This window comes from Vipera ursinii (genome assembly GCF_947247035.1).
Source record: "Vipera ursinii genome assembly, chromosome: 1".
NCBI classification, from domain to species: Eukaryota; Metazoa; Chordata; class Lepidosauria; order Squamata; family Viperidae; genus Vipera; species Vipera ursinii.
The window spans coordinates 68,109,381-68,657,084 of NC_139512.1; the positions used below are offsets into that span (position 1 = coordinate 68,109,381).

At 39.5% G+C, this 547,704-nt stretch overlaps 13 protein-coding genes across 21 annotated transcripts; 7 read left to right on the forward strand and 6 right to left on the reverse strand.

Annotated features, from left to right (window-relative positions):
* Positions 1-239: 239 nt before the first annotated feature.
* On the reverse strand, positions 240-31,228 carry VPS39 (VPS39 subunit of HOPS complex). 2 transcript variants are annotated; one of them, XM_083379899.1, is made up of 25 exons: positions 31,042-31,228; positions 30,052-30,117; positions 29,084-29,148; positions 28,025-28,067; positions 27,462-27,556; positions 25,699-25,797; positions 23,059-23,151; positions 22,510-22,693; positions 20,284-20,404; positions 20,022-20,142; positions 17,409-17,538; positions 16,899-17,041; positions 15,989-16,132; positions 13,958-14,099; positions 13,349-13,435; positions 11,696-11,769; positions 10,115-10,213; positions 9,758-9,875; positions 9,348-9,476; positions 8,557-8,659; positions 6,523-6,568; positions 5,416-5,565; positions 4,792-4,926; positions 4,554-4,645; positions 240-2,241 (listed from the first exon to the last, which is right to left on the reverse strand). In XM_083379899.1, the coding sequence occupies exons 1-25, from the start codon at positions 31,112-31,114 to the stop codon at positions 2,166-2,168; spliced, it is 2,628 nt and encodes an 875-aa protein (XP_083236025.1). In that variant the 5' UTR covers positions 31,115-31,228; the 3' UTR covers positions 240-2,165. The 2 variants fall into 2 exon arrangements, with proteins under 2 accessions (XP_083236025.1, XP_083236026.1); XM_083379900.1 differs by lacking the exons at positions 240-2,241; positions 4,554-4,645; positions 4,792-4,926 and adding an exon at positions 6,182-6,226 and having other exon boundaries at positions 5,431-5,565.
* A 5,968-nt stretch (positions 31,229-37,196) lies between these two features.
* TMEM87A (transmembrane protein 87A) lies at positions 37,197-70,383 on the reverse strand. 2 transcript variants are annotated; one of them, XM_083350580.1, is made up of 20 exons: positions 70,007-70,383; positions 65,322-65,379; positions 63,562-63,659; positions 62,538-62,654; positions 60,326-60,373; positions 60,190-60,234; positions 59,713-59,872; positions 58,435-58,496; positions 57,890-58,073; positions 57,279-57,378; positions 56,880-56,973; positions 56,107-56,182; positions 51,144-51,248; positions 50,545-50,603; positions 49,982-50,085; positions 49,671-49,744; positions 48,671-48,732; positions 43,725-43,780; positions 41,967-41,997; positions 37,197-39,426 (listed from the first exon to the last, which is right to left on the reverse strand). In XM_083350580.1, exons 1-20 carry the CDS (start codon positions 70,166-70,168, stop codon positions 39,385-39,387), a joined length of 1,737 nt encoding a protein of 578 aa, XP_083206706.1. In that variant the 5' UTR covers positions 70,169-70,383; the 3' UTR covers positions 37,197-39,384. The 2 variants fall into 2 exon arrangements, with proteins under 2 accessions (XP_083206706.1, XP_083206707.1); XM_083350581.1 differs by lacking the exon at positions 56,107-56,182 and adding an exon at positions 52,962-53,034 and having other exon boundaries at positions 70,007-70,382.
* A 2,623-nt stretch (positions 70,384-73,006) lies between these two features.
* GANC (glucosidase alpha, neutral C) lies at positions 73,007-113,365 on the forward strand. 2 transcript variants are annotated; one of them, XM_083350576.1, is made up of 25 exons: positions 73,007-73,179; positions 73,671-73,898; positions 75,197-75,259; positions 76,640-76,748; positions 77,044-77,171; positions 81,032-81,214; positions 84,531-84,579; positions 84,922-84,988; positions 89,397-89,493; positions 92,981-93,161; positions 93,438-93,552; positions 94,088-94,326; positions 97,736-97,862; positions 98,200-98,279; positions 99,337-99,480; positions 100,894-100,990; positions 102,061-102,162; positions 103,465-103,708; positions 104,761-104,825; positions 105,173-105,249; positions 106,842-106,916; positions 107,992-108,105; positions 108,439-108,551; positions 111,017-111,120; positions 112,082-113,365. In XM_083350576.1, exons 2-25 carry the CDS (start codon positions 73,873-73,875, stop codon positions 112,192-112,194), a joined length of 2,712 nt encoding a protein of 903 aa, XP_083206702.1. In that variant the 5' UTR covers positions 73,007-73,179; positions 73,671-73,872; the 3' UTR covers positions 112,195-113,365. The 2 variants fall into 2 exon arrangements, with proteins under 2 accessions (XP_083206702.1, XP_083206701.1); XM_083350575.1 differs by lacking the exon at positions 73,007-73,179 and adding an exon at positions 73,232-73,472.
* A 17,699-nt stretch (positions 113,366-131,064) lies between these two features.
* Positions 131,065-172,572, forward strand: CAPN3 (calpain 3). Of its 2 annotated transcripts, XM_083350592.1 has the most exons (23): positions 131,065-131,752; positions 138,045-138,114; positions 138,316-138,434; positions 139,349-139,482; positions 140,256-140,424; positions 142,835-142,966; positions 149,242-149,325; positions 149,575-149,660; positions 150,134-150,211; positions 150,665-150,825; positions 152,234-152,403; positions 154,191-154,291; positions 155,759-155,980; positions 156,646-156,682; positions 157,670-157,783; positions 161,408-161,479; positions 162,446-162,503; positions 163,436-163,500; positions 164,254-164,322; positions 164,951-165,029; positions 165,387-165,503; positions 166,809-166,867; positions 171,425-172,572. In XM_083350592.1, the coding sequence occupies exons 1-23, from the start codon at positions 131,462-131,464 to the stop codon at positions 171,449-171,451; spliced, it is 2,514 nt and encodes an 837-aa protein (XP_083206718.1). In that variant the 5' UTR covers positions 131,065-131,461; the 3' UTR covers positions 171,452-172,572. The 2 variants fall into 2 exon arrangements, with proteins under 2 accessions (XP_083206718.1, XP_083206717.1); XM_083350591.1 differs by lacking the exons at positions 131,065-131,752; positions 138,045-138,114; positions 138,316-138,434; ... (8 more) ...; positions 154,191-154,291; positions 157,670-157,783 and having other exon boundaries at positions 155,639-155,980.
* Positions 172,573-175,895: 3,323 nt separating this feature from the next.
* ZNF106 (zinc finger protein 106) lies at positions 175,896-219,559 on the reverse strand. Of its 2 annotated transcripts, XM_083350569.1 has the most exons (24): positions 219,505-219,559; positions 214,589-214,674; positions 212,726-212,787; positions 207,666-207,860; positions 203,536-205,545; positions 200,630-201,254; positions 199,591-199,660; positions 198,905-199,059; positions 198,225-198,285; positions 194,895-195,257; positions 194,033-194,077; positions 193,300-193,918; positions 192,495-192,550; positions 191,369-191,514; positions 190,626-190,664; positions 189,691-189,825; positions 189,153-189,269; positions 188,137-188,328; positions 185,924-185,986; positions 184,521-184,640; positions 183,905-183,976; positions 182,298-182,369; positions 179,974-180,120; positions 175,896-177,067 (listed from the first exon to the last, which is right to left on the reverse strand). In XM_083350569.1, the coding sequence occupies exons 2-24, from the start codon at positions 214,640-214,642 to the stop codon at positions 177,011-177,013; spliced, it is 5,475 nt and encodes a 1,824-aa protein (XP_083206695.1). In that variant the 5' UTR covers positions 214,643-214,674; positions 219,505-219,559; the 3' UTR covers positions 175,896-177,010. The 2 variants fall into 2 exon arrangements, with proteins under 2 accessions (XP_083206695.1, XP_083206694.1); XM_083350568.1 differs by lacking the exon at positions 190,626-190,664 and having other exon boundaries at positions 193,300-194,077.
* Positions 219,560-225,640: 6,081 nt separating this feature from the next.
* Positions 225,641-245,556, forward strand: SNAP23 (synaptosome associated protein 23). Its single transcript, XM_083379419.1, has 8 exons — positions 225,641-225,869; positions 232,968-233,072; positions 234,277-234,318; positions 234,900-234,948; positions 235,223-235,340; positions 239,938-240,087; positions 240,648-240,792; positions 243,281-245,556. The coding sequence occupies exons 2-8, from the start codon at positions 233,016-233,018 to the stop codon at positions 243,344-243,346; spliced, it is 627 nt and encodes a 208-aa protein (XP_083235545.1). The 5' UTR covers positions 225,641-225,869; positions 232,968-233,015; the 3' UTR covers positions 243,347-245,556.
* Positions 245,557-254,619: 9,063 nt separating this feature from the next.
* LRRC57 (leucine rich repeat containing 57) lies at positions 254,620-267,574 on the reverse strand. 4 transcript variants are annotated; one of them, XM_083372152.1, is made up of 6 exons: positions 267,412-267,574; positions 264,209-264,350; positions 263,222-263,357; positions 262,488-262,756; positions 260,992-261,177; positions 254,620-256,656 (listed from the first exon to the last, which is right to left on the reverse strand). In XM_083372152.1, the coding sequence occupies exons 2-6, from the start codon at positions 264,290-264,292 to the stop codon at positions 256,615-256,617; spliced, it is 717 nt and encodes a 238-aa protein (XP_083228278.1). In that variant the 5' UTR covers positions 264,293-264,350; positions 267,412-267,574; the 3' UTR covers positions 254,620-256,614. The 4 variants fall into 4 exon arrangements, with proteins under 4 accessions (XP_083228278.1, XP_083228277.1, XP_083228279.1 ...); XM_083372151.1 differs by having other exon boundaries at positions 264,209-264,377; positions 267,412-267,562; XM_083372153.1 differs by lacking the exon at positions 267,412-267,574 and adding an exon at positions 264,449-264,485 and having other exon boundaries at positions 264,209-264,377.
* A 66-nt stretch (positions 267,575-267,640) lies between these two features.
* HAUS2 (HAUS augmin like complex subunit 2) lies at positions 267,641-276,635 on the forward strand. The gene is made up of 6 exons (XM_083369119.1): positions 267,641-268,010; positions 271,467-271,559; positions 272,400-272,469; positions 274,268-274,400; positions 275,700-275,808; positions 276,205-276,635. Exons 1-6 carry the CDS (start codon positions 267,849-267,851, stop codon positions 276,349-276,351), a joined length of 714 nt encoding a protein of 237 aa, XP_083225245.1. The 5' UTR covers positions 267,641-267,848; the 3' UTR covers positions 276,352-276,635.
* A 7,856-nt stretch (positions 276,636-284,491) lies between these two features.
* STARD9 (StAR related lipid transfer domain containing 9) lies at positions 284,492-389,916 on the forward strand (the record flags this gene model as incomplete). The annotated part of the gene is made up of 33 exons (XM_083355843.1): positions 284,492-284,538; positions 291,795-291,864; positions 302,510-302,626; positions 318,636-318,752; positions 319,293-319,325; positions 319,415-319,476; positions 320,772-320,884; positions 326,008-326,077; positions 326,573-326,645; positions 327,401-327,468; positions 328,656-328,753; positions 331,445-331,645; positions 333,561-333,658; positions 334,800-334,877; positions 336,667-336,741; positions 337,439-337,618; positions 340,895-340,946; positions 342,572-342,709; positions 343,437-343,519; positions 344,968-345,074; positions 356,015-356,208; positions 358,456-358,927; positions 364,333-374,058; positions 375,199-375,396; positions 376,539-376,719; positions 377,457-377,603; positions 378,005-378,113; positions 379,316-379,464; positions 383,571-383,635; positions 383,738-383,946; positions 385,472-385,551; positions 387,761-387,919; positions 389,746-389,916. The coding sequence occupies 33 exons, from the start codon at positions 284,492-284,494 to the stop codon at positions 389,845-389,847; spliced, it is 13,671 nt and encodes a 4,556-aa protein (XP_083211969.1). The 3' UTR covers positions 389,848-389,916.
* A 3,487-nt stretch (positions 389,917-393,403) lies between these two features.
* Positions 393,404-430,935, reverse strand: CDAN1 (codanin 1). The gene is made up of 28 exons (XM_083374110.1): positions 430,775-430,935; positions 424,198-424,883; positions 419,613-419,825; positions 418,396-418,589; positions 415,823-415,942; positions 414,768-414,846; positions 414,018-414,138; positions 412,787-412,896; positions 412,479-412,568; positions 411,639-411,714; positions 411,268-411,476; positions 409,598-409,709; positions 408,556-408,699; positions 407,534-407,700; positions 406,821-406,902; positions 406,615-406,704; positions 406,371-406,425; positions 405,056-405,189; positions 403,512-403,615; positions 403,184-403,333; positions 402,089-402,152; positions 400,865-400,943; positions 400,046-400,206; positions 399,674-399,781; positions 398,437-398,500; positions 397,206-397,408; positions 395,606-395,713; positions 393,404-393,618 (listed from the first exon to the last, which is right to left on the reverse strand). Exons 1-28 carry the CDS (start codon positions 430,868-430,870, stop codon positions 393,493-393,495), a joined length of 3,945 nt encoding a protein of 1,314 aa, XP_083230236.1. The 5' UTR covers positions 430,871-430,935; the 3' UTR covers positions 393,404-393,492.
* A 53-nt stretch (positions 430,936-430,988) lies between these two features.
* Positions 430,989-438,530, forward strand: LOC310633163 (uncharacterized protein). Its single transcript, XM_083350842.1, has 2 exons — positions 430,989-432,106; positions 437,156-438,530. The coding sequence occupies exons 1-2, from the start codon at positions 431,656-431,658 to the stop codon at positions 437,803-437,805; spliced, it is 1,101 nt and encodes a 366-aa protein (XP_083206968.1). The 5' UTR covers positions 430,989-431,655; the 3' UTR covers positions 437,806-438,530.
* Positions 438,531-449,589: 11,059 nt separating this feature from the next.
* TTBK2 (tau tubulin kinase 2) lies at positions 449,590-520,003 on the reverse strand (the record flags this gene model as incomplete). The annotated part of the gene is made up of 16 exons (XM_083350570.1): positions 519,388-520,003; positions 504,654-504,812; positions 498,478-498,625; positions 489,933-490,006; positions 487,101-487,241; positions 480,976-481,080; positions 477,717-477,782; positions 475,861-475,953; positions 473,441-473,566; positions 472,433-472,590; positions 471,000-471,213; positions 469,749-469,960; positions 468,573-469,146; positions 461,412-461,663; positions 455,850-457,117; positions 449,590-450,058 (listed from the first exon to the last, which is right to left on the reverse strand). The coding sequence occupies exons 2-16, from the start codon at positions 504,720-504,722 to the stop codon at positions 449,590-449,592; spliced, it is 3,969 nt and encodes a 1,322-aa protein (XP_083206696.1). The 5' UTR covers positions 504,723-504,812; positions 519,388-520,003.
* A 20,881-nt stretch (positions 520,004-540,884) lies between these two features.
* LOC310636278 (photoreceptor outer segment membrane glycoprotein 2-like) lies at positions 540,885-546,219 on the forward strand (the record flags this gene model as incomplete). Its single annotated transcript, XM_083355968.1, has 3 exons — positions 540,885-541,465; positions 544,214-544,460; positions 545,956-546,219. 3 exons carry the CDS (start codon positions 540,885-540,887, stop codon positions 546,217-546,219), a joined length of 1,092 nt encoding a protein of 363 aa, XP_083212094.1.
* Positions 546,220-547,704: the final 1,485 nt, after the last annotated feature.

The window sequence follows — 547,704 nt, forward strand, 5'->3', positions numbered from 1 at the left end:
TCTCTCTCACACACACACACACACACACACACACACTCATTTAGCAACCATTTACTTGACAACCAAGTTTTTGAATGGAACGAAGTCACTAAATAAGGAGAGAATGTAGTCCTGAACTGATGACTTCTTTTAGAATTTCATTGTCAGTACGGTATTTATTTCACATTAAACTCTTGGGCAGTACTTACACACACCACTGATTTCAAAGAGGAAATTCAGGGAAAAACAGAGAGCAGTGCCAATTTCTCAAAATGTTATACTTTATTGCTTTAAAGACGCCCACTGTACAATTGGTGAGTCCCATATTCTTATACAAGGTTACCAGCAGGCAATAAAAACTCAAGCAACATCATCTCCTCCAAAAGATACAGGAAGCTGAACCAAGGCACATAAAAACTTTGCTGTGAAGGAAAAGCAAAATACTTACCAGAAGCCACTGTGGCTCACCATTTTCTTGGCAGCAAACAGAATTTAAAGTGTGTCAGAATGGTCAGCAAAACTCATAATTTGTTTTGCAATAATTGTCCCTTGTCTGTTACATATTTCATTTAATCTCCGAAGAGAGTTATCTGCCCTACTTTATAAAGGTTTTGGAGCATAAATGTGCAAAATCAAACAGCACTGTATTTCTTCCATGTGAAGAAGAGAATTACTTCGTTCCATACAGACACACACGCTTGAAAATGGTACTTAATTTTACAAATGAATGAATCCTAAAACCAGCAACAATATGCAATTAACTGCACATAATCAGAAAGAGATATGCTCTCTGGAATAGACTCCACTGAAATACAATAAAGGTTATCAGGAAAATAAATATTACCAAATACGAAGCTGTTTTTGCAGTGTATTACGTACTAAATTTATCCTTACTCATTTCTAACCATAACAAGCAATACAAGCATAACAAACATTATAAAAAGAAAATCTTAACCACCCTTTTTGGGGGCCATCTTTACATTTTAGGCCAGATCAGTAAGAGGATCATGTGCCTCAACTGCATTGTCAAATTTATAAACTACAATAAAGTAAAATAACAACACCAAACTAAGTTGAAGTAATTCCTCATTTAGCTAATGAACTAACGCTTCTGGGTTGATTTTTATGTGAACACTCACATCCTTATCCCCTTCACAACAAAGATTTCAATTCCGGTATGTAAGAGTAAGCAGTTTCTTCCAGCATAAAAAGTGATTTAGGTACATCAAGCAACTAAAGAGCACCAATCCGAACAAGTATAAGAAACCAAAATACTGACATTAAATAAGCATCTGCTCAAACCTGAAGGGAGAAGGGCACAAAAGGCTTAAACGTTTCAGTACAATGTTGTTTTTAAACAGAGATCAGCTGTTCCAGCAATATGAAAACATGCCCTCTTTAAAATCTCAAAAGATCACTTATTTTCTCTTTTCTGTAAAAGTGCAAGTGCTAGTTTTCCTTCAAAAACTGTTGCCATTTTCATTATGCTCATAAAGTTAGTGACAAAACACAGTGCAAATAGTAAGCCCATTTGTATTTTCAAAAAAAAACTTAAACTAAAAAATACCAATTATGATCATATTATATGAAATTAGTTCCTTTGGAACTATTACTGCTGATCATCTCTTCAGATACAGAGTTTGCTTATCAGTACATACTTATTTCCTATATTAGAAGGAAAGAAAATCTAAGTACAGCCTTTTTCGTAGTACCTGCCTCCAAATGGCTGATGAAAGTAGAGTTTAGTACAGCACTGATAAATTATAAGATTTTTTGTCACCTTGGATCTGAATGATGACTTGTACCCAAAATGCTATTTGCTTCTATCATTAATGTTCAGCATTACTTTTCCTTGAATAGGAATTCCGATAAATCTGGAGTGTAAATGCAACCCATTAAATTTTTAGTTTGCATTCTTCCTCAAGCTGAAGTACTATGAGGTTAATCTGCCACTAAAGTGTATCTAACTATAGTTTAAACCTGTTTTTGTTGTTGTTGTTGCTGTTATTGTTCAGTCCACGCTGGGCAAATTAGAAATCATCCAGTAAAGCAATGGAGGCTCAAGCTGTTTGCAAGCAACATGCCTCTGAAAATTCTTTAGAGAAATCAAACTGCTTATCAAACATTCTTTCTGTTTCCATATGAACATCATGACCACTGAGTTCATGTAATGCGTGGCAATGCTTTCAGGTGTCCATTGAGCCAACATCTTTGGAGCAGAAATAATGCACAACAACTGCATTTGGGAACCGGGCAAAGGCACTATAAGAGAAAAGAAAACAGCGTATCAGTTTAAATACAGTATTTTATGCTAATTATTTCTGATGCTCCTTATAAAAAAGCAGTAATTTGACTTATGCTTTTACATATGTACGATGGATACCTCTTACATAAATCAATTTTTTTCCAAGGGTAAATCTGCAATCTCTTTTGTTGACATTTTAAATGCCTTACTCCAGTCTCTTTGTTTGTCCTTTTGTGTTTATGAAAAGCACTATGTACAATAGTGCTTTCCTTCTTTTGTTGCAAATAACAGCTTTACTTGTTTCGTTATAAAACTATTTGGAAGAAAGTTTATATCCAAAACAAATAAAGGCAATTTCATAAAACTATCCACAAAGTGAGAAGCTATAATATTGTGAAGCAGGACTCTACAAGGTAATATGGAAAGATATGAGTGATTTCTAACTGGACAATCAGATTAAAAAACTGAACACCAGACGAAAATTGCAGTCTATAAGGCACAGAAGGAAGGCAAAACCCTATCATGTATAAACGGCCCAATAATAAAGAATATGGTGGTGAAACTAGCACCGTTTTTGAAAGTAATAATGTTAAGTTATATAATAATGGCCCAAACAGGTTGTAGCATGTGACTGATCCTGCCTGGTCTCCAAAACTAATCAAAGTTGTACTTTGTTAATGTGCTGTTACATCAGCTATAAAAGTATTATGCAGTGCATAGTTGGTTAATTTTGTGTTATAGTGAGTTAGATTTACATGGTTAATTTTCCTCTAGGGATTATCATATTGTGCTGCCATCATGTGGTCGTTTGGGGAACTACAATATGTTCTGTTCATGTTAATCTGTTCAGTCAATCCCTTCCATTTTGTGATGTATTTCCTCCTTCTTGTTAATCTTGAATATTGTATCACTTCCTGGACACCATTACATGTGGTCTGCTCTCATGGTAGGACCTTTACTGTCTGTGACCTTGAAATACCGTCCATTTCATCATCTGCCACATCCTGTTGTCTGCTGTAAACCTCCTACATGCATTGTGTTGGGAGCTTCCCGACACTCCCATGTCACACCTCTGCTCCGCGAGCTGCATTGGCTACCAGTTGTCTTCCGGGTGAGATTCAAGGTGTTAGTAATGACCTACAAAGCCCTACATGGCATGGGTCCGGAATACCTTGGGGAGCACCTGCGGCCGGCGTCAACTTCCCTCCGCCCAGTATGCTCCCACAGAGAGGGCCTCCTCAGGGTGCCACCGGTCAAAGGATGCCAACTGGTGGCCCCCAGGGGGAGGGTGTTCTCTGTGGGCGCGCCGGATTTATGGAACCATCTTCCGGTCGAGCTCCAGATGGCGCCTGATCTCCGCTCCTTCCGGCGCGATCTTAAAACCTACCTTTTTGAACAAGCTGGCCTGGCCTGATGGGATGGGGTTGGTTTTATAAATTGGTCTTAACTTTTTAATCTGTACTAATTTATTACGGGCATTGCTGTTTAATTATCTTTTAATTTTTGTATCTTGTTTTTTATTATGTATTGCCCTGTTCACCGCCCTGAGTCCTTCGGGAGAAGGGCGGTATACAAATTAAAATAATTAATTAATTAATTAATTAATTAATAAAGATCTTCGTGGATGAGAAAAGGTATTTTGTGAGTTCAGCTATCTGATACAAGACTGTCAGCGGTCATTATATCTACTTATACAGGCCAGGCACAAGGGTCTGAGCAAGGGGATATATCACTATACAACAGAATAATTAATGTTTTGAGGGAAGACCACCAGTTGAAAAAACATCCCAGAAAGCAACAGCAAACCAGCTCTGTAGTGTTGCCTCAAAATTTCTATCTGAACATGTCCAGAAGTTACCAAAAGCTGAGATTGATCTGAAGGAGCCTTTAGCTTTTACCACAGAACATGAGAACAGGATGTGGGAATAAACAGAGAATGTAAACTAGCTCTACTGCTAATTAAGGAACTGATTCATATAACATTTTAACAGCATAATCTACAAAAGAATTCTTGGAATAAGCACCTGTTTATGATTTGGTTGTAAATCTGAACATATTTGAAGCATGTTTCTGATATAAAATAAGAAATAGAGATTTGCAAGCATAAGACCTTGAAAAGAATTATATAAATAAAATATATTTCAACATTAACTGATCAACATCATTTTAAAAGAATATAAAATCTAAGGCTATTAAGTCGTTCACTTGATTGACATTTATATCCGGTATCGCGTCCAAGTGAGAAAGACTGCCATTTTACAAGATCAGTTATGAAACTACATATAAGGAAACCAATTTCTTCTAGTTTCCTAATAATAATTTCACATACCTATTTCCAATCTTCTTTTTACATACACCACAAACTTTTTCTTCTGTGATTATGCATTTCACCTGCTGATGTAAAATCCGTTCTTCCTGCACCTTTGGCAAAATAAGAATAATTTTAGAAAAGAATAATTCCTTCAAAAGCATTTGAGGGGGAAAAAACAGATATGGTCCTTTAACGAATATGGGAATATGGGATCTCTGAAACAAGAAGTTATCAATAAAAAACATGTGACACATACTCGCAGGAATTCAGCGTGGAGAAGCTTTTTAAGTATCTGATTGAATCGTTTCTTTTGGGCATTTTCTTCAAGGACTTTTTCCAAGAATATTCGGATTTCACTAATTTGAGTATTGGCTGGAAGGAGATTTATTGCCTAGAAATACAATAGAAAGATAGTGGAAGAAGAAATCACATCAGTTGAAGTTCTTCCAAAATCAAATATAAGATAGAAATATGCATATAAATAAAAGAGAATATATAACTAGGTAAAAACATAATCACATTGATTATGTTATTTAATTGAGAAATGAAACATCTGCAAGCAAACAACAAACCTCGGGGCACACTAAAGACTCTGCAAACAAACAAACAAAATATGGTTCCAATTTTTAAACTATATACTTGCCATTTTATTTTACACTAATACTAAGCATGCTCATGAATATAGGAGAAATCTCCAGTCACAACATATATGACCATAGATTGGAGATAACAGAATGAATGTTTCATAATCTCCTTCACTCTCTTTTTGAGAGTGCTTGTAGATGGAAAGTAAGCATTTCAATTAAAACAGCATTCTTTTTATGCAGCACTACAATCTAAATGCTTTCCAACTAAAAAAGCAAAGTTAAGAAAACCTTACTTTAGTAGTGTCCAATTTGCTGTGATGAAGTTCCAAAACCTGCAATGCAGCTTGAAGATTGGCTTGCGGCTCTAAGAGTTCCATCTTGATTGGACCCAAGCAATGAACACTCGGTGGTGAAAGATACATTCGGAGCAGAGACAAGTATACCTATTTCACACAGAACAAACCATTGTGTTGTGTTTTTTTTTAAACTCCAAAATAACTTGCTTTATGTCTTTGTCCAACAGAGGGAAACCTATTCTAGCTATAATTCTATACACTTGCATAAAAACTAGAGGTAGAGTATCGGGTGAAAATATGATTTTAGGTAACAGAAGATAAACCATCCTCATGAGCTGCTGGTATATGAACACTGAAAAGAAATATATATCTATCTCAAAAAGTTTGACAATTTCAGCCATCACTCTGTGGGCTGTAAAAGGGATGCTAACTGGTTCCATATAGCCATAAGCACTCCTAGTTTAAAGACTGAGATAGTTCTGAGGAGGAAAATGACTATGACCTAACATTCTATATGGAACTGTTTATGAAGAATGTTAATGCAGAACATAGTTGCTAGGAACTTACAGAGATAGCCTGGGATATGTAACACTGATCTTATAAACTACGCTGGCTTCTAGATTGGACCTTAAATACCAATATAAAAAGCAGCTAACCAAATAATAATCCATTATTAGGATTTAAGCAACTTTAATCCATTGAAAAATTATATTCCCTGATTTGCCAAATTAAATTAAGCATTCCACTATTTTGCTACTTTTACCTAATTGTTGCATAATGGCCTTTCAAATGTGAGTTCAGTCTCAATCTGAAAATTTATTCCAACAAAAACACATGTCAATAAATCAAATACTTTACTTGCTTCTCCAATAACAAGTGGAGAAGTAGTTGGCACTATTATAATTAGTACTGTAAGAAGGACAATGGTTTAAAGATTCATTCTCATTTTGTACTGATCTTACTTCCTCCCCATCCCTACACTGGCTATTTATTATTTTTAATAGAACATTTCTATTATCTGCATCTAATTATGTAGTAAATGTCAGAGTGTGTTTGCTAAACACAGGGCATTAACTTTAAGATGTTGAAAAACAAGTTACTCACATCTGTACTGCCATCTTTGCTTCGGTCATAGTGTTTGTGACAATAACTGAAAACAACATCAACAAGAAATTCAGAGCAAAACCTGAACAGAAGCCCAGCATATTATGAACTAAATATTTTGAATTTTAATAAATCAGTTGATAGCAAAAGCTAAAGATATTCAAATTTCTCATTTGGCAAAAACACTGGACGTGTCTGATTACACTGGAAGAAACAAGTTATTGGAGAATACTTAATTTTATAAAATTAGAGATTTGGTAAGTTCTGCTGAATGTATTTTACCAAAGACTTATAAGTTCCAACATGATTTCAAAAGAAACAAGTTCAAATTCTCTTAAACGTTATAGACATGTCTCACAACTGACTCTCTTTGAAGTCCTCAGAAATCTTGAACAATGATTTCAGATTTTAACTTCAATCTACCTATAATTCTTTCTTGCATGGAATCACTTTCGAATCTGTGTCAACAAAAATTGATAGCAAAACCATAAAAGTTGGCTACACTTCTTTGAAACTGTATGCAAATTGTAATCTTTCTAGACCAGGGCTTTTCAACCAGTGGTACATTGGCACCTGACAGGTGGTACGCGACCCTGCCCAGCCTAGCCAAGTCTAGTGGAGGAGGGAACAAGCCAAAGCAATGCAGCGCGGGACTTGCTGTGACAGAGTCCTCAGGAGCTGCAGGGCTGCTAGGGCAAGACAAAGGCCCCCAGGATCAGCACTTCTGGCTCATCAGAAAAAGAAAAAGAGGAGACAGGAAAAGATATAAGGAGGCAATTTTGGCGGGAGAGGGAGGAGAAAAAAAAGACTCCGGAGAAAGAGTCAGAAGAGAAAGGGCTTTTGTCAGAGAAGCAGTGAGAAAGAGAGGAAAGGCTTTTGGGAGGTGTGTGTGCGTGAGAATGGGAAGGGTTTTGCAGAGACGTGTGCGTGAGAATGGGAAGGATTTGGAGATGTGTGTGAGAGAATGGGAAGGATTTGGAGAGAGAGAAAATGAGAAAGAGAGAAAAGGCTTTTTGTTGAGAGAAGCAGTGAGGAGAAAGGGATGAGAAGAAAGGAGATGGGAATGAGAAAGAGGGAGGGAAGGGAAGGGAAGGGAAGGGAAGGGAAGGGAAGGGAAGGGAAGGGAAGGAGGGAGGGAGGGAGGGAGGGAGGGAGGGAGGAAGGAAGGAAGGAAGGAAGGAAGGAAGGAAGGAAGGAAGGAAGGAAGGAAGGAAGGAAGGAAGGAAGGAAGGAAAGAAATTGGAATGAGAGGGAGGGAGGATCTGAGGAAAGTTCTCCCTTAGCACTTGGCCAACAGCAGCCCTTCTGCCCTTTCGCCATCCCCTTGCCTCCTCCTCCTGGCCTATTCTGGTGGCCTCCCATCCTATCGCTAAGGATGCTTTGGTTACAAAGCCAGGTCTCCTCTCATGGAGAGGGAGTGGGCCTCCCTCTGACCCACGCACTTTGCCTTCCTGCATCCCCCATGAGCAACCTGGCCAAGGAGAGCAAAAGGGGATCACATAACCCTGGGAGACTGTGACCATTATAAATATGAATCAGTTGCCAAGCATCCAAATGTAAATCACATGATCCTGGGGATGCTGCAATGGTCATAAGTGTGAAAAATGGACAAGTCATTTTTTTCAGTGCTGTTGTAACTTCAGTCACTAAGCAAACTGTTGTAAGTCGAAGACTACCCATACTTTATCACTTTTTTTCCTTTTGGGGGGGGTGGGTCATCAAGTTTTTGACACCTTGCTAGGCAACTGCCGGTATTTGAATATTGCCATATCCTAAAAGTGGTACAATCGGTGAAAAGGTTGAAAAGCCCTGATCTAGAGTATGTTGGAGTGAACTGCCAAATTACCAAAACATTCCTGTTCATTACAGTGACACTGAAATTATTATTACACATTGTGGTTACATAAACTTTAAATTTAGTTTTGTATCAGCAATAAAGTAGAGAAGCTATGTAGTTGAAAATAAGATGGTCTAATAACAATTGCCAAGAGGTTGAGGGTTATTGGTTTCAAAGATTACAAAGCACGATCATACGTTTCAGCTATCTTGGTGTCCTTCAGGATGTGAACATATATAAATAGAGCTTGCTCGTGATTTCCCATCCGTCCCAAGAGCAGTGCGCGTTCTTCTAGGAGACCTAAGGGCAGGAGGGGAAAAGTAGCACTCAGTGGCAATAAAATTTATAAAGCAGTCTATAAGAATAGGTATAGTAGTAAAGAAAGAAGGAAAGAACCTATGGAGGTGGAATAAAATATGCATTGCTGTTTAAATTACGGGATAGTGCAAATCATTCAAGAGGTGCTCTGCAAAACACCACTCTTCAAATCTTTAAAAACTACCCCGTCTTTTTCTAGGCTTATGTAAGTTCAGGAATGACTACTGACTAAATCAAAATATTTTATTACATTTATTTTAGTGCCTGAAATCAATTTATATGGTTGTCCACCTGACAAATCTAACTCTGGGTGGCTAACAAGGATTAAAAAATATAATATAAAGGATAGCTAACTAGGTAGCTAGACAGACAGACAATTCAATGTTTTTCACTATTTTAGAAGTCATTTCCAACACACAAATTCATTGGTTTATTCTATTGCACACCAATGTGATTCCCCCATAGAGCCATTTTTCATATATAGTTTTTAATCAAAGACTGCAGGGACTTTTCTGTTGTCAATGCAGACCAAAGCCTATGGTTTTTATAGGACAGCTCTTAAATAACAGTCTGATAAAGACATACATGGGAATCCTCTTAGTTAAATGCTAAAAAAAAATAATCCCTGAAATACTGTAAATGTTGCACAGCATGGGCAACTACTTCTTACCATCAAAGGGAAAGTCACTGATGAGTTGCTCGGCATTATAATAACTGGAACTCTCGAGAAAGGAAAGAAGTTTTTTCCGATATTCTCCAAGCTCCCCATCTTCCTCTCCAGCTGGCACTGGCGTTTCATCTGTCAGAAAAGAATGATGTCTTACTGTTGTTCTTTATGTTTGGCTCTCCGTAACATTCTACTAAAATGCACATAAACATTTTTCTTCCTTGACTGAAAATAATCAATATAAAGTTAATGTTTCTGTAGATCTCCCAAAAATGTTCTCTTATTTAAGTGAACAACCCAAACAATGCTTCCCATAAACTGCAGAATAATTCTTGGGGCTCCCCTCTGCAACAATCCCTACTCTAGTCTTGCTTCTGGATATGCATAATAACATAAATAATGGGTGAAAATACCTGGAGGGAAAGAGGTGAGATATTCCTTCATTAGGCCTTGCACTTTCTCACAGTAGAGCTGAATCAGACAATTGTGAAACTCTGCACCAGACTCTTTCCAGATATCAATTACATGCTCCTGGAAATATATGTACATATCTCAAATATAAAAGTTAATGTTATGTATCTCTAGAATTTTGTAATATTTCAAAATGTAATTATCAGAATTCAAAATGACTATGTATCTCCTTATTTAACTGTTACAAACGATTTTTCAATTTAAAAAAAGATGACTAAAATTATTTCTTTTGTAACTAATTTAGATAATATGAGAAATAAAGTATGAGATTTGAAAAAGTAGATTACTTTAGTTCTTACCAAGTAAGGAATAGCGAGGTTTTTAAAATTCTCTAACAAGAAATTCAGGATCCTTTTTCGTGGGAGGGATTCTACCTCAGGAAGATCTTCTGTAAATATCTGCCAAACAAATGGTTGAATTGCCAAAGCTGATATTTGCATACTTATTCTGATTTTATTCAAGTTCAAATAATAAGACCATTGCATTATAAGGGCTACCATACTGGGACAAGACTTGGGATGGTACATTAGCTTACCCTAACCCTGAAAGTTCATTGGGTGACTCTGGGACAATCACTATCTTTCAACTCAACCTGCCCCACGGGACTTTTGAGCTAGGCAAAAACAAGAAGGAGGGAATGTTATTTAAGCCACCTTGAGCTCCTAGAAGCAGAAGTAGTAACAAATAAAAGAAATATACTATCCTCTCTGATCAAATATCTACAATTAAGTTTTCTTTAACCTTCACAAAGACTAATCAATTTTTTTCCAATCAATCCATCGTTCCCTTTGTTTCTTATTAAACCCTGATTTGCTATTATGGAGTTGATTATTATTTATAATCTTAGGGCCTTAATACAGAGCCAGGAGGTAACAGTATATCCACCATCACATTTTTAGCTCTGTCAAAATCTCTGCCCAAATTGCCTTAAAAAATAATTAAAATAAAAAAGAATGCCAAATTAGCATATTGGAACACAAAGCATTTGTTTTAAGCAAAATCCATCTTGTCCCCAAATTACAAGTGACCTTTCTACTTGAAAAAGTCTTGAGACTTTTTATATAGTTCTTATAGTTTCTTTTAATGTCAATAATGTAATCCAAAATTAGCATATATAGAAAAGTAAGATGTTCTGTTAAAACCTGAGATTAACTCTGCAAATATTCTGAATGAGCTCAGACAACTAGATGCTACATAGTAGAAATTGTACTGCCTACTGAACAGCTGCTTCATTCTTATTGGACAGCTTACAATATAATTTATAATTTATCTTCAAGGATAAATTGCTATTCATAGTAGTCCCCATGTGGAGTATATAGTCATAATAAGTACAAGTAGTCCTTAACCTATTTAATAGCTTTAAGAATATTAGTAAAACTGGCAGCAACCTGCCTAAGACTATTTGCTTTATTACCACAATGGTCAGTGAAGAGAACCCTTCCTCCTCTCTGTTTTTAAATGTATCCAAGTGTACTTACTGTCAAAGCTGCTAACATCCAATGTTATTGCTTGACAAGAGATGAAGAAGTAGCCATTTCATATGTTAAACTTGTGTATTGCTTTAAGAGATTTAGTTTAAGGTTGGGAGGGGGGATGAGTAGGATTGCACCTTCAAGGCCATCTCTAACTAGAGAAGATAAGACCTTGGCAGGTTTTCTAACGGAAGGGAAACTGATTCTTTAAATTAATTGGACAATATGACTAATGACAAAATTAGAAAAGTGGAGAATTGTGTTTCAATATATTGTGCAAGGGGCGGAAACTTCAGATTCCAGATTCCTTTGGGCAAATCCCGTGTATTAGGCTAATAAAGGACTGTTAAAGTAAACCATGCCTCAGAGTCACTTGAAAAGCCCATACTTCGGAAACTTGACACTTACTTTTAATCCATCTTCTGGGAAATCCCTAAGTACCCAAACCGAATAGGAAAATATTAAATTCAAGTTCTCTGTCCCTACAGTATAAAACAAAGAAGTCAAATTAAAGAACTACAAAGATATCACAATAATAGAATATGGTGCAAGTGACTAGACACATCTTTTTAATGCATCTTTTTTTTAAACACACAGAGAGAACATATACACACACCAGCAAGCTTCTTAACTGCAGAGGACGATCAAGGAAGCAAGATTCATAGATACCTCCTTTCATTAACTTTAGCATCAAAATTTAGCTGTTAAGCGTATGAAATCTTCAGAATTGAGAAAGGAACTATGCAGCCCTCCTACATTAGCAAGTTCATCAAGGCAGGGTCTCTTTGAAGCTCAAGGCCTTTTTTTTTTGCCAGTAAATTTGCATGGCAGAGAAGGTGCGCTTCTAGGGCCCTGAAAGATAGCGTTGGTTAACTAAAAGGACCCAGAACATACAAGCTCTGCCAGATCCAAGGGAGTTTTATATTCTCCCCTCCACTCCTGATTTTTTAGGAAAAGGTTCACTTACATTTTTGAGGGGGGAAAATGCTATTCTTTGAATAGAATAGAGCTGGAAGGGACCTTGGAGGTCTTCTAGTCCAGCCCTCCCGCTCAAGCAGAAGAACCTATACCATCTCAGACAAGTGTCTAGCCTTTTTTAAAAAATCTCCACTGATGGAGGGCCCACGATTTCTGAAGGCAAACTGTTCCACTGGTTAAGTTTCTCCTTAATTCCAGGTTGCTTCTCTCTTTGATCAGTTTCCAACTATTGTTTCTCGTCCTTCCCTCTGATGCTTTGGTGAATAATGTGACCCCCTCTTATTTGTGGCAGCCCCTCAAGTACTGGAATATTGCTGTCACGGCTCCCCTATTTCTTCTTTTCTTCAGACTAGACCAAGGGTCTTCAAACTCGGCCCTTTTATGACTCGTGGACTTCAACTTCCAGAATTCCTCAGCCAGGCACGCTGGCTGAGGAATTCTGGGAATTGAAGTCCACGAGTCATAAAAGGGCTGAGTTTGAAGACCCCTGGACTAGACAGACCCAAGTCCCATAGCCATTCTTTGTATGTTTTAGTCTCCAGCCTTTAATCATCTTAGTTGCTCTTCTCTGAACTTTTTCCAAAGTCTCAACATCTTTTTTGTAGTATGGTGACCAAAATTGGCTGCAGTATTCCAGGTGTGGTCTTACTAGGGTTTTATAAAGCGGTACTAATACTTCGCGTGATCTTCATTCTATGTCTCTGTTTATACAACCCAGGATTGTTATCAGCTTTTTTTGGCTGCTGCTGCACACTGCTGATACATGGTTAAGTGATCGTCCACTAGGACTCCAAGGTCCCTCTCAACATTACTGTTTTTAAGCCAGGGCTTGCCCAATCTGTACTTGTACCTTGGCTTGTAAACTTTTGCTTTTTTCCACACTGAAACTCATGTTCATGTAAACATTAACTTCTCAGTCTAATTTCTTATTTTATAAAGTAAATGTAAACATTGTTATGATGGGAATAAATCCAATCATTACATTTTTGTTTGTTTTTGTGATAACTATTAACCATTTTTCTGGATATATAATAAAATATACCACAACACCAGCTACAAAGAAATTAAATCAACTTCACTCACCTAAATGTTGTAAATACTGAACAGTTCTTTCATGGCCCTTCAAAGGAGAATTAGCTTTCTTGGACTGATCCACTAGAACCTGCAAGGCTTCGGCAAAAGAGAACTCTATTTCATTATCTTTTAAGTTAAACAGTAGGATTGTGCAAAACTATTTGGAGGACTATTCTGTGATGTATCCTTCCAAACTTGCTGTTCAAAGCATTATAGTGTGGAATCTATAATAATCATTATAGTGTGAAGGCTACTGCTAAGCTTGTAAGCCGCCCTGAGTCTTCGGAGAAGGGCGGGATATAAATGGAATTTTTTTAAAAAAATCCTTTTTAAGGTTCAACATGGCTGCTTTGAGGGCCATCTACAACATCTGAACATAAATACGTATGCCAGATGTCATTTTCACACTGGTGATAAATCTGAGAATGCTGTACTATAAACTATGTAGCCCAGTATGAATATCACACTACAATCTGTACAACCTTCCCCATAAAAAAAATACTGATCTCACTTGCTAGCTCACTCATTTGAAAAATTTGCGCATCATACATTATACTACCAAAAATGAATTGCTTAACAGTGACATGGAAACCCCTTGTTCCCTCTCTCAGTACTTACCCTTTTCATGGAGACCTTTCTTCTCATACAGTATGATTAATTCACTGTATTTGTGAGCTTTCTTGAGCACATGCTCACTTTCCTCAATATGGCAATGATTATTCTCCAGTCTCAATAATGGTGCCACTAAGGCTACGTTTGTCTGTAATAAGAAGCAATTTAACGGAATCAGAAACAAACACACATAACCAAAATGAAACGTGAATCAAGGAAATGAGATAATTAAACTATTTTGCAAGTAATGAGATTAGACTATTAATAGAAATTGAGTGGCAATTTACCCTTCTCCCTTATAAGCATTCTACTATACCAGGGGTCGGGAACCTCGGCTCTTTTATGACTCATGGACTTCAACTCCCAGAATTCCTGAGTCAGCAGAGGTTGCCTACCCCTGTACTATACGCAGTTTCAATAACATTGAGGTACTATCACAAACCTACAATGTCCTTTTGCCTATTCACTCATGCAATTTAAAAGTTGCAAGGCATATATAGTTATTTTCACTAGGAACGAAGATAGCAAATCCTCTTGACTTCACAATTAAAGCTAATGAGGACTTCCAGGGGAAAAAAGGTCAAACTGAAGACTCCTCTGTTAAAAGAAATAGATTGGCTCATTGTAATTACTCTCTAGATAAGACATGAGATCATCCACAAGTGCTCTGTACAGGTGTTCCCTTTGAAGAGGTTGCAAGACAGCAGTTTCTACGGGAATTAGAGCTCTGGGAGATGAGGAAATACATATCTTGCTCAACCCAATGGTGAGCCCCTTTAAGAACAGGAATACTTCCTTTTTAATCATTTTGGAAATTGCTTGTTAGCTGCTTTTCAGCTATAAGGAAACTTAGGATTGACAGGTTTTAAAGCAATGGAAAAGTTTCCTTAAATCCTTAGCAAAAAAAAAAGAAAAAGGGTTTTAAATATGAGTTTCAGGACTTAAAAGCATTTTTGGAATAAACAGCAACTTTGATTTTGAATGGACTAAAGGTCCACATGAATTTAAAATAAAATGTTGGAATTAATTATAAGAAACTTTCCTATGGGAAAATACTTTTGTTTTGAATTATTTTTTTAAAAAAATGATAAGATGGGACTTTAAAGGTTGAAAACTAGAATGAACTAAATTTGACTTACTACACAGAGTACAAGAAAATAGTACAATATTTGACATATTGAATGATATTTTTGAATAACAGACTCAGAATTTAATTTTAAAGAGTGTTGTCTGCCTTTATAGACAGACTGTGGAAGAGGAACAGGTTTTACCAGACAAGGTCAAGACTGATCTAAAATGAATTTTAAAATGTCAAACTACAAAACTGTTATGGAAAAGATACTATATTGCACATACAAAAGAACCTGGCTGATTTCTTAATAATTAAAATGACATACAAATAACAAACCAAGAGACATGCATAGATAATCTTTCTATATTAGATTTACAAGAGGCTTGTTTATGCTTTGAAAAATTTTATGAGTATGGACAAATAAAAAAATGAAAAGAAATTTTTAGGGCATAACTTGAAGAAACTAAAGATCAAAACTATGAAAACTACAAAGAAGTGATATGAAGTTGGTTTATTTGATCCAAGGTTAAAGTATTTATGTTGTTAACTCTGGTAATCCACAATGGACTTTTGTGATCAGGTGTAAAATGACAAGATTATTAAGAAGTTGTTTATAAATGAGAGGTGGGATATGAGGAAAAAGATTCATTGTATTTTAAGAGATGGTGATAAATTACTAAAATGAGTTATAATTGTGATGAAGGGGAAGTATTTTTTTATATATTTTTCTTTTTCTTTACTGTTTTATTTTTCCTTTCTTTTGTATTTTTTCTATAGTTTTTATTTGCATCTTTTTTTTAGTTTGTATTAATTTTTATCATTCATTTTAATTTTTAATAAAATTACTAATTACTCCATATTTGCCTGTATCTTTAGATCTTTCTAAAACCCAATTGTTGTTTCACTATAAACTTACACTTCACGTCTGCTCTGAATTTCCAATTCAAAAGATGAAGAGTACTCACATGGAGGAAACATTTCAACAGGGTAGTATCAATTATCTGTATCAATTTCTTTTTGGATTTTATGGTAGGAGTTCCCTCCATGAGGGGAGATGTAGTGGACTGATGATCAGAATCATATAGCTTCTTCACTAATTGACTTCTTTTCTGTAAAGAAGAAATAAAGGTTACACCCTGCCCACATTACTCAAGATAAAAACCAATGAAGCCTCATTCTTCTAGTTTTTCTGTATTCTTTCATTCTTATTATTCAGATCTCTCTGTCTTCTTTTTCCACTGTTTTGTTACACTTGACTCTCTTCTCTCTACATATGGCCAAAATCTTGACTGCAAGCTTCCTGAGACAGGAACTCACTTCTGCACTATATAGAGCAAGACAGTGAAAGTTGCTCAGAGAAGCTGCAATTTCATTTTCTTAGCATGATGACATCTCATATCAAAGCTCTAACAACCAGCAGATAACTTAAAGGTAAAGGTAAAGGTTCCCCCGCACATGCGTGCTAGTCGTTTCCAACTCTAGGGGGCGGTGCTCATCTCTGTTTCAAAGCCGAAGAGCCAGCGCTTGTCCAAGGACGTCTCTGTGGTCATGTGGCCGGCATGACTAGACGCCAGAGGCGCACAGAACGCTGTTACCTTCCCACTGTAGTGGTCCCTATTTTTCTACTTGCATTTGTACATGTTTTCGAACTGCTAGGTTGGCAGAAGCTGGGATGAGTAACAGGCACTCACTCTGTTACGCGGCACTCGGGATTCGACCCGCCAAACTGCCGACCTTAACTTGCCCTCCCTCAAATCCAATTTAAATGTTAAATAAAGACAGAACATGACATTCTATACTTGTTAAACAAATCCAGAGGTGGTGTCCAACATAAGCAGACATTTGGAAAAGCACAATAAAAAGTTAAATGCTTACATGAGTTAGGTAGTCTATAAGTGCTAGGTGTGCTTTCTCCAGCTCTGCTGCAGAGAGACTTGGCACTGCATTTGGATACTGGAGCTGTTTTTTGTAATCGCTGGGCAACAGTTCAGGATAGAGACCTATCACATGGGTAGGATCTGGGGGGGAAAACCCACATGTGTGGTAGGTCAAAATATTTTCAACATAAATGCAAAATATAACAAATTTAAATTTAAATTCACAGTACTTATCTCTTTAACTTTTTATCATAAAGAAACTAAGTTGACTAAGATCTATATCAGTAGTAAAATATTATGGATTCAACAACATGAATTGATACATAGCTGGCTTGAAAATCATAGTGTCCATTAAACTGGAAAGAAACATCAAGTGAATTTCAATAAGCTTAATCTTATGCTTTGTGTTCTTCAACATTTTAATTAATAAATTGAGTGAGGGGACTGAGAGAATGAATATCAAAATTGTAGGCAATATAAACATAGTAGTTAAAACATGAAAATCTACCTGTCCCAAGTTTAGCAAAGACTTGCATTGATTCATCAAAGCGCTTTTGGCAGAACAGATTGAAGGCATAAAGATTCTTAATATGATGGATCTGTTGTTGTTTTTCATTGTCAGAATCGTCTTTCATATCCTAACAAGTTTAAACAAAAGCAGAAAAATACTTTATTCATCATAAAGAATTAAAAATGCAAACCTTTAGAAATAGCATACTGGCTCTCAAGGAAATTGATCCTTGATAATAAAAAAAGTATAACTGAATATACTTGTGGGAAAAATTGTTCATGCAAGCCAGAAAATATATTTCTATCTCAGTTATGCTATTCAAGAATTAGAACACAAGTACATTTCTTGAGTATTTTAAACTTTATTGTCACATTTGTAGTCCATGAACAGAGACCATAATACATACCGTATTTTCCGGCGTATAAGACGACTGGGCGTATAAGACGACCCCCAACTTTTGAGATGATTTTCATGGGTTAAAGTCTTATACGCCGGAAAATACGGGTAAGTAGGAAGTCAGGGCTGCTTCTCAATTAGGTGAAGGTTTATTAAGAGCTTTTGGCCTCGAGATCAGCTTTGCTCTGCCTCGCCTAAACGTCTCCTCTCGCCTTGGCGCCCCCTTCTACTTCAGCCACACGCGCTGGCTGTTTCGGCCAGGAGCGACGAGCATTGTGGCCCAACACTTCGGGAAGGCACCAGGTCTGAAAGAAGGCGGTTCTTTCCATAGGTTAGTTAATGAACAGGGCGGCGGAGGGCGGGGTGGTGGTGGTGAAAGAAATGGGCTCAGCCCTGCACCGCAAGTTTGAGATTCCCTCAAAGAAAGCCCCGAGTTTCCAAGTAACTAGAAACCAGAAGGAGCCCTGCGTGGCACTGAGATCGAGAAGCCCGTTTACCCTCCCCTGCATTTTGCTGTGCTTTTCTAAAGTTTTCCAAGAAAATGCAAACTCGGGGTTTTTCCTCCTTTCACTTGCATAAGTTATGGCTGGAGTATACAGAAAGGGGAAAAAGAAATAAAGGGGAAAAACCCCGCACATATTATAATATTTATTTTTCAAAAGGCCGCCTTCTACTTCAGGGCGGAGGGGGGACCCCGGGTTGCTGAAGCCCCAGCGCCAGCTTTCCGCTGCGGTCTGCCTGTCACAATTCCCGAGCTGCGCCTTCCCGGGTGGTGTTGCTGTAGGTCTGGCCACGGCACCACGCCCTGAAGTCGAACTCCCAGGGTCAGGTGAAGCTCAGCTCCACGCGAACATGTCAGGTCGGCCTCCGCCTGGCTTCCCGCGCTCCCTTAAGCTCTCATGCTCGCCAAACGCCGGTGGCTTGGCACGCACTTGACTCCCGCTCCCTTCCCAAAAAAAAAGGGGGGGTCTGCTGCCCTAGGACGCCGGTAAGCTGGAGCCTCAGCCTCAGTTGGGCTGGTCGGTTTATTTATGAGGAGGCCGTCTTTCGCCATTCTCGAGCGCTGGATTTGTCTGTTTCCACTAACGTCTCTGCTCCCGAGGATTTACTATTTTCCGGTGTATAAGGCGACTGGGCGTATAAGACGACCCCCGACTTTTGAGAAGATTTTCATGCGTTAAAAAGTCGTCTTACACGCCGGAAAATACGGTATCTGAGTAATATATAGTAGACTTAAATAAGTACAGAAAACCAGTGCATTCAAAAATAAAACTGCAGCAAATGAATGAAACATTGACATAACTTAGTTACTGTTCTTAGTATGCAATCTCCAGTCCCCAAATTGCATATAACTACATTCGAAAGCCTTGAACACAGATCTCCAAACCCCTCCCAACATTACTGCTAAGCTATAAACTAATGTGACTGGAGGAGAAAAATATGAAATACATGAGGAGCAATATTAACATGATTTAAATAAATGTAAGGCAAGTGATGCTGTTATTTCCAAAAGGCTGTGTACTTTTGGCATAAGGAAGTGCTCACGATTGATTCTCGCAAACAAGAGATACCAGTATTAACTATCATTTAAGCGTTTTTGTAGCCCTCTTCATAGGTAAGTACAATCAGATTAATAAACATTTTTTATCCCACACGAGTTGCTTACTTTACATAAGAGAAACTAATTAAATCTTCCACCAAATTATTTTATTTTAATTTAACGACTACGGTTATAGACTTCAAAGCAAGCTTCGTATTGTGACTTGTTCCCAAAATGTAACATTTTCTTATTTAATGAAATAATCCCTGATTTGTTCATCTCCACTGTTATAACCAAAGCTTGTTATAATCAATCTGTTGACACAATGACTTTAAAGAACAATGTCATCATAAAAATTAAACCAATTTTACAGTTTTAGAGGATAAGCATTATATTCTGCATTTACTCATCATATGCCTAATTATCAAATAACTTAGTCTTGAAAGACCACTTTTACTAGATAGCAGCTTATAAATGTAATTATTTGTCACAGAGTCACTCAACTTCTGTCAAGATACTAATTTATGGCTTTGTGGGTCCCAGTTAGTTATTTAAAACACAGTTATCTAGGTTCACACATCATAGTAAACCAAATACAACTGATACCTCACTATGGATTAGTATGACACAGGACCCCAACTATAGACTGAAAATATATTTAACCTTCCACTTACCGCCAATTGCAAAGCCAATTCAAACTGTTTATCTTGGAGGAGTTGCTGGATCTGGGTTGCAATGGAAACTGGAATGAGGCGCCAAACAAAATGATTGCTGGCCACATATACAATATTAGGACTAAAATAAGGAAAAAGATAAAGTCAGCAGTGTACCGTAATAAAATTAAAGGGCTCACCCCTTTGCTCAACAACTCTAAAACAGCTCAACAATATTTTATATGCAAACAGGAGCAAAGTGGATTAATTAAAACTTTCCTACCCTCCAGATGTAATGAAGCGTGGCCGGTGCAGTTCAATACTCTGAACCAGGAGACGGGGCTCAAATGTACGAATCTCTACATATCTTGGCAATACTGCAATCACGTATGGAGTCTGATGTTCTATTATGGAAACAAAATAGTCAGCAACAGCCTACAGACCTAAACAATTTTCCATGCAAGAGTAGCAAATGTTTTATTACTTTCTTTATGCCCCTTGGCTTTGTAATCATTTCTCTTTCTAACACTACTACTCTTTATGAAAACAACATAACCTCATCTCAAACCACTGTAGTTCTTGGACTCAAAAGACACTGCTAATGTCACTGGGTTTCTGGTATACAGACTACAATATTTATTTAATAGAATTATACGCTGTCTTTCCTCCAAGAACTTAAGCGATTAGCCATTCCCCTCATTCCTCCTTTTTCCCATAACAACCCTGTGGAATAGGATGGGACAAAAGGAGTGACAGGTCCATAGTCACCCAATGAGTATCCATGGCCAAGGCTAAACTAAAATCTTGAGTCTCTCCAATCCTCATCTAATTTATTAACCATCAAACCACACCACAAATGAAAAAATCTTTAATTATTCATGCTGCACAATCTGATTTATAATAGGTTGTTAAACATCTGACATTGTTAGCTAACGAGCTAGTTATCTTTGGCTATACATTCAGAAATTCCGTAATCAGCAGAATATAGAATATAGAATATAGAGCAGGAGTCTTCAAACTTGGCCCTTTTATGACTTGTGGACTTCAACTCCCAGAATTCCTCAGCCAGTGTGCTTTGAAGTCCACAAGTCATAAAAAGGCCAAGTTTGAAGACCCCTGATATAGAGAAACCTTTGGACATGTTACATTAGAAATTCTTGAAAGAAAATTTTGCCAAAGCATGGACTTGTCTCAATTTTTTCTCAATTGGATTAATATGTGGTATTGATTTAGCATTCTTTACATAACGGTTATTGTAAGTGGAATGTCATTTGTCAGCCATTAAGTCGTTCCATAGAACTCATACTCAACAGTCCACTATGATCCTAACTAAAAATGTATTATGCAACCTTGCTGAAGTAACTTGGCTCTACTTTGAAACATAATTCTATGCAGCATTAAAGTCCACGAGGAAACTTTAGATGTTGGTAAAATTCTACCTTTATTATTCACAAAACTAACATTTACTCAGGGAAAATACAGATTTTAAAAGAGCTGGTAAACCTTTCTTTTTCTTGGAAGGCATGAATCACTAATGTCATTAATACTTCAAATCAGCTTACACAAAGCCCACATTTATTACAGGATGCATTTAAGTTATGTAAAATATGGGATAACAGTATACTCAATTAAACATCTCCTATACGTTTGGCCTGGATGCATTGGCTTCAAATAAACCTCCTGAATTACCATTACCAGAATGCTTTTTAGTTTAGTTGAATTAATTATAAAGTATATTTAAAATATTAAATATAATTTCTATGAATTTAAGAAAAAAATAATTCAACAAGTGTTTATTTTCTATATTTACCAGATTCTTCAAATATACAAAAATATCTGATATCAATGCTGATGGATCCCTTATCCATGGGTTCCTTTAATATTTCACTTTGGGTTGATATTCACAAAATTGTAATATGATGACTGTTGTTTAAAGAATGGGAATACATGCCAAAATTTATTACTATCTACAAATTGTTGGTTTTTATACAGTAATAAATTAAAATTTGAGCAAAAAAATTATTATTCAAACAGTAGGGAAAACAAAGCTGCTTTGGACTCATAAACTTGGATTACAGATAAACACTTTCTATGTATAAACTTAAAACTCAAATACTTTGGCCACCTAATGAGAAGGAAGGACTCACTGGAGAAGAGCCTAATGCTGGGAAAGATTGAGGGCAATAGAAGAAGGGGACGACAGAGAATGAGGTGGCTGGATGGAGTCACTGAAGCAGTAGGCGTGAGCTTAAATGGACTCCAGAAGATGGTAGAGGACAGGAAGGCCTGGAGGAACGTTGTCCATAGGGTCGCGATGGGTCAGACACGACTTCGCAACTAACAACAACAAAATGTATAAACTGGCATTTTATCAATACAACAGAAAGATAACTATCATCTCCTGTAGTCAAATGTCATTATTCATTTAAAAATCAAGGTGTATTACATTTTCTGTGTGTAACATATTTTCTCTTTAGAGCTAAGAATTTTTAATTTTACTTGTTCTCACCCATGACTTTTGGGATATCTGTCCAGTTGAAGGCACATTTCTGTGTACAGACTCCTTCTTCATTCAACACAACAGTTAGATCATCTTGACCTACAACAACTTTGCCATCTGCTAATGGAACTACTAATGGCTCAAGCTGCTTTCCTGTAGGAAATAGTTCCTTAATCGATCCCTTCCCATCTACCTGTGAATTAATAAAAAAAGCTGGTCATTCCATTCAAAAAGCCATTACCAAATTACTCCTCATTATTATTAGAAAGAGCTGTTCCACGCCCGGTATTCCTGTCACTGAGCCTATTTCATCAAAGCACATCACAGCCAAATTGTTTAAGGATTTCCCAAACAACAGTCAACTTCTACTACTGATGTCATAGTAAATGTATAGTGCAATAAAGTGGCTATTTTCTGAGAAGGCTCACTCTATGTAGTAAGCATATTTAGTACAGGAACTGTGAATTCATAATTCATGCTCCAATCATTCATTTCTCCTGCATACAGTATCCAGAAAAATCAGTATTTTCCATCTTAGTCTAAATTCTTTCTTTTTACCTTTATTAGATAATAATCCCTTTTGAAACCAACACAGATTGAATCTTTGCACCATGCCATCGACTTAGGTACATCTGGCACACTGAAATCTCCCTGGAGATCAAGAAGAAAAAATATCTAATTAGGTACAATTAAGGAAGCTGAATATTTTCTCTCTATATATAAAGGATGTTCCTAAGCACAATCTCCATAATTAATTCTAGGAAAAAGAACTCCCAGAAAATAAAAAAAAACATAGGAAAAAATTATAAAATTAAAGACATCTTAATGAATCTTTATTACAGCTAAAGGCCAGGGATAAATGGTACCTTTGAAAACAATTAAAAACAAGAAAAAGCGAAGTAATACAGGCAATTGACATATTGATATAAAAAGCATGTTAGAACTGTGGAAGCCCTGTCAGTAATTGATGCTTGATTTTCATGGCTACTGAGCAGTATTTTGCTATGGTCTCAAATATAAATTATTTACAAACAAGGATGGATATATAGGTATTGTCAGATTACTCAAGGACTAATGTAAAAGAGGCATAGATGTTATGAACCTTCCTACAGTTGATAAAATAAAATAACACAAGGGGTTTTTTCAACATCTCCAATTCCAACCAAGCAAATATATTTCTTAAATGAGATTTAAAATATCTTCTCAATAGTATTGCCCAGATATTAAACATTGTGCCTTGCCCAGAAAAAAAGCTTTCCTTAATTTGGAGAATGTAAGGAGAGATATAAGGGACGCAGTGGCTCAGTGGGTTAGGACGCTGAACTTGTCGATCAGATGGTCGGCAGTTTGGCGGGTCGAATCCTGAGTGCCGCATAACAGAGTGAGCGCCTGTTACTCATCCCAGCTTCTGCCAACCTAGCAATTCGAAAGCACATAAAAATGCAAGTAGAAAAATAGGGACCACCACGGTGGGAAGGTAACAGCGTTCCATGCACCTTTAGCGTCTAGTCATGCCGGCCACATGACCACGGAGACGTCCTAGGTCGCGCTGGCTCTTCAGCTTTGAAATGGAGATGAGCACTGGCCCCTAGAGTTGGAAATGACTAGCACGCATGTGTGGGGGAACCTTTACCTTTAAGGAGAGATAAATGGTCATTTCCCAAGTCCTTGAAACCCAAATCCTATTTCTCTGTAAAACTGTTTCCTTCTGCTGAAAATCCAGTGTTTTTAAATGTCGAGAAGTGTATGTTTAACATGGCCATAGTCCATGGTTCATAGAAACTATAATGACAACCACCAGCAACATACCTTTAAAATTAATTTTTGCTCCATTACATTCCATAGTTTAAAATTAAAGACAGATCATAAGATCTTAATTTTTAAAAAAACTATTTTAAGCACTGCTATTTCTTTTATTAAAAAAAACTGACATCAATATATATGTGAATGCTCCAACACTGGAAGTTTTTAAGAAAAGACTGGACAGCCATTTGTCTGAAATGGTATAGGGTTTCCTGCCTGAGCGGGAAGTTGGACTAGATGACCTCCAAGGTCCCTTCCAACTTATTATTATTGATCATCGCACAGTCAGCCAGATGTTCAGACTGGATTTGGCATTTTTGTCTACCTATCGAGTCTTTACCAAGGACCTGGGATAGGCAGATGTGGTTGTTTGATGGTATTACAGATATCGTCGCAGGATGGAAGCAGTTCCTAGTAAGGCTGCCTTTTGGAATTGACTAATGGCAAATCTGTCAATGCCAATGTGTGCTCCAGTTGTTTTGGGATTGCACCCAAGGCACCTATTACTATTGGTACTACCCTTGCTTGCCTTTGCCACAGTCTATTTGTAGGTCTTTGCATTTTGTTATCTTCTCCAGTTCTTTCTCATCTATTCTGCTGTCTCCAGGCATTGCCATGTCCACTATCCAGACTTTTTTGTCTTTCCTATCAACAAATGCTAAGTCCGGGGTGTTATGTTGCAGGTGCTTGTCTGTTTGAATTCTGAAGTCCCAGAGTAGTTCAACTTTATCATTTTCTATGACTTTCTCTATTTTATGATCCCACCAGTTCTTGCTTACAGGCAAATGATATTTCTTGCAGATCTTCCAATGGACCATTGTTGCCACTTTGTCATGCCACTGCTTGTAGTCAGTCTGTGCGATCTTCTTGCAGCAGCTTACCAGGTGGTCCACTGTTTCTTCAGCTTCTTTGCATAGGGAGCACTTACTGTCTGTTGCTGTCTTCTCAATTTTGCCTTTGTATGCATTTGTCCTTAAGGCTTGGTCTTGTGCAGCCACAATTAGTCCCTCGGTCTCTTAGCCATTGCCAGGTCTCGTTATTATCTGCTTTCCCAGCTACTTTTCTTATGTACTGGCCATGTAGTGCTTTGTCTTCCTATTATATAATCATCATCATCACCATCTCCCTGAGTTTTGTAGAATTCTATTTTTGTTCTTAGTTCTTTCTTAATCAATATTATACTTCACCAAATAAACTTGAAAGAGAAGCTAAGTAACTGTTAAATTGGGTTTAAGAACTAAATCACTCAAATTATTTTTGAAAATGTTTTCTGAATAGAAAATCAATGACACTTTCAAATCAATGACACTTTCAAACCAAAAACTATACTTTAACATGAATGACAGAATGCTAATGAGAGTGAGATGAACAGTATCTAAATAAATAATACTGCACCTGTAGCTCATGGAATTTTCGGTCCTTCCAATAAAACAGTTGTAACTTCTTTCTCACTGCCACACACATTCTCAGGACCTCTTCTCCAGTATCAGAGTGCTGTAAAAAGAAATTTCTCTCTAAGTATCAAAGCTGGAAAACACAATATTAAACTCTGCTCACACACAATGTTACACCATTGTTTTCTTAAATATGGCTTATTGAGTAAACCATAATTGCTGTCCTGCAATATGCTAAGCAGTAAACTGTGGCTTGCAAATTACTATGGTTGCATTCCCTCAACTTGTGCCACAAACAAACCTCATTAGTGTATTATGTAACTCCACTGTCTATGCAATCTCATGTTTTTGACTTGTTGCTAATGGACCTGAGCAGGCCTTATTGTCATTCTTTCCTTGATTATCTTTTTCCCTCCCTAAAAGCAGGCTGAAATAAAACCCATTTCTCAGTAGACCCAACAGAACTGTTGGTTCCAATTGCAGTCAGTAAGTGACTGTATTTTAATTATGATCTTTAAAATGTGATTTTCAGAAGTAGTAAATGATCCCATTTCCCCCACACACCCTGAATATTCATCAAGTAATGAATTTTAATCTAACACACCAAATGTTCAAGAAGGCAAGCAATGGGCGGAATTCCCCCTCAAATATACCTTACATAAATTGTCTTTCTCATTCCAAGCAACTTAAAAAAGTCTTTGGCGATTTAATTGCCTTGGCCTGGAAAGCTATTTGGCAAAAGAAGAAAGCTAGAATTAGACTTAAAAAACAAAAGCTTTGTCTTACCAGAGGGATTATATTATATATATTATATATTATATGATTAAATATTTGTTTGAATATGATTAAAAGAATGGATAATTGATTTTTATAATAAGATGTATAACTAGAATAGCACCTCTTTTTTGATATGGGAAATATGAAAATACGAAGATGGCTTCTATAAATGAAACTCTTATCTATATAACTGTAACTAATCTTAAGAAAACTATAACTGACAAAAATATTCCAAATATTGATAGGAAATTAAACTTAAATAAGAACATGAAAAACAGGATATTGATTTAATAAGCCTTGGTGGAGCAGTGGGCTAATGCCTCCTTAAGTAACACCAGCTGCCTGCAATTAGTGCAGGTTCGCATCCCACCAGGCTCAAGGTTGACTCAGCCTTCCATCCTTCCGAGGTAGGTAAAATGAGGACCCAGATTGTTGGGGGCAATAAGCTGACTTTGTAATAATGCCGCTTGGGGGGGGTCGAAAGCCCTAATAAGCAGGCATATACATAGAATGAAGGCTATTACTAAGCACATTGGTTTGTGCTTAAATTGTAAGCCGCCCTGAGTCTTCGGAGAAGGGCGGGATATAAATGGGATTAAAATAAAATAAAAATAAATAAAGAGATTTTAATTGCAAATACATTTGAAATATAAACTGGTTAGAAAAGAGGTTTTAAACTGATATTATTGTTATTTGTATAATACTAGAAAATATGATGAGGATGTTTATATTCAATTTTGTATGCATTAATAGTAGCAAGAAATGTATTTGCGTAGTGTTGGGAAAATGAAAACAATTTGGGGGAAAAAGGAAGGAAAAAACACTGGATTGTGCAGTATTGAACTAATTGATACTGAAGAAGTTAATGTTAAATATGTGAACCCAGACAACACGTTGTTTACTAAGCACTAAAGATTGTAATTATTAAAAATTAATAAAATATTTTTAAAAAAGAACGCAAGCCTGGGTCCTCTTTTCATTACATACCTTCAGATCACAAGTGAAGAGAGTTGCACCTTTTGCCTTAGAAACTGCTGTGATCTGTTGAAAAGTCAACAGATCGTGAACATAAATGTTGTTTTCTGTTTGGGACAAAACAGAAAACAAATCTTAAATTAAGATATACATATGCTGCTATTGAAATCTCTACAACTTTCTCATAATGCCACAAACATTATTTTACTTTCAAATAAAATGGGAAATTTACAAATATCTCCCAGTTTGTTGATTCCGCAATGATTCTGAGTCTCAAAGAATCTCCATAGTAAGAGTAATGGACAATATAAAAATTGTGAACTTAAATAATGGTTAAAGAACATAACAAAACATGAAGTGTTTTTTAAAAAATTAATGTGGCCTTAAAAAAATTAAAATAAGAGTTAAGATCAGAAGTAAGGCAAAACACTGAAATTCAGGTAACAGAACAAATTCACACATTGCCAGCTCAGAAATAAACTCAAGATTTAGCTCTTAAAGACGTCCCATAATCTTGTAATGGCTGCCATGCCTTGTTTCAAAACAGAATTAATCTGAACAATTATTTCACTTACCTAATAGGCTGACCAAAATTTTGAACTGGGAAACAACATGGATCTATTAAAAATAAAAATAAAAATAAAAATCTTGTAAATAAACTGTAAGTTTGTTCAAAGTTAACTTGCCCCAAAGGACTATAAAATGCAATTGATTTATAAGCAGATCCTCATACCCAGTAACGCTTCAGTGAAAATTATGGAATATCTGATGAAATAAACTAATTTGTAACCCTCTATTAACAGGGGTTTTTTATATTGCATAACAAACATAATTGTATGATTTAACAGTTACACTAACTAGAAATATATTTAAATTCCATAATAATACATACCATATACAATTTATAAATGACTGAATGAACTGATATCATAAATTGGGAACAGTATTACAACCACATCACTTAGGAATGGAATTACTGGTCCCAATTGCAGTTGGTTAATGAAAACTAATAATGGTAATAATGGTAATACATTAACTTCCTGAATTACACATGGTACAAAGATAACATGAGTTTTTTCCATTCCATTTTAATAGCACTATTTTTAATTTTTTTAAAAAGTCATATTCCAAAATAAAGAGCTGGTGCTTTTTTCCAAACAAACAGTTGACATTTTGTTCTCATTTTGGACATTTTTGCCATTTCTTTTATTTCAAGTTGTTGCAACTTGAATGTAGTGTATTCCAATGAAATTTAAAGTGATTATGACAGTCATGTTTTGACAAGTCAACACACATTTTAAAAATAAAGAAATGCTAACTCCCTTTTCTTCCAAAATGAATACTTACCATTTTCCTTTTTACTTAATAACTCAAATAAATGAGAATTTAATCTTATCTTCCAAAATATTTATCAATGTGGATGGAGAATAAATATATTTCTTATTATGGGACAGCAATCACAAACATACTTATCACCCATAACAATAATGTAAATCAAACATGAAAATAATTAAAATATTCTAGAAGCCAGAACCAATTGTACACCCATTTCCAATCTCGCCAACCTTTTAAAATGAAGTCAAGGTTTCACAGAAATTAACAATCTTAGTTGAATCTGAATTTGCCGCTCCTACCTGCTGTATTTTCTTGGAGAAGTTCTTGTTTGATTTTTCTAATGTGACTTCAAACCTATTGCAACCTATCAAACAATATATGGATTTAGATAAGATATATTATAAGTAACTATTTAATCAACCTGCATTTATCAGTTAAGGAATAATGTCATATAAAGTTCTGAACTGAGATTAGAGGAGGTGCAAGTCTCACAACTTCATTTGAAGATTGCAAAAAAAAAATTGTTCTGCACATTACAGCATATACAGTTATAAAAAAATCATTATTGACTATCCAATTATTAGGAAGATTCCACTATTAATTTTTATTTCAAGACAATCTTTCAGGGACTCCCAGAAATTGAGACGTACATGATCAACTAGTTCTAATAAGTTGTTGATTCAACTAGTTCTAATAAGTTGTTGATTTAAGGGAGAGAATTTTTAACAATTGTAATTCATACATATTTCTATTGTAATTCATATTTTACAAACTAGATTCAAGGCAAACGAATCAAGTATGAAACTGATTGGCTATTTAAAATATGTTTCACCTTATTCTAAAATATAATGAAATTTTGCATGGAATTAAACATGCTACAAGGAACACAGAATATTTCAAGTCAGCCAATAAACTCTTTATCATATACATTTTATCCACAGCGATTAGATTATAAATAATATTAAATTTATTTCTCAAATAAGCTTTAACTGGAAGGATTCACACAACTTGCAAAGCAAAATGGTGGAGTTCATGTAACACACTAAACCTAAAACAAAAAAACATAAATTAGCACTATACATAAACCAGCCAGCGTAATGCTAAAACAAGTTTCTGGTTCTTGGCATACATTCTGTCTAACTACTACAGGGACTATCTTGTATGAATCTGCCCTAAAATACAATGAAGTAACAGATGGCTCCCAACTGTCCTTAGTTGTTGTTATTTGGTTAATATGCTAAAGTATAGTAAATCATTACAAACTTACCAGTTTCTTTTCGAATTCTGTAAAGTAGAAGATGTCCTTGTTTAGTCCCAACTAAGAGCCATTCTTCTACAAATGAGAAAATTTAGTTTGCACCATTAATATTCTATTTTTTCCTAAGAAATTCACATTTTTACAAATATTTCAATAAAAATAATTTTCAAGTAAACATATATTTTCTAAGGCCAAATTTACAGGGCAATCCTACCCATATTACCAAGTCAAATTGCCTTTATTCCCAGGAAAGTCTGTGCAGAACCTTATTCTAGAACTAAATATGACATACCTCTTCATGGCTCTAGAAATGAATTTTACTGTGGATTTTTTTATACTAAAACTTTATAGGTTTTTCTGAGTATTGGAAAGCATCTGAGAACGTTATACAGTACAATATTTGAAATGTTTAATTTCCTGGAAATTCACTATTCACAGAGAGGAAGAAAATGCAAGCTACAAGTTGCATACCCCATTACACTTTATTAAAATAAGTGTAGAAAAACCATAAAGACACACAAGCATTCCTGCATTCATATTAATTTATTAAACGTGAATGCCACTTTTATCCCCAATAAGATAACATGGATATGCCCCATAACAGCAACCCTATGAAACAGAAACCGAAAATCATCCCAGCCCATGGGATATTTGCATTTTCTAATCTAGACTAACATCGGCCCAGCCTGGCTGGGGCAGACACGCAGTTTTAACTTCTCATGACTCACGTGAGAGTCACGTTTAAAAGAATTCACAAAAGGCAAAGCGCTCAAGTTTTCCCAGCACCATCTATCAACGCGCGAGGAAACTGACAAGATTTAGCCCTTACTGGGACATATGCCTAATTATTTCGTTCAACGTGGCTGTAGGAGGGAAAGGGGAAAACAGTAAAAAAAAACGGTATGACAAGCTCTTGTGGTTGTGACCCGACGCCAATGTCGGGAGAGAGGAGACAAGGGCTGGGTGGGGGTCGAATTCGGAGTGGCGCCCTGCACTCACCCCAAGCCGCCAAGCAGTCGATCTGCAGCGGCAGTTTTTCCAGGATGAGCACCGGCTCGAAGGCGTCGTGCATGATGGCGACAGCTTCTCAGAAACGACGGGCACTTGGCCGAGGCACCAAGGAGGGCCCGAGCGACGACGGTGCCAACAACCCCCAACCACAACAGCCGAGCCTGGGCCGCGGCAACGTTTCCGGGTTCCTCTTCACTTCCGTAGCCAAACTCCGCCTCTGAGCGGGCCGGGCAGGCCGGTCTTCCCGTTCGCGGACCAAAGCCTGGCTCTCCAATTCCAGCCGCAGAGATTACATTAAGCACTTATCTTTGAGTATCTTTTTTTGGCGAAGCTCATCTTGGCGACAAAGCAGGCATAGAGGAGAATGGGGGAAGGTCGAGGGACTGAAGGAATCTGCAGCAAAAGGCGACTTGGCAACTCCAAAGTGCAAAAGCAATGCCGTAGGAAGATAATAATAATAATAATAATAATAATAATAATAATAATAATAATAATAATAATAATAATAATAATAATAATAATAATAAACAACCTTTATTGTCAAAGTACAACATGTGTACATTGAGATTAGCTGAGCCTCCCCCCCTCCGTGCTCTCTCCCCCCAACACACAGTGACAACAAACCCTCCATCCTACCACACCATCTGAACCAACTACACCACACACCGGCCTCCCAAGTCAATTCTGCATAAGATTATGTCCCATTTAAAAGCCTGACAGCCCACGGATAAAAGCTATTTTTTAGCCTGTTGGTATGGCTGGCTATATTCCTATATCTCCTACCGGATGGTAGGAGAGTAAAGAGATACCGTCCAGGGTGTGAGTCGTCCCTAAGAATCTTCCTCACTCTTCCAAGGCAATGAGCCCTGGCGATGTCATCCAGTGGTGTCAGGGAACAGCCCACAATGTCTTGTGCTGTGCTCACTACCCTCTGTAATACTTTCCTGTCCGCGGCTGTCAGACCAGCATACCAAACCACGATACCATACGAGAGGACGCTCTCTATAGTAGACCGGTAAAAGAGGGTCATTAGCTGTTGTTCTACCCTGTTCTTCAGCAAGACCCTAAGAAAGTGAAGCCTCTGTTGGGCCTTTCTAGCCACCTGGGTTGTGTTGACTTTCCAGGTCAGATCTTCACAGAGGTAGACTCCCAGAAATTTAAAGGAGGAAACTCTCCCTACACAGTCCTCCCCGATGTAAAGTGGGGCAGGTTCCTCCTTTTTTCTCCGGAAGTCTAACACCATCTCTTTCGTCTTGCCGATGTTTAGGTGCAAGTTGTTGTTACTACACCATATGGATAGTTTTTGTACCTCCGCCCTATATGCTATCTCATCCCCACCTGTAATAAGACCCACCACAGTTGTATCATCTGCGAACTTGATTATTGCAGTGGATGGGTCGGATGATACACAATCATAAATGTATAAAAAGTACAGGTAGGGGCTAAGCACACAGCCCTGTGGCGTGCCGGTGCAAAGCTTCAGGGGGGGTGGACAAAGCAGACCCGACCCTCACTGTTTGTAACCGATCCCTAAGAAAGTCTTGAATCCAATTGCAGATGGTGGGGGAGAATTTCAAGTCAGTCAGCTTCTCGATGAGAATGCTCGGCAAAATGGTGTTGAAAGCTGAGCTGTAGTCAACAAAAAGCATCCTGACGTAACTTCCAGGTTTCTCGAAATGACTTGCTACAGAGTGTAAAACAGTAGCTATGGCATCGTCTGTCGACCTATTTCCCCTGTAGGCAAATTGATGTTTATCAAAGTCCAGTGGGAGGCATGTCCTAAGATGTTGGAGAACCAATCTTTCGAAGCATTTCATGACTACAGACGTTAATGCAATAGGTCTGTAGTCATTCAGGCACTCAACTGCAGTTTTCTTGGGGACTGGGACAATGGTAGCTGCTTTCAAGCACAATGGTACACATGCCATTTGCAAGGAGATGTTAAAAATCCTTGTCAGGATAGTGGGTAGTGCTGCGTGGTCTAAATGGGCTTCTACCAATAAATCTTTTCAACAGTTAAGCTGTATTATTATCGTTTGTGCACTTATTAACGATGTAGCGTTGTGTCTGTACAATTCATTCCTGCGACTGTATTACAAGGAATCCATTGTAACTCATCCGCGAATGTGGGTGGATCATAAAGAAATGTATTTCTTCACACTGTAATGGCTTGTCTCCAGAGCCTCTGCCTTTTTCCTTCTAAGTATATGCAGTTGCTTCATTCAGCTACAAAAGGATTACACTCAACGCAGTAATCTTAAATACTGTATTCACCTTCTCTCGCTAAATTCACGTGGAATAGCGTCTTCTTTTGTTTAGCATCACTTTACTACCCTCAGGGTCAGAGGTGCATACTGCAGGTTGTTGTTGTTGTTAGTTGCGAAGTCGTGTCCGACCCATCGCGACCCTATGGACAATGTTCCTCCAGGCTTTCCTGTCCTCTACCATCTTCTGGAGTCCATTTAAGCTCACGCCTACTGCTTCAGTGACTCCATCCAGCCACCTCATTCTCTGTCGTCCCCTTCTTCTCTTGCCCTCAATCTTTCCCAGCATTAGGCTCTTCTCCAGTGAGTCCTTCCTCCTCATTAGGTGGCCAAAGTATTTGAGTTTTAGCTTCAGGATCTGGCCTTCTAAAGAGCAGTCAGGGTTGATCTCCTCTAGGACTGACCGGTTTGATCGCCTTGCAGTCCAAGGGACTCGCAGGAGTCTTCTCCAGCACCAGAGTTCAAAGGACTCAATTCTTTTGCGCTCAGCCTTTCTTATGGTCCAACTTTCACTGCCATACATTGCAACTGGGAAGACCATAGCCTTGACTATACTGCAGGTAGGGAATATTTTAAAAAGTCTTGTTTGTTTATTGGACTTATATGCCACCCATCTTGCCTAATACACCTAGATTGCTGGCCTTTTTGTTCTGAATTTTAAAAAAAAAGTAAAAATTTTAATAGACCGATCTCTTAAAAAAAATAGTGTTTGGAGCTGGTTAACTTCTTTTAACTTTAAATCTCTCATACTTTGTTAAACATAATAATTTAAATTCCTAATGAACTAAAGGCTCTCATATTCAGATACACTTTCCTAATACAGATCAAGTCTGAAGTTGCCTAGCACCAGGGCTTTTTTTGTCAGAACGCACGGAACGGCGTTCCAGCATCTTTTTTTGAATGGAAGAACCGGTTCCTTCTAAGCTGACAGTGAGTACAGACATGGCTGCATAGCGATTTCGCGCCCCCCCCAGCCGATCCGGGCTCTAGAGGCCTTTTCTAAGCTTCCAGAGCCCGGATCCATGGCAGTGGAGCTATTTTGTGCCCCCCCCCGGGGCCCAATCTGGGCTCCAGAGGCCTGGAAAAAACCTCCAGAACTCAGACCCATGGCCGCAGAGCGATTTTGCGCTGCCCCCTGCAGCCTGATCCAGGCTCCAAACCTCTGGAGCCCAAATCGGGCTGCTGGGGGAGGCGCAAAATCGCTCCGTAGCCATGGATCAGGCCGCAAAATCACTCTGCAGCCATAGATCCAGGCTGCAGGTGAGTTATCTGCGCTTCAGAAGCTCCCTAAAGTGGTTTCTCTTTTCCCCTCCCCTCACCACTCCGTAAAGGGCTTTTGATTGGAGCCGGAGCTGTGCATGAGTTCCAGCACTTTTTTTTTCTTTACAAAAAAAGCGCTGCCTAGCACTATAACAGCGCTTTTCAACCTTTTCACCCATTGTACCACTTTTAGGATAAGGCAATATCTGAGTGCCACCAGTTGTCCAGCAAGGTGTCAAAAACGTGACCAAAAAAAAGGAAAAAAATGATAAAGTACAGGTAGTCCTCAACTTACAACAGTTTGCTTAGTGACTGTTTGAAATTACAACAGTATTGAAAAAAGTGACTTATGACCATTTTTCACACTTATGACTGTTGTAGCATCCCCAGGGTCATGTGATTTACATTCAGATGCTTGGCAACTGATTCATACTTATGACGGTCACAGTGTCCCAGGGTCATGTGATCACTTTTTGCAACTTTTTGACAAGCGAAATCAATGGCCAGGGGGTGGGGGCAGCTCATCACTCAGGTTGCAAGGTGCCTGTGTGGGAGGAATCCATGGGTCTCTGGTGGAGGGGGGTGGGACTGAGGTGGGTGCCCTCCTTCCCTCCCTCTCCCCCATTGTCCCTTCCTTCCTTCTTTCTTTCCTTTCTGCCCTTTCTTTGTCCCTCCTTCCCTCCCTCCTATTGTCCCTCCCTCCCTCAGATGCAGGGTGCCTGTGTATGTGTGGGGAATCCATGGGTCTCTGGTGGACAGGGGTGGTACTGGAGTGGGTGTCTTCCTTCCCGCCCTCTCTCCCATTGTCCCTTCCTTCCCTCTTTCCTTCCTTTCTTCCCTCCTTCTTTGTCTCAATCTTTGTCTTCCATAACAAACACGTTATGATCATGGCCCTGCAACAACCGATTAAGTTCATTTAGCTTTTTAAATATGTCAGTCAAATAGGCAAGGCAGGATACCCAAAAGACATTTTCCAGCTTTTCTGCTAGGGGTGATGAAACATTTGTCAGGAACAGGTGTGTTTCATCTCATAGCTCGAATAATCTCAATAAAGTTTCACCTCTTGACAACCAACGTACTTCTGTATGAAAGAGAAGAGTGCTGTGCTCAGAATCCAAATCCTTGCATAATTGCCGGAATAAACATCCATTCAATGGCCGCCTTTTGATGAAATTTATTATTTTTGCAGCATCCGCCAAACTCATGTAACACTGGGCTCATCCGTTTAGCAGCAAGTGCATGTCTGTGCAAGATGCAATGATTTGAAACAATGGAGCAGTTTCTTGCCTTAGCTCATACTATCACCCCCGAAGCTCTTCCTGTAAGAGCTGCTGCACCATCAGAACAAATTCCTACACACCAAGTCCATAATATTCCATATTCACTGAAAAAATTGTCAATTATTGTTAATATTTCTTCCCCAGTCGTTCTGCCAGGTAGTGGGCGGCAAAATAATACGTGTTCCAGTATATCGTCCAAATCAGGAACACGCATAAAGACAATTAATTGCACCTCAGTGTTTTCATCCAATTGAAATACAAATTTTTCTGCTGCTGTGATTTTTTCCACCACTTGTTGAATAACATCTGTGGCCATATCTTGTATTCGTCTTTAGACGGTATTATCAGAACATGGAATATTACGAATAGCAGCAGTCATTTTTCCATCAAAGAGAATTGAGGAAATTGCAATGGCAGAGGGAATCACTTCTTCCACGATTGTGTAAGGTTTATTTCGTTTAGGTGCTATCAAGGACAATTGGTAAGATGCTTCCAGACATTTTTTGGAGATGGTAGTGGACTTCACGAAAGCAGCATGGCGTTTTATAAATTCATCTCTCTTCTTCATAAAAAATGCTATTGGCTTTTCAGTGTGTTTTTTATGTTTTGTTGTAAAATGTCTCTGGAGCAAAGAAGGCTTCATGGAATGCTTGGATAGACGACACGGATCCCGCACAAGAAGAGTTCAATCCAGTTGCTGCACTATGAGTCACTGGGGAGGGCGGGGCCTCGCTCTGCGCCTGCGCTCTTCGCGCGCCCTCGGTAGGGTTTTTGCAGGCCGCTGCCAAGCAGCATGTTTTCTGGCAGGAAGTGAGCTGGGAAGGAGCAGAGCGAGGGGGAGGTAGGGGGGAGGAAGGCGACGCCACATACCACCAGCCAGGTGCTCGCTTACCACCGGTTGAAAAGCCCTGCACTATAACATATTCCTAAGACAGAAGTAGGCAACCTTGACTCTTTTATGACTCATGGACTTCAACTCCCAGAATTCCTGAGCCAGTTATGCTGGGTCAGAAATTTTGGGAGTTGAAGTCCATGAGTCATAAAAGAGCCAAGGTTGCCTACCCAGACAACAGTGTTTATTTGGCTTTGTTTTAGTGTATATTTCAAACTCAGTCTAAGGTTCAGTGGCGGCATTCAGGAATAACAAAAAGCTAAAATTATTAAGGATCAGCAATGTGTAAGCTCTTTTGCACTCAAGTCTTTTGACTCATCCAAACAAAGAAGGATATATTAAAATGAAGAAGCTGCCACTGTATCTGAACCCATGGTCTGTTCCTGATATTTTGCCATCAAAAATAAGACATTTCGTATAAAATATATCAGAAACATACTTAGCTCATTTCAGTGTTTAAAGGCAAAAATAATTTTATTATACAGAACATAAATCTGCTAATTCAGACTGAATCAAATGAAAAAGTTCTTGTAAGACAGAGGACACCGTATTTACCAAACCACTTATACATTGTAAGTGCAACCAAAACACATCTGGGAAGAAGAATTAAGCCAGTACTAAATTCCATGTGAAAACCCAATTCCAGTTATTCCAGAAAAAATTACTGTATCAAATATCTGTAGGACTCGTGTTTTGGCATTAAACTTAGAAAAACACAATTTAAAGGTTTAAAAAAAGACCTTCTTTCACACTTCTCTGGACAACTGAAAAGAAAGGTCCAGCACACATAATTGCATAAATTATTCCAGAAGTGTATTTGTCATTAGATTAACCTGAGTCTGTTCTGTTGCAAGACTTATTTATCCACCCAGTAACAGGGCCAGGTTTCTTGATAGCCTCTTTTTTAAAAAAAACCTCTCAAATATTCAGTATCTAAATATAATTATACAAGTGTATAGTTAAAAATGTCTCTTGGTGTAGATGATAGTTGGGAGGTAGGATGTAGAGTTGCAGATGAACTGTGGAAGGTAATGAAGCTATTGATACTGTACTGTAACAAGATCCTTTTGGCCTTTGGTTAAAATGACTTGAAGATTGAGCTGCCACATCATAGTCTGCAGTTTTATTGTGCATCACAGCCAGCTCCAGATCTGAAGAAACAGCTCAGAAAGATCTCTTCTTCTGTAAGCCTTGGCTATGGTTTTACCTAGAAGCAGTGGACAGGTAGCTATTTTAAATATCTCACTGACCTCCAAAAACTGGTACTTCAAGAGTGTTAAAAAGCCGATGTATTGGGGTGTAATGTCAGCCCCACTACACCAGGACCACTGGGAACAATCAGGAATGCCACTTAAGAACTGCAAAACAGAATACTTCCCATTTATGACTACTATTTTTACAAAGCTCTCACCCAAGCAAATTTAGCACAGGTTAATCAAATAAAAGTAACAATTTAAAGTCAAACACAGTCCAACTGGAGCTTGCCGCCTACAAGTAATTTCAAATAAAAAATGTTTCAGTTTTGACAAATTACAGTACCACAATTCACAGCTGATAGGTTCTGTTTGACCTTATGAATCAATGGCTCAAATCTTTTTGGGCTCAATAAACCTAGCATAATTTTAACATGGAAATAGGGATAGTTGGAAAGTACTGTGATGTTCGATGGCTTTTTCATTCACTTACTGTTCCAATTCAAATGGTTAACTGCTCATGTTCAGACCTCATAGCAACAAACTTGGGATTAAGTAACAACTGCTTTTGAGTACATTAAATTGAAAGTATTTTTTTATGTTAATGGAATGAAAAAAGTGCACTTAATTTTGCTAAAAATATTAAGCATCGTAATTTCTTCCAAATATTTCTTTTGGAGTTTTCCTTAAGCAAAGTCTTCCTTCAAAAACTCTCTTATTTTCATAGCCAGACAGCAGAAACTTCAGACAATAGCTATTGTTTCTAAGAGAAAAGGCACTGATCCTGATTCAAGATTTCTCACACACGACAGGGTGTTGCATATCTGTTTTTGTATGCAAAGTATTTTTACAGATGGGATGATGATTCTGTCAGCTCTGACAGTGTAAGTCCTCCAAGAAAAGTGGATAGAGATCGGAATCAAACCCCCATTTACAGTCTCAAGTACAGGATACTGGAATTAAGTGCAGTACCTTACTGAATACACCATGCTGGAAATTATCTACAAGCAGAGGTCACTTTTGGCTTGTTTGAAGAAATTTCTGCACATGGTCCATCCTAGCTGGCTCGAAGAAACTTCTTGTTTTCTCACACCCCTTATAGTTAAATCATGGAATTTAGAGCTAGTGTTGAATTAAAAGTTGCTCTGCCAATTGTTAAGTGTTTTAACTTAAATTACTTTACAAGAATTTGCTGCGAGAAAAGACATTTCCATAGTTTAAGTAGGACACTGGCAGCAAACAGTGCAAATGCAAATCTTTTCATGACTGAAACTCCCTCCATGCTGACCTCACACAAAAAAAATCCCTCTGATAACAATCAGTAGTTCCAAAGTTCATGGAACATATCAGAGAAAGCAGAATTGGAACATTGCAAGAGAGACAAGGTGTCTTCCTTTCTCAAACAGCAGTAAGACAGATTCTTCTGCAAGTCGTATCATCTTTCATTCCATTTTGGATCTTTCAAAGTGTGTGATCATTCTTTCCTGCAAGATTAATAAATGGAATCCAATAAATATAACAATTTACTTTCCTGAAAAAATTACATTATTGTAACTGAAGCATGATTGTGAAAAAGGCATTATTAATCTAATTGTTGCTGTTGCTTCTATGGCAATTTCAGCATAATAAAGTGAGCACAAGGCAACTTTTATCATACACAAAATATACATTTTGTTTGAGTGTGCTCTTCTAGGTGCAAGTTAAGGTTAGCATGTTAAAAACATTGAGTTAAAGCTTTTAAGGCCTAAAAAGCTGTTGATCTAAGCCCAATAGCTTGTTCAAAAGAAATATCACATGAAACAGGTAAAAGTCACATTTTAATGTGAGATAGTATTAAAGATTGTAGCATATAATACCAATACCAACTCTACTGCTATTTGCCTCATATCAGAAACAGAGAATAAGATTACAAGTTGCCTTGTAAGAATGCACAATGCATGTTTTTTTATGTTACCCTTAGCGTTAGTCTAATGGAAAATGTGTGAACCACAAATAATTTATATTTCATTGTTTAATGTGCATTCTTCAATTCCTGCAGTGTATTTCGATTTTCTAGCTCTCGTACTTTCCTAATCATTATCCTGAAATATCTCCACAGTACTGCCCCACTATAACTAAGCAAATATTGTTAGAATATTCCTGTCCATGACCGTCCACCATCATATCCTTCCTAAAAAATTCAATACATTTTCCTTATCCATTCAGTGTACCAACCTTTCTCAATCTACTCCCCATAGTCCCCAGTTAGTATTTCGATAAATATATGCTAACTGGGAATTATGGGAGTTTTACTTTAGTACACGTGTAATGGACATCCTAAGAAAAGTTTTATTGTAACTAGAGCTCTCCTAATTATTTTCAAATCCTTTCTCAAAAAGAAGTCCACAAGTCACTTAGCTTAACTGTTTCTTATTCCTTATTCTCCAGTTAAAACTGATATTCTGTATATTCAAATTACAGTTATTCACTTTATATATTATTCCTGCCTCAGCATCACTGCAACTTGTTATCCTTGCCTTTCTTTCCTTTTTGCTATGTGCTGCTTGCTTCCAAGTATTTCCATTTATCCTAACAAGCAGAGAAATGGGAAACCTAGATTTCTCTTGGAAGGGCCTGTGATCCTTTAAAGCTTCAGGGACACTGGTGGCACTGTCTAATAAAAAGCCAACAGCAACAACTCTACATTTTAAGATCATGGGTAATATGATTTGGATCATCATTCAGAATGCTTATTTCCTGTATGGTAGCCTCAGCACCATAGGTAGTGACAGATTTTATTTTCCTGGGCTCCAAGATCACTGCAGACGGGGACTGCAGCCAAGAAATTAAAAGACGCTTGCTCTTGGGGAGGAAAGCCATGGCAAATCTAGATAGCACACTAAAAAGCAGAGACATCACTCTGCCAACAAAAGTGCGTATAGTCAAGGCTATGGTCTTCCCAGTTGCAATGTATGGCTGTGAAAGTTGGACCATAAGAAAGACTGAGCACCAAAGAATTGAAGCCTTTGAACTATGGTGCTGGAGAAGACTCCTGCGAGTCCCTTGGACTGCAAGGCTATCAAACTGGTCAGTCCTAGAGGAGATCAACCCTGACTGCTCTTTAGAAGGCCAGATCCTGAAGTTGAAACTCAAATACTCTGGCCACCTAATGAGAAGGAAGGACTCACTGGAGAAGAGCCTAATGCTGGGAAAGGTTGAGGGCAACAGAAGGGGACAACAGAGAATGAGGTGGCTGGCTGGAGTCACTGAAGCAGCAGGCGTGAGCCTAAATGGACTCCAGAAGATAGTAGAGGAGAGGAAGGCCTGGAAAAACGTTGTCCATAGGGTCGCGATGGGTCAGACATGACTTCTCAACTAACAACAACAACAAGCCTCAGCACGTTTTCCAAACAGCATTCAAAAATTTCTCACATCAAATTCACATTAAAATTAGTCTCAATACCATCTTGTATTCTGCACCCTCTCCATAAAATATCAGGTTTATTTAGAGAGCTTTACAATGCAAGCAAGGCTTCCCCTGCCAGAAATTCCAGGTTGGACAATTCATATTTACCATTTTAAAAGCTGGTATTAAGTATTTTGAGTGAAATATCGTTCTCATCTATTGATGTTTTTCACCAAACGCTGACATGAAGTCTTAACATATTTTAGACTTATTCCAATTTAGATTTAATTCTCTCCCTTCCCATATACACAGACAAAATTAAGATTTGTTGTAGAAAATAGCTAGTGGGAGGGAATAAAGGGATAATTGCAGGGAAGGGTTAAAGGATTCCATTCACAGGCTTTTTGCATAACTATCTCAATGCAGATTGTTTTAAAAAAATCAGGTATCTGTTATGAAATCTTTGACTAAAGTATTAAACAAAATTTCCCTTTGACATTTAGTAATTCCCTAATACACTAACTGAAACAGTTAAAGCATTCAGTTTTTAATTGTTGAAATCATTTATTTAATTCTTAACTCATGACTCTTTTGTCATATCATAGGACCTGAATTATTGCTTAAGGGTTAGTTACTGACCTCGTCTGAATCCAGTAATGCTGGCAAAGCCCTGCAATTGAGAAGGAAAGAAAAACATAGTAAAACAAAGAGTAATTCATGACTGCTGTCATGCTAGCATGAAGTATGCATATTCACCAAAATATGCTGGTGATTCAGAGTGCAGGAAAAGAAAAACCACATAAATAGACAAAACTTTGCATTTTTCTTTCAATGAACATTAAACAAAATTAGCATTTGTCCACATCAGCCATGTAAGACAAGGATATATATTGTTTCCGGCCTAGGGCTACATTTGACTACTTCATAACACATGGTTGGGGGGAAAAATAGGTAAGCCCAGAAAGATAATTGTATTTAATATGATTAAAAATGAAATTAATTAAAATGTAATAAATATTATGGTTCTTCATGTATTTATTCACTTTCTCTTCCTTCACCAATTTTGTAGGTAATTCTTGGGGCTGAACCCAAAACTTTGGGGAGATACATGGGGCCTTTAGACCTCAGACTAAGTGCCTGTCACCTCCTGGTCATTGAGCATTTGAAGTAACATTACAAAAATGGGCTGCAAAGTGGCCTATTTCTTTTTTCCCCAAAAAAAAGGTTAGGATGGAAGCAGGAAGATTCTGGGAAATAAAAATCCTTCCATGCCTACCCTTACTTCCCCACTCCTAAGGTTCAGGAGTTTAGTGGTAGAAATGATAAGCTTTCTATTCCCACTTCCATCTTTAACCTACCTCAAATCTTCACAATAATAAAAAGGACTGCCCCATTTCCACCCATCTCTTTTGGTGACATCATCATGACACTATCAAATGTGGGTGTCAGCTGCCTATTTTCATCTTCTTTGATGCGTGTTAGTAAATAAAAATAAAACTGCCATAACCAGGGGGGGAGGGGCACTAGCGAGGGGAAGAGTGCTGGAGATGTAAAATAATCTTGTGGGAAATTGGGGAGTATGGACACTGACAGACACCAGAGGTGCTAAAAAGAGCCATCTTCTGCCTTCAAGGACACCAGCCCTGAGAAAGGAATTTGCTGTGGCTCTGGAGGCACCAAGTTCCCAAACATCAGAACAAGATCTAATTGGACTGCTCTCCCAGGGGGGGAGGGTTTTGGACACTGGGAATTGCTTTCAATATATGATTTTCGTGCGGTTTTTCTTCACTCAACATCTCTAGTTAACGTACCTTTTGTCTAATACCTATGGAGTCAAGGGTTGTACTTTCCTAGGGAGCAAGTTGGGGCCAGTCTGACAGTGGGGCAGAAGAGCCCTGGTGGTACAATAGTTAGAATGCAGTATTGCAGGCTGAGTCTGCTTATAGCCAGGAGTTCGATCCTGACAGCCTCCTCAAGGTTCATTCAGCCTTCCATCTTCCAAGGTCAGTAAAATGAAGACCCAGATTGCTGGGTGCTATATGCTGACTCTGTAAACTGCTTAGAGAGGGCTGTAAAGCACTATGAAGCAGTAGATAAGTCTTAAGTGCTATTGCTATTTAGCAGCCTATCCAGTGGATATTGTCTAATCTAACAAAGGCCGTTGATTCTAAAAAGCTTCCCAAAGATTGTTTCATCAAGTAAAAGCAAGTTTAAACAAGGACAAGGATGCATTTATAATGTATATTAGAAACTGATAACTGGCAGCCTAAAAGGCAGAATCCAGTAGTTACACCCATTCTGGATATTGCAAGTGGCAACACCCCCTTTATTTTCAAAATAACTATTTTAGTGCTTTTAAATATATTTTTATGTGTAACTCTTACTATGGTTACTTACACATCAGTCACAGAAGAAGGAACATTCTCTTCTACCCATTTCAAATCATCTTCTTGCTACAGTTTTTAAAAAGAAGATTATTGAATTATTATGTGCTTAAAATTATAGTACATTTTTGTGATGATTACATTCAATCTAAAATATTAAGCAAAAAAGTATCTTCCCCATATTTTTCCAATGGAATATCTCATTAACTATATCTGTCATTTTTTTCACCTCTTATTTCAAAGAGGCCCATAAACATTTTACTACATTACTTTATATATAACATAGGCCATCATTTTAAAAAGATACGCTTAATTGAATTACCAGTTTTATTTTAAAGCATGCTAAAGAATGTATCGCATTCAAAGTACTTTAACGTGCCATTATTCATTAAAAAATTTCAATTACAGGTTATTCATATACATGTAATCCTTGCTTAACGCCCGTTCATTCAGTGACCATTCAAAGTTATAACATCACTGAACAAGAGGGACTTACAAAAGGTCCTCATAGTTGCCGCTGTTGCAGCTGTCCCCGCAGTCATGTGATCGGGATCTGGGGGGGCTGGCAAGCAGCTTGAAATTACGATGTCGCAATGCCCCACGGTCACATGATCATCATTTGCAATGTTCACTGTCAGCTTCAAACAAGCAAAGTCAATAGGGAAGTCTGCAAGAGGTTGCAAATGGCCATCACATAACCTCAGGATGCTGCAATCACATGGGATTCGCCTAATGGCAGCGCCTAAGACTGCTACAACTGCTATTAAGTTAACATGGTCACATGATGTGCTTTAGGACTGCTTCACTTAATAACAGAATTGCTGGTAAAAAGTACAATTGTTAAGTGAGGACTATCCGTATAGTATCCAAAGTGCTTTAAATTGTTATTATTCATTGGGCAAATTACATTAAATAATATCTTTAATGCTAAAATAATTAGCAATTTGGAAATTACAGTTTATTCACACAATGGTAATTTTTTTCATTACACACACTATGGGAGAAAGATATTTTGTGACAGTTAGAAGATATTTTTGCCATAAGAGACCTAAAATATGTACCGTATATACTTGAATATAAGCCGACTCGAATATAAGCCGAGACCCCTAATTTTACCCCCCAAAAATGGAAAAAGTTGGTGACTCGAGTATAAGCCGAGGCTGGGAAATGCAGCAGCTCACCTTATGCTCCTCTCCAGAGATCTTCCCTCAGCAGCGGCCGGCAAAGTAGCTCGCACGCGAAACAAGCCCGGCAGAGGAGCCGGAGCGGCGAGCAGAGGCGCCCGGCCCAGATCCTGCAAGGCCCGGCCGAGACGCGCCCCCAGCAGCGGAGCTGCTCCGGCTCCTCTGCCGGGCTTGTTTTGCATGTGAGCTACTTTGCCTGATGCTGAGAAGACCCGCTTGGGCACTCGGGTTGGTGTCAGTCTCCGCAGGCCCTTCTCGGTTCCAGGAACGTCAAGCGCGCTTGGCTCTCCACCCCCACGGCAGGGCAGGGCAGGGCAGAGACTTGCTCGCCCTTCTGACGGCCCTGAAGAGAAACGAAGGGCTTGCAAACTCCCCGCGAGAAGCTGGGCGAAGCGCGCGGCTGGGCGAGTGTGTGCCTGCGCGCGTATTTACGAAAGAAACGCTCCGAGAGTTCTTCTTTCTCCGCCCCCTTGGGGGGAACTCTAGCGACTGCTGTAGCGCGCTTCTCTTCTCGGCTCCGAAAATAGGGATTTCTACTCTCTCTCTCTCTCTCTCCCCTCCCCACCCCGCATTCTCCTGCCTCTTCGATTGCGACAATAAAAGGGCGAAGGGTGCGCTGGTTTCTTCCTCCCCCCCTCCCCTCCCCTCCCCGATTGTCAGGTGAGGCAGCTGGAGGTCTGGCCGGGAGATTGTAGCCGTTTTGAAACGCCGCGTCTTGAAACGCCCGATCAGCTGATTTTCGGGTGGAAGAGCCGCGGCTTGAATCTGTTTGCATCTGCCTGAATTAGACCGAAACGGCCTGAATTTGACCAGAGTTGCTTTGTAATGGCTGGAGGAACTGCACAGGAGGTCTTGCCGGGAGATTGTGGCCGTTTTGAAACGCCGCGGCTTGAAACGCCCGATCAGCTGATTTTCGGGGCGGAAAGAGCCACGGCTTGAATCTGCTTGTATTTGTTTGAACTTAACCAGAAACGGCTCGTAATGGCTGGAGGAACTGCGGAGGGAGTGAATGCTCCAGCCTGGAATATTTGGAAAGGCTGGGGGAACCGGATGAACTGCAGCTTAAGCGACTGTTGCCGGAGGAGCCATGGCTTGAAACGCCCCAGTTTTGGGGCAGCGTTTGCTTGTTCCCTCCCTCCCTCCCTCCCCTTTCCCTCCTCTCTAAATCCTTCCTTCCTTCCTTCCTTCCTTCCTTCCTTCCTTCCTCCCTCCCTCCCTCCCTCCCTCCCCTTTCCCTCCTCTCTAAATCCTTCCTTCCTTCCTTCCTTCCTTCCTTCCTTCCTTCCTTCCTTCCTTCCTTCCTTCCTTCCTTCCTTCCCCAGCCCTAATCCGGAAAGTGGAAGGAAAGAAGAGTAAAGGCTGGGCGGAGGAGGAGGGGAAGTTTAAAAAGGGGGCGGCGTTCCCTTTAAAAAGCCGCCCGCCACGCCGCGCTCCCTCGCAGCACTCGCGGCGGCTGGCTTCTTGGCTCCCAGTCTCCCCCAGGCTTCCCGGCTGTGATTGGCGAGCGAGCCTCCCGAGCTCCGGCGGCCGTGACATCAGCAGAAGCGGAGCAAGCAAAAGCGAAGGGGGAAGGAAGTTCACCAGCAGCACCTCGAGCCCGCTCCAAGCGCTGGCGGACGCGGAGCCGAAAGAGAAGCAGCATCTCTGCGCGCCCGGGCTGCTGGGGTGAAGTTGCAGCCGCCGCACCAACCAGCTCCTATTTACAGCCACCCATCCGAGAGAAAAGCGGCTGTCGGTGCTTCGTCGGCCTTGATCCGGGACGCAGCCTGACCTCCCCTCGTCCCGGGAGACTCTCGCTTCCCCCCACCCTCCCTACATCCCGAGCCTTCCAGATCTTCGCCTGCCTACTCGCGAGCAGGCATGTTTTCCAGCCAATCCGGGCCTGGGAGCAGGGCGCCGGCGGCACGTCCACTTTCCCCGCACTCTCCGTTCAGTGCTTCCTCCACCCCACCCCACCCCACCTCACCCCTCCCCGCAAAAGATGCCGGGGTCGACAGCGTTTTTTCTACCCGGAACAAGCAAACACGCAGGCAACCCTGCACTATTCAGCTCAGTGAAGTCACGCTTGAAACGGCTTGAAACGCCCGATCAGCTGATTTTCGGGGCGGAAAGCGTGCGGTGTTGTTGTTTTTTTTCCTCCCCCCGAAAGTGAACGGCAGCTTTCCGTACTAGTGTATTGGCATGTCAAGACACCAGCACAAAGACCAAGGTACAAGCAGCCCTCCTTCAGTCATTATTGAAACATTTGATCAGCCCAACTTCTTCTTCTTATTATTATTATTATTAAATCTGTTTTTTAACCAAGCGTGACTTCACTGAGCTGAATAGTGCAGGGTTGCCTGCGTGTTTGCTTGTTCCGGGTAGAAAAAACGCTGTCGACCCCGGCATCTTTTGCGGGGAGGGGTGAGGTGGGGTGGGGTGGAGGAAGCAGTTTGCGAAGCAGCCGAAATGGGGGTGTCAAGCCGACCAGGAGGAGGAAGAAGAAGAAGAGGAGGAGGAGGAGGAGGAGTGGGGGGCACGCGGCAATCCCGCTTCGCTGCTTTCGCCCGGCGCCCTTTTCCGACGTCCGCATCACTCCAGGCTCAAAGGGCGCCGTCTGAACGGAGAGTGCGGGGAAAGTGGACGTGCCGCCGGCGCCCTGCTCCCAGGCCCGGATTGGCTGGAAAACATGCCTGCTCGCGAGTAGGCAGGCGAAGATCTGGAAGGCTCGGGATGTAGGGAGGGTGGGGGGTGGGGGGAAGCGAGAGTCTCCCGGGACGAGGGGAGGTCAGGCTGCGTCCCGGATCAAGGCTGACGAAGCACCCTAGCCGCTTTTCTCTCGGATGGGTGGCTGTAAATAGGAGCTGGTTGGTGCGGCGGCTGCAACTTCACCCCAGCAGCCCGGGCGCGCAGAGATGCTGCTTCTCTTTCGGCTCCGCGTCCGCCAGCGCTTGGAGCGGGCTCGAGGTGCTGCTGGTGAACTTCCTTCCCCCTTCACTTTTGCTTGCTCCGCTTCTGCTGATGTCACGGCCGCCGGAGCTCGGGAGGCTCGCTCGCCAATCACAGCCGGGAAGCCTGGGGGAGACCGGGAGCCAAGAAGAATCGGAGGAACGGAGACCCGGCGACGTTTGGGGAGGTTTGGGCGCCTCCCCAAATATCCCCAAACGTCGCCGGGTCTCCGTTCCTCTGCGCCCTGCCTGCCTGCTTCTTTCCGCTGTGGAAAGAAGCAGGCAGGCAGGGCGCAGAGGAACGGAGACCCGGCGACGTTTGGGGATATTTGGGGAGGCGCCCAAACCTCCCCAAACGTCGCCGGGTCTCCGTTCCTCCGCCCCCTGCCTGCCTGCTTCTTTCCGCTGTGGAAAGAAGCAGGCAGGCAGGGCGCAAACTCCCCAAACTTCAGCAGGTCTCCGGACGGCGGTGGCTTGGGAGAGGTGCGCGCGATCCCGGAAGCACCAAAGCCTCGGCCGCGCATAAGTCCTCGGTAAGTTTTTTTGTTGACTGGAGTATAAGCCGAAGTGGGATTTTTCAGCCCAAAAAGTGGGCTGAAAAATTCGGCTTATACTCAAGTATATACGGTATTTATAAAAGGCATAAGTTTAGGTGCAAATTAAAAAGTTGTCTTTGCTATTGCATCTCCCTTTTTAAGCATATTTTAGTTTAATCCCAACAACTGACATCACTCATAATTGCTGCCATTTATTGGAAGTAATATTTTGCTAATCAGCATCTTAGCACATTATTCTTATATCTTTCATTTTCCCAGCATTAGCTAAAAAAATACTAGCTAAGAACTTACTGCTTTGTTGGTTTTAGGATTTCCATTTGATTCTTGTTTTGAAGTTCTCATTTTCATGCCTTCTGCATAAAATATTAGGGGAGGAATCTTATTCAAGAGTGGAACACTTAGTTGAGTATGTAAAATATAATATATAATACATATTTATCAGTGTTTAATCTATTTCCCACATTCAGAACAGGCTTAAAAACTGTTTTTTGGAAAATTGGAATAGACCTGTGGAGGCAACTCCTGGGAAAGATAACATAGGCAAAATTATTTGGTCCTATAGACTTAGTTTTCAATTCTGTTTATTTCTGATGCCATGATAAATCAATATGAGAGAGATCTTCAAAAAGACAAAAGCGTGCCTAAACTGGGCAAAACTGGAGTAGCCCACTGGAGCTATTTTAGGAACAGAGGTTCAGTATCTATGTCTGACAAACATAGAGCAAACAGGTCTGTTTGGAGATGTGAGAAAAAGTAGAGATCTGTTTTAATCTACAGTATTCTAGTTCCATTCCAAATGCTCTCATGAAGATATAAGGATGTATTTCTTACATGCTGAACAGCACGATCAACTTTAGAAGTTTATTGTTCCCTGGTTCACATGACGTGGTAAATCATAATGTTATATTTTGATCTTAATATATGCAGATGCACCCAATGGTGTATTATACAGTCATTTAACCATAATTCATTATAATGTGTGAATCAAGTCCACCTTGTTTATTTCTTAAATATCTGACTCAAATGTAACTATGTTTTCAGCTGCCGCTTGAATTCCAGTGCCAATGCAAAGATTGGAGAGACCATCCCATGAAAAAAAAATTATGTCTCTTAGGGACAAAAATGCAAAACAATTGCTTGTAATAGCCTTGTTTCACAAAAGACTGCAATAATGGTATGTAATTAAAACTTGAATTGGGGTAAAGGGATACTAGTAATAATACATGAAGCTACAGATATGCCCTTTCAGAATTAAAGTTGCTTTCATAAAACAGAGATATGTTTTTCTTACCAAAACTCTCTTTCAGCATTGGCTCTTTCTGTTCATCGTCCTCATCTTCTTCAGACAACGGTGAAAAAGCAAACCTTTCAGGAAGCAAAGTAACAAATAATGGCTTCATCGGATTAATGGCTTCAACAGTAAAATATTTTTACTGTTTCTTTAAACTGTTTCTTTAAGATTGTTTGTAGTATCTAAAGCTAAAAGGGAAAGTACTGGACAGCTACAATAAGCCGATGCCTTCGACTGTATCTACCTATATTTATAGTATAAAGTATATATACTATAAAGTACAGTATAAACTATAGTATAAAGTATAGTACCGCTGGTTGTTGGCAGATGGCCTCCAAAGAATCATGATGACAAAAAGAATCATTGAGAACAACAGCCGCCAGATGGCATCATCAACCCATAGCTCTTGCCAGTCCTGTTAATAGACATAAGATATTAAATGATAAAAAGTTCCATTTTTGAAATGAAATCCCAACATTTTCAGCAAGGCAAAATTAAAGTTTGACTCCTAATGATTTTAGGCTCATGCCCATGTTGTTTCCTTAGCAATAATAAAGAAGTGTTTTCATTTGCCATTGACTTCTCCCAAGATATATTCTTACCTTCCCAGATCAGCCTATAGTCGTGATAATTCTCTATCGCAGGGGTGTCAAACTGGCAGCCCACAAACCGGATACATCACACACAGGTCACACAAAGGCAAAAAACATCATGATGCTTCACGATACGTCACGTGATGTGATCACGTTTGACACCCGTGCTCTATCGCATCCACCCAGGTCTGAGCCAGCTTAGCTTCCAAGTTAAGACAAGGTTATCAAATTCCTAGCTATCTACTTAGCTAGCAAAACTGACAAAAAAGAGACAGACTCACCGACTTACAATCCATCAGTCTGAATTTCAAAGTTGTCCAGATGATAAAAACAATAGATGCTAAAAGTTTTTTTTAAAAAAATAAGAACACATACATATGGCAAAATATTAGCAAATCAGACTGAACTGCAGAACTGCAGAATAATGTAATTATTATTATCGTCTATAACTAATTCATACTATTAAACTTCTGGTCATCTGCCTGATTTCTTTGAAACTTGCTCTTTATTCACTGAAAATAAAAATCATAATGAACAGTTTTACAGAAAAATATTTACCCTTAACTTCCAATTCAGTTCAATAAACGTAAGGAGATAACAAAGATAACATATTTACTTCTGCATCCTAGAATTATAATAAGAAATAAGAAATTTTTGTTTGAAATAGATTGGCAAATTTCAGTAAGTCATAAGAATGCAATCTCCTTCCTGGCAAAATTTTTATTTCCTTTTATCTCCTTCATTTATGTACCATTATTATTTATTTATGAAATAAATGTGGACATGTTTCTTGACCTTGAGCACCAATGCTAAGTACCCTATGATATCTGGTTTAACAATGTTTATTTTAAAATTAGGAATAATAATTTCTACAATTTACCTGCTATTGCCAAGATGAGTGTATTGGTAAAGTGCCGGTAAAGAGATAGCTTCACAACATTCCTCCTAAGCTTCAACAATTTCATTGTTTGAGTTAAACTGATAAATATGTATAGAAAGTCAAGGGAAGATTCAGTATATATACATTTATGACATAATCATACTCTAGTTTCTTTTCAGATCTTATTTGATATCACCAGATATATTATTACCCATTAATCCTGGGAAAATAACATATATATATAATAAACAACTCACAGAAATCTGAATATTTTACCTATTTTGCATACTGCCTCAATTTTTAGTTGCCACGTTGAATCCCTGACACAGATGTTATTAAATATACTTAGTTCTGGTATTGCTCCAAAGGCTGTTAAAAATAATGAATAATCCTGCCTGCGTGAAATATGAACTAATAGTACTGAGATCAGTCATGTGGCATCCTATCTCCAAACTTTATAGTGCCTGTTTAAAGTATTGTCCTTATGAACTTAGTTTTCAGCCATTTTACAGAAAGTATGCCAAGATGAGTTCCATCTCTGGCATAAATCACAAGTACATGCAAACTCTGAGGAGGATTACTAAAATGAGCATAGCATCCCTTTTTGCCAGTACAATGTAAATTGCCTCACAACGGATGGGTTCATACTTCATTCTAAACCAAGGTTTGCTTAAACATAATCGGTAGAATTAGATGGGTTTGCATAACATACAAAGTCCCAAATCAAATAAGTTGTATTAGTGCAATGTTGAATCAAATTATTGAATCAGACCATGTCCCATCTAACCTAATACTGCTTGGGTTGAATAACAGCAGCTCTCCAGGATTTTTGACAGGAGATTTTCCAATCCAAGTTGAAAATCCTCTGGTTGTCTTTCCCAACTGAGTGATGTACAACTTCAGATTTCAGAATTCCCAACTACCACAACTACTGAGATCCGCGCTTCTGGTGGATACCTAAATTAGGCTTGAATACATTCTGTAGAAATTCAGATTACAGTTATATACCCTACTACTACAACAAGAGCACTTCCAAAAGTGGTAACTACAGGTAGTCCTCGACTTACAACAGTTCATTTAGTGACTAGTCAAAGTTACAACAGCACTGAAAAAAGTGACTTATAACCATTTTTCATACTTACGACCATTGCAGCATTCCCATGATCACATGATTTACGTTTGGATGCTTGACAACTGGTTAAATGTTATGACAGTTGCAGTTTCCCAGGGTCACACAATCACTTTTTGTGACCTTCTGGCAAGCAAAGTCAATGGGAAAGACAGATTCACTTAACAACTGTGGCAAGAAAAGTCATAAAATGGGACAAAGCTCACTTAACAAATTTCTCAGTTGGCAATATAAATTTTGGACTCAATTATGGTCATAAGTCGAGTACTACCTGTATCACTGACCCCATGGAATTATGTAAATCATTCTGCAAAAGATTTAGTTTTCACTAGCCTCTTTGGTCACTAGATTTGCAGTCAAATGCTGTCCATTTTGACCTCAAAAGTCCACTAAGCAAAATGAGGCTTGTTCCGTACTATAGTTTTCCCCAACCTGCTGCCTTCCAGATGTACTGAGATTCAATGCTTATCGTACTGAGTGAAGGATAAGAATGCTGAAATCACATTCAAATTCACTAATTGAAATGCACTAGCAAAGGTAGGCAGGAGCAAAATCTTGGGAGTATTATATCTGGGGAATAAATCAAACAATAAAAAGATCAGTCAGAATATCTAAAGGAGAATGCCACCCACCATGAAAACCCAGCTCCAAATAAATTAACAATCCACCAAATAAACCAGTGAAGAAGGATATCCACCAACAGAGAGCAGTATCTAGGAAAGCCAGTGGAATAAAAGCCAAGGAGGCAAGATCATTCTGTGCCTAGAGAGACAAAGAGAAAAAGGCATTGAGATCAAGGATCAGGAAACATGCCTACAAAGATTAAGATTTGAGAAAAGACTGCATCCTAAAGATATAGACCTGTTACCTTACTATCTACTGAACACATTTTTCTTCCTTTATTCCCAAAGAATAGGTCCAGTTACTACATTACTCTAATATGTGTATGTGTGTGTGTGTGTGTGTGTGTATGTGTGTGTGTGAATGTGTGTGTGAATATGCATATACATATATAGAGCGCTCATAAACATATGTATTTTTCACATGTTTTTATTTTACTGGATTTTATTTTTTTCCTTTGAAGGGTACTTGTCAATTCTAGGATTTCAGTTCAACTACAGGTAGACCTCAACTTACAACAGTTCATTTAATGACCATTCAAAGTTACAATATCACTGAAAAAGTCACATGACCAGTTTTTACACTTACGCCCATTGCAGCATTTTGCAACTTTCTGACAAGTAAACAGTCAATGGGGAAGCCAGATTCACTTAACAGCTGTGTTACTAACTTAACAGCTGCAGTGATTCACTTAACAACTATGGCAAGAAAGGTTGTAAAATGAGGCAAAGTTCACTTAACAACTGTCTCACACAGCAACATAAATGTTCAGTTCAATTGTGGTCATAAGTCAAGGACTACCTGTACATAAGACCCATAACTAAAAGGAACCGCAATAATTAATACTGAATGACCAGATAGGAAAAAGAATGCTAAGAACCCCAAAACATCACTGCTGTAACCAGAAGGCATTGCTAGCTCCATTTTCCACAAACTGGAATCAGTAAGCACAACTTTCATTCTCTATCAATGAAGGAAAGTTGATAGGAAAGAACGTCCTAGAGCAATATCTCTACAAAGTGACCAGAAGCACATTACAGAACGTTCTATTAAACTGTGCCTAAGGGCTACCTCTAAAAAAAAACCAAATATATCTATTTTATAAACTTCATAACCATAGAAGACATATGTACACCTTGCCTGAGATGAAACAGGAAAGAATATTTCCTGTGATCTACAAAACGTTGAATTAACCTTGGGCAAAAAGGGGAAATCCTGTGTTAAGACATATACCCATCTTCCGACCTACACCAACAAAGAACCTACTTTTTTTGTTGATGTCACTTGCCAGAGCTAAGGAAAGGATTCCAGGTATGAGGACCCTGGAATACAGATTATGGCAACAGGATGTCGATCCAGAATGTGAGGACCCCGAGGGCATCTGGTAAAGGAGTTCTCAGATCTCCAGTCTCTTCCACACAGTGGATTTCACTGTTTTGCTTAAAAGATGCTTAGTCACCAATGTTTTGGAAGCCCTGCCTAGTTAAAAACCTAATAATAAAACTGCAAGTGGCAGCTTCTGGCAAGAATCGTCTATCTTTTTCTAGGAGAGTCCTGGATAGAGATGGGAGGGAAGGGAGGGAAGAGAGAGAAGGTGACACCAGGAAGTAGTAAAAAGTAGGAGAGTGGAGTGGCCTTGTCTATTTTGGTTCTCCTGCCAACAACAACTGCCCCTGACAGTTTATTGCCAGGGCAATGTGACCTTGTTATTAAAATATCCATCATTTCCAGTTATATTGTGATTTGTCACCCTTATGTGTGCTTCAAAAGATGAAACAGATTACGTTTTAGGCAAAAGTGCCATTTTTTAAGCACGTTTTTGCATGCTGGCTACACTTTCCCAGAGTCCTAACCCACAAAGTGTTCCCTCCAAACCATTCTCACTTCCAGATTTATCAGTCAAGAAGAAAAATACAAGTAGAGTGTAGAGACTTCCTATCCAAATTTTGTTGTTGGCAGTAAAAATCAAACTCTACAGCAACTATCCTCTTTGCAAATTATTGCAACAGAGTTCATTTACTGTCAAATCTAGATTGGTCCCAATAATCTGCCAAAATATTGCTGGATTTTCATTTGAGGCTAATGTAAACCATATTATTATGATTAAAATACTTCTACCTAAATTTAGTAACAGAAAATTGCAATAATTATTCAGTACTGAATAGAATTATTTATGGATGATTTCATTGTAACTGAAATTATATGGATTTTTTGCTTTAGATGTGTTAGGTTTGTTTTATTCTTACTAAAGCATCATAAATGTGTTGCTTCCAATATTAAATTAAACTGCTAATATCAGTTGTATTGCATCTTGTTCTAAACTATTAAGGTATTGGAAGTTAAATATCGGAACTGTCAAAAATACATTGTATAAAATCATCCACATTTATATTTACATCACTCTGATTTGTGTTTTAAAACAATAGCATTATATACACAATTTGCACTTTCCATTAATCTACTATCAAATTTCTTCTACCAACCTACCAACCTACCAACATTGCAAGGAAGCAAACAGCTTTAATACCACAGACATGTGAATAATAACTTAATGCTCTAGATGGAATAATAATAATAACAATAACAATAACAATAACAATTATTATTATTATTATTATTATTATTATTATTATTATTATTATTGGCTAATAACAACAACAATAATATAATATAGATGGATGAATAATAACTTATTTGGCTACTTAGGCTACTTAGAGGTTTATCTGTACCCTCTGGGTCATCTGAATACTGCAAGTGCCCTCAATGACTCTCAGAAAGAGGCTAACAACCAGATGACTGCAAGGAATATAAATCCTTCCATTCTCCACCAATCAGTCAGAACTGAAGAAGCTTCTTGGATGAGAAGTGAAAAGCCTTCAAGCAAAAACAAAGTCCAGTTGCCTTTTGAAAAAGCACCCTGGGATACTGTGGTGATATTCAGATTTGTGAGGTGGCTCCTCTTTTTATTGCTCATAGTATTAGCAAGTCATACCCTGAATTAAGGGATTATAGGGTTGTAAAAAGGGAGTTTTTATAAGGTGGTTTTTCTAAGGCTGAATCCTAAAAGAGGGAGAGGATGATCTTTAGATAATTTAACTATTTGTTCACTATTTTTTTCAAATACATCTACAGTAGTTTCTCTGATCCATTAAAAATCCAGGATACATATTGCAATGATATAAATTAGAAATATAAGACACAATTTTTGAAAGGATATCCAATAAATAATACAGGAGTCAATGACAGACAGTCCGAAGTTAGCTACAGCAGCTGTAACACCATGGAAAGACTGAAAAGGCATTAGAAAGAGAATTGTTTTGATGTTACAAATACAATAAAAAGGATTTTTAAACATGGATCAGCATAGGAACAATAGTCCTACCAGATACAAAATAAAACTCAATGGGACAATATAGTTTACATTGAATAACATGGAGAAATAACAAGCAGATCAGGAATTGCCACGTGGCCTAGAAAATTTCATCTCCTAGATACCTTGAGTTGGGAATGTTAATAGATCCAAGAAGCAGAGTTTAACTACACAAGCTAACAATATGGTAGTCAAGATTAACCTGTCCAACATCTGATAGTTTACAAAATTACAAAAAGGAATATTCTTTTTAAACTCCTCTTAGTAGGAAGAATCATCCACTTCATTAATGAAAATTTAAAAGGAACTTATAAAGTGCACAAACATGTTCTTTAATAAATACAAGATAGAAAGGATTACAGATAAGGTTAAAATGAATAAAAACATTCCATTAAGAAAGAACCAGTGCTTGAGAAAAGCCAATCACAAAAATTCTATTGAGAGTCAAAAAAAAGGGAGTGGCTGCACAAGAAAAGGTGCCACCATCAAGACTGTCAACCATAAATATTCAACAAATCAGTTATTTTATGCTATACAAAACTTGCTTGCAGCAAGTGAAGCCCACCAGCTTCATGCATATGAGAGATACAAAACTCTGAAATAAGTTATTACTAACCCCAGTGACTCTGAGGACACCTTCCACACCAGAAAATAATAAATAAAGCACTCCAGCTGCAATTACTTTATGAAGAGTAACTCCCAGACGAGGTCTGCAATTGGGAATAAAAGAAATTTAAAAGAAAGTGAAAGCACAGATTGGCTTTGTCAAATGACATTTCATTTAATTATCTATCATTTCCCCACCAAGGAAATGTGAGTCCATTACTCTCTTTGGACCATACTGAACCTCCACCCAGACTTTGCCATCTCCCTCTTTGCAAGATGTGATACATGTGTGCATGCATCCCCTTGAAAAGCTAGCAAGGTTGACATTTTGTGGTTTAATCATTGCAAATAAAGCATATGGAAAAGCTCTTGATGGAATTAAAGAATTTGGGGCACAAGGATTACTCACTTTACTATGCCATATCCTAGACTCACTATGATAACAAGAATTCGAGCAAGGGAACGTTTCAATGCTGAAAGTAGCTCAGCCAGGATCAGTGCCTCTCGTACTGCAAATAAACACACACAGGACACTTCTTGAGCATACTGCTTAGCATTTAAAGCTTACACTGTGCTACAACAAATATTAATTTAAGAAAGGCTGACTATTAAAGAAAAAATAAATGGGAAAAGACATGTGTTTTTGAATAACATTAGAGCAATACAGAAAATATGAGAACTATACAATATTTGTGCAATGATTTAAATTCTTTAAAATGAAGCACATTCAACTGAACTAAATGATTTTCATTCTGAATTAATTTTTAGAATATTTATCTCAGTCAACTATTATCTCTTGCACTGAGACTGAGCTGATGAAAAATTAACATCAGAAATATTTTTGTTTTAATGCCTTCTCTAAGGATTTTGACCAATTAAACAAGTTCCATGTGACAGATATGACCTAGAAAGCATGACAGAAAATATTTTCTATCACTAGATAGAAAAAGTTAGTACACATAAAAAATCATTCATATTCTTGCACTTGTGCATGTATTTAAATATGCTCTTCACACATACCGGATTTTCCTGTATAGCGAATATTCTGGAATTCTGCATAGAATACAGCTTTCTCCAACATTCCAAGTAAGATCACTGTACCAATCCAAAACTGTATCCTTAGAAGATCTCGCCAGTAGCAGGCTGACCAAGCAAACCACAGAACGCCAAACAACACATATACAATACACATCACCATGAAGAACTATTAGAGAAAGAAAAAATAAGATGCAATTTAAAGGATTACTGCAATCTTCTCATTTCTAGCAGCTTATTTATATTGGTAGATTCCTCCTAGATTTTAGTAATTCTGATACTAATATTTTTCTATTTTTTAATTAATTATTATTTAAATTTGTTACATTCAATAACAGCAAAATCCATTTATGAGTTTTATAGATCACAAAATTCACAGTATTCACAATACATACACACACACACACACACCTTATTTCCAGATCTGGTAAAAATGTGAGTTATTCCCTTGTGAGCTTAATATTAAAATTTACTTATACTTTGAATCCAATGACACATAACTTTTCAACAAATAATTTGCATTAACTTACAATCATAAGAGGATAATCTGCTAGAGAAAGGTATTCATATGGTCCAATCACTTCCACAGCCACTGTCAGAAAACAACCATGGAAAAGAACAAGAAATTAGGACTATAGAACAATAGCTCTGCTTGATGGTAGCCCTTTTGTGCTAACACCTTTTAAATACAGCATCCAGTTTCTTAAAGCAAGAAATATTTAAATGTCAGTGAGAAACATCCAAGCGACCAGAACTCTTCCAATGTCAACAACTTCAAACACATGCTACCACTGACACTGATGGCATTACATGACTATTATGTGTACTAAGAGCCTTAGCTCAGGTAATATTTTAAAACCATCTGAATATGGGATCGTCATCATGCGTTGTGATTCCACGTTCACACAGGCTGAATAATGTATTTTCATTAGTAAATATATGGCTTTTGGAGTTTGGAATTCCTCTCTATTCCGCTGAATTAAATCTTCCAAGATGGGGGCGGAGGAGGATGGGGGATATTTGTACAATGACTGCTAAGATTACCACCCTATGACTTTTTCCAATACTGAAGTACCAGCTAAGAAGAATTCTCACTATGCTTGATAAAATAAAATTTTACCACTTCATCTTTTTTGCTGAACTAAAAGCCCCACAAATAGTTTGCTTGTTATGGGAAAGTTACTCCAAGCACTTAATAATTTTGATTTCCCTTTTCTGCCCTTTTACTTGCTATGGCATTTTCTTTTAAAAATCACTGAAGGCACGGTGAAAATTCTACTCATTATTGCCAGTCTTAAGACTCAAATGGTACAATGGACTGCCAAGATTAGTGTAAGGAGCTATCTAGACACTCCATGATAAACATCACATTTTAAAAAAAAATCTGGAAGCCTTCTTTATCTCATTATTGAGTTAGGATGTTTTCTCTTGCTCAGAGATAAAAGGGAGTCTCACATGGCAAAAACAAGGGAACAGCAATTTGCAGATATTGCTACGTATAAATGTACATGTAGTCTGGTTTGAAATAAACAAAAGCTCTTGCTTTTTTCCCTTTCTATACAGTGGCGAGATTCAGCCAGTTCGCACCACTTCGGCAGAACCAAAGTGTTGGCCAAGCCCAGAATAGACTTCCAGAAGTGGCATCCACACAAAGAACTGGTTGTTCACATATCTGAATCCCTCCACTGCTTCTATATCTAATCAAGCAAAAGTATCCCTGTAACTCCAAGACACATTTTCAAACATTAGCATGTAACATCTAAGTATTTAAGCAAAATTCCAAAATGAATGAACTACACAGGGCTCACTGATTAATGGTGCTTTGGGTTGATCGGAAGGAGCCATAACATTTGGTAATTCTTCATGTGTTCCTTTAATATTTGCTCCATCCTTTGAAGGTGTAGTATCAACCTTTACAATAAAGATATATGGCCCATCTTGCCATGTTTGCATTACAGCATTCATTGCCTGAAACAAATTACACAACTTTAAGTCACTACACAATGCAAGATTTCAAAGAATACGTATTTCTCCTGTGTCAACAAGATTACTTCAGGAAATCAGATGTAACCTGAACCATAAAACAATATAGGTTTGTTTGTTATTCTGTTGGGTCTTCTTTATTGTCAACATTAAACATTTACTATTGGTTTTAATTGAGAAGCATGATGTACAGAAGTTACAGGATGTATCTCCTAGTTAATCAATGAATCATGCAGATAGCAGAGTTACTCAATATAAGTGTGCCCACTATATTCGACATATATCACTTTTCACATACTTACAAAATTCTCTACTACAGTAGTGTTTGTTCCATTCTCTTTCCTACCCTATTTAAGGCAAAAGTAGATTTAGTAAAAAGCCCAAAAATATATGTGTAAATCAAAATTTTGCAAGCATTAATAATTTTTTACAAAATACCTCTTTACTGCCTAAGAGGACTGGATGAACAAATTCACTGTAGAAATTCTAATAAAAGATAAACAATTGTTTTAGTTACATTGTGTATATATATACGCAAACAGGTAGAACATAATATTAATGAAATTACTACAATAAAGGACTACAAAGAACTGAATTCAGGAAATAAATCCATTTATGTTCATGTGTATATTCAAAATCTGGTTATACAAAATGAGATGCTGGTCTGAGATAGCAATTCTACCACCTAGCATGCACTCACAATCAATCAGGGAATGTATTGCTAATAAATAAGAACTTCTACATGAGAGCTGTCATTCCCTGTATCAATCATTTTTACCTCTACTGTATGTCCTCATATTTAAACTGATTTTTACACTATAAAAGCTATGCTTTTTCAACTGAAGTCTCTGGAAATTTAATCATGAATAGATCACGAATGAAGGCAAATATACGTGTCCCAGGATAATGCTGCAGAATCCAATCTGGATCAGTCACAGACCAGAAGTTTAGTCTTCCACGTTTTTGGACTTGTGCTGGAGCCCATTCTCAGGGAACTTCTCTCTCACCAGAAAGTGTGTCATATTCTGGTGAGAGAGAAGTTCCTGAGGATGGGCCCCAGAACAAGTCCAGAAACTCAGAAGGCTAAACCATCTTGTTCCAGTGACCAACCCAGACTGAATCCATGAATAGATCAGTTGCTGAGGTTATGTTCTGTCCACTTCTCCTGATCTTTTCCTGCTATATAGTATATCACGTGTATACAGCCAAATATGTACTGTAAAACAAGGATGACCAGGAACATCTTTCCCAATTTCAACTTTTACATTTGGCAGGCATTCTTCTAATTTCTTAATTAAAGAAGCTTCCACCCAGTCTCTGCACAAACCTACAGTACCTATTTCTCCAATCAGGAACAACTAGTGAGAATGGGAAAATGCAGATCTTATAATCAGAAAAAAAGAAATCTGGTCCTTTAGATTCCTCACTTCTAAAACCCTTATAGATATAACAGTTTGGCCACACGGACTTGATCAGCTGCACAATTTTAAAATCTGCTGTAAAAACATGACAGGTAATAAGCCAGAACAAACACAACAATGAATTAATGAATCAATCAATGGACAATAATAGAACCATAGCCTACTTGACAGAAGCAAGTATGATATATTAGGCTGATTCTGAAACAATACAATGCTGGCAAATGCAGTGGAGCTTCATAATTCTGGATTACTAACAATGTGATCCTAAATATATTAAACACCTTATGTAGGATGGAGTGATTTTAAAAGGGGTTGATCATAAACTAGCTTTGGTCAGTTCAGGAAAAAAGTTATGACATATTTGACAGAGGAGAACATTTGCAGCTCAGGGTTAAAATGAGGGGTCCCTGGTGCTCTCTGAGCTTGGTTATTTTCTTGCAGATGTTTCATTACCTAAACTCGATAGCATCATTAGTGCTAGCTGATGGGTAATGAAACTTCTTTGATATATTTACTATATAACTATATCATTATAATGATATGCATATAGTAGTTTAATAATAATTCTTGGGCTCAGAAGTATTAAAATACAAATCAAACAGATCCAAATAATCTTGCAAGCATAAACATCCCTAACCCTACAAATGTAAAAGTTTTATTTCACCTCCTGAAAAGCTCATATGCTTCAGTATCTCAAATAGGTCCTTGCGGGGAAAAAAAGCAGGACATGGATTTTCAGACAAATAGAGAAACACCAACGGAAACGCTAATATATGTACTAGAGCCTTAATTCAGACATGTCAAACACAAGGCCCGGGGGCCAGATCCAGCCCGCGAAGTGGTTTCATGTGGCCTGCGAAGCCATCCTGGAAACAGTGAGGGAACGGCCCCCACTGCCTTGGCCCTGGCCCAGAGACCCTCCTTCTGCCAGAGACCCTCAGATCTGTCCCACTCCTGCCCGGGCCCCCATAGGCACCCTTGATGCGAACGATGTAGAGCTGGCCATGCCCACCCAGTAGGCCATACACACTTTAGCCATGCCCACCCAGTAGGCCACGCCCACCCAGTCCACACCCACCCATCCCCCTGAGGGCAACCGCAATGCTGATGCGGCCCTCAATGAAATTGAGTTTGACACCCCTGCTTTAATTCATGTGAACTGAGATTTAACTAACAAATGCACTTCTTAATAAACCCACCATAGGCTCTGCACTGTCCCCATATCATACCTGTGGCTTGAAGAGCTCACTACAATTGGGGAAGAGGAGTTCAGACTTAGCATAGTATCCTGCCCAATTTGGATGTTGTTCCGAAACGCTCTGAAAATATATATTTGCCTGTTCATCCTGTCAAGACACATGGCATGATTTGAAGTAGTTAATATATCAAGGGAAATAGAAGTCGGTAAACAAAAAACTGAAAGCAAACACAACAATATTTCTCACTAAAAATAATGATTCCATGCATATCTACCGTAGTCTAATTAAAGGGAACAAACAGTATACAATATGAAAGACTTCTCTTAGCAGCCTTAAAAAGTCTCAGTTAATGGTGACAATATTAGAAAAGGATGTACAAATAATTTAATGATATGGGGCCATTTTCCATACTCCTGTCTTAACATTGCTGAGGAACATCGACACATTAAATCTAAAACCAAAAATATGCTTTAGAGCAAGCATGGGTGCATACATCAAACTTATTGACCCCTTCTTACAGTAGCTGCTCGATTCTAGGAAAATACGTTTGAGTGAAGGAAGAAAGGCTTCCTTAAGTCAGGATATTTTAACTGAAGAGGTGCTGACAGGTGTAGCATGAGCTCCCATATCCATTCTGAAGTTCTTTTGGGATTTGGATGCAAAAAGCTGCATATCCCTGTGAAAGAACATGGTACATACACACGCAAAAGAATAAAGATTTTTACATCTACTTGAGGAAAGTAAAAAAAAAAATCCATGTTCTTAAACGTCAATATCTATAGTCATTCTAAGAGCTAAATTATATTTTAGATAATAGTAAACCATGGGCAAAATCAAACATCACTATTTTCCAAATGTATCAGAGCAGTCTTTTCTGATACAGCTCATGTATGATGGATTAAGAACTGCTAGCCAAAATGGTTGTTGAGGAGAAAAGCAAACAAAAATAATGGAAATCCCTTTATTCTACATAAAGGATCAGCAACATTTTCCTGAAGTATGACGTGGACCATAATATGGAAAGCTAACTTACTTTTTAATACCAATTTCTTACCCCAAAATTGAAGACCTCATTGTAGCAATAGGAGTATCTTAAGTACCACTTTATAGTGTAACTTTGAGAAGGATCACAGGCGCTTTCATTGCCACTAACTAAAGAAATAAGAAAAATATGTAAGAAATGGAGGAAATACTGTTACCAAACTAGCAGTGAATTTTGTGGCACCTTAATGACTAAAGCATTTATTACAGCTAGATATGCAATATTCAGATGCAAAGGTGCTTTGTATACACTACAGCATATATAGGTAGTCCTCAACTTACAACCACGATTGAGCCCAAAATTTATGTTTGTTAAGTGAGCTTTGCCCCAGTTTATGACATTTCTTGCCACAGCTGTTAAGTGAATCTCAGCAGTTGTTAACAAGTTAGTTCCATGTTTGTTAAGTGAATCTGGTTTACCCATTGATTTTGTTTGTCAGAAGGTTACAGAAGGTGATCACATGATTCCAGGATACTACAAGCATCATAAATGTGAGTCAGTTGCCAGCTGGCTGAATTTTGATCACATGACCATGGGGATGCTGCAACGGTCATAAGTGTGAAAAATGCTCATAACTTTTTTCCATGATGTTGTAACTTTGAATAGTCACTAAATGAACTGTTGTAAGTTGAGGACTACCTGTATACAGCATGCATGAACTTGCTGTATCTGTCAGATGCAAATACTGCACACCTCTATTATGGTAGAAAATTTCATGGACTGTATCATGTTACCAACTGCATGAATGTCATACCAATCAATCAATAATAAAATGCCTAGGGTTATTATCGTTACTATTAATATATTATTATATTATTACATTTTAATAGGAAACTACAAAAACAGTCCTGTCATTTTTTATAGAAAGGTAAGAGGAGAGATAATACAGCCTATAAATAATTATAACTGTAAGAGTATAGTTTAGATTGGGAAGTAGCCTACTTTTTAATTTCAATTAAATTTTAAAAACTAGCCTTATAAAGCTAATCAATAGTGTCGCAAGGCCAGAAAGCAAAAAGTAATTTCCAGTAATTTCTAGTGCTAAGGTACTATTTGAAAAGAAATCATTACTTCACAGTAATACTGTTTAATTGTCTAGCGGCTCTAGCCCCTTTCCACTGTGTTAGTGAGCTTCTGCATTCAAGATGACCAGGCACATTATTATATAAACAGCTTTTAGCCAGAATTTTATACAGTTCTACTAAGAATTAAGTCCCATTGAATAGATGGAACCTACTTCGATATAAGTGTTAGACAGGCCTTATTTAGTAACAAAGGTGTGTGTCTCTATTGTTATCTAGAGATCATTTGGAATTTTGCCATCCAATCCAACAGAACTCTAGTATATGATCCAACATACATAATGTCTCTCAGCTAATGACAAATCACTTGTATACTTTCACAAAGTTACACATCATACTATACTACCATTTTTAAACAAGCTCACAGGGAATAAGAAACATGCTACAAAGCTGATCATTCTCACCTATGAAAATTCCAGCCATGGCTATTAGTGAAATGTTCGAATACTGTACCAAATAATTAGATCATGGTCTATTGATACAGGAGCTCATCACCATTATATTATGACTACTTTGGGAAACTATTTTGACACTGTGATCTCAATCACGGTTAGAGATTTATTAAAAGATGTGCTTTGCAATTGTATAGGCCCAAGTTATTAAGTCATCCTAAATCACACATAATCTCTAACGTAGTCATTACAAAAGAATGGGATATTACAGTTCAAGATGCAGTATGAATGTACTTACACTTTAGGAAAATAGTAGTGTTGCTAAAGAGAATTTTTCCAAAATGAAAATATGTCTTCTATAAGAAAGGAAACAAAGAGAATCAGTATCTAGATATGAAAGTTCATCAATATTGGTGGGGCGGACTGTATACTGTATGTATTTCCCCAAATGCTTGGAGAAAAACATATTTGTCTAGTAATATTTACTAGACAAATATTTATTTCTCCAAGAATTCGAATAGCTACTTAATTTTTGAAGCATTGACTTTTCTATTATATGGAAGACTTTAGTACTATCCACAGCTTTTAAAACCAACCAGTACATAAACTAAAGATTAGCAATCTGGCACTTGTGAGCGACATTATATACATACTTTTCTCAGTTGTTATCTGTACAACTCTAAAATAAATAAACACCCTTTTTAATGGTCAAAGTCTGCAGGAATGCCACATCTTGAGATTTCAAACACTAATGCCAAAATCATACAACATTTGGGCATCTTTTGAGATTTTGATTATTGAGAAAAACATTATTGATCATGAGAAGAAGCAGAATTTTGAGTTAAAATTGCTGGAAGAAATATAAGTAACCGGAAACCTACAGCACTCTGATGAGTTCAAGCACAAAATATTTAAAGAATATCTTCTTGAAGGTGAAAGAAGAATATGTAAAAGCCTGATACTTGATATTAGAAAAACTATTATTTTTTTAAAAAGGCTATGGCAACAGGTAATGCCAACTGAGTGCAAATAGGAAGAAGGTGAAGTAGTAACAGACTTCAACTTCCTACAGCCAAAGGGATAGTGATTATATCCATAGATGTCTACTTATAAGAAAGATTCCAGACCAAATGTTAAATGCAAAGGAAAATAGCTAACAATAAATATACATATTACAAGATGTGGTTTTTACAATTGTAACACATCTGCCTAGGAAAGCTAGACCATCAAAAAGGCTGAACAAGGAAAAAAGTGCTGGGTTTGAATTGTTGTGTTGGTGGGAATTGCTGAGAATACTTTGGATCACAAGAAGAAAAATACAAATGAAGTAAAGTCAGGCTACTCACTGGAAGCAGTAATAATTAAACTAAAGCTTAAATATTTTAGATGCGTAATCTTGAAAGCAACAGTCATTAGCCAAAAAATCCAATGCCCAGCTAATTGAAAAGGAAGCCAACAAAAAACATGATTTGCTAGAAAAAAACATGAACTACGAGAACTCAAAAAGTAGTTGCTGATAGACAATCCTGCTGACATTCATTAAATCACAAAGAATCAGAAGTGACTGTGTTGAAGGAAAAGTCTTTATCATGGTTCAGTCCAAGCCGGGAATAAACAACATGGTGACTGCTTTAGGAAGAAGGTTGCAGTTTATTGAAGAGAAAAGCCAGACAGGAAGATGGCTCTGGAGAAAAGAGAGGGAGCACATGTAGGGAATGGGTTTTTATACTCTCTGGGGCTTTTGTTTGGAGTTGTTTCCTGTTCCTGTTTGAGGCTTTGTATTTCCTGTATCATGTATTCTGACCTGAATCTGGGAGTCTTTGGCATCTGTGGGTTAATCCTATTATGTCCTGTTTTAAGAGTTTGGGTGGGGTATGTAGATTTTAGGTGTCTTTGTCTTCTTCATCTTCTAGCTGGGGACCTCCAACCTTCCTGGATGGTTTACATCTGCATTTCTATACAGCTGGTTTCTGCTTGGGGGAGGGAGTCTTGGGGCTATTAAGAAAAACTGGGCATGCTTTCCTGTCTCTTTAAAATCCTTTAGGGAAATATATTTTTCTGCCCTTTTAATATTTCCTTCTCTCGGGGGCTGACTTCCCACAACTGAACAGATGTACAACAACCCAGCATCACTGACAGTACCTCTGCAAACCATCAATAGTTTATCCATCACAAGTTGGGAACCCCTGGCCTAAAATATATCTTTGAAAATCATCTTCCATTATTGTTACATTGACATAAACGGTAAATATTAATGTTATCTTATCTGCAATTTCTGGGAATAAACCTGCTATTAGTTGGGCTTCTAAATAAATATTTACCATGAGTTCCATTGGTGACCAGTTTGCTTCCAGGTCCAATACTGGTTTTGACTTTTAAAGGCAAGGCATGATACTGGGTTATTTGAGAGACCGCCTCTCCCAGATAACATCTCCCTGTTCCATCGGATCCAGCAGAAAAAACATGCATCAGGTCCATTGTCTAAGCTTCACTAGGTGGGTCCTAGGTGATGGGCCTTTTCTGCTGCAAATGTTCTTTAGGGAACATTCTTCCCCTTGAAGCGAGGATAGCCTCAACCCTTTTAACTTTCCGGAAACCCCTGAAGACCTGCCTGCATCATCAGGCTGGGTGGCATACAGTAAAGCCAATATAAGCTTTACTGTATACCACCTATATTTACTTGTCTGTAAGATGGGTGGTCATATAAATATGAGAAACTAATAAAGAAAGAAACAGAGTATAAGGCTACACTGAATCATTCATGGATATCATCTGATTATTTAGTGTTTGATGAGCCATATTTAAAACTTGCAACAAATCACATTGTGGTTGCTATAGTCAAAAGCTAAGAAATACGCCTGTATGAAATATCTTCAAATATGGAAGGTGGTATATTCAATGAAAAAGGGAGCAGAGTTCAATTAAACATACATTTGGTTTCAAATCTCCTCTCAACTAAGAATTCATGGGTAGCTTAGACAAACCTATTGCTCACTAACAAGATTTTTCAATATGAAACCATGCCGTAAGAGCATCACTGAAATAAAGTGCATGAAATTCTCTTATAATACCCATTATTACACATATTGAGATTATAATTCTATTCATACTTTCTTAGAAGCAAGCCCCAAATACACTGAATAATTCAGTTAAACTCTGAATAAGAATTTTTTTTTGTATTAAGATAACTGAGAAACATGCAGTGTATATCTGATCTTTTGGTGGTGAGAGATCTTTGTAGGTGCAACATATTAAAATTGGCACCTGATTAAAACTGAAAATTTGCTTTCGCTAAACATATAAAAGTGCATGATGTGATAGGTACTTTGAATACTCCCAAATACGATTTTTCTTCATTGCTTGCCTTGGTGGAGCAGTGGGCTAATGCCTCCTTAAGTAACACCAGCTGCCTGCAATTAGTGCAGGTTCGAGTCCCACCAGGCTCAAGGTTGACTCAGCCTTCCATCCTTCCGAGGTAGGTAAAATGAGGACCCAGATTGTTGGGGGCAATTAAGCTGACTTTGTAATAATGCCGCTTGGGGGTGTGTGTGAAAGCCCTAATAAGCAGGCATATACATAGAATGAAGGCTACTGCTAAGCTTGTAAGCCGCCCTGAGTCTTCGGAGAAGGGCGGGATATAAATGGAATTTTAAAAAAAAAAAAAGCTGACTTTGTAATAATGCCGCTTGGGGGGGGCGAAAGCCCTAATAAGCAGGCATATACATAGAATGAAGGCTATTGCTAAGCACATTTGATTTGTGCTTAAATTGTAAGCCGCCCTGAGTCTTCGGAGAAGGGCGGGATATAAATGGGATTCAAATTAAAAAATTAAAAATTAAATTAATTTGCAAAAGTATTTGCAAGGTCAAGTCAGTAAATACAGTAAATAAATTTTCTATAGATTTTTCTCCCCCACACAAACAACCATCAACTAAAGAGAAAAAAGTGCATGTTGCTTTCATCAAATGTCTATTTGAAAATGTCCTGATATTCAAGTTTAAATCCTCACTCTGATCACTTATCTCTGCTATCTCGAACCAATTACTCACAATGAGCCTAATATAAGTCACAAAGATAGTAGCAAGGAAGAAGAAAACATACTATCCGAAGTCTGTGAAAGATAAGATACAAACACATGCAAAACCCATAAGGGCTCAGATAGCCTGTCACAACCTTTTGGTTTATGTTATTTCTCCATACTTGTGTTCTGAAATGCACTTGTTCCAGTATTTTGTTATCAGATACCAGCAATAATTACTTTCAAGATCCAACTCTTATACCATTTCTTGTGTAAGAAATTAAGATAGGGGAAGCTCTCAGATTATCATAGCAGGCCGTCCCATGAATAAAACAGAAGTGTAGGTGCTGAAATCTTTCTGCAAATGTCATCAGCATTAGCTCCTATCGCTGCTAGATTTATCTTTTCGGCAATAAAACGTTCAGCACTCTATTAATAGATTTTTGGAACAATGTTGCCACTGCCTAGTCTTCTAATTGGATGGGCAACTCTTCATCCCCAGGATCTTTTTTCCTCTTTAACCAAAGCTCCTATTCCACACATGCATGTAATAGCGCTGAGACAAAAATAACGTACGGAAGCTCAGGGCCTGCTTCCCCGATTATTATTTTTTTGAACACGCACATTGCAGGAGTTTGAAAAAAAAATGGATTGTTCCCGGTGAACCAGTTCGTGTCAGTTATTAAAACGGAGGCAAAACCTTGTCCAGGTGGGTCAAACCGGACAACCAAAAGAAGCCGCCCAAACTGCCTCCTTCCAGAAGGCAGCCTCCCAGGAAGATAGGAAAGATGGAAAGGCTCCAGGTGACGGAGCCCGCAATCGACAACTCCCCTCCCCCGCCTTCACGGCAACCCTGCCCCGGGCAGGGGCGTCCAGCCCCTTCAGATCCAGGCCACCTTCCCTCCTCTTCGCCCTGCCCACTCAACAGGGACGGCGCGGCGTGGCGGGCTGCCCCGGGAGCTCACCACGGGCAGCGGCACTTCCCACTTGGAGAGCTGGCTGGCTCCAACCGGGCTCGGGAGCTCCGCAAAGAAGAGCTGGAGGAGCAGCAGGGTCAGTCCTACAGAGAGGCGGCTCCGCGGCGGCGGCGGCGGCATCATCCTCCCCGACGCGCCTGGCACCGCCATCCCTTCTCAGCGAAATCAAGAAGGAAAGAACCTGCTCCGGGAGCGCTCGCCGCCTCTTCCGCTCCAGCGCCGAGTCTCCGGACCGAGGGCGGGTGATGGGGCACCGCCGGATTGGCTCCGGCGCCCAGGCGAGGTGGGCGGGGAGGGTGGCTCTTCCGCAAAGCCGGCGGGGGCTTTCGCGAGAGTGGCGGTGGCGGCCGAGATGCTTCTTCTCTCTCCGTGCGGTTGGCTTAGGGCAGGGGTAGGCAACCTCGGCTCTTTTACGACTCGTGGACTTCAACTCCCAGAATGCCTGAGTCAGCATAGCTGACTCAGGCATTCTGGGAGTTGAAGTCCACGAGTCATAAAAGAGCCGAGGTTGCCTACCCCTGGGTTAGGAAGAGAAGTTGTGCGGAGGGCGAGCGCGGATTTCCTGCATTTTGTTCCGCATTAGGCTTGTTCGCGGCAGAATACTGACTTCGCATCCTTTCTGTTATTTTGTTCCAGGTACAGGTAGACCTCGACTTGACGACCACAACGGAGCCCAACATTTCTGTTGTTAAGGGCAGGGCTTTTTTTCTCACAGAACGCTCAGAATGGAGTTCCGGCACCTTTTTTGGATGGAACCTTGTAGGGTAGGCAAGGCAGGTTGTATGACATGTGTGAGTTCCGGCACCTTTTTCTTTTACAAAAAAAAGCACTGGTTAAGGGAGACGTTTGATGAGTTTTGCCCCATTTTGTGACCTCGGTTGTTAAGCGAGTCACTCCGGTTGATAAGTTGGCAACCCGGTTGTTAAGTGAATCTGGCTCCCCCCCTCCCCCTTGAACTTTGCTCGTCGGAAGGTCGCAAAAAGTGATCACGTGACCTTGGGACACGGCATCAATAGGAACCGGTTGCCCAGCACCTGAATTTTGATCATGTGACCGTGGGGACGGTCCAATGGTCTTGTGAAAAATGATCATAAAGTCACTTTTTTTCAGTGCCGTTGTAACTTCGAACAGTCACTAAACAAACTGTTGAGGACTACCTGTACATCATTTAAGAGTACATTTAGATCCTATAAATATTTTGTTTTCATGTGAGATTCATCTGTACCATGAATAAAACCAATCTGAGGCCTTTTGCAATCAGCTTTTGTTTTCCAAAAGCTAGGCAGAATTGGACCTGGTTAGTATTTGGAAAAGAGAACACTACAAAATATTAGAGCTATGATTTAGAATAGTACACGAAAAATATCCTGGAAGAAGAGGATGTCAATCACTGAAGCATTGTGTTAGGAAAACTACTTGGATGTATCCAAGATGTCAAAAAAATCAAGCAGGATCCAAAGGAAATTTATTTACCATAGGCTATTCTAGAACACAACTTTGATCTGGAGCCAGAATTAAGTTTAATTCAGTGCAAAATAGCCGTTTTATCAGTTCTTTAAAAATACCCATTCTGTGCTAATTCTATAGAGAAATTTTGAATACACATTTCCTAATTAGAATAAAATAGAGCTGGAAGGGACCTTTGAGGTCTTCTAGTCCAGCCCCCTACTCAAGCAGGAGAACCTATACCATCTCAGACAAGTGACTATCTAGCCACTTTTTAAAAATCTCTAGTGATGGAGCACTCACGATTTCTGGGGGTAAGCTGTTCCACTGATTAATTGTCCTCACTGTCAGGAAGTTTCTCTTAATTCCAGGTTGCTTCTCTCTTTGGTCAGTTTCCACCATTGTTTCTTCTGCCCTATGGTGCTTTGGTGAATAAAGTGACCCCCTCTTCTTTGTAGCAGACCCTCAAATACCGGAATATTGCTATCATGTCTCCCCTATTTTTTCTTTTCTTTAAACTAGCCAAACCCAAGTCCTGCAGCCATTCTTCATATATTTAGTCTCTAGGCCTTTGATCATCTTAGCTGCTCTTCTCTGAATTTTTTCCAAACTCAACATCTTTTTTGTGGTATGGTGACCAAAATTGGCTGTTCCAGGTGTGGTCTTACTAGGTACTTACTAGTACTGGGTACTAATAAAGTGGTACTAATACCTCGCCTGATCTTGATTCTATGCCTCTGTTTATGCAACCCAGGATTGTATTAGCTTTATTGGCGGCTGCTGCACACTGCTGATTCATGGTTAAAGTGATCGTCCCCTAGGACACCAAGGTCCCTCTCAAAAGTTACTGTTTTTAAGCCAGGTCTTGCCCAATCTGTACTTGTACCTTTGATTTTTCCTACCTAAATGTAAAACTTTGCTTTTCTCCACACTGAAACTCATTTTGTTGGATAGGGTCCATTGTTCAAGTTTATCAAGATCTTTTTGGATCCTGAGTTTGTCTTCTGGGGTGTTGGCTACTCCTGCCAGTTTGATGTCATCTACAAATCTACAACATTGATGAAGATATTGAAGGGTACTGGGCCTTAGACGGAACCTTGTGGTACCCCCAGTGCTTACTTCTCTCCAAGTGGTTGTGGTGCAATTCAGGACTACTCATTGAGTACGGTTTGCCAGCCAGCTACAGATCCATCTGGTGGTGATGTTGTCTTTTCCACCTTTTTTTAACTTACCAAGGAGTAGGTTGTGGTCTACTTTATCAAATGCCTTACTGAAATCTAAGTATACTATGTCCACAGTATTTCACTAGTCTATTAGTTTAGTCACTTTGTCAAAGAATGAAATAAGATTGAATTGGCATGATCTGTTTTTAACAAACCCATGCTGGCTACTAGTTATTTTTTATATTTTTTATTTTTTTTAATTCCATTTATATCCCGCCCTTCTCCGAAGACTCAGGGCGGCTTACAAGCTTTGTTTGCTTCTAGTTGTTTGCAGATCTGTTTTTTTATTATCTTTTCTAGGATGTTCCCAGGTATTGATGTTAAACTGATTGGTCTGTAGTTTCCTGGGTCCGTTTTTTTCCCTTTCTTGAAGATGGGAACCACATCAGCCTTTTTCCAATCCTCAGGTACTTCCCCAGTGCTCCAGGACTTTTGAAAGATGTGGTGCAATGGTTCTGACATAACATGTGCCAGCTTCTTCAGAACTCTGGGGTAATCTGTCAGGTTCGATGATTTATATTTGTCAAGTCAGATAGGTGTTCTCTTACCATTTGCTTGCTTATTTTAATTTTTGTTTCTGATTTGTCTTTTGCAGTGGTTTTTTTGGTATGATGGGCTATAATTTCTTTTTATGTGAAGACTGATGCAAAGTATGAGTTAAGCAGAAATTGTCTTTCTGAAATGTTGATAGCAGATGGTCTCTTAAAAGTGTCAAAAGGGACATAGAGAAAATCACTTGGAAATTTGTCAGAAGGGGAAGGGAGCGCCACAATATAATTAAAGAGGTAAAAAAGATGAACAAAAACTAAGAGCTTAATATTTTTGAACAAATTAATATTGATATTAGCTTTTATTCATATTTTTGGAACTAGGAATTGGCAAAACTCCACAAGCAAAACTTACTTTATTTCTGTACAACTAAACTGATTTAAGAAGAAAACAGTAATAGGAAGTAATACTTCTTTAATTCTATCCTGATGCAGCTTGTTGAGAGCTACAGAAACATTACTAACAAAGCATATGCATGCTGTCGTCTCTTTCACCTTATTGGTCAAGTGGGCAGGACTATCAAATAAAAACTCCATTTCCCAGCATGCAACAAGATAATGTGAAACAGAAACTTATTGGCTAGAGAATTTCCTCTTCATTTCCGAACGAATGGCTCAAAAATAGCTCACTCCGATCATGGAACCAAGCTGTCAAGAAATCAGGTAGATTAAATATATATGATTTTGCAATAACTGATATGCAAATCTTACTTAAGCACAATGCTTGATCCTAATACTTAAGCACAATGCTTGATCCTAAAAGAATCCAAATAATTTTTAGTTCTAAAATGCTAGTTTGAATTCATGCAGAAATTAAGATTACACAGCTACAGAGCTGGGAATAAAAATATAGATGGAATGCAAATAATAAAATTACAGCATTGACATGAATATGCTATGTAATAAATTGTAATTATACTACCAAATATAAAGTGAAGGAGTTCCAGAAATACAAAATCAATCACATGACACTTGGACATGAAGCTTAATTATTAAGAAAGTGAATGTAAACCTAATTATTGTTTTACCTTTTTCAATATGATAGTCTTGTTGCAACTTGATTAATGCAGTCACATGAATACAAACATTTTTGAGATGGCTGCATGCAGTCATTTGACATGAAAGGTTGTTCAGATGTATGATTTGAAGTGGTCCAAAGCTGCTTAGGGTGCAGAAATCAATTATTTATTCATAGTTCTATATTTCAGTCAAGCTTGGCTTGTTGAATTCTAGGTAATAGTGACAGAATATTTTCTATGTGTGTATAATCAAGTCAGCAGCCCTTGATTTAATTATAGTAGGATTAGTGTTTCTTGCAGTGAGAAACCATACATTTTACTGCCCTGCAATAGTTTTACCTGTAGTGTTTATTTTGTTTGGCTGTTTATATTGTTTGATCTGATTGTGAAAATATTTATTTATATATGTATTTATCAACCATATTTATATGACTACCATCCACCCTAGGCAGCATAAGATAAAAAGAAAAAATAATGATGTTAAAAACATTATGAAGTGGATTAGTTCATTGCTTAATAAGGAGCATTAAAGCAGACTTGGATATGTGTTCACTTTACTTGTTGAGCTGACTTTTGCTGGTTTGTATACTTAAGAATTGGAATAAATAACCAATATCTGCTTAAAGAAGACAATGAGTTTGAAAATTTTAAAAGGACACCACCATAAGAATGTCTTGATTTAATTGTATTTTCTCAGACGATTGGCAATAAAGGTTTCACTTGTTTGAAATAATGAATGTGATTCATTCTTGCAAATATTATGTGTAATGTAGAATCCATTTCTACTGTAGCTGCTTAATGTGACCAGTATGCAATTAATACAGGCAGCTATTTCAGAACTTTCCATTAGAATAAGCTGGTTCCGGTGTCTATAGCTGATGAGAAAATAATATTTTTTTCTTCACTATACATTTTAGAAATGTTATATTTTCTCATATTTAGTGTTCAAGATGAGGCTGTGGATAAAAAGCATTTTAAGACATGCAAGCAAATTGCCTTTTACAGGTAAAGATTATGAATATTTTGTTATCTGCAAATATTGTTTTCATATAACATCACATGGTATGGCACAACTTTCAATGAAGAGTGATTGCAGCAATATATCTTATAGGGCAAAATTTGCATTGAGAGGAACTTTATAAGGGTTAGGGTTAGGGTATCCGCTGCAAAAAATCTATATGACATCAAAGAGATTTATGTATTTATTTATTAAATTTCTACATTGCCCATCTCACCAGCGTGATTCTGAATGGTTTACAACACAAATTAAAAACTAAAAACCCTTAATTCCTGTTGCCATTTATTAGTGGTACAGTTTTTCTCAGCCAGGATCTGCTAGCTCTAATTTTTAATTTGTTTAATTAATGTATTTAATCCCTTTATGTATTTCCTCAAATGCCAAAGCCTCCCAAGACAGGTTGCAATCAAAACAACTGTGAAATACACAATACAGCCATTCTCAAACCAAAGTAAAATAACAATATAAAAGTATTTTTCAAACATATAAATTAAAAAGGGGGAAGAGAAGAAAAAAAAATCTTCCAACCTTCACACTTGAGTGAACAGAAAAGTCTGAGCATGTGAGAAATATTATATTACCTCAACACAGTGTAGTTCTAGCTTTCCTGTAGACTCCAGTTCCTGAAGTGGTTACCTTGTAGGGTTGATATTACTCCAGTACTTTGTTTCTCACAGTAGCCAACCACCTGCCTTTTGAATATTCCTAAGCAGGAGATACCGACATCTCTCTTCCCATCTTTGTTCCCTCACAACCGGCATTGCAAGGGCTGGTAGTAGTACACCTGTATTCCACAAATAAATTACATGCTGTGGAAAGAAATTCTTCCTTTTGTCCTTTTTAAATCTCCTTCCAATTATCTATATTGGATGGTTCCTTTTCCTAGCATTTTGAGAAAGGACAAAATACTTCTCCTGTCCACTTTCTCCATGCCATGAATCACTTTAAAGCCCCAGGTATGTTCCTCAGTTGCTTTCTTTCCAATAAAAGTGCCAGAACTGTTTCGCCTTGGGAGAGTGTTTGGCTATTAATCAGTAATCAGATTTTAGTTGTCCTCTCCTGCACTTTACACAGTGCTGTTTTATCGTTTGTCAAATAATCAGAATAATAATCAACCCTGTATTCCAGATTTATTTATTCAATTTGTATGGCCACCTGTCACAAATACATGTCTCTGGATGGCTAACAATGAATGAAAATAAGATAAAAATATTATAACAAAACATGTCTATTGTTAATATTGATTTCAAATTATGTAATTTAGACCTGTTACTCAATGAGATTTAGTCAATTCCTTGAAAAATGATCACATTCTCATCTACAATACAGGTAATATAATTTTTTATGTTCTTTTTTGTGTACATCAGGCGTCAGAAACGTTTAAGTCCTGGGAAGTCTCCATACCAAGCCTTACTGCAAACTGTGGAACTATCCAACAGCAATGTCAAATTCCAAATTTTCAATGAAGAAAGCAAGGTAGGAATACCTCTTAGTGTAATTGATCAAAAACATGGATGCCCAGTTTGCAAATAAATGCCACTAGCTACTCTATTTCATTATTACTGATTTGTTTCTATCTGTTTGGTAGCAAACACAAATAAGACTCTTTTCAGTGGAGAAGCTACAGTATGTTGAAACTGTCTTTTTTATTATTTTGAATAAATAGTAAAAGAGTAAGAAGACAAATTGGTGTTTTGTGAGAATTGATATTTTGTCTAATATAACATATTACTACTCTCTAATAATTTTCCTGTATTTATTCAATTACTAGGTAACTCTTTCAGTAGAAATGTATGAAATAGAGTGCAATATTTTCAGGCTTAAAATAAATGAGGTAAATCCACTCAAGCCAAGATACGAAGTCCCTGATGTTCTCATAAAGGAACCAGCTAGCTTGAGGTAAGTTATGGGAAGTGATATCTTAGATCAGGTATGGATTGGGAACAAGTCCTCTTTTTGCCACTGGGGCATTTACATAAAGTGACATTTAGCTGTCCAGTTTAGAAAAGAACCGTTGGGAATAGTGTGTCAGATATTTTACTACATATGAAATAGTAAATATGGACCTCATACTGGGTCTTCATCATTCAAATAAATATTGTTTATTATTGAATAGTACACATAGCTAGACTTTTTATAAGATACATCTGTGTACTTCACATGTATTATTTGGAGAGTCTTTTCACATTAGCATTTTAGTATTTTCTTTACTATTTAGCATCACTATTATTTCAATTACTTTAAATAAAATGAAATTAGCTTCCTGTGATCTTAAAATGAGATTAATAAAAATTGTTTTGTAGATATTTGGACATCTCAGAGAATGTATAATAAAGATTAGTTATAGTTGCCTTGTTCTGGAGTTAGAATACTAACTTTTCTATTGTTAAAATATTAACTTCTCTATTGTCACATTTTGGGTTGAAATAAATGTAGCTGTTAACAAAACTTTGCATCAGACACTGTATATAAGATATACATTCTTTTTGAGTGTAATCCTATTATCTGAGACTTTCAAAAAAATCAAAATTGTGAATTTTTCAGGCATGAAGCTGAGTTAGTGAATTAATGAAAGGAGAAATTGATACCTTTTTTATAGATGTGGGATATAAAGTAAGTATTGTTAGTAAATATCTTAATTATTTTTATTTTTTAGAAAAGTGGAGGGCAAAGCAACTTAATTTTGCGGTTCTATTTACAAAATATATTTCCAAATTGTTTTTCTGTTTTCTTTTTGCTTTTCCTTTTAAACGTTAGCAAGATTATTAATTTTCAGATAACATAGCAGTATGAATTGTGTTATATATCTATTTTGTCTTCTGTTGATTAATTTAATATAATAAATAAAATTAAGCAAATACTTAATTTACTTTATAGTTTAATAGTTTTATACTTAATACTTAACATAAGTACAAAGCCTTATACTTTACATAATGGGTGCTATAATTTAAAATATCTGAAGGATATTTGGAAGGACTCACAGCCAAGCAGAATCTGGCATACTTTATGATTATTTATTTATAAAATGTATTATTTGATTACATGTTATCATTTTAAGGAATATTGCAAAAATTTATTTATTTATTTATTTAGTTAGTTAGTTAGTTATATTTATATACCGCCCTATTCCCTGAGGACTCAGGGCGGTTTACAGGGAATTAAAAATCCAACATACAAAAGTTAAGAACCAAATTAAAAAATATTAAATTGACCCTGTACTCAATTAAAAAGAACTCCAAATTAAAAAATTTCTCCTCAGTCTGGGCCCGAGAGCTCGAAGAGCCAGGTCTTCAGGCCCCGGCGGAATGATCGGAGGTCGGGGGCAGTTCTCAGCTCCACCGGCAGCTGGTTCCAGAGGGCAGGCGCTCCCACCGAGAAGGCCCTATCCCTGGGTGTCACCCGCCGGCAATCTCTTACCGGCGGGATCCTGAGCAGACCCTCCCTGTGGGAGCGCACTGGGCGAAGGGCGTTTGATGCCGGCAGCAGGTGTTCCCTCAGATATCCCAGACCCAGGCCATGTAGGGCTTTATAGGTGATAACCAGCACCTTGAATTTCACCCGGAGGGCAACCGGAAGCCAATGCAGCTCACGGAGTAGAGGTGTTACATGGGAGTATCGGGAAACCCCCATTACAACTCGCGCGGCCGCATTCTGCACCAATTGAAGCCTCCGAGTGGTCTTCAAGGGCAGCCCCATGTAGAGAGCGTTACAGTAGTCCAAACGGGAGGTCACAAGCGCGTGAGTAACTGTGCGTAGGGCGTCTCGGTCCAGATAGGGACGCAACTGGTGCACCAGGCGAACCTGAGCAAAAGCCCCCCTGGTAACGGCTCCTATATGGTCTTCGAAATTGAGCCGTGAATCCAGGAGGACGCCCAAGTTGCGAGCCCTATCGACGGGGGGTAACACCTCACCCCCCATCATTAAGGATGGAATAACTTGGTTAACCCGAGATGCCGATATGCACAGCCACTCAGTCTTGGCGGGATTGAGACAAAGCCTGTTTCTCCCCATCCAGACCTGAACCGCCTCCAGGCACCGGGACATCACGGAGAGGGCATCACTGGGTTGGTTCGGGGTGGAAAGAAAAAGTTGGGTATCATCAGCGTACTGATGATACCCCACCCCAAAACCACGAATGATCTCGCCCAGCGGCTTCATATAGATGTTGAACAGGAGAGGCGAGAGAACCGACCCCTGAGGAACTCCACAAATGAGAGACCTCGGGGCGGATCTCTGCCCTCCCGTCAACACCGACTGCGAGCGGCCCTGGAGGTAGGAGGAGAACCACCGTAGAACGGTGCCTCCCACTCCCAGCCCCCTGAGACGCCGCAGTAGGATACCATGGTCGATGGTATCGAACGCCGCTGAGAGATCTAATAGGACCAGGACAGAGGAACAACCCCTGTCCCTAGCCCTCCAGAGATCATTCACCAGCGCGACCAATGCCGTCTCCATGCTGTGTCCGGGCCTGAAGCCCGATTGGTACGGGTCCAGATAATCAGTTTCCTCCAGGAACAGAGGGAGCTGATGCGCCACCACGCTCTCAACAACCTTCGCCAGAAAGTGAAGGTTGGAGACTGGACGGTAGTTGTTTAAAACAGCCGGGTCCAAAGCAGGCTTCTTGAGAAGGGGTCTCACCACCGCCTCCTTCAAGGCGGCAGGAAAGACACCCTCCTTCAAGGAAGCAGTTATTACTGCATGGAACCAGCCTCGTGTTCCTTCCCGAGCCGCATAAGCTAGCCAGGAGGGGCACGGATCCAACAAACAGGTGGTGGTGCTCAGTCTCCCCATGATCCTGTCCACATCATCAGGGGAAACAGGGTCGAACTCATTCCAGATAACATGCTCAAGACCGCCTGATTCCTCCACATTAGACTATGCCCAGTCAGAGTCCAAGCCGGTCCGGATCCGAGCGATTTTGTCCGCCAGATGATGACTAAACTCCTCGGCTCGTCCCTGCAAGGGATCCTCTCTCACCTCCTGATTAAGGAGGGAGCGAGTCACCCTAAACAGGGCGGCCGGGCGATTATCTGCGGACGCGATAAGGGCGGCAAAGTAGTTAGACTTCGCCGTCCTTATCGCCGCAAGATAAGACCTTATAAAGGTTCTTAACTGCAATCGGTCGGATTCGGATCGGCTGGATCTCCAACCGCTCTCTAGACCTCGTCTCCTCGTCTCGTTCTCATCCACTAGTATTGAGGAACTTTTGTCCTTTCCTTGAACTATAACCTTTTAATTTTTATTTGTTTTAACATATAAAGACAAAAATACAGAAAGAAAATGAGGACCAACTATAAAACTAACCCAAAACATCCACATTATTAACCATATAGGAAATATCTCAGTTATTAAACACAGCATTTAACCCTGGCTATGCTGATTAAACTTGGTCAGTATTCCCACTCAGCTGATAAACAGTTCATGAACAGTTTTTCTGTCATAATTTTCTGTGTACACTCCATGCTTAATGTTTCTTTTGCTAGAATTGATAACTTCTTTTTAGAATTTTTAGCAATTCCCAGCTGCAATATGCTTTTTTCCTCTTTTTTTTTAAAAAAATGGCAAAAATATCTGGAACATATATCTAAAGATATAGAAACTTGTTGCAGAAATGTATGTTAACAAAAAGGGTCAGTTTGATATGTATAACTGACTGACACTAGTGGAAGTGATGAGTTTCCAGATTTGCTCTTATTTGTAATTTGAACAAAAAATGTTCTCAAAGATTTTCTCTTTACCTGTCTTTTTCCATTTCCAAGGCTGAAGATATCAAAGAAAGATGCAGACAAACTTGTGCTGGTGGGTGCTGAGCAAGACCAGCAGATTCATATAATGGCAAAACCTTTTCAAATACATCTTATTTCTAAGGATGAAATTTTACTGAGCATGAATTCCAATGGCCTGTTGTATTTGGAACACCTACAGTCACCACCTCAAAGCAGGTATGATATTGCTTTGATATACAAAAGGGGGAAAGGTGAAAAATAAAAAAGGAAAAGGAACACACACAAAAAAGACAAAAATACAGGGCTTTTTTTCTAATAGAACGCTCAGAATGGCGTTCCGGCACCTTTTTTTGCCAAAAAAAGCTCCCTCTGTTGGCTTTCCTAAGCCTATTGCAGGGCTAGGCAATCTTGGCTCTTTTTTAAGACTCGTGGACTTCAACTCCCAGAAATCCTGAGCCAGCCACGCTGAGGGGAAAGAGAGAGGTTTCCAAGCTGAGCCATGCTGGCTCAGGAATTCTGGGAGTTGAAGTCCTTAAGTCATAAAAGAGCCAAGGTTGCCTACCCCTGCACTAGAGGAGGACATTAAAATTATTTACAGGGTTACTTCTTTAGGAACTAAACTTTTAGAATCTAAAACAGCTAATTCAAAAAAGCCAACAGGAAAGAACCTCATATTTTTCATCTGCTTCTGTCTTTTGGAAGGTAAAATTAGATAACAAAATAATCTATGTCCTATGTTAACATGTCTGCATAGAAATAAATAAAAGTAACAGGAAAGAAATGAGTAACATTTTTCTCAATGTAATATGTCTAATTTAGCTGATGCTAGAAAAAAAATAGTATCTTTTGTACATACCGTATTTTCCAGCGTATAAGACGACTTTTTAACCCATGAAAATCTTCTCAAAAGTTGGGGGGTCGTCTTATACGCCCAGTCATCTTATACGCCGGAAAATAGTACATAAATCAATCGAGCGTTCCCGTTCTTGCAAAGCAACTTCAAGCCTCCTTAGTCCAGTCCCCCCTCCAACGTGACTCTCCCTTCCCACCCCCAAGAGCCTCTAAGCCCCTTCCCCTCCCCCTTGCAAACACCAGACCCCGGGAGCGGCAGGAAGCCCCTCCCCCCTCACCCAAGCAGCATCTGAGCATAAGCAGAGTGCGCCCTGCTACCCACTATCTCTCCCGGCAGACGCCCGCATCCAGCCTCGCAAACAGCCGCAGAAACCCGCGCCTGGCTTTCCTTCCCCCCACCCGCACCCGGCTACCGGTTCCTGGGCCCCGGCCCTAGCTGTGGGCCAGCTCGCCAGCGACCAGGCCGACGGACTCCCAGCCGCCAGACGCTGCGCTTTGGGAGACGCTCCCCGGCGGGTCAGGGAGGGAGCACCCGCCCGCTGCCAGGCCGTTCCAAGAACTTCCGGGGACTTCCGGCGGGCCGGGGAAGAGCGTGCCTGCCAGCCCGTTCCAGGAACTTCCGGGGACTTCTGGTGGGCCTGGCGCCCCTCTCGCCCGCAGACCACGCAGCGGCCCTCGCCAGCCAGCCTCGGCATGGCCGCCCCAAGCCTGGCTCTCCAGCGCGTCTTCCGAGCCCACCTGGCTGACCGCCTCCTGGGCGGGGCTTGGCTCCAGACGCGCGGCTGCTCCGTCTGCAAATGTGCTCTCAAATGGGTGGGTGGAAGGAAAAGCCCCTTTGGGCTTCAAAAGGGAGGCTTTGCACCATCTGCATCAGACGGGGCTGAATCGGGCTTGTGTCGGACACTTGGCAACTGGCATGTAAGTATTTTCCGGCGTATAAGACGAAAAATCTTGAAAATCTTCTCAAAAGTCGGGGGTCGTCTTATACGCCGAGTCGTCTTATACGCTGGAAAATACGGTACTCTTGAAAACTATTTTGAATCTAACCATCTGTTACAATTAAACCACTTTAAATTAAACAATTCTTAAGAATGAAATATTCTTAATTTGGACTTTTACTGTTTGGACTGTTGTGTGTTTTGAAAAATAGATTATTTAGAATCTAGTTATGTTGCACTTTAAATAATTAGCCTAGTATATACATAACAATATATGATGTTTTCCATGGTGAGCTTAACATCAATAACAACGTTTATTAAAAAGGCTAAAATAATTTCTGGTGGTATTATCTGTACATTAAAATTTTGTTTAGTCACAATCTTTCACTTTTCACATTCTGGACAAGCAGTGGTCATGTATTCTAGCAAAAGATGTTACATATGTGCATAAGCGTAGTCAGTAGCATATGCCTTTTTAAAAATACCATACATGCAAAGAAACAAAAATAAGTCTAAAATATCTGTATTACATTCAGAAATGCCAACTTTGCAACCAATATTTCTCATCCATAACTTTGGCACCCTAAGGATACCTGCGTACATGCAAATGCTTCCCTGGGATCAGTAACACAGCAGGGATTGCTTTTTCCTTCCAGTAACATATACCTAAAACCAGTTTATTACATTTGGAAATTGTACTAAAAAAAATCTCATTGTCAACCAATATAATTCATTTACTTTGAAATCAAGTGAAAAAAATGATTTAAATTATTTTATTAAAACAAATTAATGGCAATTCTTTTATAAGAAGTTGCCTCAAACAAAATGAGTTTGACATGCCTGCTCTAGATAGTTGAATGCTCCAAAATAAATTTTAGACCAGGCCTGTACATGCAGCCTACCAAGCACCCTTGGACAGAGCACAGACTTTTAAAAAAAATAATAATAATAAAATCACCACCAGCTTTGGGGCAACTTACAATAGAAAAAAATATATTTTTAAAATCATAAGATTAAAACATAAAAGCAGGGCTTTTTTCTCATAGAACGCTCAGAATGGTGTTCCGGCACCTTTTTTTGTACACACACAAAAAAACCTTTGCACAAGCTATGCTACTCCCTCTATTGGCTTTCAAAAGTAGGCAGGAACTTTGCGTCCCTCCCTGCTGCCCAACTACACCATCTCAACTAGGTAAGTAAGAGAGGACAAGGAGTGGGAGGTGGGTTCTGCGGAGTCCATGTGCACTCCTTCCTTGTGCTCACCCATTCAGCCAGGCTGGTGGCCTACCTGGTGCTGGACCTGCACCACCGTCACCTCGCCCTGCACGCCTAAGTGGCCGCCCTGCATTGCCTGGCCCGCACCGCCTCCGCCGCCCGCACCGCAGAGCCCCGCCATATAGAGCAGGCCCTGCTGCTCCCACAGCACCAGCCGCGCCAGCTCCGGCCCCGGGGGGCAGCCCGCCACCAACACCCCTCGCACCCGTGACTGTAGCAGCGCTGCCCCCCTTGCCCCCCCCACCTCCTGCGCCCACCAAGATGAGAGTTCCGGCACCTTTTTTTTTTAGAAAAAAAGCACTGCAAAAATATATCATTAAACATACAAAAAGCAATATTATCTGTGCTGGTCTTTTAAGTACAGATCAATTATTGTAGGTTGAGATAATTAACATTCTTATTCTAAAATAAATTCTTTTGTGAGTATCTGCTTGTAATTATACACTGAATACATTTGATTTTTAAAGGAAATCTACTTCACAAGAAAAAAAAAGTGGATTGGCAGACTCTTTTAAGGTAAATGTAATCTACTGTAGATGTATGGATTTTTGTCTGGTCAGTTTGTCCAAGGGACAAAACAGTCCTGTGGTGGAAATAATAAGTTTTGATTGTAAAAATGCTTTAAACAATAATGTTATGAATCTGGAAAGGATCAGTGCACTATTTGGGTACAACAGAAATAAGCCAGTTACTGACAATTATTAACTAGGGCATGTCTGAATTGTACAGTGATTTCATTGTAGAATATTGCTTAGTTGTAATTCTGACCTAGATTGGAAACCGATTGTATTATTAGAAAATGCTAAGTTCTGTTGGCTAGTCCATGACAGAGTTACATCTCTTTTCCTTTTATCTAAGGAAACTGAAGAAGATTTAGGTCTCTGGGAAGAAATAAAGGGCAGCTTTTTAGACATCAAAGCTAATGGTAAGTGGCTCAGAGACCAGTGTTCTTTTTCAGCTCTGAATTTAATCAATTTGATTGAAATCTCATCAGTTTTTATGTGAAAACTCGGATATCATGCAGGGTTTGGCTCTCTCACAAGTTTGGGTCATTTCCATTTTTGTAAAAGTGATTATAAAAATATTGGGAATCATGGCTTGCTAGCTTGGCATATTGAGGATAATAGCATGCCACGTTGCCAATGTTTAGTTATTGTGTAATAATTGAAAATGTTGCCCTTTCTCTCAATTATAGTCATGTATATTTAATTGCTTTGTGGGTTTTGTCTCTTAAATTTTATTTATTTATTTGCTCAATTATATAGCTACACATGTCATACAGTGTACATGATTCTGGGTAATTTCCAGAGTTAAAAACAAAAAAAACCCAATACAGAAATAAACAAAACCATAGCAAATGGAAACTTAACTTACAGGAGAGTCCAATCCATCTCACTGACAGTGCAGTCATTTTTCAGGCTCCAATACAACAAATCCCCACACCAGACAGTACAGCTATTTCTTCATACTCACGTGCACACACACACACACACATGCACAAACACACAATCATACCAGTAATGCTGTTCTTGTTGGGCTTGCAATAGTTCGCTTTTTACATATATATATATATATATATATATATATATATATATATATATATATATATATATATATATATATATGTTTAAGTATTTGTCAAGGCTTTTTGAATGGACCTTGCTAATTAACTCTTTCATTCCTGTTAATCTCAGATAAAGGGTATGACTAACTGATGAGAACATAAATGAGTTCGAAATGATCATCTTAGCCTCCCAAATTCTTTATTAGCAATTTGAATAATTTGCATATATATATATATATATATATATATATATATATATATATATATATATATATATATATATATATATATATGTTTTCGTAGATTCTCGCGGGTGTCTGTATGTGTAGATCTAGAGTCTCGGGTTTCTTCCCGCGTTCCTTTCATCTTCAGAAAGTTGTGGCGACGTTTCGACGAAATCCCATCCGTCATCATCAGGCCGGAGTGTTCCTCCTGCTGCTTCCAGGAGCAATGCGTGGTCTGGCTGTTCCTTTATTTCCAACTACCGGTGGGGCTGTGTTCTGACTGGGAGGAGGCGTGGCTGCTTTCTGATTGGGTGGGGGTGTCCTCCGACTGGGTGGAGGCGTGGTTGCCTTCTGATTTAGTGGAGGCGTGGCTGTCTTCTGATTGGGTGGATGCGTGGATGTCTTCTGATTGGTTGGAGGCGTGGCTGTCTTCTGTTTCTCCCACACAGAAGACAGAACAAGTCAAGCAAAAGTGCCATCACCCAAGCAGAAGAACGCACACACGAACCTGACTGACCCATACCAGAGATACGTAGCAGGTCCTCGAACTCGGAGCCAAACCAAAGCTCTGGAGGCCACTACACAGCCCACTCCTCAGGACACCAAATCACAACACTCAGGATATCACAACACAACAAAAAACCCCACCCATTCAGAACACACCCCACCCAAACAGAAGACAGCCACGCCTCCAACCAATCAGAAGACATCCACGCATCCACCCAATCAGAAGACAGCCACGGCTCCACTCAATCAGAAGGCAACCACGCCTCCACCCAGTCGGAGGACACCCCCACCCAATCAGAAAGCAGCCACGCCTCCTCCCAGTCAGAACACAGCCCCACCGGCAGTTGGAAATAAAGGAACAGCAAGACCACGCATTGCTCCTGGAAGCAGCAGGAGGAACACTCCGGCCTGATGATGACGGATGGGATTTCGTCGAAACGTCGCCACAACTTATAAATGTTTTATTGTTTTTTAACTATAACAATCTCCAGTGCCTGGTGTACAGCATGTTATCTTGGTTTATATTTTAACAAGAAAAAAAATGACAATAAGAATTAACAATCAGTAATGATTAAATTTGATAATTCCATAATTAATATATTAATTAATGATATATTTCTTTGATCTTCCTTCTCCCATATGTATTCTCCTTCTTCAACCTTAGCCACAATATAATTCTTAATATTTTCAATATATAAATGATTAGATATAAGAATTTTTATATTTATACAAATAATAATAATAATCTCTCTATATAACATTTTTTTCAGCTTATATTCCCATAACCATCATCTCATTAGTTCAGCATGCGTCCTATTTTTATAATTTTGTTTATGCTTAAATTCCCTTATACTCAATCAGTCATAATTTCATCATATTAGTCATCTAACTGTCCAAATTTTCCCATTTAGGTACATCATCCCAATATTTTATGTCATGCATTATAAAAATATTATACTTTTTATCTATCTTATAGTATCTAGATGTAACATCCTTTTTAATCAGTTTATATTTCATTTATATTAAAAAAAAGTTACATCAACCTGCTATTTTAACATTTCATATATTATAGAACATACTATATTACTTAAATCTCTTATCCTTCTTCTTATAAGGCCACTTTGTGTGCAAAATTCTCTATTCTTTTAGCCATATTCAAATAAATGTTTATTCACATAATAATCCATCTGGTAGAGCGAGTCAAATCTCTTGTATCTGTCTCTGGTCTTCTTCTTTTGCCGAGTAATTTTCCAAGTTGATGTAATCCGCTTACCCAGCAGTTCCTGTATTTTTACAAATGTTGTTGGGAATGCAAAAAATGAAGTAAGATGAAGACTTTCTGTCTGTCAAACTTTGATGTTTCTCCTGATAATTCTATAGTCCATTCCATTTTTCTTGTAGATTTCTTGTAGAACCTTGTAGATTATTTTCCTGTTTGTGTTAAATTGTAATTCTTTTCCTTTGTTATTTCATCAATTTGATCATACTCTTCTAATTTGCCGTCTGCTATCTGATTTATTTGTTCATTTGTTATTTCCTGGATGTTTTTTAATTGTAGATTTAGATTAGAAATATGCTTATTTAAATCATCAAAGTTGTTTCAAATTTTCTCATGGTTTGAGTCTATTGTTATTTGTATTTGTCCTAACATTACATATATTTCCTCCTGGAAAATATTTATCTTGCCTTAAAGTATTGCTTCTGGAGGCAATATTGAATATTGAATGTGCCATCCTGTCATTTTTTAATACATATGTGATATCCATAATGTCTCCCCCCTTCAAATAATCTTTCATCAATATTTTAATTCAAAAATCAATTTATTAGTCAGTCAAAATTACAGGTCAGTGTGTTAAGCTACTTTAAATCATTCCTAAAGATTCTCTAAAAGATTAGCCAAAAAGCCAAGGTTTTTCTTTTTCATAAACAGTTCTGAGATTTAAGCAACAGTCTAGGTGTTGTTGTTTTTTTCTTTCAAAACCTTTTTAATCTTATAACTGTCTCTTCTTTGTTCCTAGCTGTCTTCAAGGTTATTTGGATTTCAAAGGAACAACTTTTTTTTGTTTCTCGGCATTCTGCCAATTTCTGAGTCCTTATTGTTAGTATTCTATTTTCTGATTCTCCACCAGATGTCAGCAGTTATTTCTTTTTTTAGTTTTTTTTTCCAATCAAAAACTTATTTTTGTTATATATTTTTATAATTTCGTCAAAAATTCTTTAGGGTATAATCTTGACAGTTTTTTAGTTTGTAGAGTTGTCCAGCCTGTAGTATTTTAAATTGAATTTTAGTATATCTTTTTCCTCCTTTAATATTAATTTGCCGCTTCTGTCTGTAAGGGAATGGGTATATAGTCCCCTCCCTTCACTTCTGGGGGTTTTCTTGCTTTGGGGATCTTTTCAAGGATTCAATTAGTAGACAGAAGATCAGTACTCTCACCAATTCCAAGCAGGCTGTTCACTGATGTTCAGGTTCGTGCTCTGGGACTTCAGCTGCAAGTAGCTTGGGCTAGACACTGATCTCACACTAGCCTTTCTCCTGTCGGGTTCAGAGGCCTTTCCCCAGATCAAACGAAACAATTGCCATCGCTTCGTGGTCAACCGGGCACCCCTCCTTCATGGTCACCTCTTCGGGGTGACTTCGGACCCATTTAGGGTCTCCCTGGCAGGATGAAACTAGCCGTGGGGATCGGAGGTCTGCTCTCGCGCGGCCATGCACTATAGGCATAAAACTGGAAGTCAATTATTGCAGTAGTTCTATTGCCTGTTTATACTGCAGCTTAGATGGCTTATATTTAACGTTTGGCTGGGGGCTGCACAATCTGTCTTTATAAAGAGTTGGACTAGGTTGCTTGAATCCTTAAAATGGGTTTCTTTCCTTAGTCTTCGTTCTGGGTCCTCACAATGAGACATTGACACAATTTTTCTCTATATTATAGTAAGTTACAAAGAGCCACAGTGTAGGTTAGTATTGAATGGGTTACTCTTTCATGCTGCCCTGTGTTTTTTCTACCTAACAGTGCTACTCTGTCTTAATACAGGTCCTAGTAGTGTAGGTTTAGATGTTTCTTTGCATGGATTTGAACATCTCTATGGAATACCTCAGCATGCAGAAACCCTCCTCTTGAAAAATACCAGGTAATGAAATAAGCATCAAAAGATAGCGAAATGTTCTAAATGTCATTGTAGCTCAAGACTTTTGGTCCAAGATCTGGGGGCTTTTGGCTAGTAATATCATAGCTATGCCATATTAACAGTATAACACGAAATGGAACACAACATTGTGTTCCACATTCACAGGAGGAAGTAGCTCAGCAGCCTCTCTGCTAACATCTAGAGCAGTGATGACGAACCTTTTAGAGACCGAGTGTCCAAACTGCAACCCAAAACCCACTTATGTATCGTTGGGTGCCAGCTGGGTGTGGCCAATTGGATAGGTGTGGCCAATTGGGTGGTTGTGGCCCATTCGGTGGGCATGGCTGTGGTGGTAATGGCAGACTGGGTGGGACTAAAAAGTTCAATCAATCAATTCCAACTTTTTGAGATTTTTTTTTCCCATGAGAAGTTGAAATTGATTGATTGATTGAACCTTTTTTTTTTGCACAAGGCGGTGGAGGCCTAAAGTGAAAAAGTTTTATAAAACCCAGCTGAAGGCCTAGGACTGGGGCGATGGCGCATGTTCCCACAGAGAGGGCTCTGTGTGCCACCTGTGGCATGCGTGCCATAGGTTCGCCACTACGGATCTAGAATATCACATAGCTTCCCTGGACAGCGTTGCTAATCCCTTCAACTGATCTTTTCCTAAAAGCCAGTGTGGAGCAATGGTGAAGGTGTTGGATTAGGACAGGGAAGACCCAGGCATATTCTCCTTATATGGGACTTTGAAGGTCATCTGCTCTCTGCCTAACCTCTCTCTCTTAGGTTTGTTGTTTGGGGGAGATGGCAAAAGAGGAGAAGGGAGTGCTCTATATACCACCTTGAGCTTCTCGTGAAAGGGTGGGATTAAAACCTAATAATAAATGAATGTTTCCAATCAGCCCCCGCTTCTCTGGATTTTAAGCGCCTTCCTCATTTATTGGAGCCATTTAGACTCAGACTAATCACTCAGGTTTCCCATGCCCATAGCTTCTGTTTTTCCTGCTTCTTGCTCACCTTCTCCTGTTTTCTTCAACATAAAACCTCAGAGCAGTCAATTATTGAAGGTGATCTTTGCTTTCTTTTGCCATTACAATGTTTTCCCAAGAGTTACATTCTAGATAAATATTTTCTTTCAAATAACCCTTGCAAGAAAAACAGAATTGAGGACATGCTCAGTCTGCTCTGCTTTACATTCACTGAAGGATTCAGTGCTCAGCAAAATGTATGCAGGTAGTCCTTGACTAAACTATTCATTTGGTGACCTTTCAAAGTTACTGAAAAAAGTGACTTATGAGCATTTTTCACACTTACAACCATTGCAGTATCCCCATGGTCACATGATCAAAATTCAGTCACTTGGCAACTGGCATGATTTTATAACGGTTGCAGTGGCCGGGATTCATGTGATCACCTTTTGTAACCTTCTGACAAGCAGAGTCAATGGGGAACACAGATTCATTTAACAACGATGTTACTAACTTAACAGCTGCATGGATCCACTTAACAACTGTGACAAGAAAAGTCATTACATGGAGCAAAACTCAACTCTGTTGGTTAGCAATGGAAATTTTGGGCTCAATTGTCATAAATCGAGGACTACCTGTAATATACAGATACCTTTATAAAACCTATAAAGGGTTAGACATGTATAAATTTTATACAAGAAAAAGGGAGCTATATAAAATGCCAAGATGGTTATCCTAGGTATATTTGCTAGGAAGCAAGTCTCGCAGAACAATGTGGGATTTATTTCTGAATAAACACAATTATATTTGGATTGTCATTATTAAACCTGGACAATTATGATCTCCCTGACAGCCAGAGTTACAAGACTATGTCTAGCCAACTACAGTATAATCTAACACCAGCAGAATAGCAGAGTATGAACAGCATTCACCCAGGCAGTGACGTGAGATGTTGATGACAGATAACTTCATTAAATAATGTGCTATTTAAAGCGTGAACACCCTTTTGCTGACCTCCAAATACATAGGATATCAATTTGTATAATCCCTAGCTGATATTATTTAATATGACTTGTCCTGCTTCCATACAAAAGCATCTCAAAACAATTTACAAAACACAACGTATAAAACAGCAAAATGTTAACAGGAAGAGGCAATCCTCCTTATTCCATAGTGTCGTTATCCACAGTTTTGCTTATCTGCTGTTGAAAAATAAAGAATGTTTATTGTATAATGTATAAAGAATGTTTTCTTTATACACATTCAGTTTAGGGATATTTTTTTGATATTTTAAGCATGCATAAAATGACAGGTGGGCTATAATTAACAAAAAATATAAATACATTTATTGTTAGGGTTAAGTTGTCTGCACAGTGTATCGGTATTGTTCATCATTTCTACTGCAAAAGATCACACCCTCACAAGGCATCAGGTGGCTTTCTCACAGCAAGCGGTATTGTTCTTTTTTGGAAAATCTCCGCTGGTCATAGAAAAGGTCATCCCTTCGGATTCGTTCACAATCTTAAGGGAGGGTCCTTTTGATTACACTACTAGATGCTAGTTTTGCTCACAGACGCCTTCGGTAATTAGAGTGAGTCATGAGCAATCTGTACTGAGGCAATGACATTGAGGATTGCAAGACCCCTTCACCAAGATCATGAAAGGTCCAAGTGAAGTGGAGAAGCCAATCTGAGCTACACAGCCATGATTAGCTAAATGAGTTGCTCCAAAGGACAAGAGTACCCACTGCTGCAAGTAGCTTCACAATCAGGTTGACACCAAGTGATATGCTGTGAGCAAGCAAGGAGAAGGAAATATAGGTATGTTGCATAAAATGGTCTCAATAGATCAGACATGTCAAACACAAGGCCCGGGGGCCGGATCCGGCCCGCGAAGTGGTTTCATGTGGCCCGCGAAGCCATCCTGGAAACAGTGAGGGAACGGCCTCCACTGCCTTGGCCCTGGCCCAGAGACCCTCCTTCTGCCAGAGACCCTCAGATCTGTCCCACTCCTGCCCAGGCCCCCATAGGCACCCTTGATGCGAACGATGTAGAGCTGGCCATGCCCACCCAGTAGGCCATATGCACTCTAGCCACGCCCACCCAGTAGGCCACGCCCACCCTGGCCATGCCCACCCAGCCCCCTGAGGGCAACCGCAATGCTGATGCGGCCCTCAGTGAAATTGAGTTTGACACCCCTGCAATAGATGAATACTGAAAGCCAGCACGGTTGCTTCAACAGAGATATAGAAAGTTAGGCTATAAATCCAAAGGGTTGAGTAAATGGACAGATGATCATCTTACTCAGCAAACTGGCTGACACGTTATACATTAATCATTATTTTAATTGAACTGCAACAAAACTGGATCACATCAGGAGAAAGAAAACTGGTATAAACTATTACTATGGGCAACTTATTCCATAGTACCACAAGACAGTTGCTGCATTACAATGTCCTGTTCTCCCACTGGAGGACCTAAAATAATTTCTCTAAAAGCAGTTCATTTGTCTTTGTGTTCCAGTGATGATGATGTCTACCGGCTTTATAATCTGGATGTCTTCGGATATGCCATCCACAGCAAAATGGGCATTTATGGTTCAGTGCCCTTACTTCTAGCACATAAGCTTGATCAGACAGTTGGAGTCTTTTGGCTAAATTCCTCAGAAACATTGGTGGAGATTTCTACAAAAGCTTCAATGAAGGTGAGATGGAATATGTTCTGCATGGAAGTATATATGCATTGTATAAGAATTCATAACATTACAAAGTATTTTCCACCAACCTGAAAATCTCATGTCGAGTTCGACAACTCCTCTAGCCAACTTGGTAACTGAAAGTTATCACTAATGCTGGAAAACCTTTTTTTTAGATTTTTTAAAATCCTACTGCTATTATTTTTTATAAATACATTTAACACTATTTCTAAGTATTTGTATATGTTTGTTTTACCTTCTCAAACTCCACACGTGTCCAAACAGAGGGTAGTACCTCAAACTGATGTGCGCTGGATGTCAGAAAGCGGAATCATTGACATGTTCATCCTAAAGGGACCCAGCCCTTTTGATATTTTTAAGCAGTACGGAGAGCTAACAGGTATTGGCTTATGAAGAAATTTCCTTTAGTCCCCTCCCTTGTAGCCTTCCAGTAATTAATCTACCAACTGTGCAGTATGTGGCATGGGAACCTGTCCTGATTGTTTATACCAGACATGTCAAACACAAGGCCCAGGGGCCGGATCTGGCCCACGAAGTGGTTTCATGTGGCCCGCGAAGCCATCCTGGAAACAGTGAGGGAACGGCCCCCACTGCCTTGGCCCTGGCCCAGAGACCCTCCTTCTGCCAGAGACCCCCAGATCTGTCCCACTCCTGCCCAGGCCCCCAAAGGCACCCTTGATGCGAACGATGTAGAGCTGGCCACGCCTACCCAGTAGGCCACGCCCAGCCAGGCCACACCCACCCGGCCCCCTGAGGGCAACCGCAATGCTGATGCGGCCCTCAATGAAATTGAGTTTGACACCCCTGGTTTATACTAAGTGGAAGATTAAAAATGAAATTTTTATCATTTCGTATGTTCTTAGTTATATTTTGAATGGCAGCACATTTTTTTCCCGCCTTTCTTTTCCTCACAGGCACTCAGGCTTTGCCTCCCCTCTTCTCTCTTGGATACCATCAGTGCCGCTGGAATTATGAAGATGAGGATGATGTACAAAAGGTGGATGCAGGTTTTGATACCTTTGACATCCCCTATGATGTCATATGGCTAGACATTGAGCATACTGATGGCAAGCGGTACTTCACTTGGGACAAGAAGAGATTTCCAAATCCTGAGAAGATGCAGCAGCAGATACTTATGAAGAAAAAACGCAAGGTACGTAATGCATGAAAAACAGGGAAAGTAATGTAGCTATGCAGCTTTCATAGATGCCTGCTGAGAACATCCATTTCCTTGAAAATTTTAATACAAATGTTGTTGTTTGGAAAGAAATACATTTATGGAAGAAAACGATCAGGCTAGCAAATACCCTTTAATTTATTTATTTATTTATTGATGGGATTTATATCCCGCCCTATCTCCTGAAGGACTCAGGGCGGCTCACAATAAAACATATAATAAGTACATAAATCAAGATAAAATGAAAATTGAGAACATCAGTGCAATAAAAATTAGAGAATTTTAAAATGAATTAAAAATACTAAATATAAATTAATTGAAATGCCTGTCAGTCTAGGTCAGCTTGGTGGAACAGGTGTGTTTTGAGGCCGCGGCGAAAGGATTGGAGGTTTTGGGCTATCCGAAGCTCAGGGGGGAGCTGATTCCATAGGGTTGGTGCTCCCACAGAGAAGGCCCTCCCCCTGGGGGTCGCCAGCCGACATTGCCTAGCTGACGGTACCCTGAGGAGGCCTTCTCTGTGTGAGCGTACTGGACGATGGGAATTTGTTCCCGGCAGCAGATGGTCCTGCAAGTATCCCGGACCTAAGCCATGTAGGGCTTTAAAGGTAAGTACCAGCACCTTAAATCTCACCCGGAGGGCAACTGGTAGCCAATGCAGCTCACGCAGGAGGGGTGTAATATGGGAGTATCGGGAAGCTCCCATCACAACCCGTGCAGCTGCATTCTGCACCAGCTGAAGCCTCCGGGTGGTCTTCAAGGGCAGCCCCATGTAGAGAGCATTACAGTAATCAATACGGGAGGTAACGAGTGCGTGGGTGACTGTACGTAGGGCATCTCGGTCCAAAAAGGGGCGCAATTGGTATATAAGACGAATCTGGGCAAATGCCCCCCTAGCCACGGTTCCAATGTGATCTTCAAAACTGAGTCGTGAATCTAGGAGGACGCCCAGATTGCGTGCTTTATCAATGGGAGGTAACATCTCTCCTCCTATAGTCAGAGATGGAACCTCTTGGACTAAACGAGATGACGGTATGTACAGCCACTCAGTCTTGGCCGGGTTGAGTCGAAGCCTGTTTTCTCCCATCCAAATCTGTACCGCTTCCAGACAACGGGACATCACATCAAGGGCATCACTGGGTTGGTTCGGGGTGGAGATGAATAGCTGGGTATCATCAGCATATTGATGATATTTCACCCCGAAGCTACGGATGATCTCTCCCAGCGGCTTCATATAGATGTTGAACAGGAGGGGCGAGAGCACCGAACCCTGAGGCACTCCACAATTAAGAGGCCTAGGGCTTGACCTCTGCCCTCCTGCCAACACCGTCTGCGAACGGTCCGAGAGGTAGGAGGAGAACCAACGCAGAACGGTGCCTCCCACTCCCAGCCCCTCAAGACGACGCAGTAAGATACCATGGTCGATGGTATCAAAAGCCGCTGATAGATCTAATAGGACCAGGACAGAAGAATAACCTCTATCTCGGGCCCGCCAGAGATCATTCACCAGCGCGACCAATGCCGTCTCCGTGCTGTGCCCCGGTCTGAAACCCGATTGGTACGGATCTAGATATTCAGCTTCCTCCAGGTTCAAAGGGAGCTGTCGCGCCACCACACTCTCAACGACCTTCGCAAGGAAGCGAAGGTTGGAGACAGGACGGAAGTTGTTTAAAACAGCTGGGTCCAGTGCCGGTTTCTTGAGGAGGGGCCTTACCACCGCCTCTTTCAAGGCAGCAGGGAAGTACCCTTCACTCAGTGAGGCATTGATAACTGCTAGGAGCCAGCCTCGTGTAACCTCCCGAGAAGCATAGACTAGCCAGGAGGGACACGGGTCCAACAAACATGTGGCGGCACTTAGTTTCCCCATGATCTTGTCCACTTCATCCGGAGTCACAGGATCGAACTCTTCCCAGATGTACTTGGCCAACTTCATCGATTTCCTCTCGTTAGATACTGCCCAGTCAGAGTCCAGACCAGCCCGAATCTGAGCAATTTTGTCCACCAGATATTTACTAAATTCCTCAGCCCGTCCATGTAGGGGGTCCTCTCCCGTCTCTTGACTTAAAAGGGAGCGGACCACTCTAAATAGGGCGGCCGGGCGATTATCTGCGGACGCAATGAGGGTGGAGAAGTAGGCGCGCTTTGCCACCCTCATTGCCACAAGATAGGATCTAGAAAAGGATCTTAACTGTGTTCGGTCAGACTCAGACCGACTGGCTCTCCAAATGCTCTCTAGGCCCCTTCTCTGGCGCTTCATCTCCCGCAGGTCCTTGGAGAACCAAGGAGCGAGTCGGGACTTGCGCCGGGTCAGAGGCCGCAAAGGGACAACGCGGTCGAGCGCCTCCGAAGCAGCCTGTTGCCAGGCATTAACTAAGGACTCGACCGGGTTGTGGGAGAGGGAGGTGGGAATCGGTCCAAGCGCCATCTGGAATTTATCTGGGTCCATCAGGCGCCTGGGGCGGAACCACCTGGTCGGTTCCGCTTCCTGACATCGGGGGGTGACGTGACGGAGGCCCAACCGCAGGAGGTAGTGGTCTGTCCATGAAAGGGGTTGTGATGTTGGAGTAACCCCACCCAGCCCATTTAGCCACTGCCCAGAGACAAAAATTAGATCCGGCATGTTTCCTCCCTCGTGAGTTGGGTCCTGAGTAATTTGAGTAAGGTCCATGGCCGTCATGGAGGCCATGAACTCTCGGGCCACTTCTGATGCACTGCCCAGGGAAGGTAGATTAAAGTCTCCCAGTACCATAAGCTTTGGAAATTCGACCGCCAATCCTGAGATGGCGTCAGGTAGCTTGGGTAGAACCGTTGCTGTGCAGCTTGGAGAGAGGTATACCAGAAGTAGGCCCAACTGACCACCAGGACCCCACCTTAAGAGGAGGGATTCACATCCGTCTATCTGAGGGGCAGTGGCCTCCCGCGGATGGAGGGTCTCTCTGATAACGATCGCCACGCCACCTCCCCTACCCTGAGCTCGAGGTTGATGTAGCACACGGAAACCTGGAGGGGATAAATCAGTCAGAGGGACCCCTCCTTCTGGGCCCAGCCAGGTTTCCGTGATGCATGCCAGGTCTGCGCCTTCCTCCTCGATCAAGTCATGGATGAGGGGAGCTTTATTCACAACAGACCTGGCATTAAAATAGATCAGCCTGAGCTCAGGTCTAAAGCATTCTCTGTTTTTCCCCAGCTAACTTGGGGAGATTTTTTTTGCTTCTTACATACGTTTTTTCCATCTGCTTTAATTTGCTTTGATTGGGAATTCTGGCAATTGCGAATCCAAAGCATCTAGAAGAGAATATCAGCTTAGGGAAGGCTAATCTAAACATTCCCGCAACATATTATTCAGTCAACAATAAGGCTACTATGTTATTATCTCTCATGTTGGCAGCTGGTTGTCATTGTGGACCCTCATATTAAGATTGATCCTCTTTATACTCTATACTCACAAGCAAAAGCGAAAGGATTATTTGTAAAAGATCGTAATGGTGAAGATTTTGAAGGCATCTGCTGGCCAGGTAATAAACTCTCTTTGTTTTACAAATAACTTTGAAGAAGCACCTAAGAGATAGAGCAAAATGGATTTTCTCATTAATTGTAATTGACCTATTTGAAATAAATTGATAAAATCCTTATCTTCACAATTGACAGGTTTCTCTCTATTTCTGCTTCTCTTCTTATTTGTATCTTAACATTTGTCAGTACCAGAAATGACAATAATAGCTGTCTGTCTCATGTATCAGTACATTGGCTTGAACATTAATATTTTACATTATTGTAATGGGATATGACACAAAGAAAAAACCAGTTTTGCTTTTTCTTCCTGCAAATATAATACAATCCTAACATCTGCAGGTCTGTCATCATACCTGGATTTTACCAATCCTGAAGTCCGACAATGGTATGGAGATCAGTTTGACTTCAAAACATACAAGGTTTGTGTTCTGTAATGATACTGAAGGGATTTTATTATGCTTAAGGTTGATGTTAGTAATATTGATATTAGTAGTGATACTTTGTAATCATCTTTGTTTATGTGCAAGCAGCTTTGTAGGTGCTTTATATTGGGAAATTAGTTATATAAAAGCAAATGTTTCATGCTTTAGGTACAGGGGATTGCTTACATGAGGAGCATGGTGAGGGAAGGGGGGGAAAGGAGTTATGGTGGAGCCTGGGTTGTTGTGTATGAGTCATCAACTAGGAATTATTTTTCTGTACCTTTTGGTTCCTAGTACCAAGACCAGATCTCTTTGTTCTGGAAAGGTATAAAAGGTGGAAGACATCTTTCCTGGTTGTTACCTTCATCTCTCTACCAGCCACGAAGAGAGATGTGGCCACCCAACTCTATTTTGATCAAAATAAAAGTTGTTTGCTTGCTGAAACCTCGGCTCAGGAGTACCTTTTGGCTCTTTTAAATTCCTGAGTAATGCTGGGGCAATTGTGAGGCTAAGTGTAAAACCTTACAATACAGTCAGGATTCGTAGAATATTACGGTACTATCTATTAATGCGGTTTCTATACAACCTTGGGTGCTTAATTTTGGAAATATGGAAAAAGACAAAATCTAAATAACTTTGGTAATTATAAATAAAATCCATCCAGAGTATAAAATGATAGACTAAAGCAGGACATCTTCTGCATAGTCATCTCTGTGTAGAGACCTTTTAGCTCATGCAAATTGCATTACAGATAAAGCTGGAAATAAGAGGAAGGTACCATCTTAAATACTTTATTTGGTTTAACATCTGTTTCAATTGAGAAGGCATGTGAGATATCCCCATTCTGAATAACCCTCAGGAAGAAAGCCTTCATATCTGACACTCATTCTCTGCTCAGTTGAATCTCAGGCACAACAGACAGTCAAGGAGGCCAAGGAAAAAGTAAAAAGTAAACCTTTCAAAGTAGTGTGAACAAAATAAATTAGTGCAAGTATTTAGATACAGTTCTTGTACTTTACTAATACATTAAAGAAACTTAAATGTTGGCCTACAGGGTTCTTCTGACATTGTTTTTATCTGGAATGATATGAATGAGCCTTCAGTCTTCAGAGGAATAGAACAAAGCATGTCAAAAGACGCCATTCATTATGGCAAATGGGAACATCGAGATGTTCACAATCTCTATGGCTTCTACCAGGTAGGACAATTAGAACTGAATTAACAATTAGAACACTGGTAGTTCTTATTATTGCATTACCTGTGGTTGCTGATCTTGCATTTTGTCTATAGTTGTCTTAATCAAAGTGGTTTATAAATTTATTAGTAAAAAAGCAGTGCCATTATAATCACAATAGTTTGTTTTAAAATCTTTGTACAATAATACATTATTTTAAAATCTTTGTAGTTGTTAATGTTACTTAAAAACAACTTCAGTAAAGTATATTGCCCAATATCATCTTTTGTTCCAAAACATTACAAAAAAAGTACATTACTCTAGAAAGAGCACAGAGAAGAGCAAAAAAGATGATTAAGGGATTGGAGGCTAAAACACATAAGGAACGGTTGCTGGAATTGGGTACGTCTCGTTTAATAAAGAGAAGGACGAGGGGTGACATGATAGCAGTGTTCCAATATCTCAGGGGCTACCACATAGAAGAGGGAGTCAAGCTATTCTCCAAAGCACCTGAAGGCAGGACAAAAGCAACGGATGGAAACTAACCAAAGAGAGAAGCAACTTAGAACTAAGGAGAAATTTCCTGACAGTTAGAACAATTAATCAGTGGAACAACCTGCCTCCAGAAGTTGTGAATGCTCCATCACTGGAAGTTTTTAAGAAGAGACTAGACAGCCATTTGTCTGAAATGGTATAGGGTTACCTGCCTGAGCAGGGGGTTGGACTAGATGACCTCCAAGGGCCCTTCCAACTTTTATTATTATTATTATTATTATTATTATTATTATTATTATTATTATTATTATTATTAATATCATTCATTCCTTTCTTTCCGTTCCTAAGATGTATCACTTCTGTGTTTCCTATTTCAAAATACTTTGTTATATTTTATCATTCCTGGCCCTCACTTCTGTATAATTCCAATCCCATTGCTACATTTGCTAAAAATGTTTTGCTTACCATTACTTTGATGCATAGTGATTAAAGTGGTGGATAAGAAACAGGATACCATGAGTTCTAGTCCCCATTATGTATGAGTTTGAAAACCAGCTAGGAGATCTTGGGCCAGTTACCCTCCCTCAGCCCAACCCACCTCACAGTTGTGAGGAAAATGTCTATGGAGATACTTAGTCATCTATGTCACGGTTGTCCCAAAGGTGCGTTTTCAAAAACCAACTGGACTTTCTTTGCTTTTACTTGAAGATATTTTGCTTCTCACCCAAGAAACTTCTTCAGTTCTGAATTGAAGAAGCTCCTTGGATGAGAAATGAAAATGATTTCAAGGATAAACAAAGAAACTCCAATTGCCATTTTAGAAAGCATCTCTGGGACAGTTGTGAGGAAAATAAACCACCCTGGGTTGTTCAAAATAAAGATGGAATATCTAATATAATAACAGTATAATAACAACAATAGTAGTAATAATAACTTTTTCAGCAAATGGCAACTGCAGAAGGGCTGGTGAAACGAAGTGGAGGGCTGGAAAGACCCTTTGTTCTTACCCGCTCTTTCTTTGCCGGATCGCAGAAGTATGGTAAGTGTCGAGAAAGACTGATTTTTATTTGGTATTGCTCTTTTAAAAGCCAGTTGCACAAAAGACAAAGGCATGCTTTGCCAATGCTCACTGTCGTTCAGATTCCCATACAACCATTAACCCAGTGGTTCTTAAACCATGGTTGGTTATTTGCCAATGTGTCAGATGATCAGATGTTTTGAAAGAAAACATAGAAATATGAGGATCTCAGCCTGCTGGACTTCCTTTGAAGAAAAAAACTGAAAGAAATTCTACTCTACTGCTCAACAAACTTTTCAATTTTTTTTCAACTTCCTGAGGCAGAGGTAGAAAAAAACTATTATTACTTGGGAATAAAAGAATGTCAGAAATATAGGAGATAGGATTTAGCTTAGTTTTAATTTGGAAAGCCTACCGGGAACCAGATACAACTTGCTTAAAGGACATATTCAGCCTGAGCTTTGGGATTTAACCATTTCTAAGTTACTCAATGGTTTGAACAATTGTATGCTTGAAAGTAAAAGAGATGCAAGCATATGTGTTTAATTGTGCACATATTCCCTTTAATTCTACTATGATCCACAGTTAAATCTGAATGACCTCCAAGGAACTATAGTTAATCAGATTTAGAACAATTTAGGCTGTTAAACTGAAACATGGATTTATTTCAGCTGCTGGCTTGATAATTAGAGTCCAAACGAGATCCATACCATTCTGTTTGCTTATTTCTGAAGGGTATTGCTAATCTTCATTTTATAAAATCACCTTTTTAATAAAATGCAATGATAAACAAATCATGCTCTCTCTGTTCCCACAGTCGTGATAGTCATGCTATGTAAGACATTTGTAAGATGTTGAATTTGAAACAGTATTGTAAGTAACTTAGGATTTTGCAATTGGGTTCATTCATGGCAATACACAATTTTCCTGGCAATACACAATTTCCAATGAGTCATTAACTTTGTAAGGCCAGCAACTTATATTTGTAGTGATATAAAGTATGATATATATTTGGAAGCAAAGCTCATTCAATTCAATTGGCCTTATATCTAAATACAGATAAGGTTAAGATTTTGCCATGATATCTTCAGGTGCAGTATGGACTGGAGACAACACAGCAGATTGGAGTTACTTGAAAATTTCCATTCCAATGTTGCTGACAATCAGCATTGCGGGAATTTCTTTCTGTGGAGGTAAGATATATATATTTCTTTCTCATTTCCATTTAACTGAGCTTCCTTTCCTCTTGCAGAAAGTATATTATGTTCCATTAAGACAAAATAAAAAATAGTAAGAGTAACTTCTGAAGTCTTAAACAGACTCAAGACACTTCAAAAGTTGTTTGTTTTTAATTAAAACATTTATCCATGCGATGCACAATCAAGAATAATTCACTTTAATAATACAAAATTATATTTAACCTGCTGCAGTGCTTAGGTAAGAAAGGATTACAACATCAGTACCAAGTGGGCTTTTATAGGGAAGCTATTCATATCATGAGCTGGGATCCATTCATTAGGAGCCTTAGAACCATGTTACAACAAATCAGACCACTCGTTTATTCAGGCTGAGTACCAGCAGCTCTGAAAAAGTGTATATATATATATGTATATATATGTGTGTGTGTGTGTGTGTGTGTGTGTGTATTCCATTTATATCCCGCCCTTCGCCCTTCTCCGAAGACTCAGGGCGGCTTACAAGCTTAGCAGTAGCCTTCATTCTATGTATATGCCTGCTTATTAGGGCTTTCACACACACACCCAGCGGCATTATTACAAAGTCAAGCTTAATTGCCCCCAACAATCTGGGTCCTCATTTTACCTACCTCGGAATGATGGAAGGCTGAGTTAACCTTGAGCCTGGTGGGATGCGAACCTGCACTAATTGCAGGCAGCTGGTGTTACTTAAGAAGGCATTAGCCCACTGCTCCACCAAGGCTCTTTACTGCTCAAAAAAATAAAGGGAACACTTAAACAACACAATGTACTATATTTAATAGTAGGATGTCTTATCTTGTGTTCCCTTTATTTTTTTGAGCAGTATATATTAAAAAAATCATATTTTTTCATATATATATATATATATATTTAAAAAGGGACGCGGTGACTCAGTAGGTTAGGATGCTGAGCTTGTCGATCAGAAGGTCGGCAGTTTGGCGGGTCGAATCCCGAGTGCCGCATAACAGAGTGAGCGCCTGTTACTCGTCCCAGCTTCTGCCAACCTAGCAGTTCGAAAGCACGTAAAAATGCAAGTAGAAAAATAGAGACCACTATGGTGGGAAGGTAACAGCGTTCCGTGGGCCTTTGGCATCTAGTCATGCCGGCCCCATGACCAGGGAGATGTCCTCGGACAAGCTCTGGCTCTTCAGCTTTGAAACTGAAAATTAGTCTGATTGGTCTTAGGAATGGCCTATAACTCTATTAATAAAGGTGGACAATCCAAGAAATTTGAATTTCTCACCAATTTCTGGCAAACAATATATTTTTGATGTCCAGCGGATGTTGGTGGATTTATTGGAAATCCAGAATCAGAACTACTGGTTCGATGGTATCAGGCTGGGGCTATGCAGCCTTTCTTCAGAGGCCATGCCAGTAAGAACACCAAGCGTCGTGAACCCTGGCTATTTGGGAAGAAGAACACAAAGATCATCAGGGAAGCTATTAAGGAGCGCTATTCCCTGCTTCCTTACCTTTATACGCTGTTCTATCAGGCGCACAGCATGGCTGAACCAGTTATGAGGTAAGCTGGTCATTGAAAAGATTTAATTTCTGCTTTATGCTAAACTATTTGTAACAACTATAGAGTGTATGGTTAGACACCACATAGAAATGTTAATGAAATATGTATTGAAATGCATACCTAGCACAGATGCTAGTTCACTACTTTAGCTGTGATCTTTTAGGACACCATCTGTGTATCATGAACTAGTAAAAAACAGGCCAATGGAAGGGTTACCTTGAAACTTTGCATTCTCTAGAATTAAATGAGGTATGAAATAGAATTCCCAATCAGACTTTCAAGATCTTATTATTATAGATAATCTCAATAAAGGTAGTTTTACTGCTTATCTATGGTGGTGATTTCTTGATCTGGTCTATTTAGTAGGGTTGATATCAATCTTGCAAGTCTGATTGTGTTGTACTACTTCTTCTGACTTATAGTTAGGATGGTATCTGAGTTGCTTTTGAGTGTGTTCTGGATGTTCTGGATGTTTTATCCCTTGTTGCTTTGACAACAGAGTTTGAATATATCCATCAAGGTCATCTTTCTTACTCTCTATATATACAGCTTTCCAGAGTTTTGTTACAGAAAGTAGTAACAAAAGATTTTTAAACCAGCTTTCCATTTAGTGCTTTTGGGACTATTGTAAATTAGCTTTGTGGGGATTGTTGGCTTTCCTTGGTCTTTGATTGGCATACCAGGGACCAAATTCTAAAAAATTGGTTGAGCCAGTCAGGGTAGAGGATAGGACCAAATCAGCTAAATCTGATTTGTTTAAATATTGCAGTTAATAAACTACCATTTACTATTCTTTTTGAGGCTTTTAATAAGTTTCTCTTTGTAGCACTTTTGTATTATAATTTTGTAATTATAATTTTAAAGCTCACATGGTATAGCAGTGATTACACACAAACTCACACACATCAAGATATTTTAAATAGTTAAAATAGCAACTTTAATGCCCACATCCAAAGCATGAACTTAAGAAACCATAAATAGATGCAGTATAGGAGAGAAAATTATGCTCCTTAGCATTTGTATGAATAGTGAAATGTCTTTGTTTTTTATAGGCCTCTCTGGGTAGAATTTCCAAAGGAATTAGAAACTTTTGGCATTGAAGATGAGTACATGCTTGGTAAATTATTGTTATTATTCCAATTTATATAGTCAATTCCATAAGAATTGGTGGAGATGCATATCATTGTATTGATTAAGGCTCCTCTGAGTTGGCTGAGGTATTGCTACTTCAGGACATTTATATTGTATATTACAGATGTCAGGTGGTTGTTTTTTTCCTGTGGTAATTACAACCAGTCTCCTTAGGTGGCAGGGTTAATTAAGGAGCACAAGATATTCAATGATGGATACAGACCTGAGCATAAAAATCTTCCTAGATCATACTTACAAACAATTATTTAAAATTGTGCTAATTATAGGAGATGAAAAGTGAAACAGGTGCATTTTTGTATGTTTTTAATTTAGGAAGTGCCTTGTTGGTGCATCCAGTCACTGCTCCAAAAATCAGTACAATCAGTGTCTTTCTGCCAGGCACAAAAGAGGTAAGAGAAATGGAATGAATTTCCCTCCCCACAAACACACACATATACAAACACACACACATCACATGCTGACATACACTTTACATATACACATATAAAGGTAAAGGTTCCCCCGCACATGCGTGCTAGTCGTTTCCGACTCTAGGGGCCGGTGCTCATCTCCGTTTCAAAGCCGAATAAACAGCGCTTGTCCGAGGACGTCTCCGTGGTCATGTGGCCGGCATGACTAGACGCCAAAGGCGCACGGAACGCATACACTGATACTAATGAAAAAAAATATATAAACAAAATCTTCGCTAAAATAAGAGATTGCTAAAATAAGAGTGCAGGGTGCTATTTGTACACTGCTAATTTAATTTTCTTTACAGAAATGCCTAGTAAACCAACTTTGGTCCGGGTACTATTGAATATATTAGTCATTGCTCCCACCTTATGGAACATCTTGTCCCCAGAGGTGAAGTGGGCATCCATTTTTCTGGCCTTCTGGAATAGCCTTAAGACCTCTTTGCCAACTAACATGGAGATCCAAGAGTGGTATCCAATCCTGGGATGGTTGGTGGCTTGAGTGCACTCCCTCTGCCTTTTTTATCTTTGTTGTTAACTCTGTTTTTAATTCTGTCTTATTAATTATTTTTATACATTTCTAATCTGTAAACTGCCCAATAGATAGTGAGATGGGCAGTGTATGAATTTGAAAAATTTCTAGATAATATATTAACTTAATTATTTATGGAACCATATTTTTTTCTGGAATATTCTCGGAGATCTAGATAGAGAAGTGTGATTCCTCAGACAATGCTTTACTTGATACTTGAATAAGGTATTAACTATAGCAATCATTATAATGCCTTATACCCACCATCAGTATTGAATTGGAAATGCTTTTGACAAATGCCCAATTTAAGATAAGGCTTTGATTCTTTAAAGCTATTTAGAGCTTGAACCTGCTCATTCCAGGAAATACCTCTTAAACACCTATTAAAAGAGACAGCAAGAGAAAAGTTCAGATTCTTTTTCATGGTTACTTTTCAGGATAGGCAATTTTTTGCCCTCCAGACATTGCTGAATTTCAACTTTCAAAATCTCTGGAAGCTCAACCAGACAACAGCAATAATATGTTTTCCTCCTCTATTTCCTCCTCTTTACTTGATACTTGAATAAGGTATTAAGTATAGCAATCATTATAATGCCTTGCTGTTCAAACTCTTTTTCTAGAGAGTCCTCTTACCCTACCTACTAGCCAACTCTAAACTAGGATAATCTGCTGCTACTTCAGTGAAGGGTTGGGGAAAGTAGCATTCTTGCTTTCTGGATTCCTGTTTCTGACCAATTGGTTAAATTGTTGAGTGGGAGTTTTGAGTTGAATAAATATGTATCAATTTTTGAGAAAAATTTAAAATGGTGGCTTGATTATAGTTAGTGAAAACTTACTGCTCTCAACTTACTGCTATTTTGTATGTTGTTTGCTATTACTGTGTTGGTTGGGATTTATAAATTATTTATTGATTTGATTTTCTGTTAGGGTTCATGTGGGATTTCTGTATCTAAAATCTAATTCCTACTCATCTGTTTTCCTTTTTATTGTTTGACAGATTTGGTATGACTTCCGAAAATTTAGGTGTGTGGAAGGTCATGGCATCTTGAAGATCCCAGTAACATTGAACAATGTATGTGTTTCCTTTAACATTTTTTAAAAAGCTTTATCTTCATTTTAATGTAAGTAAAACTGGAGTTCTGTTATGAGAATAGGATAATTCTAGCTTAGTGAACTCTGTTGATTTAAATGTAGAATTTGTAAGGATTTAAATTTAAAATTTGTAACTACCAAAACTGTTATCTCCTAATAATACCTTATTTCTGAGTAATACAGTGTGTGTATACAATATACAGGATTTTGTGTTCCACAAATAGAAAGGACATGTTGCGGAAGCAAAATACAGAATTAAGATTGTGTTGTCTTTCAAGCACTAAAAATATCGACACTGGTAATGTTTCAAACTAGACAGTGGAAATATAGTTTATTCACCAATATGTATAAATGGTTGAAAAGTATCTCTTCAAATATTAATTTTTCAAGATCATTTTAATTATGTTAACATTGAATTGAATATAGTGATAAATAATATAAAATAAACACAGACTTTTCTGGAATATATGAAATTTGACAGAATTAGTTAGGCTCCAATAGATATTATTTCTACCAGTTTAATATTTTATGACCCCATTTGCTCTTGCTAATACAAATGTATTGTTAGCCCTGACTAAGTACCTAAGAAAAATAGGGCTTGATGTTCTGAATCGAATACTACATGCTAAGCAGGAGCTAGCTACAAAAAAGTATTTCATTGTCTGTTTCCTTTGTCCAAAAGTACTTTATTGTAGTTATTTATTAGCTGGGTTCATACAATATTTTAAGCCAGGCATGTCAAACTGCCAGCCTGTGGACCGGATGCATCATACTGAAACCGCGCCCACCCCATTGCCGGCAATGGGGAAAAAGTTGTGATATGTCACACGACGTCACGTGACGTCGCGAGTTTGACACGCCTGTTTTAAGCCATAGTTTGTACTGCTTTGGCTTTGTATGTTTTATGAACTGAAACATTGTGATTTGATTTATGGCTTAGAGTCTTGTGAGAACACATCTAATTATGGTTAATTTAATAAGCTATGGTTAAAAAAACATTATCTTAATGCAATGTGTGAATCCAGCTACTACGGTACCTTATTTTCTTTTTGCAGATTCCTATATTTCAACGTGGTGGGACTATTATACCTTTGAAGATTTCTGTAGGAAAATCCACAGAATGGATGGTAGATGTTCCATATGAACTGCATGCTGCACTAGATTATAAGGTTCTCTAAAACTATTTTTGTACACACATTTATTTATAGTTAATTTTATATGTATATAAAGTTATTTAAAACGAATAATGTCATTTTTCATTTTCACTGATTTCTCACTCTCCATTTTAATGCCAGTATGATTTTGGTTTTCATTTCTCTAATTAGCAATTACTTGCTTTCCATCTAACACTATAGGAAAGTAAAGCAAAGCAATGTCTATCTGTGTTTGTAAATGAGTTTGCTTGTTTGCTTGCATGTCTTACCCAGATTTGCAGCTGGGCAAACATCCAAATGATAGTGAATTTGATTGTAAAATAATTCTGTGTTTTGCCTGATGTATAGGGATGTGCAACAGGTAAACTATACCTGGATGATGGCCACTCATTTCATTATCTCCATGAGAAACAGTTCCTGCTCAGAAAGTTCAGCTTCCATGAGAATGTCCTCTCCTCCAGGTAAAATATACCCTAAATATGGAAGGAAGAATCAGAAAGTATTGATTATCATAGGCTTTTACGTTTGCATTGCTCATCAGTTTCACACTTCAACTTATAAAGACCAACCAACTGCAACTTTCAGTTCCTTGTCCTAAAAAATGTGTGCCAATGACTTCGTTCAACTATAATCTGAGCAGGTAACTAAAGGTATATATTTGTCTGGAACCAATTGGTACTTTTTGAAACTCAGCGAAACTTTGAATTATAAACATGACTTTCACTTCTGTTCACATGACATACTGTATGTGACAAAGTCAGTCACTTATCTGGTAATTTCCTCTTTCTCTGCACTGGCATTCAATGGACTAGGCCAGGGGTAGGCAACCTCGGCTCTTTTATGACTCATGGACTTCATGTCAGCATAGCTGACTCAGGAATTCTGGGAGTTGAAGTCCATGAGTCATAAAAGAGCCAAGGTTGCCTACCCCTGGACTAGGCCATTCAGTAGGAAATGATTATTGTCAAAGCCCTTCTTGCTGTCACAAAGGAGGATGAGGGGTTACCATATCATATTTTTCGCCATTTCGTAAAAACAAAGCTTCAAAATTCAACCATTGTGGGCTGGTCAGGTTTGGTATCACCACAACTGGAGCTGGAGAAATTCCTCTATCCTCTATGGAACCAGGAGAGAATGGAATTAAAATAGAGGCAGAGACAGAGTGCCTAAAGAAGCCTTCTTTTTACAAGACCACTCTAACATTTTGTCTCTTTTTCAGCAGCAAGGGAAAAAGTAAACACAACTTTAAAATAGAATAGAGCTGGAAGGGACCTTGGAGGTCTTCTAGTCCAGCCCCATGCTCAAGCAGGAGAACCTATACCATTTCAAACAAGTGGCTGTCTGACTGACTGGGGAAAACTAATTTAGTCTCAAACAATGACCTGTATGGTTAGGTTTACCTCTTTCACTATTTTGTATCATGATTTGTTTAGTATAATTGGTTTTCTATGTCATACAAGTAGACCTTGACTTACAACCACAATTTAGTCCAAAATCTTTGTTACTCAATGAGATACTGTATTTGTTAAGTGAATTTTGCCCCATTTTACAACTTTTCTTGCCACAGTTATTAAGTGAATCATTGCAGTTGTTAAGTTAGTAACACGATTGTTTAGTGAATCTGGCTTCCCAATTGACTGTGCTTGTCAGAAGGTCGCAAAATGTGATCACATGATCCCAGGATACTGCAACCGTCATAAATATGAGTGCATTGCCAAGCATCTGAAATTTGATCATGTGATGATGGGGATGCTGCAATGGTGGTAAGTGCAAAAAACAGTCAGAAGTCACTTTTTCTAGTGCTGTTGTAACTTTGGTCATTAAATGAACTGTTGTAAGTTGAGGACTACCTGTAATTGGCTGGTATACACATCACACTCACTGCAAATCACACAAACCATTCTGACTATGGTGTATGAATCCAGCCTGTAGAAGAGACATGTCAAACACAAGGCCCGGGGGCCGGATCTGGCCCGCGAAGTGGTTTCATGTGGCCCGCGAAGCCATCCTGGAAACAGTGAGGGAATGGCCCCCACTGCCTTGGCCCTGGCCCAGAGACCCTCCTTCTGCCAGAGACCCTCAGATCTGTCCCACTCCTGCCCAGGCCCCCATAGGCACCCTTGATGCGAACGATGTAGAGCTGGCCATGCCCACCCAATAGGCCATACGCACTCTAGCCACGCCCACCCAGTAGGCCACGCCCACCCTGGCCATACCCACACGGCCCCTTGAGGGCAACTGCAATGCTGATGCGGCCCTCAATGAAATTGAATTTGACACCCCTGCTGTAGAACAACCGAAAGATTTCCTTCATCTTGTCTTCCAGCCAGGCTCTCTTTCAGGGAGATACTTGTATCTGTTTCTTCTCCCTCCCAAGAATATAAAATATGAGTTTATGCACCATGTTGGAGATTCTCTCTGGGCACTCCAAAGCAGCATCTTCAACACCATGTCTAAAAAAATTTGATAAACTAACAAACGTTCTCAATTTTTTTCCTGCCAGTCTTTAGAAGAGAAGGTACTGTATTCCCTATAGAAGATAGAATAGAATAGAGCTGGAAGGGACCTTGGAGGTCTTCTAGTCCAGCCCCCTGCTCAAGCAGGAGGACTTATATCATCTCAGACAAGGGACTATCTAGCCTCTTCTTGAAAATCTCCAGTGATGGAACGCCCACAATTTCTGGAGCCAAGCTGTTCCACTGGTTAATTGTCCTCACTGTCAGGAAGTTTCTCCTTATTTCCAGGTTGCTTCTCTCTTTGACCAGTTTGCAACCATCGTTTCTTCTCCTACCCTCTGGATCTTTGGTTGATTACCAGAAAAAGCAGGCATTTTTTTTTAATCCCATTTATATCCCGCCCTTCTCTGAAGACTCAGGGCGGCTTACAATCTAAGCACAAATCACAAACACCGTCTTTGTTTTCTCAGATGTGCTGGTGAAGAAGGGCTATTCCAGACAAAATGTATAGTTCAGCAGATACTGATTTTGGGAATAAAAAAGGAGCCCTCTGTTGTGACAGCAACTATGTTTGGTAAGAGACAGAAATAATTCAATTTCCAGCTTATTGATTTCTTTGCTTCCACACTAGACTCTCCAGGGCATTTGAAGCATTGCATTTCTCTCATTGGAAGAAACTGGATCTATTTATTTTAATTGTTTTATATGGCCACCCTTCTCTTAAATATGATTCTGAGTGGCTGACAATTTTTTTTAAAAAAATATAATACAGAAACAATACAAATATAAATTTCACCCTCACCTAAAATACAAAGTGGCTGCCAAAGACACAATTCATCAACATTGTGGGCTCACTGAAGCTAGTCCTTCAAGGCTTTCTAAAAGTGAGCAGAGTTGAGGACAACTAAATCTTGTGTGATTTGATATTCCAAAGGGCAGCTACTTCATGGGTGTCACTAGATGACAATCCCTGAATTAAATGGAACTTCTACACAGAGTAATGTACATTTGCTTTTCTATAAAAAAAAATTCTTTAATAAGTTCCATTCAACAAGGTTGTTTCCTAAAAACAAGATGACAACATTTAATTGATAGGTAATGACCAACACCTTGAGATGCTTCCAGAAGTCAACTGGAGCAAATGCAGTTCATAATAGCAGCAATGACATATTAATATAACACGAAGTGCCATTACTGCTTGTACTACTAGTTTTGCTGTTGGAGCAGCTCAGCTGCTTTTCTTCATTCATTAGAAGTGGACATTTGAGTTGCTTTGTGGAGCAGGTTGGATGGAGTGCTTGGATATTGATAAGTCCTGAACTTGCTCATATCTCACCAACATATCTCAAAAGCCTACAAGAACATTCTTCTAAAGTGGAGAACAGAAGATAGTCTTAACAAGTGCTCACTCTGGAAGCGTTTGCTCCAGAACAGAAGACTTGATTACGATTTTGTTTTGAGCAGATATACAACAACATTATTGTACATGTTACTTTAAATCAATGTTTATGTCTATTTCTTTAATTGCAATTCAGATGGAAAAGAAGATAAGACAGTGCCTTTCACCTATGATACCAGAAATTCTGTGCTGACTCTTCAAAAACTTTCCTTAAACATTGGCAATAACTGGGAACTTCGTATCAAATGAAAGCGCAGCTTCAGAGATGCAGATAAAAAACTGAAAAATAATACTTTGAACAATTAGCATGCTTTTTAAAAATTGATTGCTTTTGAAATAGAACCTCAAATGTGACACATTAAGTACTGTTTGTATAATTTAATTGATTCATATTCAAAATGTTTTTCATGGATGAAAACTTTCTGATATTATTTGCAAAAACTGCTCCTAGGGATAATTCATCTTGTTATGGATTTTGCAGTTCATTATTATTGTTGTTATTATTATCATTATTATTATTATTAGGTATATCCATGCAATAGTTCTCTTGCTTTTATAACAATTTTGAAGTAAATTATCTGCTACATTTTAATTGGTGCACTGTTTTGTTTTTGGGTGGCTTCTATTTAGCAATTTGACACATTAATTCTTCTAAGAAGTTCTTAGAAAGAAGAAATGCAAATGAGAATATTTATACTAGGTATACATCTGGCACAGAGAGATTCTGCTTCACAAAACATAAATGCATTTTTATATGGGGTAAAGATATTTTGAATTAATGAACTCTAGCTTTCTTTTAGCTGGTGCACTTCAGATGTGTTGGGCTATAGAATCCCCATAAAAATTGTGAGAATCATCCTCCCATTACGTACAAAAAGAAAACAATGATATGATAAACTGTAAGGGATTGGTAAAACAGTATCGCAGAAAGGAAACCAATTCAGGCTTTATTTTGCTGAGCAGTTAATATTTTATATGGAAATAATTTACCAAAAGTAACTTTTTCTGTTTGTAGAGCACAGAAGCATAATTGCCATTTCAGTATTAAAAGGGCCATATTTTAGAAGTGCCCAGAACATTCAGAATCTCTAGTTTTCATAACAAATGCCTCTTCTTTCAGAACATACCCGCTTATTGAGGCAGAACTTGCCTAAGGAAGAGTCTCAGGACATAGAATCAGCACTCTCATTATAAAGAAAAGATATACATGTCTCCACACTCCTTAAAAAAAATGTATATTTTCTTCCATTGTATTGTGTTGTGTCCCACATAGCAAAGATGTAGCTATTAGAATCATGTAAAAGTAGTGTAACGTTTTTGCTAAATATATTCTGCATCATAAAGTATATATAGGCTGAAGCATTGTTTTTTTGTACGATTTTGTTTTGAGAAATAGGAATAAAGGCTAGCTGCTTCTTCATTTGTTCATTGTTAGGGTTTTTCTTAATATGGCAGCAAACACAAATGTGAAGACTACATTTGTTTTTCTCCACACAAAACTTTTATTGCACAAAATTAGATTCTCTATTATTACTCTATTATTTTCCTATTACTATAGGTTTACCAATATTTCTTAAATTTCTATCTCTCTGTTCTAGTTACATGTTTTTTTTACCTTTGTGTATAGTCTTGTGGGGTTTTCTAATCTTAACTGTTTCTTAAGTCTTAGTTTCCTAAATCTTCCTTATTCCTTAGGGTTCTACAGCTCTTGTAGCCAGCCTTAGTCCATTTGAACAAGAAGTCTTATTTTTTCACTCCTTTATAGATTTGTGATGGACTTTTTCTTCCTTCCTCCCTCCCTCCTTCCCTCCTCCCCACCAAGCCCCACCAATATACAACCCACAATTGAGCTTCCTGGAACCGGTTTGTAGAACTCTGCACCTGGGCCGCTGCCTGCAATGGCCTTGTTTTGCAGACTTGCTTGACCCACACCACCATTTTTCAGTCCTGCCTCCCAGTAGTCATATAGTTCCAAGAATTGACTGTTTTCTTCTGCTGCTGAGGCACATCCCTTTGTGTTAAAATCTCTTTTCCCAGGTCTCTGCTGTCTTCCTAATTAACTTGCCACACCCGATGCCAAGCTGTGTGGTATGTGAAAGCTTTGATCTTTCCATATTTAAGTTTTGGCAATATCTTGGAGTGCCACGTGAAGAAGATAATTCACTTGTGCAACTCGCACAATGTGCTGGACCAGTATATATTCAGCTGGTCCATTATTATAGCTAACTTAGGAATTAAGAACTGTGTTAGAGTATTTAGCATTTACAGGGTTAATGTATCCTTGAAAGAACTGTAAGAACATTTAGCATTTACAGGGTTAATGCTGTTTCCTTAAGAGATGGCTTCTGGGAAATGTAGTCTAGTTGTTAGTAAGTCCTATAGCTTAGAGCTTTTCAACCAGTGGTACGGGTACCATCTGTGGTACATTGGCACCTGGTAGGTGGTACGTGACCATCCTAGAAAAATGGTAGCAAGGGAGGGGAATGGCAGCACTGCACAAGCCTGAGAGAGACGGATGGAGCTGCAGGGCTGTCAGGGCTCAGTGGAAGCGCCAGGCTCCAGCTGGAGCTTGGCGCTGATCCCGGCGTGTCTGCTGAGCCCAGAAGAAGCACCAATCAGCTGGAATGTTGCAGCATCTCCAGGGTCTTGTGATTACATTCAGATGCTTGGCAACTGATTCATGTTTATGACGGTCACAGAGTCCCAGGGTCGTGTGAAGTGACCAAAACCTGCTGCAACCACCCAGCAGACGGGGGATTAAAACCAAACACACCCCCACCCTATCCCTGCTGCCAATCCTCAACAGAAATGCTCACAATGAAAACCTCGGACAGGAGAAAGAGAGCCGCCAGGTGGGCAGGCAGGTGTCTTGCTCGGCTGTAAAGCCTTTGTCTAATTCAACATCTTGCACGCATCGATTAGCAGCTCTAACCACGCATAGCTGAGATGGAGAATTACCCCTTTTTACCCACAAAAATGGACATATATTTATTTTATTTATTTATTTTTATTACATTTATATCCCGCCCTTCTCCGAAGACTCAGGGCGGCTTACAAGCTTAGCAGTAGCCTTCATTCTATGTATATGCCTGCTTGTTAGGGCTTTCACACACACCCCAAGCGGCATTATTACAAAGTCAGCTTATTGCCCCCAACAATCTGGGTCCTCATTTTACCTACCTCGGAAGGATGGAAGGCTGAGTCAACCTTGAGCCTGGTGGGATGCGAACCTGCACTAATTGCAGGCAGCTGGTGTTACTTAAGGAGGCATTAGCCCACTGCTCCACCAAGGCTCTATCAATATGAAAATGATTATGACTGGACGAATCTACTGCAAAGTAAGTCTCTGCTTAGAGTTCCTGGACAATAAATATTTGTTTAAAACCATTTCGTTGAGTTATACTGTCTGTAATCGAAGAACAAAGCATTTTATTTCTGGGGGCCAGAACACACAATGTTCTGAAAAATAATTGGCAACTTCAGCAACTGTTTCACTTTCTGAAGTTGTCTTCCTCATTAAGAAAGATATGGAAGATACTACAGAATTTGCAGCCTCAAAATTTTTCTTAATTTTTTTCAGTACTTCCGTGAGTTAACAACATTTTTTTTAGCCAACCTTTAAATTCAGGTTCCTGTAGCCATTCATTTTTAAATAATGGCACATCTCATGTTTTTTTTTTTTTTTTCCTTCAGCAACTCTTCACTTCAATTATCATTGTTGGGGGTTGTATTACTATATATGTATATATTACTAAATTGGAACTTGAAAGCATGCAAGCACATACATTGCAATCAAAGACAATCTACAGATAGAACTTAACTTATAACCACAACTGGGCTTGGAATGTTAGTTGTAAATTTTTGCAGTTGTAAGTTGAATCACCATGTGACCAGCCTTGATTTTACGATTGTTTTTACAGTGGATGTTAAGTGAGGCACTGCAGTCACTACACAGATCATATGGTAGTAACTCTGAATCCGGCTTATCCAAAACAGCAAAAGAAATCACGAAATGCAACCTCATGACGGAACACAAGGTCAAAAATAACCGACCAACGGTTCATTAATGAAAGCCAGTTTTCAAGTACCTGAAATGCTCATATGACCGTAGGTGGTGGGGTGGTATGTCAGTCATAACTTTATTATGACTGACCTACCATCATTATGATTATGGGTCCCAAACAACTTTTTTTTGAATCTATCATAACTTCGAATGATTGTTAAACAACCGATGATAAGTTGAGGACTATTTGTAAAGCTGAGGGTTACCCTGCTGCCATCAGAGGTCTGCCTTCCCAGCTGGTGAATGGAGCGAGTAGGCACACTTGTCTTCAGTGAATTGAGCGAAGAATGGGGGAGGGGAAGGGGAAGGGTCTTCTAGCTGAGCCATCCCCCTCACACTCTGCAGCAACTAGAAACCCGGGAGACTGTGAGTTCTAGTCTCAACTTAGGTATGAAAGCCATCTGGGTGACTTTGAGCCAGTCTCACACACTCTCAGCCCAGCTCACCTCATCGGATTATTGTTATAGAGAAAATAGGAGAAAAAAGAGTACAGATAGTCCTCGACACTCAACAACTCATTTCGTGACCGTTCAAAGTTACAACGGCACTAAAAAAAGTGACATGACGGTTGTTCACATTTAACGGCCTTTGCAGCATCCCCATGATCATGTGACCAAAATTCAGATGCTTGGCAACTGACCCATATTTATCACCGTTGCTGTGTCCCAAAGTCATGGGATCACCTTTTGTAACCTGAGAAGCCAAGTCAATGGGGAAGATGGGTTCACTTAACAACCATGTTACTAACTTAAGAACTGCAGTGATTCACTTAACAACTGCGGCAAGTAGGGTCATAAAACTCAATAAATGTCTCACTTAACAACAGAAATATGGGGCTCAATTGTGGTCATAAGTTGAGGACTACCTGTATTAGATTTGTTTACCATCTTGAGTTATTTATTAAAATATAAAAACATTTTAAAAAATCTCAGAAACAAATCTCAAGAGAACTGCCTGGGCTGCATGTTGATGTCACTAGTTTTAGACAAAAGAAGGTGCATCTGCCAGTCAATCAGGTGACAAACAGTGGAAGAGTCACGTGCGAGTGACACTTAGGAGAAGAAAGATGGGTCAGCTGCAGAAACGCTGCTCTTAGCCAATAAGGTGGCCACTATTGTAGTGCTGACCTTGCAACTAAAATTTGGCACTCTGTGGGCTGCAAAAGAAATTTAGTACTGTTATGTGTATCATGAACATACTGAATTTGTTTGCAGTCTGCAGCAGTGTCAATCAATGCCAATATAGATACGATATAACATATAGAAAAACTTAGATTTCATTAAATTTTAAAATAAAAAACCTAAAACCCAAACGGGATTGAAAAATCTGTATCTGGGGGATAAAAACCCAATAGTGCAATAGTGTCACACACACATGCTTGCTTTCAGTTGTTGTTTTTTTTTAATCTAAAAAACGTCTCCAATTAAGGAAAGGGTGGGGCTGTTTTTGCCCGCCTTCTCAGGAAAGCACCAAAACTCTGGATCCCAAGAAGGATAAAAATGCCTTGCTTTACTCCCCGTGGTAAGTTCACTCTTCCACTTTCACCTGTATTTAAAGCTTAATATGACTGTAATAAGTATGTGGATCTTCCTAGGACAAGGTGTTTCTGCCTAGAAAGGCAGCTTCTGGATTCCATTCACAGCAACCAAACCCCAAGTACTGTATAGAGAGGAAATAACTAGCTTCTTCCACATGCAAAAATATGTGCAACCTCTGGATGCTTTCATAGAATTGAAGTCCATCAGCAGATGAGGCCTGTTCTTCTATAGAGGGTACAACTGGCAACCCGGCTTGTCCAAAGAAATGGCTAGCGCTGCACTTTAAGCTGCTAAATATAAATTGATCTTTGCTAGGCTGCTTTACATGGAATCTTAAAGGACTCTCCCACTTCATTCCATTGAACTATTTTGGGAACTGAGAGCAGCTGGTACCACCCCTTTCAGTTTTGGATGGGAGATTGCATAGGAGCCTCGTGTATTTATATTCCAGGGTGAAGAATAGGCAAGATGTAAAAATGTTGTTTGCATTTTTGTGGGCATGTCATACAGCATACAGATCTGCATGTGATCTGGCATCTGTTTCACTTTTAAAACATTTGCAGTTCTAAGTATATGTTTAATGATGTCTGCTGAAAACTAACGCTAACAGTGCATCTTTACTTAGTTCAGTGGTAGTTACCTTCTCTGCTATTATAAAGCAAGTCTGTGAACAGAGTGGATGGATGAAATTGCTTCCTTGTGTTGTATGCCATTTTTGACACAAATCTCTGGAGCTGTTGCTTTTTTTTTTTCAAAGTCCAACAAACATTGTTGCTGGAGAGCTTACCATGAAGGATGTGTATCTGTCCCTTTCTTCCAGGAAGATAACGAAATTATCTTTCAGGATTTTGGAAGCCAACGATCCTTCTAAGAGGGCAAATTGAAGTCAAAGGTTTATGTGAAAATTTCAGGGAAGCCTCAGCTGAGACCCATCGGGCTTCTGAGCAGAGAAACGCACTGATGACATATGGAGGAAGAGCTCTTTCACTGAAAGACGGGAAAGTTACAACTCCAAACTACATTTTAAAAAAAATACACAGTTACTTTCTGCTGTGCCTTTTTTCATGTTTTTCTCTAAACCATTTAAGCCCATAGTAGAGGGACACGAAATCAAGTGTAAATATCCGATCTACTGGAAAGTTCAAATAAAATGGAATGCCAAAACTATCATAGAAATCACAAAAGAGATCCAGCCAAGCCAGACATATTTTATATTATTTCTTTATTTTCATTATGTTCATATTTTATTGTATTTTTTTTAATCGCAGTATCCCCATGATTGTATTATCCCGATTTGGGTGCTTGGCAATTGGTATGTATTTATGATGGCATCAACATGGAGGGGTTAGGGGCTTATGATCCCTTTTATGGAAATAGCTATGAACACTTGGAAAAATATGAATTTCTGCCCAAGCTCCTGATAATGCTACTACAAAACTTATAGTATATTTAGGCCAAAACAATTGTATTCAGAGCAACATTATTATAAGATATTCTTCTAAGAGGGCACAACATATGTGCCAGCAGTATTTAAGCTGTATGTACCAACTCCAGTTTCACAATTTTATCTCCAACTTCTTATTCCCATACACTAAATAATCCTTTACTGAGAGAGTTTTATTCCCTTTTTTTCAGTCAGACTCTTCAGTGCAATTTCAGGGCTTGCCTTTGTGTATTCTACTGGTTATGGATGTTATGCTAACATAAATAACTTACCCAGATACTGAATAGCATAAAGAAGTTTTCCAGAAGCACAGGTAAAATGTCCCCTTAAACTGGAGGCCTAGTGTTACTAGAATTCATAGAGCTGCTAAATTGGTAAGTACATTTTGCAAACAATGTATTTACCACAAAAGTACTTGTCTGTTATGCTTGGAGCTGCAGGGTTTTTTTGTACATTTGCACTTTGTTATCATGAACTTTGCATACACTAAGAGAATATGAATGGAATGGCATGGAATGGAATGGAATGGAACTGGAATTTTTTTTAAATTCCATTTATATTCCGCCCTTCTCCGAAGACTCAGGGTGGCTTACAAGCTTAGCAGTAGCCTTCATTCTATGTATATGCCTGCTTATTAGGGTTTTCATACACACACCCCCCAAGCGGCATTATTACAAAGTCAGCTTAATTGCCCCCAACAATCTGGGTCCTCATTTTACCTACCTCGGAAGAATGGAAGGCTGAGTCAACCTTGAGCCTGGTGGGACTCGAACCTGCACTAATTGCAGGCAGCTGGTGTTACTTAAGGAGGCATTAGCCCACTGCTCCACCAAGGCTCCTTGGAGGTCTTCTAGTCCAGCCCCTTGCTCAAGCAGGAGAATCTATACCACCTCAGACAAGTGACTTTCTAGAATTGTTGATGGCAATTTCAAAAAAAGTAATTCATTCTTCATTACTTTACAACTACCATGCATTTTGTTGCAATTTGACAAACCTGAGATAATTAGAATAGAATAGAATAGAATAGAATAGAATAGAATAGAATAGAATAGAATAGAATAGAATAGAATAGAATAGAATAGAATAGAATAGATCTGGAAGAGACCTTGGAGGTCTTCTAGTCCAGCCCCCTGCTCAAGCAGGAGAACCTATACCACTTTAGACAAGTGACTGTCTAGTCTCTTCTTTAAAATCTCCAGCAATGAAGCACCCACAATTTCTGAGGGCAAGCTGTTCCACTGGTTAATTGTCCTCACTGTTAGGAAGTTTCTCCTTAATTCCAGGTTGCTTCTCTCTTTGGTCAGTTTCCAACCATTGTTTCTTGTCCAGCCCTTTTGTGCTTTGGTGAATAACATGACCCCCTCTTCTTTGTGGCAGCCCCTCAAATACTGGAATACTGCTATCATGTCACCCGTTTCTTCTTTTCTTTAGACTAGCCAAACCCAAGTCCTGCAGCCGTTCTTCCTACGTTTTAGTCTCCAGGTCTTTGATCATTTTAGTCATTCTTCTCTGAACTTTTTCCAAAGTCTCAACATCTTTTTTTGTAGAATATTGACCAAAATTGGTTGCAGTATTCCAGGTATGGTCTTACTAGGTTTTATAAAGCGGTACTAATACTTTGCATGATGTTGATTCTATGTCTGTTTATACAACTCAGGATTGTATTAGCTTTTTTGGCTGCTGCTGTACACTGCTGGCTCATAGTCAAGTGATCGTCTACTAGGACTCCAAGGACCCTCTCATAGTTACTGTTTTTAAGCCAGGTCTAACCTAATCTGTACTTGTACCTTTGATTTTTCCTGCCTAAATGTAAAACATTGCTTTTCTCCACATTTTGTTGGATAGGGCCCATTGTTTAAATTTGTCAAGATCTTTTTGGATTCTGAGCTTGTCTTCTGGGGTGTTGGTGATTCCTGCCACTTTAGTGTCATCTGCAAATTTGATGAGTTCCCCTTCTATTCCCTCATCTAAGTTATTTATGAAGATATTAAAGAGTACTCAGCCTAAGACGAAGCCTTGTGGTATACTGTGGTATACTAAGTATACTGTGTCCACAGAGTTTTGCTGGTCTACTAATTTAGTCACTAAATTAGATTAATTAATTAAATTAGTACAGAAAATTCTAAGCAACAGCCTTGGATAGCAACCATTCACAAATACAATGGTAATAATAATAAAGGTAATTCAGGTAGTCCTTGACTTACGACTTTTCATTTAGTGACCATTAAAAATTGCAAAGGCACTGAAAAGAATGACCTACAGCCAGTCCTTGCAGTTACTACTGTTGCAATATCCTCATGGTTGTATGATCCCAATTTGGGAGCTTGACAACTGGCATGTAGTTATGAAGGGAAACCCAATCACTATTTACAACATTCTCAGCTGGCAAAGTCAGTAGGAGAAGCCAGATTTGCTTAACAAGTACAGCAAAAAGTAGGAAGTAGGAAGGAAGTAGGAAGGTTAGAGGAAAAGAGGCGGAGAAGTGCGGAGAAAAGGGAGGGGGGTGGTGAGGGAAAGAGGAGAGGAGAGGAAGAAGAGGGAAGTAGGAAAGAAAGGAGAAAGGGAGAAAGAAAGTAGAGAAGAGGAAAGAGAGAGAAGGAGGGTGGATACAGTGAAAGGGGAAATGGACGAGCAGCACCCAAACTTACATGTATGTATCTATGTATTGCAGTATATTCGTTTTTGTGGAAGAAATGGAAAAATAAAAATGAATATTAAAAAAATTGTAATCATCACAGTCATGTGATGATTCATTTAACAACTGCATCACTTAAGGACAAAAGGTTCTAGCCCCAGTTGTGATCATAACTTGAGAACTACCCGTAACTAATACATTTTCAGACCAATTAGTGCATTTAATGCACAGCCTTCACTGTGAAACTGATTAAGATCTGGTCAGTTTCAGGCAACTTTTGGGAGTTGGGGGGAGAGGTCAAATCAAGTAATTAAGGTCACAGCATATTGTTAACTTGCCATTAACTCTTTAGTGGGGGGTGGGAAGCAACTCAGGAATAGAGAGCTTGTTTAAGCAATCTCTCCACCTTGCAAGGGAGCAAAAGCTGGGGGTGGGGGGGAGAAATGGGTGAGACAGAGGACACTGTACCAGAGAACTTTATCTAATGAGGCAGCAATCAACAATCTTCCCAGCATCCCTCTTTCTCAGTCCCATGGCTCACTTAGTGACAGGTGACTTAGCAACATTTACTAAACAACAACAACAATTATAATAATAAAGTTGGAAGGTATCTTGGAGGTCATCTAGTCCCCCTTCTCAGGCAACAAACCCTATACCATTTCATACAAATTATACCATTTCAGACAAATATCTGTACTGCTCTATATAGCCTGTAGTATATAGTGTAGCGCTCTCGCTCTCTCTCCACCCCTCTCTGTGTGTATTAAGTAAAACCTGTCTTTTCTACATTTAACTCACTGTAAAGGTCCTTTTCCTGCCTTTCTTTGTTGTTTTGAAAAGGTACCCTAATGGTTAAGCATTTTCTTTTCAAAACCTAAGAGATAAGTTTTTATTTTTATTTTCGTTTGTATTTATTAATAAAAAAATAAGCTGGATGGCAGCCTGGATATGTATACTCATTGCTCTGTCAAATGATATAGATTTCATCTAAACAGCAATTGTATAACTAAAATCTTGAGGTAAATATTTTTTCAAGGTACCTTTTGGACAAATTCAAAAAAATCTGTAGTCAATAAAACTGAATTTTAAATTTTAAAAAAGTCTTTGTAGATTCCTATTAAAGAATAAGGGGAAGGAAGGGTATTATAAATTTTAGAATTTAAGACTTTATTCATAATTCCAGTAAGATATACGTACAAATAGTAGTGAGTATGGATTTAGTTCTGGTCTAAAAAATAGCTGCTACTCTGCCATAAAGTGTTCAAATAATGTGAGGGAGATGAGAATGCAGAATGACTGCTAGCCATTCATTTGTGCCATTGCCAAAATGATTTGAATTTTTACTAGAATAAATCAGGGAAGGAAAGTATCCAAAGTCTTCCACAAGTTGCAGAAATATACCACTAGTGCTGTTCTAACTGTGCAGTAATCTGAATCACTTGGGTCTTCCCATACCAATGAGCTTAAATTGCTTCTAGTATTTCCTGCTACAAGAGAGCCAAATGTAACATATGTGGGTCTTGTAATAACCAAATTAGTAGATACCAACAGGAAAGCAGAATGTGGATGTAAAACATTGGTTGGGAAAGCATTTTCAATCAAATAGTGATATTATGGACACTGAATACAGCAACCTCCACCCTCAAATTCCTGCTATGCTACCTCAGTGTGGTGAGAGCCACCCATCCCAGTCTGCAAAGCAATTCTGGGCAGTTTACAATTAAAAATATTACCAAGAGGAATGAGTTGAGAATGTTGGGAGGGTACATCAAGAGAATATACTCCCAGCAAGGTTATCCAAGATGCAAAAGTCATCACAGCTGCCCAGAAAAAGCAGACGTCCATGCTAGCTAACCGATTGAAGTGGTCACTCTACATACCAATAAAAAAGAAAGGAAAATTGACAGTGTATGCAAACCGTTCTATAGTATTCTTAATTTCAAAATAATGCTTAGCATCATTCAGAGCACCTTAGAGCACTACATGAAGATGCCAAGGGTTCAACCTGGCTTTAAAAAAGGCTGAGGAATAAGACATATTATTGCTGATGCACACTGGATAATTGAGAAAACTAAGACTACAGAGGTCAGTTATGTACTTCATTGGTTATAGAAAAGGTTTCAGTTGTGTCTACCATGTCCAGTTGTGGAATGTGCTTGGAAAAATGGGAATCCCAGAACATCCCATGTCCTCATGCATAATCTATACAGAGAGGGAAAAGCCAATAAAAAAAATGACATAGAATTCGTTAAGAGCCGAAAATTAAATTCAAATTATTACAGGATGCCAGTGGCGTAGCGTGGGTTGTCAGCACCCGGGGCAAGGCAAGTAATTTGCGCCCCCTAACCCGTGGATCGAGTCTCTTCCACTAGCTCAGGAATTCTGGGAGTTGAAGTCCATGAGTCATAAAAGAGCCAAGGTTGCCTACCCTTGAGTTAGGTTCAAGGCAAAAAAGGGTCTCTGGAGAAGAGGGAAAATGCTAGTTTAAAACTGAAACAAGGCAACTTTAAGGTGCCTCAGCTGTGATTTAGGATGAGACAAAGAGAGGACATGGCGTTGAAAATGGTTAATGGGGCATGTTTGTTCCACTCTTAGTGGATGTCAAGATAAACCCCACGAGAGAATGACCTTACAACAGATGTGAATAGGCTTGGACTACGTTTGTAGATTGAGTGCATACATCACACGGAGCGATGATGGGCTTCATCAAGATTTATGATCCCACAATTGGCTAGTTTTCTCCATCTTGTCCTAAACCCTGGATACCAACCACGGTTTATGGCTTAGCATGTGGTGTGGGGTGACCCAACATGTTAGGCAACAAACAATGACTTCCAACTTACAATGCCTCAGCTTCCCAAGGTTATTTCAAATTGTCCATATTCCAGATTGTTGCCTCCTGCAGACCCACAGTCCAGGCTACCCCCTTCCTCCCCCTTTCCCCTCCCAACCCGGGCTCGCTCGATGTCCTGGATTTCAAGTCCTAGTCATCACCAATTCGTCCAGGGTCAATCAAGGATGAGGGATGCTGTAGTCGAACGTACTGGGAAGTCTCTGCTTACCTGGGAATGAATCTCACGGAACTTGCTTCGGCTACTTCTCAGCACGGAGGGGATTGGACTATAAAGTGACCTTATTAAATTCAACACGGATTCGAGAGTGGGTCTTGTCAATTTCTCGGACCTACCCCCCAAAGGGAAAACTCTGAAGTCCCGTTGACTAGTCAATTTCAGGCAGATTCCTCTTCCCAACTAGGACTAGGACAAGCGCCGTTCTCTTCCTTCCTTTTCTGGCAGAGATTTCAGGAACTTGGCACTACCCTCTCCAGTCACCTTCCTCCTCTCCTCAATACCTTCCGGATAAGGTACATTGCCCCCCTCCCCCTCCTTACCCCACAATAGAAACCCAGTGAAACCAATTGCCCAAAGATAGCGGCTGTCTCAAAAGTGAACTTCCACGGCCGAGGGGAAGCTCCTCCGAATTCTCAACCTGGGAGCTCCTGTTTGTCTTGGTTAAGAGGAAGTTCAAGATCAGGGGCAGCCGCCGAGTGATTTTGAGAACCGCCTATCCGTTCCTCTTGCTTAAATGGAGGGTGATGGATTGGTTATTTAGATTTAACACCTATGCCTTCATTCAGGCCCCGTGAAGACGGGCGCGACCTGGCGAGTTCACGACTTCAGCAACCGTGTCTTCTGAATCTAAGAGAGATGGGGGGATCTCATCTTTACCTTTACCTCCGGGAAAGGAGATGGGGGTGGGAGCTGGGTCGGGGGGGGCGGGCTTGCAGGTTGAGAGCCAAGTGGAGGAGAGCCGCGGCAGGAGAAAGAGAGGGAGGCGAGACGCCGCCAAGCCTCCCCACCCCCACCCGAGAAAGGAGGCGATCTGCAGCCGCAAGAGGACGGGATCCCGCTCTGGCTGGGTGCAGCAAATGCGGTTGCTTTCTATGCTCCGCCCACTCGCTCGCTCCTCCGACCCTCGGCGAATCAGAATCGTCCCCCTCCGGCGAGCTTAATGGGCGCCCCCCCAGATGTTGCGCCCAGTGCGGCCGGCCCCCCCTGCACCCCCCACGCTACGCCAGTGCAGGATGCAAAGGAAAGAGGAGGGCTCGGCCTCCCGAATTGGGAAAAATATTATCAAGCAGCAATAGCAGTATGGATAAAGGATTGGATACACTTAAGGAACAGAAGACTACTAGCATGAGAAGTTCATGACATGCAAATTGGGTGGCATGCTATAATGTGGGACGGAAAATATAAGGCTCATCAGTACTTCCAGAATCATTATATTAGACAGGCACTATTAGACATGTAGGGACGCGGTGGCTCGGTGGGTTAGGATGCTGAGCTTGTCGATCAGAAGGTCGGCAGTTTGGTGGGTCGAATCCCGAGTGCCGCATAGCAGAGTGAGCACCTGTTACTCGTCCCAGCTTCTGCCAACCTAGCAGTTCGAAAGCACGTAAAAATGCAAGTAGAAAAATAGGGACCGCTACGGTGGGAAGGTAACAGCGTCCCGTGCGCCTTTGGCGTCTAGTCATGCCGGCCACATGACCACGGAGACGTCCTCGGACAAGCGCTGGCTCTTCAGCTTTGAAACGGAGATGAGCACCGGCCCCTAGAGTCGGAAACGACTAACACACATGTGCGGGGGAACCTTTACCTTTTTACCTTTCCCTTATTAGACGTGTGGATAAAAATAAAAAAAAATAATTATATAGAAATCCCCAATTGACTATCCATATTAGAGATTTTCATGCACCCCAAATTTATAAATTTAGGAAGAGTAATCACATATAAGGATCTCTTAGATGAAAATGGAGACCTGAAAACAAGAAAAAGACTATTAGAAGACGGTACAGAGTTGGAATGGTGGGCACGATACATAAAAGACAAAAAAGAACCAGGGATAAAATTAGAGCATACACAGTTAGATAAAATCCTTCTAGGAACAGAAGACCAAATGATAAAAAAGATATATCAATATCTATTAGAACAGGATTTGTTAGAAGAACAGGTAAAAGAAACAATGTTAACCTGGAGTAAAAATTTTGGTTACAGTATTGACCTAGATAATTGGCAATCACTATGGGATAGAAACAGGAGGTTAACGCTAGCCACCTCCTACAAACAGAATCTGTACAAGAAGTTTTATAGATGGCACCTTCCCCCTACAAGGTTAGCAAAATAGATTTAAAAAATCTCACCGACATGCTGGAAATGCAGAAGGCTTCCAGGGACTTACTATCACATGTGGTGGGAATGTTCAAAAGCGCAAAATTTCTGGCAGCGGATAAAAAATTGATTGGAAGAAATATTACTACAAAAAATTGATTTAAAAGCGGAAACTTTCTTATTAGGGATTATTAATGATAAACTCAGCAAAGCATCTTTCTACTTAGTGCATATTTTAACCGCAGCAAGATTGGCATATGCCCAAAAATGGAAAAGAAAGGAAACCCCCACTGATGAAGAAATAATAGATAAAATTTTATCCTGCGCCGAAATGGACAGGTTAACCCTAGAGATTAAAAATAAAACTGAAACAGAGTATTATGAAATTTGGCAAAAATTTGTACAATTGGTTAGAGATTTAATTTAATTTAATTTTTATTTATTGAGATTTCTATACCGCCCTTCTCCCTGAGGGACTCAGGGCGGTTCACAGGGCATATATAAATAACAATACAAAAATTAAAAGAAAATTAAACTAATGCCCAATTAAAATACAAGAATAATAAATAATAAAAACCTATAAAAAACCCATATACCCCCATCAGGCCAGACCCGCTAATTCAAATAAATGGGTCTTCAACCCGCGGCGGAAGGATCGGAGGTCCGATGCCGTCCGGAGCTCAACCGGCAGTTGGTTCCATAATGCCGGAGCACCCACAGAGAAGGCCCTCCCCCTGGGGGCCACCAGTCGACATTCCTTGACCGGAGGCACCCTGAGGAGGCCCTCTCTGTGGGCACGCACAGGGCGGAGGGGAGGATCGCTGAGATGACTATTGTTTGATTAGTTGATAAAGTAAGGACTTCTTATTAGCACCTATATCAGGACACAACTGAAAGATATGTAAATATAACGCTGAAGACTGAAAGACAGTTTACCAAAAAAATTACAGATGTTATATGTACAGTTTGTTATACTCTGTCCTGTCATAGAATGTATTTTAAGTTTTTGTTTTTTCTTTCTGTAACATAAGGTAATACTAATAGTAGTGTTGTAGCCAGGGAAGTTGAATCAAGTCCACTTTTGTTTTTAAATGTACATTTAATAAAATTGTCTAATAAAAAAAAGAATTCGTTAAGAGGATCAAAAACAAGCTTTGCCAACTAATTTCATGAAGGTGAAATAAACAAGTACCAAGCAACAGCAAATGTCACCTTTGTAATGAAAAGAATGAAACAATTGACCATTTGAGCAGTGGTTGCAGCAAAACTTCACAAACTAACTACAAGTAGCATCATGACCAAGTAGACAGAATTATTCATTGGAAACTTTGCAAGAGGTTTGGGTTTGAATGTAATAAAAACTATCGGCACGATCAGGTTGAGATGGTTTTGGAAAATAAGCAGGTTATGATCTTATGGGACTCTAAGATGCAAGCAGGTTTGTAACATGCCAGTTATTGGAAAGAAGAAAATCTGGTTCATTGATGTTGCCATACCAGGTGATGCTGGAAAAACAGTTGGAAAAAATGATGAAATATTAGGATTTGCAGATCAAATATGGAAAAAGAAATCATGACTGGAGCCCTTGGAGTGATACCTGTAATGGAATGCATGGGTGACCTTGAGGGAAGGAAAGAAGATACAAGACCAGAAGGAGCCCATAGTCGCTTAATGATTAGAGAAAAAAACTAAGAAAGGACCACCTTATTAGACTGGCCAGCAGCATCCACAGCAAGCCACGATAAGACAGATATGACAAATCTGTCATATGACAGATAAGACAAATCTTTTCCTTATGTACTTGCACCCCACCATCTGATACAATTCTGTAAGTCATACTATCATGATGCAATTCATGCCCCTTGCTCATTCCCCTGAGGCTGCTCATGGGACTAGACAGGGCAATTTTTCAAAAAAAAAAAAGTGTGTGGGGGTGAGAAATGTTAAAGTAGAAGCCTCTCCCTGTAAAATGTTAGCTAATATGAAGCTGACATAGCAATTACTAAATCCAAAAACCATCAAACTTTCTGCAAACTTTAATTGATAAAAAATCCTCTGTTAATGTGTACATATTTGCCTTTTGGAATTCTGAAATTTGCGCCATTCCACACATCTAGGGACCTCCTCAAACACCTATTTCTTGGTTTTGCACACCCATGTGGCAATTGGGAAACATGGTCTGATTCAGAGATGCATCCTTGCCATATTATGCAGTACATCCACATACTGTCTAAATCATACAATGCATCTGCAAACCATAGGAAAGCATTGGTCAGTCAGATATATACCAACCAATAGGCCAGGGTTGAAAAACAGATACAAGGGCTTTACAATACTGCATATTGCCTATTGTAAGATAGAGTGACAGATGCTCCTCCCTCTGCTGGGCAGATTCTGTCTCTGAAATCCTGAAGGAATAGAGCTAACGGAACAAAACACTAGTAACTACGATAAGAAATAAAATGTGCCAGCATGGAAACAAACCCAATTTTTCAAAAAAATATATTCCAATAATGAGTGACAGCTAACAGAGGTTAAAAAATGATGAAGGCAATGTTTCTCTAAGTGCAAATCAAGATGCATGGCATAGTATTGCAAACGTAGTTATACAGTATGAATTTTTATAGGTATGAATTTATAGGTATGAATTTTTTAAAGCAAGGGATAAATATTTTTTCTTAAACACAGATTGTGTGTTTATTGTTTTATTTTAAGCAGTTCAACTATTAACTACTGGTATGCTTGCAGAAGGAAAAATGTTAATGTTACTAAGCAAAAAAAAACATGCTCCAATTTCTTTTTTTCCTTTTTAATTGATTTTGTGTGATAATAAAAAAAAGATGGGACAAACAGGAGTAAATACAGAAAGGTGATATGGCCTGGGCCTCTTATGATATATGTGAATGAATATCCTTTCTGAGAACATCTGGGGATTCAATAAGAAATGAAAACTTGCAAATTATTTCAAAATGGAACACAGTTTTATATGAAGAATAGATTTACTATTATATGTAGTAAATGTTATGCATGTTATAAGATGCCAGGTTTGTAGATGGAGTTATCATTGATGTATATTTTTTAATGTTCTGCATAAACATAATAGCATTTGTTTTCACCCTTTAAAGTTATAAAATTTGTGTCTTTGAAAAGTTGGAGACACAAAAAATCGAGACACACACCCACACCCATCTTTCCCCCTAAACCCCAAAACTTACAGTAGAGCAGCAGCATCCAAAGAATCAAAATAAAAAGATCAGGCAGGCACACATTATCAGCATAACACACAATGTTCACACATCTCTTTCTTTTTCCCCCAAATTACAAGCTGCATACACAAACTGATCATACCAATTCAGAGGCTGAACACACAACCACTTCCCAGACAGGAAACTTCCTTCTCCCAGAAGTCTCCAAGCAGAACGCACCTCTTCACAAACCTTCTATAACATAATCTCCTCCAAATTCCCATAAGAATAAACAAATGCTTGCAAATTGATGTCCTGCCTTCTTTCTTTCCTAGGACTGTTTTTGTTACATATGTTCCCCAGAATGTCTCATTTCTCTTCTAGACCCCACTCAGTTGTTCTGCAGAGTCCCATAGTTTTTTGGAAATTACTTCTCTGAACCAAAAATGCTTTGTAATATTCTGGACATAAAGTTCTAGATAAAGTGGGAGCAGATTATGTTCATATCCCTTATGGATTCTTTGCTGGAAAAAATTGAATCTATGGGTTCGATGTTTGGAAATGGTACATTATGGAAAGAAGGTTACTATGTTATATAGAGAAAGTATATATAGAGAGGGTAAAATATAAATGTACTTGTAACTGCCTTGTCTCTCCCCTCCCCTCCCCTCCCTTCCTCTCTCCCCTCCCTTCCCTTCCCCTCCTCTCCACTCCCCTCCTTTCCTTTCCTCTCCCCTCCTCTCCATATTTCTTTCTTTGCACTTTTCACTTACTTTATTACCTTTCTTTTCCTTCCTTACTTTTTTCTTTCAAAATTTGTATAGTTTTTATTCTGGTAAACATTTCTTTATTAAAAATTATCAGGAAGGAATATTCCTTCTTGGGAAAAGTTGGTTTTGCTTTAGCACATCTCTTCTGTTGTATGCATCATTGTAAAACGAATTGTATCATCACCCTGCAATTTTTGTGTGTGGAGTTACTTATTTCTAAATGCTGGTTAAAAAGTTGTGTAAAGTTCCCTTGCATTTGCACTTTCACTTGCACTTTCATTTGCACTCTCAATCTTACTGAAAAAGCCAACCCCTCAGAAGGGAACTTTCCTCATCTCCTCCTCCATGCCCAAATGCTTCCTAAGTTTATTTTTAGTTGTCAGAACTGCAACCTTTACAAAGCACACCACAGCCCGCCTCACACATATGAATCCCTAGATGGAAGTTACTCTACAAATTTGCTTCCTGCTAAAATTAGGATTTTGACATGAAAGGACAGAGTAATCACTGTAAGAATCTCAAGATGATATCTATGCAACTCAGTGGATCTTCCTAAAATTGTTCGAAGTTTTGCAAAAAAAAAGGAAGAGAAAAAACTTCAGAAGAGATTGTGCAACGTCGTTTCTTCTTTTTTTTTTCCATTTCCTTCCAGGTCCTAGTCTCTTTTTCAACTGTTATAATTTAATTGATAGTTTTGCTTCAATTTCATCTAGATGCTGTCTGCTGTCAGTAGTACTGTTGTTCAAAAGACTGGGTCTGAACCAATTCCCTGTCAGCATGTTACCACAACTACAGAAACAGGTGCTGGAACGGGAGGGATCTATTCTGCCATCCTCAGCCGCAACCAGCCCATCACTGAAGTCAAGGAGAAAACCTTTCATGAGCGTCATAAGAAGTGCCTTGAGAAGAAGACTCTTTATGAGGATCCAGATTTTCCAGCTAATGACAGCTCCCTTTTCTTCAGTCAAAGGCTCCCAGTCAAATTTGAGTGGAAAAGACCCTCAGTGAGTAGGCCTCTTGTCTAATCTAAAGATTAGCATATGCTTAATATTTGCAAGTCATCTATGTAATATTATTTCAAATGAAAAAGCAGAATGCACAATATCCCTGAATGAAATCTTGGAGAAATCTTGGAATTGCGTGATGTGGGATGTTACAGTCAATAACCTAGGTGTGGACAAGAAGACGGGGTCAGAAAAAAAAAGAATTAACAGCTGAATATCACAAATATGATTACTTAACACGTGTTTCATAATTTCTCACTTCCAATTTAAAAATTAGCTTTTAGTAGCCACTGTTTTTTTTGTGGCATACAAGGTTCTGGTGGACCATAAATGTTATGTCTGTAGCTTTGTGCAAACTTGTAAATAGTAGGTTGCAAAGAAGGTTCTTTGAAGTGGGAGATTCTGGTGCAACTATTGGTTAAGGTTGTAAAAGCGGGAAAATAGGGACTTGTGATTGGATACAGTTTAAACAGCTCTAGTATAAAAGCCTGAGACATTTTGACAGTTGACAGTTGACATATGTGTATTGAATAAACTCTTTTCGCTGTTAACCTCTCTGAGTCATTGTCTACCTGAACCAAACAACTGGCGACGAAGGTGGGATAGACGGCGGATCAGAGAAGGATTGGCGAAACAGCTGCGCGTAGGCGGCAAATTTGAAAAGAAGTCACAGTCAACCACAAGCGGCCGCGGCGGAATCAACAATCCTCCGAATGGCGCAAATCGGGTCTTTAAAAGAATTCGACCCAAACTTCCCAGAGGACTGGGAAGAGTATGTGGGACAGGTCGAAGGGTTTTTACTTGTTAACGGTATAACTGATGACCGAAAAAAGGCGGCTGCTTTACTAACTATATGCGGCACTCCGGTGTATCGGATCGCTGTTGGACTTTGTCAACCACAGCCGGTTTCAAGCGTTCCGTATGCCGATCTATTGGCCAAATTAAAAGTGCATTTCACGCCAAGGAGGTCAGAGCTCTTTTGGCAACGCATTTTCAAAAAAAGGAATCAGAGACCGGGCGAGTCGATCCAAAGATTCATTGCTGCAGTCAGAGAAGCAGCAGTACGTTGCAAGTATGACAACTTAAAGAATCCGGGACAGAGTGGTGCTGGGCTTGCGAGATGAGCAACTACAAAACAGAATTATCGCTAAGCCCACCGGCGACATGCAAGAAGTACTGGACGAACTTTTGACTTATGAATCCACCGGGTATCGCGACCCCCCCCGAAATAGCATGGCTGCGTCTGCCGAAATTAATCAAGAAGGCCTTGTGGACTGTGGGGAGGTGGACCAGCAATGGGAAGCTGACATCGCCGAAGTCACCAGACGGTTTGGAAAAATGGCGGCAAAACCATCCCGAAGCGACAGGCCTGAACCGAGCCGCCGATTCCAAACTACAACACCGCAACGACAAGCAAATACAACCCAACGACAACTGAGAGACACTGCAACGAGACCGCGCGACAACGACAATAGATGCGGCAGCTGTGGGGGCAATCATCCCCGGGCAACTTGCAGATTCCGTACTGCCCGATGCAGATTGTGCGGGAAGACCGGCCACATTCAAGCCATTTGCAGGGGTCGTGCACGCGACAATCGCTTACACGAAGTCGACGTTTGGCCCGAAGGTAAGGTAACCCCTTACTATAGTGGCAAAGAGACCCCTAGACCAAGGGCTAAATTCTCGAACCGTGGGGAAGTGGCGCGAGTCAATCACCGTAGAAAGGAAAAATTTAACAATATTGTGGGAGAAAAATTAAAAATAATAGTCCAATTGCAAGGAATTCCTTGCAAAATGGAAATTGATTCTGGGGCCTCAGTGTCCATAATTTCCAGTGAAACCCTTAAAATGATTGAACTAAAAAGCGGCAGAAAAATTCCCCTTAATTCAACCAAAATCCAATTGACCGACTTCCAAAAAACCCCAATAAAAATTAAGGGAAAAATTACCCTTAGTGTTAAATATAAGGGGTTTAAGGGAGCATTAGATTTAATAGTTACAGAAGGCCATAGAACTAGTTTAATAGGCCTTAACTGGTTCCCTGCCCTGGGAATTTGGATAGGGGGAATAAACACAGTTATTAAAAATAAGACCCTCGAATCAGTCTGCGATGAATTCGCAGACTTATTCGATGGGTCTTTGGGTAAATATAAAGGGGCCCCAATTAATTTTAATTTAGACCCGTCGGTTAAACCTATCAGGCTTAAGGCCCGAAGGGTGCCTTTCGCCCTTAAGCAAAAAATCGAGGCCGAGCTCGATAAGCTTGTAGGCCAAGGCGTCCTAGAACCAGTCGAGGGTGGTTTGTGGGAAACGCTGATCGCAACACCCCTTAAACCAAATGGGGATGTGAGGATCTGCACTGATTACAAAGCCACCCTGAACCTGGGAATGAAAAAGCATGCTTACCCGGTCCCGACGGTGAAGCAGGTCCTCGCCACGATACAGGACGGCGCCATATTTGCCAAGTTAGACTTGGCGCAGGCGTATTTGCAATTAACTGTTTCCAGAGAGGCTGCTGAAGCTCAAACTATTGTTACCCACAAGGGGGCGTTCCAAGTCCACAGACTGCAATTTGGTATTGCAACAGCTCCAGGCATCTTCCAGGAGGTGATGGAGAGGACCTTAAAGGGCATACCTGGTGTATGCCCTTATTTTGATGATGTTCTAATAGCTGGAAGAAATGAAGAGATATTAGCTGAGCGTCTGGAACAGGTATTGGAAAGGTTTAGGAGGGCTGGACTTAAATTAAAAAAGGAGAAATGCTGTATTGGGGTTAAATCCACTGAATTTTTAGGATTTAGGATAGATAAAAATGGAATTCATCCTACTCCTGATAAAATCAAGGCAATTAAATTGGCACCAGAACCAAAAAACAAGGCTGAATTACAAGCCTTTCTTGGATTAGTTAATTTTTACCACACGTTCGTGCCACATAAAGCTGCCATTGCAGAACCACTACATAGACTTTTAGATAAAAAAACCCCATGGCAGTGGCTTGATAAACATAGAGTCAGCTTTCAAACATTAAAAAATATTCTTTCAAGCCAATCCACAGTAACCCATTTTATTGAAAATAAACCAATTTATTTAGCTTGCGATGCTTCACCTTATGGTGTGGGGGCTGTTATCAGCCACTTGGATAGTCATGGTATTCAAAAGCCAATTGCATACTATTCCAGGACGCTTACTAAAGCTGAACGGAATTATGCACAGATTGATAGGGAAGCATTAGCAATTGTGGCAGGAGTTAAAAAGTTCCATGATTACCTTTATGGTAGGAACTTTACCATACTCACTGACCACAAACCATTATTGGGACTGTTTACCACTGATAAACAGACACCCCAAATAATGTCGCCCAGAATGCTGAGGTGGTCAATTTTCCTCTCAGCATATTCATTCTCACTTCAACATAGACCAGGTAAGGAAATGGGACATGCAGATGCCCTTAGCAGACTGCCCTTAGATATCACAGAGGAGGACCCTGCTCCAGTGGGACAAATTATGTCTTTACAGGAAATTCCTGAATGCCCCTTAACAGCTAAAGATATAGCTGAGGCCACCAATAATGACTATATCCTCAAAAGGATCATGGCCTGGGTCCTTAGTGGCTGGCCAAGTACTAATCCGGATGCCAAGTACATTCATTATTTTAGGAGGAAGGACGAGCTATCAGCCCATTTGGGATGTATTCTGTGGGGCAACCGTGTTGTCATTCCTGAAATCCACAGATCTACAGTTTTATCAGAATTACATGAGGGTCACCCAGGAATAGTACGTATGAAGGCATTAGCTAGAAGTCACTTATGGTCGCCAGGACTTGATAAAGACATTGAAGAATGTGTTTCAGGATGTTATTTGTGTCAGCGATCTAGACCTGAGCCGCCACACACACACACTCATAAGTGGGAGTTGGCCAGAAATCCTTGGTCTAGGATTCATATTGATTTTGCTGGACCTTTCCAAGGGTTAACCTTTCTAGTTGTGGTGGACAGTTTCTCTAGGTGGCTAGAGGTAGTGCCTGTTAGTTCAATGACATCTTGTAGAACTATACAGGTCTTAAGGGGCCTCTTTGCCACTCATGGGTTACCTGATGTAATTGTATCAGATAATGGGCCACAATTCACCTCTGTTGAATTTCAGGATTTCCTCAGGGCCAACTCGATTAGACATGCAACATCAGCACCCTTCCACCCGTCCACCAATGGCTTGGCTGAACGCAACGTGAGAACCACCAAAGACGCCTTGAAGCGAATCATCCGTGGCGATTGGCACCAAAGACTGGCAGACTTTTTGCTGACTCAACATACAACCCCTTGCACGGCTACCGGGAAAAGCCCGGCTGAAATGAGGTGGGGCAAACGGCTAACCACCAAACTGGACAGGTTACATCCTGACAAACTACCCTCAAGTGCTGAACCGGACATTCCAAACAGATCATTCAAAATTGGAGACTTAGTCTGGGCCAGAAACTATGGACAGGGGGACAAATGGGTCCCGGGGGTGGTCACTGACATAATGGGGCCCTTGTCTTACACCATTGAGGGGGAAGGGAATAGATTAAGTAAAAGACATATCGATCAGTTAAGGAAGAGAACTATTGGTAGTGTGCCAGTTGATGGGGGTCAAAGTGTACTCGGGGGGAAAACTGCATCTTGGCTTAATCATAACAACCTGTCAGTTAGTGGGGAAGCAGAAATTCAAACCAGTGTGTCCACTGCTAATCCACAACACGGTCAAATTGACTGGGAGCTGTCCTCTACGAGCAGGCCGGCAATAGCTGAGCATCAACATCAAACACAACAACAATCACAATCTGTCAGCAGAGAAGCATCTGAGCCAGTAAGTCAAGAGTCCAGACCCATTAATGTAAGCCAGCCAAGCAGACAATCAGTTAGCGTTGACGTAAGTAATCAAACCAGCAGATATCCATCTAGGGTTCATAGGTCACCCAAATACTTAAGAGATTACGTCAACAAATAACATCAACTGGGGGGTAAGGGGTGTTATGTCTGTAGCTTTGTGCAAACTTGTAAATAGTAGGTTGCAAAGAAGGTTCTTTGAAGCGGGAGATTCTGGTGCAACTATTGGTTAAGGTTGTAAAAGCGGGAAAATAGGGACTTGTGATTGGATACAGTTTAAACAGCTCTAGTATAAAAGCCTGAGACATTTTGACAGTTGACAGTTGACATATGTGTATTGAATAAACTCTTTTCGCTGTTAACCTCTCTGAGTCATTGTCTACCTGAACCAAACAATAAGCAGCCCTGTATAGTATGACACTGTGAGAAAGCATGGATAATTTTAAAAGAATATCTGGAAAGCAAGAATTTGAGGTAGCGCATTTGCTTGTTCCTTTAAATTTAGCACTATGTTGCTGTGCAGCAAGGTCTGCTCCTTTTATACATGTCTTGTGTCATCATCCAGATGCAAGAAAGTAGGGGAACTGGTAATGTGGTGGCAGGATGAAGCAAAATCCAGTAGATATCCATGGTATAGGCTAGTGTTTCTCAACCTTGACAACTTTAAGATGTGTGAACTTCAACTCCCAGAATTCCACAGCCAGCTATGCTGACTGTGGAATTCTGGGAGTTGAAGTCCACACATCTTAAAGTTGTCAAGGTTGAGAAACGTTGACATAGACTAAGGTTATGGGAACATATCTACCCAGAAGACTTATTCCAGTAATGTGATGCATGGACACATTTACAGTAACAAGAGTGTTTCCCAACCTTAGCAACTTTAAGATGTGTGGTTATGTTGGCTGGGCTTTGCTGGCTGGGAAATTCTGAAATCCACATGTCTTGACATATGTCTCAACTAAGGTTGAGAAATACTGCTCTACAGTTTATTTAAAAAAAAGTCTGATGTTGTTATATAGCAGGGGTCTTCAAACTTGGCCCTTTTATGACTTGTGGACTTCAACTCCCAGAATTCCTCAGCAAGTATACCTGGCTGAGGAATTCTGGGAGTTGAAGTCCACAAGTCATAAAAGGGACAAGTTTGAAGACTCCTGTTATACAAAAACTGAAGCATCTGATCAAGAAAAATTTTCAATCCTGTTGTGAATTGATTATACAACTCAATGCTACATTTTGGAGTTATCACTTAGATAATTTCAGGGTTATTGTTTATCCAACTCTCTCAAGATATATGAAATGAAGAGGCACTATTTTGATCACAAAACATCAAAATGTTTGCACCAGGGGCAGACAATTTTCTTTGCAATCCTTAATTATCGAAGTGTGTGCGTGCATGTGTGTTTTTCTCAACAGTGTATTTCTTTATCTAGGAAATCTGTGAGAATCCACGCTTTATCCTTGGTGGAGCTAATAGGTCTGACATATGTCAAGGGGAACTAGGTATGAAATCCTTTGTTTGCAGTTTTGGAGGGTTTAAAATATTTTATTTATCCGATTAATTTACCAGTTGCCACTTTCTAATTAATGTATGGAGTAAAACATTTTTCTGAAAAACAAAAATACCATTACTAATTATTCAGTTGCATGCATTTTTTTTCATTCTGACACTGAATGTGCCTAACCCTGTTTGTTTTCTTTCAGGGGACTGTTGGTTTCTGGCTGCCATTGCTTGTTTGACCCTGAATGAAAAATTATTGTTCCAGGTCATTCCAGAAGGTCAGACCTTCACAAAAGATTATGCTGGGATTTTTCACTTCCAGGTATATATTGTAAAATAGACTCATGTGGACGTTCCTTTCTGCATTTCCCCTATGATCTACTAATTTCCCCTATGATCTACTAGTAACTCAGAAGTACACCCAGAAATGAAAAGCCTATATTAATCACTATTTTGCTGATTTGATTTGATTAAATTTATATGCCGCCCTTCTCCCTGAGGACTCAGGGCGGCTCACAAAAATAAAAATTAAAAAACATAGAGTAAAAAATTTAAAAAAGAATTAAACAATAAATGCAAAATTACGAGATGTCAGAATAATGCAATATATGTATGTTCTCGCTGTTCCCCATATGGATAAATAGTAAACTTCTATGTACTTTAAAGGAAAATGGATTGTACATACCATTCCAACAGATTGTATAGGGTAAATCCCTCCCCACAACCACTAAGCACCCAGACCTGAATAGCTGCTAAAGTCAAAGCAATGTAAATTGTCATCTAAAGCAGGGGTCCCCAACCCCCGGTCCATGGACCAGTACCAGTCCGCGGCATGCCAGCAACCGGTGCATACAAACAAGCAAAGCCCCATCCACATGCAGCACATAAAACCACGCCCTCTCCGGTCCACGGAACAACCTCTCTCCACAGAACTGGTCCCTGATGCCCCAAAGGTTGAGGACCTCTGATCTAAAATGCAAAGGTCCAAGAGTTCAATGTCTAATAGAGAGTTTGAATCATACAGTGTAATGTATGTCTGATGAGTTCCAGATAGGACAAAACCAGTCATGCAGTGCCTTCTGGTGACCAGTGTGTTTTCCTATTACGATTTAATCATGAAACAATATAATCTAGTTCCTTTTATAGTGTATAAATCAGCTTTTGATCATAAGTAACACCTATTTCTTGTGCTGTCTACCTTGGTGAATTCTAATTTGTTTTCTTCAAATCTTCCAGTTCTGGCGTTATGGAAGTTGGGTGGAAGTTATCATCGATGATCGTTTACCAACGTATGGGAAACGTCTGGTCTTCACTAAATCCTCCCAGCAGAATGAATTCTGGAGTGCATTACTGGAAAAAGCTTATGCAAAGTAAAGAGATTTTGTCCATTCAGTATTTTTCTACGACCTACTGTTTATTGTTCATGTTGAGACTGAAGCATGTAGATATAAAACTAGCAGTTTTCACAAATAACATGGTCACCTAATGATGGCAATAAAGATAATTCTACTTTTTTCTTGGCATTCATCAGTTCCATTGTTTGTGTAAATGCTACAATTTCTTACACTCTGTAGCTTTACATAAAATGAGAGCTCTGCTTCTTAGCCAAATCACATACTGCTTCCATCATATTAAGTGCTTTGAGTTATGGTTTCTACACAATGGTTGGAGTCAGATATTGATGATGATGATTATCTGCCATTAAGTGAATGGCACATAATCATCATTATCATCAAGTCCATTCCTAGTGACCACATAGAGAGATTTTCTCCTGGATGATTTGTCCCTCACCTGGTCCTTCTAGTGATGTACTCATTGCTACTTTAACCAAGTTCATCCACCATGCTGCTGGTCATCGTCTCCTTTTCTTGCACCTTTCCCAGAGAACTATGTCTTTGCATAAAGTGTCTGACAATAAGTAAAAAACTATGGCTTATAATCTGCAATGACTGATTTAGTCACATTAGTCAAATTAGTCACATTTGTAAAATCCAAATAAATCTAATTATGGTTAAGTCTAATAAGTGAAGACAACTATGAAGGAAGCGTAAGCTTTTGCCATCTGGAGATAAAGCTGATCTACTTAGAAATGGATGGAGACTAACAATGAGAGTCATTTAACTTTTTATGTGTTCCTTTTCAGGCTTCATGGGTCCTATGAAGCATTAAAAGGAGGCAACACCACAGAGGCCATGGAAGATTTCACAGGAGGAGTAACAGAATTTTATGAAATAAAGGATGCTCCTAAAGATACATACAAAATCATGAAGCATGCCATTGAGAGAGGGTCACTTATGGCTTGCTCCATTGAGGTATATTTTGAGTAATGTATTTGTAATAGGTCTTGTGTCAGGACCCACCCCAATCCACATCTTAGGAAAACAAAAACTCTTGGAGTCAGTTCTAGTCCAGAAGGAATTTTTACTAGGACATGCTTGGTTGTGGAAATACAAGACAGGACTTAGTATTGTTTTACAAATTGAAACTTTATAAAGGGTTCCCAGTTCAACCCCCCTTCCCTCAACCCCATTTGGTCAGCCCCCATCATTTTACTTCGTGTCATCCCTTTTGTGGGAAAAAGGAACTTCGAATCTTTACGGTTATTGCCTTCTTCCTCTACAGAATTAAAAGAAGACACAGGCCAGATGCCTTCTTCTCTAACCCTCCCTTTTGTTCCCCCAGTTCAAAAGGTTCCCTTGGTCTTTGAAATAACCTAAGGCAGGCTGATTCCACATGCGCTCCTCCTTCCTCAGGAGATGGCAGAATCCATGGGGGGGATAATGTTTTAAACATACATTTATGAATGTGATATAAATGGATTCTGATGTCTTGGCTATCTTGTGTGGAAATACAGGAAAAGATCAAGGTGATAACTTGGCACTGAATGAGTCTTGAGAGTGTATCACAGCAAAGGATCAGTATGAAAATAAAATGTTTTCACTGAAGAATATGTAAAAGCTATGGATCCCATAGCAAAACTGGATCTCAAAAATGGTGACCTCACATGCCTCAGAGAAATAGTTTGAAGTATAAGGAAGAATCTTCTTCTTTACTTCCTCTTTTACCACTTTGGGTGTCGAGGGAGATAACACAGTGAAAGCATGAGATTGAGAAACAGACATAAAAGGGAAATGTGTAATTGGTGTGGAACTAGCATTCAGAGATAAAACAGCACTCAACAAATCCTTGAAGGATAGTAATGGAACAATGGATACTGTTCAGTTTCTAGGGAAGAGGACCAATCCAGTGTATCCTCTGTGCAGTTTTTTTATTTGCCTTGGAATGAGAATATTTTGCATAAAAAAGGAGTAGAATTACTGTTACTAGAGTAACTAATTGATAAATAGGTGGGGAAAGAAAGGACAACAGAGGAAGAAGAAAAAAACAGAAGGAGCTAAAACTCCAACTTGTATGCAAAAATAGATACCGTATTTTCTGGCGTATAAGACAACTTTTTAACCCATGAAAATCTTCTCAAAAGTCAGGGGCCGTCTTATACGCCGGGTGCTGAAACTTTAGGGACAGGGCTGGCTGGAAAACCTGGAGCAGATCTCCCATTTGGTCTGCACAGGGAAAGCAGGACCAATTGGAGAAGAAGCTGCAGTCTGTGATTTTTTACAGGCTGGGGTCTGGGCGTCTTTCCTTCTAAAGTTGAAGAGCAGCTGCAGTCTATTCCAACTTGAAAGGCAGGTGGGGAATGCAGCAGCCAGAGCAGCTGCTTAGCTCTAAGGACACATTTGACTCAGGAACTGGGCGGGCTGGCTGGAAAACCTGGAGCGGATCTCCCATTTGGTCTGCGCAGGGAAAGCTTTAGAGTGAATTAGGAAATGTTTAATCCACTTGCACTGTTTTATGTTTACATGTTTGATGACAAACAGCCTTATGTTTATAAGTGACAGTTTTCCTACTAAGTACCTGCATGTCATAAGCATTTGAATTAAAATTACCATATTAAAATCAAATCTGATGTTTTTTAATTTTTATTTGGTGTGCATTGGAAGAGGGGTAGTCTTATACGGCGAGTATAGCCCAAACCCTATAATTTAACAGGAAATGTAGGGGGTTGTCTTATACGCCCAGTTGTCTTATACACCGGAAAATATGGTAGTAGTGCTTTTTAGCCAGCCTAGCTCGGCACATTCCTTGATTCAGGATGGGCTTTGCTCTACCACTCCCTTTTCTGACTCTGGATGCAGCAAGTGATGCTGGCTGACTCTTACAGTTGTGAAACCTAAGTCAGCAGGGCTTCTTCAGGGACCTAGGAAATTATGCTTCTAAGGCCTAAGGTGGCTAGATACTATAGGCCAGGGGTGTCAAAAGTGCAACGTCATGTGATGTGTCATGACGTATCATGACTTTTTTTGCCATTGCTGGCAATGGGGTGGGTGCAATTTCACTATGATGCATCTGGTCCGTGGGCTGGCAGTTTGATACCCCTACTATAGGCCTTCTCCCTGGGCCTATAAATGTAGATTTAATTGAATGGAAGAACCTATTACAGGTCATCCTGCTGGTTTCATGCCTAGTCTTTCAGGAGGGACTGGCTTCAGAATATTCTGCTTAGACATACAGCAACACATAAAAATTAAATTCTAAAGAGCTTTTATGTTGTTAGGCATCTTTGTCCATTTATAATATTGTTCAATTATTAATATTTTGCTACATCTCTGCCTCATTTTTCACAATATCTTCCTACTTTTCCTTTCTATTTTTCTCTCCTAGGACAGTTCAGGATTTATTTATGGAAGTGCCCCTACAACTAATATTGGACAATTCATTGTCCAAAAGTTGCAGAAGGTGAATTCTGAATTTTTGAACGAGTCAAATGAAGAAACAGAAGATAGAGCAACCAGGGTCTGTATTACTCAAATGTGTAGCCAGTAAGAACCATGTGGTTTTTATGATGTCTTCGCTAACTGCATCTCCTGAAAGATTTGCATTATGTTCAATTTATAGAACTGGAATTTTAGATTATGATTAATGCAGTTGGAATTATCTACCGAATAATAATTAACAGGCAAGCATTTGATTTTAAATTATTTATTTATTTATTTATTTATTTATTAGTTTTTATAAACCGCCCTTCTCCCGAGGGACTCGGGGCGGTGTACAGAGGAAGGACGAAGTATACAGATTGAACAATAAAATAATAAGAAACACTAATGAACACAAACTGGGACCCCAATTAACGCTATCATGCCAGGCCAGCCTGCTGGAACAAAAAAGTTTTTAAGTCGCGACGGAAGGTACGGAGGTCAGGGGCCATCCGGATTTCGGTAGGTAAGGTGTTCCAGAGGGCTGGCGCACCCACTGAGAATGCCCTCCCCCTGGGGGCCACCAGCCGACATTCCTTGAGTGGTGGCACCCTGAGGAGGCCCTCTCTGTGGGAGCGCACAGGACGGTGGGGTGCTGACATCGGCAGAAGGTGCTCCCGTAGGTAGTCCGGACCCATGCCATGTAGGGCTTTGAATGTCATTGTTAGCACCTTGAACTTCACACGGAAGGCAACCGGAAGCCAGTGCAGCGCACGGAGGAGAGGTGTGATATGGGAGTATCGGGAGGCTCCCAAGAGTGTCCGTGCCGCCGCACTTTGCACCAGTTGAAGCTTCCGAGTGGATCTCAAGGGCAGCCCCATGTAGAGAGCGTTACAATAGTCCAGGCGAGATGTCACAAGGGCATGGGTGACTGTACGTAAGGAATCCAGGTCTAGATAAGGCCGTAGTTGGCGAACTAGTCGAACCCGGGAGAAGGCCCCCTTGGTCACAGCTCCAATGTGGTCTTCCAGGGAGAGCTGCGAGTCTAGGAGGACACCCAGGTTGCGGGCCCTATCAGCAGGGGGAAGTAACTTGTCCCCAATGTTAAGCAGTGGGACGTTCTGAATCTCCTGGCTTGCCGGTACGTACAGCCATTCAGTCTTGTCCGGGTTCAGTTGAAGCCTGTTTCTCCCCATCCATTCCCGGACCGCTTTCAGGCAGCGGGACATCACGTCTAGGGCATCACTGATATTGTTAGGAGTTGAGATAAAAAGCTGGGTGTCATCAGCATACTGATGGTACCCTACTCCAAAACTGCAAATGATCTCACCCAGCGGTTTCATGTAGATGTTGAACAGGAGAGGCGAGAGGACCGACCCCTGAGGGACTCCGCAAGCGAGAGGCCTCGGGGTCGACCTCTGTCCCCCTGTCAGCACCGACTGCGAGCGACCCTGGAGAAAGGAGGAGAACCAACGCAGAACCGTGCCTCCCACTCCCAGTCCCCTGAGGCGTCGCAGCAAGATACCATGGTCGATGGTATCGAAAGCCGCCGAGAGGTCTAATAAGACTAGGACAGAGGAATGGCCCCTGTCCCGGGCTCTCCAGAGATCATTCATCAGAGCGACCAATGCCGTCTCCGTGCTGTAGCCCGGCCTGAAACCCGATTGGTACGGGTCTAGATAAACCGCTTCATCCAGGATCTGAGGAAGTTGGTGCGCCACCACGCTCTCAACAACCTTCGCAAGGAAGCGAAGATTGGAGACTGGACGAAAGTTATTCAAAGAGGATGGGTCCAAGGTGGGCTTCTTGAGGAGAGGTCTCACCACCGCCTCCTTCAAGGCGGTGGGGAAGTGACCCTCACTCAGAGAAGCAGAGATGACCGCTAGGAACCAGCCTCGTGTCGCCTCTCGAGCTGCATAGGCCAGCCAGGAAGGGCACGGGTCCAGTAAGCATGTGGAGGAGCTCAACCTTCTCATAATCCTGTCCACTTCCTTAGGAGTTACAGGATCAAATTCTTCCCAGATGACGTCGACAAGACTGTCCATGTCTTGTTCTTCCATCTCAGCCCAGTTGGAGTCCAGACCAGTTCGAATCCGAGCGATTTTATCCAGCAGATATTGACCAAATTCCTCGGCTCGACCCTGCAAGGGTTCCTCCCTCACCTCTTGGTTTAATAGGGAGCGAGTCACCCTGAACAAGGCAGCCGGGCGATTATCTGCGGACGCGATGAGGGTGGAAAAGTAGTTGGATTTTGCCACCCTTATCGCAGCGAGATAAGACCTGGTGAGGATTCTTAGTCGCAATCGGTCGGATTCGGATCGACTGGCCCTCCAACGGCTCTCTAGGCCCCGTCTCCGACGCTCCATCTCCCGGAGCTCCTCGGTGAACCATGGGGCTCGCTGGGATCTGCGCCGGGTCAGAGGCCGCAAGGGTACAACTCGGTCCAGAGCCTCCGTGGCTGCCTTTTCCCAGGCTTCCACTAAGGCTTCCGCCGAGCTGTGAGCAGGGGGTGCATGCGAGTCCCTAAGCGCTGCCTGGAACTTATCAGGGTCCATTAGGCGCCTAGGGCGGTACCATCTGACTGGCACCGTGCACCCACGGTGGGGGGTGGCAAGGGGGAAGTCTAGCCGCAGGAGGTGGTGATCGGTCCATGACAGGGGCGTAATAGTTGTGGCACCCCCACCGACATCATCACGCCACCGTCCAGACAAGAACATCAAGTCTGGGTTGTGGCCTCTCTCATGAGTCGGCCCAGAAATTATTTGCAACAGGTCCATGGCCGTCATGGAAGCCATGAACTCCCGAGCCAGTTCGGACGATCCTCCCAGGGACGGTAGATTAAAGTCGCCCAAGACCATGAGTCTTGGGAATTCAACCACCAACCCTGAGAGGACATCGAGTAGCTCGGGCAGGGCCGCCGCTGCACGATTAGGTGGTAGGTACGCCAGCAGCAGACCCAACTGCGCCCCTGGGCCGAATCTCAGTAGGAGAGACTCACACCCGACCATCTGAGGGACGGTGGTCTCTCGCGGGCTAAGGGATTCCCTGATGATAACTGCCACTCCCCCGCCCCTCCCATGAGCCCGGGGCTGGTGCAGTACCTGGAAACCTGGCGGACAGAGGTCAACCAGAGGAACACCCCCCTCTGGGCCCAGCCAGGTTTCCGTGATGCAGGCCAGGTCCGCATGCTCACTCTCCACTAGGTCACGAATGAGGTGAGCTTTGTTAGCTGCGGACCTTGCATTCAGGTAGACCAGCCTTAGCATGGGAGGGTGCGCACCTTTGCTCCCGGGTCCTCCGGGGGAGAACAGAGGGTCGGAGCGTCTCACCGCCTGTACAGGGCGGAGATGACACTCCCGGTGACGATACGGCCCTCTGTCTGTGGACCTTCTGCCATTCCCCACCATCCTAGGGATGGGACGTTTGTCAGTACGCCACTGGGTGTTATCGGCGACTGGTCCTCGTTGTACGCCGTCGCGAACGGCCGTGGGCCTGACATGCGTTATGGTGGCTGAAAGGCGTGCCTTTCCCGCGCAACCATAGTCTTCTCCCTCCCCCCTCCCTAACCCCACAAAAAACTTAACTAAGAACTTAATCAGGGGCCTCTTGTTGGGCTTATGCTGGAGGCCCCTGACCCTGCCTGGCCATCTCTCAGAGGCCCAGTGGTTGGGCCCGTCATCAAGATTGGATGTGATGCAGGCGGGTCGCACCCAGGAGAGTGGGGAACCCCTGAGGGCGTGCAGTGCTATGCTAGAGTATTGAACGAGCATAGTCACAGGTGGTTCCGGGAAGGCTGTCCCCTGGATGGTGAATTTGCAGGAGGGTCGAGTCGGGTAGGTGCGTATCTGGATCGTCGCCCTGCCACTGCCACTTGGCCGGGCGAACCCCCAGAAGCAGGCCACTCCCCATCCTCTCACGATGGGTTGTGTCTCTGCTTCCGGAGGTGGTCCAGAACGTACTCTGGGTGAGGCATACCCCATAGAGCTCTCACCTCTATGGGGTAGCAGGTGTAAGGCCCAGCCACTCTGCCACTGTGGCTAGCACCCAGGCCCGTTATGTCCTGTGGGGAGAGAATGGGCAAAGATGGGTGAGAGTGGGCAGAAGGCAGGATGGAGGGATCCATTAATTGGCGTCAGCTCCGGTGGTTCAGCCGCCCCAAACAGTTCCCTCCCTGATCCTCTGGGCGTTGTTCCCGGCCGCAGTTCCATGGCCCCTATTGGTTGAGGACCGTCCAGAGCGTGGCCTCCCAGAGGTACGGGAGTCCCTGGTGTCATGCCCCTGGTGTTGCCGTCTCCGATCGAGGTGTCTCGAGGAGGTGGCTCGGGCCGTCGCCTCCATTGTCCAGCGTCTCCTTTGGTGTGAATCTTTCGGAGGCACCGCCGTCCAGGGGCAGCCCACGGTGTTCGAGACGCCGCACCGCTGTTACTGGCGTCTCTGTCAGGGCCTCTGTCAAGGCCCCTCGGAGGGCGGTCGACCAGGGCCCAGAGCAGCTGCCTCACCGCCCATGTCTTCGTTGCTGCCGCTACCGTTGTAAAGCTGGTCTGCGGCGTCTCCTTGAGGATTGTTGCAACGGCCGTAGCGGTACAGGGGGCGGGTCGAAGATGCCACGCCCTCCGTGCTACCGCCGCTGTCAAGGCCCCTGGGTGGCGAACGACTAGGCCTGGAGAAGCAGTCCCGGCCGCAGTCGTCTTCGCTGCCGCCTCTTCCACCGCCCAGCTGATCCGCGGCGCCTCCTCTGATCCTAGGAGACGCCGCCGCTGCCCGTTGCTGCTGCTGTTGGTTTCGTTGGCGGCGCCTCCGCCGCACAGCTGATCTGTGGAGACGCCGCCCTTGCCCGGTGATCGGCATCGGAGGAGACCGCAGACCAGGGCTCGCTGGGCTCTCACCGCCGAAGATGCCGCCGCCACCCGGGAGCCGGTCACGGGCAGAGCAGAGCCTTCGGCCCCTCCTGTATGGCTGCGAGGGCTGCCGTGGTCCAGGGCTGTCGTGGTCCAGGGGCGGGCCTCTCGACGCCGATGCCGCCGCCTCCGCCACCCAGCTGGTCCAGCTGGTCCGCGGCGTCTCCGTGGATAGTCCGGTGACGCCGCCGTCCCCGGGAGCCGGTCAGGGGGCCGGGGCAGAGCAGAGCCTCCGGCCCCTCCAGGATGGCTGCGACGGCTGTCGTGGTCCAGGGGCGGGTCTCTCACCTCCGGCGCCGCCTCCGCCTCCGCCTCCGCCACCCAGCTGGTCCAGCTGGTCCGCGGCGTCTCCGCTGATAACCTGGAGACGCCGCCGTCACCCGGGAGCCGATGGGGGGGCCGGGGCAGAGCAGAGCCTCCGGCCCCTCCTGGATGGCCAGGGGGGGGCCTGGAGCCGCCCCGCCGCCACCGCCATCGCCGTTGCCAGGCTCCCTGGATCAACGACCAGCCTGGGGGCTTGAAAATCGTCGCCGCAGCCGCTGCCATCCTTCCGCCGGGGCCTCCGCCGCACAGCTGATCGGCGGAGGCGCCGCCCTTGCTCAGCAGTTGACAAGCGGCAGAGGCAGGGCGGAGGGTGCTGGCTCCGTTTATAACGGTCGCCAGCGGCCCAGGCGGCGGGGCAGGGATGTCCTGGCACCCCTGCAGTTGTTTCGGGAGGCAGCGGGCGGCATAATTACCCAGCTCATTTGCCCGAAATTTTTCCCCCACCCCAGGGGTCCATTGACGTCCCTGGGGGGCTCCTGGGGGGACGCCTTACTGTTGGGGGCTACGGAGCTCTCCCCAGCGCGTCCGCCATCTTCGGAGCCGGCAAAAAAAAAAAAAAATAAATAAATTATAATTTATTGAGGCATTTTTCCATTTTTTCAATGAAACTAGAGTATAGAGATATTATTAAGTACTAAAGTCCAATGGCATTTAAGAGGGGGAGGGGTTCAGACCTTGCCCTCTTGCCCTCACATAACGACTCCAGACTAATTCCCCATTTAATCCTTCCTTCCAACTGCAATGGATGGTCTTCAACAAGAGCAAAGCATTGGACATGAGGAGAATAGAATAGAATAGAATAGAATAGAATAGAATAGAATAGAATAGAATAGAATAGAATAGAATAGAATAGAATAGAATAGAATAGAATAGAATAGAATAGAATAGAATAGAATAGAATAGAATAGAATAGAATAGAATAGAATAGTTGGAAGGGACTTTGGAGGTCTTCTAGTCGAACCAGAAGTGGAAGGGTGCTTGTCCTTCCACTTCTGCAGTTCTTGATTCTATGATATATAATTTTGTAAGTGATAATCAGCACCTTGCACTTGACCTAGAGTTAGATGTTATGAGCCCATTTTACCAAGAAGTAAACTGTTGGCCTTTTCTAAGTTCTATAATGATTCCAAAAAGCTTTCTCTGCTTTTAACAGTCCATCATTCCATTGTTGTATGAAAGGCGCATGACTAATGGACTGGTCACAGGCCATGCATATTCAGTCACAGGAGTAGAAGATGTAAGTATGGAAGTCTATTAATCAACAAGCCAGACATTCATTAACAGATTCCTGCCTTTCTATACAAGATTTGGAAATAGTGAGGAAATTTCATTAATATCCACATTTGGTTGGGCTATGATATCTAGTACCTCACTGATTCCCATGTTGATCTGGCTGATTTAACAGGCCAGAATCTGTAAGGAGTTATATGCTGTGTAATTTCAGGGCATCTCTAATTATGTATTTCTTTCCCTTCCTATCTCCAAGACAACACTTAAAGGGGAGAAGATAAAACTGGTGCGGCTCAGAAATCCCTGGGGACAAGTAGAATGGAATGGAGCGTGGAGTGACAGGTAAGCAAAAACTGATCTTCTTGGAAGCCATTGATGTACACTGAATACATAGAGAGATACAGTTTATAGTCAACCTGACTTCCAGCAATTCTGAGCAGCTTCAAGCTTTAAAACATACACATAGAGACACACATACATACAGGGGGGGGAAATCACAAGTGTCCTGAACACAAACATGGAAACTATGGGTTTGTTCTTTTTCTAGGAAGAATCCCAGAGAAGCTGAAAGAATTGAGACTACTCTTTATTACTATATTTAAGAACATGATAATTTGTAATATTCTACTGAGTAGTACAACTGTAGGGAAGGAACAACAATTTGAATTTTCAGTTGATAAAGTAAAAAGAAGCAGTTTAACTAAATTCGGTATTCACTAAATGAATAAATGATAAACTTTGCTAATAGATTATGAATCAAAAACTTTATGATTGAAGAAGTAATCTCATTTTCATCAGCTCCCATTTTCTTGCAGTTCAGATGAATGGAATGATATTGACAATGCTGAGAAGGTCCGATTGCAACATAAAATTGCAGAGGATGGCGAGTTTTGGTAAACATTCAAATTTCTTTTGTTTTTAAAAAGGATGCATTTCTTTCTGAGGAATCCTTTCCTCTTTGCTTTTAACATCCTAACTTGATTAAAGGTGAAGGTTTCCCTTGCCCAGTTGTATCCAACTCTAAGGGGCCATGCTCATCTCTGTTTTTTTAGCCAAGGGAGCCAGCATTGTCCAAAAATATTTCGTTGGTCATGTGGCCAGTATGACTATACACCGAGGCACATGGAATGCTGTCACCTTCCCACCTAAGTGGTACCTATTTATCTACTGACATTTGCATGCTTTCAAATTGCTAGGTCTTGAACCCAGGTTGTCACCTGTCCAGCTGACGAGCTTTGTATCTTCAACCACTGAACCATCGTTCCCCTTTCTAACTATATAGCAGCAATCATATGAAACGCACTTTGTATCTTTGTGGCATTTGTATCCTTGTTTCCCACTCTTAGGATATCATTCAAAGATTTTCTGAGATATTTCACGAAGTTGGAGATTTGTAATCTCACCCCTGATACACTTGAGGTTGATAAGCTTTATACATGGACAGTTTCCGTCACGGAAGGACAATGGGTGCGAGGTAGCACTGCAGGTGGCTGCCGTAACTATCCAGGTAAATCAAGTGTTAGGAAGAGTCTGGCTAATTCAACTGCTTGAATTGAACTGAGAATATAAGCAGATCTTGCTGTGAATAATTATATCTATACAAATCTTTTTGAAAGGCTAAATAGTGGCAGTCATTGTAGAAGAGGGGGGTTTTTTTGCCCTCTCTCAAATAAAAAAGAGAATGTGTAATACGCAGTGAGAAAAAACCTTGGGACACAGAAGGAAGAACCTGCAGCCTTGACAACAGTCTGATGAATCTAAATCTAAAGGAGGGAGGGAGGGAAGGAAGGCATAAAGCATTTTAGAAGGGACCTTCTCTACTTCTCTTCTCTAAATACAAGGAAGCGGGGGAGTACTTTTGAAAGTACTTTTTTCTGGACTACTTCCTCTTGCAGTATTTTTGAAACCAAAGACAGGATTCTTTTTCAGATGTTTCTGCTATGGCAGATTTATGGCCCAGTCCTTTGCATAGTGGGGAGAAAGGCTATGTCGTATTCATGGGAGGCTATACAGTTATAATCCAGTGTTCTTCAGCCTCAGCAACTTTATGAGGTGTGGACTTAATCTGCCAGAATTCCCCAGCCAGCATGCTACTTAAAGTTGGCTGAGAAACACTGGTATAATCAATCAACACGATGAAAGGGGTAGATAGACGAAAGGGGCATTTCTTTAATTGGTGACATTCCTATAGCGTAGCCACACCACATGTAGAAAAGATTAATGAGAGGGAGAGTTAATTATTTTATTGTGATAAGGAAAATGTAGAAGAAGAAATGGGAAAACATACAAATATGGTTGCTTGGATTCAACTGAAAAAGACCATATTTCAGCCAGATATTTTTCTAAAGTGGTTATCTAGGTCAAGCTTTGGGCAAAACATTGGTATTGGGTCCTCCTAAATACTGTAGGATTCTACCTATTCTAAATTTGCTCCTACTAAATACGTTAATGAAGATAAGCATTTTCTAAATGTATAATTTTTATACATTTATATTTATTTTAAATCTGAAATAATCAGATGCATAAAACTGCTCTTTTTGAAATGGTTCTGATGAAAAAAACTTTGTTCTAAAATGAACAGTAATAGTACCAAGACTGATAGCAATTAAGAACAGCTTATTGTCGAACAGGCTAATAGATTTCCTTAGAGCAGTATTTCTCATTCTTGGCAACTCAAGGCTGACTGAGGAATTCTGGGAATTGAAGTCCACAGATCTCAAAGTTGCCAAGGTGGAGAAACTCTGCCTTAAGTATTTCAACCAGTCTTCTTTAACCTAACACCCTTCAGGCCTTTGAGATTTTCTTAAAGCATATCTAGTGGAACTGTGGAATGTACCTCCATAATGTTATAGAAACTATCAAAACATTATGTAGGAAACTAAAATGTAATTCAAATTGGGGGGAACCATTTGTAGATACTTTTTGGACCAACCCCCAATATCGTTTGAAACTCCTGGAAGAAGATGATGATCCAGAAGATAATGAGGTGACATGCAGTTTCCTGGTGGCACTGATGCAGAAAAACAGGAGAAAAGAGCGCAGACTAGGAGCCAATCTCCTCACAATTGGTTTTGCCATCTACGAGGTATGTTACTCACCAGGCTAATGATTAATCACATCCTATTGCTTTACAATTGAGCTGGTCAGATTCCAGCCCAGTTATCTATACAGTAGGCCAGCTAATTGTACAGGTAAGTCCTTGTCTTACAACCACAATTGGGACCAGAACCTCTGTCACTAGGCAATACAGTGATTAAATGAGCCAACCTATGACTGCACCCAGTTTGACAATCTTTTCTGCTGTGGTCTTAAGCAAATCACATGGTTGTTTAGCAAATCTGGCTTTTCCCATTGACTTTGCTTGTCAGAAGTCAGCTGAGAAGGTCTCAAATGGAGACCATATGACCCTATGGCACTGCAATGATTGTGAATACATGCCAGTTGCCAAGTGCTTAAATTGTGATTAAGTGACCACTGCAAGAATCATAAGCATGAGGATCAATCATAAGACACATTTTGCAGTGACACCCTATCTTTGAACAGTTGCTAAATGAAAGGTTTTTAATCAAATTCTACCCCTACTTGGACAAAAATATAAACCACAAGTGTTAGATTTCTTTTTAAATACTAGATGCCATAAATTAAGTATTACTGTTACTATCCTACTGTTAAATTAGAGATGTCCTGTTTGGAACCTAAAAGAAACCAAACTCTGCCCTTGTTTCATGGATGAATCAAAATATGAATGCAAGAGGGTACAGTGGTAGCAATAAAATGTTTCCCATTTAATAGCTTGCTGACTGAGTCAGTAAACTAATTTGATGACTAATTTCAGTCAAATCCAGTATCAATTATCCATAAGCAAAGAGTACATATGAAGGTATTATTGAAGAATAAAGAAAATATGGACTATTGATAGTTAACTGACAGAGAATATATACTGTAGTTTGACATTTCTATTTTTTAATTTATGGCTTTTTAACAATAATCTGCTATTTTAAAACTTGTTTGGATTTGTGCACTAGAACCATAAAGCTTTGTCAATAACCACAAAAAGTCCTTCACCTTTGCTCCCTTAACACATTAAAATCATAAATGAAATGTCTTCATGGATTACCCATTTTGATACCCCAAATTTAATCTATACCTTCAATATACTTGCTAAAGACAAAACAAATTCCTAATCTCCCCAAGTTAAAAAAAATAGCCCAGGTGTTCCAGCACCAGCATCTCTAATGTTCAGCATTATGCCTTCTATGATTCTCACTCAAAAAATAATAATGGGGAAAAAATACAGCTTCCAACTATGTAACTATATTTATACAGGTAGTCCTCGACTTATCACCACAATTAGGCCGAACATTTCTGTTGCTAAGCAAGATATTTGTTAAGTGAGTTTGGCCCCACTTTGCGCCTTTCCTTGCCGCCATTATTAAGGGAATCACTGCAGTTATTAAATTAGTAACACGGTTGTTTCAGTGAATCTGGCTTCCCTATCCATTTTGCTTGTCAGAAGGTCACAGAAGGTGGTCACATGACCCTGGGACCCTGCAACCGTCATAAATACGAGTCAGTTGCCAAGCATCTGAATTTTGATCTCGTTATCATGGGGATGCTGCAACAGTCATGTGAAAAATGGTCACTCCAGTGCTGCTGTAATTTCAAACGGTCACTAAATAAACTGCTATAAGTCGAGGACTACCTGTATATAACCTGGCTTACACCATTACCGTGTGTAACTACACTATTCAATAGGTGTTGGAAAGATCCTAAGCTGAACGTACACTTGCCCAAACTGTGAACATAGATTTTTTAATCATAAGACATTTTCCTTCCTTTCCTAATGGTTTTTCTACCTTGTTTGCTTTACAGGTGCCGAAAGAGGTAAGAGCAGACTGTGAAAGACCTGTTAATTGCTTGGGTAACATCTTGAATACAACTCCTTTTCTACTTCATTCTTCAGAAATTTTCAGGTTAGATTTCTTAGTCACCCTTAGGTGAAAATCCACTCTGTCTTAAAAGCGTGCATCACTATCCCAAATTATGCATTCAGGGACATAGTTAAATAATTCACATCCCACAGGGCATTTGAAAAGTGTATTAATAGAAATAGAACTTTACACATGGCCCATTATATATAGAAAACACAATAATGTTGATCATCTTAATGTATGACTTTTACATCTGTTAAAGTGCTACAAACCTACACAACCTACCACAGAACTTCCTTATAATTTATGGCATTATTTTAGATAATTTATTCAACAACTGGTAATATCACTATTGTTAAGTGACGACAAATCAAATATGGTATCTTAGGGGAATTTTCCTACCCAACAGGAAGCCCTAAGTCACAACAGGTTCAGTTAGTTCTTGAATGGAAGATATGAAGGAATCCCAAGACTCCAAGGTCTCTAAAAAAGGCCATAGAGAACATGTTCTGTTGACAATAAATTTTTATGAGTTCGACAGACACTGAATTTCACCCAAATGAATCTTTCCTTAGCACAAGGCTATGGAAAATTATCTAAATATTCACATTCTTGTCAAAAGTCTTATTCACAATGCCCCTACAAATCAAAAAAGTTTGGGTTAACTGGACATGATGCTAGACATGTAGTAGGAGATCTCAAATATTTTTTTCCAAAAGATCCCATACACTGGGCAGTTCAGCTACAGTATTGCTCTCCTAAAACCAGGCTCACAAGCTCATTTCAAGAAAAGCAACAAAGATCTAGGGAGAAGGTATAGGTAGTCCTTGACTTATGACTACAATTTGGACCAGAATTTCTGTTGCTAAACAAAGGGAAATGTTAAATGAGTGGCACCTGATTTTATGACCTTATCTGACATGGTTCTTAAGAAAATCACATGGTTGTTAAGCAAAATCCAGCTTGTCCCATTGATTTTGCTTGTCAAAAACCAGCTGGGAAGGTCAAAAATGCCAATTGGATACCTTGGGATGCTGTAACCACCATAAATAGTTTCCAAGTACCTGAATTTAGATCACAGGACCATGGGGATGCTGCAACAATTGTAAAGTGCAAGGACCAGTCCTAAGCCACATTCTTCAGTATTGTAACTTTGGTTGCTGAATGAATGGTTGTAAGTTATAAGTCAAGGACTACCTGTAAATTGTGGCTTTCCTGTGACCTACAGTTTTAGTTTCAATTTATTTAAAAGTACCTAAAAGTTCCTAACAGTAAGGACAATTAACCAGTGTAACAGCTTGCCTTCAGAAATCATGGGTGCTCCATCACTGGAGGTTTTTAAGAGGCTGGACAGTCACTTGTCTGAGATGGTATAGGATAGGTTCTCCTGCTTGAGCGGCGGGCTGGACTAGAAGACCTCCAAGATCCCTTCCAGCTCTATCCTGTTCTATACCAATATGAGGATGTCCTCTATCTTGTATGTGCAGGCCATATGTATATTTCACTCAGTTCATGTTTACAGATGCAGGGTGACAAGAAACACTTACAGAAGGATTTTTTCCTTTACAATGCCTCCAAAGTAAAGTGCAAGTCTTACATAAACATGCGAGAAATTGCAGAGCGTTTCCGGCTACCACCGAATGAGTACGTCATCATCCCATCCACCTATGAACCCCACCAAGAAGGAGAATTTATCCTGAGAGTTTTCTCAGAAAAAAGAAGTCTTTCAGAGTGAGTAAAAGATCCCCATTCTGGATTTCACTTACAGACATCCATCCACCCATAATATTGCTTTATGTTTATTCCAGCACCTTTTATGCCGATCCTGTTCAATATTAAGTGAGAATGTAGGAGTCAGCAAGACAGCCTCCTTGGGCCCACTTACTTCCATGACATCACTAGATGATGATCGTGGACCTTCAAAATAAAAATAATTTTTCAAACACTGCAATATCTTGAAATCTTCAGAATCTCATGGGATGGAAAAATCTTGCAAGAATTGCCTTATCATATGAGATTTAATTTTACATGGAGCCAGGATATGGTGGAGCAGCCATCCTGGTTCTTCAATTTTTAATTGCCTTCAGCACCTTTGCACTGGCTACAGGACTTGAAAATGGGAGGTGCAGTGTTGTGATGCTTATTCTCCTTTCTTTGTGGCCAGTTATAGACAATGTTGCCAGGTGAGGAGAAGCTGAGCCCAAAGCCCCTAATTTGTGGGTCCCTCGGGCTTTAATGTTCTCAGCCCTCCTGTTTATCATACACATCAGTGTTGCGGTGATAATCTCTAAAGATATGAGTAGAAGCCACTTAATTTCATTATTTCTAAACCAAAGTAGAGAACAGGAAACTTCAACATTTATTTCTCTTTTTCCATTTCTTCAATTTTCTTATAGGGAAATTGAAAGCAAGATTGAAGCAGGAAATATCTCTGTGAGTACATTCTATATGGAGTCTTATATTAGAATTGTTTCTTTTCAATATGAAGCTCCAGAAAAGTGGTATGTTTGTTGTTCTCTCAGGCTTCATTACATATTTATAGTTGGTGCAGGAACTTTTTGATATCCCTTTGCACCACTTGAGTAGAATCATCCTCACTGCTTCTATTTGGAATATTATTTATTTTTGTATTTGGTTCACTTATATACTGCTGGTATTTGTGCTTAGGAATAATTGCAATAAAGAATCATATAGACTTTCTGGCAGTGCTTTTTTTGTAAAAGAAAAAGGTACTGGAACTCACACGTCATACAACCCACCTTGCCTACCCTACAAGGTTCCATCCAAAAAAGGTGCCCAAACTCCATTCTGAGCATTCTATGACAAAAAGCTCTACTTTCTGGGTACTTTAAAACTGATGCTACAGCATTTATACTTCATCATACATTAGCTAAATGCATAGCCAGTGATGTTCATGAAAAGGATTTAAAAAAAATATGGCAGCTGGGATGCAAATAAACAAGTCTTCAATTGTGCGATCCCAACCACCATCTTGACTTTTTTGATCACCCCCCCAACACCCCTGTGCCTGGCACAGAGCAATGGTTCTCAAACTGGGGTCCACTGACCCATGGGGGCCCCCACAAAAGGTATTTAAAAGGGGTCTGTGGTGAAGAAAAGGTTGAGCACCACTGGGTAGAGTTTAGAGTGAGGAAAACCTGACTCTTGATCTTTCTTCGCTCTCTGCACATGACACTCTTTGTTTACTGGTTGAATACATGACTGTGTATTCATGTGGTGTGTGTGTGTGTGTGTGTGTGTGTGTGTGTGTGTGAGAGAGAGAGAGAGAGAGAGAGAGAGAGAGAGAGAGAGAGAGAGAGAGAGAGCAAAGGGAGAAGAATCTCATTTGTGAAAATGCTATCCTCTAAACTATCACAAATTGATTAGTTCCTGCTTCTCTGCTTTTCCTCTTTCTGGTAGCCAATCATCTTTGTCTCAGACAGAGCAAACAAGATCAGAGATCTGAAAGGTGGTGAAGGGTCAAGAAAGGACAAGGGAAAAACAAGTCCAGATAAGCAAAAGAAGAACACAGAGGTTTTATATCTATCACAGCATGAGGAACTTGCATGCACTCTAACCAATCAGCATGTTTTATTTTTTTTATTTTAATTCCATTTATATCCCGCTCTTCTCCGAAGACTCAGGGCAGCTTACAAGCTTAGCAGTAGCCTTCATTCTATGTATATGCCTGCTTATTAGGGCTTTCACACACACCCCAAGCATACAAAGTCAGCTTAATTGCCCCCAACAATCTGGGTCCTCATTTTACCTACCTCAGAAGGATGGAAAGCTGAGTCAACCTTGAGCCTGGTGGGATGCGAACCTGCACTAATTGCAGGCAGCTGGTGTTACTTAAGGAGGCATTAGCCCACTGCTCCACCAAGGCTCTTGGTGTCAGCCCTGTGAGGTAGTCCAGATAGGAAGCATGCCTAGCTGAACTAACTATATTTTATTGTAAGGTTACATTGACAGAATCTTATAAATCTTATAAATTTTAAAGTGCATTTCTCCCTTGTCGCTTTCACAGCCCAGGAAACCAGGGAGGGTCACATTCCTTCTGTGAATTAAGCTGCCTTTTATCTGACTGCTCCCCTGGCTGTAGTTCTTCCCACTGTCTCCCAAGAACATTCCCACATATCATTCAAAATGGCTAAACCAACATGGCAAGCAAGCCTTTGTGGATGTAATATTTACCTTCCTTAGAGAATTAGAGAATGTTTATTCTTTAACAGGGGTGCGATGGCTGAACGGTTAAAGTTGCTGTGCTTGTCAGCTGGAAAGCTAACAGCCCAGGTTTGAGACCTGAGTGCTGTGCAATGGGGTGAGCTTCTAGTACTTGCCCCAGCTCTTCCCCACCTCAGTAGTTTGAAAGCATGAAGATGAGAGTGGATTAATATGTACAACTTCGGTGGGAAAGTAACAGCATTCCATGCACCTCATATAGACGTGCTGGCTACATGACCACAGAAAAGTCTTCGCACAATGCTGGCTCCCTCGGCTAAGAAATGGAGATGAGCACCACCCTCTAGAGTCAAAGTTGACTGAACAAGGGAAACCTTTACCTTTTAATTCTTTAATATTTATATCATTATATAATATTAAATATTTGCTCTCCTTACTGAATGAGTAAGACATATCCCAAAACTCTATCAGAGTTACTGTCCAGAGTTGGTGCAAAAACGTTTTGATATCATTTTGCACCACTTGAGCAGGATCATCCTAACTGCGTAGTATTTTGCTAGGTGTAAGGAGGGGGGTGGGGAGAAAGGAAGGGCGGGAGGGAGAGAGGGAGGCAGGGAGGGAGGGAGGGAGAGAAAATGTAAAAATTCTTTTAGTTCATTGCATTGTGTTAGGTCATTCCATCTCGTGACTGTCTTTCCCTTTATTAACTGGAATATCTTCCATTCTTATCCAATAACCTTGTCTTCTTATGAATTGGCTGCACTGTTGTGGTAGACCTACCTTTGCCATGAGAAGAGGCTCCTTGCTCCTCTCCCTCATAGGTTACAACTACAGCACTACAGTATCAATGAGAATCATGGGGATAAATGTGTCAGTACAAAGAATGGGAAGATACTGTATAGTTATAGAATCTGTCCTTAATGAGGGATGGAAAACCTAGTTCTTTTGAAGATATTTGCAGAAGGGTTGATAACCAAGGCCAATCTAGTTTCAAGTCAGACAAACTCAGTGATTTCTTTTTAGAAATTATCAGATTGCATAATGACCTGGAATCTGTCATAAATGCGAGCCATTTGCCAAGCGCTTGAAATATGGAGTGCTGTGACATTTTACAATGGCCAATAGGCCATAAAGCAGGGGTCTTCAAACCTGGCCGTTTTATGACTTGCGGACTTCAACTCCCAGAATTCCTCAGCCAGCCTGGCTGAGGAATTCTGGGAGTTGAAGACCGCAAGTCATAAAACGGCCAGGTTTAAAGACCCCTGCCATAAAGCATCTTTTTTGAGACATTACAACTCCAAAAGATCATTAAACCATCAGTCATCAGTTGAGGACTACCTGTATGAGACCCCAGTGTCCTTTTAAAAGTGCTGGTCACTGTGCAAAATGGCTATTCCCTAATCTCCCAGAGCTCTAAATCCGCCAGATTACTATCTTGCAATTGTCTGGAGCAACTGTCACAGCACTTGTGGAGTGCTTGTAGGCAATCTCAAGACTTCTCTTGTCCAGACAGAATCAATCAGAATAGAGCTGGTAGGGACCTTGGAGGTCTTCTAGTCAAACCCCCTGTTCAAGTAGGAGACCCTATACCATTTCAGATAGATGGTTGTCCAGTGGTGAAACACCCACAACTTCTGAAGGCAAGCAGTTCCACTGATTAATTGTCCTCACTGTTCTCTGTTTCTCCTTAATTCCAAGTTGCTTCTCTCTGATTAATTTCTATTGTTTCTTGACTTGCCTTCTGGTGCTTTGGAAAATAAGTTGATCCCTCTTCTTTGTGGCAGCCCCTCAAATACTGGAATACTGCTATCATGTCCCCCTTAGTCCTTCTTTTCTCTAGACTGGCCATACCCAATTCCTGCAACCGTTTTCCATGTTTTTGTCTCCAGGCCCTTAATCATCTTAGTTGCTCTTCTTTGCACTTTTTCCAAAGTCTCAACATCTTTTTTGTAATGTGGTGACTAAACCTGGGTGCAGTATTCCAGGTGTGGTCTTACTAAAGATTTATAAAGTGGTACTAATGCTTCACGTGATTTTGATCCCATGCCTCTGTTTATACAACCAAGAATTGTATTAGCTTTTTTGCCTGCTGTCTACTTGCTATTTCCATTTTTCACAGAGCCTCTTCAACTTGCCATTACTTCCCTGGAAGTCCATCTCTGGCATATTCAAGGCGAATTTCAGAAACCTTCCCCACTGCTGCCCTCACCTGCCTGTTTGAGGTCTCTTCCTTATGATGTTGTAAAGCAAAGGAAAGCTGAAATAAAATCTAAGCACAGTCGTTGTCTTGTAATTTTTCACCTAGTTACCACTTCCCTTAACAAACCAGATGCCAGTCCCATTGCAGTCACTAAACAAGGACTACCTGTAAAAAGGTAAAGGTAAAGGTTCCCCCGCACATGAGTGCTAGTCGTTTCCAACTCTAGGGGCCGGTGCTCATCTCCGTTTCAAAGCCGAAGAGCCAGAGCTTGTCCGAGGACGTCTCCGTGGTCATGTGGCCGGCATGACTAGACGCCAAAGGCGCACAGAACGCTGTTACCTTCCCACCGGAGTGGTCCCTATTTTTCTACTTGCATTTTTACGTGCTTTCGAACTGCTAGATTGGCAGAAGCTGGGACGAGTAACAGGTGCTCACTTTGTTACACGGCACTCGGGATTCGACCCGCCAAACTGCCAACCTTCTGATCGACAAGCTCAGCATCCTAACCCACTGAGCCACTGCGTCCCTAGGACTAGCTGTATTGTTCCTGTATTGTTGTGCACAAAAATTGTAAATAATTTAAAATTAATAATTAACGAACCATTCAGCTCAGGAAGAAGCAACCCAGAAAGAAGATAGAAAATCTCTTCCTTGAAAGGGATCTGGGTAGAAATAATTTCAACAAAGAATTGCAATATCCTATAAGGATCAAACAGCATTTCTATTTTCCAAAAGCTTTCCATTCACTGCATCTTTTTCATTCCATGTCTTTATAGCCTGCAGAAAGGGATACAGAGAATGAAGAAGATACACAGTTCCAAAATATTTTCCGACAAATTGCTGGGGATGTAAGTATATAGCTGTTTCTTAAAGCAGACCAGCATCGGCAGCATCCAAATAAATACCTTATGCAATGCTTATAGCAAAGCAAAGCAAAGCACAAAATAGTTCAAACATTTTCATTTCTGTAATCTATAAGTAAAAATAGGCCAAGGTAAAAGGGCCCTCCCCAGATGTTCTACCTGCAAGTTGAACAAGACAAGTTGTTAGATGAGAGGGATGGGCAAAATTGGAAAAAGCAAATAAGATTCTGAGATAAATTTATCTGTGAAATGAAAACACTTGCAGGGCTGAAGGAAAATATATTCCTAGGCTGTTGTAGTAAAAAACGTCAGATTCCTGCAAGTGAGACAAGATTAGAGATTAAGTATTGAGCTGTTGATGATCAAAATCAAGCTCTTAATCTGATTTACTCTTGTTGCCACAGAGACCTTGTGTTGACTTGGAATTGCTGACCAGCTTTTCTTTTTTTTAAAAGCATAATTCTGGGGGAAATCTGTCAGATATTTATGAATATCCAGTTCAGAAAGAATTCTACCTGTGGATGAGGATGAAGATGGCTTCATTATTCAGTTGGGGATGGAAGAAGCCAAGAACTTTTGCTCATTCGGCCCATTTTCAAATTCCATTTTTCTATTGTTGGCTTCTCTCTAATTCATTTCTGGTTTTAGAGAATTATCCTGCTGATAGAGCAGCAACAGAGTCCAGAATCCCTTTACCTCATTTCTTTCTAACATTCCATTCAAGAAGTTGAAGACCATGTTGCTAACAACCTTAAAGTCCTCAACAAATAATACTTTACAATGTTAGAAGCAGAAAATAAGTCAAGGAGATGCTTGGATAAACTGAATGATATGGAAAAGAAATGATGTGGATTACCCCAACAGTTTGACCCATCTCAGCATAATGTGCTCATTCTTTCAATGTCTCATTTCCACGGCTATTAGCGTTACTCCTTTTTTAATCACTTACAGGACATGGAGATCAGTGCCGATGAACTAAGGAATGTCCTCAACAATGTTCTGAAAAAACGTAAGTGCTGCTTCTCTTTCCTTAAATCCACCTCTGAGAATATAAAGATGCAGAAACTGGATTTTGGTAGAAGTCTCATTTTGCGACGTGATTTGTTGGGGTCATTATGGTGATAAGCCTTGGTGGAGCAGTGGACTAATGCCTCCCTAAGTAACACCAGCTGCCTGCAATTAGTGCAGGTTCGCATCCCACCAGGCTCAAGGTTGACTCAGCCTTCCATCCTTCCGAGGTAGGTAAAATGAGGACCCAGATTGTTGGGGGCAATTAAGCTGACTTTGTAATAATGCCGCTTGGGGGTGTGTGTGAAAGCCCTAATAAGCAGGCATATACATAGAATGAAGGCTACTGCTAAGCTTGTAAGCCGCCCTGAGTCTTCGGAGAAGGGCGGGATATAAATGGAATTAAAATAAAAAATAAAATCCAAAAGGCTAGATCTGAACTTTTCACATTACAGTACCAAAGAATAACTCAAGAGTATGAGGCACAAAAGTAGCCACGTTCATTATGAAGCCATCTGCAAATCCATTGTATGGCTGCATCAGGTTCATCATCTCTGGTCTTGAATGGGGTGGCCCTGCCCCATGCAAACCCAGTGCGTAACCTCCGGGTTGATTCTAAAGAAGCAGGCAGCAGTTGTGGCTAGAAAGGCTACAATTCTCCCAAATTATCTCAGTTACTCATGCCCTGGTCCATCTCCCTATGGATTACTACAGTGTGGTCTACAGGGAGCTACCCTTGAAAAGCATCTGGAAGCTGCAGAATACAATAGCACAGGCAGTGTTGTGTGGCCCTAGGAATGTGCATATATTACAACACTAATAAAGTCTCTTAATGCTCAGAATTTAATAACTGGTTTACATTTTAAATGGCCAATACAATACAATAATTAGCTTTAATATTATATTGTAATAGAGTATTTCACTGCATTTTAGATAAAGACTTGAAAACAGAAGGTTTTGCCCTGGAATCCTGCCGCAGCATGATTGCCTTAATGGATGTATCCTTTTTAATTAATATAAAATTAGAAGACAAAAAAATAATTCCTTGCTCTAAGAAGCTGTTATTCCACTCTTCTTAAGATTGGTTTTCTATTATAAAGTTTAGGTTTTTTTTGTTTTGCAAAATCACAACAGTTGACCCAGATTATAGTCATATCATTGTGCATTGTGATTTAGCAGGATGGGATACACAGCATAAAATAAATAATTGTCAGCTTATTATAGTGCCAAGTAGTGCAATGAGTTTTATTTATAATTATTTTTTTAATCACTTCATAATTGTTTTAGAGTACTTAATTTTTTCATTCTTACAGAAACACTCTGTAAGATAGAGCCTAACTTCTATTTCACGGCAAAGGATCATCTACAGGTTGAATTTGGCTGCACAAAACCCTGAATGACCCTATGAAATTGTTAATAAATAGTTAAATGTTAATGCAGTGGAAGGGTGGGATCATGAATTATATGAGAAGTAATAATACTGTGAATCATTTAATTTGATTTTTATTTAATGTAGATTTTAATTGCTTTGATCTAGCCTTTTCTAGTTGTCACAGCATGGGTTCTTGCATGCCATTTCATTGTGGCACTCAGTCCCCCAGATTTGATGTACTCTTCATCTAAAGAGTTTCTTCTCTAATAGCTTACTATCTAAGTAATTAAGAAGTTTTATCTCAGATGTTTCGTTTCTGGAAATGAAAAAAATCTCATTTCAAAATCTTTGAAAAGTTTGAACTGAACTGCTATCACAGACGGATGGTTCTGGGAAAATAAATCTTGATGAATTTCGCCACCTTTGGACTAAAATTAAAAGCTGGCAGGTATTCTTGTCTTGTGAATTAATTGTGGTCTACAGGGCTTTTTTCTCATAGAACGCTCAGAACGGAGTTCCGGCACCTTTTTTGGATGGAATCTTGTAGGGTAGGCAAGGCCAGTTGTATGACATGTGTGAGTTCCGGCACCTTTTTCTTTTACAAAAAAAGCACTGGTGGTCTAAGACATAACATGACAACAGAATAAAGATACAAAATGGAACAGCTGCCCATTCACTGTAGATTACCATTGTTAACACTCTGTTCACGTATTATTTTAAAGAATGTGAAAGAAATTGTATGGTGCTTCCCTTACAAGCCCCAAGATAAAATGTATGATGTATTGCAACTTTGTTATCCAGTTGTAATAGTTGGAATGATTAGAGAGGGCTACAAATATTGTAAATATACAACTAAGTAAGGGAAAGGGTGTTGAGTTGGGGAGGGACCTGGGAAATAATTTAGCCCACATGTGTTATTCAGCCTCTCTCCATAATTTTTGCTTCATCATTTCAAGGCCAACTCTGGAATAGACTGATTAGATTAGCAGCATTTCTGGAACAGTGCATTTTTATGCTGGAAAATAGTTTGTATGCATGAAACTCTTGAGGATTATTTCACTTTTTTGCTTTTCCAGAAAATTTTCAAGCGTTATGACACCGATTGTTCAGGAACCATTAACAGCTATGAGATGCGTAATGCAGTTAAAGATGCAGGTTTGTATAGTGCAGTGGTTCCCAACCTTTTCTACACCCCGCAACCCTAGAACGCTTCTGATATATTCTCGCACCCCTTACAAAAGTTTGAAATAATGGCAACGAATTATGCATATACACTATAATTTTGAAAACTCAAGTTTTCGCACTCCCTGGAATATCGTCTCGCACCCCCAGGTTGGGAACCCTGGTATGGTGCTTGCTGGGTTCTTGGGCAAAATTTGGGGTGGGGTCTTCTCTTATTTTATCTATCTGGGTCTTTGTGTCAGTAACTTGTAGCTTTTCACAGAAGAGTGATCGAGAAGAAAAGAAATCACTTCTCTCCACCAGGACCTTCTCATCCCTTTCTCTCCTCAGGGTTTCAACTGAATAACCAATTATATGATATCATTACAATGCGCTATGCTGACAAGAATATGAATATTGAATTTGACAGTTTTATCTGTTGCTTTGTGCGACTGGAAGGAATGTTCCGTGAGTATATTTCTTTAAAGTGTTTCTATCTCTCTATTCCAGAGGTGTCAAACTCAATTTCATTGAGGGCCGCATCAGCATTGCGGTTGCCCTCAGGGGGCTGGGTGGGCATGGCCAGGGTGGGCATGGCCTACTGGGTGGGTGTGGCTAGAGTGCATATGGCCTACTGGGTGGGCGTGGCCAGCTCTACATCGTTCTCATCAAGGGTGCCTATGGGGGCCTGGGCAGGAGTGGGACAGATCTGAGGGTCTCTGGCAGAAGGAGGGTCTCTGGGCCAGGGCCAAGGCAGTGGGGGCCGTTCCCTGTTTCCAGGATGGCTTTGCGGGCCACATGAAACCACTTCGCGGGCCGGATCTGGCCCCCGGGCCTTGTGTTTGACATGTCTGCCCTATTCCATTCCTAGAGCCAGGGTTTGGGGGGGGGTTTAGCATATGGCCTACATAACCAGGGAAGTCTACAATGCTTTTTACCACAAAATAGTTCTGGCAACCTAAGATTGCTAGTTCATTTTGTTCATGCATGCATGCTATCCATGGTACATCACAGGGAGCAAACTAACTCTGCACTAACTGACTAGTAGCTAGCAAAATCCCAGGGAAGCTGTTTCATGAATAGCATTTGGCACCGGGATATAGAGTCTTCTAACTGGGCTTCAGCCACTTTTCTGTTTAAACCTTTCTTTGCTTGTACTTTAAGCCTTGCAGATAGTGCTTCCTCTTATAGGTTGTGTAGGAAAAGGTGCCTAGGAGTCAGCAATGCATCTATTTTGGCAGGAGTGTCCCAAAGCAAAAAATCGCTAGTCTCTTTAGCTACCTTAGGTCTTGCTACATGAATATTACCTTACAGTATTTGCAGAAACAAATAGCATTTCATTAGACTGTTTGTTTATATTATTTATATAGGCACAAGCAAGTGACTCTGAGCGCCATACAACCAAACTGGTATTGCCTGTTTCATGGAAAGGCTGATTCTTTGGTCAAACTGAAACATTCGAGTCCCACATGGCCTCATTGAAACTGTTATTCACAGGAGAAATTTACTTGTCTAAACACTTCTCTCTCAAATCACAAGGCCTCCAAAGTGACTAATACAAATAATTGCAGCTGATGGTTGATAGTTATGTAATTCTGTCACATAAGTTAAACTATCTGACTGAATGGTACACAGTAGCTAGGATTTCCTATTAATACTTGAATGATAAAGTTAAAAATAGTGGGAACAAATAGTAGTTCTAAAGTGTTGTATTTACTGTTCTAATTTCTTGACTTCTATAGAGTGATCTTCCTTATGTTTGACTCATTTTAGGTGCATTCCAAGCCTTTGATAAAGATGGAGATGGCATTATTAAACTGAACGTCTTAGAGGTAACTATTGATGTATTTGTTGAAACTCTGATAATCATGCCACTTTGAATAGTTTACAAAAAAGAATGTCCATAGTACAATAATTTAAAAAATCATATCTAATTTTTCTTAAAACTAGAAAACAACTTACAGCCCTGTCTTAGAAAAAAAACACTAAATCTCTGAAAGGGTCCCATCTTAACTTTCTTCCCAAAGGCCAACACAATTAGAGCAAGTCTAATAAAGAGGCCGTATCAGAGAAGCATCAACTCCGAGAGGTTAGGAACAGTTTTTCTCAAGTTATTCACATTTAATGGGTCAATGACTGAAGGAGCTAGGTTTGCTGGTCCATGGGTGACAAGACACACAAGACTATACAAATCAAAATTAGCACTTAAATTGCACTCAGAAATGCAGGGCTCACAATAAAGATGAAAAACATTCATGGTATGTTGTGATAGCAAACAAGTTGCTGTGTTCTTATTTGGTGCAGATTCTGAGGTGCCTTTGAAAACAGTCTTATGTGGAGCATAATGCGGTAGTCCAACTGGGTGGGACTGAGAATATGAATTACTATTGTAGGTTCTTGGGTAGGATTCAAAACCCCTTCTTGAAATTGTAGGGTCATTTTTTCTTAATAAAGGAACCAATTATAAGTGTTAGTTTTACACTGCTGCTGTAGAGTGCATGAAAGGCCAAATAGTTTAAGCAGGGTACTCATGCAGATTTGAGTGCAAGTTCCAAGAATATCTGTTTTACAAAAGCAGATGTATTAGGTCATGGGTCCTCAAGCCCTAGTCTGTGGACTGGTACCGGGCTGCAACATGCCAGCAACTGGTCCACACAAACAAGCAAGCCCCATCTGTGGGATGCAGGCAGCACACAAAACCACACACCCTCCAGTCCATGGAAAAAAACTCTCTCCAAGAACCGGTCCCTGGTGCTCAAAGGTTGGGGACCTCTGTATTAGGTTTATTCTATATTGAAGGTCCATTATCTATTACTAACTCAAATGCTTTAGATGAATTAGAGATAAATGGAAACTTGGTAGAGAAAACAGAACTCAATATAGAAGTTTAAATATTCCAGAACTATCCACATTTACCTGTAGGCTAGTCTTTGAGGAGGTTCTCCTGAACTTAGCGAGACCTGAATGCAAGGTCCGCAGCCAACAAAGCTCACCTCATTCGTGACCTATTGGAGAGTGAGCATGCGGACCTGGCATGCATCACGGAAACCTGGCTGGGCCCAGAGGGGGGTGTTCCTCTGGTTGACCTCTGCCCGCCAGGTTTCCAGGTACTGCACCAGCCCCGGGCTCATGGGAGGGGCGGGGGAGTGGCAGTTATCATCAGGGAATCCCTTAGCCCGCGAGAGACCACCGTCCCTCAGATGGTCGGGTGTGAGTCTCTCCTACTGAGATTCGGCCCAGGGGCGCAGCTGGGTCTGCTGCTGGCGTACCTACCACCTAATCGTGCAGCGGCGGCCCTACCCGAGCTACTCGATGTCCTCTCAGGGTTGGTGGTTGAATTCCCAAGACTCATGGTCTTGGGCGACTTTAATCTACCGTCCCTGGGAGGATCGTCCGAACTGGCTCGGGAGTTCATGGCTTCCATGACGGCCATGGACCTGTTGCAAATAATTTCTGGGCCGACTCATGAGAGAGGCCACAACCCAGACTTGGTGTTCTTGTCTGGACGGTGGCGTGATGATGTCGGTGGGGGTGCCACAACTGTTACGCCCCTGTCATGGACCGATCACCACCTCCTGCGGCTAGACTTCCCCCTTGCCACCCCCCACCGTGGGTGCACGGTGCCAGTCAGATGGTACCGCCCTAGGCGCCTAATGGACCCTGATAAGTTCCAGGCAGCGCTTAGGGACTCGCATGCACCCCCTGCTCACAGCTCGGCGGAAGCCTTAGTGGAAGCCTGGGAAAAGGCAGCCACGGAGGCTCTGGACCGAGTTGTGCCCTTGCGGCCTCTGACCCGGCGCAGATCCCAGCGAGCCCCATGGTTCACCGAGGAGCTCCGGGAGATGAAGCATCGGAGACGGGGCCTAGAGAGCCGTTGGAGGTCCAGTCGATCCGAATCCGACCGATTGCGACTAAGAATCCTCACCAGGTCTTATCTCGCTGCGATAAGGGTGGCAAAATCCAACTACTTTTCCACCCTCATCGCGTCCGCAGATAATCGCCCAGCTGCCTTGTTCAGGGTGACTCGCTCCCTATTAAACCAAGAGGTGAGGGAGGAACCCTTGCAGGGTCGAGCCGAGGAATTTGGTCAATATCTGCTGGATAAAATCGCTCGGATTCGAACTGGTCTGGACTCCAACTGGGCTGAGATGGAAGAACAAGACATGGACAGTCTTGTCGACGTCATCTGGGAAGAATTTGATCCTGTAACTCCTAAGGAAGTGGACAGGATTATGAGAAGGTTAAGCTCCTCCACATGCTTACTGGACCCGTGCCCTTCCTGGCTGGCCTATGCAGCTCGAGAGGCGACACGAGGCTGGTTCCTAGCAGTCATCTCTGCTTCTCTGAGTGAGGGTCACTTCCCCACCGCCTTGAAGGAGGCGGTGGTGAGACCTCTCCTCAAGAAGCCCACCTTGGACCCATCCTCTTTGAATAACTTTCGTCCAGTCTCCAATCTTCGCTTCCTTGCGAAGGTTGTTGAGAGCGTGGTGGCGCACCAACTTCCTCAGATCCTGGATGAAGCGGTTTATCTAGACCCGTACCAATCGGGTTTCAGGCCGGGCTACAGCACGGAGACGGCATTGGTCGCTCTGATGAATGATCTCTGGAGAGCCCGGGACAGGGGCCATTCCTCTGTCCTAGTCTTATTAGACCTCTCGGCGGCTTTCGATACCATCGACCATGGTATCTTGCTGCGACGCCTCAGGGGACTGGGAGTGGGAGGCACGGTTCTGCGTTGGTTCTCCTCCTTTCTCCAGGGTCGCTCGCAGTCGGTGCTGACAGGGGGACAGAGGTCGACCCCGAGGCCTCTCGCTTGCGGAGTCCCTCAGGGGTCGGTCCTCTCGCCTCTCCTGTTCAACATCTACATGAAACCGCTGGGTGAGATCATTCGCAGTTTTGGAGTAGGGTACCATCAGTATGCTGATGACACCCAGCTTTTTATCTCAACTCCAAACAATATCAGTGATGCCCTAGACGTGATGTCCCACTGCCTGAAAGCGGTCCGGGAATGGATGGGGAGAAACAGGCTTCAACTGAACCCGGACAAGACTGAATGGCTGTACGTACCGGGAAGCCAGGAGATCCAGAACGTCCCACTGCTTAACATTGGGGACAAGTTACTTCCCCCTGTTGATAGGTCCCGCAACCTGGGTGTCCTCCTAGACTCGCAGCTCTCCCTGGAAGACCACATTGGAGCTGTGACCAAGGGGGCCTTCTCCCGGGTTCGACTAATTCGCCAACTACGGCCTTATCTGGACCTGGATTCCTTACGTACAGTCACCCATGCCCTTGTGACATCTCGCCTAGACTATTGTAACGCTCTCTACATGGGGCTGCCCTTGAGATCCACTCAGAAGCTTCAACTGGTGCAAAGTGCGGCGGCACGGACACTCTTGGGAGCCTCCCGATACTCCCATATCACACCTCTCCTCCGTGCGCTGCACTGGCTTCCGGCTGCCTTCCGTGTGAAGTTCAAGGTGCTAACGATGACTTACAAAGCCCTACATGGCATGGGTCCGGACTACCTTCGGGAGCACCTTCTGCCGATGTCAGCACCCCACCGTCCTGTGCGCTCCCACAGAGAGGGCCTCCTCAGGGTGCCACCGCTCAAGGAATGTCGGCTGGTGGCCCCCAGGGGGAGGGCATTCTCAGTGGGTGCGCCAGCCCTCTGGAACACCTTACCAACAGAAATCCGGATGGCCCCTGACCTCCGTACCTTCCGTCGCGACTTAAAAACTTTCCTGTTTCAGCAGGCTGGCCTGGCATGATAGCGTTAATTGGGGTCCCAGTTTGTGTTCATTAGTGTTTCTTATTATCTTTATTGTTCAATCTGTATACCTTCCTTCCTCTGTACACCGCCCCGAGTCCCTCGGGAGAAGGGCGGTTTATAAAAACTAATAAATAAATAAATAAATAAATATTTAAAATTAGGTTATATACGTGACTGAAATAATTTCAGATTTTTCTGCTGATAGTGGCAACTTAATTTAGCTTTAATAGTGTGTATTATAATTTATTTTTAAGATAGCAAAAAATAAATGTATTTTGCTTTCAATGTTCATAAGAGTTCTAATCCAACTTTGTGATAGAGAGTGCAAGCTTGAAGAATGAGTTCATTTCTAATTCAGCTAGGAAATGAAACACGGCCTTGCAAATGCAGTGTCATTGCAAGGTTTTATACACTGGAAATCCTTATTTGGATGTAAGTATCTATGAATATGGGAATGGGAGTCAACAAATTTATAGTCTGATGTTGAAAATATTCATTTTGTATTTTAAGTCAATTTCTTTACTGGGTTAAGGGGATTTGCACAGGTCACATACTGTAGTTTTGTTCTGCATATTAAAGAGATGCCTATTATTTTAAAATACTCGTTTTCTACTTCCAGTGGCTACAGCTCACCATGTACGCCTGATTACCACTTATTTCATCTTCCCTTTGATTTTTGACTCAATCAGCCAACATTCAGTTACAAGATACTGATCTCTGGCACATCTCTTCTTAAAAATTACATGGAAAGGAAGTATAATTCAGCAGATTTATGTCCAAGGAAACTGCCTATGGAGAAGTAACAAAAGCAGTGAAACATCTTGTGCACAAGAAGTGGTATCTGCTCTCCTGAAGGAATCAATTCTAGATGCATGAGCTTCATGGCAAATCAAAATTATTGTTCTTATTTTGAAACAGCACCTCTTACCACCTGAGTTATTTAGAGAGAACAATTTACATCAGAACAATTTATCAACATTAAACACTACAACTTGCCAAAATGCAGTTCATCCGATTTAAGTAATTAATTCAACTTATTTGAAAATAACTTGACTCAAACATTTAACTATCTAAATTATTTTCAGCTGATTTTCTTATACATTACATCAGTTATTATTCCTGTAGCCAAAGCTTCCTACAATTACGGTATGTCCAGCGACAGAATATATCAATATACACAGATTAAACATCAAACAGGATTTGTCAAATGACTAAATATTTAGGTGGCTAAATATTGTAGCTGAACTATAGGTGGTCCTCGACAGTTCATTTAGCGACTGTTTGAAGTTGCAACAGCACTGGGGAAAAAAAGTGACTCTCAACCAGGCCTAGCACTTAAGAGTGTTGCGCCATCCCCAAAGTCATGTTTTCACAATTTGGGTGCTTGGCCACTGGCATGTATTTACAATGGTTGCAGTGTCCTGGAGTCCTGTGATCGCTGCTTGCGGCCTTCCCAGCCAGCTTCTAAGAAGCTAAGCCAATAGGGGAGCTGGGTTTGCTTAATGACCATGTGATTCACTTAGCTGCAGTGACTGGCTCAACCACTGTTGCAGAAAGGTCATATAATCAGGTGCGAGTCACTTAACGCCATCTCACTTAGCAATAGACATTCTGGTCCCAATTATGGTTGCAAGTCAAGGACTTCTGGCAATTAATTTTGTTCCTAGGCTGCAGGAAAAATATTTTAGCTAAATGATAAATTTATTCTGGCAACTCTGACAGACGGACAGATTCAGCAAGTCTGGGTTCGCTTACAGTAGAACAGGTGTCAAACTCAATTTCATTGAGGACCGCATCAGCATTGCGGTTGCCCTCAAGGGGCTGGGCGTGGCTAGAGTGCGTATGGCCTACTGGGTGGGCATGGCCAGCTCTACATCGTTCGCATCAAGGGTGCCTATGGGGGCCTGGGCAGGAGTGGGACAGATCTGAAGGTCTCTGGCAGAAGGAGGGTCTCTGGGCCAGGGCCAAGGCAGTGGGGGCCTTTCCCTCCCTGTTTCCAGGATGGCTTTGCGGGCCACATGAAACCACTTCGTGGGCCGGATCTGGCCCCCGGGCCTTGTGTTTGACATGTCTGCAGTAGAACTTTTATAGAAGTCTGTATTGACATACAGTATAAACAAGACTTCTTTCATAAGACATTTTTCACAGAGGATTAACTGTGATTCTAGTGCTATGACTACATTTGTTTGGAAACTGTACTCACCCATCCCATTTTAGCAAATACCATGCAAACAATGGTTCCATTGTTTTGGATAATGTGGCAAAAGTTGCATAATAAATGAGAGCTCTTTCACTTGTTCTGCTGGGTTAAAATTATGAAACGTGATTTTAAAAAACCCTACAAAAAATGCTACTTGTAGGGGTCCAGTTTTCTTTTAACAGATGGCTGTATGAATTTGTAAGGTTTGTTATCTAATATTTTTGCTTATGTTTGTAATTGTGGTTTTGGGAAGTTGACCTTTGAGGTACGTGGAATAGCTGGGTTAAAAAAAACAGTGAAACAGGCTCCATACTAAAGAAAGATTCTTTCAAAAAGCCTTTTTGCTATACTTCAGAGACTGTACAGAACTTGACCCTCAGCAATTTTAAGACATGTGGACTTCAACTCCCAGAATTCCTTATGGCTGACTGGGGAACCTTTTTAAAGTTGCCAAGGCTGAGAAGCACTGAATTAGATGCTGAACAATCATTTTCCCATTTTTCCCCCTCAAAAGTAAATGACGTATTTAAATTATTAAGTGAAATCTGGAAAAAAATAGACTACACAACTCTCTTGGGATAAAGTAAATTTATTTTATTTTCTTTTTGCTGTTTATCTTATCTAATTCACAGCTTTGTAGCAAAAAGGAAAGACTAAACCCTTCACTGGAACAAACTGAGAAAAGATGCTAGTTAAACAGTTACAACAGAGTTAATATGCTATTTTCCCACCTGGTATTTCTGCTATTACAGGAATCTGTTCCTGTCTTAAATGTTGTGTTGTTTGAGACCTTCTAGCTGCATTAATGCACAGTACTATATGGAGTACCTGCTTACCGTATATGTTCTGTGCAAACCATTCCTCACAAATATAGTTTATCTAGGAAACTCAAGTGTTTAGAGAAAGTTAGCTGCTGGCTGCCTGAATACTAATATTTAATGTATCTGTCTTTGAACATGAACATGTGCACTATAAAACAAAAACCCCCAACTTGCATTTAAAAAGAAGATAAAATGTCATTAGATATTTAAGATGCAGTCCAGACTTTTTAAGATGGGTGCTTTGCCACTTTATTAAGATGTTGTAGCTTTTATGTTTCAGTCCAGGTAGCCCAGTAGTGTCTCAAAGGGCAAACAGAAGCTGGGATACTTGCAGGTGTTCTGCTATTCAGTGGGACAAAAATGCAACCAGCCAAGTACCTGAATTCTACGGCAGCTGATACACACAACAGTCCTCCACAGCAGAGCCATTAATGTAAAGAAACACGTTCACCACACAAACACAAAAACCTAATGGCATTTTAAAAACACGCACCTCTTGTACTGGAGAAATATGTCAGCATGCAATCCAAATACATTGCATATACAACCTGCAACAACTTGCTCAGACATCAGCCAGCACACAAAACCAAACACTTCCCACACATTTTAATAATGCACTCTGCAATTCACTCTGGCCACTTTATTTCTATCTCCTTTCTTTCAAAATAAATATCTTCTAAAGATAAAAGTTAATATATTTGAGGAAGTAAGAGAAAAACCTTCCAGAATGTGACGTTCCTCAAAGTACACAATCTCATCTACCTTACCATTCTATCAATAATCAGCAAATTCCATTTTGCTCTCTTTGCATCAAGATTTCTAGAGCAACCTAAAGGAGCATGCCTACATTTCCAACTAAAGAGGTATAAGTACAGAAAACAACCTCAAATCAAACAAATAACCTGAATCGCAAGAGAACATTTTACATTTCACGTGAAAAAATGGTGGAGCTTCAGTGCAACACACTGAAAGGAGGAGTTGTTTAACTTTCTAAGCTATGTGCCTGTGACCTCATTTGCAACGATTCTTCTCATTAAGAAAAACATATATTATAGAACCAGCTAATAAAACCTGGCCACACTTTTATTGCTGAACACGTTTTAACCCAAATTATGAAAACATCCCAAAACGCACTCATCTTAAATGTGCGCACACACATACACACCCAAACACACATACAGTATTAAACAGTAAAAAACACAAAGTAGTCCAAGTTATCAATCACTTGCAACTACTGATGTCAAAAGAACATTTAAATTATTGCGTATCAAATCACCATCCTCTTCCAGTTAAAATACTGAAAAAGGAACTTGGAAGAGGATGCAAAATTAAGATTCACCCGTTCACATAACTAATAACACACCCCATATATTCTTCCTCACAAAAAATACTTCCTACTTCTGTAATTTAACTTCAAACACATTCAATTAAGAATGAGCTATATTTTTAAATGTCATTTGATATTCGGCTACCTAGAAAATGATCGTTTTTGCAGCCTTTCAAGTAAGCATTTCAGGGTTTCCTTCAGGCTGTTTGATTTCAGATGCCAACAATGTCACGAAAAGAGGAGGCACTATTACCCAGAAATCACACACAAGCTACAGAACAAGATGTCCTGGCAATAGAAGATAACCAGTGAATCGATCATTGTTTTTGAACATGGCAAAAGGTCAAAAGAAACGAGCAGAATCAAAACTTCTTTATAGCTTATCTGAGTTGTCAAGAAATCATGTACAGCCACTTCCAACTGGTTTGTTCTTCCAGCTGTTCAGGTCACTAAGTTATACATGAATTAGCTTTTCTGTTTAAAGGTTGATTACAATACCAATTGTTCTTCTGATATGTATGCATTGTCTTCTGTAGTTAAGCTCACAGTCAGATACTGCTAGACTAACAATGAAGCTTTTAGCTTTTCTGTGGAGGAAAAACCAGAACCGATGTCACAAACAGTAGATGAAATCTAAATAGGGAACCACTTTCTGAAAACCGCAAATTGAAGCACCAACTTTCCCAGACAGTACTGACCATGTACACATTTCCTTCACAAACACATATGCCATTTTTAAAAAAAAAAAAAATTCTTGCATTTGTCACGCTGCTTGGTTTTGTTCCCTTAAATGACAGCACAAAAGACATGCAAAAGTCTCAGCTTCTGCTTGGGTTTTAAATCGTCCCAGTTTGCACCCAACAGCTGAATAACTTGCAATTACAGGAACTGAAGTTACTCAGTTGCTGTGAGACAAGATGCTTGTCAAAAAGCTGACTGCAAAGAACAGGATTCTCATGGGCTTAGCTGGATGAAGCAAGTAAAAATGTCGTAAAAGTTCACTTACTTCAAATGCCAGAATGCTCATAACTTGAAATTCGCAGAATCAAAAAAAAAAAAAAACCAGTCCCAATATTGTGGCAAGAGAGCACTGGGTATAAACCTAACCAAAAATGACTAATATAAGTTATATTCACTGGTGTTCGTATTATGGTGTCTAGTACTCCTAAAATAACTGGGAAATTACAGTATTAGAAAACAGGTATTCTGCTGTCTTAACAGTATGTTCTCTGCCACCCTAAGAGCCTTTAGAGCCAAAGCATACCCCCCCAAAATCAAGTACAAATGTGATTAGTTGTGTAGATTTCACATTTCAAACTGAAGCCACAATATAAAGTAACTCAAACAACGAGCCAGTTGTTTACTCCCACAGCAAAGTATCTCAAAGACTTCAGTAAGGAAGAAAAAAAAAAGGAATTCAACAATCAGGTAGTATTTCTAGCATGTGTTCAATAATGTTTGGATTAACATTAAAATACTCCAAAGCCAGAAACACACATTAACAGGGGATCCTACATGTAACATGAAAACTGATGGTTAAAACACATATATGTAGGGCCCCAGGTTTATTAAACTTTACTCTGAATATCTAGTAATAGATAAGCACAATGCACGAGGAAGAGTAGATTTTTTCCCAACAAGTGAATGGTATAAACAGCTTCTTGGCATGACTGTCATTCCTTTCTCTACAGAGCTGTGAATAGATCCTGTCTCTGTAGACAAAACAAAAAAAGGCTTGTGTTCTTTTTGCGCTCCAAAGATGACTAGGAGGAAAAAGAAAAGAATGAGGCGGACAAGGCATGTAAAATTTCTTGTGTATATAAAAAAATACTTCCCAATATGGGAGGCTGAAAAATGTCACGAGTCAATCTTGCTATCGTCCTCTGCATGCTTCTCAATATGTCCCACTGCATCCTAGAAGCAGAAACAAGAGAGAGTTGATTTCAATTAGCTCAGATTTTTATACTCCAACAACCTATAAAAAAAATTAAACACATCAATGACCAGGCCAGTGTACATCCAAGATTTGGGATGGCAACGTCAAAGTTGAAATTTTCTTATTAAACTTCTTACATCTTTAAGTTCTGACCATCAAGTTAAAAGCATCCCCAATGCTTTTACTAAGCAGCTTTAGCTTTGATTGGTCTTTGTGACATGTTCTATATGTTCACTAGTTGTTTAATGAACTGTTTAGTACAGTAATTTACGTGTATGACCAATGTGTAAGTAACATATATGACAGAAAAATATCTTATAAAGCAATCCAATGAAGGCCTGAGAAGAATAATTGATGGCAGAAAGAATGCTGCTGGGCTCACAAAGAAAGAACAGAACAAGCGGGAAAAGAGGGGGAATCTGAAGGGAATATAAATATGTCGACAGCTAGTACACTTTTTAGTACTTCTATACAGCGCTTTTTTTGTAAAAGAAAAAGGTGCCGGAACTCACACGTCATACAACCCGCCTTGCCTACCCTACAAGGTTCCATCTAAAAAAGGTGCCGGAACTCCGTTCTGAGCGTTCTATGAGAAAAAAAGCCCTGCTTCTATAGTCTGTAGAGAATAGGAGAATTGTAGATCAAGACCCTTAAACTGGTCTCTTTTCAAGTTACCACTATCAAAGAATCAACAGCAGAGTAACAAGGGCACCAGACATTTATGACACTACCTCAGGAATAGATTTTCCTCTCAACTTATGACACAGTGGCAACAGGACTGCCAATTAATTGTGCACCATTTTTTCTCAAAAACAAAACAAACCCCCCCCCCACATATTGAAAGATAAAAAGGACAAGTATAAAAAGTGGAAAGAGAGGCACATAGCTAAGGCAGAATATCAGCAAATAGCCCGTGCCTGCAAAGATGAAGTGAGGAAAGCTAAGGCTCAAAATGAACTAAAGCTTGTGACCAAAGTCAAAAATAACCCCAAAAAAAGCTGCCTTCAACATGTAAAAAACAAGAAAAAAGTTAAGGAAATGATTGGTCCATTAGTGGGGGAAAGTGGCAAGAAGGTGACAAGCAACAGGGAGAAAGCAGAACAATTTAACTCGTTTTTTGCATCTGTCTTTACACAAAGGGAAAAAACAGTCCAACCTACCAAAACCAGTGCCATAAAAAACAGAATAGAAACGCAAGTTAAGATAGGCAAGAAAATGGTAAATGAGCACCTGTCCAGCCTAGACGAGTTCAAATCACCAGGACCAGATGGATTACACCCCAAGGTTCTCAAGGAACTGGCAGATGTGATCTCAGAACCACTCAACTATATTTTTCAAAGATCCTGGAGCACTGGGGAACTACCAGAGGACTGGAAGAGAGCTGAAGTAGTTCCCATCTTCAAAAAAGGGAAAAAAATAGATCCAGGAAACTAGAGACCTATCAGCCTGACCTCAATACCTGGGAAGATTCTGGAAAAAAATAAACAACAAATCAGCAAACACCTAGTGGCAAACAAAGTCATTACTAAAAGCCAACATGGGTTTGTCAAAAACAGATCATGCCAGGCAAATCTTATTGCATTCTTTGACCAGGTGACAAAATTAGTGGACCAGAGGAATGCTGTGGATATAATTTACTTGGACTTCAGTAAGGCATTTGATAAAGTAGACCATAACCTACTACTTGATAAGACAGAAAAATGTGGCTTAGACAGCATCACCACCAGATGAATTCATAGCCTGCTGACCGGCTGTACTCCGTGTGTGATCCTCAATGGAACCACATCTACATGGAGGGAAGTGTGTAGTGGGGTGCCCAAGGGCTCTGTTCTGGGCCCAGTGCTCTTCAACATCTTCATCAATGATTTGGACGAGGGGATAGATGGAGAACTCATCAAATTTTCAGATGACACCAAGCTGGCAGGAATAGCCAACACTCCAGAAGACAGGCTTAAGATACAGGAGGATGTGGATAGACTTGGACACTGGGTGCTATCTAACAAAATGAAATTCAATGGTGAAAAAAGTAAGATTCTACATTTAGGCAAGAAAATGTAGGCATTTAGGCAAGATAATGTATGTACAGGTATAATATAGGTGGTACCTTGCCCAATAGAAGTAACTGCGAGAGGGATCTCGGAGTCCTAGTGGACAATCACTTAAATATGAGCCAGCAGTGTGCTGCAGCTGCTAAAAAAGCCAACACAGTGCTAGGCTGCATTAACAGAGGGATAGAATCAAGATCACGTGAAGTATTAATACCACTTGGTAAGGCCACACTTGGAATACTGCATCCAGTTTTGGTCACCACGATGTAAAAAGATGTCGAGACTCTAGAAAGGGTACAGAGAAGAGCAACAAAGATGATTAGGGGACTGGAGGCTAAAACATATAGGGAACGGTTGCTGGAATTGGGTATGTGTAATGAAGAGAAGGATGAGGGGTGACGTGATAGCAGTGTTCCAATATCTCAGGGGCTGCCACAAAGAAGAGGGAGTCAAGCTATTCTCCAAAGCACCTGAAAGCAGGACAAGAAGCAATGGATGGAAACTAGTCAAGGAGAGAAGCAATCTAGAACTAAGGAGAAACTTCCTGACAGTTAGAACAATTAACCAGTGGAACAACCTGCCTCCAGAAGCGGTGAATGCTCCAACACTGGAAGTTTTTAAGAAGAGACTAGACAGCCATTTGTCTGAAATGGTATTGGGTTTCCTGCCTCAGCAGGGGGGTGGACTAGATGACCTCCAAGGTCCCTTCCAACGTTGTTGTTGTTATTATTATTATTTTAAAGTTTTTGTAGATCACTCTCTTCCCAAGCTACAAGGACCAGACCCCAAATAATTACTTCATCTTTCACCTTTTATCCAATTTCTTTGCTACATACCTGTTTGGAGCTTTTCCTGGAGGTGAAGAAGGCATCACAATTTTTCCAGCGACACTTCAGAGTTTGAAAATTTGGATTTGTGTGGTCATTTAACAAATGCTGTTTCAAGTGGTCCACAACTCCAAATATAAGTGAACATCCATGCCACTGATAAAGAAAATAAACAAAACTGTTAGAAAGAGGGAATAGCAATGACATAAAACCAGTAACAGAAGACAGGCTAAAAGCTAGTGGAGACATTAAGGATGGAACCATTTTTCTACAGTTCATAAATCTAAAAAAGAGAAAAATAAGAAAATACTGAACTAGAGGAACCTTAATTAGCATGACTTAGTAAAAGCTAGCTCTGTAAAACCATAAATGGTACATTCATTCATTCATTTTTGTCCACAGCACTCCATTCAGAATTTTTTCCCCATCAACTCTGAAATAAGGTGGGTTGAGAGAAAATGGCTGACCCCAAATCATCCAAGGAGCAACCAAGGTCTCCTGGGTCTTAGAACATCTTAACCACTATACTGCACAGCTTTGTGTAACACAAAGATTTTCAATCCTCCATTGACACTACAAGTAGGAATAGGACAGAAGCAACCAAAACTGTAAGACCACTTCAATCCACATATAGGAAAAAGAAGAGAGTCATATGATAAACGTGAAGTTTTTGGTCGTTCTGAAAGACATTACATATATTTATTTATTGTTTATTTATTGATGGGATTTATATCCCGCCCTATCTCCCGAAGGACTCAGGGCGGCTAACAACAAAACATATAATAAGTACATAAATCAAGATAAAATGAAATTGAGAACATCAGTGCAATAAAAATTAGAGAATTTAAAAATGAATTAAAAATACTAAATATAAATTAATTAAAATGCCTGTCAGTCTAGGTCAGCCTGGTGGAACAGGTGTGTTTTGAGGCCGCGGCGAAAGGATTGGAGGTTTTGGGCTATCCGAAGCTCAGGGGGGAGCCGATTCCATAGGGTTGGCGCTCCCACAGAGAAGGCCCTCCCCCTGGGGGTCGCCAGCTGACATTGCCTAGCTGACGGTACCCTGAGGAGGCCTTCTCTGTGTGAGCGTACTGGACGATGGGAATTTGTTCCCGGCAGCAGATGGTCCTGCAAGTATCCCGGACCTAAGCCATGTAGGGCTTTAAAGGTAAGTACCAGCACCTTAAATCTCACCCGGAGGGCAACTGGTAGCCAATGCAGCTCACGCAGGAGGGGTGTAATATGGGAGTATCGGGGAGCTCCCATCACAACCCGTGCAGCTGCATTCTGCACCAGCTGAAGCCTCCGGGTGGTCTTCAAGGGCAGCCCCATGTAGAGAGCATATATAGTTTTACATCACATTTATAGTCTTGAGTTTTCTGAACAGAAACCTGGCAGCAATTGTCCCAAGTTTGTTTCATCCCTCTAAGACACTACAGGCAAGATATTTACACCTTTCATCCAAAAAGAAAAAAACACTTCATCCACTTATCAGACACTTTCTGCTTCAGAATACAACATTATATGAAGGAACTATGATGTTCCTCCATGCTGAATATGGGAGAGAACTGAGGGATCAAGTATTGGTCTTCTCAAAGCACCCATTTTAACATAAGGATTGCTTGAAGGGGACGGGCACAGCTCCTGCTTTTTCAACTTTCCATACCACACTTGGCTTGTCTCTCTTGAGAATACTTTGATTACTTAAAAGTACCAGAAGCCCTACATTTGCCCAGGGGATTCCACCAGGAAGAGTGAGGTTTACATCTCACTGTCATCACAGTGCCTTCACAACATAAACAGTTCTATTATCTGACAAGTATGCTTCCCTTGCCCTGATGGGGGGATGATGAACTAGTGAAAAGAGTCCTGTTTTCAACAGCTTCCGTAGGATGTAAATGAAAGTCATCTAGGGATGGGCAGATGGACCTTCCAGCATCTTTCGGAGCCTCCCCTCCCCCCAAGAATAGAGTGGGTGGAGTCAACATTTTTGGCCATTCTTAAATGAAGACTAAACCTAGGAGTTTAAAGGCTACTTGAGATTTATCTGGAACCTGGAATGAACTAATTCTTTTCCATTAGTAGGTAAAGAATCGGATTCAAACTTGGCTTAGAGAGTTTATTTATAATATTTGGTACCTTGTGCCTAGCCTGCCTTTTATAGTGGAATTTCTTATAACTGCCCAACTCCAATTTTAACTGTTTCAACTATATAGTTTTGTTGACATTTTTATCCTATTTATGTTACATTTTTTGTGGATTCAACAGGTTTCAAGTATTACAAACAACTGCATGAACTTCATTCTAAAGAGCAAAAATGCTTTTGTCTTTACCCAACAACGATAATTCTGCATCAGGTTAAGCCGCACGGCTTGGATACTACCATCATAGCAACCTGTGTAGATCTGAAAGAGGAAAAAAAGAATTCTAGAATTAAAAGAATAAAAGGACATGGATATACCAACTGCAGTAGCGACTGGTATTATATTTAAAATTCCACTATGATTAGACTATTTATTTTTCATACAGTAGCTTATATAATTTAGTGGAAAAAAACAAAATGTTGAAATTAATTTTTATATACTCCTTTATCACTCAGTTCATAATGGTTGGATTAAGGGAAGCAATTCAATCAGCATATTGTATACTGAACATGTGAAAAACCCTTTAGTATGATTTTTTTTAGAAAAAAACCTGATATCAGTAACAGTAAAACAGGTAGTATATCTATGAAAATAAAACCTAAGTATGAACTGTAAAACTATTTTGCCAAATGAATCAGTAGTAATGTTTAGAAAATATACATTAATATGCAACCAATGAATGCAGGATCATCAATTGAATAAAGTCCCTCAGTTACTCTATGGAGTTATTAAATTAAGTTCTGTAACTAAACAAAGTGGTTTAACAGTACAAATATCATTAAGTGTTTGAATGGTGCTAGTCTGCTCCTGGGAAATAATTTTTGCATGCAGTCAATGGGATAACAAATTATAATGATGCCATTCAGGCTATGGAGGCATTCTATGGAAAGTGCCCAATTTAAAAAGAAAGACACACACCTGGGTTACTACAGAAGTGAAAAACATATAACGTAGTTACTTAGGCTGTTGGTTAAACTAGAGTTGCTGTGCTTTTCAGATTTCAGCTGGTTTAATCATCTCAAATGTTAAAGTTTGTTCAAAAGTTATCTGATGCTTTTCACAGGTTGAAAAGAGTTGGATAAAATTGTATTATTTTATCACAGTTAATTGTTTTAAAAAGTATCCAACTGGGATACTTTTTAATAAGGGGGAAAAAGGAGTACCAAATTTACATAAATAATACTAAATACAGTCCCTTACCTCTGGCCATCCCACAAGGGCAGATAAAAGTTTGGAATCCAATCCAACTGCAAGGCATTAGATTGGCTTCTTCTGATCTGTGAATTGACCTATGTCTTTTCTTAGAGTCTGGCTAGAATCCAAAATCTCCTTATGCACATAGAGAAGTGATGATGTCAGATGACTAGTTTGATGTTCCTAAATATAGGATACAAATGCCTGCTTATCCTCCCCTAGGTGACAGATACTCCTCACTGGGTACTCTAGTGCAGGGGTCCTCAGCCTTGGTAACTTTAATACTTGTGGACTTCAACTTTCAGAATTCGTCAGCTTTGGTGGCTAAGGAATTCTGGGAGTTGAAGTCCACAAGTCTTAAAGTTGCCAAGGTTGAGGACCCCTGCTCTAGTGGGTTTGAGGACATTTGGCTCTTTAGATACAACTTCTAACAAATTCATAATTGCTTTACAGTCCTATTTCCCAACCAGAGGGAACCAAGCATGAAGTTACTTGCAAAACACTGTCTACAAAGCAAGCAAGAATAATACTCTTATTTCTGGATAGCCATAATCACAAGAGGAAAATCCCTAATATTACAGAAAGGGAAAACAAAGTGTTACCATGCTCTTATGAATGGTCATGCACATAATCATATCCGAATGTCCTCCATAGACTTGTAAACGATCGTGAGACTTGGTGGAAAAGAGGGGGGGAAACAAAGAAAATAAGCCAATAAGCATATACCTAAAGATTTAGTTGCAGTAAACTGCATGTAAACAATGTAATAAAAACAAAACAACCTGCTTCTTTGTCCCACAATTCTAGTTCGCTTATTTTAAATACTCATTTCCAGCCATAGACTTTCCCAGAAGAAAAGTGATCAAACAAGTCATTTAATTCTCTACATAACCTCACACTCTTTCAGAATGTGTGGCAGGCAATGTACATAACCTAGGACTTCACCGCAACACTGTTATCTCATGGCAAGTAAGTTCAGCATGCAAAACAAAACAACCCAGCAGCTATTCTTCCTAGAGAAGATTAGACCCTGAAGTTTGTGCAACTCCTGCAGGACTTCCTTACCACCCAATTCAGACCTAAAAGGGTTGCTTTAAATCAGAACTCATGAAGTATTTGAAGACAAATACATCACTTGGGATCAAAGAAAAACAAAGGATATCATTTACGAAGATAATTATCACATTCCACTTGAAACAAAATCGGTTAGATTTTTACCTGCAATTCATATACTCGAACACACTTGTCTAAACAGGCTGTTACCATTACTTTTCCCAGGATGTTCACAACAGTTACTGCATGGCTATGCCCCTTGTATATCCGTACCAGCTCCCCAGTCTGCAACAAGATGATCGTGATAAATGGGTATGCACAGAGCAAGTAAATTGATTGTTTCTACTAAATTCTTACAGACACCTTCCTTTTGAGAACACAATCTTAAAAGAGATTTTTCTTCTTTAGTTTATATTGTTAATGAAGCGAGCATTGCAAGGAAGATTGTTAACTGTCTAGCGTGAACAACACTTTCATATAGCCACTGGGGATCAATCTTTATGTATTTTGTGTCAAAGAGTGTCCTTATCAACCATCATGCGTAAGAAATAAAAAGAGATGCATCTGAGAATTTGTATTTATCCATTCTGTTCTGTTCTGTTCTGTTCTCTACTGTATTCTTATTCCATTCCCATTCCTATTTATTTATTTGTTTATTGAATCTGTATAGGCCCCTCGCTCTACCAAGCAACTCTGGGTTGCTTACAATGTCACAATTAACAGAATAAAACAATTACAGGATTAAAACATGAAAACATCAGATAGTAAAAATAATACATTAAAATTAATATTAAAATGGATAAAAGGAACCAACGCAGAGGCAGAGTAGCCTTCTCCAAAATGGGATGGCCCTACCGGGGTCTCAAGTCAGTTGGCAATGCCAGGTTTTCAGGCTCTTTTGGAAGGCCAAAAGGGTGGGGGCAGATTTCAGCTCGAGGGGCACGATATTCTGCAGCAAAAAGGCTCCTTTCCTTTACCCCACCAGTCAATTCCTTGGCTGGCACGATCCAGAGCATGCTCCTTCTGCCTCCTGGCTTGCTTGTGAGTCGCCTGTGATCCTCACTTAATGATGGCAATAGGGAGTGCTGCTGGGATTGCTGTCATTATGAGATGTGGTCGGCTGATGTTGTACTTTAAGACCGCATCGTTTAGTGATGAAAATACCAGTCTCAATTACTGTTGTTTTTCGTGGATCACAATATAATAATAACTATCTGATGGATTTCTTCTTAAAATACTGTATCAAGCCATTGTTTCCACATATCTAGACGAAACAGGGCTAGTAGCATAACTTTTAACAGGGAGAGGTCTCTAGTCAAATAAAAAAAAAATTAGCACAGGAAACTCTCCTAAGGCAATTAATTTTTTTTCTATTTCTCAGAACCTCTACAGTCAAGATTCAAGTTTCAGTATTAGGTGTTTCTCTCTGTGAAGACTTGTTTAAAATTGAATTACATTAGTGTAAACGGATTATTGACACTAATTTAACAGTAAAATCATTTTCTTAGAAGTAAAAGTGGTAGGGAGAATTTCACAGATTAAAATGAAATGACTTTCGAACAACTTACGTGTATGTTGTGGGCATGGACAGATTGGTCACTGGAACCACTGAAGACCAGATCATTTACAACCTTGGAAGATAAAGCCAAACAGACAGATTACATACAATATTTAACCAGAAATACTTCATTCCTTACCAGCTCTCACATTTAATTGCCACAATATAATGACAATGAATGAATCATGGCGAGAGAACGAATTACAAAGCCAGTCTGAGCGCCGGCTAGAACAGAACTGCATTAAACTCAACCTAGTTACTTGCAGACCTAGTCAATACCAAGTTCACTGGTGCTTCAAAATAACTATTATCTATTACAGGGAAGGGTTTTTTTTACATCTCCAACTGATTGATCTGCAGAGCATCAAACAAAGCCTCCCTCCAAAAATCCCACATCCTCTCCCAGCCGGCATATTGGCAAGCATTCTATCTGAAGCATCTACAAGCAAAAGTCTAGCGTGCATCCACCCACCCAGGGGATAGTTATTTAGTCTCTCCTGTTGGAAATGCCTTTGAAATACAATCTCCCTGGGAAGAACTGCTTCAGAGTGGCTTTCACTGAGGAAGGTTGATCTGAACATGAACACAAGTCTTTATTGGAACTGCAGGAGAGACTTTGGCACTGTTCTGGATTTTCGATTGAATTCTTTTGGCCTACTCTTGCCATCAAAAATTATTTGATTGCCAAAAATATGAATGTGACAGTATCTTCACACTTTAATCAAATCATTACTATTTATAACAGTTCCTCTTATCTGTATTGCGCAATACAAATAAAAAGAAAGGGCATAAAAGAACGCAGTAATTAAAGCTGAGGTTTGTACAAAGAGAACAGAAGCGAAGAACCATAATTTTGCAATGCTGTATTCAAGAGCCACACGCATGGAATTAAATATAAAAAATTGAGTAGCAAAGTTCAGGTCAAGGTATCCTATCTGGTTAAAGGTTTGCTTTTAAAAAAACAACAACAACCACATACATAGGTATAAGGAATAAATGGCCTGGTAACAATGTATATTAAAATAATGTTAGATGTTTAAATGGGAAAATTTAACCAGTATAAAAACTACAGTTATAAAATTAAGATTCCTGGTGATTTCACGGTTATGGTTTTAGGAAATAATAGGGAAGTAATTTGCTACTGCCTTCTTTCAGATTTTTTAAAAATTTCAATTCTAATGGGATTTCCTGGTTGTTTCACATCCAAGTCTGATTCTAATCAAAAAAAATTTCCAAAACTAGCTAAGTGCTGCTATCTAAATAGGGCAATACAATATTTAACTTTATTCATAAAAATATAATTTCCAAATTGCAGAACTAATAGTTCCATTCCAATCTATACTGGTCAAACCTCACCCCAAGTATTATGCCCAATTCTGTCCAGTACATTAAGAACTCAGAAACAATAAGAAGGATGATAAGGGACTGAATACTGTGTCCTTTGAATAAAGATGGGGTGAACAAGTTACCTAAGAAGACTATGAGTTCCATTTACTGGATGTATTCAAGAAGACCCTAAATAGATATTTCTTGGGGAGGGGGGGTTAAGGTTAGAGAACATCAAGATTAGAGTCGGACTCAGTCTAAATTGCTTCTTCTATCTCAACAATTCCATTGATTTTTAGTGAACAGAACATATAATACAAGGAAGACTCTGAAAAAATATGAGAAGATAATAATCGTCAGAATAAGATGGTAATGGGATATCCAAGGAGAAAGTATCCAGCAGGCAACTGAAGAAGCTATCTTAGAGGTGAAACATTGGTGTAATCAGAAGTGATACTGAAAACAATGAGATTTCTGGAAATCTAAAGGACTGTGTTGCAAAAGAAAAACAAGTGGTGAACATATCACTGAAGAATCTCAAGAGGGAATGAAGAAATCAGTGGAAATCTGTGTTTATCTCTGGTGTAGCTCAATTAATAAAAACATTCAGGAAAATATAAAAATATACTTATATTAAGAGAAGATCCCAGGTTCAATTCTCATTATTTTGATTGGGCTAAGAAAGGCTCATCCGAAGTCTTTGAAACAATATCCAAACAACAATTGAGTTGGATGACCCAAAACTCTGGTTATGTGTAAAGCAGCTGTCTCTCATCTTACTTCTGCTCAGAACTGATGAAATAGCATCAAGCAAAAATAATGGAGTTTCATTTACAAGTTACGAATTGTTTCAAATGGCTGCATTTCAATAAAAGTTCTTCTTTTTAAGGCACTTGCCTTCATACACAGAACTGTTTTGCTGTGACCTTCAAGGGTTCGGAGCAGTAGTCCATTTCGGGCATCTCGCACACTAATTGTACAATCGTAGGATCCCACAATCAGGAGTCGCAGTGCCCCTTCCTGAGCTGTAGCCAGGCAGCTAATTGCCCTAGGACCGTGACACTCAAAAGTCTCAAGTTGTCTGTTGTTCTAGGAAAAAAGAAAATACAACCCAAACACAAGTTAGGGACACCATTATTTCCCTCCAGATCCAACAGCACTAAATCCTTCTCCTTCTGATTATTTGAATGCCTTCCCAAAAACGCCAGATCCCTGTATAACTGGACTTATAAACAATATATTTTTTTTCATTAAGAAACAGTGTTCTTTATTTTTTATGGAGTGAATTTCTTTAAGATATACTCTGCTCCATAGCAAATACTTACATTATTTTCATTTTGAAAAGAAAAATTTATTTATTTATTTTTATTCCATTTATATCCCACCCTTCTCCAAAGACTCAGGGCGGTTTACAAACTTTAGCAGTAGCCTTCATTCTATGTATATGCCTGCTTATTAGGGCTTTCACACACACCCCAAGCGGCATTATTACAAAGTCAGCTTAATTGCCCCCAACAATCTGGGTCCTCATTTTACCTACCTCGGAAGGATGGAAGGCTGAGTCAACCTTGAGCCTGGTGGGATGCGAACCTGCACTAATTGCAGGCAGCTGGTGTTACTTAAGGAGGCATTAGCCCACTGCTCCACCAAAATAATTCAAAGAAACAGAAAAGTGTGCATGGACTCCTTCCACAGTAACTACTTCCCCCAGGCTAATTTTAGTCCTATGTCTGATTGTGCTTATCCATCAACCAACCTCTGACTGTGCCCAGGTAGATCTTCCCCTTGTTTCTTTAACTATGGAAGTTGGATCCAAGTTGAACTTCCAATGTTCATTTGTCCTTTTCAGTTATCACACGATACAGCAGCCTTTCTTCTTGGAGATTAGCCATGTTTACATATCTTATACTGACCTTGATATTAAAAGTGACCACATTTCCATTTGCAAGGCCGGCATAAAGGATCCTCCATCTACTGTGTAGGCAAAGCACACGGTCATCCAGTTTAAACTGATCAATAAGTTCTCTTGTCTATTAAGAAAAAAAAAGTAATGTACACATAGTATTGCCTTGACTTCTGTAAATAAATCACTGCCATAATTTTATCAATCTGAGACCAAGGAATGCGTACAAATAATAAAATTATACAAATCATTTGGCTTAAATAATTATTTAAATTGTAATCCAAGTACAGTATTATCACTTTGCATCAGTGAAAATGTGTTTTTTTATTTCTGGAAGCCACTTCACATTTTTAGATGCTTAGAAGATGCTTTAAGATCCACAAAGCTGAAGAAATATCAAGACTCCAAAATGTCTGGAAAGGTTTACCAGTGCCAATCCTAACACTCATGATTGGCACGGGGAGCAAATTAACAAAATTCAGAGTTACAAAAGGCAATCCATTTTCCTCCTGGTTAATTAGTTGCATCAACATAATCTCTACACTTACTTTGATGTTATAGCAATTTAGATTGTGATCACTGGAGCCAGAATAGAGTGCTACATTTTTCCCTGCTGTCTGAGTTATCAGGAGGCAGTTGACTTTGGAAGCGTGCCCTTCAAAGACACCCACACATTTCCTGTTCTACGAAAAGAAGAACAAAATATGGTCAGATGATACTTAAATTAGGATGGGCAACTTTTAAGAGGTAAAGATCACCCTTTTTGAGAGAAATCAAGGACCATGCATAGGATCATGGGGTTTGGGGTTTGTTTCTAGCTTTATTAAAATTATTTTGGGGCTTGTACCTCAGCTTCTGGGTATTTCCCACCTCCAAAGTAGGAAGCCATGGTACCAGTTCTTGTCACTTACAATAGACAGGCAGCTCTTAGAGATATAAGAAATTTAATGTGCATATGGAACTACAGGTATAATAGCTCTTGACTTACAACCACTTAGTGACAATTTGAAGTTACAACAGACCCTTCCAAAAGCTACTTATGACTCGATTTCAAAGTTACGATGGCTGCAACACCTTCCCACAGTCGTATGATCACATTTTGGGCACTTGGCAACACTTTTACAGCATCTCACATTCAACTGTGATTTTTTTTAATGATTTTTGCCAGTTTCTGGCATTTACTTATTTTCCCAGCAAAAAGCACACATAGAATAAAAGTGGATTCACATAACGAATATGGTGTTTACTTAATGACTGCTCCAAGAAAGAAAGAAAAAGTTGTAGAGTTGGGCCCGGTCACTTAGTCACTAACAACTGCAATGATTTAAGATCCATTTCAGGCTCAACTATAATTGTTAGTTGAGGACTACCTATACATAGTCCCAAACTACCTGCCTAATATTGTCTTCTAGCAAGTTCCACCATTCCTTCAAGAGCTGCAATTTCATAATGAACTTAAGCCCCGTAAGAAAAATTTTGATACCACTTTTTCATGAAGCAGCACGCATATATCTGCAAAAACCTAGGAACACAAGAAGTTACATCTTTTATTATTTTGAATTATTTTGTATTTCTATCACTGGTTTCTTTTTCTAAGAGAGACGTTAAGTATCATATGGCATTCACTAGATTTGATTAAAGGTAAAGGTTCCCCCGCACATGCGTGCTAGTCATTTCCAACTCTAGGGGCCAGTGCTCATCTCCATTTCAAAGCCGAAGAGCCAGCGCTTGTCCGAGGACGTCTCCGTGGTCATGTGGCCGGCATGACTAGACGCCAAAGGCGCACGGAACGCTGTTACCTTCCCACCGTAGTGGTCCCTATTTTTCTACTTGCATTTTTACATGCTTTCGAACTGCTAGGTTGGCAGAAGCTGGGACGAGTAACAGGCGCTCACTGTTACTCAGGATTCGACCCGCCAAACTACCGACCTTCTGATCGACAAGGTCAGCGTCCTAACCCACTGAGCCACCGCGTCCCTTTTAGATTTGATTAATAGGGTTCTAATAATAAAGTTTCCTTCATCCCTCCCCACAAAACTGAATAGGCTTCAGTTTTATCGGGAGATGCATTTATTCCAAGGCTATTAAAAGTTGCAGTCTAAAAAAATATTGACGGCCCTACTTTTCCGCTTTTGCTAATTATTCAATCATTTTAATTGCCCCAAGATTTACTTTGAGTCAAAGAGGTCACAATCCAACTATAACCTCTTCAGCAGGTCTACTTACCACTAAGTTATACGCACGGACAGTTTTGTCTGCTGAGCAGGTGTACAACAAATTCCCAAAAATCTGAATGGCATTCACTGAAGCCGAATGCCCCTCAAATATCCCTTCTGTGGGATCCTCATCTTCACCTGGCTCTGAAGACACTTCTGGCAAATATAAGTCAAAGTTTGCAATTAAACATCCTATTCATATGAGTGCGCTTGGTCCTCTAAAGTATTGGGTATGGTTAGTGGTTCCCCTTTGCCTTCACACCCAACCATTTCTTCTTCCTTGCACCCATTACCCACTGGAGCATAGTGCTGTCCACACCCACTCTTCAACATGTGCAAAGGCTACTAGCCTTCCAGGCTGCTTCTCCCAACCCATAATAACCCTCGTAGGTCTCCTCAGTCTCCCTATCTGCCCTATCTAACCCTTCAGCTGAGCAACAAATCAAGTTTGTTTTGACTCTGTTAATTGATGGAGTTAAGAAAAGGAACTAAACTGCAGCTTCATCAAGAAAAAAGACAGTATAAAAATACAGTATAATAGATACAGTCTGGAACAAACAGAAAAAGCTTGCCATCACAACAGGAGTACAGTAAGTATGAGGGGAAAAGGAATGGAAATGTATTGCATCACCAGAAGAGTAAAACAAACATATGTTACAAATAAGTATAGCACAAAAATGGTTGGCTTTGAATAATATTTTATTGTCATCTCGTCAACAAGATTGTATTAAAGCTCCTCAAAAGTTTACTGAAGCGCATCTCAAATTAGAAGTTGTTTCCAAATGCTTAAATTCCTTGAGTCAAAATTTATCTCAAAGTAGCCTTTGACTTCCTTCTTCATACAGAGTAGATACAAAGAAATACAAAAAGAAATAAGCAATTTACCGGCTAGAAGAAAGATAATTTAACTTTCACCAAACGGATCAAAGAGCAAGCAAAAGATGTAAGAAGCCTCAAGTTAAAGCCTCGGAAAAAAGAAATTAGCAAGGGTATTTTGTAAATTTTAGAATATTTTTAAGTGCATAATTAAAGCAGTATGAAGCAACTGAATTCCAAGAAACTACAGCTTAATTTCTCCTCCAAAAGATCTTATACTTATTTTGCTATTAAGAAAACCAATACACAAACAGATGTACCTGATGAGGGTTTTGATCCTCGTAATAACGATATGGATGTCTGAGTCTCAGCCACACTATAGAAGAAAGAAAATGCCACTGGCAATTTAAGTAGTTTAGGGGGGGAAAAACACTACTACAAAACATAATACATGAGAATCTTCTTGGAAAAATATTCTACGAAAACTAGAGCAAAACTCAACAATCACAAACTTTCTATGAAATAGGATTTTTGTCATACGTGGTTTGCTGAATATGGTTCAGTATGTCGAATTGGATTGTTTTCTTAAACCATTTCTCAGCTAAAGGTTTCCTGAATATTCCTTTAGAATTCCTAAAGCAGACATGTCAAACACAAGGCCCGGGGGCCGGATCCGGCCCACGAAGTGGTTTCATGTGGCCCATGAAGCCATCCTGGAAACAGTGAGGGAACGGCCCCCACTGCCTTGGCCCTGGCCCGGAGACCCTCCTTTTGCCAGAGACCCTCAGATCTGTCCCCACTCCTGTCCGGGCCCCCATAGGCACCTTTGATGCGAACGATGTAGAGCTGGCCACGCCCACCCAGTAGGCCATACGCACTCTAGCCACGCCCACCCAGTAGGCCACGCCTAGCCTGGCCATACCCACCCGGCCCCCTGAGGGCAACCGCAATGCTGATGCGGCCCTCAATGAAATTGAATTTGACACCCCTGTCCTAAAGGATTTCTAAATATTAAGAACACCAATTACATTGCCCCCGAGAATCCATAAACTCTAATATTCCAGCCAGATTAAAAGCCACTACAATGCAGACAGCGATCGGTACACATATAGTTTGCCGGCTCACCTTCTACCAATACCATCTTTATAGTTTACTCCAATCTCACTAGTAGAGCTCACTTCATCGTAGCTCGAGCGAGATGGCTCTCTCAAAAGTTTCTCTGTGGCGTTCAAGGTATCTCTCTTAGAAGGGCTATCTGGTTTTTCACTTTCCGATTCCGAGGAGGTGATGGCCACCACTTCCAGAGGAGATTTAGGGACTTCCACAAATTCAAGGGATGCGTCACTGTCATTCTCCTTCTTCCTCTTTCTTTCCTGAGCGTCCTCTTGCTTCGGAGGGGTGGAGGTTGTTACTTTTTCTCCCTTGGGTACCTTTGCAGCCTTTGCTTTCCTAAATGGTTTTGAATCATTCACGTCCTGTTCTGTATCACTGTTCTCAGGGACACGGGCTGCACGGAGGGCTTTCTTTTTTTTCAGCTTTTTCTTCTTCTTGCTTATTTTGAATTCTGCGGCGCCCATCGTAGAGATGGCCGCCTGCTCAGGCTGTTTGGTTGCCCGCATATTATTTCCCTTTGTGGCAAGTTCGGAAGTAAACGGCCGGCTTTCGAGTGAGCCACTGCATGGCTCAGATATGGTGTTGCCCACTGGAATGATCTTGTCTTGGGTTTTCAATGAAGATATTGATCCTGAACAAGTAGGGGAAGAATGGTCAGATAACCTTGTCTCCACCACATTTGGAACAGATTTCTGAATGTTTTGATTTGCTTCTTGGAAATCAATAAGTCTGGACAAGGACATACTAGCGGTGATAACTGGATACAACGAAGGCTGTGGATTTGTATTTCCTAAAGAAAGAAGATGGAACATTCCTTTTTCACCTAATTGAACAATGAACTGTTATACTTGAGCTTCATCATATATGACTTTTGGTGACAAATTACAAAAATCAATTCAAGCACTTAATCAGAATATTATTTCATACTCTGGGCCTAATATTAAATTGGCTCCAATTCCTGTAAATAGGATTCAGGCAAGTCATTTTCTCCTAGCATGACTTCTGCATCTATACAATGTAGATAACAATGAAACCCTCTGGAACATTTTTCTCAAGTTACACATGGCAAGTCAATTGAAACGCTTAGTTAAACTTGGGATAGAAATAAGCCATAATTAAGCCTGGGAAACCACAACCATGATACAATATTGAAAGGTATCCAAGCTGTTTGTGAAATTCTCAGGAAGAGAACGTATAAATGCAATACCAACCTATGAGTGAATTGGGCTCCGACACATTTATTTAAATCAAGTATTCAAATAAAGAGTATCCCTAAGAAAAAATATTACTTCAGTTAAATAATTGGGAATTGTTCTCTCATTCATCCACAAGCTGAGTCATTAGTGAAAAGTCACAGACTGGTTAAAGTGACACAATTATTGTCATGAACTTACTTTATCGTGTCTGCATACTGTATATGCTAAACCCACTAAAGATCAGGTTTGCTCACTCTACAGACCGATATAGCTCAGTTTTCATCCCAAATTAAGACTCCATAATCACAATGAGAGAGAGAGAGAGAGAGAGAGAGAGAGAGAGAGAGAGAGAGAGAGAGAGAGAGAGAGAGAGAGATCAACTTATCTTTAATATACAGTAAACCAACATACTATCCTGCAAGTGAAGTTCTGTTTGTGGGGAACGTGGAGTACTCTGTTCAGGAACATTCATGAAGTCTTCTCTAAGCTCTGGAGACACAGTTTCTTGCTTGATTTGTATGGATGAATCAGGAACTGTGATGGGCGCAACGTCCACAGCAGTCTGGAATGTAGGATAAGCCTTTTCTTGGACAGGGGCTGCAAAAGGAGAAGGGATCTGCACAGGGATAGGTGGAACAGCTTCCAGAAGAGGAGCAAGAAGACCTGCATTAGCTGTAGGATCCTGTGTCAAATGGAGCTTGCCAAGGCTTTTTTCACTTGTGCTGCTATGATGTGGCTGTTGCAATTGCGATTGTTCTGAAGGCTCATAAGTGTCTAAGAAGGGAGCAACACAATTCATATTAAAATCTGTTTTTTAATAAAAAAATATTATGTGGCACACGTTCTGTCTTGACGTTTTCCAAACTTTCCAAACTCGCTAGCACTAATGATGTTACCTAGTTTGGGTAATGTAAGAAAAGAACAAAGCTCAGAGAGCAACAAGGATCCCAAGCTACAAATATTCTCCTACTATTGGTTTCCAAACTCTGCATACACTTGACTTGTCCAGGAAGTACATTGCCCACCTGCTTCCTTTCATCTTCTAAATTCACATGCAAGCTGAGCGTGCTGTGGGATCAAGACAGCATTCATTTTTCTATACAGCTTTCTTCTTTTAAATATCTACAGAATTTAAAGCATCCACCTGCCTCAAACTGTAAACAAAATATGGAACCTTTCCCTCCCCCCATATCGTGCCCATCCCCACCAAATATATTCAAAGGTACACCCCTTTGAATGTATTGTCATTGTCAATGTCATTTCTTGTTCAATATTTTTCCCATATTTTTAATTAACAAAAAAATGAGATACTGAAAATCAAAGCATCAGGCTAAAATGTACCATTTATTGGGAAAGATATTTCTGGGTCCTGTACAGAAAAGATTGATTGAAAATGCTCATTAATAAAAAAAACAACCTCAAAGTACACAATGACTATCAGTGCAAGGACATACAGGAGCAGAGCAATTGAGGTTCACATTATGCTCAGCAAATGTTTATTTGTTTAAAACAAATATAGGTTTTTGTTCCCAATCAGAAAATGCAACCACATTACTAATAAGGATGGAATCTTTCTAAACTATGAGGCATCACAGTGAATATTACTGATCAGAGAAGAGTATTATGGGAACTAGTTATATGTAAAGTGGATGGTCCCTGGGCAGATTTTCGTGTGACCTCCAAAACTGCAATGAAAAGAAGCAAAAACATTAAGGAAGTTGGGAAGTCTTAAGTTTAGACCTTCCACTATGCACTAGTGAAGCAGCATGGCTTCCTATTTCAATTAAACCAGGGGTCTTCACACTTGGCCCTTTTATGACTTGTGGACTTCAAGTCCCAGAATACCTCAGCCAGTGTGCCTGGCTGAGGAATTCTGGGACTTGAAGTCCACAAGTCATAAAAGGGCCAAGTTTGAAGACCCCTGAATTAGATCATATACCTCGATAGCAGATGAACAGTTCTCAGTACAGGTAGCCCTCAACTTATGACAACTGAGCCCCAATTTTATGTTGCCAAATCAGAAATTTGTTAAGTGAGTTTTGCCCCACTTTACAACTTTTCTTGTCACATTTGTTAAGTGAATCACTGCAGTTGTGAAACTAGTAACCCAGTTGTTGAACAAATCTGGCTTCTCCACTGACTTTGTTGGTCAGGTCACAAAAGGGGGTCATGCGACCCCAGCACACTGCAGCCGTGATAAATATGAGTCAGTTGCCAAGCACCCAAATGTAAATCTCGTGATGATGAGGATGCTGCAAAATGGTCATAAGTCACTTTTTCAGTGCCGTTGTAACTTCAAACAGTCACTAAACAAACTATTGTAAGTCGAGGACTACCTATGTAATGCAATTTGAGGATCACGTTACTGAATGAAGTCCAAAACCCTATCCTGTCTCCTGATATTGAAGAGTTTTCTGGGTAAAACCTGGCTGCTAATTATATTATGTATACCAAGAAATAACAAAGCATTTCAGAGAAGTGTCAGATGAGACCAGAGGCAATATCAGAAAATCTGTAAAGACATTAAAGATAGAAACAGACACAGAAAAACAAGAAGAATTTTCAAAAATCTCTGAACTCAGAAAATGTTCCAAACTTGAAATGGCATGCTGAGAATGGCTTTCCTATTATCAGTTATGGTGATTTAAATAAGCTAAAAATGGAAGGAATGAAATTTCGCTCTGAAAAAATTCTATACTGTTCTCAAAAAATGGAAGAAATGAACTTCTGTACCACAGAGATGTCAACAACCAGGATGCCACAGAAGATATTTCCTATTGACAAAATCCCCAGTAGAAGATGAAATTTATTTATTTTATTTATTTATTAATGGGACTTATATCCCGCCCTATCTCCCGAGGGACTCAGGGCGGCTAACAACAACAAAAATTAAAGGTCTCTGTACAGTAAATTAAAATTTAAAATTGAAATAAATTAAAGATTAGAGTTAAAATTGTAAACATAATTAAAATCCCTGTCAGTCCAGGTCAGCCAGGTGGAAAAGGAGTGTTTTGAGGCCGCGGCGAAAGGACCGGAGATCTGGGGCCATCCGAAGCTCAGGGGGGAGCTGGTTCCATAGGGCTGGCGCTCCCACAGAGAAGGCTCTCCCCCTGGGGGTCGCCAGCCGACATTGTCTAGCCGACGGTACCCTGAGGAGGCCTTCTCTGTGTGAGCGTACTGGGCGATGGGAATTCGTTGCCGGCAGCAGATGGTCCTGCAAGTATCCCGGGCCTAAGACATTGAAATTACATCAGCACTATAGTTGTTAGGCTACAAGAACTGATGGAACATCTACAGAAATCTGCCGTCAAAGATGGAGAATCTGTAAAAGTTCTAACTAAACTACATCAATAAATCAAGAGAACAATAAAATAGCCAAAAGATTAAAAAAAATAAGTCTACATAAGAATGCCAAAGAAAGAAGACATAACGATGTGTGCAGTCCATAGCAAATATTCTTAATTTCACATCCTAGCAAAATGCTTAGGATCGCCAACATAGATTAGAAAAGAAGACGCCAGAAGCTGGATTTAGAAATCTGAGTAATTGGGAAAATGAAAGAATTCCCCAAATAAGTAAGTATACTGACTACAGAAAAGATTTTGATTGCGGTAACCCTACCAAGCTGTGGGATGTATTTAAGAAACTCGGAATCTGAGAACATCTCACTGTTTTGTGTTGCATATACCAGATCAAAAGCCAAGATCCAGATGGAACATAGCTCTAAGTCAGCAAAGTTACCTTGTAACCCCTGCAGGATCTGAATCCTCTGAGTCCTCAGAGATCCCATTTCTACTGATACCTAGAAAATAAAAGAGATTTAAATAAGGAGCAGCAAATACTGTGAAAGTAAGACCTATCCCAAAAATAAGCCCTACCTCAAAAATAAGCTGAGGTTTTGGGGTGAGGCACACACCTAAAAATCAAGGTAGGGAAGAAGTGGGGTTGTGGAGCTGCCCCCACGCACCCCGCACCCACTTACCTTGCAGCCAGGCCTCTCCTCTCCAACCCACTTTTTCTGCGGCAACCCTGGACCTGCATTTCACAGTCAGAGACCTTTCTGGAAGGCCACTGCAGACGAGAACCGAGCTATGGATTCAATCCATAGCTCGGTTCTCGGCTACTGTGGCCTTCCAGAAAGGCCTTTGACTGCAAAATGCAGGCCAAGCTCCATTCTCAGCCGCAGAATAAAGCTACTTCTTCGGTCCCAGAAGTGGGGTTGTCAGTGCCGGAAGTGAATGGAAAAGACAGACAGACACACAGACACACACACACACACACACACACACACACAAATAAGACCTGATGCCTCTTTTGGAGGCAAAATAAAAATAAGACTGGGTCTTATTTTTGGAGAAACCCGATAACATCCTTCTGAAATTGCAGGAATCAGAGCAAATAGACTCCAATTTATGAAATACCTGCTGTTTCACTACAAGTAAACGTTGGACTTCAATATAAGCTGCTTGCAGAGCAGCTCGAGCCTGCAGGAGGCTTTCATCTACGCACTGTAATGATTTGCTTAGTTCTTCCTCTCGCAGGGAAATAACCAGCAGCTGATCCACCTGAGAACGCTCTACAAAAGAAAATGTTGTAAAACATCATGGAGGGACATGACATTTGGGAGACATTTAGAAAGCGATTGTCTATGTCAGCTGTTTCAGCACCATCTAAACCAGGGGTAGGCAACCTTGACTCTTTTATGACTCGTGGACTTCAACTCCCAGAATTCCTGAGCCAGCATGGCTCAGCATGGAAACCTCTCCATTTCTCCTCAGCATGGCTGGCTCAGGAATTCTGGGAGTTGAAGTCCACGAGTCATAAAAGAGCCAAGGTTGCCTACCCCTGATCTAATCTCTATATAAATCATGTTGTGTTTGATGGTGCCTTTCACTTAAGGATTAACTTTACTTTATCATTCTTGGGAACACCTTTTTCTTATGCATTCTGCAGAACAAGCATGTGTATTAGCTTACTGTAATCATGAAAGATTATGGAGATAACTTAACTTTGGTCTCCACAGGAAATACAATTATTATTGTACACTAAACTCCTAAAATATAAATTGAAGGCAATAATGAGATGTTAGCTGACCGCAATCACCCACCTTTTTTCCCTTTGATCTTCCTTCGTTTAGTCTTTCTTTCTAAACTTGGGATTTCAGGACAGGAGCCCTCCTAGAAATTAAAAGATTAACATTTCTAGTCAGTTAAGCCAACACTGCACATAATGTTTAGAACTAGTAGCATTTTTTCCCCATGAGAATTATTTTCAAGTGAAATAATTAAACCAATGAACTACCATTAAATTACTGAGGCATACTTTCTTTGTGTGACCTCAGTTTGATCCACAGGCAATCACACATCTAATGAAACAGATGTAGCCAAGACTCTGCATTGATTTTTCATTACTAATACCCTCCCTACCAAGAACTTAAGAAAAAACAATTTCTTTATTTTTTTATTTTAATTCCATTTATATCCCGCCCTTCTCCGAAGACTCAGGGCGGCTTACAAGCTTAGCAGTAGCCTTCATTCTATGTATATGCCTGCTTATTAGGGCTTTCATACACCCCCAAAGCGACATTATTACAAAGTCAGCTTAATTGCCCCCAACAATCTGGGTCCTCATTTTACCTACCTCGGAAGGATGGAAGGCTGAGTCAACCTTGAGCCTGGTGGGATGCGAACCTGCACTAATTGCAGGCAGCTGGTGTTACTTAAGGAGGCATTAGCCCTCTGCTCCACCAAGGCTCTACTAATAATACTACTAATACTAGTCTGAAAGTGATAAAAGCCAGTACAATATTTTTACAACCTAAATAAGAACACACATAACGAAAGGATAACTATCCAGTATAACGCGGCTTCTACAACTTGGATTTCAACTCCTATAGTCTCTCATTCAACATGATAATTGACTGTGCTTACTGGGGGATTAGGGAAGGTAAAACTGAATGCTTTTATGAGGTTGGCAAACAGGGTTTTAGATTGAAGTAACTACCATGACTAGACAGAATAAATAAACGTGCTTAGGTGGGATTCTGCATTAAATGGTTCTTTTACCAAAGTGCTACTACGCCTATGGATGAATTCAATGGCTGCAAATAAAATAAAATCACTTCTAGTAGCATATAGAGGACTTACTCCTGTTATCCTTCTTTTCTTCCCCATCCCCTGGCTATCGTTCTGCTCATTGCTTGATGTATAGCTGCTATCGGTAGCTGCATCTAGAGCACTGATGTCCGCAAGGCCTAAAACCAGGGTGGAATGTTCTTCTGCATTCTCCAATATTCCTCTGTTTTCAGATAGATGAATGGCAGAGTCAAGGCTTCTCTGGCCTTCGCTGGTACTAAAGATAGCGACATTTGGGGTAGTCTGGAGGCTGAGTTTCCTTTCGCTTGAAATTAAATCAGTCCTCTCGGCCTTGAACGGGGAGGAAGGAAGAGAAGATGACTCCTGTTTCACAGTAACCACAGCATCTTCTAATGTCTGAATTCCACTTGTTGTATCCTCAGACTTGGCAACTGAACCAGAATTGTTCTGCTTGTCTTCTTGACTTGTGCCTTGATTATTAAAGAAACTGTACATGGAGGCTGTCTTATCGACCGCCACGCTACTTTCCGAGAGGCTACGTTTCCTAACTGTTCCTGGGGAACCTATAGATATCCCTTCCCACTGGAATCCTTCGAGACTGGTGAGGTCAACTTCTTCATCCAACTCAAGGCCTTCTTGTTCATTCTGGATGAGTGGAACCATCTCAATGCCAAACCTTAAAACACAACCGTGAAACATTTATGAGTGAAACTTTTTTTTAAAAAGACACAACCACTTCTCTCAGCTTAGTTTAATGTCAAAAGCTAAGGAGAGATAAGCGTGGAAAATTCCTGGCTGTAAGGCTAGACTGTGGAATTAGAGAAGCATTTTAGAAGAAGTCAGTGGCAATGTACTTCCGTTCAGAAAACAACATGCATGTGTTCATGAAGTTATATAGGGAATACAGCTGGATTTGAAGACATCTTTAGTTTAAATTTTGTCTACAAATACTTCAGCAACATTAACGGATTTCTCTAACTATGGAGCTCAATTATTTTATCTTTTGCACACAGTTACCTGGACTTACCTAAAGCCAAGTCAATATTTTTAGCCACTCTTAGATGAGCAAAATATTGGCCAGATTCATACACGTCATCGGAAGCCATAAAAGAGAATATGTCTACGGAGATTCTCAATAATCCAGATCATGGTTGTCCCAAAGATGTTTTTCAAAAGGAAACTGGATTTTCTTAGTTTTTTCCCTTGAAAATATTTCGCTTCTCAGCCAAGAAGCTTCTTCAGTTCTGGGGAAATGGTGGGGGATGCAAGGGTTTATATTCTATTTATATTACGTTATATATATGAGGACCACTGGTCTGAGCGGAAGGGTCAAAGTGGCCATCAACATTAAAATTGAACAGCCCTCTCTTAACAGAGGGGGAGGGATATGACGCCACCTATCCCTTGTCTACAACACAGTCCCTTCGGTAGTCCCAAACCCATTTGCACTCTGATTCAGGTGACCCTAAGGGTACAGATATACCCCCAAGTGGCCTCAAAGACTCTCAAGGAGCTAACGGCCAGATGACTGCTAAGGAACATAAACTCTTCCATTCTCCATCATTCAGCCTGGACTGAAGAAGCTTCTTGTATGAGAAGCAAAAAGTTTTAAAGGGAAAAATGAAGTAAGTCCAGTTGCCTTTGAAAAACACCTTTAGGATAACATAGATTAGTACAACTTCCATTTGCTCAAGAGCTTTGTAAGGGTCATTGAAGGCTGTCCACCAAAAGTGGCCAGTGCTAGAGCCCATTTTGGGAGAGGTTTTTTTTAAGGGGAAAAGCAAACAATCCTTTCTAGGGTTATATATGAACCAAGCCAGTGTGACTGAAGATTCTCCAGTTAGACTTTCTCTTCATGAAGTTAAATTCTATGAAGGAAGCTTGCATATAAATTAGCCTAAATACTATCTTGTATATTGATGGGCTAACAGGTTTTTCAATATAAGTGTAAAATAGCACCTTAACCATTGCTGAAATGGATGGGAAGGCAGAGATTAAAAACTTATAATCAATTTTACATAATTACAACACAATATGAGCAAAAGGATATACACTACTGAAATCTTAAATGCTAAAAACCTATTCAAAAACCAGTCAATCTTGTTCAATAGGTTGACTGCATGCAGCTCTTTCTACTGATTTAAATGCAAGGATATCTTTTGCAATAAGAATAGTGAATCAAACTAAAGGGAAGACAGAATAACATCAGTGTAATTATGGAAAATATCAAATATAACAATCTACAATTAAAATAAACGTATTTCTTATTCCAAGGCTCATAATCCAGTTATATAATACTGTTTCTTTAAATATCCCCTAGATTTTTTGGGGGGGTGGGGGGGAGAATCCTAAGGTTATTTTTGTAATTTTATAGTCAATTTGATGTTAAGTGCATATACTATTTATTTATTTTTTATTTTAATTCCATTTATATCCCGCCCTTCTCCGAAGACTCAGGGCGGCTTACAAGCTTAGCAGTAGCCTTCATTCTATGTATATGCCTGCTTATTAGGGCTTTCACACACACCCCCAAGCGGCATTATTACAAAGTCAGCTTATTGCCCCCAACAATCTGGGTCCTCATTTTACCTACCTCGGAAGGATGGAAGGCTGAGTCAACCTTGAGCCTGGTGGGACTCGAACCTGCACTAATTGCAGGCAGCTGGTGTTACTGAAGGAGGCGTTAGCCCACTGCTCCACCAAGGCTCTATATTGGGGTAGCCACTTTTATAACTTTATAACACTCATGTGATATTTATTAAGTTTAATTATGTTAATTTCACAATATTGTTAGTAATTCTACAACAAATACATAAACACATTTATTCAATGAATTTTTAGTTTTCCTACAGTTTTGTAGTGAAACCCCCACCACCACCACACACACACACACACACACACACACACACATTTCAGACATGCTGTAAAGTAAGAATGTCCTTGGTAAGATTACAAACCTTGGTAAACCTTTGCCTTGTTCTTGTTTTTTCTTTGTCACCTGCTGAATAACCTGCTCCCAGTTTACATTTCTACGAGACGCACTGATAATCTGCCTCAAAGTAGGTTTCAATCCAGATTCTTTTTCTGTCTCATTCTTCCGGTGACCACTCACATTTCGAATGCGCCTTGCATTATTGAGATTTGGCTCAGGCAAATGAGAGCTAATTTTATTTTTTAAGCTAGTGCGCCATGTCAGGTCTCTTTGGAGAGACGCTGGGAACCCAAGTTTACTCAGTTCAGGAAGAAGAGGACTAGTAGACTGCCCTATAGTACCTTTGAGCAGCTCGTGATTTGAATTATCTCCACCATCTTCTTTTTCGGGAGCATCATTTGATTTCGTAACATCGTCATCCCCATCTTCTTCCAGAGTTGTTTTCAACTCAATATCTAACTCACAGGGATAGTTTGACAAAGTGTCTAGGATCTCCTTTTGGAGTTCAATGTGTTTTTTATGAGCACCATTCAGTTCATTTAAACAGTTATCATTTTTAGCTGCAATGTGATCAGGTTCAGCAAGGCCACAAGGTGAATAAGAATTTGGGGAAGTATTTATGTTTCCTGGTTTATTACCATTGTAATTGTTCTCTACTCCTTCGAACTGGACTTCATGTATCTTCTGAAAAGAACGACTATGCTGGAATTCATCTTTGGCCTTCTCCAATGCTTTGTTTAGGCTTTCATTGCTGCTAAATAGAGGTGTGCTCCCTTTTAAACTGCTATAGTTACATGCATTATTGTTCAGCTTGGATTTATTCCAGGAATTGCTAGCCTCTGTACTCAGCTGACTTTGGCCTTCCCCAGAAGATGAGGAGACGTGGGCACGTTTCAAGAGATTCTTTGAATTTTTTTTTTTGGAACAGGATTTAATATCTGGAATAGCTAGAAGTGGGGACTTCAAGGAAGGCATCTTGCTACTTTTGCTTTCAGCTTTACTTGATTTGTTCTCACTTGCGCAGGCCGCTGGCGCTTTGCCTGGTGCCACTTTCAGGGATGTTTTACTGTTAGCTGAAGATCCTGAAGAACTCTCTTCACATTTTTTCACTTTAGGGTTGTTGGCTTTAGGATCTGCTGATTCTGAAGACAGCTGAGACGATGCTTTCTCTGATGATTTAGCTGCAATCTCTTCAGACAATGGCTGCTGCTCTACGGTCTTCTGGGAAGGATAAGGAGCCCACCGGTTCATCTTTTCTCGAGAAGGACTATTGCACTTTCTACTGACTTTGGAATTCTTACTCTCTGAATGCTTAGAAACACTGAAATTTAGTAACTGATCTGAAGGTAGCTGATCACTCGTGAAATCCAATAAGCAGTCAGGATTGCCATTTTGATTATCAAGACCGGTATAATTTGCCACACCCTCCTGCCATTGCCATGTATAATTTTCACTGCTGTAATTATCCTGCATACTATTTATTTTTAACCAGGAAGTATCCATGCTGTCTACCTGAGAACTACTGTTTACAGCTCTGTTTCTTCCAATGTTCCATCCATTTCCATTTGGTTGAACAGATTTCCGGTGCCCCCTTACAGTTTTGGACTGCCAGTTGGAAAACACATTGTTTGCTTCAGAACCCCAACTGGAATTTCTTCCTCTATCATGATGATGCCAACCTGATGTTCCACCTCTGTCATTCTGATGCCAAATACCGCCAGTGTTTCCATAGTTATGGTATCGACTTGGAGGTCCTCTGGAACCATTTTGATGCCACCCAAGTCGTCCTCTTTGGCTACTGAGATGTCTGTTTGAATTAGTAGAATTCCTGGCAGAGTGAGTGAATTTTCCTTGCTTGGAATTTAAGAAACTATCCTTTTCCCAGTTCCAGTCCCTCTGTGATGGTCCCTGATGCCTCCTCAATGTTGTATCATAATGATCTCGGTCTTGATAAGGGAGTCTGTCATTTTGCCGCCTTCGCAATCTCCTGTCATCACCTTCTGCTTCACAGTTTACGTGACAAAATTCACTTGTCCTACAAAGACATAAACATTTTCATTTAATGATCAAAGACACACATATTTACATCTAATAATTTAATAATCAAAATAACAAAAAATTTGTTAAAACTGTAAAAGCTTGTAAGCCGCCCTGAGTCTTCGGAGAAGGGCGGGATATAAATGTAATAAAAATAAAATAAAAATAAAAATAAATAAATAAAATCCTGGCTTAAATCCCATTCTACATTTTTGTTAGTTTCTTTAATCAAGAATGTCAAATAACAATTTCTTCTAAGGAAGTAAAGATCAAAGTTCAAATGAAAACCAACTTGAAATTACCTTTTACTTTCAAGTGGGACAAACACTCAAAGCAAAACTCCATATATACATCACCCTTTTGCTATTATTTTTTTACCCCAGCATATCAAATAATATATGATGGAACTATTTCTTAGGGAAAAGCTCAGACCTAAGTACTTTTGAGTTGGTCACAACTGGACAGGAGAAACATTTAAAGCTCTTTAATAAACTACTGCGTAAGTGGAAGATACCAATACTGAAATTCACTTAGTCAGATACATAACTGATTTCTTCAGTTTCACTGACTCCTTCTCTCTCCAACCAAAGGAAGGAAGGAAAGATGGAAGTATCACACTTTGATGTCGGAGAGGATGGACAGAATTGGTGACGACCCAAACAAAATTCTTTCTACCTTACAGAGGACTATACATCAGCCAACTTAACCAAAGCAAATACATGGTCTTTAAACTGCACATTACTAAAAGCAGTGAAATGAAAGCCATGAACGATTTTTTCCAAATCGTCCAAAAGGATGTTTTATGGTACTGTCAACAGTAAAGTGCTGAAAACAGTCACCTTGCCCTGAAGGTTTGGCACAGCCATTTTGAGAGCCTTCCCAGGCTTTGCTTAAATACCAGTCACAGTGGAATTCAGTGCCTATCTACTTTCATGTGCGTACAATCTAGGAAAGCCTGCAAAGCAGCTGCACAGACTCAGGGGAATACGTATCTGCCTCAATCTTTTGTGAAGCAGTGTTTTACTCACTGGCTTGCTGCCACTGAAATATCACTCTGAATGAGTTGCACCGCTCTTCTCTTCCAAAGATTGAAATGCGATACATTCTTTTACAGCAAACTCTAAAAATATTATGCTAGAGTGAGAGAGGTTGATCAGAAATGCATTTACGTTTCAAAACCCATGAGGAATTTAACACAATTCTAAAAAAAACTGTCCAGTTTTGTAGTTTCAGGTTTTTGCATACACATAAAAATTAAGGGTGAACTCTCCACCTTTAAGCCAAAAGCCCAGCCTAGTTTCAATTTATTTTGCACGATGTAATAAAAATAGGTTATAAATCTGGTAGAATTAGTTACTGTGACCTGGACAAAAGTTTGTGAAGTGCAAAAGGCATGCGATGGATGACTGGATAGTATACTTACATAGAAGAATCTTAATATCCATATTAAAGGTAAAGGTAAAGGTTCCCCCGCACATGCGTGCTAGTCGTTTCCGACTCTAGGGGCCGGTGCTCCTCTCCGTTTCAAAGCCGAAGAGCCAGCGCTTGTCCGAGGACGTCTCCGTGGTCATGTGGCCGGCATGACTAGACGCCAAAGGCACACGGAACGCTGTTACCTTCCCACAGTAGTGGTCCCTATTTTTCTACTTGCATTTTTACGTGCTTTCGAACTGCTAGGTTGGCAGAAGCTGGGACGAGTAACAGGCGCTCACTCTGTTACGCGGCACTCGGGATTCGACCCGCCAAACTGCCGACCTTCCGATCGACAAGCTCAGTGTCCTAACCCACTGAGCCACCGCGTCCCTTTCAATATCCATATTAGGTATGTTTAAATATAAGTGGCAAAAATAAATCCGCAGCTATTTCACGCAGAGAAAGCTATATCAATAGTAGCCAGGTTTAATGGTGAATTCAGAAAGCATTACTCCAAAACCAAACACTTCTAAATCATAAACTTAAAATAGCAAGTTAGTCAGCTGTGGTGAATTCTCCCAGCTGCAGGCAACTCCAGACTGCCCAGAAGGCACGCCCTGCGCTTTCGAAAAGCATTTTATTTTGTTCAGAGAACCAATCAAGAACTTCATAAAGTGCAAATCAATCAAAAGTGGAAGCGCTCACCGGTTTTGTTCATTTCTTTGCTGTATTAACTGGATCAGTTCCTTGTCGAAGTATTCTTCGTCGGCCTTTTCTTTTTCTTCCTCGGCATCGGGGCTTTCCACACTGTCTTTGTGCAACTGGCTGGAGATGTGCTTGGCGTATGCCGACAAGCCCACCACCGTCACCCTGCAGACTTGGCACTCGTGATTGCTGTCCCTGGGGAAAGAAGGAGAAGGTGGGCACTCAATTCTTCCCACAGGCATGGCAAAACAAGGCTGATCTTAATTCGGTTTCCTTTGAGACACAAGAGCCGGTAATTTAGGCTGAAGTTCAAAAAAATAAAATAATAAACCTGTTGCTTTCTAGGTTTTTTTTCTTTCTTTTGAATTCGCTTGGCTGTTTCTTGGTGAATTTCAGATTATTATTATTTTTTTCCAACAATCAAGAGGTAACGAACTTGATAATAAGCAAAAGGGTCACATCTGGGATTCTTCTTGAATTGCTGTACTCAAAATCTTGTGAAAGGAAACATAGCAGAGCCGGGGGGGGGGCTTGCAGAGCTAGCTGAAGCCGCTCTCAAGCACCTCCATGGTGCCAGCTGCACTGGGGGAAACCAGTGTCAGAAGCTAGAATTAAGCTCTCTGTCTCAGCTTTCCTCAGCAGAGGAGGGGAGAGAAAAGTTCGGCAGCCAATCTTAACCCAGTGAAACCTAACCCGGGACAACTGGCACAGTGGCCTGGAATTCAAAGACTGCAAGGGAGTCTCCAATTCACTGTACTTTATTTGGTTTCAGAAAATGCAAGTTGCCCATTCTCCGCTTGGCGAGGATTAGGCTAAAGACACAAAATTATTTCAGCTGGAGGGAACAGGCAGCTGTCAGACAAGTGGCAAGAAATAAAAATCCTACATATTTAGCTTCCAGAGTTGGAAGCTTTCAGAGAAGGAAAGCCTCAAAATGCTTTGAAGAGAGGATAGTTGTCGCTGCCAAAATAGGGCAAGAAACTTATTAAAATAAAATAAAAAAAATCTTTAACTTTTATTTTTAAGGCTGCAATTTTCCAAAACTTTGTGAGATTTTGTGATCTCAGATGAAAATGCCAAAATCAGAATTCTTTTGCAAAGGTTAGATCAGAATTCCACAACCTTTCCAGGTTGGTGGCAAGGGGGTGGAGAGTGGGAGTGGGGTGGGGGGAGAGGGGACAGTTTTGTGGGAGGAACAGGTGCACCTGTACACTCATGTGCACGTACGAGCATCCTTTGTTCACGCAAGTGGGGCCGAGAGCACCTGTGACGCTCACATGAGGCCACAATCACCCATGACACTTGTGTGAGGCCCCGAGCGCTTGCGCAACTGAGGCCCCGAATCCCTGAGACCCTCACGCGAGTGAGGCGAGTGCTCACGATGCTTGAACAAGAGGGGCTGTGAGCACCTGCAACGCTCGTGTGAGTGGGGCTGTGCGTGTGCATAAACGCATGCGCACCAGCCAACCACTCCACGTGGCCCAGTTGCGAATAGGCCAAAGATTGGTAGTGGGCCATGGGCCACAGGTTGGGGACCCCTGGGTTAGATGGTCAACATTTGAAAAGATTTAAAGGAATTTTGCAAGTGGACCCAAGCTGTCACAGAAACTCATGAAATAACACCAAAGGCCTAAAAATCCACTCCTAAAAAAGAACACAAGAAACTGAACAGCAAAATTAGTGCATTTTGTGATTATGGTCTGCAACACTTTTACATATCAACATATTGACACTGCTAGTCCACAATTCCATATATGTATATGTGTTATATACTAGGCAGAAGGGGAGTACAATCTTCAGAGATAAATTGATGACTTACTGCAATGTGAATTGGAGCTCTGTAGTCTCCTTTTCATTTCCAAATGGAAAAGAGTAAGAATGAAATTTTCAGAACTCCAAAATTAAAATCACAAGTTTAAATAAATGTTTTTTTGAAGGAAAACAAGTCCAGAGACCAATACTATCCCAAACAGATTGCATTCCTACACATTCTGCAATTAAGTATTATGAACCATTGTAGTAAGCTTTTATTAAAGTTTAATAAAGGAATAACGAGCATTGTGTTTTGCTTTAAAGCTTTGTCACCAATAATTTATTATGTGGGCACAACACAACTGCAAAACCATCTGGCCAGAACATTCTTTAGTGATGTGATACAAGCTCCCATTTCCTGGGCTACAATCATCTTTGCTATTCTATGAAGAATTTCTCTTAAAGGAAATACAGGCTGAGGAATCTTCTACCACCTCAATAATTTGGAAAGTATGAAAGACAAACCGGGGGGGGGGGGGGAGGGGGGAATCCTTCACCCACCCACAAGACATTACACTACATGCTTAATTAAGAGATCAGTTGATTGCTAAATAAAGCACCATCCTCTTCATTTTTTAAAAAAAGTTTTAAAATGGAGTTCTGTATGTTCTGCTAATTCCTATATAAATAAACCCTTGGTTTTCTTGAGTTCATCCCAGTCTTGTAAACCCCTGGAGTTAGAGAGTTGCAGGCAATTCCCCACAATCATCAAATTAATAATTTGGGGCAGATGGGGGGGGTGTGAGGGAGGGGGGAGAAATGATTTCAATAGCAAAATGTGACATGCGTGGAGATCTGCATGGCCCCATCTTTTAAACCAGCACTTTGGGCACCAGGAAGAAGTTCCATGGAAAACAATTTTCCCAGGGACTTTGAGGGGCTGGGGCTGGTTTTTGTGCACTACCTAGATCCTGTGCACACACAGATGAGGTTTTGCTCACTTGCGTGGCCCGATTCCTAACATGCCACAGACCGGACCAGTCCACAGCCTGGGGGTTGGGGACCCTTCTTTTCAACAATATCATCCTTCCTAGTGCTTGCCCTATAAGCTTCCTTCCGGAGAATCAGCGGGCCCTGACCTTCTTGGCTTTTCAGAAGGCTATGAAGATCTGTTTTTTCTCCAGACATCAGGGCTGGAATATTACTATTTTAAGATGAGTTCGCATGTAAATTGTCTAAATAAATTCATAGTAAAAAAAAAAAGAAGTAAGTTTCACTAGGTATACCCATGGACTAAACACATCTGGATCCCAGCCAAAATTACCATTAACTCAGAAATGTTATTGATTTCAAATATGCATCTGAGATTTTTAAATTCACCACCTTTCAAATATTTTTAAGCAAAGTAGAGACCAAGTGACAGAATAATACGTATTTTGTGGTCTGGAAATCTACCAACAAAAATCTTCCCAAATTTCACATTTAATATTCAGCTGCAAACATTGTGCAAACTGTTGGAAAAGGTGCGTTTTTGCTAACCTTATCAATGGGTCGGCAGTTTACAATTTACAAATAACACTATCAAATACAAATACAAATACAAATTTTAATTTAATCTACATAATTCCTCTTCATGTTTAATATAATTTTCCTATGTATTGTGCTGCAATGGATTGTTACTGTTATTAAACATCACAGATATTCAAATAATTTAGTAAGGAACAAATTGCTTTGGGATTTAGATGGGGATTCCTGTGTGGTGTAGTTGGTTCACATGGTGTGGTAGGATGGAGGGTTTGTTGTCACTGTGTGTTGGGGGGAGAGAGCACGGGGGGAGGCTCAGCTAATCTCAATGTACACATGTTGTACTTTGACAATAAAGGTTTGTTTATTTATTTATTTATTTAAACTCTAAAAAGCTGGCATATCCCAATACACTCTACCCACTAATATAAATGGGTCACATTCATACCTGCCCTAATCTGAACATTAAACAGAGTAGAGCAGTCACAGAAGATGGGAAACCCACATACAAAGCTAAATTAAAACCTTTCCTCATATAGCTGTTCAGATTGTACAGATGGCCCATAAAACTGGTCGGTCGATCAAAGTAGTGTTAAGAATTGATGTTACCTTGATAGTACATAATCAATTTAAAGCTGGCAATTATAAGGACAAGTTGTTTAAAATGATTATTTTAATAAAAATTAGCTGGAGTTGCTAGCTCAAGTTACACAGCTAAAGTTAATGTTGGTGACACTCTGTTTTCAGAGCCTTCACCCTTCAGCTGTTCAGCCAGGCAACAGATGGATCCTTATTGCAAAGAACAAGGTCAATTGGTTGGAAGATTCAGTTTCAAGATGAACAGAAATGACTTATCTGGATTCAAGGAGAGGTGACTATTAGATGACTATTTAAATTTATTTATTTATTTATCTCTGAAACTATTCCCTAGATGGGGAGTATGACTCCCTCAATTCACACCAGAATGCTTATATCCAGAAGGCACTAAGTTGTTGAATATACTTTAAAAAGATATCGTGGAAGACTGAGTTTCCGTACTGAACTGACATACAGTTTTATTAACTGACTTTGGTTAAATTGGCTACAATTGTTTCAACTGGTATTGAGCTGATCCACTTTCTCCGGGAACCAACATAGTTGAGTTCATGCTCAGAGAACACATTATGGCTTTATGAAATGTTTTTCAACCTTAAAAACTTTACAATAATATGTGGACTTCAACTCCTAGAATTTAATAGCCAGCAGGCTCATTTTTTTTATATTGTTTCTGCTTCCAACTTGAAATACTCCAGATGTTACTGTTCTCAGAATTCCTATCCAGCAATTTTAGAAGTTGAATTTTAACTCACCTGAAAGGCTCCAAGTAGGCCTTTTGACAATAAGAAACTGAGTATTGTGGACTAAAAGCAGGATCTCAGAAACCGCAAGACTCCAGCCTTCTTTTATTCATGAGTTAATTAAGAATGAGTCTCTGCATTTGAATCTCTTCTTTCAGGGTGTTTTAAGCCCAGTTTGCGTTGCTTTCTATAAGATGAGCTACTAACACATTTCTGTCTCATCTATTTGATGTTTATGTCTAGAATTCGTCCTATTTCTCAGCCTCCTCACAACTTCTCAAAAATCTCCTGGCCATTTCAGTCACAGTTAATTATAGGAACTTTAAACACTATGCCATACAGTATTTAAAAATGTAAGGCACATTTTAATTGCACTGGTATTATAATAAAAAAAATGCTGTTGTACTAAAGTGAAGAAAGATGAAATGATCGTTGTCATAGTCATACCTCCCCTTTAGATTTTCAAGTTCCCGATGATGAAGCATACTTCTCATGTGCTCATCCATCTCCTGAAAAAAGTGAGAGAGGCCATAAATAGGAAGGAAACTATTTATGTGAACATAAAGAAATCTCCCCTGCATATCCATAACCAACTGAGCTACCACATTTGGTCCACCTATGGATTCCAAATGGTCTTCTAAGATACAAGTGAATGGTCGAATACCTGAATATTATTATTCACTATTGGAGCTGTTGCTAGTATCAGTTTTCTTCTGAATTTATAGTAGGTAATTCTTGACCTATGTAACCATGTCCTAATTTGCTCAAATGAAACCAGTAAAAAAAATTGCCTGTGCTTTCCTGTCATTTGAATGACTTATATATTTATTTGTATTCTGCCTTTATTATTTTTTACAAATAACTCATACTGGCAAACATATCCAACACACTTTTATCTCCCTTTTCCCCTCCACAGCGACAACACTGTAAGGCAGGGCTTTTCAACCAGTGGTACGGGTACCACCTGTGGTACATTGGCACCTGGCAGGTGGTACACGAGCATCCTAGAAAAGTGGTAGTGGGGTGGTGGTGGAATGAGCTGAACCGGTGGCAGCACCGCACAAGCCTGAGTGAAAGACGGCTGGAGCTGCAGGGCTGTCAGGGCACAACGGAAGCGCCAGGATCAGCGCTTCTTCGGGGCTGCCAGGGCTCAGCGGAAACGCCAGGATCAGTACCGGACTCCAGCTGGAGCTCGGCGCCGATCCTGGCGCTTCAGAGCCCAGAAGGAGCGCCAATCAGCTGGAATGTTGCAGCAGCTCCAGGGTCTTGTGATTTACATTCAGATGCTCGGCAACTGATTCATGTTTATGACGGTCACAGAGTCCCAGGGTCATGTGAAGTGAACAAAACCTGCTGCAACCACCCAGCAGACGGGGGGGGGGGAATAAAAACCAAACACCCCCCCACCCCACCAATCCTCAACAGAAATGCTCACAACAATGAAAACCTCGGACAGGAGGAAGAGCGCCGCCGGGCAGGCAGGCAGGTGTCTTGCTCGGCTGTGGCTCGGGGGGCACTTTTTTCAGTGCCATTGTAACTTTGAACAGTCACTAAGCAAATTGTTGTAAGTCAAGGACTACCTGTACTTCATCACTTTTTTCCTTTTGGGGGGAGGGAGTCAGCAAGTTTTTGACACCTTGCTAGGTGACTGGTGGTACTCGGATGTTGCCATATCCTAAAAGTGGTACGATGGGTGAAAAAGTTGAAAAGCCCTGTTGTAAAGTGAATAGGGCTGAGGGAGTATGTCTGGTCCAAAGTCACAACTCACAGTCTCTGGCTTTCTAGCCTGGTGCCCTTAACCACTAGACCAAACTGACTATTTTTATTATGTCTGTTAGGAATTATGCTTGGTAGGAACACATAAACTCTAAACAAACATGCAGGACATAACGCACACTGCATAGGGAAACATTTTTTCCTTCTTTGCTGTATCTGAGTTCCAAGCAAGGCACTAGTTCTATTTCGAGTTTTCTACAGCAGAAATACACAACAGGAAGCTCCTGTGGCACAGACAACTTTTGAAAGCTTCCGAAAACTACTCAAGTAGTTGCCACCAAACTTTATTTTTACTGTGACAAAAGATGAAATCTATTTATTATACAGTGAGTGAGCATATTAACTGTATTTAATTAATAGGAGCCTCTTTCTACTTTTGGAAGGCAGCTACAAGCATTATCCAAACTAACAAGATTCAAATATCAAGTGTGACCTTGGACTTGGAAAAATAAAAACTTCTATCGTAAGCTTTACATTTTCTAACCAATATATAATATGAAAGTTTCTTGGAATGGTGCTGAAATTTTATTTTACCTTTTTTGAGCTGTATACGATGTGACACAATATACATTTTCGTTCTCGGACCATAGTGAATTCTTCAAAAAGATCTTACCCAATCCCTACAAGTAGAAAGCAGAATATTCATTAATTCTTTGCCAGATTTATAATTTTCCAAATATCACTTTTAATAGAACTATTCAATTCAAAAAACATTTTATTTCTACTTTCTTATTCACCTGATTATGTCTAAAGGAAGACATAAACATCTCTTTGACTCAGAACTGTTTTTCACAGCAGCCTTGCTTGCACATTCTCCATCAATCTTGAAGTCAAGATTCAGAGCCACATGGATTGGATTAGAAGAATAATAATACAACTGAAGAATTTAAACACAGCAAATAAAATTAGCAGTAACTTCCCTCCTATAACAAGGGTGTCATTTAATGACATTTTTAAAATGTTGCCTGCTAATTATTATTTTTTTATTCTACAGGAAAAAAAATAGATAAAGAAAAACTGAGAGAATCAGGATATTTATCCTTGCAGTACATAATACGCTATACTTAACTATGGTAAGGACAACAATTACTCCAGTCACACATTTATCAATTTCAAGAAGCAGCAAAGTAAATCCTTTTTCCAGAAAAAAATGATGGGTTTAATGCTATTCAATTGACCATATTATAAGCAACTCTATACATTTCTAAATATTAGAATATTAGCATATTATAAAGAACATGAATCTTTCTTAAACTTAAAGGTAAAAATAGTGGATGTTTTCCTTGGGGTGTACAATCTCTTATATTCTCTTATATCAGCATTGCTTTGTTGTTAATGAATTAATGTTCTTCATGTGTTGCTCAAAACTGTTTCAGAATTTCTGGAATTCATTTAGAAATTACTTCTCCAAGTGGGGAAGTAAAATGCTTAAAACAGATAACAAGGTCAGTAGAGTAGGCTTATCTTATTTCACCCGTTGGCAGGCTAATTAGAAGTGATGTTTCCAAGCAGATCTAAAATTACATCTGCTTTGGCTAATTAGAAATACAATTGTATCTGACTATGCCTGAGTGCAAGAAGAGCGTAAGGGTTCCGTTAGCTGCCCAATCAACTTCAGCCACTTACAAGAGAGGGCTAAAAATACTATCCAGATTCAACTGCTATTGGCTGTCACTATGAAAAAGCAAAAGCAATAGTTTTTCCTCTGCAAGGGATTGCTCAGACTGCACTCCAGAATTAAGGTTCCCAAGCTCTCGTCAGTTTACCCTGCAACAGAGAAAAATAAGTTGCAGCTCTATAATGTGTAACATAAAAAACACAACCATGTCATCAGAGGCATCTACTTGCCCTTCTCTTAAAGAAGAAAGGGGAAGCAATATTAACTGAAAACACACTATTACTAAAGGATATATGGTGATGGCATGAGCTTGATGGAACCATCATCAAATCATTTATTGGAAATTTTAAGATTTTTAGATTCTTGCATGGACAAAAAATTTCAGAAAAAGGCAAAGGAAGTAAGAGGTCTCAGTAGTTCAAATAATTCCTTTCCCCCCCTTAGGCGCTCTACTAACCAACATAATTTTAATCTATTTGTGATATACTGTGAATCCACCAGATACTCCTCAAATTATCTTATAGTTTTTATAGCTGGACTACTTATATCAGGAAGGTCCCGGAGATATGGACCACAATATATCCCAAGCCAAGTAGGCTACAGGTACAGCACTTGGACAGCAAAAAAATAACTGAGAAGAGGTAGGCATCAAAGAAAGAAAAATGGCAGACTGTCACCAGTAAAAGGAAAAAAAATGTATTGAGCCCACTGTCAACAACTGCATTAGAAGCAAATATAATTTATTAAACTAGTGTGCCACCCAACTCTCAACAAATCTGGGATCATCTAGAATCACTCCCAGTGTAGGTCTAATATTCTATAAGACACATATATACTTAAATTTGTATATTTCACAAGTGTCTTATTTTGGTGGGGTACCTTGGTGTTTTGAGACACATTTTGCAATCTAAACAGAAGCCATCCCTATATCCTTTTGAATAAACAAAAAAGATGAAAAATATACATTTAATGCTTGACTTACAAAACAGTTACAGCTAAATAAAATTTAAAGAAAAACTAATGAATGAATTTGAAAGTATAAGTTCAAAATCAATTGTAATTTTTTTATTCTAGAATTAGTCTAGCTGTACTATCAGCGCATGATGTATTCATGGTTAATTATTCTGCAAGTATGAGACAGAAAGAACAATAAATCATGAGCTTCATTTTACATATTAGATAATCTTTATTGTCATTTTTTTACTGTGGACATAATGGCACACATTAAAAATGAAATTTAGTTGCTTGCTCTCCAAGTGTACACATATATAACATACATTTAAACATACTATATACAACATATGTATAGACCTACACCCTTACATATAAGTAACATATAACTATTAATCACTGTCCATCTTGAATTTGCTTAAAACAGAAGTGAGGGCCCCTAAAACACAACTCCCAGCAGCCCCGAGAACAGGGCTAATAGTGATGGATGCTGGGAGTTGTATTTCAAGAACATCTGATGGGTCATAGGCTCTGTACCTGTGCCTAAATGATTGCATGTATAGAAAACTTAATGACTTCACAACTCTGATTTACTTTCAGGAAAAAAATGCCCTTCCAGAAGATGAAGAATCTTAGTATATTTCAAATCCTGGAATATTTATATTTCATGCACATTTGATAATTGATGTAGGAACAGTCATCACCCTTAAGTTTAATAAAGGAGAGGATTTGCAAAATAGTCCAATTCCTATTTTTCCAATAGTGTCTTTACAGGCCTAAGTAAATATAGACTATGAGGCATCTTCTCATAGAGTATTTATTTTTTCAGAATACAAAAGTGCTGATAACATACAAAATCCTGCCTTGCAGTACCTATATTTGGAGCATGGGATTTTTCGTATTCTTGACTAACCAAGCAAAGAAGGTATTCCAAAAAAAAAATAAATCTGAAAACTATGGGAAAGTGGTATCAGCACATTTAGTCCAAGAGCTCAGCACAGAAAGAGAACCACATTTTAATGTATTACATAGTACATTTTTTAAAAAAATCGAGACTTACTGTTTAACCTGAATCCAATACAGAATAATCACTGTTTGGGAATTTTAATAAAATACAGCATGCAATGGTGGCATACGTACCTATTAACTTTTGTGCCTTAGCACACCTTGGAACATTGGCCGTAAAGATAATGGTATTTAAAAAATGTTTATATATATTTACCATACAAGTAGTCCTTGACTTACAATCATAATTGTGCCCAAAATTTCTCTTGCAAAGCAACACAGCTGTTGTGAGTTTTGCCCCATTTTATGAACCTTGCTTGCCACAGTTTTAAGTGAATCAATGCAGTTATTAAGTTAGCACACAGTTGTTAAGTAAATCTGGCTTTGCTTCTCAGAAGGTCACAAAAGGTGATCACATGACCCCAGAACACTGCAACCGTCATAAATATGAGTCAGTTGCCAAGTGTCTGAATTTTGAACACATGACCATGGAGATGCTGCAACGATCATAAGTGTGAAAAAAAAGTCATAGGTCCATTTTTTCAGCGCTACTATAACTCTGAAGAGTCACTAAACAAATGGTTGTAAGTCGAGGGTTATCTGTACTGGGTTTTGTAAAAAGTAATGTGCTCACAGTTGCAGCTAAGATTGAATAATCACACATAATTTGGGTGATTGCTATTGGTAACTTGACCCAGTCAAATTATATTTTGTGAAGAAAGAAGTAATCTAAAGATGCTAAAGAGTATTCACTTTAGGAGTTATGTAGTACTTTTCAAAAAAGTATGAATAATATATAAAATGAGAATCTTATTTAAAAATATGGCTCTATTTTAAATATACAACTTTTAAATGATGTCGGAATCAATATCCACAGGAGCTCAATGTTATATCATCCTTTGTGATTATGACATTTTTGAAAAGCAGCAGAAATAAGCTATACTGAAAACTATTCCAGAATATACCTCTTCACATTCTATAACAAGTCACTTAACTAAAGATACTTTCCCCTTTACTGACTCAATTCACAAACTTTTCTGAGTTTGAAGTTACCCTGAATCATAAACTAAACTCACAGACTGAATTTACATAACACATAAAATTAAAAAAATCAAGTTGGTTAATTTGTAGCTGAGTATATCATGTGTACATAGCCTATATGGAAGTCTAAACAAGTTTCCAAATTATACTAGCCTTCTGGCGTGTGAGGTAGCAAAATTAACCACCATTCCCATATTTATGCTGCTTTGTGAACTGGGAATAAAAGGAATTTCTCTAAGTATTTAGTGCCTTTCCTTTCAAGCCAATTAAAAACTGTTTCTTTAGTAATTTCCACTATTAATTTTTTGAATTCTTGACACCTGAATTTGGCTCCAGTGTTTGATAAGAACTACTGAACAGGATACATAGTAGCAGTTTTATTAAATTGCAATCCAAATATAAGGATTTATCATGCTCTTATTTCTTCGATACTCCCATTTATGCATTTATCACAGGTTATGAGAGCTTTGGGGGAAGCAAACCTAGTTTTGCAACATTTCCGAACTTTATATATGGCACCTATTTTTTATATATATAATGTTTTGGTTTAAAAACAAAGAATGTTAACTTGCAATAGAAACGGGGATTCGTTGTGCTACAGTATTAGGTCCTCGGCTGCTTTTCAAACTTCTGACGTTGGTTCCTCTTCAACCGATCCTCAAAGATTATTTAACTACTTTCTAGCCTACTCCAAAAAACAAAAAAGCTTCACACACACCCCAACCCCGATAAAGTGCTACCATCATCAACAACCCCCCAGTCCGGGACTTAAGCTCAGCTTCCACCTCATACTTTGAAGGGCGAAGCAGTAACAGCCCGCCTTGTGGGTACTTACAGATCGTATCCGCCTCATCCAGCCGCGAAGCACGAGCGCATCCACCCAACACGATGGGCTACCGAAACCCCGCCCATTGCCGGTGCAGCCTCCTCCGGAGACCTGCAAGCTCGACCCAAAAGAGAACCGCGCCACAGGCCGGGAGCGTCTTCATATGGTTTCAACCAATCAGAGAGCCATATTTTCTTTTCGTATGCATTCTGGGAATAGTAGTTTGCAATCCGGAGAAGCCGGTTTTGCAATACCATAGAAACAGGAAATGAGTCCCACTGAGCATTTCTGATTCAAACAAACGGAGCGTGATGCATTTTGGTAGATGTAGTTTTTTTTGGTGGGGGGGTTACCTTTTTTCAGCAGGTACTTTATTGGGCTTGTACTGCGGGCCATTGGTTAATTCGGTTCCGAGTGCTGTCTGAATGAGATTTGCGTAGAGGAAATCACCTTTGCTCCTTACTCCAAATAAAAAAGGCGTGGCTTCAAACTAATAGCAGTTGACAATGTGAACTGAAAATGAAGGTTTTCCAGACAAAATTGATATATGCAGCAAGTTTTCAAAGGGCTTTACACTACCACAGCAGTAACAGATTACCTTTGAGTGTTTTTAAATAAAACGAAAAAAGTCCCTTTTAAAAAATTCAGCTCCTGGTGATTTTAAGCGAAACATACAGTATAATTATCTTAACCAGAGGGAAGTGCTTTGACATCGCCTTTCCTGTTTATTCAGTTTCTCAGTGTAACTTGCAGTACAGCCTTGGCATTTCCTGCTGATTTTCCATGCATGTAAGGTACTTGCTTGGCTTGACCATGTTTAATTTTCAAGCCCAGTCTAAGTAGCTTGAAAAGATACATGATACATAAACACTAATTTACCCAACATCATAATGAATACAAAACTCTGGAGTATGAATCACAGTCATGCAGATATTTCCTATTTATTGATAGATTACATGTGATTGTTTCTAGCTTTGTAAGATAAAAGGCCCATAGTTTATTGCTGAAGCTCTGTTTTACAAAGTACCTGGTATCAGGGTGACTATTAAAAACCTGCTACAACCATGTCATCATTTTTTTTTTGCTAATTTAGACTTGAAAATCTGGATAGTGCTTCTGGAAGCTTGCAAAAAAGGATCTTTTTAAAATCAAACAACTAGCACCACAATAATAAAAAATAACAAAAAACCATGTGTATGTTGAAGAAAATATTTTAGCATGATAGATGGAGGAAGATTATTTACTGAAGTTACTGAAATTCATTTGTGGATAACTGGCTTTATTAGTTGTCTCCTATTAAAGAAGTAAATGTCAGATTCATGAAATCAGAATGGATATTACTAAATTCATATTTTTATATTCTTACACAGGATCTACATGAAACAATAGAATAACTCATAATTATGAAACCCAACAAGCATGGATCTGGTGTTTTTGCATCACAATTTGTTAGCAGTGCTGATGTTACCAAGATGGGTAATAAAACAGCTGCAAGCAAACAGCAAAGCAGAGCACTAAGGGCTACACAATTATTTTTACATGAACCCATATGAAATCACCATCAAATTACCACTCACATTACCCTGATATAAAAATAACAGAAATTATTGGCTCAAGGCATGGATTTTTTGTTGTGTCTGGACGGCCATAGGACAGAGACTCAGAGACGACGTATGTTAATCCTTTTTATTTGAATACATCATGGCAGAACTGCCCCTTCCTCAAAGGTACCCTCTTATATAACATTTCCCATCCCCTGAAGTCAGCCAACCCGATCTCTCAATTCTCCCGCCAGACAGGTATCACCCAACCCGGTGTCCACAAGTTCCTGCCGGACAGGTTGACCAATCAGGTCCCCTGGCTGCTGCCCCCAGGTGGACACGTGACCTACATAACACCCCTTTCCCCCCCCAACGTGAGCACATCTAACTAATTTTTATATCTGGTTATTCCTTGGCCCTTCTAATCTCCGCTCCTATCTCACATAATCTTTCAGGTATGCCGGAGTTCTGTGAGCCCTGGTTGGGTATCTTCCAGGTGGTGTGACCGACCTTGTTGCCCTTCCTTGGGCCTGTACAGTTGGCGCTGACTGGCTCCCACCCCGCGGCTGTCCTCCTAACTCTGGGACTGAGGTAAGCTCCCTCGTTACTGTCCTGTTATCTGTATCTGTTGCCGTCGGGCCTATTGTTGTTGACTTTGGTGGCCTTGTTCCCAGTTGTTCAGCTGACCTTGATGTTGTTGGCTGGTATGTCTGCATTGGTGGTGTTTGCACCTGGAATGGTTCGATGTGTATGTTGCAGTGTTGTTGCTGGGCCTCGTTATGTAACGGAGGTTGTTCCGCGGTTTGCTCCTGCAGATCACCTGGATGTGGCCGGTCTTGCCACAATTCCTGCATTTGGCATTCCGGAACCAGCACCCAGCTCTGGGATGATTTCCCCCGCAGCTGCCGCACTTTAGTTCTGTGTTTTTGTACCTGTTTTCTCTGTCCTTCTGCATTCTTGTTGATGGAGTCGTGGGCAGTCTCCTGTACCAGTCGGGGTTGTCGCAACGGTTGGTCCTGATGGCTGCTCTCTCAACCCTTTGGGTGACTTCATCGGTCGGTTTCATATTCGTAAACCTCCTCTCCACCCTCCACAAGGCTTCCGTGGTGAATTGATCCACCCGCGCCATTGCTGTTGTGGGGGGGGTTCCTGTTGGCCGGTCGCTTCGTAAGTTAGCAGCTCGTCCAGTACCTCCTGCAGAGTCCCCGTGGGTTTGGCAATTATCCGGTTTTGCAATTGCTTGTCTCTGAGCCCTAGGACTACTCTGTCCCGAATTCTCACCTCCAAATTATCATATCTGCACCGGAGCGCCGCTTCTCTCACAGCAGCCACGAAGTCTGTTATGGACTCCCCTTGTTTTTGGTTTCTGTGCTCGAAAATTCTTCTCCAGAAAAGCTTGGAGCATTTTGGTGTGAAATGCTCCTTCAGCTTCTTTTTGAGCTCTGCATACGGCACGCTGGCAACTGCTGCTGGCTGGCATAGCCCTGCGGCTACTCGGTATACCGTTGTTCCGCTAATGGACAGTAAGGCTGCGGCTTTTTTCTGATCATCTGTCACGCCGTTGATCAGTAGGTAGCCTTCGACTTGTCCTACGTAATCTTCCCAGTCTTCGGGATGCCTCGTGTCGAACTCCCTCACTGTTCCGAACTGGGCCATTCGGTTGCCGCGACTGTTTCCGTGGTTTTTTCCTCCAATACTTGCCTCGGCTGCGTGCGGCATGCTGACGGCTATTCGAATCTCCCGCTTCTCGCAGTTCCAGCGGCTGCGTGGTTGTTCGCTTCTCCGCGCCTACAGCGATCCCACCTTCGTCGCCACTGTTGTGTCTGGACGGCCATAGGATGACGTATGTTAATCCTTTTTATTTGAATACATCATGGCAGAACTGCCCCTTCCTCACAGGTACCCTCTTATATAACGTTTCCCATTCCCTGAAGTCAGCCAACCCGATCTCTCAATTCTCCCGCCAGACAGGTATCACCCAACCCGGTGTCCACAAGTTCCTGCCAGACAGGTTGACCAATCAGGTCCCCTGGCTGCTGCCCCCAGGTGGACAGGTGACCTACATAACATTTTTAATGAAATTCATTATTTTACATGGGAACCATCATAAACAATAATCAAAAAGAGAAAGGCATATGACTTCACAGAATGAGCTTTGATAATCATAAATCCCATTAATTATGACATCCCCATGCCTCTCTATGATTACAGTATTCCATTTTACAATTAGTAGCTTTATGCAAAGTGGAGAAATAAGAATGTATGAGCCAAGGAAATTGAAGGCAGGAGATTAAAGGGGGTGGGGAGGAAGCTACAACACAATTCATTACAATATATCTTTGAACAGTACCTCTGTATCTCTGCAAACCATCCTTGCTTCCAACATACCAATACACCGATTCATAAATTGCCTTTTATTCTTCAGTATCTCCCTTTTTACATCCCACATCTCCCTTTCTGAGGATATTACCAACTCTATCCAATTCAATCTATTTATTTTCCCTTCATATTTCTGTTTTGCAGTTTGATCTTTATTCATTGTACTCTCATGACCAAACCACCTCAATGTGCTGCTTTCAAACAGGTCACCCACTTTTGTATTCAATTCAGTGTATTCATTTAACATCGATTCATTCTTGACCCAACTTTATTACATTCACTTTTAAAGCATTTTTGTTACCACTTTATTCAACTTATTTTTAGGTTTCTCTTAATGTATACTGCTTTAACAATTATATAAAAAACAGGCAGAAGTATACCTCTTTGACTACATCATTTCAACTGTGTTTTGCTCTTTACACATTTGATGCAACCTCTTTCATTCTCAGATCATTGCCACATTCATTTTCTCATACTTTTTTCCTTATCCATGATTTCTTGCACCGCATCATTTCACCAAAGATACTTTTTCATAATTCACATCTTTTGAGGTACTCCATGTTTCTGTATGTAACAATCAATCATCATTTTATATTCAAGGAGCAAATATAGGAAAGAAGTAGATCCGAGTATGTAGAGTATTAAATTTTGTACCAATTATTGTTGTCAAATGATCTTCAGTTATAGACTTATTTAGAGTCCATTGCAGTAGCCCAGAGAAGAGGTATGAATAAATGTTACAATGCTCTTACATTTCAGGTAGGGTTACAAATAGCCACCAACCAAAGCTGACCATTCAGCAATAGCTGTGAATTCATGAAAATCACCAAATATACATTGGTCCTTTCACAAATGGTGCTTCCATCTCCAGAGACAGTACCAGAATCAACATAACATTACAATGAACATACAACTCTGCCTTGTTTGGGGGCTCAGCTTTAATATGTTTCACCCCATTTAACAACTTCTAGATACCAAAACCAGAATTTGACATCTCTGGCACAGTTTAGATAGAGATGTACAATTGGGTATCATTCATATATGTCACACTCCATTCCTACGTGTGACATCAAGAGGATCTACGTCTTACTCCATGATGGTTTTTCCTCTATGATGGTACCAGAAACCTTCAAATCATTGATTTAACTCACTATTCATTCTGTACACTTATAAGTAATCTATAATATCTATGGAGCTTCAGGTTGAACAAATGTAAACAATTCATATAAACCCTGAGAAAAGTGTGATTCTAGGACTCGTGGGGGGGGGGTCTTCCAGGACCTTCTCAGGGTTCTCCAAAATCAAATTATATGTTAACTTATGTTGAAAAATAATACAACATTAAAATCCCCTCAAACAATTGTGAGAAGAGATAGCAGCAGTGAATACATCATTTCTATTTTTTAATACCGTAAATACTGATAAAAGAGCTTTGGTTTATGTGAGTTACAAGTTAACATTACAAGGGATCCTGAGAGAGAGAAAAAAAGTTTGAGACGCTGACCTAATATTTCAAAACCCTTCAAAGATGGAATTGCCAGTTGGGGCGGTATGCAATATTTCTTGAGCGCTCAGCAGTTTGTATATTATCTTCGTGTTGATATGTTCGAAGAATGATTTGGTCATTGGGCCACGTAGTACATGGTAGAAACAGAAACAGATGAGCACAATTCAAAGCGCACTGAAGATGTGTCCTCCCCCCCAAATGGAGACAAACCGTTTGCAGCCAAATCGCCAACCTCGGAGATCAAACAAACAGCCCAACTATTTTATTTATTTATTTATTTATTTATTTATTTATTTATTTATTTATTTATTTATTTATTTACCAACCCGTACTACTAATATTCAAACGTATAGCAACAGAAACGCTTATTATTATTATTATTATTATTATTATTATTATTATTATTATTATTATTATTATTATTATTATTATTATTATTATTATTATTATTATTGCTTGTTTTTAGAAGATACTTTGTCAGGGTATACATCCCTACCGCAGGAATCTGATAGGATTTTTCCACAGCTGAGAGAGCTTTTGTACCTTGAACGGGGTTTTATTAGAAAATAAGCACAGCCCCCAACAGGATGCTAAAGGCGAATCAACAACCCGAGAAAGCGAAAGATAAACATGACGACCATTTCCTCCCACCAATAGCTATTAGCAATGCCTCCCAAAGCGACCAATGCTCTGCGACTCAGAAACCGGGTAAGGAGGAGGCGGGAGGAGGTAACAGCTGGGCCCCGAAGGAACCGGAGGGAAGAAGAAGGCGCTGCAGGAAACTGCCTGGGTGGGGCTCGGCGGAGGGAAGGGGCTTCCGAAGACCCGGCGCGAGGTTCGTCTCCTCGGCGGAGAGAGCGGGAGAGCTGCGCCGAAAGGCCCGGCGGGCGGAGTGGAGCGAAGCCGAGGGGCGGGCTTGGGCTCCTTTTTGCCCCCGAAGCGCCGGGGTGAGTCTCCGGAGGGAAGGAGCGGCGGGGAGAGCGAGAGCCGGGCGGGCGGAGGAAAGGAGGAAGGGGCGAGCCAGCCTGCCGGGGGCGGCCGACGAATGCCTTCGGGCGGGGGAGGCCGGGAGGGGGCGGCCGGCAAAGGCCCCCTTGAGCCCGGCTGGAGCGCCGAAGGCACCGGGGTGCTGGAAGCGCGGGACTGGGAGGCTTTTCTGCTCCGCCGGAGGAAGGCGGGGGCCAAGGGGTTAACCGGCGGGCTGGGTCCTGGGCGAGGCGGCGGCAGGGCAGTCCGGGGAAAAAGCGGGCGGCCAGGCGTCCTGGGCGAGGAAGGGAAGGGAAGGGAAGGGAAGGGAAGGGGCGCGGGAAGCGGGGGGGGGGGCCGCGCCGCGGGAAGAGCGCCGCAGCATCCCTCGGAGCCGGGCAGCGAGGCCGACCTCGGGGAGAGGAGTTGTCACCCCTGGGTGGTTGTGGCGGCGCCCCTGGCTGCCCTGCCTTCGCGGGTTAGGCCTCGGCTTGGGCCGGTTGGCTTTCTGGAGGAATGCTGCCAGTTGGCTTCCTCTCCAGGCTGCGCGGCGTTTTCTGGTTTGTGGGGATCCTTTTGCTAAACCCTCACTTCGCAGTCCAAAGCAGGGACTGGAGAGGGCTTTGAGTAACTTGTTTTAGGATTTTTCATTGTTAAGGGGAGAAGCATAAAACTACAGGGATTTATTAGGATATTTTTGTGTCTTACAGCTTACAGAGCCTTCACAATAGACTTTAGCAAAGACTGACATAGTAAGGGGTATTATTATCCCATTGGCTGCATCTGTTTCTTTATTGCATTTTTTAAAAGCCTTAACAAGAGCAACAGGAAGCAGTAGCAGTTTTCACTTTTTTTTTCTTTCCCCACTAAATGGTGCAGATTGGAAGAGGGCAGAAGAATGGATAGAAGAAAGGACAGGAAACAAAATCTGGAAGCCTTTTCAGATTTAACTAGTATTCATATACTGTATTTCTTATTCCTTCACAGTGGAGTGTTGTGCCAAATCAACTTCCCTTTATAAAAAAAAAAATCCCCACTTACAACATTCTTTAGTTACTGGACAAACACTTGTTTATACTCTTTGGGGAAATATAGTTCAGTAATGCAATTTCCTTGTAGCCTTTCTTTTGCTTTTCATTTTCAGAATTAAGTAGTTTGTATGTAATTTAAGGGACGCAGTGGCTCAGTGGGTTAGGATGCTGAGCTTGTCGATCAGAAGATCGGCAGTTTGGCGGGTCGAATCCCGAGTGTCGCGTAACAGAGTGAGCGCCTGTTACTCGTCCCAGCTTCTGCCAACCTAGCAGTTTGAAAGCAGGTAAAAATGCAAGTAGAAAAATAGGGACCACTACGGTGGGAAGGTAACAGCGTTCCGTGCGCCTTTGGCGTCTAGTCATGCCGGCCACATGACCACGGAGATGTCCTCAGACAAGCGCTGGCTCTTCGGCTTTGAAACGGAGATGAGCACCGCCCCCTAGAGTTGGAAATGACTAGCACGCATGTGCGGGAGAACCTTTACCTTTATGTAATTTAACAGATTCACATAAGAAGTTCCATCCTAGATGAAAGTTCATAGGTACTTAGGAAAGTCAATTGTTTCATCGTAGATTTAAGTTTTTGACTTCATCCTAAATTACAGTACATATATATTATGTACTCATTGTCATTTTAGTGGCAAAATGGTAGACTATAATAGTACATTTTTAAGTATAAAATAAAAATTAAATGGGTACATTAAGCATTTGATAGACTTAACATACCTGTCCTAATTGCCCCCAAGAAACTAAAAAATTAAGTTCCTTATTTAGTTACATCACTGTCTTATCTTGCAAGCGGATTTCCATTCACATACCTTTCTCATCTGAAGTTTGGGGTGGGGATGAGAATCAAGTGATGAATCATCAGTTAATAGCAATTTATCAGTGAACAAATGCAGTCCAATATAACCAGTTGACAGAAGTTTTCTGCTTTTCTATTTTGAGGATTTCTTTACTTTTGCAGTTTCATAATTAGCTCTCAGAAGAACAAATGATTTCTGCTGAAAATATGTCCTAATATTATATCTTAATAAATTGGGATTTCTGAATGGCCTTTATATAAAATAAAATTTGCATTAAAGATCATGTCTTCTCTCAGTCCATCAGTAGAATGGCATATGTCTCCTGTACTTTCTCCTTGAATAGAGGGACACTCAGAGTTAATATTTCTTCACGTTTCTTTGTTGATGGAAATTGGAAATATTGTATGGCACAGAAATAGCAATACAGTATGTATCTAAATAGCAGTCTTCACTCCTTTAAAACTAAAATACAATTAGCAAATTGCAGAAGTTCCCATTTTGACTTGTAGAATGAAAAAAGTTGTAAAACTGCATAAATATCTGTTACTTTGTATTTTTCACACAGTACTTTAGTAATGTCACTTGTTTCTTTTTTTCTCATTTTATTAATTGTGACAAAAGAATCCCATGAATAGTAAATGAAAGCATCTTGAAGTTTGAACACTGCATAGAATGCAGGCAATAATATGGTAACTTGTAAGAAAGCCTTAGTGGAGTAGTGGGCTAATGCCTCCTTAAGTAACACCAGCTGCCTGCAATTAGTGCATGTTCGAGTCCCACCAGGCTCAAGGTTGACTCAGCCTTCCATCCTTCCGAGGTAGGTAAAATGAGGACCCAGATTGTTGGGGGCAAATGCCGCTTGGGGGCCCACCGAAAGTCCTAATAAGCAGGCATATACATAGAATGAAGGCTATTGCTAAGCACATTGATTTGTGCTTCTTAGATTGTAAGCCGCCCTGAGACTTCGGAGAAGGGCAGGATATAAATGGGATAAAAAAAAGAAAGTCCTAGATTAGAAATCTTACTTTTTATAGAATAGCATGAGAATGTATATAGTAAGAGTTTCTTTGGTTATGCTTGTGGCATAGTGAGCCAAATTTGTCAAAATTGACCAGCATTTTCCTTACAGGAATCTTGCATATTTGATACTGACTTAGTCTACTCTCACTTCCTCTTACTAAAAAGTATAATATGAGAATGTCAGTTAATCAAACCATGGGCCCAGGAGATCAGTATTTACAGGCCTATCTGGCGATTACCACAGCATATAGATGACTATGACTAGGCATGTAAACACAAAGCAAGGAAGGTGATTTTCCCAAGTGAAATGAAAGAAATGTGTGTTTGTGGAACTAAGAGAAAAAGGGAAGGATCTAATAGATGTGAGTGAAGATGGTCTGATACAGCAGAATGGACTTTGTAAATATACTCAAGGAACTACAGGTACAAAATTATGAATGACATGTATGTCAAAACACAAAGTGATAACTAAGAGTTATAGATGTGCATAGAAGTAGTATCCATAGCTTGGTGATAATTGTATGTTACATTCCAGTGACTAGTAATAATGGAGGAACCAGAGGTGAATCTGGGCTACTTGCAGACTTCTTTATCTGAGGTAGCTACTTAGATCTAATAGTTCTTCCATCTGGCAAGTCAGAACTGCCATTGTCATTGTTACAGTTCTCCTGCATTCAGATTGTCTTTGCCCTTCTGTTGTCAGTTAACACCATCTTTTTGTTTACTATTTATGAATGTTTGATATTTTTTTCAGATTTGAATACTGAATTTATTTAGTAAAGGCAACTGAAATATGATGGTCACTCTTATTTAAAACAAGTTTGTTTAATTTGTACTCTCTGCAAATACATCCCAGAAGTGAAATAATATCTATAACAGATGGCACCTCCCCCCACAAAAAATAATCGATACTAAAGGAAAATTGAAAGTAATTGAAGAAGTTGTTGCAAACTATTAGCTAGGCCTTTTATGAATACAGGGATATCTCTCCATGTAAGCAGTATGCCCATGAGTGACACGTTTCCCAACACTACAAAGATGGGTTACAATTGGGGAAATTACTCCACAATGGGTTAGCACAACTGCTAAGGTGAGGTCTGTATTTTTTTCTAATTATGGTAGATTTTAAGACAAGGGCTTGAACAAGTCCAGGCTATCTGTTCCTGAATCTCTTAAAGCAGACATGTCAAACACAAGGCCCGGGGGCCAGATCCGGCTCGCAAAGTGGTTTCATGTGGCCCGCAAAGCCATCCTGGAAACGGAGAGAACGGCCCCCACTGCCTTGGCCCTGGCCCAGAGACCCTCCTTCTGCCAGAGACCCTCAGATCTGTCCCACTCCTGCCCAGGCCCCCATAGGCACCCTTGATGCGAACAATGTAGAGCTGGCCATGCCCACCCAGTAGGCCATACGCACTCTAGCCACGCCCACCCTGGCCCTACCCACCCAGCCCCTTGAGGGCAACCGCAATGCTGATGCGGCCCCCAATGAAATTGAGTTTGACACCCCTGTCTTAAAGCTTAATTTTGGGAACAATTTGTTAATAAGAAAGCTAAGATTATGTTAATCTAAGTGGCTTCTGGAGAACTCTCTCTTTTGGCAACTGCACTATTCAGTCTTGGTCTAATACTGGATATAGAGGTGAAACTCGAAAAATTAGAATATCATGCAAAAGTTCATTTATTTCAGTAATGCAACTTAAAAGGGGAAAGCAATATATGAGATAGACTCAATACATGCAAAACAAAATAATTCAAGCTATGATTTGTCATACTTGTGATGATTATGGCTTACAGCTCATGAAAACCCCAAATCCACAATCTCAGTAAATTAGAATATTGTGAAAAGGTGCAATATTCTAGACTCAAAGTGTCCCACTCTAATCAGCTAATTAAGCCATAACACCTGCAAAGGGTTCCTGAGCCTTTAAATGGTCTCTCAGTCTGGTTCAGTAGGAATCACAATCATGGGGAAGACTGCTGACCTGACAGTTGTGCAGAAAACCATCATTGACACCCTACATAAGGAGGGAAAGCCTCGAAAGGTAATTGCAAAAGAAGTTGGATGTTCCCAAAGCGCTGTATCAAAGCACATTAATAGAAAGTTATGTGGAAGGGAAAAGTGTAGAAGAAAAAGGTGCACAAGCAGCAGGGATGACCACAGCCTGGAGAGGATTGTCAGGAAAAGGCCATTCAAAAGTGTTGGGGACTTTCACAAGGAGTGGACTGAGGCTGGAGTCAGTGCATCAAGAGCCACCACACACAGACGGATCCTGGACATGGGCTTCAAATGTCGTATTCCTCGTCAAGCTGCTCCTGAACAACAAACAACATCAGAGGTGTCTTACCTGGGTTAAAGAAAAACAGACCTGGTCTGTTGCTCAGTGGTCCAAAGTCCTCTTTTCTGATGAGAGCAACTTTTGCATCTCATTTGGAAACCAAGGACCCAGAGTCTGGAGGAAGAATGGAGAGGCACACACTGCAAGATGCTTGAAGTCCAGTGTGAAGTTTCCACAGTCTGTGTTGATTTGGGGAGCCATGTCATCTGCTGGTGTTGGTCCACTGTGCTTCATTAAGTCCAGGGTCAACGCAGCCGTCTACCAGGAGATTTTGGAGCACTTCATGCTTCCTTCCACATACGAGCTTTATGGGGATGCTGACTTCATTTTCCAGCAGGACTTGGCACCTGCCCACACTGCCAAAAGCACCAAAACCTGGTTCAATGACCGTGGGATTACTGTGCTTGATTGGCCAGCAAACTCGTCTGACCTGAACTCCATAGAGAATCTATGGGGCATTGCCAAGAGAAAGATGAGAGACATGAGACCAAACAATGCAGAAGAGCTGAAGGCCGCTACTGAAGCATCCTGGTCTTCCATAACACCTCAGCAGTGCCACAGGCTGATAGCTTCCATGCCACACCGCACCGAGGCAGTAATTGCTGCAAAAGGGGCCCAAACCAAGTACTGAGTACATATGCATGCTTATACTTTTCAGAGGTCCAATATTGTTCTATGTACACTCCTTGTTTTATTGATTGCATGTAATCTAATTTTCTGAGATTGTGGATTTGGGGTTTTCATGAGCTGTACGCCATAATCATCACAATTATGACAAATCACGGCTTGAACTATCTTGCTTTGCATGTAATGAGTCTATCTCACATATTAGTTTCCCCTTTTAAGTTGCATTACTGAAATAAATGAACTTTTGCACGATATTCTAATTTTTCGAATTTCACCTGTACTAATGCAGATATATTTTAAGCTTCTATAACGCTATTTCAAAGTTTAGGCTTTGTTGTTACATTCTAAGTTACACTTGTAGATAAATAAGGATAGAATAACATTTATTTTCATATAAATTTTATAAGAGGCTTATATGAAGTTTTAGATATAACAATATAATACATCCAATTTTGCCTGAATGCAATAGTTGTAGTTCTATATTTATTAATATCTAAAAAAGATTGGTGGGCCCTCAAAAAGCAGGAGCATTGAACAAGTGAGGGAATTAATATATCTTAGATTATTTAGAAATAGTAGTGACCATTGATAAAAAGTTATGGAAGACTATCTGGAAGAGAATCATTTGGTCAAGCGAGAAGTTGGAGCAAACCTGATTTCTCTTTATTTCTTAATTTATCATGTAGAAGTGTAACTTTTACGTAAACTGCTATTTTATAATGAAGATAGAGTGTAGGATATTTGGATACTGTTCATAATTCTACCATTAAAGACATTAATTCTCTGGAAATCAGGATGATCTTGTCACTGCTGGCCTTTTGTAAGACCTTAAAGTCCTGGACCTGGGGCCATGATTGTGTGCAGGGAGCCATTTCTTGATTACATTAATGATTTAAGTTTGATGTTTCTTGGCTACTTTGTGTTTCAATGTTGGTAATGCTTGTAATTATTTTTACTTTATTTTAATTTTGTTTGCAGCCAACAGTCACTTGTTGAGATGGATGGGCATATAAACTGATTAAAACTATAAATACTTTCATGAAGTATTGTATTTCATTATATTACTGTCATTTTTATAGAATATTCTAATATTGAAATTTTGATTTTTTTCCCTTTTCCTAGAAAACTGACATCTAAACTGATTATAAATTTAATAAATAAATAAACATTTAATAGGACACACTTTATTTGTAACAAATTTATATTACATAAAATTGGTCAAGATTTATACCCTTACCACTGTTACTTTATTATTATAGAAGAAATCCTGTTGTGAATAATTGGATGTTGAAAAACAAGTGTCAATCATGGCTGAGTTGTCACCCGAAGAAATTCAGTTGAGAGCCCATCAAGTTACAGATGAGGTAAACACCTCAAATATATTGTTGCACAATAATCTGGGTAGATAAACTTTTTAGAGTCCGTGATCTCCACTAAAATTGATTGGTTATACAATATCGCTTGATAATATTGCATTGAAGGGGAGGTTTTCATCTAAATTTAGAAAACAAAAATACTTTTTTTCCCTATGATTAATGAATTTTCTGAAGGAGAGAGCCTTGTTTATGTGTTACACACAGCCCAGCAGACTCCCTCCCCAATAATAATTATCACTCATGAAAAAGCGCAATGAAGCTCAGTATGCTGCAAGTTATTATATATATATATGTAAAACTCAGGTGGGAAGGTAACAGTGTTCCGTGCGCCTTTGGCGTCTAGTCATGCCGGCCACATGACCACGGAGACGTCCTCGGACAAGCGCTGGCTCTTCGGCTTTGAAATGGAGATGAGCACCGGCCCCTAGAGTTGGAAACGACTAGCACGCATGTGCGGGGGAACCTTTACCTTTACCTTTAAAACTCAGGATCAACCTGTGGAAACAACTACTTCTGCTGAAGTACTTTCTTAGCACAGTAGCCAGGGAATAGTAGGGACATCATAATGAAAGTAAGAGAAGTGGGAGAAAACAATGATGGTATGCAAAAAAAGAATAGATGGAAATATTATAGATGCTGCACTTTAGCATGCCTCCTTCCTCCAGACTGTATTTTAGCCCCACAAAGTCATTTCAGGGTTAGCAGGTGGCCTCTTTTGTGAGGGCTCTTACATACTCTCCCTTAGGGAAGGTAAGAGAAAGGCAGAGTGCAAGAGTGAATTGGCCACTGCAACAATTCCATCCCATCCTCTTCACTCTGCCAAAACAGACCATCAAGGGGCAATGCCACCAGGCCTGGAAGGCAGAGGTAGAGCCTTGCTAATGGTGTAGTTCTGCTCTTCTTCACTGCCACAAGAGAACAAACTTCAGACTCTTTGAAAAGAAAGTTTAATAGATTCCAAGAGGACAGACTTACACAGAGTCTAAAAAGAGGGTTTGTCTGGAAAATAGTGGCTGCATCATAATGTTGATTTTTAAAATATCACTAATCGAGACAAAACCTTGCTTAGCTGCATTGTGTCAGAGACAAGGGTATACTGTAGTGCTTACTTAAAGCAATGTCTAAAATTACATAATTATTACATATCTTTAAAAATCTCCATGCCTGAAATGAAATCTTATCTTTATTTTAGTCTTTGGAAAGCACAAGGAGGATCCTTGGCATGGCCATTGAGGTAAGGAAGAAGTTAACGGCTTTCTTTGGCTGTGTGTGTTGGGGCGGGGGGGGGGGGATCAGGTGCAGAACCTCAAATGAAGTTGAGTATATTATATTCATCGAACATTACATGTATGGAAGTATTTCTCAGGTTTTCTTAGAAAGCTTCCATGATGAAAGAGCAATAGCTCTTTCTTTGCTTTTTTTCTCTTCTTTTTCTGCTTTTTAACTGTTTTAACATCAGGTTTGTATCTTTGTAAGTGACCCAGAGTCACTGAGAGTAAACTGGGCAGCCATATAATTTTTTGTAAATAAAAATAAACAACGAAACTTATATAAAATTGAAATGATTTTATCATAGGACCAATAAACAAAAGCAACAAATTCACCAGTTACTTACAGCTTATATTACAAAATAACTTGCAATATTGGAATATTTTTTTATTCTACCTAGAAGAAAATTTTATATAGTAGTATTTATGCTGATAATTTTTTATGTAACTATTTAGAAGTTTCTGCACACAATAGCCTGTAGCAAATTGTTTCGTTACACTAATTCCATGGTGTAGTGGTTCTGTCTTCTCTTTTTTTCTATTATAGTCCCAAGATACTGGAATCAAAACCATTACCATGTTAGATGAACAAGGCGGTGAGTTGCACAAGTGTAATAAAGAACAATATGGCATCTTTGATTATAAATTTAGAAGTCTATTTCATAGTGATACATAATAAAGATACATAATTAATGCAGTCCGGATACAGGCATGGCCATTTTCCACAGGTTTGCAGTAGTTTCCAGAACCATTAACACTTCTTAAACTGCTTTTAAATGCTTTTTAAAAAGTGTTTTGAATGCAGACCTTCTTATATGAAGTGTAAGCATTTACGTTATTTAAAGTTTCTAAAGCTTTTTTTTTTCCTAGAAAAGTTAAACCACATAGAAGAAGGTATGGATCAAATAAACAAAGACATGAAAGAAGCTGAAAAGAACTTGACAGAGCTTAATAAGTGCTGTGGTCTCTGTGTCTGTCCGTGCAATAGGTCAGTTAAAAGCAGATTGGTAAGATGCTTTTTTCAAGGAAAAATATCACTCCTGTTTAGAACTTCAGTGACTAGAAAATTTAATTAAGCTACTGTTCTCTCTGATGGAAAAAAGAACTGCTACAAAATTCAAAATACAAACTGGATATTGTGCTAAACCATGGTCTGTGTTCACTTATAATCCTAAGCCATAAACCATGTTTACAAACAATAGCAACTGGGTTCACATAGCCTTGGTGGAGCAGTGGGCTAATGCCTCCTTAAGTAACACCAGCTGCCTGCAATTAGTGCAGGTTCGCATCCCACCAGGCTCAAGGTTGACTCAGCCTTCCATCCTTCCGAGGTAGGTAAATTGAGGACCCAGATTGTTGGGGGCAATTAAGCTGACTTTGTAATAATGCCGCTTGGGGTGTGTGTGAAAGCCCTAATAAGCAGGCATATACATAGAATGAAGGCTACTGCTAAGCTTGTAAGCCGCCCTGAGTCTTCGGAGAAGGGCGGGATATAAATGGAATTAAAATAAAAATAAATAAAAATAAAACATGATAAGCAAAATTCAAAGAAATCACATTTTACCTTAACATTGTCCAAGCCACTGACTGCATTCATATGGTCTTCTTTATGTGCTATTAAGTCAGGTAGACTCTGAGCAACTACAAAAATTGACCACCTCTGGGATGATCTGACCCCAACCTGCCCCTTTAGGTTTTCCAATGGGGTATTATCCAAAACTTTATGGGTGCGTGCAAGTGTGAATGATTGCTCCTTTCTCTAGATCTATGAAGCTTGAACACTTTTGTTGTAGTGGTTTGTAGTGTATATCCAAAATACAGTAAAGATTTCATTATTGTCATTTGAAAAGCCATGAGATTGTGGCATTTTTATCCCAAATGTTAAAAGATTTGAAAGACGAACACTGATGTCTTGTGAAATTTCAGTCTTTTAAAAATGTATTTGTTTCTTAAAAATGCTGTAATTTTGGGGTCCAGTGCCATGACAACCACCAACTATGGTTGTGCCCTTGTTTTTCTTGCAATGCACAAAAACATTCTGCTTAGTGTAGTGGTTCCTACAAAGGAAGAAGTTGCGAAATGCTTATTTAGACTTAATTGTACTTGTTCATAAGGGTAACCTGTGAATAAAATAATGACCAGAATGTTTTAAATTTGGTGGGTTTGTTCTAGTTTTGGTTTTCTGATAATGACAAATAGAAGTTGTATTGGATGACATAATAAAGTTTAAACAGTGAATGTTTAAATTGTTTTCAAGCTGTGCCAACCAATGAAGAAAAGCCAGTGGTTATGCACCAGTAGTTAGGCACTATAAGGCTTAGTTAGATGTGCAAATATACCTGTGACTTAAATCTGATAATATATTGGAACATGGAAGCTAAAGCAATTAGTACAAGCTTGAGTTGGATTTTAAACTGCCTATTAAGTATGTGGAAGGAATTATTGTTTATATCAATCAGATTTAAAATAACAATTCATGGGAAAGTTGTAGAATTTTTCCCTCAGCTTCACTGGGTGGGAACAAAATATGTGTCAAGTTTAATGAAGGATTACAAGGAAAGCATGATGTGCTATGTAACAGTCTTTTCCCCCCAATAGTACATTTTTATCCCTCACTCTGAAAGTATGAAATTTTTGTGATATTTGAAATTTTTGTACATTGGAAAAGTAATTTTGTGGAATTTTCAATATGCTTAATAACAAAATAGTATATAAGGCAAATATGTAGAGACGGAAGAAGAATTGAATGGATTTGAAGTGGATGAAAGGAAATCAAACTCTTCCATTACTAGAGCTAAATTAAGTGACTTTTTGTCACAATAACACAGCATTTTTACAAATTTTAAATATAATATTTCTTTTCTTCCTAATTTGTTTTAAAGCTGTTTTCTTATTATAGCATACTCTCAGGTATACTTTGCAATAGTTTGTCAGCTAACAAATAGTTATCTGCTTGCTTGTCTTACTGTTCACTCTTTTTTCATTCTCTCCTAATCACCTCACATTTCCTTCTTAATAAAAATGAAGATTTAACATCAGAGGTTGGATCCACTTAACTGTTCAAAATGGAATTTAGGAAAAACCCTGTATTAAGAAGCAGTTTGCACTGCTAACCAGCTGTCTGAAGGTGATGTTCTAACATGATGCATGTCTGATTGTGCATGTTTTCTTAACATGCAAGCAACCTTGTGATGGTCTGTAGTTGTATCTGTGCTGTGTTGTTTGTAGTTTATATTTAGTTATTCTGATTTGATTGATCTGAAATAATAGTTATAATGTTTAGAATGCAAATAACAGTTGATATACAATTTAAGTCTTATTAGGATTTTTTTCAGGAAAATAATAGCTTATGCATAGATTTAATAATATTGGACGAATAATATGAAATGTTATGATAATGTTCACATATTGTTTTAACTATGATCTACCACATGGAGAAAATATTTTTTGGTCAAGTATTACTCAGCATGCAACTGTTTTGTAAGAATACCCATAGCCTCAGGATTCCTATGTTTAGTTTAAAAATATCAGGTACCACTGTACAGGGTAAGTCCAGAACCAAATAACAATTAGACATTATAGAACAGGGGTCTTCAAACCTGACCCTTTTATGCTGAGGAATTCTGGGATTTGAAGTCCACAAGTCATAAAAGGCCAAGTTTGAAGACCCCTGTTATAGAATAATACAGCCTAAAACATTACATACAAGATTTATCTTGGTTATATGAATGTTGGAATAGAAAAATAAGTTTTGCATTTATTCCTCCATTTTTATTACCATTAGGATAATGATTATCTGATGCATGATTTGGTGAAATTAGCACAATATAAATTTCTCAGTACTTTGTTGGTTTATGCCTTCAGATTAGTTTTTTGACACCTGGTGACTGCCTGGACCAGTCCCTGCAGTTTTCTTGGCATAGTTTTTCAAAAGTGGTTTGCCATTGCCGCCTCCTTGCAACTGAGGGAGCGTGATAAGCCCACTGTCATCCAGCTGCCTTCATGCCTAAGGAAGGACTAGAACTCACTGTCTGCCAGTTTCTAGCCTGGTGCCTTAACCACTGCAGCAAGCTGGCTTTTTAGGTTTTTCTATACAATTCATTAAATAAAAGGTGCCCCATAAATATAATGCTAAGTAGTACATACTTGATTGTATAATAAGCAATAAATCAGTTGGCTGTCTTTAGTATAGGAACTTCTTACAACTAATTTGTAAGGAATGAGCTAACATAGTTGAACATATAAACACATAAATAGGGAATGTGAATTTCATAAAAATAAATTGGACACCAATGCAAAAAGACTTCTCTTCACACTTGCATTCCATGTGTGGGCCTTAAATCTGTTATCTCACCCCTCCAGGGTACATTTAGAAGGGACGCATTGTCATTAGAGGGCAAGTAGAATATTATATATTGAGAAATGCTAACTTTGTTAGCAAACCATTTTAATTCATGGAAAATGCCTCTTAAGGCAGGGGTGTCAAACTCAATTTCATTGAGGGCCGTATCAGCATTGCGGTTGCCCTCAGGGGGCTGGGTGAGTAGGGCCAGGGTGGGTGTGGCCTACTGGGTGGGCGTGGCCAGCTCTACATTGTTTGCATCAAGGGTGCCTATGGGGGCCTGGGCAGGAGTGGGACAGATCTGGGGGTCTCTGGCAGGAGGAGGGTCTCTGGGCCAGGGCCAAGGCAGTGGGGGCCGTTGCCTCACTGTTTCCAGGATGGCTTCGCGGGCCACATGAAACGGGCCGGATCCGGCCCCCGGACCTTGTGTTTGACATGTCTGCTCTAAGGCATGAATCGTTTTGGATATTATTTCAGCTATTAATACAAAAACTTTCAGTGCTTTGATATACAGTACATATTGATTTGCCTGCAAATCAAGGATGATTTCTTCTGGTCTTCTACTGAATACCAAATATGTGTTGAGAATACCAAATATGATATAGCGTGTCAGGTGCTAACTATGAGTAAGTCAGCTATGTGCAGGTAGTTGTTGACTTACAACCATTTGTTTAATGACCATTCAAAGTTTGCCAAAAACCAGCACTTCCTGTTTTGGGCAAAACACCCATAGTAAACTATTGGTTTGCTTAAAAATCACCACATTCACTTTAAAACCGCCGCTTAATGACTGCTGCAAAAAGCCATATCATCAGGCCACTCACTTGTTTTATGATTGTTATGACATACAGTTGTAATGGGCAGTTCATTACGGTCATATTTTGAGGATTACCTGTAGATAATTTTAAAAGGTAGAAGCTGCAAAGACTATGGGAACAGGATTAAGTATAGAGTAACCTTCCTTGGTTAACCTCCCACCCTCAATGTCATTCAAAGGAATAAATCAGTGACAAGCTATGATCACACTTCTCCTGAACCATATTTAACTTGTCAGGCATTACATTGACCTAATATATATTTGGATAGTGTATGAACAAGATCATATTTTGTGGTGAACCTGGGTTTATTTACTAGTGTCATATGAAAGAGTCCTTGGCATTGCCTAATATTATTTCAAAGTAGCTAAATTTAAATTGTGTATTTACCTTTTTAGCTAATTGAAGCTATTCTATTTTTCTTATAGAACAAGGAGTTTTGAGTCTAATAAAGCATATAAGACAACTTGGGGTGAGAACGAGAATTCAGGTGATCATATAATAACCAGACAACCAGGACAGGCAGGAAATTATCAACAACAGACCTCAGGAGGACCAGCTGGAGGATACATAAAGCGGTAAATAGTCTTTTCTTCCTCCATTGATAAATACATATTCCGTATCTGTTCTTTTGCAACAGTACCGGGGTATTGAAAACCATCATGAGAAGCTTAATTCTGTGTAAATCATTAATGTTTATTCAGAACACTGTTGAGTAATTTTTCAAAGACTCCAAATAACACATTTTGAACCAAATTTTGCAACACGATTGGTGGAATGTATAAAGGTCTTTATAAAAACAGGGTTATTTTTAACCTCTTTTATAAATTGCCAATTATATATATATTAAGACTGAAGCTATGAAATGTTTGTTTGAGATAGAATTAGGACTGTTTATGATTCTGTTATTTAATTTTATCATGGCTTTGGTATTTTTATAATAGTTCTGATTTAACTGATGATGATTTTTAATTTCTATTGAGAACTGCCATAGGGCAGTTTGAGTAGTGTGAGCATGTGGATAGACAGGTGAGGGAGGGAGAGATTGAGAGAGAGAGAATTTACCGGTAGTTCATTACAATGAAGAAGAAGGAACTTGCCAGTACTCAAAGTAGGTTTCTTTTGATATTTTGAAAAGGATAACAAATGATGCCAGAGAAGATGAGATGGAGGATAACTTAACTCAAGTGGGGCACATCTTGGGAAATCTGAAACATATGGCCTTGGATATGGGCAGTGAGATCGATTCACAAAACAAGCAGATAGACCGTATATGTGAGAAGGTAAGAAGCGAGAACTGGATCCTTACAACCTTAATTATCAGAGGCTTAATTGCTGAGATGAGTAGCTAATTGTTCTGGAGTACAGTACCATGGTGTACAAATTTCCAGTTTGCCAACAGATTGTGTCCTTGCTCTCTAGTGTGGATAACATTCTTCCACCCAAAGCATTATTTTTCTCTCTAGGATATATTTAAATTTGATTTCATGGTGAATCCTTTGGAATTGTGAACTTGAAATAATATTTCCATTATGATGGTGGTTGTTGTTAGTTACAAAGTCATGTCCGACCCATCGTGACCCCAACGTTCCTCCAGGCCTTCCTGTCCTCTACCATCTTCTGGAGTCCATTTAAGCTTGCGCCTACTGCTTCAGTGACTCCATCCAGCCACCTCATTCTCTGTCGTCCCCTTCTTCTCTTGCCCTCAATCTTTCCCAGCATTAGGCTCTTCTCCAGTGAGTCCTTCCTTCTCATTAGGTGGCCAAAGTATTGTGAGTTTCCACCATGGTACAATATGAAAAATAAAATGAATACCAATGCCAATAAATACCATATTATTGGGATTGAGGAACACATTTGAAAAGTATTTTATATGTGCCTTCTGGTTGTTGCTGTCCATTCATAGAATGAATAAGAAAACACTAATTTCCAGTGAGATGTTGATGTTGCTTTTTTTTAAAGCAATTTGCCCAAGAACTCAAGTACAAATTAAATGTGGAATCTGATGCAACTCATATTTGTCCTTACAAAGCACAAGCAACCTGGTGATATGCTGGTATTAGTGAATTGTTCCTTTCTACCCATACACAAAACAAGTGCACTATGTATACACTGAAGATATATATCACATTGACTATAGATCAGATCCTGGTTGGTTAAAAAGCAGATTTGTGTTGCCCAGAATAGAATAAATATCATTGAAGTTGCTCTATTCTAACTGGGCTTTCTCAACATTCTGCACTTGTTTCTCTGAAACACTGATATTCTGTAAAGGATGAAACAGTGCCAAGGAAAAAAAAAAGATTTGTTTATATAAAATGCCATGACAGAAACAGGAGGAGAGGAGGAATAAATATTGCAGTCAGTAACTAATAGGTCAACTCTCAAAATGACTTTTAGAATCAGAGCACCCTTGGCTGGCCAGATCACAGATAATGTTGTTGTTTTTTTTTAAACCACATCAATTATCTTAATCCTCTTTCCTGTTTTTCTGGATGCCTTTAGTAAATTAAATCTTTTTATAATGCAGATAGGGTAGAGAACCTGGCAGACACCAATGGTAGTGTTGGTGGCCATTTAGTGTCCATGACATCACACTGAGTACCCAAGATTATAGATTTATTATTATCTTACATTCTTACTTTGCATGTTGCGATGACCATTCAAATTAGGGAGTTATGGAATGAATGCCTTGAATATGATACTTAGTATCCAAATGCAATAAGATGGTTGAAAGAATAAATATCTTTATCATTAAAAGGAAGTTGATATTAGTTCATACCAGTTTTAAAGCCAAGCAATTTTTAGAGAAAATTATATATAAATCAGAGTAGATTGATTTAAGCAAGTTTTTAAAAAATATTTTGAATAAATATTTTAAATAAAGTTTATTACTGATGGGTGTTCAGACAATGAATGGATAGTGCTGCTAAAGTAGTGATAAACAAATCCTGTTAAAAGTCATAGCAGCACTTTATAATATCAAGAAAAGTGATCATGCTGTTTTGAGAACTTATTTTCTTAAGTAATTCTTCTGCCTTGCCTCTCTCAATAAGCTTACCACTGGTATCTTTCTGTATGTGAACAGATTCGTAAGTGCTAGTCATTAGACTGAGCACTAAATAGATTGTAAATATTTCCTAACATCAGTGTTAAATATTTCAAATTATTTTTTTTAAAAAAATTGTGTTTCAAATGTTAATTTTTAAATTAAAAAACAGCCATACTATATATAAGTAAGTGTAGTAGTATAATGATGAGAAGGTTATTTAGAATGTATTTGTATCTGTCAGCTATGAACTTATTTAAATGATTTTCTCTTGTAAATAAATCTATGCTGCTTTAGTTTCTTCCTTGCTCCTAAATATTATACTTTCATGGCTAATTTCTAAGCAAGTCAGTAGAGTCCCTCCAGTACTTTCCCTCCTTTGCTGGAATCTGTCCTTTATTTATATTTAATTTCTTTCATTTCATTTGAATCTTTACAGAGTGCTTAGCAATTTACAAAAAGCCATATCCTGAATGAATTGAGAAAGGGGATTTTTTTTCTATTAATATAACTAAGCACATTGATTTGTGCTTTAAATTGTAAGCTGCCGAGTTTTCGGAGAAGGGCGGGATATAAATGGGATTAATAATAATAAAATAAATGTGTCTCTTTTAGTTCTCCTTATTCTTGAAGAAATATAATTTCTTCTATAAAGAGGCTTCAATAGTTTCTGTGCACCTTTATAATTTACTAGTAAAATTGTATTTTGTTTTCTTTTTCAGGCTGAAACCAACAAAGACCGTATTGACCAAGCCAATGCAAGAGCCAAAAAGCTTATCGAGAACTGATAGCCATTGCCAGTTTTGAGTCAACTGAAATCTTTTTTCATTCTACAAATATCCTCAATTTCCAAAGAGAAGCAACTGTTCAGAAAATGAAACAAAGCAGAACATTATTGTATTGTACATGTTTAGTTTGAAAATCCAGGAAAATAGCACAACAAAAGTGTAACTTATTCATGTTCATATCCTCAGGGCTTCATTTTCCATGGTTTTGTACCTTCTGTGAGATTAGTCTTACCACCACCACCCCTTTTTTCCTTTACTTTCCTTGTGGCAACTCAGAGATGGAGTGCAAACTGACTGATTAAAGGCAAAGAGGATGCACTCACTAGATTTAATTACCTCACTTAATGCTACATGTCATCACTGAATTGGTAGATGATTGGTTTCCATGAAATGTATATATTTGTAGAAATTAAGCTTGCCCCTACTTTTTCAAAATATTTGATTTCACTACCAAGTTTTCCACAATGGGGAAAGATGATAATGGATATATTATAAAGTATACTTTCAAGCCATAGCTATTCTAATTTGCATGCAAATTAGGTAAGTAAACATACAAAACGCATAATGCATAAATGTAACTCAGACAAATTTAAACTTATTTCCCACTTTTCTCTCCAAAACATTGGATTTTCAATCCTAATTTCTTTTACTTCTTTCACAGAAACTATGTTAGTAGGATTAGAGGAAAGGGCAACTGAGACAGCTTAACATGGAGCATGTTACTCTTGATCATTTGGAATCTCATGAGATTGCAAGAAAATTAATATATGCCTTTATATAAATATCCTGAACCTTTGCCATTTTTTTAAAAAATGTGTTTCTGTAGGTATTAATACTGCTGATATTGGTCTATGAAATCTCTGTGGATCTTTTAATACATTTTATCAGAAATGTACAAACTTATTTCATAAAAGTATTCCTTATAGAAATGTGTTATCCTTTTAATATAAACAATTCATACAATCTGTACAAATCTGTAGAGGGCAGCATATTGTGATTTCAATACTGTATTTATTAAAATACTGGGTAAAACATCAAATCAGGGCACAATCTAAGTTTGAATGAAGTCAAAAGCCATCTGTTTAGTGATATTAGTAACAATATTGTTTCATTTTTTCTATCTGGATTATATATTCTCATGCTTTTCAAAGAAATCAGTTTCAAGCACCACTATATTGTTATTAAAATAGAATTTGATACAGTTCACAATTTTTTAAATGGTTAAAAAATGTTAGTATGTAGGAGAAGTTGGGACCCAACGAAAACCACCATGAATCACTGTTAATGAGCTATAAGTTGTTGAATGGGTCACATGGTGTAGTTTGCTGTAATAAGTACTTAAACTAGAGCCTCTTAGTTTACTCCCATTTCAGGATTAAGGTTCTTGATTTGGTTTTTCTATCATGTATCTGTAGACATGACTAAATTTCAAATCTACTAGATGCCCACTCTTTTACAAGATAGCTTTAATTCTCTTCTAATTAAGAATCCACCAAATTATTGATTTATTCAACTGCACAATATTTAGTAGAACTTGTATTTTATTCAACGTGAAGCTATAAAGTTCTTCTAGTCCTTGCATGTTTTGCTGCAAGTCTAAAAGAATTATCTGCAACAATTGTAGATACTATAAAGTTCAGAATGAATCTCCTAATTGTACTGTGATTGTTCTTAAATAATTTCTTCATGCCTTGTTTCTTTTCACATTTCCAACTGAATGTTTAATTTTTATTATAAAGCTTAGTCTTCTATATAACCTTGTAAAATGGAATGCTAGAATTGTAGCATAGTGCAAGAATTGTGCACATCTCTCTCAAATTACGTTTATTAATACCAAAACAAATTACAGGATTTGGCTGGAAAATATATTCTCTAGAAGCAACACAATTCCTCCAGGAGCTCTCTATATAATTTTTTCTAGTAATATTTTATCAAGCTCTAATTAGTTGAACTGCTGAGCAAAATGGTACTCTGTAACATTTCATCATTAGGTTGTATGGGAACCATGAACATTTGCTTAGTAATATTAAACATAAAAATTGAAAATTGATACCATAATCATCTGGTATTACAATTTGTGAAAAATGATAAATTTTGTATAGCTTAGTATCACAAGACAAACAATACTAATCTGTTTTTAGCTATAATGTGAATGCCCAAGATGTCCTTCTGTATACTTGGTAGGCTGAATAAATATAATTTATAAATCTTTTCACTCTTCAAGTGCCTGTGTAAGTCTGAATGGCCTTAAAGTGTCCTATGCTGTTTAATAGACATACCCTGTAAATATTTTTGCTTGCAGTTAAGAATCCAGCTTTTAGCTTCCTATGGAGTCCAGTAGGTGAACCATTACTAAGTTCCATTGAGTAAAGCAAGATACAGGCTGATGGGATAGTCACCTTGCTGAAAAAAACAAGATCTAGGAGTTCCAAATTTCCCTGGAGTTTCATGATGGAAAGAAGAGAGTTTCAAGAAAAATCCTTACAGTGAGGGAAAAAATTATTTGATCCCCTGCTGATTTTGTACGTTTGCCCACTGACAAAGAAATGATCAGTCTATAATTTTAATGATAGGTTTATTTTAACAGTGAGACAGAATAACAACCAAAAAAATCCAGAGAAACACATTTCAAAAAAGTTATAAATTGATTTGCATTTTAATGAATGAAATAAATATTTGATCCCCCTATCAGCAAGACTTTTGGCTCCCAGGTGTCTTGTATATAAGTAACGAGCTAAGATTAGGAGCACTACAAGACTATCACAAAGCAGCTTGGTGAGAAGGTGACAACAGTTGGTGCGATTATTTGCAAATGGAAGAAACAAAATAACTCAATCTCCCTTGGTCTGTGACTCCATGCAAGATCTCCCCTCGTGGAGTTTCAATGATCATGAGAATGGTGAAGAATCAGCCCAGAACTACATGGGAGGATCTTGTCAATGATCTCAAGATAGCTGGGACCATAGTCACCAAGAAAACAATTGGTAACACACTTGGCCGTAAAGGACTGAAATCCTGCAGCGCCTGCAAGATCCCCCTGCTCAAGAAAGCCCATGTACAGGTCCATCTGAAGTTTGCCAATGAACATCTGAGTGATTCAGAGAAGAACTGGGTGAAAGTGTTGTGGTCAGATGAGACCAAAATCAAGCTCTTTGGCATCAACTCAAGTTGCCATGTTTGGAAGAAGAGAAATGTTGCCTATGACCCCAAGAACACCATCCTCGCCATCAAATGCTTTGGGGGTGTTTTTTCTGCTAAAGTGACAGGACAATTTCACCGCATCAAAGAGATGATGGACAGGGCCATGTACCATCAAATCTTGGGTGAGAACCTCCTTCCCTCAGCCAGGGCATTGAAAATAGGTCATGGATGGGTATTCCAGCATGGCAACGACTCAAAACACACAGCCAAGGCAACAAAGGAGCGACTCAAGAAGAAGCACAGTAAGGTCCTGGAGTGGCCTAGTCAGTCTCCAGACCTTAATCCCATAGAAAATTTGTGAAAGGAGCTGAAGGTTCGAGCTGCCAAACGTCAGCCTCAAAACCTAAAATGACTTGGAGAGGAGTGGGACAAAATCCCTCCGGAGATGTATGCAAGCCTAGTGGCCAACTACAAGAAATGTTTGACCTCTGAGATTGCCAACAAGTACTAAATCATGTTTTGCAAAGGGGTCAAATACTTACTTCATTCATTAAACTGAAAATCCATTTATAACTTTTTTGAAATGCGTTTTTTTTGGATTTTTTGGTTATTCCGTCTCTCGCTATTAAAATAAACCTACCATTAAAATTATAGACTGATCATTTCTTTGTCAGTGGGCAAATATACAAAATCAGCAGGGGATCAAATAATTTTCCCTCACTGTACAGTATGTAACAGGATGAATTGGAAGTGAAGAGAATATTTAGTCATGGGCTTAATGCAATATGTAAACTAAAACATGGTTTATTGAATAAGCCTAATACCCATTAGAATTAGGAAAATATCATAGTTTAGTATGAAACAAATAAGGTAAAGGTAAAGGTTTCCCCACACATGCGTGCTAGTCGTTTCTGACTCTAGGGGCCGGTGCTCATCTCCATTTCAAAGCTGAAGAGCCAGCATTTGTCCGAGGACGTCTCCGTGGTCATGTGGCTGGCATGACTAGACGCCAAAGGTGCACGGAACGCTGTTACCTTCCCACCGGAGTGGTCCCTATTTTTCTACTTACATTTTTACGTGCTTTCGAACTGCTAGGTTGGCAGAAGCTGGGACGAGAATTGGAAGTGAGTATATTTAGTCATGGGCTTAATGCAATATGTAAACTAAAACATGGTTTATTGAATAAGCCTAATACCCATTAGAATTAAGAAAATATCATAGTTTAGCATGAAACAAATAAGACAGCATTAATAATACCCATATTATTATTAGTATTTGAAATAATACCCAAGTCAAATACAGATACTGTATTACAGGAAGTTTTAAAATCACGAATAGATAAACATTTCCAATCTAGTTATAATAGATAGGAATGGCATGTTTTCAAAATCTTCAAAGTTTTTCAAAAACCAGACAATCTTATTTGATATGTTTATATTAAATGAAATCGCTAAAAATTATATTACTGTTTTTGTCTTCTCAATGGCTAGTAGAGGAATCAAAATAGCCCACAAAGTCTAGTTTTATATTAACACAAGCAGAACTTTAGAGGTAAAGTCTGGTTATCTGTCTCAATGCATCACAAATCGTTTGGCAAGGAGTAATTGAAGGAGGCGGTGGTGAGACCCCCTCCTCAAGAAGCCTGCCCTGGACCCGGCTGTTTTAAATAACTATCGTCCGGTCTCCAACCTTCGCTTTTTGGCGAAGGTTGTTGAGAGTGTGGTGGCGCATCAGCTTCCTCTGTTCCTGGAGGAAACTGATTATCTTGACCCGTACCAATCGGGTTTCAGGCCCGGGTACAGCACGGAGACGGCATTGGTTGCACTGGTGAATGATCTCTGGCAGGCTCGGGACAGGGGATGTTCCTCTGTCCTAGTCCTTTTAGACCTCTCAGTGGCTTTCGATACCATCGACCATGGTATCCTACTGCGGCGTCTCAGGGGGTTGGGAGTGGGAGGCACTATTTTACAGTGGTTCTCCTCCTACCTCTCGGGCCGCTCGCAGTCGGTGTTGACAGGAGGGCAGAGGTCCGCCCCGAGGCCTCTCATTTGTGGAGTCCCTCAGGGGTCGGTTCTCTCTCCCCTCCTGTTCAACATCTACATGAAACCGCTGGGCGAGCTCATTCATGGTTTCGGGGTGGGGTATCATCAGTACGCTGATGATACCCAACTTTTTCTTTCCACCCCGAACCAACCCAGTGATGCACTCGATGTGATGTCCCATTGCCTGGAGGCAGTCCGGGTTTGGATGGGGAGAAACAGGCTTCGTCTCAATCCTGCCAAGACTGAGTGGCTGTGCATACCAGCATCTTGGGTTAACCAGGTCGTTCCACCATTAATGATGGGGGGTGAGGTGTTACCCCCTGTCGATAGGGCTCGCAACCTGGGTGTCCGCTTGGATTCACGGCTCAATTTTGAAGACCATATAGGAGCCGTGACCAGGGGGGCTTTTGCCCAGCTTTGTCTGGTGCGCCAGTTGCGGCCCTATCTGGACCGAGATGCCCTATGCACAGTCACCCATGTGTTCGTGATCTCCTGGCTAGACTACTGCAACGCTCTCTACATGGGGCTGCCCTTGAGAACCACTCGGAAGCTTCAACTGGTGCAGAATGCAGCTGCGCGAGTTGTTATGGGAGTTTCCCGATACTCCCGTGTAACACCTCTTCTCCGTGAGCTGCATTGGCTTCCGGTTGCCCTCCGGGTGAAATTCAAGGTGCTGGTAATGACCTATAAAGCTCTAAATGGCTTGGGTCCGGATTATCTAAGGGAACACCTGCTGCCGGCATCAACTTCCCATCGTCCTGTGCGCTCCCACAGGGAGGGCCTTCTCAGGGTACCGCTAGTTAAGGAATGCCGGCGGGTTATTCCCAGGGGAAGGGCGTTCTCTGTGGGCGCGCCGGCCCTATGGAACCAACTTCCCACGGAACTCAGGACTGCCCCCGACCTTCGCTCATTTTGCCGGGACTTGAAAACCTGGTTCTTCGAGCTGTTTGGCCCAGACTGAGGGGTTTTAATTAATTTATTTATTGGGTTTTAGTTTCAGGGACTGTAATTTAATCATAGTTTTAACTGATTTTAATTTTGTATGTTATGTATTTTAATTCTCCCTGTAAACCGCCCTGAGTCCTACGGGAATAGGGTGCTATATAAATTTAAATAATAAATAAATAAATAAATAATTGATTATAACCCAATATGAAGAGGACTAACAGCTACCAGTAGCTTAGAGAAATTATTACTATTTCCTAGGTTTCACAACTGACCCAACTGTTCACCTCCAATCTCTCATTCCCAGTTATGCTGTTAGAAGAAATACCATAACATGATTACCTATCCTATTGCACACATATTACCAATCGTTGATTTATAACAGGGGTGTCAAACTCAATTTCATTGAGGGCCGCATCAGCATTGCGGTTGCCCTCAGGGGGCTGGGTGGTATGGCCAGGGTGGGCGTGGCCTACTGGGTGGGCGTGGCTAGAGTGCATATGGCCTACTGGGTGGGCGTGGCCAGCTCTACATCGTTCGCATCAAGGGTGCCTATGGGGGCCTGGGCAGGAGTGGGACAGATCTGAGGGTCTCTGGAAGAAGGAGGGTCTCTGGGCCAGGGCCAAGGCAGTGGGGGCCGTTCCCTCACTGTTTCCAGGATGGCTTCACGGGCCACATGAAACCACTTCGCGGGCCAGATCCGGCCCCCGGGCCTTGTGTTTGACATGTCTGATTTATAACATATGCAAGATATAATGGGACTTTACAGTTGTGATTACAAGTAGTAGAAAAAATGAGAAACAGCTGGAACCTGTAGTGCATGAAAAAAATACTTCTAAGAATACTACATCATGTAAGGGTTATTGTGTGTTTCAACTCAATTATGAAACATCCAATCATTTTTTTAATAAAAGTTTTGTTAATTTTTTAAAATTACAGTCTTTACTGCTTAGTAAACAACATGTTGTCTGCGTTCAAATATTTAACATTAACTTCTTCACTATGAATCTGTTCAACACTACGCAATCCAGTATTTTTCCCCTGATCCTCCTTTCTTCTCTATATTTTTTCCATTTTCCCCTTATTACACCATTACAGTTTTTGGTACTGTTAATCTATACAGAGTTAAATAAAAACATCATCATATTTTACTAATATCATACAAGTAACAATAATATCAATTCATAAATCAATAGTGTCAATTCACTAATCAATGTCCTGTTTTTCATGTTCTTGTTAAGGTTTGATTTCCCATCAGTATTTGAAATATCTATCAGTTATGATTTTCTCAATATTAATTACATTTAGATAACTAAAACCTTTATTCAAATCAATCATCTTATCTTCATATTTCCCGTATCAGAAAAAAGAAAAAAAGCTATCTTAATTCTAAATCATATCTTTCATTATAAAAGCCTAATTTTATCTAAGGATCATCCATTCTCTTAATCTTATTCAGACAAGTATTTAAACATATAATGCCATCTCTAAAAGGTCAAATCTTCTGTTTTTTAAGTCTGACTTTTGCTTGCTTCCTTTGCCAAGTTGCTTTCCAAGCCAGGGCAATTAGATCGCCCAGGAATTTTCTTTCTATTCTTGTAAAAATTACTTGGCATGAGGAAGACAATTTAGGTAGGGTATTTTTTGGGGAGGAAATTCCATCCATTTATATTTCTTAAGTGACTCCCAGTTTCTTTCTCCCTCCATTTCTCTTTTCATTCCCTGTCTCCCAAGTTGTGACTTTTCCCTTAACAACTCTATATTCTCTTTTTTAAAATATTCTTCCTTGCCATCATATATATTTTGCAGACATAAGGGTTAAAAGATCTTTTGCATTTTTATTGTTATAGCTAAGTCTTGCTGTATTTTGTTTGTATATAGTCATTTATATTTCCCTTCTTTTGTCTCTTCCATCTCTAAATCCACTTCCTCTATTTCATCTTCTGATTTCTGGATTTTTTGTTCATATTTTGTAGTCGTTATCTGGGAGATTTCTAGCTGTAGGTTTAATATGGAGATTTGCTCATTTATATTGTCTAAATTGTTTTTAGTCTCATTATGATTTCTTTTTATGTCCTCTTTGCATTCAACAATTATTTGGTGAATCAGTTGTAGCATAGAGTACATTTCTTTCTGAAAGGTGTTTGTTTTTTCTTGAGGCATCATTCCTGGAGATCCTATAATATCACCAGACTCAGTAAGAGTAGATCAAAGTTTCCTCTAGTTTTCTGGTCTTTATATGTATCCTTTATAATCCAATGGATTCCAAAGTATAGGTTCAGTCCTGAAAGCAATATGTTATAGTAATCCTTTGTCTCAAATATCCAAAAATTGTCCATCAGACAATGTTGTAATCCACAATGTTCAAAGTGTTCCAAATGTTCAAAATCTCTAAAAACAGCTCAAAAGTCTCTCCCAGCCAGGCATAGTCCAAGGTCAATTTTTTTTCTCTCCCACTAGCTCTTGAATTTAAAAGTGCAAGCTCAGTAGGTATTTATTATCCCAAAAGGTCAGGGTGATAAACTTGTGTAGGGACCTCAGTTAAGCCACCCAAGAAAGCAGAACTCCAGGATGCTGAAGGGCTCGCCACCAGCGGTAAAAGTCCCGGCGTCTTCCCTTGCCTCCACTTAGCTGCAGCACACATGGGGTAGCTCGCTACATAATTTTCTATGTCCTTTTTCAAGGAAAGCCACCAAAATTGCCTTTTAAGTAGATGTAGAGTTTTGATGAATCCAAAATGTCCCACAATCTTTGAATCATGCCGAACTTGCGTTATTCTCAGTCTTAAGGATGCTGGCATGTATAGTTTCTCCCCAACCCAGGCCAGGTCGTCTTTGATTAAACATAGGTTCTTATGACTCCAAAACCACTCATCAGTCTCTAGTGCTTTTTTGAAATCCTGGCACGTTGTTAGGTCTATTGGCATCATGGCCTTGCTTTGTGCTCAGCTAGTGACAGGCACTGCAAATTGTTTAGGAGGCATAAATGGCTCAACTACTCACGATTTAACACTGTTATATTGCGGCATTCTAGATAGGGTATCTGCCGGGAAGTTCCTCTCCCCCAGGGAGGTAATGGATTGTAAAGTTAAATTGGTGGAAATGCTGAGACCACCGTGCTTGTTTAGGGGACAACTTCCTAGGGGTTTTCATCGCCTTCAGGTTCTTATAATCAGTCCACACTTGGAACGGTATTTTGCTCCCCTCTAGGAAATGTCTCCAGGTTAGAAGGGCCAATCGCACAGCATAGCCTTCCTTCTCCCAGGCCGCCCACCGCTGTTCTGTTTCAGACAGTTTTTAGAAGTATAAGCACAGCGTTACAGCTGGCCTTCCTCGTTCCTCTGGAGCAGGACTGCTCCTACGGCCACATCACTAGTATCAGCTTTAAAATTGGCTGCACAGAGAAAAGTCTCTTTAACTTTTTGAATGCAGCTTGACACCACACCCCACCCCGTCCCCGTCCATTTCAGCGGCTGGCTGGGTTTCTGTTTGTCTACTCCCTTAGTCTTTAATAGATTTGTGATGGGGAGTGCGATTTGCACAAATGAGGGAATGAACTGCCGGTAAAAGTTCGCAGCGCCTAAAAAACTTTGTAATTGCTTTCTGGTACAAGGAAGAGCCCACTCGTCACCCTTACTGGAGATGCAGTAGCCCAAATAGTCAATAGGATCTTTATGGAATTCACATTTGGAAAGTTTGGCATACAGCTTAGCAGAGCAGAGCTTATTCAGTACCGCTCTAATTAATTTAATGTGTTCTACCTTGTTTTCAGTTTAGATTAGGATGTCATCGAGGTAAACTAAAACCCCTTTGTAGAGGTGCTCACACAGAACCTAATTAATTGCATAAACACAGCAGAGGCCCCTTGCAGTCCAAAAGGTAGCACTTTAAACTGGAAACAACCCATGGGGCAATTAAAGGCAGTCTTCCATTCCTCCTCCTCCTGTATTCTTATGCGATAATACCCATCCTGCAAATCCAGCTTGGAGAAAATTTTTCCTTTTGACAGGTGTGCTAACATGTCCTTCATGAGGGGGAGAGGGTACAGGTTCTCCATGCATACAGCATTCAGGCCTCTATAATATACACAGAGATGAAGTGACCCATCCTTCTTTTCTCTGAATAGCACGGGGACTACCACCTGGGTTTTTGCAGGCTGGATGAAACCCCGTGCTAAGTTCTTTTCAATGATCTTACAAAGTTCATTCAGTTCTCTTGGAGTCATGGAGTACATCTTTGGTTTTGGAAGCTTTGCCACGGGATAATTTCAATTGCCCAGTCTGTGGGCCGGTGGGGCAGAAGCTCATCCGCCCTCTGTTCGCTGAACATTTTGGCCAGGTCTTGGTATTCCAGTGGCAGACTCTGCAATTCCTGTTCGCTGAGGGCGGAGGCTAATTTGCTACATAGTCCATGCCTCCTGCCTTTTCCTTTGGATAGGGGAGAGGCTCTCTTCTCCAGGAATTTCAAGTGCCCTTCTCTCCAATCCACTATGTCAAATTTCACCCCCAACGGAATTAGCTTCACCTCTGCTGGTTGGGGTATGGCCCCTCTGGGCCTTTGGGGCGGTCTGGTCTGGAGTGCCACTGCTGAAGGGGGGGGCGCTGCTGCCTCAGACACCATTAGTTTCTTCACTCGCTTTCTCCTCCGAGTCTGATGGCTCCTTCAGCTGGGCTTTTAGTTCCTCAAAGGATTCTCACACATATTCCATCATGTGCTTTAAGATGGCTTTCATCATCTCAGAATTCAGATCTACCAGTCCCTTTTCAGGAGGGGCAGGCTCTGGAGCTTTCTTCTTTACCTTCTTCTTTCCTCCACCTCATGTGAGAGTTTCTTTCTCAGCCTTTCCTTCCCAGTCCTCTTTCTTTCCAACCCGGAGTGATCACCTGGCTCAGCCACCTTCTGCCAAGGGTTCAACCATTCACAGGTCCCTGGATGTTCCTTCCCCGGGGTCTGCCAGGACAATATCTCCTCTCCAGCTTTCCAGTTTACCCTCTTCCATTTCGCCGGAAGGGGCATGTCAGTTGCGACCCAACTTGGTAGGGCAGCTGCCTCTCCGGGTTGGGCACTATGCAGATCTTGCCTTATGTAAGGACCTACCTTAGCTAAGCCACCCAAGAAAGCAGAACTCTTGAAACAGGCATTGTCTCAAAAGAAACTTTTATTAGGTACTAGTGATAGCAAGGCAAGATCTGAGAGAAAATCCCATGAAACAATATATTAAAAGTAACATTTAATACTCCTCCCCCGAGTCCCAGTGTTCATTTGAATCCCAACCAATCCACAGGTGGCATCGTGTTTTGGTAACCAGTCTTTTTAGCAGGCTCAAAATCTTTCTCACTTTCAATTTCTTCTGGCTCCAAGGGCAAATCATCTCTCAGATAAGGGTGAGACATTCCATCCTCTGGGGGCAGGGCATCATAGCAGACAGTGCAAATCATTCCCAAAAGCTTCCCACCCCCCAACAGAATGGCAGGCCACAAAAAGCTACAGAAAATAAAATAACATGACAAGACAATTTCTTTGGGGACATGGCAGTATGCCAAAATATTTTCCTTTATTGCCAGCTGTTCACTCAAGCATCCAGGAAGCAAATTATGGTGCTATACACAAATCCACCACTAGATTTCATTCAAAATCCATTTTCCACTCTTAAAACAAAGGATTGATTTCTTATATTTCGCTTCAATATTTTTTTTCAAAGAGAAAATCTTAAGTTATCTCAGTTCTCAAATTTATCAAAACTGTAGCTTTATGTTACTTCCACATCAGTATTGTATGTTTCTGTCCCCCATAAAATTAAAATGCCGCTTCTGTTTACATTTGGACGTTTTTAGCTTCTTGGGAGCCTTTCCCAGGAAGTTCAGTTGTAAAACAGTAAACAAAAGATCAATATTCTCACCCAGTTCCAAACATGCTGTTTACAATATATTAAGTAGTGCTTTTCCCTTCTTCGGTTGTCAGCAGCTAATGGCTAGCCACAGGTATGTAGCCGGTCTTTCCCCTGCCGGTTTGGAGGGCTTTCCTTGGATCGAACGGAAAGACCGCCATCTCTCCATGATCAACCCCTCCTCTTCATTGCCTCTTTGGAGCAATTGAAGGCAGAAACCTGCCTTCCTGCGTCCCGTCCCACCATGACGTAAACCGGAAGTGAAAACATCCAATCATTTTCATTTATGATCCTTTCTTAGGGTTGTAGAGTTGCTTTTCATTTAATTTAAATTTCATTTACACGAACAGTATATTTTACAGAAAGTTTCAGCTGCGTATGTTTGCCATTCCAAATACATAAGAATATATTTTATCTTATATTGTCAAAAAGTGCCAAAAAGTTTAAGAAAGTTATGGAGGTATGGTCTTTTGTAAAAAGCATGTAAATTATTCCAAGGTTGCATATTTTAAATACTCATGGGTGCTTTGCATAAGGCATCAATTCAGTGATCAACCCCCCCTCACCCCAAACAACGGAGTTTTTTTACTCCCATGAAGATTCAAATGCAAACAGTATCCTATTATGCAAGCCATCAGTGTAGCACACTAAGGTGAACTATTTGACTAGCAAGTGGAAGACAAATTATCTAAAGAATGTTATTGTGATGTGAATATAGGACAACTAATTTTTATTAGGTATATTAAGCCACTAGCTGCTCATTCATAATTTGTGCTTCTACTGTATGTAATTTTTCAAATGGCCATCCCTACATACACTGTAAAATATTTAAAGCTAAGAGATGGACTTTGCATTGTGGAGTTAATCTATATTGAGTTAATGAGCCTCCTGGCAGATGATCCTATACACATAGCCCATTATCTTCATCTGCCTTGCTTCCAATGTATGAAGTTGTTGGGAACTGTCATAAAGCCGCTTCATCTCAGGTCATTTTATAATTTTCTTCTTAATCCTTGTAGATAGAGACTTAACAAGTGGATGTTAAGCATTATATCCAAGGTTACCAATTGTTGGATTCATTTTGTGAGATCTAAGATATCAAAGCATTTTGAAACCAAGAGGCCACTGTTCTCTTGCGATTTTATATAACGTCTTGAATGTCATTCTCCCAACAGGCTTGTTGCATTTTGGATCCACACATCAGTGATATTTCTTGTTGCCTTTTCATTCACGAGATTAAACTGGCACAGTAGTTCAGGCAAATTTTTTCTTTGTAGCTGTGAATCTCTCCATATACTAAAATATTAAAAAAAAGTTTTGTTGATAAACATACCACATCAATTAAGTTCTAATCAAGTTCTAGATATTTCACAAAGAATTTATTTCTAGTTTCATGATTTCCTATTTTTTTCTGTTTAGTACATAATCCATTTCTACTGACTAGTTGCAATTTTAATGTCTTTCCTTTCCAAAATCTCCCGCTGTTGGACAAGAGGTTCATAGCTAGTCTGATATAGTGTTCAATCAATACAAGGGGGCACATGTTTTAATAATATAACTTGCCACTAATGTCCATTGTAGTTAACTTTAAAATTGCAGTCTTTTAAAACATACCGTATTTTTCGGACCATAAGACGCACCTGACCATAAGACGTACCCAGTTTTTAGAGCAGGCAAACAAGAAAAAAAAAAATTCTGAACCAAATAGTACCGGTATACTAAAACAGGGCTTTTCAACTTTTTCATCCGTTGTACCACTTTTAGGACAAGGCAATGTCCAAGTACCACCAGTCGCCCAGCAAGGTGTCAAAAACTTGACCCCCCACCAAAAAAGGAAAAAAAATGATAAAGTACAGGTAGTCCTTGACTTACAATGATTCACTTAGTGACTGTTCAAAGTTACAACGGCACTGAAAAAAGTGACTTATGACCATTTTTCACACTTATGACTGTTGCAGCATCCCCAGGGTCATGTGATTTACATTCGGATGCTTGGCAATCAATTCATATTTATGATGGTCACATTGTTCCAGGGTCATGTGATCGCCTTTTGCAACCTTCTGAGAAGCAAAGTTAGTGGGGAAACCAGATTCACTTAACAATCATGTTACTAATTTAATTTCTCTCTCTCCTTCTCTTTCTCTCCCTCTCTCCCCCTCCCTCTTTCTTTCTCTCCTCTCTCTCTCTTTCTCTCCATCTCCCTCTTTCTCTCCCTATTTTTCTCTTTCCCTCTATCTCTCCCTTTCTCTCTCCCTCTATTTCCCTCCCTTTCTTTCTCCTTCTCTCTCCCTCTTTCTCTCCCTATTTTTCTCTTTCCCTCTATTTCTCCCTTTCTCTCTCTCCCTCTATTTCCCTCCCTCTTTCTTTCTCCTTCTCTCTCTCCCTCCCTCTCCCATTGTCCCTTCCTTCCTTCCTTCCTTCCTTCCTTCCTTCCTTCCTTCCTTCCTTCCTTCCTTCCTTCCTTCCTTCCTTCCCTCTTTGTCCTTCCCTCTCTGCATTAGAGCAGTACCCGCGGAGGCGGCCCTGCGGCCCGGCTTTCTCTTGCAGAAAGCAAGCTGAAACAGAGCGAGGGAGATTGCCAGAAATGCGAATCGGCCGATCTTGCGCTCCTGCAAACTCCCTCGCTCGGTTTCAGCTTCCCTTGCTACAAGAGAAAGCAGGCTGAAACGAGGGAGATTGCAGCAGCACGAGATCAGCCGATTTGCATTCCTGGCAATCTCCCTTACTCCGTTTCAGCCTGCTTTCTCTTGTAGCAAGGGAAGCTGAAACTGAGCGAGGCAGATTGCAGGAGCGTGAGATCGGCGTTTCTCAGCACGTGCCGATTCGTGCTCCACTTGCAGAGGTTGGGGCTGGCCATATGGATCACCTTCGGACCATAAGACGCACCCTCGTTTCCCCCCCACTTTTGGGAAAGAAAGTGCATCTTATGGTCCGAAAAATACGGTAGTTATATAGATTTCAACAAGCAAAAACAGAAATCAGACTAGAATAGTATTTCATGCTTCCTTCTTTCTCAGTTTTTAATGTTCCACAAATATATCTAGTGCCTCGCACTTGAGGACTAACAGTTCCCAGAATAGCATAGGGCAGCACAGATAGTTACGGCTGAAAGGAGTCCAGGAAGGTTTTTTTGATGAATACCAAACAAGAACATACTGCATAGGTTTTGCTGAATTTGATCCAAAGAGGTTTAATAGGAGTGCAAGTTTTAATTGACAATAGAGCTTTATATAAAAGCCTGTAAGTGGCAACATCTATTTAACCTTGATTGATTGTAAAAAAAAAGGAGGACCAGGCCTGACTAGTTGTAAGCTACGTTGGAAGGTCAAAGAAACATCTGAGAAAAGGGCAAAAACAAACCACAATTGTCAAGAAGCCTATATGGGAAAGTCTATGTGGTCAACAACAAAGCTAGTGGAGGTGACAGTATTCCAGCTGAGCTATTCAAAATCTTAAAAGACGATGCAGTAAAAGTGCTACACTCAATTTGCCAGCAAATTTGGAAAACTCAACAGTGGCCACAGGATTGGAAAAGATCAGTTTACATTCCAATTCCAAAGAAAGGCAGTGCCAAAGAATGTTCAAACTATCGCACCATTGCATTCATTTCACATGCTAGTAAACTTATGCTTAAAATCCTACAAGCTAGACTCCAGCAGTATGTGGATTGAGAACTACCAGAAATACAGGCAGGATTTCGAAGAGGCAGAGGAACTAGAGATCAAATTGCCAACATACGCTGGATTATGGAAAAAGCTAGACAGTTCCAGAAAAACATCTACTTCTGCTTCATTGATTATGCTAAAGCCTTTGATTGTGTGGATCATAACAAACTGTGGCAAGTTCTTAAAGAGATGGGCGTACCAGACCATCTTATTTGTCTCCTGAGAAACCTATATGTGGGCCAAGAAGCAACAGTGGACACGGAACCACTGATTGGTTCAAAATTGGGAAAGGAGTCCGGCAAGGCTGTATACTGTCGCCCTGCCTATTTAACTTATATGCAGAGCACATCATGAGAAAGGCAGGACTAGATGAATCAAAAGTTGGAATTAAGATTGCCGGAAGAAATATCAACAACCTAAGATATGCAGATGATACCACTCCAATGGCAGAAAGTGAAGAAGAACTAAAGAGCCTCTTGTTGCGGGTGAAGAAGGAGAGTGCAAAAGTTGGGTTGAAACTTAACATTAAGAAAACTAAGATCATGGCATCCGGCCCTCTCAATTCCTGGCAAATAGATGGGGAAGAAATGGAGTTAGTGACAGATTTTATTTTCCTGGGCTCCAAGATCACTGCAGATGGAGATTGTAGCCAAGAAATTAAAAGACGCTTGCTCCTCGGGAGGAAAGCCATGACAAATCTAGACAGCACACTAAAAAGCAGAGACATCACCCTGTCAACAAAAGTGCATATAGTCAAGGCTATGGTCTTCCCAGTTGCAATGTATGGCAGTGAAAGTTGGACCATAAGAAAGGCCGAGCGCCAAAGAATTGAGGCTTTTGAGCTATGGTGCTGCAGAAGACTCCTGCGAGTCCCTTGGACTGCAAGGCGATCAAACCGGTCGATCCTAGAGATCAACCTTGACTGCTCTTTAGAAGGCCAGATCCTGGAAGTACTCACTGGAGAAGAGCCTAATGCTGGGAAAGTTTGAGGGCAAGAGAAGAAGGGGACGACAGAGAATGAGGTGGCTGGATGGAGTCACTGAAGCAGTAGGTGTGAGCTTAAATGGACTCCAGAAGATGGTAGAGGACAGGAAGGCCTGGAGGAACATTGTCCATAGGGTCGCGATGGGTCGGACACGACTTTGCAGCTAACATGTGGTCAAAAGGGACGTGGTGGCTCAGTGGGTTAGGACACTGAGCTTGTTGATCAGAAGGTCGGCAGTTTGGCGGGTCGAATCCCCAGTGCCACGTAACAGAGTGAGTGCCTGTTACTTGTCCCAGCTTCTGTCAATCTAGCAGTTCGAAAGCACGTAAAAATGCAAGTAGAAAAATAGGGACCACTACGGTGGGAAGGTAACAGCGTTCTGTGCGCCTTTGGCGTCTAGTCATGCCGGCCACATGACCACGGAGACATCCTCGGACAAGGGCTGGCTCTTTGGCTTTGAAACAGAGATGAGTACCAGCCCCTAGAGTTGGAAACGACTAGCATGCATGTGTGGGGGAACCTTTACCTTTACCTTTTTATGTGGTCAAAAGAAGTGAAGTTCAGTTTGAGGGAATCTTTTGATAGGCGTGATGCTTATAAAATGCCACCTCTCATACAAAGATTTTAATAATACTGCTGTGATACTCATAACTAAATATAAAACTAAATAACCATTTTGACAAATTTGAAAGGCACAGGGGTTTAGTGCAATAAGCCAGAGAATATTTTTGAAATACTCATACAACTTTGATATATTAATCTATTAATTAGGAAAATGTTGTAACTATTTTTCAAAACTTAAAAAGATGAATCAGGAGTTCAAGCTTAAAGTGGCTATAAAAATTGCTATCTAGACATTTTCTTTCTGATTTCATTTAACATCTGATGTCATTTGAACACTACCCTACCCAAATATATGGTAAAATGTTACTGATTAATTACTCGAAAAGAGAAATACATATATAGGATTTTCCAACAAACCTTGTCATATCCATCCAATTCTCGGAGTTTCTTGATCTCAAAAAGATTTCCCTCTACAGCAAGTAGAGAGATTTGAGAATCACTAAGAATACTCTGAGGAAGTACACTTAATTCTAGACAGTTTTCTTCAAGGCGCAGAACTTTGAGACGTGGACAACGAGAGATCTGGGAGGAGATCTGGGAAATCTGTTATATGCCCAAAGAAGTAAAAGAAAAATAAAAGGTTACAATGATCATAGTGTGTCTCCACCAGGGCTTTTTTTGTCATAGATCATGGCATCCGGAGTTCCAGCACCTTTTTTGGATGGAACCTTGTAGGGTAGGTAAGGCAGGTTGTATGACGTGTAAGTTCCGGCACCTTTTTCTTTTACAAAAAAAGCACTGGTCTCCACAATTAGAAAAATTAAATAAGAAAACAAAAAAGTATTACTCATATTTCTAAAAAATGGTCCTATACTGATTGACTACATGTGAACTGGGCTTGTTTTGCTATAACTAATCAAGCCACCATGACAATAGGACTGCTGAAAATTCCTACTATAATTTCAGCACAATGCATAGTTACAATTGCAGACTGTCTCCACTTAATTACACATTTAAAAGGTAATTGCATTATTTTCACAGAAGGGATGAATCTATCAACTTGGATCAATATAGTTTATATTTTGTCCATCGATGTTAACATCAGTTTAGAATGTTAAGATTTGATTTTATTAATAAAACAATTTTGACATTTTATTAAACGTCCCTAAAAAAGAATCTGTTAGTAATTTTATCATTTCAGCTCACACAAAATGTAGTTTCACGCACGCCATTCTCACATGAGGCCAACATGGGCGCACTTTGTCAGCAGTGGAAGATGGAAAAGTTCATCTAGGTGTGGCAAAGCTTGTGAAGTGCAGGACAGCAAGGATGACTAGGGCTTTGCAGTGTGAAACTGGAGTGTGCCTGACCACCATATGGGACTTGAGAAAGAACTATTTCATGGTGCTGGGGCTGAAGTAAAGGCTTGGGGTGGCTGATTGAAGGCCCCAGGCCCCTATTTCAGCACCAGCACCAGCAGCACTGCCAGCATCACCAGGCAGAGCCGCAGTGCAGGGAAGCCAAGGAGAGAGATGGGGAAGATAGGTGGGTGGATATAGTGCCAGAGGAGGCAGTCCCTTACCTTACTCAGGCTTAAAGCTGGGAGGGAGAGATGGCTTGGATCAAGATGGGTCCTCTCCTAACAACTACTAGTGGGATTTGGTTAACAACAATGGGGACTGCCATAGGTGCCATTGCTAAGTGAAGGCACTTTATAACGTCGACTTTATGACTACATTGTTTAGCAAATTTCAGGCCTAATTACTACTGTTAACTAAGGACTACCTTTCATGCCAACCCCCACACACACACACCTCTTGTCAAATTTGGCTTATAGCACTAAGTATATCTTCATTTCATAGTATTTATGACACCACATAACAATGCTCAACTACAAAAATATACTTCCAGACCTGATTCTGATTTAAGTTAAGTTCAATGGCCTGTAGCTCTCCTATTGTATCTGGAATACTCTGGATCTGATTTCTTGAAAGATCCACCACATCTATATGAGGAAGACTGCATAGCTGAACAGGTATAGTTTGAAGCTTGTTTCCGGAAAGGCTCAGAGTCTTTAGTGCTGCAAGTTGTCCAAAGCTGCTAGGTAAACGTGTCAACTGGTTATTGTTCAGATGTAGAATTTCCAGCTTTTTCAGCTTGCAGAGATCCTCAGGTAATACAGCTAGCAATAAATTTTAAATAGAATTAAATCACGCTGCTAAGAAAAAAGAACAATTATTAAAATGTCAAGACTGAATATTTTATTTTGCTATATAATGCTCCTTAGAATAAACATTCGTAATATAACAGAATGTTCTTTTGTAATATATAATATATATCAGATATAATTTATTTATTCTACTTATATACTGCCAAATTGCCTGCATTAATATACAGGCTCCACTTTTCATCAGAACTCTTGCAGTTGAGAAGATGTGGGAAAAGAACAACAGAGCAATTAATAAAAATTATTCAAGCTGACCAAGTCCCTATTCCATAAAAATCAAAATAATTTTGATTACCTTAGCAGTCAGTAATGCATTACCTTAGTAACAAGTAACTGCAGTTACAAATAAATCTTTGTTAGTGCTGAAACATTATTTAATATGCAAAATATAGCAAGCTAAAAATACTTAAGTAAACATACTCAGTCTGTTGTGATTTAAAGCAAGACTTTTCAATACAGAAAACTTTCCTATAAAAGGTGGGAGTGATTCAAGCTTATTGTTGGACAAATCTATTGTTCTGAGATTACTTGCCAACTTCTGCAGATCTTCAGGAAACTGAAAAAAGAATTCAGATATTGATGAAATTATTCCAAGCATTAAAAACTTCAACAAATATACAGAATCAGAAAGATTTGTAATAAAATTTATGTTTTGTAATCCTACATACCCAAAATAGTGAAAGATTGGAAAGGGATTGGGAAATCTGTCCAAAATCAATTAACCATAATTGGAAGAAACAAAACTCAATGCAATAGAATATTTCATATTATGCAAAATCAAAATAAATAAAACATAATATGAACTGCCATAGCTCCTTAATCGATATAACAGCTCATTAAGTCATATTTCTTTTTAAAAATTAAATGCAAGTCAGAGAGCTTTAGTAAAACTGTGCAGAACTGAAATTTTTAAATACGGTCAACAGGGGTAAGCTTCCATTAAATGTTCTATCTCTTGAAATCCAAACTGATTTCTATAATATAGAATAGTATCAACATTTCTATAGAACATATTCAACATTTTTATTAGAAGTATGCAGAATATATTGCATTCAGATTGAATGCATTCAGAAATATTCCAACATTAAATGCTCCATTTTGAGACAAACATTTTGTTTCAGGATTAAAACACCTTTATTAAATTAAAAAAAACCAAACTTGGTAATATCAAGCTGAAAATAAAATACTTTAATTTTAAACTATACTTATTGGATTTCCAATAAGACCAGAATAGCCTACTCCAAGCTTGAAATGGTCCAAAATGTAAAGTCTAAAATAGCCAAATTCAGTCCATAAATATGGTGATCAAAAAGACAATATTCTGAATTTCAAAGCAAGACATAATTTTGTCTTTCTAGCATTTTATGGAGTAAATGAAAACGGCTTTTTGTGCTATATGACATTTACCTCAGAAAGGCCTTTTCCAGTTAGTTGGAATACTCCTGTTTTTTGGGCTGTCTCCAAATGTGCTTTTAAGGCACTGTTTCCCATCTTTGTTCTTGTCTTTGCAACTGGCAGCAGATGTGTAGTGGAGTCCCTCTCAGTAACACTACATTAGGCAACATGAAATTACTTTCTATTAAAAAGTAAATTGAGAATATATTAAATAAAGATGTGTCCATATGATTTTCTTCTCAATATTCTCACCTCTATGGTAAATTGGGGCCCAGTCTTCCATGCCACTGGCTCAAGTAAATGTAAGTTACTCAAATCATCAGCATTGCATAAAATTAATCTTAACACAACATTCACTAGTAATAAGATAGAAATATATGAAAATGTTGCTATAAAACAGAAAAGATGGAAGTGATAATTGAAAACATTGCATTAAACTCATGCTAACCTGAAAACAAGACCTGCTGAAAAGTATTTGTTTTCAGTGAACATGTTTATGCTTATACATTCAGAAAGATTAATTCCCAACTACTGAAAAAGTAGATACATTATATAATAGTAACTAAACAGATAGTTATTATAGTATTAGAATCCACTGCAATTTATTAACCTCCACTTCAGAGATTCAGCATATTTTCAAACATACACACATAAAACTGAATTTAAAAAAATTAAAAAATTAAAACTACAGGCAAGCCTTCTTGGTAATGGCTCCACGTCTCCACTGCTTACACCCAAGAAGTAAGTCCTTGGGTTTCTAAATAGCTATAAAGAGTTTGTTGGGAAAACATATTTAGGGATGGAGAGGTTTGGCCTATGCAATTGTTACGGTAAGTTGGTTAAGGCTTTGATGTGACTAATGCTTTTAACCCTATAGATCTTGTAAGCCATTTACAGCCTATAGGAATTTAGCAGCATAGAACCCTTGGCAAATATAGTAGTAGCTTGGTACTCAACTGCTTTGAAACTCATTGAATTTGATACTCAACTCATTTGATGCGAAAATTTGTCCCAGTACTCATTGTTCGTTTATCAACACACAAGCTAGAATTCATTGATGTAGATTGCCTTGTGACTCACTACATCAAGGGTAGGCAACCTTGGCTCTTTTATGACTTGTGGACTTCAACTCCCAGAATTCCTGAGCCAGCATGGCTGGCTCAGTAATTCTGGGAGTTGAAGTCCACGAGTCATAAGAGCCAAGGCTGCCTACCCCTGCACTACATTATTACTTATGGAAAAAAGTGTTTGGTATTTATTGTTTTTGGTACTCATCGCACCTCCTGGAACCAATTAATGAGTACCGAGGTATCACTGTAAATAAATCCATGTGATACAAGACTCCACACAGTTATAGCTTCCATTGAGCTGTGCTTTCCTTTGACCACATATGAATACAATTGCACAGCTTTCTCTAACATAGCTTTCTCTAGTGTTGCAGTCACAAGATTTGTTTCGTATAAAATCAACAGGCTTTCTAAATATTTTCCTCTTGAAGTCAGAGTTTTCTATTCTAAAACACTTGTATAGGAGCTCTTAGCATATGCTCACATCCACTATCCTCACAAGTATTCTAAAATAAAGGCTGGCAATACAATATTGCTTCATTAGTGTGGCTTTGATCCCCTTTCCTATAATGGGTGATGAGTAAAAAAGTATCCAGTCTTACATAAAAAGGATATTGGAATTCATTCCATTAACACTAATCCAAAAGTAACAAGGTACACACTGATTCTAATTTTGCCTTCCTTAGCATGGGCTGATTAATTACTGTTTTCAGTGACAAACCAGCAGTACACGGCGAGTTTGACACCGGTGCTGTAGAGATTATACATTAAGTTCATGTATTCATTCAACTAACGCTATGCAGCCTTTATTGTTAATAATAGCAATACATTTTTTCTCCCCACACTGGCTTATTGAGAAAACTTTGTTCATCTAACAATGTTTTTAGACAGTACAGGTAGTCCTCGACTTACAACAATTAAACCCAAAATTACCATTGCTAAACAAGACAGTTGTTAAAAGAGTTGCCCAGTTGTTAACAATGCAGTTGTTAAGTTAGTAACATGGTTAAGTGAATCTCTTCCTCATTGGCTTTGCTTGTCGCAAGGTCACAACAGGTGATCACATGATCCCAGGTCTCTGCAAGTATCATAAATACATGCCAGTTGCCAAGCGCCCAAATTTTGATCACATGACTGTAGGGATGCTGCAATAGTCATGTGAAAGCCAGTCATCAGTCACTTTTTTCAGTGCCAATTGTAATTTTGAATAGTCATAAACAAATGGTTGTAAATCGAGGACTATCTGTATTATTCAATTTCCCTTTCACTGGCTTTTGTACTAGCTGTTCATTTTCCTTTACTTGGAACTGTAAAAACTGTGTAAGGAGAAGGGTGGGAAGGTGGAGTCAGACTTAACTCTGAAAATTTGGGATAACTCAGTTTTGACCATCAAGGGCCTGCTACAAATTATATTTAGGAGAACATTTACTTCCTCTTACAGATAAGGACAAAATTAAGCAGGACAACCCACGATGTCATCTTTGTCTCCCACCAAAAGACACAGGCAGGCAGCATAAGGGAGGGGCAGCATCAACCCAATTACTAAACTTCGCAGGAAAAATTACGCCTCCTTTGAAGTAAGCCACACTCCAATCACTCTAATCCAGGGGTAGGCAACCTCGGCTCTTTTATGACTCATGGACTTCAACTCCCAGAATTCCTGAGCCAGCATAGCTGGCTCAGGAATTCTGGGAGTTGAAGTCCATGAATCATAAAAGAGCCGAGGTTACCTACCCCTGCTCTAATCCCACGCACGCTAATTCGGATGACAAACTGGATCCAGTTAACTGCAGTTTACTAAACAGGTCACACTGCATGAACACAAACCAAGCACACCATGGTTTAGCGCGATACGAAAGCCAAATCTCAAAAGGGATGAAACTTTCCAGGATGGTACGTTACGGCTTTCAAAAAACTGCATGACAATTTAGACCGATCTTCCTCCCCTCCCTTCCTCCATAAACCACCAGACCAAAAGTTTCTTCTTCGCTGCCATCCAATGATCGTCCCGATTTTTATGCCTGCACTTTCTAGCGGAGTTGATCTTGACCTACCAACTTCAGCCTCTCTTGCTTCGACTCCAACGCCCTCAGTTGATCCCCGAGGGAAAGTAACCAAGAGAGATCCCGAAAAGGAGGACCGGATTACCTTCGTCCCTTTACTAGCCGGCACAGCCTCGCATCCTAGCAACAAGTATACGCAGCGCGATGAGAAACAGCAGCCAGGCGAGTTTAGTCGTCCGCGAAGGAGCCAAACACCCGGATGACAGCCAGGCTAGCCTCTAATGGCGTGGCTCTCCGCTCGAAAAATTATTTGAGAATCTCGGGGATGGGAGGATTACCCAGAGTACCCGAGTCCCTTCCGCCACAATCAAAATGGCCGATAAAGTCGCCATTTGCTTCCGGATGCCTCGTTTAAGCAGGAAAAGCCGCCACTCTTCTTACAGATGAGTCAATGCTTTGGTGGACCCCGCTGGGATAGATCGTGGTCGGGACGGTCCATAGCGGAAGTGTGAGGAATCTCCTTCGGTCTTCCTGGGCGGTTAGAGACTCGAGTGGCGGGAGAGCAGTTTGGCCGCACTCAAGATGGCGGCGCGAGCGTCCCAGGCGTCTCCGGGAGGCGCGCGCGGGTGCTCCGCCCGGAGCTGCCTATCCATGGCTTCTTCCAACAACCCTTGGGAGCCCGTGCAGCCCACGGCGGCGGGATTGATGTTGGCGCGGGCTCTCTCCGCCGGAGTGGTGTCTCAGGTGGGGTGGCTGGTTCTTTCCTTGCAAATAAGAATCGCCTGCGAGGCGGTGTGGATCGCTCAAACAAGTCCCAAGAATGAAAGAAGCCCAGATTACTTATTCTCATGATTTGTAGGTGCTGCAAGGTTTTTTTTGGGGAGGGGGGGTGTCTTTAAGCACGGCCCGCCTTTTTCTTCCGGAATTACTTTGGAAAAGCAGCTTTCTCGCGATTTAGGATGTTAACGCTGATTCTGCTGCACGCTTGGTCATTTTGTTTCGAAATAAGCGTGATAAAAACTTCGGCACGTCTGCGTGTCTACAGGAATGTAAACGCCACTCTATTGTAACTAGGTCCTGTATGTTTTTGAATCACATGAACTAAATGTGACGCAAAAAAAGTGCAGTGATTGGAACAAAATGCGATTTGAATCTTCCTCTACCCTAGACACTGTATTTATTATGTAAATACTTCGGGATATGTACGTCCACTGTGATTTATGTGGGAATTTCCACTGAATTTCATACAGCGCTCTTATGATTTGAAAAGCTACTTTGAAAAAAAAAACCGGACATGTTTGTAAGTAACCCTTGTGTCAGATCTGGTGCCACAGTCAAGTAACTAGGAATTAATTTCTGAAAGAAACAGACTATTTTCCTCTGTCTAGGTTTCTAGATGTCTGGCAAAACGAAGACATGTCATTTCGTTTGTTCTCACGTTTTTGCATCCACTACGAATTGCCTTAAATTCTGGCTTCTTGAGTGTTGTAATTTTATTATTTTGGACTATTTTCACAGTAGTATATTGTAAATTGTTTGCTTTTTCTTTCCTCATATGTTGACAGATTCAATGGTCTAGTCTAGACTCTAGAATGATTTACATTACCTAATTTATTCTCTGGTTCCAGCAATTGGCTTCAATCCAGCCCATTCAAATTTAAGATTAATTTAATTTGTAGGTCACATGAGTTCTCATAGATTTCTATCATGACATTTGAAAATAAAGATTGTTAGAAAAATATTGTAGTTGAAAAAAATGATGCTGGAAGAAATAATGTCATATACATTATGTACATTTTTGCAGTTTTTGCTGTAATTTTTATCACTCATTCCAAGAAACATAAAAAGGTAGTATGTCCTATTTCTCCCCCCCTATTTCCCCTTTCTCCAATTGTCCATTTTGTAAACCTATTTGTCCAACTTTCTGTTCTTTTATCATACAAGCTGTCTGGAGAGTGGAAACACTATATAAAGTGCACACCTAAGTTTTCTTATTCATTCAATAATGTTGCGCCACCCTAATACATCATATTTTAAAAGATAAGTGATACGTAAAACGTATTTTTCATAAATATTTGAATTGCATTCTGCCCCTCATTAGTAAAGGTAAAGGTAAAGGTTCCCCCGCACATGCATGCTAGTCGTTTCCGACTCTAGGGGCCGGTGCTCATCTCCGTTTCAAAGCCGAAGAGCCAGCGCTTGTCCGAGGACGTCTCCGTGGTCATGTGGCCGGCATGACTAGACGCCAAAGGCGCACGGAACGCTGTTACCTTCCCACCGCAGTGGTCCCTATTTTTCTACTTGCATTTTTACGTGCTTTCGAACTGCTAGGTTGGCAGAAGCTGGGACGAGTAACAGGTGCTCACTCTGCTACGCGGCACTTGGGATTTGACCCGCCAAACTGCCGACCTTCTGATCGACAAGCTCAGCGTCCTAACCCACTGATTCACCGCGTCCCTCCTCATTAGTAACCACTTCTATTTTAATAGAATCCTTTGATTGTTGTTACCACTTCTATTTTAATAGAATCCTTTGATTGTTGTTAGAATAACCTGTTCATAATAGACCCATATTTTGGTTAAATTACCTTTGTGTGTTATTGCATAAGCTTGATATTCTGAGGTATATAAAGAATTTTAGATTTTTAAGATTGATTTTTGTTGTTGTTAGCTGTGAAGTTGTGTCTAACCCATCACGACCCCATGGACAACGTTCCTCCAGGCCTTCCTGTCCTCTATCATCTTCTGGAGTCCATTTAAGCTCACGCCTACTGCTTCTGTGACTCCATCCATCCACCTCATTCTCTGTTGTCCCCTTCTTCTCTTGCCCTCAATCTTTCCCAGCATTAGGCTCTTCTCCAGTGAGTCCTTCCTTCTCATTAGGTGACCAAAGAATTTGAGTTTCAACTTCAGGATCTGGCCTTCTAAAGAGCAGTCAGGGTTGATTTCCTCGCTCGGCTGTGGCTTGGGGGGCACTTTTTTCAGTGCCATTGTAACTTCGAACAGTCACTAAGCAAACTGTTGTAAGTCGAGGGCTACCTATACTTCATCACTTTTTTTCTTTTTTCCTTTTTTTGGTCATCAAGTTTTTGACACCTTGCTAAGTGACTGGTGGTACTCTTATGTTGCCATATCCTAAAAGTGGTACAGTGGGTGAAAAAGTTGAAAAGCCCTGCTATAAGGTGCTGTAGAGCTTCATAGAACCGGTCAATTTCATCCTCTTCAGCACCGGTGGTTGGGGCATAGATTTGGACTACTGTGATATTGAATGGTTTGCCTTGGATTCGAACTGAGATCATTCTGTCATTTTGGGGATTGTATCCCAGTATTTCTTTTCCTACTCTTTTATTGACTATGAAGGCTACTCCATTTCTTCTGAGGGATTCTTGTCCACAGTAGTATACCTGATGGTCATCTGAATTAAATTCACCCATTCCTGTCCATTTTAGTTCTCTGATTCCTAAGATGTTAATGTTCAGTCTTGTCATCTCTTGTTTGACCACGTCCAGCTTTCCTTGATTCATGGATCTTACATTCCAGGTTCCTATGGAGAAAAAGTCTTTACAGCATCGGACTTTCCTTTCACCACCAGACACATCCACAGCTGAGCGTCCTTTCGGCTTTGGTCTAGTCGCTTCATTCTTTCTGGCGCTACTAGTACTAGCCCTCTGCTCTTCCCCAGTAGCATATTGGACGCCTTCCGACCTGAGGGGCTCATCTTCCAGCGTCATATTGTTTTGCCTTTTGGTACTGTCCATAGGGTTTTCATGGCAAAGATACTGGAGTGGTTTGCCATTTCCTTCTCCAGTGGATCACGTTTTGTCAGAACTCTGCTATGACCTGTCCGTCTTGGGTGGCCCTGCACGGCATAGCTCACAGCTTCATTGAATTACGCAAGCCCCTTCGCCACGACAAGGCAGTAATCCATGAAGGGGTAAGATTGATTACTAAACAAAAAAAAAAGATACAAGGGTAATTTTCAACCGTAGTTTTTACTTTTGGAACACAAAGTAACATAAAGAATAAAACACTTAAAAAGATACAGGTATGTATTCTGTGTGTCGGTCTCTCCTAGTAAGTGATAGTTTAATCAGTTTATAAATTTTAAATGGTTTCAGAATTAAGTGATCTTTATTTACAAGTTAATATTCCAAACTTCATGAGTGTTTGAGTTGGTTTGTCTTTTTCTTTTCTTCTGCAGGGGACCCTGGATATATGTAGAAACCCATCTGCTTGTTTTACTTATTTCTCAGAAGCAGAACAAATTGCTGATCTCCAAGCTGAAGTCAGCCGGGTAAATATTATTTTAGTACTAGAACAAGACTTATTTTAATAAAAATGATGTGAAGTGTGAACATTTGTTCCATTAGTCACAATACCTTCTGTTCCAGAAGAGAAATCAGTTTAAACTTCTTTAATATTATAATACCTGTGATGTTTTCAGAGAGAGAGAAAAAAGTGTATAACAGAGGTCCCCAACCTTTTGGGCATCAAGGACTGGTTCCATGAAAAGAGGTTTTTCCGCAGACCGGAGGGGGTGCGGTTTTGTGTGCTGCCTGCATCTCACGGATGGGGCTTTGCTTGTTTATGCAGACTGGCTGCTGACGTGCCACGGCCCGGTACTGGTCCATGGACCGGGGGTTGGGGACCCCGGTCTATAGTGGGTTTTTTTCCTTTTTTTATACTAGTCCTTGCTTAGTGACAATTTAAAGTTAAGACAGATCCCACCGCTCTCCCCAAAGCTACTTATGACCCATTCTGGAATTCCAATGACTCCAATACACATCCATGGTCATCTGACCAAATTTCGGGCACTTGGAAACCAACTCACTTTTATGGCTGGTTGCTGCATTCTGCAGTCACTTGACCATGGTTATGATGGTTTTTGCTGGTTTCCAGGCTTTTTGGATGGTTTGCAGGCTTTGTGGCCACAAGTGAACTCTAAAGAAGAGGTATATAGTAAAGTAAAGCATATGCAAAAATAAAAAAAAATAGATGTATTTAAACATTTGCATTTCAGTATATCAAATACTTTTGTAAAAATAATGGAGCATCATTTTAGCAGAATTCATGTTACTTTAAATACTTTAAATAACTGCACAGAAATTTTAAAGGCACCGCTTCATTGCTACAGATTAATTTGGAGATTGAAGCCCTGCAGATGGAAAAAGATACAGCAGACATTACTCATCCATTTTATCTTAGTAAGTATTGTTAAGATTGCTATTTAACCTTTGAGGAAGGTAGTTAAGGAATTGGACGTAATATAAGACTTTGGGTTAATTTTGTATGTTCGTACCATTGGAAAATTCTTTTTGTATTATTTGCTTTACAGTTTTGTTGTCAGTATTCTCAGAACTGGCTTGCAAGTAACTAGGACTAAGAGAAAGTCACTGGCCCAAAGTGATCCAGCTGTTGTCTGTACCCCAGGAAGGGGGTCATTTGTTGTTGTTGTTAGTTGCGAAGTCGTGTCCGACCCATCGCGACCCTATGGACAACGTTCCTCCAGGCCTTCCTGTCCTCTACCATCTTCTGGGGTCCATTTAAGCTCACGCCTACTGCTTCAGTGACTCCATCCAGCCACCTCATTCTCTGTCGTCCCCTTCTTCTCTTGCCCTCAATCTTTCCCAGCATTAGGCTCTTCTCCAGTGAGTCCTTCCTTCTCATTAGGTGGCCAAAGTACTTGAGTTTCAACTTCAGGATCTGGCCTTCTAAAGAGCAGTCAGGGTTGATCTCCTCTAGGACTGACCGGTTTGATCGCCTTGCAGTCCAAGGGACTCGCAGGAGTCTTCTCCAGCACCACAATTCAAAGGCCTCAATTCTTTGGCGCTCAGCCTTTCTTATGGTCCAGCTTTCACTGCCATACATTGCAACTGGGAAGACCATGGCCTTGACTATACACACTTTTGTTGACAGGGTGATGTCTCTGCTTTAAGGGGGTCATACAGTCACTTATACCCTAGGAATCTTTAGATTGGACTACCGCAACATGTATTTCAAGCATCTGGAAGGCCATCTGGAAGTTTAAGTGGTGGCACAATGTGGTGGCACAATCAGTTAGCAGTACCTGTTTTTCAGCACATCTGACATCACAGTTCCACAGGCTGCATTGGCCATCAGTATATTTCAAAGTGTAATCCACAGTGTGGGCAGTTAAAGCTCTTTGCGACTTGGGACTGAGTTGCTTATGGGGTCATCTCTCCCTGATTATTTCTACCCATCTTATTTTATTATATATAAGGGCATGCTCTGAGTCCCATCCATCAAGGGATATGTTTTTATCATTTTTCATATTAGGCATTCAGTCATATATTTGTAATGGCACTCATATAAATCTATTAAATATATAAATCCACAGTCTCCTGGCTTCAAATTATGCCTTATCCATTAGATCAAACTGGTCTGCCAAGGTGCTTAAAAATGCAGCATTATCTGCTCGGGTGGGGGGAGAGAGATTGCTTCCTTTAGAAGCCTTGTGGATGTTGTAAACCTCTTGGCAATATTGTTTTGAAGAACAGCATACATAAAAATAATAATATAGGATGCGGGATTGAAATACACTCCTTTCTACCATGAGGATCAGTTTGTGAGGATATCACTAATCGGTTGCAAAGACTTGCAAAGGAGAAAAAAGGGACACTTTCATTATATGAGAAAAAGTCCTTTTAGGAAGTTGAATATAATTCCAGTGTGTTCTGTCATACTTGCTGTAAGAATTTTGGGATGGTATTCGGAATTTGAACTATCAAGCCAGAGTAACATTGGAATGTACTAATTAGATTGTTCAGCAGTTGCCAGGCAAGCCTAGTACTTCCTGAACTATTTCCCCTCTTTTCTCTCTCTATTACTTGCTTTTTAATTAATCCAGGTGTCTCCTGACCATGTGCTAGAATTCATATTGGGAAGACTATGATCTAATGTAGTTTTTTCTCCAAATATTCTGTAATCATGATGTACGTTAATGGACCAGACATTTTTACTTTGAGATTTTCTTTTTCATAGCTCAGAAGTGCCAGGCTTTGCAAGCAATGAACAGGCACCTGGATGCAGTGCTAAAGGACAAAAGAGCTCTGAGGCAAAGGCTAGTTAAACCACTGTGTCGAGAAAGTCTGCCTATAGAAGCTGCCTTCCACAGGTATCAATCATCCTAATTTTGTATGTTTATTTATTATTGGTGAAATCTGTGAGAGTCCAGTAGAGTTTGGGGCTGATAAAAGTGGACAGAAATGCAATAGTATGCACAGCTGTTTTTGCTTCTTTCAACATCCATTCACTCCTCTGAACTGACTGCATTCAATCCACTATTTTTCAACCCACCCTTGCATTCTTAACATTTCTGCCAAACATGTTTCCCTGTAAAGTTTGTATTCATTCTTGCTACCTTTCCCTTTGTACAGGGGAATAATGATGATGATGATGATAATGATGTAGCACAGTGACAATCTGCTAGTATTGGTAAAACACACATTTTTATCTTAGCTCCTGAATAAGGAACCCAAAGGCTTACTTTTAACATCAGAAGACAGCTTCTGTCAGCTACATTTTACGGTTGTGCTGGATATATTTTATCTATTTCTCATTTAATCAAATACATAGTATGAAAATATAGTCTACGAGCACATCAAAGGGATCACTGGAGTGCATCGTATGTTTATATTTATTGTGCTGTTTATTTCATGGCACACCTTATATGGTTGGTATTCATTTTTACAGCTCTAAATAGTCTGGGCACATTACTTTAAACCACAGGTGTCAAACTCGATTGCATCATATCGTGATGTTTTTTTCCCTTTGCGAAGCTAGGGTGGGTGTGGCCTGTGTGTGACACATCCAGTCCGTGGGCCGCCAGTTTGACACCCCTGCTTTAAACCATTACTGAGCCTATATCAACCCTCTTCTGTTTTGAGATCTGCCTTAGAGGCCCAATTCTCTGGCCCATCCCTGTTGAAGGTGTTAATGGCTTAGCTTTGGGAGAGGATCTTTCCTTGAGAAGTTTGACAATCTTCTCTACATTTGAAAAGGGTATGTGAATACTTAGTTATTCACATTTTTACTTATTTATAGAAGCATTTTGTCTCTTTTTAAATAGTTTTAACTTAGATTTTGCTATTTAGAATTATTTTAAGCTTTTATATTAATATCCTGACATGATTCTTCAGAGACTTTTGTTGGAAAAATAGAAACAAAAACTTTTTTAAAAATTTTTCTTCTAAGGTTTTAGACATATTGATTTTTTTGGCAAAAAAAATAGGGTGTTCAGTCCTGACTGGGGTATATTTCAGGTTTAACAATGTTTATTGTCTTTATGTAGAAAGTTGGTATAATTTTTAAATCCCATGTTTAAATAGGGGAGAATTTAGAAATAAAATCCAAAGATTCTTAAAGCTTTCCAAACTACAGAATATGGAATAATGCATCTTTGCTTGTACTTTAGAGATGTGGTACAATTGCTGGCACTGGCAGTAGCTTTTATTGAAAAATTAGAATCCCACTTTCTTACTGTAAGAAGAATCCCTCAAATGCCTGAAAACATTAAAAATATGGTAAGTAGCAAATATTTTAACATTTCACTAATACTTTCTTTTCCCTTAAGGACAATTTACAAGTTCAGCTTTTTGGGTAGTACTAAGAACATCTTTATTTCTTAGTCTCGATATATAGTACCAGTCTACTACATGATAGAGCTGTAACCTGAAAAAACATACGGGAAATGCTTTGGGGGGAATGCAAATTGCTACAGTACTTCATTTTATACTATACGTCCTCCTGAAATGAAAAGATATTATTTTTACTAGTTTTCTTATTCTCAAACAGTGCATGGAATAAACTAGCATAAATAAACTAGTAAAATTACAGTAGCTTTGAGCTTTTTTTAGCTTTCAAGATGTTGAAATCTTACCAAATACTATTGAAATATTTATTTTCATATTATATTACAGAGCAGTGCATTAGCAAAGATGGACTTATTGGTAACAGAGATCGAAGAAGTGGCAGAACAAGTCTTGGAGTGGAGAGAGAAACAAAAAGGAATCTTTGAAAATACACAACTGATTGCTGGATTAGATTCCTTCAAAAGCATACGATAATACATTGTTCTCTTTTCCCATTCCAAGGCTAACAGTTTTTTAATAAAATACACATGTATTTTATTCTTGTTTTCAGATTTATAACTATTTGTATCTAGATTCTGAAATGAATATTTATATATGGAACTAGTGTTGTATGGAAACTGGTGACAAATATTAAATTACTCAGAATTTCTCTTAAGTGCCTGAGGAATGTTTTAACGAAAGGTTGTAATAACACTGTCTTAAATAACATCTCTTTTAGGTATATATGTTATTTTTAGCAAGGAAATAAACCAAACTTAAAAAGCTAACTTTGGGTTCATGCTTATTTGATCCAGATGTCTGTCAATAACAGTTCAAAGTATGAGCTCGTAGGTGAAAATGTCAACTTGCTAACTTGCATCTTCCTTCCTGCTCATATTGTGTTGGTGATGTATATCAAGAACTATGTTGTTTATTATAAAATCTGCAACAGCCACTCTTTTGAGATTTTTTAGAAACCAGCATTTGTAATATATTTGGTTTTCGGAAACTAAACATATGAGCTGTCTAAGGGTTCAGATAATACAAAAAGTCACAATGCTTAAAGAGTTCTAGGTGGCTGGTGCTAGTGCACTCATCACCGCTGTAACTGAGTCCATTCACCTTGCTGCTGGCCATGGTCTTCTTTTTTTCACCTTTCCCAGCATTATAGCCTTCTCCAAAGAGCTAGATCAGGGGTGTCAAACTCAATTTCACTGAGGGCCGCATCAGCATTGCGGTTGCCCTCAGGGGGCCGGGTGGGTATGGCCAGGGTGGGCGTGGCCTACTGGGTGGGCATGGCTAGAGTGCATATGGCCTACTGGGTGGGTGTGGCCAGCTCTACATCATTGGCATCAAGGGTGCCTATGGGGGCCTGGGCAGGAGTGGGACATATCTGAGGGTCTCTGACAGAAGGAGGGTCTCCGGGCCAGGGCCAAGGCAGTGGGGGCCATTCCCTCACTGTTTCCAGGATGGCTTCGCGGGCCGCATGCGACCCCCGGCCCTTGTGTTTGACATGTCTGAGCTAGATCTTTGTATAATGTGTCCAAATTTTCAACCCAGTCATTTGTGCCTCAAGTGAGAACTCTGGGTTTCTTTGATGAGCCATTTGTTTGCTTTCTTGGGTATTTTCAAGAGTCTTTATTTTTATACTACTTCATAAGAAGATACTCTCTAGTAAATGTAAGCAGCGAAAGACAACTTGAGAATATGCTAAGCATTATCCTTTCAGCCTAGACCACAGGTCTGCAACCAGCGGCTTCGGAGCCGCATGTGGCTCTTTCAGCCGTCTCCTGCGGCTCCCGGTCCTCTGTCATGTGCAGTCCAAAAAAAAAAAAAAAAGTGGGACTAAAAAAGTTCAACCAATCAATTCAAATATGCAGGGTAGGTGCATATCTCGCCTTGGCTCCACTCTTCTGTCAAACCCTGTTCTGCGCATGCGCGCATGTACGCGCATGCGCACACATTTTTTGCAGCTCCCAGTTTTTCCTTTTGTGAGGGAACCGGTTCCAAGTGGCTCTTTCACTGTTTCAGGTTGCTGACCCCTGGCCTAGACCTCCAGATAATTGGAAAATAAGACTATAGGTCTATAGATATGACTCCCTGCTTTGTCCAGGAATCCAAATTAAACCATATCAGACAGATGGCTATCCTACATCTCTTAAGTCACTGGGATACATCTCTTAAGTCACTGGGATACATCTCAAGTCACTGGGACTGGAGGCTAAAACATATAGGGAACGGTTGCTGGAATTGGGTATGTGTAGTTTAACTAAGAGAAGGGTGAGGGGTGACATGATAGCAGTGTTCCAATATCTCAGGGGCCGCCACAAAGAAGAGGGAGCCAAGCTATTCTCCAAAGCACCTGAAAGCAGAACAAGAAGCAATGGATGGAAACTAGTCAAGGAGAGAAGCAACCTGGAACTAAGGAGAAACTTCCTGACAGTTAGAACAATTAACCAATGGAACAACCTGCCTCCAGAAGTGGTGAATGCTCCAACACTGGAAGTTTTTAAGAAGAGACTGCCCAGCCACTTGTCTGAACTGGTATAGGGTTTCCTGCCTGAGCAGGGGGTTGGACTAGATGACCTCCAAGGTTCCTTCCAACTTTATTATTATTATTATTATTATTATTATTATTATTATTATTATTATTATTATTATTATTATTATTATTTTAACCTTGGTTTGATTAGCATTGTTGTGAGTCTAGACTAGAGACTGATTTAATAATGGTAAAACTATTGTTTGTTGTTTCTGAAGACCCAAATATGGCATTAGGGTTTTAATTCTCCAGTTCTGTAATTCAAAGCATATTTCAGCAGAAGCAAATAAGGCCCTTGAAGGTAAACATGTGATGTTCTGGACATATATGTGTGCTTTATGTGGCAACAGTATGGAAGTGGATTGCCACTCCTTTTTCTGGGACAAGTTTTTATCTTTCCAATCTAATTTATAGTGCGGGTATATTTATAGCCTATTATCCAAGTACTAACCTAATTGGCCCTACTTAAGTTTTCAACCCCTATCTAGACTGACTGAGAATAGTAAACAGGTAGCTTGTGACTAAGTGGATTTCTATGCTAAAATTCAATAGCATTCATATCCTGTTTGGGATTGCAATCTCAAATCCTAAATACAATTTAATTTACAAGTAATGAACTTTCCTTGAAAACTAAATTATTAGCTAACATACACATAGCTTCTTGAAAAGACTGGACTGTATTCTTTTAAAGAAAATTACAAAGATGTATCTGAAATCACCAGGAATTATGTTGAATTTGAAAGAAGCTTTAAGTGTTAAATATAACGGAAGTTTTTAAACAGTTTTTTTAAGTATATTAGTGATCATCAGGAAAAAAATACTGTGTTGTGTTTCCTGAACAAACCATAAATTAGATTGGCTGCACTCACAATAATAAAATACCACGAATGACAGGCTGCAAAAGCAATGTCAGAAATCCTTCCTTTTGCAATACTGATATTTGCCACTAGGGGGCACAATTTATATTAAAAAAGGTAAAGGTTTCCCCGCACATGCATGCTAGCCGTTTCCAACTCTAGGGGCGGGTGCTCATCTCTGTTTCAAAGCCGAAGAGCCAGTGCTTGTGATTCTTGGCTATCATATACTCTTAGGTAAAAGCAGGGCTTTTTTTCTCATAGAACGCTCAGAACGGAGTTCCGGCACCTTTTTTGGATGGAACCTTGTAGGGTAGGCAAAGCGGGTTGTATGACATGTGCGACTTCCGGCACCTTTTTCTTTTACAAAAAAAGCACTGGGTAAAAGTGTATTGTATTTTCAATTGTGTTTGTTGTTCTGTAACAGCCTGAATAGATTTTCAAAGAACTGTTTTTATTAAATAAAATTATTTTTAATATTAGTAATTAACTTTCAAAGTGGCTACCATGTGGAATGCTTACTTTGGATTTCTGCTGCTTTAATTTGAACTTCACAGACTACTTACTGAATAGTTTTAAATAAATCTGTGCAACTTGGTATTAACAGCAGATCGTAAAACAGAAATAATAGCAAATCAAACTGTCACAATCACCTTAAAAAGAACGATTATCTCCAGTTAAAGAAATTATCATAACTAATGGGAGTATCAAAATAATTTTATAGTGTAAAATGTAGTTGGCATCTTCTAACAAATATAAGAAGGTGTGAAGTACTTAAACCAATGTGCCCTCCCTTATTTTTTATTTTTTTTGAAGAGTTGGCTTCTGCTTTTGAGCTTCAAATCAATTAGAAACAGCGGTTGGTCCTAATAGTTATATCCTCTCAATTAAATGAAATCCTCCTTCAGGGACCCTGAATGCTAACCTGACCAAGTCTGTTTATCTATCAAACTTGTATGCCACCCATCTCTCCTAAAGGCGACTCTAGGTGGCTTACACTCAATAAAGCCTCAGTATAAAATAGTAGTAACTTTAAATTTGATTTAAAAATTGACAAAGCTGGGGAGGGAGCAAGATGCATATGGGGAGGAGGTGGAGTCTTATCATAGTCCATTAACTATCTCCAAGATGCCACTCCCCCATTAGTGGCCAGGCTAGCTGGCAAAACCCAGGTCTTTGTGCCCTTTTGGAAAGCTGAAAGGGTTGCTGTATATCTCAACTTGGGGTGGGGGATGAGGTTTCAAAGGGTGAAAGTCCTAATAGAACACAGTCTTCTCTTGGGCCCTGCCAGCTGGAATTCCTTGACCAAGAGGGGTCTGTAGCATGCCTCTTCTACCAGCATGGGTGGGCTGGGCTAATCCCATCAGAGTGAGATGGCTCCTCACATAACCTGGACCTATGCTTTAAAGATTATTCAAGGAACAAACTCCTTGAACTGGACTCAGAAGGAAACCGATAACCAGTGTTCGTGGAACAGCAGTGTTAACGTGGACCACCCAGAATGCATGTCCGTGCAACTGCGTTTGTGCCAACTAATGCTTCCAAATACTCAAGGGTAGCCTCATGTAGAGCACATTGCTATAGTCCAAGCATGAGATGTCCTGGGCTTGAGTGACTGAGTGCAGGGACTCCCAATCCAAGAAAGGATACAAGTGGTGCATTACACAACATTATGCAAAGGCTCTCCTAACCACAATTCTTTGAGCAGCAGGTGAAAGTCCAGGAGAACCTCTACCTGCCAATCTGCAATCCCCATCTCTAATTTTGACCACCTGCACTCTGCTGCTGCTGCCCTCCATAGATGATCATCACCATTTTTTTTTCTTGCTGCTGCAGCCAAGCATCTCAATTTTGATCACATGACTGCTGGGTTGCTGCAACCAGGCATAAACACCATTCATTCCACACCATCATTAACTTTGAACTGGCATTGAACAAATGATCCTTAATTTAGGACTATCTGTAGCAGTTAAACAGATTGAGGAAAAGTGACAAGCCTTTTATAAGAGTGGGAAAAATCCTATGCAATCCTCAGATATATTGTTTATTTGAAAGACAACAAAAATAGGTTTATTGAGCACCTTGGTGGATGTTCAAAAAAGACACCTATCCATTAATACTATAGATGCAATAAATTTGAAGGTGCATTATCAGTTATTAATATTAACCTAATTTTACAGAACTAAATGTTAATGTGTGGTTGAACTGTATTTATGAATGACATGTTCTATCACTCGTTTACTATTACAAAATAATATTGTTATGTGTTCCTGGAAAGACTAATAAACCAAATATCACTCTAAAATTGGTTCTTTATTGACACAGTGGGAAAACTGGGCAATATCCTGATATGATCTTGATTTCTATCTTCTTGTTCTTCGTGTTATTCCTGTCATGTTGCAGGGTCTGCAGTAATGTCAATTTCTGAGCTGTAAAATACAACTGTTTGCTAGTTTTTTAAATTTAAATTTAATTTGCATTTTTGCCTTCTACGTTTATATTTTCTTTTTGATTGTTTACAGGCTTTATTTCATTGAGTACTAAAAGCAGTACAATTAATTTAAGAATTAAAAACATGACAGCAAAAAATACAGACTTCTATAAATTTACTGCTATCTAGAAATTAAGCAATTTTTTGCTCCCTTAAGTTTAGGTCTAGTATTTAATTTGAACATCTTCTGATACAGGTTTGGAATAAATTGAACTAACTCATATTCTAAAATAATATTTTAATAGACAATAACGTAATTATGTAAAGTTGATCTAAAGTAATCTAGGGGAAACATACTATCCATATGACAAACATGGATAAATGTTAGGCGCACCATTATAAAAGGCAAGCATTGTTTGATGGAATGCATGGCTAATAAAGCTATCTAGAATATAGCTTCAGAAATGAACAATGATATTTATTTAACATATTTATAGCCAAGAAATTAAAAGACGCTTGCTCCTCGGGAGGAAAGCCATGACAAATCTAGACAGCACACTAAAAAGCAGAGACATCACCCTGTCAACAAAAGTGTGTATAGTCAAGGCTATGGTCTTCCCAGTTGCAATGTATGGCAGTGAAAGTTGGACCATAAGAAAGGCTGAGCGCCAAAGAATTGAAGCCTTTGAACTATGGTGCTGGAGAAGACTGCTGCAAGTCCCTTGGACTGCAAGGCGATCAAACCAGTCAGTCCTAGAGGAGATCAACCCTGACTGCTCTTTAGAAGGCCAGATCCTGAAGCTAAAACTCAAATACTTTGGCCACCTAATGAGAAGGAAGGACTCACTGGAGAAGAGCCTAATGCTGGGAAAGATTGAGGGCAAGAGAAGGGGACGACAGAGAATAAGGTGGCTGGATGGAGTCACTAAAGCAGTAGGTGTGAGCTTAAATGGACTCCAGAAGATGGTAGAGGACAGGACGGCCTGGAGGAACATTGTCCACAGGGTCACGATGGGCCGGACACGACTTTGCAGCTAACAACAAAATATGGCTGCCCAACTCACAGTGATTTCGGGTGTCATATTGACTCAGGCAGAGGATAAAAATTGGACATGGTCTACGGGACATCTTATAAATAACGGATTAGTTTTCTGACCACATTCATGAAATTAAGCCATTAATCACCATTCACATGGTTGCTCAGCCCTATACAGGGAGGATTTTCTCTGGAGTAGCAATTGAGCCAAATCCTAACTAGATTGGATTTAGCACCCCTTTCCAGGGCCCTGGGTCAGGGGCACAGTGACTAACCCGAGTGGTGAAATTCCCTGGACAAGAGGGGCCTTAATCCACACGACATGCTTTGCCCAAACTAAGCAAACCTCATTATAACTTCGCAAGCTAAGCGAACACTGATGCTCGCTCGCATCCTTACAAGTCGTCTCCGGTACTCGATCTGATAGCGAGGCAAACCGTTTATGTTCACCGTCCTTTTAAGAGCCTTTGTAAAACGAACGCTTACAAAGCCAAGGGACATCCTACTTCGCTGTCCAAACAACCGGTCAAACTGCTTGTCCATCCCCCTTTCTTATTCTATAGGTCAACCGCTTGTCCTCTTCCCACCCCCATTATTTTTATTTATTTATTTATTTAGATTTATATACTGCCCTTTCCTGAAGGACTCAGGGCGGTTTACAGGGCATTTAAAAGAAAGTCAATACAAACGTTAAAACAAATTTAAAAAGATTAAATAGAACCCTGAGAAAATTAAAACCCAGTTAAAATTAAAATTAAAAAAATTCTTAGCCTGGGCCAGAGAGCTCGAAGAGCCAGGTCTTCAGGTCCCGGCGGAATGAACGGAAGTTGGGGGCAGCCCTAAGCTCCGCAGGCAGCTGGTTCCACAGGGCGGGCGCACCCACTGAGAAGACCCTACCCCTGGGTGTTACCCGCCGGCAGTCTTTGGGAATGCACTGGATGAAGGGAACTTGATGCCGGCAGCAGGTGTTCCCTCAAATATCCCGGACCCTTGCCATTTAGGGCTTTATAGGCCATCACCAGCACCTTGAATCTCACCCAAAAGGCAACTGGAAGCCAATGCAGCTCGCAGAGTAGAGGTGTTACATGGGAGTATCGGGAGACCCCCATCACAAGCGGCTGCATTCTGCACCAGCTGAAGCCTCCGGGTGGTCCTCAAGGGCAGCCCCATGTAGAGAGCGTTGCAGTAGTCTAAACGGGAGGTCATGAGCGCATGAGTGACTGTGCGTAAGGCATCTCAGTCCAGGTAGGGTCACAACTGGCACACCAGGTGAACCTGGGCAAAAGCCCCCCTGGTCACGACCATGTTGTAGCCTTCAAGCGAGCCCACGACAAACAGACAAACACGGTGGAATCAGGCTCCTCGCGTCGTTTTGTGCATTTTCCAGGGTGGGTCATGAGATCCAGCAGCCCGAAACTGTAAACATTCCGCTCCGGGTAAAACCGCCCCAAGCGTTTCTTCCTCGGCTTCAGAGCTAAGAAACGGGCCGCTTTGTCGCCCATCCGAAAACCGAAAGGAGCCGAAGCCACGACGAGAGCCTGTGGCGCAAGCAGCCCAAGGCGCCCCTCCCCATTTCCTCTGCTCTTGCCAAGCGGGCAGGCCTCCCCCCCGCCCCAATCCAAAGAACGGCCGGGCGGGGTCGGCGGCGCTGCTTCCTTCGCCGGGGGCTCTTCGGGGAGCGCTTGAGCAGCGGCTGAGGAGCAGCGGGGTGATGCGGAACCGGGGCTCGGACGGCCAAAGCGGCGCCGTTTCTCCCCGGGGTCCGAGTGGTCATGGCGAACGTCAAAGTAGCTGTGCGAGTCCGGCCTCTCAGCAAAAGGTGAGGCGCCGGCTCTGGAGTGGAAAGAGGGAAGCCTCGAACGCGTGGACGTGCGTCCACACGTGCCTGCGCCGACTGATCGGCTTGGGTTGCTCCGCGCAGCTGCACCCTTTCTCCTCTGAGCTTTAGGGAGCGTGAGGTTTGCTAAGCTTGCCTAGGAGCCGCCGTTCACTTGTGCTCCTTCCAAGAGTGTGCTTGGGCTACTATGAAAGTGGGGCGCGTTTTGCTTCTCCACGCTTGGCAACGTGGGAAGTGAGGAGAGTCGCGCTGGACTGCGAGGAGGTCGGTTGCTGTTGAAGGGAGATTGTCCCTAAAGCGTAGCGTGCAGAAAAGGGAATTACTCTACACAGCGTGACCAAACAAGGCGAAGCCTGCTTTTGGTTAAGAAAACGTGCAAAGGCTGTGACAGCTAAGCACAATTTAATGTTCAACCCCGAGCTACAAATAAATATTCTCTTCTTTCGGTACTTTTAAGAAATGCAATGCATTTTCTGCATGTGCTTTCTAGTAATATTGAATACACCAAAACAATTTTTCCCCAAGATTTAATCTCTGTTTTGTTTATATGGAATGCTTTTCAACTGTGTTTATAGTATCCTGAAACAAATGAGTGCTGTGTGTAAACTCAAACCGTGTGATTAGTGGTCAAATGGGTTATGTGAACCCAGAAAATTGGGTTGAGTACAGTAAACCATGACTGAATTAACTATAAGTGTGTTATGTGAAGGCAATCTTATATCATCCTTGGGGATCTGTCATTGAAATCAGAATTATTAATTATCATGATTTAAGGCTAAATGACTAGATGCATTTCCAAGGAACGTATGAAAAGTTTTCCACTTTATGACACAATACAGTAAATATCCTTGTTATTTGTGAAGATACAGATCCTTAAAGACTATTTCCATTTTCAAAAATGAGAAAATGTGATTCTTCCATCTATCTTCCTTTGCTTGAATGAATGTTTTCTGAAATATGTATCATGTCACAGTTTGAAACTGGGTGCTACTCATCAACTTCCCAATCATCTCTGCCCTGTTCTGTACATTTTTGTTGCTAATAATTTTATGTCACTGAGTACCATGCTTTTATAAGTACTGTCCTTATTTTTGAATACAGATAGCCCTTGACAGTTATGTAGTGACTGTTCAAAGTTACAACGGCATTGAAAAAAGTGACTTATGACCATGTTTCACACTTACAACCATTGCAGCATCCCCATGGTCATTTGATCAAAATTCAGATGCTTGGCAAATGACTCATATATATGATGGTTGCATGGTCCTGGGGTCATGTGATCACCTTTTTTCAACCTTTTGACGCAAAGTCAGTGGAGCAACAAGGTTCACTAACAGTGTTACTAACTTAACAACTGCAGTGATTCACTTAACTGTGACAAGAAAGGTAAAATGGGCCAAAATTCACTTAATAACTGTCTTGCTGAGCAACATAAATGTTGGGTTCAATTATGGACATAGATCGAGGATTACCTATACCAGGGGTAGGCAACCTCGGCTCTTTTATGACTCATGGACTTCAACTCCCAGAATTCCTGAGCCAGCCAAGCTGGCTCAGGAATTCTGGGAGTTGAAGTTTAGTTTAGTTTTAGTTTAGTTTAGTTTTTATTAAATTTTTATACCGCCCTTCTCCCTAGGGACTCAGGGCGGTGAACAGGGCAGATAATAAAAGTACAAAACTACAAAAGTTAAAATAGAATTAAATTAATGCCCAAGATAAAACAGTAAAATATACAAATATTTAAAAACCCAAATTAACTCCCCATCAGGCCAGGCCAGCTTGTTCAAACAGGTGGGTCTTTAACCCGCGCCGGAAGGAGCGGAGATCCGGTGCCATCCGGAGCTCCACCGGCAGTTCATTCCATAAGGCCGGGGCGCCCACAGAGAAGGCCCTCCCCCTGGGGGCCACCAGCCGGCATTCTCTGAAGTCCATGAGTCATAAAAGAGCCGAGGTTGCCTACCCCTGACCTATACAGTACTTATCTAGGCTACCGTAGTTTGTTATTGTCAAAATATTCAGAGTACCTTTTTTCCCCCACAGACCGAACAATTTCAGAATTCTTTGTTCTAGCGCTCACTTCCTCTGGATAGATTCAGTACTAGACTGAATTATCCCATCTGTTTATTTTATTTAATAATGAAAGACCTTGTTTTTCAATTTAAATTGTAGCTAATTTGAGGTTGACCTTACAATGATGAGTCATTTAACCCAGAGGTCCCCAACCTTTTTGGCACCAGGGACCGATTCCGTGGAGAAAGGTTTTTCTGTGGACCAGAGGGTGCGTGGTTTTGTATGCTGCCTGCATCTCGCGGATGGGGCTTTGCTTGTTTGTGCAGCCCAGTTGCTAGCATGCCAGAGCCCGATACAGGTCCACGGACCTGGGGTTGGGGACCCCTGATTTAACCCTCTATAATTTTCCTACCTGATTTTCTTTCCCTGCTTTGTGGCTTGAGCTTCATTATTGAGTAATTCCACATATCCTCAAACCTGATGCTTATCTATTAAAGGTAAAGGTAAAGGTTCCCCCGCACATGCGTGCTAGTCGTTTCCGACTCTAGGGGCCGGTGCTCATCTCCGTTTCAAAGCCGAAGAGCCAGCGCTTGTCCGAGGACGTCTCTGTGGTCATGTGGCCGGCATGACTAGACGCCAAAGGCGCACGGAACACTGTTACCTTCCCACCGGAGTGGTCCCTATTTTTCTACTTGCATTTTTACGTGCTTTCGAACTGCTAGGTTGGCAGAAGCTGGGACGAGTAACAGGCGCTCACTCTGTTATGCGGCACTCGGGATTCGACCCGCCAAACTGCCGACCTTCCGATCGACAAGCTCAGCGTCCTAACCCACTGAGCCATAATTTTGATTTACAAAATTATAGTACTGCAAATTCAGTTCACATAAACATTGGTGATGCCTGCTGTACAAGCATGTGTGTATAATAAAATAATTAAGAGCATGTGTGTTGTGGAGTTTGGGGGAGGATAGGAGAAAGAAAACTTTGGAGTTGTATAAAAATCTGTGTGACAAATAATATAATCCCTTTTCTGGAGAAGAGAGGGAATAACAAAGCAAAACAGATGCAGTCTGTGTACTTTCAGATCTTTGTTTTGGGTGCAGCTCAATGACTACATCATGTTTTGACACTTGGCCATTATAAATACTTTTTCACTGTTATCGGCAAGATACTTTCTCAGCCTTGCACTGTTATGTTGACATTATAAGGCAGTTAAGCTTTAATTGGCAGAAACAAAGAAACATCTTAAAATACTAATTTTTGTTCATTTTTATGTGCAGAACCTAAGCAGTGCAGCTTTCTAGGTTCTTATACTTTCACTTACTGCATGGACTGCCTTAAGCTTTCTTAAGGAGAATAAACAAATAAAAATAAAGAAAAGGCCGGTGTGTGGTGTAGTTGGTTCACATAGTGTGGTGGGATGGAGGGTTTGTTGTCACTGTGTGTTGGGGGAAGAGAGCACGGGGGGGGGGAGGCTCAGCTAATCTCAGTGTACACATGTTGTACTTTGACAATAAAGGTTTATTATTATTATTGTTGTTGTTGTTATTATTATTATTATTATTATTATTATTATTATTATTATTATTATTATTATTATCTTGAAGCTTCTTTATAGAAAAAGTCCTAAATCTGCAGCTGTGCTCATGTAAGTGTTTACACCATTCTAGTTGGGGAATTCTGGGAGTTGAAGTCCACACATCTGACAGCTGCCAAGTTTGAAAAAAACAATGAATTGCTTACTTCTGGTTTACTGACTAAATTACAGTTGGCTGGGTCTCTACAGCACACTGAAATGGATTATATATTTTATAAATCTTGATGGGAAGATTCACAGAAGGCCACATAAAACAAGCCACATTACAACTTAGCTAGTTATGAGAACCCAGCCATAATTTCTGCCTAAGTGAAACATCTGGGATTGATCTGTAAACTATGGTTTATGTTTGCAACAGTGGCGAACATAATACATATGGTTTATGTATTAGCTTGTGTGAACGCATAAAGACTGAAGCTGGTAAAGAGGGAAGCAACAATTTCCAGACTACGTGAAACTTATGGAAAACATTATGAAAACATTAAAGAGATATTTCTAACTCTCGGGGTTGGGAAAAGAACAAAAAAGTCTCTTGACGTGAAAGGGTGGGAGGAAGTAGCTTAGAATTTAAGGGTTTGATTCTTGTGCTTTGCACTACCCCGGCGAGAGACAGACAGACATGTCTTTTTTGTTGCCTGCAATAAAGCAGCTTGGATCTTTATGCCAAATCTCTGAAGTTTCAACTATTCTTACTGAATGTGGGGTAGACTTTGTGAAGAATTGGCATTGCCATGTCTAGTGAAGTCTGACAGAATGATAATAGGGTGTATTAGTAAGAAAGGTGGAAAGATTTTGCTGTGCACAATATACACAGAACATTGGGTGGCAGAAAAAATGTATTGTTACTCTTCGACTTATAGTTCATATAGTGACTGTTCAAAGTTACAACGGTGCTGAAAAAAGTGACCTATGACTATGTTTCACACTTACGAGCTTTGCAGCAGCAGCAGCAGCAACATGATCTAAATTTTCACTCCTGATCAACACCAACTGGAATTGGCACCAGAGGAAGGAGGAGAACGATACATTGCTGCCCACCCACAATCCCTATAGTTGGTGCTGGAGGTTACAATGGTTGATTATACTGAAAGCCATCAAGAAGAACAAGAATCTATGTACCACCCCTTCCTCCTCCCCCTGTTCACATCAGAGGTCATCCAAAGCACGACCAGTGCTGGTTCAGTACCATGCCCAGGTCTGAAAACTAAACTCAACATGGTCCAGATAATCTGCTTTCTCCAGGATTCTCTGAGGCTCTTGGTGGCCACCTTCTCAACAACCTTTCCCAAAAAGGAAAAGTTGAATATTGAATGAATTGCCTAGTAGGGCTGGTCTAGTGATGGTTTTTTCGGAGAGGTGCTAACTAACTCCTGCTTAAGAGATGGAGGGATAACCTTCTCTCTCAAGGGAAGAGTTCATCATTGGCAGAACCCAACCACTTGTCGTCTCCTGGCAAGACATGGATCTAACAAACAAGTGGCCAAGCTCATAGTCATGAAGAACCTGACACTTCATCAGGACTAAAAGGATTTTAAGAAACTTGAAATAATGTAAATTAATGAATATAAGTGAAGGATTGAGTCTTAGAGTTCATTTAGAGCAGGGCTTTTCAACCTTTTCACCCATTGTACCACTTTTAGGATATGGCAACATCAGAGTACCACCAGTCAACTTAACAAGGTGTCAAAAACTTGATGACCAAAAAAAGAAAAGAAAAAAGTGATGAAGTACAGGTAGTCTTCGACTTACAACAGTTTGCTTAATGACTGTTCAAAGTTACAATAGCACTGGAAAAATGTGCCCTCCCTGCCTGCTCGCCTGGCGGTGCTCTTCCTCCTGTCCGAGGTTTTCATTGTTGTGAGCATTTCTGTTGAGGATTGGCAGTGGGGGTCGGGGGGGTGTTGGTCTTTATCCCCCCCACCATCTGCTGGGTGGTTGCAGCAGGTTTTGGTCACTTCACATGACCCTGGGACACTGTGACCGTCATAAATATGAATCAGTTGCCAAGCATCTGAATGTAAATCACAAAACCCTGGAGATACTGCAACATTCCAGCTGATCGGCGCTTCTTCTGAGCTCAGCAGAAGCGCTGGGATCAGCGCTGAGCCCTCACAGCCCTGCAGCTCCAGCCGTCTCTCACTCAGACATGTGTGGTGCTGCCACAGTTTCAGCTCATTCTCCTCCCCCGCTACCACTTTTCTAGGATGGTTGCGTACCACTTGCCAGGTACCAATGTATCACAGGTGGTACCCGTACCACTGGTTGAAAAGCCCTGATTTAGAGTAAGCCCTGATTTAGAGTAAGTCTTTCTGCTAGCATAAAATTTGCTTTCTCATTACTGGGCATATAAAGCGCATATTGCACCCACCAGCAATTCTACTTAATAAGGGTTGAGAAAGAGCAAGGATTTGACAGGCACAGTGTCAAAGCGATGTGTCAAAACCTGCTCCTGGATTTATGTTAGCATTTTGTGTGGAAGAGAAACTGATGAAGGGCAGCAGAGAAGAACACAACCTTTACTTGTCTTCTCTTCAGCTTTGTCTCAGCTGCTGCTGACTAGAGATATGACAGCACTCACTTGCCATGTCTCTTGGAAGTGATTTCTTGTTGTTCTTTGGTATTTCTTCAGGGTCTTTCCCATCTCTGAAGGACTCAAAATGGGTTAATGAGGATATATGTTTTTGTGTCTTCCAGTCAGTCTTGACTCCTAGGAATTGCTTGGTTAAGTCCTTGCAGTTTTCCTGGCAGCATTTTTGGAAGTAGCTTGCCATATCTTTCTCCTAGAATTGAGAGAGTGTGTGACTGGTCCCAAATCACCCATCTGGCTTTGTAGCAAAGATAGGACTAGAGCCCCCAATCTCTCTAGTTTTAACCTTTCATGCCTATACCAAACTGGCTGTCAGAATGAGAAGTATAAGCTAGAGGTCCCCAACTTTTTGGGCACCAGGGACCGGTTCCATGGAGAGAGGTTTTTCCACGGACCAGAGGGTTGTGGTTTTGTATACTGTCAGCATCCCACGGATGGGACTTCGCTTCTTTGTGTGGACCGGTTGCTGGCATGCTGCAGCCCGGTATTGGTCCATGGACCAGGGGTTGGGGACCCCTGGTATAAGCCACAGTTTCTCTTTGCAAAATGCCCTGCTTTAAAATAACTGCAAATACATGTCCTGTGTATCTTTTACTGCCACCAGGGTAATCTACCCAGATGCTAAGCACTGCCGAGCAGTGAGCTCTTTCTGCTGGAAGGAAACAAATAAGAATAGTGGCAAAGGAAAATGTTTGGCATCCCAAGGGAAGGGGTGTGCCTCTACCAGCCTGAAGTGGTTCATAGATGACCTACAACATACAGCCACCTGTTATGATTGTTTAAGTGTTTTTCCTGCCCTTAGAATGTGGATTGGTCCAACTGAACTAACAAACAGGCTGAGTCAGTTTGATGACTGTCTTTTTTTAACTAGCTACTTTTGATCTTTACATATATGCATATATGTAACATGCAGAGATGTGTGGAAAGAACCCACAAGTACTTTCAAGCGCTGTTCCTCTAAATGAGATTTTAAAGATGCCATATTTGGGTTTTAATTTTAAAAAAATCTTATGCCTTAATTGTTGTTTGTTCTCATATTTCCAGAGAGCATGCAGAGGGAGGAGCAATAATTGTAGAAACTGAAGACAGAGTGGCAAAAGTAAAAAAAGTAAAGGTATGTTCTTTGTTAATTCACTATCCGAAAGTTTGCTACAGCTGGCAAAATATAATAGCCATATGATGACTGATCAAATACCATCAATGTGTTGTAGAGATGAAAGAATATTGTTCGGTATAGAGGTAGACTTTATACAGTGGTACTTCTTTTGCTTTCTATCACTTTGAATCTCTAAATATTTCCTAAGCCTCCAAAGCCAGCTTCTGTATCTTAAGCCTATCTTCTGGAGTATTGGCTGTTCCTGCCAGCTTGGTGTCGTCTGCAAATTTGATGGGTGAGATATATTATGGGTGAGAAAATAATATATCTCACATATCATTTAACAATTCTGGAAGGAAAGGGAAAAATATGAATATAACATATAAACTACTTGGAAAAGAAGTACGCGAGTTTCATTTTCTCCCACACTTGTCCACAAAATTCAGAGTCTGTTCGTTTAACACCCTTAAATGTCATTTACAGGCAGTGCAACTCAAAACAAATTCCTATATTTTTTCCCCTTTATTATTTATTCTTGATATTCTGTGACTATTTCTTAAACTGATATTCCTTGGGAGAATTCATATAAAAACACTAGCTGCGTTTTCCACAAAACCTTAAAATCCAAAGGCTAATTCTGAATGTAGTAAATATTTTGTAGTATTTTGTTTAGAAAGTGTGTAGATTCAAATGCTGAATTTGGGCACTGAGTAGAATCTGAAAAGAAACTAGTACAAAACACTAAAACAGTTTTAATTGTCCGTCTGGAACTCAGACATAACAATGAGGGGGAAGGGAGGTAATAGAGTCACTTCATTTTAAAAAAAAAAATTGCAGTTGTGTATTGTATGGAAAATCTGTAAGTCAAAAATAAAATAGGAAGGAAATGCAAAAGGTGGAGAGAAGCTTGGCAGACCTGCTGTGCTCCATATAGAGAAGGAGTAAACATGTTTGGAACCTTAAAATAAATATTAAATTGACCTCCTTTTAGACCCAAAATTACAGCTATGCTGTAATCTTTTATTCTTTCAGGACAGTAAACATAAGCACACAAGCAAATTACAAAATTGTTTTTTTTTACTCTTCCCCCCTCTCCCCCCCACTTTTGCTGTTCATAGTAGTCTAATATGATAGAAGCTATTTTCTGGGAAACTTAACAAAAATGTGTATTGAATTGCAGCTAACATCCTTGTGGACTGACTAGCTATAAGAGGCTGCATCCTTTCCTTTTTGGAGATTCTTGAAGGCTTCCTTTATAGGCATGGGAAACGGAGCTGGTTTTTTTCCAGACATTGGGACTCCTGAATGCTACTGTACTCTCTTAGTCAAAAAGTAAAATGGGCCAAAATCAGTTTCTGTTGGCAATATATCTTCCAACTCCGAAGACACATAAGTGAATTATAGGGTTACCATGATTACTGTGGGAATTTTACAGGACAGATGCTTCCTATTTCTTGCTCAGCCTTTGTATCTGCTTGCCTGCCTGATTATTTTAGGCAATTTGCTTAAGATAATTAGTGTTTAAAACATCTTAGGAAGCAGTTTGGCAGAGATCAAAGAACTAGATAAGTAATTTACTTGTTTTAAATTCTTTCCGGAGTTGGGCTAGTTCACCCGTTCTAGGAGGAGGACAGTAGGTAGTGTTCCATGTCTTTTTAGGAAGTTCAGAAGATCAACTGCCTGTTTCTTACAGTAGGTTGTGATGTGGATGGCGTATTGCTTAGAAATGTTAATTTTTGCCAATGAAGCTGATGTTATACATATTCTGCTGATATCAACCATGTAAACCTGAAATAATCTTTAGACTATTAACCCAAAATAGATTAGCTGTACCTAATAGAACAAAGGCTTGATGAACATAATTATATAGTTTTAATCTTGAAATAACTCTTTTCCCTACTCTCTTTTTTTCCACTCAGCAAGCTTAAGGTGATAGTGCCAAGAATGTTATATCGGCCTCCATGCAGGTGTGCATGTGTCTGTGTGTGTGTGTGTTTGTGTGCCTTTGAGTCAACGCTGACTCCTGGCAACTGCCTGAATAAGTCTTTGCAGTTTTCTTGGCAGGTTTTTTTTGGAAATGGTTTGCCATTTTATCCTTCCTGGGATTGAGAGAGAATGAGTGGCCCAGGATCACCCAGCTAGCTTTGTGAGTAGAACTCAGGGATCCCCTGGTTTCTGTCCCAGTTCTCATAGCTCTCTGTATCAGTCTGCATTGTGGCTGTTTATATCTCTTAAAAATATAATATTTTTATGTTTCTTATGACTGTTAGAAGCTTTCCCTGCACAGCATTCTGTTGTGAAATTTAACGGTAGGCAGCTATTAAAATGCAGGTATTCATAAATAATCCTTGATATTATAATTGGCTTCTTTGACTACGAGAATCTAGCCTCATAATACTCACATTCTAGTAAAAGAATTGCCCCATGCCAACAATGTCAGAAAACAGTTTCAGCTCTACAATATTTCTAGGAGCCTAGCATATACATGGAGTGCTCAAAGTTTTCTTGTCCGAGATCCAAACTCAGCTGCTCTTTGGCATCCTTTTGCGCCCTTGTAGCTCAGTTTTTTTCCCTTGAAAGAGTTCAGTCTAAGTTCTTGAGGTTTATCTTCCAAGTATGCTGCTGCGTTCCAAACGTGATGTTTTGCCATGAATCCAGCCTATTCAAAATAGAAACTTCCTCCTGTATTCATATCCTCTCATACTGGTGTAAGCTTTTTTTCAAACTAGCTTGGTCCTTTTAATTATGGCTAACGACTTCCAGCGTTAGGCAATACATAAAAAAATAAAATCCTACTGCTTCTCATAGGCAGCCATCACACTGATGGGCTACATACATACACTAGCTGATCTTAAGCAATGTGGCATCACCTTAGAGTTATAATCAGATTTGTCACTCCTGCGCAGAAACATCCTTATGAGCCATTCTGTATGTTGTGTATGTAAATAGTTAGCAATAAGCCATGGAAGAGATTGCAAACACAGTGCAGCTTTGCAAGGTTTAAAGCGGGAAAATAAGGTGCATTCATTGGACGCCACAACCAAGGAGCGGGAAAAGAGACTGTTTGTATTGGTTACAGTTCAAACGCTTTCTCTATAAAAGGGTTGCAACATTTGACAGTTGACAGTTGACTTTGTGTATTCAATAAACTCGTTCAGTGTTAACCACTCTGAGTCCTCGTCAATTCGAACCAAACAACTGGCGACGAAGGTGGGATTGACAGAAGACCAGAGATTAGGAAGAATTGTCGTGAAGGCGGCAAATTCAGAGCGAGTCATAGTCAACCGAGCGGCCGCGGCAGAATAGGAAAAAATTCTCCGAATGGCGCAAATCGGGTCACTGAAGGAATTCGACCCTAACTTCCCCGAAGATTGGGAAGAATACATCGGTCAGGTCGAAGGATTCCTGTTAGTGAACGGAATCACTGACGACCGAAAAAAAGCGGCGGCACTTTTGACAATCTGCGGCACACCGGTCTACAGAGTTGCTGTCGGGCTGTGCCAGCCACAACCAGTCTCCAGCGTGCCCTATGCCGACCTCCTCGCAAAATTAAAGGTTCACTTTACTCCCCGAAGGTCCGAACTCTTTTGGCGGCGCATCTTCGAAAAGAGAAATCAGAGACCGGGGGAGTCCATACAGAAATTCGTCGCTGCCGTCAGGGAAGCCGCAGTACGTTGCAAATACGATAATTTAGAAATTAGAATTCGGGACAGAGTCGTGCTGGGCTTACGTGATGAACAATTACAAAATAGAATAATCGCCAAACCTACCGGCGATTTACAGGAAGTGCTCGACGAACTCCTAACGTATGAGTCAACCGGGTATCGCGACCCCCCCGCAGTAGCATGGCGGCAGCACCCGAAATTAACCAAGAGGGCTATGTGGACTGCGGGGAGGTGGATCAGCAGTGGGAGGAAGAGATCGCCGAAGTCTCCAGGCGATTCGGAAAGATGGCACCAAGACAACTCAGAAGCGAGGGGCCTGAACCTGGCCGCCGGCAACAACCCGCAACACCGCAAAGACCACCGACCGGGGCACAACGACCGTGGCGGGACACCGCAACCAGACCGCGCAACAATGAAACCCAGAACCGATGTGGCAGCTGCGGCGGCAACCATCCCCACGCTTCCTGCCGATTCCGTACCGCCAAGTGCAGGGCTTGCGGCAAGACCGGCCACATCCAGGCCATCTGCAGAAACCGCGTTCGGGACACCCATCTGAACGAAGTCGATGTGTGGCCAGAGGGTAAGGTAACCCCCAATGCTAGTGGCAAGGAGACCCCTAAAACCCGGGTGAAATTTCCAAACCTAAGGGAGGTGGCCCGAGTCAATCGGAGACGGCGGGGAAGGGGTCACAATTTTCCGGACGGAAAATTAAAAATCACAGTCCTTCTGCAAGGGGTCCCTTGCAGAATGGAAATCGACTCAGGGGCTTCAGTGTCGATAATCTCCACTGAAACCCTTGAGAAAATTGAACAACTAAGCGGAAAAAGAATTCCACTTAGTCCAACTAATATTCAATTAATGGACTTCCAAAAAAGTCCAATAATCGTAAAAGGAAAGACCAGCCTTAGAGTAAACTTTAAGGGGTTTAAGGGGGTCTTAGATTTGATAGTTACGGAGGGGAATAGGACCAGCTTAATAGGGCTTAATTGGTTTCCTGCCCTGGGAATTTGGATTGGGGGAATAAATTCAGTGATTAGAAATAAGACCCTCGAATCCGTCTGCAAAGAATTTGCAGACGTATTCGATGGATCTCTAGGCAAGTACAAAGGGCCCCCCATTAATTTTAACCTAGACCCCTCAGTAAATCCAATCAGGCTAAAGGCCCGGAGGGTACCTTTTGCCTTAAAAGAAAAAATCGAGGCCGAGCTCGACCGGCTTGTAGGCCTCGGAGTTTTAGAACCTGTTGAGGGCGGTTTGTGGGAGACGCCGATTGTCACACCCCTCAAACCCAATGGGGATGTGAGAATCTGCGCCGACTACAAAGCCACCCTCAACATTGGAATGAAAAAGCATGCTTACCCGGTCCCGACGGTGAAGCAGGTCCTCGCCACGATTCAGGACGCCGCCATCTTCGCCAAGCTCGACTTGGCGCATGCGTACTTACAGTTGACTGTTTCCAAGGAGGCTGCAGAGGCACAGACAATTGTTACCCACAAGGGGGCGTTCCGAGTCCACAGACTGCAATTTGGAATTGCAGCAGCTCCAGGCATCTTCCAAGAAGTGATGGAGAGGACCTTAAAGGGCATACCTGGAGTATGCCCTTACTTTGATGATGTCCTAATAGCTGGAAAAGATGAAGGAATGTTAGTAGAGCGGCTGGAACAGGTACTGGGTAGATTTAGAAAGGCTGGATTAAAATTAAAAAAGGAAAAATGTAGCATAGGGGTTAAATCCACTGATTTTTTGGGGTTCAGGATTGACAAAAGTGGAGTCCACCCTACCCCTGAAAAAATTAAAGCAATAAAAGGGGCTCCTGAACCAAGGAACAAGGCGGAGCTACAGGCCTTCCTAGGCTTGGTAAATTTTTATCACACTTTTGTGCCACATAAGGCTGCCATTGCAGAACCACTGCACAGGCTTTTAGATAAGAAGACCCCTTGGCATTGGCAAGACAAGCACAAAGCGAGTTTCCAGACCTTAAAAGACATCCTTTCCAGTAGTTCAACTGTAACCCACTTTATAGAAAACAGACCAATCTACCTGGCGTGCGATGCTTCGCCTTATGGCGTTGGGGCAGTAATCAGCCATTTAGACACCCAGGGAATGCAAAGACCCATTGCTTACTACTCCCGCACACTAACCAAGGCAGAGCGGAACTATGCTCAAATAGACAGGGAAGCTTTAGCCATAGTGGCAGGAGTTAAAAAGTTCCACGACTACCTGTATGGCAGGAACTTTACAATACTGACAGACCACAAACCCCTGCTGGGACTGTTTACCACAGATAAACAGACTCCCCAAATTATGTCTCCCAGGATGCTGAGATGGTCCATTTTCCTCTCAGCATATTCATTTTCCCTCCAATACCGACCAGGTAAGGACATGGGTCATGCAGACGCTCTTAGCAGATTGCCCCTTAGCACAACAGAGGAGGACCCTGCCCCAGTGGGACAAGTAATGTCCCTACAAGATATTCCTGATTTGCCCCTAACAGCTAAAGACATAGCTGAGGCAACCAATAAGGACCTCATCTTAAGGAGAGTAATGGCCTGGGTCATGAGCGGTTGGCCCAACGCCAACCCGGACGTAAAATACAGTCCATTTTTCAGAAGGAAAGATGAACTATCAGTTCATATGGGTTGCTTACTCTGGGGAACTCGTGTAGTAATTCCGGAAATCCACAAATCAGCTATTCTATTTGAATTGCATGAGGGACACCCTGGAATAGTAAGGATGAAGGCCCTGGCTAGGAGTCACTTGTGGTGGCCAGGATTGGACCACGACATTGAGGAATGCGTTGCCAATTGCCATCTGTGCCAACGTTCCAGGCCTGAACAACAGCACATCCGCACACATAAATGGGAGCTAGCTAGGAATCCTTGGTCCAGGATTCATATTGATTTCGCTGGACCTTTCCAGGGGTTAACGTTCCTTGTAGTGGTCGACAGCTACTCTAGATGGCTAGAAGTAGTACCGGTCAGTTCAGTAACAGCAGGCAGAACAATACAGGCATTAAGGGGCCTCTTTGCCACTCATGGGTTGCCGGATTTAATAGTGTCTGATAATGGGCCACAATTCACATCTATTGAATTTCAGGATTTCCTCAAGGCCAACTCGATTAAGCACAAGACTTCTGCACCCTTCCACCCCTCCACCAACGGATTGGCTGAAAGGAATGTGAGGACCACGAAGGACGCGCTTAAAAGAATCATTCGAGGTGACTGGCATCAGAGACTAGCTGAGTTCTTGTTGGCTCAGCACACAACCCCTTGTTCGGCTACAGGGAAAAGTCCAGCTGAAATGAGGTGGGGCAGGAAAATATTGACCAAGTTGGACAGATTACACCCTGACAGACTCCAACCAAACAGTGAATTAGACATTCCTAACAGAACATTTGAAGTGGGGGACTTGATTTGGGCCAGGAACTACGCCCAAGGGGACAAATGGATTCCAGGGGTGGTAACTGAAATCTTAGGTCCCCTATCATACATCATTGAGGGGGAAGGGAATAGGATCTGTAAAAGACACATAGACCAGCTGAGGAAAAGATCTAGTGGGTGTGTGCCTGCTGAGGGGGACCAAAGCTCAGTAAGGGGAAACAGTACAGACAACATTAGGCCAGAAAGCGGTGTAGAGGTTGGGCAAGATGACACATTCCCTGATGCCCAACAACAACAATTCAGTCCAATTGATTGGGAAATACCCCTGCGAAGTAGGCCAGTGACCACTGAATCCCAAACACAACCTAATACACAAGACAGTACATCTGAAGCCAGTAACCCAGAGCCCAGGTCTAGTAGTAACCAGCAGCCAAGCAGTCAACCAGGAAGAAGGGTCCCTAATAGCCAAAGTAACAGATACCCGTCCAGAATACATAGGCCACCAAAATACCTAATGGATTTTGTAAAGAAATGACACCAACTGGGGGGTAAGGGGTGTTGTGTATGTAAATAGTTAGCAATAAGCCATGGAAGAGATTGCAAACACAGTGCAGCTTTGCAAGGTTTAAAGCGGGAAAATAAGGTGCATTCATTGGACGCCACAACCAAGGAGCGGGAAAAGAGACTGTTTGTATTGGTTACAGTTCAAACGCTTTCTCTATAAAAGGGTTGCAACATTTGACAGTTGACAGTTGACTTTGTGTATTCAATAAACTCGTTCAGTGTTAACCACTCTGAGTCCTCGTCAATTCGAACCAAACACTGTACATTTACTTCTCTCATCCAGATATCTCAGTAGCAAACAACCTCTAAATTTAGGAAGACTTTGCCTTTGGCCAGATTCAGTGCTCTTCCAACAGCAGTCACGGAGGTGTGCGTCAGATACCAGAACATGGAGGTGCATCTGAAACACTGGATTGTGTTATATTGTACTGCTCCTTTTACGCTGGTGCTTTCTAGGAAATACTGTTTCCACTCATCACCTGCTCACTAAATCCTTCTACCTCATTTTTTTTTTACTCAATCTGGTTCTACTTTGATGGTTGCAGCCAAATATATTTCATAGTTTGTTGTACAAATTGTATGTCTTATTTTTTTGTAAACAACTCCTAGGTATTTTCTGTTTGGAAACTTTTCAAGTGCAGCTGTTCATTTAATCACTACTTTATAATAGTGTGTTATGTCCATACCATCACTTGAGTGTTATTTCTGTCTTATTTTCATTATTAGCTGCCAGAGACATTTTAACAATATACAGTCATGCTCGAAATTGTTGGCACCCCAGAAATTTTTCCAGAAAATCAAGTATTTCTCACAGAAAAGTATTGCAGGAACACATGTTTTGCTATACACAGGTTTATTCCCTTTGTGTGTATTGGAACACAACAAAAAAGGGAGGAAAAAAAGCAAATTGGACATAATGTCAAAAAAACCTCCAAAAATGGGCCGGACAAAATTACTGGCACCCTTTCAAAATTGTGGGTAAATAAAATTGTTTCAAGCATGTGATGCTCCTTTAAACTCACCTTGGGCAAGTAACAGGTGTGGGCAATATAAAAATCACACCTGAAAGCAGATAAAAAGGAGAGAAGTTCACTTAGTCTTTGCATTGTGTGTCTGTGTGTGCCACGCTAAGCATGGACAACAGAAAGAGGAGAAGAGAACTGTCTGAGGACTTGAGAACCAAAATTGTGGACAAATATCAACAATCTCAAGGTTACAAGTCCATCTCCAGAGATCTAGATTTGCCTTTGTCCACAGTGCGCAACATTATCAAGAAGTTTGCAACCCATGGCACTGTAGCGAATCTCCCTGGTCGTGGACAGAAGAGAAAAATCGATGAAAGGTTGCAACGCAGGATAGTCCGGATGGTGGGTAAGCAGCCCCAAACAAGTTCCAAAGGAATGCAAGCTGTCCTGCAGGCTCAGGGAGCATCAGTGTCAGCGCAAACTATCCATCGACATTTAAATGAAATGAAACGCTATGGCAGGAGACCCAGGAGGTCCCCACTGCTGACACAGAGACATAAAAAAGCAAGATTAGAGTTTGCTAAAATGTACTTGAGTAAGCCAAAATCCTTCTGTTAAAATGTCTTGTGGACAGATGAGACCAAGATAGAGCTTTTTGGTAAAGCACATCATTCTACTGTTTACCGAAAATGAAATGAGGCCTACAAAGAAAAGAACACAGTACCTACAGTAAAATATGGTGGAGGTTCAATGATGTTTGGGGGTTGTTTTGCTGCCTCTAGCACTGGGTGCCTTGAATGTGTGCAAGGGATCATGAAATCTGAGGATTACCAAAGGATTTTGGGTCGCACTGTAGAGCCCAGTGTCAGAAAGCTGGGTTTGCGTCCGAGATCTTGGGTCTTCCAGCAGGACAATGCCCCAAACATACGTCAAAAAGCACCCAGAAATGGATGGCAAGAAAGCGCTGGAGAGTTCTGAAGTGGCCAGCAATGAGTCCAGATCTGAATCCCATTGAACACCTGTGGAGAGATCTTAAAATTGCTGTTGGGAAAAGGAGCCCTTCCAATAAGAGAGACCTGGAGCAGTTTGCAAAGGAAGAGTGGTCCAAAATTCCGGGTGAGAGGTGTAAGAAGCTTATTGATGGTTATAGGAAGCGACTGATTTCAGTTATTTTTTCCAAAGGGTGTGCAACCAAATATTAAGTTAAGGGTGCCAATAATTTTGTCCGGCCCATTTTTGGAGTTTTGTTTGACATTATGTCCAATTTGCTTTTTTTCCTCCCTTTTTTGTTGTGTTCCAATACATACAAAGGGAATAAACCTGTGTATAGCAAAACATGTGTTCCTGCAATACTTTTCTGTGAGAAATACTTGATTTTCTGGAAAAATTTCTGGGGTGCCAACAATTTCGAGCATGACTGTAGATAGTCCTTATAATTGGACTGTAGTTTGGTTTAATATTCTTTTAGTTCTTTTAGTTTTGAAACCATAATAATTTATGTATTATTCTTTCCTATACATTCCATCATTACATTTTCTGTAGATACAATTCACATTGATAATTTTGCTATTCTGTTATTTTAAGCCATCATTTAGTTGCCTTATATAAATTGTATTATACTTTATTATATATTATTCTATTATATATTATATATATAATACATTATTATATATAATATGTAAGTATTATACTATATTATAATTTCTATGCCCCAAACTCTTAGGTTTTAAATTACAATGTTACTTGTATTAATATGGTTTTATAGCTTGTTTTACTCTAATCAATTGTGACAGTCTTGTTTTGATGGTCAGTCACTGAAATGACTGTTTTTTTCTTCTTCCAACAAATACAGTAAAAGTGATTACAGTTATCACCCTATTAGATCAGGGCAGGTCAGTTTTCCTTCCATAAAGGAAGGCTGAAAATAGAAATTAGACATCACGGTCACCTCCTGCTTGTAGTCAGTTACAGGCTACCATTGGTAGGCCTAACAACTATAAATTTTATTACCCAGGCCAGTTTATAAGAAATCTTGAAGATACAGATTTATGAACGTGGCACCATCTTTTGTTTCTTGTTTTAAATTCAGGTAGACAGCAGGTTCGAAAGTGTTTGGGGCACGAGGGAAAAAGTTGTGTCATTTGGTTTTGATTACTGCTATTGGTCAGTTGACCCAGAGGATCCGAAATATGCATCTCAGGAAATGGTAAGTGTCAATACTTTCAGTCCCTTTCTCTGTTTTGTGTTTTTGTTCTTGGAAATCAACAACAAAAAAAATTCTTTGAAATTGAAATAAGCAATTGGTCTCTCCCCCCCTGCCCCAATTGTCATTTTTAATACTCAGTGATGTGCAGTCCATTACCACTTGCTTTGCTGACCATAACTAATAATAAAGACAATAAAGGTACAGATTCCTCAAGTGGGCCCAATAATAAGGTGTCTTGTCTGTTTTCTATGTCATGCTAAATTTGTTGACCCAATAGTTTTATCATACTCAGTTCTTCACTATTTCAAGATGCCAAGCCTGCTCCAAGATTTGGTTAAAAGCATTTCCAAGGATTTCTGAGGTACAATAGCTTCCTTTCTTCATTCTGATGTCACGTTTCCACTATAAATGGCAAAGTCATGTGAGTCACTCAATATATGATGGAGGGATGCAGGAAAAAGAGAAAACCAACGGACCAGTTCAACCAGAGGGACTCAGCTGCTTCCTTCACCATTCTGTTTGTATTTCCCATTTTGATCCAAAAGGAAAACCATGATTCAAACTCTTCCCTCTCATTGGTTTGCTGTGCTATTTCTTTCCATATGAACTTTTCTTCTTCCAGAACTCCATCTCTGTCCTGTGCAAGCATATATCTGCTTCTGGTTTTCTATTAATTTCCTGCTTTAGGTTGTGGTTAGCTAGTAAACTGTCTTTGCAGTTAAAGGAGGCACAAGGGAGACAAAACAAGACAGGGTCCTATGTACTCCTGCAGAATTATGTCAAAGTAAAGCAAGAATCAATGCCTCTGGTATGGCTTCTTTCAATGTATAAATCATTACTACATGAGGCTGTGGCATTTGAGTTGTGTCAGCTACAAATATTGCCTTTCTTCAAATAGCAAATGTATACTGGATAATTTTCAGCATATTTTCCCTTCTCCATTTCTTCAGGTGGAACACCCGTTGCATGTCTGTCTGTCTGTCTGTCTGTCTGTCTGTCTGTCTGTCTGTCTGCCTGCCTGCCTGCCTGCCTGCCTGCCTGCCTGCCTGCCTGCCTGCCTGCCTGCCTATCTATCTATCTATCTATCTATCTATCTATCTATCTATCTATCTATCTATCTATCTATCTATCTATCTATCACATTTATTGGCCACACATCTTACCATAGGGTAATTCTGGGTGGCTTACAATTACATATGAGCTAAAACATAAAAAGCTAAAACTTAAAACCAAGGACACATAGAGAGGGTGGGGGTGGAGTGGGGGGGAGGTGGGATCTGTTAATAATCAACCACCTCCATTGTGCTTTTCTCCCTCTTTGACCCCAAGTGTGTTTAGGCCCTTATGAAAAGTTAGGAGGTTTGGGGCCAACCTCACATCTGGGGCAAGATGTTCCAGAGGGCAAGAGCAACAGCAGAGAAGGCCCTTTTCCTGTCCCCCGCCAGCCGGAATATTCAGCTGATGGGACCTGCAGCATCTTTGCCAGCATAAGTGGTATGGGCCAATCCCAGTAACCTGGATCCATGCAATGAAGAGCTTTAATCACCAACACTTTGAATTGCACCCAGAAGCAGACTGGTAACCAATGAGGCTCATAGAGCAATGGTGTTACAGAGGCCATTCTTGGGGCCCCCACACTACCCATGCTGCTGCACTCTGTCCCAGGCGTAGCTGTAGTTTTTACTGGAGATGGTGATTTCCCATCGTTCTTACCTCTTAGCTCACATTTCACTTTCAGTGGCCACTGCTGTGGAATGAAACATGATACTTTGCCAAAATTAAACATTATTGGAAAATTATATGAAGTGGAAAATTATAACATAAAATCACAGTTTTTCAAAAGCCATCCACTGACATCAGTTCCTGTAATAAGAGCCTGGCTCACCTTCAATAACTATTACTTGCTGTTTATTTATATGTGTTATGCTAGGAGACATGAAAGAGAAAGACAAGTTGCTTACCTGAAACTGCTTCTTTGAGCTGCCATAATTCAGATAACTCACCTTGGTCTCAGTGTGGCCTACAGACTTTATATCAATATTAGTTCAAAGGTGAAACTTACTTGTTTTTGACCATGTTTGGTGAAGAACAACTGTGGAATCTGTCAATAAACTCCACATTAGAACATTCCCAGAGTGGTCTGTGTAAGTGCAAAAAAAATCTATGAGCATTGAGTGCACGGGTGTCTGCTTGAAGAACCACAGCTAGAAATAAACAGCCTGCCCCTTTTTTTAAAAAAAGCAGGAAAATATGTTCCATTCTTGCAAGCCATTAACAATAAATTACTTTTCCATATGGTCGGTTCTGTTAGGCTAACTCAGTGCGAAACTATGAAGAAGTTATCAGGTGGTATATTTGATCAGTATAATACTGTATAAGTTATTTACTATAACAGAAAAAGAGAAAAGGCATATTATGAACTGTTCTCACTATTATATTTGTATTTCATACTAAGAAAACTAGAATCAAAAGTCTTTTTAACATAATGTGAATCCACAACTACTGCTTAATGTTTACCATTGTCATTAAATTAGCTGAAAATTTTCTGATCAATATGATACAAGAGTAATTTTTTGTGGAAGCTCAAATCATAACTGATAAAGACATTTCCAAATAAAGTATTTCTGTAATGACAAGAATTTGAAACTCAACATTAAGAAAACCAACATTAAGAAAACCAGTTTCTGACAAATAGATGGGGAAGAAATGGAGGTAGTGACAGATTTTATTTTTCTGGGCTCCAAGATCACCACAGATGGGGACTGCAGCCAAGAAATTAAAAGATGCTGGCTCCTGGGGAGGAAAGCTATGGCAAAACTACACAGCACACTAAAAAGCAGAGACATCACTCTGCCAACAAAAGTGCATATAGTCAAGGCTATAGTCTTCCCAGTTGCAATGTATGGCTGTGAAAGTTGGACCATAAGAAAGGCTGAGCGCCAAAGAATTGAGACCTCTGAACTATGTTGCTGGAGAAGACTCCTGCGAGTCCCTTGGACTGCAAGGCAATCAAACCAGTCAGTCCTAGAGAAGATCAACCCTGACTGCTCTTTAGAAGACCAGATCCTGAAGTTGAAACTCAAATACTTTGGCCACCTAATGAGAAGAAAGGACTCACTGGAGAAGAGCCTAATGCTGGTAAAGGTTGAGGGCAGGAGAAGAAGGGGACGACAGAGAATGAGGTGGCTGGATGGAGTCACTGAAGCAGTAGGCGTGAGCTTAAATGGACTCCAGAAGATGGTAGAGGACAGGAAAGCCTGGAGGAATGTTGTCCATGGGGTTGCGATGGGTCGGACACGACTTCGCAACTAACAACAAAAAAATTGACAAGAATATTCATAAAATATTGTATGTAAATGTATTACTTTAAAAAGCTTCAGTTGACACCAGAGAAACAAAAATCTATTTCTGGAGTAATCCGAATACCAGCAGTCACCAGGATCAAGCTCACTCAAGGGAATTGATTTAGTATTCTCTGTAAAATACTTCTTTGGAATTTTAATGCTGTTACTGTCAGTATATACCAACATTTTCTGTTGGTAAGTGAGACATTTGTTATGTACGTTTTGCCCCATTATACAACTTTTCTTACACAGTTGTTAAATGAATCACTGCAGGTATTAAGTTAGTAACATAGTTGTTAGTGAATCTGGCTTCCCCATAGACTTTGCTTGTCAGTAGATGACCAAGGTGATCACATGATCTCAGAACACTGCAACTATCATAAATATGAGTCAGCTGCCAGGTGTTTGAATTTGGATCATTTGACCATGGAGAAGCTGCAATTTTCGTAAGTGTGAAAAATGGTTATAAGTCACTATTTTCAGTGTTATAACTTTGAATAGTCACTAAATGAACTGTTGTAAGTCAAGGACTACCTGTATTGTGTAATTTATTGTCTATTATCCATCAGTAATTTGCACTTTCTATAAAGTATTGGGATTCTGAAATGGAATGGTTTGAAACTTTTGATTATATTATGGAAATTACAAACATTCGTTAACATTTAAGAAAACATCTTAATGTATTGTTAAAGTGCATTTCCCAAAAATTGTATTCTCTTTTTCTATTCAGCTGAGAATAGAAAAAATGAAATCTAAGCCATCTGTTTAACAGATTATATCATTTGCACGGATGTGATATTTTCCATTATGATTCTTTGTTAGAACTTTTTTCACCCCCGAGACAGAAGTGGATATTACTGAAACTAAGAACAAGATTTATTGCACATGAGATTTAAACAGTTCTTTAATTAAAAATTCATCCAAGATAGCTTCCAGATAAAGGTCATGTGCTTTTGAAAATGCTTTTTACAAAACTATTTGAAAGTTTAAATAAAGATATTTTTTTAAAAAAGAAAGATAATGATTCAAAATAGAAACAGAGCTTTAGAAAAGGAATAAAAATATTAATTGGCTGATAGAGACAACCAAAAGACTCAGAATTGACCATTAGATAGTAACCATGTTTCTATGTAGAAACCCATTCTAACTACTTTTGGCAGAAAAGTCATCTAAAATGGAAACGGTGTATTTCCTTTTTAGAATGTGTTGAGATTAAACTCCTTATTGGGAAGAGATTTAAGAAAATTAACTGTAGATGCAAGTGACTCTTTTCTCATAAAAGACTGATAAAATAGGGACCATTCAGCTGTTGTCATTGTTTCCCCAATTTTCAGAGAGAAATGCAATAAGAAAGGGTTTTTTGTGTAAATAATTGGATCAGTATATAATGGACTGTAGTAGGCGGAGAGAAATCTCTGCAAAACGGTTTAGTTATATTACATTTCTTCTGCCAGTAACACAGCTGGTGCATTCAGAAGACATTTAAATGGCTTGGATTCTACATGAATAAGGTCATTTCTTTGGCATTAGTGATTTTGTTCCCCCTCCAGAATTTTTGGCTTTAAGAATTGGTATATAGAATTAATCCTGTAGTAAGAGAAAGTACAGAGTGAGAATAAAATTTATCCTATGCAAAGTTCACATTTTTCCCCAACTATACAGTGTCTATTTTCAAGCTGCCATCTGCAGACTCCATTAGATATACCAGTACAAAAACTTCATTTGAATAGTGAGCTACAACATTGTCTTGAAGATCTTCAGGACTACTGTATACCGTATATTGAAAAAAACAGTAATAGAACAAATCTGTTATCAGTAACTCACCTGTTTTGATGGAGATCCATTTTATACATTGGATGAATTGTTTTGAATGCAACTACAGATTCTTCTCAAACCAGTCGTCTGTCCTCTGTAAGAAAAAGAATATAATTGTAGGAAAATATCTGACATAGAACCTAGATATATTTCATCACTGGGGTGACTGGGCAATTGTGTTAGAAAACAAGCTGGGGATTAGGATATGAAATAAAAAAAAATAGAAAGGAAGTGTGAAGGAAGAAGTATAAGAAAGGCACCACTCAGATGTATCAACCCAAAGGGAGCATGCATTTTATACATTTAAGTTAGCATTATAAGAAATTCTGTAGGGAGGTCTATCTGCTCTTCAGAAGGCTACCAGAAGACTAGTCTAGTGGTCTACAAGATTTCTATCAGGAAAAACCAGTCTACCCAGCTTTTGGAGGGCTAGGATGGGACTGTCTACCTCAGTGGTCCGCAATTAGTCTGGCACCAGGAGCAAGTTTTGAAAGAAAAATTGTCTTCCATGGACGGAGGGGAATGCAACCTAGATCCTGCACATGTGCAGATTCACTCGTTCACCCCTGGTCTACTGGATCTCCAGTGGTCACAGGAGGGGTTGGTCTATCTGGCCCATGGTGGGGTAGGGCGAAACTGGTCTTCCAAAACTCTGGTCTTCCATAGCGCAGCAGCTATGAAGCAGCCACAGATTTGCCATGTATGTGTATGTGTGTATGTATGTATGTATGTGTGTGTGTATATAAAAAGGTAAAGGTTCCCCCGCACATGCGTGCTAGTCGTTTCCGACTCTAGGGGCCAGTGCTCATCTCCGTTTCAAAGCCGAAGAGCCAGCGCTTGTCCGAGGATGTCTCCGTGGTCATGTGGCTGGCATGACTAGATACCAAAGGCTCACGGAATGCTGTTACCTTCCCACCATAGTGGTCCCTATTTTTCTACTTGCATTTCTACGAATTAGAAATAAGAATCTTACAACAGATTCATTTTTCATGCAGAGCTCTATAGTCAAGTGAGAATTATCACAAATGCATACAATGCTAAATTAAGAGATATTGTACACCAGAAGGCAGGAGAGATTTTGGAACACAGAATCTAAGAGCTGAGAAGCCTTGAATGAGATGGCCTGAGAACCAGTAGTCAGAGGTGGGCCAGGAAAACACGTGCATGCCTTATACTTTTATTCAGGTTTTAACTTTTGTCTGAGGATGACACTTTAACATTTCTATAGTTAAAAAAAATTCACAACTCTGAAAGGCCAATCACCATTCCCTCTTTTGAAGATGAAGCAGTTTGATTAATCCTTTAGCTTGCTTGCTAGGAAAGTGAATTTATGCATAGCATGATCAAAGTTGTATTGTTGTTGATGGTGATGATCAGCCCAGTGTTTGTGTATTTATTTATTTAGCTGTCCTAAAGCTAACAGGATCATGTTTATCCAAATCTTGAAGGAAGTGAGAAAGCATTCTTTTGGGTCCTGTTTGATGACTGTTTCTCAGAGCAGACTGGAGCTGCCCACTTTGCCAGATCTAATAGAGCAAGCAGAAGAAGCAGATATAGGTAGTGCCTCAAATAATCTGTCCAGTGAGATGTCTTTCAAGAGCCAGTGTAGCTCCCAGAGCTGTAGTAGTGGTGTTATTTAGGTTTATTGTGGTGCACCCAAAACTGTCCATGTCATCATGTTCTGGATGAGTTGCAATCTCTAGATGATCTTTAAAGGCAGCCTGAAGTTTAATGTTTGAAAATTGTTCTATCGCCCAATCACATCATTATTTCCATTGGATAAACTGCTTGAAGTTTCTTAGTAAGTGAAGAATTTCATATTTCAATAGATCTGTATCAGTGTGTGAGCTAATTAGCATGCATCCACATTTTCAAATACATATTGCAAAAGCTTATAAAGGTAAAGGTAAAGGTTCCCCCGCATATGCGTGCTAGTCGTTTCCGACTCTAGGGGTTGGTGCTCATCTCTGTTTCAAAGCCGAAGAGCCAGCGCTTGCCCAAGGACGTCTCCGTGACACTGAGCTTGTCGATCAGATGGTCAGCAGTTTCGCGGGTTGAATCCCGAGTGCCGCGTAACAGAATGAGCGCCTGTTACTCGTCCCAGCTTCTGCCAACCTAGCAGTTCGAAAGCACGTAAAAATGCAAGTAGAAAAGTAGGGACCACTATGGTGGGAAGGTAACAGTGCTCTGTGCCGGCCACATTACCACGGAGACGTCCTTGGGCAAGTGCTGGCTCTTCGGCTTTGAAATGGAGATGACCACCGGCCCCTAGAGTCGAAAACGATGTGCGGGGGAACCTTTACATATATATATGTATACACACATATATATGTGTATATGTGTGTGTGTGTGTGTGTATATATATATATATATATATATATATATATATATATATATATATATACACACACACACACACACACACACATATACATATATATATATATACACATATACATACATGTATATGTATGTGTGTGTGTGTGTGTGTATATATATATATATATATATATATATATATATATATATATATATATATGTATATATATACAGTTTTGTGATATATTGTATATGTTTATCAGAACTTTCCCACAAGAGCTAATTTTGTGGCCTCTTTAGAATTGTAATGGAAGAACAGAGAAATTAGAGCTCCATGCATCTTTTTTAAAACAAGTGACAAGAAAAACTTTGGTCTGTTTCCAAGAGATACTATTAGCTTCATTTGTAGTTAGAGATTAGTATTAACTCCAAAATCAAATTTAGCTCTTTGGTTCTGTTGCTTTACAATCTATCCTTTGTTTTTATGTATAAAAGAATAATCTGATTGCCTTTAGGACATGAGTGCTGTAGCAATTAAAAGCTGTTTCTTAACTTAATTTTACACATAATACAATTATTTGCAAAGTTATGTCCATTATGACGTAGTCTTATTTTCCTTTAAATAGGTAATTGGTATCCATCAATAACACTCTGAGTATGCTGTTCTACAAATGAATGTTCCCCAAATAACTCCGGGGCATACTTCATTGAAATAAAATGTTTTCCCCCCCCAGGATGTATTCCACATTATGTATACAGTGAACAGCTGAAATAACAACATGCATTATTTATCTGGAAACTCTTGCTAATATGATTAGGGAAACCTCTCTGATGTCTCTCTCAATCATTTCCTGGCATTATTGAGTTTCTCTTAAAAGAGAAAAAACAGGTTTTTGGATATCTATATTGGGTAAAGATATGGTTATATAATGTTAATAATATTGAGGTATTAATTTTAATATTATGGTAATATTGGCTGCATTTATTTCCCATATTTAGCTGTAGTATTTTTCGCTTGCCTGCGGATTATTTTTGAGTTTGGGGGTGGAGTGTCTTCTTCCGATATACTGTATGTATTCTCTGTGGGGGACTTCACTATGTAGGAGAGATTGGTGATAATTGGATATATTTATGTAGGAGCTCTTTTTAATGCAAGATCCCATTTAGAAATGAGTTAAAGCATTTGTCTCTGCCACTTTCTGTAGTCTTTTAGTGGTTTTCTCAATTTCTGCAAAAAAAGGTTAAGTTATGTAGACCTCTTTCTGTAATTTACCTGTAAGAAAATTTACTTATCTGCAATGCCATTTGGATAATAACACCAGTCCTGCCCTGGATAATTCTTGTACAAAAATCACTTGTTTCCTTCAAAAGCAAAACTTAAGGAGGTGTGTTTTTTTTTTAAAAAAAAACTCCCATATTTATGAGCCCGGTTTATGTGAGACATCAGGTTATTGTTCCATTAATCTAACCAAGTATTGCTTAAAAATTGCACCCTTCTTTATAATGATTAAAAGTCCATTTTTACTGCTTCTTCCTTTAAAAAAATCCACAGGTCACTTAGAAAAACTGTCAAAACCTCCTAAAATAAAAACTCTAAAATAGAAAAGAGATAAAACCCGATCTTATCTCTTTCTCTATTGCAGTACAAGAAAAACGAGGAAGAAGGACACTTGCGTAGTATCTGGCTTTCAAAAAAAAAAAAGAAAAAAGGATAGCCTTTCACATTAATTGATGAGACTTTCTTGGATATGGATAGCTGCCCAAATATCGAGGAAGTGATTTTTGAGAAGCTTATTTTATTTTCATAACTAATTACCATTTCTTAAGCTAACACTTAACAGACAATAGCGGAGCCTCTCTTCTAGACACAGAGCCAATGGACTTTTCTCTAGATTGATCTATTGGAGAATAGACTCATTCTATTTCACGATTTCCTGTTTAATTGTGCAGAGAATGAGAAGCTGAGGATTGGCTAGGATTCCTAGTGGTGTAGCCAGTCATCTCTTTACAGGAGAAAGAAAACGCTGCAAAATGACCAGCCTCTCTTTTTATCCTGAATAGAGTAACCTTACTTAAATAAACCTAGCGTCATAGCAGAAGTTTCTTCCTCCATTAATGAATATAATGAGCGTCCCTGTGTTCTGGTTGTTGCTTTCTTTTTCACATAGAAAGGCTTCAGCTGGGATTAATTTGGTATTCCTCGTGAGATTCACATGCAGAAAAGACCCTGCATTGATGGAACAAAGCTACTACATTAGTCCTTCCTTCCTGTATTTGCTTTTTACCTTTTTAATAAGAAAGGGCACCCTTCTTCTACCCCGCTTCTATAACGGTTCTTTTCACGTTGTCTTTTATTACTTTGACAGAGGGATAAATAATTTAGTTGATGCCTTGGCCATCTATAATGATCCTCAGGGTTATAATTTAACTCCTGTTAGTAGTTTCCTTGATATATTTTATTGACCAAATATGTACAGTTTGGGCCATCAAAATATTTTTTTGGGGGGAGGCTGCTTAAAGAACAATTATTAAGCCTGTAAAATGTGGCATAAAACTTTGTAGCCCAATAGAATAATAACTCCCAAGTGTAAAATAACTCAGATATAGAGTGGTTACTTTTCTGGCATTTATGGCTCAGTCCTGATTGTATTGCTATATCATTACAGATGCCTACAGGATTAGGTGTATGCTTAATATTGTTATAGGTAGTCCTCAAAGATGATAATTTGGACTGGAATTTCCATCACTAAGCAGTGGGGTCGTAAAATGTGACATGTGATTGCAACATTTAGCAATGGATATTACTGCATTTCCTATTGCCTTTAAGTCAGGGGTGTCAAACTGCTGGTCCACGGACTGGACACTTCATGCAGAAGCTGCACCCACCCCATTGCCGGCAATGGCAAAACCGTCCTGAAACTTTGCATGACGTCACATGACATCACGAGTTTGGCATGTTTGCTTTAAGTGAATCCTGCACCATCATTATGGGTGAAGTCATATGGTGACCATTTACAAGCTCCTGCTGGCTTCCCCATTGACTTTGAAGCTAGAGAGTGGGTTGCAATTGGGCATCACGACGACAGGATGCTGTGACTTCATAATTGTGAGCTGGGCACCTAGTGCCTAGATTGTAATCATGCAATGGCAAGGACACTGTGAATGTTGTAACTATGAGGATCTGGCATAGGTGTCACTCACCTAGCATGGTGCTAAATTTGAATGACTGCTAAACTGGTTGTTAATCAAGAACCATCTCTATTGCCAGCTAAATCATTACCATATGTATCATTTGAACTGACAGGGTTTCAATTCTCAGCAGATTTGCATTTTTCGAAGATAAATATTGTGGTGCTTTATGTATTCTTATATACATTATTTGTTGGAAAATTTATCAAATTCAAAAACCATCAGAGATGTCTTTGAAGATATGTGTCTGTAGTGTCTGTTTTCAAACATATTCCAATCCATAGATTTGAAAGTACTGTTGATCAAAATTAATACTGTGTTGATATCTGTTTTTAATAACATTATCAATAATTGTGGGAAAGCCCTGTATTTTTCTTATCATTTTCAGAATATTTTAGCGATTCTTTATATTGCAAGGTGGCAGAGAGTGCTGGTGTCATTTTACAGTACCCATCCCTTCATTCTTTAGCTGTCCCCATTTTATGACCTTAGGAAAAAAATGTGAGAAATTCTTACATAATGTCTTTCTTTTGGATTTAAAGGCTCAAAAGTGGATTACTGTATATGTATTATGATGACACACAATTTACATTCTGCCTGTGGTCCTCCCATAAAAATTTCACTTAAAAATGTCTTCAGTTTGATTAAATTTTATGAGAATTCATCATAGCCTTAACTACCATTAATCCACACAATTCAGTATTTTTAGATTTAAAGTACTTATAGATGATTCTGATTATATAAGTATAATTAAATAACTAATGATTAATTATACTAATTATTAATGTGATTAATAATTACATTAATATGTAATTTAATTGTGTTCCCTTTTGGAATTATGTGATCTTAGTTGAGAAAAACTCACATAATCTTAAATATTTAGGGATTTTATATGCCATACATTTTATATTTACCCCAAATGTAAAAAGGCCCCACACAAAAAGAAGTTGAGTCCTATTAAAAAAACAACAACACCACCCTGCAAAATAGGCTAAGAATGCATGGGAAAGTATACATAAGGAAATGGAATGTGTAAGCTGTTTGGAACTGAAATTAATTATAACACAAATTGCTAGAGAAATGAGTGGAATTATTCTAATGGGAAGTATGCGAAAAAATGGACAGAATTATCAGGGGAAAATGGCCTTGATTGAGGAAAAAATGCTCGTAAGAGAAATGTTGGAAAAAGGAAGAGTGAAAGATATCAAATGCTGTACAGTATATAGAGCAAAAAATAATTACAAAGTCAAAAAAGAGCAAGGAATGATAAAGATAGAGGAAGAGAAAATCAAATTTTGCTGAAAATAAAAATATTTTTTGGAATTTCCAGATTTGATGTAATAAAACACAAAGGTAATAAAATTACTTGGAACAAAATTGACTGGCGAAGATGCTAAGAAGTATTTTAAAGGGATCTCACTAGCGATAGTTTGAAGAATGGAATTGAAATGAATCCTATAAATGTTAGTATCTAGAAAAATGGAAGCCATAAACACCATGATAGTATGCAAAGTGGTAAAACTGTAGGTGTTTGGAAAAATGTTAAAATATGCTTATGGTTGCTTTTGGAGCAACTATGCAACTTATTTATTGTGTGCACAAAAACTGCATTTGTGCCTGATGATTGGAAGAATGCTGTTTCTCCTCCCTATACAAAGGAAAGTTTCCAAGAATGAATGCAAATTATGCAGAAAGGATAAATTTGTTAAACCAGCCTGGGAAGATACTGGTTAGAATTGGGATTGCAAGAGTGCCAAAAAGTTTGAGAAATACTGAGAAATGTAGTGTGGCTTTAAACTAGGCAATGAAAGTGTAGAGTGGGTTTTCACTCTTCAGCAGAATACAGAGTTTATGAATCTGGGAAAGCTTATTCTGTATGTTGATTTAGAGGGCATTTAACAAAAGTTAGTGGGATTCAATGTTTTACATGAATATGGAATCAGAAGTTACTTCTCCATCATACCAAAGGCTTTTTCTACATCCAAGGAGACCAGCAATGCAGTCTTTCGTTGTTTTAAATATTTGTCTATTAATATCAATTAATAATCTAATTTTATCAGACACTTCAAAAACTTTTATAAAACTAGAATGTTCAGGAAGGATGATTGAAGATAGTATCATCTATGATACCAATATTTTGGCATTAAAATTGCCAGAAAAATTGAGTTTCTATCAATTTTTGAGATTTTAAGCTTGAAAATACCTAGTAATGTATTGGAGGGATGATTCCCATAATTAATTCTTAAGAGTGTCCTGAAATATGTATGTATGTTCACACACCTATGCTCTAACTCCCTGGTGGTGAACCTATGGCACGGTTGCCACAGGTGGTACACAGAGCCCTCTCTGTGGGCACACACGCCGTCGCCCCAATCCTAGGCCTTCAGCTGGGTTTTATAAAACCTTTTCGTTTTAGGCCTCCACTGCTGTGTGCAAAAAAAAAAGGTTCAATCAATCAATCAATCAGTTTCAACTTCTCACAGGGAAAAAAAAGATCTCGCAAAATTGGAATTGATTGATTGAACTTTTTAGTCCCACCCAGTCTGCCGTTACCAGCGCAGCCATGTCCACCCAGTGGGCCATGCCCACCTGGCACCTGACGATACATAAGTGGGTTTTGGGTTGCAGTTTGGGCACTCGGTCTCTAAAAGGTTCGCCATCACTGCTCTAACTGAACTGTTGAAGGAATTAATGAATGACAGTAAGCAAAAAGGACTATAAAATCATAATTCAAGATTTTGTATCTTTTGATATAGATGAAGTATTCATTTAATTTCCATTTAAAAGAAAGGTGAATAAGAATGGATTCAGGAATCAAACCAGAAGATGAAAAAAAAATTAACTCCAAAATTTATTCAATACAACATACAGGATTGACAATATATTAAAACAAATCTTAAGAGAACTAGCACATGCCTTCTTGTAGTAACTGTATATTTTATTAGGAATAGATCGAAAGAGAAGAGTGAATCTTTAGTCCATGTTCTTGAATAATTTTGTTGAAAGTTAGTGTTCATTAAAAAGTACAACTTCCTGGAACGTTAACAATGTTGGCATTCTTCCTCTTTTTTAGAAAGAGCATTCTTTTCTTCACAGAAAGCATCAATTTAAATAAAAACAGATGTTGTAATTGCAATATTTGGGAGTATTTTGGTCTCAACTACAAAATAGGAAAGATTTGCGATGTTTGTAAAAGGAACCAATTTGACCGTATTAATGCCACAGAGTACATAAAAAAAGAACAGCACCCAATAGGATCTGCATGATTTGATAATACGTCCAACAAGATCAAAGTCATATTTTATTACAAACTAAGCAAACCCAATGGGACGTGGTGGCTCAGTGGGTTAGGACGCTGAGCTTGTCGATCAGAAGGTCGGCAGTTTGGCGGGTCGAATCCCGAGTGCCGCGTAGCAGAGTGAGCGCCTGTTACTCGTCCCAGCTTCTGCCAACCTAGCAGTTCGAAAGCACGTAAAAATGCAAGTAGAAAAATAGGGACCGCTCCGGTGGGAAGGTAACAGCGTTCCATGCGCCTTTGGCGTCTAGTCATGCCGGCCACATGACCACGGAGACGTCCTTGGACAAGCGCTGGCTCTTCGGCTTTGAAACGGAGATGAGCACCGGCCCCTAGAGTCGGAAACGACTAGCACGCGTGTGCGGGGGAACCTTTACCTTTACCTTTAAGCAAACCCAACATTTTATTATTTAACTTAGGTGGCAAACGGTTGTTAGAAAATCTAACAGTACCTTAATCCAACATGCAAAAAGCAGTTTTCAATTATTTTCTGCCTTCTACTTCCCCTATTATGTTTTATTTTGTTCAGCAAAATTTGATAACTGAGTTGTACTTGAGCAGCAAGACATTTATTATACTACGGAGTAGTAGTACAGTTGTGAAGAAAAATTATAGCAGTTTTATCTGGGCAGAGAAAAGACAGTACTTCATGTGGTTAACCCAGTGGATTTATTGGAATTCAAAGATGCGGTAAGGGCTATTAACATAGATGACTGTTAAACTGGTTAGAAGAAGTTGTGAAAGATAAAGCATGATGCTTTTGTGCTAATTCTAGAATCAGAGAAAATATATTTCTGAATCCCAGTGATGAGCTGGAGGCTGTGGGTTTGCATTTATTACCTTGATCAACTGTTGGCATCTGGATTGGCCAAGCTAGGAAACAAGATACATGACTACCGTAGATAAACCATTAATCTAATTTAATCTTGTAGCACCATTAGTTTATGCATTTGATAATAATCTGTAGAATTGGATACATTTTTATATTCTTTTAAAGTGCAGATATGTTTTTTAAGAAGCTGATCTCTATTTTTGATAGGAATTTTGAATTAAGAATACAGGTTTTTTAAATCACAATAAAATTGTTATGTTAATTATTTTCATTTACTGTATTTATAACATTTATTAGCTGCCTATCTTACTACAAAGATCTGTCTCCTCTCTGCCGCTGTTTCTTTGCCTCTGGGGGAGAGGAGAGTCGATGGAAGCTCCTGGGCACGAAAATTGTTTGTGGTGTCTGTCTCCTGCTCCTCTCCCCCCAACCCCTTTCGGCCACCACCATAACACTTTTCACCTGGACAGAGAACTGACGGAGGCTGGAAGCTTCGTCTGCTTGCAAATGGGGTGCTGGAGAAAGGAGCGATTTGTTCTGTTTCCATGCGCCCCATAGGTGCCCAAATACTTTTCGCCCAGATGGAGAGCTGACAGAGACTGGAAGGTTTGTTTGCTTTCAAGCACCCCATTTGCAAGCAGACAAAGCTTCCAGTTTCCGTCAGTTCTCCATCCAGGCAAAAAATGTTCCATTGGTGGCAGAAAGGAGTTTGGGGGCTGGGAGGAACAGGAGACAGGCACTACCTGTATTTTTGTCAGTTGCAGTGTCCCAGATTTATGTGATCACCTTTTGCAACCTTTGGACAAAGTCAATGGGGAAGCCAGATTCATTTGACCTAACAATTGCAGTGATTCATTAGACAACTGTGGCATGAAAAGTCATAAAATGAGGCAAAGCTCGCTTAACTGTCTTGCTTAGTATGGAAATTTTGGGCTTAATTGTGGTCATAAGTCGAGGATTACCAGTATCCATCGAGAATGAAATGTACATGAAAGAAGCTTGGTGAAGTAATTTCATTATGTTGATTGGAGAGAAATTTTAAGAAATTAAAAATGTACCAGATTGACCTTTGTATTTTGTTAAAGCGTTTTGCCCTTTCATTCCCTCTTTCTGTTTGGAGAAACTCTATGCTAGATTTTCAAAGCATTTTAGATATACAAACAATACACTTACCATCACACATCAAAGTATAATTTCTCTCTTTGTTATTTGCAGGTTTTTCAGGATCTTGGTACAATGGTGCTATCCAGTGCTTTTAAAGGATACAATATTTGTCTTTTTGCTTATGGACAGACAGGTTCTGGAAAAACATATACCATGATGGGCACTCCAGTGAGTTATACCTTTTGCTTTATATTTATATATATATATTTATGTGTATATGTATATGTATAGTTTAACGTTCAAGATCACCATTTGAAGGATTTTTTAAAAAAATATTGGCAACTTAATTGTTTGCATTAATGTAACAGATGTTATAGTTTCCTAACGAAATTAAGATAATACTTTTCATACTATTTTACAAGAATATAGTCCTATACTAATAATATGCTCCTGTATAGTCTGACTTTGTTAAGTTGAAGCACAGGTGTGATGAAAGTTTTAAGACAGGACATTATTTTGTGCTATTCCCTTTGCTTGGCATGTAGCTTTCTGTATGTTTCCTCAGCACTAACTCAATACTTTGGGTCAATGTTTCCCAACCTTGACAACTTTTAAGATGGGGAGACTTCAACTCTCAGCATGGCTCAGTATGGCTGGCTGAGGAATTCTGGGAGTTGAAGCCCACAAGTCATAAAAGGGCCAATTTTGAAGACCCCTGTTCTAAAACACAGAGGAACAGTTTTCACATAATCCCTTCTTTTTTTCAAGGCTTCCATTGGATTAACACCTCGGATATGTCAGGTAATTTATGTTATTAAATGAAATACTTCATTTAAGTTTGCTTAATTTTCTCACAGAAAATAGGAAATATAAATTATTGCTTTTCATAGGGTCTTTTTTCAAGAGAAGGTGCCTCTTCCAAGCAGTCAACATCATGCAGAGTAGAAGTTAGGTAGGTATTACTTTATTTTCTGTTATGGTCATATGTTTTTATCAGTTCTTCTTTTCTGTATCAAACCACTGGTAATTTCTTCCTTTCTGTGTTTCCTTGAACTAAAAAGCATAATTATTGTCATTTGTAATTACACTGTGTGTTAGAGGATATTTGGATGTCTAATATTTGGACTGTACTCAGTTATTCTTAAACATTTAGAAATCCCATTAACTTTATACAACTTTTACATTGACAGTATAATGTAGGCATTGGTTATGATAGTGTGTCAAAGTAAATATTTAGTGATATATTAACAGTAAATGTAGTATATACTTAAATAATAGCTTTTACAAATGCAAAAATGCAGGAAATGGAATTAATAGGGCTTTGTAGTGTTTTTGATTTGATTCTGAAAAGATACTTCAGAGTGTCTAGGACTGCGGTGGCGAACCTATGGCACGGGTGCCACAGGTGGCACGCAGAGCCCTCTCTGTGGGCACGTGCACCATCGCCCCAGTCCCAGCTGGGTTTTATAAAACCTTTTCGCTTTAACCCTCTGCCACCGTGTGCAAAAAAAAAGGTTCAATGAATCAATTAATTTCAACTTCTCGCAGGAAAAAAAATCTTGCAAAGTTGGAATTGATTGATTGAACTTTTTAGTCCCACCCAGTCTGCCGTTACCGCCACAGCCACGCCCAGCCAATGGGCCACGCCCAGCCAATGGGCCACATCCACCCGGCACCCAATGATACATAAGTGGGTTTTGGGTTGCAGTTTGGGCACTCGGTCTCTAAAAGTTTCGCCATCACTGGTCTAGGAATATGAACGTAGTAGCTTCTACGGCTCTTTAAAGCAATTATTCCTTTTTGTGGGATTGTTCAGCCACCTTTTGCATTTCCCATAGAATCCCAAAAAAGGCTGCTTTAAAGAATTATAATTGGGTATTATGTTCACTCCTCTGAATGCTCTTGGAATTAAATGCAAGGCAATGCACAACTCTCCAATAGAAATTCCCTGTCTTAACAAAAATCTTCTCTGAGAGAAAAGGAACATTTAGATTGAAACATAGTATTAACACCTAGGGCATTTCCACATGGTTGCTGTGCCTCTCTATCAAATATTCCCCAAAACTATTCTTACAATATTTTGTGACTGTATTCATTTCAGACCTCAAGCCAACCAATAAAATAATACAGAAATCATTTTTTGCCAGACCCCCTTTTACCCCACAATTACTTTGCTGGATTGTCCTTGCTACTTCACTGTCCAAATACTTTGATGTAGATTTTTTGCTCATCTCTGTTTCTTTCCAGTTTCCTAGAAATCTATAATGAGCAAGTCCGCGATTTATTAAAGCAGTCAAACCATAAGAAGCCATATACACTTCGTGTCCGTGAACACCCTGAGATGGGTCCATATGTTCAAGGTAATTGTCTTTTTAAAGTTAGATATTACTCAGAGAGAGAGACACACACAGAGAAATATTTTTTTTCTTTTTTCAGTTTTATTTCCTCAGGGATGTCAAACTCAATTTCATTGAGGGCCGCATCAGCATTGCGGTTGCCCTTAGGGGGCTGGGTGGGTGTGGCCTGGGTGGGTGTGGCCTACTGGGTGGGCGTGGCTAGAGTGCATATGGCCTACTGGGTGGACGTGGCCAGCTCTACATCGTTCGCATCAAGGGTGCCTATGGGGGCCTGGGCAGGAGTGGGACAGATCTGAGGGTCTCTGGCAGAAGGAGGGTCTCTGGGCCAGGGCCAAGGCAGTGGGGGCCGTTCCCTCCCTGTTTCCAGGATGGCTTCACGGGCCGCATGAAACCACTTCGTGGGCCGGATCTGGTCCCTGGGCCTTGTGTTTGACATGTCTGCCTTACATCTTGTGAAATGTTTTACCATTTTATCATTCACTTTGCCATTGCTTTTGCTTACTGTTTCTAGAAGTTCTGAGGGATGGATGGAGATCCAATGTTATTCAAAGAGCTTGTAGCACTTCTAAGTTTTCCTAAGTTTATGAGTTTTATGCATCTAGCTATCTAATGACTGACATATATTCTCCAGTTGCTGCCAAAATTTATTTGAGATAAAGAGTCAATAATTTTTGGCAAGAAAATTATTGAATGTAAACCTTGAATACATTATTCTTAATAGTAATGCAAGCTATTAATGAAAAACTACTAAAAGTTGCAGTTATTAATACAAACTACTTTTGAAAGTGTATTTTGTATGGAATTGTGTAGATAAGATTGGTTTTAACAAATCAAGTAATTGGGACCTAGCTAATTACATCTGCGTAACCTTTAGGGGGGCATTCCATATAAAGCTGTTGTATTGAATGTGTCTCTAAGTTCAGAAGGTCTTGCAAAGAACTGGTGTCCTTCTGTTGCTAACAGTGAAACATTGCAGTTCAGACTTTCAAATAAGCTTTCTTTAAAAAAATTAAACCCTCTTTGTTTAACAATGTCATGTGATAGACATAAAATGCTTTACTGTATACCCAGATTGAACTGATTTCAAAACTGATAATTCAGTTTGAATAAATTATTAATCATATAATATTAGTAGTGTAATATAAACCTGATACATGAATAGAAGGAGCCATCAATACCTAACCTGACCAGGAAGTCTTGAAAGATCAGAAGGAAGATTGGTTAAGGATGCTCCCAGTTTCCAGCTAATTGTAGTTCGGTCTGTTCACGTTGTGAGATTAAGGAGTTTTCATTGTGTCTTCTGCATTGGTGTTCATGGATGCACTCTGCTGGATGCACTGTAGAATGTACATCAAGAGCTGCCTGCATGGATGTGCTCTGCCATGAACACCAACTATCTCCCTAAATTTGCCAGTTATTTGTTGGAATTTATTATACATTAAAGTTATTGTTGTTCAATTAAAAATATAAGGTATCTCAGTCAGACTGTTCCAGGTGAGTCAAGGGCCAGTTGATTTGATTTTAGATGTTGATTTTAGATGTTCTAGATTTTGTCCAAGAAAAATTCTAGGGAGGTTAATAGGCAAACAGGGCAAGCCTGGGATTCGTTATCCAACTTTCCTGTTCTATTAGCACTATTAGGTAGACTAGAACAAGAAATCGACTCTATAGGAAAGCTAAAATTATGTTTATTGAGTTCAGGTATAATAACAAAATCTTGCAAATCTGATTATTCTGTGCTTTTTCATCCTCTATATATTCAAGCAAATTAGGGAGGAGTCTGTCGGAGCCACTTTCAGATATTATTAGCTATTTTGAATAATTTTTGTCCTGTCTCCAACCTTCACTTTCTTGTGAAGGTTGTTGAGAGCGTGGTGGCACAGAAGCTCCCGCTGGTCCTGGAGGAAACTGAGTATCTGGATCTGTACCAATCGGGTTTCAGGCCCGGGTACAGCACAGAAACAGCATTGGTCGTGCTGGTGGATGATCTCTGGTGGGCCCGGGATAGGGGTTATTCCTCTGTCCTGGTCCTATTAGATCTCTCAGCGGCTTTTGATACCATCAACCATGGTATCCTGCTGCGACGTCTCGGGGGGTTGGGAGTGGAAGGCACCGTTCTACAGTGGTTCTCCTCCTACCTCTCGGGCCATTCACAGACGGTGTTGGCAGGGGGGCAGAGGTCAACCCCGAGGCCCCTTGATTGTGGGGTGCCCCAGGGGTCGGTCTTCTCTCGCCTCCTGTTCAACATCTGTATGAAGCCACTGGGTGAGATCATCCGTGGTTTCAGGGTAAGGTATCATCAATATGCTGATGATACCCAGCTTTTCATCTCTACCCCGAACCAACCCAGTGATGCCCTCAACGTGATGTCCCGTTGCCTGGAAGCAGTATGAATCTGGATGGGGAAGAACAGGCTCCAACTCAACCCAGCCAAGACCGAGTGGCTTTACATATCGGCATCTCGTGTAGTCCAGGAAATTCCATCTTTGGTTATGGGGGGAGAGGTGTTACCTCCCATTGATAGGGCACGCAATTTAGGCGTCCTCCTGGATGCACGACTCAGTTTAGAAGATCATATAGGAGTCGTAGCCTGGGGGGCATTTGCCCAGGTTCGCCTGGTGCGCCAGTTGCGCCCCTATCTGGACCGAGGTGCTTTACATACGGTCACTCATGCGCTCGTTACCTCCCGTGTTGATTACTGCAATCTTCTCTACATGGGGCTGCCCTTGAAGACCACCCGAAGACTTCAGCTTGTGCAGAATGCGGCCGCACGGGTTGTGATAGGAGCATCCCGATACTCCCATATTACACCCCTCCTGCGTGAGCTGCATTGGTTACCGGTTGCCCTTCGGGTGAGATTTAAGGTGCTGGTTCTTACCTATAAAGCCCTACATGGCTTAGGCCCGGGATACCTGCAGGACTGTCTGCTGCCAGGAACGACTTCCCATCGCCTTGTGCGCTCACACAGAGAGGGCCTCCTCAGGGTGCTGTCGGCCAGACAATGTCGGCTGGCGACCCCCAGGGGGAGGGCCTTCTCTGTGGGGGCACCTGCCCTGTGGAATCAGCTTCCCCTGGAGCTCCGGATGACCCCAGACCTCCGGTCCTTTCGTCGTGACCTTAAGACATTTCTTTTCCAACAGGCCGACCTGGACTGATGATAAGGGGTTTTTAATACGGTTTTAAGGTTTTATTGGTTGTAGTTGGGGCTATAGATATAGTTTAATATTTGTATTTTTACTTGTATTTTATTGTTGTTAGCCACCGTGAGTCCTTTGGGAGATAGGGCGGCATATAAGTCCCATTAAATAAATAAATAAATAAATAAATAAATAAATAAATAAATATCTGTATGTTGTGGACTTAAAATATATTTCATCCCCATCCCACTCAACCAATGGATCTTGCATATCTCCATCAGTGTCATTATTCTGTATACCTTTATTCAGTGGTGGGATTCAGCCAGTTCGCACCAGTTCGGCAGAACCAGTAGCTAATTTTTTGTTGCCCAGGCCCAGAATGGACTTGTGGAAGTGGCATCCACACAGAGAACCGGTTGTTCACATATCTGAATCCCACCACTGCCTTTACCTTTACAGAGTCTATGAGTCAGCCCACCCAAAGCCTTACCTCCCATTGCCATGCTAGAAGACACCACCCAGTTAGTTCACCCTGCCCTCTCCTTAGTCTTGTTCATTACTTCCTTTTCCATTGATGCCATCACCTTACCTGATCAGCCCATGTATTCCTCTCATCATCCTAATGCCTTTCTGATCTTTTGCTCAGTTAAATTATATTGCCACTGTTTAGCTGCTGATTATCATTACAAGGAGCAAATTTATTTATTTGTTGGAGATTTCTAAATCATTCTACTCCACAGGGAAAGTAAAATTTCTTCATTGTTTTCTGTCAGTTTGATGTCTTAACTGAAAATGGATGTGACATCATTGCACTATAATTTTCCAATCCCATTACTTGTTTGGCTATTGCTTGGAAAGTATCTATCTCATGTTATATTTTAATAGAGGTTACTAAGGGAAAAAGAGACATGGGAGATTATTTGAAAAGTGTGGAGAATGCTTTGTGCGATCACTGGGTATCCTTATCTTCCATACAATTAAAATACGTTATGTAACTTAACTTTGATTCATTGGTTTTGTGTTCACAATGACCTTAAACAGTTATCTCCTCTTATTCCAGCAATACTGTGGTTGTTTGTTTCATTCATAATATATTTTTCTAATTGGAAATCTTTGTTTATTAAATATATATCCTGTTGTTGTTGTGTTGTTAGCTGCAAAGTCGTGTCCGACCCATCGCGACCACATGGATAACGTTCCTCCAGCCCTTCCTGTCCTCTATCATCTTTTGGAGTCCATTTAGGCTCACGCCTACTGCTTCAGTGACTCCATCCAGCCACCTCATTTTTTGTCGTCCCCTTCTTCTATTGCCCTTAATTTTTCCCAGCGTTAGGCTCTTCTCCAGTGAGTCCTTCCTTCTCATTAGGTGGCCAAAGTATTTGAGTTTCAACTTCAGGATCTGGCCTTCTAAAGAGCAGTCAGGGTTGATCTCCTCTAGGACTGACCGGTTTGATCGCCTTGCAGTCCAAGGGACTCGCAGGAGTCTTCTCCAGCACCAGAATTCAAAGGCCTCAATTCTTTGGCGCTCAGCCTTTCTTATGGTCCAACTTTCACTGCCATACATTGCAAAATATATATCCTACTGTTCTGTATTTTTGGCATTCAAGGTGGCTTACAACAAATTATTAAGTGTAAAAATCAAAGAAGTACAGTGAAAAAACAACAACCCAGAAACATTAAAATTAAAAATTGATTGAAATAATAATTAAACATTTGGCAGAAGATATTCTTCTTTTTTCATTCCCCCCCCCCTGAAGGTGCTATTTTTAGTTGTAGGCCACAACGTGGACTCCATGCAGGAAAAGATTTTCCAGGATACTAGGAAAGCTTCTGCTGCAGTAGAGGTTCATCAAAAAAGCCTCTCCTGCTAATCTCAGTGTCATAGAAAAGATTTCTATTCTTTAGTGCCCTCTGGATCCTGAGTATTAAAAGACAGGAAGATTTTTTTAAAAAAAAATATTGATTCTTCTTTCCTAAAATCTCTTCCAGGGCTATCTCAACATGTGGTTACAGACTACAGACAAGTAGTTGGACTTCTGGAAGAAGGGATAGCAAATAGGTATTTTGTATTAAAGTACTCCTGTTAGCTTCTTATTTATAATTATTTTTCTCATTGTCCTTCCATACTGCAGGTTTCATCAGCAAAAGGAATGTTAATCATTGCAAGGAATTATCATCCTCCATAATAGCGTACTAATTAATGGTGTTTCCAACTTTGCAAACACAATCTTGATCAAATAATAGTTTCTTAGTTTAAATGTTTTAATTTTATGAAACTTTATTTCTTTGTGTTTTATAAAAACTATGGACATAATCTATATATAGCAGTTTGTGAAGTCCATGTGATTCTATGTAGCTTAGTCATATGATGGAATATAGTTTTACATTTAGTTCCAAGGATATTCTAGATATAGTCTGCAGCTTCAGCTGCTTATACCATCTTGTGGTATGATGATTAACTTTTTTTCATGTTTATTTTCTATATAAGTTATCATAGTCATCATTAACTACCTCATAAAAAATAAAATATTATTTTTTCTTTTCTTGTATGTAGAATTACAGCAGCTACCCATGTTCATGATGCCAGCAGTAGATCCCATGCTATTTTCACCATCCAATATACTCAAGTTAGTTGAATTTTTCCAATAATTATTGAAACCCATAAAATCAAATCTTGTTGGTGTTGATTTCAACTATGAATACATTGTAACAAAATAACATTGTCATAAAAGTAATTTGTACCATGGGACATTATATTATACTCTTAGATGTGCAATCACTGTTCTGGAATACAGATGAGTGGCATTTTTTTTCAATTGAAAGCCACATCCCCTTCAATTGAGCTAATTTGATATTGATGAGTAGGGTGAAACCAAAAATGAAAAGGCCACTATTTTTTCTCCCTCTGTTTTCCCTCCACACTTTCTCTCTCTTCCTTTATGCCAACTTACCTTCTGTTTTCACACTTTCTCCCTCTGCCCAATGAATTGCTGAGATAAAAGATTGACGTTGCCTTTCCAACTTCATATCTGATGAAAATCTTCAGTGCTTAAATTAGCTTAAAGTAGATTAGGAGTTTTAATTACAATGTTCTTATTTTCCCTCTCTTGCTTTGATTTTATGTTTCCTATTTGGATTGAATTATTGTTTTAATTAATTAATGGCATAATAATTTGGCATAATAACCTTCAAGAATTGAGATTGTAGCACGATAAAAATCAGACAAGTAAATATACTGTGCAGGCATGCAATCCCATTGATATAATTGCAAGTTGATTGCTAAAAGTCAACTTGCATGATAAAGATAATCAGCCTGTTCTAAAGAGTAGCAGAATTTGAATTCTACTCTGAAATCATACTGCTTGAATTTCTTTTCCTTCAGGCTATACTTGAGAACAATCTGCCTTGTGAAACAGCAAGCAAGATCAATTTAGTGGACCTTGCAGGCAGGTAATAGTGTTTAGTGATAGCCTCTTAAAAGTGTCTATGGAGATTCTCAATCATCCAGGTCAAGGTTGTCCCAAAGGTACTTTTTCAAAAGGGCAACTGGGATTTTCTTTGTGTGTTTTTTTAAAAGATGTTTCGCTGGTTGTTCAATGACTGCAAGGAATATAAATCCTTCCATTCTCCTCCATTCAGTCAGAACTGAGGATATTTCTTGGATGAGGTGTGAAACGTTTTCATGAAAAAACAAAGTCCAATTGCCTTTGGGACAGCCTCTTCAAAGCCAATTGTTCATGATTATTTACTGTTAATAAACAATTTCCATTTTGTACTGTTTGCTGTGGAACTCCTGTGTGTGGATTCTGGGGGAAATCTTGGGTACATTTGAAGGTACACAGAACACAGTATCTTTAATTGGTAGGTAACTTGCAATTTTAATTTCAATCAAGTTTGGTAGCTGTGTGTAAATTGCCTGACACACAAGCTTGTCTACCTTTATTGGCTTTCTCATGTGCTTCAAAATAAAAACCAAAGTAGATTTTGAAACTCACATTGGTAAACTGATTATTACTATATTACAAATGTTGATGAACACTGTTTTGACAAATGTTCTTAATTGAAGGCGAAAGGTTGAGCTAACATTTGCCAAACATAATAATAATATATTATGGAGAGAGAAGTAGTGAAATGGATTTTGTTAGAGCTGTATATACCACTTAACAGATTATGTGAAGATGTATTTACTGTACATGGTGTTTGGGAATAATTTCAGTACTCTGGGAAAAATGAAACCTTGGCATGCTTCTGCCTTCTAGTGGATGGATATACAGGTTCTTAATTCTTTGGTAGCAATTATATTTACATTTTGTCAATGAGTGCATGTACTTTGGCTTCAGATTACCTGTGATAGAATTGATGATAGAAAAGTAATTCTGTAATACGTGGATGACCACACGTGTGGTAAGTCCATGGATAAGTCATAGACTTTGGCAAGACTCCTTGCCAAAGTTTAAACTTTGCATCCTTTGGAAATATTAGAAAACTTTATGAAGGGGTATTTGTGAAAATAGATTATTCTTTTCATTATTTGAGAGTTGGGTGATGCTTTGTCACTTCTTATTTTTATGCTGCTACTTTTATATGCTGATAATTATCACTGTTACTTCAATTATCTCTTTGTTCATGTGTTTCAGTGAAAAGGCTGATCCTAGCTATTGCAAACATCGAATCACAGAGGGTGCCAACATTAACAAATCATTAGTTACTCTTGGAATTGTTATCTCTACTTTAGGTAAAAATAATATTAACCTTTATTTAAACCATAATGAAATGTTAATGGATCACCTATTGAACTTTTCCTATGATGCATACTTGCAAGCGGGCAGGAGTAAATAAATGAAGTACTTGTATTCATACAATAATTTCATTTGCTATTAGATGGGAGACAGGATTATAAAAGAAGCATTGGTTGCCTTCATGCTTCGTAAGTTGTGATTTCTTGATGATTTCTGGTCTTGTTCATCTCCCTTTTTAAGGAGCTCTTGCCTTTGCTTCTGTGGATTGGTTAATTACAGTAGAGATGCACATCTCCAGTTTGCGTGTGGTCCCAGAAATGATGTCATGCAGCCCCCTGAGACTTTCTTATCTTGCAGATGACCAGCTGTGGCAATTACTCAAATTTTCCCCAGTCCCCCTTAACATAGTGTATTTCCATTGTCACTTTTGCTATCATATACCTCTACAGAGTGAGCACCTGTTACTCGTCCCAGCTTCTGCCAACCTAGCAGTTCGAAAGCACGTAAAAATGCAAGTAGAAAAATAGGGACCACTACGGTGGGAAGGTAACAGTGTTCCGTGCTCCTTTGGTGTCTAGTCATGACCACATGACCACGGAGACGTCCTCGGACAAGCACTGGCTCTTCGGCTTTGAAACAGAGATGAGCACTGGCCCCTAGAGTTGGAATCGACTAGCACGCATGTGCGGGGGAACCTTTACCTTACCTTTACTGTTTATCTTCTGTGTTTAATTTTCTTTCTCACCTGTCTGCTTCACTTCTTTACCACTTCCAGAACAATAGTTAGACTACCGGCGTTGTCTTGGCTCTTTGCTTACCTGTGATCAATTTGCAGTGCATTTGGGAAACCAAGAAGGAGCAGCATGGTGACTTGAGAGGACAGATTAGGAAGCATTGTTCTTTGCCCTTCTGCTTTTCTTCTCACCTTTATGCAAGAGACGAGGAGTGCAAGGAACAATGAAGAGTGCTGCCGGTTTTATCCGCTTCCTCCTGCTAAGTTGCCTTATTTCCTGTTATCTCTTGGTATCAACAGGCAAGCAGGAAGCAGCTGCAGTATTAAGGAAAATTAAAGAGAAAGAAAGAGCAGTCCTTTTCTTTTAGGCTTAAATTCTTTCTCTGCTTTCCTTCTGTTTCCTTCCACATTACTGCTTAATGATCATGACATTCAGAAACTTGGACATTTTGTGATCCCTAAAAGAGAGATGAAGAATCCCTTAGTGGAGAATCATTTAGTGGATGAATGGACTCTGCCTACCAGCCTCTTCCTAGCAATGGCAGTGGCAAACCTCTTGCTTTTCATGGTGGGAAAGTGTCAGCAATTTGCTGAAGAGAGTAGCAGTTTTTTGCTCAGAATGTATGAAATAATGAGAGAGAATGAAGGTATCTTTCATATGTGAGTGACTGGTCACTTATAAGCTGTCACCCTGTTTGCATTTTCTAGCCAGTTTCAAATTTTCCCCCAATTTTCCCATCATGTTCAAGTTAGCAAACATATATTAGGGATATAATTAAGTGGGTTCCCTGAAGTTATGGCTGTTCTTTATTATTTATTTGATTTTTATCTCACCTTTATTATTTTATAAGTAAATCAGTGAACATACATTTCCAATATCTGTCTTTCCCGGGAATAAACCTTTATATCTGGCAGTTGGGAACTTCTGAAAAAATTCAGACCTTTCCCTGAAGTTTCTTTTTCTTTTGTGATATTTTGTGCTAATAGAAAACAGTATGGATAGAATAGCATGAAAACATAAGTGGGTCACATTATCGTTAAGTCATCAGTACAGCACATGAGGTAACATTTGTCTAGGAAAATAGAGTTAAAAATTAAAAGCAAATAAATTAATTGCAGAAGCTTGCCAATTACCGTGTGTTCAACCAACCATTTGCCATGATGACAGAAAAGTAACACGTGTCCCAACACTAGTTTTGGTGCTCATTCTTCAGGGTTTCTTGTCAGAGGCGCATGGGAATGGTACTAATTTAATTCCTAAAGACTTTTTGCTTCTATTTTTCTCTTTGAAGTCCCTCTTCCATGACAAGAAATATCCTCTGTGCTTTTCTGATAACATTAAGTCACCATTTATTTTTATTTATTTATTTATTTATTTTATTACATTTATATACCGCCCTTTCCTGGAGGACTCAGGGTGGTTTACAGGGTAATTAAAAAGTTAAAAACCAAGTTTAAAAAAGATTAAATTTATCCCTGTATAAATAAAACCCCAATTAAAATAAATTAATCCTCAGCCTGGGCCAGAGAGCTCGAAGAGCCAGGTCTTCAGGCCCCGGCGGAATGAACGGAGGTCGGGGGCAGTCCTCAGCTCCACTGGCAGCTGGTTCCAAAGGGCAGGCGCCCCCACTGAGAAGGCCCTATCCCTGGGTGTTACCCGCCGGCAAACTCTTGCCGGTGGCACCCTGAGAAGACCCTCCCTTTGATGCCTTCCTAGTCTTTATATAAAATTGAATGGCTGAATTGTGATCTTTAGCACCTTAAAGCTGCCTAACCTTTGATCAAAGGACCATAATTACTCAGTAGCAAAACAGTCTTAGTCTTGGACTGTTCAAAACAGTCTTAGTCTTGGACTGTTCAAAATTACTATAGTATGAAAAATATTTTTGGATTTTTTGAAATAATTTTTTTTTTACTTGATAAAAGTCTGACCTTTTTTTTTTTTGCTTCTTAGCTGAAAACACTCAGATGTTCAGCAGCTGCCAGAGCATCAGCAGTATAGCCAGTGAAGTGGACAGTGACCGTACCGACAGTTACTGTGGCTCTAGTAGCAATAGCTGCAAGCGTCAAGCTTATATTCCATATCGGGATTCCATTCTTACTTGGCTTCTGAAGGATAGTCTGGGTGGCAATTCCAAGACCATAATGATTGCAAGTAAGTAGAAAGATTTGCTTTAATTTTAGCGATGGTTATATGGTCTAAATATTCCTAAAGGCAGTATTCTGTTAACTGCCCAACTGTAATGTCTCTTTGTAACATAGTGCTGTGATTCAGCGTCAGCCTGTGATTTCAGCAGCTGAGTCGGACAATTCTGAAGAGGAGGAGGAGGAGGGGTTTGGAGAGCCTTTGGTTGCAGAGGAAAGTTCTGTCAGCCAGGCCCCTCCCGTCTTGTTCCTCCTCAGACCCAGCTGTGTGAGCCTGAAAGATTGGAAGAAGACGATCCACAGCTGGCTCTGTTCAGGGACGCTCGAAGCAGGAGGCAGACTAGCAGAAGTGAACGAAGAAAAGCAATGAGGCACCTCGGGAGAAGGCAAAGAGAAGCCATGCCTTGAGACTGCTGTTTAAAAGGGGAATGTGTGGGAGGTGCTGGTTGCTGAAGGCAACCGTTTGAAGAGCTTCTGATATACAGTAGTCTCGGTCTGTATTTGTTTAACTCTGTTTTGAACTGTTTCATTTAGGTTTTGCAAATAAATTTGGTTGGCTTAATTCCAGCCTATTGAATATAAAAAAGGGGTTGTCCCTGACATTCCAACAGGGCCGGTCGTAGGCTGGAACAGAACACATAGAAAAAATAATTGAGCAATTGACCTGTCTGCCACAATATAAATTTAAATATGGAATTGTATTTTACGTCTGTCAGTAGTTCCTAATGAGAGATTACTGTTTATTTTAAAAGATTGATAAGCACCCATACACTGTAGTTATGAAAGGCAGAGATCTGGCAACATCTTTGTTTTTTAAAAAACTACCCAAATTGCTAATAATATAAAGAAAAAACAAGTAGGAATCAACTAAAACAAGACATAATCTGCTAACCTATCAGCACAGCAAATTAAGTATCTGCTGCAGTGTGTTTTGATATTAGATAGAAAGGCAAAAACAAAAACCTTTTAAAAAATCCATAGGTTAGACATCGTCTTGGGGAAATTTCTTTCCTGCATTCGAGCCACAAATATCACTGCATCCGGGGTTTTTTGGAGAAATGCTTGTCTAGCCAGTATTAAAGGACAAACAGGATTATGGGAATAGATGCTCCATAGGTTTGCTGCAGCAAAGAGTTTTAGGAATTTTAAATGCCAATCATACTTTTAAATTGTTTTGGAAACCTAACCAGTTATTGAGTAATTAATCCTAATTGTTCATTAGATCAGGCAGCCATCACTGTCTGCCTAATGGATAAGCTGTCAAATGATGGATAAGCTAAAATTTGTAGAAAATTTTCAAACAGGGACATAGATACAGCATGTTCCAGTAACTTAGTCAAATGTGAAGGCGTGTGTCATCATGGCTAAATTTACTTTCTTTTGAGTAGGCATAATTTTGTCTCATACTTTATAAAAAACAAGTTTGCCTGCTGGCTTATCTATTTTAATGAAGACTGACTTGAAAATTTTGGGTGTAGCCATCTGTTGCAAAGATTGAGCACTTACTTATTTTCAACCACGTTTTGTTTGGAAAAAGTTGTTTTTTGATTCATTTTTTTATCTGAATTAACATCAAGATTTGTCCAATAAGTGATTAGATTCACAAATTTATTTTATAGCATAGACATCTAAAACATGGCTCCAACTCCCAAGTCAGTGAAGGATTCAGTAGATAATCTTGGATATAACTGTTAGTACTGGAAAGTAATCACATAAAGCAAGGACCATTACTGTTTTAATTCAGTTTCTCTTTAGAACATTTCAGTTTTTGTTATTGATAATTTCTGATGATTGCATGCATGAAAAGAGTAGCATATCAACTCATATTGCTCTTGGGTGCAAGAATAAAATGCAAATGGTTTCATGGTCAAAATATCTAAAGCACATCTTACCTTTTTTTAGTAATTTTCTTTTTCTCTCTGTAGCTATTTCTCCTGCAAGCTGTTGCTATAATGAAACTGTGAACACCTTGCGCTATGCTTCAAATGCCAAAAAAATTATTAATAAACCTCGGGTAAATGAGGTGAGTTGCCTTGTGCTGTTTCCTTTGTTATATTAAGAATTTTTGTTAGCTCTCTAAAGGATTATTTTTTTTGTATAATTTTATGCATTTTTGAAATATAGATACTGTAGTTCTCTTAGTGTCACCTTTTTTTCCTAATAGATTATAGTATTCTTCACTTAATGAGGAGCATTTGGGATCACCAACTCCATTGCTAAACAATGTGATTGTTGAATGGAATGTTATGTGACTATGTTGATCTTAATGACATCGGTTTTGCTGTGGGTGGTTAACTGAATCACTGCAGGTTGTCAAGTACATCATGTTTCCACTGCAACTTGTGACTTCCTGCCAGCTTCTCCATTGACTTTGATTGTCAGAAGCCAGCTGTGAAGGTCACAAATGGCAATCGTGTGACCATGAGGATGGTGTGACCATCATAAATGTATGCCAGTTGCCAAATATCTGAATCGTGATCATGTGACCATGGGATGCTGCAAATGTCATAATTGCAGGCTGGTTCTCAAGCTCCTGGATCCTGATCAGGTGGCTCCAGAGATGCGGCAACAGCTGCAAGTTCAAAGACCAGTTGTGAAACTCCTTTTACATGCCATTGTAACTTTGACTAGTTGCTGAATGAAGCAGTCCATAAACGAAGATTATCAACTGTATGTAGTAGCAATAACAATAATAATAGCACTTAGATTTATATACTGCTTCATAGTGCTTTACAGCCCTTGCTGAGCAGAGTCAGCATGTTGCCCCCCAACAATCGGTGTCCTCATTTTACTGATCTTGGAAGGATGGAAGCCTGAGTCAACTTTGAACCGTGTCAGGATTGAACTCCTGCCATTGGGCAGAGTTAGCCTGCAATACTGCATTCTAAGCACAGCTCATGTAAAGTATGCTGTCCTCATATATTTATTTACTTATTACATACGCACTTCCCTAATCATCACACATTGAGAGGAAAGAAGATTTGATTTAGACATCCAGAATTGGAAGAAGTAAAAAAGTTGTCCAATCCTTGATTTTTTTTTCTTTCCTGGTAATTGGGAGGGCATAATATATTGAGTGGTAATGCCAAGAAATGTCTAATAAATATAGTTTAGAACCAATGAATTGTTTCCTTACTTTTTAAAAAGTTCCTCTAATTTTTCAGGATGCAAATGTGAAACTGATTAGAGAACTACAAGAAGAAATACGTAGATTGAAGGTTATGTTGATGAACTTTGAGATGGTAGGTGCAAGTGTATTATCTACAATCAAAATAATTCAGTCCATCTGTATATATTGTTAGCAGTGTAATTTTGCTGTATACCAAATCTGATGGCAATCCAATATTGCCTATTAAGATTGGCTTTTCCCCAAGATATCATCAGATTTGTTACTGCCTGGATCCTAATCTAAACCAAGGCTCTTACATCTGTAATTAAATCTTTTAAAAACTCTTTTTCATTATTAAGACCATATCATATTTATTTTGTCATTAAGTTTTCTCTACTAATAATTTGGCACAGTGTGATGTAGTAGCACACTTGACATACAATGGGCCAAATTTCAGCTGTGATTTACAGGATGATGCTGGTTAGTTATCATTAATAAGCTAGGACAGCATCTCTCCTTCCAAATTAGATTTCAGCTCACAAGAAGTCAATAAAATGAGCAAGAGGAACAAATTACTCAAGCAATTGGAAGAAAGATGAGTAATTCAGAGATGCTATTATGTCCAGAAAGCTACCAAACCACTGAAATTGTTCCACAAGTATTTGACAGTTCAAAGGACATAACTGTAATTTTGGAATAGAAATGTCTAGTATGACGTTTAAATATAAGTCTTCCAGTGCAATTGAAAGAAGAGTTCCAAGTAAATCTGCATTCCTTAAGAGAATAAGTTTGGGACTTTTTCTTTATGGATATTAACTGTGATCTGCAGAGAAAAAGAGAGGTTTATATTTATTTCATAGCTATTCTAAAGAAGAAAACGATTCCATGAGGACAAGCTGGAGGGTGTAACTTAATAAGTTTATTCGAGTTAGGATGGATTTTTATCAGCCTATATATGTAATTGAAAGAAAGTTCCAATGTACAGTTTTGGGTTTATGAACTGGATTTGAAAATGGGTTTTCTTCTTCTCCTTTTTTTCTTTATGTATAATACTTGAGTAATTCCTAAAGTTTGTAAAATATTATTGGAAATGAATTTGAAAGTATGTAAGTTAGGAAGAAGTTAAAAAAAAAGATATATTAGAATTCATTGTCTTTAGAATTTTTTTCCAAAGTGGATATAAAAATATTTTCCCTTTAAGGTTAAAGAACATGAAAGAGTATAGTGAATTTTGTGAATATAAATGATAGTCTACAAAGACCAATAAGCCTAATTAGAAATATATACTACTTCTCACAACAGGGAAGAAGAAAAAAGGAAAAAATGGATTTTGGTTAAGATCATGATGTACATTATTTTAAATAAATATTTTATTTGGTTCTGTTTCTGTTGGGAATATTGTTTCTGATTTTTATACCTGATATAGAAAAAAAATGAAATTTAGACTTTTGGTTTGAAGATTTAATAATTGTTTAAGTTATAGAATTGGCTTTTAATAATTATAGATAAGGTAGAAAGTTGAGGTTATAACTGTATTAGTATTTCACTGTGTTGGAAACGGTCAGAAGTCAGCCCTTTGAATTTTTTTTCTTTCTCTAAATCCTGCACTCCCCCCTTTTCTTAATTTTTATTTCCCATTGTATTTTATGTTATTAATAAACATATATATATATATATATATATATATATATATATATATATATATATATATATATATATATATATATATATATATATATGTTTCTTGTATGTCTTTAGAAATTAGTGCATTGTGTTAGACCTTCTGCAATATGAATAGTCACATATACCATAATTAGGGCAGAGTGTTTTCTGTTCTTGCTTTGTTTTCCCATTTCCAGGTCATTAATTTGAACTGACTATAGAAACATTTCAGAAATCTTATTAATGCTTTGTCTCCACAGATGAATTCTAGTCCTTCATGGAGTGATGACAAAGAAGGAAATCTTACGGAATTAGTTCTTCAGAATGAAATTAAGGTTGGTAAATTAAGATCGTGGCCATAGATTAATGTCTGAGAGAGTAGGGGGAAAAGAAAAAAATTGGAGTGGAAGAAGAGTTTTGAAATATGTCCTAGTATTTCTGTTTGATAAATAAAATGGATAAGTTATGAATGAAATGAAACCCAATCATTTTTTTTAAGTAAAGAAGCTTATATTAATACAACTTTTCAAAAATAGGTGAAAATATAAAAAGAATAAAAAAGAATAAAAAGAGACACCATTATTGTTTCTATGTTTAGAAAATGTGTATTCTAGATTTCTGATTCTGGCTTCCCCAATTGATTTTGCTTGTCAGAAGGTCACAAAAGATGATCACATGACCCCAGGACACTGCAACCATCACAAATGTTGCCAACAACGTTTGGAGTAATATATAACCATTATAAAAAGTTTTTTTTTATCCTGCCCTTATTGCTTCTTATAAATAAAGCAGTGAACACACCATACCATTTTCTTCATATTTTCCCTTCCGAGGTGGATTGGGCTGAGAGAGAAGGCTGGTTCAAAGTCTCCCAGCTGGCGTTCATGCCTAAGGCAGGACTAGAACTTACCATCTCCTGGTTTCTAGGCAAGCAGCTTGACCACTACACCAAACTGGCTTTCAGATTTTGTTCTACTTGCATGAAAAAAATATTAAAATGAGCACTTTTTTCCCCATTTATCATCCCCAAAGATTGACCAGTTGACCAAAGACTGGACAGATAAATGGATTAACAGAAAAGCTATTATGGAAGAGTACAGCGTGGATATCAACAAGAAAAAAGCTGGAGTGACAATAGACTCCAATTTACCTCATTTCGTGGCCATGGACAATGACATCCTTAGTACTGGAGTCGTACTATATCATCTCAGGGTGAGATGAGGTTTTTGTATTTAGCTATTACTTCAAAGTGACATAAGCCTTAATTATGAATAGAAAACTTTAATCTTCAATACTTGTCTAATAACATAACTGAATAATTGAAAAGGTTCAGAATGCATAAAAGTTCATATTTTAATTCAAATATTTCTGCTCCTATGTCTGCTCCTATATTATTGGAGCTTCATAGGGCCTCAGATATTAAAAGTCTGAAAAGTATAATCAACAACACAATATTAAAGACTACATAGTAATAAAGAATAGCAGAAACTTTTAATAATTAGCTATATTCTTAATAATAGATATTTTATCTTTCCCATAATAATCACATTTTACTGTATCATGGCGTTAAACATTTCTGCCTGTTATTTTTGTTATGATTTACATGTTTGTGTCACTCAAACCTTAAAGTTCTCACATTTTAAATTATAATTGCCATTAGTTTTTATTTAATCTATCAGATGCTGAAAAGAAAAATATGCCTACATATGAAATATTTCTGGTTTGGTAATAAATATAAGCACTTTTACAGTTTTAACTGTGCATATCTATGCTCAAAGTATACAAACAGGCTGTTATCTTAGATGGCAAAACAAAAAGGAAAGTAGATAGATTAAAAAGAAATGTATTTTTAAAACCAACATTTATGTCCCAGAAGAACTAGAACGTCCAACTTGTTAATCACTTGCCTAAGAGAAAGGAAGTTGTAATAACATCTGTGCATTTTAATATTGTCATGTTTGTTCCTAAAGTGCTTAAAATATAATGCCAGTTTTATTTGCTGTTTAAAATACCTAATGCAACGTTGTATTTAGAATTCACAATTAATGCTTTGAATACAATTTTCAACTGAGTTTGTATAACCCAATACTTTCCTTTAAAAGTTACAATTTAGGCTCCTTTCCAATTAATAATTATTAGCCTCAGCTGGAGGATACCTCAGTTACGATTCGTAAAGTTTAGGTCTACTTCTTCTTTTACATTCCTTCTGGGGCCAGTTTTCTGAGCTGTTGTGAAAGCAGTTTGTCAGTCTTCTAACAACACAGGTCTTGCTGTTTGTATGATGTGAGGTACTTCAGTTGTAGCTGTACTGGTGATGGTCGGGCTGGGATTTGCTCAGTTCCTATTGTCCAATTCTGGATTCTGGGAGTAGGGCAGGCAGTCCACTCAACTCCATCCCGCCCAAAGAGATTTGCCTTGTCTTCCATAGGTGGCTATGTGACTGATAGGCAGATATTTCAAGCTCTTTAAAGAGCTTTTGCTGCTAATGGCTATGGAGAGCAAAACCATCCTGCTGAACAAACCTGTGGATCATCTCCATCTTTATGCGGAATGTGGATGAAGGCTGCTCACCGTCTGGGTTGGGACTTCCCAGTAAAGCAGGAAGGAAGAGGCTCTCCTGCTTTATTGGGAAGGTTCTCAGTCCCAGATCCATGGGGCTGGAATGATGGAAGCTGCACTAGTCATCTGTCAAAATGTGTGCTTCTACCATCCTCTCCTCATATTAGAGAGAATGATTATTGGATGTTTTCCTTGCCAGCATAAAAATCCACCAATCGCTACATCTTATTTACTTTGCAGTACACATTTAGGTCAATACCACTCATGAACCACATTAATGAAGCAGAGTAGACATCTTTGTCTCATGTTAGGGACTGGAGACCATTGCAGAGATAATACAAATCCATCCTTATTATTGGTATTTCAGCAGAATTATTGCAATATAATTAAGGGGGAATGTACAAAATTAAGGAATTAGCATTTATGTTCATTAATATATCATGTTCTTTTCCCCCCTCTAAACTAGCATCCATTGTTTAAAATATTCATATTGCTTAATTTCAGTTGGGAAAAAATACTTCAATTTGCCTGATGAACTTTTTTCATCTTAAAGTTTTGGCATATGCATGATTTCATCATACTTACGGAGCTGAAATCTTTTGCTTAATTCAGGGGTGTCAAACTCAATTTCATTGAGGGCCGCATCAGCATTGCGGTTGCCCTCAGGGGGCCGGGTGGGTATAGCCAGGGTAGGAGTGGCCTACTGGGTAGGTGTGGCTAGAGTGCGTATGGCCTACTGGGTGGGCGTGGCCAGCTCTACATCGTTCACATCAAGGGTGCCTATGGGGGCCTGGGCAGGAGTGGGACAGATCTGAAGGTCTCTGGCAGAAGGAGGGTCTCTGGGCCAGGGCCAAGGCAGTGGGGGCCGTTCCCTCACTGTTTCCAGGATGGCTTCGCGGGCCACATGAAACCACTTCGCGGGCCGGATCTGGCCCCCGGGCCTTGTGTTTGACATGTCTGGCTTAAGTGTTTAACTAGAACAAAAACCTGGATCCTTTTCAATGGTCTGTTCAGAAGCTTGCCAAGATTAGGAAGAATTCTGTTGTGGCAAAGCAATGGCTCTAAACAGCTGGCTAGAGGTTTTTTGTAAAAAAAAATTGCAATCCTACTACAACAGATTCAGAAACACTGCTGTAGAAATATTTTTAAATAATTACCGTACTTTAAATATTTGTACGCTGGTCTTCATAACAAAGTAAAACAGGTCTTCATTTGTTCATATTAATTAATTTATAATACTTGAAAGAGGCTGAGGATATCTTTATACAGAAAGAAGCCTAGTTTGCAGTTTTTATTAAAAGGACGCTTATTAAACCCTTTTGAGCCTATTTCATTAACACTACACTAACAACTTTGTCCCGTCTTTCTTTGCTTTTAGATGCTGCTTTTTTCTTTTCTTTATGTTTTGCCTTTTTAAAATTCAGGTATCTGTTATTTCAGCTGAGGAACAAGAAGGTAAAATGCTGTTTTTCATTACCATAATAAAAACGCTGCTGCATCATGTATATGAGCGGCAAAGAAAATCCCAATATATGTCTTGTTTATATATTAACATATCTATTTATGGATCTTGGCTGATGATAGCAATTGCTGTAAAATTGGAAAATTAAGATTACTGTGAAATAAACTCTCTTGAGGGGAGAAAGGATCATTTGTGTCACTGGGACACATGTTCTCTGTGTCTGATAATGCCATATTTCAGCGACATAAAAGTTCTCTGATCCACAGTTCGGATTTCTTATTGAATAGGGACTAGCTTATGTTGCATATAATGCAAAATCTATAAATTTTAGATGTGTACCATATAGATTTATTGCTGTCAAAGAAAATTCCTTGTTCACATAAAAATTGTTAATATAGATAATTGCTTTATGCTAATCCTGAGAATGAAGGTAATTTAGTTTAGTGTGATAACCTCTTTTTTTTTAGGAAGGAACAACCAAAATTGGAAGAAGTGATTCAAACCAGGACCAAGATATCGGTAAGAATTATGATATAGGATCCAGGGGTTTACAGGCTTAAGATCACCTTAATTAAGCTACGTTATCGTTTTTCATAGATCCATTTATTGGGCATATGTGTACATAAAGTTGCCAAGAAAACTGCTTGGACATGTTCATAAGGTCACCAGGAGTTGAGCTTAATTTAAAGAAGATTTGACTAATTTTTTACATTGACCAATATTAAGTTCATCAAATGATGTATGCTCCCATAATATGTTTTGTTCCATTATAAATAAATAACATTATAAATTAGATAATTATGTTATAATGTATTATAAAGGTAAAGGTAAGGTAAAGGTTCCCCCGCACATGTGTGCTAGTTGTTTCTGACTCTAGGGGCCGGTGCTCATCTCCGTTTCAAAGCCGAAGAGCCAGCGCTTGTCCAAGGACGTCTCCGTGGTCATGTGGCTGGCATGACTAGACGCCAAATGCGCACAGAACGCTGTTACCTTCCCACCGTAGTGGTCCCTATTTTTCTACTTGCATTTTTACGTGCTTTCGAACTGCTAGGTTGGCAGAAGCTGGGATGAGTAACAGGCACTCACTCTGTTACGCAGCACTCGGGATTCGACCCGCCAAACTGCCGACCTTCTGATCGACAAGCTCAGCGTCCTAACCCACTGAGCCACTGCGTCCCTTAATGTATTATAATTGGTAGTAAATAATACATCAGCACAATCAGCTACAAAACAAAATCATTCTTTCAGAAAATGGTTATGCCGGGTATTGTGAGGCAGGCAAATCCTGTGTGGTTAGGAAATCATTCTTTAAGCACATTTTTGTATTGAGATTGGGCCATGTTTGATGGCTTAGGTTTTAATGATTGAACAACATTTTGATCCTGATAGGAATACTGTTATGTGTAAACATGCAAGTATCCCCTTTACCCTGTATACAACTTGCACCTGCATATACCACACCCACTGCTTCTCATCACTTTTCTACCCATTTGTGTACACACCTGAGAAGAATGTATGAAACAATGTTGTTTTCTCTAGCCACCTGCTTTTGTTAGTGATTTTAATAAAATTCATGGTTAGTTATTGAGAGGAAGTTGAAAAAAATACCTTTGGGAAGCAGAGGCATAAATGCTGTTCATCTCCAAGCATAGTTGGCTTGGAGAGTAAAGGTAAACCTAGTCCTTTTCCATCAAAGCTGTGTTCTGCTCAAGATTGTTGCTTTCCCTTCTTCTAATCCAGGGGAAAATTGATAGTCTTCCACTGCATCAGCATAAGTTGTAGGAGAAGGAAGAAGCAAAAAGGTGTCTTCTTTCCTCTATGAACCACTGTAAATTATTGGTTTTCTTTTAATAACTTTCAGCAAGCAATCTGATCCAACCAGCTAACACACTAACTTGGTTTATGAGCATTAAATTTCTGTTTTTCCATTAGCTATAATAACAGCAAAATTGCAGCCCATTTCCTGCTACTCAGCTGTTCAGACTGACTAATTAGTTGCCAGTGGGGATAGTAACCTGCAAGCCATCCATCCACGTCTTCAATATTTTAGGCATTGTAGAAATTATTATTACTACTAATAAACATAACAATTCTGACAAGTTTTTCTAGATACACTGAAGGTTTGAAATCCATACACTTTGTAGTGTTGCAGGGTCAGGGGATTGAAAGGGACCATTGTATTGTAGACAATCGGCATGGGATTGTGACTCTGCGGCCTCTTCAGGGAGCACATTGTGTTGTAAATGAGCATGAAGTAACTGATTCTATTCGTTTATCACAAGGTAAGAAATTAATGTTCACAGAATTTTAATGGCTAAAATTCATAGCAAAGGATGAAATCAGATCTAGAACTAATAGTAGCTAATGACAGTTCTATCTTCCCTAGGTTTATGTAATCCCTTTAAAATCCTTTAAAACTATCTAAAATTGGTGACCATTGTACACATTTTTCTTCCTGTTTCATAATATTTGAATACATGAGTCGCTCGTTAAATATAGCAATATAGTCAGGACAAACAAAAGTAATTCTGCAAATAATACATAATCTATGGGATTAAGTTTATAAGACGTTGCCTGAGGGAGCCAATGAGTATATTTCTGTATTGACTTTCAAGCATTTGAAGCACTGTATTGTTAAACTGCTCTGGTCAATTTGCTTTCTGGCTGATGTGTCTCCTTACATAAGTGAGCTAAATTAGGTGCACTTGTGGCTGCTTTTCAGATTAATTCCCCATACCATGGTGAAGATTAATTGACTTTTAATGTTAATTCACGTGTCTTTGTATATTATTGTTGCTTTATTTTACTTTTAACCTTGCTTACTATTTTAGTCCCTTATATTGCCTTCTTTTTGGAATTTGTATTTATCCATTATCTGGCCTCTGTAAAGAAACCACTGCCAATATTTATAGGATGATGGTGACAATCCGTAGTTTAAATATACATAAAATAATTTCACAAAAGCTTCTCATTTTCTAAGTTTGCTTTTTTTTCTTCCCTCCTTTTTAGGAGCTGTAGTTGTCCTTGGCAAAACTCACAAATTTAGATTCAACCATCCTGCTGAAGCTGCCCTTTTAAGGCAGAGGCGTTCGGTAAGTTTAGAGTACATTCTAATTTTCTTTCCCAATTGCTAAATGGGGGAAATATTTAAATGGTGTATGCTGTTAGCCACTAAAGTTAAGTGCTTTTAAAAGACATTGAAAAAGAAAAAGCCATGACACGTGATTGAGAATTCACACAATCTTTTATGATGATTCTTCATTGGGATCTTTTGTGACTTGTACATATTGGCCATGCATCTCCACAGAACTGTCCAAAAGTTTGTAGAACTTGGCAGAATTTTTGGCAGGTCTCAATACACATATACTACACTTGACTAGGTATAGCTCTCTCTCTTAAACATATCTTCCCAATAGCTCTCACTGTCTATTGGATTGACTATTGGGTTTTGTGGTATCAACTTTGCTATAACCCCAATTGTCCTGTTTCAGGATGACCTTGATCAGATTCATTTCTGTTTTTCTTGTCCTATAGCAAAGAATGTGGTTTGCATCTTTTGATACCTTCATAATATCTGTTCTGCTTTTTCTTTCACTTTATAATTAAGGATTGCATATACAGTTTTTTACTGTTTGGTTTCTCAGTAACCCTTGAGTTTTTTCCTAATTGCATTGCATCAATGTAACATACATTTGCCTGAATGGGAATATACAGTTGACCTATCTGGATGACTGCCTCTTTAGTTGGGCTATCCCATAGCCAGCTTTCTCACAGATATCTCAGACAGATTTCCTTTTACATGACTCGGAAGTTCAGATCAGTTCTGGAAGATCTTCCCTTATTCCTGCATAAATTATCCCATTCATAGAGGGGAAAATACATGTTAGTAGGGTAACCACTTTCATGGTTTCTCTCTCTCTCTCTCTCTCTCTCTCTCACACACACACACACACACACACACACACACACAGAGAGAGTCATCTATGCAATGAAAGTGAAGTCTCGAATTGTGCTCAACTGCTCTTCCATATTGTAACTGTGGATTTGGTTATTCATTTTAATTGTCTTCAGAGGATCCCTTTACTGGCACGATATTTATGCACCATGTCCTAGGTTCAGATGTCAGATTGCACAATCTTGCCAACCAGTCTTATATTTGATGTCTAATTACAAACACTCCCCCTGAGGATATTGCTTTCATATTGCTCTCACCTCCAATGTTTCCATTTCTGTAGTTTTCTGGTACTGAAGGAAATATATGTGGCACCATGTCCATCCTGTTTTTTTTTCTTCAGATATAGCACTGGTATATTACTTATTCTGGTAACCCAATGCCAGAGATTGAGAAGAGAACATTCAGGACATTTTATCATTACTGCAAAATACTTTGGTTCATAACTAAAGCTACAATATGAAAGTGAAATTAAATCTATATTTGAGCTATTCAGATACTAGGCTCCAGGAAATACGGGACTATATTCTACAATATTTTACTGTTTCTATGATTTTTACCTTTTTCCATATCATTTGTTTTTAACAGATCTGTGAAACTTCCTCTGTAGTGAATTTCAGATCTCTTGAATGGCTAGATCTGGATGGAGATTTTTCTTCTCTTTCCTATAGCTTTTATTCAGCTGAAGCAGAAAGGTAGGTTAAAAAGAGTTTTGACTGAACACAGATGTCATTTTTCTGGATTCTGCATTTTTTTCAGTTTGCAATGTTAGGATGGATGTATGAGCCACTATTAGAATTAATTGCTTCACTGTTCTATGGTATTGAATTAACCAAATATTTTCTTTATTTTAATCTTATTTTAGTGTTTATAAAAATAATATTTTCTTTTCTTTTGAGAGAAATTGAAAGTGTGTGAGGAGGTGAAGCATACCTACTAGAATTATGCCAATGGGAAGTAAAGTTATTAAGTATTACAATTTTATGAAGTGAAAATACATTGTTTGTTTTCACAGTATACACTATACAGCCTGCAATGAATGCAAGTCTTCTAAAAAGTGTCTTGTCTAGGAAGATACCGTAGATTCCGGCGTATAAGACTACTTTTTAACCCATGAAAATCTTCTCAAAAGTCAGGGGTCATCTTATACGGGTGCTGAAACTTTAGGGACAGGGCTGGCTGGAAAACCTGGAGCGGATCTTCCATTTAGTCTGCGCAGGGAAAGGGGGACCAATTGGAGTAGAAGCTGCAGTCTGTGATTTTTTACAGGCTGGGGTCTGGGCTTTTTTCCTTCTAAAGTTGAAGAGCAGCTGTAGGCAGGTGGGGAATGCAAGAGCAATTTGAAAGGCAGGTGGGGAATGCATAGCCAGAACAGCAGCTTAGCTCTAAGGACACATTTGACTCAGGAACTGGGCGGGCTGGCTGGAAAACCTGGAGCGGATCTCCCATTTGGTCTTTTTTTTTAATCCCATTTATATCCCACCCGTCTCTGAAGACTCAGGGCGGCTTACAATTTAAAGCACAAATCAGTGTGCTTAGCAATAGCCTTCATTCTATGTATATGCCTGCCTATTAGAGCTTTCACCCCCCCCCCCCCCAAGCAGCATTATTACAAAGTCAGCTTATTGCTCCCAACAATCTGGGTCCTCATTTTACCTACCTCGGAATGATGGAAGGCTGACTCAACCTTGAGCCTGGTGGGATGAGAACCTGCACTAATTGCAGGCAGCTGGGGTTACTTAAGGCTCTGCGCAGGGAAAGCTTTAGAGTGAATTAGGAAAAGTGAAAAAGTGAATTAGGAAAATAGGAAAAGAGTTGCTGGAATTGGGTACGTGTAGTTTAACAAAGAGAAGGGTGAGGGGTGACACGATAGCAGTGATCCAGTATCTCAGGGGCTGCCACAAAGAAGAGGGAGCCAAGCTATTATCCAAAGCACCTGAAAGCAGGACAAGAAGCAATGGATGGAAACTAGTCAAGGAGAGAAGCAACCTAGAACTAAGGAGAAACTTCCTGACAGTTAGAACAATTAACCAGTGGAACAACCTGCCTCCAGAAGTGGTGAATGCTCCAACACTGGAAGTTTTTAAGAAGAGACTGGACAGCCATTTGTCTAAAATGGTATAGGGTTTCCTGCCTTAGCAGGGGGTTGGACTAGATGACCTCCAAGGTCCCTTCCAACTTATTATTATTATTATTATTATTATTATTATTATTATTATTATTATTATTATTATTATAGTTTAATCCACTTGCACTGCTTTATGTTTACATGTTTGATGACAAACAGCCTTATGTTTATAAGTGACAGTTTTCCTACTAAGTACCTGCATGTCATAAGCATTTGAATTAAAATTACCATATTAAAATCAAATCTGATGTTTTTTAATTTTTATTTGGTGTGCGTTGGAAGAGGGGTAGTCTTATACGGCGAGTATAGCCCAAACCCTATAATTTAACAGGAAATGTAGGGGGTCGTCTTATACGCCCAGTCGTCTTATACGCCAGAAAATACGGTAAGTTGGCCTACAGCTAAAATGAGTTGATTGGGTCATGCAATGCTGAAGGATTGCAAACTAGGAAGTCAGTGTATTTCATGTATGTATGAATTATACAGTTAAAAACAGCATTATAATTATTCTCAACGAATATTGCTAATTAGGGGCATTATCTGCTTTCTAAATAGATTTATTGATAACCCTAGCTTTTATTAGTTAATTAGATTCTTAAATCTAGGAGTTCAAGACAGTGTTTACAGTGCTCTATTTCTGTTTTTCTCTTCACGAAAAAAAAAAAATCATGTGAGGTAAGCTGGACTAAAAGGTAATGTCAGGCCCAAAGTCATCTAGTAAACTGAGGGTAGACTGGAACTTTGTTCCCCTCCCCCAAGTTTTTGTCCAGTGGATTTTTATATTATAGACAGTCTATAGAAATTTTCAGATATTCAGTGGTATACATAGATATTAAATACCTTGAGTGTTAATACTTAATATCTCCAACGTGGAGGCTTAGCAGTTAAAGACACTGAACTTGTCGGCTGGAAAACTGACAATCTGAGTTCGAAACCTGAGCACTGTGCGATGGGGTGAGCTCTTGTTACTCAACCTAGCTTCTGCCCACCTAGCAGTTCCAAAGCAAGCAAATGCATGTAGATACAGCACTGTTCAGTAGAGGGGGAGTTGAAAGCAATTCAAGACATTACCAAGAAAATTTTATAACATGTCCATGTAGTCACCAGGAATGGGGTTTCATTAGGGAAGTTTTTAATTTGCCAGTTTTAGCATGAAGAAAACTTTTTTAATATACTTTTACATAAAGTATATGTGGAACGACCTGCCTGTGGAACTCCGGACCGCCCCCGACCTTCGTTCGTTTCACTGGGACCTAAAAACGTGGTGGTTTGATTTATCTGGCCTGGACTGAGGGGTTTTAAATTTCTAAATTTTAAATTCAAATATTAAATTTGGGCTATTGTTATTTAATCCTATTTTAATTTTAACGTTATCTTAATTTTTGTATTGTTTTATCTGTTTTTATTTTGCCCTGTAAACCGCCTGAGTCCTTCGGGAATAGGGCAGTATAGAAATCTAATAAATAATAATAATAATAATAATAATTGCTAGTCATTTTTCTTCTTCAGGTAAGGTTTTTGAAACACAGGTAGTCCTCGGCTTATGGCCACAACTGAGTCCCAAATTTCTGTTGCTATGCAAGGTAGTCATTGTGTGTTTTGCCCTACTTTAAGATCCTTTTGACCACAGTTGTTAAGCTAATCACTGCAGTGAATCATGCCGTTGTTATGCGGATCTTTGACTTTGCTTGTTGGAAGCTGGCTGAAAAGGATCTGAGCGGTGATCACGTGACACTGGGGCAATGCAATTGTCATAAATGCATGCCAGTTGCCAAGTGCCTGAATTTGGTCCCATGACCATGGGGATGCTGCAACAATCGTTAAGTGTGAAAAATGGTGATAAGTCACTTTTTCAATTCTGTTGTAACTTCAAACAGTCACTAAACGAATGGTTATAAGTCAAGGGCTAGCTGCACTGTGCATCTTAGCCAGAAACCTATAGTAGGTAAAGAAAATTAAATAGAACATTATGCATTTTTTTGTGTTCTAAGTGGCATTAATTTATGTGATTGATAGGGAAGAGAATTTTTCTTTTTACTTTTTATAACAGCTCCCCAGCAGGGAATTGCTGATAGGCTGAATCTTGCATAAATATTCTAGCCTGTGTAGATGGTGGGGAACTTATAAGATCATCCCTTCAGCCTATCTCTTAAAAATAAAAGTAAATAAACTGGAAGGTATTTGGATTTGTTTTCTCAAAAGCCAGATAAGAACCTGATCAACTATCCTTGGAAAAGCTTAAAAGCATTGACATTTTAGCAGATAGGAAAATGACAGATCCCATTGCCAAACAGTGCAATCTAATGTCAAAGTATAAAAAGAATTAGAAAAAGAATAAACTAAAAATGAAAAGGAAGAAAAAAAATACTATTGCAATCACCATGCAATCCATTTAATTTTGAGCTGAATCTGGAACCAGATTGGTGTGATTTTAATTTTAGGTCAGCTGTCCTCTGATGAATAATCTGGCCACCACAATTTATGCCATTTCTCCCTCCTCCTTCCCCATGTTCTTCAGGGTCAACTACACACCTAATGCTTTTCCTCGTACAAGATTGGGCGTAATAGACTATCTGTCTCTAAAAAGGAGATGCAGTGGATGTGGCTCACCAGCTAAACGGATGAAAAGCCCTGTGTGTTAAGAGTAGTCCAAGCATCAGATGTAATATTTAAATAATGAAACCAACTAAATAATATGAAAACCAGTTCCCTGTGTCACCAGATCATTACCAGCTGCACTTCAGTCTTCACTGTGTAGGATTTATAAATCCATCCCAATGCTACTACGATAGGAACAACCACAGGAAAAACTGGAGGTTCTCATATATCGATGGCATCTAGGAATGGCAAAACTCTAGAAAAAATATATAAAGCATTATACTTCTTTTAAATATTCAAGGTACTCATGCTTCAGCTGCTTGATTTAAATGATTATATTGTCTTTTCATAAACTTCACTTGGGATAGGTTGGCAGAAGGTTTGCTAACTGCTCCTGTATCTGCAAAATGTAGGTTTCATTTGAGCGTGTGAGCGTATGTATATATACGCACGTACAATTTCGAAAAAACTTTATTATGAATATTTGTATACATTTGAATTCTTACACCACAATGTAGCCTCTCTGCTCCATTTGACGGTTTCTAGAGTTTTATCCTAGCTGCATTATTTCATAAGAGTTAGCCGGTAGAATTTAATACCGGCTCCATCATAGTTGTTACTGCTGGATCTTGTGCTTGATTTATGATGTGGTTTTGGAAACCGACTCTTAATTGGATGGGTAGTCTAGGGAGGAGAGGAATTGAACAGGAATTCAAATGCCTGGATGAACCAATGTGTTGCAGCTCAGATTCTAAGGGCTCCAACTGTCCAGCTTTCAATTATTTGGGAGAACGTTTAGCAGATTTATGATCTTTCCAATCCATACCCTTATTGCTTAAAGCAAGGGTCTTCAAACTTGGCCCTTTTATGACTTGTGGACTTCAACTCCCAGAATTCCTCAGCCAGGCATGCCTGGCTGAGGAATTCTGGGAGTTGAAGTCCACAAGTCATAAAAGGGCCACGTTTGAAGACCCCTGGCTTAAAGCAAGCATTCAATAAAATCTACAAGAGCAAGAAAGAATTTTTCTGATGAAGCTTTTTCTTTAAAAAAAGAAAGGTTATGGGTTTAAAGGTTTTTTGGTTTTTGCTCATGTTGTGTTTTTGTGGCTCAGTATTTGACTGCAGCAAAGCCCTCAGTTTCATTGACTCGGCAGTTGCTGCCATAGCTACTAAAAACTGCATTATGCTGTAGAAGCCGCCAGATTCTGCATCAGCCTTAAAGGTGTTTTGTGAAGGGAAGAAGGAGTTATACAACAGGATTGCAGGAACCTGATGACAAAACATCACAGAGAAAATACGATTGTATTTGAAGGTTAATCTAGTATGCTCGCTGTAAACTAGAAACAGAAGAAACCAGCTGTTTCTACAATCCTGGAAATATTGTCAGTAATTAAAAATATATGGTTTTTAAAGGTCAGTTGAATTTAAAAAAAATTGCATCGTTACTTTTTTTAAAAAATATAAATACCAATATTGTAATAATGCTGTCATGCTTATTTACTTGATGAGGAATATGTGTTAATATTGCAGAAGGGCATTCTGTATTCCACATGCTTTAGTTGATGTTGGATCTGCATTTCTAATTCCAAAAACAGAAACAGAACAGAGTCTTCTGTATCTCTTTCAGGTAGATTATTTATCTGTTGATGTTATGTTTGAATTTGAAAGCAGTGGAACCTAAGCAGTAAGGGACATTGGGGGTGGGGGCTTGAAATGCAGATATATGAGTGCCTGAAAGCATCTAAAATTGTTCCAATACTTGGATAGCAATGTTTTTTTTTGATCTGTAAAACAGCTACTGTAGTTGCTTGATTTAAGGCGCATGCTTTTAAAATGTAAAATGATTGGTTACTTTACATTTATTTAGCAGATGCACTTTGCATAGAATATTTGGTAAAAGGAGCTGTAGATAAAGCTAGTGTTCTAATTAAGGTTACACTATAATTTATTATTTATAAAGTATATGCCAATCTAGTTACCGTATATACTTGAGTATAAGCCGACTCGAGTATAAGCCGAGACCCCCAATTTCACCCCCAAAAACTGGAAAAAGTTATTGACTCGAGTATAAGCCGATCCGCCGTTCTGCAAGCCTCTGCCGCCAGCAGAGGCTCGATCCGCCATTTTGCAAGCCTGAATACACAGGAATACCCTGTGTAGCCGCGGCTCGTCGGCAGGTCTCCGTTCCTCCTGCCGACCTTTGGGGAGGTTTGGGCGCCTCCCCAAACCTCCCCAAACCTCGGCAGGTCTCCGTTCCTCCTGCCGACCTTTGGGGAGGTTTGGGCGCCTCCCCAAACCTCCCCAAACCTCGGCAGGTCTCCGTTCCTCCGCGCAGACCTGCCGACCTTTGGGGAGGTTTGGGCGCCTCCCCAAACGTCCCCAAACCTCGGCAGGTCTCCGTTCCTGTTTGGGGAGGTTTGGGCGCCTCCCCAAACGTCCCCAAACCTCGGCAGGTCTCCGTTCCTCCGCGCAGACCTGCCGACCTTTGGGGAGGTTTGGGCGCCTCCCCAAACGTCCCCAAACCTCGGCAGGTCTCCGTTCCTGTTTGGGGAGGTTTGGGCGCCTCCCCAAACCTCGGCAGGTCTCCGTTCCTGTTTGGGGAGGTTTGGGCGCCTCCCCAAACCTCCCCAAGCCTCGGCAGGTCTCCGTTCCTCCGCGCAGACCTGCCGACCTTTGGGGATGTTTGGGCGCCTCCCCAAACGTCCCCAAACCTCGGCAGGTCTCCGTTCCTGTTTGGGGAGGTTTGGGCGCCTCCCCAAACGTCCCCAAACCTCGGCAGGTCTCCGTTCCTCCGCGCAGACCTGCCGACCTTTGGGGAGGTTTGGGCGCCTCCCCAAACGTCCCCAAACCTCGGCAGGTCTCCGTTCCTGTTTGGGGAGGTTTGGGCGCCTCCCCAAACGTCCCCAAACCTCGGCAGGTCTCCGTTCCTCCGCGCAGACCTGCCGACCTTTGGGGAGGTTTGGGCGCCTCCCCAAACGTCCCCAAACCTCGGCAGGTCTCCGTTCCTGTTTGGGGAGGTTTGGGCGCCTCCCCAAACCTCCCCAAACCTCGGCAGGTCTCCGTTCCTCCGTGCAGACCTGCCGACCTTTGGGGAGGTTTGGGCGCCTCCCCAAACGTCCCCAAACCTCGGCAGGTCTCCGTTCCTGTTTGGGGAGGTTTGGGCGCCTCCCCAAACGTCCCCAAACCTCGGCAGGTCTCCGTTCCTGTTTGGGGAGGTTTGGGCGCCTCCCCAAACCTCGGCAGGTCTCCGTTCCTCCGCGCAGACCTGCCGACCTTTGGGGAGGTTTGGGCGCCTCCCCAAACGTCCCCAAACCTCGGCAGGTCTCCGTTCCTCCGCGCAGACCTGCCGACCTTTGGGGAGGTTTGGGCGCCTCCCCAAACGTCCCCAAACCTCGGCAGGTCTCCGTTCCTGTTTGGGGAGGTTTGGGCGCCTCCCCAAACGTCCCCAAACCTCGGCAGGTCTCCGTTCCTGTTTGGGGAGGTTTGGGCGCCTCCCCAAACCTTGGCAGGTCTCCGTTCCTCCGCGCAGACCTGCCGACCTTTGGGGAGGTTTGGGCGCCTCCCCAAACGTCCCCAAACCTCGGCAGGTCTCCGTTCCTGTTTGGGGAGGTTTGGGCGCCTCCCCAAACGTCCCCAAACCTCGGCAGGTCTCCGTTCCTCCGCGCAGACCTGCCGACCTTTGGGGAGGTTTGGGGAGGCGCCCAAAGCTCCCCAAACAGGAACGGAGACCTTCCGAGGTTTGGGGACGTTTGGGGAGGCGCCCAAACCTCCCCAAAGGTCGGCAGGTCTGCGCGGAGGAACGGAGACCTGCCGAGGTTTGGGGACGTTTGGGGAGGCGCCCAAACCTCCCCAAACAGGAACGGAGACCTGCCGAGGTTTGGGGACGTTTGGGGAGGCGCCCAAACCTCCCCAAAGGTCGGCAGGTCTGCGCGGAGGAACGGAGACCTGCCGAGGTTTGGGGACGTTTGGGGAGGCGCCCAAACCTCCCCAAACGTCGGCAGGTCTGCGCGGAGGAACGGAGACCTGCCGAGGTTTGGGGACGTTTGGGGAGGCGCCCAAACCTCCCCAAACAGGAACGGAGACCTGCCGAGGTTTGGGGACGTTTGGGGAGGCGCCCAAACCTCCCCAAAGGTCGGCAGGTCTGCGCGGAGGAACGGAGACCTGCCGAGGTTTGGGGAGGTTTGGGGAGGCGCCCAAACCTCCCCAAACAGGAACGGAGACCTGCCGAGGTTTGGGGAGGTTTGGGGAGGCGCCCAAACCTCCCCAAACAGGAACGGAGACCTGGGGAGGTTTGGGGAGGCGCCCAAACCTTCCCAAACGTCGGCAGGTCTGCGCGGAGGAACGGAGACCTGCCGAGGTTTGGGGAGGCGCCCAAACCTCCCCAAAGGTCGGCAGGAGGAACGGAGACCTCCTGCCGCTGCGGAAAGAAGCAGGCAGGCAAGGCGCGGAGTTTGGGGAGGTGCGCGCGCACCTCCCCAAACCTCCCCAAACTTCGGCAGGTCTCGGACGGCGGTGGCTTGGGAGAGGTGCGGGCGATCCCGGAAGCACCAAAGCCTCGGCCGCGCACAAGTCCTCGGTAAGTTTTTTTTGTTGACTGGAGTATAAGCCGAAGTGGAATTTTTCAGCCCAAAAAGTGGGCTGAAAAATTCGGCTTATACTCAAGTATATACGGTACTGAAATTCATGTTTATATTTTAAACATCAGAACTGATTGCGGTTTGAGAGACATAACCCCAGGCTGTGACACTTTTTAGGTCTCTGGTTTTATTGCAACAGAGGTTCTAATGGATTCCACAATGACTTTTGTCAGCTTCACTGTATCAATCTTCCTTACCCACCAGCTTATTGCAATGACCTCTCTGTTCTGATGACTGTACTTATTTTTTGGACTTGAACTTGCTGACATCATTGGAACATCTTGCAGCAAAAGACTCATAATTTCCCATATGACATTAATTGTGTGCCACTGCTTCATGTCACAATATTAGCTTACAATGTTAGGCTTAGAAAAACTGTCATGTCCTGACAAGGAATGTTTCTTAAAGTCCATAATCCTTCCTATTGTTCTGGTCATAAGCAAATGTTTTGGTGACTACAAAGAAGATAATAACATAGCCCTTCAGATTTGTTCAGATCCAACGTCTGCATCTAAACTATTGAGATTTATTTCAATGTTATAAGCTTCTCATTTAAGGTTACTAAAACCTGTCTCCCATTATTTAGTGTAAGTACATTTTGGATATGTCTACATTTCCCATTTTTATGTTTGGAGGGAGAAAGAGTTTTAGCCAATGTAAAATCCTTGAGAACTATAAAAGAAACTGGAGAAAGTATGATTTTGATTTGGAGTAGTCCACTTACATTGATCTATAAACCTAATAACAATAACTGGGTTTGTACATCACATGAAACTCAGCTGGTCAGTCATATTTTAGCCTAGTGTCTTGTGTGAATCCAGTTTGATTAGTACAAGCCTTTATAAGAATTTAGAAATATCAGGTAAAAGATAAACCAGACAGGATTCTGCGAACAGTCTCTTAGGTATGCTGGCCTCTTCCCAGCCACATTTCAACTACAGCTAAATTACTACTTAAGCTTGATCTTCACGTGACACCTTAATCTGTCCAGAAGGAAAGTCTTGTAATATATTATCGAGGTCATCTGCTTTCAGTTCTCAGTACTGTAAGTATCACTTTAATATTTCAAATAGAGTTTGGGGTAAATATGAACAGAAATTAATAGCGTGGAGTAAAATACTAATTTATTATCTTTTTTAAAAAACAGGATCTTACTGTTTTTAGAAAGTGTTGACTCATCTGTGTTTATAGATACCTGGCAAATAAAATGAACTCTTGTAGCAAACGGACACCACAGATTGCTTGCTTGCTTGCTTATTTTTTCCAGGCACAAAGAGCAAAACTCAATACTGTTGTCACTAGAGCTTATATTCATCTGTTCTTCAGGCTTTTAGCTGATCCTGTTCAAAACACTAGTAGAAGGTTTAAGACAGAAAAAGCCAGATGGAATGAGAAGGGGGTTCAGAAACAGAGTGATGATTGAGAGGAAGGAATGTGAAGACAGTGTGCTTGCATATAAAGAATCATTCCTTCTATTTTGTAAAAAGTGAAGTTTTTCAACCCCAAGGATTTTATCAGTTCATCCATCTAGCCAACAGAATGAAACAGGGAAGAAAATTCTCCTTCCTCTTCAATCTGTGGAGAGGAGGCAAGGGGTTACAAAAAACAAAAAAAGAGGACCTATGTTGTGAACATTTATTTACTCATATGAAGAAACTACCTGTAATGCTTACAACCATCAGGTGCAATAATTGGAATTGCACCTAGTATTTAGCATAGTATAACACATTTTGCATTTAATGCAATGTTAGAAGTGCAATTCTCATTAAAGTTGGATTTAAGAATAATTATACTGATGTTTAGTTTTTTCCAGCCTTATAAAACTGTTTGTGTGAGTGACATAAATACAATATCATATTTAGATATTTAGGTGCCAGCGTTGTTCATTCATTAGGTTCTAAATGTAATTAGGTAATAAAATGTTTCCTTGGGGTGAACGTAGTAGTTAATGAGTTTTGAGCCACATACAATGTAGGACTAATTATATGACTAGTGGAAAATTAGAACAATGGAGGAGGTTTATCTTCTGTTTAATGTGACCAATGAGAATTCTGACCCTACTGTGACATCACACATATGAACTAATGTGTTCTCAGATACACAAATGCATTTTATTGTTTCAGCGTATCATCTTTGCTATCCTTCAGCAATATTGAAATCTTTCATCGTACAAATAGATGTTTCCATTTTTCCTGATTTAAAAGCTTATCTGATAGAAAAGGAATAGAAACATGTTTCTTTCTTTATTTAAAATATTTTTCAAATTTTCTAGCAATGAACAGAGAGATCTTGCATATGAAGAATGCCAGCCAAAGTTGAAAAACCATGAGATTCTTCAAAGCAGGGAAATTCAACATCAGCAACAATATATTGAAGAATTACAGCAGCAAATCCTGGATGGACAAATCAAAGCTGAGCAAGAACTGGAGCGTGATCAGGCAGTAATTGATCGGCAAATCAGAGAAAGTATGATATGCTGAGCTTTCTACCTTTTCTTATTATTTTACATTCTTATTTTTAACACCAATGCTTCATAGATCAGGTTACTAATTTTGCTCACTTTCCCTTTGATCACCATTATTGCATAATTGCTAAAAGGGTAGAGTTTAAATTAATAGCATGGATCTTTTCAAGAATTAATATATATCTTGACCTTCTCAAAATGAATAACTTGAGAAATTTCTAGTCTTTAAATTGGGATTTGGTTGCAGAACTTGTAAATCAAGTTGTACAAGATACTTTGACCTAATCTTTCGGTCAAAAAAAGTCAGTAGTGTAGAAAACTCTTCCACCTCAAAAGCAAAAATAATGATACAGTACTTCTGTGTGCAATCACTAAGTACATCATTGTTTCCCTTAGATATTTTCATGCTATTTGTGGGCTAGTTTCACTAAAGATTTGAAGGGAGAGGGAAATCAAACCGGCACTTTCTGAATTATTAAGACTAGGAATACATGATAGCAGTCTTCCAGTATTCCAATATATCACAAAGAAGAGGAGGACAAATTGGTTAGGATTACCAATGAAATTAAACTAGGAAGAAGACAGATTTTTAGTTGAGGAACTAGAAGACCTTCAAGGTCCCTTCCAACTCTGTTATTTTGTTTTTTGTAAATCATCTAGGGAATGATTCAACATATTATTTTTTAATTAAAGAGTTTTACAAAAACAAAATTTTACAATATATCCCCAAATCCCTCCCACCCCAAACCCACCCACTTCCCGCCCACTTCCCAGAGCTAAATACAGGATTATAGTTACAATAATCATATTCTAAATAAAAATTATGCATAATATACAATTAACCAAATTCATAATGCGCTTTAACTCTCTTTTAACATAACTACAAACAACGTACCAATAACAATATACCACTAAAATCTACTCATAAGCTAAATGGTACTTTTTGGTCCCATATTTGTTTTGAATATAATTTATCCATCTCCTCCAAACTGAAATATATCTTTCCTGTGAATGATCCTTCAGATAAGCAGAAATCTTAGACATTTCTGCAAGATTCGAAACTTTAAACACCCATTCTTCTACAGTGGGCAAACACCCATTCTTCTACAGTGTCCATTATAGCTGCTGTCAGTGAGGAAGCATGGCCATAACATCTCTGTTGACATTGGTAGAATCAACCGTCCATAAGTACATTCAATCTTGTAGCATCCTATTCAGTCTTATTCTTATTTAAAAAGAATATTGAGGATCATTATGCTTTAAATATGTTAGCTTCTACTTCAAAAACTGTTTGAATTTACTGCTCACCTCAGCCACATGACTCTAAGCAGCTCACAATACAAAATCCATAAAAACACAGGGAGTATCACAAAGTATAGCCATAGCCCCTAAAATATGATATCTCAATAAAAAAAACCATAAGGGCTTCATTACCAGCTTGGCCCCAATGCCTGAGGTCTTCAAGGCTTTTTTTTTAAAAAAAAACAACTAATAGTGTTAGGGCCATCTGAATCTCAAGGATAATGCAATTGCCTGGCTTTATCCGATTTCTTAAAATGAAATGAAATGGGGAAAAAAATCAAATGCATGAAATATACAATGCTGTTGTAAGAAAAAGATCATGAAGACATAACAGCCTATAGCAGAGATGGTGAACCTTTTAGAGACCGAGTGCCCAAACTGCAACCCAAAACCCACTTATGTATCGTCGAGTGCCGGGTGGGTGTGGCCCATTGGGTAAGTGTGGCCAATTGGGTGGGTGTGGCCAATTGGGGGGGCATGGCCCATTAGGTGGGCATGACTGCAGTGATAACGGCAGACTGGGTGGGACTAAAAAGTTCAATAAATTCCAACTTTGCGAGATCTTTTTTTTTTCCGCAAGAAGTTGAAATTGATTGATTGAACTTTTTTTTTTTTTGCACACAGCGGCGGAGGCCTAAAGCAAAAAGGTTTTATAAAACCCAGCTGAAGGCCTAGGACTGTGACGATGGCGCGCGTGCCCACAAAGAGGGCTCTGCGTACCACTTGTGGCATGCGTGCCATAGGTTCACCACCACGGGCCTATAGTATTTGTTAGCGTTTAAAACGCTGTTGTTTTCCTGCAGAAAATTGACACTTTTCCTAGATAAAATCAACACAGAAGTAATTTAATGTTATATTAACTCCTAAATAGATCCTATCTGTTGATAATAAGGAAGATGATAAAAAAGAGCTCTTCTTAATTTTTGCATTTATTTGTTTGTTCCTAGACCAGCAGTGGCTCATTAATGAAAAGAAACATTTGGCTAGTCAGGAGCAGCGGGAGTCTGCTGTGCAGACCGAGGTCAAGTCATGCGCTGAAGCTGGAGTTCAGCATGAATCAGAATTGGATATTCGCCCTTCCTTGACAGAGCAGAACAAGAAGAAATTAGTGCAGCTAGAACTTTTACGAAAATACACTTTGAAGAAAGCGGAAAGGCATTTGAGTCAGAAGAAGCTTAAACTGCATTTGGAAAGGATTGTGAAGAAGCAGAAATTGTTAGAAGCAAAGAAAAACCTGGAATGGTTAGAAACTACTTGCTGGGTCAGCAAAAACAGTGCGATATCTCTGCAGTTCTTGAGTCAAGATACCAGCATTAAGTCTTCAAGTTGCAAACATTCATGGCCAAGATCAAACCCAAACCCAGAACCTTTGCAATGCCAAAGGAAGACTTGCTTAAAACCTCAGTCACCACAATTCAGGTAAATAATATTTATACTTAGCTTTTAATATATGTGTGAATGCATATAGTAAGTGGTGAATGTAAATGCCCTGGCAAGGCATTGACTACCTCTCTGATTCATAGGCTTAGACTTTTCTGGAATCCAGGTAGGGCATGGATCTATCTCACACATTTCAGAGCATATCACACACATCACTTTTTCTACTTTTGTGGAATCAATAGGCTAAAACAAATCCTAGATAACATCACAAGACACTACTTCATTTACCTCCTCTAACCTCACCCATGCAGAGTGCATGCCAGAATGAATTTGAGTTGTTATAGCCTTGAAATGGTGTCCCAGGTGGGACTATTCACTTGCCTTTTGCCCACTAAAAATGGGTAGATTACCCTAAGAAATGCTGTTGAGGCACATTCCACAAACACAGCGAAGTTGCATTTGTATGTTGAAAGATAAACTGTAATCTGTGTCAACAGTGGTTCAGTCCTGTATTCTTGCAATATACTCCTAGCATCACAGTCATTTTCTTTCCAAGAGCTTCTCAGTAAACCGAGAATATTGCCCAATCCATGAATACAAAAAGGCCTCTTGAGGCAATCTCAGTTAAGATTCTGGCTACCTCTCTGTTCCAGATTTTAATTAGGAATCAGTGGAATCTTCTGCCAGGTTGCTGGGAAAATCCATAGGAACTTGGAGAAATCTATCTTAGTTTATTAGGCAAAACCATCCTAATCAGTTCTACCACCTGTGCAGGTGATCAGGAGCAATAAACCTCATCACAGGAAAGAATTAAGCCTAACATCCTCTAATATCAGATCAACTGCTCAGAAGTGAAATCTGAGTAAACCCATGGTTGCCATGTTGGCCATGAATTCTTGATGCTTCATACAACCTTTATAGAGCATGGAAATTGAAGTCTCTCAGCACCAAAAGCTGAGGTACCTCTACCATCAGCTCTATAACAAGGTCTATTAGCTTAGAAAAGTACTCTACCATGCTTCAATCTCGTGGACTCTCCCTTACCACTCTTAACCCTACCTCACATACCTCACAGGCCACTTGCATGTTCTCCCTCAATCGGCAACAACCACCCCAACCTGGGAGTATTTATGCTGTCTAGATCTTGTGGGCCACTTGCACACTTTCCCTTACTTGGCAGCAGTCACAGCTGGTCCTGCTGCACTAGCGCTACATCTCATGGGCCATTTGCGGGCCCTTCCCCACCATTCAGACGCCACCTCCAGTCCTACAACTCTTGTGCTACATTGAACTTTACATGCTTGCTGGCCTTTCCCCCCCAATATTTTATTGTTTTTTTAACATAGTAAACTTAATATTTGGTAAACAACATGTTGTCTGGGTTTATATTTAAAAACAATCAATAGCAATTAATTTCTATAATTCCGTAATCTGCATAGTAGCTTTCCTTGATTTTTTCTTCTTCCAATAATATTCTTTTACCAACCTTAAATTAGTACATTTCTTAGTATTTTGATAACTAAAAATTGAATATAAGCATTTTTCTAGTATTTATACAAGTAACAACAACATCAATATAAGGCTTCTTTTCTAAATAAACATTTAGATCCTGTTTTCAAAGTTATTTAGATTTGTTTTCCCCTCAATGTTCAAGACATTCTTTTCCGTTAAGATTTTCTCAAAGTTAATTACACTTAAGTATATAAGTCTTTTTCCTCATACAAGCCATCCCAATAGTTTTACATTTCTCATATCTTAAAAAGAAGAAAAAGAGAGAGAGAGAGAAAAGGAAGGAAATACTTTACTGCTTGAAAAACATATCCTTCTTAAGCTAAAATACATTGATATCATTACATTTCCCTCATATTAACCATCCCAACATTTTTATATTTCTCATATCATAAAAAATACTATGTTACTTGAAGGGCCCATCCCTCTTAAACCTAAAATTCATTTATATCCAGAATTTTTCTATTTCTTTAACCATATTCAAACAAGTGTTTAATCTTCAGATATTCCATCTGATAAATTCCACATCTTATTTCTTGATTCTAACTTTAGCCTTTTTTTTCCAAACCTCTTTCCTAATTAGTATACTCCGCTGAACCAAAAAGTCTTCCTGTAGTCCTATAGATGTTGTTGTAGATGCAAGAGACAAGTCAAGTAAAGTGTTTTTGTGGAAAGGTTTTACCCATTTGTTTTCATTGAAAATCGTTTTCTTTCACTCTTAATTTCTCTTGTCACTTTTTGTCTCTCAAGTTCTCGTATTTCTCCTGTTAGCTCTATAATTCATTTTGTCGAATCTTTTTTCTTGTCCTCAGACTTATTTTGCAATCTTGAAGTTATCTTTTACATGTCCAATATTTCCAGCAAGTTTTCTCCACCTGGGTTAAGTCATAATTCCTTCAGTTCATGAGTTCCATCTTTAAATCTTTTTCCTTTGGTTTGTATTCAGTTGTCTGATTTATCTGATCCCTCTCTATTTTTATTTTCTGAGAGTTTTTTGTTGTGAGGTTAAATTGAAATTGTGTTCATTTATATTTTCAAAGTTGCTTTTAATTTCCTCGTGGTTTAAATCATTGTCATTTGAATTAGTTGTAACATGGCATACATTTCCTCCTGGAAAGTATTTGTTTTTTCTTGATATGTTCTTTCTGCAGATCTCTGATGTTCCATAATAACAAAAAATCAAAGCTTTCCTTTTTCTGCGAACAGCTTAGAGTCACAGTTCAGGAAGGTCATTTTTTTTATAGTTCAGGAAGGTCAATTTTTTCTCTCTAAGGTTTATGATTCTCACTTTGTAGGTAGCCCAAAATGTTTTCTTTTCTGTTCTCTGTTTGGCTAACACATTGAAGGTCAAAGAAACAAGTTATCTTTTTCTGGGCTTCCTGCCAATTCCTGTATCAGAGCAACTATAGTTGTACATTTTCCTCTACCACTAGATGTCAGCACCAGTTTTTCAGTTTCAAAACAAGCAGTTACTTTCTTCTGTTTTTATCAATAGTCTTTGATAAGAAAATCTTAACTATTTCCACCAATTCCAAACTTATCCGGATTTTAGTCTTATATTCATTTCATTTCAATACATTTCTGTCCCCCATAAAAGTTTAATTTGCCACTTTCGTCTGTGGGAGAGTGGGGCCAGAGTCTCCCTACTTCTCACTTTTGGAGGATTTTTGCTTCTTGGTTCCCCCCCCCAGGAAATCAATTATCAAGTAGAAGAGAGAGAATCAATATTCTTACCCAGTTCCAAGCACGTTGTTTATGATCCAGCTTAAAATAGTGCTTTTGGGCTTCGGCTGCTTGTAGCTTGGGCTAGACTCTGGAGTGAAGCTAGCCGTTCTCCTGCTGATTTCTGGAAGGCTTTTCTCAGACTGATCAAATCAACCGCTATCTCTCTGCAGTCGACAGGACACCTCTCCTTCTTCGTCACCTCTCTGGGGCGAATTTAGGCCCATTTACTGTCCCCTAACAGGAGGAATTCATCTGTAGGGTACGGTGCCCCACAATCCCTCTTGGCTGCTGTGCAAAACTGGAAGCCCATGCTTGCTGGTCTTCTTGCAAGGCACCTGGGCCTTGCTCAATGACTTGCAATCCTCGTTTAATGATGGGAAGGGGGAATGCCAAGGTTACCATCATTAAGTGTGATTATTTTTGTTATTTTCATTAGATTAGTGTGCTGCCATTTTGTCTAGAGATGAAAGCAACCACATTGCTTAACAACAGAAATTCTGATCCCAATGGCCGTTATTAACCAACGACTCCCCGTACCTTTTAAAAGAATCCTAAAATCCTTTATATATTTTATTGGAGAGAAAATGTGTATGACTAGATAAAACTCTGTTGAGACAAAGTTGTAAGGGAAGAATGTATAATCAAAAGCCCTGACTCCTATCAACATATGTCTGATCTCAGTTAGTGGGAGAATTTAAAGCAGGAAATAGCTATCTCAGCATTAGCACAATCCCCCAACCAGTAAATACCATGCTTTTTTGTGCAACATATGACGTTTCCTGACAGACTTTAAAAGTAATCCTACTTAGAGCATATTGCATTGAAGTACACATAATCTCATCAGTGTAATAAAAAAAATTGCAAATGTTAATATGATATGGTATTTTTAAAAGCATTTGTTTCTAGCTGTATGGTGTAGCTTTAAGGTTTTATAGGCTTTCTCTAAATCTTCACTATTCAGTATCCTTATTTTATTTATTTCATGCCTCCCCCATCCCATCTATATTAACAAAGTACTCTGTTTAGTGAACAGAGATAAAAACAAAAAAATAGTTCACAAACTATTAAAAGAAAGCTATGGGAGCTTCCTGATAAAATCTCCATACAAATTTATTGGAGCCACCAACATTAGCGTTCCATTAACCTCTGGCCACATCTTCATGACCTTCTGGAAGGCCAACCAGGATGTCCATATCTCAATGGGGAGGCTGTTCCACGAGACAGACATCATGACAGAGAAAGCAGATTTCTTAGGGTCCAACAAATGACGTTGCTGCACTGATGGGACCTGGAGAAAGCTCCTTAGTCTGATCAGGTGGGACAAGCAGTGGCCATCAGGCATTCCCACAAATAACCTGTCCCCATACCATCTAGGGTTTTAAAAGTGACAGCCAGTACTTAAAAGTAGGCATTCTTTAAGCCAATATAAAGGCTTTAAATAAATTATGGGTTATTTGTATGTGATTAACAAAGGGTAATGTATGAAATGAGAAAAGTTTGTCTAGTGAAAAAATCCTCACATATATTCTGGGACAAATTGTGCTTTCATATGAAAGATCCCTCCTTTTTTGATTCTAATTATACAGAATTCTATATTTCATTTTTTTTACTTCAGTGTTTTCTGAAATGAATAATCTAGAAAGACTTATGTAATAAGTGCCAAATAGTGTGGTAAGTAAAAATTCTATCAGTGGTTGCAAATACTATTAAACGAAACAAAATGAAAACCTCAAATAATATAATATGAAGTTAGGGGTGACATTTTTCAATGTAAAAGCATCAATTCAACATCAGAAATCCTCTAGGCTTCATAAATCAACCCATAATGTGTTAAGATTGCCTAGTCAGGCAAACTATAGTCTTGAGAGCTTCTAAAATTTCTTGTTGGTTCCAATAACTAAAATGAGCCCTTCTCCTGGAATTCTTTTTTTCTTCAGACAGATTGTTTGGGGATAAGAAATTGAATATGGGAATGAGGAAAAGTGCCATATTATTAATTTAATTTACATATATACATACTCTTTTTAGTTAGAAGATGAAGTTGTACTATAAAGTGTTAACATAGGTCCCCCTGGTCTCTTGTCTCAATCTGTCCATTCATGGAGCAGTCTCTTAGTTCCTGTATAAATGTCTCTAGTGGTGTAGTTGCCTTACGAATTCATAGGAAAGTATGGGAAACTTATTCTCAAATTGTTGTCTTTTTCCTACAGTATTTTCTTGAAGAGCGATCCTTCTCCGTTATCTACCTCAGCACATAACTACACATGCTCCATAATCAATCCACCAAGGAAATCTCCATCTGCAGAATACTTTCCCAGAGCAGTCCAAGAACATTCCAGAAGAAATACTCATGAAGAAGATGGATCGTTCTTAGCCCAGAAACAGATAATCAAAAAACAGGATATCTATTTCAGAAATAAAGGAATAGTGGAAAATAACTATAATAATACAGAAGTCATTTATCTTAGTAAACATAAGCAAACAATGGACAGATCAGATAGTAGCTTAAGACCAACCAGATCTAAGGCCCAGATATCGAAGGCCTGTTCTGAAAATTTTAAGGAAAAGCATGAGCCTGAAACTAAGAAGGAAGGGTCTGAAATTAAACAACTAGGAGAATTAATTCAACACTTAGAAAAGAATGCAGCTCAGGAAGCCAATAGAAAATTTCAGGTGGATAAAAGAAAAAAGAACCAAAGTTCATTTCCTGGAAATTCTGTGAAGAAACTTAAAAAATCATCAATATATGGCAAACCATATCTTCAACAATGGACCCAAACTCCAAAGAACTTTAAAAAGGTTTCACTGGACAAACATCCATTAGAAAAGCATGAATTCTTAAGGGTGGCACCATCGGCAAGAAGCCTTAATAATCTAAATAGTTACGTATCGCTTTGTTATGGAAAAAGAAGATGGCATAGTGCTGAAATGCTGAATGATAGAATCTCCAAAACAATCCCTGATCCACTGATCAGCTGGCAAGAAGGTGAGGATATTGAGTTTTCTGACACAGATAGTAATTATTCTGTGGATTCCCTTTCGTGTGCCACTTCAGAAGTCTTGACAGGACAATTGAGTCACCTGGAAGAATCAGCTCAAATAGACACTGTGGAATTAGAGGATTCAGAAAGTGGTGACAGCCAAATGTCACAAGATTCACTTACAGAAAAAGAAAACAATTCCGAAAGCCAAAATATGAACGATTCTCCTGAAGTACATCAAGAACCTATTAAGTTCTGCAAAGACGAGAATCGTCAATCTCTCTTACAGTTAACAAGCACATCCACATCAGGCGATCTGACTATCAATGCGAGAAGCTTTTCTCTGGATAGCTTAGGTGATGCTGATGAGGTGTCAGATCTGGCAGATGAATCTAAACGAGACTCTTACGATGAAGTGCCAGCAGAAGTTTTTTGGAAGTTGCAAAACCCAAGGTCAGACTCTGTTGTGAGTGACCCACAGAACAAGCTTGAGATCTGTAGTGAAAGTAGTGCATTGAGTCTCAATGCAAGTTCTTTTTATCTAGGTGTCAGCTCACAGTTTAGTACGGTTTGTGATCAGACACTGAACAAGATGAAAATCAGTTTCTCAGGTCAAGGTGGCTCAGCAGATCAAGTGTCACACACTGATGGTGAAAATCTTCCAGTTTTGACAGATGCTTGGCTGTCCAACAATTTGAAAAATCAAAAGAATAGACCTATAATAACTGTTCCTTCATCTCAAGACCGTTCAGAATTTTGGGTTCCTCAGATGTACCCTGCTAATAAATCAAGCTACTGGATGAAGAGGGATGATGTAAGACAATCAGCTGCTGAATTATCATTTGTTACTTGCTATAAAAAACCCCATCAGATTTCTCATGAGCCAAATAAGATTGAAAGGCTAATTTCATCTACAGCACCATCAGTACCTTTACCAGAAACAAGGAAACAACTTGAAGTAGAAGCACCAGAAGACACATCATTTTCTTTTTTAAGCAAAAATTCATCATTTGGTCATGTTTCCACATTTCCTACAAAACCATGTTACAGTGAGCATGCCTCTTTACCCACATCTAATTGTCAACAGCTAAATAGCTTATCTGAAGCAAGATCCGCCAGTGAATGGGAAGAAACATCCAGCTGTTTGAAACCAACCTCAGAGTCTGTTTCATCACCTTATTCTGAGGTTTCCAGAGATCAAGATTTTAAAAACAACCTCTTAACATTTGTCCCAAATGCTCCTATTTTACAGAAAGAAGAAATTTATATAAACACTGATTTTGAAGAATGTCTCTTTAGAACAATTGAAAAGGGAGATGCCAGTTCTGATTCTGGTAGTAACACAAGAGACTCAAAAATAGTTGAGTTAAACCACATAGATAAGGTGGCCCTTCACTCCAGTGACCAGTTTGCAATATTAACGCAGACCTCTGAACCTGAAAAAGACAGCATGCAAGAGTGCAGGGATGTCCTGAGGGAATCTGCTTTAGAGGTTCCCTCATTTAGAGAAGTGGAAGAAGTACCTCGAGCTGAAGAATGGGATTCAGAAAATAAATTTGAATTTCAGACAAAAGGTTTAATGAATGGTTCCTCTTCAAGCATAAAAGTTGATTATTCTGGAACAAACGTGAGCCAGAAAGCTTTCTCAAGTTTTAGTGCTCAAAATATGATGGAGAACAGCAGTGAGGAGAACAAATGTAACATAAATTCTGTTTCCAAACAAAAAACACCTTCATCTGTGGATTTTGTGATTGACAAATCAGTACATTCCAATGCAGATGGAAGTGAGAAAAAAACTAACACTTCACTTGATTGTTCTTGTGAAATAAGTGAAAAATTCACTCCGCAGTTCAGCTCAGATATATGTTATGAAAACATACCTAGGATTAAGGAAGTTTGTCAGATGAGATCTTCTTTTATGGAAAATAATAGCAATCCTCCAGATCAGAAACACCCAGAGATAGCTAATCATCTTGTGTATAATAACTCCATTCACTTTGAAAAAAACACAAGTTGTTGCACACCTGCAATAAAAGAGCAAAAAGACGCTCCAGAGTTGAATTATTCATTTAATAAGAATGTTTGCTTGGGAGGAGGACTCCATTCTGGTCTATCCAGAAATGACTCTGGAAATGACTCTAGAAGAAATTTGGGGGAAGATGGAATTTTATCAGTCACAGCTTCCCAAAATTTCTGTCTGTATACCAATAAAATGTCCAACAATCTAAAAGAGTCTGTTGAAAGAAGAATCCCTAGAATGTCAGAGGGAGATCAGACCGAATGCAATAGTACAGCCATAAACTCTGAAGAACTCAATAAGCTAGTAATTAGTATCAGTGAGCTGGAATGTGACATGTTAGAAATGAAACTTAGTCAACATAAACGTTTACACAATTACTGTACCCTTGAAGCATTAGAAACTAGGCAAAACTCTGAAGTCTCTAATTTGATTCAGAGACCCAACAATGGTAATGAGAAATGTTGCCCAAACCATTCTGTAGTTGCAGCAGTAGAAGATGAAGATAAAATACAGCTCACTGATTCTAGTGAAGAAGATCTGTATGAGTCAGAGCTAGCAATGAGGTATGAGAGTAATATCCACATACCTACTACTAATCATAATGAAGTCCAAGAAAAAGGAAAAAAACTTTTTTTTCCTGAGGATATAAAAGAAAGTTCTAAAAGCACAGTAGAGTTTTCTGACGCGTTTGACCAACTAATTAAAAACGATACCTGTACAGAAAATATCCATGGTTCCGAACCATCAGAGACTGCAGTAACCATGAAGTATAGGCAAGATACTAATTTAAGCTACAGTAAAGAAGATAAAAATATATATAGTGAGATCTTTTCAAAAGAAGGCTTAACAGAATGTCCTGAAGCTATTCAGGAAGATAAAGCTGATGAGGAAATAAACTATTCTGATGGAGTAGATAAAGAACAAAGGGAGGGAAGAAAAAATGAGGAATGTGCAAATTCAAAATTAACTGAGTTACTACTTGCTGAAAATACTTCCTTGCTGCAAAAAAATCAGACTCCATGTTTTATTTATTGTGGCAACGGTGATGGAACAAAATACGATACTGCTGAAATACCGGAAATATACTTCACTGCTTCTAAATTGGAAGAACAAAATGATGAACTTGATTTACTTGACATATGTATTAATAGTATTGAAACACATGTTGAGAAAGGATCAGCAAATCTTTGGAATCATGTGAGGGAAATACTGAAAGAAAATAACGCTAGTGCTAATTTAGGGGATAATAAAGGTGTCACTGAATGGTGTGGAATTAAAAAAGAGTTCAAACAAGTTAGTGATGTTGAAAGCATTAATGCACCTCAATCTTCCCCACATTATTCTCAGAATTCTATTTCAGAACATTGTGATAAGTTTGTTGAAAACAGTCTTGATGCTTATAAGTCTACACCAAGGCGCTGCCTTCCTAAAGAAAATGAGCCAGTACATCTGATAAGTCCAGGACAAGTATGTATACCTGAGGCTCTGTCTCAAACCATTAAGGCACAAACCATGCATACTTTCAAAGCAGAAAAGGAAGGGGAGTGTTTTAAAGAAAATAATGGAAATCCAAAACAGGATATCTTCCAAGATCAAGTTTTACCAGCAAACATATGTAGTTACCGTTGTTCAGATAATGATGCATCTTTAAATGAAGTATCCAAACAAAAAGGATTGCTACCTCACATGTTTTCAAGGAATGATGCTGATACTGTTGATAATTTGATGCCAGTTAACCAAAGAACTGCACCAGAAAATATAAATCAAGATTATGGTTTAACATCAATTACCGTTGAAAGATTTTCCGATGATCCCACACCATGTCCTTTGTTACAAACAGAAATTAAATATGGAGAAAATCGGAACAGTGATCCTAATACAGCAAATGATCCAACACTACCATTGAGCAATAATGTCTGCAATGAAGTACAAATAAAGAGTAATGGGAAAGCTGGAACACTATCTTCTGTTGACAAAGAGGAAATGGCTAAATCTGTAGATGATTTAATGCTAAATAAAACTTTAAATTATTCTGCATCTGAGCAGAGTCCTAATAAACAGGGCACATATTCCAAATTTATGGAATGCCATAAATCATTAGATTATGCTTCTGTTGACAACACACAAAACAATGTTTTCCCTCACAAAAGGTTGGATTCTTCTGTAAGTCACAGTGTAGGCAACTTTCATGAAGAGTCTGAACAGTTGTTAAATTCATTCAATATACCTCAGAAAGAAAGTGCTACATTGGGCTTAATAGTTTCTGAAAAAATATTCCCCACTTCAGTATTCAAAGATGAGATAGAAGAAATGACATATTCTTTTCAAGATTGTTTTGAGAATAGTGTCAGCCAGAAAGAGGTGGACTCATTAGTGCAATATAATCAGGAAAATAAATGCCTTACTTCCAAGTGCATTGAAAGTGAATGGAAAACCAATATTGAAAAATGTAATCAATTTGGGGGATCTCAAACAGAAACCACAGAAAGTCGTGCACGCAGAACGTCTCATGATTTCTCTATAGAAGATAACACTGTAGCAACCTCTGAAGTCGGTGAGACTCTTTCAAGAAATTCTGACAAATTCATATGGGAAAATACTCATTGTATGGACGACTTTGGTTCCGGATGTAATATGAATTCTTATATTTCTGGCTACTCTGCTAGACACTTGAATACACTAGCTACAGATGATCTTTATTTTGAGGAGAGTAAGTTTCTTAACTCCGAAGGGTCTGATCTTCCTGTATCAAGTGCAGAGGATTATGCTTTATATCAGCAAGACAGCAAAAATGATGGACATGGTGGTCGCATTGAAGAGATCTATCAAAATAAAAAACAAAGTCAAAATGATTTCCCTGAATGTATCTGTGACCAAGAAAATGCCTCTTTACGGTCTGACAATTACACGACTAGAACAGAAACCAAACTACCAGAAAAAAACTTGCTTACCCCTCAATGTTTTAATGAAAGAAGCAGTCATGAAACAACAACACCTAAATGTTCTATGAGAGATTTTTCAGCTTGTATTTTATCTAAAAATGTTAGCCCCCCAAAGTCCCAAGAGTGTTCCACATGTTCTACGTGTACTTCATCTACCAGCTCACAGCACGATTCTCTTTTGGCTTCCAGTTTGTCAGCTACTTTTCAACTCCAAGAACATAACTCGATTTGTCACCAGGATTTGCCAGAGAGTTGTTCCTCATCTTCAGAAACGTCTCTTAAAAGCAACACAAGTCTCAGTGAGACTTTGATACCTGCTGCTTTAAACCCTTCTCCATTAAACTGTCCTTCAATTACTGCCAGTCAGATGCAGGAAAGCCAATGTGAAGATTCTGAAATCCTTAACCCACCATTGTGTGCTTCAGAAACAATTCATTTTCTTGCAGAAGGAAATGAATGTCTGCCATTATCTAGTTGTCAAAGAAACTCAATTTTAGATTGCAATGGAATACATAATTTGAAGTCTGAGAAAAAATGCCATGATGTAACTGATTGTCAGGAACCTCGGAATATTGTTTTACCACAAAAAGAATGCTTAAAAGATAGTGACAAAACTTTATACCACAATTTAAATACAAATCTTGTTTTAGAAAGAGAGCAGAGTACACTATATTTAAATAGCAATGTGGATGCAATAAATATTTCCACTACAGAAATAGGTAACTCTCATACAACTGCATTGAAGATGGTGAAGGCTGAGAGAGAGATTTTGACATCAGACCAACTAAACAGTTCAAGAAAACATGACAGAATTCCTTCCAGATATTTGTCAATAAATGACTGTTTAACTTTGCAAGAAGAACCTGCACCAGCCATACATAAGAATAAAAATAACAATTCCACTTCACAGAATGCAAAGAGAATGAAAAAAGATCGAGAGTGGTCAGACTTGCAAAGTCATAGCTTATCAGCACCAGTGATTGCTACTTCTGTTGTTGAATGTGCTTCAGAAACTTCTGAAGTAGACTTTTCTGTGCATCTGGCTTCTAAGTCATTACAGGAATTAAATATGAGCATTGAGCCTCCCTCTCCAACTGAGGATGACATGTGCAGTGCTAAAAGCTTATCAAAATTAAAGACAGAGAATGTTGCAATTAATTATAAACCCAAATTTCAAAAGAAATCTACTGAAGCCCAAGGAGACTATAAAGAACAATCTCAAGATATCCCTTCTTCAGATTCACCTCCTGTTCTTTGCCTAAAAGCTGTTGCTTACTCTACTGATAATCCTACAGATATAGAAGCAAGCAAATACTCAAGTAGCATTACTCCACTGCATGGTTATATAAACAAAAATAAAGAACTGAGATATCAATTGGAGGCAGCAAATGAACTAGATAAAGAGAATAATGATTCTATGCACTTTAATTCAAGTGATATAAACCCTTACATACACACATGGCAGCAAGATGAATGTTGCAAGATGGGTTGGAAGCAATATGTGTTTGGAAGTGCAAGTGACGTTTCCAGCAATCCTCCTCCACTGAGTTTGGATAATCAAACTGTTATGAGATGTTCTAGTGTGGATAATGGCTTGAATTCTCAAAATTCTCCATTCCATTCTCACCTCAGTTCATATGCTAATGCAAGAATGTTGTCCAGCACCCTTAGTAGTACAGAAGATCTCCACAGGTGGGATGTTGCAAGAGAAAGTTTTGAATCTACACATTCTGATGGAAATGGCAAACATGATCCAAATATTTCTCAGGATGAACTTGAAAACACACCAGAAAAATGCATTTCCGGTTGTGAAAATGTTCTTCCAGATATGAGATGCACTCAACAGTCTGAAAATACTTCCACACAAGTTGATGAAATTGTTCTATTCTACCCTACTAAAACAAATTTAGCATATAACAAACAGCAAGAAATACTTATTTGTGATCAGGAAACCCAGACAGAAGCTCCAGCAAAGCACAAGAGGCAGAAGAGGCATCGCAGAAGCTATACAGACCTACCTGCAAAAAAACCTGAGCCAAGCAAGAGTTCATTCCAAGAACCTTCTTCTTGGTCAAGTGTGCAGAACCTTTCCATGCATCTCTCACAGCTTCTTCACAACACTTCTGAACTGCTTGGAAATTTGTCCTTTCAAACGATAAAGGACAATGAACCAAGTTACCATAAAGCAGTTGAACAGAGAACAAGCTTTAGCATGTTGGATCGCCATACTCAGACAACAGAAGACATAGGCATTCAAACTGACATGTTAGGACATCCTCGAAATACGATTGAGGACAGACAAATTATTGCTAATATGCAAACTGACCTAATGAAATCTCAGGAAGTAAATGTTATTGTGAAGCTAGTACATCCAGATACTATAAATCTACCTAAGGAAAGAACATCAAAAACTAAAGGAAGGAAATTGCTGAGTATGCCTGACATAAGAAGTCATGATGTTGATACTCAAGAACATTATTATTTGCCTCAATCTACCTTAGGTATACATTCCAGTTCTTCCTCAGAAGTGCCTAAAGCACCATTGACTATTTCATCATCACCTGCATTCAATAGTCCCAAAGTATACCCAACTGCCTCCCCATTATATAATTCTAGACTTAAGTCTTCAGCTACTGCTGTTAGTAATCCTGCTTCTTGTATCTCTCTGTCTCCCAACTGTTATTTTCAAGATAAGAATCCTATTGATAAAACTAGCATTTCAGAAACAAGGGAACCGTATTGTAAAAACAACTTCCTAGTTGACAGAGCTTCTTCCCCAATTTTGATACTAAGTGCAAGTCCAATCAACCAACAAAATACATCAGAGATTTCAACTACTTCTTCCAAACCATCTGCTGGGAAAGAGGAGAAAAGTACTGAAAATTCAGGAACTGGTTTTAAGAAAAAAGATTCAGATCTACAGTATAATAGGTGTTCTTGGGAATCATGTCTTGATACTTGTTCACATGCTGAGGTGGACAGTGAGTCTACCCCACCTACAGAGAGGAAGGATGTTCATAAAAGGTCTGGAAATGGCTTGGATAAAAACACGACCAAAGTGCTTTCCAAAAAACAAAAGCAAAGATTTACCATTGACACACATACTGCAGTTCACACTGAAAGACTTTATCACTCAAGCAGTACTTTAGAACTTTCTAGCCCCGGGGAATATGTAATGGATGATCATGGAGAAACCCTTCCTGCAGAACATTCATTTCATCAGACACAAGCCATGAGAAGGGCAAAAAACCTCTCGGGAGAAATTAAAAGTGGAAACTCCATTAGAAATTCAGAATGTTCACCATCTAATAAGTCTTCACCAAAATCTTTAAATGAGCATAATACCTCTTCATGTGTAAAATCTGAAGAAACTCATGAATGTGTTCCTGATTCTTCTCAACCGTGCCCTCAGATCTGGAGAAATGAGAAGACTGGTTGTTTTCACAGGTCAGAAATGAGTGACCTGCAAGATGATGTTGAAGATGATGATGATGACGACGATGATACAAAAACAGGATCTGATATTGATAGTGTATGTAATACTGAAATCTTGCTAAATGGGAATACATCTTTAGTAAAAGCCCACAGACATCGAAGTTACAGTCTTCGTGACCTGCCCATGCACAATAAATTCAGCAATTGGTGTGGTGTGAAGGGAGCTCCTCACTCTTCCTTAACTAGCCTGACACTGAGTGCTAGTGATATCCACAGCCAGACAGAAGGGAAATCAGTTAACAAAAGAACAACCGAAATAGAAGAGAGATCTCTACTTAGCGAAAGGAGAGCAAGAGAGATTGAGAGACTAAGAAGAGAGCGTGCCCAGGTTATGTCTGGAATACATTTAGATATGAGTCAGCAGCCTCTTACTGTGGAACTCACGGAAGCAAAGCTGACCTATGGGATTGGTGAAACTGATGCACAACTGAGGATTCTTCAGAACGTAGTGGGTGAGGAATTGACAGCAGTGCCCATAAAACAGCAGCTTTATGAAAGGTAATTATTTTCTCCACATTACACATTAGCTAAATACAGCAAGTGTTTGACATAAAGGTAGTCCCTGACTTACAAGCACAATTGTGCCAAAAAATTCTGTTGCTAAGCAGAGCAGTTTTTAAAGGGATTTTGTCCCATTTTATGACCTTTCTTGAGACAGTTGTTAATCACTACAGTTGTTAAATTAATAACACGGTTTTAAGTGAATCTGGCTTTCCCATTGACTTTGGTTGTCAGGAAGTTGCAAAAGGTGAACACAAGACCTTGGAACACTGCCATGGTCATAAATATGAGTCAGTTGCCAAGTGTCTGAATTTTAAACATGTGACCATGGGGATGCTGCAACAGTTGTAAGTGTGAAAAGCAGTCATAAGTCAACATTTTTCAATGCTGTTTTAACTTTGAATATTCACTAAACAAATGGTTGTAAGTCGAAGACTACCTGTACCACCATCAATGGAAGAAAAATAAAATATTGCAAAACAGAAGTAGATATTTTGAAATTTGAGCAGCTGCTGTTAATCATATCTTCCCAAGAGCTTTCCCTCTTGATAATGTGTAATGAATTTTTCCAAGAACCATAAATCAGAAGGAGTAATATCTTTTCAGACTCACAGCTATTATTAAAAGGCATAAACATTTATGAACTTAATACAATGATATTACTAATTTCTTACTAACAACCAATGATGGGGAAGGGAGAAGAGGGAAGGGGAGGAAAGGGGAAAAACCTGAAGTATAATATCAGAACATGTTCAAATACTACTTGGCACCTGAATACTACTGAGTAACCTCCAACCTAGCAGTTAGAGTAAGACAATGGCAGGGGATTCTGAGTTATCCTTATCTCTGGTAAATTAGGGATTATAGATTCCAGAATAAATACTGGAAGTATTTTATAGCCATAACACACTTCATCAAAGGGGTTGCAGCCCAAGGCATCCTAACCTGGAAATAATGTATACTAAACATAGCAAGTTTATTTCAGCCTTAGGTTCAACCTTCATACTAAATAAGGTTACATTCCTTCCATCTGATATGTTACCTTCCCCTTTCTATCAGTCTTGTAAAATTGTTAATGTTTTTAAAAAATACAACTTATTTTATTTTTAAATACCTTTTTCCCCTTTCCCATAATAGGCACAAGAAATCAATTGAAATTTTAAGGAAACAGAGAGAAGAGAGACTTCAGTGCTTCAGAAGGAGTCGCAGTCTTAGTCCACAAAAGCATCTGAGTTTTTTGCAAACCCTGGACAGTAACCAGAGAGAAATAGATCTGCCCAGCCGACGCCGTGAATACCTCCAGCAACTGAGACGAGATATTGTAGAAAATACAAGGTAGGGTGACCCAGGGCCAATTAGAAGGGCCTGGAACAACTCACCACAGCCAGGTTGGTGTGGATGGGTATGAACAGAAGCGTGGGTGCGACAGGGTTTGTGTAAATGGATGAGCGAGGCTGGTTGACATGGATGAGTGGGCATGCTGGGTCGGCGCGGAAGACTTGCCACAGATGACTCAGCGTGTTCTGGTTGTCCCAGGTGGGTGGGCATAGCCAGGAAGGGAGAGATGGGTCGGCACAGCTGATTGAGCATGACCGGGTTGGCAGGGAACAAGTTGCCCTGACCAACTAGACACAGGGACAATTTGGTGCACCATCAGAAGAAACATCAGCCCCTAATATGCTGGCCAATAGGAACGCAGGGACAGGGGCAACTCATAATGAGGGGAATCACTGTCATGCGGCAATTCAGACCAAGCAGGGAGAGGAAGAGACACTTCCCCCCTCCCCCTCCAGAAGAAACATTGTCCCAGTCTGGGCCCAAGGTGTGGTGAAACGATGGAGCTCATAATTAGGGCTGGCCTCCTTGGCAGGTGCCTTTCCACCTCCCAGGATGGGAAGTGCAGCCTGCTGAGTACCTGGACTGCATGCTGCCACAAGCCTCTGTCCACATCCAGATTGTGGCCCTGCCACTGCCCTTCTAGGAAAGACTGCTCAGGATGTTAGCCAGAGCACTTCATGAAAGGGCTGGCCCTCTGCTTGCAGCTTCCCAATCATCAGTGAAGCAGTCTTTATCCTGTAATGATGATTGTCAATTTAGACCAGACATGTCAAACACAAGGCCCGGGGGCCATATCCGGCCCGCGAAGTGGTTCCATGTGGCCCGCGAAGCCATCCTGGAAACAGTGAGGGAACGGCCCCCACTGCCTTGGCCCTGGCCCAGAGACCCTCCTTCTGCCAGAGACCCCCAGATCTGTCCCACTCCTGCCCAGGCCCCCATAGGCACTGAAATTGAGTTTGACACCCCTGATTTAGACTGATAATAGTTCCTGTTTTAATTCTTTCCTAAGTTCAAAATTAATTCTCATCCCTAAGAGACAGAATTATTTCTTTATTTTTAAAAGCATTCATACAGTGTCGTAAAAGCTTGCAATGTGACTTACCAATCAATACACAGAATACCATAATGACATTTTTAAGGGTTCAGGAACCAAAAATGAGGATCCAGCGTCCTTCGGAGATTGAACAGCTGCTTCGAGAATATCAGAGAGCACAAGAAGAAACTAAAACTGAAATTGCACGAGCGAGGGACAAGCTCCGGGAAAGAGCTGAGCAAGAAAAGAAGCGCATTCGAGAACAAATATATTCTCAGCTGCAGAAGGCAAGTGTTCAAATTATTTTGGCTAGTTTACTGTGTGTTAATTTAAGGCTGGGTCTCATGATCTGGGCTTGTCTGAAGATACATAATGTACCAACGTTTTTGTGCATTAGGTGACAGAATCCTTTGTAGCTGAATGTGTGAAATACTGTTTGCAAGTCACTTTAAAAATAGACACTCACATCTGTCTTAATTTATGTTCTAAATTTGAGGTAGCTCCATTACTAGAGAAAATTGAAAGAAGAGGAAAGAATGCACCAATTTTAATCCAAATGGGGTTTTGTAAATCATTAAATTTTTTTGAAGATTTCAATTATTTAACATTTGCATCCAGCTATGATTCTTAGAAGACAATACCATTTAGAAGACATCATCTTAGAATAGAATAGAGCTGGAAGGGACCTTGGAGGTCTTCTAGTCCAGCCCCCTGCTCAAGTAGGAAGACCTATATCATCTCAGACAAGTGACTGTCTAGTCTCTTCTTAAAAACCTCCAGTGATGGAGTGCCCACGATTTCTGAAGGCAAGCTGTTCTACTGGTTAAATGTCCTAACTGTTAGGACGATTCATTCACTTGTTTTATTTATCTTCTGAACAAATAACTACAAACAGAACAAATGAAGTCGTGAACATTGGAATGAAATAAATATTATAAAATAAATGACTTGTCTGAAATAGAGTGAACAAGCTTTAAACTAGCCTGCTTTACAGCATTTCTTAATGTTGATGTATTTATTATAGGAAGAAACTAAGCTGAAGACTCTTGTAAGCACAAGCACTTTACACACAGATTCCACCCTTAGTTTGTCTTCAGGACCAACGTCTGGATACAACAGTAGTAACACAGCTACTTATTCTGCTAGTATTCTTAGCAAACAAGGAGCCCAGGTAATAGTAATTTCTCTTCAACAAAATAATTAAAATAAAGGGCTTTATAGAATAAGATATATTATTTAATGCCATAGGTTTGATTTAGGATGGCCACAAGCTTAATCAAGTGAGATAACAAATATTGTGTATTGAGCAGATGATTAGCAGCATGGTTACAAACTATTAGCTTAATTTTCTCCTGAGGATGATTTCTATGAGGTCCAAGCATATGTTGTCTTCTCCTGTTCCTTTTAACCAATGGAGATCTCCATGATTCTAAATTCTTACTGTCATCCATCAAAAGCCAAAATCAGAGTCTGTTGCTCACAGTCAGTTATAATTGGGGTAGTATAAATGCTCAATAAACAAAATTAATAAATAATCATATATTACTTTCTTCCCCCCCCCCAATATATTAGCTTTGTGCCGAGGACGTGGAACATTCAGCAGAAGATGCAAGAGGACGCTCAGCTATTAGAAATCATCAGCTTTGCATGCTCAAACAAGTGCAAAAGGGATCTGCTAGTGGTAAGGGCTGGATAAATCATTTGATGACGACTCCTGTGTCAAATATGTGCAGGATGTTTCATGTATCAAAAAAACAACAACAACAGAACAGAATCAATTATGTATAACTTATGCTGGCCATCTGATCAACCAAAAAAGTGAAAGTGTTTTATACTAAAAGAGAATATATATTGGTCTAGGCCAGGGGTAGGCAACCTCGGCTCTTTTATGACTCATGGACTTCAACTCCCAGAATTCCTGAGTCAGGGAGTTGAAGTCCATGAGTCATAAAAGAGCCGAGGTTGCCTACCCCTGGTCTAGGCTGAACTGTGGAATCCTTGATGTCCTCTGACCTTGGTTGTTTGCTTGCAGACATTTCATTGCCTAACTACATAACATCATCAGTGCTAGTGAGTGTGGGGCAGTCTCTCTCCCTCTCATGTTCACTACACTGAACACTACATGGATGATGTTATCTGATTGGATAATGAAATATCTGCAAGCAAATAACTAAGGTCAGAGAGCATCAAGGACTCCACAGTATACTAAAAGAAGAGGAAGTGTCCCATTTTTTCCCAGAGCTCATTCAACATCAATTCTGTATCATTTGCCTGGGAAAATTGCATGCTGCCCAGATTTCTCTGGGGAGAAATAATGATTCATAACTGTACCAAGCCATTAAATTTTCCCTCTCTGCTGATAGTGAATAAAATGGAAGGGCTGGGTAGAATTTATTTTCAAATCAACCATTTCCTCCTCATAATTTGTTCTGTGCATATTTGAATATATACTGTATTCTCTGCAGCCTTAAGAATCTCAGCCCAATAAGTTCATCTAGATTTAATTTTAGAATTGATTTTTAAAAGCTCTAGTTAACCAGTTTTATTAAGAAGGAAGTGGCCAGTTTCTGAAATAGTGGCAACAGCAGCTGTTGGCTTTATATGCTCATTTTAATGACTGTGGACCACAAATGAAATAGAGTTCTTTGTGAATAGAAGACTTTCACTTCTTCTTGTCTGAAGTAATCTGAAGAATTTGGATTATGAACATTCAGGGCATGTTGCTTTCAAACTGTTTTAGAAAATTGCCTGTTAGGAAGCAGAATGTTGTGGTCCACTAAAGTGGTCCGATTTTAGTCATTTGCCCCATTTTGTACATCCTGTAAGTAGGTGGCTCAGATCAGATCTGTGGTATAGGCTCCTTATTTATCTCATGTATTACAGAGACCTTTCCTGTGACTTCTTCATCTATGGAGAAGAGCAGCCATAGGTACCCTCATAGCCTAATTATTTCACCTAGCACCTTTTCAGCTTCTTCAGTGAAAGGATATGAAGATCTGTCCAAACATGTCTTGGCTACTGCTACTGCTGAGGTGAGTAGATAAGCATGTTGAACACAAATGGCTGTCAGAAATGTAGCAAGAATGGTCTGGTTATCTACTTATCGGGATGGGGGAGGTAAGCTGTTCCAAAGAGGATAAGCTATTCCAAAGGAGAGAGACCATCATGCATAAAGTTAAATCGTGGGGTTTCTGAAGTCAGATTTTCCTTGGTGGTAGGACATTCAATAAAATGGACAGGCAATCTCAAGTTGAAGAAGATAGTCATGGAGAAATCAAGGTCTTGAGTCATGCATTGGGAGCTATCTGGCAGCCAATTCAACTCCCATAGTAGCATTGTTTCATGGGTAACCTCCTTGTGCCCATAACTGAAGGTTCTGGAAGATCTTCAAGAGCAATCCCATGTAGACTGATGTGCAATAATCCAGCCACAAAATGATAAGGGCTGAAAGAACTGAATGTAATTATGCAAAAACCTTGACTACAGCCACCACATATCATTCAAACAGGAGCTGTGATCCAAGAGAACTCTTAAGTTGCAAGCACACTTTGTATGTAGAAGCACTACCCCATCCCAAATCAACTATGGATATATCTAGATGCATTCACTTCTAAATGCATATCCATTCAGCCCAGATAGGATTCAATCTAAGCTCAGGGTTTTTTTCTCCCAGCCAGATCCCAAAAGCCTCCAGGCACCAGGTCAGGACATGGATTACATTTTCTTCTTGGCCCAGGTAGAGATATATAGATAGGCCTCAACCTATAACCACAGTTGGGACTAGAATTCTGGTCATAGGTCATGAAAGTTATAAGTCATGATGGTCATAAGTGGGGGCTCCCAAGTGACTGAACCGATTTTACTGCTATTTTTATGGTGGTTGTTGTGAATCAGGAAGTCATAAATATGAATCCATTCACCCAAGTGGGCATCTTTTTAACAGAAACCAGCTAAAAATGTCACAAATCGCAGTCACGTGACTGTGCAGTATTGTAACCAGTTGTAAATGTGAGCTAGTTACGAAGAGCCTGAAATGCAGTCATGTGACTGAGGGGTGGTGGTGGCATAATATATTTTACAATGACTGGTAATGCTTTATGGGCTATAAAATACTGTACACTGTCCAAGGCTGTCATAACTTTCAACGATCTTTAAATGACTGGTCGTAAGTCAAGGATTACCTGTATACCTGAATATTATCAGCATATTGATGAAACCTGTCCCATGCTGGGTAGATTCATGCAGATGTTAAGAAAGGGGCTGAGCCCTGTGGCACTCCATAAAAGATTGTCCAAGGCTTGACCTCTCCCCATTACCATCTGCCTATCAAGGAGGCGAACTACCAAAGAAGAGTAGCCCCTACTCCCAGCTCTCATAATAATTCCAGAGAGAGATAATATGGTCAATATCACTGCAGACCTCTAAGAAATCCAACAGAACTTAGATAATAAAAATCTATATAGGTAAAACAGCACAAATAGCCCTAAAAGAGAATATATATTGAACTGAGGGGTCCTTGGTGCTTCTTAGAGCTTGGTTGTTCGCTTGCAGATATTTCATTACCCAGCTAGGTAACATTATCAGTGCTGGTGAGTGTGGAATTTTTTTTAATTTTAATTTAATTTTAATCCCATTTATATCCCGCCCTTCTCTGAAGACTCAGGGCGGCTTACAATTTAAGCACAAACCAATGTGCTTAGCAATAGCCTTCATTCTATGTATATGCCTGCTTATTAGGGCTTTTGAGGGCCCCCCAAGCGGCATTATTACAAAGTCAGCTTATTGCCCCCAACAATCTGGGTCCTCATTTTACCTACCTCGGAAGGATGGAAAGCTGAGTCAACCTTGAGCCTGGTGGGATACGAACCTGCACTAATTGCAGGCAGCTGGTGTTACTTGAGGCATTAGCCCACTGCTCCACCAAGGCTCCTAATTTACTCCCTATTTGTTAGGTCTCCCGTCAAGTGAGACAAGTGACTCTCTTGTTGGGATTGTGCATGCCTAAACTTGTTCCTAAATGTGCTTTTTTAAGAATCATGAATCAAAGAATGTCTCAAAACAGAATATAAACTGTTTTGGAACTCTTCTATTTTGTTGCTACCACACGAAGTTGTAACACTACGCTGTTTGCAAGACCCACACAACAAACAAAGAAACAAATATGTAAATAAATAAATTTAAATATTACAAACAAACCCTTTCAGTTACAAGGAAGAACCTGTTAATAGTTTCCAAGACACCTTTCATATAGGAACAATTTTTCCCAGGTTTTTTACTCTACAGGAGGAAAATAGAAGATCTTTTCAGGGTTTTTTCCTCTCTAGCTATCTAGCAAGGCATGTTGTTCTCTTGGAAAAATAAATGTGCCACTATGATGAGAAGATATAAGGCCTTAAATATGTATTAAGTGACCAGATTAGCATTTAAAGGTCAAGGGAGAAAAGGAGAAAGGAAATCAGGATTCCAGTCAGCAGCAAAGACCACATGCCCACAGAGATACATGTGGCTGGAATAAAATTGTAGCAAAAATGCAAAGATTAATGCTCGGATTAATGCATAATATATATTAACAAAAAATGTAGTTTGCATCTAGGTCCATGTTTTCTTTAGACTATTAAATTTATTCTGTATCACCAATCCTTGTTTCAGAATTTTGGTGCATAGTCTTTAGCTGGCAAAAGCCAGCCTTCTCTGTACAATCTAATAGCAGTCAGCTTGCTTTGGTCCTGTCAATTAAGCATCGTCTAGTGCAGTCATGGTAAATCTATATATAATACATATGTCAAAAGTGACACAGCTTGACATTTTGGGTGATACACCAAAATTTGGCAAAACCCAACAAGTATTCTCAAAAGCAAGTGCCATTCTTGTACGATTTTAGGAAGCTGCAGAGGCCATGAGAATGGAGTGTGTTCTCATGCAGCCTACAAACCCTCTGGAAGTCATGAGGGGCTGTGCTTTCACATGATCTACGGAGTCTCTGAAAATTGTGTGAGAACAGGTTATGTGCTTTCACATGATTTTGGAGGCTGCAGTGTCTGCAAAAGAGCATGAAGCCACTTCAAGATCAAAGGCCCTGTGCAACCGAGAGCAGCTTTGCGTAGGCTGTAGGGTCAACAGAAAGAGACAGAAATTGAGTGGTGCGTGGCAAATCGTGTGGAGTGCTGTGCCATGGAGGCAATCACATCATTTCCCAAGGCCTTGGGGAACAGCTTGAGGTGGCCTTTTTGAGTGGCAGTGACAGTACTAGGGCTGAAGTCCAGGCCTGGACCTTGGTGGTGGTGTTGTTCCATATGTCCTTGATGATGGGGAGATAGAGAATTGTTTCTCTTTTGCTTGAGGTGGTGGTGTTGGATGGGGTGACACACCAGTAGAGTCAAGTCAGGCATTTCCCAGCTTTTGACATACCAAGATCAAAATGTTTGCTATCACTGGTCTAGCGGGATCTAGGAAGTGAACTTTCTCTGATGAAACACTTTCTCTCAGGAGCAGCATCTTCATTTGGCCCTGACCCTACCCACTTTCAGACAAGCACTAAAAACTTTGGATTAGGGTGTCTGGTGATATGGGAGATTGGTTTTTTGCATTTGTTCCCATGTGTTTGTGCATATGATTTGTAAAGTTGCCCAGAGTCATTTTGGGGCAGCCTAGAAATTGGATGGATAGATGGATGGATGGTTAAATACTTTCTTTGAGGATGGATGATAAAAACAGGGAAAATGAAGCTGTCCCTTCCCCCTTAAAAGTCTCACTGGAGAGAATGAAAATCTTCCCACTCTTAGAGATTGACATTTCAGAGTTTTGATAGACTTTGCCTGCTATCCAATTTTTGCGAGCTAGGATTTGTAACCTAGAGATTTCTTTGCAAGCCAAAGTACTATTGTCCACATCCCATCAACTAGGAGGTACATCAACATCAATGATGTAAGTGACTATTTATATATTTAGCTAATTTTTGGTTTATACTGTCACTAATTTAAATAAGGAAAATTAAACCCGGTTCCAATAGGTTGCTGGATACCTGCATGGACCTCAGAAGAGAACATAATAAGCTCTCACTAAATTTAAATAAAGCTGAATTTTCTATAAAGGGGCTGCAACATCTGAACTATAACATTGCATTTTACTTGCTTTAAAGGTTATGGCAGTATGTTCAAATGACTTGAAAAACCTTTACAGTGGGCAGGCAACCGCTGGCTGGAAGTAAGTTTTGGCCATAGATCCCTTCTATTTGTACCAAGAGAGTACCTTTTATGGTATTTTTGCAGAAAACCTGATTTCATCTTATATTTATTTCTCCGTTAGATATCAGTGCACAGAGAAGAACGTGTTTGTTTATTATAAAGCCTTCTCATCATCTACAACTAAGCATGGGTTCTTGGGAGCAGGAATGATCAACCAACCTCTTTCCACGGTATTGTGTATGTTGAAGGATGCCAGTAAGCGACATTTGTATGACAAAACCATTACCACAGCTCAGGTACATAAGAAAATAACCACCAATATTGAGTTGGGTGAGTACTTCTTATACTACAGTACTTACTATTGTAGAACAGAGGTCATAATTCTACTTTGTCTGAATTGTTTCTCAGCATTGGATAATCCTTCATAAGAATAATGATTTAGCTAAAAACAGGGAAATTTTATCCCCTTCCTATTTTTGCTTTGAAAGTAGAATCTCCACAGCTGATTTTAATGTACAAATGTACAAATGTTTATAACACCACTTTCCTCTCATCCCCTCCTCTATGGCCCTGTAACTGGAGGTGATGCATGATTTCTGGTGCTTCATAAATTGCTCTTGGGATGACCAAGTGTCAGGTCCACCATTACCGGCTTGGTGCCTTGCTGGTACCCTGCCATTACGGCAGAAGGGGGGGAGGAAGGAGAGGGGTTTATTGGGTGCTATTGCTGTAACTTCAAACATGGGAACTAGGGAGGGGGGAGTGACAGCAGATCACCAAACTGGTTGTACCAGGGTCTTCAAGGTCATTTACCCTGAGAATGGAATGTTAGCAGCTTGACACCTCAGAGTTTCTCAAAACATCTTACTGGCATCACATTAGCTGGCCAAGGGTCTTGTCATGGGGAAAGGAAGTGAAAAGAATAGCTTTGTAATTTGTGCAGGAACACCAGACTCCTCCTGACTTTACTGCAGCCAGTTTCTTTCAGTAAAAAAATTCTTTGCTTCAACTCAATGGAATCAGGTATTTTACTTTCCTGAGAGAGTAGACTGGGGCAGGTGTGACACCAAGTCAGAGATTGAGATCCACTTGCTTCTTTCTGCTGCAGACGTGCCTCCTCTGCTCTGGCACTACCCTTGTGTTGTTGGGTATGTGTTTTCCAAAGCACAAGATAGTAGTAGCATTTAGACTTACATACCGCTCCATAGTGCTTTACGGTACTGAGTGGTTTAAAAATTTCAGCATATTTCCCTCAACAATCTGGAATCTCATTTTACTGATCTCAGAAGGATGGAAGGCTGAGTCAACCTTGAGTTGGTCAGGATGCAACTCCAGACTGAGGGCAGAGTTAGCCTGCAATACTGCATTCTGACCACTGCGCCACCACAAAGCTCCTTGGTGGGACTGACCAAAGTTGCTTGTTAACACACGTTCACTGTTCTCATGAGGGAGAATAAAATAAATAAAATTGGTGCCAAACATTTTGAGCTTTTGATATCAGCTTAGGTTCTGCCTCTTCTCCTTTTGGTTAAATGAATATTGTTCTACTTTCTGGTCTTTTTAAGCTATTTATGATTTTGTGTGTATAATTTTTAGAGCTTTGCACTGAATTTTTAATTTATTGTAGATATCACTAATTATACCCTGTTTTGACATGTATTCATACAGTTCATTAAAAAATAGTAAAATGTAATAGATATATTGTTGTCTGCATTATCAGGACAAAAAGCTAGAAAAAAGGGATGGAGGGCTAAAAATATTAGATATGGACTTATTAAGTTCAGTCCTCTGATTGGTATGCTGTTTTCCTCATTTGACTAAATAGCTCAATTTCTTTCTTTTGATTTAATTCCAGTGTACGTGGTGAGTGATGATTCCTTTTGTTACCAAAAGCAACCAAGAGATTTCTGCTGCATCTGTGTAGAAGCCAAAGAGGTACATAGATCACTATTTGCAATGTGTTTCAGTCACCACTTACTGTGGCTGACTCTACCAGAGATCCTGGGTGGTTCATAAATTAAAACCACAGAAAAATAATAATAAAGACAAAGGAACAAAATGGTGGCAAAACCTGGCAACAATGAGAAACCCGTTTCTCAGAAGGGCCTTCACTTAACCCTTGGAAAAGGCCTAGACAGTCAACCAGGTCTTCAGTGCTTTTTAAAAGCTCCGGTAGAGTCAGGAGTTACCCAGATCCTAGAAGCATCATTGCAGAAACCAAGCACTTCAATAAAGAAGGCATAGTTTTTGGGGTCCTGGTAGATGGCATTATTTAATTGAAAAAACCCAGACAGCGCCAGTGCTACCAGATTGGATCAACCGTGGGAGATAGGCAACCCCTCCAAATAACCAAATCTTATGCAGGTAGTTCTCAACTTATAACCACAATAGTGACCAGAATTTCCATTGCTAAGCAATGGAGTTGTAAAGCACAATATCTCCTAACTGCATCACTTTAGTAACAGCAATCCCAGCACTCCTCGTTGCTATTGTTAATCAAATTCCATGGGTGTTAGCCATTCTGTATTTGGAACATCCCAGCTCTGAGCCTCAGTTCTTACAAGGTAAGGGACTGCCTTCCCTTTAACTCCTCCCAACTGCCTATTTCCCCTCCCCGTCTCTGACTTTTTGGCTACACTGAACCCTGCCTTGTAGGGTGGCAAGCAGCCACCCCAGCCCAATTCCAGCCGCCCTCACCACCCTGCACTCCCAGGCCCCTGCTTGTCTTATGCTCCATTGCCCCAGCTGAGCTTCACAGTCTTTTTGTGGCCCTGCTGAGGCATGCCTGCACTATCCCTTCATGAGGCTGCTGCTAGTTACTTGAGGCCATCTTCCCCAAGTCTTGCAGGGAAACTGCTGTGAGCAACCTTGAGAAGAAAGCCTTGAGAAGAAAGCCTTGAATTATTACCCCCCCGTAGATAGGGCTCGCAACTTGGGAGTCCTCCTAGATTCGCGGCTTACCTTGGAAGATCACATGGTGCCTGTGACTAGGGGGGCTTTCGCCCAGGTTCGCCTGGTGCGCCAGTTGCGGCCCTATCTAAGCCGGGATGATTTATGCACGGTCACTCACGCGCTCGTGACCTTTCGTCTAGACTACTGCAACGCTCTCTACATGGGGCTTCCCTTGAGGACCACCCGGAGGCTCCAGCTGGTACAGAATGCAGCTGCGAGAGTTGTGTTGGGAGTCTCCCGATACTCCCATGTGACACCTCTGCTCCGTGAGCTGCATTGGTTGCCAGTTGTCTTCCGGGTGAGATTCAAGGTGCTAGTAATGGTGTTCAAAGCCCTCCATGGCATGGGGCCGGAGTACCTCAGGGAACATCTGCTGCCGGCATCAAGCTCCCTGCGCCCTGTGCGTTCCCACAGAGAGGGCCTCCTCAGGGTGCCACCGGTTAGAGAATGTCGACTGGTGGCCCCCAGGGGGAGATCCTTCTCTGTGGGCGCCCCGGAGCTATGGAACCAGCTACCGGTTGAGCTCCGGACAGCGCCCGATCTGCGCTCCTTTCGCCGCGATCTGAAAACATACTTGTTCGATCAAGCCGGCCTGGCCTGAAGGGGGATTGGTGGGGTTTTTATCATTTTTATTGGGGTTTTTACTATGTATCAATTGTATTTTAATTGGGCATGTATTTAATTATCTTTTAGTTTTTGTAAATTTCTGTGTTTTATTCTTGCCCTGTACACCGCCCTGAGTCCTCCGGGAGAAGGGCGATATAGAAATATTAATAAATTAAATTAAAATTAATTGTGTAGCCAGCAACAAGAGCAAGAAGATGTCAAAGGTCAGCTAGGGTGACAAGGGCTCTGAAGTGCAGGGGAACAAAAGGGTGTATATGGTGGGGGGGGAGAGGTGAGGGGGGAGCTGAAGTTCTCCAATGATTGTAAGTGCAAGCAGTCTGCCCAAATTTTTATGCTGTTATTGGGTGCTACAAACTTTGGAGATCAGATGTAAGTACCTTCATTCACCATTCATATTCTGTACCACCAATCCAATAACCCATCAAGGTTGCCTGTACTATTATGATATCAGAAAAATCTAACAGCCTATCCTTATGTTGAAAATAATTTGATAAAGGCTGGAAAGCCAATCCAATGGGAGCTGCTAATGGATTTTTGTCATGTAACTCTCATTTCTTTCACCTAGGAAAATATGTACATCTTAGCTCTTCAATCTGTCTATGAAGAGTCAATGCCTCGCCCATGTAAAGAAATGGTACGAGGAGAGATTTTGCCCAGTGCATGGATACTACAACCTGATACCAGGAATGGAAAAGACATCACTAAAGTCATATATATGGTACAGGTAGGTATCTGCAGAGCAAGACAAAAAGTTGTCGTGAAATATATATGGAAGATTGCTTTCTACAACATAGTGACAAAGCAAATAAAAACGTATCTAACAGCAATAAATTGTGCAAGGAAGTATGACAGGATTTTATTTAAGACTCTTACTTACAGGACCTTACAGCAAAGGCATTACTTATACATACTGATCTGCAGAGTTTTTCACTATTGCATTGTTGCTCAAGAAGCACAAAATAAGTGTTCGTTGGGGATGCAACCTCAGTTTTATTTTATTTTATTTATTTTTTAATAAACATTTGGTACTGAGTAAAGTGCCAGGAGCTGAAGTGCCTACCCTCTTCAAAGTTATTCTGTGGTACTAGGTCAAGACCCCAAAACTGTTACTCGGAACAAGCAAAGCATTGAACCTTAGCCAGCCTGGTATTGGTAAGATGCCAGGCTTCCGGAGCTTCTGTTCACAAGGCCGTAGGTATATCTGCCCAAGGAAAACTAAAATGAGATGGCATTATTCAAAAACAACTGGTATCCTTGCTCTGACTGTACTGTATATAATATATCCATAGTGATTAGTAGTATAAATCCAACCCATTTTATTGCCATTTTTGTAGGGCAGACTATCTAGCCTGTTTTATGTGCAGATTTTTAATACACTACACATGGACATAAATCTAGTGATCTGTTTTTTACACTGATCTGCGTGAGTGCCCCTGATTCCTTATTTTTTTTAATAGCAAAAATGCCCCACATTCATTGCAAGATGAAGCTAGCTACAGATGGTCCTCAATTTATAACAATTGGCTGACTTTTGTATTGCTAAGTGATGTTGTTATGCCTGATTTTATGACTCTTCTTTCCTGTGATCATTTGATGAATCACAAGTCATTAAGAGAACCACATGGTCACTAAAGGAATCTGGCTTCCACCATAGATGTTGCTTCTTAGAAGCCCCTTAAGGTTGCAAGTGACAGTGTGAACCCCAGATGCTGTAGCTGTCATAACTACATGCAAGGTGCCCCAATTTTGATCATGTGACCATGGAAACACTGCAATGGTCATAAATGCGAGGACTGGTCGCAAGTCACTTTTTCCAGTGCCATCGTTATCTTCAAATAGTTGTTAAAAGAATGGCTGTAAGTCGAGGACTGTATTGACATTGTGGGGAAGCTGGGGATATGTTTTTTTTATTTATTTTAAAATAAATAAATGTTAGCTATCTAATTCTGTGTGCAGAGCAAACACAATGTTAAAACAATAAGCGTCACCTGAGAGGTTATAACTAAGATGTGCAAATGTCTGTCATGGCAGCTTTAAATGTCTTTAGAACTTAATTCCTAAAAAGATGCTGAGATGCGCAAAGGATTGTAATCAACCAGTTCCGTATCTACCTGAGAAACGCTTGATATTGTTGCTCTTTGAAATCTGCATTTGCAGGGATAGAAGACTTCTGCAGTACATCCCACCTGTAGGAGTTCCCTTATACTGTATGTACTGCATGGATGTTATGGCTGCAATCTGGCGACACTTTACCGAATTATTCTGGGGTAGTCACAGCAGTCATGGATTATGATCATTCATTCGGCAACTGTATGAAATTATGAAGGCCCTAGAAAAAAAGTTACTTACAACCAGTCTCCAAAGTTACAGATATTGCAGTACCTCTTGCGGTCACATGATCAAACTGTGGGAGCTTGGCAGCTCGCTCACACTTATGACCGAAGGAGTATTTCAACTCCCCCACCAATCTTTTGGCCACCCTGTGAAGTAGCACTGTTTTTCAGAAGCATTGCCAAATATTGGCTAAGATTTTTTTTTTAATTATTGCAGGTTGACCTTGGTGCCCCAGCGATTCCTGTAAGACTGCTGAGCTCTTTCGTAAAGCGGCAACCTTTGGTAATTGCTCAGCTTTCCCATTTTCTCACCACTTAGATGGCATAATACATACTATCAACAAGCTCTGTTTCAGTGACAAAATGTAAATACCAGCGATACCAGGATTTCCTTTCCAAAACTGATGGCAGGAAGAAAGCCTTGCCCGTCTACACAAAATCATAAATAATTATTCCGCATTGCAAATTTGTTCTCATTCAGTTAGAAAAAAATCTTGAATGAGATTTTTGTTTGGTGGTTTAGAGAAAAGGCAACTTTTACAGATACACTGATCAAGAGGTTTTCCTTGAAATATCGATTTTACACTGATTTTTTTCCCCTTAAATCAGATGATTCTGGAAAGGCTTCTGGTGCAGTAAAACGCAAAAGAACGTTTTTTTAAAAGGAACATTTCATTTTGGAAGCTAAACTAAGCTACTGTACAGCTCTTTGTAGAGTGCCTGATCAATGAAAAATGCTTAACAATTCTCTACAGTGTTACTGGCTGGAGCAGCAACTAACTCAAGGGAGTGCTAACTTGTGAAGATGTGAACTGGTTATTGCTTTCTCTCAGTCAGATATGCAACTCAGGAAGAGAGACGATGTTCTGTTACAGGATACACTTTTTCACGCTACACAATCACTCCGCCATAAGACATGTTGAAAACCAGTAAGACAACAGCATTAATGCAACTTCTCTTACATAGCTACCACATTTTGAATGTTGGAGAGGGGTTTCTGTCACAGCATCTCATTCAGCAAATATCCTTGCCCCTCTTCTTTTACTGGAAGAGCAACAGAAACAGTGGTAATGAAAATAAGCTCAAAGCAGAGAAAGTCCACCAAGGTTTTACCCCATGACTTTATCAGCTTGAAAAATTAAACCTCTCAGTCTCAACTCTTCATGTCATATCGATTTGCATTCCCATGAGCTGCTTCATAAAATTGCATTTTTATATGTACGCTCTTCAATGTGCTTTTTAGCAGTAAATATGATTGTATAAAATAAATGCCAAACCATTCATGTAATTAAGTTCAAAGTGAATGAGCATAGAATTAACATTTTCATCCCTCACTGTTCCTATAGCAATTAGTGTTTGAAAGTAGGTTTTATTCATATGAATGTGCACCCTATTTGATTGAAGTTATTTCTAAGAATACAAATCAAGTTATGTAACCTAGAATTACTGCTACCTATTACCATTTTCTGCCAGCCTTCTTTTAGTAATTAGAAACTTGCTAATCCTGGAGGAAGACAGTGGCACATTTCTTGTCAAGAAAATTGAACGATTATGCCTGTGTGGTCCCCAGGAGTCAAACTGAATTTGAGGGTGTATTCCCCCCTTGAGAGCTTAAGGTGTTTTACAACCAGTCTGTTACTACAACTCTTTACTGCCCCCAACTTAAATTGCAGCATTTTATAAATTAAAAATTAAGTGGTATTATTCCTTAAAACAAAACCGTTGAGTTTGGGAGAAAAAACGACAGGCTGTAAAACATGTCACCGATCTTTGAAATTGTTGGAAAGCAATTCAGTAATTATGGTAGCATAAAATGGTAAGAAACAACAGGTTTTCAGAGGCTGCCCAGAGACAACGTGGTGTTTTCCATCTCCTATTTTTGCTTCTCTTTCCCCACAAATATGTAGAAAGTGCCTTCGAATACTAAAGGGAACTGCTTGCGCTTTTTGTTAAAACAATAGGGTGTAAAACTAATTCACTGATCTGAATTAGTTGGGGACTGTGGGCAGCATAAATGAAACTATATTTCAGTGCATATTGACTTGCCTTTGTTAAGTAGACATCAACTTGGCATGTGGCACAAGCATAAGTATCAGATGATCCAAATAAAGCACAGACAGTGGCTGACAAAATAATTGTTGATCAATGCCAAGCAGTTGATGCAACTATAGAAATAATGTGTAGCATTTGAAATACTAGCTTCGTTGTCCTCTGTGTTACTTGAAGTGGGAGGTAGAGATTATCTACTCTACCAGAAATCACATCGTTTAAGATGGAAAGCAGTTCTGACTGCATTCCAAGAATCACCGACTACTTACTGTGTTTGTTTTTTTCTTTACTTTTTGAACCTGACACCCCTATTAATGAATCAAGCAATTTTAGCAGGCATGTCTAAGATAGACTCCTCTCATAATAGGGATGTGCTTGTCAAAGGATGATGTTTTATTGTACAGAACATCAGATGTTTATTTTTATAACTGCATACAACTGTTTGTTTCTATGTTTACAAATTAAGTTATTTATATATACTTATTTTGAAATGATTTTATATGCTGAAGCTAATTATTATGTTTTACGGTTATTCAATTAATGTATGCTTTCTAGAAATAATTGTTACATTAAAATATATTTATATAATACTTTTTTGCACTTATAACACTATGGTACCTGTGAATGCCTGGGGTAGGAAGAATAGTCTTAAAGTGGGGCAAAATCTTTTATTGAATGTGACAAAATATACCACTTTATTGAAATATACCTTCAGCCCATATCTGCTTTTAACCAAGATTGCTATTTTCATATCCTCACAATAAATACTTTTTTATATATAGAAAATGGCTAAAAGTGGCATTTTTCCTGCTGAATTCTCCCCCCCCCCAAAAAAAATAAATTTTACTATTTTAGAATACCAGAGTAAATAACTTAAGCCAGTGCTTCTCAATCTTGGCAAATTGAGAATTTCAGAATTCCCAAGCCAGCAAAGCTGGTTGTGCAATTCTGGGAGTTGGTCCCCCATCTTCAACTTGCCAAGGTTGAGAGTCGCTGGCTTAAGCCGTGTATTTTCCACACATTTTTCAGAATAGAGCTTCTGAATAGCCCAGCAAAAACTAACCCAATAGCCATCTCATCCAGAAATCTGCTGAGTAAAATTTTGGGGATCACTTCTAAGGAAGACAGAAAAAGATAAAGATGTATGCCCCATTTTCCCCATTACCTTTAATAATAAAACAAGCAGGTTTCCAGAAGAAAACTACATTACTATAGTGCAAGAAAAAAGGAAAGAAAAGGAAAGGAAAGAAGACAGTTCATAGGAAATTCAATTTCATATCAGCATTATGCCAGTCCTTGTCTCAGCCTTTTCCAAGATTGTAGAGCTGTCTTCTACATAAATACTTTTTAAAGCAAATGTTTCAGTTTATAATTAAATGGTAGCATCATTCAAAACAATATTCCTCATAAAACTAATTTTCTCTCCATTAGAAAATCACAAATACAAAATGTGGCAAGGGCAGGCAACCTTAAAAAAAAATCCAAGCCAATATTAGTGCTCTGATAGCAATGATTATATTTCCAGACGTCGTTCAACTGAAAAAAAAATCAAGTACCGGTATGAGCATCTATTAAATACCCGATTAAATACCAAGAATACATTTAGTTTTACTTGTCAATGGTTCAGTGGGATTCACTGCAAGGTAAGAATTCTCTTCATGTTAGAAACAGATCCCTTCAGAGTGTTTCTCCCATCTATAAAGATTCTGGAACTTGGAAGCCACAAATTTCTATACAAAAGAAGTTTTGCTCCTGCAGCTCTAATTAAGGTGCTTGAATTGGCTTTTTCCTTGTTCTCCAATACAGTACACTGGAGAGACATCACCTTTGAAGACAAGATCCATACTAATTCTGAGTGCAATTTTGTCAGGGCATTTATAAACAATCCTAACAATTTTTAAACATGGCAATTCTGCTAACTTTGGGCTGCAACTGTTTCTCTTGGCTGCGATCCTAAATCACAAGCAAAAGTCTTTGGCTCTGTGGTATGAGGTTTGGAAATGAATATTCTTAACACAGCTTCTAATTCCTTTGAAAAGTCCTACAAAGAAAAAAAAACATGTTAGCAATATTTGATTGGGATTTTTTTTTGCTCATCAGTACAAGTGGTTTAACAACAAGTATGCCTGTTATTGCCTTTGTTGTTTTACAAGTATTTCTATATTTAAGGTCATTAACAATAAGAAATAAAATAGTAGTTAGCACCATTGTTAAACTGAGGATTTCCTGAAGATGCCAGGATCTTTCCTGAAAACTGGGGAAGTGTGGGGCACATCTGGTAAGAATTCTGAGAGTGTACGTTCCATATATTGGCGCAATACACAAAATTGTTTTCTCTGGGTCCCACAGCCTTCAGAAAGCGAAGGTGTCTTTAACAGTCTTCTCTTACTAATCTTAATGTTCTGACAAAGTGCATCTTGAGCTAGGGCTTAATAGCTAGAAGACAGCCTAAGACTTAAGCTGTCAAAAGGAACAATTTAAACTGGCGGGTTGGAAATCAATTTGTCATGATCACGGGCCGGCAACCCAGTCGTCCTCTGCCATTTACACAGAGAGAGAGACAGAGACAGAGAGAGGTACTTGCGCTTCCCTTCTCTCTCTCTCTCTCTCTCTCTCTCTCTCTCTCTCTCTCTCTCTCTCTCTCTCTCTCTCTCTCTCTCTCTCTCCCCGCAGGAAGCAGCAGGAAGCAGCAGCTCTCTCTCTCACACACACACACACTCACTCACTCACACTGAGTGTGGGAAGAGGACTGGCAGACCAAGGGCAGGAGAGCCAGCTCAGTAAGAATGTGTGTCAGCTTGTCGGAGAACAGCGTGAAGACAGAAGATCGGAGAGAGTGAGATAGAGGGGGAAAAGAGAGGGAGGGAGAGAAAGAGAGGAAGGGAGGGAGGGAGAGGGAGGGAGGGAGGGAGAGAACTCATGCGCAGCAGCCTCTATTTCCTCTATTTCTTTTTAATTAAACTCTTTTGCGGCTCTCAGTGTTTTCTTTTCTCTGGGAAACGGGTCCAAGTGGCTCTTTTGAGTGTTTAAGGTTGCCGATCCCTGGTCTAGATAATAGATGATAATTCTACAAAGGGCTAAATGTCTTCTGATTGTTGTAACTGTCACAGTTTGAAACTCTTGGAAACTGTAAAGAGTTGCTCATCATAGAACATATTGCAGCAATCCACTGAGATGTAACCAAGGTTTAGCTATCAACTGTCAGATCTAGCCAGCTTAGAAATCATTATAACTGGTACATTAATTCACCAACAGCTGGAGATCAAGAAACACTCCTGGGCTGCAAACCTTTTTCAAAAAGAATGCAATTCTATCCAGAATGTCTAATTTCAGAACCTGGTTTTCTTACTACCAACTGAAGTGAGCCCAGATAATCAATACTGTGCACTTCTGCAGTTGCAGAGCTACTGCATTCTTGATTAGAAATAGTATCCAGCAATCATTTCCCACTACTTCTGGTTCAAATTGCTTTTTTATTAATAGTCTTCTCACTGGCATCTTTAAGGTAGGACAGACACACCCCTTCTGCAAGGAAGCAACACTCGATCCTAGGGTCTCAAACTCCAGTTGTCCTAATTGCCTCTAGGATTAGTTCATAAAATATCTAGTGAGCCAAAAATGATGAAAATCCTGATACACTATTAAATACAACCTTATTAAACTGTTTTTTAAAAAAACTATACTACTTTTCCGTATCACATCGGTCACTTCAACCGTCCTCTTAGAAGCACTCCAAGTGGGCTGTCACTTTCTCCCTTTTCATTCATTCAGCTATCCTACTTTTTGCTTCATCATTTTTAGGAGGGCTGACTTCGTGAAAAGGAAGATAGTATGAACTAAAGCCTATTTGGAGCACTATTCAGAAACAATGCAGAACATCTAAACATTAATTTTCAACAGTGTACTCCAGAATATAAATATTTGTTTGTACAGAACACAGAAATGAGCTTTTAAAAATATTATTGCAAATATAGGAAAAAAAGGATCCCAGGTCAACATGCTGTGCATTGTTCTCAAATTAAACTTACCAAAGGCCATGTTTGCTGCTGGAGGTCATGCAAACCGTCCTCTATCTCTGTACTTGTCATCAATCCATGCTCAACAAGACCATGAAGCATGAATAAAAACAAGCCCCACTGCAACGAAACAAAAAAATATATATCACAGGCCTTACCAACAGTACTTACCATGCAAACCTAAAAACTGCAGTAAGTGCTCTGAGATATACAGTTGTTTGTAATAGAAATCATATATGCAGAAATTTCTTATCACTTCAAGTGCTTTTCTTTTTAGTGACAGCTAATTCATCTACAGATAATCTGACTATTAGAAAATTTAGCCTTCAGCTACTTTTATTATGTGGAAATTAGTGGAAATAACTAGAATATATTGGTTTATTAAAAACACTGAAAATCAGCTGGGAAATATTACTTAGCAATATTACCTGGAAGTATGTCAAGTAGCAGAGTAACAGTCAGCAGACTGGTTAAGTTTATAAATGCATCAGAAATTGAGACGTTATACATATATCTCAAATTAAAATCTGTTTGCAGTAGATGGAGGTGACACTCAAACTTCTTTCTTTGTTGCAGGATCCAATCCAAGTTGGTCACCAGGACGAGAAGTTTAGTCTTTCAAGCTTTTGGACTCGTGCTGGTGTCCATCTTCAGGGAACTTCTCTCTCTCCAGAATGGACACAGGACGAGTCCAAAAGCTTGAAGAATAAACTTCTGGCCCCGGTGATTGACCCAGATTGGATCCTGCAACATTACCCTAGGACACATATATTTGCCTTCATTCATCTTTCTTTGTTTTCATTAACATCTGGAGTTTCCCTTAAATTCATATTTTGCTTTTTGATTTTTTTAAACATACTCTGTCTACTCTTAGTCTTATGGAATGAAACACTTATATTTGCATTTTTAATTAACACCTTTTGTAAATAAATTCCATATTGATTCAACAATTCTATTCTGTGAGGGCACACAACTACCATGCTTCTCCGAAAATAAGACCCACCCAGAAAATAAGCCCTAGCCTGATTTTTAGGGTGTGCCTAATATCAGCCTGGATGACCTCCAAGGTCCCTTCCAAATAATAATAATAATAATAATAATAATAATAATAATAATAATAATAATAATAATAATAATAATAATAATAATAATTATTATTATTATTATTATTATTATTATTACTAAGCCCTACCCAAAAAAATATATCCCAGAAATTAATCATGTCAATAGGATGGGTTGCTTTTTGTTTCATGGCTTTGCCTTTTCGTCTTATTTGCTCCAAACCAAAAAGTAGAAATAGGGAAAATGTCTACTAAGAAAAAGAAATCTTTTGTCTCATTGAGGAGTGCTTGGCAGCACCTTTTTCTAATTTCATAGTAATGGGTTTAAGTAGCTAAGAAAAAGTTACTGCCATATTACCAAATACTTTTCATATACAGCCCACAGTTCACAAAAATATATTCTGGGGGGGGGTGTCTTTCTATTTTCCTGTAACAATCTTACGGATCAGCCAAAGACTGACTCTATCTCCTACCTCATCTGCAAAAAACAAGAAGAAAGAGCAAGAACAGTGTGATTTGAAGTGTCTCTAAAAGATTTTGAACAGCCCCACCTCGTGATCTTTGTTGCCTGCAAGGTAGGTGATGTTTTTTTGACTGAACATCAACTGTAATGGTACAGGTGCCTGAAAATTATCTTTCCACATGGACAGCAGAGATTTCAGGAGACTGGAGATGAGGTGGTATCTCGACTGCTGCTGCTCTGGCATTTTGGGAGATGGAAAGTTAAGCTCCTGGATTGGAACACGATCTGAAACTATAAGCAAGTAAAATGGAAACATTGGCCTGATCTGTGAAGCTTCTTTCCAGTCCTGCCAGCCAATTTAAAAGGGTTCTAGAAACTCCACAGCAGATGGGAAGCCTTCTAAGCATCCACATCCAATAAGAACCTCTGAACATTCTTTAAACAGGAAAATAGGCAGCATTGGGACTGGGGAGCTGGAATGCCCCAGTTTCAACTTATTTTGAAATAAATAATTTTCTTCTATTTAGAAAAAGAAGAGCCTAATGTTGGGAAAGATTGAGGGCAAGAGAAGAAGGGAACGACAGAGAATGAGGTGGTTGGATGGAGTTACTGAAGCAGTAGGCGTGAGCCTAAATGGACTCCAGAAGATGGTAGAGGACAGGAAGGCCTGGAGGAACCTTGTCCATGGGGTCACGATGGGTCGGACACGACTTCGCAACTAACAACAATGTAGAAAAAAGCAGCCCAGGCCAATACTGATACAAGACAGGCTGTTAGCATAACATAGCCAAAAACAAATTTAACGAAAGTAGAATACTTCAGAAAATTTCAAAATCTTTTCATCTTCGTCATTTTATTAAAGGTAAAGGTAAAGGTTCCCCCGCACATGCGTGCTAGTCGTTTCCGACTCTAGGGGCCATTTTTACATGCTTTCGAACTGCTAGGTTGGCAGAAGCTGGGACGAGTAACAGGCGCTCACTCTGCTACGCGGCACTCGGGATTCGACCCGCCAAACTGCCAGTCTTCTGATCAACAAACTCAGTGTCCTAACCCACTGAGCCACCGCGTCCCTCATCGTCATTTTATTAGGCTAACTCAAAAGGTTTATACTGTTAAAGTTTTGAAGCTTGGTAATCTAAATACTTCAGCTTTATATACTAGTTCACAAATTTTGAAGTCAGGTTCGGTATAATTCATTCAGGCTATATATGGCTCAATATGATTACGGGGTTGTACAATGGGAATTTAATATATGGCTGAAGAATAAAAGAAAGAAAAACAAGGAATACTTATAAAAAGGAAAACGTTAGAATTCTAACCTAGGAGTGATGCCAGCTCAATGGTGCACTTAGCCAGTTGTTGCTCTGATGCTGGGCAGATGAACTGAAACACAGAAAAATGAAATATTTCTATTCATGCAATATTTATCAATCTATGAATGATCAGGTATTTGTAGTGATTAATACATGCAAAAATATTTAAACTGTGACTGTGCTTTACATACAAATGAAGTCTATTTTCAGATTGTTTATTGCCGAATGTTCGCATGTATTTTAGAAATGAAGTGTATAAGAATCTAAGAATGATCCTGCTGGATCAGACAGGACCAAATTCTAGCATTTTTTCTCAGGGACTAAGCAAAAACCTGGGAAGTGTTCACAAACAGCAGGCAGATCACAGAATCTGAGCTGAAAGGGACATAGGAGATTATCAAGTCCAATCCCCTGCATGCTGTAGAAGTTATCAGACGATCCCCATTATCTGTTTGAAAGCTTCCAGTAAAGGGGAAGAAACCACTCCACACAGTAATTTATTCTATTGATTCGTATGGCAGGTTGTTCTTCCTAATGTCTAATCTGTACCTACATGCTTGAAGTTTCATCCCACTCATTTTGGTCTTGTCCTCTGGAACAAGTGAGAGTAAGTTTGTCCCTCTATAATGTGACAGCTGTAAGATTGAGATGGGTGTGTAAGTGTCTTCAAATGTCTTCAGCCATCTTGGCTGGCCTTCTCTGGACTTGCTCGTTTATCAATATCTTCCTTAATGCACACCTTTCTCCTGCTGTTGCTGCCCTGAAGCTGGCATTAGGAGGCAAGCTGATCCCAAGTAAACACAGGGCTTACACTAAATAGTTCTTGATAAACCCAAACTTCCACAGAATTACCTAATTCTCTTTAAAAACCACAAAGTTAATGATGCCATTATATCTTATAGTAATGATTTGCATAGTTTGCTTCTACACCTATATAACTGCTTTGTACTTTTGTTTACAAAATATTTTCTAAGGCAGCAGCTCCCAACCCCTTTGGCACCAAGGGCTGGTTTTGTGAAACACCGTTTTTCAATGGACCAGGGGTGACAGTGGTGGCTTTCGGTTTCACTTCCTCGCCCGCTGTTCACCTCCAGCTATGCAGCCTGGTTTCTAACAGGCCACGTGACCCGGCGGCTGGGGACCCCGTTCTATGAAATATCCCAACAAGTAGTTTTCCTTGGAGAAAAAGACACAAAATCAGAAACAACAAGCCAACTTAAGCTGAATTAAAAAATGAAGCTACCTTTCTGCACTGAAGTGTCTGGCTCACCCTTTCCAACAAGCTTTCCAAGTCAGCAAACTGGATTTCTTCATTTTCTTCTCTGGGGCCTATAGCAACACAGAGCAGATCCTAGAATAACAGAAGCATTTGTGACTCAGGATGCATATAAGTATTCTAGGATCTCCAAAACATATTGAAAACCCAACATTTCACCATGGACAAGAACCACAACCCTGAGCCCATTTTTAGGGTACTGCCACCCCCAGACAGCAAACCGTACTACAGAATTTCTACCTACAGGCTGGACTGTTCTATTACAATAAAATCCACAATGGACAGTGACCTTTATTTGCAAAAATTGCTGATAAAGGGCAGAAAAGAGCAGAGACAGACCTTGATTTCACCAATTATCTGGGAAGGGAATGCTGTTTGATGGCAGCAGCTTGGAGAGCAGTCCTTCTTCCTCAGTATAATTTCACTGCCACTCGACTGGGAAAGCATCTGAACTTTTAGCATGCGACTGAAGGTGGCTTTTACTTCTCTCTTGATCAGGGCTGTAAGAAACAAACAAACAAATTAAACAAACAGCTATTCTGTCAACAACCTATCCGTTTCTGTATTCAGGAATCAACTCTGGAATCTACAGCTTCCTTAATGTTCATTCAAAAGGAAGAATAATGTGGGTGTCTTTGACAAATTGCTAAAATACTTCAACAAGTAAAAGTAAAACCAGTGGCTCTGCCCTCAGAAGACAATTTCTGAAAAAGTCTTATCCTTTATTATCGGTCACGGAAACCCTGCACCACAATAATGGATGAACAGGTTGGGGGTAGGAGTACATGGTATTTTTATTCCAAACTCTTTATGGATAATAACTAGCAGCTTGAACTGGCCTGAGCTCAGTAATTCCCACAAACTAGGAACAAGAAGGAACTTGCTGTATTTTTATTCTGAAAATAAAAGTGGTAACAAGAGACAAGGTTCTACTAGATCCACCCACTGTCAGCTTATAGGCAGGCAATTGAGATATTTCTATTTTGTCAAGCATTTAATTATTTTTACATGGTTGTGATGGAACAATGTGACACATTCTTTTATAAATAAAAGTGCACCATATGACAGTGATAGCTTAAATGTCTCAGTCCACCTTAAATAACCACATTAGCCTTAATTACTAATGATTCACACTAAACAGAAGTCAAAACTGAATACCTGCAATATTTGTAGTGAGCCAACTGCAAGCCTTCTCGGTAGCCAATCCCACTGCAATATTTGCTGCGCAATTCAAAACCTTGGAGGTGAGAACAACAATGACATATTGTTACTTTTGGAGGCCTCCTGAAAGCTCCCACAGGTGTAATGAAAGGGGACAGAGCAATTCAGTCAAAGAGCACAAGCGGTAGCAAACAGATTAAATCGAAAGGAAAATTGAACCAGACAAAAAATTGAAAAACTGATTTTAGCCTCTCACGCTCCAACTACTGAAGATGGTAACAGGTTATGAGTGCCTATGACCGTGGTGGCGAACCTATGCCACACGTGCCACAGGTGGCACACAGAGCCCTCTCTGTGGGCACGCGCGCCATTGCCCCAGTCCTAGGCCTTCAGCTGGGTTTTATAAAACCTTTTTGCTTTAGGCCTCCACTGCCGTGTGCAAAAAAAAAGGTTCAATCAATGAATCAATTTCAACTTCTTGCGGGAAAAAAACCCTCACAAAGTTGGAATAGATTGATAAAAACCTTTAGTCCCACCCAGTCTGCCGTTACCACCGCAGCCACGCCCACCCAATGGGCCACACCACCCAATGGGCCACGCCCACCCAATGGGCCATGCCCACCTGGCACCCGACTATACATAAGTGGGTTTTGGGTTGCAGTTTGGGCACTCGGTCTCTAAAAGGTTCGCCATCACTGGCCTACGACAATCTGAAGGGCCAAAAAGGCTACCCTCGGTCTTCCCGGTCTTGGAATACTTGGGTAGAAACAAGTTGGAGAAGACCATCCTATGGCACCAGGGCAGATGACAAAGGAGGACTTGTTTTGCATTCTTCAGCTGTTGTCAAAAATATGTTCTATAGAAATTGGCCTTTTGAATTATGACAACTGAAGCATTTAATTTTCTACTTGCAAAAATACACGTGATACATCTGCCTTAACACAACTGACTGAAGAGTAGTGTGATTTTAAAAACTTTGTATTTTATTTGCCTAATGATTTTAACAAGAGGATCCAAATTCATTAATCTGTGCAGTTAATGTAATTTAAATGTATTAAGCTTGCAGAGATTTTAGCACATTATTTTGTCTTCAAACTTCAGCTACATAATCTAAAGTGATCTAAGTGACATTAAAAATGCAACTGTGGAGCGCTATACAATATTTTATTACAGTATAGTAGTAAAAAAGAAATGAAAAGAACATGTGTCCAAAATACTTACAGCTGCAGAGGTCTCTTCTGGCAGCAGGATTTTCACAGCCTCAGGGGCCTTCTTCCTACAAAATCTAGAAATATACATATGTGGAAATGTTGTAAGAAACAGTTACAAGGGGAGATCATCTTTTCAGGAGTTGGATAATATGCCAAACTCTCAACAACAAAAAAGGACAAACACCTAGGATAAAAAGCATCCCATTTTAATTCTGCAAAACCAGAGCTAAAACCAGAATTAAGTAATATTAAAATTAGGACTGCATAAAGCATTCAAAGATGTGATTCGTAATGTAGGTTAGCACAAGTACCACTCCTTGAAGAACTCAAGCGAAAACATCTTTTGGAAAACCTATGCAGATGCTGGTAAAGCTGTTTCCAGCTAGCCAAGCAAAGGAGCTGTTTGGGTACACGAAATAGATAGCTTCCAGAGGAAAGCATGGATACTCGGATCTCTGGAGGCAGCTTTTGAAGCAACTGCATGAGTCTTCAAACTGAAACGACTCTCTGAATGCTTCAAGGAGGATTCCTTTTGCTGGGGTCAAAAAATTAAGTAAAGTACCTAGTTTGAAGCGCCTTTACACAGCCCTAACCGGCCCCTAGAGTCGGAAACGACTAACACGCATGTGCGGGGGAACCTTTACCTTTACTTTTTAATGACAAATAATGCTTCAAAGGGTCAAATATGAAAACAATCATTGTGCCAAAAGTCAACTGAGATAGATATTGCAACTGAGATAGATATTGCAATGGATGTAATTGAGCATCAAGATCCTACAGGTCATTGTATAGTGACACCATACAAAAAATACTGAGCATAAATAAATATGCATAGTACAATGAAGACAGTTCTCTCTACCTAAATGAATTTTACAGAGCACATTTTATGTGCAAATAAATTTCATAGTAGCAGCTCCTGCCATAGGGCAAATGATAAGGAAAGTTTAATTACTGATGCTGCTGTTAAATTCTCTGATCTATATCAGAAACACGAGATCAAATAGTTTTACACTGCCGGAAAAAGCTCCTAAAAAGATTCTATATTCTACATTCTAAGGGATAAATATACACCAAAAAACATTTATCTAATAATGTTCCACCTTACTCTTTGCCTTGGATAAGAGCTTGTGCTCCTTCTTGATAAAGTTGTGAACATACTGCATCCAATAATTTGTCATGATTGCCATCTTCTGCCTTCATAGCATCCTGCAAAATGACTTCAGCTCTTTTCACCAGTTCTGCTACAAGGGTTGCCCTACAAGAACCAAAGATCAGACAATGAAGGAGGGGGGAAAAACCAGCCATCTCCTGAACTTCCCTTCTCAAAGTAGCTTACAAAAGTGCTAAATAAAAAAACAACAAAAATTTCCAAGAAATAATCAGAAGCGATAAAACACATTTCTAATTTTTTTTAAAAAAATCCCCGCTCTTACTTGATATGCTTGACGCAATTCGATCCAATTCTCTCTGCTACAAATTCTACTGTTCTCCGCAGAGATGGGGACTGATTGTGAAAGAAGGCTTGTTCCAATTCTGCCTATTAAGAAGAAAAGCAAAAAACCTCAAGAAATTAGAATATCCTAAACTAGCTATGGTCTCCAAAGAAAAACACTCGGTGGTGGGATTCAGATATGTGAACAACAGGTTCTCTGTGTGGATGCCGCTTCCGGCAGTTCATTCTGGGCCTGGGCAACAAAAAAAATTAGCTACCGGTCCTGCCGAACTGGTGCAAACCGGCTGAATCCCACCACTGGAATCACTCCATTCTCAAACGTAATTTGTTTCTTCGTTTTTTAACCTTATCACCCTCTTTTTTTAAAAAAGGAGGAAAGAAAGAGAAATAAAAAGGAAATAATCACTGCCCTCCCTGCAAAAGAGCTGAGACATAATTTTTGAAGACTACAGTTTTCCTAATGTTGGCACCACATTCAATTTTTCTTCACTTGATTGCCTACATCTTATTTTCTTTATGTTAACTAGAATTAACCAGCTTTTGCATGCTTGTCACTAAAATAAAGGGGTATATTGACTTGGGAGGCTGGTGTGTGGTGTAGTTGGTTCACATAGTGTGGTGGGATGGAGGGTTTGTTGTCACTGTGTGTTGGGGGAGAGAGCACGGGGGAGGCTCAGCTAATCTCAATATACACATGTTGTACTTTGACAATAAAGGTTTATTATATGATGTTCAGGTTCCCATTGGACTAGGTCTGCCTAGAGCAGGGGTAGGCAACCTTGGCTCTTTTATGACTCGTGGACTTCAACTCCCAAAATTCCTGAGCCAGCCATTTACTGAATTTATATGCCGCCCTTCTCCCTAAGGACTCAGGGCGGCTCACAACAAAAAATTTAAGAAACGGAATACAAAATTTAAAAAAGAATTAAACAATAAATGTAATAGATACATGACAATTTAACTCAATAAAAGCCAAATTTAAAAAACATAGTCAGTCCAGACACACTTGTTGGAATAACCAAGTCTTCAGGTCACGGCGGAAAGAGCGAAGGTCAGGGGCCGTCCGCAGCTCCGGAAGCAGTTCATTCCAGAGGGTCGGCGCGCCCACAGAGAAGGCTCTCTCTCTGGGGGTCGCCAGACGGCATTGCCTGGCCAACGGCACCCTGAGGAGGCCGACTCTGTTGGCCTAATGAAGTTTAGTATCACTTCTGAAAAATCAAGGCTCAGTCCTTTTCTCTTTGCTTACAAGCACTAACATTCCTGGTTCCTCAGCTGATACTATAACACAACTTAGAATTTCTCTGGCATATAAACAAGGTTCGGAAAGCATGCAGAGTATGGCTTCTGGAATTTTATTCCAATCCCTTAAAGACAGTTCTGCTCAAGGTCACATAACTGGAAAGTCACAAGGCGGAGTCCTAATCGCTGCATTAAAGTATCTTCTGTCAATGCATAGTGATTCTGCTGTAATCCTTAATATTGCTATAAAATTGGATTTTGCATCTTGCATAGGATGCCTCTTACCTGAAGTTTTTGCTGAGTGAGGGAAGGCTTTGGAGCTAAGGCCTCTGTAGCAGTTGGGGTTATTTTTCTTATATAGCCACCATTTTTTCCTCCACTTCCCAACACAAAAGAAGACAGTAATTTCCTCAACTCACCTACAGCAAAGGAATGAATACACATGTTAGACAAAGAGCATAAAATGGACAGTGGTGATATAAAACACATCCTCAGGATGACTTCATCCAGATTTTTCATCTGGAGGAAGCTGGAGGCACAGAAATCCCACAGACAATTCTAAAGGAAGGTCAATGCTGCTCAGCGTTATGTTTTGGGATTTACAATTCAACAAGTAGCAGAATACATGGCTTTGAATGCAACTAGATGAAGGTTCAATATGTGCACGTCCAACTTCATGGACCTAATACATAATACAAAAATGCCACTCAAGGTTACTCTGTGGTAAGATGAGCAGCCAATAAATTTTATAAATAAAACTCTAACTTCAACTACTTGCTTTAGAACAGTGTTTTTAAGAGTTTCCAAGTCAGGAAGTATTTAAATTACACAAATGTGATGTAGTAGACATAAATATAGTCATTCTTACCCTTCAAGGTATTTGAAATGTATAAGAATCACACGTTAAGGTGAGAATAGTATTTACATTCAATATTATAGTAAGGTATTATAATTAACCAAGAATGTAGTATAATATAATAATATAACATTATATTATATTATATTATATTATATTATATTATATTATATTATATTATATTATATTATATTATATTATAATATTATAATATAATATAATATAATTAATGTAATGTAATATAATATAATATAATATAATATAATATAATATAATATAATATAATATAATATAATATAATAATATAATATAATATAATATAATATAATATAATATAATATAATATAATATAATATAATATAATATAATATACGGTAATATAATATAATATACGGTAATATAATATAATATAATATAATATAATATAATATAATATAATATAATATAATATAATATAATATATAATTAATATAATATAATATATAATTAATATAATATAATATAATTAATATAATATAATATAATATGGTCCATACCATACCATACCATACCATACCATACCATACCATACCATACCATACCATACCATACCATACCATACAATATCTGTACAGCTGCAGAAAGTAATAATTTTTAGTCAGGCAATTAAATCTTCTCCATTGAGATTATTTGCAATCCCAAATAGAGAAAAAAATTTCAGAACTTGTTTTTCCCACAGAATATATTCTGAAGTAAAAGACTCACCAAGATAAGGACAACAGGTATAAAGCAACTGTTGATCAACCAAAGGCACAGAATCCTAAGAAATAGGGGGGAAAAAGAAATAACAGATTCACTTTCCAATGATATATAAAAACCCAAAGAATGCCTTTCATCTGCAAATCACTGCTATGCAAGAAATGATGCAGATAGTTGCATTAGCCAATTAGCCAGTGTGTATCTGCTGGGTGTACACATGCTGCCTAGGTACTTATATGCACAAATTTACCAGAGCCTGAACTGTGGTTACGGATTCCAAAGACAATTCTTCTGATCTCACTTCACCAGCAAAGAACAAGTTTTCTGGAACAGTCGGCACCTGGAATGCAAGTCCTAAACAGTTAATTTTCCAGGGAGGAGACGTCCATAAGCTCATATTAGAAATGCTAGAAAAGGCCTCTTATTTCTAAAAATTCTAAAAACACAGTAGCATACTTGAAAAAGCCATCCTAAAACTGCAAGGATCAGGAGCTTATTCAGGAAGCACATCTTTTTATCTTCAGAAAGCAGCAGATACCTATAAAAGAATGAGAAGAAATAAAAAAAACTAGATTGTATTAATTTGACCTCTTCTTCTTATGCCTTTATTCTTTAAATAAATATTTTTTCTTACATTTTAAAACATTAACGCTATAAAGTAATCAGCATTAAATCAACAACTAGATTTAAAAAGGGCTATCAGACTATTTGAAGATTGTACATTAATACACTATGCATTCACAAAAGGATTAACATTTTTAGCTGCAGAAATTACAAACAGAAGATATTATGTTACACTGACTATTGCAAGTTTAGCTTAGTGCTATAAAGCTGTATATCAGCATCCCCAATATTTTCTCTTACTATCTCGTACTACAAGAACCACAATTTTCAATCAGCGCTCTGGTCTAAAGAACACCAAACTGAGAAAACTATTGTAAAATAAAGCCTTAAGCTACTTTGTAAATGAAGAAGTTGCCATTGTATATAAATAAAATTATTATTATTATTATTATTATTATTATTATTATTATTATTATTATTATTATTATTATTATTATTATTATTATTATTATTATTAGACACAACAAAAGTTTTACCAGGACACTACCAATCTGTGTTTCATAAATGTATTTCCTTTTCAGCAAATCTCATCTAAGTGTTGTTACCTGTATAGCTGCAAGAGCAGAGCAAATATTTTCTCATAGTAGTCAAGTAATGGGGCAATATAATCCATGAGAGAAAGAAATTCAACCACCCATGGTACAGTCAGGACCATACACTGTTTCTGAATGGACTGTCTCAACAACTTAAAAATGTCCAGTACAGGATGGGCCTGGAAAGGAAGAAAAGAAATATCATATTGGGAAAATATTATCCTGAACCAGCTTAGTTTTATTTTATCACAAAGAATCGACAAGTGATGGGATTTTGAGGGTTTTGGGGCATGGGGTGCTACCCAGTCATTTTTAATAGGTAATTTACTGTGTTAAAGAATTACCAAAAATTTCAAAATAATTTGAAGAAGTCCAAAACATCTGGAGGGCATGAGTTAGCTAATTATGATCTAGGATATAATTCTGTCACTGTCTTTGTATTAATTCTTGGTTTGCTTGCTTGAAGGCATCTCCAGATCAAGGTTATCTTATTAAATAGAAGCTATTCTGAAGAGGTGCTAGTTTTTGACATGGCGGTATTAACCAATAAAGGAATAATTTTTCTTTTCCATTCTGCCAAGCTAATACGTCTATATTATCTGACAGTACTGTCAGGCATGAACAATCAGCAAGAGGATTTGAGTTCAAAGCATTAAAGGTTTATTACATGCTACCTATACACAAGAATCTAATCACTAACGGTCAAACCAAACTGGCGCCAAATAAGGATCAATGGAATTCACAGAGGGTTGGACTTGGGTCTCTTGTGGGAGCATAGTGACTCCAAACTGCTGATGCATTTGACCCCACCCTCAGGAACAACCTGCTCATCTCCTACACTATCAGAGTTAACACAATCTGACCTTAATCTATAACAACAAAACAAAGTGTATTAATATTATAAACGCTAGTTATCTGAGACATCTGGAAACAATCTAAGTATGTATATCAAATGGTTAGTGGCCGGGAGAATTGAAAAAAAATCTCCTCTCTTATAGCGTGCTTTCTGCAGATAAATACAGCTGATTACATACGTGGTTCCTTAATGTGATTGCTGACTCCAAGAGATCTCCAGTTGCTGGCTCTGATGTGCGATACGGGAGAAAGACAAGGAATCCCACAAACTTAGCCAGGAGTCGAAGGCTTATAAGAACACTGGCAAAATGCTTCTTTTCATCCTGAAATGAAAGACGAGTGAAACTTCTTACAATTGTCATCCAGCAGAGGATAGTAACACCACCAACAATGCCATTGTTATTTTCCACACAACATGTAGATAAGTCATTATAATCACATCTCCTACTGGAGATGGGGAATTGAGGCAGAGAGAATGTGGCTTGGTTAAGGCTGACCTAATAAGATTTCAGAAGCAAGATTCAATAATAGTCTTCTTGATGTGCAGTTCTACCATAACACTGTAACTGAATATGTGATGCGACAACTGAAAATGATTCTTTTTTTTCTCAAAATCAAGAGAGCCTTTCATACTGTATAAGTCAAAGCACGTACGTGACATCCAACTACTTAAGTTTAAAAATCATCATTTTTTGCACTCATTGTTGGAGGCCTTCAAAAAAGCAAGGCAGTTGCAGTCTTCTTGAAGAGAACCAATAGTTACCTTGGGGGAAAAATTCCTTTCAATTATGTCTTCTACCTATTCGAAGCAGTTATAACTTCAAATCAAGTCTGACAATATAACATTTTTTTGAGGAATAAATGCTACCAGTGAGAATGGGCAACAAAGCAACACCCAAAATGAAGCAGGTATACTTTGGGAATTTGTAAACTGTCATTTTACAACAGAAATGCATACAGCTTACGTCTGCTGAAATAAACTCCACATTCTGCTTTCTTTTTTCACTCAAAGAAATGCATTTGTATTTACAAAAAAAAAGGTCAAACATCACATAGCCCATTTCTATTAAAACAAGGCATTCTGAGCCATTCCAGTGATCGTTATACTCATTATTCTACTTATTTTAACAAGAATTGCAGGCACTCCATTCAAACAACCAAAGAACTGACTCAACAAAGGTATTTAAATAGAATTGTTTTTAACTGCGTGATGAGATCTACCTGTTCGCTCATTGCTTCTCCATCACTGGGTTCATGTTCCACCAAGGCAAAGCTGTCCAGCTCAAGTATCTGCATACACAAACTGTCTACCAGGTGTTGATTAAATCGGTAGCTTTCAAAAAACAAATCAAGATGGGAATGAGATTTAAATGTATGCATATATTTAAACAATTTATATGGTTGCCCTTCTCACTTCTGCAACTCTGGGCAGCTGACAGTAAATTAAAACAACAACAAAATGGTAACAGCTCAAGAGTATTTTTTAAAAAAATATTTACAACAATAATCACCAAACTGCGTGCCTGAGATCCAAACAACTTTCATCTTGCAAATCAATAGTAAGCAAACAAGCAGCAGATCAACCAACCAAGAGGGCTCAATGAACAGACATTATGAGAACAATCCAAATTTGAAATGGCTAATACAGTGAAGAACATATTTAAAATCCAATTAACTCAACTATCTTAGCCAGTAGTCAACCCACCAAGCAATCTCTTTTTCTAGGAAAACCAAGTGAATGCTTAATATGACATCATTCTGAAAACAGGGGAAAAGGTTTTACTTCTTGTTTTACTGCAAAGTAGTTTCTATCTGAAATATTTTTGTCTTGCTTTTTTTTCAACTTCAGATAATGCTTTTTCTTTTTGCGCACTGTTATTATACTTTTTGTTATCATTATAAGTTTTTCCAAGACTTTTCTTTGAAATGTGGGATATATGTTTTCATATAGAATCAAAATAAAAAACACATTCTAGGTTGATTCATACCACTTTATTTCAGCTTTGTGCTCTCAAATGCAGTCCATTTTTAAAAGTGGGTCTACTTACAGTTACAAATGGCTCCCATCTATTGAACTGAACTTTGTTCATAGTCAAAGAACTGCACTATGGATTTGCCATTTTTCTCAGACTTTCAGATTAGCCTCTTGATGTCTCAAGATTTAAAGTGGAAAGATCAGCTTCTTTAATATTCTGAAAAGCAGCAAGATCTTCCTACTGATTTTGATCTATTACTGTTGGGGATGAAACTTTCTTTAAATCTTACCAGCTATAGGCCTTACCTTCATTTTTTGTTACCTACAGCAACATCCTCTACCCTGCATTTGTGTATTTTGAGAGAAAGCTCCCTAGTTAAGAGTCAATCATTTATGCTGTTGCATATTCTTGAGAAAAAAAATCATTTTAACAACAGCGGAGCAACACCGAGACCTACCAGAGCAATAGTAGACATATACTGCAAAATCATTTTTGACAGGTATTACAGATGCACTTCAAACTGCAGAATACAGTTTTGCTATTCTCACATTCCTTTGTTATACATTGCCCATATCCATTGTAAAAAAAATAAAAAAGCTTAGCCCAAATACATTATTTCAAACTTCAAGTAAGCAATAAGACCACACAATAACATTGAACAACAATGCAATCTTATTTTGCTTTGAAGAATTATGAAATCTCTCTGGCCTCCCTTGTAATCATTCTACTAATAAAGCCAATAAACAGGTTAAGAAATGGGAACGCCAGAATAGTTTATGCACAAATTTCCTTTGGGGATTCCTCCTAGGCACACTGTGTTGCACACTTAAAAAACTTGCCCGAACCAAATGCAAAACTATTAAATGCTTTTGCTTGGTAATACACAGCTTCAGTTAAGTGGCAAAAGCAGCTCACCTTCCTGCACTGAGGATGAAGTCCCGGAAAAACTGTTGGCATCCTGGGAACGAAGGAGGAGGACAAGGTCCTCTGATGCTCTGAGGAACAAGAAATCTCTCTTGCAGCCTCTTCAGTCGGTTCAGATTATCTGGACCTAACATGTTAAGGACATCCTGGTCTGGGGTATCTCCCCAACTTGTGCCTCCACCAACTGGTCCTTTACACATCTTTGAAACAGAAGGAAAAAAATAAGGAGATAGAAGAACAATATTTTGCTCAGAGAACACAAAGGACCCCACAACCATAGAAAAGTTTAGTTATCATAAATATCTTGCTATTACAAAGCAAACCATCTTTATTTATTAAAAAAAATGCAACCACAAACCTACCTGAAGAAGTTGTTTCTGAAAGAGCCGGGCAAAGTGACTATAGTTACAAGCTACTGAAAGATGCGCCATCATAACTCTGCAAAACAGGAAACAAGTGAGTTATTATAAATAAATCAGGAATTACTATTTTAGAATCCCTACGGGTACTAAGAAAATCTCTAAATAACTTGAGTAATTTGCAACTATGAAATATTGGTTCTTGTTCCCTCCCCCCACTCCACCCCATCCTGGAAGCTCACTTGGTGACCTTAGGTCAGTCACTCACTCTTTCTGTGGATGAGAGTTATTTTCAGAAAACTGAAGTACTGCAATGTATTCCACTTTGGGTGGGGGGAGAGGGACTTGATAAGCCTCCTACAACTTTTCTAAATGTATTTTAATATTTATACTCCATCGAATAAAGTCACAAAAAGAGAAAGAGCCAATTTTTTTTGCTCTGTATTAACCAGGACCGAATTACAGTAGTGTCCATGTTCCAATGCAATCCCCCACTGGTGAAGAAATGGATTCTCCTCCCTCATATTTAAATCTCTTCTTTAACAAATTCTTAATACATGACTACATTTCATTTGTTCTCATTATCAAAAATATGGGTGATTCTTTGCTTCTTACAAGTTATATGACCTTATAATTTCAAACCATATGAATTTGTTACATATCTAGGGATTTCTTGTAAATCTTGGTAGTTATTATTTGATCAGATATTCTCCAACGCTTTCCAAAATAATCACTAGTTATCACCTACTGGACTATAAAGAAGTACAAGGACTCTTTTCTAATTATCCTTATAGCTATTTTTGTAAATTATCCTGATTCAATTGTTGAATTAAAAGCTCTTACCTGATCCTATCTCCTAGACATTTCTCAAAATCCCAACCTGTTTTTTCAAAGTTATCTTCCCATTCACGCAGCAGTTCATAAAAAATATCTCTATTGAACGAGGTAAACATATTAATGTCAATATCTGAAAATACAATTATCACAATTTGTTATATTATTCTACCTGCATATAAGTTCCATAAGAAGTTATTCTCTTGTAAACAAATGTTCGTATGTTCAAATTTAGCAATTTTACCACTTGTTAATTATTTTTTAATTACGTTTATTATTACTGTAGCCTCCGATGAAGAGAAACAAAGAGTTCTTACCTTTGCTTCTTGAATATATGGAATGCCTTATCACTGGAAAAGTTAGATCGATTGTCGGTTTCTGGTTGAAAGGAAACTGACTGCACACATGAAGGCAACCAGAGAGAAACCTGTTAATGGCACATAATGGTAAGTAAGCAGTTCTCCATTCCAATATGCACTTCTCTCTAAGCCAAGAATCCAGAAACAAGCCTTAAAAGTTGGAATTGCAATCTGTTCTCTTTACTATGACTTAGATTCATTGCTAAAACATAATTTCAGGGGCGAAAAGAAGCAAGTCCTCTTTAAGGAAAAGGTGGAAGAGTCAGGATCAGGAAAAGGAAAGGAGGCGAAGTTGTCGTGCAGGAATACAATTTATGTGAGATGGTCTCACGAGGTCGATGATTCGTTAAGGTGCTTCCAAGTAAAAGGCATCACGCAGGGATGCAATCATTCAAAGCTTTATTTAACGATAAAGTAAATAGAAAGAGTTCCCTGGCATGGAGGCATCCGTGCCTGGGTTGAGCTCGTGGATAGGCGAGCAAGCAAGCAGAAGAAAGAACAAAGAGAACAGAGAGCAAGCAGAGAGCAGCCCCTTGAGCAGAGGTATTTATGGGGGGGTCTCGGCCCCTTCCTTACCATAAAACTCTCTCGCCAATGGGGCTGCAGGGGCCGGGGACCCCTGACCCACCAGTGGGAGCAAAGAAGCCTCTTTGCTCCCATCTGATGACCTTTTTGGAGAACTGCCATGGCTGGCACAAAACATCTAACAATTTAATTTGAGGGCTAATCCACACGGAGCTGTTTCCATCTGTCCTCTTTGCCATCGTTCGCTCCCTAGAGATTAAAATGGACGATCTGAAACTTCAACGGGAAGCCACGAACAAGGAGTGTATATCGGAGGTGGTGGCCCTTTGAGAGCTGTATGCAACGAAATTGCATCTTGATGTATGCTGATTGGTGTACATTCAAAGTGACAATAAAGTTGTTCTTATTGTTGTTAACTTGTAGCAGTGCAATCGGAGGACAAATTTTAAGCACCCTAAACTACAAAATGTGCTGCTCTTATAGCTACTGTATTCTGTTATTCTTCAGTTAATTGTAACTGCCACTTACATGGCACAAAAATATTTCAAGAAATTAAACAACACAGGCACTACCAACAATAACAAGGATATTGAAGAAGCAATCTTTTTTGTCTTCAGGAACTAATTTCCAAGAAATTTTTCAAAGCCTATTTGCTTGGTATTACCTTGGCTGTTGTGTTTTCATAGGCTGCCGTTAGCCTCTCATGCAAGCCAAAGGAAAAAGATGCAATTCGGTCATTCTCGGCAAGGAGCTTCAGGGTCCCTTTCTCTAAATGAGAAACAATTCTGCCAAGACAACAGCAGTCAACAACAAAAAAGCACATTGTGATATTATATTTAAATGCAAAGAGGATGAATTCCACTGCGTTGTTACTCTTTATATCCTCCACTGACCGTCTGTATTCCGAGCTTTGTCACCCATTCACCTAATCCAGAGTTTCCCAACCTTGGCAATGTTAAGACAACTGGACTTCAACTCCCAGAATTCCCCAGCCAGCCATGCTGGCTGGGGAATTCTGGGAGATGAAGTCCAGCCGTCTAAACATTGCCAAGGTTGGAAAACAACGACCTAATCTATGCCGGGAGTAACCAACATCCTGCCCTTGTGAGTTTTAGAAAGCTTCTGAAAACCTTCTAATTGGGGCTTTGATGCCAAGGGAGAAAGAACAATAGCTATCTTTCCTCTCTTCTGGATTATTATTTTTTTATAGCTGTGAGCTGTTTATATGCTAAGATTGCTGTTGTGACCCTTGTACACTGCCCAGAGTTGTGTGATATAAAGGGATACATTTATGTTAAATAAATACATAATCAAAATATTAGGAAAGCCTAGGCAGCCTACTAACAGTTTGAAATGAAAACCAGGTGTGGGAGTGTCTGCTTTCTTATGAAAGCAGCCAAATCATTGCACTTACTCAAATTGATAATCCAAAACTTGTGCAGCAAAATAAACACAGTTGTGTATACTGTGAAAGTACTGCCTCTCAATCAAATCTGTAAACAAAATAGGAAAGAAAGAAAAAGCACTTGAGGGAATTCATTCCACAGAATTCAGTCTGGTCAAGAACACTCCTTCCAGGACTGCCATTTACCTTGAACACCTAGGAGGAATAACTACCAAAGGAATTACACAATGTTATATTGCTCTTCTCAGGGGGTAGCTGAGAAGAGCTTTGTAACATTTATAATACCAGCTGCAAAGAATTTTTATTTAAATACTCTTGTTGCCCTAATGAGGAAATAAGCCAGAAATCTAGATGTTAAACATGGCTTCCTATTATATATGTATTGGGAAGCTAGGGTTAATGATTTTCAAACAATGCATGTTAAACCATAGTTGAAAGCTACATGCAACATAACACGCCTAAAGGTAAAGGTAAAGGTTCCCCTGCACATGCGTGCTAGTCGTTTCCGACTCTAGGGGCCGGTGCTCATCTCCGTTTCAAAGCCGAAGAGCCAGCGCTTGTCCGAGGACGTCTCCGTGGTCATGTGGCCGGCATGACTAGACGCCAGAGGTGCACAGAACGCTGTTACCTTCCCACCGTAGTGGTCCCTATTTTTCTACTTGCATTTTTACGTGCTTTCGAACTGCTAGGTTGGCAGAAGCTGGGACGAGTAACAGGCGCTCACTCTGTTACGCGGCACTCGGGATTCGACCCACTAAACTGCCGATCTTCTGATTGACAAGCTCAGTGTCCTAACCCACTGAGCCACCGTGTCCCTATAACACACCTAGTAAGACCTTAATCATAATTTCTCAGTTTCTTAGATACAGTGAGAAGCTATAACTTCTGCGGCATCATAATGAGCAATATTTAAGCTAAAAACAAATTGTTCTGTCTCCTTAAATGAAACTTTTCCAATATCCCTTATTTTCTATAGTAAAATTCTTCTAACATTGTTCACTATCGTATGTGCTATAATATGCACATTATGTATAACGTCCAAGGATTCTCATTTCAGGTCTGACCTGTATTCTGTTCCATAAATCCCAAGTCACTCTCCCTGTCTTCCGTAAAGGAAGTTCCCTTTGCTGTTAGCAGCTGCAATACAAAGAAAAGCTCTGAGAAGATATTTGGCACCAGGTTTTCTGCAAAAAAAAGAAAAGAAAGTAAACAAGAATAGCAGTCATTCAAAAGGTTCCCTCTGGTGTCCATTACCAGGTAGTCCTCGACGTACAACCACAATTGAGCCCAAAATTTATGTTGCTAAGTGAGACATTTGTTAAGTGAATTTTGTCCCATTTTACAACATTTCTAGCCACAGTCATTAAGTGAATCGCTACAATTCTTAAGTTAATAACACGGTTGTTAAGTGAATCTGGCTTCCCCCACTGACTTTGCTTGTCAGAAGGTCACAAAAGGTGATCACATGACCCCAGGACGCTGCAACCATCATAAAATATGAGTCAGTTGCCTACTATCCAAATTTTGATCATGTGATCAGTATCATGTGGGGATACTGCAATGGTCGTTAAGTGTAAAAACTGGCCATAAGTTACTTTTTTCAGTGCAGCTGTAACTTTAAACAGTCACAAAATAAGTCAAGGACTACCTGTATTTTAAAGAAATGTACAATCATATCAACCTGTGTTTAGATAAAAAAAACTTTTATATTTTAAAAAGAAGCAACATAGAATGCCTTTCAAGACACTGATCAAAATAGCTAAAACTAAATTTAAAGTTAGATGTTAGGGTTTATTGGTTTTATCTAATAAAAGAAACTGCTTTAACGGACTGATGTGACTTTCAGGGGGGGGAAAAGTTTGTTTTTATTATTTTTACATTGTTTTACACCAAAATATTAAGGGCTCGCACTTGCCTAATTCAAATGGCTAGTAACCTATGATAGTTTCAGAAGCTGCCCCCTGCATAAGAAACTGGAAGAGGAGAAAAAGAAGTATCTTGAAAAGAAAATGACTATCCCCATTCAGCTCTGGCTGGATACCACTCCCAAGAAACTAGCCTCAAGGGAACACAGCCATTCATAAAATAGTTCCCTGCGTTAACCTAAGGCCTGTCTTCCTCCAAAGCCTTTTTGCAAGCTGAAAAATGTGTTATACAATCAGACATTCTAAGAAGTCATTTTAGCATAACGCTATCGTCTGTAATAATTCAGGCATGATATGATTAATCCATGACTTGGATTAATCAGAATTTTTCATTCTTATTGAGCAAAGTTTCGGTACTAACTTTCCCTGTCGAACAGAATGACAATTACTGTACATAAACACTCTGTTTTGTATAAATACTAAACCATACCTAATAGACCAAAATATCACATAATATGCTAAGATAAAACCTTCCAGGCACATTATGACTTAATATAGTATTCTAATGTAGGGGTCTTCAAACTTGGCCCTTTTATGACTTGTGGACTTCAACTCCCAGAATTCCTCAGCTAGGCATGCTGGCTGAGGAATTCTGGGAGTTGAAGTCCACAAGTCATAAAAGGGCCAAGTTTGAAGTCCCCTGTTCTAGTGTAAACAACATGCAACAATATAATTGGTTTGCATTTGGCTTAACTACTGTTGTTCATAAGCCAAGATTTATTACAGGTAGTCCTCAAATTACGACACCAATCCCTGCAATCCCAATTGCTGTCGTTAACTAAACTACAGTGGTCATTAGATGAGGTTCTCCTTGCAACTTCCTGCTGGTTTCCCACATTCAAAGTCGGTAGAAGCTGCAAGTCCCAAGTGACTTGCAAGTCAGGAGGAAGTAAATGGCTGCTGCCTGGTGTCTCCTACCAGGCAGCAGCCATTTACTTCCTGCTAGCTTGCTTGCGCACAGGGCATTCACAGGTGCATGGGCAGCTTGAAGGGGCGGCATGAGCGCAGTGAGGCTTGGGCTGGTTGCTGGGCAAAGATAGGATCAAGGGGTGCACGGGGATGTGGAGCAAGTATGACAAGGCTTGGGCAGATTGCGTGGGGATGGGAGGGAGGCATGGCTTCCGGAGGATCCTCAAGGGTGCACAAGTGGCAAGGGAGGTGTGGCAAGGGACCACTGGACTGCGTGAGTAGCAGTGGGGATGTGGCAAAGCTCAAGGAAAGCATATGAGGGTGGAATGGCAGCATAGCAAAGCCAGAACTTCAAGGACTAGTCGTAACCACCATTCATTCAGCACCATCATAACTTCAAACAGTTGCTGAAAGAATGGTCACAAGCTACCCAGAGTCGCAGGAGTGAGTTAGGCAGCAAATAAATTTAATAAATAAATAAGTTGAGCACTGCCTGCAGTAGTGACAGTCAATGTACTGTATATAATTTGTATAAATTACCGGTAAGTAAAAGAAACTAAATTGTGCAGAATTTGATTTCTCGGCTTTCTGAATATGTTTATCATTAATAGGGTGATGTATAATAGGTGTTTTTTTCCTAAAAGTTTGCTATAAGAACAGTATTATACTCTATCAGTTACTGATTTTTTCAAAGCAAGATTCATTTGAAATTTCATTTCTACTAAATTTATGTGCACATATCATTCTTATTATTCTCTCAAATCAATAGAAATTCCCAGTGTTATCTGTTTCAATTTTGCTACCTGCTATGCAAATGGAATAAAGCTCAGCCAGGTGTTCCAGCTGTTTTCTATAAGTAACTTTGTTGACATCAGCAGAGGTTACTGACTGGTTTTCAGTTTGGAGATACACATTCCAACCAACATTAGATTTAGTGGGTGTGCCAGAATCCAGAGATAAACTTATAGAGGAAGACGTGTGATGCAATAATTTAGATCTGTAATACAAAAAAGAGTAAATGGCCAAAGAATTAAAAATCATAAAAATGCTAAAAGATTACCTTCTCTACTACATCTGCTAGATTATTTCAGACACTTATTCAGAAGTTAAAAAAATGCAGTCTTTTAAGAAACTTCTTAATACTTCTACTGCACTTTCCTACTGTATTTGTAAACAGTATGTTTATATAATGCTATTGTTGTTAGCTGCAAAGTCGTGTCCGACCCATTGCAACCCTATGGACAACGTTTCTCCAGGCCTTCCTGTCCTCTACCATCTTCTGGAGCCCATTTAAGCTCACGCCTACTGCTTCAGTGACTCCATCCAGCCACCTCATTCTCTGTCGTCCCCTTCTTCTATTGCCCTCAATCTTTCCCAGCATTAGGCTCTTCTTCAGTGAGTCCTTCCTTCTCATTAGGTGGCCAAAGTATTTGAGTTTTAGCTTCAGGATCTGTTTATATAATACTATGGACCAAATCTGGAAATAAACCCAGTTACTTACAAATCTAAAAAACACCAAGGAAAATATTTTGAACTTGTAAATCACATCTCTATTAAATGCAATGGAGAAGTCATTTTAAACATATGTAAGATGTTCTACTTCTTTAAGAAATGGGCTTACAGCAACTCACCATGGCCAACTCGCCACGGCCACCTCGACGGGGGGTGTGTGTAACTTGCCATGGGACAAGAGTTACAGTAATATCGAAGAAATAGTGGGTTAGAATTATTAAAGAAAGGATGCCAAAGGAGGGACCAAATCAAATGAGAATGACAAAAATTAAAATATTTTAAAAATTATTTTAAATAATTAAATTGATCTGTTGAATAATCCTGCAGTGAGTTGTCCTGTGGAGAGTTGGCCATGTCAAGTGGTCTGGCAGTGAGTTGGCCCTGGCGAGTTTGCCGCAACGGGTTGTCCCATTCCGTTAAGAAATGCCTGAAATCACACTCTCAGCACATAGTGCATCTCTCTCTCTCTCTCTCTCCCTCTTGGGCACCAGATCACAAATTCTATTACCTTTCTTTCTTCAACATCTCTCTTTCTTCCTGAAGACTTCCTGTAATAGAAGTTAAGTTCATCCCCTGAGAATTAGTAAGGTTCTCAGAACTTGCTCCCGACTGAACTTGAGAACTGCCAACAGGTGTAGAAGTGAAACACATTTTGGGCTTGGACAGAGTTCTCTCAGTACTCACAGGAGTCGGATTGATTCTTCTTGATGGTTTGGTTTTGCTAAAGCCAAAGAGAAAATCTGTTCAAGAGACAGTAAACCTTTCAATATTTAAGAAAAAAGAAGATACCTGATGGTTCAAGCCAAGGTTCTAATAATACAATATTCTTTCCCAGTGACTAATAAGCTTTTGAGGAATATGTGAATAGGATATTTTTATTTATTTTTATTTTTATTTTAATTCCATTTATATCCCGCCCTTCTCCGAAGACTCAGGGCGGCTTACAAGCTTAGCAGTAGCCTTCATTCTATGTATATCCCTGCTTATTGGGGCTTTCACACACCCCAAGCGGCATTATTACAAAGTCAGCTTAATTGCCCCCAACAATCTGAGTCCTCATTTTACCTACCTGGGAAGGATGGAAGGCTGAGTCAACCTTGAGCCTGGTGAGACTCGAACCTGCACTAATTGCAGGCAGCTGGTGTTACTTAAGGAGGCATTAGCCCACTGCTCCACCAAGGCTCTTAAGAAAACTAAACACATACACCCCGCCCAAAGGCTTTTTTTTACTATGGGTACAATAGTATTTTTTTTCTTTTTCTTTTTCTCCATTCTGAAGAAACTGAAACTAATATATATGTATATATATATATATATATATATATATATATATATATATATATATATATATATATATATGTATATATATGTATATATATGTATATATATGTATATATATGTATATATATATATATATATATATATATATATATATATATATATATATATATTGCTTCTGATACTGGAAATAGAATATATTCTTAATAAATATGTTTGCTACGTATTATAGTTGCAATTTTTTTTGTTCTGTGAAGAACAAATACAGATCTGTGAAGAAATACTTTTTATCTATGCCAAATCTATCATAATGCAACTTTATTGGTTACATAGGATTCTTGTATTTTGTAGATGGTGAAAAATGTTGGTTTCAGTATTCCCTTTTTCAATAGCATGCATTATTTTCTCTACTTTAATTGCATTCTTCCTTACTCATCTTTTTTCTACAATACAAAACTCCAAGAACAGTAAGATTTCATAATAGATATTGCTGTAGTCCCTTGAAAGTTTCCTTTTTCATCCAAATAATCCAAATCTACGATATTCTGTAGCCATCTACTGGCAACTTGCAAAATACTCAATATTTAATATATTTATTTATTCAATAAATTAATGCATTACCTTCCAAAAACTCAAGCTAGTGTAGTCAGCACTTTTCCCTTCAATATTTTTTCCATGACAAGCCCAAGAGTCTGCAAGCCCGAAGTAATTCATAGAACTTCCATTGTGGAGGGTTAATTTTAATCTAGATCTTCTTTATCGTGGTCCAATACCCTAAACTCTATACCAGTGTTTCTCAACCTTGGGAACTTCAAGATGGTAGATTCCAACTCCCAAAAATCCACAGTCAGCCAGCTTGCTGAGGAATTCTGGGAACTGAGGTCCGCACATCTTAAAATTCCCAAGATTGAGAAACATTGTTCTATATTATTCTATCAAATATGTATAGGTAAAGGTAAAAGGTTCCCCCGCACATGCGTGCTAGTCGTTTCCAACTCTAGGGGCTGGTGCTCATCTCCGTTTCAAAGCCGAAGAGCCAGCGCTTGTCCGAGGACGTCTCCGTGGTCATGTGGCCGGCATGACTAGACGCCAAAGGCACACGGAACACTGTTACCTTCCCACCGTAGTGGTCCCTATTTTTCTACTTGCATTTTTATGTGCCTTTGAACTGCTAGGTTGGCAGAAGCCGGGACGAGTAACAGGCGCTCACTCTGTTACACGGCACTCGGGATTTGCCCCACCAAACTGCCAACCATCTGGTCGACAACCTCAGCGTCCTAACCCACTAAGCCACCACGTCCCTATCAAATATGTATACGTATCAAGAAATAATTTTGTTAACTGAATAGATTTTATATAAAAGGATATAATATTCCATGTAATATCATAGAAATCTGATCAATATTTTCGCTTTAGCTGTTAAATTGAGCATCTATTAAACACAGTCACCTGAAGCAAAGCAAAGTTCTAGAGAAGGAAAAGGCCATTTAAAATCTTAGCATTTGTAAGGACACTGAAGCCAAATAACCAACATAAGTCTGGAAGTGAGAAAAGGTGTTTGGATAGGACAGGGATAGGCAACCTCGGCTCTTTTATGACCCATGGACTTCAACTCCCAGAATTCCTGAGTCAGCATAGCTGGCTCAGTTGAAGTCCATGAGTCATAAAAGAGCCGAAGTTGCCTACCCCTGGGATAGAAGAAAGGTACTGCTAATCAGATGTGTTTATACCGCTTTATCTTTGCAAGTCTATGAAATGAGTTTAACAGGCTCTGGCCATTTTTAGCTATATTACTTTCATTCCATGTTTGGACATATAAAGAAAAGCTGTGAAATTAAGCTTCTTTATATGCTTTCTGCATAAGAGCCCTCATTCCCCATGGAGGTAGGGAAAAGAAGGAATATCTGTCTTTGTAGGAGCTACTAAGGCCAGTAATTACATTATTATAAATGCCTATGGAAAGAAAAATCAGAGCTTTTACACGTGCAAAATTGCAAAGAAATTTTAATCACTGCTCGTCTGGGGCAAAAAACTTTCCGTACTAATAGCCATTCTGCTTGCCAAAGACAGCAGCTCCTTCCAGGTAAGGTGCAATATGTTAAGCAACAAAGGCTTTTTGTTGGCAGCTGAACACCATTGTATAAGAGTAAGATAAGTTAATTGGCTAAGTATTCTAGCCCTATAACTAGGAAACCTGAAAATTGACCTCTGCATTTCTCAGGCTCTGTATTGCTTAATCTAGCATTGCCTAGTGTTTGCAGTGTTGTATGTGACCCTTCAACAGTTACTTGAGTTTGCATTATTTGCACAATTTTAGATCACATTTACACAAAATTGGTGTAAATGTGTAAAGACACTGATTTCCTTTTCTAGAAAGTACAGTCATTGGTGAAAATTCTGAGAGATGGTCCACCCAGATCATGGAAAGTTAATTTATGAATTTAACAGAGCTTATCAAAGATTCTGCAGCATGCAGCAGAGTAAAGCATCACATAAATAATAATAAAAAAGAAATCTCCCAACATGAACACCAGAGAACAACTGGCTAAGGTCAATAATCTTGACAGCTTCAGAAAATGTTAAGAGAAAGAGGAGTTGCATGACTTGTGGGAATACAGAATTCCAGAGCATGGAGTTTGCAACTTTAAAGACCTGCTGTCTGCTCCACATCCCCAACAGGCCCTCCAGACATCTTTTACCAGATGGACATAGATTCAATCCTAGAAAAGTGGTGGAAGATGTAACGTAGTGCTGTGCCATAATGGGCCTTGTAAGTCAGAACCAGTTTTTGAAAGCTACTAATAACCACTGCAGTTTATCATTGGTGTAAGCTCTGCCATAGGGTTGACACGCAAGCCAGAGTAGCCATTGTGTTCTGCAGGAGCTACAGTTCTTGACAAAGATAGCCCATGTAATGTGTTACTGTAATCAAACCAAATAGTGATCAGGGCAGGGGTGTTACTTTCACCAAGCATCCTGATCCAGTTAGAATAGTAACTAGTGCATCAGCTGAAGATGGGCAAGAGGCATTGGTCATGACCTCCAGATATTATTTAAGAAATAGCCGTGAATCCAATAGGACAGCTGGATCATGAACTGGATCATGAGTATGATTCCATTCCAGAAAAACTATAAGCCTGTTCCTGAGTGTTTGCTGACATACAGCAATTCATTTTGGAGGGATTTTAATCTAAACTTACTTTTGACAGATTCCATCCCATACTCAATCTGACGTGGCTACAGGTAGTCCTCAATTTATAACCACAATTGAGCCCAAAATTTCCGTTGCTAAGCAAGTGAGTTTTGCCCTATATTTTGCCACAGTTTTTAAGCAAATCACTGAAATTGCTAAGTGAATCATATGGTCATTAAGCGAATCTGGGTTCCCTCATTGACTTAGCTGGTAGGAAGCTGGTTGGGAAGATTACAAATGGTGATCACATGACCCCGGGACAGGGCATCTGTCATAAATGCAGGCCAGTTGGGAGCGCCCAAATTTTGATCACATGACCATGGGTATGCTGCAATGACTGCAAGTGTGAAAACAATCATGTCACTTTTTCCAGTGCCATTACAACTTCAGAAAGTCATTAAATGACTAGTTGTAAGTCAAGGACTACCTGTACATATATATTTGAGCGGCATTTGAGTATTCATATAGACATTAAATAACATAGAGGAGAATCCTGAATCCTGCAGTGCATCACATTAGAGAAAACTTTGCTTCAAGTCCTGCAAAGTTATCTTGCCATCCCAGAAACAGGCCATTTCCTTTTCATCAGAATTACCAAGGAGATTTGAGAACTGAGACTTACTTTATTTTTCCAGCAGCACTCATGGGTGGGAATTCCTCCAAGTCATGTAAGTTAAGCTGGTCAGATGGTGAACAAGTGGAGACAAGATTGATTTCACTCAGTTTCTTCTGTCTCAATGAAGAACTTTCACTTTTTACCTCATCATTCATGTTTCTTCCTAGGTCGTGTCCCATTGGCCGACTAGAACCGCTTGTACAATTGCTCCCTTTTCTTCTGCTTCTCCTTACAGGGGCAGCAACAAGAAAACTCCCCAAGTTTGTTTTCTGAGCAGATCGTCTCTCACTGCGAGAAAAAATAGGGCTTGAACCCACACTTGGGCTAGTGCTGAGATCCACATTTAAGAGATCATTACTGGAATTCAGTTCACTTGACCCATTAACGGCTGAAGATCCGTGCAATTCTGAAGCAGAAATACTGGAATTTGGAGACTGCAAGCCAGTAGGAACTATATCAAAGAAAAGTTGTCCTCGACAGCTACTGTTGTGGGACTTTTTCTCAGATCCTGTCCGTTGGTTCCTATAGCTATTAGAATTTCTCAAGATCTTGGAGTTTGGAGTTTTAGCAGGAGTAGCTGGTCCATGGGTCAATATCTCACTAGTCTGTTCCCTGATGTAGTTCAGCAAAAAAGGAACAAAGTCTTTTTGAAGCAAATTAAGGACAACTAGTTTGGGGTGAATTGGAGGGTCCTGTACAAACAAATCATAATAAACATCAACTGATTTATTTTAATCTGAATTATTCTTCAGACAAGCGTGACACTATGTAATTTTTTACAAGAATGAGCTCAGTTATGAATTTGTTATAAGCATACAAAGCAAAATGAAACAATTTCAAAACCGAATCCCTCAGGTAATTTAAAACCAGAAATCAGATATTTAGCATATCATTTATTAAATGATAATCTCATCTCATGTTGTTTGCCAAATTAGCAGAGGGCCACATATATATGTATATTGTTCTATCAACATACATTTTTTAAAATTTTGGCATTCAATTGCCAATTTGGAAAAGCATCATCTCATATATGCTCAGATATTTATTTAAAATAAATAAGGTAAACAATGCCTCAAAGTTCTTTGAAGAGTTTCATCTGTTGGACATTTTGTTTACCACAGTGACTTCCACCAGCAGTTTTTCTCCTTTTGATAAGTGTGAGAATCAAGACTTTGTTTTCTTCCTTCACTATTACAGCAAAATTGTTTTCTACTCTAAAGAAGTAGAGATGTGTGGAACTCAGCAAAACAATAATAAGGTATTTATCTCAATTTATATCAGATTTTTCTTCAGAAGATTGCAGGTAGATGATATTACTAACTGTCTGAGATGGATTTGATTCCAATGTGTAAAAATGCCATAGAAAAGCTTCACCAGAAGCTTGTTTTGGCTGTTTCTATCAGTATTATTAAATCTTCTATAATCAGAATACTCATTTCCTTTGCAAATGCATCTCTATTTTTTCTGGAGAATTTAGGTTTCATATATGAACATGTTTAATTTTCATTACATTTTCATTAAACTAGCCAGAATGAAAACTAAGCATTAGGTTCTGACCTGGATACTAGTTTCTTGCTCTTTTAATTCACCCCATAAATATAAATCTTAGCTACAGATGTTCTCTTGTTACAGAGGAAATAGGAATAATGATTTGGTTAAAAAGTTCTGGTTATTTCCTCCCATGGTCAATCATTGGTAATTTTAGCCATTTCCATCTGCAGGAGGGGCTAAGCAGGGGCAGACAGACAGTCATATACTTGCTCATTACAAGTATGAAGAATTCCAACTTAATACTTTGTGACCCATATATTTAATCCAGAATCTGCCTGTTTAAACAGAAGGGCTCCTTATATCCACAAAACACTTCTAAATCAGGGGTCTGAACCCCCAGTCTGGGGTCTGGTACTGGCTGCTGCATATTGGGAATCGGGCCACACAAGCAGCGGGCTAGAGACAAGCACCCAAAGCTGCATTTGCGCAAGCGGCGTGTGTGCAAAGCCATCTCCCCGCCACCAGCGCAGGTCCACAAAGCCGGAAAGGTTGGAGACCACTGTTCTAAACTGTGAAGAAACTGGTACAATGGAAGTGGTTGTAATGTTAGTCAATTCCTCTCAAAATGTACTTTCCCATGTATTTCTTTAATATCCTGTAGAAAGATGGTTAGTCCTAACAGAGTAGAAGTCCTAGTTCTGGGAATGACAGAGGGGGAAAAAAAATCAATGACATTTACCCTTATTCCTTTTTACTGACATCCGTACTCAGAGCAGAATTACATTCAGAAATACTCTCCCCCTAAAGGGGGCAAAAACTGGATAAAACCGCCATGAATCAATTTTCTAGCAGAACTCATTGATGACAGTGTAGGAATTACTGAGCAACATCTTGTGCAGTGCTAAAATTCCTTATTTGCAGGCTTTCTTCTTCCCAAGAGTCTAATTAAATGCTTCCAGCAGAAACGTTGTCTTCTAACAGCAACATTTTTTTTCAGAAAGTGCTCTAGATTATTTCTATTTATTTAGAAAACTTATTACTACATTTAGTAGGATTTTCTTATTATGCATGCTAGGAAGTAGGACTTCAACTTCAAAGTATTACTATTGTTGTTGTAAACTAAAATTTATCCATACATATATCAAGGAAACCCAAAATTTCTGAACCCTGGGTTTACATTTAATGAAAGTTTCAGGAAAAAATTTATTACGTTAGGAAAAATTACGTTTAGGAAAAATTAAGTGTCATGCTCTCTCAAAAGCCTAGGAAGCTAGAAACTGCAGGACTATACAGTAGTGGTCAAAATTGTGGAAACATTTTGGGAAAAGTGTACAGTAGAAACGCCATTCTTAGAATGGAAAGGAATGTATGGCAATTAAAGCCATTCAATATTTTAAAAGAAGAAAGAATAGTGCGGACTTGGTTTCAGTATGGTCAGTTACAAGCTAGATGGAAGGAGGATCAGAAAGTTGGTATTTCGACAACCGATGAAAATTTGGTCAAACAAATAAGAGATCGAAGTCCAGCGCATATAAGGAGGATATATAATGCACTGATAGAAATAGATTCAGAAACGGAACTTGTTAAACGATTGCGTGATAAAATAGGCCCAGAATTTTCAGGAGCCCATAGCGATGGATATCTGGGAAAAGATATGGGTCAGAAATGTGAAATTTACACAGGCACAAAATTTAAGAGAGAATTTTTAAAAGATGTTTTATAGATGGCATTTAGATCCAAAAAAAATTAGCATGTATGTATCTGAATTATCAGCCTAAATGTTGGAGGTGTGGTTGTGATGATGCAACCTATTATCATATATGGTGGACTTGTAAAAAAGTTAAAGCTTTTTGGATTAAAATTTGGTGGAATATGCAGAAGATATTTAACAAAAAGATAAGGTTTTCTCCACAGTTATTTCTGTTGGGTATTATTACAGATTGTACTGTTATAGATATTAAATTGATGTTAAGTTTAATTACAGCAGCAAGACTCTTGGTAGCGCAATATTGGAAGAAAGAGGAACTGCCTACTATAGAAGAGTGGACTTTAAAAGTTTCAAACCTGGCGGAAATGGCAAAGATTTCAGCATATTTGAAAGAACACTCGCAACAGAGATATATTTTGGAATGGAGAAGATGGATCGATTATATTCAGAATAAATATGGGACTAGAAGGTTTCATTTAGTATATGAATAAGTATTAGTATTATATGATGTATTATTTTAGTTATTATTATTTAGTTATTTAGTTATGTTAAGGGGAGTTAAAGTGCGATAGAATCTAAAGTGTCTTTTTTTAGTTGGTTAGCATATTTTAGCTTAAGTTGGTTAAAGTTTATACCCTGTATTCAGCTCTGGGAAGTCGGGGGGGGGGGGGAGGGGAAGGGTGGGAAAGTGGGGGGGGAGGGAGTTTATGTTTTTAAAAATGTATTTTAAAACTTTTCAATAAAAAAAAACTGAATCCTACTGTGATCTGATTGGCTCATTGCCAAAACAAAATGGCACCTGATTGGCTCTCTAAACACTCATGCTCATTGGCTACAATCAGATGAAGGAAAGCTACCTGATATCAACCTAAGCAAGTTGTGCTTCCTTTTTCTGGTTATTTGGCTATAACGTTTCATAGAATACAGTACAGATAATTGAACAAACTATGTTGCATTACATTCTTGATTAAATTATCTTTCAATTGATATATAATTTTATGGTACTGCTCCAAAAAAAAGTGGTGTTATTAGCCATCAAACCTCAAAAATACACTTTTCCCAAAAGGTTTCCACAATTTTGGCCACTACTGTAATTTCCTTTGGAAATGACAACATGATTATATAAGAATATATGCAATAGTAGTGTAGAAATGTTTCTCACCATGGACCAAGAGCCTTAGCTTTTGGCTTTGAACAGCATTAAGATAAAGTCTAAAAAAGTTCTCAGACTACTAAAGTCTTCTAAGAACAATCTGTTTTGCATTTCAAGTAATGACAATTATATTTTATATACTGAATTATATTCAAATCAGTTTGTGCATTATTAAACATTATAGCAAATTATGATGGATTTCCAACCAACATTCCTTCTTCCCTACTTTCCTACCAGAGTTCACTAATTTGGATTTTTTAAAAAAATCATCTAGTCATATTTAAAATGCAGCTCTGGTTTAAGGGTGTGAAAAGACTGAGCATCCACCTGACAGACTGGAAAATATCAGGGAAGTGAGGGGTTCTGCCATTAAAGTCACCATCTCTCCTTTATACAGGCAAAATACAGTGATGCTCTGCCTATACCTGTGGTTTCATTCCTTATCAGAAGAGAAGTTAGAACCTCTGGCATCCATTGCTGCAAATAAATATTGTGCTAGAGGGTTAGAGTTTTCCTTTGCAACATGCAAGCTTCCTATTTGTTTCTTAAACATTTGTTTAAGTTGGAGCAAAGAGTCTTTTGAGCATAGAAAAATGATGTCCAGTCTATTTTGCGCATCTGAGTTTGCCCTAGTGCCTTTTATTTCTACTTCACATTTTTATTGTTAATTTTAACAATAGCTTTAATAATTAAAATTAAACAATTAATTGACACTTCTCTAGCATCTCTACATCAGCAAATGGCATTAAAAATCTTATTAGTTCCCATGCACCACCCAAAATACAAAGGCACTGAAGATAAAGACAGTCTTTTGAATGATGCTAAGAATGTTTTAATCAGCAATGCACAACTTAATTACTGTAATCACAAGAGAACAATTTTCAAATACCCTATACAATAACCAGTATAATAAAATTTGTTCAAACAGCTGCTTATAAAGCCAGCATAATTACTTTCCAATTACTGGGAGTTGCTGAACATTGATTTATTCACTGGCAATAGGAAACACTTTTGTGCTGTAATATTGCTTTAAACTGACCAAACAAGACACATACATTGCATGTGTGTGTAGAGACCAAATACTCATGTCCAACATTAATTTTCAAGAGTGAACTTGTACAGAGATGACTTCTTTATGCTTAGTTCAGGAATTCTACAGTTCTTCAAATTACAAATTTTCATACCTAAGGAGAATTATGTTTGTGGGCCCTATGACATTTCCTGATGATTTAAATAGCATATTAAAATTAGTCCCTTGATCAGTAAATCCTAGATTATATTTCAGACTGGCTTTTGCCCAGCTACACTGATGTGACTGCTTCTGACATTTGACATATAAGCCGTTGTTATCCTTTATTTGTTTTGTTTGCTGCAGGTGCCAAAAGTAACTTGATTGGCTTTGGATACAATGTTACTCGACTCGGCACAGGAAAACACAATGCCATTGCTTTCTCCCTTTCTGGTTTAACCCGAGATCACGAACGAGGACGTTTTCATTTGCCACCGCACGGGCAAAACTTCTTTGTAAAGAACTCATTCCCGCACGCGCAAAAAAAGACAGCAGACAGATAGGAATACGGTTTTCATGAAATCTGCAACTCTGGGAGAATTTGCACGGGAATAGGTTTCCTCTGACTTTCGCAATCTTATTTCAGGGGAAATGTACCACCCCCACCCCCACCCCCGAGGAGCGGATCTCCAGTGGTTGCAAAAGACACTGACCCTCGGCCAAGTTTGACCTGCAAGCACGTGCAGGTCAGTGAAATGGGGGGAAAGGAGCGCATGGGATCTCGGGGGGGGGGTCAGGATTACGCGGTCCCCCCACCAAGAGAAGACTGGATTCGCACACATAATATAGAGCAGCGTTTCCCAACCTTAGGAACTTGAAGATGCGTGGACTTCAACTCCCAGAATTCCCCAGCCAGCTATGCTGGCTGGGGAATTCTGGGAGTTGAAGTCCACGCATCTTCAAGTTCCTAAGGTTGGGAAACGCTGATATAGAGGCCCGAAGGCGTCCTGCTCCGTACCCTCCAGGGCCGCGCAGCAGCAGCAGCAGCACCTACAGGCAGCGCGCGGTGGAGATTCCTGCTTTCCCGCCTCCTTTTCAGGGCTTTTCAGGAGAAACTTCGCCGCCCTGCCAAACTTCCCGCCCCACGGGAGGAGGACCGACTGGGGGGGGGGGGCTAACTTCAAAGAAGCGTCGCTCTCGCCAAGCGGGCTGCGCGTTTTACCTCTTGGGCGCAGCTCCGGCTTGACTTCAGCCACCGCACCACCGCGCCGGCCGCCACCTCGTCCCGCAAGAGCAGCTCCAAAACAGCCGCCGCCATCCCCACCGCCTAGAGAGGCGCCGCTTCCCGCAGCCCTTCGGGCGAGGCGCGCGACCCGCCTCGCGCCAACCTGACAATCAGCGAGAGAGAGAGAGAGAGAGAGAGAGAGAGAGGGGGGGGGGGAGGGGGAGCGCGCGCGGAGAGAAAGGGCGGGTTCTGGCTTCCTTTCTAACTCCGGGTTACAGCTCAGCACGTGAGGAGCGCGCGGGGGAAGAGACGGATGGGACGCCGGACGCCTAGGGTTGAGAGGGCGCCGCTCTCCCCTCCCCCCCCTCCCTCCTCTCCGGGAAGGCGGGATCAAAACTCTCAGGGGAGCCAAAAAAAAAAAAAAGAAAAAGAGCGCGCGCTCCTGGAGCTGAAAGGCACGACGGGGCGTGGCCAGCACCTCCGGCTCCGGGGGGGGGGAAAAAAGGGGAGGGGAATGAAAGGCACGGACGAGTGGAGAAGGAGTCGAAGCCGTTTCCCGGCAAAGATCCCCATTGGGAGGCGCCGAGACTTCGGAGTTGGGGATTGGTGGAGCGCAAGAGCGGGGCGGGCTCGAAGGAGGGCCGCGGCAGCGGTGTCGCCTCACCACCCCCACCACCATCCCCGTCCCATGTCAACAAGCGGGGCGCCTGCGCCGGGGGTTTGCGCGTCTTTTCCTCTCATGCGCGGTATTTGCTTGCCGAGCCAGGCCCGGGGTTTGGCCTAGAGCCCCTGGCGCGGCGGCGACGGCGGCGGCACAATAAAGGCGGGCGGCCTTCCCCATCGCGGACTCTCGGGAGCAGCCCCGCTGGCGGTTTAGGATGGCGGAAGACTCGCCCAAGCGGCGCAAGGCCAATTTCAACGAAGCGGAGACGGAGGTGCTGATCGAGCAGGTGTTGAAACACGAGCAGGTGTTGTTCGCGGCCGGACCGGGCCGGGCTTCCCCGGGTCAGAAGCGCAAAGTCTGGGAGCTCATCCGGCATAAGGTCAACCCGGTGGCCGCTTGCCCTCGCGAGGTGGAGGACCTGAAAAAGCGCTGGCGGGACCTGAAGCGCCGCGATCGGAGCAAACTCTGCCGCGTCACCCACGGCGCCGGCGGGCTCGCTCCCCACCCCGCCTCGTTCGGCCTCCTGATGGGCAACGAGGACGCCTCGCCGCCCGACCAGCTCCGATCCTACCCTTCGGGGCTGCCCGTCCCCAACGAGGCTGTGCCCATCGTCGGAGGGATCGACACCCTGGATCTGCCCAGAGCCTCCTCCGGGACCGATGTGGGTGAGTTGCAAAGGGAGCTGGACCCCGCAGCCTTTCCCTGCCCGGCGGGGCTGCGTTTCCCCCGCCTGGCTGTCCCCTTCCCCGTTGATTCGGGGCTGGCTTTTCGGATGCTTTTTTTTTGGTCGTGGAGCGGAACCGTGAAGCGCTCTTCTTGGCCATCCCTTTGGGCGTTGGGCAAGCTCGGCGCGGTTTCTGATTTTCTTATGCCCAAAAGAAAAGCTGCTGGATGCCGTTTGGATAATATAAGAACTAACTCAGCGTTTCCCAACCTTAGGAACTTGAAGATGCGTGGACTTCAACTCCCAGAATTCCCCAGCCAGCTATGCTGGCTGGGGAATTCTGGGAGTTGAAGTCCACGCATCTTCAAGTTCCTAAGGTTGGGAAACGCTGAACTAACTTACTACCCATCGCTGCCGCAGTTGCTGTTACGTTGAATTTTATGCGGGCTAAAGTTCCGTGCGGGGTCACGACATCTTGGAAATGGGTCCTCGGAACCGCTTCCAGGCCGCTGCTAGAAATACTCCTTAAACCACAGGTCTGCAACCCGCGGCTCCGGAGCCGCATGCGGCTTCTTCAGCCGTCTCCTGCGGCTCCCAGTCCTCTGCCATGGGCAGTCCAAAAAAAAGAAGTGGGACTAAAAAAGTTCAACCAATCAATTCAAATATGCAGGGTAAAGTAACACCAGCTGCCTGCAATTAGTGCAGGTTCGAGTCCCACCAGGCTCAAGGTTGACTCAGCCTTCCATCCTTCCGAGGTAGGTAAAATGAGGACCCAGATTGTTGGGGTCAATTAAGCTGACGTTGTAATAATGCCGCTTGGAGTGTGTGTGAAAGCCCTAATAAGCAGGCATATACATAGAATGAAGGCTACTGCTAAGCTTGTAAGCCGCCCTGAGTCTTCGGAGAAGGGCGGGATATAAATGGAATTTAAATAAATAAATAAATATCTCACCTTGGCTCCACTCTTCAGTCAAACCCTGTTCTGTACATGCACGGATGTACGCGCGTGTGCACAGATTTTTTCCGGCTCCCAGTTTTTGCTTTTGTGAGGGAACCGGTTCCGAGTGGCTCTTTCACTGTTTCAGGTTGCTGACCCCTCCCTTAAACAGATATGAACGTTAGGAGTATCAGAACGAGAGAGAGGAGAAAAAAAAGAGCCTTGTGCCAAATTCAATTAGATTGATGGGAGTTCATTCCAAAGTAATAAGACTTTCCCGTGCAATACCTGGAGATGAAACAGCATGGAAAGATCTGGGTGTTTTGTTTTGTGGTTTTTTTTTAACCTGCTGGGCTCTCTCAAATGAATTAGAAAATAATAGAAAGCAAAGATGGGGCAGCTTAAATTCCTCCCTTACTGTAGCAGAAATATTATTTTTGGTAAATGTGGAAACTTTAGATGATGGAATTCAAACCATGATTTGGGCTTAAATTTTGAAAATAACCCAGTGGACAGATGCAGAACAAGGTGCATAGCCTAAGTGTAAGAATATTAGGAACGGAAAGGTTCCTGCTTGCTTATGCTTAGAATTCATAGTTTCAAAGACAATTGCCAATATCCTTTCCCTTCTTTCAGGAAATATTGTTAGGTTGGAGAGACAGAGTCCAGGATGTCTTGGTATGATTTTAGATGATTTGCAGTAGATAAACTAACGATTTTTGACTCCCCATTTTTTAAGACTAGTAACAAGACACTACACATCTCTCCCACTCCAAGAAAATTATATCACTGAAATGTATAGGAGTTGAAATTAATTCAGAACAGATATTTTTAGAGAAGCATAATGAGTATCATTCAACTAAATCAAACTTTTAGTTTGAGTTTCTTTAGTTTGTAAGAGTGTTTCTTCTGCACTAGGCTCCACTTCTGATTTTAATTTTAAAAAAATCTGCAGTCTGAAATCTTTTCTTACACTGAACATCAATTGTGCAGGTAGTCCTCGAGTTAAGACCACAATTGAGCCCAAAATTTCCACTGCTAAGCAAGACAGTTGTTAAATGAGTTTTGCCCCATTTTATGGCCTTTCTTGCCACAGTTGTTAAGTGAATCACTGCAGTTGTTAGTAACATGATTGTTAAGAGAATCTGGCTTCCTCGTTGACTTTCCTTGTCAGAAGGTTGCAAGATGTGTTCACGTGACCCTGGGACACTGCAACCATCATAATAAATACATGCCAGTTGCCAAGCAGTCATAAGTCACTTTTTCTCAGTGCTGTTGTAACTTTGAACAATCACTAAACAAATGGTTGTAAGTTGAGGACTGCCTGTATTGATCTGGAATATCTAAGGATATGTTAGTCCATGTTGCAGACTATGTTCCCCCATGTATGCGGCTTCATATTTCAAATTAGAAATGGTGGCGGTAGTGCCCCCAGAAAAGATAACATCTTTGCTCTACTTTTCTATGTACTGCTTATGGGCTAGTAATAACCCTGCAAGATTTAATCAATGGGGCAATCGGTGAGAGATGATGAATGAGATATATTGTAATCTGAATTATTCTGCAGAGAATAAAATTTGGTTGCATGCACCATATTCGGTTTTGTTCTGCAATAGTGCTGTGTTTTCCCCAGCACCTAATAGATGCATTCATACATAATATGGCACAGCTATAATAAGTGGTTTATAGAAGCATACTACATCAAAATTCGCATTCTGGCTTAGTGCAGCATCTTTTTGCATAATCATTGATTTTTTAAAAAAACCAAAACAATGCCCTCCAGTCAGTGTTGAGTTCTGGTAATGGCCTGGACAAGTCCTTGAAGTTTTCTTGGCAGGATTTCAGAAATGGTTTGCCATTGCCTCCCAGGGCTGAGAGAGATTGTTACTGGCCAATCACCCAGCTGGCTTTGTACCTAAGGCAGGACTTGAACTTGCAGTTGCCTGGTTTCTAGCCTGACTTTAATTCTATACCACTTTGCAGCTTTGAAGTCCAAACCATCATACAGGTAATACCTGAGTTCACTTAACGCTCGTTCGAAGTTACGCGATAAGCGCCCGTTTGTGTTTACAAGAAAATACCAAAATTGCAAATGTTGCAGGACCACAGCAGTTGTTCACCCTTATGAACGACTGCAGAGGCTCTGCAGCATTCACTCTATTCCCCCCCCCCGTTCCCCACAACTGCTTCCCCCTCCCTTCCTGCCATGCCAGACTCACCTTGAGCATATCTGTCTTCTCTCTGCTGCTGTTTCTTTGCCTTTGGGGGAGAGAAGAGTCAACAAAAGCTCCTGGATGCCGTAGCATCGCATGAGTTCAGGCACCCATCCTCTTTAGCAGAGAATGGGTACCTGAACTCTCACAAGATCCTGGATCCTGGAAACTTTCATTTTCGGCACAAACTCTGTGTCTGTCTCTCCTGCTCTCCCCCAACTCCTTTCCGCCACCATTGGAAACACTTTTAATCCAAACAGAGACCTTGGGGAGATGGGAGCTCCTTCTGTGTGCAAATGCAACACTTGAAAATGCAGCGATTCGAAGAAGCTCCCCATCTCCCCAAGGTCTCCGTTTGGACAAAAGGTGTTTGAGCGCCTATGGGACCCTTGGAAATGCAGAGATTTGCTGCGTTTTCAAGAATTGCATTTGCACACAGAAGGAGCTCCCCATCTCCACAAGGTCACTTTTCAGATAAAAAGTATTTGAGCGGCAGCCGCTTGAATTTCTCTGCTCCATCCGAGTGGAAGGAAATGGAGGTGCAGAGCAGGATTGCTCTCAATAAGGCAGGCGCATGCGAGCTAGCAGCGCACCCGCATCTTCTTGAAAGCAGTCCTGCTCCACACCTCCGGTTTCTTCCTTTTGGATGGAGCGGAGAAATTCAAGCCGCTGCCACTGCTTGAGTTGGGAGGACAACAAGGAGGAAAGCGGTCAGGATTTGGGCTACTGGCCGGTCAGGCAAGTAGTAGGTCAAGCAGCCTGGGTTGCTGGCTGCAGAGGGGAGATCGTGGTCGCTCAGGTGGCTGCCACCGCCACCAGCAGCTTGGACACAGGTGCAAGGGGACTCGCCCCATGATGCCTCCCCGCTCAGTTGAAGGCTTCGTTCCTGCCCTCAAACTAAGGCTGGTGCACACGAGCGAGCAGCGCACCCGGTCCACGGACGGCATTGCTTCCTGTACCCTTCCGACTCCGATTCCACGCTTTGCTCTATAGGCAAGCAAACAAAACAAACACTCCCCCCCCAGAATGGAATTTTCCAGGGGCCATGTTCTCTTTTGAACTTGCATGATATTACAGCACCCAGGAGCTTCCATTGTCGACGGGAAAAGCATTTCCAAGCCGACTCTCCCTCAAAAGGAAAGAAACTGCAGCAGAGAGGATTTTTGCAAGGTAAGTGAGTCTGGCACGGCAGGAAGCATCAGGTATCTTAGTGGGTCGGGGGGGGGCCTTGGGGGCCTGTTCCAACACTAGGCCCTCCATGGCCTTCCCCACCCTGAGATACCTCATAGCACTTAACGAGCCATGCGTCTTAACGAGCAGGGAGTGATCTCGTTTGAGGTACGAGATTCACTCCCACAATTTTTTGAGTTACAAATAGAATGGGCAGGCTCCATTACTTTCGTAACTCCAGGACTGCCTGTATCAGTTTTTAAATGTAATTACCTTTTAAAAATAAAATTAATTTAATTAAATATTTGCATTTTAAGACATGAAAAAAATCTTTTCAATAAGGAAGAAATTCTTCATCTTGTGTACATAAACAAAAACCATAAACAAGGTCTTTATGCATTTTAATATATAAACACATTGGAATGCTCTTCTCATAACATTGTTTCATTTCCTGGAAGAGATGAAAATACAGTAAACAACACAACTAAATATTTTGTATAATACAATATATTTACTTTTGTTTTCCCCCTGTACTCTTGTCAGTTAAATTGCGTTGTGTTTTAAAAAGTGTTTGATTATTCAATTTACAGTGGTAAGTAAGGATATCCAGTGAAAACTACATCATTTCAGAATGATTGTAGTCACTTTTTATTTGTTGGTCATACCCAGGCTTAATAGTCAAGAATTCCATTCATAAAAGAGATTAACTTTTTATGCCTTTACCTTTCAGGTTTTACAGATGATCCTGGCCCATCCCAACAACCGTGTGTAGAGAAAATAAATCTAAAAGAAGAAATAGTGGTGAAAGTAGTAGAACCAGAAGAAAGCTCAGAAGATATGGCAGTTGTTCCTCCTAGCCAGGAGCAGCTCCCTTTTTGGGGGATACCAAACGGAGGCCCCTGTGGAAAAGTAAAAGCCAAAACGAAAACTCAACCCCAGACAGACTCTAATGAAATTATAGAAGAAGATCTCTTACAGATCCAACAGAATCAGCTGCATATCATTCAGTCTGGGTTTGATAGCATCAATCATAACCTTCGGCTGCTACACCAAGGAATGCAAGATCTCAACAACAGCGTCAGCGTCATGGCACATACGTTAGTGGCTATAAAAAATGTCTATGTGAAAAACAATGCCGGCCCAACTACCTTTGCTACCGTCACTACTCAGACCACTGCAGGATACCTGAGTCCTGGCTCCCCTTTAGTTGAGGACAGAGTTAGAGTCCCAGTGGCTGGGAGTAGCAGCAGAAGCAGCAGCTGCAGCTCCAGCTCAATGTCACAAGAACCAGGCCCTTCAGAATTTCCTCGGCCTCCACACAGACCTATTAAGAAAGAACATTCAAATGGCTGCTACTATTTCTGTTTTGCAGATGTGTAAGACTTGAATATAATGTAAAGCAACTGTGACATCTGAATAGCTGTTCCGTACCCTGCTCCAGCACTGCATCATGGCTAACAGATTTCTCTGGCTATTCCTTTCTGATAATGCTAAATGTATGAGATCTCCAGCACCCCCATTTGCAGAAAGCCTGTATCATAAGAGGAACAACACTAGCTACAAATTGATTCAACTGACTGAGGGGCAATATAGCAATATTTACTATTAAATAAAGGGATTCTTTAGAGCTCAGTTCTAGACATGTTTACTCAGAAATAGGTCCTGCTGTACCTTGTCGGGTTAACTTCCAAGTAAGAATGAATAAGATTTACCTGTCTGATATCTCATACATTGACTTGCTTAGAGGGAATAAACCCTGACATCTTGATATGTTGAGTTTAAAACGAAGAATGAAGAGATAACAGCTTTATTTTTTCTGGTATAAACATGTCATATAAGACATCTTATTGTAACAATCCAAATTGTGAATTGGTTAAAAAAAACAAGCTTATTTTAAGTGCTGCATAGTATCTCTCCTATAAGATATAATATGGATCTTACCTGTTCTAGCACTGGGAACAAATTGAAGCACTAAACCACCAGCAAAGTGCTTGCTAGTTTTTCCTGATTATTCCTCCATTATTGCTCATGCCTCACTGTTCAGAATACAATTTCCCCATCAAAACACTTTGCACAAAATATACAGTAATGGGAAGATTGCCTTTTGTTGTATAATAAAAGGAAATTTGTCCAAAAAAGGGAAAAAAAGAGTATTCTTGAGACTTATTTTCTAGGGACCTTTGTGCTTGTATTCTGATGTGCTGAAGACTGGGTAAAAAAGCAGTATATTTATTATAAAAGTCTTTATAGAGGTCTTTGCACAAAACACTTCTTTCAGTGTGGATCTATTGAGAGAACTCCATAAAGGTATAGAAGAGGTTAAATCTCAAGTTGTATGATAAGCATTTCCAAGGCACTGTAGGGTAGCCTGCCTTATAGATACCAATAAGCTGGATGCCTGTTGCCAGATTCACAGAACTGCACGAGAATTTAGAAACGAATTAAGAAATTTCAGCATTAAGGCACTTAGGACGCTGAGCTTGTTGATCAGAAGGTCGGCAGTTTGGCGGGTCAAATCCCGAGTGCCGCGTAACAGAGTGAGCGCCTGTTACTGGTCCCAGCTTCTGCCAACCTAGCAGTTCGAAAGCACGTAAAAATGCAAGTAGAAAAATAGGGACCACTCCAGTGGGAAGGTAACAGCGTTCCGTGCGCCTTTGGCGTGTAGTCAAACATGACCACGGAGACGTCCTCGGACAAGCGCTGGCTCTTTGGCTTCGAAACGGAGATGAGCACCGGCCCCTAGAGTCGGAAACGACTAGCACGCATGTGCGGGGGAACCTTTACCTTTACCTTCTAGAGCTGTTAATATAGATTAAATACTGTGAAGAATCACACTGGGATAAACATGTATCTTCAACTACTGTTGCTTGTTATAAAATATTTCAATTGTGTAAAAGGTTACCACTCTTCTAGGCAGCATCTGGTGGTTTAGTTACATTCTCTTTTCCATCTCAGTGTCCTGTTATACGTTTAGGCATCTTTTAGCAGGTAAGAGTTTTAATGCATTAGTCTCGTATAGACATGCCTCATTGCAAATTGCTTCACATTAAAACCATTGGATCTTTAACTGGATAATACAATCACCTTTTAAAACTTCTTTTTAATCAATCAGACAATTTCCTTGAAGTATAAGGAATTTTTACAGGACATGTATACATAGTTCTCAGGTTTGGATACAGATAACACAATAGCATTGTGCTATTTTATCTTCGTTGTAATCACAAGTCAAATCAGACTTTGAACAATTCGGGAAAATAGATTATAAATCTTCCCAAGTATTCAAGTTGGGCCAATCATTTTCTCTCAACCCTTGGAAGGAGGCAATAGCAAACTAATTGTGAAAAATTTTGCCAAGAAAACTTCAGAGCTTTGAACAGATTCTGAGAATTTGACAAAATTGAACGAAAGGGGAAAAAAAACATTACAATTGTTCTTTTGTGAAAGATTAGTGCTGTAATAACATCTGAGAATTCAGATGGAATAATTCAGAACCAATTAACAAGAAAAATTAGTTGTCCACTATAACTACTTATTAAAGGCAGAAAATATATTTACATAGGTTGATTTCTAAAGGTCTAACACTTTTTGGGCCAGCCTAAAATACACAGCAAATTTTGTGTTAATTTTCACATAATCATTTGATACATGCTGAATCAGCTTGAATCTATTCATTCATATTGGCACTGGATTCTTAAGATTCTATTTCAATAAGAAAAGCTGTGGTTCAGGTAGCATTCTGAGGTAAGTATTCCCATTAATTAAGCTATCTTTGGTTTGGGTACAGCAGTTGAGACAGAAATGAAGGCAAATTATTATTGGATGCTTTAAAATCCTCAGATAATATTTGCCTCAAAATACTGTATTACTTAAACCTCTGCTATGATTCCTTTCTCCTTCAAATGCAATTTTTCAGTTATTCTGAAGCAGCATACAGACAGTACCAGTTTAAATCTTCAAGATGGAATTGATTCTATATGGATATTTGTAGAAAAGTGCTTTGCTTTAATGCGACAGGTATAATAAACAAGAAAATATTCCAAATACTTTATCAGAAGAAATGTGCCACAAATAACGACTTCTGGCCTGTAACCCTGCCTTCCTGTGAATTTTTCTTGTCCTACCCTATATACTATATACACTATATACTAGTGTCAGAGGTAAAGACGTCTGCCCTTGGGTCTTGACTGAAATCATTCAGATTTGAAGCATAAATTAGGGTTGCAGTGTAGTGTATCCCACCTTCTGAAAGAATTATGACCACCAGACACAAACCATTAATCATGAACATTCAAGAAATTTAACCCTAATAAATTATCAGCATATAAGTGTGATAACAAATCTTTTCTATTTGTAGAACTGAATTTCTTTATATATTCTGGCCTATTCTTTTGTTCCTATCTTATGCCACCATAAAATAATGTTTTGGGGAGTTAGTTTCTGCCACATGTTGCCATTTCTGGCCTGAGATCTACAATACTGTATGTTTATTTACAAGATTAGTTTATCTAAAACATAGTAGAATGTTGCTCATAATGGAAGATGAGGCATTTAAAACTTTCCTTCAAGACTGTTGCCAAGTTAAATATGGAAACGGAGTTGGCGTTTTGCTCTCATACAAGGCTCACTTTCTGTATATCACTGTAATAAGTAGTTGTTCTAGACTGAATGGTTCAATACAGGTAAGCCAGTAATTCAAAGATTGCAAAAAGAGTGTGACCTTTCCTGAATTAACAATAGGTCATGATGACCTACTGATATATGCAGTTGTTTTGTCAAATGGGTTTAACTTGTTACTATTACCTTGGTCCTTTTTATTTTTTCACTTTCATGGATAGATTATACAGTATAATGTGAGAAATGTGTGAATAATGCTAAAATAATGATAAAACAGGAACAGCAGTAGGCGTGAGCTTAAATGGACTCCAGAAGATGGTAGAGGACAGGAAGGCCTGGAGGAACGTTGTCCATAGGGTCCCGATGGGTCGGACACAACTTCGCAGCTAACAACAACAAGGAACAGTTTTACAGCAGAAATCTGATATATTTCACATCAAGACAAACACTCTGATAATGCTTAGGAACCTTATGCATAACTACTCAAATGTCCAAAATAATAGTACATTACACGGAAATATACTTATTTGTTTCTAAAATAGTAAATACCAATTAATTCAGTGGTGGGATTCAAATATGTGAACAACCGGTTCCCTGTGTGGATGCCGCTTCCAGAAGTCCATTCTGGGCCTGGGGAACAAAAAATAGCTACTGGTTCTGCCCAACTGGTACGAACCAGCTGAATCCCACCACTGAATTAATTGCATATTTATATATCTAAATACTTTTGATTCTGATTTTGATTCCCTAGGTTTAAAATGCTTAATGTTTAAAAAACGAATCTAATACTAATACCTGTTTTATATTTATGGGCATTCTAAAACATTTTAAAAAGCAAAATACAGGTAGTACTTGATTTACAACAGCTCATCTAGTGACCGTTTGAAGTTATAACGGCACTGGAAAAAGTGACTTAGGACCGTTTTTCACACTTATAACTCCAGGTTCACATGATCAAAATTCAGATGCTTGGCAACTGACTCATATTTATGATAGTTGCAGTGTGCCGTGATCATGTGATCTTTTTATCTTCTGATAAAGGAAGTCAATGGGGAAGCCAGATTCCCTTTAACAACCATATTACTAACTTAACAATTGCAATGATTCACAACAACTGTGGCAAGAAAAGTAAAATGGGGCAAAACTCACTTAACTGCCTTGTTTAGCAACAGAAATTTTGAGCTCAATTGTGGTCATAGGTTGAGGATTACCTGTACACCCAAGCAATAGGGACATGGTGAACCCAACAGAAATTGGTTGAACGTGCTAGCAAGAAATAGAGTAAGCAGAAAAACATCCATATTTACCGATATTTATTCCATTACTGTAGAAAAGGTTTATTAAAATGTTGCATTCATTATTGACAATTTCAAAAGCCGATCTTTCACAAATCTGCACTCCCTCTTTTCAGCGGCACATTTCCATTTTCCAGAGAGGAAAAATTATTGTTTTTCATAGCTTGTTCCAATTTACATTATATCCAAAACTATTTTTAGATGAGTTCCATTAAAAATAAATTGACAAATCTAGTCAATGTTGTTTGCATGCTGAATGATTTTTATTTAGAACCAGTTTATAAAAATAAAATACAAAATAATTTAAAAACAGAACTCAAAACATTTACAAAAACTTGATATGATACAAATGGGGTAAAATAAATAACTACATCTTTATGTACAAATGAGCATTATAAAGACACCATTGTCAATACCTTATGTTTCTGAGTGACTAAGCAAAATGGTAAGACATCTAATTTGAACTCTGAACGCAAGGTAAGAAAAATTTGAAATTCTTGATGCTACTAAGTTACCTCTCCAGAATATGTTTTTATCTCAATTCATTGTATTATCCTTGAAATAGTATTTTCTGAATGAATAATGGATGGCTTTTCTAATTTGAAACAAAAGTCAGACTGTTGAGAATTTTCAAGTTAATATGGTCACCCCGGCTTTGAAATTTAATTTTAATTTATTTGGATTTTTTTTGCAATAAAAAAGACAAAACATAAAACGTAACAGGCCATGGATAATTCACTAATAAAGGGAAAGATTTAGATATTCACTTTCTGATCACTGAGGAACAACATGCAACCAGATTAGAGAACCATCTGGATGCATAATTCTATCCTAGAGAATCCAAGGAGCTGTGTAACACGTCCCTTTTAAGGCAAGTTTTCATTTGTCAACACAATATTACTCTTCTTTGTACTAGTCTGGATAGCTGAAATCTAGACCTAGATCTGAGACCTAAGCAAATGAGAGAGAAATGGGAAGGACTCAGTGGCTCCCATTTTATGCCAAACTGAAATGAAATACTTAAATATGAGCACACAAAACACAGACACAATTCAGCAAAGATCAATCCCCAATGGACTAGTTATGTGTTCCCTGTTCTGCTCCAGGATGGAAACAGGCAATCCATATTCTTGGCCCCTGAAAATTATTTCTACCTAGCGACAGCAACTGTATACTGGGTGTACTTGTTTTAGTGTTATACAGTGTGACTTCCAGTGTTAAGAAAAAAACTTAACAAATCAACCTTTTGTTTTCTTATTTCATTCTTTCAATCACTTTAATAGGAAATAATATAGGAACTTGCTGCTAATTTACAGCAAGTTGAGAAGCCACAACTTAATTTCTTTTCTAATGATCACTCCAGTTAAAATGTGATAATAGGCTGTTCTTACTAGCAAAAAAAGAAGTATTTTGAACTGTAACCTGAGCATAGAGAATTGTGTGAAAATTCGAGATATAAAGGAGTATATCATTACTGATTCTTTCTGTATCCTATCACACATAGTGCTTTCTACATTTAAAATGTGATAAATTATTGCAGTAGAAAAGGAATATATTTCTTTGAACTGTCTACAAGCAAGCTAAATTGTGTTCATAAAAACAACTTGCTCATCTAAACAACCACAGAAATTAAACTGAAAGATTTTCTAGTTTTAGGGGTTTGCCATTATTACTGTTACTAAAAGAATGATAGAAACCAATTACCGTAATAGTACTGGAGTAATGAAGCTATCGTTATTTTTTTAAAATACAAGACCAGATAGTAGTTCTCACCTTTTTTTCTCAGTGTACAGCCTATATTGTATTATAGTTATATGAATATGAAATAGGTGATACTCAATTAAAATTATATAATAAAAGTTATTACAGTTTGGTTTCATTTTGTTTTGTTTAAAAAATTATTTTGAGGGATTTCTGAAGGGACGTTTCTCTGAAATAGCAAAATTGTAAAGAAAGCTGTGTTACATGTATATTTCTGTTCATATGAAAATTAGTCAACTAGTTGTTAAAATGCATGCAGACTAACAAAAGTCTCCATACATGTGATTTGAGGACTGGGCCCACCTATCTCCTTGACCTGTTTGCCTTGAAAGAAATATTTAACCAAAAAGGTTACATAAACAAGAACCATAAGCGTGAAACCTAGCATTTTGTTTTATATTTAATATACAGTAACAGAAGAGACTGTGCAATCAAGTCAGATTATCTAGTTGAGTACTTAATCAATTTAGGGAAGTATCTATTAGCTATTATTAGTCATGACTCATAAACAAAGCAGACAATATATTATAGACATGGGATTCCATTCATTCAAGTTGTCTCTGAGGTGTTAATGCAGTTCTCAGAATCTGCATGTTTTCCTCATGACTTGCCTAATGTAGGAATGTCCTCACCACACCTCAGCAGCAAAATTCATGGTATACTAACAGAAAAGACAGCAGGTAACAGACTTCATGTTGGATTCTCTTACAGCTAAATTGAAAGACGCTCTTGAAACTGATAACCGATCCATTCTCTGAGCAAGACTGGCACCAGAAGATTAATGCTACTTAAACGAAAAACTGAATTAACCCTAATGTCAAACATTAAATGATCATAACCAGAGAAGATACCATAGCATAGCTAGCATAGCATAATTGACAACATACTAGCCAAGACTAACCATGTAAATTTTCCATCCTAAATAGTTTGTAAAAAGAATTTTCCCTCTGAGATATAAACCAGTTGTCTTTATTTTTCCACATTAAGATATTTTACTTGCAGCAGAAAAAAATAATTGAAAGTAATATAAGATGATGGATAGATTTTGAAAAATGTAGGCACTCTTTCACACTTCTACGGGACTTAAAAAGTATATATTTAATATCATTCAATATCCATATATTAAAATTATTGTCCTTTGTCTTCTGGAAACTGCTTTTATATACACAGATTACTATTACAGAATAGACAACTGGTATTGTTTATATTTATTGCAGGAAGAACTGAGCTATTAGAGAACCACATCTATCCAAACTCTTAAGAGCAAAGACTTATAGCTCTGATCAGAACAGTCCTACTTGAAAGATGACCAACAAAATTTAACTATTAAGAACAAAATGTCAAGGCATTTTCTTAACTTTTAAGAAACCTAAGGAAAGAAGGCTACACTTGGAGCTCCATGTTTTTGATAAATACAATATAAATGGACAAATTATCTATGATGCAAATGTAAACGTGTTAGTTTCATTCTAATAATATGCATTTGCCTACAAAGACACTACAGATGGTAAGTTTCCTACAAAGACACTACAGATGGTAAGTTTCAGCTGCTTTTGGTTCCATGCAGTACAATTATACTGTAGTATAGACAATAATATGATGTAAGGATTAATGTGCCTGCAATGCATCTTTAATTCTAAAAATTATCCACCACCATCCCCAACCAACCCTCAAAGTTCTGGCAGGAATAATTTTTAAAATCTTGCTAAAACCCTTTTCCTAAAGCAGTAACTTTTCAGCACAGCAGCAACAGTGCCAGAGCCAGCATCTAATCATTCATATAACAGAGCATGTCTGAATGAGGGTAGATGGTGCCCTCACAGAGTTTAATTGGCTAAATGTTCTATGAACTCTACAGAAAGAATAAAAAATAACATTTCTTATTCTGGCTCAAGCTGTGGAGGGCAGAACTTGCTTATTCAGATTAAACCATGCATATTAATTGTCTTGTCTTTTACTAACATATTAATCTTGAAATTTACTATTCAAGACAAACTAGATTAATACATTCTTTCTCAAAGTTACGAGCACAATTATTTTATTAACTAAAGGTATTGTAATCAAGATTAACTCACAATACTTTTTTGGTTTGCTTCCCGAAGCAGTAAATGTTGTGGAAATAAGAATGCACATTAGTAACAAAATCACTGATTACTACAGAAAGATGAGAGTAATGATAGTACTCTATTACAATAATTTAAAGCTTTGTCAGTAAACCATTGGTTTTCTAATAACTATTAGGTTATGTTTTGGCAGAATGACAACCTAAAAAGTGAATCCACTCAATACATTAAAAACACATTGACATTAACCTGTGCTTTCCACAATGACCATTTAGTCTGGAACATGCCTCCTTCCATTTCTACAACATGGAAAGAAATACAAATGATTTTAACATAAAAGAATCTGAATATTATGGTAATATTGGGATACACATACCATTTGTAAGAGAAATGTATATTTCTACAACATTCTTTTTGTTAATGCATAGAATAGATATTGTTTTGTCCCTGACAGCAAAGCATGAAAATAAATCTTTGGGATATGCATCTCCATACATGCAGGGGAAACTGTTCTTACAATACTGATGCTCTGGACATATTTATGAAGGAGTTCCTCCAGGAATTTTCTAGGAATATTATTCCTTAAGTATAATGTAAAATATACATACTTAAAAAACCTTGCAGATAATGCAAATAATTTAAAAATGGTTACATGTAAAGGAAGGTTTTTTAAAGTTGGCCTTGAGAAACCAGATGAATTAATATCAATCCCCAAAAAGGAATTATCATAAAGAAATCATATAGCTTTGTTGTTTTTATATCAACTCAAATTATACAGCTTCAAAATATATTCCCTGGAAGCACTTATTGGAAAAGGGCTGAACATGTAGAATATTTCAAGCACCTAAGTTATTGGAATAACGCTTGAGTGACTCTATCTCCATACAGCTGATAAGTTTTTTTTTTAAAAAAAACTGACGTTTTTACTGTCAGTAGCCTCAAGAGAAAGACCCTGCAGTGTTGCAGCAAGTAGAGAACAGGGGTAAAAGCTGGCAAGGCAAGATGAAGAGAAAGTCTTGACTTTTTTATATCACACATACCTATTTATCACCACCAGTATCATGACAAACACTTTAACAGAAAAAAGTTCTCATAAGGGGTTAGAAAGATACAGAAAGAAGATGAAGAGACAAAATCGAGACCATACACTGACCTTGGCTATAAAACACACAGTTTCTCAAAGTCCTTCCATTTTATTCAGAATTGTAAAAGTGAACTGTCAATGCTGATATGAAACACTGAATTACCAAGCAACTCCTCTTTGAGTACTCTTTTTGTTCAGAACTGAGCATGAAAAATATTCAGCTTTGTGCATGCCAGCAAACAGGAATAACAAGGCCAAGGGCATATAATTCAGGCACGTAACTGAAAGAATACAGCATGATCTATGGTCCATAATTTTACAAATGTATAATGGGAGAATCAGGAAAGTATATAGAAGCATATATGTGTATGTATATATTTATAAATATTTATAATATATAACTTACTATAAGAACATGCAATTATTGGTATAGCACCTATTATACAATATAATACAACAGATCTTCTAAATCATTCAGTTTCTCAAAGTATAGCAAATATGCTCCAGCTAGTGTACTCCCTCTGTAGTGCTTGAAACCTGAATGAGACTACAATTCCACACTGTGCTACATTACTTATGGGGGAAAAATACATATTTAAGAGTAAAAAAATTTCCAACACATTCTGACAGAACAAAAGAAATTCAGTGCAGCTTCAATGCAGCATTAGAAATGTTTTAGCTCACAGAGAAAAAGTTCCCTTTTTATCAAGTTACAATTTTGGCAGCAAATAAAATAACGTTAAATTAAAAAGAATTTATGCTGGCTAAGGCGTATGACTACAGCAAGCAGATCAGTAATTGCCAAAGTTCCTCTTACATTTAGCATCCTCTAATCCAGATCTCCATTTAAAGAACTGGTCATACTTATTTTACATTCTGCATTGTATTCCATTCTATCACTGATTTCTGAATCTGGCAATCTAAATCAATCACACCTATGTTTGGAAAAACTAGAAATCACCAATCATATTAAGTAATAGTTTGGGGAAGTGGAAGACTATCTTTAAACACATTTCAGTATCTTTTCCATATTTCAAATCAAACATATTTTGGAGGAAGTGGGAGGGGGGAACCTACCATGTATATCTACACTATGGTGAAATCATGAGGATGCTGGGACCCCTTTCCTAGATATAGCACTATTGGTCAGCTATTGGCTCTGTACACATTGGGAAAGGAGCGTACTACTTTTTTCTATATAATATAGGATTAGAGACATTAACATTTCAGACAGTCCTGTAACCTTATCCTAGCAATTATTATCTCCTAGGTTCTAAAGAAAATAAAGGATCTGCTAATCTTCTCTGGTATTCTTCAGTCACCTTTATGAAGATTAAAGCTTCAATGTTCTTCTACATTAAGGATGAAGTTTCAAGTTTAAACATGTAAACATTACACTTCTTCATAAGTTTGATAACACTGGAGATGAACATTGTAGTAAAGTTAAGTGAATGAAGCATTTCATAAAGGATAAAAGATTCTCGTTAAGTTTTACACTGGCTCTCTCAGTGATGCCCTGAGAAGTGATTAATGTAACCATAAAGATGTTACATGATCCCATACCCTTTGTATTTCTACCATAATTTAAAATTATCTGACTTTTATTCTATAACCAGAACTAACCCTAGAAATTAATAAACAGTTAAGTAATCAAACCTGAACAGATAATAGAAGCTTTGGGATCTGTCAATATAAGTACACACTGTTACCTCAAGCTCTTAAAATTCAGGGTTGTAATCCCGTGCAATTATATAAATACTAAATGTAGCCCACTTCTAATATTTAGTGGTACAAGTTTTTTTTCTTCTTTTGATGAGATAATTATCAGTCAAGAAGGACAATGGACAAATTGAAATTGTTTGTGACAAAGACTAATATTACACAGAAGATTTTGAGGAATTTTGCTCTCCCAAATAATGTGCTTTTTAAAATCTTTAAAAACATAGCAGCTGATTAAACCTCAAGCACACTAGTGTCCCAGTACATTTCTTTCAGGTTTTATAATTTTCCTTGATGAAAATCTAGAGTCAGCTTATTGTTTTAATAAATAAAAAGGAAAGCAAAATCATATTAAAACACTAATCTCCCAAACAATGTGATTCTGGCTGCTCCATCTCCGCTCTCCAGCTTCCCTGATCTGCTTGCTGCCCTTTCCTGGGCAATGCCTGGTCACTCCTATACAAAGTGAGCCATATAAATAATTCATCTTAAAAGTTGTTTTTCTCCAAAAGTCAGGATAATTGCTAATTTTTGAAGACGATTCCTTTTTTAAATACATAGTACACAGACACAACATGCATTAGTTTGACCGGGGAGGGGGGGGTTGACACTTGACAAGATTCAGTTCCTATCTGCTAAGTTTATTGGCTGATTTGTTCTTCCCAGTCGGAGGTTTAATGCTAGAAGAGTGATGGCAAGAGCCACTAGATCCTTTCAGACCGTTCTTGCTAGATTTGTTGTAGCAGTGCTCTTGTTGACAGGATCTCCTGGAAGATGAAGAGCCTGAAAGGCTAGGAGGCGATTTACTCCTTCCAGGATGTGGGGATGAACTTCTCTGCTCATGGTGTGGCCTTCCACCCCGAGACGGTGAAGAACTGGCAGTACGGGGCAGAGAAGAGCTCCTAGGGGAGGCACTGGGACTGCGTCTGGGAATGACTGGGCTTTTGGGTGGAGTCTTGGGGCTATGTGGAGATCCTGGACTCTTAGACTGTGAAGGGCTTCGTGGTTTTTGAGATCCATTCTGAAGGATCTGAGCCAGGCGGGAGATCAGGTCTGAATCAGAACTGCTACTTCCTAGCACTTTGTACCTCCGCAACCTTGAAAAAAAAGAAGAAATATGTCATTTCTGCATTCTGTTCTTTAATGCAGGATATGTCACATTACATACATTTTATCTATTTCCATGCTCAACTCAAAAGGTAGTGGGGTTAGGCTTAAAAAATGTTTACATTACATTAACGGTCACCTCACAACTGGATTACTGCAATTCTCTTTACACAGGGCTGCCCTGAAGACTATTCAGAAGCTACAGCTGGTCTAAAATGCAGCGCACAAGGAGTAATAGAGATCTTTGTTATGTCCATTTAGCTACTAGTTAGCTTCCAGATGAAATCCAAAGTTTGGGTCATCATTTATAAAGCCCTTCATGTTTCCAGCTCTTTCTGCCAGTCTAGTATGCTTGGGCAGAGTGAGTACGCTCCAAGTCCCTTTAGTTAAATGCTGTCATCTTGTGAGAACAAGGAAGCGTTCCTTCTCTGTTGGTTCATGCCCTGTGGAAAAGCATCCCTTAGAGGTTCATAAGGTTCCCACTCTTCAAGTGTTCCAGAAGTCTCTTAAAACCTAACTCTGCTCCTGGTTAGGCTGTTTCTGGAGTCCAACTTTTTTTATAAATGTTATTGGTGCAATTTTGTTCAGATAGTTGTTTTCCTTATTTTATATCACCTAGAATTTTTTTCAAAGTTGGACAGCGTTAAAAACTAATAAACAGGAAAGAAATCCATACTATTCATCTCCTATATGAATCTATATAAGCTCTGTTAATTTGATGGGTAAACAAAAGAAACATTTTTTAGTACAATAAGGACACCACCAATATGTAATGATTTTCTTGTTGAAATCCAAAAAGCTCTCTCACAAAGATTATCTGAACACAAGAAAAAACACCATTATTCAAAACCAACTTTTAAAGTTTAACAATCTGTACCTTTTAAGATTGTGTTGACATTGCTGTTCAACTGGAGCTTTGGTGGTTTATTTTTGACATGGTTTAACTGTTTTCTTATTTGCTTATATTTGTAAAATTTAGCATAACTGACTTCCTATATCTAACTTTTTACCTATATAAAACCATAATCTAATATGCAAGCTCAGTCTGTGTTATATACCTATATGATATAACTATATTGTTGGAAAAAGCTGTTAAGCAAGGCTGTCCACTCATTCCCTTTCCATTTATTTTTTACGTTAATGATATTATAATGACTATGGAATCACAAAGCTTTTTCCCCACTCACTGAATAGATGCAAAATTTCAATTCTAATATATGCTGCACCTAGCATACATATTATCTCTTGCACCAAGATTGGCCTTAAAAGACTGCTGGCCATTGGCTGAATATTGGGAAAGAACAAAACTGAGGCAATGATCTTTGGCACAGGTAACATGGAAAAAACACAGTCGATTAACACCCACAACATATAACAACGCTCTTCCTTCACCTTCTTCTGCAAGAGGAGGACATATCTATCTATTGTTTTAGTAACTGTCTGATGTACAACAGGAGCTGTCCTGAAGGTGTTTTATTTTTTTTAAGTTAAAAGGAAGGCAATTTGTAACCCCTTCTGAGATAGTTTAGGACAAAGTGATAGTTCAGATATTACATGGGAAGGGGAATATGATGGCTACTGCTCAGTTAAAAACAGTCCAAAATAATGTCTTCCCCCTAGGTATTCTGTTTCCTGTCTTAAGAATGAAAGTAGGTCTATTCTCCATCTCTATTAAGACTCCATCTTATATCCCTAAGGTTCTGTGAGAAATTAGAAAGCCTTCAACAACCCCACATATTTAAATCTTGTTACTTGCATTATGTGAGTGGGAATCAATGGGCCAAACTTTTGTCTCATATACTATAATTTTTCTGCCACTTGTCACGGAACTTAATTCCTCAAGCGGAGAAAATTTAGAAGCAGATTCTCTGAAGAGGATACCAGTAGACATGCTACTGTAGTAACAGTCATTCAGATTTTCATTCCCCACCATTTATAAAAACACAGAAGCCTTTCCTAGTATTGGTACCTCTCACTTAATAACTACTTCAGATAGGTAACCTTTATTGTTATTTTTTTCCCCTGTGGACACACTGGCATACATTAAAAATGAAATTCTGTTGCTTGCTCTCAAGTGTACACATAGAAAACATGCATATAAACATGCTATATACATCATATGTGTAGACCTACGCCCTTACATATATGTAACATATAAATATTAATCACTGTCCATCTTGAATACATAACGGAAGGAGGAAGCTTTAGAGTTAACAAGGTTAATACTGTATGGAACAAAACTGTGACTGAATCTGGATGTTCTCCTTCGGATACGACGAAGCCCCCTCCTCCCAGAAGGTAACAAGGAAAACAGGTTGTGAAGATGTGTGTCCCAGACAATCTTGTGGACCCTGCTCAAGCAATGCTTATATGCTATGTCCTGGCTCTTTTTTGCCATCCTCACCACTTTCTGCATTGCCTTCCTGTCTGAAGCAGTGATGCTTCCAAACCAGAGAGCAACCTGAAGGTTACGGAAGTAAGTTTATGACCAATGCCTGCATTTATGACCTTTGCAGTGTGTCTCTCTCTCAGCCATATATTTGTCATTACAGTCATTGTCCTGTGTAAAACTGTAAGCACAGACATGATCACATGACTTTAGTATGGTTGCTTAAAGAGGACTATCCATATCTGGCTAATATTCCAGTGTTCCACCATAGAAGGCTTTTACATTCCACTACTTACAGATTATGCCTGAAGCATATCTCACAGAGCAATTTTGCAAAATATTCAATGAAACAGCACCTTTGTTTCTATGGTGTTGGTCAAGTGGAAGACGTAATTCTATGAGATTCGGAGGAAAACAATGATGATATATCTAAGGAGTTGGATTACCTAAAGAGCTGAATTACCTCTTTCCATATGCAATTGTATTTATTAGCAATTAGGTTGTTACTTTTCCTATTTAGTTTCATGTTATTCACTACACTTATATAGCCACCACCTATCTCATACAACGATTTTAGGCAGCTCACAAAAATCCATAAAATATAGTTAAAAACATACCGTTTCCCCCCCCCCCATCCCAGATCAAACATCCTCATAGTTAAATCTCCCATCCTAGCCCAATGCTTGAGGAAAGAGCCATGTCTTCACAGTCTTCTAGGAGGCTTAAAGGGTAAGGGGCTCTCTGATCTCTAGTGGCATTGTGGCAATCACTGTGAGGTTGCTGGTGAAAATATTTAAGAGAGGAGCACATTCATCCTATCTAAACTAGTAGGATAAGCAGATAACTAACCTCAGGGAGAGACCATCCTGCAAGTAATCAGGACTCGTGCCATGTATGACTTTAAAGTTGACAGCCATCTAGTCACCTTATCCAGGAGATGGGCAGCATACAAAATTTAATAAATGAAATAACTGGCACTTTGAATTGCATCTTAAAGCAACTGGAAGCCAGTGCAGCTCATGCAGCAATATTATTGTTCAGATGAAGCACAGGACAGCCAAAACTGTGCATGCCACTGCATTCTGGACCAACTACATTTTCTGTATAATTTTCAAGGAAAGCTCCATGTAGAACACATTGCAGCAGTTCAAACAGGACGTGATTAAGGCATCAGTGATTGTGAGCAGGGTCTCCCAGTCTAGGAATGGGTGCAACTGGTGCAAGGGCAGATTTGTTTAAAGGCCCTGTGGCCACAGTTGTCACCTGCTCCTTCAGCAAAAGCTATGAGTCCAAGAGGACCCCAAATTGCAGACTAGAATAACGGAACAGAATAACAGAGTTGGAAGGGACCTTAGAAGTCTTCTAGTCCAGGGGTCCCCAACCACCGTGGACCGGCACCGGGCCGCAGCATGCCAGAAACTGATCTGCGCAAACAAGCAAAACCTCATCCGCGGGATGCAGACAGTACATGAAACCACGCCTTCTCCAGTCCACGGAAAAACCTCTCTCTGTGGAACCGGTCCCTGGTGCCCAAAAGGTTGGGGACCTCTGTTCTAGTCCAACCCCCTGCTCAGGCAGGAAATCCTATACCATTTCAGTTTTCCAATCTCTTCTTAAAAACGTCCAGTGTTTGAGCATTCAGAACTTATGGAGGCAAGTTGTTCCACTGATTAATTGTTCTAACAGATATTATCTCATCACAAGTCAGAAATGTCAATTCTCCAGATGCCAGATGTGGGCCAAAAGCCCACATTGACTCAGACCAGCTTTTTCCTCATCCTAGCCTTTACAGCATCCAGGTGCTGAGCCACCACTGGAACAGCATCATTTCCCGAGCACGAGGTGGAAAGGTATACTGATGATACTGAACCCCATATTGATGCATTACCTCTCCCAATTGCTTCACATAGATGCTAAATAGGAAGGAGGAGAGCCTTGAGACCTGAGGCATCTCACATAATAGGGCCCTAGGGCTGGACCTCTCTTCCTCTACTAGCATTGACTGGTAGCAGCCATGGAGAAAGGAGAACCACTGCAATTCATTGTGGGGAATGGGACAACTTGCCACAGCCAACTCACTGTGGCCAACTCGCCGTGGCCAACTCGCCATGGCCAACTCAGCACGGCCAACTTGCTGCAGGACAACTTGCCACAGCTAACTTGCCATGGGACAATTCTCTGATGAACAATTTAACAAATCTATTTACTTATTTAAAATAAATAAAAAAAATAATTTGTCTGTCCCTCCTTTTGCATCCTTTCTTTAATGATTCTATTCCACCATTTCTTTGTTATTAGGGTAACTTTTATCCAGCAGCAAGTTGTTCTGTGGCAAGTTGGCCGTGGCAAGTTGGCCACGGCAAATTGTCATAGACTCATTCAGTGTGCCCCACCCTCAGTCCCAAGAGCTGGTTGATGGTATCAAAAGCTGTTAAGAAGTTCAGAAGGGCCAGAATGGATACACAAACCACATTTTGAATTCTCCAAAAATCATCCAAGTGCTATGTTCTCTTTTGAGCTCAAAAATACATTTCTAAATTCCAAACTGTAGCACTAGTTTAATTCAGCCTAATTTCTTTGCATATGGCACATTTTTATGCAAGTTGCATTTCTTTTTATTACTATTATTTTTATATTTTATTTTATTTTAAGTCTGTTAAGTCTTTTTATTGTTGTATGCTGCCCAAAATCAGGCTCTTATGAGGTTGGCAGACATGTAGATGTCATAAATTAAATGAAATAAAGTACTATGTTATCACCTAGTCACAAAAATAAAATCATAACTTAATGACTATATTATATAATATAAATGCAGTGTATTTTTTGCTATATTTTCTTCTAACCAAGCCACTTTCACTTATTTTAAATAAAAGCACATTTTGTTATTTTTTGTTGTTTGCATTACAGCAAATAGAAAACATAATGTTTATTCTAGAAGCATTATCAAAAGACATGTTACAATGAAACTATAGGCTAATTTTTCTGTCTATTAAGTACAGCCCCTTTTAAAATATAATCAAATAGACATTTATATTACGGACATACACTACAGATTTCAATAGAGAGGGCTTATTATAAAAATGAAAGAAAGTGTTTTTATATTCAACTTCTCCACATAGATACAAGCAATTCTTATCATTTTAGGATTATATAATTCAAATCTGAAAACCAAAACATTTAGAAATCTAGTACCTCGTATCCACATCAGGCATAGATTACAAATGTTGTTAATTCATACAAACCTTTCCTCAGTTTTAAATCAGGAAAAAATTATTTGCCTATGCACTTGCTCTTCCTCCCAATTAATTAAAGCAACAAGATTTTGTGAAATCTGTAAGGTGTTACACTATACAGATGCATACTTCATATTGCTTAAATATGTGTGCACTTACCTAACCTCTACTCCAGGCCTTGTTGGTGGCCTTCCTGGGGGTGGCCGAGGAAAAAACTGAGCCGAGTTTGAACTGCTAGTATTATCTGTAGTAGTCCAAGATACAGGTCTTGGTATTTTGCTCCTTCTGGGTTGAGGATTACTTGATGACAAAAAGCTCTCTTGTACTTGACTCCGTAAATGAGTGTCCAATGTTAATTTGGAAAAGGAGGTCAATACATCTTCTGAAAACGGTACAGGACCTGCAACTACTTTTTCCTTCAGTGAGTTGTCGGAGGCACTTGAAAGGTCACCCAGGAAAGATCGGAGCTGTCTCTTTTCTACCAATAGTCTAACCAAGTCTGTTTGGTGGGCCTTTTTTAGAAGTAGCTTCTCCTTTGCTGAAACAGGAGAAGATTCTGATGAGGAATCTAGCTCTTGTGCTAAAACTGGTATGCGACTCTGCCTAACTACAAATGGCGATCTGACCAATTCTTTTTTGGACTGACTAGACGTTTCACTCTCTGAAACAGAAAAGAATAGTTCTCCATTTCTTTGAATACTTTGCTCTTCCTTTTCCCTTTCATGCAGAAGTGTGGCAAGTTTCACTTGCTGGCATTGCAATTCCTTAGCATGATCAATATCCTCATCATGGAAGCCATTTTCATGTACTTGCATTTCTTGACTTTCCTGTTTGTAAGCAAATAGGTCAGTACTTCTTGACAGAGAAGCATCTGATGTTTCAGCAGCTGACTGTTTCTGTAATTCCTGTTTTGTGCCCTGATTTAGTAAGGAGCAGCTAGCCAAAGGTCTTGGTTCTTCTGGGTCTGTAATAACCTGAGGTCCATCCAAAACAGATTCTGTGCTTCTTGAAGCAGTTAAGCAGGGTTCTTTAATTTGTATTTCAACAGCATCTTCACAAACAATGAAAGGCTCTTTTTCTTCTATTCCTTCAACAAGGCTCAGGTTTTCCCTTCCTTCTTGTTTCGTCATGTATTGTTCAAGTAAATTTGTTTGGCTATTACTCTGATTTTCAATGCCTTCATCGACATCTTTATCAAGTGTCCCTTGGTTGCAATCTAATTTGAGAACTAAATCTGTTCTGCTGCTGCTAAAAGTCAATGCACCATTTGCCTCAACCAAGCCAGCAACATTCTCCTTAGGGGAGGAAAGTTCAACTGTATGTTCCAAAACCCGAGGATCCCGATCTTTCTTGTCTAGATGCTGCCCATAATGAAAACTCTCAGAAGTAGACTGTGTGGATGCCATTGATGGCCTGGGGATTGTAACCTGCAAAGAAAGTATTGAAATAATTAGTTGACCAGAACTTATTCAATTTGTTTTTTGACATTATCATATATTATCAAATCAAATTCAAACAGTAGTTAATTTCTTTTTCATTGTATCTTGAATACAATGGAAATGAAGTGCTTGGTTCAATTTGGGGTCACTTAACAATATGGTAATTGTTCTTATCAAAATCACTCATCTTATTAGTCTAGCTAAATATATCTGCCTTTATACACCTTATTCTATTTGCTCTAAATAATCTTTTTACATGCTTTTAATTTAACTGATGTACTTTCATTTCTAAAGAACACAATGTAAAAATGTATTTGAAGCCTTCCTTTTTATTTTATTTCCTTTTCTTGTTAAAATTTTAATGGGCTATAAGGAGGAGGCCTGTGTAGTTTAATCTACCTTTTTACTGAAAACTCAACTTGACTTGTGCAAAGATACATCAGATCTATAGACATCAGTCTATAAGAAAAAAATATATTGGTGGTGCTTAATGAGAATTATTGGAAACATGAGTTGTACAACTTAGACTGTATTCCATAAGCATCAATGGTGTCAGTCTTTTGACACCATTGCCATCATTTGCTGGCTGGGTGATCTTATGAATTATTTTGAAGTTATTTCCAATAAAAATGTTATAAGAATATACTTGATAATGAACAGTTACTATACACAGTAGAAAATCTGATTAATTCACAATTATTGTTTGTTGTGCTTTACATGTTTGCTTTTTGTCTACAACATTCATCAGACTGTTTTGTATCAGAGCAAAAATAGTCTCTTATATTCTCTACATTTCTTGCATCTGCTTCACATTACTACTGAATCTGTTTCTATAACCACTGCCCCAATTTGCTTTCTACTTATCTTTCTGCACAGCCTCTCCCCTCTACTTGCTTCACAAGGCACTGACCTTTATCAGTCCCTTCAACTGTAAAAATCCTCTGCCTCTTGACAAGTTTATTATCCCTGTTCCTTGAACACAAAATATTCCTTTGCATACACGCATGTAAGATGTATGACAACCGTATGCAGAATTCCGCTATGCAGAATTCCACTGTTAAACTATAAAGGAAAAGATAACTTAAGCAAGGATGTTAACAAATAACAAGAAAAGAGGCCTATTTAAGGAGAATCCATAAGGACGTATGCAGCTAAAGTAAAATACTTGAAACTAATCACAGAAGAGATATAACAATGGCAAATGAGGGTAGAATAAAACGGGACAAGTGTATTGAAAACTTTTATGAACAGGATTATGGAATGTCAGAAACATTTTCAGAAAGAGAATATACTTAAGAATCAACTTTACAAGAAACTGAGGTAACACAGGAATGGACCAGCTGCCAAACAAAATGAACAGATTCGCTGAACTATTTAAAGCACTTAGAGGAATGGTAATCCAGAACACTAATCCAGAGTACAATGTTAACAATACAGAAAATGCTGTCCCAAAGACTGGAAGAAACTGATGTGCATCTCTCAAAAGAATGTGCAAATTACCAAACCAAGACTCTACTTCTATATCTGACACAAGAAATGTTTTTGGCGGTCATTTGCTCTCCAAGCTTGTTTCAATTCAGTTTCTGAATGTTTTGTTACCAGACTAGGTGACATCAATAGCAGGATTTTCTTGTCCTATTTTTCTTAGCTTATAAATGTCTTGTGTGCCTATGTGGTCAGTTGGTCATGTGACTGGTTGTTCGTTTGGAGCTATATTTAAATTCTGCTGATGACATTATACAGTCTGGTAACGAAACATTTCAGAAAAGACCAGGGACACACGAGATCACACAGCTAATATAAGGTAGATAATGAAATAAGAGAACATAAGATGATTTATCCTTGCTTTGTGGCTACACGAATTATGCCAGAATATGGACTGTAAAAGAGCTAAATAGTCTGCAAAGCACCTGATTATTCTTTTGAAGAACCTTAATAATTATTAAGAACTGAATTTGGAGAAACAGAACAGCTCAGAATAACTGAGACAGATGATGCATACTGATCATAACTTGCACAATAAATGTATGAATGGCGGAATTGGAGAAGATCCCAGCTGAAATCAAAATTGGGGTCTGAAACATTTAACAATCTAATATATACCAATAATATCACTTTATTACCCAAAAGTTAATGTTTAAAAAAGCTTATTATGAAAATAAGAATGAAAAGAAAAATCCAAGTTAAGGTGGCAGATAGATATATTTTTTCCCTTGGGATCAAGAAGAGATAAAAATAAACAGTGTGTTTGAGAAATAAAGAGATTATCTAGGAAGGGAGAAAATGACAAATTTAGACAAGACCATGAACTATAAGAACATTTCAATGATGGTAAACACCAGAACATTCAATGCAAGTGCTTTTTCAAAGGTCATGTAGAGATTTGAAAGTTGAATATTTGAGAAAAAGTGAGAGAAAGAAGCTCTTTTAAATAATAGATTGAGAGATGTCTTGTTTTATGGACTGCAATAGAAGTCAATTAGACTTGGATCAAATAAAGACTCTTTATTTCCTTGACGTGATGAAACAGGAGGAAGCCATGTAAAAAATGTGTAAAGAAAAATATTCACAATTTTTTTTACAAAAATCAAGATATTTTCCTAGAGATGATTGCTCAGCAATGAAATCAAGGCACAAAGGAAAGAGGGAAAAAGGGAATGGCCTCATTGAATTTGTGCTCTGGCTCTATTTACTGGCAGTTTAGGGCTCCTAAAGGAATGTCGCCCTCAAAAATAAAAATAAAAATGCTCCACACTCTTGATTTAAACAGATAAGAAGAAACAAGAGGAAGAAAATGCCATGAAAGAAGAATATATATGATTTCATTCAGTTGCAATCCTGTATTGGATTCCAATAAATCCTTGCATTCAGAATTCTCATTAGATTTAGTGATTTTGCAACATTTCAGATGACTTTAGCTAGCACAAAACATATAAAAGGCTATTCTTTTTTAAATAAATAAACTGATTTGATTGAAAAAATTATCGCAGCACCAAAGCACTAATAGGTTACAGTAGATGTATTCAAATATAGCCATCATTTATTAGCTACAAAAATCTATCAGTTTTTTATTTATATACAATTGATATCTACACAAATTAACCATTTCCAAAACTTTTTTCTTGTTTCAATTCTTTAATTTTTCAAATATTAAATGTATTTTTAGTTTTCATGTTACAGTACAGTTACTTTAATAAAGAGATTATAATAATCATTCTGAAAAATTGAGAGATTATTTCTTCTTCTGTTTTGGATACTATGGCCATTGTATAAGACTGTGCAGTTAATGCCCACTTTCAGAGCACTAACTCCTAAATTGTTAGGACTAAGTTTTTAATAATAATTTCATTTTCACCATAAAAAAGTAAAACACAAAGAGCCAAAAATGTACAAAATCTAGTTAGAGATACTTCTTGCTATGCAGAAAATGTGGTTTATATAGTTCACTGACAGAAAATTTGATCTTTGGAATATTTTTAAAATCTTTTTATCATTGCTCAATAATATTCAATTAGCAACAAAGATTTCATTGAGAGAAATAGTATTTTAGGTATAAAGGAAAAAGTTACATGCAGAAATAAATTTTGGATATGGTAATGTTTATGGTGGGATGGAGTCAAATTAAAGGTTAAGCTTTAATGATTAATAATCACTGTAAGTAGTTGCTCTACTATTATTATAAAGCTATTTTTATTATAAATTAAAATAACACGGATAACATTTATTATAAGACTACTAAAAAGAAAGAAAGCTCGAGTATTGTGTTCTTAAAGATTAATTGGAGTTTTCCATTTGACAGTTTTCTTTAATATTACTGAACAATATGTATTTTGAACAATATGTATTTTAGCATTATACTTGTTAAAAGAAATACAACATGCCTTCTCAATCAATCTATGAGGCCCTCTCTTTTTCTTTGTATATGGAGCAGTCACTTATATATCACCTTTAATTTTATCAGCTTTAATTGTGAGTCTTACTTATTGAAACTATTCCCCAAACTTTAAATTACAAAAAAGTCATTCATAATTTCTGAACAATAATTTTATCTGCTACATAAAAGATCAGTTAGTGGATTCACTCTGATCTATCCTGCTACCATTTTAAACTAGTTTAGATTCTTTAAAATGACTCTTCCTCAAAAAAGCTGTATGTCCCATCTTTTAGTTTTCCTACTAAGACAAATAATCCAAATCTCAGCCCTGCATATTAATTGGGAACTGTAAAGCTTTTCAAATGACCAACGGTGTAGTTGCTTTGATGAAAATGAAGATGCAATCACCTGCTGGAGTTGTGCTTTTGAGATGTGAATGACAGAGGGAAACTTGTTTCCAGAGGGAATAACAGGAAGTTGCCTACAGGAAGGTGACCAGGAAGAGGAAGAGTGGTTCTCTGCTGATTGACTCCTTGGAAAGCTTGTCACTTTCTTAGGATCCGTGTGGGTGATGAAGTGGGACATAGGGTTCAGGGTATAGAAGATGGTGGGGCTTGAAATTCGTGGGATGGAGAAATGCGGGATATGAAATGAGCTGAGCTGTGAGAATATGGCAGGGAAAAGAAAGAAAATGTTTCAAATATTTAAATAAGACCATTTTATTATTCTTTATCTAGTTTTATCATTATTCTTCCAATGGTTATTTTCAGTAAGAAACCGTAACAGTTTTAAAAATGAGACTACAAAGACCACGTATTTTATCCCTGTGATTTAGCAATATTTTCCCACCAATGACAAAGAACATTCAGAAAAGCGGTTATAAAATAATACTACTTGTAAAACAAACTACTAAAAAATGAGATTGCCTTGTAAACCCTACTTGACAAAGATTACCAGATAATAGCAAAATGTACTGAATTGGATCCAGATCTTGCTTCCACAACTAGAAAAGTTTATTCTATTTATAAAAGGAATACACTTCCATGGGCAGGACTGCAACATTTGCTAATTTCCCTTGTTCTATTATTTCCTTATACTTCCCCATAATAATCTTCGTGATGCTGGAAATCTCTTCAGGGAACACTATTACTGGAAATAAAATCTGGATCCGAACCAATTTTCATTTCAAGCAGTGTTTTTTATCAGCTTGCCGATATAACGTTTTACAGTAGACGCAGTGTTCGAATACACATAATGAGTACTTCGGAATAATACAACAAAGGACCTGGTTACTTACCTATAATTGTAGTTCTTTAGGTAGTTATATCTATGAATCTGCATGTATGGATTCTGCACATGCACAGAAACGCATGTAGAACATTCTGGAACCTTAGATTTTTGGTAGGAAGCCCATTTCCCTTCATTAGAATCAGCATGTGAAATTAGGATTCCTGCCATTGTCATCCATTTCAAAGAAGCTACAACAAGCTAATATTGACAATGCTGTCCTTGAAACCAGGTCGGAAAAATGGATGGTTGGCATTTGGATTCATGGATGGCCATGTTAAGAATGACAGTTACAGATAAATAACCAGCGGTCTCTATGATTTACATACATGGCTTAGTAGCAAGCTCCTATACAAGGAGGTTGGTAAACAATGAGAAAAAACTGAGAATAAAATTGCCCTGCCAAATTATTCTCTCAAGAACACAATCCCAGCTAAGATCAGACGGCTGTAATAAAGTGTTAAAGGGAGATCCTACTGCTGATGAAGCCATCAGTTTCAGGGAATAGCAAATCTGGATTTGTCTGACCAAATATAATTGTTGATGTGATTTACTCAGCAAAAAAAATGTCTGTGGCCTATTACAAGAGAGAAATAAGCATGGATCCTTCTTATATTGAAGTCAGAAATGAAGCTATCTGAATATCACACCAATACGTAATTATTTTTAAAGAATTTTCTGGATTTGAAAAAATACAAGGAAGATTTCTCCTTAGCATAAATGAAAATCAGAGACCGCTTTCAACAGGAGGGGAAATGGAGACACAGAGTCACTTTCTCCTTATAGAAAATTAGGTAAGATTCACCTGAATACAAAAGCATGGAGCTCACTGGAATGTCAGACTGAATGTCAGACTGATGTGATCACAATGACTAAGGCTGTCTTCTGAGAGAGTAAATGAAGAGGTCAGGCAGCTAAGGTCTTAAAAGGGCTTTGATTCTCAGACAGACAGAAAACAAACTTTTATAAGTTTGTTTTTATACAAACTTTTATAAAACCGCTTCACAGCCAGATGAGGAAAAAACAGAAATTCTTTTAGATTATGAAGATTGTAACAAGATAAACTTTCATAGACAAGCAATGGGCTAATGCCTCCTTAAGTAACACCAGCTGCCTGCAATTAGTGCAGGTTCATCTCACCAGGCTCAAGGTTGACTCAGCCTTCCATCCTTCCGAGGTAGGAAAAATGAGGACCCAGATTGTTGGGGGCAATTAAGCTGACTTTGTAATAATGCCGCTTGGGAGGGGTGTGAAAGCCCTAATAAGCAGGCATATACATAGAATGAAGGCTACTGCTAAGTTTGTAAAGCCGCCCTGAGTCTTCGGAGAAGGGCGGGATATAAATGGAATTAAAATAAAATAAAATAAAAACAAACTTTCTTCACTTTAAGCCACAATAAAAATTCCAAAACAGCATGAAACCTGCAATGATATCATTGGAGGTTAGGAAACTGAGGAATCTGTCCTCACATAAGCTTTCTGAATGTAAGGCTTCCAATCCAGCAAAGACCTGATCTACTGCAACTAAGGATTAGAGATGTAATCTTCACATAATGAGATCGTGTGCTGCCCCACTCACTCACACGCATGTAACTGTGATTTAGTGAGTTTATTAATGTTCCCCAATACTCAGAACTGTACCAATAAGTCCAGCCACAAGCAAGCCAAGATTAGTTCAGAAATGAATTGGTTAATAGTCCACAAACAAGTGAAAGTTGCTTAGACAAATGGCTCCACCCAACAAACTTAAATCCACCGGGCAAAAATTAAATATACATACGAAAGCTCGCTTAGCAAGAAAAGTTCAGAGTCTCCAAGGCACAATTCCAAACATGGTGAAGCAGGAAACATGACAAACAAACAGCCAGCAAACCAACACGTCATTCCCAGCAATGCCTCCCTCTGCCTGCTGTTATAATTAGCCAGTTTCCCGATGCAGCCCATCAAGATGGGCGGGCCCCTCTCCTCCTGAGTAGTCTGGCTGGCCTCCACTGCTCCTGCCTTTTCTCTGCCCTGCATGATCTCAGATCAGGTGCAGAAGGCCGTTCCTCCTCCTCTTCACTGGCTGTCTGCCCCTGCAGGCTTTCCCCAGCTGAAGCCCCCTCTGATTCTCTTTCTGCCGGCTGTTCAGAGTCATTAATTAACTGAGTTCCTGATGTGCCAGGAATGGGCTCATCCTCCCTTGAGCTTATCTCTGAGGAAGAATCTGGGGAGTGTCCAAGGGAGACATCATAGTTTTGGGGAGAAAGGAGATCTGGTCAAACTGGCAATGCATTATGTCTCTGAGAAATCAGACAAGGGAAGCTAAGCCAAGCTTAACAAAGCTATCAGGATTTAGATATGGAAGCTAGAATAGAACAGAACTACCATCTTCTTAAATTTGAAAAAGACTCCTAATGGATGTTTATAAGCACTGAGGAAGGCTTCATCCAAGAATTTTTGGCTATTTGGAACAGGATGAGATGTATAGAAAATTGAATTAGCATAGCAGTAAAATGCTCCACAAATGAGAATACTGGATCCTATGTATATGACTATTTTTGTTGTTTAAATTCACACTAGGGGGTAGGACAATCCAGATTATATATATTATATATATTATGTGCATATCAATATCTTCTGAATTGAAGAAAGTTGTGTGATCGCTATTTTATCCATAGATGACAAAGGTGTCCCTAGAACAGGGGTGTCAAACCGCCGGCCCACAGGCCGGACGCGTCATCGCCCACCTCATTGCCAGCAATGGCAAAACTCTCCCGATACATTGCGTGATGTCACGAGTTTGACATGTCTGCCCTAGAAGGCAGAAGTTCTCCCCAACCACATACAGGAACTACAGTCCACTCTACTGTTACATCTAGGTTAGCCATAAGAATTAGAAATGTTGGTTTCAAAGCCTATTTCAAGATAGAAGATGCCTAGCGCAGAAAATCATGCCAAAAATGAAGAGGTGAAGCGTATCTTGAGGCAGTAATCATTAGTGGGCTCTCCTAAAGTGGATCGCACTAATGTGATTCAATGTAGCCACTGAAGATGGATTAGTATGATATGGCCGGCTCTTTATCCTTGGATATAGTCTCCTACAACACAATTAAGCTGTATTTATAAAATCCAAACATTTTGTAGTTTGCTAAACTATGTTGATAAAAAATTTAGTAGGTATATATAGAACAATGAATCACAGTCAGGAAATCCAAATGTTGTGAGTCAAGAGGGTGGCCTTGAAGGACAGAGAGAGCATCTGTTACCAAGGCAATGATCAATGAATGAGGTTTGAGCGCAGGACAAGAAAGTGGTTTGCAAAAGGGCCTCAGACAGCCCTCCCCCTTATTCATATGAAGACAGAGGAAGCACATTCTGCCTTGTAAGATTAATATCAGACTTATAAAGTAGAACATACTGAAAAACAGGTGCTGTGTAGACAATCTACTTTTATTAGAATAATAATAGTAGCAAAGTCGTGCACATCTGAATGTGTTTCTTTTTTCCTCCTTTTATCTTTATGATAATGGGGGCAGGGGGCTAAATAAATGTTTGTAAGTAAATTTGATTTTCCTCACTGTAGATATTATTAGAGTTAAAAGTATACATCAGTAGTAAAATCTCCATATTCATTCCTAGGCAAAATTCATTGTTGTCTTTCTCTTTCTGAGCTTCAGTCTACCAAGAAGTGTTTAAATATGAAATGATTTTAACGTTTATACTATGTGGCTTTCAAGTTATACTTTTTAGTGTATAGATTTTTTCATGCCATAGTTGCAGGTTGCTTTGAGGAAGGCTTTCTAAAACAGCAGAGGAATAACGGTGTAGTACGAATAAACGTACTCTTATTTTTATCTTATGTAAGAAAAGCAAATATATATTGTATTTTAGAAGCTGCATCAAGTGGAACACATAAAATATCTTTGATATAAAGCTGTATGATAAATCATTTGACATGTTCATCTCCATTCAACCCGTTCTTAGTACATAATTTACTCAATTTGGCTACATTAATACATATTTTTAAAACACTAACGTTATAATTGCAATTATGGTAAAGCATCACAGAATGCAGTTTCTGTGCTGTACCAAGCTGAAACCTGTTTGGCAGGGGTTCAAATAATTTGCTTTTTCAGGATTCTCTGTACTTTTAAGACCATTTGTTTCTATATAACCTTTCCTAAAAGGTAGGTTGGAGAAGCCTAAATTTATTTAGCAGTTGACTTGAGCAAAAACTTCTTAAGGATGGAGTACACCACAACACCTTTCAGAGTGAGAAAACTACACCTTAATTCAAAGAACTGTTAACTGCTTGAATCCCACCTCCTGCTATTTCACGGGCAACCTTAACTAACCATAATTAAGATATCTAACCACTTAAGACAGGCATGTCAAACTGCTGGCCCGCGGGCCAGATGCGTCGCGCCAAAACCGTGCCCACCCCATTGCCAGCAATGGGGAAAAAGTCCCGATACATCGCGTGATGTCACGTGATGTTGTGAGTTTGACATGCTTGACTTAAGAGATCTAACCAGAAAGTATGGAACTGACAGTACAGAGGGCTCTACACATTTCCTTAGGACTTAAGAGACACAAAATTATCTCAGCTAGGTTCTCGATATATTGAATCAAGACCATGGAAGTCATTGGTAGCCGTGTAGTCCTAGGCTACTCCAGACCTCTCACCAAGTGAAAGGAAGGTAAAGTCCTCCAACAGTACTAACCGAGGGAACTCTTGCCATCTCAACAATAAGGATAGTACCCCTGGCAGAGATGTCACTGTTCAGTACGGGAAGCAGTATTAAAGTGTCAATGCCAAGTAGGCCGTTGGGCCCAATTGCATGAGATCTCACATCTGGTTATCTATAAAGTAGCGCCTCTTAATGCCAACAGAATCTCACAGAGGATAAAATCTGCCCCCTCTCCCCTGCTGCGCAGGGCATGGATAATGCCAGACCTAAAATCTATACCAGCATATTCCTGAGAGAGGAACTATCTCCTGCTTCCCCATCCAGGTTTCAGCTAATCTCAGTTTGAATTCAGATGTCATAAAGAGCTGTTCTTCATCAAAAGGAAAGTATTAAGAGTGTTATGGAGGAAACGTATGTGCAAGAGGATAAGAAGCAAATGTGATTTCTATCCCTAGTGTTTGGACACAGATCAAACTACGTTTATAACAACTCTTAGGTGCAGTAACACCATTTTGAGTCATTACCATCCCTTTTTTTAATGAAAAAGTATACTATGTACTCCCAAAGGTGCTTTCCCAAAAGGCACCTGGACTTCCTTGTTTTTTTCTTTGAAAATGTTTATCATTAATCCTTCCATTCCCCACCAGTCAACTGGAACTGAAGGAGCTTCATGAATTATAAGTGAAACAATTTAAAAAACAAACAAACAAGAAAGTCCCGTTGCCTTTTAGAAAAGCACCTGTGGGACAATCATGACTTGGATGATTGAGACTCTCCATAGATATACATATACACCATAGATGTACTGTAACTGAATATTCTATTTAAACATCTGTTGTATTTAACAAAAATAATAAAAGTATTTTGAGTAAAAGAAAAACCGCATACAAAATAAAAAAAAACAGCAATAGCCATGATATTGGCCAAAAGAAAGAAGACAGAACCATTCTCTTGGAAAATCTGAAATCTGAAACAAAATGTCAAGATGCTCAAATAATATGGCCCAGAAGATGGAAGTTATTTATAGTGACTGTTTTTTGGCATGTGCATAAAACAATTTCAGTTATCAGGCGAAGCCAATTTATATTTTTACATGTAAGAGTTAACTTTTCAAGAATATATTAAAGTAAAAAATATATTTAATAGCAGTTACTAGCATCTGAAAATAAAGACTTAAAATTAAGTAAGCTCATATGTGCAGTCCATCGGTTTTCTCTATTTCTGAAATAATCATTGCCTACTTTTGAGCTAAAAGCATAATTCATATTTTAAAAAACATTCTGTGAAAATACTCTGTGAAAATAATTGTTCAAATATCATAGTTATTATGCTTTTCTGGTTTCATGTTTTTGTTGAAGATATTTAACAATGTTTACAATAACTAAATCAGTTGCAAGAGCTCTGGGAATTGCAAAAACACATTTTTAGTGCAGTATTTGAAAAATATTTCTAAAAATGTTACAAACACTTTCACCCTCTTTTCAAAGAACTAAAGCAGATTATCATCTCTAAACGGTGGTTCGATTGTAATCTATAGGCTATGTTTTCACAGTCAGCAATTTCTTAATTTGTTTGAATTATAACAGACTCTGGCTGTTAATTTACTTACTGGAGTAAGAGCCCCTTCTGCTTGTGCCTCCATTAGGCTTGTAGGCGTGACAGCAAAAGCATGACCAGCAATTCCAACTGGGAGTTCTAGTTGATCTGTAAATTGTTCAGAAGCTGCAATTCCACGACACTCAGCGCCTAAATCAAGTGCTACTCCATCAGGTGTATGCTTGGTTTGAATTCCAAGTTTATCCTCTTGGGGGGACTCTTCAAAATCCTGGAGCACCTCAGGTTCTTCATCAGAAGGACTTCCAGTTGTTTTATGCCCCGTAGCACCATTAGTTCTGAAATCCTGAAGGTCCTGCTCTTTATCAACAATCACCCATTCCTTGGAGTCTACCTCCTGATGGCAGGAATTCAAATTGACAGCAACGTATCCATTGCTAACACCACCATCACCCTGTTCTGGAGAAGGACTTGAAACCAGCTTGGAAGCTTTAGGCAGATACTCTTCATCATAATGCCAGACATGTTCCTGACCGGAAGAAGCTGTGGGAGCACGTGCTTTCTGAGAAGCTGGAATTACAGGTTCTTTGCCACTGCCACCATTAAGCTCTCTTTTCTTTTTCTCCATGCTGATAAAAGAAAAAAAAAGATGTATCAATGTATTTGTATTTATTATTTGAGGAATATAAAGCAAAATCCATAGGACATCATCTAAACAGACATACTAGTATATGCCCTCAGCTTACAGCCGGTCACAATGTGATCTACGGTTTGATGTGGGACCCTGCAGTTGCAATGAGAGTAGGGTGCTGTGCCCCATTGATACAGAGAGTCCTGGCAGATACAGTGTGAGGTGCGAATCTTATTAAGATTTGTCCATTGCTAACATGGTAGTTCAAAGCCTGGCACCTTTTTTTGTGGGGCCGTTTATATATCTTCTGTATCTGGGCGTTTGGTGACCCATTGCAAAATGGCAGGCTGGCTTTTATATAAACAAAATACTTTTTTTCATATATTATCATCTATAGTTTCATTATCCACCATTTGGCTAGAATGAAACTGCTATGAAGGTTAGCTGTATGTAAATCCATATATGCATATGATTTTCTAATTAGTTACTGCAGATATTCTAATTAAACAACAGTGAAGAATTATATACGTACACACCTATAGACAAAACCAAACCAAGCCACTGCAAAGTAACATCTGAATAAAATAAACCATTACTTACCAGATTTCCAGAAATTTGTCTGCATCTGGCTTTGACTCCAAAGTCAGGCGCTTCTCCAGTTCAAAACTATGGATTGATCGTAACTTTCGTACCAGAGGAACATCCCGATCTGGTTGTGTGGTCTCTGAGCGGACTCTAATTGGAGAACCAAGGCTTGGTGCATTAAACACTCCATTAATTGGCCCATGACTGTTTTCTTCTTCTGTAGTAACCTATAAAGGAATGTCACAATATAAAAAAATAAATTAACATAAAGATAACACCCCAATCTTATCAAAATATTTGGATATAATTCTTATGTAAAGCATTTTCTAAATGTGATTTTAAAAACAGTTTACATACTCCCTCTATTTGAAAATCAGTTTCTATTACTGAAAAACTAAAGATTTTAGAAATATTATTTAACAAGCAGCTATTTTATATCAAGTTTGACTACTAGTTCACTACCTAGATCTGCAATAGATCTATTCACCCAATTTTCATGAACTCATGTAGCCTCCCTAACTTCAGACTCCTAAATTTTCTTCCTGTGCCTGTTGTTCTTCAGACATTCTAGTTTTTGTTGCTCTAACCTACTATATTTTATTGTCATTGTAATTCCCATTTTCTCTCATTCTTAAATGAGCTGGGTGACCTTGGGCCACTCACTCTCTCAGCCCTAGGAAAGAGACAATGGCTAATCACTCCTCAAAAACCTTGCCAGGAAAACTACAGGGCCATTTCCAAGCAGTCTTTGAGAATTGGACATGACTGGACAGAAGAAAAAAACATAGGAGACACCTATTTTTAATTCTGGGAAACAAATGTGTCTGCGGATATGTATGTGTGTGTATTTCAACTCTCACCTCATGTTGCATCTGTTTGAGTGTTACTTACCAGTTGAGCACTACCTGTACTTCTAGTGTGATATGCACCGATATTAAAATTCTTAACCAAATATTCTGATAAGCACTATAAACAATGTGGAAAAAGGACTGAGACTACTTAGCACCACACGAAGACAAAGCCATTTCATCATTCTCTTAAGAAATTCATTGAAAATTTTTCAGCAGCACAATTAACAAATAGAAACGAAAACTTTATGCATATATAAACCACACATCAGAGACAAATTATGTGGTTTTCTTCATCATACTCCATTTATTCATTTTTCATGGATATCTGATTAGTCACTGTTGGAAACAAAATACATATTTACATGTTAACAAGAGAAAAAGAAAATGCTATCATTTACTTAACTGCAATACTTACTTTATGGATGCCCAATTTAATCTTATTCCTGTTAGCATCCATTTCTTCCCACACATCCTTTTCCTGAAGACGATGTCCAGGAGACTCTGGTAACTTTTCTGGTGAGATTCCAATAGGGATACCATTCTCACCATCACTGAGTTGTTCATCAGGAAATACTTCATCTGTATTCTCTCGTAATAAATCTCCTGGTATTGGTGTAGCATTGGCAATTCTATATATGAAAAAGTGAAAATTAATACTAAAGATGTCCCAATTTCTTTTCTAAACTGACACTTACTTCCTCTCTGCCTTAGACTAGTAATGCTAAAACAATCTTCCCCAGCTTTCAGGTTTCCATTTGCTAATGAAGTCAACATGCTACCCCATCAGGATAAGGACCAGAAAAGAAGATACTATTCCATCACTTTTGCCTCTGGTTTCCCCCACCAAGCAAAAACCATTAGAATGAGTTGCACAATAATGATTGACTGTTTTAAATTTCTTCCCAATTACATCATGCCACCTGAACTGTTTTCAACCTGGCTATATTATGAATGAATATTTCCTGACACCTCTGGAGGACAGCAATTTAAAGATGACCCTTCTCATCCAAAAGACATAGATAGTTATCTATTATCTTATTGGTCAAAGTGACCAAATGCAAGTTATTATAAATGCAAGACACCATTCTAAATATCTGACACAGAACACTGAATCTTCATCCATCAAGTAACCTGAGATGCATGAACTTAATCTCAGATTCTTGATCTTAATCTGAGATTGATATATCTTATATTAGGCATTTAAGGTTTGTCAGCATCTTATTATGAAGGAGTTATGTTTCCATACCAATTTTGGTCACCATACTACAAAAAAGATGTTGAGACCTTGGAAAAAGTTCAGAGAAGAGCAACTAAAATGATCAAAGGCCTGGAGACTAAAACATATGAAGAACGGCTACAGGACTGGGTTTGGCTAGTCTAAAGAAAAGAAGAAACAGGGGTGACATGATAGCAGTATTCCAGTATTTGAGGGGCTGCCACAAAGAAGAGGGGGTCAAATTATTCTCCAAAGCATCAGAGGCAGGACAAGAAACAATGGTTGGAAACTGATCAAAGAGAGAAGCAACCTGGAATTAAGGAGAAACTTCCTAACAGTGAGGAAAATTAACCAGTGGAACAGCTTGCCTCCAGAAATCATGGACACTCCATCACTGGAGTTTTTTAAGAGACTAGACAGTCACTTGTCTGAAATGGTATAGGTTCTCCTGCTCGAGGAGGGGGCTGGACTAGAAGACCTCCAAGGTCTCTTCCAAATCTATTCTATTCTATTCTATTCTATTCTATTCTATTCTATTCTGTTCTGTTCTGTTCTGTTCTCCATGAAGAAGCACTTATAACTTGAAATGCTAATTCACCTAACGTCCAAAAAAAAAAAAAGATTCAAAATACCCTATAGCAGCTGGGGTCAGTCGAGTATGTAGCTGAGGAGTAGCTGAAGTGGTGGTGGTGGTAAGAGAACCATCAGCCCCACTCTTTTCCCAATCAAACAGATCACCCTCTGTCACCCCAAAATTCTTCATACTGTTATCAAAAACGGACGTGAGAAGCTATAACAACAAAGAAAATAATTTATTATATTTCATGTCAATTATTTCTTCAAACAACTTTTTGAAAACTCTGATCTGATATACAAGATCTTCATAATACATTTATTATTAGGTAAAATTAAATACTATGATTATTCATCTCCTAAACAACACAGCCTATAAATTTCTTGATATTGCTTAAAAGAATTCTACCTATTGCATGTCCAGGTAATAAAAGAAGTATAGGAGATATAAATATCCTATTAAGTATCAGGAATATACCAGGGACTTAAAATAGTTTTTCTTTCAAGAGAAAAAAAACCAAAATCTTTTGTGCTGCTACCTATTTTCACCCTTTCTCATCCTCAGTGCTATCTTATACCTGCTTCAACAGGCAGCCAAGTTCACCATGGTGTTGCTATTGTAATGGCATGTAACACAACAACTCAGTACCTCTCATACCTCTCTTTTATAGAACCTACTTGCTCCTAGAAGCAGACAAGTTAAATAGTTGCCAGTTAAATAGTACTACTCACTCAGTTAGTTATAAATCAAATTTACTTATGATAATATACTTTGCGGCTGGATTACTGATTATAGATTTATACTCTGAGTTAAATGGAAAAGCTTTCAAAGCAGTTACAAAAAGTTAAAAAAAGAAATATAAAATATAAAAATTGAAAGCCAATATTCAAATATAATCAACCAGGAATGGCAAACACATTTAATATACCATGAATTTAATATGGTTCTAAAATGCAGATTGGAACACAAAAAATCCTCAACGTAAGTAATGAAGGCTTACATCGTCAGTATAACTAAAATAATAATAAGGAAGGAACATTTGCAAGTCATTTGCAGAAATAAATACCTGGTAGTCAGGTTTAGTAAAATAGTCTAAAGAAGAAATGTGATCTAAAAAGATGTTAAATTCTTGAGGGAGATGTTTCAGCATCAGCCGGTGATCATACCTCTCTTTTATAGAGCCTACTTGCTCCTAGAAACAGACAAGTTAAACAGTTACCATACCTTCTATCTGAACAAAAAATAATTAGTTACTTACAATTTTATATACATTAGAATTAAGATTATATTACTTGGAACTTATATGTGTGGTAATAGGTTTTGTCTTTTTTATTTCTATACTAAAGTCTGGAATGTTCAAACTTTTGATGATTGCACTTAACATTTGGGAAGAGGGAAAGTAACACAAAGAGAGCAGGACTCTGTCATACCTAACTTATACTCCATTTTTTTTCCGTTTTTATCCCCCAGATTGTGATGTTGATTAAAATAGGGTATATATGTGTGTGCTCCTTAAATCTGTTTTATGGTATATGCTACAGTTTTTATGTTTCCTGTCTCAGGATAATTTAATCAAAGGTCATAACAATCATTTTGTATGTATTGCTTCCCTTGGATTATGTTTAGATATAAATAGCAAATACTGCTACTATTACAGTACACAATATTCTATTTTGATATGGCCTTCCAAGCATATAATCCTCAACTTACAACTTGTTTGAAGTTACAAGAGATTCATCAAAAGGTACGTACAACCCAGTTTCAAAATTAAGACAGCTACAGCATCTCCGTGGTCATTCACCTTTACAACTGACCCCAGAGATGCTGCAACGACCCCCATTTCCCCCCTAAATCTACCCTGCCAGGGCCCCACAGGCACTGGGCTTGTTTTGCTACCCCTTCAGTTTCCACATGCTCCTCCCCACCTCAGTCACCAATCACTTACTTGCCTTCCGATGTTCTCCAGAGTTCGGGAGGTCAGGATACAGAAGGAGGACAAACTGCTCCATTTCTGGGCTACATGGCACACTCCCACAAGTGACCATCTTTTTCTGAGCACAGTCACAAACATCTTCGACCCAGTGACCAGTGCCATCCAGCAACAAAGCAGTTTGTGGCTGTGCAGTATAGCTGGAAGTGCCGGCTTGGAAAATGACAGCTGCTTGCTAGATCCAAGCAATAGAGACATTTGCTTTGCAAAGAAAAGCTAATCTCTCTGCAAGCGGAGAGGTCCATTTTGCTTCACTGGCATTAATAAGCTCTTTGGGGTCCAAGACTTAATTCGCCATTTTCCTTTCCCACGATGTGCTTTCTAGCATTGCACAGAGCAGAGAGGGGAGCCAGCTATCTTTGTCAGTGAATTAAGGCTTGGATCCCTAAGAGTTTGCTAATGCCGGCAGAGCAAAACAGACCTCATCACTTACAGAGAGCTTAGCTTTGGTCTCTGTTGCTTAGATCCCATAAGCAGCTGTCATTTTCCAAGCCAGTAGATCGATCTGCTTTATGGATTGAAGTAGCTTGTGGCTATGCTCAGAAAAAGATGGCCACTTGTGAGATTGTGCCATTTGGCCCAGCAACAGAACAGCCTGTTCTCCTTTCTTACCCTGACCTCTTGAGCTCTGGAGATCTTCAAAAGGTAAGTGATGGGGAAGGGAGGACGCTCAAGTAACTGTGGGACCCCAAGAGGTGGGAAGTGAAGCACTGGATTTTTCAGGGGGTGGGTTTGTGCCTGTACTAGGCCTCTCAAGATCTCCCTCCCCCAAGGTATTCCATGCTTCATTTAATGACTGATGTGCTTGTTTAACAATTGCACTGGGCACAGCAGGGATGGGGGCGTTGTTAAGTGAGATGGTTCATTTAATGTTCATCCCAACTTTTGATCATAATCGGCAGGCTCCATTACACTTGCAACTTGAGGACTACCTGTAAATCAGGTAAAGAAAAAAATTGAATACTTCCAAATTTACAGGTTCAGATCTAGTTTGCAATTCTCCAACACTGCAAAAACTGAAATATAATGAACTAAATGAACTGAAATTAAACCTACCTTGCAGTTAGATTTGATTATTTAACATATGTAGAGCCCTTTACCCTTTATACTGTAATTTTTAAAAGATGTTGTACAAAATAACATTACTACGTATCACTGTTTATGTTTGAATACAGAATTGGGCAACATAGGATTTTCAAGCCAACTTTTCCTAGCCCTAATACAATTGTCAACAATCAGTATTTAATCCTTATCTTCCTAGATAAAATCTGGTAATTCCACCACTATCACCCATATTGCTGTCAACATTAAGGTTTTTTTTAATGGGGATAGGATCTTAGGTATAGTCAGAAGGATGAATTTATCCACTACATGAAGTTCCAATGAAAATAACCTATGATGTGTGCTATTAAATATCAAATACCTTATCAGGTATCTTAAATTAAGTCTCACAGTTAAACCTCAAGATATGTCAACTGCTACATTTCTGAACAAACCTTGTCTTTAATTTTCCTCCAGGGCAGTTGTCCAACAACGAACTCCACCAACATGTAAAACAAAGACCAAAGATCATCATGACGTCCCATCTCCTATAGAAATAAAGAAGACTGCATGTTGATCTTCTTTATTTTGCACACCTATCCAATATAATCCAGTGGTAGAATACCAACTGTATCGCTAAGAATATTGCTTATTTAAATATGTGAGTAATGATACACATAAAGAAATTTTAATGCCACTGCAATAATGGTACACAAGCTATGCAAAGAGGGATTCATCAGGCCTGAAAGAAAAACAAGCTAGTTATTTTAGTAGTTCTTTGAACAGCCATCCATCATTCAGATTTGGGCATACTAGTACAGACGTTGTAACTATCTTCAAGATTTGTTTGATGCTGCACTAAGCTTGTGAGTATGATTCCCACCTTTCTCCAGTTTCCTAAGAGATTGATGCAGAATTCTGGAAGCACCAAGCATACATGAACAGCCATCTGAGGAGTGGAAGCTAAAACAGTTAAGTGAATACACATATGACTTAAAAATGATGGTTGTGTCCATCTTCATGTATTAGTTGGGTTTTGTTGAATTTACAGGCCTAGAGCAACAACTCAGCATAGCAACTTATTTCATATAACCTGTGTTAACTTCTATCACTACAAAGTGATGGATCACGAGATGAAAGAAAAGTCTGATCTAATTGAAGTGAGGATAGGCCAGAATCACTCACTGACAGATTGAAATGTTAATCCTATCTGCTCAGATCCAGACAGTACCAAGACACTGGTACAATGGAGGTAATAGAAGAGATCTTGTAGATTTCAAGATAATTTACTAAAATTATCTATCAGGTTCCAGAGGACATGCCTTGAGTTTCATAGGAATCCAATTTCAATCTTCCATTGAAAATATGAGGAAAACCACATGTTTCAGTGTATGCAGGGTAATGTTATTATCAAGAACAGCTGCCAATATTCCCTAATAGTATGGTGGTTGAAACAAACCAGATAGCAAAGCAGTTAGTGCTGTCCTAACGAATCCCCTATACATTTGTTCCATGTTGTTCATCTGTGAATGTTCCTCTCAGCTTCAGTAGGTAGAACATCATCAGATTTCAGACTCTTCATGAGGAAATGGCTGCAACAGGCACTGAAAAATTAGGACTGAGAGTGATGGAATGCTTCTACTGGATTTCCAGTATATTTTTCATAGTGATGCTGAGTCCAGAGTATCCTGATCAATCTCTATTTTTACTTTTTTAGATTTATTTTTATTTTTAATTTATGTATTTATATATACACAATGCATCAAAGAAATTTTTAAAAATACATACATAAAACAGGGTTGACAAAAAGGAGTGGGAAAGACCTTGAAATTAATCTCATGAATAAAACAGTGGCAAAAAAAATATTGCTGAAATTCTTCATCCTTGCCCCACAACAAAAATAAGCAAATTAATAAATAAGAACACAAATATTTTTGGTAGTTTAGACATATTAGCAACCCAGAGCTGTGTTGGGGCAAAATGTGTTTTTTCAATATTTTATAATAATTCTTTTCACAACCCTTCATGTACATAAAATCTCACAGATCTTTATAAGTTGATAGATTCCAAATGCTGAAAATATATTCAATTTATGCACCTTAACCAGCAATGATTAATCTAAACTTCTGTTAATAAACTATGGATTTCAGCATAAAATATGGCAATAGTAGGACAAGTTCAGGCCATGTCAGTTATGTTTCAACTTTTATATAGCAGCCTTAAAAATATAGAAAAGGGTGGAACTGTGGTAGACACCAAGCATAATTTTCAGTTATTAAATATTCAGGCTAATGTTAATGGTCATACTCACTCTATTTCGGTGAGCATTGACTGATGCATACCGCACTGTACCTCTAAAACCGGCAACGGCTCGGGGCTATCAATGTAAGAAGGGAGAGGGTGGAAAAAAGTCCATATTTCAGATTAAGTCAGTAAATATCGACTATTTATAGAAAAAAGATGCTACAAACAATTTTGATTATCTATTTTTCTCCTGCCGATAATGCACTCCTTTAATACACTGTAATGATTCTGCTGCAAGGTAGTCCTTGACATATGACCATAATGGAGTTTGCCCATTACAGTTGTATGTTGTAATGATTATAAATGTTATGACCTTTTTTTGCGGCATTTGTTAAGTGAACATGGCATTTGTAAAGCAGCTGTGGCATTCATAAAGCACTAATGGTGGTCGTTAAGTGAATGCTGTGGTTTTTAAGGTAATACCATGATCATTTAGAGAAGTAATGGTTCAATATGGCCCTGGTTATGCCAAAAATTGGAAATGCTGTTTTTAAGCAAAGTTATTGTAAAACATAATCAGGTGATCACAGGACACTGCAAATGCAACCATGTTGCTGAGTGCCCAAAGTTCAGTCATGTGACTGTGGAGGGGGGGGCTGACCTTCAGAACTTTAATTTGGGGCTGTAAGTCCCTTTTTTCAAATTGGTCGTAACTTTGAGCATTGGTAAGCAACTAGTAAAGGACTATCTCTTAATATACAGAAGTGGCCAAAATTGTGGAAAGCTTTTGGGAAAAGTATATTTTTGAGGTTTGATGGCTAATAATACCACTTTTTTTTAGTAGTACCGTAAAATTATATATCCATGGAAAGATAATTTAATCAAGAATGTAATGCGACATAGTTTGTTCAATTATCTGTACTGTATTCTATGAAAAGTTATAGCCAAATAACCAGAAAAAGGAAGCACAACTTGCTTAGGTTGATATTGGGTAGCTTTCCATCATCTGATTGTAGCCAATCAGCATGAGTGTTTAGAGAGCCAATCAGGTGTCATCTTGTTCTGGCAATGGGCCAATCAGATCACAGCAGGATTCAGTTATTGATGTGATGTATTGAAGCTGAGAGAACATTTGTCAGTGTGTTATGTGATCGCTGTCAAGTTGGTTGGGTTTTTGTTTTTTTTCATTAAGTGAGCTTGTAAAATGTAATAAAATTAAAGTAATGGTGCAAAGAGTTGACTGGTTGCCCAGAAAGCAATGTAAAATAGTATTATTAAGTGAACAAGGCTACAGTTCTACAGAAATTAGAAGAAAAACTGGTGGAAACTTAACCAAAGGTGGCATTTCTACTGTACGCTTTTCCCAAAAAGTTTCCACAATTTTGGCCACTACTGTAAGTTGGATTTAAAAAGACAGACATATGTAACGTGATCATAGTTTAAGTAACTTAAAATGGTTTTATTTAATCAGATTTTATTCTACTGTTTGGCCACTTTCCTTTTTTTACACAGCAAAGTCCAGTATTAGGGTATTTTGTGGATGAAATTTGTTACCAGGTCTGATACAGAGGTGACAAAAGCTCTCAACAGAATAGCTCCTAGGGGCCTCTTCCCTCCATGCTAGTAACGGGGGACTTCTATGTTTACTGATGAAGTCTGGGAGGTGGAATCCCAAAATAGACACCTAAAATGACTCCAACTGGACATGCATAAGAGGTCAGGTTTAGGCCTACATAATGGTATACAATAGTGTTTCTCAATCTTGGCAATGTTTAGATATATGGACTCCAACTCCGAGTGTTGGGAATACTGGGAATCGAAATCCATACATCTTAAGAGTTGCCAGGGTTGGTATACAGTATTTATCAATTCTGAAGATAAATTTTTTGCACTGGCAGATTTGCCAGCCACAGTTACCAACCGCACTTTTAATCGGGGTTACATTTAGCAGAGTAGTCTCTTTATTTTTGAAAAGTACATATAATACACATCAAAATTTCTACAGCTACAAAGATAAATAAAATGGAAGCACAATATTACAAAATTATGTCCAATTGGTTCATTCTGATCAAATGCTTGCTATAATTGCTTGAAGATTTGGCAGACAAAATTTGATACTCAGAAACATTTAACATCTTAAGATGCAAACTGGGCTTGCAGCTGAACATCTATTGCATCACAGAATCCACAATATGCTGGCAATGTTTTTTTCAAACTGTTTGACACTTCCACCCACAAAATCTTAATGGAGGTAGCCAGAATTGATGCAAGCAATTGTAATATTTTTTAAAGAAATATTTAAGAATATTGGACTTCAGGAACATTACTATTAACATTTCTTTAAAACTTTAATTATTGGTTGGTAGCATTGTGTATCAGCAAAATAGTAATATTATATAATCTAATTTAGCAACTCTGAATGGCATCAACATTTCAATTCGTAGCTGGGATTAATATTTACATTAAATCTTAAAAAGCAACAGTTACAAATATTTTTATGGAACAGGACCAAGAGGCAATTAAAACAGTGCAGTCTTTTTATCTTTAAAGAACAAACAAGTTTTTAGCGGCTTTCTAATCACCAGTAGGGAAGGCGCTGCTTAGATATTGGGGGGTGGCAACTGACAGATGCATTCTTATATGGTTCCTAAGATGGCAGTCTCTGATCAAGGCCACTTGTAACAAGCCCCTCCTAACAGATCTTATTGAGAGAAGGCAGTGCCCCTGTTATCCAGATGACTTTAAAGATGACAACTTTTGAATTAATGTTTGTCCAAGATTCTGATAAAGACTGCATGGAAATTAACTGAAATTAACTGCCTGCATGGAAATTAACTGAAGATGGAAAACTGCATTCACAATACAATTTGTAGCTGATGAAAATCATAGGTAGAGCAGATAGTCAGCTCACAGGTCGCTAACCTCATGCTCCAAAGAACCCTATCCTTGGTATCCACAAATTGAAATGGATGCCAAAACCTTGTAAAACCGGTACCAATTTTGTTTTAAAACCCTATGTAATAAAAATACATGTATTTTAAATATTTATCAGGTGAAATCTGTTTCTCCTCCTAAACAAAGTATTCAGAAGCTAAGTTTTGATTGTTTTCTTAAGCATCACTTAAGACTCCACAGAATGACAATACCTGAGGATAAAACTAGAATATGATTGCATTTTTTTTCTTTACAGTACTGCCAAAATTATATACTATAAACTTTTTTAAAACCATCCTGAAAAATGGATTCATTCAATAATTCATACTGTTAGTCATATTATCACATTGAATTAGGTATTATTTATTTTGAAACTGATTAAAATTCCTTACTGGTCTGACATCCCCACATGAGTTTGTAAACTGACGTGCCAAGCCAAAATCCAGCATATAACACTTCCTCCAAGTACTAGGAAAACGTCCCATAGCAAAATTAGACTAAAAAGAAAAAGAAAAAAGTTTATAATGTAGCAATGAAACAATGTAACATCAGCTTTCATTTCATATATTTCAGTTGTACTTATTTAGAAAAATAGTTGGTGAACTGATTGGATATTGAAATCACAGATTATTGCTGTTGCTTCTGTATTAATAGGATGTTGTTGTTAGCTGCGAAGTCGTGTCCGACCCATCGCGACCCTATGGACAACATTCCTCCACATAAAGGTAAATGTAAAGGTTCCCCACACACATGCATGCTAGTCGTTTCCGACTCTAGGGGCCGGTGCTCATCTCCGTTTCAAAGCCGAAGAGCCAGTGCTTGTCCGAGGACGTCTCCGTGGTCATGTGGCCGCCATGACTAGACACCAAAGGCACACGGAATGCTGTTACCTTCCCACCGTAGTGGTCCCTATTTTTCTACTTGCATTTTTACTTGATTTCAAACTGCTAGGTTGGCAGAAGCTGGGACGAGTAACAGGCGCTCACTCTGTTATATTTTTTAAAAAATGCAATTGTTCGGATACCATAATTCTATTGTTGTTTGGAAGGAAGGTATTCAGGAGGACTCACTGGTTAGAAAGAATGATTAGTCCTCTATTATACAGAGAAAATTAATTGTGCAATATTGGATCCAGAATTTCCTCCCAGCTTGAGGAAAAGTGGGAATGATCTATTGATAGGGTTACAGCATTTATCTATCCTCATGGGATCCAAAGACAAAGGCTAGAAAGGATTCTTAATTCTAAAGTTGTTTCCTGTGGGAGGAGATATACCGTTTTCCAGTTTCAGAATGACAAGCCAGAAATAATTCAGTAGAAGAAATAAAATAAAGGAGAGATATGTTATCCTATTTCTTGGGGGAGATCATAGAGAACTGTTTCTCTCTCCTCTCAGAATCTTTGTTCCCAATAGCCACAATCAGCACAGAAGGAAACAATACACAGTACAATAATTTCATAGATTTATTAGACATCCCATAATCTGTTGGGTCATCCATCGAGATATATTTTCTTAGCAGATTCCTCAATGCCTTCAACAATTACAGAATGTGTAATGTTCCGCTTTCACTTGAAAAGTTGGAATACATTCAGAGATGTATCTGCCTTGACAAAAGTTCATGCTGAACAGCACAGCCAACAATCAGTATGGAAAATGTTTTACCACATTGTGTATTATGTCATAAACTGTTTTATGATCATTTTCAGTGCTTTTTTTCCTAAAAAAAAGGTGCCGGACCTCAGAGGTGCTGTCACTGGCAGCGATGCCGGTGTCTTGCTATGGCGTCGCTGCCCGTCCTTTGCACCCCTGCCCCTGCAGCTCAGAGCCACATGCCGTGGGGATTCCCCTCCCCACAGCCGCCAAGGGGATTCCCCTCCCTGCAGTTGCCACATGCTGAGCCCCCATCTGGAGCTGCTCTGAACCCCAACCCAGAGCTGTGTACCTCCTGGCAGTGGTCTCCGGTGCCAAACAGCCTCTTTCCAACCACATCCAGAAAAATTTGTAACAAACATTGGAATTCTCAAGGCCATGTTTGGTATTACTGGAAGGAAAAAGCAATCCCTGCTGCGTTACTTATCCCAGAGAAGCATTTGCATGTAAGCAGGTATCCTTAGGGTGCCATAGTTATGGATGAAAAATATTGATTGCAAAGTTGGCATTTCTGGATGTAATAGAGATAGTTTGGACTTATTTTTTTTCTTTGCATGTTTGATATTTTTAAAAAGGCATATGCTACTGACTACACTTATGCACATATGTAATATCTTTTGTTAGGATATATGACCACTGTTTGTCCAGAATATGAAAAGTGAAAGATTGTGACTAAACAAAATTTTAATGTACAGATAATACCACCATAAATTATTTTAACCTTTTTAATAAATGTTGTTATTGATGTTAAGCTCACCATGGAAAACATCATATATTGATAATTATTAATTATTTAAAGACTGAAGTGCAACATCACTAGATTCTAAATAATCTATTTTTCAAAACACACAACAGTCCAAACAGTAAAAGTAAAGTCCAAATTAAGAATATTTCATTCTTAAGAATTGTTTAATTTAAAGTGGTTTAGTTGTAATAGATGGTTATAGATTCAAAATAGTTTTCAAGAGTGTACAAAAGATACTATTTTTTTCTAGCATCAGCTAAATTAGACATATTACATTGAGAAAAATGTTTCTCATTTCTTTCCTGTTACCTTTATTGATTTCATTGCAGAGATGTCAACATAGGAAATAGATTATTTTGTTATCTAATTTTACCTTCCAAAAGACAGAAGCAGATGAAAAATGTGAAGTTCTTTCCTGTTGGCTTTTTTGAATTAGCTGTTTTAGATTCTAAAAGTTTAGTTCCTAAAGAAGTAACTTTGTAAATAATTTTAATACTCCCCTCTAGTGCAGAGTAGGCAACCTTGGCTCTTTTATGACTCAAGGACTTCAACTCCCAGAATTCCTTAGCCCGCATGGCTCAGCTTGGAAACCTCTCTTTTTTCCCTCAGTGTGGCTGGCTCAGGATTTCTGGGAGTTGAAGTTCCTAAAGCCAATAGAGGGAGCTTTTTTTTGCAAAAAAAAAGGTGCCGGAACGCCGTTCTGAGCGTTCTATGAGAAAAAAAGCCCTGATCATTTTTGTGTCATAACATGTTTTATAAATTTTGCCAAATTTCAATTCCACAGGAGTCTTGCATCCTGGATTTTGGACACATTCTCTAAGTTAGTCCATTTGAGGTACCTTGCTTTAAAAAGTCGCCCTATGATGCATCATTTTACCCAGTTAAAGAGTGCAGGAAAAGAGTTTTAATATAGACTGAATCAAATTTTTCATAAATTTCCCAATTCCATCACAGCTAATTAGAGATACACATCAACATGATTTCTCCAACTGCTCCAATGTAAGCAGGTAAGTTATCTAAATTAGTAAGCCGAATTACAAAAAATTGTCTTGGAGCTTTTTCAGAAAGATTTTCAATTAAGAAAAGACAACAAAAGCCTTGTTGGAGCAGTGGGCTAATGCCTCCTTAAGTAACATCAGCGGCCTGCAATTAGTGCAGGTTCAAGTCCCACCAGGCTCAAGGTTGACTCAGCCTTCCATCCTTCCAAGGTAGGTAAAATGAGGACCCAGATTGTTGGGGGCAATAAGCTGACTTTGTAAAAATGCCGCTTGGGAAAAACCCTCATAAGCAGGCTTATACATAGAATGAAGGCTATTGCTAAGCACATTGATTTGTGCTTTAGATTGTAAGCTGCCCTGAGTCTTCGGAGAAGGGTGGGATATAAATGGGATTAAAAAAAACCCAAAAAAAAACAAAACAAGAGAAGCGTCAGGCAAAACAGCAGTAAACAAACTGGCACTCTATACAATGGAAATGCTCTACATGCACATAGTTCCTGCTTACACGCAGAGCTCCTTTTTAATTTCCTATTTTATAACTTAAAAGTGTTCGACTTTGACCAGCATCAGTCTTGTCAAAGATATAGCTATAACTTGGAAGACAATTTGGGAAAGTGTCATCTGTCCTTGGACAATTCTTGATGATGAAAGTTCATGTCCTGTCTCTTGGCCATCTTATCCATCAGCACATTGCAATAGTCCATCCGTGAGATGACCAGAACTTGAGCGATTGATCCATGAAAGGGCATAACTGGCACACAACACAAAGTTTCACAAACCTCTTCTAGCTACAACTGCCATCGGCTCATCAAACAGTTCAGAACACCCAGGGTCTGTCTGGGGCAGTACAACCCCATCCAGAACTAAAGATGTTAAGGTCCCAGAAGCTGCAGCTCTATACACCCAAAGCTACTTGGTCTCGCAGAGCAGGGGTTGGGGACCCCTGCCATAATGGCTCAGTTGGCATGTGCCTTGTGCCAAACTTTCTACAATAGGATCTTAGGCCTGGGACAAAAGAGAGGATAACCCCCTACCTAATAAAATAACAAATGTATGATCTTAGTCATGAAAATTCTGTCTAGGCACAAATTGGTTTAGCCAGATGATGATGAAATGGTATTTCAGGAAGGTCTGGACCTTGCTCACAGATCTCATACTGTATACAGCCCCAAAATGTTTGTGCTGTCTTGGGCTTTTTTCCATATAAGGTCTATAGTGTGTGCACTCTATTCCCTGACACTGACGACTATGCTCAGCTGGACCTGTACGGAGAGACCTATGTCCCTCCTCCCGAATAGAGACAGCCACGACAAAATTATCCACCTTCAGAACTAGGCCTTTCAGAGATCTCAAGGATATGCAATTCAGGAAAGGGTTAGAGCTAGGGCATCAATAGAGAGGAATAGAATCTGGCCATGGTACTGATCATCTGGCCTGAAGGCTGCTAAGAGTCATGAGGCCTGTTGAATTATCTGTTTTTGCTAGGTAAGGTCTCTTTTTGTGTCCAGAATGGCGCAGAGATGGTACTAACTATTTGAAAGATGTTCTTATTTTCATTGATCGAAAATGCCAGGTCCTCAAGGAACTGCACTGTGATCTAAATGTCCTTTCTTCCCAGTTCAATCTATAGGGGTTAGATGAACAAATAATTTAAATAACAGAATATCTGTATACCCCAAAATCTGACATAGGCTACAAATATCATGTTGTACATGAATACCAAAGAACAGTGATGGTGAACCTTTTAGAGACTGAGTGCCCAAACTGCAACCCAAAACCCACTTATTTATTTCTGGGTGCCGTGTGGGCATGGCCCACTGGGTGGGCGTTGACTGTGGTGGTCATGGCAGACTGGGTGGGTGTGGCCAAGGTGGGCGTGGTCACCTCGATGTTGCTCATGGGGAAGGACGCCTGTGGGGGCCGGGCAGATTTGGGGAGATCCAGGGGGGTCTCTGGCAGGTGGGGTGGTGGGCAGGAGGCTCGTCCTGCAGAGTGAGGTGAGGTGAGGCAGGGCGGGGGTGCCATTGCCATGGGGCAAGGTGTGGCAGGGGCAGCTGCTGCCTGACACCATCGGTCCCCACACACAGAGGCCAGTGAGCGTATGGGGGCCGACGGTGTCTGTCAGCAGCCACAGCCTGCTGGCTCCTCGACCAGTGCACTCTGGGCTTCTGTAGCCCTCCGCCAGCAGTTCAGACAAGCCACCTCTGAGCTGGACAGCTGGCCGACAGCTGAGGAGGGATGCAGTGGGTCGTGCATGGGAAAAGGAGAGCATGTGAGGCCAGGAGGGATGGGACCAGCGGGGGAGGGAAGCCAGCTGTGCCAGGATGCATCTGGCCACATGGGCCCTTGGATGGCTGGTTGAAGAGGGATGGCTGCCATCTCCGGGGCATGGCACGTGTGCCCACAAAGAGGGCTCTGAGTGCCGCCTCTGGCACCCATGCCATAGGTTCACCACCACTGCCATAGAAGCTGACCACGGGGCAAATGGGAGGGTCTTGAACTGGTATCAAACTGGTATCCCTCAGGAAAAGGGAGAAATCACTCTGTAAGCTTCAATCATCTTTTGTACAAGGGTGATCTGGCTCCCTGGAGAAGTGGCAACAGACCCTCCTGTAGTTGCAGGGCTTATGGCCAGTGATGTCACAGCTGCAGTGTTAGTTGGTACCTCTGGGGGAGAGAATACGTTTATACCTATATGGAGACCCAGCCAATTGAGAGTTGCTGTTCATGAGCTTGTTTATCATTTATCAAGAGAAAAGGAAAAAAAAAGCCTAAAAAATAATAATAGCCCTATTCCTAAGTCAAGTGGGAGGGAGACATCCTCTGCAGAATTTGCTGACTTCACTTAAGTAAAATGCTAATATATGCTCAGTAGATAAGAAAATCATCTTTAATTTTTATATTAAAAATGTTTTAAGCTCATAGCAGTTATTAGACAAATAATTACAGATGTTGAGATGTTAAATGAAAATTGATAAAACTGATAAACAAATATTAGTTTTTAAAATAGGTGCAAATATCTTTATGATTTTAGATTAAATTTATCTAGATTAATAAGCTGCTGTGTTATGTAAACAATTACAACTTCAAGCAAATTCTTGGTTTTGATATATGGAGAAACTCACTGGTTTAATATCTCTGTGTAAAAATCCCACCAAATGAATGCTCTCAATAGACTCCAGAATTTGCTTCCCAAGACGCAATGTTGTACTAATTGTGAAAGTCCCTCGAGTTTGGCTTCTACGCAAATCTGCCAAATTCCGCCCCTGAAAAAAACGAAAACAATAACATCCAGATTTTTTTTCTCATCTTCTTTTGGTCAATTAACATTTCACAGATAAACTAAATGCAAATGTAAGGATAGCATTTTCAATATTTAAAATATCAAATGATTTTAGGAAAAAAGTATATATTTTGCTTGTTCTTCGTTGTTATACTATTTTAAAGTCTTTCTGAAACTTGAGAAGTCCTCTTTCCGTTCTGCCTGCAATGCCTTTCTCTTAAACAACTAATGAGTAAAAAGAAACCTGAGATTTGCAGATTCAAAATAATATAACAAAAATATGAAAGGTTTGAATACCCATTCAAGTCAGTGCTTTGTAACACCATCTTTGGCAGAAATAGCAACTTCCAAATGTTTCCTCTATATTTTTGGCTTTGGATTTTGTTCACTTTATAAGAACTCTTCTAGCTCAGAAATGTTCTTAGAACATCTTGTATTTATTACGTTTGAGATCTCTCCACAGATTTTTAATAATATTTCAGTCTGGGAATTGTAAAAATCATTCTATCATTTACTTTCTTCCCTGGTAAATGCTTCATTGTTGATCTGAACTTGTGTTTCAGATGTTTATCTTGCTAAAATCTTCCAACGTCTTTTCAGCCTTAATTTCTTCACTGACTGTGTAAGTATGCATTCAAGTTTAGAGAAAGACATTGTCTTTAACTGCACCATGAATAACTTAAGTCAACTGCTATTCACTTACACTTGACTAGGAGTGCCTAAACTTTTGCAATCAAGCATAGATGCCTTTTCCAGGGAAATTTACTTAGTACAAGTGGTGTCAGTGAACAAACAACCTTACCTCTTCTCTACCCATAAGTTACAGAATCTCATTTTAATTGAACGTTTCATAGGTCCTTTTTTATTTTATTTAATTAATCAGCTGCTACAGGCTAATTTTTTTTAAGATGTAGTGTCAAAAAGAAGACATTCCCAGTGAATTTTACTACTAATTTTTAAAAAATACACGTTAAGACCATAAGCACTGGCTAAAGGAATCTGTTGGTTCCCCTCCTCAGCTACAACTAATAGTAATAATAATAACAAAGCAACATCACTATAAATCAAAATCCCTTTAAACATATAGACTAATAAAAGTGGCTGTAATTTGGTATTTTGGTTTGGCTTAGTCCCTGCAAGAGGAAAATTGCTTTAAAAAGAGGCAAGAACAAACAGGAATGATAAATAGAATCTAAAGGAATTGTACCTCACTAGTTTAATTATAAATAAATATACATCTTGTGACTGCCTATATGTACCATGGCAGGCATTGCTTTTTCAGGATCACCCATGGTAGCCATCTTATAAAAACAGCCATGGCATATTCCCAAAATTCCAAAGTCCAGAAAGAATCTCTATCCCTGTTTTAGAACAATGGGACAATTAAGTGAAGAGGTTAGGATGTGATCTGATTACATGCCATCAAATCTTAAGGACCATATGGATAGATTTTTTTTCCTATGGCGATTTGTTCCTAATATACTCTTTTAGGTCTTCCAATAGTGCCTCCTTCAACAGAGCCTCTCCAAGTGAGGACTCTGGATTGATTTGTTTACAACAACTACATTCTTCTTCTTCTTAATATTTCCAATTTGGGTATTCCAGTCAACAATTGCAAGGATCTCATTATCTAGTACTATATCACCAATGATTTGATATTTTCAATCCATGTGGTTTCCTTAATAAAAATACAGGAGTGGTTTACCACTGCCTTCCCCTGCACAGTATTTATTTATTTAAAAGATTTGTATGGCTACCCATCCTAAAATACAATTCTCAGCAACTCAGGAAAAGGATGAACCGAACCATAAAAAAAATATAAAACTGTAACAGTGTGAGTTGATGTTTTTCCCATTGTCACCAAAGTGACCATTTATCTATAGCATCTCTCTATATCGCTCCTGCTTGCTTTTCCTGGACATCTGGGATGATTGTCACACCAGGGGTGACCCTGCTGAGAATATATACACTTGGCATACTCTCTTGGTGTTTTTCGTTCATCCCTCCCAGGAACAACCTCCACCACAATGAGGTAGCCCAGGAGGACTTGGGAAGATTAGCATACAGTGATATAGAATCAGCAATCAAATTAAACCAAAGGCAACCTTTTCTCCATTTTTGATTTAAACAATATTTCTTCTGGAAAATAAGTATGAAGCTATTTAGGTCACTTCCAACTTTCTTTTTAAAAAAAAACATTATATCCTAGAGGGCTGAAATAAATTTGTATAACTTTAAGAACAAACTAAACAAATGAAAGAATAATCAGATTCTTCTAAGTACTTCTTTTTAAGCTATTCAAACCTGTAGATTTCAGTCTAATTGATTAAAGCTTCTTGACTTCTGAAGAGTATATATAATTCCACAATTAGCCGAAGTACTTCCTTAGCCTTTTTATACAGTACATTAATAAAACTCATGAGGCTAAAAATGTAATGGAAATGCATAACAATATATAATTTGTTCACAAATAGATATTTTCAGCAATAAAGCTGAACATCAGTGAAGAATCCAAACTTATTTAAACTGGATAATCTTACAGAAAACCAGACATATACATCTAGATTTCATTTGCAGTTTTCCCACTTAAATAGAAAAAACATTTTTTTTTCTGTGTGCAGGAAGACAAACCAGAGCCTCATTAACAATTGACATAGAAATAAAAAAAACTCACCTGCAATTGCATGACCACATAATTAAATCTATCATTCCTTCCACAGCCTACGAATCGACAAATATGATCTTTCCCTGAGAAGAAAACATTTTAAATTTGTTCATTTTTTTTCACCAGCTTAAATCCAGAGAAACATATTAGTGTATTTGTTCTTGACCAATCTTCCAGAAAGATTTTTATTATTATTTTGGAGAGGGAGAAAGAGCAAAAGAAAGATTTGACTTATGAATGGTTTGGGTTATGGATAAGGATAACTTTAAATCAGGATAATCTCTTGCTTGCAGAAAATACCTCTACCCAGTTTTCATTTCTACCTTTTGCCTCAGTCTTTAATGTCATTTCTTACCAGTTCAAGAAACTTCAGATCTTCAGGATAAATTATTAGACCTAAGATTAATCTCTTTCTGAGAAAGCTCTCTAAATCTATATATTTTATTTCTATGTGTGGCTACAAGGTGACACTTAAGTCATTGTTGAGGAAGCTGCAGGAAATTTTTAAATATATTTTTAAAATGCCCAGCTTCCAAAGCCTCTGGGCACTTTATACTACACAAAGGCACAATTATAACAGAATAAATTATATGTGTTCAGAAAGCCATACAAAACAGCATATGACCTTACCAACTGCCCTATCTCCTAGAAAAATAATCAGGTTTTCAATATCTTTTGGAATGCCATCTGGGTGGGAGCCATACACATCTCTGAGAGGATCATGTTCCAAAGAACAGGGGCTATGGCATAAAAGATATACCCCTGGGTTCCTACTAGATGGCATTATTCAATTGAAGGGACTTGAAAAATATTCATTCTGCTGGCTCAGAAATAGGAGCACTCAAATAACCAGGCCATATGCCATGAAGGGCTTTATAGGTAGTAACCAGACCTTGAATTGTACCAGAAGCCAACTGGTAACCACTGCAGCTTTCAGAGGAAGTGGTGTCACACAGGCATACCATGTCATATCCATTACTCCCTGTGCTGATGCAATCTAGACCAGCTAAAGCTTTCAAGTGGTTTTTCAGAACAGCCCCAAGTTGCGTCCACTGCAATATCCCATTCTTGAGGTGACTAGAGTGTAAGTCACCATGATTACAATCTGTTCAAACATACCCATGTTCAAATAACTTTCTGTTATGAATATAGCACTGTGTTATTTATTATATGCAGAATAGCTTTTACAAATTGTTCAAAAACTGCAATTGTTTCTGAATAGGTTTGAAAAACTAAAAAAAAGTAGTATTTTATAAGCACTATCCATTTGATTGGCTCCTGGCCAAGCCCCTTAACCTTCAACATTTTAAATGCCTTAAGGCTTAGGCTACCTGAAAAGATACCTTTCCCTGTATGTTCCCACCCAAATCTATTACTCTTTACAGGGTCTCCTCAGTGCCCCACCCAAAAAAGTGATGCAAAAACTGCTAAGGAAAAAGACCTTCTCAGCAATGGTAAACAGACTTGAGATATATATACGATAATTTATTCATTGTTGCTCTTCAAATGATTTTTGTACTATTATTTGGGCTTCTCCATTAAGCAGCTTGTTCTTGTTCTTAAAATATTTTCATCTTGTTTATCCCCCCTAGAGATCTAGACAGTTTCTATTTAATAACTATTAAAACATCAGCATTGTTCAAAAAATATTTAAGTCTTGAGATATTTTTTTTTAAAAAAATACCAGATGAGATTACACACTAAAGGCCTCCCTAAAATGAAAGTCTTTACCAAGAGGTTTCAGAGGTTTGATGCAGGCCCTGAAAAGACCCTCTTTCTAACCATAGGCCAACAGATTTCAAGGGTTATTGAGTCATACAGAAAGGATTCCAAAGATGATGTCAACAGGCTAGCAGAGATGGTATGGAAGAAAGCAGAAGACTTTAATCCTGATCTTAAAATAGTTTAAAGATTACTAGAATTTTAAACAGGAAACCAGTATACCTACTCTACATTAGGATATCACATGTTCCTTAACCCTAACCCATCCATTAATAATTAGGATACCGCTTTTGGACCAATTTAGATTTTTAATATTTTTCAAGGGTACTGTACACAGCACAAACCACACCTATAATCTAATTATGTCGCAATTAATGAACCTATCATCCTGGTTAGATTTTGAATGTGCACGGAGAGAAAGGAAAAACCTGCACCAGGCAGAAGAAGCTTGTAACATTCCCTGCCGGCTTCCACACTGACTTTCTCATATGATCAATAGAGCCTTGGTGGAGCAGTGGGCTAATGCCTCCTTAAGTAACACCAGCTGCCTGCAATTAGTGCAGGTTCGCATCCCACTAGGCTCAAGGTTGACTCAGCCTTCCATCCTTCCGAGGTAGGTAAAATGAGGACCCAGATTGTTGGGGGCAATAAGCTGACTTTGTAATAATGCCGCTTGGGGTGTGTGTGAAAGCCCTAATAAGCAGGCATATACATAGAATGAAGGCTACTGCTAAGCTTGTAAGCTGCCCTGAGTCTTCAGAGAAGGGCGGGATATAAATGGAATTAAAATAAAATAAAAATAAAAAAAATCACAGAACACTTGGCAACCAGTCATAAGTAATGTAATTATTTCTATGTATACAGAGACATTTTCTTCCTAATACTAATCTTCAGGATAATAAAATACAGGTAGTCCTTGTTTTACAACAGTTTGCTTAGTGATCATTCAAAGTTACAACGGCACTGAAAAAAGTGATTTATTTTTTTTATAGATACTTTATTAAGTTTTTATAGTTACAATCTTTAGTGCTTAATAAACAACGTGTTGTCTGGGTCCACATATTTGACATTAATAGTAATACAACTTGCATTCCTACTCTCTACTCCATTTTTCTAGCCCAGGGGTCAGCAACCTGAAACAGTGAAAGAGCCACTCGGAACCGGTTCCCTCACAAAAGGAAAAACTGGGAGCCGCAAAAAATGTGTGCGCATGCGCGTACATGCGCACATGCGCAGAACAGGGTTTGACTGAAGAGTGGAGCCAAGGTGAGATATGCACCTACCCTGCATTTTTGAATTGGTTGAACTTTTTTAGTCCCACTTTTTTTTTGTACTGCACATGGCAGAGGACTGGAAGCCGCAGGAGACGGCTGAAAGAGCCACATGCGGCTCCGGAGCCACGGGTTGCAGACCTGTGGACTAGATGACCTCCAATGTCCCTTCCAACTCAGTTATTCTGTTATCAGCAAATAGCAGTTGGACATGGCACAAGTCCAAGCCAGAAGACACTGTTCGACCAGGCTACTCCTCCTTCACCCCCAGATACACTAATTACTCCTCTGTTGTTGCTCAACAACAGATATAATAGCTTTTACTTACAAAACAGGGCAGGGAAGGCAAAAATTACCGTAAACACAGATAGAATAATGGATAGAGGTCAAAAGGGAAGAAGGACTTTTTCTGCTGTGACTTTCAATTTTTTCCTCCTATGTCTTTTTTGCTACATGTCCTACCTATCTTCCCTTCCAAAGCAATAGCCTGCAGGGGAAGAACCAGATGAGCCAGAAAAAGCCTGTATTTTGGTAATGGCTATGATTTAGGGGAATGTCTTGTCTTATCTATATTATGGACCCTGTCAGTAGAGTATAGAGATATAAATAATGTCTCGTTCTCTTGAATCAAGAAACTATTTAGCCATCAGTTTATATTGTCCAATTTTTCTGGGAATATTTATTTTCCCATACTAATACAAACCTTCCTCTCCTCAACAGTTCTATTCAAAACGTATGAGAACAGGAAAAATATTACCAGACTGGTTTAAAACTAGCTTTAAGAGAAATGTGTAATTACCATGTTCATCTGACATACTTAACTTGGTTGGATAGGTCATGTCATTTTCAATATGACATGAGAATATCTAAATGCAATAGGTGTTGAGTGAAGATGTACGTTAAACAGAACAAGCTTTTCTAAATCTTAATGTGCACTCCTCCAGAAGTCAAAAGTGGGGCAACTGCCCATGCTCTTTGCTTAGAAAAAGAGTTACAAAGTGTCTAGGGCAGTGATGGCGAACCTTTTAGGGACTGAGTGCCCAAACTGCAACCCAAAACCCATTTATGTATCGTCAGGTGTCAGGTGGGCATGGCCCACTGGGTGGGCATGGCCCACTGGGTGGGCGTGGCTGCGGTGGTAACGGCAGACTGGGTGGGACTAAATAGTTCAAAAAATTAATTCTAACTTTGCAAGATCCTTTTTTCCTGCAAGAAGTTGAAATTGATTGATTGAACCTTTTTTTTTTGCACACGGTGGCGGAGGCCTAAAGTGAAAAGGCTTTATAAAGCCCAGCTGAAGGCCTAGGACTGGGGCAATGGTGTGCGTGCCCACAGACAGGGCTCTGCGTGCCACCTGTGGCACATGTGCCATAGGTTCACCACCACGGGTCTAGGGAGATTCTTAGTCATCCAGGACTAAGCATCCCAAAGATGCTTTTTCACCTCCTATGATGTGACTTCCCTCTTAACTTGCATTCCAACAACTGAAGCTGTCACGGTAGTGAAGAAATGAGTGCCACAAGACAACACCTTAGCCCAGACTACATATGTGCCATGCTGGACCTCTGCCTGACCACTACCTATTTTAAATATAATGAAGATTTCTACAGACAGAAATAAGGCTGGGTTCACTTGTGTCCCCCATTGTGGCCAATTTCTATCTGAAAGAGGTAGAAACCAAAGCCCTAAACTCCTTCACAGACATCTCACCCACCCACTAGTGTAAGTATGTGGACGATACTTGGGTCAAGATCAAAACACAGGAATTGGAAGCCAAACACATCAACTCTGTGGACAGATACATCAAATTCTCATGGGAAGATGTTAAGGAAAATAGTCTAGCCTTCCTGAAATGTGCAGTACGCATTAAAGAGCCTTAACACTGAAGTTTACAGAAACACCCCCCCACACGGATCAATATTTACATTTTGATTCTAACCACCCACCAAAGTACAAAATGGGAGTTATCAGAACCCTACACCACCAAGCTGAAGGTCTGCTTACCAACAAAGATGGGAAAGAAAAAGAACTAAATCACATCAAGGAAGCCCTCAGAACGTGTGGCTATCCCAAGTGGACCTCATCAAGTCCCCAAAAAGACCAAGCAGGAGCTCCTCCATAATAGACAAAGAAGAAAACAATCAACGAAGCAATGTTGTCATTCCATGCGTTGCAGGAATATCGGAAAAGCTCAGGAGGATCTTCGGCCAACACAATATACGTGCACACTTCAAACCCACGAATACACCAAGGCAGAAGCTTATCCATCCCAAGGATAAAACACACAGACACAAACTGTGCAACGTGGTATATGCAGTACAATCCAGTGAGCCATGTGCAGATCTGTACATTGGGGAAACAAAACAACCACTTCCTAAATACATGGTGCAACATAGGAGAACAAACCCATCAGGACAAGATTCAGCAGTTTATCTGCATTTAAAAGATGAAGGCCACTCTTTCGAAGACAGCAAAGTCCACATTTTGGACAGAGAGGACCGCTGGTTTGAAAGAAGAGTCAAAGAGGCCATCTATGTCTAAACTGAATAGCCCTGTCTCAACAGAGGGGGAGGGATATGACATCATCTATCTTCAGTTCAGCAGTTCCAAGAAGGCTGCACACCCACTTGCATTACTCAGGTGACCCTGACAACACAGATGAGCCTCCAGGTGCCCTCAACGACTCTCTAAAAGAATGCAAATGTCCAGCTGTCTGCAAGGAGTATAAGTATAAATCTTTCCATTCCCCACCATCCAGTCAGAGCTGAAGAAACGTCTTGGATGAGAAGTGAAACTTCTTTGAAAAAACAACAACAAAGTCCAGTTGCCTTGTGAAAATGCACCTCTGAGAGAGTCACAAAGTGATTGGAAAAGACAGAGTTGTACCAGCCACTAGCTATGCTGCCTAAAAACAACTGGCTGCAGGGATTAACAAACAACTTCTCTTGTCAAGGTGTCTGCAGACACTTCTTGTAAGAACTTACAAACACCAATGATTGCAAATGAGAACATATTCTGAGCAAAACTTCTCACTCTTAAATTCCAGAAACATTCTCAAAAAACTGATATAAGAATGATAAAAACTACGTTTTATGTTGAATGATTTTGAAATATGCACAAATAAACACAACAATGAAGAATATGAACTTAGTTTATTCCACTGAATGAACTAAAACTGGTTTGGAAGCAGTATTGCTTTTTATCCATAACACTGCAAAATACTCCACTTTCTATATGAACAATAGACAAATAATAACAGTATATTAATTTTCTGAAACAGTAAGGGAATTACAACTATATCAAAATCTAATCCTGTGGCTTTAAATGCCTGTAGATGAAAACTAGCAAGATATCCTAAAAAGAGTTAAAGTGAATCAAAGACAGAATCAGAATGAAGATCAGAGCTAAATATGCTGGGTAAGGGAACACATATAGTTTAAATTTTGAAGCAGTTAAATCAAGAAGGTTAATTGAAAACTAAAGAATTTGAAGTTCATATCAAGTTGCTTGATATTTAGATATAACTTGTAAAATTCTGTATCTAGCAGATGCAAACAAAAGTGTCATGAATGGATAATAAGATATTACATAAGAAAAATATGCAAATGTTGAGCAAAATGTACTACAAAGTAGATAATATACCAGTAATATTTAATTTAATTTAAATTTATTTCATTTAGGTGGCACTCAACTCCAAATGACTCTGGGCAACTCACGATGTAACCAAAAGATAAAATATAATAATTCAAAAGCAAAACAACAAAACAAATAAGTAAGAAGCAGCTGAAGAACAAGACAGTGAGTTCAGTCAATAAGAAAATTCAAAAAATTCTATCCTTTCATGCCCATTAAACTGATGGACAGCATCAAAACTTGTTCCTATAAGTCCAAGTCTTGCTGAGAAAGAATAATTCTGGCCTCTGAATTCTTTTTCCATTTCTTTAAATAGTTGTTTTATTGAGATATGTTCTTCAATGCAGTAATAGACAGGTACCTGTAAACTCTCACTTGCCAAACTTATCTTTGTGACCATGCCCGCTGGTCAGGCTCCCCAGTTGCTAAGCACATTGCAAGTTCTCTTTTACAGATGTTTGTATCATAAAAGATGGACAGCTGGAAAAGAAGCTGGAGAGTTAAGAGTTCATCCCTACCATCTTCCTCCATCCAGTTTTAAGAATTTGGAATGGAATATCCAACACACCGAAGTCATCAGTTCTATGATAGAAGCAATCTGGCACAATTTAAAGGCCTAAAAGCTTTCAAGTGCTCTCTCTTACAAAAAGCCTAAAATGAACAACCACAAACAGAGACCAGATCAATTTATGGAAGATTAAAAAAAATTTTTTTCCCATAATAAGAAAGCAAATGATGGGATGTACTCAAGATCTGTACTAGCATTTTTTTTACGTAAAGTCTTAAAGTATGCAGAAGACATCAAGTTATCAAATGTTCAAACCCAACATTAAAGCCAACGTGTCTCTTTCTCACTCACATAAATGTAGATAGCAGGCTATAAACAAAATAAAATATAAAGTATTTACAATATAAAGGTAAAACATCTGTCAAACCTAACTCTTCATGGACAGGTCTGTGTTGTTTGGTTTGACATATGGCTTCTTTCACCTCCCATCAAACCTACAGCTATACTATTTCATGCAGGTCTTCCATCCAAGAATTAACAAGGTTTGACCTGGTTTCTGGGTTCTGGCAAGGCCAGCCAGGTGCTGCCACCTACTAAAACTATTTGTATATTAAAAGTAGATAGAAGAGCCAAGGATAAGAGGTTCCCTGTGTTCCCACTGTGTTTTCATATTTTATGGAAGTGTGACATAAAGTGGAGCCTATGATGATTAAAGCACAAGGGGATAACCGGGGGAAAGAGCAGCTGAAGGGAAGATTGGGCACAAGAGTAAGAATGCACTTGTTTTTCCAAGATTTTAAACAACACCTAGTTTCCTATAGTTACCTGCAAAACTCAAAATAAGCACATTCTGCATTCACAATCCCTAAATATAAAGACTGTTAAAATATGAATGCTATCAAATTTCATTGTTCAAGTCATACATATAAACCAGGGGTCTTCAAACTTGGCCCTTTTATGACTTGTAGACTTCAACTCCCAGAACTCCTCAGCAAGGCATGCTGACTGAGGAATTCTGGGAGTTGAAGTCCACAAGTCATAAAAGAGCCAAGTATGAAGAGTCCTGATATAAACCATGCCATTTATTATTAAGGTCAATGTACATTTAAGTTTCCTATTTTAATCTCAACATGTGATTAAAGTTCCAATCCTTAACATACTGATCTGTAATTAAGCATTACTGAACTCAATAAACTTTCTGATGCACACAAAAGCGCATTCGGACAAGCTATTTCTTAAATTTGGCTGCCAACCTGATCAATGAATATCTTATTCATTCCCAGAGCTTTTCCCTGATTTTTCAAGATTGTCCCATCGTTCTGACTCTCAGAACTTTCAGAATGGTAGGACAATTGCTATACATTAGCAACGTGTGTCAGAGGCTTAGCAACCACAGTATAAGGATCTTTATTCACTTTACCCTGCAGTTTTTTCAACACAGCTACTTCCATTTTCAGAACTTGCTTTGGCTGCTGTGCTGACTCGACCTTCAGTGCAACGTTCTCTCGAGTAAGTATGTCCATCGCATCGTAAATTTCTCCAAATCCTCCACCTCCAATCTTCTTTATCTGTAACAAATAAGACTATTCAATCTAGTGCATTATTTAAAAATTACAGAGTTTCTGTGTTACCTAATGTCAATTTTGAATATTATCTAATTACTAAAAGTATTTAAACTCTACTGCTATATTATATAAACTTATATTTTTTATTATGGCTGAGAAGTAAATTAGGCAAAATAATAGAAATTCTAAAATAATTTTCAGAAAAAGCTCCCCAATAGCATTGTTACAATCAAGATACTAACATCCAGAATGTTCATGTTCCCCATCAGTTACAAAGCTAGAATTATGCAAAGTAGTTAGACCAGTAGAAAAATGTACTAAAATAAGATTATCATCCATTTAAAATAAATCTTAGCCAATTATACATTGGAAATATAGTTTCCTATTTCATAATCAAATGCAAAAGATTGATTTTTCTTGATTGTTAAATAACCGGCACCAATTGCAAAAAGTATAAGTCTAGAAACAGCTTTAATACCATAGAAAGAATATCTTTTCTAAAATGCCGCCTATTACTTTCAAGAACATGTAATACCTCTGAATTTTTTTAGAAGAAACAATAGCATTAAAATAAAATTAATATAAAAATTAATATAAAACTACATGTAAAATTTTAATTAAGAGTTTAGTTCATTAACAGATTAAAACTATTCTATCCGATCAACTAAATACAGAAATCACTAAGAAAAATATGTTTTATTGATTTATTTATTAAATTTCTTTTATTTAATATGATGTATAAAGGTGTCTGAAATGTTTGTTGTAAATTTAAAGGTCAGGTAGTCCTCAACCTATGACCACAATTGAGCCCAAAATTTCTGTTGTTAAGTGAGACATTTGTTAAGTGAGTTTTGCCCCATTTTATGACCTTTCTAGCCACAGTTGTTAAGTGAATCATTGCAGCTGATAAGTTAGTAACATGGTTGTTAAGTGAATCTGGCTTCCCCATTGACTTTGCTTGTCAGAAGGTTACAAAAGGTGATCACGTGACCCTGGGACACAGCAATGGTGATAAATACGAACCAGTTGCCAAGCATCTGAATTTTGATCACCTGACCATGGGGATTTTGCAAAGGTTATAACTGAAAAACAGTCGTAAGTCACATTTTTCAGTGCCGTTGCAATTTTGAACTGTCGCTAAACAAACTGTTTTAAGTCGAGGACTACCTGTACTTTCTATCATGTTTGTTGGACTTGTGACAAAGCAAAGAAATATTTGGGTAGATTTTTGTCTTAATTCAGAAGATTCTTAAAAAGAACAAAAAAAAATAAAACATGAATTTTTCCTTTTAGAGCTATTGGATAAAGAACATTTAAAAAAATGCTGGAATTTTATTATTATATATGTAGACTACCAAAAATTTTCTATGTGAAAAAATAGAAAGAGATGTCAATTCCCACAGTGGAAGAATGGATGGAAAAAGGGATGGAATCGATAGAGATGGGCAAAGCTACCTGTTTAATGAAAGAGAAGGAATTACCTAGTTTTGTTTCCATATGGAAACTGCTTCTGGACTTTATGCTCAAAATAAAGAAAAAGTTGAAACTCTGACCTTAGATGTTGATGACTAAATTACTTTTATAGTTATAGAAATGGTTTCTATCTACTAGAAATAAAAAGCATAAAGCTGAGCTTGCAACTGTTCTTTGTATTCTACTTATACCAAAGAGAGTCAGAAGTCGCTGTTTGCTTTTTCTTTCTACCTCGCATTCCCTTTCCCCTTTCTTTTTTATCTTTATTTCCATTTTCCACTTTCTTCATTTGTATTTTATACCATACTAAACTTTAAAAAAAACTTTAAAAAATAAAAATATGTAAATATGCTTGATTTCAATTAACTATATTGGCTGTAGAATTCTCTGCTCTGGGATCTTTAAATTGGGGGGGGGAGGGAAGCAGATTACTTGCCTATTACCATCTACTATTATCAGGTTGGCTGCCTAAAGGAGAACCCCATCTTGCTGCAATCCTATGAAAACTCTCCAGATGTAGCATTCATTCCCCCGTGACACAAGTACTGAAAATTTGTCCCTTTGGCTATCGTGCTCAGCAATCCTGTTATATACTCTATTGCAGACATGTCAAACACAAGGTCCGGGGGCCAGATCCAGCCCGCGAAGTGGTTTCATGTGGCTCTCAGTCTTCCACTGTCATGAAGTCTTCAGTTGCAGGCTGCTTTTAGCATGATAATCCTTTGAACTAGTCAGATCGTATACTTGCTTCTATGAAGCTGGTAGTGAAACTTCTCTGCTTTCTAACTCTTTAATCCTTCTTTTGGGGGTAGGAAACCATCTTTCTTATTCACTGGTTCACTTTTTTACTGTTTTAAGTATAAGGTACTGTGTAAGACATCTCTTTTATAAGGCTAATGTATACAGCCCAGTGAAAGCTGAACCATAAGAAAGGCTGAGCACCAAAGAATTGAAGCCTTTGAACTCTGGTGCTGGAGAAGACTCCTGCGAGTTCCTTGGACTGCAAGGCGATCAAACCGGTCAGTCCTAGAGGAGATCAACCCTGACTGCTCTTTAGAAGGCCAGATCCTGAAGCTAAAACTCAAATACTTTGGCCACCTAATGAGAAGGAAGGACTCACTGGAGAAGAGCCTAATGCTGGGAAAGATTGAGGGCAATAGAAGAAGGGGACGACAGAGAATGAGGTGGCTGGATGGAGTCACTGAAGCAGTAGGCGTGAGCCTAGATGGACTCCAGAAGATGGTAGAGGACAGGAAAGCCTGGAGGAACATTGTCCATAGGGTCGCGATGGGTCGGACACGACTTCGCAACTAACAACAACAACAAATACAGCCCAGACGCGCTAGACAGGGCAATATCTTGTATCACATATCTCAAACCATATAGGCAAGAGTTTTCCCCACTGTTTACTGGCCAGTAAACAGTATAAAAAAGTAAACCGGTTAATTTAGCTAAATGAGATCAAATTAACCATTTCCTTGTAACTTCTATTTTGATGGCTGAAGCTGGAAATGACAAAGAAAATACAGAATTATTTTATTTTAATGAAATAGTAAAAAATATTTGGGGACTGGGTGAAAAAGAATAACATTAAGCCTCTAGCAGAATTAATGCAATTAAAAATAAAAGTGATGAAATTATTTGGGAAGAACCTAAAAGAAGGGAATATTGGAAGTATTTTAGAGACATGAATAGAAAACTATAGTGATATCAAATAACGGAATTGAAATAAATGCACTAAATGTTAATGTTCAAGAAGAGATGGCAACAAGAAAATCACACGTGCTGCTAAGAATTTTGCAGATGTAGATAGATTTAACATTTCATTGGATAACCAGTGAAATGTTAAAACACAGATGTGGTTTGTTTATGGTGCAGCTGCATGATTTCTTCAGAGTCTATGTCAAGACTATATTCATGCCTGACAATTGGAAGAATGGTTTCATTATTTACCAGTAGAAAGGGAAAGATCATCAGGATGGGTCAAAGTTGCTGTGGATGTCTTGACCACGAGGGGAAAGTTGATAGGGAAAAAAAAGCAAAGTTCAAGCTTTCCTAGGACGTATCTTTGTGATCAAATTACTGGCCATTCAACTGAGATAGCACATATTATGGTGCCAAAGGATCAATCCCTTACGTTGGTGCCAGTCTTTTTTTTTTTTGAGCTGACAGCAGTATTTAATACACTTGACCATTTAGAAACAGCTATTGACATTGTGATCCATGGATATCACTGACTGGGTACTCTTTTTTTCCTTCCTTCTCATTGTTTTGCAATGTTGCACAGTAGATTTTTAGTCTTGGGAATTTCTCCTTATTACATTTATCCCTCAGAGATCAGTCCTAGAACTTAACTTTGTTTATCCTTCGTACTCTTCCCTTGAGTATTCAGATTTCATATTCGTCTTTTATTATCATTATTATGATGTTTATACTAAGTCTATCATCTTTTGTGACCCTTGATAACTATGTATAGTCAGCCATGACAGACTGTCTTGTAATTGTTTTATGTTGGATGTCTTCCAATAATAATAATAATAATAATAATAATAATAATAATAATAATAATAATAATAATAATAATAATAATATAAAGTTGGAAGGGACCTTGGAGGTCATCTAGTCCAACCCCCTGCTCAGGCAGGAAACCCTATACCATTTCAGGCAAATGGCTGTCCAGTCTCTTCTTAAAAACTTCCAGTGTTGGAGCATTCACAGCTTCTGGAGACAAGTTGTTCCACTGATTAATTGTTCTAACTGTCGAGAAGTTTCTCCTTAGTTCTAGGTTGCTTCTCTCCTTGACTAGTTTCCATCCATTGCTTCTTGTCCTGCTTTCAGGTGCTTTGGAGAATAGCTTGACTCCCTCTTCTTTGAGACTGAATATAACCAAGATGCACATCATTATGTTTTGGCTCTTTTGTCCTTTCCAACAGCAACTGTATCGTCAGTCGTTTTTCCCTCAGGGCTCCCAAACTACCTCAGTTCCCTTCATTCAGTCTCAGACTCTTTACTGATGATGACTTGACATTCTTCCACATTAATTTTGCACTAAGAATAAGTAATTTTCATTTGATGAATATGTGTAGGATCCAGGAGTTCTGACAAAAGATACTGCATTTTATTGAATATATTTTAGCTGTGTCATTGCTAATTACTAAAATATTCTTCTGGCAGATATTTCTCATTCCTCTCTCTGCCTCCTGATTGTAGTGCAGAAAAATCTTGTTTGAGCTGTTCTGGATATGCCACCCTATTCTCATGTCTTATTATACCACAAAATGCTAAAATAAAGGAGGGAAACAAAAAGCAACACATGACGTGTTGTGTGGAAATGGTAGAGTTAAAAATAGAAAAATAAGGAGAGGAGTAGTGAAAAACGTTGGTATAAACTGGATTTACCTATATACTATATCTTCTTTTTACCTAATGCCTTTATTTGGTTTATAATTTCTTACTCCTTTTCTAAGCTTTGTATAACACTACTCTAAAAGAGAATAGCCTATTGTGTAGATACATTTGAAATCATTTTCTATCACACATAAAAAATCTCTTACTCAAACAGGACCATAAGCACCCATCATTTTCTCTCAAAAATACATACTGCACCTTTCCCTCTAAATATTCCTATCTCACTCAGACACACCCAGACCCATTCAGTAAAATACATGCTCCTCCTTCTTCCCTTAATTTCTCTGCACTCATTTATCCCCTGCTGGATTTTTCAGCTTCCTCCTATGAATGAGTGTATATGCTGGTGACAGAGACAGAGAGAAAGAGGAAGGGAGGGAGGGAGGGAAATTATGTATGTACATTAATTAAAAAAAATCCCCAAGAAACCTCTGCAAACATCAAGGAGATTGTGTTCAGACGGTTAATCCAAACATAAAAGGGGAAAAGAGGTTAACTTGGACTAGCAAAGAATGCTTGGAAAATTGCACCAAACTACTGTAGCCTAATAAAGGTACAGCTATTGTTATGCAGAGCATTTTTAAAATACCACATAAGGATAATTTTTAATTTGGGGTTCTTTTTAACTGACTACAGGGTTAATTTAATACTTTTTAATTTGTTCTTAATTTTTGTATTTTGGATTTTTAATTCCCTGTAAACCGCCCTGAGTCCTCAGGGAATAGGGCGGTATATAAATATAACTAAATAAATAAAATAAATAAATAAATAATAGAAAAGGAGGAATAGCGAAGTTTTCAACTACACTACAACCCAGGAAAAGAGCAGGGGCAGAACGCTGACTGATAATGCTGCTAACCAGCTGTAACATATAGGAATCTGTTCCTGAAAAGCATTGATAAAATTATCATCTTTTCATTATTGCTTTGCAGCCATCATATTAGGTAAGCCATAACCTGATTATTTATTTATCATGCTGCTCAAGACCGTATTTAAGAAGGATGTGATGCACAATCTTCTCCCGTCTCGCAGTTTATAGCTATGACTGCTCTCTTAAATTATATACATAGCATTTTGATTTCTTCTTATTCGATTAAATGTTATATAATCAGACATCTGAAAAAAATCAATAAAACTATTTCATACTTACCACTTTCCATCTTTCTTTTACCAATATCCCCACAGTAAGAATATCTGGCTGTTCCCCTCCTCCACTCATTGCAATCTCTGGGGTGGCACAGCTGCTACGCAAAGCCTATGTCAGTAGAGACCATCAAGTTCCCAGAAGTGGCTTCCATTTAAGCAGAGTCTATAGAAACAGAACAGCTGTATATGAAACCAGGCTAATAAAATTATGGCCAAAAAAAAGAAACCTTCTTAATCTTATTTTAACTAAGTTATTTTCCAATTTCACAATGTTGAACTGAAAGATGGACAGCAAATTTCAATAGTAATTAAGTTGCAGAAACAAAATACCTTAGTATATTTGATTATGAATGTGAGGGCAACTAACAGCTTTTTGTCCTTTGTGTGTTCTAAAGGATATTTAAAATAAAAGGGTTCTGCAAAAGAATAAAAACTCACACATTTTGTAGAAAGCTTTAAGAAAAGTCATAAAAAATGATCACCGGGATGTTTCTGAATGCACTGTTTTAACATGCATCAACTCAACAATTCTTGAACTACGTCTAGTATTTCAGTACTAGCTCCATGTTACAAGCAGGAACCTTGAGAACAATGACTTTGCTTTACATTAGAAATATAACACTTTTTGTTCATTACTATAACACATTATATAAGTACCTTGTTTCCTTTTTGCAAAAAAACCCTACACCAACAGTCACAGAGTAGGGCAACAAAGCAAATACAAAGGAAAATATTGCTACTCAAATTTACAAAATGGTAAGCCAAATGAGGTATGAGACAAGGGTGCACTCTAGTTCCCGTCCTTTTTATTCTATTCATAAGGAAATTGAACAATCAATCTCTCCATCTACCAAAACAGGCACATTGGCCTAAGCAAGCACTTTATACACTTCCTGAGTACTATGAAAAGCAGCTAGAAATTAACTGCTCAAAAACCAAGGTCATGTTATTTGCCAAGAGACCTAAGACAGGTATCTGATGTCTAAACAGAACAATCAAGACCTTCAAATACCTAGGCGTCATTTTTTCATGCCATCAGCAACTACAAATCCTATACCAATTATGTCATCTTAAACACAGAGAAAATAGCTTCAGCTTTACAATCCTTCTACTTCCCTGAAGGAGTTCAGCACACATTCATAGCGCTCAAAGCCTTCTCAGCCAAAGATCTAAGCTCAGTTCCTCTTGGGAGACCAGTTGGGCCATTACATTACTCTCCTCAAAAGAGCTACTCTAGGTTCCTGAGGTCTTCTAAGTCGTCCACTGCATTTCATTGTAGCCTACTCAAAATAGAAACTCCCACCTGAATTCACATTCTTTCATATTGTCTTAAGCTTCTTTTTTTTTCAGCCAGCTTGGTCCCTTTAATTATGACTGATAGCTTCCAATTTCCCTGGCAGAAAATACATGAAAAATTAAAATACTATGGCTTCTCATGTGCATCTATCATCCTGTAGGGCTACAAACATGCACTACCCAATCTTGATCAAAGTGCCATTGACTTAGAGCTACAATCATATTGGTCACTTCTGAGTAAGCATATAAACTTAATAAATAAATACCAGAGAATCCCTTTTAAGCTGAGATTGTGCCCATGTAGTGAACATTCAACTGAAATACTGGATCATGTTGTATTGTACTGCTCTCTCTATGCTGATGCTCACCAAGAATTATTATTTTCACTCATCATCAAACACCCTGGTCACACTAAGTCCTTCTACCTTAAATTGTAGAATCAGCTCAATCTGATTCTATTTTGATGATTGCAGCCAAATACTGTTTCATAGTTTGTATAATATTTAGAAGGCCAGATCCTGAAATTGAAACTCAAATACTTCGGCCACCTAATGAGAAGGAAGGGCTCACTGGAGAAGAGCCTATTGCTGGGAAAGATTTGAAGGCAATAGAAGAAGGGGACAGAGAATGAGGTGGTTGGATGGAGTCATGGAAGCAGTGGGTGTGAGCTTAAATGGACTCCAGAAGATGGTAGAGGACAGGAAGGCCTGGAGGAACGTTGTCCATGGGGTCGCAATGGGTCAGACACAACTTCGCAACTAACAACAACATAATATACTATAATTTTTCTTCAAACACCTCCTAGGTATTTTCCATTTGAAAACATTTCAAATGCAGCCATCCATTTAGTTACTACTTTATAATAATGTATTATGTGCTTACCATCAATTGATTCTTATTTCTATCTTGTTTTCGTTATTACTGCCAGAGACTTTTTAACAATATAGTCACTATAATTGGCCTCTAATTTTTAGTTTTAAAACCATAATCACTCATGTATTATTTTTCCTTATACACATCACTGTATTTTCTGTAGATAGAATATTAATTAATTACATCTTTCCCATGGATTTTAGCATTATAATGGTTCTACATTTCAGGTCAGTAAATTATTTTATTATTCTAAACAATCAATTAATTGCCTTATATAAATTGTATAATACCTCACTATATTAATGTTTATACCCATAACTCTTAAACTCACAATTTTACTTCTTTCCTCAAGGATTTGTTTTGCTGCTGGACGACCAAAATAAAAATGACTAATGATTATAAGATGATCAGCACTTTTTTAAGCCAATACAATTACAATGCATCGTACTTGAATCCTAAAGGTGCTCTTACAGAAGATCAGACATAAAATGTAGACACACCCACAATGTTGCTAGTTCAAAAGGTTAAGTTTATATGTTTCAATGAATGTTGCATTACTGTCCTATGGGAAGCATGCCAGAGACTGCAGTTAGCAAATGAAGTCAGAAAAAGTGGGCAGGGTTAGGACAAAGCTTACATTTAATTAAATTCAATTACAGAGAATGTGATTATTGGTCAACACTTTCATTCTTATGGAAAAAAAAGAATTCATTATCATTTTAGAAGGGCTATAGAGGCAGTATTCAAGCATATTGAGGCAACACATAGTCCTGGTAATCTGACTGTGCATCCAATCTAAAGTTCACTCTCATATATGATATATTCCCTTATAAAAATAATTATAATTATGAACACAATGTGCAAATATCTAAAAAGAAATATGCTAGCATTTTATTTCATAAGGAATCTCCCAAAAATTTTACAGCCTCCCAAATGTTTATTTTTTTTCTATAAGCATATAGTCGTGTAAAGTACATTTCACTATAGGATCTCTGTTTAGTATGGATATAAACAAAATACTAAATTGTAAGGATGCCAGATGTGGGCTGAAAAAAATCCAGATAATCCTAGATAACAGCCAAGAGCTACCTATATCTTTTTGTTGCCATTTAACAACACTCTCTTGTAACTGAGATTGACTAACCCTACTGAATTGTACAAAACCTGTTAATGAAATTTTAGCTAGAAATGTTTCTGTTGCAGTTGTTCAAAGAGTTAAGGTACACAAATACTCAGGGTTCCCCCAAAATTAAAAAAAACGTACTAAGGCACTGACAAAAATTGAAAGAGCACAACATACATATCATAATGTGTAGCTACAGAGAGAACAAAGCAGTAATGAAGCATGACTAAGATTCCAAGGTATGAACTAGTGAGTCTCTTATTAAAGCTTAACTTAATAATTCATTTGATGAAATCAGACACTGATTCAGTCCAGACATCATGCCAGTTATTTGTTATCATGAAAATAAGGATGCTAACTCTACCCATCTTACTGATCTTTTCCCGCAGAAGTGAATTTCTACGGGAAAAATAAACCTATTACCAATACATGCAAAACCTGAAAATATGTTAAGTACAAAACTAATTAAGAATTAGTTAATCCCTGTCCAACAAAGTTTGAGAACAGTTCAGGTCATAACTTTGCTTCTGTATATCTACACAGATACTGCAGCTAAATAAGAGTTTATATATTAACAGTGTACATGTTATTTATATTTTTATTACCATAAGATGTAGACATTAGTCTCATAATAGTTTAATGTGAAACACACAATATTAAATCAACAATTAAAAATTAAATAATTAGGTAGATAGTATATATTCAATCTCTTTTAATGCAAATAGATCCTGTATTTAGCAATTAGTACATTTCAGAGAATTGTTACAACTGTACATAACATTAAAATTATGGGGGAAATGCAAATCTAGCCATGATTAGACATACTTAATTACATAAGGATTATTGTACCAATGTTTGCATAACCTGCTGAGATAAACCCTTAGGTCAGGGGTAGGCAACCTTGGCTCTTTTATGACTCGTGGACTTCAACTCCCAGAATTCCTGAGCCAGATGGCTCAGGAATTCTGGGAGTTGAAGTCCACGAGTCATAAAAGAGCCAAGGTTGCCTACCTCTGCCTTAGGTACAAAGAACATGTATATGCTATTTTTATTTCCTGAGGAGCCAAATTTTATGCAAGGATTCACTCACTGTGCAGAACATACCCTCTTAATGCAGAACACTACCTTGGTTTTGCTTGCTGGTTACAATGTCTGCATTAAAGGGAATCAAGATGGCATCTATTCACTTGATATAAATCTTGTGTAAAACACTGTATTAAAACAACAGTCTCATGTTTTTGTTTCCTTAAATTTCTCTCAAATGTCTATGTTTAGAAATTGTTTCAAAATACTGAAATATTTTGACTGGAAATGATTTTAGGTAATATTACTCTTCTTTTATTGATTCTATTTTTATTTGAGCCCAAATCAATTATGAGTTTATCATATTTATACCTATGAAGTCTTTATTCCTTTCACATAAGCACATTCCTTCATGAATAACAAAGGAGAAGACTTTATACATTCTATAGACATTTCAAATACAGTTGATAGGAACACAGAAAAGGGTTCTTCATGGTATATTCACAAAGAATCTTTGTAAGACTTCCCCCCCACCTTAACAGTTTTCTATGAAAAGATGAAAGAAGCAAATTACAATAGCAGATAACAACATCTGGTCCTCCCTAAAATTCCATGAATGAAGGAGAGTAGTGGCAGAAATAATTCTCTTTTGAGAACCACCCATAGCTTTGAATAGAGTTCAAAGGAAGCTTTGCCCATTGAAAGCCCCTGCCTCTTCTCTGGTGAGATTTTATCATCTGAAGATCTTTTTGTTGCTACAGACTTTTCATCTTACACTGTCCAAGTTATCTATTTCTGTCTTTCATGCTATCTTGAATATTTTTTTGTTCCTAATTAAAGGAATATTATAGTTCAGTTCTTTGGGAAAACGCAAAATTAAAAGCAATTGCTTCTGGAAATAGAGCAAACAAGTGTTTTAAATAAACAAAGATACTATTTTACAATCTAAACTAATCATATATTACAATACCAGCCATCATGCCTACTTCCTTTTCAAATGAAGGGGTGTAACAATACAGCATATATTTTAAAAGTACAGATAGTCCTTAAATATATTACTCTAGCAACTAGCAGTATTTTAACACCTATTGAAACAACTTCAGATTTTGACACAGTCTCTCAGTGATTCACATTCATAAATACAACCAAATTTGGGAAGAAAAAATACCATATTGACCCAAATTCATTTTTTCTATAATTGTGCCAGCCTCAAAAAGCTTTCTTTAGCCTTAATATCAATTCATATCAATAGTGATCCTACAGTCTTTTCTACAACTAAAAGAACCATATTATATTTAAATGTGGTCTGTAAAGTGTCTTTGAGTTGGGTTCAGCTCATAGTCTAGAGCAGACATGTCAAACACAAGGCCCGGGGGCCAGATCCGGCCCGCGAAGTGGTTTCATGCGGCCCGCAAAGCCATCCTGGAAACAGTGAGGGAACGGCCCCCACTGCCTTGGCCCTGGCCCAGAGACCCTCCTTCTGCCAGAGACCCTCAGATCTGTCCCACTCCTGCCCAGGCCCCCATAGGCACCCTTGATGCGAATGATGTAGAGCTGGCCACGCCCACCCAGGCCATACGCACTCTGGCCACGCCCACCCAGTAGGCCACGCCCACCCAGGCCACACCCACACGGCCCCCTGAGGGCAACCGCAATGCTGATGCGGCCCTCCATGAAATTGAGTTTGACACCCCTGGTCTAGAGTCTAGACTACTATAATCCATACATAGTTTCCTGATAACAACACTAAATTGTTTTGCTACTGCCTTCTTTTAAAATATTTTTAGACTTATGCATGACTGCATAATTATCCTAACACTCCCCTTGCAAATGAATGCAATTGCTAATAATTATTCAAACATGAACAAGTTCATGGCATTTCCAGGTGAAGATAATGAGGAACGCTGCCATTTTCATGGGCAATTCCCAAATAATCCAAATTATTCATTTCTAGCACTGTCTTATTAATGTAGATACACACAAACACACATGCACACACCTCAGTATGTGTGTATACACTTACATAGCACTGTGAAGCAATAGATAAGATAGATAACCTTTATTATAATTATAATTATAATTATAAAAATGATAATTGTCATTTTTACTGTGAGCACACTTGCCCACATTAAAAATGAAATTTTGCCTGCTCTCAAAAGAAACTATATATCTACCCACATACATAACACACAAACACACATGCTACATACATACATACATACATCGACGACCATACATGTATACACACACATACACTAATCACTATCCATTTTGAACACAAAGCGGAAAAAGGAACTTGAGAGTTCATAGATGCTATATGGAATAAAACTATGACTACATACACCCACCCACACACACACCTGATATACCCACTTTATATATATAAAATCTTCTTCAAATAACCTATAATCCTTGCATCCAATCTTCAGAATAAAAATTACTATCTTCATAATAGGTCAACTTGGCTGATGCTACTGTATAACAAACCAAAGAATGTTACTATTTTGACTCAAGAGTGGTAGCAAGTCTATAGTCATCAACAAACAGATGCAATTAAAATCATGAAATATGTAATGATTGGAAGTTGGTTACAGAGAAAGTCATCCAGACATTATTGTGTTCTATAGTTATTTTGCAGTTACTAACTGGCGAAACACTCAGTTGTTGTATGATGCGTTTCTTAACTTTCCCCTGAAAGTTAATATTAAGAATTGAACTTTGTAATACAACTTTCTTGTGCTCCACAAAGCTACAGCAAGTTCTAGAACTTGTTATATAGTTAGGAGAAATGGGTCCCAAGCAAGTAAAGAATATTAAAGCACTGTGAGATTTCTAGAAAACTAAGAAACTATCATTACATCTACTGCAATGATTGTATACAGTCGTGTTCTATGTCAGGAACATACTGTAGATGTCAGGCTTCTCTTGACAAATTAGCCTGGAAGTAGGAACAAACAGGTGTTAAGAATTCAGAAGCTTTGATAAGTAAGCTTATTGTAAAAAAGCTAATGAACTAGTTAAAAAGAAATTCAGTAATAACAATGTAACAAATATAAGTCATATTTATCATGGAATCAAGGTTTACCTTCTTGCACCTGTTTTCCTGCCTAACAGTGTAAGAGTTTTGTAGCTATTCTTTTTTTGGCAGGAGAGACAATTTCTACTTATGTCTTGTTTTAGCAATGGACTAACCTGGTTTCAATCTGATCACATGAGAAATAGCTTTCACAATAGGTTTCTAGCCCAAGTATACTTTTTGCTAACATGTATTAAAACATGTCCTTTGAATTTCTCTTTTCCATTTGTGTTACAGACGCCAAACTTTATAATTATTTTGCTATTATTGCTATTCCTCATCTAGTTTACAGATTGGATGAGGAATAATACACTGAAATTGAATTCTAAAGGTCTGGTGATGCAGCAGATCTCAATAACTAGAATAGATATTTTCTATCCTAGGGTATTTTTTCTCCGAAGAATCAAGCCTGCAATTTGGAAGCGATTTGGAACTTTCACTGTCCCTGAGCACCAGGTCAGTACAATTGCTAGGAGTCCTTACTTCTATCTGTGCATGATTTATCATTCTATTGAACAGACATTTCAGCAGTTTCAAAATCTAGCACCTATCAGCAGTGATAGGCTGAATGCATATAGCATTTGTCTTGATAAAGCTGTATTGGGTCCTGATTATTTTTCATGCAAAATTCAAGATTCTTATTATTATATATAAATCTCTATATGGCTTGAGACCCTCTTACTCCAAGTTTTGTTTGTGGGAGATAGCTTCTATAGAAAAGATCCTTTTACAAGCCCATTTAAAATTAACCAGAGCAGGGCCATCTTGGTGCCATCCAATATTCTTGAATCCCGTCCCCAGTCAATTGTGTTAACTTTTTTATAGTATTTTCAGAAAAGAACTTAAGCATATCTTCGTGAATTATCTCCTTGCTAGGAATCCTGGCTGTTGTGCTACCTAATTTTAACTACTATCTTCTTATATTTATCCATTTTTAAAATTTAATTACATTGTATTGCATAGATCAGACATGTCAAACTCAAGGCCTGCAAGGCAGATCTGGCCCGCAAAGGGCACAGATCAGCCCGCAAGGCCACCCCGGAGACAGCAAGGGACCAGCCCTCACCACCCTAGTCCACCTGGTCACACACACCCCGGGCACGCGCACAGGAGGCAGCTAGCATGCAGGGGCCACAGATGTCTGGCAGCATCCACAGTCCATCAGCCAGCGTACTCTGGAGCTTCATAGCCCGCGTAGCGTGGGTAGATCTGAGTTCCACGACCGCCGGGCCAGCCCTCCAAATGGCAGGTCGAGGCAGAGGGGCTCAGGGTGAGGCATGTGATCGGCCTGTCTCTCCAGACATTGGGGCCATAGCAAGGCAGCCCAACCGGGCACAATCATTGCCACAGCCTCTGCTCGCTCAGCCCCCGCTGTCCAATCTTATCCTCCAGCTCTGGTGCACAAGCGGGATGAGCCTCCCACCCGCCACCATATCACCGGTGGCTCTGGTTAACGGGAAGGGTAAGGAGCGCATATTACAAAGAAGCAGCCAGGACTCCCCTCCCTGCCCAAGCCCAGCCCCAGAGCCGCTCCACACACACTGCACTGTGCACCTCAGAGCCCTGCAGTCAGGGCACCCCCTACCCTACCACCTGCCTCACCTTGCTTTGCTTTACCCTGCAGCAGCAGCAGCCCCATCCAGGAGCCCAGCCACACCTCTGGGCCCCCCAGCCCAGGAAGCCCAACCCGGGGAAGGAAAGGGGGCACAGCAACAGTGATCTTGAGGAGGCAAGTGTGACCAGGCCATCGGGTCTCAGTGCCCCAGGAGCTCAAGGGCTGGGCAGACACCCACTGCCCAGGCAGCCTGAACTGCCATCCGGGCATTCTCAGCACGGTCCAAGAGGGACAGTGAGGCTCCTCCAGTGGATCAGGCCCCAGTGCCCGCCCTGGTCCTGCTCTCCTCTGCCAGAGACCCCTGGATCCCACCCAGCCCGCACAGGCGGCCCTGACATAAGCAATGTCAAGCTGCCCACTCCGACCACGCCACATCCAGCCAGCCATGCCCACCCACGCCAAGGGCAATCACAAAGCTGATGTGGCCCTCAATGCGAGTTTGACACCCCTAGCATAAATGGTATAATTATATAATTTCAATTGCCTGGTTTACTGAGGATCTTTGAGAGATGCAATAGCAAAAGAGAAGCTTAAATCTGGTAGAGGAACATCAGAAGTGAATTTACCAAACATGCATTTGAGATAATTTTGAGCCTAAACCATGGAAATAAAGATGGCAAAGCATTTGCACTTCTCCCTTGTGAAGAGTGAGAAAAAGCAATGAGGTTCTGTGAGTTATTTGAGCAACATTTTGAAAAAAACATAAAACATTCACAGCAACCGCAAGTCTAAACACGGCATTGAAGAATTCTGGATAGGAAGTGAAAAACAGGGCAGTATGCCTGTCATATGTGAATTGGACCCACAATTCACCTAGTTCCCATATAAAACCATTAAATAGGTGACTGGGTGAATCAGCAAGATTGTCAACACTTCACTGGGAAAGGAGATGGTGGCTGTCACCTTGAAAGAAGTAGCTCCTCCTGGAGAGATATTCTGTAGATCCAGCCACAGTGGACAACTACTGTCCAATATCTAACTGTTCCTAAATGGAGAAGATAATTGGTAAGGTTCCAACAGCATATATAGGGAAAATGGAATTACCTGGACTCTTTTCAGTCAAGTTTTAGACCAGGGCATGGAACCCTGCACTGGGTTGTTGAAGCAGTAGAAATCTTGACCTAATTATTGTTGACTGTCAGTGCCTGGATGGAAAGAAACAAGTTGCTACTGCTAGTATGCCAGTTTCAGCCTTTCTGGAGAAATAAGCCTGACAACAGTGACTCACACTCTTGTCACCTTCTGTAAATGTCACTTTAATTGACTCTACATGAAGACTGTCAGGAGCCACAGTTGGTTCAACAAGTAGCAGCCTGCCTGTCATTAGATAATAGCCATTACTTTTACTTGCACATTACACTGATGCTGAGGGTTCTACAGTGGCTACCCATAGGCTTTGGAGTACAATTCAAAGTTATGATTTTAACATTAAAAGCTTGGCATCTCAGGTAATCTAATTAAACTTATTAGTCTTGGCTATCTTTCCTGCCTGGAGATCCTGAAAGCTGTCTCCCTTAACTTTGAGAGGTTCAGAAAGGGGGGCAAGTGTCAATGGTTCTTTGTGACAGCATCTATTCTTTGGAAAGATCTCCCAGTCTAGACGCAGGGGTAGCCGGCTAAGGAATTCTGGAAGTTGAAGTCCATGAGTCATAAAAGGGCCAAGGTTGCCTACCTCTGTTCTAGAGATTCATATGGTGTTGTCCCTCCTGATATTTAAAAAAGCAATGAAAATGGAGCTCTTCCACAGCGTTTTAATGTTTATTGCTGGATGCCAAGTTATTATAATCCTGATGATTTTAGATTGCATTGTGATATTTGTTTTGGATACTATTTTATTTTGACTGTCATTATGTTCTATTGCAAACTACTGCAGGCTGGCCTCATGGTTCAGAGCACATGTTACAGTATATAAATGAAATACACAAATGTTTCCTTGCAAGATACTGTTTACATTTTCCAGCATGGAAACAACTCATATAATTGATTAATCAAAACTGTGTTCTTTCTCTCTTTATTCTGTTTCATGTATTCTCATATTTCCCCTTTAAAAATTACATTCTCTTCCCTCAACTTCATCATATACCAAATTCTTTCTTGGGATCAGTTATTAAATCCTACAAACCATTTTTTATTTTCACTGCCTTATAACAGGCCACAATACCTGTAATTTTTTTACATCATTCCTAGTATAATTTTTTTATTAGAGTATCTAGTAAGGCTTTGCAAATCCTTTGGAAGAGGTGTTTCAGAAAAATATGGATGCATGTATAAAGCACTCTTTTCACATTTTTTTTATGCAACCACATCTTTTTTCTGATTTGATGGCTATTTTGGTCACTACTCCTGGCTGTCTCCACAACCATTGGAGGGTAGGACTGAAGAAAAGAGGGCTATATAAACACCCATATACAAAAAGACAGAAGTACTTCCAAAGCAGTCTCCAAATACAAAAATATTAAAAATTTAAAATAAGTGCTTTGTAATTCACTTCCACACATCTCAAAAAGATTTATATAGCCCTAATGCAGTAAGCATCCTTGCTTTCTGATCTCCAGAAAAAGAATGAGTAAAATCAATCTCTCTCTCTCTCTCTCTCTCTCTCTCACACACACACACACACACACACACACACATGACAAATTTGTTTAAGAGTGTCTTCCATTCTTTGTATAAGCTCACATCCCAAAAAGGTCAAAACAACTACTGTATCCAAAGCACATGATTTGAATCAAAGCTCAAACACTTAAAAGTCATGATTACTATTATGATTACTGGGAATACTACAGAAAATCTGTAAAGCAGCAATTTATAAATGTTATTCCCACAAACATAAATTTATTGGAAAGATTCCTGATTTCAGAACATAGTTTATGGACCATTTCAAGTTTTGGTATATTTTAGCTATGAAAATACATTCTATTATGGGACAAAATAAACACTTCTAATACAACTTACTTCCTTGTGAAGGTTGGACAACTTACACATTGATATATTTACTGGGGGGGGGATAAAAACTCAAATCAATGAGACTTACTTTTGAATAAGAACCTTTAAGCATAATAATATCAAGATAAAAATTAAGATCAATGCTGGAAATGTGTGAAAAATAAAACATGTATCTAACATTCCATTTTCCATTTTAGTGGAATGCACTTTATCAATAAAACATACTTTTACTATCCACTCCATCATCTTATATTTTCTTGGAGGAGAAGGGGGCTCTCCAGAGCCGATATGATAGAATGGAGGAAGCCAAAAGGGGTAGGAAAGAAGCACTGATGCAGTATTGGCTCTTATTATTTTGATATAGATCATGATCATTCAATATTAATATGAGAAATGAGAGCCCGTTTGGTGTAGTGGTTAAAGTGTCAGGCTAGAAAATGAGAGATTGAGTTCTAGTCTCATCTTAGGCACAAAGCTAGGTGGGTGACGTTGGGCTAGTCACTTCCTTTTAGCCCAAGGAAGGGGGCAATGGCAAACCGCTTCAGAACAATGTTGCCAAGAAACTGCAAGGACTTGTCCAGGCAATCTCCAAGAATAAGATATGATTGAATGGAAGAAAAATAAATAAATAAAACCATTTGCAATTGCAAATATCTTTTTGCCAATTGGTTTCCAAGCTTTTATTTAAACTCCATAATATAAGCGAAGTTAATGCAATGTAGAATAAGCAATGGCAAAAATGGAGGTTGAGTTAAAAGAGGGATAAGCTTAGGATCTATCTCTACCTAGCCCACAAGCAGACTAAGTACAACCCTCCCTGAATTCCGTGGACCCTTATCTAACTACAAGTAGGTATTAACTGTTAGTTGAGAAGATTCCTGTGCACAGGCTGTTTAGCAATAAATCAATTTAACTGCACCTTCACATGTGGCCCACTTTACTGATTATCTTCAACTTTTGAAAAAGTTTGCTAATCAACTTTCAAATGTATTAGAATGAACTTATGTGCATATTATAAAAACCTTAATTCATTTAAGAAGGCATTTCTCAGATAACCTTGAATATTATATGCAGCAAATGGTACAGCAAAGATGACTAACAAGGAAGTACTGGAGCACATAACACCACACATATCACTAGAAGGAAAAATCACAGTGTGTCTCACTTACTTTGGCCATGTCATATGGGAGAATTCACTGGAGAAAGTAATTATGTTTTGAAGAGTTAGTGGTAAAAGGAAACCAGGCCTTTAAAGAATACAATGGCTGGACACTGGACAAAGCATAGAAAAACTCAAATAGTGCAAAATTAGAAAATGTGGAGAGACCTGGCCCATAGAAGGCAAGAGTTGGACTCAACTGGATATCATCATCATCATCAACATGTGATTCATATTGCTAAGCCTACCTTTTAATTGATTGGATATAAAAACCTAATATTAAGAACCATAACCGTATTGAACAGAAAGAGAAAATCCTGTAATTTCTGAAATTACAGTTGTCCTGCCCCAACTACAGATAAGTTGATCATTTTAAGGTCTTTGGCATAAGATCGTACCCTGCCACTTTGAAAATAAAGTATATACTTGATAACTCTATAACTGCATTTATATCAACATGCAACTGCTTGTTGCAGCAGCAGTGTTTAGTGTCACGTCTCCATCTGCCTCCAGATTATTTCTATGAATAAAGAGAAATAACTGCATCAACATTGCCTGATTTTAAAGCCAAGCTGCCTACCATCCGCCCCCTCCATCAATAAAAGAGAGGTAGAAACCATCAAGCCTTAAGATAAAAAAAAACGTGATCTTTCACATAAACGCAGCGCAGAGCCCACAATACTGTTGTTGTGTTGTTGTTGTTTTTTTACAAAACGCTGCTCACTAAGTCTTTTTAGCATCGCCGACAATCTCATTGGTTCGAGGCAACAAACTTCGGCGATCCATCTTGCTATTATTATCCGCTCGCGGCGCGCACACGCAGAGGAAGGAAATACAGGAGTCGGACCAGCCGAGAAAACTAGATTATTATTTTTTTTAAAAGATGGCCCAAGCTCGGCCAGATCCTCTGCCACGCAAGGGTGGGTCAAGTTTGGGAGGGTGGTTTTGTTTTGTTTTTGTTTTTCCATTGCAGCATTTCCGCCCCTTTCTGTCCCCGCATGCAAAAAAAAAAAAAAACCAACAACAACAACCCCTGAACAACATCTCGAAGGCTATTGGATATCGCTGCCCTAAAAAGGTTGCCCTTCTCTCTGGTCTCCGAACAACCTTCGGCTGCCAGGAGACGACGCCGCCAATTCCACCCCCCCCATCCCCTCCATCTTCAAAGGCGCATCCCCACGATGCTTCAACCCCGCCACTAAAAACGGCAAGGCGAAGAAGGGCCGTCCGCCGCCAGTTCTTTTCCCCCCACCCCACCCACCCCCCAAAGCATTCTCAGTCCGGGCCAGCTGCCCTTGCGCACCCCGGGGCCGCGACAGAAGCGGGCCTCTCTCGCCGCTTAGGCCGCCGGTGCCGCGGAATGTCAACAAGGTCCCCTCTGCCCACAAAAGACCCTCTCCCTCTCCCTCTCCCTCTCTCTCTCTCTCTCTCTCTCTCTCTCTCGGCGACCCCCGCCCTGAGCCGCTGGGCCCGGGGAGAGCTCTCACCTGGAACGCGAGCGGCGCCCCTTGCCTCAGCCTCAGCCTGCGAGAGAGAAACTCTCTTTCTGGGGAGCCTCCGGGCGAAAGAAGAGGAGGAGGAGGAGGAGGAGGAGGAGGAGGAGGGAGAAGAAGGAGAATGTTATTACCGAGGCCCCCTCCGGCTCAGCCCAGCAGAGCTCAGCAGCAGACTCCGGCCCATGGCTTGCAAGCAGGCGGCGGCGGCGGCGGCGCCTCAGTCGTCGTCGCCGTCTCTATGGTAACTGCGGGACCGGACCGGACGAGGGTAGGCTTAGAAGGAGCCTGAGCTGACGGGCGGGGTAACTAACGGGGAGGGGAGGGCGGGGGGAGGAGGAGGAGGCAGGCAATCAGCGGCACTAACGGCCGTTCTCTCTCTCTCTCTCTCTCTTTCTCTTTCTCCTCCCCCCCCCTCTTGCAGGGTTAACCGTTTCACTGCCGACGCCGCCCCCACCCTTGTCGGCTCAGTTGCCCCTGCAGTCCCCGCGGGACGCGACTACTCTCTCTCTCTCTTTCTCTCTCTCTCACTCTACCGTCGCAACCAGCCCCCTCCTTTCCCCTTGCCCTCCATCCTAGCGCTAGGCAGCCAGCGAGAGAATCCGCCCACCTTATCGATACGGAGAAACATTATTGGAGCGTTGACGAAGAGCCGGTAGCAGATTGGACAGGGGTTCTTTCAATCAGTCTGGTGGGCGGCCGTATCTTAGAAACGCCGCTGTCCTCATCTTCGCTTATGAGGCGAATTTTGCGAATGGCTTTTGAAAAGTATTCTGGGTATTGTAGTTTAGTGTGTGTTCTCGCAAAGGGATTCCCAAAGGATGGAATGCGGAGTTAAGATATATATATCTGCTCGTGGGGTGCAGCAGATCAGAGGCAACGGTGACTTCCAATTAGGGACACAATCCTAAACTGGAGAAACACACCGACGGCAGCATTTTATCTTGCTGTAGCAGAATTATTGAGTACTTTCTTCCTAATGCACTCTGGTGTCAAAAGAAAACTGCTTTAAACTGAGTCTTTAGTGAACCGCTCTGGGCATCTCCGTTGCAGTGTAGGATCCCCTGTAAATTTAAAATCTATGGAAAAGATGGGCGGGCGGTAATCTGATTTAAAGCAGATTGAAGTGGTAATTTAAGAAATACGGAGCGGATGGTAAGATTTACTACGCATCATCACTTATTTTTCTGGAAGATAAACTATGCACAGTGCACAAACTATGTCCCAAAAATATTAAATCTCAATTGCAAAAATTATAAAATCACAACGTGAAAGGGACTATTTAGGGTTAGACCCCTGAATCCAAACTCTCTCCATGCAGGAATCTAAACTAAGACATCCTCGAAAGACAACTGTCCAGCCTCAGCTTGAACTGATTCAATTAAGGGGAACCTACAAACTTCTCAGATTAATGGATTCAAATGTTGAACTATATTAACTATTACAAAGGAGGGATTTTTTAAAAAATTACAGTCAGATTCTGTCTTCCTTTAACTTAAATCCACGGAATCTATTATTCTATGTCTTTCTCCAAGGGAAGACGCCAAAAAGATTTATGCCTTTTTTTCTGACATGTCACTTCCAGTATTTGAAAAAAAACTATGCTAGTGCATTCAACTCTACCTGTTATGTACTGAGCTTGTGGTACCACACCACGTAAGCCAACGGCTCCCTTGAAACCTAGACAGACCGCCTTGCAAGTGTTCTATCTTGGCGGGAAGCATGGTTCCATTCTATTGGCTGCTGCTAGAGGGTGGGACTGTATATATATCTAGTGACTGGGCACGGCCTGGGTTAAGCTCTGTCATAACTAATAAAGGATGTGTTGCATTATGAACAACTGTCTGTATTCATTCCTGCTCACCCGAGCCCACGACATAACAGTGGCGACGAAGGTGGGATCCTGCTTCACTGCCTGAAAGACCTTAAGTCAGCAAGGGGTCGGCAAGACACGCTGGTGGGAAGAGGCATTTCCCTCCCCTCTCCAGGCCGGCTAGTAACGCTACACTAGCGGCTGTGTGCTCAGAGAAAGCATTCCTGAGCCACTCGAAGCAGGATCCATGAGCATCGGAATCAAGAAAGATGCCGAAGGTCGGAAAACTCAGAGAGTTAGACATCAAGCATCCAGAAGACTGGCCGTCTTACCTCTCGCAGGTAGAAAACTATCTACGAGCTAACCAGATTGCAGAGGAAGGCCTAAAAGCTGCCACGTTACTGTGCGTATGTGGACCAGCAACATTTGACTTAGCAGAAAATCTCTTCACGCCAACGCCCATCGAAGCCGTATCATTTGCAGATCTCAAAAGGAAGCTGACCGGACATTTTCAGCCGAAAATGTCGGAGATGGCATGGTGTTTTAAGTTTGATCAGAGAGTACAGTTATCCGGAGAGACAGCGTCAGAATTTATTGCGGGCCTAAGGCAGGCCGCACACCTCTGCAAGTTTTCGAACTTAAAGGAACACCTGAGAGACCGGCTTGTCTGCAGTCTCAGAGACAGAACTTTAAAACAAAGATTGTTCGCAAGACTCAACCTAACTTTTTCAGAAGCTCAGGACGATATCATGGCCGACGAAGCCGCTGGAGGAGCTGTGCAGACCGTACAGCCAACAAAAAAAATGAGGGTTGAAGATTCAATTCATTCTGAGGTCGCCAAACATGCCAAGGAATCATCAGGAGACGACGAACCAGAAGTCAACAAGCTCCAACAACAACCGAGCGCGCAAAACCGTAGAAGCCAGCAAAAAGAGAACGATTACAAGGCAGTTCTCATACCTAGATGTAAGGGGTGCGGAGGCAGCCATCTTCGCACTAGTTGCAGATTCCGCTCGGCCACGTGTAGAGCGTGCGGAAGGACCGGCCATATTGCTGTGGTCTGCAGAGCCTGCCAGAGAGACAAGCCACCAAAGCACCAGTCGGAAGAACCGACTAGGAGAGGTACTGGGGCCCAGGGTCCTTTGAGTGTGGGATTTTTCAAAAGCTGGAGAAGCATTTGCCACACTGGGGCTTGTTGCCTACTCAAGCCCAAACTCAAGCTCGCAGTAGAGCTACAAGGAGTTCCTTGTAAAATGGAGTTGGACTCCGGCTCGGCTGTATCAATCATCTCACAAGACACTTTCAACTGTGTTTGCAGGTGCAGCAACAAATGGGTTAAATTAAGGCCCTCTGATATTGTGTTAACTGACTTCCAGAACGCTAATGTTAAGGTTTTGGGAGAAGCCTCTGTACTGGTAAAATTTAAAGGGTTTTGGGGACACCTGGATGTCATAGTAATAGAGGCCCAAAGAACGAGTCTTATAGGACTTGATTGGTTTGATGCCCTGGGCATTCAAATTTTAGGCATTAACCGAACTCAGACAGCAGACCTCATGTCCGTTTGCGAGGAATTTCCGATGTGTTCGAGTCAAATCTGGGAACTTAAAAAGGGCCACCAATTTCGTTCAAATTAAATCCCCTAGTTGTACCCATCAAAATTAAACCTAGGAGGGTTCCGTTTGCCCTGAAGCACAAAATCGATTCAGAAATCGATAAACTCATGGAACAAGGTGTTTTAGAGCCTGTAGATGGGGGGAGTGTGAAACCCCTATTGTCACCCCTCTGAAACCTAACGGGGAGGTTCGTATATGTGCAGACTATAAGTGTACATTGAATAAGGCTCTTAGTCAACATGCATACCCAGTTCATGTAGTCAGCCATATTTTGGCTTTGTTGAAAGGGGGAACTATTTTTGCTAAGCTCGATTTAGCGCAAGCGTATCAGCAATTGCCGGTTGATGAGGCCACAGCCGTGGCCCAAACAATTGTAACTCACAGGGGAGCATTCAAAGTCAAGTGGTTACAGTTTGGAGTCAGTGTGGCACCAGGTATTTTCCAAGGGGTTATGGAACACACTCTTAAAGGTATTCAGGGAGTCTGTCCTTATTTTGATGATGTTCTCATCGCTGGAGAATCTGCTGAAGTGTTGGCCAATAGGCTTAGGGCTGTTTTACAGAGGCTTCGCGTTGCGGGCCTCAAATTAAAGAAAAATAAATGTAGTATTGGGGTCTTATCCACAGAGTTTTTTGGGTTCTGTATCGATGCTAATGGAATACACCCCGCAGATTCAACAGTGAAGGCCATTAAAATGGCTCCAAGGCGAAAGTCAAAAGGGGAGTTGCAGGCGTTTTTGGGCCTCCTCAATTTTTATCACACATTTCTACTTCATAAGGCTGCCATAGCAGAGCCCCTACATAGGCTGCTTGATAAAAAAGCCCCTTGGAAGTGGTTACCCTTGCATGAAAAAGCTTTCAAACCTTGAAAAGTCTCTTATCTGAAAAGTCTACTGTCACTCATTACATTGAGTCTAAACCAGTTTGTCTTGCATGTGATGCATCTCCCTATGGGGTGGGGGCAGTTTTGAGCCTCGTTGAGAGAAATGGGGAACAAGTTCCCATTGCCTTTTATTCCAGAACCTTATCATCTGCTGAATGTAATTATGCCCAGATCGATAAGGAAGCATTGGCAATAGTGGCAGGAGTTAAAAAATTTCATGATTATTTATATGGAAGGGAATTCACTGTCTACACAGATCACAAACCTCTTTTAGGGCTGTTTACAACAGACAAACAAACTCCTCACATACTTTCACCCAGAATGTTAAGGTGGTCCATATTTTTGTCTGCAGACACTTTTAAGTTACTTCATAAACGAGGGAAGGAAATGGGCCATGCGGATGGCCTAAGCAGACTGTCACTGCCACTAATAAAGCCTGACCCTGCACCTGCTGCTAAAATATTGTCTATTCAGGATTTACCTGAATTTCCTCTTCACGCTGGGGACATTGCTGCTGAAACTGCCTCAGATAAAATTCTGAGCAGGGTTTTGTCATGGGTATACACGGGCTGGCTGGAAAAAAGTCCAGGATCAGAATTCCAAAGTTACTTTGTCAGGAGACATGAGTTGTCTGCTCACAAGGGCTGCATTTTATGGGGCAACAGGATCGTAATTCCCACCTCATTGAGGGACAGAGTCTTACAATCTCTACATGAAGGCCACCCTGGCATTGTAAGGATGAAAGCCTTAGCTAAAAGCTACCTTTGGTGGCCTGGTCTGGATAAGGCTGTGGAGGATCAAGTGCATGGTTGCTATACTTGTCAGCAATCTCGGCCTGAAATGTCTCAGGCCCCAGTTCACAGGTAGGAAGAAACACATACACCATGGTCCAGGGTTCACATTGATTACGCTGGGCCCTTTCACAGACAACTTTTCCTAATAGTTGTAGACAGCCATTCCAAATGGCTAGAGGTCACCCCAGTTCCTAATATGACTACTGCTAGGACCATCCAGGTGTAGAGAAAACTCTTTGCAACCCATGGGTTGCCTGACGTTCTGGTTTCTGATAATGGGGCTCAATTTACTGCTGCTGAGTTTCAAGCTTTTCTCAGGGCTAACCTCATCAGACATGCTACATCTGCACCATTCCACCCTTTGTCGAATGGACAAGCCGAATGGATGGTAACTGGCATCACAGATTGGCTGATTTTCTGCTCTGCCAGAACTCCACTCCCTGCACAGCTACAGGTAAAAGTCCTGCTGAGCTTCGTTTGGGGAGACGATTAATTACTAAACTGGACAGATTGCATCTGGACCAAGTGGCAGCAGAAGCCTCCAGGCCGAAACCCCCGAGGGAGTTGTAAATGGGTGATTTGGTTTGGGCCAGAAACTATGGGCCTGGGCAATTGTGGGTTCCTGGTAAGGTAACCAAGGGGTCAGCGCCCCTATCTTATGTAGTGGGGGTGGAGGGGGATCATCAGATAAGAAGACATATTGACCAACTAAGGAAAAGGTTTCCAGAATGGTCATTAAGTAAGGACCGGGGCATCGGTACCTCCAGAAGCTGTCATACAGACACCCAAACCAGCCCACACCAGGACCACCACGGTTCCCCCCCTCAGAAGAAATGGATTCTGAGGATGTACCAGGGAGCTTGGAAGTGCAACATGGAGCCCCTGATCTGGCAGACCAGACAAACTTTAGCAATCGCTGCCCTTATGCTACAGAACAGACTGACTCTGGGGTGGGCCAACCAGGTGAGGCCAGCCAGAGCATACTACTTCCCCTGGACAACAGAGCACAAGGGGACTTAGGTCTACCCAGCCCGCTGGGTAAGCTGGTAGACCGCAAAGTGGGAGGAACCCCAAGGCGTTCATCCCGGACACACAAACCTCCAGCATATCTATCTGATTATGTTGTAAAATGAGTGTACTATAATGTATGTGACAAGTGTACCACTACCTACAGAAATAGGGGTGGTTGAACTGTCTGGGTGCAAGCATTTTTGTTCTTTAACCTCATTGTAGTTACGTCTGTAAAGGTCGCGTTATACCTACACCATGGGTTGGCAACCCGCGGCTCCGGAGCCGCATGCGGCTCCCAGTCACCCGGCGCGTGCGCACCTCTCCGAACGCGCGGAGGTGCACGCGCATCACTCCAAACGCGCGGAGGTGCACCACTCTGAATGGGAGGAGGTGCACGCGCACCACTCCAAAGGTTTGGAGAGCTGCGCGCGCACCTCTCGGAACGGGCAGCGGCGGTACCCGTTTGGAGAACTGCTGGTGCCAGTTTAGAAAGCTGCTGCGGCCTGCGGCAGCTTTCTAAACCGGCACCAACAGGGCTCCAAACGGGTGTTCGGGCGGAGGTGCGCGCTGGTGTTCGGGTGGAGGTGTTGTGATTCAGGGTCAGCCTGTGGGTTCGGCAGTTGGGTCGGATGACTCAGATGAGGGGGAGGAGGGGGGTGTTGAAGAACTTGCTGATGATGGCTTTGAGGCTCCGCAGAGCCCCCAGCCAGGCCCCTTTTACCTGGTGGAGACCCAGCTGTGTGAGCCTGACAGTGTGGATGAAGATGACCCACAGCTGGCCCTGTTCAAGGACGCCCGACGCAGGAGGCAGTCAAGTAGGAGCAAGCAGAGGAAGGCTGTGGGGCTTCTCGGAAGGAGGCAAAGAGAGGCCACGCCCTGAACTCTTTATAAAGGGAATGTTTGGGGAGGGCTGGTTTGCTGAAAGCAACCGCTCCGATAGTGTTTCAAAGCTCCTGTATCTTGGTATGTGTTTTGTTTGTAATAAATTTGGCAGACGTATTCCAGACTCTTGCCGTTTATAAAGGGGTTGCCTTTTCTGCAAGGCCGGTAGCAGGCTGGTACAGAACAGGAGGTGCGGTTTGGAGACCTGCTGGTGCCAGTTTAGAAAGCTGCCGCGGCCCGCAACAGCTTTATAAACCGGCACCAGCAGTTCTCCAAACGGGTTTTCGGGCAAAGGTGCGCGCGCACCTCCGCCCGAACACCCGTTTGGAGACCTGCTGGTGTTCGGGCGGAGGTGCGGTTTGGAGACCTGCTGGTGCCCGTTTGGAGACCTGCTGGTGCCAGCCCACGGAAGCTTTCTAAACCAGCACCAGCAGGTCTCCACACGGGTGTTCGGGTGGAGGTGCGCGTGCACCTCTCCAAAGGTTTGGAGAGCTGCGCGCACCTTTGCAATCATCTTTGGAGAGCTTCTGCACGCACCTTTGGAGAGGTGCGTGCGCACCTCCGCCCGAACACCCGTTTGGAGACCTGCTGGTGCTGCACTAGCAGGTCTCCAAACGGGTGTTTGGGTGGCAGTTTGGAGGTCCCGGGGGTGGCTCCGGCGGCGCCTGGGCTGAAGGCGGCGCCGCAACCCAGTGCCCGTCACCACAGAGACCCATCGCCGCTGGCGTGCAGGTGCATCCACATAAAAAAAAGTGGAACCGCGCGGGTGTATCCATGCACACGCATGCGCAAAAAACAAAACATTTTGCACATGCTCAAAACTTTTTGTTTTATGTGCATGCGCATGCATGGATGCACGCGCGTGGCTCCCACTTTTTTATGTGTGATGGAACCGGTTCCCAGTGGCTCCTTTGCTTTTTCAGGTTGCCGACCCCTGACCTACACTGAATGGAAAAATACCATTAACTATTTTTTGTATATTGTTTATTTGTATGTTGGTTATTGGGAGTGATTAATAGGTCTTGACTGTTGTCAAGTTGTTGGGAAATTAGTTTGTCTTAGGGGGAAGGAGTGTTATGTACTGAGCTTGTGGTACCACACCACGTGAGCCAACGGCTCCCTTGAAACCTAGACAGACCGTCTCCAGCCTTGCAAGTGTTCTACCTTGGCGGGAAGCATGGTTCCATTGTATTGACTGCTGCTAGAGGGTGGGACTGTATATACCGTATTTATCGGCGTATAACATGCACTTTTTCTTCCTGAAAATAGGGGGCAAATGATGTGTGCGTGTTATACGCCGATATAATGTTAATGACCCATAGTTAATGACCCATTATCCGAAGCTGCAGCTGAAATTTCCTTTTTAAAATGAGGTGCGTGTTATACGCCGGTGCGTGTTATACGCCGATAAATACGGTATATATCTAGTGGCTGGGCACGGCCCGGGTTAAACTCTGTCATAACTAATAAAGGATGTGTTGCATTATGAACAACCGTCTGTATTCATTCCTGCTCACCCGAGCTCATGACATAACACTACCCATCTTCTCAATGCTAAACATGCCTAACTCCTTTGAATTCTGTTCACATAATTTAGTTTTAATCCACTGATCATCCTCATTAACCAGTTGTGAAACAGTTCCAATTTTTTTAGATCCTACTTTTAAGTATGGCATCCTTATTTGAATACAATACTCAAAATAACATCTGACAATTTGAATTGTAATAATTACTCCCATTAATTTAGAAACTACATTTTTATTAATACAGTATAAAATTGTTTTTTGCTGCCACATCACATTGATTCACATTCAGTTTTAATCACTATTTTTTTTCACTACTACTTTATTTCAAGCCAGTTTTCCTCATTTTATACCAATGCATTTTATTTCCTACATGAACAACTTTTCATTTGTCTCTGTTACACAACATTATTCATTTTGCCTTACTTCTCTAACCTATCAAGGTAACTATAGGAATGTAATCTGTAGAGTGTGAGCTGTCTCACCCAATATTATGCCATCTGCACATTTTACAAGAATTTGCTCCATCTCTTATCACAGAATGAGCTCAAATTACAAAAAAAAGGAACAGGTGGAATAAAGAAAAGTCAAAGAAAAGGTTGGTCTCCTGGTTGAAGAAGATGGCAAGATGGTGATAGACAATAGGAAAAGTGCTGATGAGTTGCTTAATTCCTTAATGCTTTGCATTTGTCTTTGTGCAAAAAGAAATAGTAGTACAATCTGTCAAAAGCTGCATATGAGGACAGAAGAGAAATACAGGTCAGAAGAGGCAAGAAGGGTTGAATGACAAGTTGCTTTGATTGAACTCAGGTTGCTGGGGCAGAAGAACAGTAGTACTCAGTACTCAGTACAAAACAGTGTTGCTTTCATAGGGATGAAAGATCTCCCAAGTATAATAATGCACCAATGTGAAATGTATGAAAACCAGGAGATGCTGTGGTGTGTATATTCATTTACTGCAGTGTGTATATTCATTATTCATTATCATTATCATTATCATCATTCAGGACTGCCCCTGACCTACGCTCATTCCGCCGGGACCTGAAGACTTGGCTCTTTGAGCTCTCTGACCCAGGCTGAGAATTTTAACTGGGGTTTTATTTTCAGGGATAATTTAATCTTTTAATTCTCTTTTAACTTTGTATTTTATATTGATGTGATTTTAAAATGCCCTGTAAACTGCCCTGAGTCCTTCGGGAAAGGGCGGTATATAAATCTAATAAAATCTAAATCTAAATCTAAATTAGAAGTAGTGGAATTCAGCATCAACTGACAGGCATCAACATATTTTCTTCATATCATTTGAAAGTATATACAAGTACAGGACCAATGTAACAGTTCTGACTATTTTTCCCTGGCAGAATTCTAATGCATTTTGACTAAAAGCATTGCTGAATAACAGAAAGTCTTGGGGGAATTCTTCGTCATTGCTTCTTGCCTCCTATCAAAACGATATCCTCTGCTCTGGCTTTGGAAACTGATATTAAGATAAATCACTTTATTAGTAAAGCTAGACATCAGAACAAAGAATAAGGATTGAATGTTAAATCACAGACTGTCATTACTCTGAAAGAAAACACAGTTTTGAAATATTATTCTATTTATTTTCAAGTATAAACTAATAGCATATTGACTCCAAGATTTTTCAATATCAATTAAGTGTTAGCTCTTTTATTCTGTTAAATGCATATTGCAACAATTGTGGAACATTATATATAATTTTTGCCATAGTATTTTGCTATAGAAAGACCCAATCAAGAGTAAAATAACATTCAATCAATAGTATGAAATTCAGAACACAAATAGAGATAATGTAGAATAGTGCAAAACATAGAGATTCTATTAAGTTTATTTGTGTTGAAATTTTATAGTTTTTACATTAAATTTTACATCAAAATTTTACAGTTAATATTTGAAGAAATATCAATTTATATCTGTCTTAATTTGCTTGTGAAATTTCTATTGGACTCTACATACAGGTAGTCCTTGACTTATGACCACAATTGAGTCCAAAATTTCTATTGTTAAGTGAGATATTTGTTAAGTGAGTTTTGCCCCATTTTATGACCTTTCTTGCCACAGTTGTTAAGTGAATCACTGCAATTGATAAGTTAGTAACTGAATTGTTAAGTGAATCTGGTTCTCCCATTGATTTTGTTTGTGAGAAGATCATAAAAGGTGATCACATGACCTTGGGACATAGCAATGGTCATAAATATGAACCAATTGTTCAGCTTTAATTGATATTTCCCTTGCTGAAAGTCCAATAGGTTAACTCTGAGCCATTGATAAATACTTTTTCCTGACTACATTCAGTGGATCTTTCTGAGAGAGACTTAAATTCTTCCCATATAGAGACATTAAGTCACATCATCCTAAACGAGGGGGACATTATGAGATGAGACAAGAGTTATATATTGTACCTCTGAAACAAAAGTGAATGTGGTACAAAACACATATTCTCCATAATAAAGCCCACATTTTTCTTAATTCACCTTCATTTTTATATCTAAGTTGCTGTTTAAGCTAACCCAGTAGTGACACTGGGATGGTATCTGACATTGTGAATGTCATATATATATATATATACCATTCCAGATAGGCTCATATATTCATGGGCTTATTGACCTGAAACACTGCTACTCTGATCTTAGACCATCTTCCAAATACTCCATACACACCTGGGATCTATCAGGACCATGATCTGATATTGCTGTTGTTCACTTTGTCCTGTTTGCAGGCAAGCGTGTATGTGTATGTTGCCCTTGCTTAAATGTATATGTACCTGAACAAGTGCCTGCTTTCAAAAGTGCATTATCTTCATTCATTTGCAAAATATGAGGAAGCAGGTATATTGAGAGATAATGCTGCTACATGTAAATCTCTTATTTCATGAAGTAAAGGACTGAAACCTAATTTCTTTGTGCATGCTTGTCCCAAAACAGTACATTCTCATACAACAAGGTTAAGAGGAGGATGTGCTAAATCTGTACTCATCTTCCAAAGTTCTCCTTTAGGTTCTCATCAGAAATTAGGAATGACATTTTTCAGGGAATGTTCTCCCAGTGGTGTCCTGCCTGCACACCTTCCCATTTGTGGACTGATCAGAAACATTTTTGTTTGGACTGCTAGGCAAAAATACTTTTTTTAAAAAATGAGATTTTTTTTTAAAGACCACAGTATTAATAACCTTCCTTTTTAATGTATTAGATTTTTGCAAGTGCTTCTGAAAGTTCTGCTGAAGGACAGAGTATGATTTTAAGGGAGAATTAAAAATGGTATATTATGGATACCTGATGTACATGTTTTCTGTTAAACACAGAAAAGTCTTGAGAAAGCCCCTCATTGGTCTCAGTTAGCAACAGAAATATTGGGCTCAATGGTGGTTGTAAATAGAGGACTATCTGTACATGATGCATCTTTTCCTTTAAAGCAGGGTTCCCCACCCCCTGGTCCATGGACCAGTACTGGGCCGCAGCATGCCAGCAACCAGTCCACACAAACAAGCAAAGCCCCATTTGTGGGATGCAGACAGCACACAAAACCACACCCCCTCCAGTCCGTGGAAAAACCTCTGTCCGCAGAACCGGTCCCTGGTGCCCAAAAGGTTGGGGGCCTCTGCTTTAAAGGCTGATAAAAGGCTGGATTTCTGAAAGTAGATATGGCACATATGGAGTTTCCATTTCACTTTAAGCGTAGGATCCTTTGCAGGATTTAAACAACAGACATAAGGCTCCTACTATAAGTATCTTAGGCATGATTAGAGATCTAGCAGCAGCTAGCAAACCTGATCCGCAGAAACCCTTTTCTCCATCAGTCCTGACAAGGAACAGTTATAATCTCCTCTGATTAAATTCAGAGAGACAGCATTTAGTGGCACCTTCTTCCTAGCACCAAGTCTGAGAATATGACAAAGACTCCACAAGGTTAGTGGCTTTATACTAATTGTTCCTGGTTATTTCTAAAAAAGAGAGGAGAAAGTAGAAAGAAACCTCTCTTTCTATTCTTGCTGCCTCTAAATTGTTTTTTTTTTTTTGGATAAAGCTAGACTATTAAAGCAGTGTTACTACTGTTGTTCTGATGGCTAATTGCGTCGAACTTAATTATATTTAAAATGAAGTTGTACAACTACAGTATAATACAAAGAAAAGAAGATATCTTAATATGTTACCTTGTAATTGTATAATTTGTAAAAGTACATTTGGCTGAGTTTATTCATTAACTGTGTATAACAGTCTTTCCCAATGTGATATTCTCCACTTACACTGGATTTCAAGTCAAAATTATTTGCAACCAAGGTAGATTGGGAAAGACTTACGTGTAGAAAGGCAGCCATAACTGAGAAAAAAATAATGCAACAAAAGTGATTAAAGTGAGGCACTATCCTTGTGCTACTCTTACACACACACACACACACACACACACACACACACACACACACACAAAGAGAGACAGAGACATCTATGAACTGAAGTTCCAAATGATAAGCATACAATCCTTACAAATTGCATTTTTTAAAGAGGCTGGATCAATAATAAGCATTTACTTATTTTGACTGGGTAGTTAAAAAAAACCCTAGGAATAGCATTCTACAGTAAGTGTCAGGTTAAAATTTTTTAGCAAATAATACTATAAATTTATGGTGCCTTTGCAATATTTTTTTGAACCTCCTGGACACAAAACAGTGCCTAAAATAAATGGTCCACCTCTAGCTTAAAGTTGTTTTTCTCCCTTTCTCCGAGGCCATATTCAGATTGAAAAATTGACTCCAAATAACTGATCATACTTTAATGCAAAATTGAAGAGTAGCCTCTAAAAAAAAAGAGCAGTTTATTCCTCTCTTCAGTCTCATTATGACAACCTCAGCTAAGAGTTTTATGCATTTTAAGGTTTTTTAAAGTATACTTTTATATAGTTATTTTTGAATTGTATTGTTTCTTAATTATAAGCCACTCAGAGTCATTTATATGAGATGGGCAGCTGTATAAATTAGAAGAATAAATAAGAATCAGAACTCCAGGTCCACTGAAGTTCAGGACTGACTTTGGTAAACTTGCACGGAAGCCATCCCCTTCATGTACACTTTAGTAGCCCTCCTGGGACAATCCATGATCCTTAGCAATGTCATTCCTTTTCCCCGGAATAATTATTTATGCCATTGCCCTTTTTTCCTAAGATGAAAACTATTCCTTAGGGGTGTCAAACTCAATTTCATTGAGGGCTGCATCAGCATTGCGGTTGCCCTCAGGGGGCCAGGTGGGTATGGCCAGGATGGGCGTGGCCTACTGGGTGGGCGTGGCTAGAGTGCGTATGGCCTACTGGGTGGGCATGGCCAGCTCTACATCGTTCGCATGAAGGGGGCCTATGGGGGCCTGGGCAGGAGTGGGACAGATCTGAGGGTCTCTGGCAGAAGGAGGGTCTCTGGGCCAGGGCCAAGGCAGTGTGGGCCGTTCCCTCACTGTTTCCAGGATGGCTTCGCGGGCCGCATGAAACCACTTCGCGGGCCGGATCTGGCCCCCGGGCCTTGTGTTTGACATGTCTGCCTGGAATATCCAACATATTTAGTTTATAGCCAGAGAGGGATGACTGATGTTTTTATTAAAGAAATGAGTTTTTGTTTTGAAGAAGAAAGAATTAAGGAATAATTTTGAAATCATTTTTCAACTGACAAGAGGGCAACTCAGAATAAACCCAACTAGTAGTAGCACCTTTCTCACTTACAGTAAAATGATAATGTTATAATTAATTCTCAATTAATTTGCAGTGCATAAGTATTTCATATTATTTAAATGTATAATTATCTTAGTTGATGCATCTTGGTATAGTTTCTAAAAAAAAATCCAGTTACTGAAAAGTAGTGTTCTTTTTTCTGCTATTACATTCATCTGCATTTACCTTATTCATTATCACTATATCTCATATTTTTGTCTTGAGATCATATTTCACATTAAAAATGTGAATATATTAAAAATATACAGTATTCAAATTTCATAAGAAAGTGAGCAGCTTGTGCTCATATTGTAGAATAATTGGTAAGGTGATGCGCTTTCAGTCTTTAGGACTATTTTACCTTCACATTATCAAATCAGTGAAATGTTATTCCAGTAAGAAACACTGATCTTTTTGGAATATGAAATATGAAACAATTCCATAATTTTCTAAAGGTGCAAATGGTTGCCATTTTTCCTGGTCAAAAAAATAGGTCTTTTTTTTTAAAGGGACTAAGGGCAAAACTAGGGACGTGGTGGCTCAGTGGGTTAGGACGCTGAGCTTGTCGATCAGATGGTCAGCAGTTTGGCGGGTCGAATCCCGAGTGCCGCGTAACAGAGTGAGTGCCTGTTACTCGTCCCAGCTTCTGCCAACCTAGCAGTTCGAAAGCACATAAAAATGCAAGTAGAAAAATAGGGACCACTATGGTGGGAAGTTAACAGCGTTCCGTGCGCCTTTGGCGTCTAGTCATGCCAGCCACATGACCACGGAGACATCCTCGGACAAGCGCTGGCTGTTCGGCTTTGAAACGGAGATGAGCACCTGCCCCTAGAGTTGGAAACGACTAACACACATGTGCAGGGGAACCTTTACCTTTACCTTTAAGGGCAAAACTGGAGAAGCTAGTCAATAATTCTACACAGTACTTCTAAAGCAGTAGTTGTAAATGAATTAATAACATTGACTCAATTAGATCCAGCAGAGGAAAGGAGGAGAAGCTTTCTCGGTAGCATTGGGAGTAATACATTTCTGTAAACATTTACTAATGTGACTTAGTTACTTATTCATTTATTTTATAAGACTTACATAGCCGCCCATAACATAACCACAACCTGAGCAGCACACAAAACAGTGAAAACAATAAAAGCAACTGATCAGAATCAAAATCAATACAAACTCTATAAAACTCTATAAAAATTTCTGGCTCCTGGGACAACTTTCTCCCATACTGTGCATCCTTATAGCATCTTGCTGGGTTTACCATCATCCTGTTCCAACGCTTGTGGGAAGAGCCAGCCCTTCAAGGCCTATTGGAAGGCAAGGAGGTTGAGGGTTTGATGGACCTCTAGGGGAAGGGCCTTCTACAGGGCAGGGGCAGCTACAATTTATTTCAAATGTTTTGAAAACTTGCTACAATTGAAAGCCATCATAAAATAGCTGTTGCCTGGTAGTTAAGATATTGTTTTTATCATGGGTCTAGAAATAGTTTTTTTCCACCCAGTTATCCTCACTCTCCCATTGTAGACTTCCATATATGTCTGTATAAAATGGGGAAAATATACTGAAAGAGCAGAACAATTAACTCTTGATACACTATATTCTGATAGCCACTGTACAATACAAACTCCACATTTATCTACAGAAAATACACTCATGTGAGTTTAGTTTTGTTTTTAATTGTTCTGCCTTACCCCCTGACTTCAAAATATATAATAGCAGTTATTTTTTTGCTGATTTTGTAGATAGCCGTATAACAGGGATTCTCCTAGCTTTGTTCCCTCATTTTCAGAGTATTTCTTCCAGAATTTCTAACCAATTTGAAATATCAGGTGCCCAATTAGATTGCAAAATACTGTAGCCTTTTGAAAAAAAGGGGGGGGAATGCATTTGCACTACCTGCAGGAAGACAAAAACATACCTTTTCTTCATTGTTTATAGACTGATTCTTGTAGCTTGGCATGGAATTTTTAAGCACTTTTTGAAGTCATACTATACTTTCATATTGTCTGTTAATTAAGTAGCTGCCCATTTCTATGAATTCTCATGTTGCCCTTTGTGCTTCTTAGAAAACGCCCACAGTTTTACATAAGGTGTATGACAGCAAGAATTCATATTGGACCGGAGATGAAATTGAATTTTTCCCACCATTGTACTTGTCTTTCAAGGCTTTCTGAGTCTTTTGGCAAAAGAATAATCCCCTCTGTTTTCCTCTGGGAGTACAGAGGAGTGTAAAAGACTGTCCAAGAATTCTTCAGAGGTCAAATGACTGAACATTTTGATTGGTTACCAGAACTAGATAAACTGTGTGAACAAGTTTCCCAATATCCTGGGTTCAGAAGCTCAGGGTTTCCTCATATGGATGTAAAATCTTTATGATGATTAAATGGCAGCAGAGCAGTGCAGGAAAGTACCCTTATTGCCACCTAGTGCAATTCTGGATTTTGTAGCCTATTTGCCTTAGCCATGAAAATCGGCTAGGTAAATTTGGGCCAGTCACACTCTCTCTCAACCCACAATACAGACTCCAGAGACAAGTCATTGAGTCCATTTTTGTCTCAACCAATGATCAGTTGATCCAATAAAGAAAAAAAGATGGATTGTGCACTTGCGGGAAAGGGCTAGAAAGAAGAAAAAAATGCTGGTAACTCTATTCAAGGTTCTTTAAATCAGCTGCTTCTTTTGCAGAGAAGTCTACTCCTTATTGGCTGAAGTTGGACCATTTGGAGAAATTCACGTTTTTTCATGAAAGCCCAGGTTGCCCGTTTTCAGACCAAACTGTTCATGTACTTACCTACAGTTGCAACGCTCAAGAATGTTATCACTCATTTTTTATTCTCCATTGTTCCTCTATCGTCGCTGTTCAGGCTTTTCACTAGCATGACTCTTTGACATTAGTCCATAGGCAGAGCACCTTTATTTCCAACCACTGATCACCAAAACACAACATTGTATGTTTGGTCAGATGGCCTCAGTCAACCATCCTGTTGGAGATTTTCTAATGGGGATTCTGGGAAAGCTCTGAACAAAATTATTGGCTAGCTTTGCAATATCTTTTTGCAAAATGCAGTTCCAACCTGTATACTTATTTTTTGAATACTATTATTCATATTTCATCATACTCATCAGCTTATGACCTTTGTGCATGGAAGCACTATATATAATACATTCCTCACTTGATGATGATGATAACTTTATTGTCACTTTGAATGTACACCAATCGGCATACATCAAAATGAAATTTCGTTGCATACAGCTCTCAAAGGGTCACCACCTCCGATATATACTCCTTGTTCGGGGCCCGCTCAAATTTCAAATTGTCCATTTTAGTCTCTAGGGAGTGAACGATGGCAAACAGGACAGATGGAAATGGGGCTCCATGTGGATTAGCCCTTAAGTTAGCTTGTATTCTGACAACCTCGCCTTCTTTCCTTTTTCTGATCCTGACTCTTCCACCCTTTCCTTAAAGAGGCCTTGCTTCTTTTCGCCCCTGGAGCAAGCTGCTGCCGCCGCCACCAACTCCTCCAAAAGCCTCTCTCTCTTCCTCTGGGTCTGCCGACAGCCTCATCCAGTTCCTTCGCTCCATAAGCTCCAGGTCCTCTCCTCCTCTGCCTCCTCTGGAAACAGCCCTGATTTGCAATAGAATCCATCACCGGGACAGCAGTCAGATCTTGCTGCTGGCAGAACAAATTCAAACAGCGCCAACGACTTTTAATGGTCTCACCAACAGTTCCAAAACAACTAGAAATTCGCCAGGCCAGCAAAGATTGTCGGTCGTATGTCGTATGTTACCTTAGTTCCACCATGTTGCTCAAACACATTAAAATCTTCCTGATCATGTGGCCTATAGCCCTTACTATCCCTCCCAAAACTATTCGCCTTCAAGAGCCAATGCAGCCGCAGCCATTCCAGGCGCCGCCATCTTAGAACTTCTAGGTATTAAGAAAGAGCTTATGACCAAATTACATAAAGGACCTCTTACTATTATGTAGTCTACCCATACCCATCCTCCTGTTATGTTGTCCTAGAAATAATTAGCACATCTCTATGTGCATTTCTGTGTGAGTGCATGAATATGTATGTATATATGTATGAATGCATGTATAGAAACACTACCTCAGGTTGAGCTAATCTAATGGCTACATGGACATGCCCATAAAAATTTTCTTGGCAGATGCACAAAAGCAATAATTATCACTGAATATTTGTGATCACAGGGATTCAAAGAAATCAAATTCCTACACTATTAAGCGTTGTATGGTGATTCATCACTATCTGAGCTTTGTGCAACTTCCAGATTGTTGGGGGCAATTAAGCTGACTTTGTAATAATGCTGCTTGGGGGTGTGTGTGAAAGCCCTAATAAGCAAGCATATACATAGAATGAAGGCTACTGCTAAGCTTATAAGCCGCCCTGAGTCTTCGGAGAAGGGCGGGATATAAATGGAATAAAAATAAATAAATAAATAAAAATAAATCTTTCTATATTAAGCTACTGTAATAAATACTAATACTACTAATAATAATAATAATACCTAGGATGCTGGCAGCAACCCGTGTCAACCATTAGTGCCAGTCAGTTTGAGTGTTCAGTTGAGTGATTTTCATGTTTGATAAATAAAAGTTTTATAATAAGATAGGCAAGAAAATGGTAAGTGAGCACCTGTCCAGCCTAGACGAGTTCAAATCACCAGGACCAGATGGATTACACCCCAAGGTTCTCAAGGAACTGGCAGACATGATCTCAGAACCACTGAACTATATTTTTCAAAGATCCTGGAGCACTGGGGAACTACCAGAGGACTGGAAGAGAGCTGATGTAGTTCCCATCTTCAAAAAAGGGAAAAAATAGATCCAGGAAACTACAGACCTATCAGCCTGACCTCAATACCTTGGAAGATTCTGGAAAAGATAATCAAACAACAAATCAGCGAACGCCTTGATGCGAACAAAGTTATCACTAAAAGCCAACATGGGTTTGTCAAAAACAGATCGTGCCAGACAAACCTTATTGCATTCTTTGACCAAGTGACAAAACTAGTGGACCAGAGGAATGCTGTAGATATAATTTACTTGGACTTCAGTAAGGCATTTGATAAAGTAGATCACAACCTACTACTTGATAAGATAGAAAAATGTGGGTTAGATAGCATCACCACCAGATGGATACGTAGCTGGCTGACAGGCCGTACTCAGAGTGTGGTCCTCAATGGAACCGCATCTACATGGAAGGAAGTGTGTAGTGGGGTGCCCCAGGGCTCTGTTTTGGGCCCAGTGCTCTTCAACATCTTCATCAACGATTTGGATGAGGGGATAGATGAGGAACTCATCAAATTTGCAGATGACACCAAGCTGGCAGGAATAGCCAATACTCCAGAAGATAGGCTTAAGATACAGGAGGATCTGGACAGACTCGAACACTGGGCACTATCTAACAAAATGAAATTCAATTGTGAAAAAAGTAAGGTTCCACATTTAGGCAGGAAAAATCAAATGCACAGGTATAGTATAGGTGGTACCTTGCTCGATAGTAATAACTGTGAGAGGGATCTCGGAGTCCTAGTGGACAATCACTTAAATATGAGCCAGCAGTGTGCTGCAGCTGTGAAAAAAGCCAACACAGTGCTAGGCTGCATTAACAGAGGGATAGAATCAAGATCACGTGAAGTACTAATACCACTTTACAATGTCTTGGTAAGGCCACACCTGGAATACTGCATCCAGTTTTGGTCACCACGATGTAAAAAAGATGTCGAGACTCTAGAAAGAGTACAGAGAAGAGCAACAAAGATGATTGGGGGACTGGAGGCTAAAACATATAGGGAACGGTTGCTGGAATTGGGTATTTGTAGTTTAATGAAGAGAAGGGTGAGGGGTGACATGATAGCAGTGTTCCAATATCTCAGGGGCTGCCACAAAGAAGAGGGAGCCAGGCTGTTCTCCAGAGCACCTGAGAGTAGGACAAGAAGCAATGGATGGAAACTAGTCAAGGAGAGAAACAACCTAGAACTAAGGAGAAATTTCCTGACAGTTAGAACAATTAACCAGTGGAACAACCTGCCTCCAGAAGTGGTGAATGCTCCAACACTGGAAGTTTTTAAGAAGAGACTGGACAGTCATTTGTCTGAAATGGTATAGGGTTTCCTGCCTTAGCAGGGGGTTGGACTAGATGACCTCCAAGGTCCCTTCCAACTTATTATTATTATTATTATTATTATTATTATTATTATTTGGAAGGGACCTTGGAGGTCATCTAGTTCAACCTCCTGCTCTGGCAGGAAACCCTATACCATTTCAGACAAATGGCGAATAGCTTGACTCCGTCTTCTTTGTGGCAACCTCTGAGATATTGGAACACTGCTATCATGTCACCCCTCGTCCTTCTCTTCATAAAACTAGACATACCCAATTCCAGCAACCATTCCTTATATGTTTTAGCCTCCAATCACCTGATCATCTTTGTTGCTCTTCTCGGTACTCTTTCTAGAGTCTCAATATCTTTTTTACATCGTGGTGACCAAAGTAGTTGTATGGAAAGACAATGAGATGACAGGAATATCTGAAAATGCAAAGTATACTGATTTTTTAAATCCAGAATTTGGCTTATTTATTTGGGTGATTGTATGGATCCCTGTACAAAGTCTGAAGAATGCTTGACACAAGTGAGATCTTAATTTTTTCAATCTCTGGAAAGGAAATAGATCATGTACAATGCTTTGTCTTTGATTTAATGTATATCTGTGTTGTTGTTTTTGAAGCAATCACTTTCTATCCATCTGGGAGCAGTAGTGGTTGCTGTCCTGAGTTTTTTCTTCATTCCTCCCCCATCTCCCAACAGCTCTCATAAGATAGCAACTAACAGAAAGTCAGAAGTTATGCAATTCTAAGTCTACCTCCTCAGGCATCAACAACAGCTGTAAAGTTGGATTGCGCTTTTAAGCATGATTTTATGCAATATATATTTTGTTCTAATTAAATTGTCTCTTAAATGTGGAAAAGATTAGGTCAGGTTGGGCTAACCTGACCTGGTATGAACACCAGATGGAAATTTCAATTTAGTTACATCACTAAATTACCCTTTAAATATAGAGTATGCTATCATTGTACATCAGGGTTCCAAGTCTTCTAAAGTTAGTCATTGGTCAATCTATTTGGAATCAATGGAACAGATAAGCAACTAAATAATGGTGTGGGAGTATGCTTTTATTAAATTGAGTGAGGGTTACCTCAAATTAATAAACAGTCTCAGATTCATATATTTTACATAAATGCACACAGAGGCAATAATCTGTCCTTTTTTCTGTCTCATAGGCTTCTGTTATATGACTTTGATACTCTGAACGCACTTTGATAATCTGATTAGAAGATTTTCCTGAACAAAGCTTCTTCTCCTAATGCTGTAGTGACCATGGCCGTTCTTAAAGTAAAATTCACCAAAAGCAAGCGAGACAAACTGGCTCAAATCCTATGGATTCTCAACTGGTTTTCTGTGGTATCTGGTGCAATTGTATTCAGCCTTGGACTCTTCCTAAAGATTGAAATAAGAAAACGCAAGGAGGTGATAGCGAAATGGGATATTAACTCTGTTCCAAATACTTTAATTTCTATTGGAGCCATAGTTTGCATGATCAACTTTTTTGGAGGTAAAATATGTTATGACTGCACGGATGCCAATAAATTTAACCGCTGGAAGCTGATCATGTTCCCTTATATTGTATGCACTCTCTGTTTTACCTTCTGCATCTTTGTGGGTGCTATTATGTGCTACACTATGAGAAATGAATTAGAAGAATCTCTATATCTGGGATTGGGAAATGCTATTAAATTCTACAAAGATACAGACGTTCCTGGAAGATGCTTTTTGAAGAGAACTATAGACACTTTGCAGATTAGATTCCAGTGCTGTGGAAACAATGGTTTTAGGGATTGGTTTGAAATTCAGTGGGTATCACTTCGTTATCTGGATATGACTTCAGAGGATGTTCTAGAGTAAGTATTAATGTCCTCTCATGAAATGAGCTTGAACCTAGGCTTCAGCAGGATCAAGGAGACCCAACTAGATCAGCGGTCCCCAACCTTTGTGGCTTGGTGGTCTGGCTGGGATGGAGGGGAACTGGGCTGCATGTGTGGTGGGCCAGCGCACATGGAGCTCCACTTGCATAAGTGGTAGGCCAGCGCGCATGCACATGTGCATCAGCCCGCTGCTTGTACGAGTGGAATTGTGTGCATGTACGCTGGTCCGCAACTTGCATGGCCTGGTTTCCCAGTAAGCCATAGCCTGGTAACGGGCTGTAGCCTGGGGTCTGGGGACGTCTGAACTAGATGAGGAGGAGCCTGAAAGGTATGTGTTTTGCTTGAGGAAAGTTATGGAGAGAAAATACACTACAGTACTGTCAAATAACTAAGGGCTGTCATCTCAAATAAGGAGCAGATTTCTCATTTGTTCCAGAGGGCAAGACTAGGCCAGTGATCTGTGGGCAATCCACCTGATTTCAAAACTATCTCTCTTATCAATCTCTTCTTTCTCGCTCAATGTTGCTCGTATTTGGGTTCCTCTGCAACATCAGGAGAAAATAATTTCCTGCTTTGCTAACCACCACTTTAGGCAAAATTATAACCATCTGGTATATACAGTAGTGGGCAAAATTGTGGAAACCTTTTGGGAAAAGTGTACATTTCAGGTCTGATGGCTAATAACACCACTTGTTTGTGGCGTAGTACCATAAAATTTATATATCAATGGGAAGATAATTTAATCAAGAATGTAATGCAACAAAGTTTGTTCAATTATCTGTACTCTATGAAACGTTATAGCCAAATAACCAGAAAAAGGAAGCACAACTTGCTTAGGTTGATATCAGGTAGCTTTCCTTTATCTGATTGTAGCCAATGAGCATGAGTGCTTAGAGACCCAGTCAGGTGTCATCTTGTTTTGGCAATGAGCCAATCAGATCACAGTAGGATTTAGTTATTGATGTCATGTGCTGAAGCTGAGAGGAGGACATTTGTCAGTGTGTTATGTGATCGCTATCAAGTTGGTTGGGTTTTTTTGTGTTCTTTCATTTAGTGAGCTTGTAAAACGTAATAAAGTTAAAGTAATGGTGCAAAGAGTTGACTGGTTGCCCAGAAAGCGATGTAAAATAGTATTATTAAGTGAACAAGGCTACAGTTATAAAAAAATTAGAAGAAAAATTGGTGGAAACTTAACCAAAAGTGGCATTTCTACTGTACGCGTTTCCCAAAATGTTTCCACAATTTTGGCCACTAATGTATAGTCCTGCAAAGTTTTTGAAGAGGTACAAGGAGACTCAGTCACCACAAAACCACACTGGTAAAGGCAGGAAAAGGTGAACAACAGCAAATGATGGTAGAAAAATTAAGAGACTGTGCCTACGTGACAGAAGGAAATCATCTGTGTGTATACAAGATGAAATGGCACAATGCAGTGTGAAGTTGAGTGCAAGGACTATTCGGCGCAGACTGCAGGAATTTGGCCTAAAATGTAGAATTCCACCAAAAAATCCACTTTTATCTCTCAAACAAAGGTTGAAAAGACTAAACTGGGCTAAAACCCATGTTTCCTGGACAGAGGAACAATGAGACAGTGATATTTGGAGTGATGAGACCAAGATCTCCCTGTTTGGTAGTGATGGCATAAAATACGTAAGGAAAAGAATTGGAGATTTGCATCCTGATTGCATTACATGTACCATGAAACACCCAGTCAGTGTTATGATCTGGGATTGTATGACATCAAAAGGTGTGGGCAGAATCTGTGTGATTAATGGGAATATAAATGGCCAAAAATACATTAATGAAATACTTGAGCCCAAACTGAAGCCTTCCACACATGATCTTTTCCAAGACAATGGAGCATTTATATTTCAACAGGATTTAGCTGCATGTCATGTTGCTGTTGTGTGCAAAAGGTGGTTTCAAGATAATCATATTCCACTGCTGGAATGGCCTGGGAATAGCCCAGACCTTAACCCAATTGAAAATGTATGGAGCCGACTAAAGAAACTTGTTAGTCAGAAGTGAGCCAGCAATAAAACCTAGTTAACAGAAGCAATCATTCAATCTTGGTTTCACATTATAACAGCTGCAGAACTAAAGGACTTGGTTCACTCCATGGGAAGATTTTGTAAGGCCATAAATCATGCTAAAGGTTACCAAACTAAGTATTAACTGACATGGTGATAATTTTTTCTATGGTGATAATTTTTGTATCTCTCATTTTTTTCTATGGTGATAATTTTTGTATATCTCATTTTTTCTACGTGTTTCACTTTTCTTCTTTATAACTGCTATTCTAATAGCAAATCCTTCATAAAAGTTATTGCATTACATTCTTGATTAAATTATGTTTCCATTGATATATAATTTTATGGTACTACTCCAAAAAATGGTGTGATTAGCCATCAAAACTCACATGCACACTTTTCCCAAAAGGTTTCCACGATGTTGGCCACTACTGTACTTGAGTTCAAATCTACCATGAAAAGATGACATCTCTACAAAATAGAACATGCCTTTTATACATTTCTGCAGGGAAGGTCGATCTGAAGTACTTAATGAACTCATACAAAATCTAAGTGGTTAATTTAGAGAGTCTAGAAAGCAACCAAACTTTTCCTTCCAGCAAAATGCAGTGAATCTGTAGATTTTAATCCTCTTGCCTGAATTATTAGCCATTTTTATGCAACTCTTTTCCTCACACTCCACATCTTATTGCAGTCGTCTAAAAAGTAATATTGATGGGAAATTCTTGGTGGATGGAGTCCCCTTCAGTTGTTGCAATCCAAACTCGCCCCGACCATGTATCCAGTACCAGCTCACAAACAACACTGCTCACTACCGTTATGATGTTATGACAGACGAACTTAATATCTGGATGAAAGGATGCAGGGAAGCCCTTCTGGATTATTACACTGACATCATGAGTTCCATTGGCATCACCATGTTCATCGTTTGGGTATTTGAGGTAAAACCACATTTACTGAAGTGTTCCTTTTGTAAATGTACAATTTGTCGAAAGAAGGAACAACTTACTATGGAATGATTGGTGAGGAAGAGACATACCACTAAAAATATTGCTGAATGCATGTAATCTTTACAAGAGCAATTTACAATTGCAATTAAAAGAAAATTAAAACAGGAATTCTTCTCCCCTCCCCCATCCTACTAAATATATTGTTTGAATCGTTTTCCATACAAATATGTATGTTTATGATAAGAGACTTGGGTCAAACTCTAAATTAAATTGTCTGAGAAGCAAATGGGCATCTGGGAAGAAAGCTTACACAACAGGTCTCTTCCAGGCATCAGAAATGGTATTGGACAGTTTTTGATTGTGTTCTATAGCACATAATAGCAAAGTTCTTATTCACTGAAACCTACTGAAGAAAAAGTGGAAAAAAAGATAGTTTGAATGAAAATATTCTATTTATAGTAGCATTTCAAGGATGTTTGAAACTATTCTCTGAACTACTAATCTGAAAAAAATTAGAAAACAGAATAAAATAGAATAAGGAATGTTACCTTTCTGCCTTTTCATAGTTTCCATCATCAATTATTCCAGATTGTTTTGAGTGAAAATTAAACAGATTAATGGACATTTTAAGAAATTAATTTTAATACCAAGAGCAACTATAGTCCATTATCTTCCTTAATGGAAGGCAGTGATTACAATAGCTTTTTAGGGCTGATACTACCAAAAGTAAGTGATTCCAATAGAAGAGAATATATGTAGCTCAGGGTTAAATTGTGAAGTCTTGGTTCTCTTAAAAGCTTGACATAGATTCCTTCCCTTTTCACCCACTTCTCACAGCAGAGAATTAAGGTGAGATAATCTTGAGTTTTTTTCTCACCTTCTCCCCCCTTTCAAGGCTAATGTCTCTGTAATGACTTTCTTCTTCAAAGTTATGTTCATACACTCTACAAGCTCAGTCTTGGCAGTACCACTGCTAGTGAGATTTAAAGGGTGCACCATGAATGTCTTAAATGTCTCTAATACATATATTCAGTAAATATTATTTAGCAACACTGGGAAGCTATAGCCAAGTGTTAAGAATTACGTACTGTATTTCTCAGACAAACAACAACAATCCAACAGTGACATAGTTTTGTGTAAAGGAAGAGCAAGAGAGTGCCAAGTAGAATGAATCAGGAGGAAAGAATGATATGTTGCACATTTCAATACCATTTAGCTTGGTGAGGTGAAAAATGAATCCAGAAGGAAAGGATTAGCCCAAATCCTTCTGGTTAGAAAACTGGACTCTTCATATTTTCAAAAGTGCCCCAATTTAACTATGAGCTAAATTTTTTCACACCAAATAAACTAACTGGTCTGAATATTTAAAAATCCAGGCACATGGTGGTCACCACCACCAAACTCTTAAATTCTGTGTTGTGGTGCATTATAATTGGTGGAATTGCAACTCTCTAATGTTCTGTTCATTTGGATTACTTTTTTCCAGCTACTGGTCCTCATTGGGGTTCGTTATCTTCAAACATCAATGAGGAACCTTCTTCTACAGGCAGATCCACTCTGTGATTCTGATGGATGGTTATTTGAAAACAGTTTTGTGGAAACTGCCATATGGAACATCAACAAAATTAAACATCTTGGCAAAGGAAACCAAGTATCCAGTGTTTTGAATAATTCTAATATGGATGTTCACACGGCAAACCATAATTCAAAAAATACTCCTCCCAAAAATATATCCCTGCAGCTTAATTGAATGTAATGCTAAAGACTTGACAACTGAATCATAATGTATAAGTAACATGGCAATTGGTTTGTGCAATGTGCTATGCCATAGCTGTGCCATACAATATATGAGTTTGCTTGCTTGCTTTTGTTCCTCCCCACCTTAGCAACCCATTTTGACTCTCAATCCTTAAAGAGATGGTGTTGGACCAATAACAGAATAAGAGGAGTCCAAAGCAGCGTTTGGTACTCTGGGAATAATCCCAACAGTGAAGGGATTGGTAACTGTTAAGGTGGTTGCAACTCTTGAAAGGCCATCATCATCAGACAGGTCTAAACAAAAAGAGTTTTGAGCACAGTGTTCGAAATAATATTTATAACCATGGTAACTCTTCTTATGTAAATTTTGAGTATCGGTGAATATTTGGGATATCAAGTATAAAGAATAATATTTCAGAGGAATTACTGTTGACTTATGTCACTTTCACTACTATGAGCATCTAATCCAAGGTTGAGAAGAAGGAACTCTATAATTCATTGCCAATTTCTCCGTGGCCATCTGTTGCCTACAAGTTGTGGGAAATTTGTAAACATGACTGATTCATTTGAGCATTTTGTTTAAGCAGAATATATTTGGAATCAAATAACTATACTTAGTAATAAATCTACTTAGGTATACTTTGTAAAATTAAAGTATTTATCTGTAGAACATTATGTTCACTGCTTTGAATTATATATGGGATAAAAGTTGGAATAAAAATATTTTAAAAAAAACAAACAAACCCTGGTGGTAATTAAAAAGGCATGTAGTACAGCCCTATTCCTAGCTTTTCACTAAAGGGGTCATCAGGGCAAGAGATTTGTGTTTTAGAGATAAGAAAGAGAAAACTTTTTCAACAAAAACAGATTCAAGAAGTTGCAGTTCTTGTTCCAATTATTAATCAAAAGTCAGTGATGACATTAGCAAGACAAATATGAAAGATGCAGTAGCATCTGCTTTGATACAGAAATAATTTAATGAAGACTTCTAGTATTATTTTTTCTATATATGGGATGCAATTATAAGAATACTACTTTTCAATCTTGCTGTGCATGGAAATTACCCATTACATTCAAGGGCCATATTATTTAACATATTACTGAAAAATGGAAAAAAAGCAATTGTGAGTAAAAAATCCCTGAACCAAGAGGATCATTCAGCCATTGAAAACCTAGCTTTCAGCACATACAAAATCCAGCATCTGATTTACATGTGTTGATTTGCCTCACTTAGTGCTTTTTTCCAATATTTCACAGCCTCATGTGTGAACTGCACCGAAGATACTGTCATTTGAACTACATCTCTGCTGTGTATGTTCTGTAAGGCCCTTGGGAAATAAGCCTGAATGAGCATGAGAAATGAGCATGAATTTACTGGAGAAATTTCTAAAATCTGGGCTGCTTTTTTTAACACAGGATTCTTACAGTCATAGTTAATGGGTTATGGCAAACTCTGAGGCAGAGAAGATATGTCAAA

What these genes read in the sequence shown, in the direction of transcription:
- CAPN3 (XM_083350592.1), top strand. Translation starts at nt 131,462, where the DNA reads ATGCTGTCTGCTGTCAGTAGTACTGTTGTTCAAAAGACTGGGTCTGAA. An exon ending in GCATGATTGCCTTAATGGAT is followed by an intron (nt 163,501 to 164,253) that starts GTATCCTTTTTA and finishes CTGCTATCACAG; the next exon opens with ACGGATGGTTCTGGGAAAAT. An exon ending in TTAAACTGAACGTCTTAGAG is followed by an intron (nt 166,868 to 171,424) that starts GTAACTATTGAT and finishes TTCTACTTCCAG; the next exon opens with TGGCTACAGCTCACCATGTA.
- ZNF106 (XM_083350568.1), bottom strand. Translation starts at nt 214,642, where the DNA reads ATGGTCCGAGAACGAAAATGTATATTGTGTCACATCGTATACAGCTCA. An exon ending in TCCGTGCGTATAACTTAGTG is followed by an intron (nt 189,826 to 191,368) that starts GTAAGTAGACCT and finishes TTCTTTTCGTAG; the next exon opens with AACAGGAAATGTGTGGGTGT. An exon ending in AAACAGTTCTGTGTATGAAG is followed by an intron (nt 185,987 to 188,136) that starts GCAAGTGCCTTA and finishes TTATCTTCCAAG; the next exon opens with GTTGTAAATGATCTGGTCTT.
- VPS39 (XM_083379899.1), bottom strand. Translation starts at nt 31,114, where the DNA reads ATGCACGACGCCTTCGAGCCGGTGCTCATCCTGGAAAAACTGCCGCTG. An exon ending in GGGATTATTATCTAATAAAG is followed by an intron (nt 22,694 to 23,058) that starts GTAAAAAGAAAG and finishes ATTAATTCACAG; the next exon opens with GTAGATGGGAAGGGATCGAT. An exon ending in AAAAAGAAGATTGGAAATAG is followed by an intron (nt 2,242 to 4,553) that starts GTATGTGAAATT and finishes TTTCTCTTATAG; the next exon opens with TGCCTTTGCCCGGTTCCCAA.
- CDAN1 (XM_083374110.1), bottom strand. Translation starts at nt 430,870, where the DNA reads ATGGCGGCGGCTGTTTTGGAGCTGCTCTTGCGGGACGAGGTGGCGGCC. An exon ending in TTATTCCATTTGCATAGCAG is followed by an intron (nt 415,943 to 418,395) that starts GTAGCAAAATTG and finishes TTTTTTTTGCAG; the next exon opens with AAAACCTGGTGCCAAATATC. An exon ending in TACCTGTTGTCCTTATCTTG is followed by an intron (nt 405,190 to 406,370) that starts GTGAGTCTTTTA and finishes CCTTTGCTGTAG; the next exon opens with GTGAGTTGAGGAAATTACTG.
- SNAP23 (XM_083379419.1), top strand. Translation starts at nt 233,016, where the DNA reads ATGGCTGAGTTGTCACCCGAAGAAATTCAGTTGAGAGCCCATCAAGTT. An exon ending in CCCATCAAGTTACAGATGAG is followed by an intron (nt 233,073 to 234,276) that starts GTAAACACCTCA and finishes TCTTTATTTTAG; the next exon opens with TCTTTGGAAAGCACAAGGAG. An exon ending in TCCTTGGCATGGCCATTGAG is followed by an intron (nt 234,319 to 234,899) that starts GTAAGGAAGAAG and finishes TTTCTATTATAG; the next exon opens with TCCCAAGATACTGGAATCAA.
- LOC310633163 (XM_083350842.1), top strand. Translation starts at nt 431,656, where the DNA reads ATGGCGGAAGACTCGCCCAAGCGGCGCAAGGCCAATTTCAACGAAGCG. An exon ending in CTCCTCCGGGACCGATGTGG is followed by an intron (nt 432,107 to 437,155) that starts GTGAGTTGCAAA and finishes TTTACCTTTCAG; the next exon opens with GTTTTACAGATGATCCTGGC.
- TMEM87A (XM_083350580.1), bottom strand. Translation starts at nt 70,168, where the DNA reads ATGGCGGTGCCAGGCGCGTCGGGGAGGATGATGCCGCCGCCGCCGCCG. An exon ending in CACTACTATTTTCCTAAAGT is followed by an intron (nt 63,660 to 65,321) that starts GTAAGTACATTC and finishes TTATTTCTTTAG; the next exon opens with TTAGTGGCAATGAAAGCGCC. An exon ending in ACTCATCTTGGCAATAGCAG is followed by an intron (nt 50,604 to 51,143) that starts GTAAATTGTAGA and finishes AAAAACTTTTAG; the next exon opens with CATCTATTGTTTTTATCATC.
- GANC (XM_083350576.1), top strand. Translation starts at nt 73,873, where the DNA reads ATGGAACCAAGCTGTCAAGAAATCAG. An exon ending in AAGCAAATTGCCTTTTACAG is followed by an intron (nt 75,260 to 76,639) that starts GTAAAGATTATG and finishes TGTGTACATCAG; the next exon opens with GCGTCAGAAACGTTTAAGTC. An exon ending in ATGCTGCACTAGATTATAAG is followed by an intron (nt 108,106 to 108,438) that starts GTTCTCTAAAAC and finishes CCTGATGTATAG; the next exon opens with GGATGTGCAACAGGTAAACT.
- LRRC57 (XM_083372152.1), bottom strand. Translation starts at nt 264,292, where the DNA reads ATGGGAAACAGTGCCTTAAAAGCACATTTGGAGACAGCCCAAAAAACA. An exon ending in TTAACTTAAATCAGAATCAG is followed by an intron (nt 261,178 to 262,487) that starts GTCTGGAAGTAT and finishes GGCATATAACAG; the next exon opens with ATTTCCCAGATCTCCTCCCA. An exon ending in AATTGGATGGATATGACAAG is followed by an intron (nt 256,657 to 260,991) that starts GTTTGTTGGAAA and finishes TTAATATTTTAG; the next exon opens with TATATGGAGAGATTCACAGC.
- HAUS2 (XM_083369119.1), top strand. Translation starts at nt 267,849, where the DNA reads ATGGCGGCGCGAGCGTCCCAGGCGTCTCCGGGAGGCGCGCGCGGGTGC. An exon ending in CCGCCGGAGTGGTGTCTCAG is followed by an intron (nt 268,011 to 271,466) that starts GTGGGGTGGCTG and finishes TTTCTTCTGCAG; the next exon opens with GGGACCCTGGATATATGTAG. An exon ending in TACTCATCCATTTTATCTTA is followed by an intron (nt 272,470 to 274,267) that starts GTAAGTATTGTT and finishes TCTTTTTCATAG; the next exon opens with CTCAGAAGTGCCAGGCTTTG.